General features: G+C 39.8%; 1 protein-coding gene, 2 long non-coding RNA genes, 1 other non-coding gene and 2 pseudogenes across 5 annotated transcripts; 3 read left to right on the forward strand and 3 right to left on the reverse strand.

Moving 5' to 3' along the window:
* Positions 1-29,708: 29,708 nt before the first annotated feature.
* On the reverse strand, positions 29,709-30,281 carry LOC101436777 (chromobox protein homolog 3 pseudogene; annotated as a pseudogene).
* Positions 30,282-89,343: 59,062 nt separating this feature from the next.
* Positions 89,344-90,277, reverse strand: LOC101442848 (procathepsin L-like; annotated as a pseudogene).
* Positions 90,278-114,996: 24,719 nt separating this feature from the next.
* TOX (thymocyte selection associated high mobility group box) lies at positions 114,997-457,320 on the reverse strand. Of its 2 annotated transcripts, XM_004484333.5 has the most exons (9): positions 456,895-457,320; positions 297,768-297,833; positions 274,901-275,143; positions 170,289-170,570; positions 151,358-151,588; positions 140,206-140,286; positions 123,639-124,028; positions 117,459-117,610; positions 114,997-117,097 (listed from the first exon to the last, which is right to left on the reverse strand). In XM_004484333.5, the coding sequence occupies exons 1-9, from the start codon at positions 456,994-456,996 to the stop codon at positions 117,061-117,063; spliced, it is 1,584 nt and encodes a 527-aa protein (XP_004484390.1). In that variant the 5' UTR covers positions 456,997-457,320; the 3' UTR covers positions 114,997-117,060. The 2 variants fall into 2 exon arrangements, with proteins under 2 accessions (XP_004484390.1, XP_004484391.1); XM_004484334.5 differs by lacking the exon at positions 297,768-297,833 and having other exon boundaries at positions 456,895-457,312.
* Positions 457,321-457,940: 620 nt separating this feature from the next.
* LOC111762147 (uncharacterized) lies at positions 457,941-459,150 on the forward strand. Its single transcript, XR_002795331.3, has 3 exons — positions 457,941-458,384; positions 458,595-458,724; positions 458,915-459,150. It is a non-coding gene; the product is annotated as an uncharacterized lncRNA (long non-coding RNA).
* An 11,422-nt stretch (positions 459,151-470,572) lies between these two features.
* Positions 470,573-555,210, forward strand: LOC131273249 (uncharacterized). The gene is made up of 6 exons (XR_009180397.2): positions 470,573-470,652; positions 525,510-525,615; positions 526,812-526,977; positions 527,408-527,567; positions 528,452-528,590; positions 553,380-555,210. It is a non-coding gene; the product is annotated as an uncharacterized lncRNA (long non-coding RNA).
* LOC111762150 (U6atac minor spliceosomal RNA) lies at positions 527,957-528,082 on the forward strand. The gene has a single exon (XR_002795335.2). It is a non-coding gene; the product is annotated as a U6atac minor spliceosomal RNA (small nuclear RNA).
* Positions 555,211-576,716: the final 21,506 nt, after the last annotated feature.

Below are 576,716 nucleotides of genomic sequence, written 5' to 3' on the forward strand. Positions count from 1 at the left end.
TACTAAGCGCAATTCCACAGGCTTTCTGTGCATTATGTCATTTAGCTACATAATGGATCTGGGAGGTAAATACTATTATCCCCATTTCACAGACAAGGAAACTGAAGCATAAGCTTATACATCTAATTAGTGGTGGTGTTCGAATTTGAATCTGTACAGTTCAGACCCAAGGCCCAGATGATATTGCCGTCCAAAATTAGTAAACAAAGTCAAGTGGACTTTCACTTTCTGCTTTTATTTTCTTGAGGGTAGGAATTAAAAAAATTTTCTCCCAGTTTTGAATGACTTTAAATATTTTAAAAACATATCATTATTAATTTCTAATATAGTAAATATCAATAGCTATAACCCACATAAACAAAAATTCTCAATAATTTTTAAGAGTGTTATGGTATTCCTGAGATGAAAAAGTTTGAGGACTGTTGTTCTAAATAAACAAAAACATCAGGAATTTCTAGAATTCAGCAACTTCTGACAAAGAGATGGCAAAAAATATTGGCCAGAGATGTCTTGCTTAATGACACACCTATCATTTCAAGAAGGGTTAGAAATAGCACAGTTCTAAACACAGTTTAAGTTATCTACATCCTGGCAGGATTTCTAATTTATTTGTAATAAACTTAATTGTAAATGCTCTGCTTTAATATAAAAGAAATTTTCTTACCTATAAGGAATAAAACATGCCAAAAAAAAAAAAAAAAAGAAAAGATAAGATTCTGATCCTTTGCAGCAAGAGAAAGTGGACCTTCATTAAAGTAAGGGAGAAGAAAAATGAATGGGCATTGATACAAGAAGGCAAGAGTTTGAGGGCCATCTGAGAGAGAACAGCCACTGAAAAACTTGGTCATAAACAGGATTATAGACCATGAAAAGACAGGAATTCCTAACTTGACTGAAGGGCTATTTGAAACAAGAAGAGAAATATGCCAACTGAAATAGAAACTCAAGTTTAGGAAACATTCCTGAATTCCTGCAGTTTTTATAAGTTACACAGGCAATATAAATAACCAGAGAAAACATATTGCTATTGATTTAACTTTTCATTTGCCACATGGCAAGCCCACTGGGCCGTGGTCCTGGCCATCGTGACAAATAACAGTTTTTGGACTGACAGTCTGTAATGCGGATAGCTCACATATGGAGAACTGGGAATTTATTTTATGTCATTTAATTTTCCCTCTCTACCCAGCAGGGAAATGTCTCAGCTATTTTCCAGAGTAAATTAGCGTGTTCTGCGGCTATGCTTCTAGAGGTGTAGTATTTTAATGCTGGTTAATTGAGCCAATGACTCCCTCAACTCCAAACTCCTGCTGCTACACGCAGGAGTTAAACGGCCTGTAACACAGCCTGGCCCCCGAGCACCATCAAGAACTCCATTGCTACACACCGTTTTGCCCCAAGGATAACAGTTTGATGGTGATTCAGACGGGTGGTGATGGCTTGAACTTACTGATGTTGCAGTACCACTGGCCATTTGTTTTACTAGTCTTTCACTTCACTGTCACAGCGCATCTAGAGTCTCTTATGTTGGTGGTTTAGAAAAATATAAAAGGTCTTTTCCTGGATAGAGGGTCTCTTCTCTATGAGTGAGGGGCCATAGATGAAAAATATGATTTTGTAATGATGGCACTGGGACAACTATGACTGTTACGTTAAAGTCAGATTTAGAACGCAAAGGCCGGGGAGGAAGACTATCTTCTCTCCACTGGATTCACTCCCATGAAACTGTTTTGAGTCAGAGATCCTCGCCTCTCCCTGATGCCAGCTAGGCCTGCATGATGTCAGCTCCATGACATTTGCATCTAGAGCAGAGGCGCAGAGACTGATAATAGTTTAACTCATTTGGTCTAGCGCTAGGACCCAGAACAAGCTGGACCAGCTACTGCGCCCCTCAAGTCATTCCCAGTCTCTAGACCCTGAGGCTGCCTGGGTCGCCACCCATTCAGTCCCTGCTCTCCAGCCTTCTCTTTGATTCTCTGTACACCTGGTATCTTTCCAGAAAATGTCTTTCACTTAAGGTGGAGCACAAACATCTAGTTTTTCACTTGCAAATAGAGAACCCCAAATTAAACAAATATCCCTACTAAAATGACTTGTAGTTTCATTCAACCTAAAGAACATTAGCAGTGTGTGAGAGTGGTTCCGTAAGTACCACAAACTACCATTGAGTCAAACACCTACAGAGTCCATTAAAACGAAGGGAAGCATTTGTAGGCTCCTTAAGCTGCTCCACGTGTTATGCTGAGCCCCATGTCAGACTCTGGAGATAAGAAATTAAGAATGAAATGAATCCTTGTCTTCAAAGGATTTATAATCTAGCAGAATAAATAGGCATTACACAATTAAATATAAATAATGTGATAAGCGCTACAGTAGATACAGGAACCAAGGACTGTAGGTAGAAGTTGACAGCAATTTCTCTCTGGCAAGTAGTTTGAGAAGGAGTTAGGTCTTTCAAATAAATTGAAATTCTCCAGATGGAGAGAGGAATGTTCCCAGGCAGAGGGAAGAGGACTGTGTTTAAAAAGACAGGTTCATGAAAGATTGTGGTCTGTTTGAGAAATGGCGAGAAGTTTGCAGTGTTTTGGGCGCAGAATACATGAGCTAGATGGGTAAAAGGAGGGCAGATGTGTGTATTAACATGGGAATGATGAAAAGAGGTCAGCTTTTATGCCGTTGAGTGTGGAGAGGCTGGATACAGTTTTAGATTAGAAAAGAGTGTCTGCTCAATACTACCTTTTAAAAGATGACTCAAGGCTAATGGAAGCTGGAAGTACAGAATGTCTAGGTTGGGGAAATGGAGTGCAAAATAATGCTATGAAACATGATAAGGAGCACAGGGTGATGTGCCAGCTTGGGGGAAGGAGATGATGACTCTCTTGGACAGGAAAATATTATCAGCCACAGAAAACTTCTGAGCAGCCCAGAATCCAAACAGAGGAAAGCAAGGTGTTAGCATGCCACCGATTCTCCTGAATGGCAGCTTAAAGTCAGACAGCCCGGAGATCACCCCATGGACCAGGCTTGCCTGTCTCCGGTAGTGTGGCAGTAAGGCCATGTTTTCATTGCTGCACCTGGGATGATGTCCAGCACATAGTAGACACTGCGTAGACATGAATAAAGGTTGCCCTGGTCTGGAGTCTTTCCCGATCTCCCTTTTTCCTTAGGCTAGTGCAGATAATTCCAATACTCATAGGCCACAGGAGCCAGACTGTTTTTCTTATGGTGGTAATATCCTAGTTTCTTGATTTAAATTTTAGTAGAGTTAAACTTGAACAACTGAGAATTACACAATGAACTGCATTTTGCTTCCATTCTGGTTTATAATTACTGTTAATTTGACAACTAGTGGCAGAACAGGATTTGGCAGTTATTTGGGCCCTCATAGGCTCCTAGGTCACCTGTGTTACTACTTGGGCTTGAAAAAGTTGACATCACCTTCCATCCAGACTGCCAGGTGGGTGCCAGAAGCGAAGTAAAAGTCTCTTTTGTGTAAATGGTGACCCCAGTAGCTTAGTCCTTGTTTGTCAATACACACATAGATTTTTCAAGAGAAACTGACATATAAATACATGTCTGATGACCCAGGTTTCCCCTATGAAAATTAAGCCATTAATAGAGCACAGTATCAGAAAAAGGTTTTCCCCCACATCATCCAACAGATAACAGATCACTTTCCTGAATAATTTAATTTCCAGAAGGTTTTATCATGAATGACTAAAAACTTACATCATCATGTATGATGATATGCACGTTTGTTTTGTAAGGTCACAACTTTTCCTATATACTTGTTGTTTTTATATATGTTCATATAAGAATGATATACTTCAATAAATTTTATTTTTATTTTTATTTTTTTTGCAAAGTGGGTGTAGCTCAGTGGTTGAGTGGCTGCTTAGGAGTTACTAGGTCCAGGGTTCAATCCCTGGTATATTTGTATAAATAAAATGTGTATATACATACAATGTAATTCTACTCAGCTGTAAAAAAGGAATACAGTACTAACACATGGGATAATATGGATGAATCTCGAGGACCTTATGTTGAGTGAAGCAAGCCAGGCATTGAAGGACAAATACAACATGACCTCTCTGATATGAATTAAGTAAATCAAGTTGTCTCAGAGAGCTAGAGACCAGAAGATAGGCTTACAGGAAAGAGGGGGGAAGTGGAAGGTTGTGAGCCAATGCCCACACAGGCAAAATCTATGATAAAGTGGAGGTAAGGTAAGTAGTAGTGCAGTGAAGGGATAAGATGGGGATGTAGGGATACTATTTGGTTGGGCTTTGCAGGCTTGAGGGGGGCTAGGGATGGGAGGATGGGTCAGATGGAATTGGGGGAAGGTTTGGACGGGGGAGCAAGTGAACACAGAAGGTTTTTGGGTATGTGGTTCAAACTTTATTATTGAGAAAACTCTTTAGAAAATATAATAAGGAAGGGTTCCTGGTATAAGGTGTTTGGTGGGGGGCATTTGGCATAGGGTGCACCTGGGGCAGGCTTTTAGGGAGTGCGTGAGTGCTCATCTTGTCATAATGTGTTATATCAGTGAGTGGAGACCCATAAAATGAGTGGGAAGGTCATGCCCCATCCTGGGGAGACCTGATGTTCTCAAACAGAGGGGAGGGTGTCTTTCGAGAGCATGTAAAAAGATCATTGCTGGGGAAGGGGGGAAAGGGTTTGCTGTTGGGTGTATGGGAGTTCCCTATATTGTATATGTGCTTTTACTGTAACTAAAACTTTTTTGAAGACATATATATAGAAAAACGATGTAGACACTGAGAAAGAAATGGAAGAGATTGTCTTGCCACTGTACATACAGGGCAACACCTATTACAGCAATGAAAGACAAAATGTCAAAAAAATTTTTATGATATTTTTCATTTTTTAATATTCATTTTATTTTTTACTTTATTTTAGTTTTCCTAAATTATTATGTATTCTATTTCTAATCTTTAAATCTACCATTACTATTTCATTTTCCTATTAATTGAGTTTGGCAATATGTTAGATTTCATTTTTGAAGAAGTTTTGGATCACAGAGGGGTTCAACTATGGCAGGATAGGAGCACTGAATATCACTGATGGGGCATGCATGGGTGGGAGGGAGTTCTCCAGGGCATGCGTATAGGGTATATAGATATGTTCAGATGTTTGTTAGGTATTGACATAGAGGGTAGAGTTTCACATGGCAACTTAGGGAGTGCTGAATTCCCATTCTGGGAAACTCTGTCACACTCCCCAGTGGAGTAGCAGCAATCCCCCAAGTACAAGGACAAAGACCAATGAAGAAGGATTGTCCAATGATGGGCTTTTGATACTGATGACTATGCTTATTAACCTGTGTGCTTGAAATTTCAACTAGACCTATAGCTGCAGGGTGCCTAAAAGTTACCTCCTGAGAGCCTTCATGTTGCTCAAATGTGGCCACTCTCTAAGCCAAACTCATCATGTGAATGCATTACCTTCCCCCCAGAGTGGGACATGACTCCTGGGAATGAGCCTCCTGGCACTGAGGGACTACTACCAAGCACCAGCTGGTGATGTAACTAAAAAAAGACCTTGAATAAAAGGGGGAAATGGTAAAGATAAATGAGTTTATATGGCTAAGAGACTTCAAAATGAGTTGGGAGGTCATCCGAGGGGTCACACGCACATCTCAGCAGGATCTCTGAGACAGCCATAGTAGGTATAACCCCAGTGTAACAGTTTGATATAGTTATGAATTCCAAATATAGATATTGGATTATGTTTATAGTCTGGTCTGTATCTGGGCATGATTGAGTTATGTTTAGGGTATTGATTGGGCCACGTCATTAGGGCATTGAGTTCCCCCCTCTTGGTGGGTGGGGACTCACAGATAAAAGGCTTGGCACAGGACAGTTGAGGATTTTTGATGTTGGAGTTTTGATGTTGGAGTTTGATGCTGAAGCCTTAAGCTGGAGCCCCAGGAAGTAAGCTCAGAGAGGAAAGAGAAGCCAGCCCCAGGAAGAGAGGAACCCTGAGCCCAGGAAGAAGCAAGCCCTGGGAAGAAAGGAACCTTGAACCCAGAGAGAAGCAAGACCCTGGAAGGGAGGAACCCAGGAAGCCTGAACCCTTGCAATTGTTGGCAGCTGTCTTGCTCCAACATGTGAAAATAGACTTTGGTGAGGGAAGTAACTTTGCTTTATGGCCTGGTATCTGTAGGCTCCTACCCCAAATAAATACCCTTTATAAACAGTTTCTAGTATTTTGCATCAGTACCCCTTTGGCTGACTAATACACCCAGGTAGTGGTGCTCCTGAGGGCTACGGAGACACCCAGGTCCTACAGTCATGACAGATGGCTCTGAAGTTCAGGGCCTTGTCAGTGGACCCTACTTTGGAATTTTTGCTCCTGAGTGTGATGGAGTGGGACTCAGAGGTGACCTCTCTACATATGCCTCTTCTGTCACTTTTACTGAACCTGTGGATGGCACTGGGGTTGGTGTATACTCAGAAGACTTGAATCTCTGGACTGTCTATGTACCAGCTGGACCCTGAGCCTCAGCAGAGTGACAACACCTACTCTCCAGTTCGTTGGACTTACTCAGGTCACCTAACAGAGAGGTAGCATGGTCAACCACCACACCAGGGAATTCCATTCATCAGCCATGTGGGATTGAAGGTCCTCTTGATTTAGAGTTGGAGTGAACATCACCATCCCATGGTCCCAGGATGGAGGAGTGAAATATGGATTAGAGCGGACTTACTGGTATTCTAATTTGCAATTATTGTGACTCTATCAATGGAAGAAATTATATAATTAATGTGGAGACAGTGGCCATGGGAGTTGTTGAAGGCAAGGAAAGGTGAAAAAGAGTTGTGATATTGGGGCATTTTTGGGACTTGGAGTTGTTCTGAATGATACTGCAGGGACAGATGCAGGACGTTATATATCCTGCTGTAACCCACTGAATGGACTGGGAGAGAGTGTAAATGACAACATAGACTATAATGCATGATGTACAGTAATGCTTCAAAACGTGCTCATCAAATGCAATGAATGTACCACACTAATGAAAGAAGCTGTCGATGTAGGAGGAGTGGGGGGTGTGGAGAGTGGGGTATATGAGAACTTCTTATATTTTTTAATGTAACACGTTGTATGATCTATGTATCTTTTAAAAAAATTAAAAAAAGAAAAAGTACATGGCAGTAAAAACAGTAAATAAAATAAAATAATAAAATAAAAATTAAATGAAAAAAGAAAGTCACATCATCTGTACCAGAGGTGATAGTTTTATCCCTCATCTCATTCATCATAACTGCCTGTGCTTAAGTAAATGAAGTACGTGGATAAATATATGTAATAAGGCTATTGCAAGCTTTAGGGTTTTGCAGGATTGTGTATGTCTTAAAAGGAAGTTGATACATCTTGACATTCACAGAAGAAAGCCTCCAGAGCCTGTATAAGGAGGACAGAGTCCTGAACAGCAACTTCACCTTAAATTCACTTACTGAGTTACTCAAGTGTCTGGACTGAGTGTGGTCCAGGGCTAGCTGCCATGCTGGACGTGGGGCCCCAAGGGTTAAGCAGACATTCGGGCTTCCTATTTGCACGGAGCCGACATTCTAGTTGGAAAAACAGATTCAACAGCAAATCACATAGTGAATGCTTTTACATTTGTGGTTGCACCCATAAAAATGAAGGACAAGGCATGGGACCTGACTGACCTGGTCCGTGTACGAGACCCCCCACCTCCCACACACGGGATACTGGAGGAACGCTGCCCTGGGCAAGTGCTGTTTGACTTGCTAACAGAAAGATGAATCAAGTGTGGAGAGGGGCGACTCTGAGCAAGGAGACGGGCAAACGACGGGGAAAGCAGGCGGAGACACTGGGCACAGTCCCCCGACCCCCACACCCCGCCCCCGTGATTGGGGTGGTGAGGCCAGGGAGCCTGGCCTCGAGTTCACAGCAGCCCAAATGTAGATTTTTTGCTTTCTCTCCATTTGAGGTATGTACAGTCACCGCATATGTGTGTTTAAAGCACTGATTTGTTAAATATATCAAAATATATCATTTAAAGACATCATTCATATATATATAATATATATATATATTTTTTAGGATTGGACCTGGGACCTTGTAGTGTACATGCGAGGCAGGTGCTCAACCACTGAGCTAAACCCACTCTGACGTGTTATATTTTGAGATTTCCTGCCTGGGCATATTTTAACCTGTCGGAAGCACCAGAAATTCTCAGGGACCTGGGCCCTTCTCAAGTCAGTAAGCCCCTGCTGGTGGGAGAAGTCAGGCCTCCCAGGGTCTCAGGCTATGCAGAGGATTTGGATGACCTCTCCCCAGGGCCGTGGAGCCTTAGCAGGGCTTCAGTATCTGTATGAGAAACACTGTACGGCCTGTTCACATGGTGCATCTCCTTCTACGCTTAACCATCACCTTGTGAGGAAGGTATGTCTAGCCTCATTTTACAAACGGGAGACCAAGGCTATGGCAGGCTAAATAATTTCCCTGGGTCACACCACTAGGAAACAGTAGGGCTGGCGTTTTAACACAAGCCTGACCCCAAACTCAGGCGTGTCCTCTGCCGATGACCACCTCATTGCACTGCAGGATGGTGAGGTATGGGTGGTAGTGGGAGGAAGGGACGTTCATTATGTCCTTTTTTGCTTCTTCTCTGTTACTTTGTGTTTGGATTGTTCTACCTCCGCAGGTACTCATGGTTCTGGCAGAGGGTCCCAAGGCAATGCTGCACTGGCTGTAGATACTGCTTTGTACACCTGGCCTTCTCCCCATTGATAAAAATCAGCATTGGGAAGCGGATGTGACCCAAGCAGTTGGGTGCCCACCTACCACATGGGAGGTCCCAGGTTCGGTTCCCAGTGTCTCCTAAAGAAGACGAGCCAGACAGCGAGCAGACACAATGAGCTGGCATGGCGAGCTGATGCAAGAAAGAGACACAAGGAGGAAAGCACAATAAGAGACACAACAAACAGGAAATGGAGGTGGCTCGAGTGTTTTGGTGCCTCCCTCCCATGTGGGAGGCCCCAGGTTCAGTTCCCAGTGCCTCCTAAAAAAAAAAAAAAGGCGAGCAGACAGTAAGCACCAACAAGGGTGTGTGTGTGTAGGAATAAAAAAAAAAAAAAAAAATCAGCATCATTTTAAACCTCAAAACCTCAACTTCCTATCATGCCATGATGTACAGTAAAGGATTAAACCATTCAAGCTAAGACTTTCTAATAACCAGCCCTTCCAGGTTGAGGCAAAGTCTTAAGTCAACTAAAGATAGTAAGAAGGCTAAGACACCATTAAAGCTCTTTGGGTGGAATGCAAGTCAAGAATTTCAGATCTCAGAAGAGAGACTTCGGATTAAGGGAAATTTTTGGTGTCTTTCAAATCACCTGCCAATGCCCATGCGTGAAGCTGACATGACTGAAAAGACTATTTTGGCAGATGGAGAGGCTGAGGAGCTCTGTGCAAATTCACATTCATTTACAATCTTATGGCTTGTTTGGCTGCACTAATTGAATCAATATTTCTTGTGTATTTTTTTCCCTTAAAAAAACCCCCAAACACTATACTAACCTATGCCTGCAGGCACTTGTATTTTGTCTTCTGAAGACTTTTTAGTGTTATAATTCCCTCAGCCACTCTGTAATTCTTTATTAAGTTTTAATGTGGTTTAAACTCTCCATCTGTAGGCAATATATTATTTCCTCCTCTTTGCCAGCAGATCTAATATTTCCCTGTAGAATGTTTTAGAGCTCCTTCTGGTGGTGTAAAGCTATTATGACACGTCCATCTGGTAGCATCTGCAAGCCTTCCATCTCACAGAGATTGCCTCAGACGGGTCCATCAAAGCAAAATAAATAGAAGTTACATTTGCCATGGCATGCAACATGATGTTCAGTTTTACAAATTAAGAATAATTACTAAACTTGTGACTGTCAGAAAAAGGACAGGAGAGATTTTGGAAGGCAGGTTACAACCACTCATGCAAATGGCCATTCTCCTGCCAGTGACAGTAAAACATACTCCAAAGGATGCAGTTCACATCCCTATTGTTTGCTGAATTTGACTAATTTGTGGTAAAGGAGTGAAATGGAGAAAGGGCTTGGATTTTGTGTCATATTCCTGCTCATATTAATGTTAATTTTGAGAACAGTTATATTAAAGTGGCACAATTTGACCAATAACTTTCCTTTCAAATCTATTACTTGGAGATGAAAATGTTAGTAAGAAAAAGCTCAGGGACCTTCATTTATGATTGCGACTCTCCTCATAATTTAGGAATTGGTGTCTTGCTGATGTTGCAACTTTTTATTTTTAAATATTAATTTTTCCCCATCCCCTCATTGTTTGTTTATTGTTGTGTGCTGGTCTTCTATTTTCTTTTTTTTTTTTCTTCTTTTTTTAGGAGGCACTGGGAACTGAACCTGGGACCTCCCATGTGGGAAGGTGCCGCCTAATTGCTTGGGTCACCTCTGCTCCCTGCTTTCTTATGTCTCTCATTATGTTTCCTCTGTGTGTCTCTTGTTGTGTCAGCTCACCACAGGCTGTCTTGCTTGTCTTCTTTGGGAGGCACTGGGAAACGAATCCAGACCCCCCCCCCCATGTGGTAGGCAGGCACCCAACCGCTTGGGCCACATCTGCTTCCTGTAACTTTTTATACCTGTCCTTATTATGCCCTTCTCTTTGACATTTCAATATAAAGTATAATGTAAAATCTGAGTATGGATATTGAAATGAAGTAAAACACCCTAAGGATTACATTGACAAAGTGGCCTACATTATGAGATGTGACCAGAAAATTTGGGCTTTTTTCCTAAGATTTTATTTTCAACTATAAAAGGTTATTTTTTCCTGTATTTGAATTATATCATCTTAATTGGTGTTTAATTAGTGAGGTTTTTCTATAAGGAAAGAAATCTTTATAGAGATCATTTTTCTCATCTCTCTGTAAATGATTTCCTGAATGTGCTATGGTTTTCAGACTCTTTTTAAATTTATGTTCTAAATTTCCTCTCTCCCCACCGGCACCTCCCTTTCTCCCTCTCATCTCATGTCAGAAAGGGTTTAAGGAACTTTACCAAATAGAGCCAGATGCACCAAATAAAACAAGGCAAACATGAAAATAATTAAATTAGTAAATTTGGGCAAAGAGAGACAAAGGGTGTAGGGAAAATGAACCAAAGCTTTGAGGGTCTAGAAGTAGATCAGTGACTGGATTCTGAAATAACACAGAGAAGGAAATGCTGTGAATGAACTGTCAGTGATGACAAGAGAAGAGCTAAGCAGTTGCTAAGGGTATGCACCTTTATTTCTGGCACTAAGTCCAGAGAAAAAGATTTTCTGTGGAGTCTCATCAGGACATCAAGAGCAATGCCCTTTAAAAATATCCAAAAGTAGATTCAGCCCTGATACCCTCAGGATCGCTTCTTACACATTGTTCAATGCTGATCCATGCTGCAATGCTTAATTTAGTCCATGGGCCAATAAAAAGCTTTCTGGTTGGGGAGTTGAAATAACAGAGCACTAGGATGGCCTGGCTTTCGTCCAGGAATATGTAGAGGAATGGTTAGATGGCCTATCCTTTAGGCAAATGTCCACAAACATTGTATTTCTCGACTTTATATTTATTTATTTATTTATTTATTTCTCTCCCCTTCCCCCCCACCCCCGGTTGTCTGTTCTCTGTGTCTATTCGCTGTGTGTTCTTTGTCCGCTTCTGTTGTCAGTGGCACGGGAATCTGTGTCTTTTTGTTGTGCCGTCTTGTTGTGTCAGCTCTCTGTGTGTGCAGCGCCATTCCTGGGCAGGCTGCACTTCCTTTCACGCTGGGCGGCTCTCCTTACAGGGTGCACTCCTTGCGCGTGGGGCTCCCCTATGCGGGGGACACCCCTGTGTGGCAGGGTGCTCCTTGTACGCATCAGCACTGCGCATGGGCCAGCTCCACACGGGTCGAGGAGGCCTGGGGTTTGAACCGTGGACCTCCCATGTGGTAGACAGATGCCCTAACCACTGGGCCAAGTCCGCCACCTATTTATTTATTTTTAAGATTTATTTTTATTTATTCCTCTCCCCTTCCTGCTCCCCCATAGTCTGTTCTCTGTGTTCATTTGCTGTGTGTGTTCCTCTCTTTTTGTTGCATCATCTTGCTCCATCAGCTCTCCATGTGTGCGGCACCACTCCTGGGCAGGCTGTGCTTTCCTTGCACGGGGTGGCTCTCCTTGCAGGGTGCACTCCTTGCACATGGGGCTCCCCTATGCAGGGGACACCCCTGCGTGGGGGACACCACTGCATGGCACAGCACTTCTTGTGCACATCAGCACTGTGTGTGGGCCAGCTCACCACATGGGTCAGGAGGCCTGGGTTTGAACCCTGGACCCTCCAATGTGGTAGGTGGATGCTCTATCAATTGAGCCAAATCCACTTCCCTCTCAGTGACTTTAGATCCATATAACAGCTTTAACAAAACAACAGTCTCCCCTGCTCCCCTGCAAGCTCACTCCTCAGAGGTAATTATTATTCTGCGTTTAGTTCTTCTGGTGCTTACTATTATAACACTAAGTAAAAAGCTATTTCTTGACTTATTAATTTTAATAATATCTAAATTTTAATTTAGATTTTGCTGAGTTATATTCATCTCCTCTCCTCTTATGCCTGATAACTATTTTTAGTTCTTCTAAAATTTTATTTTGTGACATACTAATAAACTCTACTTCTTTTTCCATTGGTAAGTTACTCCCCTCCAGATGAGATGAAGTCATTCCCCTCCAGATGGAAAGGTGCCTCCCCTCTTCCTGCTGATTTCTTCCTCTTTTACTGCCCCTCTTTTGCTTACATTACCCATTTACTGTTGAACGTTGTCCACTTTTTCCATTAGAAACCTTAGCATATTAATCGTAGTTATTTTAAATTCCCAGTCTGATCATTCCAAAACCTCTGCCATATCTGTGTCTGGTTGTGAGGCTTGCTTCGTCTCTTCAGACTGGCTTTTTTCTCCTTTTAGCATGCCTTGTAGTTTTTAGTGGAAAGCCAGACATGATGTACGGGGTAACAGGAGCTGAAGTGCAGAGGCCTTTTGTGTGGACGTTTATGTTTACCTGGCCTGGAGTTAGGCTGTGTTGACTGCTGCAGCTGCGGTGGCAGAGGCTTCAGCTCCCTCCAGTGTCCTTGGTTTTGTCTCCGCCGTTGCCTCTAGGTTTCCCTAGCAACTCCTTCTCAAATAGAGTCCGAGCCTTACAATTCTTTCCGTTGTGATCCGCTCTTAGTACCCAGGAGCCTTGTGATGCGGTGGCCAGGTGTGGGGAGAGGGGAAACATCTGTGATCCTGTGATGAGGCTCCAGCCTCTTGGTGTCCCTGGGCTGACACCTTCACAAAGGCTTCTCAGCCAGTTTTTCTCCCTCAGATGAGACAGGATGAGGGGCTTGGAGTTGCGGGTTTTCCTTTCCCCCACTCTGGATTAAACTTTGGTAAAGTCTTTTCCCTTGCTGCGTAAGCTTTTTTCTTTTTTTTCATTTTAAAAACAATTTATTGAAGTATATCATTCATACCTCAACATACATAAGCAATAAGTAGATAGTAAAAGCTGTGAACTTACAAAACAAACATACATAACATCATACAAGGCTCCCATACTTCCCCCTCCCAAATACCTGGCATGGTTGTAAGATATTTGCAACAAATTATGAAAGGGCATTGTCAAAGTATTACTGCTAACTATAGTCCATTTCTTACCCCCAACCCACTCTATTTTTTCCCCCAACCCACTCATTATTTTTTGTTCACAAATTTTTCCCCAACCCACTCTGTTATTTTTTTTTTGTTCATAAATCATGTAATTTATCTAAAGTGTTCATTCAGTGGCATTGGTATGATTACCGAGTTGTGTATTCATCATTTCAATCAATATTAGAGCAGTTTCTTTTTTTTCATTTTCAAAACATTTAAAAATATATTTCCCATCCCCCTTGTCTGCTCTCGTGTTCATTCACTGTGTGCTCTTCTGTGTCTGCTTGCATTCTGTCAGGAGGCATGGGAATCTGTGTCTCTTTTTTTGTTGTATCATCTTGCTGTGTCAGCTCTCCGAGTGTGCAGCGCCACTCCTAGGCCACGCTTTTTATGCAGGGCGGCTCTCCTTGTGGGGTGCCCTTCTTGTGCATGGGGGTCCCCTATACAGGGGACACCCCTGCATGGCAGCACTGCACATGGGCAGCTCACCATATGGGCCAGGAGGCCCTGGGTTTGAACCCTGGACCTCCTATATGGTAGGTAGATGCTCTATCAGTGGAGCCACACTCACTTCCCAAGAGCATTTTCATTACTTAACCCCCCCCCCCAAACAAACTATAAACAAACCACTATCATACACATATGTTAGTGCTACTAATTAAAAATCCTATGATAGAGAGAGCCTGCAACTGCAAGCAAGATAGTTCCATCCATCTGCCCCATGAGGTCTAAGGCCCCTCTCAATTAGAGGCAGAGTGGGGCATCACTATCCCCAAATCCTCAAGACTGGGGAATGAACAATAGACTAAAGTAGCATTACTGTTATTCTACTATAGACTTATTGCTATTGTAGCAATGGAAGAACTTTTATCATTGATGTGGAGGCAGTGGCCACTGGAGGCTCTGAGGGGAGGGAGAGGAAAAAATAGGTGCAATAAGGGGGCATTTTCGGGACATTGGAATTGTCCTGCATGATGTTGCAATGACGGATACAGGCCATTATATATTTTGTCATAACTTACAAAATTGCATGGGACAAAATGTAAACTCTGATGTAAACTCTAACCCATGATGAGTGGCAATGCTTCAATATGTGTTCATCAGTTGTAACAAAGGTACCACACTAAGGAAGGATGTTCTCAGTGTGGGAAAGGGTGGGATGGGAGGGAGTGAGGTATATGGGAATCCCCTATATTTTTTATGTAACATTTATCTAGAGTTTCTTTTCTTTTTTTTAAAGATTTGCTTTATTTATTTATTTCTCCCGCCACTTCATTTGTGGTTTGCGTTTGCTGTGTCTGTCTGTTGTGTGCTGGTCTTCTTTATAGGAAGCCCTGAAAACTGAACCCAGGACCTCCCATGTGGGAGGCAGGCATTTAATCGCCTGAGCCACCTCTACTTCCTGCTTTGTTGTGCCTTTCATTATGTTTTCCCCCTTGTGTCTCTTGTTGCATCGTCTTGTTGTGTCAGCTCTCTGTGCCAGCCTATCCTGTCAGCTCACTGTCTTGCTCGTCTTCTTTAGTTGGTAGATGGGCGCTCAATCACTTGAGCCACATCTGCTTCTCTAGAGTTTCTTTTAAAATAAATAAATAAAAGGAAAAAAAGGAAAGAAAGAAAGAAAGAAAGAAAGAAAGAAAGAAAGAAAGAAATCCTATGTTGTGCTTTCAACATTTCCATTCATTTCTGAACATTTCCAAACAACTTTTTTTTCCCAATTCTGCACAGATTAAACCTCAGCTTTCTATTCTCTAACCGCATTCTATTCTCTGATGTCTTATAGTCTAGCTATTAACTCCACGAGTTTGCTCATTAGATTTAATTCATAATAGTGAAATTATGCAATATTTGTCCTTTTGTGTCTGACTTGCTTCACACAACACAGCATTTCTTCATACAGTGGAACAATAGTCCATTGTATATATATACCATTATTTGTTTATGTAGTCATCAGTTAGTTGTGGACACCTGCGTTGTCTCCTTCTTTTGGCAATTGTGAGTAATGATGCTCTGAATGTTGGTGTGAAGATATCTGTTTGTGTCACTGCTATCAGTTCTCCTAGGTGTATACCTAGTAATGGTATTGCCAGGTCACATGGTGATCTATATCTAACTTCGTTAGGAACCGCCAGACAGACTTCCACAATGGCTGTACCATTCTATGTTCCCATCGACGGTGAATAAGCCTTCCTATCTCTCCACAACTTCTCCAATACTTGTCATTCTCTGTTTTCTTAAATAGTGGCCATTCTAGTAGATGTGTAATGATATTTCACTGTAGCTTTGATTTGTGTTTCCCTAGTAGCCAGTGATGTTGAACACTTTTTCATGTGTTCTTTTGCCATTTGTAGTTTTTCTTTAGCAACATGTCTATTCAGGTCGTTTGCCCATTTTTTAATAGGGTCATTTGTCTTTTTATTGTTGAAAGTAGGATCTCTTCATATATCATGGATATTAGACTCTTGTCAGATGTGCAATTTCCAGGTATTTTCTCCAATTGAATAGCTGCTTTTTTTTTATCCTCTTCACAAAATCCTTTGTGGTGTAGACGTGTTTAATTTTAAGGGGGTTCTATTTATCTTTTTTACTTTTGTTGCTCATGCTTTGGGTATAAGGTTTAAGAGACTCCCACCTTCTACTTCCTGTTCTCTGAATTTTCTGTTTTCTCATTCTTGGAATTCTCTTTTATTCTGCTTGGTTTTCCCCTGTTCCTGGTTGTCCATGACTGGCATTCCTATTTAAGGGAGGACTTGCTTCCTCCCATTGCCCCCTCCGACCCCAATGGTAAAATGAGGTCAAGTATTCATTCTAGGCTACAAAATTCCAGACTAGCAATTTTAACCTCTCCAGAGAGCATTCATATCTTTAGGAAAGACTCCTCTGGATCTTTGCTTGGGGCTAAATGTCCTGGATGTTTAAAATGGTGGGGAAGGGTGGGACACTGAAGTGTCCATCTCTTGTGAATCCACACCTTTAATAAATCCCCTATTTTTCTGCACCACTTCTTACTCCTGTCATCTGTTAGGTCTTCTGATGCAGCAAGCCTCCCTATGTTCTAAAGGCGGATTGGTTCCCATCTTCCTGGTAGCCCCCTTGAACGTATGCCTGGCGGTAGCGTCCTCTGCTGTCTTTCATCTGACAATACGTTCCATCCACTTTACGTGGTCCAGCCATATGTTGAAAGCTCTCATATGCTGTTGACATGCCGCATGCTCTCTGGTATTATGAAGTTTCTCTTCGTAAGTGTTGGATGGCAGTCATATTCAGCTGAGCCTCCATAGTAAAGACAGTCCATGTTAGTGTGAGTCATTAAGCACACACTACCATGAAAGTGAGGGGCTAGGAGGGGGCTTTACTGGAGAGAAGGCCACTACCTGAGCGAATGGTGGTGGACTGAGGGAATTCCCAAGTCTAGCTCCGGACATTTATTATTTTTTTTAATATTTATTTTATTTATGTATCACCCCCCCCCCATTGTTTGAGCTCTCTGTGTCCATTTGCTATGTGCTCTCTGTGTCTGCTCATCTTCTCTTTAGGAGGTACCGGGAAAACCTGCCATAAGCAAGCTTAAGAAGCAAATGAAAAAATTGGTAAAAATATCTGGGTGATACATTCAAGAGACATAGACATAATGTCTTAAAAGTTAAAGAATTCTTAAAGACGGTGAAACTGAACAAAAGATAAGAATTCAAACAAGGCAAAAAATAAGAAATACAAATATCAAAAATAGATTTAAAAAATAAACTCTTTTATTATTATACCTGTATCACAAATAACACCTGGAATCAACTATATTGGTTATAATGCTATGTGCCTTGGAATTATTTGCCATTAACTATTTATATGTATGAAACAGCATTGTCAGCTAATGAAAACTTAAAGTGGCAAAAACCATGTGCTCCAAGACACGAGCCATGCGATTTGGCATACTATGTTGCACACTCTGCTAATGAAGACTGTGGTTGTTGTGTTATCTGTTCTTTGTGGCCTCTCTGGTATTTATTTTATATTTGACAAAGAGCTTTTACCTATAATGACTAGAAAAAGCATGCATGTTTTAGTGCTGAACTTGTGGCAAAGAATCAAAGATAGTCACCCTGATGCTAAACCACACATTTTACCATAGTTTCTTAAGGTATCTTCGAGGAAACGTTGGAGGATATGAAAGGTGTGGTAGCCAGCTTCTAAGATGATCCCTGCCTCCTGGTGTTCAGAGTCTTGGCCAGTTCCTTCCCACATTGAACTAGGGTTGGTCTGTGTGATCAGCAGCATACAGCAGAAGTGATGGCGCATCACTTCCAAGATTAGGTAGTAAAACACTGCAGCACCTATTCTGAATGTTTTATTGTGCTCTTTCTTTCTCTTTCTCAATCTCTTGGAAGGCTCAAATTTGTGGGGAAGCCAGCTTCCATGTCTTGAGGACAATTTGGCAGCCGCGGGGAAGCCATTGTGTTGAGAACCTAAGTCTTCTGGCCATCAGCCAGCAAGGAACTGAGGACTCCTTGCTACAGCCCAGATTCCCGACCCTCAGAACCTCGGAGATAACTTCTGGGGAGATGGAGGGTTAGAGAGACACAGGATTCACTTCTCTCCCAGAAAAATAGCTGGAGGATAGGCAGAAACTGTCCAGGAAACTGTTCTAGGGCTTGGGACACCCCAAGAAGGCTGGACACCACCCAGAAGATAGAGGGGCAAAGAAAAGAAGGCTCAAGAGGGAAGGTCTGTGAGTAAAAGCTGCAGCTGCTGGCACCCATTCCCCCACCTCGGAGCATATAGCTTCAAGTATTCTGGCCCCTGGCTGGTGGCTACAGACAGGGGGCATCACAGGGGTCCGCCTGCCTAGGAAAGGGGAAAGAGAGGGGTGTAGCCTATGGCCGATTCAACTTGTGGCCAACAAATCTGGTCTGCTGTGTCCCTTGAGTCGCAGCCTTCCAGGCCGGGTGGGCCACTCCATTGTCTGCCCTGGGAGCTTGCAGGAGACTGAAGAGAGCCTGCCTTCTCAAACACCCTCCCTCCTGACCTGCACTGGTTTCTGGCAATGCAGAATGTACTTCCTTCCCGGGGAAAAGGGAGGGGTCCGCCTGCCAAGGGAAGAAGCAGCTCCTGAGAAAGTTTGATTTGTGAAGCTTGGCCCTGAGGGAGAATTTCCCATTGAGTTGTTTCTGCATCAGGGTTAAAAGGAACATGGTTTGAATGGATAGGTCTTCTGAAGAGCGCCATCTGCTGACAGACCAAGGAAGTGCACACAAGGACTTAGTAAATAAAAGAGTTTTTTTGGGGTCTTTACTGCCTCCCTCCCCAAGGCCCTTGGAAACTGGTCTGCAACCCATTACTGGGTCCATGGCCCTGATGTAAGTGATTAAAGTGACAAGCCTGAAGACTTAGAACAAGTTGAACCAAGAATCATACACACAGCCAACCACCACTAAACCTCTAAGCAAGAGAGAAAAACTGAGCCTCAGAGTAAACTCACGGTCATAATCAGATTCCTAGACAACAGCAAAAAATTACAAATTGTACTAAGAAGGAAGATATGGCTCAGGCAAAAGAGATTCTGAGATAACAAATATTTGTTGCTTTAAGCCACTAAACTTTGGAGGTAATTTGTTATTCAGCAATAGGTAATTAATACAGAAGAATGAGATTCATGTGCAGTTGGGGACTGGTGGAAGTCCATTAACATTGTGAGAAATCTCCTAAAAATCACTGCAGTCTGGATGGATGTCCCATAATTGTATGAAAGATAGCTAGAAGATTTATGGCAGATTTATCATGGTAACAAGGGATTTTATGTGATTAAAAGAACAATTGTTAATACACAATGCTGGGGATTTTGTCTTTATGTTGTCATGGTTGAATTTGTGCTCCTATTTACTGGAAGGCACCCTTTGTATGGGTAGGAGTGTAATCTATAAAGTGCAGATTTAAGTAAAAATGGGAATCTGTGTTTAACTGTTTAAATTCATAAATATGAAACCAGATTAATACTTGATCTTGATGAGGGTGTATTTCTGGTGGGAATGCAAACTGGTATGCTGTTTCAATACAGAAATTTAGTAATGTGTTACAAACGCCTTGAAATACTTACCCAACAGTTACACTTTTAGGAATTTTTCTTAATAATCAAGGTTGGGGGATAAGACATATCTTGTTTGATGTATCATTGTTTGCCTTTGCATGTATGCAATAATTTAAAAAATATATGTAATTTGAATATACAAACATAAGGAGTTGTTTAAATGCATTCTATCATCCTGTAGTTAATACTATACCTTTCCCTCTAAGTACTGTTTTCACTGCATTCCACAAATTTTTGATAAATTGTATTTTCATTTAGTTCCAAATATTTTTAAATTTCCCTTGAGACTTCTTTGGCCCATGGGTTATTTAGAAGTATGTTGTTTAATTTCCAGATATTCTTAGATTTTCTATTTATCTTTCCGTTATTGATTTTTAGTTTAATTCCACCGTAGTCTGAGGACAAACTTGTACAATTTATATTATTTTAAAATTTTTAAGGTATATTTTGTGGCTCAGAATATGGTCTTACTTGGTGAATGTGGCCTTGAGAAGAATGTCTGATCTGCTGTTGTTGCATAAAGTATTTTATGAATGTCTATTAGATTAGTTGATTGATGGTGCTGTTCAGTTCACCCATATCTTCATGATTTTCTGCCCACTGGATCTGTCCATTGCTGTTAAAGTCTCCAACTATAATAGTGGATTTCTCTATTTCTCCATTCAGTTCTAACAGTTTTTGCCAAACATAGTGTGATGCTCTGTTGTTAGATACATGCATGTTTAGGATCGTTATGTCTTGAGAATCTACCCCTTTATCATGGGTAATGTGTCTCTTTTATTCCTGATCATTTTCCTTGTTTTAAAGTTTGAATTTGAACTGTTTCTTTTATTTTACCCCTTTTTATCTACTTTCTCTGATTTTAACTGAACATTTTATATGATTCCCATTTATCCATTCTCTTCATGTATCAATTATACCTCTTTAAAACAAATTTTTAGTGTTTACCATGTGGTTTACAATGCACATTTTTAATATAAGTCCCCCTTCAAATAGCATCATCCTGCTTCATGTGTTGTATAAATACCTAAAACAGAGTATTCCCAATTCCTCCCTCCCATCCTTTGTGATATTGCTATAATTCATTTACTTTATCCATTGCTATTATTACCCAATCATTGTTACTATTATTATTTTAAACAGTCATCTCTTAGCTTAATTAAGATTAAAAAATTATTTTACCTTCATTTAGTCATTCTCCAACACTCTTTCTTTATGGAGATCCATGTTTCTGACTTATATCTTTACCTTCTGGCAAAACAACTTTTAACATTTCTTGTAGGGCAGATTTGATATTGTTTATATGCATTCCTTAGTTCTTGTTTGACTAAGAAAGTCTTTATTTCTTTTTCACTTTTGAAGTATAATTTCACTGGATATAAAATTTGAGGTTGGTGGGTGAAGCAGTTTGATAATGGTTATGAATTCCAAAAATAGATATTGGACTATGCTTGTAATCTGATCTGAACCTGGGCATGACTGAGTTATGATTAGGACTTTGAGTCCCCACCCCTTGGTGTGTGGGGACTCACAGATAAAAGGCATGGCAAAGAACAGATTTGAGGGTTTCTCATATTGGAGTTTTGATGTTGGAGTTTGATGCTGAAGGCTTAAGCTGGAGCCCTGGGAAGTAAACTCCTAGAGGAAAGAGAAGCCAGCCCCAGGAAGAAAGGAACGTTGAGCCCAGAGAAAAGCAAGCCCGGGGAACATAGGAACCCAGGAAGCCTGAACACTCGCAGATGTCGGCAGCCATCTTGCTCCAAATAGACTTTGGTGAGGGAAGTAACTTATGCTTTATGGCCTAGTATCTGTAAGCTCCTACCCCAAATAAATACCCTTTATAAATATCAACCAATTTCTGGCATTTTGCATCAGCACCCCTTTGGCTGACTAATACAGTGGGTTTCTTCTTTCAGTACTTTAGATATTTCATTCTACTCTTCTTGATTGTATGTTTCTGACGAGAAGTTTCCTGAAATTCTTTGTCTTGCTTCTCTACAGGCAAGTTTTTTTTCCCCCTGTTATTTCTGGCTTCTTTCAAGACTTTCTTTTTGTCTTAGTTTTCTGCTGTTTGCAGAAGATATACCTAGTTTAGAATTTTTGGTATTTATCCTGCTTGGTGTCCTATCTGCTTCTTGGATCTGTGGATTAGTGTCGTCATTAATTTTGGAAACTCTTGGCATTTTGTCTTCAAATATTTCTTCTGTTGTTTTCTCTTTTTCTGTCATGCCAATTTTATGTATGTTAGACCTTCTGAAATTATCTCATAGTCCTTGGGTGTTTTGTTCTGTTGTTTTTTTTAAATTTCATTCTTTGTTCTCTATGCATTTCAGCTTGGAAATTTCTTTTATTTGTCAGGCTCACTGATCATTATCTAAGTCATGTCAAGTCCATTGATGAACCCATTGAAGGCATTCTTGATTTCTGTTAGAGAGGGTATTTTTAAAAAATTTCTAGCATTTCCTCTTGATTTTTTCTTAGAGTTTCAAACTCTCTGCTTACATGATAAGTCTTTTTTCCATTAGAGCTCTTAATATATTAATCACAGTTATCTTAACTACCCTGTCTGATAAGTCCAAAATCTGTGTCACATTCTAAGTCTGGGGACACACAAAGCATTGTGTCCCCAGACTGTTTCTTTCTTGCCTTTTGGCACGTCTTGGAACTTATTGTTGACAGCCAGGCATACTGTATGGAGTAATAGGAACTGAGGTAAATAAGCGCTTAGTTTCTAGGAAGTTGGCTGTGTTTAATGTTTTCTGTAGTTACAGTGCTAGAGGCTTCAAATCCCTCTAGTGACCTTGTCTTGCTTCTTGCCTTTTTACTAAGCACTCCCTCTTAGAAAAACTTTGTGTCTTGCTGTTCTTTCCAGCTTAACCTGCTGTTGTTACTGCAGAGCCCTGTTGTGGGACGTTAAAGTGTGGAAGGCAGGGAGCTTCAGTAGTCTTCTGAGGAAATCTCCGTCTCTTTGCAGGCCTGTCTTGGGGTGTGACTTCCACAAGTGTTTCTCTCATGGTGTCGCTCCCCTCTCCCATGCCCCATGCTTCGTCCCTTCCCTGGCTGCAGCATTCCCAATCTATTTCCAGAAAGCCCACCCCTGCAGACTCTCTTTTATTTCCCCACCCCACCCCTTAAGTGAGTCAGGAAGGCGAGAGGGAGTGGATTGGGAAGAACATCCTTTCTCTGAGTTGAGGTTAGGCCCTGACTAGTTTTTGCCTCTGCAGAGTAAACCTTTGTTACAGAAAATCCCCTCCACCCACCCTTCCCTTCCAAAATCTGGCGAGTAAATCTTTCTAGGCTTTTCACTGTGAGAACCTGATGGGGTTCCTGGAGGTAAAGCCCATGAAAGTGTTTCTCTTTCTCATGCTAGACCACACTCAGCCTCCCGGTATTTATTGTATTTATTACTGTATAAGTGTTTCCACACTTATTTATGGCTCCAGTGGTTCCTGTAGCAGGTAAGCAGATCTCAACACTATCTTTCTGAATGAGCCTGTCTCTCTAGAATTTTAGGGTGTTTTTTTGCTCTGCAACCTCAGTTCTCTGATGAGTCTGGAAAAAGTCATTGATCTTGAATTTGCCCAAAATTCTCATGTAAGGATGGGAGTAGTGACTTCCAAACAATTTACATGTCAGAGAAGAAACTGGACATGAGCCATTATGACATATTGTATATTATTCTTTAGTTAATAAAAATGCTTTTGTAGATGAACACTTATTGACACTGGATGATGTCTATGAATCCTTGTTAGGTGAAAAAGGCAGGTTATGAAACAGTACGCATGACTTTATTTTTATAAAAATAATTTTAAATACATAGAAGAGTATCTGTAAGGATAGTTGTTAAAAGTGGTTATCCCTAACTAGTCCAATATGGAAATTTTATTTTCTTTGTGTATATCAATATTATCTAATTTTCTACAGTGAATACACACACAAACACACACACATACATAAATACACACCCATATATATGTCTAATGGAGAAAAATATTTAAAGGTAATGTTGGGAATGCTGTAACAATTAAATTCCCAGAGAAAGTGGCTGTATCGCTTTATCTTAGCAGATTTAAGCAACCTTCTACCCTCCCATAAAGAAACAATATCAGGAAAAAGCTTTTAGGATGTGTGTCTTTAAATGATGTAACCCTCCAAGATTAACTGACTGCAAAGTGTATACCCTGGAAAATGGACTGGGTAGTTTACTGAAGAAGACAGTAAGCTTTTAAGCACATTAAATGTTAAGCAATATTTACGAAAACATGGCATTGAATTTGAAATAGTTTATCTGAAGGCTTTCTTTTTAATAGTAGTTAGATTTTTTTTTCTTTTTAAAGCCCCTTGTAGATTGAGACAATAAAACCTTGCAATCTGTATGTGGGCATTTATGCCTTTTCTTTTTTAAATGAGAGAGTAAGTGAAAGAGTAGAGGAAGGAATACATAGTTCAAAATGTTACTAAATCTTTAAAGGATATTCAAATGCACAGCAACAAAAAAGACTGTGCATTTGTGCAGTAAAGGATTAGCTCAACAAACTTGGGCAGTCCAAACCGTGCAGACTCCAGAGAAAGCTGTTGTCCTTGGCCAGGGGCATAACCTCTTAACCCTTGGAATATCCTGCCTGATAAGAGCATCTTCATTTACCTCAGACTGTGGGCCATACCATGTCTTCTTTGCTAATTGTGATTCATGGTAGGGGCCGTGGACCATGTGGCATCAGCTCGAGCTCTGGAGGGGCTGATGGCCAAGTAATTAAGACCAGCCACATGGTGCCCCCTGCCTATGTGACGAGCCTCCAACAAAAACATGGACACCAAGGTCAGAGTGAGCTGCCCTGGTTAGCAGTACTTGGTGTGTGTTGTCACACAACAACTGAAGCTCACAGCTGATCTCTCCTAGACTCTACCCTATGCACTGTTTTCCTTTGCTCATTTTAATGTGTATCCCTTTGCTATAAAAAAAAATAACCATGAGAATGACAACTTTTCTGAGTTCTCCAAACCTGAGGGTAGCCTTGGAGACCTCCAATCACAGTTGATGTCAGAAGTAGGATTTTCTAGAAGGGCTCTACCTCACCAAAACACGGTAAAAACGTGGTTTAGGAGAAGAAAGGACTTGAGAACTGGGTTGAGCTAGTCTGAACTACAGCAACTAGTGTACAAACTGCTACCAAAGGGACAAGTTATTACAAAATGGCAGATAGCTAAGAAAATTCAAGCACTTTACAAGAGAATGGGAAAAGACAAACGGGAAGAGTCAAGGGACTCAACAGCAGGGTGAAATCTTTCAACAGTTACTAAGAAGTGAGATGAATAAAACAGACATCGATAGGTCAAACAAAAGACTTAAGGATGAACTACTTGAGCTTGGGTGAACTGATGAAAGCACCTGCTGATCCTCCAACATTGAAGGTCCCTAAAGAAATATGATCTATTTACTCTAGTTTGGAGGAATTTAAAAAGCCCAAAGAGGAGGAGGTTTGGCTCAAGCAGTTGGGTGCCTCCTTCCCACATGGGAGGTCCCAGGTTCAGTTCCTGGTGCCTCCTAAAGAAGACAAGGTGGCAAGCTGACATGGAGAACTGATGTAATGAGCTGATGCAATGAGATGACACCATGAGAGACACAACAAGCAGGGAGCAGATGTGACTCAAGTGATTGGGTGCTTTCCTCCTATATAGGAGGTCCCAGGTTCAGTTCCCAAAACCTCCTAGAAGAAGACGAGCAGACACAGAGAGCACACAATGAACAGACAGAGAGAGCAGACAATGAGGGGCATGGAGAGAAATAAATCTTTAAAAAAAAAAGGAAAAAAAAGCCCAAAGACAAAGGTGACAAGGAGAAACATGGCCTTATATCACCTGCAGTGCAGGTCCAGTAAACTAAGCAGGATGAGGACTGATGACAGGGCCAGGGTCCCTTGACCTGACCCCCAACTGGAGATTCAAAGTCACATGAACACGTGTGGATAAAATGGCCAGGGTTGGGGAAGAGACTTTTTTTGGGGGAACTCTTTGACACAGGAGACCAATACATTTTGATTCTAAAACCTCTTGGTAAATACCTAATGGGGGCAACAGTAAATTAGGAACAAAATTGGAAGACTAACACTACTTCATTTCAAGACTTTATATGATGCTACAATAATCATGACAGTGTGGTGTTGACATATATGTAGAAGAATTGACCAATGGAACAGAATATAGAGTTCAGAAACAGAAACACAAATACGCACTTAGGGCGGAGGATTTGGCCCAGTGGTTAGGGCGTCCGTCTACCATATGGGAGGTCCACGGTTCAAACCCCAGGCCTCCTTGACCCATGTGGAGCTGGCCCATGCACAGTGCTGATGCGCGCAAGGAGTGCCCTGCCACGCAGGGGTGTCCCCATGTAGGGAAGCCCCCCGTGCAAGGAGTGCGCCCCGTAAGGAGAGCCGCCCAGTGTGAAAGAAAGTGCAGCCTGCCCAGGAATGGCGCCACCCACACGGAAAGCTGACACAGCAAGATGACGCAACAAAAAGAAACACAGATTCCCGGGCTGCTGACAACAACAGAAGCGGACAAAGAAGACTCAGCAAATAGACACAGAGAACAGACAACCGGCGTGGGGGGGGGGGGGGGGGGAAAGGGGAGAGAAATAAATAAATAAATCTTAAAAAAAACCAAACACACACACTTTGTAATTTTGACAAAAGTGCAAAGGCAATTTAGTGAATAAAAAAGATAGGCTTTTTAAATAAATAGTGATGGGACAGTTGTATATCCACATAATAAATGTATTTAGACTGCTTACCTCACACCATATGCAAAAACTAACTCAAAATGGGTTACAGTCCTAAATATAGAAGTTTATACCAAACAGTTCTCACAGAACCAGGATAAAATATTGGGGACCTTAAATGAAGCAAAGATTTCTTAGTTATGACAAAAGATCAAGATCCCTAAAATGTAAACATTGATAAAATGGGATTCATAACAGTTAAAAATTTTGGCTCATTGAAAGGCAATCTTAAGAGAATGAAAAGACAAGCCACAGAGGGGATAAAATATGTGCAAATGAGATATGTCATAAATGACTTATATCCAGAATATATTAAGAAATCTTCATAATAAGAAATCAAATAACCCAATTAAAAATAGGTAAAAGATTTGTGCAGACACTTCACCAAAGATGGTATATGGGCAAACAGATGTGGCTCAAGTAACTGAACTCCTGCCTACCACATAGGAAATCCCAGGTTAGTTCCTGGTGCCTCCTAGAGAGGATGAGCAAAACAGCAAACTGACGCAATGGGCAGGTACAGTGAGCTGATGCAACAAGATGAGGCAACAAGAGACACGAGGAAACATAATGAGAGACACAGCTAAGCAGGGAGCAGAGGTGGCGCAAGCCATCGGGCACTTCGCTCATACATTGGAGGCCCAGTGTTCGGTTCCTGGTGCCTCCTAAAAAGAAGACCAACATACAATAAACAGACACAGCAAATGCAAACAATGAGGGGGTGTGGAGAAATAAATAAAATAAATCTTTAAAAAAAGAAGGTATATGGATGGAAAATAAGGACATGAAAGGAAGCTCAACATCATTGGAGAAACAGAAATTATAGCCCCATGAGAGGGAAGTGGATTTGGCCCAGTGGTTAGGGCATCCGCCTATCACATGGGAGGTCTGCGGTTCAAACCCTGGGCCTCCTTGACCCATGTGATGAGCTGGCCCACGTGCAGTGCTGATGTGCGCAAGGAGTGCCGGGCATGCAGTGGTGTCCCCTGCACAGGGGAGCCCCACGTGCAAGGAATACTTCCTGTAAGGAGAGCCACCCTACATGAAAAAAAGCACGGCCTGCTCAGGTGTGGCACTGCGTACATGGAGAGCTGATGCAGCAAGATGATGCAACAAAAAAGAGACACAGATTCCTGGTGTCACTGACAAGCAGACACAGAAGAACACACACGGCAAATGGACACAAAGAGCAGACAGGGGGGAGGGGAGAAAAATAAATAAATCTTAAAAAAAAAAAAAGCCCAATGAGATACTACTACACAACTCTTAAAATGGCTAAAATTAGGAAGATTAACTACCAGGTGTTGGTGAGATGTGAAACAATTAGACCTCTTAAACACTGTAGATGCAAATGTAAAATGGTACTTTCACTTTAGAAAATTCATTTTTAAAATTTAAATATCCACTGGCCATATGATACAGTCACCTATTCCTAGACACATACCCAAGAGAAAGGAAAGCATATATCCAGGAAAAGACTTATTCTGGAATGTTTACAGAGGCTGTATTTGAAATTGCCCCAAATTGGAGAAAACCCAAATGCTTGTCATCAGATGAATGGATAAATAATTGTGGTATACCCATATAATAGAACACAACTCAGCAATTAAAAGCAATGAACTTAGTGATACATTACCAAGGGAAACAAGAAAACTTCCAGGTTGATGTTATGTTCATTGTCTTGACTTTGGTGGTGGTTTCATAGGTGTATACATTTGTCAAAATTTATCAAATGTGCTACTATTGCATGCCAATTTATACCTCAATAAAACTGTTATAAAAAAAGAAAAATTGACAACAAATTTGAAAAAGAACTAAAAAGAACTTCTAAAAGGAAAAAGAAAATAACTGAATTTATTTTATTTTATTTTATTTATTTTTAGGAATATAAAACTATTTATTGACCACTGTTCACCAGTATTTACAATAAAGTAAACAATATACAGTCATATAACATTCTGATTAAAGTTATTATTTTTCCTGGCTTCGGCTGAACCAGCAATCCAAATACTGAAAAGATTGAGCCTACATGTAAGGAATGCACAGGGGGATAAAGAAAAACATGCAAGTCAATAGTTTAGATTACAAAAATCTGTTTACCCATTTATGCCAACAGGTGCTAAATAGTAACATCTAACCATCTGACTAATTTCCATGTGCTAATACTGCACAGGGATTTCAACTTTCCATAAAGAAATGGCTCTCTAGAAGCAAACTTTAGATGCTCATTTAACTAAGCCTTGCGTGGCTAACGAAAGCACAACAGTATTTCCCTTGTTTTCTCATCTGGGTTGGGAAATTGTTGGTGGTGTCAGATTTTCCACTCAGAGTTTTGAGAATATTTTGCATTATATGACTACAGATATGGACAATGGGTTTCAATCTGGTTGCTTTGTTTTTTTTTTTAAGGTGCTACCGGGGATTGAACCTGGGACCTTGTACATGGGAAGTAAGTGCTCAAACCACTGAGCTATACTCGCTCCCTAAATTATCTGTATTATTGACACTGTCCAATTAATTGCTGAATCAACTATTTGATTTGAAAGCTTATGACTTCAGGAGAATTTTCAGTTTAACTTCAAGTGATTTCTTGGCTTGCTAAGAATGATGGCATCCCAGAAGCAACATGGACTTATCTATGGTTGTGAAATGCCAATTTTATTTTGAATGGTTTTTTGGTGAATGTTAAAAAAAAACAAACAAAAATAAAAATTACATATGTATTTATACACACACACACACACACACAAATAAACAAAAAATCTCCAAAATGGTCCTTGGGCATATATGGATTAAACACAAGTTCTAATTCAGTAATGACTGGAAATTTTTCCCCACATTTATAAAAGCTGTTCTCTAATACAGAGGAAATAATATACCATGGTAGCAAACGTTCTTTTCTGATAAATAAAGCAACTACAGAAAGCTTTCATTTGTCCAAAATAACCAGTGACACTGATGCAAAAAAAACCCAAAAAACCACACAACAAAAACCAAAGCCCCCCAAAACCCTAACTCCCCCAATACTTCTACTTCAAAACAAACATATCAAACTTGATTTCCATTAGAATGTAGTTATTCTTCACACTAAGAAATAAAAAAACCAAGGCCTAGATTTTATATATATATATATAAATACATATAAAAAGCAACAATGCAGACAATTATTGAGCTTCATCTTCTGGACAAGAATGCCAAGTTAGTCTCTCTTCATAAGAAGCAATTACAGTCTGAGGACACTTCACATTTGCCTCCTTTGCCAGCACCAAGTCTGCCTCGTCTGGATCTTTCCATTTCACAGGAAACAGGAGCTCTCCACTGCTGTCTGTGCACCAATCATGCGTTCAGGATCAAGACCTCCAGCAAAGCCTCTTGGTTTGTCTGCAGCATCTCCTTTCTTCTTTGATTTGCTGTCATCCGATTCACTGTCAGATAAAGATTTTCTTTTTGTACCATCTTTTTCTTTCCCAGCTTTTTGAGAATTAAGAAAAGCTTCAGTTAACTCTGGGCAATCTAAATTTTCTTCAGGCCCCCAAGTATTGTCAGCATCGGGAAATCCCTTCCACTTTAGGAAATACCCCACTTTGCCATTCACGACGCGTCGATCCAGTACTTTTTCCACCACAAATTCTTCAGGCTCTGCGTCTTCAACTTTTTTACTCTTTCCATTCTGCTTCTTTCCCATTTTTTGCAATGCAGTTTTATTGGAGGCCATTTTCTGTTGCAGACTTGAAGAGCTGTTACTCACTGCCTCGGTGCTGCTCCGGGTCCCGGGTGGCCGGCGTCCCCGGCCCTAAGCGCCTCCAGCCCGAGCCGCAGCCGAGGGGAGGCCGCTGGGGAGGCGCGCGGGGCCGCGGGGGAAGGGGGGCCTACACCGCCCACGCCGGGCGGCCACGAAGGGAGAATAACTGAATTTAAAACTCAGTAGAAAGTGAAAACAACACAAATGTTCACTAACCGATGAAAGGATAAATAAAATGTGGTATATCCTTACAATGGAATATTATTCAGCAATAAAAATGTGTAAATATTTATACATGCCATGACATTCATGAATACTGTTAAGTGAAAGAAGCTAGTCACAAAAGACTACAGATTGTTCAATTCCATTTACATGAAATATCCGGAACAGACAAACCTACAGAGTCAGGAAGCAGATAAGTGTTTGCCATGGGCTCAGGAAAGTTGAAGGAAATGGGGATTGACTATTAATGGGTATACGTTTTTTTGGGGGGGCATGAAATGTTCTAAAATTAATCGTGGTGATGGTTCACAACTCTGTAAATATAATGAAAACCATGGAATTGTACACTTAAAGTGGTTGAATTTTATGTATGTAAATTATATCTGAATAAAGATGTTATATTTTAAAAAGGGAATCTAAACCACCCCAAAAATAGATGTATGAAAACATATTTATGATGGACGGGTTATCATGAGATTAGACACAGCTGAAGCATTGTAGGAAGTCAGAAGACATTCAGAGTGTAGCACAGAGACCAACACATTTTGCAAATACAGGTGATAATAAGAGATAGAAAGAGATATAAAATCAGAATCTCAGAGGGACATAAAAAAGTTTGTGGTAGAGGCAACATTCAAAGAGAAAATGGTGAATAATTTTCCTGCATTGGCAAAATGCCAATATACTGTCACAAGAAGCTCAAGAAATCTCAAGCAAGATACTATAGTGAAATTTCAGAAAATCAAGAACAAAGAGAAAATCGTTAAGTGCAACCAAAGAAAAACAACCAAAATACCTTCAAATCAGGAAAAGTTAGACTTAAAGCTGATTTCTCAAAAGCAGCAACGAAAGTCAAGTGACAACAGAATAATATTTTTTAAGTGTTGAAGGAAAATAACTGCCAACCTAAAATTCTATACCCAGTGAGATTATCTTTTAAGAATGAAAATAACAAAATCTGAAGTTTCACTGCCACCAGGCCCATACTAAAAGTTCTTTTAGGGATATACTTTGGAAAGAAGAGTATGATCCATTACAGAAGGTCTGAGTTGCATGAAGGAATGAAAAACAAAGAAAGCAGGAAATATGTGGAAAACACCAAATGAATATTGGCTATATTAAACAAAAATAATGATGCTTCATGGGTTTAAAAATACAAAATATACTATAAAATAGCCATGAATCAGGAAGACTTATGTTGTCTAGAATTGTTACTAGCTTGATTAACATTAGATTTATATACATTATGGATTTATGCTATAAATTTTAAAGTAGCCTCTAAGAAGCTAAAACAAATAGGAGGGAGAAATGGAAGGTCCAATAATCCAAAATAAGGCAAGAAAAGAGAGAAAAAGAAACACATGAGGCATATAGAACACATGGAAAAATATTTAAACTCAAATATATTACCATATTAAACATAAATAGACTATGTAGCAAGGTAAAATTAAATGGTTTTTAATATGAATAAATAACTGAATAAACTAACAAACTAACCAGGGAGAAGAGACAGGTCTTCCATACAAAATAATTCCAATTAATTGTGAAAGGAAAGGAGGAATCACTATTAGGCAAATACCATAGAAACAAATGTTGCAAACAAAACCCATTGAAGATGCTAATATTGATGGGTGAAAGTCTGTGGAGAAAAAGAATTTCCTTGAGCTCAAGTTATGTCCTCCAAGATATTTATCCTCTTCAGAGGGAAAGACATTGCCTATACTCTGGGGAAACTTGGCAGACACCAACTTAATTTAGAGTGATCAAGGTAAAGATTAACAGTAATACAATATATCAGCATCATGGACCTTTGATATGATACATTGAGAGCCAACACTTCATTTATGTGGTGTTCTTGTAAATAATGTATACCTCATTACAGTCACAAGAAAATATAAGATGAACCCAAATTGAGGGGTGTAGCAGTTCGATATGGTTATGAATTCCAAAAATAGATACTGGATTATGTTTATAATCTGGTCTGTACCTGGGCACGATTAAGTTATGATTAGGGGTGGCAGACTTGGCCCAATGGTTAGAGTGTCCGTCTACCACATGGGAGGTCCGCAGTTCAAACCCTGGGCCTCCTTGACCTGTGTGGAGCTGGTCCATGCGTAGTGCTGATGCGCGCAAGGAGTGCTGTGCCACGCAGGCATGTCCCCCACATAGGGGAGCCCCACACGCAAGGAGTGTGCTCCGTAAGGAGAGCTGCCCAACACCAAGGAAAGTGCAGCCTGCCTAAGAATGGTGCCGCCCACACGGAGAAATGACGCAAGATGACGCAGCAAAAAGAAACACAGATTCCAGTGCCACTGACAACAACAGAAGTGGACAAAGAAGACACAGCAAATAGACACAGAGAACAGACAACTGGGGTAGCGGGGGAGGGGAGAGAAATAAATAAATAAATCTTAAAAAAATAAGTTATGATTAGGGCTTTGATTGGGCCATGTCATTAGGGTGTTGAGCCCCCACTCCTTGGTGGGTGGGGACTCACAGATAAAAGGCTTGGCACAGGACAGAGTTGAGGGTTTTTAATGTTGGAGTTTGATGCTGAAGCTGGAGCCCCAGCGAGAGAGACAGAGCTGTTTGCCTGATAGTCTACAGCTGACCTTGTGGATAAAACAGAGGAGCTGAGCCCAGAGGAACTCAGGAAGCCTGAACCCTGGCAGACGTCGGCAGCCATCTTGCTCCAACATGTGAAAATAGACTTTGGTGAGGGAAGTAACTTATGCTTTATGGCCTGGTATCTGTAAGCTCCTACTCCAACTAAATACCCTTTATAAAAACCAACCAATTTCTGGTATTTTGCATCAGCCCCCCTGTAGCTCACTAATACAAGGGGCATTCTACAAAATAACTGATCAATACTCTTTTTAAAAAGTGACAAGGTAAAAAAAGACAAGACTGAGGAAATGTCATAGATGAGAAAAGACTAAGGAGGCATGATAACTAAATACAACATGGGATCTTGCATTGGATCCCAGAACAGAAAAATGACATCAATGGAAAAATTGGAAAGTCAAATGAAGACTGTAGTTTAGTTGAAATCAGTGAACCAACATTAGATTCCTGATCCTAATAATTATACTATGATTATGTATGCTGTTAGCATTAGGAGAAGTGGAATAAGAGTTATAAGGAACTCTGTACTATTTTTGCAGGTCTCTTATAAGTCTAAAATAATTTCAAAAATAAAAAAATTATACTGGATAACAAACAAAATCCAACTATATGGTCTTTATAAGAAACATTTAAAACATAAAGATATAGAATTTTTGAAGGTAAAAGGATGGAAAACTCAATACCATTCAGCTAATAATAATAAAAAAGCTGGTGTGGTATATCAATAGATCTTTAAGGCCAAAAGCATCACTAGTGGTTCATGGGGTTACTTCGTCATGCTATTAATACAAGGTTCGTTTCACTGGAAATAGAACAGAATTTTCTTAGCTAATGAAGAGTATCCTTAAAAATAAACAAAAACAAATATTGTACTTGATGAAATTTTAAAAGTCTTCTTATTAAATCACGAACAAGAAAAAGATGACCATTGTCACTGCTTCTATTCATAGGAACTGCATAAGACTTTGGAGTGGAGGTTCTGGCTAGTGTAATAAGGCAAGAAAAAGAAATAAAATGGATAAGGATTAGAAAGTAGAAATTAATCAATTTTCACTATTTGCCAATCATATGATAATGTATTTAGAAAATGAAAAACTAAAGATAAATTATTAGAAATAATGAGAGTTTAACAGGGCTGCTGGATACAATATCTATATTAAAAACAACTCTATTTCTGTTTACCATCTACAACCTAATCAGAAAATGAAAAAAATTATCATTTACAAGAACAAATAAAATCAAGAACATAAATATAAATTGAACAAAGGTTGTGTTAGACCTCAGTAGAACAAACTATAAAAGTATGATAAGTGACATTAAAAAAGACCTAAATAAATGAAGAGATATACCATGTTTGTGGATTAGAAAAACTGCTAATGTGAAGATGGCAATTCTTTCCAAATTTATATATAAATTCAATTCCTATCAAAACCGTAACATTATTTTTTAAGAAAAGAGATAAACGTTTAAGTATAATATTTATATGGACTGTAGTTAGCAGTAATATTATGATGATGTTCTTTCATCATTTGTAACAAATGTGTCACAACAAGGTAAGGTGTAGGTGGTGGGGCAATGTACAGAAATCCTGCATGGTACTCTTGATTCCTTTATAAACTCACAACTTCTCAAAAAAAAAAATTTGTATGGAAATGCAAAGAATCAAGGTTTACCAAGGTTCTTGAAAAAGAAGAGCAAGATGGGTGGCCTTGCTTTACTAGATGTTAAGGCTTACTTTAAAGGTATCATAGTAAAAACAGCATGGTATTGGTGCAGGAGCAAATATATAGATTAATGGAAGAAAATAGAGGTCATGGAAACAAATTATATATGGCATTCAGTTTATCATAGTGGCAGCACTGAAGAGTAATGGAGAAAGGGAGGGTTTTTCATTGAGCTGAATATACAAAGAAGAAAATGGAATTGGATTTCCTACTTCACAGCAAACACTAAAATAAGTTTCAGGTGGATTATAGTTCTAAAACTGAAAGGTAAAAATTAGTAATAATAATAATAATAATAATAATGAACTTAGAATATGCACAAGAATATCTTCATGACTTTGGGATTTCTTAAACAGAATACAAAGCAAAGCAAGAATTGTAAGGGAGACACTGATAAATTTGACTATAATAAAATTAAGGATTTCTGTTATCAAGATACCTTTTAATGAGAGTGAAAAGGCAAGGTAGGAAGTAGAAGACATTTGCATCATATATAAGTGACAGAGATCATATCCAGACACTGCAAAGCACTCCTAAAACCAATATGAAAGACAGCCAAGTAAGGTAGGTAAATACTTGAACAGGCTTTTCATAAAAGAGAAATCAAAATGATTATTGAGCATATAAAATATAGTTAACTCCATTTATAATCAGGGAAATGCAAACTAAAGCACAATGATATATCACTACTACACAGCAGATCTTTTAAAATAAATTTAGAAGAAATCTACCAATAACAAATTTGATCTCTACCAGGAGTTCTTATATCACTGACGGGAGTGTAAATTTATACAGCTGCTCTAGAAAACATTTGGGCATTATCTAGTAAATCTGAAGATACGCATTCCCTAAAACCCAGCAATCCTACTCTTACGTGTTGTACCCTTCAGAATGGCATGCTAAGAAGTGCCAAACACATGCATGAACATGTTCTTGGAAGCATTATTTATAATATGCTCAACTTGAAAACACCCAGGGGCTCACCAACAGTAGACTGGATAAATAATTAAAGCAATGGAATATTATATAGCAATGATACTGAGCTGATTGCAGCTGCATGCGCCAACATGGATGAAACTTAAAAACCTACGGTTGAAGGTACTGGGTGTAGCTCAGTGACTGAACACCTGCTTCCTATGTACAATGTCCCATGTTCAGTGCCCCATATTTCCTTAAAAAAAAAAAAAAAGCTATGGTTGAGTGAAACAAACCAGTCACATACTCGGTGATTCTATTTATATAAAATAGAAACATTTAATTGATGGATACTTACTTTGAGTCTAAATTATAAACAAAAAGGAAGGCAAACAAGGGTCTTTTGGGGGTCCCGAGAATGTTCTACTTCAAAATTTGGGTGGTAGTTATATGGCAGTTTGCTTTATAATAATTCATTAAAGTATTCATTTATTTATGCAAAATAAAAGAAAGAATATGGTATCCATTGCATAATTTCCAAACTCCACCAATATTTAATAAAGGATGTAGTGTTTTTAGGTCCTTAATTTTTACAGTCATGAATACTTAGAATTTTCTGAACTTTGATAGTTACGTATCTTTTATTAAGTGTTGTAGACAGAAATGTTTTCAATAAAATTTGTTGACAATGACAATCTGTTTCATCAAATTTCACAGAAAATGTGGGCCAATATATATTTTTATAACCATATGTAATGTGAAACTTAAAGTCAAGGCTTTCCTGTATTTATTCCAATTTCAGTAAATGCCTCCAGGCATAAAACGGGTCTGAAGTGTCTACAAGTTAGACTGTAATAAAAACATTTAGAAATGTTACTTCTTTGACTAGTCCACTTGATGGCACTAAACTAACATAGAACGAGGGCCAATGCATAGAAGTTGTATGCATTAATGTGTTTTCAATGTGTTTTCATAATCTTAGACCTTGTGATTTCTAAAGATTTGGCTTGGAGCTTTAGCTACATTCAGCAGCTCACAAATGCAGACATATACTCTTGGATTAAAAATTCTTAAAGAATTGAAAACTGTTTTTAAGAATTAAATATATATATATAAATAAAAACACTCTCTAGGCCAGACAAACAAGGCTTTGCATGTTTTCCTGTCTCTTGCTTCATCCACACCCCAAATTATGATTCCTAGGGAAATAAATAATAAAGACTCTAAGCTATTAGAAGATCGGGCTTGAGCTATATATGTAAATTGTAAAATTTTAAGCTGATTTTTTTCTTTTTTGGTGTGTGTGGCCATAGGATGGGGATTCTGTCCTGTCCATAGTACATGAACTGTATAGCAGAGTCCAGGAAGGGACAGAGCTCTCGAGCGCTTTAGCTTACTGACAGCTAGGATTCAGTTATGCAGGCTAGAGCTGGGCAGTTTGCTGATACTGGTTTCCTTCTTGATGGAGCAGCTTTGCTTAGCTCTCAAAGCAGAAATAAGTCTGCTTTGCCAGTGGTTCCTCAGCTATAAGTAATAGGAAGTGGTTCTTGGCTGGTGAAGAGAAATGATGGAAGAAACGAGAGAGGCTACTTTTCCTTTTGGATGCATTTTCTGAAAATAGGGTAAATTAAGTAACGACTGGACTTTCAGTTTCACATTACATACAGTAATAAAAAGAGGAAATTGGTCTGTATGTTCTTTGAGTGAAAAAATTTTGCTTTAAGTGTATCATAATTTGGAATCACAAAACTGTAGATAAACCTGTTAATGTTATATTGAGTAACAAAAATGATTATTTGTTAAAAGTCAGGTCTCTTTTCTGATTTCCAAGACAATTTTCAGTAGTTTAAATGTTTCATCTAAATTCTTTTAAAAATCCAGCAAGGGCTTTCTTCTGTGTGAAGATTCTCAGGGTCCTGCTTTCCTGCCAGCAGCCTCAGGCTCTGCTTCCTGAGGGCAGGGTATGTGTCTTATTTTCATCTGTGTCTCTTCCAGTGGAGAATTCAGGGGCTTAGATTAATGGATACTCAGTAAACATCTAATGGAGTCACTCTGTTCAATCTAAGGCCTAATCTTATACATACTTTTCCTTTCTGTGAAGATTTGGTTATCTAGTATGTCCATAAATGAATTAGGGGCACCAAACCTTGATAGACTTTAGAATATTAAATTAACTGTGCAATGGCTTTAAATCTAAATGCTGTGCGTTATAATATGAAGCAGCACTATTTCTTTCCTTACCACTTCCTTCCTCCTTTGTTGCAAAGGGCAAGCAGTTTTGTTCTTAACACTTTAAATAATAATTATTTGTCCTGAGAGTCGAAAAAATTTAAACATTATTTGACAACCTTAATCAATTTTAATTGCCCATTGATTTTTAAATCATACCCATAAGAAACAAAAATAAACATAGCAATAAGAATTAAAAAATAGATGTGTTGGGCTATTTAAAAGCTGAAAAAACAGAATGCTACGTAGGCTAAAAAAAATCACATGAAATCTGATTGCTTTTTAAAGGAGGATTCATCTTTATGTTTCTTGAATCAAATCATCAGCCCTCCTTTGTTAAAATGCTGAAAGCAGTATTATACACAGGAGGGATATTAATTTTAACCTTCATTCAGCCAGGGAGAGCTCTGTGAGCCAACTTTGTATTTCACACAGCCCATGCAAATTTTTTGAAATATCAAAAATGGGAAAGCATAACAGTGTGTACTCTGTAAAACCTAAAGTACAGTTTAAAAGCTGCAAATTAAAATCTTCCATCCTCAGTGAGCATGGTCTCTTCTGATATAGAAAACATGTCTTCACAGACAATATCAAAATTTTCCCTCATACGCTTTTTAAAAATCAATTTATTGCTACATATTAATAAAGCATAAATCCACCCAAAGTGTACAATCAATGGTATTTGGTATAATCACATAGTTGTGCATTCATCATTTCAATCATTTTTAGGGCATTTTCATTATTCCAATAATAAAAACAAACAAAAAAAATCATCATCTCTCAATCTCTCTACCCTTCCCCTGCTGTACTTAGCTACTATTCAGTTTCCGTCTCTCTAGTTTATTTATATTTACCTCATATGCTTTATAAATATCTGAAATCTAAAACAATTTGATTAGGTACAAAAAGAGAAGAATTGCTAAGACTTAATGGTTCACATGGGTCTTTCTGACTGAATTTAAAGAGGAAAATGGTTTCATATTTTTACTCTAAATGTTTTTCTTTCCATCTATCTTTGTTTTAATGCCTAAAGGTGATGGGTTACTCATTGGGCGAGTCTATAAATAACATATTTGAATTTCTGGATTGTCTGGAGAATAGTTATGACAAATACTACAAAAAATGGGTTGGCTTAAACAACAAGAATTTATTGGTTCACAGTTTTGGAAGCTAGAAGTCCAAAATCAAGGTCTCAGCAGGCCACGCTTTCTCCTGGAGGCTTGTTGCAAACCTTGGGGCTCCTTGGCTTACATCTCTACCTCTGTCACGTGGCCATCTCTTTCTATGGCTTCTCCTATTTCAGACCTCTGCTTTCAAGTCCAATTTTCGTTGCCTAGCAGAGCACCAGCCATATTAGAGTAAGATCTGCCCTCATTGGTTTGGCCACAACTTAGCTAGTAAGAGCATCTTTAAAGGTCCCTTTTACAACGGGGTTGATATCCATAGGACCAGGTGTTAGGACTTGAACATGTGTTTTATGGAGGACTGGTTCAATCCCCAACATGGCTCAAAATGGAAACAGTTTTGAAACTGGATTTAATTTGGACAAAAGTTGCTGATCTGGATGTATATTCTCAGCACCTAGCACAGTGCCTGGAAGATAGTAGGTGTTCAATGACCCTGTATTGAATGAAAGGATCATTATACTCTGTTGATGCTATTTTCTCTTGAGTCTTTCTATTTACCTTCACTCCCACTGTCAATTCCTTAGTTCCAGTCCCCATTGTCTCTGGTCTATTTACTGTACTTGCCTACTAAATTGTCTCTCTGCTTTCCATCATGTTTCCTCCTATTCATTCTCTACAATATAGCTTTAAGTTTTTCCAAAGCTAAATTAGATCATACTACCAGCTACTATTGTTAATCCATGATATGTACCAAGTACTTCATGTCTCATAGAAAAAATTTATTGTAATAATCCTAATAAGAAGGCATTATGGCTCCTCTTCTAAAGTTGAGTAAACCAAGGCACAGAGAGGTGAAGTGGCTTGCCCACAGTCAGTTTAGATAGTCAGCAACAGAACCAGGAATAACACCTGGGCTTACCCAGCTGTAAAATTGGTACTGCAGACCAACGTGTGATATCCATCCCCATCAGCTTCATAGTCACACAACTAACCCTCCTCCCTCCCCAAGAATCATCTATGATGTCCCATTGCCCAAGGAAAATACTCAGCCTCTTAATGTGACCAGGCCCTTGCCTTCACCATCAGATTCCTCTCTTTCCACGCTGTGTAATCTTCAGCTCTCACCTCCTTCTCCATATTTCATAGTGAGATACTTTCTGTTTCTTAAGTTTCAGTGATTTATCTCACCTCTGGGCCTTCGCATAAGTGCTGTCTCTGCCTGAAGCAATTTTCTGCACGATTTTTTCTGGATGAGTGCTCGTAATCACTCAGATTAATGTAACATAAATGTAATAATGTCCTACATACTTGTTTATCTTCTCCACAATTTGGCAACGAATTTGAACAGATACCTGTCTACTTACCCCCTATTGTACCCCAGTGTCCAGTGTTGTGCCTAGCCAATAGTAAGCACACAATAAAAATATATTGATCAGTATTAGCATGGTATCGCTTTTTCCTTTTCCTTTTAACCGATTTGTGTCTTTACATTTAAAGTGGGTTTCTAGTAGGCAGCATATAGTTGGATCTTGTTTTTTTTTTTTTTGCTGTCTGAAATCACATTTTAATTGCAATATTTGGACCATTTACATTTAATATGATTTTTTATATACTTAGTTTTAAATCTATCATCTTGCTATTTGTTTTTTATTTATCCCATCTACTTTTAATTTCTTTTCCCTCTTATTAGTCTTTCTTTTGGATAAATTGAATACATTTTCTGAATCAATTTTATCTCCTTTGTTGGCTCATTAGCTACAAATCTTTGTCATTTTATGGGTTGCTTTATAGTTTATAGCATAAATCTGTAATTTATTACAGTCTGCCTTCTGGTAACATTATACCTCTTGACGTTTTAAGGTGACTAACCATTCTGGCTTTCCTAGAACAGTCGTGGTTTTAGCACTGAAAATCCAGTGGTACCAGAAACTCCTCAGAATCAGATAAACTGGGATGGTTGGTCATTGTATATGTAGTATAAGAACAATAAAATAGTATGCTTTCATTTCTCTCCTCCCAATCTTTGTGCTATGGTCATAGAATTTATTTTTCCATATGCTATAAACCCCATACTACGTTGTTAACATTTTCATTTACATAGTAACTTATTTTAAAAGAGATAAGAATTTTTTAGATCTTGTATATTTCTGGTGCTATAGATACATATTTCCATCTGGTTTCATTTTCCTCCTGCCAAAAGGATCTTCTTTAATATTTCTTATATTGCATATCTACTGGTGATGGTGCTTTCAGATTTTATGTGCCTGAAAAATCTTAATTTTGTCTTTTTTTAAAAAAAATAAAGTAGAATTGAAAGAAATAAAATTTTAGGTTGGTATTTTCTTTCAGTAAAAAAGAATCTTCTATTTTCTTGCTTCCAATGTTTCCAATGAGAAATCTACTGTCAGCCTTATCTTTGTTATCTTCTGTGTAACATATCTTTGTTCTTCTGGCTGATTTAAGATTTTTCCTTTGTCACTGGTTTCAGGAAAATTGATTATGATGTACCTTGTTGAAGTTCCTCCCATATTTCTTGTGTTTGGGGTTTGTCTAGTGTCTGGATCTGTAGACTTACAATTTTCATCAAATTTGGAAAATTTTCAACTATCAAGTCTTCAAATATTTATTATTCCCCATGTCATTCCCTTCAGGGATTTCAATACATATATATTAGGCCACTTGAAGTGGTTACACAGCTCATTGGTGCTCTATTCAGTTTTTAAAACTCTCTTTTCTCTCTGTGTTTTATTTTGAATAGTTTTTATTGTTGTCTTAAAGTTTACGATCCTCTACAATGTCTAATCAGTTGTTAATCATATCCAGTTTAATCTTTATCTCTGACATTATAGTTTTAATCTTTAGAAATTAAATTTGGGTCTTTTAAAAATATATTCCATGTCTCTACTTAACTTTTGAGCAAGTGGAATACAAATATAATGACGATTTTAGTATCTTGTCTGCTAATTTCAACATCTACTTGACTTCTGGGTTGATTTTGATAGATTTTTCTCACTAGTTTCTTGCTTCTTGGCATATCTGGATGCCTGACATTATGACTTTGACCTTGTTTTGTGCTGTGTTTTTATGTGTTACTATAAATATTCTTAACCTTTGCTCTAGGATACAGTTACTTGGAAACAGTTTGATCCTTTCAGGTCCTGACTATAAGGTTTGTCATGCAGGAGTGGAGCAGTTCTCAGTCTGTGGCTGATTTTTTATCACACTGAGGCAAGACCCTTCTGAGGTAGGAACAAGCATTTTTCCTGGCCATGTAAATGCTAGGCCTCATTACTTTTAATCTTTTGGGTCATTCTTTCCCTGGCCTTTACTAGTTTCCTTTCCCACATGCTCTGATCTGTACTTAGATGAATATGTGAGTAGGCCCTTCTGCAGAACTCTTTGTACAGCACCCTCCTCTCCAGTAGTCTGTTCTGAGAAGTCCAGCTGTCTCTGTCTTCTTGGATGCTCAGCCTCTCCACAATCCAGCAAGTCCCCTGGGCTCCTCCTGGGTTCCCCCACACTGCTCCAGTGCCTGGCAACTCTCTCAAGGCAGTGAGCTGGGGCAACTGCGGCTCCCACCTCATTTCTTTTCTGTCTTTCAGTGATTGCTGTCATTTGTTGCCTGTCTGATATCTTGTGAGTCATGATTGCATGTATTTTTATTTGCTCGCTTTTTGGCTGTTTCAAGTGAAGGGTAAATCTGGACCCTGTTCTTTCATTTGTCTCTAAGTTTAAGTCTGCAGTATGTTAAATAAATGATAAAAAAAAAAAGTTTGTTCTGCCTATCATGTTGGTCTACATATTGACACAAATTTAGTGTGACCATTTATGTTGCTGAACTTAATTCAAGAGTTTTCATCTGCGTCAAGTTACAAAACCTTCGTTTGTATTTAGGAAGACATGATATAATGAAATAACAAAAAATGCAATGATGAACAAGACCAAGACAAAGAAGACAATTTTCACCTTGCTTAAAATTCACGTCCATCCTACCATTACTTCACTCCCATTTAGAAATAAAATAAAAATTGTGCAAAACACTTTAGATGATTTGTTTATGTATGTTCTAGTTAGATAATAAAGTAATAATTCTTCTAAAAGTCTACTATTCCCTTTTATGTACAGAGCCATGGTCTATGTAGTTCAATTTATTTGGGTGCACTCTATGTGCCAGAATTGAGCTAAGCCTAGAGATACAGGTGAATAATAAAAAGCTTCTATCTTAGAGGAGCTTACCGGGAGACAGAACTGATAAGTGAGTTGCCAATTACACTAATTCTAGTTTGTTGAGGTGGGCCAGTTCCACAGCTCAGGAGGGTGTGTGGTTGTGATTGAGAAGACATAAGTCGATGCCACTGGATGTTGACTTCTCTTTTTTTCTTGTTTGAAGCACCCTGATTTAGTCTAAGTATTCACTCTCCTCCTCTTCCATTGGGCCAGAGCCCAGGAAGTGAATGTTGACAAGTCAAAGAGAATTATTGTCGGTTATTATACTTCTGTTCTCCTTGCTGTTATTGGCTTAGGTGTGAGCATGTGACATGACCTTGGGAAAGTAAGAGTGGGGTGTACAGATGGGATTCGGGGAAGGCTTTTCCCCTGATAGAAGGAGACACGCAGAGAGAAACTTCCTTTCCTGTCTTTGATTGCAGTTGTGCAAGAACATATCTGAGTTGTGGCAAACATATTGTGGTCATGAAAGGACAAACCTGAGGATAAACTCTAACATGCTGAAGATGAAAGAACAGAGATATGGAAAGCTGCTATGTTCTTGTTGATCTATAGTGCCATTGAATAAAAAATCCTTATTCCATTCTCTTGGCCTAAACGAGCTAAGGTGGGCTCTAGGTCTGCATTTAGGAACTCCAACTGATGGGACGTTTGAGAGACAGCACTGGTGCTCAGGAAATTAAGGACTAGTGGGGCAGATCAGAATCATTTGGCTCTGGGGCTCCAATTTGTATAGCAATGAACACTTTTCAAAGAACTTTTACAGCAGCTTACTCTGCGAGCTTTTTAGAGTTTCTGTGACATTTATAGGTTAGTTATTATGTCTTCTTTTGTCTGATGAGGAATTTGAGGCCCCAGGGAAGTTATATGAGACAGATATAAAGCAGTGATAATTGACTATAGAATTTAGGCTTTGTAACTTCTAATCTAGAGCTCTTTTCTAAGTGGCTATTTGAAGAATGGACTGTTCCACAGGGAACCCTACTGGAATAAAGCCTTCGCATTACTGAAAACAGAGTCATATGGGCAGGCCTTCCTAAGAGAGAGGTTGGAGCCACCGACTCACAGGTGAAAGGCTCTTCAGCCCATTACTCATCCCTTGAACCATCTAGCCTCACTCTAATAGCATTTTTAATGGAAACCCATCAGCTAAATGATAAGCACATCAAGCGTTAATATCACTACTTCCCCTACTTCTGAGACATCGTTGTGCAGCTCTATAAGTGTAATGGAAACATTTATATTGAAAAATAAAAATTAAAAGTTGCTCTGAAAGTTCAAACAAATTCTTAATATATGTTTGATGAGGATATACAAAAGCTGTGGTAATAAGGTTTCTAATTGCACACTGTCCTGATGCAAAATTTAAAGAAAAAAAAAACGTTCAATTTTTCATATGGTGTTTCGTCTCTTAAAAAAAAAAAAGATATTAAATGATATTCCCCCAGTTGCTAGAGGTCCTAAAGATAGCCATAGTAAATGTTGACAGTTGGAAAAAGATGTAAAATTGAAATACACAGGCCGAATTCAGTGTCCAATCTGATGTTCTGCCAGCTAACCATATTTACCTGTTGTGACGATTAGAGCTGCATAGATGTGCCTTTTAGCTGGTAAACACTTTATTTACTTGACTGAGCCTTTCATGTTTAAAAGGCAGATTACAAGGATGGACAACCGACTTTCCTCTTCTCCTTTATGCCATCCGGCTTCTCTATTTCTATGATTTTTCCCCCTTTTTCTACATATCATTTTCATGCCAGATGACTCTGAACGGTTAGGTATATCAGCGATGACATTTATATGAAAATGTGAGAAATCAAAGCAATACAATTGTGGATGGATGAATGAACTCTGTGACTCTGGGTCTTTGTTTCTTTTGACCTGGGCTGTAGGAATATCTTCAGCAGTAGTGGGGGTTGTGAAGGATAGGACAGAAGTAGCAGCTAACATTTATTGAGATTCACTATGTATGAGGCACTGTGCTAAGTATGCATTTTCTCATGAAATTTTTACAATTGCTTTTGAGATAGTTGATGTTAGTATCACTATTATTTTACATAGGAGGAATTTAGGATTCAAGGTTTAGTAACTTGACTAAGGTCATAAAATTTACCAGGTGGGACGCCAGAGGTGGTTATGAAGTCTCCAAATCTGTGCTATTTATCACAAAGCTCTACTTACTATACGGAGGTTTACCAACTTGACTCTATTTACCTGCCAGTCCTGAGGAGGATTAAATGAAACAAAGGATGCCAACATCCTTTGAAAATTGAAGGAATTCATTCATCCATTCATTCCTCAAATGTCCACGCCACAGATTCACAGGAGAAAATACATAGTTCTTGCCATTAAGGATTTAGCAGCCTTATTAGCAACTGGACATGCAAAAAATTAAACTAAGAGCAGAATATGGGAGATGTTTATAAAATATAATGGAAGATATGCAAGTGCCTGTAGAAGAACTTCACAGAGATGGCAGCATTTGAGTGAGACTTGAAAGATAAATAGAAGCTTGTCGGTGGACAAGACAAGAGAGCACAGAACATGTTTGGGGAACCACGATTACTTTAGAAATGCTGGGTGTTAGGTTGTAATTGAGTAAGGGCTCTGGGAGGAGAGAAAGCTGGGTAGGTTGGCAGGGATCAGCTCATAAAGTGCTTGTAAGATATACAAAGGAGGCTTCATTTCAACCTTAGCCTGTGAAGCAGACAGATGAAAAGTTGTGAGCAGAGAAGATTTACGATCAGATTTATATTTTGTTCAGTACTCTCTGGTGGCAGAGTAGGGGATGAATTAGAGGAAGAAAGATTCAAGACAGGAGAGGAATGCTGAGGACGTGTGGACCAGCAAAGGAGCCTTGGGGGTGATGAGAAGATGACTGATTTGGGGGCTATTGAGGCAGTAAATTTCCAGGGGGTAGATATTTATTTGGATATCGTAGGAAAAAGAGAGGAAAGAATCTTGGATGACTCCAAAAGTTCTATTCTAGACAAGTGAGTAGATGGTATATTGGTGCCACCAACAAAGATAGGGAAAATTGGATGGGAGTAGCCTTGGGGGTTGGTGAGTTCAGATAAATAATATTGAGTTTGAAGATCAAGTGGGACATCCAGGAAGAAAATCCTGATTCATAGTTAGCCATCCTCATTGTACCACTCAGTCACCATTTTTAATGGTGCACATTCTAGACCATAAGCTCCTTGAGGGCAAAGACTGTGGTTTGTTAACTGTTGTAAACATTAAACTTACTAAGACATCTAACAAATATTAGGTGGGCAATTATTGTTTGTTGAATGAATATATGTGTCTGAACACAAGTACAAGGTTTAAGGTAAATGTGAAGATTTGAGAATCTGCTGGTAGGTTGCAAATGAAGTTTTGTGTAGCAGTTAGGGTAACAGCAGGAAATAAAAAGGCTTAACTGAAAATAATTTAATGAAGGAATGATTGTGGGCATGGTTAAGGGAGCTGAGCTGAACAGATTTTCCTACTCCTAGATCTGAAGGGGCAAAAGGAAGAAATAGCTTTACCAGAGCCTAGGAGAATCAGGACCACCAAAGAGAGGAAGGCCATCAGTCAGAAGATGCAGTTGTGAAGGAAAACAGCCCCTGCTGTGTCCTGGGGCTCCAAAGCAGGAAGGAAGTAGGGATATAAAAACTGTAAATAAATAACGGCACCTCCCTTTTCTCTTGCCCTTGGAAATCCTGCCATAGCCTCCTATTTGCTGAATCCATTGGAGGACACCCAGAAGCTTTAGGAATATAGTCCATGGAATCGCTTTACCAGGGAGGCAGGCAGAGTCAGGTTGAAGAAATAGACATGCACAGAAAATATCCAATATAGTAATCAACATGCAATAACAGAGACCACTTGTCCATGGTGTCACCTTGCTTAGTTTCCAAAGAAGGTACTGGTTGCTTTTGTTTCTGAACATTTATTTAGGATAAGTTAACCTCAGATTTCCACAACCAGACAACTTACACAGATATCCTGTGGAAGGAGCTGTTTTCTTTGGTGACAGGAAACACTCCTTGCTGGAGACAAGTTGTAGAGCTGTCTCTTTCATATCCTCATATCTCTGACCATGTAAGATCCGAGTTAAGACAAGGGGACACTTTAGATATTTGCCCACCTGGGACATAAGTGCTACACATTCCTCCTTCTAGATGAATTTCTTCTTAGAACCAACTTTCCCTCCTGGAGGTAAATCTGATTTCAAGTATTCTTTCCCTTGTGCTAGATATACCCTGGGCCAAAAAGCCAGGACACTTACTTAGCATATGGCCAAGGCAAGGGGTGGGATCAGACCCATTTCTGTTGATGATCTTTTATCTATTCACTGAGAATGGGTAAGAAACCCATTTTCTGTCCCTTCTTCCTTTCCAGTTTGTTTTCGCTGTGGCTGATAAATAATAAGAATTTAAACCGAGGGCATCAGGGCATACTCCGTCTTTGGTTGGTTACTGAGTTGATCACAGCACACAGATCTGCTTCTATATCTTAGGGATAAAGAAATGTTATTTACTGTTCTCCTCTTCCATGGCAACAAGACAATGTCAGGAGAAAGACTTCTTTTCATTACTGTGCCCTTTTTCTCTTGTTCGTGGTTTCAAACACAACCCTGAGAATAATAACTGAGTGTCCTCATAATAATGGCAGTTCTCAGGAGTTATTATACCATACTATACAGCCACCTCTCACTCTGCTTAGTTTTGTAATTATTCAAGACTGAAATTTCCTGATCCGCTTTCATATTGATTGATTATAACATAATTAAGGGAGAATAACAGATAGCTGACTTTACATGTTTGACTTCTTCTAAGTTACCCATTGCCAAGGGTAAGGTAAAAAAGATGAAAGAACATGTATATGTAAGTTAAAAAAAAAAAAAGTAATACTAATTTGGAGCCTCTGCATTTAAGCTTAACTCATTTTTTCCTCAAGAGCCAATCTAACAAAATAGGATGGGAGGTAGAATTCAATCACCTACGACGTTTAGAGTATGCTTCCTCGCTCTTTCTCCATACTGGATTGAGATACCATTTGATTGACTACCTGTCCTGTGGAGAGAAGATGCTATTAGATTTCACCCTTCTCAAGATAGGCTCTTTCTTTATCACAAATTCCAAGCTTCACTTTTTACTATGACTTCTGGAGCAATGGTGGAATGTCACCTTCAACTCGGATGGCTTCTCTGTGGGAGTGTAATGTAACAAAGAGGATAAACCAGATCTCATTCTGTGTCACAGTTGCCTTGTAGTGTGAAGAAGATTAAGGAGCATCGAGAAAGGAACGCGGCAAGTTGTCACCTAAAAATTCTTCTGGGTGAAGGAAAGAAGAGTAGCTCCCTGATCTTCTACCTTTTATTTCATGTTTCTTCTGTGTGGTCATCTCCAGATGACTCTGGCACTGATGTGCCAGCCCAACTCACTCCAGGGGCATTGGAAATAGCTGTGCATATCTGTGTCTTGGTGAGTTCTCTCATCCCCGTGATGGTGGTAAATACTCATAAAGCATTTTGAAGTGATCATAAATCAACTCAATCTTTCTATGTTGGGGGATGATAGAGAAACAGAGAACAAAGCAACAATCAGCCATAAAGCTTATTTCTGAATTGATCCTTGTAAACTGGGAAACAGTTTCATTAAAATGATGTCAGGTGGAATTACCTTTAATGGAGAAAAATACCTAGGAAATAAGTTTAGTTGCATTTACTGCTGAAAGTTTGGAATTTGGAGCAAAGGACATTTAAGTCAGAACCTTCATGTTGACTAGCGACAACTCAGTAACACTGCTGATCTTTCAGGGTGAATGCAGGCTGAGAATGTCCAGGTCTACACAGCTTTTGTGATGAGTCATTTTCAGGGTAATTGTAGCACAGTTGCTTATATTAACACATAATTCATCCAGTTTCAGTTATCAACATAATTGGGTCACCATATGGTTAGCCAGGCTAATTTTAGCATATATACCAAATTGACCTTTAACTAGTAAATTGAATATCCTGTGATCAGCCTCTATAGCAACCAAGAAAAATAAAATCAAACTGTAATGGATTTTGTGGTGCCTTATTGACATTGTGGTCACAGGTTGCTAAAAATGCCCATTTGCGGAAAGGCACAAATGTTGCCATTTGGCTATATTAGCCCAGCCCATCTGCAGAGAATTATCTTGTTTCCTCCAAAATCTTAGGACTGTTCTTTTCCTTAATTAAAATAAACCCTTAAGTTATACGCAGTTTAGCTGCCTTTCTTTTGCAATAATAAAATGAGATCCCCAGTATTTACAATCCCCACAAATGCTCTCTAATGGTTTCAGTTTTATCCTACATTTCAAAATTCAGATATAAAAGGCGTTTGTATTATTATTAATTGCCTTTAAGGAAAACTCTGTGTTTCCATTCATTTTAAATGACCACACTTTTTTTTCCTACCTTTGTGTAGGATCTTCCTCTACATGGATTGTAATTGAGGTCCAGTGAAATTTGCATATAAAAATACCACCACAGCTGTTCAAAACACCATCACCACCATCACCAACCCTTTACCTTTCATTTCATGGGAAAATTCATGAGTAAAATGAACTTATTTTTAACACCTATAAGCATACTTAAAACCTAGGTCTTAAAAGGATTTTAAAACCAAATATGCTGTCAGGGTGATTTCCTATTAAAGTTCTTCTTTTCTTATGAAACTGCCTATAGCTAATGTTAACAGTGAGGCTTATATAAGAACACTGCAATACTTTTCATATATAGTACTAAGTTTGGTCATATTATGATTTTTTTTTAAAGGGAGGTATATGATATTTTATTTTCAGATGATATCATTTATTCAGGTTTTTTCCTATTTCTATACTGTTCATGGGCAGTATAACATTGTGAATACCAAATTCCCTGATTCTGTTCCAGCACTGATAACATTTCATCTAAGATATAGATAGGACAGAGTTTTCTGTCTCTCGAGGACAGTGTGGACTATGAATAATAAACCACCTAGTGGTTTTGAAAGGATAAGTGCTTATTTCTAGTTTTGCTGCACAGCATAGGTTATTTCCCTTGTGGAGAGGTGAAATAGGGTAAAGAATCAGAGATATTAAAGCAGTGACATGGAAAGATTCTTAGCATTCTCTTCTTTAGTATCTCACAAACTCAACAGTTCTTAGAAATTTAATCTCTTGCAGCATTTTGACCATCAAGGAATAGATCTGAATCTTAAAACTTTGATATTTCACTATTCCTCTTATCAGATTCTCAACTCACTCGCTCTTGAAATAAGAAACCCATTGTCAGCAAACATGCTAACACTAATGTTGATCAAAATTATTATTATTATTGAAATAATGAAGATGCTCTAACGATGACTGACATGATAAATGCACAGGTAGGTGATTATACCGAGTAGCATTGATTCTACACTTTGGATGAATACTGTATGCTTTATTAATCTGTATCAATAAAATTGATTTGCTTAAAAAATGGAATCCTGTATGTTCTAGCATCTAACATTAATATCGTTTCATAAATTTGCAAACACATAGCACAAATCCCACAAGAGCAGTGGAAGAGTAGATTCTATATCCTCATGAGGTCCAATCATTGGATTTCCTGTTCCCAATCACAGCTTCTCAGATGTATTTTTTTGTGTCACCTCTAATCTGGGCCTATGCAGGTTAGATAAATTTTGGAACTGTCTAACCTGAGCTCTCCCCTGTAAAGTACACTGACTCAGGCAAAAGAAAAGTTGTAAGAACTGCCTCAAAGCGGGGCAATCAGTCTTTTCTAAATGTATGTATTTTCTAAGTGTATAAATTGTCTTTTGACTGCAATTATGTATTCATCAAGGCAACCAAAGTAATGATTTTTCTTCGGAGTCTAGCAGCCTCATGGTGTCTGGTATGATGGCTGCCTCCACGGAGAGAGAAACAGGGTTACTGGGTTCTGAAGTCACAGCTAACTGAATCCTCCCCAAGTTTCTGTTGTGGCAGCAGGAGGCAAAGGGCATCTGGCAAGGGGAGGGGCAACCCCTCGCTTTGTGAAGTCACTGATTTCCTTCACATGATAAACCAGGCAAACTTGGTGAAGCCATTTAAGTATATCTGTGGAGGTTTCCAGAAAGTATTGTTACCACAGATGTTACTGCAGGGTAATCAAAAGAACTCATCTAATTTGGGTATGTGGAGTACTTGTTCTGCGGCTGATTCTATCATTTGAAGCTTTCAAAGCTGAAGTCTTTCATGATTAAGCACATATTATTCTCCTGGAAGATATTTCTTTTTTGGCAGATAAGATAATGGAACAGACCCACTGTTTGTCAAGAGGAGTTACTGTGTCATTAAAAAGCCTTTAACACAATGTTTTTCTCTTTTCCATGCTGGTTGAAAAGATTTGAATGCAAAAGCATAGATATAACAATAACAGTACAAAACCTAAATCGTCCATGGAAAAGCTTAAACCAACTTAGAATTTTCCATTTGCCAAATGCTCTTCAGGCAATTTCAGTGTAATTCAAAACAGGCGCTCAGTAGCCACAGATGTGTGTTGCCTCAAAATGTTCTTTGTTTTGGTTGCTTACATCCCATTTCTTTCTGAAGGTGGTTTAAAAATTGCTTCTCTTACAGCTGGAGGAACAAAATACCCAAATTCAATTACAACATTTTTATGATAAAAATCTTTTATTTTAAAAAGTGTAATCCTAGAAAAGTATTACCATTCACTTACAAAAAACCACCTTAATTATACTGTTCATTAAAACTTGACAACAATTCCAGAAGGACCTTCTGCAGTGAATTATGAGTTCATTCAAGATCTAGGGCCCTGAACTCACGGATCCCAGACTCTACCAACTTCAGGAATACGGAAGGAGGGGCTTCTATTTTTGTTCAGTAGTACAGTGAGGGTAGTGGTCCCAGAGAGGACACAAGTGTTCCCTGGGTATCTTTCAGAAGGTCCGCAGTCTCATTAGCTGCCATTACCCCAACTCTACCAGCTGAGATTATAATGCCCTTTGATGGATTTGTCATTCAGGAGATACTGAAGGGAGCAAATCGAAACATAGGCCTGGTGACTTTTTGGTGATTAATAGAAGTTCTTGGATATCATGAACAAAATAAGTCGCTCTGAGACTTTTATTTGCCATCCGATCTGGGCCCACATAGGTACGATTTACCGTGAGACTCTTTGGACAGGGCCTCCTGCAAAGTGGAGTCACTGTGGGGGCGCTGCCCACCCAGAGAATGTCATCTAGAAAGGGAATTTGCCCCTTGGGGATCTTCTGGGTCCTAGGAGAGTGCTGGGGCTAGCTCTTCACCTGCCGGAGGATGGTGACAGAGACCACAGGGTTTGAGCCACACAGGCTGGGTTGAATGCTAGCGTCCTTATGTAATCTGTGTGTATAACTTCTCTAAGCCTCAGTTCTTTACAAGTGATTTAAGATTGATAGTGCCGAGCTCAGGGGACTGTGAGAAGTAAAGGAGATTTTACATGGGAAACCTTGGCCCGGTACCTGCCACGTAATTGGCACTCACTAGACGGTAGCCACTGGCACTGGCAGCACAAGCAGCCATGAGTCCATTCTGAGCCACGGAGGGAAGGCCTATCGTTTGGGAAATTCGGCCATGGAAAGCAGTCAGCAGAAGAGTGCCTGTGCATGATTTCTTCTCTCTCTTAACTTCCATGCAAAGCCACGGTGGATTCAGTTGCATTGTTAAGGTCCATGCTGCACCCAAACCATGACGTCTGCCCTTTGGTTCTCTGGTGGTCGGCCACCTCCCTTTTAGAACCTGTCTCCACTGGAATGAGAAGTAGTGAAGAGTTAAAGCAACAGGTTGCAATCCATTCTCTTCCTACTGGACCCCTGCCTGAGTTCTCCTGAGCTGCTAAGGCAGTTACAACACAATGGGTTGGCTTAAACTACGGGAATTTATTGGCTCGTGGATTTAAGGCTAGGAATCTGACATCCTCTGTCGCCAAGGTGATGCATTGTCCCCGAAGTCTTTACCATTCCGGTGCTGGCTGCTGGAGACCCTTGGGGTTCCTTGGCTTGGATTCCCGCCTGGCTTCCCAAGGCAACGGCCTCTCCTTTCTCCTCGTTGTTCCATTGCTTCTGGCTCTGGCTCCTCCCCGTGGCTTTCTCTGCCTACATCTGAATTTTTCTGCTTATAATGGACTCAGGAATAAGGATTAAGGATCCCCCCCCATTCAGCTGGGCCACACCCTAACTAAAGATAACATCTTCAAGAGGTCCTATTTCCAATGGGTCCATAGCCAAAGGAAAGCAGATTAAGATTAAATCTAAATCTGAGTACATAATTTAATCCACTACAGCCTCCTTGCCACCTTTGTGTAAGTGGGCCAATGACAGGCCTCCTGGTAGACAACTAAATGGTTTTTGGGATGAACTATTGTGTAGGATTACTTCTGGTGTGCAAACCTGAAATCTATGGGTGTACAGGGCGTGACTGTGGAATACGTCACAGAAGCTGTGGAATTCTCTTAAGTATGAATGGATAAGCGTCAGGCCTGGGACCGCTCTGAGGGGGTGACGTGAACCACATGTGTCGCTTAGAGATCGTCTCATGTAGCCTGAGCCAGAAAGGGTCCAGTGTCAGGAAAGGCCCCCAAGAGCTCAAGGGGTGGGGGTCCCAGACCTCTCCCTGTTGGTCTCTGCTCATGATTACCTGTATCCTTGAAATTATTAGCAAAGCTTGATTCTGGGTGAGAGCTCTGATTTATGGGCGTCTTCACCAACAATCTGATCCTCCGCGCTGTCTCAGGCAGCACGGTGAGCGCCCTGGACCCCGAGATTCTTAGATCACCCCGCACGCTGCAAGGAAAGTACCGTGCCTACGGCTGGCCTCTCTGCGGAATATGAATGTGTTTGTGAGGTCATCGGGGGTTTGATAAAATCTGGCATCCTTTCTTGATAAAGAAACACTCCAAAAGACAGCAATAAAGGGCATCTATGAAAAACCCACAGCTAACAATGTACTCAATAGTGAAAGGGTGAAAGCTTTCGCGTTGAGATTGGAAGAAAAGGATGCCCACTGTCACCACTATTGTTCAATGGAGCTATTGTTAGAGGTTCTACCTAGAGCAATCAGGCAAAATAAATAAATAAATGAAAGGCATCCACATTGGAAAGGAAGAAGTAAAGCTATTGCTGTTCACAGATGATATGATCCTATACCTAGAAAATCCTGAAAAAATCCACAACAAAGCAACTAGAGCTAATAAACGAATTCAGCGGAATGACAGAACATGGGATTAATAAACAAAAATCACTAGTGTTTCTATACACTAGTCATGAGTAATCTGAAGAGGAAGTCAGAAAAAAACATTCCATTTATAATAGCAACAAAAAAATCAAATGTTTAGGAATAAACTTAACTAAGGATGTAAAGCATTTGTATTCAGAACACTACAATGCTTTGCTAAAAGAAATCAAAGAAGATCTAAATAAAAGAAAGTGCATTCTGTGTTCATGGATGGAAAGACTAAATATCATTAAGATGTCAATTCTACCCACATTCATGTGCAAATTCAATGCAATCCTTATAAAAATTCCAACAGCCTTTTGAAAAGAAATGGAAAACCCAATTATCAAATTTGTTTGGAAGGGTAAGAGGCCACGAATAGCAAGAAACATCTTAAAAAGGAAGAACAAAGTTGGATGTCTCTCACTTCCAGACTGTAAATCATATTACCCAGCTACAGTGGTAAAAACTGCATGATCCTGGCATAAAGGTAGACATATAGACCAATGGAACCAAATTGATGGTTCAGAAACAGACCCTCACATTTTTCTAAGATGTATTTATTTACTTTATTTTTCTTTAGTTTCCCCCTCACCCCGATGGTTCTCTCATCTGCCTCCTCACTGTTTGCTCACCTTCTCCAGGAGGCACTGGGAACTGAACCTGGACCTCCCACCTGACAGGGGAGTGCCCAATGGCCTGAACCACTTCTGCTCCCCATGGGCTGCGGCGTCTGCTGGCTTGTGGCATTTGCTCGTGGCAACCAGGGGCAGTGTCTGGCTCTGTGTCTAGCTTGTGGTGGTGGGAGATGGTGTCTGCTTGTCTTCTTTATGAGGCAATGGGACCCAAACCCAGGACCTCCCGTGTGACAGGCAGGCACCCAACTGGTTGAACCAAATCTGCTTCCTGTCAAGTGATTTTTGACAATGCTGCCAAGCCCAGCCAGCTGGGGCAGACTGTATTCAACAGTTGGTACTGGGAGAACTGGATATCCATGCCCAAAAGAAAGAAAGAGGACCCCTACCTCACACCTTATACAAAAACTAACTCAGAATGTATCAAAGACCTAAATATAAAAGTGAGAACCATAAAACTCCTAGAAGAAAATGTAGGGAAACATCTTCAAGACTTAGTGGTAGGTGGGAGTTTCTTAAGCCTTACACCAAAAGCATGAGCAACGAAAGAAAACATGGATAAATGGGACCTCTTCAAACAAACACTGTCGTACTTTAGAGGACTTTGTCAAGAAGGTAAAAAGGCAAGCCACCCAATGGTAGAAAATATTTGGAAACCACATATCCAGTAAGGGTTTGATTTCCATGCTATATAAAGAGATCATACAACTCAACAATAAAAGAGCAAGCAAACCAATTTAAAAATGGGCAAAGGACTTAAACAGACGTTTCTCCCAAGAGCAAATACAAATGGTGAAAAAGCACATGAAAAACTGTTCAATATCTCTAACTATTAGGGAAGTGCAAATCAAAACTACAATGAAATATCATCTCATGCCTCATAGAATGGTCATTATTAAAAAATCAGAAAACAAAATGTGCTGGAGAAGATGTGGAGAAATAGGAACACTCTACTGTTGTTGGGAATGTAGAATGGTACAGCCTCTGTGGAAGATAGTTCGGCAGTTCCTTTGGAAGCTAATTATAGAACTGCCATGTGATCCAGTAATCCTTCTACTAGAAATATATCCAGAAGAACTGAAAAATAGTGATGCGAACAGACATTCACACACAGATGTTCATAGCAGCATTATTTGCAATTGCCAAAAGATGGAAACAAACTAAGTGTCCATCAACCGATTAATGGCTAACAAAATGTGGTATATACATATGATGGAATACTATGCTACAGTAAGAAGAATGAAATTGGGACACATATGGAAGCATGATGAACCTTGAGGACATTATGCTAAGTGAAATAAGCCAGACACAAAAGGACAAATATTGTATGGTCTCATTAATATAAACTAAATATGAAGAACAAACATATGGAGTTAAAACCTAGACTATAGGTTACTAGGAGAGAGGGTGAGGATTGAGAAGGAATACTGATGCTTAATGTATATAGAATTTTCAATTAGCTTGACTCTAAGAGTGTGGAAATTGATAGAATTGATGGCAACACATTATAGTGAGTATAACTAACACGGCTAGTTTTTAAATGGTATGGTCACTGAAAGGGGTAGTCTAGGGACATAAATGTCAATTGAAAGAAAGCTAGAGAATAATCTAGGGACTGAATAACAGTGAACCCAGAGGTGAATGAGGACTGTAGTTAATAACACAAATTCAAGAATATTCTTCCATGAACTAGAACAAATGTATGTCACTATTACAAAGTGGTAAGAATATACTGATACATGGGGAAAATATAATAATGTAACTTACGGGCTTTAGCTAATAGCAATATTGTAATATTCTTGCATCAGTGTCAAAGAAGGAACTTTATCAACACTAAGGGTCAATTATGAGGAGGGGATAGGACTTTTTCTTTTGGACTAAGGAAAACATTCAAAGATTTACTGGGGCAAATGTGCCACAAAAATATAAGGTTTTGGTGGAGGGTTGATATACAGGAATTCTACACATTATGTATAATTTCTAATAAAAAAAGAAAAAAGCATGAATTGGCCAAGACTATCAGATATATTTTTGAAGTTACAATGTATAACTTCCTGGCAGTGTATAAAAAGCAGAGTCTTTACACAAAAATTCCTTCTTAGCTCAATGGGATTCTCCATCCCCTGCAAATCAGGTCGTCGGCAATAAATCGGGCCCTGCTGGTCCTGTTGGAATCGACTTGGGGGAAATTAGAACTGACAAATCTGTCTTGGAGGATACTTTTCTAAAGTCCTTTGCACTTTCTACCTGAAAGAGCAGCACATGCCTAATAGTTTCAAGCTTTTTGGCAGAGAGAGAGAGAGAGAGCCACTTCTACCGCAGACCTCATGAGGACTTATTCATGGTTCGTGATGTTATATTTGACACCAGAAGGAAGCCAGAGTTAAATTGATAAAATTATAATAAATCAGACTTAAGCAAAGCAACTGAAAAACCCCAAAGGAAGAAAATTCCACCACTGCAAGTTCCATTCACTTCTGTTTTGTTCACCTTTGTATAGTAGCTGTGTTGTCTTGGGGGGCTCATTATATATGTGTTGAATTAATGAATGGGATAATCAACCTACAAAACTTTCCTCTCTTTTCTTACATTTCAAAATATTTATGTAGGCAACAGATGCTCACTACATCCTGTCATTCCCTCCATCCTCGAGCCCTATTATTTGAGAGCAAAAATGGGCAAGGACGTTTGTTGGCCACATCAGGTCTCTATCTTAGTGCTGTACTTGTGGAAGTTTCCACAATGGCACACAGGATTCTGGGCTCTATTGTGGGAGCTACAGCCTAGATAACTTCAGGGTAAGATATTTAAGGAAAGCAATCCTGTAATTATGTTAACACAGATTTGTAAATAGAAAAGATCCACAGCCTGCCAAAGGTTTTGTTTTTTGTTTTTTAAGAAAAGACATGTTGTTGATTTGTTCCACATTAACAACTAATATAAGCAACCAAATTTCTGCTTTTTGTCATATGTCAGAAATCCTGTCCTCTAGAAGCACAGCAACTCCTTTGGAAAATACATCTGGTTTCTGAGCCCAACCCTGTCCATCAATAAAACAGATGGTTTTGAAAGAGAGACCAGAAGGCGGGACTGTGGATTAAGCTACAGGCATTTTTCCAAGAGAATTTCCTTTTTGGTAATTTGAAGCTTAAGATATTCACTGAATATCGAAACTCGATTTCATGAGTTTATAATGTGATGTGAAACATTAACATTTAATAATATTGGTGATGGTAGGAGCACAGACCTGGTTGTCTCACATATAAATCTTTAAATCCACAATTTAGGTTGCTTAAGCTATAGTGATAGAAATAGGCTAAAGACAAGGCAAAAGGTCATGAAAATGCATAGGTCAAGAATTACACTTTGAGTTCCATTTTTCCTTGCCTGATTTAATATCTCTGGCCTTAGTATCCTTACCTTTAAAGTAAAAGATTAGACAAGCAATTTCCAAGGTTTCCATCAGCCTTAGAATTCCAGGACTCATTCTCTCTCTGAGTCCTGGATTGGTACAACCTTTCTGAAGGGCTCTAGATATCAAATACAAAAATCCTAAAAATGAGTGTATGTATTTGTCACAGCATTCCACTTTCAGAAATATCTCCTAAGGAAATAAATGGATGTGCTTGCAATATAAATGTACAAAGTTATTTATAGCAGAGTAATTTATAATGTCAAAATTTTGGATGGAAGCAGATACGGCTCAAGCGACTGGGCTTCTCCCTAACACATGGGAGGTCCCGGGTTCGGTTCCTGGGACCTGTGGGGAAGGTGAATTGGCACAACAAGATGATGCAACCAAAGAGACACAAGGAGGAAAGATAATGAGAGACATAATGAACCAGGGAGCTGAGGTGGCTCAAGTGATTGAATGCCTTTCTTCCACATGGGAGGTCCCAGGTTTGGTTCATTGTGCTTCCTAAAGAGAAGATGAGCAGACACAGAGAGTGCACAGCAAATGGACATAGAGAGCAAACAACAAGGGTAGGGGGGTGTGCCGTAAAAAAATTTTTTTTGAAGCAACAAAAATATTCATTCATAGAGCATTAGCATATAAATATATTATGGTGTATCTATGCAACATAATACCATGCTTCTTTCACAAATAATCATGAACTCCTTTAATTGCCTTCCTACGCTGTTACTTTTAATTTTTGTCTTTACCTAGAAAGCAATTTCTTTATTTACGTTTCCAGTTCACACCCAGAAAAAAATCTGATTGACTCAAATGGTTACCATTACTTCCTTTGTGCAGAATTTTCCTACCAAGCCACTGCATAGGACACGGCTTATAGATTGACATCCTTTGCATCAAGTGCCTGCCCCTGGTCCAATAGCTGAGGGCAAGTTGTTCATGCAGCACCAAAATGGTAATTTAGGTAGAAAAATTTCCTTAGCATGGTCCAATCTTTCTAGTATGTTCCACATAATCTAAGGCTTAAACACAAAAACACACACGCAATTTTCTATATCACTCTTAGCAACATTTCCTTCTTACAGAACAGCATGGTAAAACAAATTTAAAAGTCATACTTTCCTGTACAATGTTTTTGGGAAATGAAGTTCATGGAAAGCAGCCTCTGACTTCTGGCTCAGAAGTTCTCTACATGTGGGACTCCAGCCAAGGATCCTCAAGGTGGGCCCCTGCTCTAGTTGTTTATCTTGGGATTCAATGTTGAGACAGGAATATTGGATAAGGACTAGGGCCAGCATGGGATATAGCCACCAGGCTGCCCCTGGAAAAGAGAGAAAAGGGAAAAGGAGAAAGACAGGTAGGCACAACATGGTGTCTAAAGAGAGGCACAGTTGGTCAGTTTCAGCCAATGGCCAGCACCAAGGGTCCAGGTGAGAAGGGTCTTTTCAGGTGGGCAAAGTGTACATACTGACAGTCAATCCAGACAGATGTCCAGGAAAGAGGTAGAACTTGAGAGGTCAGTCCGTTGGTGGCAGGGTCAAGGCCTGAGCTGAGATTCAGGAACAGGAAAGAGATTGAAGGCAAGAGGTGGACGGAGATGGGTCACTATTATTATCAAAGAATGAGGTGGGAGGTAACTAGCATAAGAGCCATCTTCTCAGAACCAGTAAGCGGAGAAGTGAGTGACAACTCAGAATCAACTCAGAAGGCTCCACAGCCATAGCTGGCTTTTTGGGAGGCTGTCTCCAGGCTACTTCTCTAATAAAAGGCCTCACAGATAGGAAGCTGGGAAGCCAGTGGAGGGGTAATGCAGTGATCCTGCAGTTATGGTCTCTCTAATCTTTGCTGCTCCCACCCTCCAAGCTCAGATGCTATAGCCTTGGCCAAAGTCCTATTAGGCAGCCCCGACAGAAACCCATCCAAAGACTGGAGACAAAAAAAAAGCTGGTGAGACCAGGGAGGTGGATGGTTCATTTCTAAATCCTACTGTGAATTTTTCAGTTGTATGAAGTTTCTCATTTTACACTGGTTTTGGACCATCATGTAGCAGGGATGTGTCTTCAGAGCTTTTCTTCTGCTGTTTAAAATTAATTCAATAGGTATTTCTTGAATATGCATGCTGAGCTATGGACTGTACCATGCCCTAGAGAAACAAAGATGAAGATTAAACAGCCCTTGCCTGTGAGGTATTCTCCCTTTGCTCCATAACTGCTAGGGTGATTATAAGGACCTTCTTTTCCGCTGTCTTCCCACTTGGTGTAAGCTGGGTGATGTTCTGATCCCACACTTTGCCTCACCTACCACTTCTCATGTTCATTGATGCAGAAACTTAAATCTGTGGCCCAGTACTAGAATAAAAGCTAACAATTTAGAGATAATATTTACTGTGTGCTAGGCACTTCATCACAATTTTATATTGTTAAATTACAACAGTCCAGTGAGGCAGGGCCTTCTATATTCCTGAATTGCAGGAGGGTTAGGTACTTTGCTCAAGGTCACACAGTCACTAAGTAAGAAGCTGGAGTTTGAGCCCAGTCTAGTCAGAGTCCGGGTGCTTAACAGCTCTGCCATGGAGGTAGGTGGACAGGGTAGACTCTCCCCTGCTGGGGAATTGATAACATGTTTGGGAAAGATAATTGTTGAGAACAACGGTGGGTGATAGTACATGCAATGTAGGGCTGTGGACTGTAAGGGCTACTGAGGTTGAGGAGGGTGGGCTCAGCACTAGGGGAAGGCTTATCAAGGAGAGGCGCCTTGGAGAATGACTAGGATTTGGGGAGGAGAAACGGAAGAGGAAGTTGGAATGGAGCCAGGGCAGTGAGTACCGGAAGTACTGTCTGGCGCCCTCTAGTGGTCACTGGGCACCATCAGGCACTGGGCGCTGGAAGAAGATGCCAGGAAAGCCAGAATGTGATTTCTGCTCTTTTCCCCTGGAGGACAGAAAAAAAAGTTTCATACTAACATCTTTTATTCATGAAGTACTATTTTTGAAAAGCTAAAAGTAACTTACAGGGCCTTATTGGTTTTATAAAAGAAAATCTTCTGTAGAATTAAAAAAAAATACTGGTAGGACTATGGAAAATTTTAACGATTTGGTTTTTTTTTTCTATACTGTCATTGCTCTCCATTATATGTCCAATTTTTTCTTTTCAATCTTCCTTGATCTGTATGAAATTATTCAACAGCCAAGGTCCAAAGTAATTACCATCACTGGGATTATAAATTGTTAAAAATGCATTTAAACTTGACCTTGCTTTTATTTTAAATATAAATAAGAGACACAACAGTTGTGAGAAGAGAAGGTAAACTCTGTGTCGTGATGATGCTAAAGCACTCAGTTTCACCAAAGGAAAGTAGGCCAAAGCTAGTGGTACAGCATTAAAAATAAAAAAGTAATATTTATTAAGTACTTATTTCCCACATGCCATGATTTCTATTAATTTTTCATACAACTTTCTCCTTTAATATTCACTAAAATCCTATGAGAAAGGTATTTTTTTAATCAGGGAGCAGATGTGGCTCAAGCAGCTGAGCATTTGCTTCCTGCATTGGAGGTCCTGGGTTCAGTGCCCAGTGCCTCCTAAAACACACAAACAAAAAACCACAAAATAAACAAAGCAGCTCAGGGGAGCCAATGTGGCTCAGTGGTTGAGCACTGGCTTCCCACATACGAGGTCCTGGGTTCAAACCCTGGCCCCACTACGAAAAAAAGAAAGATATTTTTATATCAACTTTACGGATGAGAAAACAGACTTTGAAAGGTTATCTTCCCCAGAGCACACATGTAGTGATGACAGAGCGTGGACTTGAAGGCAGACTTTCTGATTCATTACCCCCTGCTCTCATCACATTTGGTCTAGTTCCAGTGCAGCCTGCTGTCAGCCACAACACACGTGACTGCCCTCCAGGCCCTCACTGGACGGAGTGTCCCTTCAGTACCACTGCTGTCCAGTTATGGGTGCTTCGGGGCAATAAACGCAGCTTGCATTGGGGGGCGTGTGTGGATGCCGCGGAGTGGCTATCCTCTTCAGTACTTTTCCTTGGAATCTTGCCGTCACACCAAAGTTTAATGGTTTGCTCAGGGCTTGAGAAAGGAAACCCAGACCTCCTTTTTCTGGAGCTGGAGCCTTCTTTCTTGTGCTTTCTCATCTGATGGACTGGAACTGAGTACAGCTCATTTTCAAGAGGTAGTCCTCAGACAAACAGGACAAACTTAAAGAACACCTCTATTTCGTCTTATTTCGGTAATAAAAAATCGTGCCTGCGTGCATTAAGGAGGTGTGTGAAAGCACTTGCTTACCGCTCCTTCGCACAACTGGCCTTTGCATGGGCATACTCGAAGTCTCTGCAGGTCAAGGGCTCCGAGATTTGGAGCTCCTGAAACTTGAATTGTCTCGCACATGGCTAGATATATTTTTATACCTTGGGTTTAACATGTCTTTGGGCACGAGAAATTGGAGAAATGAATGGCAAAAGGAAAGGCCATTAAGGCTCCAAAATAGCAGTTTTGCCCAGATTTAACTTAAGATCTCTTAAGTTCTTTTTGGAAGGCACTATTTCTCCCACTTATGACCAGGCATTTCAGGAACTACATACAGATTTTTTTTTATATGTACGCACCCTTCAATTCTCTGGGGAGGCATTTTAAAAATTGGGGCACTGACCATCAGTCTGGCAGGGTTTAGATCCTGGTATCTCTCTTTTCTAGTTACAAAAGAGGAATTTAAGAAGGATCAAATGACTGATAAAAACTTACTTCCTCGCTACTTGCCCTTACTTGCCCTTTCTAAGTATCAGCTTTTTCATTGGAAAAATAGAAATAATAGGACCTTACTCATGATTTTTTTTTTAGAATTAAATAAAACAATCCACTTAATGGTGATTAGTGCATTGCCTCATTGCTTAGCACAGAGTAAAACAAATACATAATAAATGACATTATTGTTATGGACAATATTGTAGTAAGTGTGATCATTAAAAAGTGGATAGAAGGTATCCTGACCACTTTTTTTTTTTTTAAGATTTATTTTATTTATTTCTCTCCTCTTTCCCCTCGTTGTCTGCTCTCTGTGTCCATTCGCTGTATGTTCTTCTGCATCTGCTTGCATTCTCGGCAGCACAGGTAAACTGTGTCTCTTTTTTGTTGCATCATCTTGCTGTGTCAGCTCTTGGTGTGTGCGGCGACACTCCTGGGCTGCGCTTTTTTCACGCAGGGCCGCTCTCCTTACGGGGTGCCCTCCTTGTGCATGGGGCTCCCCTACATGGGGGCATCCCTGCGTGGCAGGGCACTCCTTGCGCGCAGCAGCAATGCACGTGGACCAGCTCCACATGGGTCAGGAGGCCCTGGGGATCAGACCCTGGACCCTCCATATGGTAGACGGACGCTCTATCAGTCGAGCCAGGTCCACTTTCCGATCTGACCAGTTTTGCATAGAAAATGTGAGCCAATCAGTAGACCTAGAGTAACCTTAACACCCAGGTCTTGCGCTGCTCTTTAGGATTTAGGTTTGGGGCCATTACTGCGTGAGACTGTGTTCCGTTATGTTGCTTCTGGAAACCAGCACCTTTTGGCTGGGGCTCAAAGCGTGGGAGCTAGCCGAATCTCACATTACAAGCCCTGGTGCATTTGTTTTGATAGCTAAGGATGCTCTCAGGCCAGTTTTAAAATCTTTTATTTCATAACCATCTGTGACTTGACTTATTTCCTACTAACTTTAGCCACTCTTCTAGAACACATTGGAACGTTTTGGTCATCGAGAAGTCACTGGTGCTAAATAATCTATTTTTTTTTTGCGCACAAGCTGATCACCCTTGGGGAACTGAACTGACCCATATTTTGGGCTGACACTGTTTTCCCCACACTGTGCCAACCTAATCATGAACTAAACAAAACGAAAACTCCCTTATCTCAAGGAAGTGGTAGGTGCTAAATGTAGGGGTTGTATCTGCTTTTAACCATGATCTGGGAGAGTAGTTTTGCTACTTCATCACAGCTCTGCTCTTAGGAGAAATTGGAAATTCATGCATGCAAATATTGTTTATGAAGATGGGGGCAACTCTGGATGCATTTTTTATGAACAGGGAACATTTGCTTTGCAGCTGGCAGCACGGAGAATAGCCAATCCAGCTCTGCACCCTAGGACACCTCCAACGACTTTATTACCACAATGGTTTCAATAACTCTAGGCACTTTCGGGCACCTGGATCTTCATATATGGTAAAGCCTCCCTGATAGCATTTTGTTAAGACTACTTGTTGAAGCTAGCTGGGTTTCCAAAAAGCACATGGGAAATAAATGCTAGTCAAGTCTTAGAAACCCAATTTATCAGTGCTTTCTTTTGTTGTGGCTGCTCTTTTAGAAGGCAGGGCAGCTCTTGGGACCTTGGGACTGCTGGCACAAAATCCACGGCTTCCCTTTGATATCCCATCATTGGCTACTTTCTGTTAGTCTCAAATCATCTTGATTTCTGGTGGGGTAAATGTAACTCCTGTGTTGAACTTAATCTATAAATTGGTTCATCAAAGCAGACTTTCCTAGTTTTGAAAGAAGCTCAGCATTTTATCTAATGTTTATGCTTTCCCACTGTCTCTTAGAAATCTCCTATATATGCTTTCAGTCTGACTCAGGAACTCCATTGTTGGAAGGGAATTGGATGGGAAAAAAGATGACTTGGCTTTTAGTACAAAAACCACTAGAGAGGCCTTTGGAAAGTTTATTTGTGCACTTGGGTCTTTTGAGACTCACTCAGTAGGTGAACTTACCCAGAAGAGAGCCGTGTCTAATAGGACTGTCTGATCCTATTTATTTTTTGTTATCATCGTGCAGAGCTGGTTTTTGGCATGCAGTTTTTGAAGTCACCAATCTCCAAAAAGTAGGGTGATGCTGTGCAGCTCATCTCAGGTTTTCCCTAAATACCTAAATGCCTATGTTTTCTGTGCACCGATTTAGGTTTTTGTATTTGAGAACAAGAGAAAATGAGAGTTTAGGAGAGGTGCCTCTCTTCTAATCAATGTTATGTTAATGTAAAAGAATTTAGATGTTATTTAGTTTTATTACTATTTTATTTTTAAATGTTTACTCTTCTGCCAAGAGTGGGTTCTGCACATCTTCATTTGGGTCTTAATGTTTTGTTTTACTTTTTGTGCAAGCCAAATGATAGGAATTTTATGTGGCTTTTTGGCAGAGAAGAAAGAGTGGCTATCTAAAGATTTTGGACTCTTGTTTTCTTGTGCCCCAAACCCCTCCCAGTCAGTTGTCTCTAAAGTTTTTCATCTTGTAACTTAATTAATACAGTGTTATAAACCTCACTCCAATATATATTTCCATACTTACCATCCACTGGGTTCCAAGTTGGCTCAGAGACAACAAAATGTCCTACTCAGGACATTACGTGCTCTGAGCTGACCCTCGGCTTCTGCTCGGAAGTCCTTTTTGAGGGCGTGAATTCCTACAACTGTCCCTGCAGTAACAGATTGTCTATCGTTCCCATCACAGGCACAAGTTAAAAAGGTAAACGCGAATAGAAGTCCTCATGCTATTTTCCTGCCTCTAGGCGATCACGTTCGCCTACCTCACTTTGAACACCCCTGGTTCAAGTGCATCAGTAGGCAGATGGTGGTAGACACAGCCTGGTTCCCCTTCAAGGGCAGAGGCCCACACGGCTGCCCGCAGCACAGTCGGCAAGTGGTCTGGCCACCAGCCACCTTACGCTCCCTCTCAGCTGCCGAGAGCCACTCGGCTGAGAGGACACCCTTCCCGGCAGCCTGCATCATGCCAGCGCCTGGCCTCAGCCTGACGTGCGCCCCTCGGAGGGGCAGCCTCGTGCCAGCTTCTCCCTGAACTGGCCGAAGCTTGGTCTGGCCCACAATGAAGTTCTACTTCCTTCTCCCTACCCAGACTTGCTTTCCCTTCCCTGCTTCTGCTCGTAAAGATTTTGCACCAAGCTCCATCTCAGCATCCAACTCTGGAAAACCCACCTGCCAATGTGGATCAAGATACTATAAAAAATAACGGAACAGAATTCCTTAGTTTCTAAACAGGAGTGATCTAGCTTTTAGTGAAATGATGAAGGATATTCCTTCTGAAGAATAAAATAAGAGCTTTGAAAAGGGACATGAAGATTTTTTTTTTATGATTAAGGAACATACATGCACATAAGAACCAAGCTAACATTGAAAACCTATGCCACAAGATGAATGGAAGCTTCTGTTCTATAAATTTGCAGTATTTGTAATTCAGGTAAACCTATTTTATATAAAGCAGTATGATCAGACACTAACATTTGTATTGATTCTCCTGGAGAATCCTCCCAAATTGTAAATGTAGGCAGTGATCATTAGGCCACAAAGAAGGAGTTACATGTAAATATCCTAAGATGATAAGTAGATTAATCCATCATCCAACCAATTCACAATTTTAGAGAGGGTTAGATAGAGAGACTCTAGAAAGTCAAAGTATGAGTTACAGTTAATCCGAGCAATTACTTTGTAGTTTTTCCCTTTTAAGTAATGACGGTCCCCTATTCTGAGAGTTCTGCTTACATCTATGAAAACCCTGGAATCTTAAGAATTTCTATGAGAAATTCTGAACACCTAAGGAAACTTTCCAACCATTATAGTCTTTGCTATTGTGAAAAAAAACTAGTCTGTGTATTTTAAAGCTATGTTTACACCCAGAAAAGAATCAAAGAGATTATAAAAATATTCATTTCTTACCCCATTTTGACATAATTATCTGGATATTACAGGGCTTTCCATTTGCAGAACTTTCTTAAACATAAATACATTTAAACCTTCAAAACATCATCAGAAATTAATTGTGTGTGATCATGGAGGAGAGATGTGGAAATGTGAAATAATTTGTAAGACCAAGTTAATCATAGTTCAGTTTGGATTTTGAATAAGGTAAAAAAAGAATAAATCACCTAGGTTTCTCTACCCTGTGATTCTAATAAGTAATATATATTGAGCACACACCATGTGCAAAATACTTTACAGGGATTATCTCAGTTCTTCTTCAAGACAACCCTGCAAAGACAGAATTATAATACCCATTTTAAAATAAAGAAAGACACAGCCTAGAGCAATCAAACAACCCCTAACGTTACCCAGCCGGGCACAGGTGGGAACCCATGTGGCTGGCTCCAGAGTGCAGGTTTCTAACTCCCCTGAGTGAAACCTTGGAACGTAACAAGACAGCTCATCAAACAGCTCGTGTGATAGGTTGTTTTCATCTGATGAACTGGTGGTTTGATTAGAGGCAACAACTCATGGAATTATATTATTTTAGACTGGTGTGTCTTTAGTTAGAAAAATACAAGACACCCAAATCAATTTTTAGATTTTTCCATTAAAAATATATTTTGCAGACTTATTTAAAGAAGAGGATACCCAGACTCGTGATAGCGAATGAACAGTTTGTTGGATGACTCACCTAAAGAAAGAGAATGATGGAACATGAAATGATCCACCTGATATTCTAATCTCATTTACAAGGAAGATGATGGTTCAACTTCCTGAACTCTGAAATTTATCCAACTCAAAGTTTCACTGCCAGAAACATAACTGCTGAGCACAGATACGGAAAATGTATTACATCTGTCTTGCCTCTTCTCTGTCCTATGCCCGAGGCAGACATTATTAATAGATCCCAGCAGCCTTTCCCACGGAGCCCAAATATCATCAGCAATCCATCTCAGCTTAGTCCACAAGGCAGATATAACCAAAGGATGAGTAAAACATTTCATGAGAACAAAACATTGTTGCTATCCTCTAGCTGTTGGGGTGTGGGAAGTGGGGTGGTAGAAGAGGGAAGTTCAGAGAGCAGCTGTGGGTCTATAGCATTTATAATTGGTGGTTTTTTCAATACCTCTGAGCAGACCCAGTTTCCTCTTAAATTTTCTTTCTTTTTTTTTTTTTAAAGATTTATTTTTATTTAATCCCCCTCCCCCCCACCCGTTGTCTGTTCTCTGTGTCTATTTGCTGCGTCTTGTTTCTTTGTCTGCTTCTGTTGTCGTCAGTGGCACGGGAAGTGTGGGCGGCGCCATTCCTGGGCAGGCTGCACTTTCTTTCACGCTGGGCAGCTCTCCTTATGGGGCGCACTCCTTGCGCGTGGGGCTCCCCTACGCCGGGGACACCCCTGCGTGGCAGGGCACTCCTTGTGTGCATCAGCGCATGGGCCAGCTCCACATGGGTCAAGGAGGCCCGGGGTTTGAACCGTGGACCTCCCATGTGGTAGACGGACGCCCTAACCACTGGACCAAGTCCGTTTCCCATTAAATTTTCTAATCAGTATTGTGGCCTTATGGAAGAGATCTTTTAAGAAAAGAGCTTTTATGGTCTCCTTTTCTTGGGTCATTTTTAGGTAATCGGACAGCTGATAGTGCAAGCTCATTTAGATTGATAAAAGCTTAATAGGCAAGTCTTCTCTCTAATATATTTGCAATTTTAGAGCATATTTTTCCCCAATTCAGATTTTATAAACATTTATGTGCCAGACATGTGTTAGGGAATTTCAGAAGCATTGTCTCTAGGAAACACAATGATGCAATGTTGGTCACCCCTTAGATCTCCCAGGCTAAAGGGGGCAGCTGTTTTGGGACAGATAAACCTTTTAGCAAACCTCAGATAACAATCCATCTGAGTCCTCTTTACTTGTGTGTAGAAATGAACCTGTGGCTTACAACTAAACAGAAATAAATGTTCTCAGCAGGGAAGAGTCATTACCGATTTAATGAACCAAAGTTCTGTTTATGGCTCTGTGAAGGATCATAACTTGTAAATTTAAATAAAATGCCATGGCTTTGGTTTTAAGTGTTAATATATGAAATAAAGACATAGATGTGTTCCTAACTTCAAAATTAAGAGGTGAAAAATTCAAATGCCTCTCTCAAGTCGCAGAGAGGCAACACATAAAATTAGAGACCACTGTAGAAATGCAAACAGTATTCTAAACAAAAATATTGCTATATCTGGGGTCCACAATAAGTCAAAAGTATTCAGGGAAGCGGACTTGGTCCAGTGGTTAGGGCGTCCGTCTACCACATGGGAGGTCTGCGGTTCAAACCCCGGGCCTCCTTGACCCGTGTGGAGCTGGCCATGCGCAGTGCTGATGCGTGCAAGAAGTGCGGTGCCACGCAGGGGTGTCCCCCTGGTAGGGGAGCCCCACACACAAGGAGTGCGGCCCATAAGGAGAGCCTCACAGCGTGAAAGAAAGTGCAGCCTGCCTAAGAATGGTGCCACACACATGGAGAGCTGACACAACAAGATGATGCAACAAAAAGAAACACAGATTTCCCATGCCGCTGACAACAACAGAAGTGGACAAAGAAGAAGATGCAGCAAATAGATACAGAGAACAGACAACCGGGGCGGGGGGGGGGAGAGAAATAAATAAATAAATAAATAAATAAATAAATAAACCTTTAAAAAAAAGTGTTCAGTATTTTTAGGAATGACAACTTAATTAACAAAGTACCTTTTAACATATACTAATATATAGACTTGTATGCATGTAATTTCCTTAAATTGTAAAACAAAGGCAATGAAAATTTTCCTTGAAATTTACCAGAAGGTCTCTTCATAGAGTTCTTTCAGTTCAGTCTTGGCTCCATCAATTCTCTTTATTTGTACCTAGCATTTTCCATTGACTTTAAACGTCTGGAGCATGAGAAATGACTTCTCGAGTCTATTGCCATGCCTAATCCATACCAGGTACTCGAGAAATATTTGTAAGTAATGACCAAATGAATTTTTGAAAAGTAAGACAATTACACAAAAGCTCTTATAGTAGGGATCCTTTAATCCATAAATGATTATTTCAAGTTTCTAAGCAATCCCTTACTTGAGTTTCTCAAAACTATTCAACTTGATTGTCCAATCTCCATGGACACACCATGGTAGGTGAAATAAACCCTCCATCATCAAACTGGGGTCCATGAACTTCTAGGGATAGACAGATTTTCCAAGTAGTTCACAGATAAAAACATTTTAAGGGAACCAATTTTCAGATCTTTCATCTCTACATATACTCTTAAATTTATCTTCTTGAGGACACACAGGCAAAGCACCTCCATGGCCATTATCATATTTCTTCTGCTTTATGAAAGAAAGGCCTTTCTCTTATTCAGCCTGAATCTTAATATGGTATGTTCCCTGGGTTGTAGAATCTAGGGTGATGATAAAACCTATAACCCAAACAGGGGCATTCTTGAGAATAGAAGTAGGTTCCTGCAATAGTTAACTTGGGATAATCTTATATTGGCAAGGCTATATTGAAAATAGTATCATTACAATTCCCTTCCCCCCCTTCTGAGTTAAAAAAAGGTGGTTCTAAGTGAAAGAATAATAGGTAAAGTCATAATCATTTGCTAAATGTTGGCAGAGTTAAGGTATTCTTCCCAGAAATTGATAGTGAATGAATTAATGATCTAGTGATTTTCAAAATATTGTTTTATTTAAAACAGGACCTTATTGAGGTGTCAGCTGATAGATAAAAGATATGTACAAAAATTTTTATAGAATACTTGCCCCAAAGAGGAATTAACCCAAATATCCATCAACAGTAGAATGGATAATAAATCATGGCATTTTTATAGAATGGAATACTATATAGCAATGAAAAAGAACAGGCTATGGCTATACACAATAACATGGATGACTTTTAGAGACATATTTCAGCAAGTACATGTTGTGCGATTCCATTTTATGAGGTTAAACAATAGACAAAACCAATTTGTGGTGTTGGAGATTAAAATAATGGTCACCTTTGTGGTCCTAGGCTGGGAGAAGGCACACGGGAGACTTCAGGAGAAAGAGAAATATTCTCTAATTTGATCTGGGTGGTACATGTACATGTTCTACTGTTGAGAAATAAAAAGCATAACCTTGCAGAAAAATATCTAACAAGCCACTCCTGTCCCCCGCTTCTGTAAATCAGCCCATAAAAACATGGCCTTGCAGGAGACTATCAAATGAACCACTCCTGGCCTGGCTTCTGTAAATCAGTCTGTGAAAGCATGACCTTGCACCTGCCATCTGCTTCTGTAATCCCGCTCGCAAAGTTTTGCCTAGCAAGGCATTAGCCAATGAGCGAGAGCTGGGCTGGTCCCACATAAACTCCTATATAAACCTATGAAAACTGAAAAACGGGGCTCAGAATTTAGAGACTGACTCTCCTCTGGGCCTGTGCATAATGAATCTTTTCTCCTCTTCTCCGAGTGCCGTTTGGGTTTTTCCGTCACTCAGAACTCCTGGCTTTGCTGCAACACTACTATATTTCAGTTTTCATCTATTGTGCTTGTGAAAGTTGTGAACTTTGTGTACATTATACCTTAATAAGAAAGAAAAACAAACCAATTTATTTAATCAATAAAGGTTTGCTGGTACAGTGTTGTACCACCAGTGTTGTACTGGTGATACAATAGTAAACAAAATTAATGTTTCCTGATCTCATGGTGCTTATAAATGGGATGGCCATACCCTCTTCTCCTGGCATAATTACACCTCCCAAAGTGTCCAGGTTTGGGTGATAATCAGATCTGGTGATGAATTATACTATTGCCCTGTGTTCCAGTTATCAATGGCTCTGTAGCAAATTCTCCCCCAAACTTAGTGGCTGACAAAAGCACCAGTTTTAGCATGGCTCACAATCTTTTGGGTCAGGAACTTGCACAGGGTTTGGCTCAGCAATTCTTCTGCTTCTAGGGGCTCTGCTGAAGTCACCTGTTGGTACTTGCCCGGCAGATCGGCTGATCTAAAAAGCCTAACCTGTTTTGCTCACCAAGCCTGGCGCTTTGGCGGGGCTGGCTGGCCTCAGCTGGGACTGTCGACCTCAGCGCCTCCACGTGGCCTCTCCAGAATGGGGGTTCTCAGGGTAGGTGGACCTCTAGCCTGGTGGAAGCTGCATGGATTTTACGGCCTAAAGACACCTTGGAAGGGGTCTCATCTGCCACACTCTCTAGGTTGAAGCAGCCACGAGCCTGCTCACATTCGACAGGAGGCGTGAGAGACCCCATCTCTCAGTGGGTCAAAGGATCTGCAGTCATTTTTATTTTAAACCACAATATCTTACTGATAGGCCAGTTTCAAAGAGACTTCATTATTATTTGAAACCAATGCTACATTCTCAATAACTATTGCATCCCTCTCCTCCTTTCCATCCTTATTGAAACTTCATTAGCTTGGATTTTCACGATCTGTCATCGGGACTATTAGACAATATTCTTAATTGAGCTTCCAGTTCCTAGTTTCTCTCTCCTTCCATTTACCCAGCTGGCTGCTAACTAATGCCCAGCTCCATGTCTGTCAACTTACTGCTTAAAAAAATCATAGCAAATCCCTCTTGTTTACCACTGAAATCCACGCTCCTTTGCCTGCCATTCATAGCCCTTTACACATGATTCTAATCTAACTTACCACATTTATCGTCCCTATCCCTTTTCATGAACTTTATTCCCCACCAGCAAGAGGGCTCCCTCATCTGTTTGCTCATTGTCTGCTCATTGTTTTTGTTCTTTGTTTTCTAGCTGTCTGTCTATTTTTTAGGAAGCACCTGGAACTGAACCTGGGAATCTCCCATGTGGGAGGCAGGCACTCAACCGCTCGAATCATGTCTGCTCCTCCATATTATGTACTTTAAAGTCCAGTTAAAACACCTTATTTTTTTTTTAAGTTTGCCTTCAGCTCCTTCATTAATTGACTTATTTTTTTTTAAGATTTATTTATTTATTTCTCTCCCCTTCCCCCCCAACCCTGGTTGTCTGTTTTCTGTGTCTATTTGCTGCGTCTTCTTTGTCTGCTTCTGTTGTTGTGAGCGGCACGGGAATCTGTCTTTCTTTTTGTTGCGTCATCTTGTTGTGTCAGCTCTCCCTATGTGTGGCACCATTCCTGGGCAGGCTGCACTTTCTTTTGCACTGGGCGGCTCTCCTTATGGGTACACTCCTTGCACATGGGGCTCCCCTACGCAGGGACACCCCTGAGTGGCAGGGCACTCCTTGTGCGCATCAGCACTGCACATGGGCCAGCTCCTCACGGGTCAAGGAGGCCCAGGGTTTGAACCGCGGACCTCCCATGTGGTAGACGGACGCCCTATCCACTGGGCCAAGTCCGCCGCCCAAAATACCTCTCTCGGACCTGTCCTTCACAGCTCAGGGCTTTAGCTAGCAGAATTTTCTGCCTGAAATGCACCTCTTCACCCAACCTCCCCACCCAGGGCCCAAGGCTAACCGTTCGGCAAGGTCCTGCTGAAACATCTCCCCCAAGATGTGCATTCACTCGTTCCACCAGCGTCTATTGCACAGCCTCTTCCTGTCCCTCAGGCTCTGTGTTGGGCCCTGGACACACTGTGGGGAAAGAGGCAGCCAAGGTCCCACCCTTGGGGAGCCTGTAAGTCCCTCCTTAGAAGTAATATTGTCCTTTGAGCCCTTATAAAAGCTCACTGGCTCCTTTCTTAAACTTCTTTTAGAGGCGGTGCAGTTGCCCAATGGAGCTACTGAAGCAGAGCGACTCTTAAGTTTCTCACCTTCCCTGGGCCTTGGTTTCCTGCTCTGTAAAGTCAGGAGAATAACAGGACTATCACATAGATGCTGAAAAGTTATAAACACGCAACACGTAAGTGTGTCATTTAATATGAAACACTTAGATTGATGTTTGCTAAGTAGTATGCACACACTAATAGAAGCTTTAGTAATTTTTATCAGTATCATCACTATCACTATTAGTTGTATCTATTTTTCCCCTCCTTCTCCATCCCCTACCCTACACTTAGGTTACAAACTTACTTTGTTGAGGCCGAGAAATAGTTGTGTGGGCTTTCAAATAGGACAGTTCTGTTTGTGTCCAGCTCTCCAACACATTAGCTGTGAGACTTTAGGAAAATTATCTTTCTCTACCTTACTTTTTCCATATATAAGTTCTGAATTAGAATACCTAACACACGGAGTTGTCAGAGGGATTTAATGAGGTAATATTTGTAAATTACTTAGCTTAGTGTCTGAAATGTGCCCCTCTGTGCCCCCAAAATGATGATGATAATGATGATGATGATAATTATAAAATTATAACCCTGACGAGAGCTAGAATCCCCTCTACCTACTATGTAGCATAATTTAGTAAGTATCCTTTTGGATATTCTAATGCCTTTATAGATATCATTTTCCCTAATTGGGATTATATTATGCTTAATTAATCTCCCTTTCTCATTTACTGTAACTGGTAGGCATCTCTTCCTGTCAACCCATATAGATTTGCCTCATCTTTTAAAATGATTACGTTAGTGTTACTTTTTATATGTGTACCTTAATTTATTTCGTTAGTCCCTTTTAAGTAAATATTCACCTGTTTTCAATATTTCCTATTACAAATGGTCTTATTTTGCCAGGCTGCTGAGACAAGGATTGGGCTTGGATGATGAGAAGTTATTGGCTCCGGTTCTGAGGCTAGGATAATCCAAAATCAAGACCTGGGCAAGGCTCGCTTTTTCATGCTGGTTGCTTCCACTCTTTGGGGTGCCTTGGCTTGAATCCTTGCTTCTCATCACAGGACGATGCTCTCTTCTTTCTTCTTCCAGGTTCCCAGTGGCTTCTGGCTCTTTCCTGTGGCTTTCTCTTTATAAAGCCTCCAGGAATCTCAAGTAAGGCTCATCCTGCATCACCTGGGCTACCCCTTAACTAAAAAGCACATCTTCACACCCACGGGAATGCTAATTAAAATTAAGAATACACGTTTATTGGGGTACCCGCTTCATCCTCCCAAATAACCATGCTATCATCAAATGAAGTACATATACATGTTTCCATGCTTATTTTAGATCTCTTTTTTAAAAAGATTTATTTTTATTTATTTATTTCTCTCCGCCACCCAGCCCTCGTTGTTTACACTTGCTGTGTCTGTTCTTTGGGTGCTCATTTTCTTTTTGGAGGCACCAGAACCAAACCTGGGACCTCTTATGTGGGAGGGAGGCGCCTAAAATCGCTTGAGCCACCTCTGCTCCCTGCTTTGTTGTATCTCTACCTGCGTTTTCCTCCTTGTGCTCTTTGTTGCAGCAGCTCACCACACCAACTCATTGTGCCAGCTCACTGTCTTGCTGGTCGTCTTTAGGAGGCACCAGAAACGGAACCTGGGACCTCCCATGTGGTAGGCAGGAGCTCAATTACTTAAGCCACATCTGCTTCCTTATCTTAGATCTTTAAGATAAATAATCAGACATGAAATTGCTTGAGCAAAGGATAAATACTTAGAAATTTTTATGCATATTGGCAGGTTGTGATTCAGGCTGGTCGTACCCATTGTCACAGCCACCAATGGGAGCATCCCCGTTTTAAAGACCTTTGTCAGAGTCTGATCCATCTTTGCCATCTTCGTCAAGATTTATGCTCATCACCTATCTTTTTTCAACCTATCGGTTTCTTCCTAGTAACATAGGTGTTTTTTTTTTTTTTAAGTGTATGTTTCTATCTCCTCTAGATTATGGGCTTTGGGAGGGAACTGACCTCCTGGCATTTTTGTAGTTTGCACTAATGAGTGGTTCACTTGATTGGATCTCAAGTGAACCTTTTTCTTTCCTCGGCAACGCTTTGTTGCATTACAGCAAATCAATACCTCAAGCAAAGTTCCTATTTGTTTGTTAAAGAGTCCTTGGGAAGGGAGAAGCTTTCAAATGATTGGAAGTAAGATTTTTGTTTTGTTTTTTTTTGCTGCTGGTGTTTCCAGAGTGCAGTAGACTCACTGAGTAGCTGAGACCTGCACCCACAGCTGAAGAGAAGAAGGCTCAGTCAGGAGAGGGAGGGCCGGTTTCAGAGCTGCCCGGCAGCAGAGAAGACGCTTTCCCGTGGTGTCTGACCACACCTCTTCCCGCCTCACCTGAGGGGCTTTCCACCTGCCAACAGCAGCCCCCTCCCCAGTTTGTAAGAAAAGACTTTGACAAGCGTTGCCGCAGATGCTTTCAAGAAGAAAATAATCTGGGGGCAAAAGCGAGAAAAGGTGGCTGTCAATTACTCTTGGACGGGCTGGAGGGTTCCATGAAAGAGACGAGCTGCAGGCATCAGTACTTTTTTTTACAGGCTGGTTTTCAAATCACGGTGGTCCAGACAGTGGTGCATCAAATAGTAAAAGAGCCGAGAGGCATCCATAGGAGAAGAATGAAAATTTTTTAAAAAGTACCTATATTTGAAAGCAATCATGTGCCATTTTAAATGAGTTTAGATCTCAATACCCCCCAAAATTTTTATCCTAGGGTAATGATAGTGGTACTTAACATTTATACAGTGCACAGTGGCGAAATGGCTGCATTCAGCTTTCAGCTATGTGTGGTCCACACAGTGTTAGCCAGATCGTGTTTATAAAAGTTTTTTTTATATTTACCAAGATTTAAAATCAGAGACGGGCTAGCTATTCACCAAACTACTTCCTCTTTTTCCTGTCACACAGCTTGGTCTCCTTTCTCAACCTTCACTGCAGCAGTGTATGTCCATGTCACTGACTTGTAGTCAATGAAATGTGAATAAAAGTTATGGCACCTCCTCCAAGTCTGGAAAACCTACCATGAGCAATGCTCCCAGGTCTCTCCTTGGTTGGGTGCCAATTCCCAGAGCCACCTGCTAAGGATGGTAACTCCCGAGTGTGACATAGTTGGACTCAGATGTGACTTCTCTACACATGCCTCTGCTGACCCTTTTATTGAACCTGTGATTGGCGCTGGGGTTGGTGTATGTCCAGGAGACTTGAATCCCTGGGCTGTCCATGGGCCAGCTGGGCCCTGAGCCTTGGCAGAGTGGCAACACCTACTCTCCAGTTCATTGGACTTACCCAGGTCAGCTAACAAGGAGGTGAGGATGGTCAACCACCACACCAAGGAACTGAGAAAGTCTACAACTGCAAGCAGGAGAATCCCATCCATCAACCATGTGGGATTGAAGCCCCTTCTCAATTAAGAGGTGGAGTGGACATCACCATCCCAGAGTCCTCAGGGTTGGGGAATAAAATATGGACTAGAGTGGACTTATTGGTATTCTACTATAGACTTATTGTGACTCTAGCAATGGAAGAAATTGTATCATTGATGCTGAGACAGTGACCATGAGAGTTGCTGAAGGCAGGGAAAGGGAAAAAGAGGTATAATATGGGAGCATTTTCAGCACTTGGAGTTGTCTTAATGATAATGTCCTGCATTATATATCCCACCGTAACCCACTGAATGGACTGGGAGAGAGTGTAAATGACAATGTAAACTATAATTCATGCCTTGTAGCAGTGCTCCAAAATGTGTTCATCAAACGCAACGAATGTATCACACTAAATGAAAAGAAGTTGTTGATATGGGAAACGTGGGGGGAGTGGTGAGGGAAGTGGGGCATATGGGAATCTCCTATTTTTTTTTAAGGTAACATTTTGTGTAATCTACGAATCTTTTAAAAATAATTTAAAAATATATTTTAAAACAATGATGATGGTAGAACCTGTTTCCATGAATGACAGTGTGACCCCCCCACCCCCATCCAAAACTGCCCCATTATGGAATGGATTATGTGAGCAAGAAACAGACCTCTGTTTATTTGAGCCAATCTATGTGTTGGAGTCCAACTGCTACAACAGTCAGCTGGCTCTAACTAGTATGCTCCATGAGAAAGATCATGAAATTCTAGTGTGGCTTAGTCCACTCTGTTCTCTCCTGTATCCCTAATGTGTTATGCATTTATGTTTCCTTATCTTTTATTAAGCATGCTCACATACATAGTCCCTTGAGCTTACATTCCTTATCCCTTGAACCTTTCAACAACCCTGAGTTGCTGACAAACTACATCAGTCATTCTTCAGTGAAATAAGTTCCATTTTATTGAGTACCTACCAGAGACCAGGCACTACTAGGAAAGCTTTTGACTTTCATAATCATACATTTGCCATGTTGCTGGTGACTAAAAAAAATGACAGATGTGATTTTGGAACTACCAAGAGTAATCTATGAGAAAGTTAAACAGAATTACCATATGACCTGGCAATTCCACTCCTAGGTATATGCCCTGAAGAACTGAAAACAGGGACTCAAACAGATATTTGTACAGCAATATCCGTAGTGACTTTATTCACAATTGAAAAAAGACAGATGCAACCTAAGTATCCATTGACCATTGACTGATGAAAGGATAAACAAAATGTGGTATACTCATACAATGAAATATTATTCAGCTATAAAAAGGAATGAAGGTCTGCTACATGCTACAACGTGGATGAACCAGAAAGACATTACGCTAAGTGAAATAAGCCAGGCATGAAAGGAAAAATATGTATGAATCCACTTTTATGAAATATCTAGAATAAGTAAATTCATATATAGAGACAGTAGATTAGAGACTACCAGGGGCTGTGGGGCTGGTGGGAAGGGGGAGTTATCGCTTAATGGGTATAGAGTTTCTGTTTTGTATGATGACAAAGCTTTGGTATTGGATGGTGGTGATAGTACAACTTTGTAATTGTAACCAATGCCACTGAATCGTAGACTTGATGGCTAAAATGGCTAATTTTATGTTATATATGTATATATGTGTTAACACAATAAAAAAATAAATCTTACAAAGAGTAATCTTTGAGAAATTGTGGCAGTCTGGAATAATGTGAGAAATTAACACATGGATAATGTTTGGATTTTTGAAAGGAAAAAAGGGGGCTTCTTGAAACTGTAAACCAGCATTTTTAATGTTGATACCATGCAACATCTGGAACCCTTTCTGGAACAAAAGTTTCATGACCATTTTGAAAAGAGTGGGATTACCCCTGGGAGTCAGGATGGATTCACGAAGAGAAAGTCGTGCGGAATTGGACCTGCCCTCTTTGAATAGGATGATCATTGTGAGGGGGATGGGGTCTATTTCCAAGATGGTGAGTTTTAACTTTAGCAAAGTATCTGACAAAAATGGTGTACAATATCACTGTAGACCAACTGAAGAAATATCCTAGAAAATGGTAAATTTAGAGGGACACATAACAGATTTTGTGAAGTAAGCATATATGGATTAGTGGATAATTGTCAAACATGAGAGTCACTGGCATTCCGTGGTTCTGGAGGTTGACATTTTTTTGTCAAGAACATCATTATTAATGCAGGAAATATGTTGTCACATGTGCAGCTCCCATAGTGGATGACGAAGTTGAGATTCAAAATGATCGCCAGGGGCTAGGGTTATGGGCTCAACCAATGAAATGTCATGCAGCAGGATAAATGTACAGCTGTTTACCTAGGACAAAGAAATTATGTAAGAAAAGAGGAGGGATGGGAAGGAATCCTGGGGAAGTTAGTTACTGTAACCTGGGCTGTGTTCCTAGGTTAGGCTAAGTTAAGACAGTAGTTTCAGGATGTTTGGTGCTGGGAGACATATTGAAGGAGAGCCACTGGAAAACTGAAAAGGGTCCAGGAGGGGCACCAGCATGGCTCAGTTCAATTGTTATGGTTCTATGAGGTATGGGTCCAGGGTTCTAGGGAGAATTAACTTAGAAAGCTGAAGACCTGGAGGTATTGAGAAAACTATCTTCAACTCCTAGAAAGGTTGTCATAAAATGCTTTTGGTTATATCTGGGTGGTGGGATATATTATATTATATTAATTATATTATATTATTATTGTATTAATTTCTTCCTTGTTTCTCTTTTTAATTTAGTTAAAAATATCTACTTTACTTTGACTGCTTACAATGCACAGGCACTGGGTCAAGAACTGCACAACTGTTGCTTGTCTTACACTTTTGAACCATCTGATGAGAAAATAGCGTTCTCCCCTTCTCAATGATGAGAGAACTAAGGTCCAGGAAGCATGTTTGGGTCACATGGCTCATAGGCAAAGGCACTAGGGCTTGAATGCAGCTCAGTGAGTTTTTAGGACCTTGTTCTTAGCCTTTACACTTTATTGGCCTCTTTTCCTCTTTAAATTTCCTCTAATAAAGAAAAATATTACATATGTATCCAGAGAAGTTACCTTTTTAAAAAAGGAAACAGGTAGAATTGCAAAGAGGCAGTACAAGAGCAGTGGGTGGAGATTAAGGCAGTTGGACTTAGGTCTGCATCTGGACAAATTGTCTAATGATGACATGCTTTCATGAGTGGATGGATTGCCTTGATGGTTTTGGATGATAATCTGTAGAGATCATCAAGGAAAGGGGTAGTATTTATAAAACTCTGGTGATGATCTGTAGAGATATTTGAGAAGAGGTAGAGAATCTAGAAGATTCTGGATGACAATCTGCAGTTGTATCAGAGATGAGGGAGAGTATTAGATTATGTAGCCCTCAAGATGTGCTACATTTGATCTTTAAAGATTCTTTCATTCCTTCTTCAAACATATAATCACTGTGTACCTGTTCTGCATCAGTCACAGTCTTAAGCTCCAGGGACACAGCAGCAACCAAGTCCCTCTTTCCTGGAATTATATTCTAGTCAGGGGAGATAAACAAATAAAAAGATATATCTAGTGGAGTAAGTGTAGCTCAGTGGTTGAGCATCTGCTTTGCATGTACGAGGTCCTGTGTTCAATCTCTGGTACCTCCTAAAAAATTTGTATAAATACACGCTGTGATGTGATGATAAGCAATATGAAGAAAGAGAGAACAGGGTAAAGGGAAAGAGCATGATGTTGGAAGGGAGAGGAGGAGGAAGCTGTTTTATATCGATGGTCAGGAAGACCACATAGATCAGTTTTCTAAAGTGTAAATCGTACCAAGTCATTCCTCTATCCCAAGGGTAGCAGATATGGCTCAAGAGATTAAGCTCCCGCCTACCACATAGGAGGTCTCAGGTTCTGTTCCTGGTGCCTCCTGGAGAAGAGCAAGACAGTGAGCTGATGCAACAGGCAGGTGCAGCAAGCTGATGCAACAAGGTGACACAACAAATGTGTCATAAAGAGGAAAGACAATAAGTGACACAAAGAGGTGGCTCAAGCAAATGAGCACCTCTCTTCCACATGGGAGGTCCCAGGTTTGGTTCCTGGTGCCTCCTAAAGAGAAGATAAGCAGACACAGAATGCACACAGCATATGGGCACATGGAGCAGACAGCAAGTGTAAACAATAAGAGGGGTGGGGAATAAATAAATAAATCTAAAATAAAATAAAAAGTACTCCCAGTGAGTTCCCATTTCATTCAGAGTAATCTCCAAAGTCCTTATTATAGCCTATCGTGTTGTGATGATCAGCCAGGTAATGGAGCCCAATTGTTTGGCCAAACAAGTACTAAATAAAACTGAGCTCGTCTTCCCATCACTCTCTCCCCTACCCAGCTACATCCTTTGCTGGGCTCCGTGCAAAATTAAAACGGGAAGATCCCTGATCCAGAAAACAGGGGGAAAAATGGTGCTATTAAATGTACTAAAATAGAAAGCTTTTTCCTTTTTCCATGATTGCACTCTCCACGTCATGCTTTCTCACTTGCTGTTAAATGTTGTGCTCCCTCAGACCCGGGGATACTCCTGTGCTGAGAGCAGATCATTAGAAAACCATGTGGGGCCTGGGTGCCTGAAGGCAGGAGCAGGCGGCTGAGAACTTGTCCTGAAGAGGGGCCAGGAGTCAGGGTGGCGCTGAGGCTCCAGACCCCCAGTGGAGCTCCACTGACTTCACTCATAAAACCCAAACTCAAAGATAAAGTCATGAAGAATTTCAAGACAAGCACAGGGCCCTTCTGACAATATACTCTGTACCACTGAACAGATCCAGCCCTTATCATCAGCGTAGTATACATTTTTTTTTTTGGATTGTTTGTTAATTATGTTTCCTTCCATCAGAAGCAAGCTCCAAGGAGCAGGGGCTTTGGTCTCTTAATGTAGGCCTTGGTACCTTAGAGAACAGAGGATGGCAGTCTTGAAAAACCTGGGGATTCTAATTTAATGAGTTTACAATGGAGCATGGGAATGTGTACTAAAAAAAACCACACAAGTTTTTCTGGTGGGTTCTGATCTATCTCAACCTTTTTATAGACAGCAGAACCCAAAGACCCAAAGACTTTATTTTCTCTTTGCCTCAGTAAAAGAGAGAGGCACTTGGGAGTCAAGATTACAACCACTATATTTTTTTGTTTGTTTTTTTTAATCACCGGTGAAAGACCAAGAGAAGGTAAAGACCAAAAGCAGTCTACTTGTCCTGTTTCAGCACAGAGGCTCCAGAAATGAATGCATCCATCCACCAGTCATCTGCGCACACCAATTCATGCTGATTCTTTAGGTATTTTTCAGGAAATTATTTCAACCAAACGGGCAAACCTGTGACTAGTTCTTAGTATTGCCTTGTGTTTTAATTTTTAAGCTGCTAAAATAAATACCATAAAATGGGTTGGCCTCAACAATGGGAATATATTGGCCCACAGTTTCAAGGCTGGAAGAAGTGCACAGCTGAGGCGTGAGCAAGGCAATGCTTTCTCCTGGAAGGCTGTGGCCTTCTGGGCTGGCGGCCAGTCATCCAAGGGGTTCCATGGCTTTTCTGTCCCACGGAAATGCATATGTCAGGGTCTTCTCCTTTCTCTTTTGGGTTCCATTGACTTTCCAGTTTCTGTGTTCTGTAGTTTCCCTCTGTCTGACTTCCACTCTTGTTTATAAAGGTCTCAGCAATCCAGATTAAAAGCCCACCTTGATTCAGTTGAGCCACAATTTAACTGAAGTAACCATATCAAAAGGTCCTACTTAAAGTGGGTTTGTGAACCCACGCACAGGGGTGGATTAAGATTAAGAACATGTTTTTCTGGGGCACATAAGTATAAACCATCTGATATAGTTCAGGTGCTTTCATTCAAGTTCATTGTCATTTCTTTACCCAGACCTCTCATTTCTATAGCATTTTGCAAACATTTGGAAAAAAGTATGTAGATGATAGTTCTAGGGCTAGTTCATAAATCTTTTCTGGAGCTTCTGTTACTCTTGGCATCTATCATATTCATGGTGAATTGAATAAAAATAGATTTCTTGGAATGTAGCACACAATATATACTTAATTTATTAATTTACTCCTTCAGTCCAGAAAAGAATTAAAGGAGTAATTTATTTCACTGATTGTTTTTATGTTGTTCCAGGCAATAGCATCAATTTTGTATAAGACCCCATGTAGTAATTAAACATCTTTATGCAGCAAGAGAACCTACTCTGAGCCAGACGCCAGGCTGAGCAATAAAACAGACCAGGAAGATTTTACAGAAAACAAGGAAGAATTGTTCCGTACCACAGAACAGAGAAACAAAGTGCAGGTTTTGGACAAAACCAAACAATCCAGAAAGCAGAAGTGGCCTTAGTATAACAGCACATCTGAAAAAGTCATTTAGACATAAAAATGAGTTGCCTACTTCGGTCTCACTGTAAATATGTGATTACTAGGGAGAGATCTTAGAATTCCTTGGATAATCACTTATAAGGCGCTTGATATAATTAGTGAACCATGTAAGCTAAGCAAGAGACTAAGGAGCTAGAAAATATATTGGTTCTACCGATTCTCCCCTTTGGTTTCAGGAGCCTGTGGGTATATGCCTGCTGCGGTGTAATTTTCCATTGGGCAGGACTACCCCTAAGTGAAGGATAAAGGAGCTGGCACCTCCACGGCTCGCTCCTGTTGGGAAGGTAGCGCTGGCCTCCTGTCCTCCTGGCGAGAAGATTGGGGTAGAAGGAACACCCATCCTGGGCACCGGTCCGGTCTCTGTCCCGTGGTTGGGTCCCAGATAGAGTAAAGCTGGCCCAGAAGCAGCAGGGCATGGGACAGCAGGTTGATAAAGGGGAGATGAGGTTGGGACCGAGGAGGGGCACTTCAAATGGGTTTTACCCACTCAGAATAAGGCCATGAAATGCCCTGGAGCTGTCCCAACAATTGGATGGGTCTGAAAGTCTTAGGCAAAGAGGACTCTTCTATATCGGAGGCACAGGTCAAGTACACCTTAGAATTGAAGGGTTTTGTAACTGAACATGACTTCTGGATCAGTGAGTTCTACTCTTGGCCTCGCAGTGAGAGAAACAGACCCACAGTTATAGCCATCCATCAACCACAGACCTCGACCTCCGAACTCTAGGCCTGCGCTCTTTCCACATCGTTGGGTGACTTTTACCCACATGGTGGAGCTAGAGAGGTGATGTTCTGAGGTTGGTTTGCTGAGCCTGGCTCCTCCTCACAGACAATGCCATGAATTAAGGATGTTAAGATTCGAGGATCTTCCAGTGCTCCTTTCCAGAGCTCCTCGCTTCAATCCCAAGGACACAGAGCCATGACTATTCCATACATTTAAATTCATTCTTCCATTTTCATTAGTTTCTAATCCTCATAATGTCTAGTCCTAATTGAAGATATTAATAATATAACATTAAATAGGTACAGATGAACTTTTCATATAAATTCTTCTCTCTTCAAATTATTATTGCCAAAAGATTATAAACTTCCATGTCCACTGATGTCTTTTATCTTGTTAATATATCTCAGAATAAATGTAATGTCACATGCAGCACCTGGAGAAATGAGAAAGCGTCTATGTATATCTCTTCTTTTCATAAGAAAGTCTTTCTGATAAGCCACTGCCAGATTTTCTTTGACCTGAATTGCATACATATCCATTTCTAACCCAATCACCAGGAAGGCAGAAGGGAAGACTGGCTTTAAGGAGACACCTGAGCTAGTGGAGGAGGGTGAAATTGGAGTTCTGATGGAAGGGAGGAAATTGGGGGCTGACTGTTAGGTAGGCAGCCAGCAATGTCTATTATACCTTTGACTGGATAGATTGAGAGAGAGTTAGGATATGAGTGCTAGGATATAAGAGTTATTACAGGGAATTATTTTTTCACCATGATGTAGAGCATGAATTATCATATCAGGATCTGAACATAATGCTCTGGGGCAAAGTTGAGGACACTGGATGTCCAAGAACAGAAGACGGGTCATCTGAAGTGAACATTAAGGGACTTCATCATTGTACTAAATCAGCCCTGCTGACAGCTATATGGCCAGGGCCAGGAACAATTTATGGTGAGTCGAAAGGGAGGGATTTTCTTTAATCATCAAGCTGTGTAGTTAGGGGAAAGCAGTTTGCTTTAAAACACCCCCCCACACACATATATACAGAGTACTGTATTAGAACTTTTGATAAATTGTGTCCTTCCCATCAGGGAAGTAGACTGAATTGTGAAATAATCTTCATACTTTCAGATGCTACAGTTTTCCTTTTAAAGGTCAAGACCTGAATGCAATGTCAAACCCAAGGGCTTAATTAACTACCAATGATGAGGCTGGGCATTGAGATATGAGTGACCATGACTCTTGCCCTCTCTAATCTGCTAAAGACAAATAGGGAAACACCTACTGTGATATCCAGGAGTTTGTCTTTCAAGGGCAGCATAATGCAGGCTCCATCGCTACCAGAATGAAGCAGTTTTCCCACATTTGAACTCTGGACTCCAATAAGATCCCTCACACCTTATCAGCTAGATGAGCCCAAAGCAGTGGGATTTAGATTTTAGAATGGAACTACCATTCTAAGTGTTGTGCCATCACAATGAATGGCCACAAAGAACCTTCCTTATGGAAACAGAAAATAGAGGTCCCCTGTATTTAATTTCTGATTTCTCTTGAATTCCTAAAGATATTTTTGGTTCTCATTTATACAGGCTATTATTTGTTTTCATGCTTAAATCAGATCTTGAAATCTCTTCAGATCTTCAATTTGATGGATCTTCATCAGTGACAGAAATATCATTATAAATTTTACTTGATTCAATCTAGAATCATGTAAAAATATACATATTCATTGTGCCACAAAAGGCTGAAAACATACCTCATAGCTGGAGAAACACTACTGAAAATAGAAGGAAGCATCAGAAAAGTATCATTTCAGGGATGGTCATTCTGACCATGCTGGTTCTATCTCAGACTATGTCTATGGCAGAGGCCTCAATAGACCACCCCGCTAAATGCAATGGGAGAGAAAGGATGAGGCAGAAGTAGAAATCTCTAGAAAGCCAAATATTATAGGAATTTTTAAAAAAAAGACTTAGAACCATCAGACAATTGTTATAAAGTTTGGTTTGCAGAGGGAGGGGGAGAAGCAGAAGAAGATAGTAGTTTGGATAACAAATGCTGAGTAAATTCTAGGAGGACTGGCAGTCAGCAATGCAGAAAGGCTGCAGAAACCAGAAGGCTAAGATGAAGATGAAACTCAGCATTGGCTTAGCCATTGTATAAGGAGAGCATATTGTATGCAGGATATTGTGCTAGATGCTAGGGATACAAAGAAAACACAAAAAATAGCTTATCTGTGGGTAGCTCACAATATGGAGAGAGGTATGTACATAGTTGAAATGCAATGAGGTAAATGGCATGTTATAATTATATGCTGGGGTTGAAGAGAGGAAAGGGCCAAGTCATAAAAGGCTTCATGGAAAAGGTAACTCTTGAGCTAAGTCTTGATGAAGAACTTTCCTGTGAAAGAGGGAGATATAGGCATAACAGATAGAAGAAGAACAGGGTAAAGGAGTGGGCATGTGATGTCATGGTGCTTAAGCAAGGATGGTTAAATGCAGCTCAGGAATATGGGATGAGGGAGCTGCAAAACAAGCAGAGCACAGATCACAACGAGTTTATGTAGATGAGCTACACAGAGGAGTTTGAATTTTATCTCATAGGAGAATATACCCCACTGTAAGTTTTAAGAGGTACCAGGGATTGAACGTGGGGCCTCACACATATGAAGCAGGTACTCAATCACTGAGACACACCTGCTCTGCCCCACTGAAAGATTTTTAAGCAGGGATTTGAAGAGTCAGTTTCCTATTTTAAAGAGATATCATTAGTAGCAGAAGAGGGTGGATCTGCATGAAGAGATAACTTGCAGGTGACCACTGGTTACTGCAAAGGTCTACATGGGGAGGAATGGGGACTAAAACTAAGTCAATGACAATGGGATGGAGAGGATAGATCCAGAAAGTCTTGAGGAGGTTATAACAACTGATTTTAGTGGATGAGAGATGAAAGAGACTAGGGGAGTTGAGGGTGACCTCCATGGTTTGGTTTGGGATCAGTGGGGTGAGGGCGAAGAATGGAGGTGATGCCACTAATTGAGTTGAGGCCCATGGGAAAGCCTGTAGGTTCAGGAAGGATAGAAAAGAGTTCCTTTTTGAATATGTAATAAAAATATTATCACTGAATTTGTTGATTGAGAAGTACATTGGGAGAGAGAGAGGGAGAGAAAGAGAGATGGAGAGCAAAAGATTCTGAGAAAAAGCAGAGAAGCACTGGAAGGAAAGAAACAGAGGGTGAGCAGGAAATTCTGGGAAGGAAAGAACTATTTTTCTTTGATTTATTGCATTTTTGTAGCACTTAGCACATAGCTCCTGCCTCATTGTAAGTATCCAATAAATCTTGACTTGAATGAGAAAGGAAGAGTTTAGTAAAGTGACAAGTCCTGGGCCTCAGCAGACTAGCGGCTCCTACCCTCTGGTTTCTTGGACTTACCCTGGCCAGCTGACAGGGAGGTGAAGAAGGTCAACCACCACACCAGGGAGCCAAGAGTGCCTACAGCTGCAAGCAGGAGAATTGCATCCATCATCCATGTGGTATCTAAACCCCCTCTTGATGTAGAGGGGGACTGGACATAGCCATCCCAGGTCCACAAGGTGGAGGAATAGAGTATGGATTAGAGTGGACTTACTGGTGTTCTGCTGGGGAACTATTGTGATTAGTAAGGGAAAAAATTGTAGTAGTAATGTGGAGACGGTGGCCACGGTGGCTACTGATGGTTGGGAAAAGGAAGAAGAGATATGGTGTGGGGGCATTTTCAGGATTTGGAGTTGTCCTAGGTGGTGCTGCAGGGACGGATGCTGGACATTGTGTGTCCTGTCATGGCCCACTGGGAGGACTGGGGGAGAGTGTGGACTACAATGTGGACCACTGTCCATGTGCTGCAGCAGTGCTCCAGAATGTATTCGCCAGATGCAGTGGATGTGCCACAATGATTGAAGAGTTTGTTGATGTGGGAGGGGTGGCATGGGTGGGGTGGTGGGTATATGGGGACTTCATATTTTTTTAATGTAACCTTTAAAAGAAAATAAGGAAGAAAAAAAAACCAAAAACAAACAAAAAATACAATTAGCAACCAAAAAAAAAAAAAAACCCTCATTGAGAAGTGGGCTCAGTCCTACCAGAAATACTTGCCTAAAATTTCAGGCAACTTAAAAGAAATGCACAGAGTCACTATGGTCTAATCCTTTAAGCATTGCTCTAGGAGTATAAGATCACATTATAGAATTTGGAGATTTCAAAGAATGAACATGTGGTCATTCTTTTAACCTGGTGCTAATATTTAATAAAAATACCGTCCCCAATACACATGACTTTGTCTTTGAACTAATATGCTCAGAAGTTGACTGTCATCTTAATATAGAAAGAACTTAATTCTCCAAACTTAGTCATATTTGTAATTGTTCTTGAAATAATTTTTAGGGTTGAAAAAACCCTCTATGAGGAGTATATGTTCTTTTATTTTCTACTCATGAAATTAAGTTTTATTTAAAAAGGTAAAACTACACAAAATTTTTTTAATGAAAAAAGAGAATTCAAGTCTTAGTATCAAGCAATGAATTATACTATTACAAAGCTCTTTATAGCAGGAATTAAATAGTGGTAACATTTAACCATTGTAAACATGTCACAGAATTCAAATCTTGGATCCTCAGTGATTAAAGTGTTTTATCCCACACAATAAGGGTTGGGACAGTCTTAAAATAAAATTCCTCTGGTAATGCTGTTCTCAAGTCCTTCTTTATTACAACACATCCATCAGGTTCCATGGTGAGATAGCTGGCTGCTGTGACAATTCTGCAGTGTTTGTTTTGGTCTCTGGCCATCTTTATGTAGCCCTTCATGCCCAAATCTTCACCCCAGGGGTTCTTTTTTTTTTTTTTTTTTTTAGATTTATTTAATTTATTTATTTCTCCCCACCCCCTCATTGTTTACATTTGCTATGTCTGTTCGTCTTCCTTGTTCCCTTAGGAGACACTGGGAATCAAACCTGGGACCTCTGATGGGAGGGAGGTGCTTAATCACTTGAGCCACCTCTGCTCCCTGCTATGTTGTGTCTCTTATTATGTTTTCCTCATGTCTCTTGTTGTGCATCTTGTTGCATCAGCTCACCACTCCTGCCTGTTGCACCAGCTCACTGTCTTCTTTAGGAGGCACCAGGAACCGAACCAGGGATCTCCCGTGTGGTTTGCAGGAGCCCAATCACTTGAGCCACATCTACTTCCCCCTTGCTGTTCTTGACAAGTCAGTATTTATTGTTATCTGAATCTGTTCCTTCAAAGTCATAGCCAATCACGAGAACTCCATGATCCATAGCATCCAGGTCTTTGCTGCTACAATCTGGTTCATGATAAGTGCCTGATGTGTAGAAGTGGAAGGAGTTATGGCTTGCATTGACAACAGCGAGGTAACCAACAGTTGCCACTGCCTTCACAAGTGCTGTCTCTGCTGAGGGATGTCCACAAAGCTAGTGTCATTGGCTGTTGAATACTCGGGCCTGTAGTGCCAGTCCATTGCCCTTCCAGTGTATGGATAGGATTCCTCTAAATCAAGGCCTTTGTTGTCCTTGACTTACCGGAAAGCGTTGTCCATGAAGCCACTTTTGCAGCCATTTTGCCCTCAGCCTGAGAGCAGTCCACCAGATTCTGCTCACTGAGTGAAACAAGTCTGCCAGTTTTCTGAAACACCTGTCATTTGAGGGAGCCAACTGCACTAAAAACCCAACAAGAATCACACTGACCCTGATTCTTCACAGGAGTCATGTAGCCTTTCTCCCTCCAATCCACAGACTTGAGGACTTCAGAGGGAAAGTCATAGAATATTTCCTCTTTCCTGTTGAGCTGGTTTTGAAAGCCATTCATCACCTGCCTGAATTCTTCATTGGCCATGTCTCAAAAGGCTTTCATTCCCATTGTGAAGCTTCGTTGCCCTTGACTGTATCCCAGATAGTACTGGTCAATCCTTTTCAAATTCTTCTCCCACACTGCTCTCCTCCACACTTCTCCATCTATGCTATATAGTCTCTGGTGCATTGCCTTCCACTCCTGCCTATGCTTTTAAACATGAATCAAATGTTGGAGCAGCTGTATTCCCAAACAAAGGACAGTGAAAAAGAGTGAAGGAATCATGCTTCAAATCCTGCGGTGGCTGTGGCTGGTGCATGCATACTCCACACACAATGGGTTCGGGGGTCTTCAAGGTCCATAGTGTCCCCATTTTTCAATCCCCACCCCTCATTGTTTGTGGTTGCTGTCTGCTCTCTGTCTCCATTTGCTGTGTGTGTCTGCTGGTCTTCTCTTTAGGAGGCGCCAGGAACAGAAGCCAGAATCTCCCCTGTGGAAGAGAGGTGCTCAATCACCTGAGCCATCTCAGCAACCTGGTTTGTTGTGTCTCTCATTGTCTTTGTGTCTCTCTTGTTGTATCAGCTTGCTGCACCTCCCTGTGATACCAGCTCACCTTCTCCAGGACGCACTGGGAACCAAACTGGGGACCTTCCATATAGTAGGTGGAAGCCCAATCACTTGAGCCACATCTGCTTCCCCCCATATATTCTTAATGGAAGATTTTGGTATATTTGAAAAACTGCCTCTTATCCTGCAGAGTAGGGTTTTTCATCTAAGGCAGGGGTTCTTAACCAGGGGTCCATGAAACCTCAAGGGGTGTTTGGAAAGATTTCAGGGGGTCTGTGACCTGGAATTGAAAATTCAAAAAAAAATGTTATTCTTGTAGGGACATGTTTGTGTGAGTGTGATATATTTATTAAATAATACACAGTATAGTGTGGACGTAGCATGATTTCTAATTTGATGTAGTGTGTTCTGAGTGCAGAAGTTAACTGCCTGCACAAAGGTTGGTAAGGGTGGTCAAGATGGTTTTTTGACACTGTGGGAAAACTCAAGTTTCTAAATGTTTCCGAAAAATGACTGTTTGAATAGATGTTGAGCTGTGTTAGGTTATCAGATATTGAAATTATGGAAAAGTTGAAAAACATAATTTTGAATAATCCTAAAATTTAATTTAAAGACATGCCAATGTTGAGTGTCATAAAACTATCTGCTGCTACATTCTGAGAAGGAGTCTGTGGTTTTCACCTGACTGGCAGAGGGGTTCGTGGAACAAAAAAGATTAAAGACCCCCTGATCTAAGAGATAGTATGAATGTTGAACAAGATGAAAATCAGCAAAAACTTAGAGGTAGCTATATCAGTGGAATTATATTTACATTACACAAACTCTGGAGAAGGTAGGCACCTAAAACCTTATTTGCTGTAGTGGAGTTAACAGACTTTTCATTATTATTTTTTTGTCTTTTTTTAACAGACTTTTTTTTTAAGTAAGGATTTATTTTATTTATTTATTTTTAAAATTTATTTCTCTCCCCTTCCCCGCCTCCCCCCCCCCCCCGATAGTCTGCTCTCTGTGTCCCTTTGCAATGTGTTCTTCTGTGTCCGCTTGTATTCTTGTCAGCGGCACCCAGCATCTGTGTCTTGTTTTGTTGCATCATCTTGCTGTATCAGTTCTCCATGTGTGTGGCGCCATTCTTGGGCAGGCTGCACTTTTTTCGTGCTGGGTGGCTCTCCTTATGGGATGCACTCCTTGTGCATGGGGCTCCCCTATGCAGGGTACATCCCTGCGTGGCACGGCACTCCTTGCGCACATCAGTACTATGCATGGGTCAGCTCACCACACGGGTCAGGAGGCCCTGGGTTTGAACCTTGGACCTCCCATGTGGTAGGCAGATGCCCTATTTGTTGGACCAAATCTGCTTCCCAACAGACTTTTTTTTAAAATGAAAATTTGTTTCCTGGAATTATCTTGCCTCCGTTAATCTTACCAGATATTATCTCAGACAGATGTGGTTACTGAATTCTTTCACAAAAAAGTAAAGAGATTTAGTGAATGCTTTTATTTTCTTATGTTGAGTTAAACTACCATTACTATTTCACTTTCTTATTAATTTTATTTGGCTATTTTGTTGGTTTCATTTTTGAAGAAGTTTTGAAACACAGAAGGGTTACAACTGTGGCAGGGGAGGATCTTGTTGCAGGGTGTCAGTGATGGGGGATGCATGGGAGGAGGTTCACCTGGGGCATACCTATAAAGCATATGAAAGAGTTCAAGTGTTCGTGGAGCATTGTCTCAGTGGGTGGAGATCCACACAATAACCAAAAGAATATCCAATTCCCATCCTGGGGAGTTCTGCCACACTCTCTAATGGGGTAGCAAGAATCCCCTGAGTACAATGGTAGTGACTAATGAAGGAGGATGAACTATTGACAGGTCCTTGATATTGATGACTGTATTTATGAACTTTTTCTTTTGAAATTGACACTTGGCCTAGTATTATATGTTGCCTAAATGTTACCTCCTGGGAGCTTCCTTTTTGCTCAAATGTGGCTTCTCTCTAAGCCAAACTCAGCATACAAACGCATTACCTCTCCCTGCCCCCCCATCATAGGACATGACTCCTGGGGATGATCCTCCTTGGCACTGAGGGATTACTACCAAGCACCAACTAGCAATGCAACTGGAAAAATACCTTGGCCAAAAGGGGGAAAGAATAAAGACAAATGAGTTTATATGGCTAAGAGACTTCAAAGTGAGTCGGGCGGTCATTCCAGACATTACACTTATGCACATCTCAGCAGGATGTTCTTGACTGCTACAGTAAATATTGCCTCAAATAGTGGGGCTCCTGAGGGCTCTGGAGACATCCAGACACTATAGGCAAGACTGACAGCTCAGGAGTTTGGTGCTCTGCCAGTGGGCCCTACTCTGGAACTTATGCTCTCCAGTGTGACAGAGTTGGACTCAGTTGTAATTTCCAGATAGATTTTTAAATCTGGTGTACAGTTTGTAAACGGTTGGGACAGGCTTCAGTGGGCAGGACAAAGGCTATTGGGTTCAAATAGCAAAAGGCAATAGCAAGTTAAGATGGGTGAGTTTTTCTATCCACTTTACCACTGATGATATGCTGTGCATCTCTTGGACAACGGATTCCCGCAAAATTGACAGAATAGAAAAAGTTAAAGAGAAGCCTCTCTGGTTACTTTCGTGCATGTCCTACCAGCAAAGAGGTGGGAGCAAAAGGAAGGGTCAATCACTGGGAAGGGGAAATGGCTTGAGGCTTTATTCTGACTCAGCCTTGTTTTTAAAAAATCTTTTTATTTTGAAATAATTTCAAACTTAGAGGAAAGTTGCAAAAATAATACAGAGAACTCCAATACACCCCCTCTTCAGATATCCAGATTTGTGAACTTTTATCATTTCAACTTCATTTTTGATAAAAACACTTTGATATTATTGACCTAGTAGAGGTAACTGTCAATCTAGAAGCCACGAAGAAAGCACTCATTCTGGTTTGGAACTTGTAGATTCTTTTCCAGAGCAGGAGTAAGAAAGTAGGCTTAATTTTCATTTCTCAAACTTCTGGAAGATTCAAACTGCCCTTAAAAAGTTCAGTTCCATTCCAAAGTCCTTCTTTCTGTGTTTGTCCACCTAATCAAAGATGCTGATCAAATTGGTTAAAAGAATCAGACTATGAGTCAAATCACTAATCAGCTCTTCCTGCTTGCTTTGGGATTGGTTTGGGGTATCTTTGCTGGTGGACCTGAAGAAGGGGAAGTGGTGTGTAGAAAAATACTTTAGGGTGAAAAGAACCTCACAATTAAAAGCTGAGTGACCACTCACAGATCAGGCAACTGCTCTATGCAACTGCTCTTTCCCAGATGATACTTGGATGTGACTGTAACCTTTGCCTTATGACCTGCTTGTTTTGACCCCATTGGGCTCCTCTGGTCCTTCTCTTGGTAGGTTATTCTGTTGCTGGTGGTGAGCCTCATTTTATTAAAAGATTTATTTATTTATTCCCGTTTCCCCCCTTGCCTCTGCTATTTGCACTCACTGTCTGCTCTCTGTGTTCATTCGTTGTGTGCTCGTCTTCTTTCTAGGAGTCACAGGAACTGAACCAAGAACCTCCCATATGGGAGGGAGGCGTCAGTCATGTGGGCTACCTCTGCTCCCTGCTTGTTGTGTCTCTCACCCTTTTTCCTTGTTGTGTCTTTTCGTTGTGTCTTTTTGTTGCATCAGCTCATTGCATCAGCTCACCGCTTTAGCTCACTGTTTTGCTTGTTTTCTTTAGGAGTCATTGGGAACCAAACCTGGGACCTCTCATGTGGTAGACAGGCACCCACCTGCTTGAGCCATATCTACTTCTTGAGCATCACTTTTGATGATGAGAAATTCAAAATAAACCGCCTCATGAACACGAGCTAGAGACCTCAGAGGAAAGACGCCAACCCTTTCCTCCTCCTTCTGATTAACATTCTTAATAGTCCTTTTTATTCTTGAGTCAGCACAGAACCATTCCTTTTGTTCCTACTGAGGTTCAGACCACTCACCTCATTTGCGTTAACAAAAATGGTTGAAGCAATTGATTCTGCCGCATTTGTATTCTCTCTACATTCCAACGTTTCTCCCATGACCCTTGGATTCCATTTCTTGACAAGTTGAGGCATATGCTGGCCCTCAATTGTCCTGGTGTATTTTAGAATATGCCCGTTTTGTGCTAGCAAGGCCATGGAACAGCATTGAGCTTTCATCATCAGAACGCAAAACTACCTCCTGCTGACATTTTTCTTACTCCATCTCTAAATTCCAGCCATAAATTTTAGGCGTCTTCGAAATGGTGGTAATTTCTGAAGCCAACAGAATTTTGTTGCCCTCAACCAGTTGAGGGACTTAACTACTGATCTCCTCAGCTTTAGAAACCATTCTTTCCCCCTGATTTATGAAGGAGAAAAAATAAGACGGAAGCTTTGAGTTTTCCTTGTCTCTGAAACGACACCGTCCCGTTCCCCGCGGAGTGCAGACGCTGGTGTTTCCTCGCCGACTTCCCTCAGTGATGACAGGATTATGACCGAGTGTGAGTTCCCACCTCTGGGATGTGGCTCGGAGCTCTGCAAGTCCAGAATTCCTGTCTGGCATAGTAAATTTACTCCTTGTACAGAAACTGTCTCCCCTCATTCCAGGTATTTTATTTCCTCTCTCTCAAACTAAAATTGTGACTGTTTTGGGATCAAGATATCACCTTAACGCTAAGTCATAGGGTAAAATAAAAAATAAATTAGAAATTATGAGTCACATAATATATGTCAATCGGAGATCGCAAAAACAGTCCTTTTCAGAATCTGGGATGGAGCATATCTAACATGGTGAAAATTCAGAGCGGTCAGCAGCCCAGCTGCCAAGGGTCATAGTCTGATGTAAAAACCACTCTCTATAGTAGAGCTTCTGTGCCCCTCAAATCACCACCCCCACCCATCAGATTCATTTTTCTTGATCATGTCTAACTTTAAAATTTTACCTCTTCGATGTGATTAGCACTGGTTTCCTTACAAAGCCATAGCCAAACTTTTATGGGCTACCATCTCAGCCCTATGAAATGATGGATTAAGAAACTCTTAACTTGAATGAAATGTAGACATGCTAATGGGAACAAATCTTCAGGTATTTCCTTTCTTTGATTTGTAGAATGTTAGCTGGCTGGAAAAAAAATGAGCTCATTTTGCAATGGGATGCTACTGGAGTCAGTGTAATGTCAGGAGAATGGCTAGGAGAAATCCCCATGATTCTGTTTTAAATTATTGATTCAGTCCTCCCTAACTTTGGTTTGTCTTTGAAACTAACATTCAAGGGAATGCCAAACAGTGAAAGGAAAAGGATGACCAACAAAACACTAAAGGCTTTAGACCAGAATCCTGCCAATCCATCAAACATAGGAGCAAGATCTGCCTCCCGTTCCCGAATGAGCTGCCCGTACATATTATTCTATTGAGAGAAGACTAGTCTGGTCTGTGAGGCGACATCATGGCCAGCTACAGTGGTCTGGTGTTTAGTGTCTAAGAGAACCTGGTAGTGACCTACAGTCCTTTCTCCTTAAGGATCTATTTTTGTTTTATATTAATTGATTCTTTTTTTATTTTTAAGAAGCTTTAAATTACATACATGTTACATGAAAAATATAAGGGATTCCCATATGCCCTACTCCCTCCCCCTCCAACGCTTTCCCATATCAACAACATCCTTTATTGTATGGTACATTTGTTACAATTGATAAACACACAATGAAGCATTGCTGTTAACCATGGATTAGAGTTTGTTATAGTTTACATTCTGTCACGCATAATTTTGTAGGTTATGACCAAATATACAATGGCCTATATCTGTCACTGCAGTGTCATGCAGGTCAACTCCAAAGAAGGATCTATTTTTAGGACCTTTTTTTTAGGCAGTACCAGGGAATGACCCCAGGACCTCAGACATGGGAAGCAGGTGCTCAGCCACTTGAGCTACATTCACTCCCCTATTTTCAAAACTTTCAATATTGAAATAATTTCAAATTTGTAGGACAGTTGTAAAAATAATACAAAACCCCATATAGAAGTCCAGCATACTCCCTCATCTGATACCCACCAATTTTTAAATTTTGCCACATTTGCTGTATCATTCTATCATCTACCTATGTCTCAACTGTCTAAATATTGAAGAGTAGGTCGAATACACCATGCTCCTTGAACATGTAGTATTTCAAAGTACACTTCCTAAGAAAAAGATATGCACTTCTCCTAAGGATATTTTGATTTATGCCCATTGTCATGTGTTGCAGATTTTGGTGCTGTTTGTCTTATAGTAAAAGGAAATAATAGATGGGAATACTGTTTGAAAAATATGAAGTTTTAATATACCTAAAGGTAGATAAGAATGGAACTCCCAATCTCTGCCGGTTCATTTTCTAGGGATTGTCTTACTGTCACATAAAAGACTCATGTGGCACACTTGGTTGCTGTCACAGTGACCATCTCTGCAGAGACTGTTCACCCAGTGTCTATTGGCTTTCCAGGCCAGGGTGAACCTGATTGCAGCCTTCTCTTCTCAATGTGCCCACCAGGATTCTAGTCGATTTCTGATGACAGAGCCTTCCTGGGGTTGCCTCCTGATGATTTGGTGGTGGGCAGGGTATCACAGTTCTCCAGGGCTGCTGTAAGAACATACCACAGACTAATTGATTTAAACAACAGTAGTTTATTTTCTCAGAGTTCTGGAGACTAGAAGTCCAAAATCAAGGTTTTTGTAGGACCATACTTTCTCTCCAGGGGTGGGTATATTCCATGACTCTCCCAGCTTCTGGTGAGTGGCTGGCCCCACACGGCGTGCCTTAGTTGTGGTAACACAACTCGGTCTCTGCCTCCATCACGGGGCCATCTCTGGATCCAAATTCCCTACACTATATGGAAACCAGTCATCCTGGATGGGCCCACCTGATCCAGCTGGGTCTCCTGTTAGCCAATGAGGTCTTCAACGACCCTATTAGCAAACAAGATCACATTCCTGGGACCAACGGTCAGGATTTGCATGTGTCTTTTCAGGGGGAATGATTTGATCCACACCAGAGGGGCTTTTTCAGCAGCTTGGGGGGTGAACTGAGGCCATCTCAAGACCTTCTGTGCCATTTAGCTGAATCTGCTTCTCAAAGGACATCTGTCCATTCAACTAGGCTTTCTGACAATTTGGGAATAGAGATCTCCATTTCCAGTGTGGGGAATATTTACGAAATCACGTGTGTATAAGGAGAGAGGAACCCAGATTCAGAGATGAAGGCTCGCTGCACTTGGGCACTTCAGTTTCATCCCTTTCTAGAATTGCAGGTTTCTCTGGCTCTGTGACTACTGGTGCATTGTTTCTGTGAACTGTTCCTGAGCATAGGCTTAGATGGTGAATTCCACCAGGAGCAAGAAAAGCCATGGATTTGGGGGATATGCCACTCTGGGCAGTTGAGAGGCCTCCATTTGACTTCTCTTAAAGGTTAGTTTGTATTGATGTCATTAATCAAAGATAAGGATTAAATCTACAGGGGCAAGTGATTTTAATTCCTATACAATTCTTGGAGTGCAGCTAGGCATTCCGAGCCACTCTGAAGAGCTAGGAAATAGGCAGGGCAAGACCATTCGAATATGTGTGACTTTTGGGCTCATTGATGAGTTCTAGTGCTGGCCTCTGAGTGTGAGGGACGGATTTTTCTTTACCCACCCCCCCACTGCTTGCACTTGCTACCTGCTCTCTGTTTCCATGTGCTGTGCGTTCTTCTGTGTCTGCTTGTCTTCTCTTCTCATCTTCTCTCTAGGAGGCACAGGGAACAAATCATGGGACTTGCTGATGTGGGAGAGAGGCACTCAATCTCTTGAACAACCTCATCTCCCTGGTTTGTTGTGTCTCTCATTATCTTCTCCTCTGTCTAATTTTTTTGTTGTTGTTGCGTCCTCTTGTTGCATCAGCTCTCAGCATGGGCCAGCTCGCCTTCACCAGGAGGCCCCAGGAACTGAACCTGGGACCTCCCGTGTAGTAGATGGGAGCTCAATCGCTTGAGCCACATCCGCTTTCCCAGGGAGGGTTGTTTTTTTTTTTTAACACATCAATTTCATTGATATATATTAATAAGGCTTATGCCTTATCCTTCCAAAGAATACAATCAATAGTATTTGGTATAATCACATATTTTTGCATTCAACACTTCAGTCATTCTCAGAGTGTTTTCATTATTTCAATAATGATAATAAACAAACAAAACTCATCACCTCTCAAGAGGGAAGGCTTTTACACCTCCTGCCAGCACCAAGATTTGTGGGATCAGTACTAACGCCTCGTCAGTTTAGCTCCCCTTCACCTTCCCTTTAGGTATTCGAGATAGACCAGGTTCCCATGCAGCAAATCCTACATAGTAATTTCTGGTTCCTTGAATTTGGCTCACCTAGTTTCAATTTCAGTACTCATGTATTATGATTCATAATTTGAAAGAAAGGATAAAAGGGCACAGAGCAATTTCAAAAGGGGACTTGGTATTTGTGATTTTATAGTGTCTTTCCACCCTTGAGCTCACAGGGCTTTTTAGGTGACAAGAAACGGTAACTTGAAGGGTATTTTTTTCTGCCTGTTCAGAGGGCTACCTTTCTGACTGCTCGGCTTTGGAGAATCCCTGTTGTCAAACTATGACTTTGGTCCAACCAGAAGCCTGAGGGAAAACCCTCCAGCAAGATTCTTTATACAGATCTGTGTAAAGAGACTACAAGGTCAAATATGAGAGGGAATTCCCTTCCCCACAGCACTCAGTCAAAGATCTGACTAGCAGGAAACCCTTCTGGAGACAGAAGCATCCACAACTGGGTTCCAGGAATACAAAACGATCCCTGTGACATTTGTGTCATGAAGATAGAGTTGAATTTTCCTGCCAGACCCCCTTAGATGGGTCTTTCCCTCCACAGAACCATCTTCAATTCAGCAAGGTTTCCCCACATGAGCAGGTGGATGATTATAACTGGATAGGTTTTTCCCAGAGATGATTAATGCAATACCCACTACTTAAAATATGGGGCAATTTAAAAAATGTATGACTTTATCCATTTAATAGCAGTTTTTAAAAGATATCCTTAACAAGAACTTGTAACTTCGATATAAAAATAGTGGTCACCCAAAGTTCTGAGGGGAGGGGAAGGGAAGAAGAGGTGGAACATTTTGGGCATTTTGGGGACATTGGAATTGTTCTGCGTGATATTTTAATGATGGATACAGGCTACTGTACATTTTGTCACCTCCTATAAAACTGTACAGTGAAAAGTGTAAACCATATTGTAAACCATAAACCCTGGTTAGTAGGAATGCTTCAATATTGTAATAAATGTACCATGATAATGTAAGGTGTTATTAATAGGGGAAAATGTGGAAGGGCGAGGAGGTGGGGTATATAGGAATTGCCTATACTTACGATGTAACTTGCATGCAATCTAAAACTTCATCATATTATAAAGAAAAAATTATAGAAAAATTAAAATAAGCAAATAAAATAGCCCATAATTCCCAAACAAGATATCCTTATGAAAATAGTAATTAAAAGCAACCCAGGTGTCCATCAACAGATGAATGGAAAGTAGGCAGGTGAAAATCAGAGCAGCATTGTTCACAAGAGCCAAAAGGTGGAAGCAACCCAAGTGCCCATCAACCAATGAATGGATAAGCAAAATGTGGTATATCCATACAATGGAATAGTATTCAGCCATAAAAGGGATGAAGTCCTGCTACAAGCTACTATATGGATAAACCTTGAAAACATCATGTTGTATGAAATAAGCCAGACACAATATATTGTATGATTTCACTTATATGAAATACCTAGAATAAGCAAATTCATTGAACCAGAAAGTAGATTTCAGGTTACCAGGGGCTGGAGGGGGTGGGAAAGTGGAATGGGGAGTTATCACTTAATGGGTTCAGAATTTCTGTGTGAGGTGATGGAAAAGTATTGGCAATGGATGGTGGTGATGGTGGCACAATTCTGTGAACATACTTAACACCCCTGAACAGCAAGCTTGAAGGTGGTTAAAATGGGCAATGTTGTCTACATGTTACTGCAATAAAAAAATGTTAAAAAATGAACCAAAATAACAGTTGAGTGATCAATGCTTGTTGGTAGGACAAAGCCCTGAGACACAAGTTAGGAATCTTATCCTACCAGCTGGATGAGCTGGTTGTGCCTGGTGTCTTCTTTGAGCCATTTTTGGCTGAGGGTTTTCTGTTATCTCTTACTGGCTCACTCCTGAAAAAGATATGCCTTGCTCGTCTCAGGGAACATCTTGAGTAAATGTTCTTTTCAGTTATGAGTATGTCCTCTCTTCTCCAAGAAACCAAAAAGAGGAACGGCGCCTTGTTTTAGGTTGAGTTTCCTCTGGGGTGGAGATTTGCATGCGGGGAGGTAGATGGCTGGGGAGTGTACCTGAGAGCCCCACCTGTGGAGGTTGAAGGAAGTGTGGTTGGACAGGGTGAGGGCCGTGATGCACACGGGAGGAAGGCTTGGGCTGTCCTGATCCCACTGAGAGATCTGGGGCTGGCTTGAGGCCAGGGGCCTGGGTCTTATTATCAAACCACCTGCATCAGCCGTTGGCTGTGGGTTTGCCCTGGTGTGGGCTGCTCAAGTAACTACCATGAAATGCATTGGGTTAAACAGTGGGAATTCATTTACTCATGGTTTTGAGGCTAAAAGAAAGTTCAAATCAAGGCATCATCAAGGTAATATTTTCTTCCTTGCTCACACAGCAATGTACATGGCGGCCCCTCCTGGCCTACCCATTCTCTTTCAGCTTCTGTTGAATTTCAGCGTCTTGCTTCCGTGGTGCTCTCTCGCTCTCTCTCTGAATTTCATTCTGCTTTTAAAGAACTCCAGGAATGGGATTCAGATCCATCCTGATCGGCTGGCCCACACCTTAACTGAAGTAGCCTCATCCAAAGTCCTTCCAACGATGAGCCCACACCTACAGGAATGATGCAATTTAATAACATGTGTTTCTGGGATACACACAGCTTCAAACCATCACACCTGGGGAGAGGCACGAAATCAGGCAGGGCAGTTTTCTTGGGCTGAGGGCAATTCCTGAATAGGATCACTGGAAAACGTAAGTGCTAACTAACCCTCCCAGCAGCTGGGGCATGAGCTCCTCATCTTGAAGGGAAAGGTGTGGATGGAAGACTTAGCAGGCATTGCCTGCGCCTTATGTGGCTTAGCTCTTAATTCATGCGAAATCTGGTGCATCTCTTTCCCCCATCTGTGCAGAGAGAATCTGTGTCCTCTCTCTCTCCATGATCTATTATTACGTTGGTCCAGGTATGGTATAGTCAGGATTTTATAGGTTCTTGCAGGGTGTCTAGAGCCTAGAGATTGGAGATGCTTTTTCTCTCTCTTTTGAAAAAAAGAGAAGATGGGAGCTTATAAAACAATCATGTATAATGTGCAAAATTCCCGTACAGCACCCCTCCAACAACACCTTGCATTGTTGTGGAACATTTGTTACAGACTATGAAAGAACATCATGAAAATATTACTACTAACTACGCTCCACAGCTTACATTTGTTTTTTTCCCTACGCCTCCCCCCTGCTTTATTAACACCATGTATTAGTATCGTACATTTGTTATATTTCAAGAGAGAACGCTTTCATATTTGTACTGCTAACCACAGTCCATCATCCACCGCATGGTTCACTGTGTTATACATGCTTTTGAAACAAAATTTTTTTATGTGTTCAATTTAAAATCTTATGCCAAGTGGCATTAAGGACCAGGCTGTTTTCAGGCCCCAGCTTCCCAAGTGTTTATGTTTGTAAGTTGACAATAAAAGCATTTTTTCACTCTGAGTAGTGAGTGATCACTATGAGTGCCTGGGCAGTGGACTGTGTTCTTACACCAGGGAAACGCATGCTTTGCTGAGGGTTCTGGCTGAGACCTTGCCCACAGGTGACTGCCAAGTTCTAGAAGGCTGTTACATTGTTCTAGGAGGTGAAGACTGGAGGCCTGCAAACTGGGCCAGCGTTAGCTACAGCCTGCTTTTAGGTGGCAAATTCCCAAGTATAATTCCTATACGCAGAGACTTCGATCTCAAAAGTGCCTGACCTGATGTTTCATTGTCCTCTTTGCTGCTGACCCCTCGGAATTCTTTCAGTTTGATTTTGTGGCTGGGGAAATAGAGGCACCAGCAGGTGAAGCAGCTAATCCGTGGTCCCACCAGTAAGGGGCTCACACGTCACCGTCGGTGCAGCTTGTGTGGCCCCCATTTTCACGTTGTTCTGGCGTAATTGATCTGAGGACCCCCTCATCCACAAAAGTTTTTTTGGTTTGGTGATACATCATCTGGCCAGTTCTGAAACCAGCTTTTTGACTCTTTTTTTTTTCTTAAAGATTTATTTTATTTCTATCTTTCCTCCCCTCCCCCCCCCCCATTGTCTGCTCTCTTGTGCCTATTTGCTGTTGTGTTTGTCTATGTCTGTTTGTGTTCTTGGCGGCACCAGGAATCTGCGTCTCTTTTTCGTTGCGTCATCTTGCTGGGTCAGCTCTCTGTGTGTGCAGCGCCACTCCTGGGCTGGCTGTTTTATTCGCGCAGGGCGGCTCTCCTTGTGGGGTGCACTCCTTGTGCGTGGGGCACCCCCCGTGGGTGGCATGCCCGCGTGGCGCAGTACTTCCGGTGTCCGGTAGCACTGTGCGTGGGCCAGCTCACCACACGGGCCAGGAGGCCCTGGTACCGAACCCGGGACCCCCTACATGGCAGGTGGATGCTCTATCAGTTGAGGCACACCTGCTTCCTGCTTTTTGACTCTTGATCCCAGGCCTTTTGAGATCAAATCTCAGAGGCTTTCCTTATTGCTTAGCAAATGGTCTTTAAAAATATCAGTTTAATGAGTGTAGTGCTATATACATGTTCAAATAAAAGGGGCAGAAGAGCCATGTGTTGGGAAACTAAATGAGTCTAACTCTGTTATATTGGGGAGCAATGTAAGCAAAGTAGGGCCATTGAGAGGGTGCTGACTTCCAGAGCTGTCTGCCCTGCCAGTGTGTCTGGATGTCTCTAGAGCCCTCAGGAGCCCTGCTGCTTGAGGCACTGTTTGCTGCGGCAGTCAGTGAGATCCTGCTGAGACGTGAAGAATGGGTGTAACCTGGGATAATTTTTGGACATTGGAATTGTCCTGCACAACACTGCAATGACAGACACAGGACATTATACATTTTGTCAAAACCCATAAAATTGTGCGGTGCTGAGTGTAAAGTATAATGTAAACTATAGTCCACGGTTGGTAGCAGTGCTTCAATATGTGTTCCTCAATTGTAAAAAACACAGCACACTAATGAAAGATGTCATTAACGGGGGAAAGTGGGGGATGGGGAGGGGGTGGCGTATATGGGAATCCCCTATTTTTTTTTTTTTTGAAGTACCAGGGGCTGGGGACTGAACTTGGACCCCCATATATGTGAAGCCAGCACCACATCGGCCTTCCTGAGATGGTTTTGTCATTTGTTTTGCTTTTTGTTTGTTTTTGTTTTTTTTCAGGACGCACTGGGAACTGACTCAGGACCTCACGTGGGAGGCAGGTGCTCAACCACTCGAGCCACATCTGCTCCCCCTATATTTTTTATGTAACATTTATGAAATCTAAAGCTTCTTTTTTTAAAAAAAGTATTTGTCAAATGTGTGTAGCCTATGAAATCTGGAAGAGCCCCTCCTGCCTCCCTCAGCTCTGCCCTCCACCTTTTGTCTTTTTTTAAGAAGATTTACTTATCCCCCCAACCCCCCAGTTGTCTGCTCTCTGTCTCTCTGTGTCCATTCGCTGTGTGTTCTTCTGTGACCACTTCTATCCTTATCAGCAGCACCGGGAATCTGTGTTTCTTTTTGTTGCGTCATCTTGCTGTGTCAGCTCTCCGTGTGTGCGGCACCATTCCTAGGCAGGCTGCACTTTCTTTCGTGCTGGGCGGCTCTCCTCACGGGGCACACTCCTTGCAAGTGGGGCTCCCCTATGTGGGGACACCCCTGCGTGGCAGGGCACTCCTTGCACATCAGCACTGCGCATGGGCCAGCTCCACACAGGTCAAGGAGGCCCGGGGTTTGAACCGCGGACCTCCCATGTGGTAGACGGATGCCCTAACCACTGGGCCAAGTCTGCCACCTCTACTTATTTTTATAATTTGGGTTAAACTTTTTGGCAAGTGGCTTCTGAAAGTAATCTTGAAACCACCCACCAATGTGATACCTAATATTTTCCCAGGAAACGGCAGTTCCCATCAGGAAGAGTTCATGTTGCACTTCTGGTCCAAGGCTGTTAAGGATGGAGTGAGGTGTGTGGTTGGTATTTTGAGATTATGTGAACAGCGAGAAATACTTCAACAGTCCAGCCCCCTGGGGCAAACTCTGCTATAACACTAGACGTCATAACTGCACACTGATGTTCACAGCAGCAGGATTTATGATGACAAAAGCTGGAAGCAACCCAAGTTCCCATTAACATATGAATGGATAAATGAAATGTCATCTATGCACACAATGGAGTATTATTCAGCCACAAAAAGGAATGCGGTTCTGAAGCATGCCACAGCATCGATGAACCTTGAGGATATCACGCTAAGTGAAATAAGCCAGATACAAAGTACAAATATTGTATGAGTCCACTTATCTGAGATACCTAGTGTAGCAGTTTGATATGGTTATGAATTCCAAAAATAGATATTGGTTTATGTTTGTAATCTAGTCTGTACCTGGGTGTGATTAAATTATGATTAGGGCTTTGATTGGGCCACGTCATTAGGGTGTTGAGTCCCAACCAACCAAGGGGTGGGGACTCACAGATAAAAGGTATGGCAAAGGACAGAGCTGAGGGGTTTTTGATGTTGGAGTTTGATGCTGAAGCCTTAAGCTGGAGCCCCGGGAAGTAAGCACACAGAGGAAACAGAAGCCAGCCCCAGGAAGAGAGGAACCCTGAGCCCAGGAAGAAGCAAGCCCTGGGAAGAGAAGAACCCTGAACCCAGAGAGAAGCAAGACCCTGGAACAGAGGAACCCAGGAAGCCTGAACCCTCACAGACGTCAGCAGCCATCTTGATCCAACACGTGAAAATAGACTTTGGTGAGGCAAGTAAGTTATGCTTATGGCCTGGTAAGCTCCTACCCCAAATATTATATAAAAACCTTTATAAAAACCAACCAATTTCTGGTATTTTGCATCAGCACCCCTTTGGCTGACGAATACACCTAGAATAAACAAATTCATCAAGACAGAAAGTAGATTATAGATTACCAGGGGCTGGGAGATGAGAAAAGGTGAGTTATTGCCTAGTGGGTACAGAGTTTCTGTTTGGGATGGTGAAAATGTTTTGATAATGGATGGTGTGATGGGATCACAATATTATGAATGTAATGAATACCACTGAATTGTTCACTTGAAAGTGGTGAAAATGGGAAATTTTGAGTTGTATATATGCTATGGCAATAAAATTTTCTTTTTTAAGCTGTAGATAAATATCTCAGAAAGTCCCCCACCCCCATAGAACCCTGTTATCAAAACTCTTTGGTTTGATAGTTATAAGAGCAATGCCTGGGTATGTCTTCAGAATGTTTTTTTTTCACATTAGTAGTTTAATATGACTCCTACGTCAAAGCACCTAACCGACTGACTCAGCATTTAGGAATTGGAGTATTCATAGCGTGACTTATGGCGCCTTCCTCTCCCACCCCCTTAAGAGAGCTCAGGCTTGTTTTAGCAGTAAGCATAAGGTCTGATTTTATCAACAACGACCCTCCTCTGCCCCACCCCTGTTCAAAGGATAAACACAGAAGCTTTCTGGTTAGAATTTGGCTTGGAATAATCTGAGTTCCTTTAAAGGGTGGTTGTGTCCCCAGAACAACCTTAAAATCAACTCTTCGAGTTTCTCCGTCACATGGCTGAAGGAGGAAGAGAGTTTTTTTCTTGGTAAATGATTACTTTTTGAAACCTACTAGGTAAAAAGACGGAGAGAGAAAGGAGGATAGGGAGGAAGAGGGGGTGGGGGCAGGGGTGGAAGTGGGGAGAAGTACTACGGGGAGGGGGTGCTTTTGCATGTGTGAAAACAACAAAGTCTTTTTTAAGCTTTCACTTTTTATTGAAACTCAACTAAAGTAGAGCATTGAAAAGCTCGCAATTGAAACACTAACAAATACACCAAAGGTGAAAGTCAAAGGCCAGAAAGACTATCCCCAAATGCCACCCAGAAACCCTCCCAGGTGAGGCTCAGAAATGGGCTGAAAATGCTACTCTTACATATCAACGATCGGTGTCTTTGGATTCCAAGGAACATTTCCTGTACAGCTGCATCGATTAGAATTCTCAAACGAATGATTCACTAGAGAATTAAAGGCAGAACAAGAACTCCATTAACAGTTGCTACTCTCCCCCTAAACCACCTGTCTAGTAGTTTTAGAAGAGAGAGTAGAGAAGGCTTGGATTAAAGCGAACATAGACATAGAAAAGTGTCTCTGGGAGATTTCTCATCTGAATTATTCAGGGTGGTGAAGATGGAAACTATTTCAGTCACCACCACTCCCCAATCCAGTTTTAGTCAGTTTTGGTAATCAATGGCCCATTTGGGACTTTTTTCCCTTGTCTTTCTTCCCCATCTTTTGCAGGAACCCAGCATGTGTGGGTAGGTGTCATTCTGATGTGGCTTGTCCGAGGCAATCAGTTTTATAGGGCCGTTTTGATAGGACTTAAACTGTGAACAACCTTGATCCCTTAAGGAATTCCCAGGTCACATGTGAAACGGACATGTCCATCTTCGTCATGTATATCCCTCTATTCTGAATCCATCCTGCTCTCCAATCCCAACCTTAGGCTCTGGGAAAGACTCTGCAGTGAGCCCAGAGGGGCCACTCGTTGGTGACAAAGATTTGCCTTTACATGTTCACTCAGCTGTTCTGATGTGAATGCTCCAAATGAGCTTTCCTAAAATGCTGGGCTTTGGAACAGGTCATTTGAGAGAAAAAGAATAACACGCCCAAGAAATGGCACGTGGAGAGTTGCACACTGGTTGCCAGAGGTTGCCCCAACTTTCGGCAATGGGCTTCTCTTTTGGCTCTTCTTCCCCTGTATTACCGTGGAGGTAAGGCCTGCTGCTGTTCTGGATGTGAAGAAAACACCAGAGCAAGGGCTGCCAGAGCCAGAACAAAGATTTTCTTGGGAGAGAAAAGAATAACCTGGAAAAGGTGCTGTCATTTTCCTTCTCAAGCTCAGTCACAACACCTAAAGGAAGAAGAGAAAAGAAATACTGGAATCGAATAAACAGAAGGGAAAATAAGGCATTTCCCCATCCTGGGGAATCCAAAACTCTTCCCATGCTTCCCGTGGACTTCTTGGGAAGCAAAGTAGAAGGGATGAGGCTCCTGTCTCCACCGCCACCTCATCCTGCAGGCTCCTGCGTCAGCGGAATGTGTAGTGTTTTGATGATCTCGTTGCTCCATTCACGCCTTCCCCCTTTCCCACTGCACCGACCCGATGCGGAACCCCGCCCTTTGCCATGATAGCGACAAAAGTGACGCACGCCCAGCTCTCTGAATATGCATCCTGACGAGTTACGTTTCCACTAGGGTGTGCGGTCCGAAGGCAGTGTTCTCTAAAGTAAATGACATCGAGATAAAACCAAGATAATGAGCTGGCATCGTTACGTTTAAACACAGCATATACAATACTCTGCTGAAATGGATCAAAACTAACCTCATGGGAACATGCAAACTTTCAAAGTTTATATGAAAAGATACATAAATCAAATTTGCCAGGCAATTCACATGTTTTTTTTTTTCTCAAGTCAATTCCCTCTTAGAGGATGCATCAGCTATGTTCTAGTTCAGAAAGCTTGTTGGGTGGCTTGGATGATGATGGTTAAAGCAAGGGAAATCAGCAAAACTTTACATCTATGAAATGTGAAAACAAACCCGCAGGCAAAATGTTAAAAATAGGCTCATTTTGGTGAAATGAAGCCTTTTGAATAAATGAGATGACTAGTTTTTATCTAAACCATCTGTGGTGTGGAGGCAGTGAAATGGGAAGTCACATAAAAAAGTCCTTAGAGACTTCTGATGGCTATATATTTAAAAAAAAACAGGGCCTCTCTCTGTTTATCTGGGAATTAACAAAGTGATCAGCTAAGTCAGGGTTGAGACCAACTCAGGCTGTCTGTGTGCAGGGTGGCACCTCCTGCTGTCCGCACGCTGGAGGTGAGTGTTCTGTGAACACAGACCCAAAACCACTTCAGGAAACTGATACAGGGTAACAGATTCTTCCCTTTGTAAAAAAAAAAAAAAAAAAAGGAACAGTGAAAGAATGAAAGAGAAAGGAAGAAAGGAAGGAGGGAGGAAGGAGGGAGGGAAGGCAGGAAAGAATGGAGAGGGGAAGGGGGAGGAGGCGGGGGGGGGGGAGGGGGGGAAACACCCTAGAGCACCCCAGGGACTTGGTATTCAGAGGGATTTTCCCTTCTGTTCTGTTGGTCTGCTAACCACAAAATGAAACCAGCTGTTAAAAATGGCCCAACTCAACAGCTAGACTGGCTTTGTTGATGAGCGTATTTTATAATATTATCTGGAAATTGCCGTTTCATTGAGATACAGCGTTCTTCCTTTCTTCTTGTATGAAACACTTGCACCAGACCAGATTTAGGTTTCTCCAGGTCTACCTTGATAAAACAAAAATGAAAACAAAGCAAAATAGAAGATACCCCGTAGAGTTGGTTACAACTTAAGGAGAGACGAATTCTGAGGTGATTCCTCAGGCTCAGAAAATTGAATCACCCTCTCAGAGACAAATCTAGCAATAATAATGGGGGCATGTGACCATGATACAGGACAATTTCTACGTGTTTCAGTGTCGTATCAATGTTCCTTCTCTTGAGAGACTATCCCCACCACCGGCAGTGGAGCTAGCTTCCTTTCATTCCTTGTCATCTTTGGTCCTTGGGCAATGGAACAGTGGCGTCCTCAATAAATTGTTGGGACCCCCCTCACTTGATTCATTGGCTTTATCTGATGCAATTTTGGCATTTGTATATCCCTTTATCTCCCCACAACTCAGTTAGCTCCTCTCAATATTCAAAGAATTACAGGCTGAGAGGCAACCAAACTTCTAAAGGAGCTAGGTAGAAAAAGCTTGCCAAATGCCCTTCTGAAAGGGTGATGGGAATACGTCCAAGTGATTTCCCCTTCACCCCCTGCCTTTCTCTGATTCTATTAAAAATAATATTTAGGTTTTGGAATAAAAGGTCGATGCTGTCTTGATTTGAGTAGCAACAGGTGTGTTTTGGATCCCCGATGGCGCTGTTCTGTGGTTGCAGAGTCTAAGGCACAGCCCGGGCAAAGCAGAGCAGGTACGTTTCTGCAGTCACACGCTTGGCCTAATTTCTCTGAATAGCCATACCCCCACGGAGGGAGCGCTTGCCCTAGAAAACGACCACAGGGCCCCCAAGTCCAGGGCTATTTCAGGATTCAGAACACACAGTGACTTACGGCCACAAATTACTTTTTAAGTGGAGGCTGTACCCTTGCGCTCCCACTGCCCGTGGCCTGGGTGCCGGACGGACAATCATCCCCCCGAGCAGGGGGCCCGGCTCAGGGGCTCCGAGGGGCTCGGCAGAACACACGGCCGCCTTCCCTTCTCAAGCACCAGCCAGTTCCTTCATCTGCGTAGCGCCGCGAGCTGACGAAGCTTGCCTTCTCCTTTACCCTCCACCCAGCCCCCCGCGTGTGGAAGGCGCTGAGGAGAGAACGTTCTTAGCCATCCCCGGGCGAAAGGCACCATCTCCGGACAGAGCAGGCCAGTGCCTGTCTAGGGCCTTTGGCATCCGCATGATTCCCCATTCAGATGTCCAGCAACAGACGGGATCGAGAGTTAAAACAGTTAATCTGGAGGTTCAACTTGGACACACACCTGCTTTAGGTGTCTTTCCTGAAAGCGTAATAACGCCTTCCCCGCCCCAGCGCAAATGGGACGTGCTGGCAGGGAAAGGGTGAAGAGATGACAGGGTTCTCGGGTGGAGGCGATTTGTTTCATCCTGGCAACTTATTCCAGCCTGATGCAACGCGAAAAGGTTGAGATTAATCCCCACAAAAGCAGAGTCATATTGGAAAGACTAATTTGACTTTCACCAAAACACTGGGCCCTTTATAGCTTGATGCTTAACGACTTTGGAATGTTATTCTTTCCATCGCCTTTATGACTGTACTTGGATTTGAAACTACTGGATCTTATTCCAGTACAGAACTCAATCTCCCCTTTCTTTTACAGATGGGGGGCGGGGGGAGTGGGGGGAATACATCCCAAATAGGCTTATTTTACGGGTTCCCTCTGAGTCAAAATGTGAGGTGCATGTTTTATCAAGTGGTTTGCCCTCTTTCAGAGTTTCAGGGAGAATTTTCGGTTCTTAAGATAAAGAGTCATAGTCACTGCTGAAATGTTCCTGAGCACCCCACATTCATCACCCCCCACCCCCCCTTCTGGTGGCTAGGGCATATGCTGGGCCTGAGGGAACCAAGCGCCAATTTGGGAATCCTGGGGGCTCCAAACCTTTCCCCACCACTTTCTAACTGTCTTGAAAACGTTTTGCCTCCAACAGTTGCAAGCTGTGGTTTCTTAATGTGGGTGACTAACAGTCCCACCAATCTCTATGTGGGGAGTGTGTCCCCTTAGCACCCAAACCACCGCCTGGCTTCCGGCACCTCTTATCAGCTAAGCCATCAGCCCTGAGCTGACATTTCAGCATTCAGAAGCTCCAAACCCCCAACCCAAAAAAAAAAAAAAGTGACAGGAGGAGAAAAAGGCTCATTTGGCATTAGTTTGCTCTTGCTGTTTGGCCTGGAGAAAGACATTCAAAGTGGTAGAAGATTGTTTAGTAACAGCTGGCAAGCACCAGGGTGTGAGGCTGATTTTCAGATATGACAGGCACTTACAGGAATCCTGCCAGATACAGCTGTTTAAAAGCCTTAATAAACAGCAAGTCAATACTAATCTTTGCCAAATTAATCTTTTCCCTGACAGCCCATCAGGGCAATTATGTTTGGGCTTATTGTACACACACAATTGTCAAACAGTGACGCGCTAGCCTTTAAAATACTGTAGTTTGGTTCATAGTCTCTTTTATCGTCAGTCTTTCCATCTGATTTTTCAGCCACTTTTTTTTTTCTGGCCCCGTATTAGCGCAAATGAAGTCTCACCGTAACATGTCTTTGCTAGCAAGCTGGTAATAAATGTGAAATGGCGGCAGTGGTAGGAGTCCTCGTTAGCTGGGAGGCCCTTTCACTGGGCACCGCTCTGCCCAAGGCTGAAACGGGAGACGTCCTTATTCTCAGCTGTCCCCTCGTTCAGGGACGAGAACTTTACCGTCCCTCCTTACCTATGACATTGTAATCTCGTTCTGGAGGCAAACGGCACTGTTTGGCTAAGAGATGGCAAAGGTCTAACTTCTCTGTGTCCTCGTATGTGGTGAAGTGTGTGGCTCTGAAGTGGCCCTCTGCTCGCGGCCTCCTCATCGTGCCTGGATGTTAGCAATCTCCTCCTCCTCCCTCTCTCGGAGCACGCCTGGGGAAATGTTTGGAGAAGTTTCGGCTTGGGAAGCTTCTTCCATGTTGGGACCTGATGCCAAACAAAAGTAGGGAAATCTTCTTTGAGACTCTGAAAAATAGAACCGTTTCTTTTTATCCTGATATTACTTAGGCGAGGTCCAGGAAATATGCTCTTTTACTCCTCTTATCAAGTTCTTCTATCAACTCTGGTGATTAATTTGTAGAAAAATCAATCAGTGCCTTGTTCATCAATAGTTGAATTTAGCCTTCCGTAATGTTGTTTCCTGAACTTTCTTGAGCTCATCACTCCTACTGGCTTAGCACCTCTTTTTCTTCTTTGCTTCTTAGTTTCTTGATGTGGCTAGAATGTATACATATCTTTTGCTTTGGTCACAATGAGGAAAACTCCCGTTCAATCACATAGACCAGAGAAATAGGGCATAACTCATCTTGAAATTCTGCCAATCTTTTTGTAACTTTAGGTTTCTCAATGATCCATTTCCATCCTTCTTCACATCTGAATGTTGGCTAGAAATATTTAACTCCTTTCCATATTCAAGAAGTTTTTAAATCAACGAGGAGCCATCATTCATTGAGGATGACTTTTTCATGTTTCATTGATATTTCTGTATATCATTGCACTTACGGGGCACCTACTATGTACTAAGTCATTTTGGCGAGGGAGTTATTCAATTTTAGAGGAGCCAAGAGAGATATGTGTTGTTGGGTGATTCAAATAAATTCACCCATTAAGTGACAGTGTGACTCTGTGTAATAAATATATGATGGTTGAACTCAGGATGTGAATTCTATACTTGGCCTCAACACTATTTCAATGTTTAATCATTAGCAAAAGAGATGAATTTCTTGATTTCTATCCTCATCTTAAAATGAGAGTCAGGAGTGGAGTAAGAAAAGGCAGGTCAAATCCCCTTCCAACAAATAAACAGAGAGAGAATATCTATACATAAACAATTTTTGATGCCCCAGCAGATAGCCTATTTATTACACATTTCCACAGAAGAAAAGCTTACTATAACAAAGAAATAAGGATGGCTATTGAGATGACTGGACTCTGGCCATTTAAAATATCCTTTGTTTTAAACAATATTTAAAACAGATCATTCTGGGACTGATCTGCCTGAGGCACCTTGTAAACAAACATAACTGATCTTTGAGTGTTTTCTCCTAGGAATTTATAAAACCTCTAACTCCATTTAAAATCATATCTAAAATTGCAGCTAAATCACCCTTCTCTCCAGTTCTTAGCAATAATAGGTGGAACCATTTGTAATTGCCAGTTATTTAGGTAAAAAGCCACATATCGGCAATATCACATGGTTCAATGTAACTTGCAAGTGGGTGCCTTTTGCAAAGGGCAAGAAGTCCATGGAAAAAGGACCTTGCTATTGTGCTCATTTTTATGTTTTGCATTCTTAAGCTATTGACATTTTTTTTAAGTAATGAATCCCACCCAGAAGACACTGGGACTGTTCTTTATAGTCCTTGCTTTTTTCCTGACTTTTCAAGTTCCACTCAACCTGGGTCTTTTCTGTTTTAGGCAGCAAGAAAATAATCAGAGACCCACTTTCACCCTGAGCTATGCTCACTCATTTGACTGACTGCCAAGTCATTCTTTGACTAACTTTCCACAGTCATCTCATTCCATGGATGAGGGCATGGGATCCCCTTCAATGTATGGGAATTGGGATTTTGGATTTTCCTTTCTTATGTGTAAGAGACACATCTAGCCCTCTCCTACCCTTGGCCACAGGTTCTTTTCTGCTTTTTTTCTAATTAGCTATAAGCTTGATGTTGGTATGTTGGTGGAGACAGTTTATGGTCCATGTTTTTGCTGAACTGTCCAGAGTGACTTGGGGTAAAAACCACTGTTCCTCTGAGGTGCAAGCTATAGCTTTGCCCAATGCTCTCTCCTGAGCCCAGTCCAGATACCACTTCCTAAAAGATGGCGGCCTCCTTGGGCAATGCCTTCCCTTACCAGGGTCAAAGAATATCTGCGGTCATGGCAGCCTTTATTTCCTACGCTGCCTGACCACTTCTGCTATGAAATTTATTTGAGATTTCTCATCTGACTGGTGAACAATCAAATAGAATAAATCCACCATGGTCAGTATTTTTATTTATGGTGCATTCTCTTTGAATTACATATATGTTTGTACTGTATTTGGTATTGAATTTAATATTCTCTCGACCCTGGTTGTACACCTGCTCTGGAAAGGTTGTAAACAACACAGTACTTTCCTGTACAAACTGCCCGTCAAAGTCATCTCATCCCAATAATTACTTTCTCATTTTGGATTGAATGCAAGTGAAATTTTTACCTTATCATAATATAATAAATAAAAGACATTAGGTAATTAGTAGTGCTGGTATATTTCTAAAATACTAAACAGACAAACAATAAACTGTGAACTTAATCACATAAGCTTATACAGTTTCAAGACAGGAAAATTAGAGCTCTTAGCTACAGTCATTTAAATAATCACATTGGATCTGCATTATTTATTAGTTATTACATGCTCAAGTGATTCAAGGTTGTACAATGCCTAAAATCCTTCCAAAGCAAGCATACCTTTTGTCTTTTTAATTCTGACTGGATTACACAATGCATATATTTGACCGTAGTTAAATTGTTCAGTTTATTTCATGCATTCCATGAAAGAGCCATCAGCCCTTCTCTTGATTTCTAGCCAGATTCCCTTTCTTGATACAATCCCCTGTATGGGTATTTTTAAAATTTTTTTCATTTCAAAGCTTCTGGATTTAAAAGCTATGCAAACCTCCAGCCAGATTCTCAGTGCTTTTGGTTCCCTAGTAAATCTCTTGTATGTTCAGAATTCTCTTGGAAGATCCAGGAATTCTGGAAAGAGAAGTAGCTCGTAGAGGTGCGAAAGACAGCAAGAATCTCAATTTCTATTAACAGTTTTCAAATTTAGAAGGCATTTCCTCTCTTTTTTGCTGTCTGGTTACTCACCTTTCATTTTTGGATGTATTCTCCACAGTGCACTGCCCCTTTAATTACTGGTTCAGTTCTTAAACGTTTTCTGGACTTTGTGAAAAGCATGCGGCATGAGGAATTTTGGTTCATTTGGCTTTAATTTTTTTTGGAGGGAAGTTTCCAGAATTGACTAAACCCAGCTGAGAACCAAGGAGTGACCCCTTTCAGACAGAGTAGTATCCTATCTGTTTGGTCTGGAAGCTTGAGTGACTTTTGGGGCAATTCTGTTATACTACATAAAGAAAAAAAGGTCTTAGACATAGTTTTTCATTTGCATCAACCAAAGAAATGCAGAAAGAAGGATTGGTTACTTTAATTTGCTGCAGAATGAAGAGCAGGTTTGGCTTTATTCACGTCACTGTAAAAATGAAATAAAGTATTCACACCAAGCGTGAATTATTATTTTTTGCCAGCAAAAGTTAAAACATCAAAGAAACCTCTTTCAAATACTAACAAATTTACTTACAAACACCTATATTTATTATTTCATAAATAGGCGCAACAGGTTCCATAAAAAAAGATTAAATACAGACACAGTATGAAGAAACAATAATACAGAACCATATGTAAAGGTTATAATTTAGCTGTTTCCAATCTGTTTCTGCATCTAATAAAATACCAGGTAGGCATTTGGCAGTTTTATACATAAAAGGACTTAAATGACATTTTACTAACCATTACACAAAAAGTGATACAAAAAAGCAATTTTTCTGCAGTACAAAATAAACGTGTTTGCGCTTCTCTTAACACTCATTTCTTTTTGTCTGATTAATGAGACAAAGCCAATTTGTTATTAAATTAAAATCTTTTGGGAATACTTTTTTTTTTCAAATATTTTGAAAATATAGAACTATTAGTTGTTTTAAAAATGAAGTAAAAATATGAATGTTTGCCAATTTAACCCCTATTGTGAAATTAATAAACTGGAATGAGCCAGTTTCAAATTACAATTTAGCTACAAAAAACATTCACATTTTATACTCTAGGAGAGTGTAACATATATGCTATTTACAAACTTGCTATGTCTGCTACATCAAGCCATTTAAAAAGTCTTTAGTAGTTTCATATAAACACCCATTATGAAAACCAATGGAAAGTCCAGGACTTTTATCCGAGACCTCTACAGCTGCTAAGGCAGTTACTATAGCGCAGCACTTCACAGCAAAAAAACCCAACATAAAATCTGAATGGTCCAATTTCCTTCAGGGAAGAAGAACAATGTCCATAAAGAATTAAAAAAATAATAAAGAAGCATGACTATTTCTTCCAGAGTGGGTGACCCACAAGCTCAAATGGTCCTAAGTGCTTAGCAACTTGTATTTTTTCTAAGAAAATGGAGAACTGCCTTGGCTGTGCAAAGCAATCCATGGTGAAAAGACTTCCCTGAATTCCTCAGTGGAAAGAAGAGGTGTTCAGATTTTCAGGTAAGGTACAGTGCTTTGTCCCTCTGCATGCCCCTGTATGAAGAGAAAACAATGCCTCGTTACAAGAAACCTGCATTACAGGAGACAGCGGAGGATGCCTTTCTTTGAGCTACTTGCTCTAGCCTGAGGGACAGTTGGTTTTTCCTGGGAAAGTGAACAACCAGTTAACGAAAAGCTAATAGTTACTGAGAACATTTATTCTTGCAAGGGCTAGAAGACTGCTTAGAAATTTCTGGAGTAGTGTCTTCTGCCTTCAGGATCGTGGAACCAATCCACATGATCTTTTAAACAACAGGAAGACAAGACAACATTTTTTCCCTCAACCACGGAGCGGGGTGCGACGTGCATGCCATGAGCGCCGGCCACCAGCAGGTGGCGATCGCCGGCTGCTTACCCACTACTGCAGTAGTCGTTGCTCCAGTCCACAGGCTGGGCGGGCGGGTTTCTGCACCCAGAACGCACGTACTCCATTGCTTGGGTGACAACTTGCGCGGCTGTAGATGTAGGGTTGATAATAGCCTGATAGTCGGGTTGAAGAGTAAATCCCTGAAAGTGAAAGTAAGCCCACGAATAAGGATCAAAGTGCCTTTTAGAGAAGAAAAACGCCTAAATATTTACCCGTTCTTTGCAAACACACCACTGCCTTCTCGCTGGTGTCTCTTAAGGGCAAGTGCATTGCAAGGGCACAGAAAACTTAAAGGTAAAGAAGTGCCACAGCCCCATTCTTCTACCTTTCCCGCGTTTAGACATGAGTCCTAAAACCTTTAATTATACTCTTGAGCAGATACACTAAATCAAGAAACAATTCAGAATATAGAGATGCTAACTTAATCAAAACAAAGGTGAAAAAGGGCCTAAATCCCTCAAAGTTTATGTTTGTATCAAAGCAAAGGATACATTAATAGTTAATCCCCAGAATATGCAACAGAATCTTTTTTGAAGGATTTGGGCAGCAGGTGGCTGAGTGTTTTATTACTACACCTATTCACATATTGTTCTCAAAACCCTTTTTCTGCATTCACTCACAAAGGGACCATCTGCTGCTTCTTTTATTTGTACTTCTTTCTCAGCTAAAAAAATTTCAACCAAAGCTTTTTAACAGTTGTTGGAGTAATATAGGGAAAGATTCAAAACAACTTGCCATTGGAAAACCCAGGCAGAGAGAAGTGTAAGACCAAGCAAATATTTTTTAATTGAAAAGTCTATTAACTGGCAAACAAGAATCAGACTTCAGGAAGATTCTTTTAATATACTGCTATGGTGAAGTGTTTACTTTTAATCCTAGCAAAGCTATTAAAAATTCAAGGACAGAATCTCTGAAGTATATAGCTAGATCTGGTAAACGAAAAGCATGCTACACTAAGAATTTTTTTTCTTTAATAACTTATTTGGTGAATTCAAGAGCAGCACAAGCAAGCTTTACTGGAAATGACCAAAAAAAAGCAACTTAATTAATCCCATGGTTGTCTCTCTCTGCAGATTTTATCCATGGCTTTCAACCATCAAAAAAAGCAAGTCATTTAAAAATGAGCCCTTCTCTCTTTCTTTGCAGGAAGCTTTTGGGAGGCATGATATTGCTGAGTTTTTATTGTTTTAAACTCAGCAGAATGATCAGAGGGTTGATTTTAAATAAGGATATTTTCTTAGACTTTTATTCACATTTGGATATCTCATGGGTAAACGATCAGAGACCCCTATTATAAGGTGTCTTCAATTCTCAATATTGGCTTTAAGTCCATTCAAATGATAAGGGCCTCAGGTCGATGTCCACACTAACTCCCACCAAAACTGTGGATGAAAGACAAACTCCCTGAAAGACTGAAACAAACCACTAAAAGTGGAAAAATCAGCCAAACTGACCAATAGGAATAGAAGCTTTCCAAAATTACCAGTTGTTTTGTGGGAGATAAGTTTGTCTATGTCGATAGACAACTTCCAAAATTAGAGAGTGAAAAATATGAGGTATAACTGGCTGCTCAGTACCAGTTTGAGTACCTTACTTTCTCTAAACCATCCCATACCCTCACCAGGCAAGGAGAAGCCTCAATGGTTTTGATGGCATTTATTCATTTCAATATGGTCCTACCATATTGTCTTGACGTGGCTTATTGCCAGTTCTCTTTAATTCTTTCTTTGGTGTGCTGGGCAGATACCCAGCGAGGGCAGCCTTCATTTAATAAGCCCCTCTTGTAAGGGCTGGACTATAAGAACCTTGAGAGCAGGTGGTGTTTGCATTGCTTACTGGGCATTCTCAAGTCCAAGCTCATAGTTGGGGCTCAATAAATGATGTTTTCAATAAATAAAGTTTAATACAGACTGTTTGATATAACAGTTAGAAAGAATGTTACACACATGTAAATATGACAGCTACCCTATCTTTTAAAAATCCATATTGGACTTTTACAAAGCCAAACACCACCTAAAAGTAAACAAGTCTTCAAAACAGAGTAACTGAAAATATCTTGAGTTAGGGAAGGTATGGAAACATAGGAAGAGCAAAAAATAAACAGAAACCAACCAACCCTCTTCCACTCACGCCTGCACAAACAGGCAGAAACCACCACTGCTTTTTTCCCCATCCAATAAAAATAATTCCTCAAGGTTGGGGAGAGAATAGCAGCAAAACACTGTTTATTGCTTTAAGATTAAACAGTGACTTTAAGATTATACCAAAATTATGTGTTACAGACAAAATTCAAAGAAAAAAATTCAGCTAACTTCAACGCTAGACTTAATAAGATCACTAATCTTAAAACAATCAAGAATTAAGAAAGATAAAAGTAGAGCCCTATTTCTTTCCATTTAGAGCGTGTAACATTCTTCAGAACACTATAAAGAGATGCTGAGGTCAGTCTCAGAACTATGTACTTTTTTGTTGTGGATGTCAATATGAAAAAACAATGATGATATACATTCTTTTTTTTTTTTTGGAGAAATGTTTGTTTAGCCGTCTAATTAAACAAGACTGAATATTTTGCATTTTAATGCTCAAGAGGAAAATCGCCAACTGTTTTGTAGCATGCCTGGAATTTTAAATTTCATTTTCTGGTGCCAGATTGAAATAAAAATAGGAAACATGATAAAGATTAATTTGATGTCAGAAGGGACATTTGCTCTTTAATTAGATTTCTGTAGCCCTAGCAGTTTTGTTGTGCCACCATCGCGAGTCCTAAAAAGCCTGCAGCACAACCTAACGTGATCCTCATATCCACACTTTACTGGGAACTAATTTCATTTCCTGCCTGTCTGGAGAGGCATTTTCAACAGGCATCAATGTTTTTGTCTTCACAACTGATTTATTCATCAATCTCAATGTGATTTTTTTAAACCTTTAAATTACATCCAAATCCTAAAGCAGCTGTTTATTACACAAGGAAATTGAAAATCTGTCTGTGTGATATCATACAAAGATTTTTTCTTAGGGTTATAAAGGAAGTTGACAGATATTAATGATTTTTTTCTCTTGACCTCATTCAACAAAATATAGTGAGCCAAAAGAAGGGAAGAAAACTGGACAAAAATAGCAGGTCCACGGAGTTAGTGTTATAAAATATATTTGAGAAAAAAATCGAGGCTATTATTCCTGGTAGATTATGTACTCATGTTTTGTAGGATACTTTGGTTTTCCAAAGGAAAATAAAACAGCTAAAATAATACGGAAGGATGAGACAGTATCTTAAAAATGTGGTGCCATTCACGTTCTCCTCTCTCTCTTTTGGTTGTTGTTTGAATATGTGAACGCGGCCGCCATGCCCAGGAGGCAAATATCCTCAGGATGAAAGAGGGTTGGGTGATGAATCAGAGAGATGACATTTTATACACAGCCTGGGTCTGCGTCTGCAGGCTAAAGACCAACTTTGATGACATTGTTGCCCATAGTAAAGTGACTGACATCAAAGGGGTGCCGGACTCTTTGGGGTGCTGTGGTGGGACCAGTCCCCGTAACCTCTAGGCTCTGACTTCAGTGGTCTGCCCATGAAGCTGACTTAACCACCCGCCCCCACCTGCCCCCATTCGCCGGCTCTCCACTGGCCCCTCTCCCTCTCTTGGACAAGCCCACCTCCTCCCAGCTTGATGCCCCCGGCCGGCAGACCTCGTCCTTTTCTCTCTGCTGGAGTGTCCCTGCACATCCTTCCACCTTCGGATTTTTAAAGGCAGCCTCTGCCTCTCATCTGTCAGGTCCCTGTTCCAAAGCCACGGACGACAGCCCTGCCTTGTCGACCCCGGGCTGGCGGCTCCGTCCTTCCGGGTTTATTTCCTTCAGAGGATTTTAACTATTTTATCTGAGTGCCAGTGCACCCTCCTCACATCTGTCTCCTCCACCACTTACTCTCCGGGACCTGGGCAATGCACATTAGGGGCTCAGTCAATGGGTTTTGAATGAATAACAGTTTCCTCCCCCCCTCCCCCCAAGGAATTGACATTCCACAACCTAACCTGTAATCTGTTCTAGTGTTTAAACACTTTGACTACTCATTTGTGTCTTTATTCACCCATTTGTTCAGTCACTCAACAATTACTGTATTGACTCCAAACCATGATCAAGGCACTGTTAAAAGTGATTTTAGTCAATAGAGTCTTCGCAGCTATTTAATTCTCCATTTTGTCTTCCATCATTAATGGAATCTGACCTTACCGCCTCCTCTGTACAAACGCTTTTTCCGATACCCTAACAGAACTAACCAAGTTTGATGAATAACTCACCCAGGGTAATCTCTGTTTTTGACCCCTGTTCAGGTAAGATTCTCTATGCAAAAAACCCCACAACCCTCTTGGATTTTCACCTGTGGCCTTACATACACCTGGGGCATGTGAAAACTGTTCAGGATCACAGCCTGCGCTGCCAGGGGCTCAGTGCAAACAGTAGGCACCACGTCGAGGGGAGGAACTGCTCAGCGAGGTCTCGCTCTGGACAGGCGCAGCTCGGGCCCGCGCCTGGGGAGGACCTGCCTGTGCCTTTGGTACTCCCTGCTCTGGGAAGAGCAGCCCCACACGAGGCTGCTGGGAGGCCAGCGCAGCCCTCAGCCGAGCAGGACACGGCACACACAGCTGCCCCTGGCGTCTCCCAAACTACCCAGCAGCGCCTATTGTGCTGTGAGTGATCTTCGATGGAAAGCCTGGACCTGTGACTCCATCAGCAACGCTTGCTGGGTGCAAGCACCAGTGTAGACCGGGTGGGAGCTGGTTTCCCCCGTCCTCTTCCCTGTTGAGACAACAACTAGGCAAGAATGTCTCCAGAGCCTTCTCCATATCCCTGGTTTAGGGTCCAAAGTGGACTCCAGCAAAGAGATGATTCCTGTTGCTCTCCACAACTATTTTGTATTTAGAACAAATTAGGATTTAAATTCTTAGGAGACCCAGGGTTTCTCGTAAGAGACAATTAATATTCTTGTATTTAAGAATTGAGGCTCTGATTCTGGCCCTGACCTGACAGATTCTGCCACACCTTAGCTTCCTTAGGTGTAAAATGGAGATAATACTACAATTTGCACCACGTTTTCTGAGAATGGAAGATGAGCCAACACACCCAAGCACTGGATTTGTTAGGGTCAGGTCTCAGAAATCCTCTCCAAAATAATAATACTAAAAATTAATTGGGGACTATATATATTTTATTCCTTTTTCTGCTCCTCGGCTATCCCAGTCCAAGTACAGGCTGCAGTTCCACAGAGGGCCAGCTACCAATTCCACACGGGGCTGTGCCTGCATATTTAAGTATAGTTCTTGGAACAAGCACTTGGATTATAAAAGGGGTAGCTGAATCGGATAGGAGTTGTAATTTTTACCTTTATGTGTTTTTTTTAAATGTTTTGAGGATTTTTGAATATTTTATGTTCAGTTTAGTAGTTTATAGCATTGGCTTCTAACTTTCACATTTTAAAATCACACCAAAACCCAAAAGGAAAATGATTTAGAAGAAAAAAATTAAGCTAAGAACTTACACGAATGGCTCTAATAATCTAGGGCTTGGGAAGGGAGGGACTCAAATCTCTCCTTTTCCAATCTACTTAGAAGCCAGATTCTATTTTCAATACAATTCTGGTAAACATTTTCAGTTCTTAGCACTTTTAGGGTTCTCCCAAATTTGATAGTTTTACCAGAAATAGTGGGCTGATGTCATTTCTCAGCATTTATGGGACCTGACAGGCATTCCGATCCAGACCTTCTCATTTTCCAAACAACAATGTCTTTTAAAAAATGCAAAATTCCCTCCCCAAGGAGCTCTCCGGCAGTACTTGGTATCTTAAAATGACAAAAATACTTTCCTCCAGAAACAAAAGACAAGACGGGTGATTAGAAAGGTGAAGCAAAATGGGCATCATAGGAAAGAGCTGTGCGTACAGAAGGAAACAGCGACCGATTCCTGCAATTGGGTGATGCGACACAAACCTGTCCCCTGTCCGGTACATTCCACCTCCCCACACTCCCACCCCCCCACTCCCCCCAGAAAGCAGACCTGGAAGCCCTTCACTCCTCTCTCTCTCCGTTTAAATAGGAACACCCCCTCCCTTGTCCTCTGCTGGGTGCCCCGGCGCTGGAGGGCTGGCGCCCTGCCAGAGCACCCGGCACTTACTTGCTGCATGGTGGGCGAGTGCACAGCCGCCGGGACCTGCATGGGTAGCTGGCTCCCGATGGACTGCTGCATGGGGAGCGGCTGGTGCTGCTGCAGGTTGAGATGCTGGTGGAGAGGTGGACTGATCTGCAGTGGGGGAGGCGGCGGGGACACGGCCATGTTTGCTATGGAGACAGTCAGTGGCATTTGGTTATTCGGCTTGGGTGCTATGTTCCTGGGGAGGCTGGGGGGCATGGCGGTGAGGTGAGGATTCATTCCTGCTTGCTGGTGGTAGTGGGAGCTTAGATACAGAGCGGGGTGGGCCTGGCTGGGCCCGTGGAACACCGACGGCTTGGAGTTGATCAGCTGAGGAGGGTGAGATGTCTTCACGTCAACAGGCTCACTGTAGCTCTGTCAGGAAAACAAAGAGAACAGAATTCAGGGACTGAACGCACGTAATGTCAGCCTCTATGAGCAGGACATTTTGTGGGTTTCCTCACGAGCACCAACTTTCCTTTTTTTTTTTTTTTTTTTTGAGGTACCGGGACTGAGGCTTGAACCCAGGACCTCCCATGTGGGAAGTAGTTGCTTATCAGGTTGAACCACATTCGCCCGCTCTCCCTCCTGACTCTTTCTTGACTTTCTCATATAGGAACTCCTCCGCCATTACTTATAACAGGACTTAGGCAAGTCTGATCTTATTCTCTCTCATTTGTTCCATCTAAACTAATTTACTAAGACAATTTTTTCCTGACCCTAAATTCTAAGCTCTACTTGGGTGATTTTTCTAGTCATTTAAACAAAGGTAAAAGGATGGGGGGTGAGGGGCATGCCACCACTGCCCCAATGGGAAATACAGGTAAGTGTAGCTCATTTGGAAAGTAATTCCATTTTGGAGTTCTTCTGTTGATTACATGTTTAGTTATTCATTTTCCCTCTTTCTATTCTCAAAGAGCCTTGACCTAGATATTCGTACAAAGAAAACAGAGCTGGTTGGTGGAGATGGGTATGGAAGAAAGAAGTCCAAAAATATCTTTCTGAAGTTACATACAGCAATATTAATGTATCTTCAAAGTCCCCATGGAACTCATCTTGATTTCTTAAAAGAAGAAATGATGATGAATTGTCCCCCATTATGGTCTGGATAAAAATAACCTTTCTTAGATATTAGACTCCATCATAAATTAATATAATTCACCCTAATTTTTCCCACACCTTCACATGGTCATTTCCTAATAGCCTTTTAATTGACTTAAAAACTAGACATTTTTGGGGAAGCTGAAAATAAGGATTAACCCTGAGCATTTCCTCTTGAGCATAAACCTACCTCCTACTTTTGCTGAGTAAGAGAGCACTGTTATAACAAATGGTGAAAGGTGAAACCAGCTGGAGAAAAGAGAGGCTAAAATATCCTGGAGGGAAAAAAGCCACTTTGTCAAAACAAGGTCTTGAAGATGCATCTAGGCCCTTCTTCTGTGCCCTCAATGTCATGTTTATTCAGTTTACAAATCAAAATGAGTTTCTCATTACTCTCTGTACTGCAGGAAGGCTCGGCCTGCGAGGGGCTCTTTGTCGTCCCTCCTGGTCCATGTACCATCACCAACCACCAACCGATAGGCACATTAGAGAAACGTTCATGAATGCATGACGATATGAAAGGCAGAGCGGGGGACTTCACTTTCACAAGCCACCCTACACACTGTTGGCAGCCAAATTCATCTTTTTCTACTGATGTAGGAAAACCAACTAAAACCACAGTAAGGAGGAGGCCGCCCATGTGTGCTTACTTGGAAGGGCGAGGTGGGGTGACTCCTACCACGACATACTGTCTCTCTAGGAAGGACACGTCAGACATCTGTAAAAATATGCCAAACGATTGAAACAGTGGGTCCTGCAGGACTCTGCGGTGCTCCTTGCGGGGCATTTAGGAAGGTGAGTCCAAAGAAATCAAACCCCTTCAAGGAGTTCTCTTACTATGCATTTTTCTCTGTCAGTGTTGATGCATCCTTCGAAAATAGGAATAGTTAGACTACTTGTCTTCTGCATTAACATTAAAAAATGTCAAAAATGGTCCACAATGAATTTTTTTTTTAAGGAGGTACTGGGGATTGAACCTAGAACTTTGTAGATGGGAAGCAGAGGCTCAACCACTGAGCTAAATCCACTTCTCAATGAGAGTCGGTTTTTTCATGCTTGTTTTGAGGAGGTACTGGGGACTGAACCTGGGACCTTCTACGTGGAAGCAGGTGTTCAACCACTTGAACTACCTCTGTTCCCCCACAACAAATTTTTAAGGGAAGACTTTAGACCAAATAAGCTGCATTAAATAAAATTCCTTAAAAGGCACTTTCTCTAATAAAAAAAGGAAACTGTGAGGTAGATATTTTTGCTTCCATATTTTATTCTTATTGTTGAGGTGCAGAGCAGTGAAAAATTAAAGGGAGAGGTCAAGTGGGCTATTTCAGTCTGGGTAAACAGTGACTAGTTCTACATCAGAATAACATGTACTTCAGTTGATATACCTCAAAAATCATCCCATATGTGCCAAGAAGACTATGTGTTCACTGTGTGTCTGTGTGTTTAAGGTATCTGAAAGCGTCTCCATTGTGTTTGAACTCCCTTTGTTTTAGCCTGTTGAAGAAGATATAATTTCACTTTTAGCCACAGACTGCATTAACTTCATACAGGAAAGTAATGATTATACAAATGCCAGATATCTGTAAAAATTAATACATAATTGCACATCTTTACTTTTTGCCTCTTGTTTTTAATTTAAAAAGGAAAAAAAATCATTTACATTTCCCATATGATCAAATCAAGGAAATATATGTACTTGTAAAAAAAGTTTTCGTTTTTTAATTTCTGCAGTCAATAATCACCTCCTCTAGTAGCGTGATACAGATGAGTCATAGACATAATGAGAACCTGTGTATATGCCCTTCTCTGTGTCTATAGATACAACACTCATTGTTATGTATGGCACATGGTTCTGATATAGTCATAGGATCATGACCCAGGAAACACAACTTTGTACAATTAAACAAATATATTTATTTAAGTTAGATGAACTTAAAAGCACTTCAGACGCATTTCTAGTGGAAACGGCCGGGCTAGTGATCACGGAGAGTTCACGGGCAGAGACCTCTCTGGCTTAGAAGGGCCTCGGGCTTGGCTTCCTGCTCTGCCACAGAATCTTGAAATCCTCAGTGATTTTTGAACAAAAGGTCCCACTTTTTTTTTGCACTGGACTCCACGAATGATACAACTAATCCTGGCAAACAGTACTAGGTAACCTCTCCCCCAAAACACACACACACACACATACACATAGTTTTCAGATTGTTTTAGTTTGTGGAAAAATAGATGTCTTTAAGAATTAAGTTTCTACTGTCACCGGTAATAGAAGAAATTTTAGCATTGAGGTGGATTGGAGAAAGTGGCCACAGTATTTGCTGAAGGCAGGGAGTGGGAAGTAGAGATGTGATGTGGAGGCATTTTTGGGACTTGGAGTTGTCCTAAATGATATTGCAGGGTCAGATGCTGGACTTTCTATATCCTGCCATAACCCAATGAATGTCCGGGGGGAGAGTGTGAGCCACAGGGTGAACTCTTATCCACGTGGTGCCGCAGTGCTCCAGAATGTGTTCACCGAGTGCGATGAGCGTGCCACAATGACGGGGGAGGCTGCTGGTGTGGGAGGAGTGCGGTGGGTATACGGGAACCTCTTATATTTTTTAATGTAACATTTTTTTGTATGATGTATATATCTTCAAAAAAAAAAACAATTTACAAAAATGATGAGGTGGGGAGTGGGGATTGGGTTATATGGGAACCTCTTCTGTTTTTTGTTTTTTTTCCCTGTTTTTTAATGTAACATTCCTGGTGCTCTATTAACTTTAATAAAGAAAAAAAAAAAACAGGAAAAAAAATTAAGTTTCCATGATAAAAATACTTGCAGAAAACAGCACAGGGCTAAGTGTAGTAAAACAGGAGCCTTTACATCAGGCTCATCCGAGCTTTAGGGTACCAATGTGCAGTGTAAATCTCCAAGTAGGATTCCAGAAAGCTTTCCTCGGTGGGTCAATTCACGGAAAGAGTCTTCAGTGGAAAACAATGATGCAGAAGAGTGAATAAACTCCATGAATGTATTTAAAATGGCCAAGAGGATATGCATTTCGATTTGCATAGTCATATTTCTTGCCTTGAATAAACTAATTCTTCTGGACCCAAACACATATTTAAATTACATGCACTCAGCTGTACTATTAAAAGAATCCATTGTTTCATGTTTATTGGAATACTATCTGCATAGTGAATTTCATATTCTAGGCTAAGGATGGTGACACAATTTCCTTAAGGAGTTAGGAAGTTGGTATCCTCCCAATTATAGCCTAGAAGACCTAAGGCATAGAGGTGTTCAAAGTTTTCCTTAATGCTAAATTCAGGGGGAAAAAGAACCCAATTCTCCTGAATTTTAATTTTTAAGTAAAGGCATATGGTCTTCAAAATACATATTTTTATGTTTAGTGTATATAGTTTGTATGTATGGTTGACATATATATATTTCAACCTAATTTGAGATAGTTTATTATCAACTTTGTAAAGACTTTCTTTTCTTGTGGATAATTAAAAACAAAATTTTTTCCAGTCATTTATCTGTCACCTATAATCTCCATATTAAAGCATATAAAGACCAGTACTGCTAAATGTATTTTGAAATAGTAACTATTAATCATTAGAACAATAGGCAAATTAAAATTAAATAAAAGCTCCAAACTTCCAAAAGTAATGATTTAGATAATACTTGAAACATAATATTTTAGAGTAGAGCAAGGAAGAAAATTTGGAAATTATATTTTTCCTCTTTACCATCTAAATTGTTGATTGTGGTAGAAGAGTGCCGTTTAGCCAAGTGCCTATCCTTGGAAGGCACTCCAAGATCGCTTCTTTATTTCATTTGAGTTAGCCTATCATTCTCATCATTAAAAGTTACTATTTCAAAATGTGGTATATACACACAATGGAATACTACTCGGCTGTAAGAACAAACACACTACAAACACATGTGATAACATGGAGGAATCTTGAGAACCTTATGTTGAGTGAAGCAACCCAGACATTGAAGGAAAAATACTACATGACCTCAATGATATGAAATAACCAAGCTGCCCTAGATAGCAAGAGACTGAACGACAGGCTTACAGGAAATCGGAGGGTGGAGGAAGGATGTGAGCCGATGTCTGCAGGGGTGGAATTTAAGACGAGATGGTGGTAAGTATGAACACAAAGAAGAGATAAAAGGGGGGCAAGGGGTTGCCTTTGGTTGGGGCTTTGCGGGTTTGAGGGGGGCTGGGGATGGGCGGATGGGTAACATTGCCCAAAAGTGGGGGGAGGGAGGGGTAGCATACGAACACAGGAGAGGGTCAGGTATTGGTGGAGAGTAAAATGCTGAGAAAATCATATCAAAATATAATAAAGAGGGTTACCTGTTTAGAATGCTCGGAGGGGAGGGTCTGATGCAGGACGGGCTCCTGGGGAATGTCTAAATGCTCATTCTGCCAGAGTGGGTGACACCATGGGGTAGAAACCCAAGTAGTGAGAGTGGGGGTGGACCCACATCCTGGGGAGGACTAATGCCATCCAATAGAGGGAACTGTATCCCTTGAGAGAAAGGGTGGCTCCCAGGGCATTGGGGCAGTTGAGCAAGTTAGACCCTGAACACTATTCCATCTATATCTGGAAGTGGCTCCTCGGGAAAAGGAGGTTGGCTGTCACTGTGGGCACCAAGGTGGAAGGGAAAATGGACGTCAAATGTGTGGAACCAAGGTAAATGGGGGGTAAGAGAGGAGTTTCGTGAGAGTACACAAGGATGGATATAAAACATGTAATATTACACCATAACATATAGGAGATGACAGACTGATAATGTAAACCATAATGTAAAACATAGGATAACTAAGAATGTAAAAAACTGTGTATCCTAAAGTATGCACCACAATGTAAGCACAGATGTCACCTTGTTTGAAAGCTATTGTCTCAGACTCTGTACATCACGTTAAGTAAATATGATGTGAATAGGGTGTAAGAGTATCGCTGTGGAAGGGAAAAGGTTTTGTGGTGGATGTATGGGAGTGCTGTATACTATATATATGCATTGCTGTGGTCTAGGGCTCCTGTGAAGAGAAACTCAATAATTAGGGGGGAAAAAAAAAAAAGATAGGATGTAGAATTTTTTCCAAGTCAACACGTATTCTTTATCTAACCTTTAAACCTATCGCTATATGCCATTCCTAGTAAGGGACCCTGACATTATATTGGGCTTCAAATTTCAGGGAGTTCTGGATCACAGAGTGGTTCAACAATGGCAATGGAGGAATACTGGTATAGGATACCATTGACAGGGGATATATGGCTGACAGGGAGCTGTACAGAACATATGTACAGGGTGCATGGTAATGTTTGGATATACTCATAGTGGCAACAATTAATAACCACAGCAGGGGGGGTACTGGGTTCCTGGCCAGTGGTGCTCTGTCGTGGTCCCTAGGGGAGCAGTGGCAGTCTCCCAGGTGCAGAGGCGGGGACTAGGAGGGAGTGAGGGTTCAACAGTGAGCCCCTGATGCTAATGACTATGCTTGTGAGCTGATAAGCCTAAAATAAGAACAAGGCCTAGAGCAGCATTGTGCCTGGGAATTTCCTCCTGACAGCCTTCATGTTACTCAAATGTGGCCAGTCTCGAAGCCAAACTCAGCATGTAAATGCAATGCCTTCCCCCCAGCGTGGGACATGACACCCGGGGATGAGCCTCCCTGGCACCGAGGGACCACTATCAACTACCAACTGATGATGCAACTGGAAAATGACCTTATACGGAAGGTTCAATGCGGATCAGCAGAATATCCCTGTCTACATAAAATAACATGACTTTAAAATGCTGTTTGACCTAATGTAAGGGGGAAATGGAAAGGAGAAATGAGTTTATATTGCTACGAGTCTCTAAAAAAGAGTCTGGAGGCTGTCAGAAGGATTGCCCTTATGCACAACTGAGCAGAGTCTGAGAGACAGATAAAGCAGATACAACCCCCAGGTATTGGTTCCTTTGAGGGCTAAAGAGACCCATGGGAGTTATGGTCAAGGCCGATGGGGTTAACTACCAGGTCAGATGGCCCCTCTTTGGAACTGATGTTTATGTGTGACGAATCTGGACTCAGATGGGAGCTCTCTTCATAAGACTTGCATGCTAATGTGCTGGAGGTGCAGTTAGTGTTGGGGTTTAAGATATATTTAGGGGATTTGAATCTCTGGAATGACAATGTGATAGCCAGGTCCTGAGCCTCAACAGACTCCAGCACCTACAATCTGATTTATTGGACTCACCACACCCAGCTAAGATGGAGTTGAAGAAGGACAACCACCACACCATGGAGCCTAGAGTGATTACAACTGAAAGTGGGAGGATTGCATCCAGCATCCATGTGGAATCTGAGCCTCCTCTTGATATAGAGGTGCAATGGACACAACCAATCTAATGTCCACATAGAAAAGGTGACATTGGATTGGGAAAAGTGGACATGATGGCTGATGGGTATGGGGAAAGGCAGGAAGAGATGAGAGGTGGAGACATCTTTGGGACATGGAGCTGCCCTGATGGTGCTTCAGGGGCAATCACTGGACATTGTAAATCCTCACAGGGCCCACTGGATGGAATGGGGGAGGGTATGGGCCATGATGTGGACCATTGACCATGAGGTGCAGAGGTGCCCAAAGATGTACTTGCCAAATGCAATGGATGTGTCATGATGATGGGAAGGAGTGTTGCTGGGGGGGGGAGAGGTGGGGTGGGGGTGGTGGGGTTGAATGGGACCTCATATATATATATTTTTAATGTAATATTATTACAAAGTCAATAAAAAATAAAATAAAAAAAATAAAAGTTACTATTTCAAAACACATTTAGCGTACTGGTTTTTTTCCAGGATGATGCTTAATCATCAAGGAAAGGATCTCTTTTATGGTATCCGCAGCCCATCCATCCAGCATGGTGGAAAGTACACAGAGTCCACACATTTGTGAAATGAGCGAATCACCATTCCTGAAGGGCACTCCACACAGCCACTGTTGATCTGCTGCAATCCCCGGGCAAATACCCCAGTCCCCTCCCAAAGCAATGATGGAAGTGAAGCCTTTTGAAAACCCACAGCCTCTCAAAATGACCTGCCGCACTCTCTACTCTGCTCACAGGAGGAACCACACTTTTCTTTCTTTTCTTTTCTTTTTTTTATTTTTTATTGATTTTGTAAAAATATTTCATTAAAAAAACAATATGAGGTCCCATTCAACCCCACCACCCCCACCCTACCACTCCCCCCCGAGCAACACTCACTCCCATCATCATGACACATCCATTGGATTTGGTAAGTACATCCCTGGGCATCTCTGCACCTCATGGTCAATGGTCCACATCATGGCCCATTCTCTCCCACATTCCATCCAGTGGGCCCTGGGAGGATTTACAATGTCCGGTGATTGCCCCTGCAGCACTATCCAGGGCAACTCTAAGTCCCAAAGGTGCCTCCACATCTCATCTCTTCCTGCCATTCCCCATACCCATATCAGCCACCATGTCCACTTTTCCCACTCCACTCCAATGCCACCTTTTCTCTGTGGACCTTGGATTGAACCACACTTTTCTTGAAGAGATGAGCAATGACACCCTCAGCTTTCTCCTGGATGAGGTGTCCTCACCTTTATTCCCCATTGGGTATTGAGTGGGTGGCAGGCAACAGGCACCTGTACTCCAAGAATTTGCCTCTTTATGTACTTCAGAGGGGAAAAGGCCTGCTGTTAGCTTCACCTCTGAGTAATCCTGCATCAGACTAATAGAATAGACCACCTAGTAATTACAGAGCTACTTTATTGTTTTGGAAGTCAGGTAGAATAAGTTCATTTTCCATAGCAAACTGCCATGAATTAATCTGATCAACTGGAAATGTGAAGAAACCATAAATGTAATATACACTCACTGTCATTTTCTTCCAATTAAACTGTGAAAACAAGGCTGCAATTTTGTAAATCAAATATATTGTATATGAGGATCTCTATACCTATCATTTGAAATTTAGAACTATATTCTTATGCATACTAATTAACAGCTTTTATTTAGTGGTGTGTGTCTGGTGTGGGACACTTAACAAAAGTAATTTTACCAGTGTATGCGGGACTGAAAATCAAACTTCAAATCCGATATTTTCACATGGGGACTGTGTTCTTGCTGTTACCTTCTGAGTATGTTCTATTTCCTATTTGCTTTTGAACCACTGATTCTGAAAGGCGTTTTCTACAAGAAACATGGGGGACCGGGTGAGGCAGTAGAGACCATTTGGGTTTTGTAAGTAGAATCTTCTTTTGATACATGCAAAATATGCAAAGGCTATAACTCTACAAACAGTAAGGTACTTCTTATGAACCTAGTTTTTGATTCTCCAAGAGAGTCTCAATCCCATTTACTTTATATGACCAAGATAATACAGTGTAGAACCTAAATGTTTCCATCCTGGGATAATACTCATTATAAAAACGAAAGATTGACAAAGCAATTGTTACTTAAAAGAGCTAAGTATAAACACAAGGCATAAAACTCAGTGGAAGCAACAGTAGAGAAGCTGCTGAGCCAAATTAAATTAATAGTCCGTCTAATTTGATTCTTGTTTTCAGCACTGACCAATACTTGATGCATTGGAAATTAAACAGAATTTATGCACCTACTCAATTGTGCATTGCTCCTTCTGGAAGGAAACTCCTTCCTGGGCCTTGCAGATGATTAACTTACACCCTGAAGCATGAGATTTTATTATCTTTAAATCACTATCTGGGCTTACAGAGCCGCAAATTTTATATTAACAGTCATATTTTCAAATTCAGACTCAGTATTTGTCTCAAGAACTCTCTATGGCGTGAGTTCTATAAATTTACTACATTGGGCAAAATCACTCCTTTTATTTGTTTCAGATCTGCTATCCTTTAATTGAACTGAACTTCAGTGTCTCTACCAAGGGCCTTGGTGATAAAGAACTTTCTTAATTTAATTCAATATCGTCCTGTATTATACATTTAAAAAATTAAACAAAGGGCTTCTAGTGTTCTCTCTTTGCCACCTCAATTCATGAACTACTCCTTGAACAAGCTATAAATGAAATCCCATATTCGACATGTGACTATACAGACATGAATTCAATTACTTTTATTTAACATACCAGAATGTGCTCATCTAAATGGTGTGTCCTTGTGAGCTGGTACTGTGGAGAAGCTGTATGCTTATTTCAACAATGTTGCTTTTATTTGGGATATTGGGAATTTCCTAACTGGAATTCTCTTCAGAGCCGGTGGAACACTGTTTTACATATCCTCAGACAACTCTTTGTCTTTTGATGGTGAATTTGATATTTGGAGACAGCCAATAGTCACTTGAAGCCAAGTCTGTGGGCTCTATCTTGGTGATGTTTGGGGAAAAGAATGAGGTGTGAAAACAATGTAACAAAATTGATTTTCTAGCGTGGCTCATAAACTTTTCCTGACTGCAGAGCTAAATGAGAAGTTTCAAAACCATTTTGAACTCTGGGAGCAATAATCAAGTAAGGTTGTAGCCTCCCAAGAAAAGTACTTTGAATGCAACACTCGTTTTGGGAATATAAATTCTGGTCTATGTGGTAATGAAAGTAGTTCTTTGCTTTAACGTTATACATTGGTTTCAGCATAATAATTTAGACTTATGTCTAAGAATCCTGAGTCTATGGAAAAACTTCATTTCTTTAAGCTTTATTTGATAGCCCAACCCAAAATGACCTTAAATACCATGTAAAACTGGTTAGGCCGGGAAGTCAAAGCATTCATAATGGCATATATTCTTGATGCTCTTTGCTGAGCCTAGAAAGACCCAACTATTAAGAAACCTGTGTAGATAAATGCTTTTTTGGGGGGAGGTACTGGGGATTGAACCCAGGACCTCATACATGCAGAGCAGGTGCTCAGCCACTGAGTTATAGCTGCTCTCCAATGAGACTTGGTTTATTTGTTTATTTGTTTTTAGGAGATACTGGGGACTGATCCCAGGACCTCATACTTGGGAAGCTGGTGCTCAACCACTTGAGCTACAACTGCTCCCCTAAATGAATTTTAAAAATAACATACCTTATCTTTATAAAAGGGGTATACCTATGAAACAAAATTAAGCAAACTTTTTCTTAATTTTAGTGACATTTTAAATTAAAAAATTTTTCTTTATATCAAAGACTCTTGCAGACAAATTAAAAATGAGGTCCAGCTAAATTTTCAAACATATACATTTCCTAGTCCCTTGCACACTACCAATTACACTGAAAATAAAAATAATACTTGCTGGCATTTATTAAGTGCTTCCTGTGATATGGATCTTGGACTATGTAATTCATGTAGAGTTTCTATTTTATCTTCATTGAAACCCTATACTGCAGGTCTCATTATCTTCTCTTTTTAACAGATAATTAAACTGAGACCTAGAACATTTAAGTTAACTTTTCTGTCCTGAAGATATGCAGTTAGTAAGTAGAAAACATGGAATCTGAACCCAGGCCCATCTTTCACCAGAAGCTGTTGATTCTACTGCCCCTCTGGGCTCCCCCAGGATTAGGCTGGCAGTACTTCTAGAGGTCCTTAAGCTCTTTCCCTTGATTCCACGTGGAAGAACAGATTTGCAGATGTTGAAGATAACTTTGGGATCTCCTCCAACCCTTATTTACAAACCATTTCTTCCTGCTTTTAAATTTCTCTGTAGAAAGAGATTGTTCACTCAACCAATTCAAGAGTTTGGGATTGCTCCCTGCTCAGACGAAAGGCCTCTAGTTTGAAATGGTGCCCATTTTTCTTGCTTTATGGTCAGAGAAACGGGAGTGCGTACAATCGCTGTCCTATGTCTAATGTCCATCGTGGATTTGAATGTCCCTGAAGTATTTAAGGTTTTATAATTTCAAATCCACCCTTCTTCGGTACTACCTTCTGACCTTTGACCTTTCAGTTGCTTTTATGAAATTGGAAATCCCTTCAACTTCTTCTGAAATCTCTTCACTGTACCCCTTTAAATTATAGAGACCAAAATTGATTTTTCTGGGGTCAGACCTGTACCATGTTTGCGACACTCTGTGCTCTGATTTAGTCACGTGTCCTGCGATCACACGTGTTTGTACAGCAGGTAATTTTATTGGTGAAAATAAGAGGTCCTGGCTCTAAAGATATAAATATTTGATAAGGGTAGAGAAGGAGAGAAGATTCAGAACAAGACTGCTCAAGGTTCGAATCCTCACTCTGCCACTACCAGGCTCTCCTTATCTGGGCAAGTTCATCTCTTCTGCCTAAAAATGGGGCCAAACCACACTCGCAGGGCCGAGATGATTAGGACTATCCGTACAGTGTCTAATCTTGTATGGGCACACAGAAGCTCCTCAGTGGCAGGATGCTATTTGCATTTGTGTTATTATTGCAGAAATATTTCAGTCTCCTGCTAAAAATGTATGGGCATGGTCATTTTGAAGTCTGAAGGGGACAAATGTTCATCTGAGCTTTCTTCCTGTTGGTAGATGCCAATTGTTTTGAACTCTGGAGGCATGCTCCCTAACCCGCTGGATTAGACGATCTGCCATACATTTAAACTTCAAAAGAAAAGGCTATAATTAAAGGGGAGGAGTGCTGCTAAAATACTGTGACTCATTTTCATAGCACCGAGTCAAATGTTCACTGGCTGTTTCCATTTCTGATGTGCTCTGTAAGCCTATCTTTAGAGGGGAGCTTCAAACCTGTCAAGTACCCTGGATCTCACCTAGGCCTCTCTGTTCTCAGCCCCTCGCCCCGAGCCTGATGTGGACTGGGCCTCGTTGGACGCGGGCTGGAGGCAGAACGTGGCCACGAGTTAAAGCAGCGAGAAGCAGCCAGCTGTAATGTGACTGCAAATTCTCCAAGAGGGGATCTCATGCATGTTCTCTGGCCTAGGAAGACAGTCTTATTTGGGGGAAAGAAATGCAGTGCATGGAAAAGGAGGTCCCAAAGCAGCTACCCCTGGAGGAGGAAACCCAAGTTGGCCAGCTAGTATTTAGGAAAATAGATATGGGGCTCTGGCTAATAGTTTTTCATTGACCAGCGCAGACGAGAGAATGTCAATGCTGTGCCACTGACTCTGGGGTGTGTGTGGGGGTGTTTTGAGGCTGTACACTGAAAGCGCTGGAGGACCCAGCCCCATGGGCAGGCAAAGTTGGGGCTTTGGCACTGGTTACCTGTATGATATTTTGCCTCTTAAGTGGGATATTGACAGTCAAGCCTACTTTGAGGGAGAGAGAGGAGGAGTAAGGGAAGTCACGTGCATAAAATGATTTTTTGGGGGGTACTGGGGCCGGGGATTGAACCCAGGACCTTGTATGTGGGAAGCCAGTGCTCAACCACCGAGCCACACTGGCTTCCCTGAGTTGCTTTCTTTGTTTGTTTTGCTTGTTGCATGTCTTTGTTTTTTTCAAAAGGCACCAGAAACGGAATCCAGGACCTCCCGTGTGGGAGGCAGGAGCTCAACCACACCCTAAAATGATCTTTTGAAAACATGGATCGGATCATGCCATCCCCTACCGACCTCATTCAGGGATTTCCCACCATATGGAGAAGAGCCCAGGCCCTTTCAATGTGCCCTCAGGATTTGGCTCCTACCCATCCACTCAGCTTCGTCTCCAACCACTCTCTCCATTCACTAACCTCCAGCCACACTGAATTGCTCTCAACTCAAATGAGACATTTGTTGCTCCCTAGAGCCTTTGCTTGAACTCCAGGCCCTCTTGGCTTCCTTGGGGTCTCACCTCCAATGCCACCTCTTCAAAGAGGCCTTTCTGGACTTCCCATCAGATTCCTTGCTTGCTTGCTTTCAGGACTCTTCTAGTCTCAAAGATCCCGATCAAGTATTAGTTTATGGTTTTATTACTGGCACCTGACTAAAGAGAAAGCGCCTTAGGTACACACAGTGCATCTACCTTGTTCTTCTCCATATGCTTTGAGCCTGGCACAGTACCTGGCATGGACCAGAAACCAAGGAAAATCTGCTGAATGGATCTGGGAATGAGTGAATGGGAAATAAAGTGGTCTGGCTGGCTCATTGTGGCTCGCGGGAATTGTTAACTATTATTATCAGACAGCATTTTGTATATTTGATCTTTCAGAATAGGATGATAATTTATAGCACAGTAAAATATAAAATAGAAAAAAGGTATTTATAAATATGAATCATTATTTTTTTTCCTTGCCCTAGTTTCAAGTGAAAAAAATATATTTTATATATTTTATTGTATGCCATGGGAGGGTAGGCTGCTGAATTTTCTGTACATGCCTACCAAGTTATACTGCAAATATCCATTCACCTAGAGCTTCAGAGGTTGTTTTATAGCTGTGAGTGGGTGTTTGTTACTTTCCTTCAATTTGTATACACACAATGGATAGTTATACATAAATAGATATTCAACAGCCCCAGCAAAATTCCTATTGCCAAAGAGAAGAAAAATGTCAGAATAAGCTGTAAAAAAGTGCTTGGCTTTTTAAAACGTAGGGAAGGCAATTCACAACATTTATACATATTGCCACGTACCAAGGATTGCAACTCTAGGACAGAACAGTAAGAAAAGTTGCAGCTGAGAGCAAATCTGAGGATGCTTGTTCAAAAAGTAAACGTTTAGTAAGTGTTCTAGCATTCTGGCAATATGCATATTACCCAGAGTGCTTTGCACTGGGATTGAGATTCTATGCATTGATTATCTTGTATGTAAAATGCTTGCACTAAAACTCTACTTAAAATGCTCTATAAGAAACTTACCTTGGATGAAATAAAGGAAATTCGTTTGAAAAAATTCTTTTACTTTGAACATATTAATCTGTAACAATAGCACCATGACTACTGAATCCAATGGCTGCAGGGATCTACTATTTTTTGCTTTTATTTTTTGCCGTAATTTTACACATTTGCTATGATGTCTATAAATATAACAGAAATGTGAGCTTGTATCAGCAGAAAATTAAATAGCTTCAAAAGGAAACAACTAAATTAGAAAGTGAGAGATCCATCATGATATAATACAAAGGAGTAGAAATATTCAGGTCAAATCATAAATAATCAATTTTCCTACCATGCTATACCTCGGAATTGGCCATAAATTTGGGTTAGACCAATAGTTTCCTGACATTTCTTATACATTTAGTATTTTGTACTCTTTTCTTCTCTGTAGCACCATATTTAATACATATTTTCCCCAATGTCCCCGTCTCCTTCCCGCCCAGTATTGGCAGCCGGCGCTGCCCCTCCTTCTCTCCTTCTCCGTCTTCCGCCTAGCCGTTATCTAGACAGCCCACACTTTCCCCTTCCCCTCCCTTGCTCCTAACCCCTTAGCCAGCTTACTGTCCAGTAACCGCCTACTGTCCAGTAACCGCCTACTGTCCAGTAACCGCCTACTGTCCAGTAACCGTCTACGCAAGCAACAGCACCCGCCGGCACCAATCAAGTCCCTTTACGTATCCCTAGACCCTATAAAACCATGTCCCCTTCTACTATAAAGCAGACTTGTGCCCAGACCTCGTCTCCGTGGTGTTTTTGCTTGCACCGCGCGTCCCCCGTGCCTGAGCAGAGAGAGCGAGGGCCCAATGGCTTCCTGCCGACCCCCCTCCTCTCCTTTGACCGTGGGGCAGCCCCCGTCCGGAGAGCTCACCCGGCCATCCGCATCGACCCTCCCGGAGGCCCGCAGCTGCCCACACCCCAATAAAAAATTAATCTATATAATTCTGCCTGAGAGTTCTTAGAATGGGAACAGAAATTTGCACCTAAAATAATAAAGCATTTCTTTTTTTTAGCGTGAATGGAATGAAGTCCAGAACCCCAAGCCACACTGAGTAAAGCAACAGCCAGCCTTGGTCTTGAGATGCCACGGTGCTGGTACATAGAGATTAGCCTGTCTCGCCGACGTTACCTCCCTGAGAATTCTAAAAAGGGAAATGTGTCCTTAATAACCTGACACCAAACAGAATCAACTCATGAGTATTAACAACAACCAAAAGAGGTCTAGTATTTAGGATATTCTAAACTATAAAATCAATTTTAAATGGCATTTTTCTTTTCAAATAAAATGAGGCGATTTTCTTTTCTTTTTTCCTGGCAGGTTTTGCTCCTAATGATATTCAAGTCAAGATAGTTGGTATTTCCTCAGCCAAGGCCAACTGGACGGGCGAACAGGCCATGGAAGAGTAGGCTATGGAGGAACAGAAAGTTGGCGCAAGTTTAAGGCTGTGCCGAGACTAAGCCAGAAAACCAATAATCCACAGGTGGACGGTATTTCGTCAAAGAGCTGGAAAGAATCTGCTCTGGTCTTGGAGGTATGAGCAAACATTTCCATAACATATAGCTTCCTTTAGGGTTTTCTTTTTCTTTTTCAACAAAGAAGATTGAGCAGAAATGCTAAGGTGCTCTTTTATGCTTTTAAATTACCATCAAAGCCTGCACCTAGCTGGCCACACTCCATCACAATACCAGACAATCGCATGTTACCTTGGATACAAGGCTGGCTCTGTAGGCTGCTAGCTGCTTCAGGTACTCTTTCTTTGCAGCCTCGGTTTTCTTTTTATAGACCTGTAACAACAAGAGTCTTAAATTAGAAAGTGCATCTGCTTTTGTTTTCAGAGAAGTACAATCCGGAATGATAATTACACACTCACACATACACATCAAATTATATAATATAATATATATCCCCCATAGATTCTGGTTTCTTATAGTCTAGAGGAAGCAACCATTCTACTGAAACAGATTTTTAAGACGTGTGGCAATAGGCTAGATAAGAAGATTAACATTAGGAAAACTTTACATGCTACAAAGAGCATATGAAAAGATTTATCTGGGTTACTTTGGGAGTGGAGGTAGTTGGGTTTGGAAGGTATTCGTGATTAAGGTTCCCAGGGAAACCAGATATAAGTAAAGAAGCATTTCTCTTTCTGTGATGGGTAGTTAACAAGACAGTGCTTTCAAATCCTGGCATATGTTGCATCCTAAGTGTAAAGGCAAGGGGCAGCATTAAAAGATGACAAACTCTCTTCACTAAACAAATCAAAGGAGCAGTAATGCAGTTTGCAGGTTCATCGCTATTTTAAAATCTGGAACCCTGAAGACATATATTGTAGGTCTCAGGAACTGATGCTAGAAGCCAGGGACGGTTTTCGGCACAGAATGGGAACCCCCAGTGGCCTCGGACTGCTTGCTCTGGTCATGTGCTTTCCTGCGAAAACACCGGGTGACACGGATCTGTGAACACCTCATTCTGAAAAGGTAAAAATGTCCTGCCATGCATTTGAGTTAACAAAAGGTTTTCATTTTTGAGAAGGAATCATCTTGAAAATAAAAGCAAAAAAAAGAGCATCCTAAATTGAGCAAAAGCGCTGAGAGATGCCCTGCGCGTGTGCTAAGTTAAAAAGACAGGAGGAGCCAGAGTCGAAACGAAAGATGAGCAGTGAATCCACATGGTCACCCGCTGCCATCCACTCAGTTCCTTCGAGGCGTGAGAGTCTGTTTTTCGGCCATCTTCTGAAATGGTGCGTCCCCAACAAAATATTTTTCCATCACTTACTGTGTAAGTTGAAATGTCACTTTCCTGGATACAACTATTTTGAATTTCCCCCATCTCCCATCTTGCAGCAGGCCTGGATGACATTTTGTAATGTGGAGCTCAAAAACGGACAGACCAGGCCTGCAAAGTGGCCTTAGCATGAGTCAGAGGCGGCAGATGCCAATCCTGCCTCAAGACCGAACATCGGCCAAAATCGGTAGCAGAGGTCACTTGATGGTTCCTAAGCTGACGGTGGTTTGCTGAGCCCAGGACCCACGTGTGAGGTTCAGGATGTGAGAAATTCTATTTCCTCAGGAATATTTTAATTAAAGCCCAACATTTTACTTCCGATAAAGAAATGGTTAACCTTGTCAACAGAATTATAACAGGACCCTATGAAATGAACGAGCACATTGTTCTTTAGAGAGGTCTGCAGCCTCGACTTTTGTATTTGGTGTTTTGGTCTAATTATTATTTTTTTTTAGAATTGAAAATGAAAAATAAGGCCATTAAGAAATAGTCCGATAGTACCATCTAATCACTGTTTCATCTTCACTAACTAGAACATAACTAAAGATACTTTGAAAAAAAAAGTCTATTTAAGTCTGACGTCATTATCTCAGTCTGTAACAAATGTTCCACCACGGTGTGGTGTGTTGGTGAAGGGCTGTTGTACGCGGATTCCACACAATTGCCTGATTGTTTTGTAAGTCCACAACTTCTGTGATAAACATATATTTTAAAAGGAGTCTATTTAGAAGTTTTGCAGCTCTGAGTAAATTCCTGGACTAATTATTGGAAGCCAAATTCAGACTCATTTCTGAAACTTCACACAGGAAAGTAAACTGCTACAACAGAGCAAATACCCTCCGCGGGCCTGGTCAGTGTATACGCCTCAGTTCAACCACAATCAGAAACCCGGAGCTCGCCTGCGTTTTATTGATTTATTTTCCTCCAGTGACAGAGTGCTGTTTATAGTTTTTCCGTAAACCTCTTCTCCAAGACATAATTTACAATTAATGACCTTAAACTGACAATGTTTACATTTAGTTGCAATACCTTAAAACTGTTTGGGGAGGGTTTTTCCTCCCACACAGATAGAAATTCTATTCATGACTTGGAAGCAACTATTTAGTAAGTATATCTTTGATGGTAATACGCATTTGTATAACCTCAGCCTTCCTATCAGGTTTTTATTAATACGCTATTCCAGGTGACCCTCATGTGGCTAACTAGCTTCCATAGGCGTTTTTTGTTGTTTTTTAAACCATAACACACTACGGTCCCTCGCATTGCCCAAAGCCTCGCTTTCTAAGTAGCAGCAGAGAGGCTGCATTTTAGATGGTCTGATGGTAGCATCTAACTTCTTCCTTCCCTTCGGTTCCCATTGAAACAGCAACAGAGTCATTGCGACGCGATTCCTTTGTTGGGCTCCCAGGAGTTACCATCACACCCAGTGCTAACTTCTCTGCACTTTGCTGATTAACGTCCGTGGGAGGCATGGGGCTAACGCAGTGCAATTCCGGCTGAATATGTGCAGGGATCGATGTTGTTAGGGGATACCTGACTTGCACTCGGAGTCCCCTGTTTTCTGCAAATGGCTCCCTGTTGGCTATTGATGATCGGCTATGTGGGATCATCACCTAAGTGCCTGAATTCCACTTGAGAAGAGTAAACTCATCATGTCACATTACATGGACTGATGGATCCACTCTCTTCTGAATTGCTGCAGATGTTCCAAGGGATGCTGTAAAGGAAGGAGGTGGAGGGGGCGGGGAGGAGGGTGTTCAGGAGGTATATTTCTGTAACTGTGAGCAGTCACCCAGAACAGAATTTAAACCTGAGGTGGTCTCTGCCAACTGTTAAGTTAGAATCTCCACCTTGGAGAACTATCCGCTGTATACATTATTAAACGCCCTGTATGCCTTCCTGATGCTACCTTCTGAAAATGCAAAGGATTGATTTTTGAAATCTAGAGTCAATGGCAATATCTGATGGAAGCCCTCAGATATATGAGAGAATGATAAGTGAAAAGTAAGAATTCCATATGCAGTTGAAGTAGGGGAAATTCTTCCTTTAGAACAGATACTTACAAATTACCTGTTAAAAATGTCTCCAAAACTTTCTCAAAAGCCTCTGCTCATGGCTGGAGAAAGTCCTCTACTTGCAGAAATAAAGGCTGACCATGGGACTACATGTAGCAATGAACAGCCCACTGTAGTGGTCAAGTACCCAAACCTTCCAGCCTCTGAGGACGGGTCTGATTTATGTCAAAGTGAAGTTTGGGAAAGAAACAGTCTCTCTCTCTCACGGAAAGACAAATATTTTAAAGGTATGTGATTCATACAGTAAATATTAGTGCTCAGTTGAGCTACAAAATGGCTTCCAAATGGTCTACAGCTGTTTGAAATAAAGTGCCAAGTTGGCCAGATGAGGATTTAAAAATCATAATACACCATTTATCATTTTCCCCAGCTCATCCAAACACTTTTGAATTCATCCTGCCTTAACTTAGTTATATGCTGTGGTTTGTTATTTTTAAGAAAGCTACCATATCCTATCTAAGAATTTCATCTCAGGGGCTAAACTAAAACACCTATAATGGCTAAACTAAAACATACGTAGATAGACATCAAATAGCAGTTCTAGCAATTCTGTGAATCACTAATTCATTTTTGAAGTGCTCTAAATACCACCATGTCCATGTATTTTTATATTAATATTTATAAGTTAATAATCCCTAATCAAAATCACCATTCTATATCAGTGAATATGATAAACAGAAAAAATTCTAATACAATCTGTCTTCTTACTCTTCTACTTTCTGCTCCTTCCCCAAACAAACCATCCAGCTCATACAGAAAAGCAAAGTCTTATAAATACCATTTAATTCCTTCTTCCTTCCTTTGTTTCTGCCCTGGCCCTTAGTTAATCTCCAGTCATGGTTTATTTCAACAAAGTCTTTACCGAAATAAGAAAAAGAAATTTTAAAATCTTTCAATTCTGGATTCTAGTCAAACACTACTTAAAAAAAAAAAAAAGGCATTTTTCTTTTTGGTTAATTTCAAAGGCATTTTTTTTTCAATGACATGTTTATATTTATAGAAAATGTTTAGAAATATAACTATGTATAAGGAATGATAATTTAATCATAATTCCCTGCTATATCCTTTAGAAATGTAAAGTCTGTGCATTATTTCAATGCTGTTGCTATTTGGGTCAGTTAGAACAAGTACATCTGTATTTTATATAGACTAGCCCGTAAAGGTGGCTAAATTTCCATCTTGTATAATTTGCTAAGCGTTTTCTTAAGTGTTCCAAAACAAAAAGAACTTTATAAAGTGATATTTGGAGGACTGAAATCTTGCTATGGCTTCTTTTTGAGGATAGGCTGATAAACAATGCTTCTGGAATGGTACTTACCAGAAGCAAGTTTCTTGCCTGACTAAATAGCTGCAAAACAAGTATCTGTTGATTTATCAAATGCGGGCAACTGAGGAGGATATGATGTTATCCAATTAAATAGAACAAGATATTGCATGTTTAATATGTGCCCAGCGCGGTGTGAAGGAATGAAGCCGTGGAATCAAAAAGGCATAAAAAAAAAAGTCTCGATTGAGGGCCTTTTGCATGTGTCAAGCATTTTATGTATACTTTCTCTACTTCTTCCAACAAAAAATGTTGCACTGGCATTATGATCCCCATTTTACAGATACATCTATATCTATCTATATATACATAAACATGTAGTAGAGAGGGTGATTAGTTTACCCAATATCTTGCAGCAAGTGTAAGGGAGAACCATGGCATGAATCAAATCACTGTTGAATTAAAAGATCCAGCTTTGTTTCACGCATTCACTCCTCCGGGTTGCCTGGATTGCCTCCGGTAGCCACGCAACTGCAGAGGCCTGCAGGGCGGTGCTTGCTATGTAGTAGGTGCACAGTAAGTACTTATTAAGTGCACAGTCTCTCGTCTCAGGCTTCTCCTTTCTATGACTCAGCATTAGCATGACTCTCAGATGATTTACTGAACTGCATCTTCTAAATTAAAATGTACATCCATGGTAATAGAGGACCAGCTATATAGATATTCAAGCCACCCCAAACATTTTTATGAATAATACATAAAGTATGACTGACTGGAGTGAATATTATCTTACAATTATCTTCCTACCAACGTTATAGACGCTTTCAAGTGAAATATCTGTCCCCATTGTGTATGAGCATTTAATTATTTGTATATGCATATCACTTAATGTTTATGCCTATGATGTCATCCAATAATCACATTTATGCATCAATAATTACATGTACATAAAATACCTGCATTTTAGAAGTCAATTATCATATCATTTCAACCGTACAGTTTCAAATTTTCATGCATATAATTTTTTCCTAGATTATACACGTTTTAAATGAACAACTATTTTATATATCCTTTACTCCTAGTTCTAAAAAATTGGAGAAATGCATAATGTTAATAAAGGAATGTGCGAAGTTACAGTGCAACAGGATTTTGGTTAGCTTTAAGTATTGCTGACATAAAATCCAAATTTTATCATATGATTAGGAAAAAAAACCAGCAGTTTTATGTAGTGGGTGTTTGAGCACCAATGAGGAGTAAATGATTTGATTCCATGGGCTCGGAGGATTTGTCAGCTGCCTCCTAAGTATAATTCTGGCTCTTCATATCCCTGCTGCTTCTAATTTAGCAGGACAGGCTCATAATTGAAGCAAATTAACTATTTACACTTGCCACTTCCACCAGGGGAAGAGGACACATCAGCAGGAAAGAACGAGTGGGAAATTACATTCTTCCCACTTGTGTCAGATTTGCCCTTATATAAACACATTAACAGTAATTTCATGAGGCGTCAAACATAGGAATAAATAGTGAGGGATAAAATAATGAGGTGTTGCTATTGAGCTGAACTGCTATGTCTAATATCCTCGGATATGAATTATGCATCCTGAAAGAAGGCTTATGTTACAGTATTCAAACAGTTTTCCTGCAAGTGATGTTTGCTCATTAGGCTTTGGATCTCTAGGTAAATGCACTCTCCTCTTCCAGGACAGGGAAGCATTTACAAAAATCCGCTCTCTGGGTACACACCCGCTGCTGCTGTGGTTTCTTCCGAATACATGGAACCCTGAACAGGCCTTCCACTCCATTTTTAGCATAGCAGTGTGTTTATTTAGCTCTTTGGCTGAAGCTTGAAAGCCATTTAATGTAATGTAAACAAGAACATTTTGTTTGTAATTTGCTAAATGTATTACAGCCCGACTGTGTCTCCAATTAGGAACTTAAGGTTCATTTAGTAATTTACATCTGGTTCTGATTTAAGGTGACTTTCCTTTTCCACTTAAGAGCGGACTTTCCATGGCTGAAAATGACCCAAGAACCCCTTCGAGCTTTTTGGCCCAATTCCTTCTGCTTCAGAGCTGGACAGACTCTCTTATTTAATAGGGGTTGGTTTGTTCTCTATCGTCACTGTGGACTCAGGTACTATATGATGATGGTCAGAATAAGAGAATTTAGAAATAACACAGGCAATTTAGCTGGAGCCTCATAAAAAAGTTGCTGATGGTTGCTGAAACTTGAAGGAGTCTAAAACAAAGGGAGGATATTGTTAATTTACTATTTTTCTTTCTCTGTAGGTTCTGGTCAGTGAACAACAACTAGCAAAGACCAACATCACAGCGATACTTTGGTTTTATTTCCCTTCTCCCATCTGGTGTCTTTTTAAGCAGCATAGCTTCTGAAATGGCCTATCCACTGTCTTACAATTCATTAGCATTCAAAACCTCCAGCTGGAATAATCGCACCCACGATTCTGTTCCCATTCCAGACTCAACACCATCTTCCAAAGTATGAAAATGGAGAGATCTCTGATATGTGAAGTTTGCTCAGGGGCTATAGTGGGAATGACTCTTAAGGGAGGTTTTGTGTTCCTCTGAGGATTTGTATTGCTTCCTTCAGCTTCCTTTTGGTTTTTCTTCCTTGAAAGATTCTTCACAGAAACCAAAGTACATAGAGTTTCTCACTCACCATGGGTTCTGAAAATAAAGATCTGCCATTCTGCAGTGGCTTCTCATTCCCGCCTATACTCCACAATGAGGAAGCATGTGATATAAACACACAGCAACTCTATTAGTTAAGTTCCCTCTGGCTGGCAAGAAAACAGTCAAATGTAATCTCACTAATAGCTGTTTTTCCCTAAAGATTGTAATTTTCTAAGCCCCCAATAAGTCATCAATAATTGTGTCCATTTTCCCCAGTTTGTGTTTACATTTGTCACTGTTCGTAATTGTGGGCTATTATGACAACGGGATGTTTGAGCAATTGTGGCCCATGCAACCCGAGTCCTCTATTCCAACCAGCTGCCTGCACAAAGCCGAGAGCAGCATGCTGGTCTGTCTCGTGGCATGTGCGTTTGTCCTACATTTTGAAGTGTAATAGTCTGCCTCTAATCTGTTCCAGCAACGTTCCTTTAGGAACTGTGCTTTCCAATTTGAATATTAAAGGAGAATAAAATACAATTAACGTGGTGTGAAAGAGGTCTTACATTATGTTGGCACAATGAGTCATCATAAAGGGACAGAGCAGGTGGTAATGCACCCTAAGAACACTTTGGGGCATTTGGCTGAAATTCTCATGATGCCTAAATGTGAGTTCTAGGCCGGCACGTTCGCTTTTGCTGGCGATTCTCACAAACTGTTAGGAGAGGGCTGCCACGTAGGGGGAGAGAAGTGGCCAATCCCGATGCTCCCTCTTGTAAGGTCAGTGTCTGATTTCATTCATTTGACGCTCTATCTGCTTGTCCCCGGGACGCGCCCACGCCCTTTGTGTATGGTAAACCATACCTTTTAGCATAAACTGCAGTCTAGCTGCCTTTAACAAGCAACAGCATCTTTTAATAGGAAAGGATAGCAAACCCCTATTAAATCGAAGGAGCCAAAGGCACGGGTCCCGAAACCGATCTCAAGGTCTTGTTTTGGTAATAGTGTTCCAATTTTAAAATAGTTACTTTTTATTAGGAAAAAAAGGACATAGTTATTTCTCTTAAAGTATTTCGCTAAATAATCTTGGCATATTTTTTTTTTAGCAACTGGATTTTGATGAGGAAATTGCTTTCTAATACCTACTGAGTTAGCTGATTGATGAACATACAATTTCATCGTTTATTTAGAAAATGAATTCTCCAAAAACCCCAGCTATTTCCATTAAGAGAACCCAAAGGTAGAGTCATGACAAGTTAACTATTAATTAGATATAAAATGCAAAAGAGAAAGAGGAAAACATTTAGTCACCACCTGTGTGCAACTAAGAAGCCTTAAGTGTTATATCCCAGTTATGATCCTATCTACCTTAGAAAGGTTCAAACCTAATTTTGAAAGCCAGAATGGGAGAATGGGAGTAATGTCCTTTTTTACCACAGCAGGTGAGAATAGGGACTTTCATACTCTTTGGACCTATAAATACTTTATATGGTCAGATGAAAAGAGTGTGGCATTGTAGTCTAATTTCCCTCTCTTGTTATATTAAAAAACAGCTTTATTATAAAAGAATTTGTGGGAAGAACCATGCTGCTTTATATTTGCTGCCATATGGAATTACCCTGCTTCTCATCACAAGAACATTATTCTTTTCTACCAGAAACATGGCTTATTAATATTGATAATGTAAGGGACCAATTGTGGAAGGCCTGTGTAGACGTTCCCCCTTTTAAAACCACTGTCTTCACCCTCACGACTTCTTCTAGTGAGTGTGAGAAATAATTAGAACAAGGAACCTGAGGTCAGGGAAGAGAGATAAGGGGGATTAGAGGAGTGGTGGTACAAGCAACTGATGTTTCTGGAAAGAAAACAATGGGCAAAATAGAAGAAGCGAAAGGGAGCACTTAGGAGCCGGAGGACAATATGCCCAGGTCGGCTGCTAGGTCTTGAGGAGAGCGAGGTCTGAATTTTCAGAGGGGATCCATATACGTCCTCTGACGAACAAGGGTCTCTGCACACAATTCCCAGGGAGGGGAAACTTTCAGGATCACTCCACTTGGAAATTTTATCCCACAAAGCAAAAAAGTTCGTGTTGAAACCTGGTGCATTCATTGCCTAGGATAAAAAGAGGGGTTGAGACATGTTCTAATATGTGGATGTCCCAGGTGGGTTATGTCATCTAGAGAACGGGAAGAGGTTGGGGTTCCTGGCCAAGGTGCACTTATTTCTCAGTCTGTGATGCTCTGCTGAGTGGAGGACTGATGTCACTCTGTGATTCCACCGTGAATGTCCAAAATCGTTTGGGAACCACCCCTCAGATTTAGGAGTGTGAGGAGCAAAGTGGTAGGGCAGAAACTGGCTCTAAAACCCTGAAACAATGATTTCAGGTTCTAATTAGAACTACAGAATACAACATCAACTATCCTCTTAATAGTGAAACGGGTGTTTTAGTTGAGTGTACAGGGAATGCTTTCCGTGGTGTGTTTCCAGTCCTTGAAGATAATTTTACAGCAGCCCAAAGTTCAGTATGGCAGGGCTGTGCTTCCCTACAAAGGCATTCTCTTGGGCTGCTCATCTTTGAAAGGACAGAAGAACATGTATAGCAATTTCAGAATGTGGAGCACAGCTTTAGCTCATAGAACAGGGCGACTGGAAGGAGCTGGGGTGGGGGTTCTCTGATCCCTTAGCAAATGGTTTTACCACTACATCTATCATTGATTTCATAGGGCTTGTTAGGAAAAGAACTCTAAGTCGGGTGATGAAGTCTAGTCACAGGAATTCTAGGTACCAGCCATGCAATCTCTGACAGATCATTCAACGGAATGGGGGACTGCCTTGTTCTCTGCTCTATCTCCAGTGCCTAGAACAGTGCTTGACACATGCTAAGTGCTCAGTGAATATTTACTGAATGAATGAATGAATAAATCTACTCAGATTTAACTTATCTGGCCCGGTTTCATCATCTACAAAATTGAGATGATACTTTCCCCCATCTGTGAGTACTGAGTCGAACCAATGAGATAAGGCATGTGAATGTGCATTTAAAAGTATGAAACACTACATACATTATGGCTATTGATATATGTTCACAATATTTAGGTACTTCAGGATTCACAGAAAGGTTTGTGATTTTCTGTGTGTTGCTTGTTTTTAAATGTACTTTCCTGGACCTGATGAGAGATAAAGGTTTCTATCAACATTCAAAGGTAAGACTGCTATATCACTGATGCCATTCGGGATTCTGCAATGGCTAAAGCTGTAGCCACATAATCAGCTCAATGACTGTATTTTAATGATAACACCAGTCCAATATTCTCTTTGTGACTCTGAGATTCTAGATGTACACAAGGGCAATCTAGTGCCAGGTTTAGAAATATGGGATCAACGTTGCTTCTTTGCCCAGGTGGACTGTATCCATTCGCTGACCGTTCTCTCTCTCCGTGACTTCCTATTCTCCTCAAGACCTCCCAGGTTACTTACGCTGTAGCTGAGATGCAAAGTGCCTCACATGGCTTTCCCTAAGCACGGCCCTGAGTCACACCATGGCCCTCCATAAGAGAAGGGAAAACACAGGCATCTGGTCCCATTTAACACAGTCGAGAAATACGGCCTACGAGGGATTGAATAACATACTCTGGTAGTCTTGAGGGAATGGCTAAAGGTAGAAACTTTAAAATTTGATGTTAATTTAGCAAAGAGCAAAGAGGGTCTTGATGACAAAGGGTCAATGGTAAGTGCTGAAGAGAGGTGTGGACAGTTTTCAAAATACTTTTAGGACTTTTTTTTAATCTTTATGATCACACTGGCAACATTAAGGAATGATGTAATTCTGGCTGGGATATGTAAAAGTCTTTCCAAAAGTAACTACACTATATAAACTTTGAGACAAAGGAACGAACATGCTATTTATGGAAGAGCAATGAAAGAGTATCAAATCATGTGAAAGTTTTCTAAAGTCTGGTTCTAATGGGGCACATCCTCAGCCTTATTTCTAGCGACTGAAGAAAAGAATCCATCCCAAACCCTCAAAAGCAATTTCTTTAGCATGCATCCACTTTCTCAAATCATGCTGATTCCCATGCCAAGTTGAATCCTTTCTTACCTGCTTTTGCTCTTCTCCTAAACCATCCCACATTGAAGCCACAATTTTAGAGACTTCACCAAAGGTAGCATTGGGATTTTGGCCCTTGATGGCAGCCTGGGTATCGCGAAAGAACAACGCGTAGGCAGACACGGGCTTCTGGGGCTCGTTGGGGTCCTTCTTCTTCTTCTTTTTGGGGGTTTTTGGTTTCTTCCCCATGTCAGAGGCAGGCCGCTTCTCACCACCATTGATCTGAAATAACAATTGAAGTAAATTACAGAGAAACTTAGAAAATCTGGGGCCAAATCAAATTGTTGTTTTTCTTTGAGGCTTATACACTTACACTCATCCACACAAATCACACAAACACAGACCTTCCTAAGTGACACTTGAATTTGTTGTTTTGCTCAGCTAAAACTTCATATTTGTATATCAACAAACTGGATAACCCACCCGGGATAGACAGATTCCTAGAAACATGCATACCACACCAAAACTCAAGAAGAAACAGAAAATCTGAATAACCTTGTAACAAGTAAAGAGATCAAGCTGTTAATAAAAAACCTCCTGACAAAGAATATCCCTGGACCAGAAGGCTTAACTGGTGAATTCTACTGAATTCTAGAGAAGAATTAACACTGATACTTTTAAAACTCTTCCAAAGAACTGAAGAGGAGGGAACATTTGTTAATGTATTCTATGGCCAGCATGATCTAGATACCGAAGTCAAAGACACTACAAGAAAAGAAAATTACAGGCCAATATCCCTTGATGAATACACATAAAAAATCCTCAGCAAAATAAAAACAAACTGAATCCATGGTATATTAAAGGGATTATATACCATGACCAAGAAGCACTTAACTCAGGAATGGAAGGGTGGTTCATTTCCAAAAAAATCAATCAAAATAATACATCGCATTAACTGAATGAAAGAAAAATTCATGTGATCGTCTCAAATGATGCAGAAAAACATTTGACAAAATCTAACACCCTTTCATGATAAAAACATGACTTAAACTGGGAATAGAAGGGAACTTCCTCAACATCATAAAGAACATAAATGAAAAACTCGCAGCAAACATCATACTGAATAGTGAAAGCCTGAAAGTGTTTCCCCTAAGATAGGTACAAAACAAGGATGCCTACTTTTACCACTTCTATTCAACATAGTACTGAAAGTTGAAGTCAAGGCAATTAGGCAGGAAAAAGAAATAAAAGACATTCAAATTGCAAAGGAGGAAGTAAAATTACCTTTATTCACAGATAACAAGATCTTAGATGTAGAAAACCTTAAAGAACCCACAAAAATTCTGTGAGAACTAATACGTGAATTCCGCGAAGTTGCAGGATACAAAATAAATAAATGAAAAATCAGTTGTATTTCCATACACCAAACAACGAATAATACAAAAAGGAAATTTTTAAAATTCCACTTACAATAGCATAAAAAGGAATACTTAAGAACAAATTTCGTCAAGGAGGCACAAGACTTGTATACCAAAAAGTACAAAGTATTGCTGAAAGAAATTAAAGATGACCTTAATATATGGCAAGACATCCTGTGTTCATGGTTTAGAAGACTTAATATTGTTAAGATGGCAATACTATTCAAAGCAATCTACACATACAGTTCAATATCTACCAAAAATCCCATGGGCATTTCTCACATAAATAGAAAAACTCACTCTAAAATTCATACGGAATTTCAAGAGATCCCAAACAGCCAAAATAAAAGAACAAAGTTGGAGGATTCACAATTTTTTATTTCAAAATTTACTATACAAAGTTACAGTAATCAAAACAGTATGGTTCTGTATATAGACCAACAGAATTGAGAGTCTAGAAATAAGCCCTCACATTTATGGTCAAATTATTTTTGACAAGGATGCCAAGAACAGCCTCTTCAACAAATGGTGTGGGAAAACTAGACAGCTACAAGCAAAACAGTGAATTTGGACCATATAAACATTAACACAAAATGGATTAATGATCTAGGTTTAAGAGCTAAAACTATAAAACTCTTAGAAGAAAGCACACACAAACCTACGTGACCTTGGGTATAGCCATGGTGTCTTAAATATGACACTAAAAGCAAAGGCAACAAAAGAAAAACAGATACATTCTGGCTTCATCAAAATTAAAAACTTTTGTTCATCAAAGGACCCTATTAAAAGAATGAAAAGACAAATCATGGAATGGGAGAAAATATTTTTAATTCACATATCTGTTATGAGTTTAATATCCAGAATAGATAAATAACTCCTATAACTCAACTGCATAAAGACAAGCAACCCAATTATAAAATGGATGAAGGACTTGAACAGACATTTCTCCAAAGAATGAAAAGATGTTTAACATCTTTTAGTCATTAAGGAAATGCAAACCAAACCCAAAGTGAAATATTGCTTCACACCTACTAGGATAGCTATTATATAAAAAATGGAAAATAACAAGTGTTGGCAAGGATGTGCAAAAATTGGAATCCTAGTGAATGCTGACAGGAATGTAAAATGGTGCAGCTGCTGTGGAAAATAGTTTGGCGTTCCTCAAAAAGTTAAACATAGAATTACCATACGTCCCAGCAATTCCACTACTACGTAGTGGCTGTAAGAATTGAAAGCAAGGACTCAAAAAGATACTTGCATTCCAATGTTCACAGCAGCATTATTCACAATAGCCAAAAGGTGGAAGTAACCAGATGTCCCTCAACATGGCATATACATACTACAGAATATTATTCAGCCATAAATATTTCAGGGTTCACTCACATTGTAGCTGAAGTTCTGATACATGCTACAATGTGAGTGAATCCTGAAAATATGATGCTTGTGAAATGAGACACAAAAGAACAGATATTGTATGACTCCACTTACATGAAATATTTCGGACAGGCAAATTCAAAGAACCTAAAGTACACTTGTTATTATCAGGGCCTGGGAGGAGGGGGAATAGGGAGTTACTGTTTAATAGGTATAGAATTTCTGTTTGAGGGGATGAAAAACTTCTGGAAATAGTGGTGATGGTTGTGCAACACTGTGAATATACTTTGAATAATACACCTAAAAAATGGATAGAATGGTAAATATTATGCATATTTTACCATGATTAAAATAAACAAATTTAAAATGGGACTAGAGTACTTTGCAAACTGAGGTGCACTGTGCAAATAAAATGATTTTATCGTTGCGTTAAAAAACTTCGTATTTTATGTAACGTTGATCATTCCTTCACTCAGCTTAATTTACATAGTTTTAAAAGAGTTTTATTGATTCTTTATAGACCACTACACCATTAAATATTCTCCCTTAATTCTCCTCTCTTCTCATTTTTTCTCTTTCATTATAACTGTGACAGCAGTGGATTTCTCATGTGGTAATCTTTTGGGTGAACAATCTAATTTGTTATCCTTGTCTTCCTATTTATGAATTTAAAACACGGTGAGCAACATGGTGAGCAAATAAGCTCGAATGACCATTTGACACTGTACTTATGAGATGCTGCTGGCAAACCTAGCAATGGCACACTGGCATCATCTAGACTGCAGTTCGGTTTTGTCCAATAGAACTTTCTGCGATGATGGAAAAGTTCTATATTCTGTGCTACCCAGTATGGTAGCCACTAATCAGATATAGCTAATGAGCTCTTGAAATATGGCTAATGTGAATAGGGAACTGCATTTTAAATTTTAATGTTAATTTAATTTCATTTAAATATAAATTAGCCACTTGTGGCTGGTGATGACCATATTGGACAGTGCAGCTCTAGAAACTGGATTCTCAATTCGAGATTTCTAAGCAGCTTTATACTTGGTTTTAAAATAGAGTCCATTTTCTTCCATTTCTCCTCAAGTATGAATATCTGGATAATATTAATTATTATTCTGATGAATTTGAAAAAGATATCAACAAACATAATGAAGATACCTGCATCTGAATATTATTTTTGCCACTCCCTAGATATGATGTCACTTAACCACCACTATAAAAGGAGGGATCTAGGCTAAGATATCTTTACAGCTCTGAAATTATATGATTCTACATGTATATGAAATAGGACATCTTTCCACAGTTCTCGTCCAGCACCATAAAGTCCCATGTGCACTATTTCCTGATGGCATTGCCACTGTCACAGAAGGTTTTGAACCCTCACCTTCTATCACTGTGGTCGTTGCTACCTTTTTCTGTCTGCAAATATATGATACAGATAAACTGCTAGGCAGGGTAATTTGTATAAAATAGCTGCCACCTTAGGAGGGTGTAGCAGTTTGATATTGTTTATGAATTCCAAAAACAGATATTGGATTATGTTTGTAAACTGGTCTGTTCCTCTGGGCATATTAGATTATATTAGATTCATATGTTTCACTCATACTTGACTAAATTATGATTAAGGCTTTGATTGGACCACATCAGTAGGACATTGAGTCCCCGTCACCTTGGGGGTGGGAACTCATAGAGAAAACTACACAGCAGAGGAGGAAGTTGGAGTTTTATTGCTGGAGCCCCAGGAAGTAAAGACACAGAGAAGCAGAGGTCCTGGGAAGAGGGCTGACAGTTTACAGCTGGACTTGAGAGAGCAGAGTAGCTAAGCCCAGAGAGAAACAGCCCCAGGAAGAAAGGAACCCAGGAAGCCTGAACCCTTACAGACGTCAGCAGCCATCTTGCTCCAACATATGGCAAAAGACTTTGGTGAGGGAAGTAACTTATGCTTTATGGCCTGGTAACTGTAAGCTTCTACCCCAAATAAAAATCATTTATAAAAACCAACCGATTTCTGGTATGGTATTTTGCATCAGCACCCCTTCGGCTGACTAATACAGAGGGAAAGCATGATATAATGAAAGAGCAGAATATATGACATCAGAGAATCTGAGTTCATGCCATCCTTTCACCATTTTAAGTCTAACTTAATTTCTTTGAGTCTCCATTTCCTGTGCTATAAACCAGCTGTAGAGCCATTTTGTGATTACTGAGTTACTATATATTTATATATCTTATAAACTTTAAAAGTATATTCAAATGGTAATTATGACATGGTAGAAACTTAACAAAAACATTTGTCAAATGAGAAGAAATAACCTTAGTACTAATACATGATGCCAAATGATCACAGTTTAAAAGATATGCCCAGGAAAAAAAAAAGATAGGGAAAAACTAAGTGAATTCTTTGATTATGTCTTTTTTTTTTTTTTTTTAAAGATTTATTTATTTTATTTAATTTCCCCCCCTCCCCTGGTTGTCTGTTCTTGGTGTCTATTTGCTGTGTCTTGTTTCTTTGTCGCTTCTGTTGTCGTCAGCGGCACGGGAAGTGTGGGCGGCGCCATTCCTGGGCAGGCTGCTCTTTCTTTTCACGCTGGGCGGCTTTCCTCACGGGCGCACTCCTTGCGCGTGGGGCTCCCCTACGCGGGGGACACCACTGCGTGGCACGGCACTCCTCGCGCGCATCAGCACTGCGCATGGCCAGCTCCACACGGGTCAAGGAGGCCCGGGGTTTGAACCGCGGACCTCCCATATGGTAGACGGACGCCCTAACCACTGGGCCAAAGTCCGTTTCCCTGATTATGTCTTTATTGAGGAAGATATTTAAAAATTATCATTTGAGGGAAGTGCATGTAGCTCAAATGATAAGGCCTCTGCCTACCATGTGGGAGGACCTGGGTTCAATCCCTGGGGCCTCCTGGTGAGAAAGAAGAGAAAGTGTGTCTGTGCGGTGAGCCAGTGCCTGCGTGGCAAGCCGAGTGCCAACACAAGTGCCCGCATGGTGAGCCGAGTGCCCATGCGGTGAGCTGAATGTGTGCACGAGTGCCCGCATGGTGAGCCGAGTGCCCATGCGGTGAGCTGAATGTGTGCACGAGTGCCCGCATGGTGAGCCGAGTGCCCATGCGGTGAGCTGAATGTGTGCACGAGTGCCCGCATGGTGAGCCGAGTGCCCATGCGGTGAGCTGAATGTGTGCACGAGTGCCCGCATGGTGAGCCGAGTGCCCATGCAGTGAGCTGAATGTGTGCACGAGTGCCCGCATGGTGAGCCGAGTGCCCATGCGGTGAGCTGAATGTGTGCACGAGTGCCCGCATGGTGAGCTGAGTGCCCGCATGGTGAGCTGAGTGCCCGCACGGTGAGCTGAATGTCTGCACGAGTGCCCGCATGGTGAGCCGAGTGCCCATGCGGTGAGCTGAATGTGTGCACGAGTGCCCGCATGGTGAGCCGAGTGCCCATGCGGTGAGCTGAATGTGTGCACGAGTGCCCGCATGGTGAGCCGAGTGCCCATGCGGTGAGCTGAATGTGTGCACGAGTGCCCGCATGGTGAGCCGAGTGCCCATGCGGTGAGCTGAATGTGTGCACGAGTGCCCGCATGGTGAGCCGAGTGCCCATGCAGTGAGCTGAATGTGTGCACGAGTGCCCGCATGGTGAGCCGAGTGCCCATGCGGTGAGCTGAATGTGTGCACGAGTGCCCGCATGGTGAGCTGAGTGCCCGCATGGTGAGCTGAGTGCCCGCACGGTGAGCTGAATGTCTGCACGAGTGCCCGCATGGTGAGCCGAGTGCCCATGCGGTGAGCTGAATGTGTGCACGAGTGCCCGCATGGTGAGCCGAGTGCCCATGCGGTGAGCTGAATGTGTGCACGAGTGCCCGCATGGTGAGCCGAGTGCCCATGCGGTGAGCTGAATGTGTGCACGAGTGCCCGCATGGTGAGCCGAGTGCCCATGCGGTGAGCTGAATGTGTGCATGAGTGCCCGCATGGTGAGCCGAGTGCCCATGCGGTGAGCTGAATGTGTGCACGAGTGCCCGCATGGTGAGCTGAGTGCCCGCATGGTGAGCTGAGTGCCCGCACGGTGAGCTGAATGTCTGCACGAGTGCCCGCATGGTGAGCCGAGTGCCCATGCGGTGAGCTGAATGTGTGCACGAGTGCCCGCATGGTGAGCCAAGTGCCCATGCAGTGAGCTGAATGTGTGCACGAGTGCCCGCACGGTGAGCCGAGTGCCCATGCGGTGAGCTGAATGTGTGCACGAGTGCCCGCATGGTGAGCCAAGTGCCCATGCGGTGAGCTGAATGTGTGCACGAGTGCCCGCATGGTGAGCTGAGTGCCCGCACGGTGAGCTGAGTGCCCGCACGGTGAACCAGTGCCCATGTAGTGAGCCAAGTGTCCGTGTGAGAGCCCCTGTGCCGAGGGGAGTGCCCACGTGGTAAACCAGTGCCTGTGCAGCAAGCTGAGTGTCCGCATGGTTAGCCAGTGCCCATGCGGTGAGCTGAATGTCTGCACGAGTGCCCGTGCAGTGAGCCAGTGCCCGTGCAGTGAGCTAAGTGTCCGCGTGAGTGCCCCTATGCCGAGGGGAGTGCCCATGTGGTGAGCCAGTGCTTGTGCAGCAAGCTGAGTGTCCGCATGGTTAGCCAGTGCCCGTGCAAGTGAGTCATGCAGCAAAATGATGACCCAACTAAAGAAAGATGAAGGGGAGTGTCAAGGTGAAGCGCAGCAGAGACCAGGAACTGAGGGGCTGCAATGACAGGGAACCTCTCTCCACATCTGGGGTCTCCAGGATCGAATCCCAGTGAATCATAGAGGAGAAAGATGAGAAGAGAAAACAAACAAAAAAGAGAGAAATAGATACAGAAGATCGTGTAAACATCAAGGAGGGGGAGAAGAAGAAAAAAAACAAAGTTTAAAAAAATTATAAAAATTAAAAAGAATTTTAAAAACCATAAAAAAAAAAAGATTATCATTTGAAATCATCTACTGAAGCAGATCAAAGAACCCCATGGGAACAGGATGCGCTGAGCTGAGTTGACAAGGTAATGCAGATTAATACTAGAAGATAACTTCCCTGGGAGGGATCTGAGAAGTGAAATTGTTGGCCCACATGAAAATCTGTGTCATAGGACCAGCAACAAGGGACTAAGATGATACTGGTAAAAACTGGTGTGACAGATAGTAAAGATAAGATGATTAAACATTTTGGCAAACATGACCTAGAATGGAGGTTCTCAAATAGGGCTGTACATTAGAATCATCTGGAAAGCTTTTAAATACCCAGTGCCCAGGCCTTACTCTAGGCCAGGGGCTCTTAACCGCGGGTTCTTAAGCTCAGGGGGTACATGAGCTTGAAACAAGAACAAAACAAAACTTACCTTTATTTTCTCTGACCTCTAACTGAAATCTAGCATTTTCTTCACTTATAAATGTATGCAATAAATAAATTTAAGAGTATTCATTTCACCTGATTGGTAAAGGGGTCTGTGGAACAAAAAAGGTTTAAGAACCCCTGCTCTAGACTGATTAAATCAGAATGCCTCAGGGTGGGAAGCCACATCGGTCGTTCCCTCTCAGCTCTACTCTTACCATCAGCATTTAATTATTTGAAAGACAAAATACACATGTGCAAACTTTCTCTTTGTCCCAAGGCCACCTACAGCCCTTTCATTCTCTTCTTCCCAACGAAACTCATTGGAGTGGTTGCCTTGTTAGCTGTGTGCAGCCTTTGCAACTCAGTTCAATGAGCTTTTATGTCACTTAGCTCTTGAGAAGGCCACCAATGGCCACTGCTAAAGCCAATGGGCTTTTCAGCCATCCTCTTACTTGTCCTCTCTTCCATGGGCTCCGTGACAGGCCACTCGCTGAGTTTCCCTCCTACTTCACCAGCCTCATTGCTTTCAGAATCATTTTTAGGCTCCTTCTCCTGTAACTGGTCGTTAAATGGTACAGACCCTGATTTTATTTTTTGTTGCTGTTGCTTTAAACCCTCTTCTCCTGAGAGCTTGTACTTAAATAATCTCGGAAGTACACAGGGTTTCCATTACTTTTTGGGTGAGGATGATTGTCAAGTTCATGTTTCCCCAGAATATTTGGAAATCTCAAATATATCTTAAAATTGAGTCAAAGCCCTGTTACTCACTTGTATAGTTCTGTATATTTCCAGTAATTCTTACATACCAAATTTGCAAATAGACAATATTTTCTGTGGACTCTGGATCTCCTATCTGGACTGTGAGCAGTATGAGGACAAGGTCCATGTCGGGTTTTTTAATGAGACTTACCTTGGTTCCTGATACATGGTAAGTGTTTAATGTTCATAACAATAACAACAACAGCAACAACAGCAATATAAGATGATAATATAACTGACAGAATAAATGGATGGAAGCACAAATGGCTTTTGTTACAGGAAATCAAACCTCAATAATTGATTTGGGTATTTCAGGGGAATAAGTAAATATGTGGTAAAAGAGAAGCCACGGATAGATTTTTTTAAAAAGGTTTTGACATGTTATTAGTAATTTCTAGGGGCTATAAGATGGGTTTATAATTTTCTTCTTTATTTTTTATATAATTTCTAAATTTTGTAAACACTGTTGTTATTTACATTAATAATCATAAAATATTTATTAAAAAGATAAATAAAAAGGAGTTAAGGGCCCCTAAAGAAGGATATAAAAATGGAATAAAAATGGTATTGGAGGGCATAGTTCACCAAGGATTGAGAATATTTAGAAAGAGGGAAAAAAGGGTAAGGATAAAGGAATGCTTATCCACATGGGATATTACCTGGAATATTACTTTAAAAATTATGAGCTCACACAATGAAATATCCATGAATGCAGACTATATCAATTGCTTTGGAAATAAGCAAATGTTAGTCATAGAGATAAATTCCTATGGTACAACAAAAAAGTTATTAACCAATTTCCCCAAAATCTTAAATTGTTTCTCTCTTCCACTGTTTAAAATGGTGTTTCAAACCTCTGATCTGCTTCTTTTCTTTTTAAACTGGTGTTTGGACAATGTATTGCAATATTACTGTGTATGTGAGTCCCTGCTATCCCAGAAAGGAAGACAGTTATCCTTTTATATTATACCACAGGGCCAAACTAACTAGGGATGGTCGGATAAAGCAGGAGAACCTGCTCTGCCAAGAGGAAGCTCTATGCATCAAGTGCGTCAGGAGCAAAAATGATCATTTCGAGGCAATGAAGAGCAACCCTGTTGGACACCCTAAAAATTCCAGGCAACCGTCTAAAAGTCAGTTGTCTGGGGCTCTCCCCAGTCCCCTGGCTTGTATTGTAGGGCTAAGAGGATGCAGTCTTACACAACCTCAGAGTTTCATTTAGTAGAAGCATTTCATGACTTCTCCCTCCACATTTTTAAGTGTTATGGAGCTTAATTCCAGGGCTCCAACTGTACATCTGGTTGAGCACCAGAGAGGCACTGAGCTGTGAAGCAGGGGTGTCATCCCCTGCTAAGGCCAGACTGCCAACCAAACTCAGAACATGGCATCATTTTGGTCTTCACCATGCTCAAAGGCAAGAGCATATGGATCTGCTTCCAGTCAACGACATGCTATGCCTTCTCTTTCAGTTAACCTGAGCTTGAATTGTCTGTCAAGCAAGAAAACCGCTATGTGAGAGGACCAATCTAAAGGATACACACAAAATATTCTTTTTGCAAGATTCATTGCCTTTTCTTTGGTAACTCATCTAGAGCACCCAAAAGCTATATTCTCCCCATTCATAGAATTGTCCTTCTAGAACTGAATTATAATTTAAGATAATGCCCTGGCTTTCACCAAAGGTTAAGGAAAAAACTAAAAAACAAAAAAAACCACAACTTATGAAAGATTTCTTTTTTTATGTCTAACGTAGCCCAGTACTTGGGTATGCTGTATGAAGTAAAAGGATGTTTGTGAAATAAAAACTGGACACTCCTGACCTGTGAGGGTCTTGTTATTTATTTTGTACTTCTCCTGGGTTGGGAAGTGTACGGAAATAATCCACTGTTTCAGATTCCATGTAATGTCTGGGAATTTGTAAGACTTGCTTTCTGGAGGAAGGTTCATCACTGTGAAAAACGCATGATCATTCCTTATAATGCAAAGCTCCTTGAAGAAAGAAATGTTGCTATGATTTGGACTCACCTGCTAGTAATGAATTGTATTTTGAAAGATCCCTGGATTTTTTTACTACAAACTATTTGGAATGAACACGACGATGTGTATGATTGTGGTGGCAAAATAAGCCAAATGGATTTGTAATATGTTCCTCATCCTCAATTTTCAGTATTGTCTCGATCCTGAATACTTACTTAGCTGGATGACAGCTTAAAATTTTATGTTCTAACTTTCTAAGAGGCCCCAACTTCTAGGGTCCAGAGCAGCTGTCTCAGAACTTTCAGGGATGATGGAAAGGGTCTCCGCACTGTCCAAAACAGCAGCCGCCAGCCACATGAGGCTCTAGGGCACCTGAAGTGTGGCTAGTGCAACTCAGGAATTACATTTGTAAAATTTTATTTGTTTTAAATAGTTGCATTTAAACTTAAATGGCTAGACCTGGCCCGCAGCTACTGTATAGCAAGGCATGGTTCTAGAGTATGGTATTTCTGAAGTTACTTGGGTCAAACACTGGAGAGCTAAATTTCATTCCAATATCATAATCTTTAGAAACAATACATAATACAAATATAAAAATTCTCCATGACCACAAGCATAAAGACAGACCAGGTCCCTTTCAACTTGACATCCTTGGCAGTTTCAGTGCAGCACCTTACCTACAAACCATCAAGATGGATCATTATCCCTCTCCACTCTCTTTTTCTAGAACACTCTGTGGAGGCTTAGAATTACAAGGCAAAAGAAAGAGGAAACACAGAAATGGTATTAAAGTCATGGCAACTAAGAACATAGCTGGACTAAGGCTCTAAATGTCATTCTGATCAGGCTTATTTCACATTCAGTAAAGTGCTAATGAATAAATAAATACATATACAAACACAGACATAAATACCACTTTTATATAAGTTGCACACGGATGCACATGCTTCATGTCACTTACTCATAGACAGAGATTTATTTCTCAAACCCCTAGAGGCATCCCGTCAGGGTTCTGGTAATCCACCTCCTGCCATGCCTTATTGCTTAGTTAGAGTTATGTACTTAACCTATTTATCACAAGAAAACAATAATCTTTCACTTTGAAAAAAAGCATGTGTTAACGACATTGCTTAGATGATATTTATTAAGAATACAGAGTTCAGGAGTTGAGACAATCAAGGAAAGAGAATCGCTGGTATTTGAAATGTTCCTGGGGAAGTTAGAAACGTCTACAAGCGTATTTAAAATAACCTGCCATGTCCCAAAGCCTTTACTGGGGTTGGGAGAGCTGTTTAATGCACACTATCTTACAGCAATCGCTGTAGTTTAAAATAGATTTTAATCAAGCACCATCTGCATAATAGGCTGAACAAACACCATAGAACTCTACTTAGAACTCTTATCATCTAAAGTAAATATTATAAAACCTTCACTATAGAAATGGGACATATAGCATTTTTTCGTGACAGGACTGTTTCCTTAAGTGAAAATTTTGCTACTTAAATTTATTCTCTCTTTTTTGTTCTAAACGATGCCATCTAAAATCCCCTTATGAAAATAAATTCAAATAAGCATGGAAAGTAAGTCATCTCGTTACTGTGAAGTCAGCAAGTCTGCAATACTTCTTTCATTCTACAATGGGGTTTATTATTATCATTAATAATAACGGTACATTTAATGACTCAAAACCTCAATTATAGAAAAACACTTATGAAGTGCTATACTTTTGAAATGATTCACAAGGAAGGGGCATTGTATCTGTTTCGCAGGTTTTAAAGCAAATTCATTTTTAAAGATCCTTGATTTTGCCAAACATAGCTGAGAATTGTTTTTGGGTAAGTTTAGCAATAGCACTTGCTGGCTTTATATGAAATAGTTTGGGGTAGTGCCCGGAAAAATCACTTTAAAAAGAGGAAAAAGTTTGGTTGTAACTATATATACCTACTAGTCCCATTTATCAGTTTTGCTGGACTCATTTGCTCTTTCCTAAGTTTGCTTGGGCAGGATAATATGTTTGCTTTGTGCTCTTTTGGATTGGGGCTTCTGCTGCCTTACAAAGAATGCATAAGATGTTGAGGTGTGTCCAGCTGAATAAAATTCCAGGTACCTATGTTTAGCCTCACATTATTTTTATTTCATGAATTAATCAAGTATGCTCCAATGATCCAGGGCAAGTCTCAGAACATACCCAGTTTGAAAACACTATATCGCTGCCTAATTTAATTACTTGTCTGGATTTTAGAAACAATTCTTTGGAATCAGATACTCACTGGCTGTTTGGCTGATTTTTACTTTTGCCCCAAACTAATGTGTTTGGTTCAGCTTTAACCAATCGAGACATTTTTTTCATTATTATTGTAAATGAGGTACATAAATTAGTTCTTTTTCTGGCACCTAAGGAGTTCTTTACAAGTATTGTATATACCACGCAAAGTGTTAAAGAGTAGCATAATAAATGCAGTTGAATGTGGGAAATGCCAGATTCTCAAGCCCCAATTTAAATGATTCAATCTCGTTGCTAGATGAAGAGACTTAATATTTGGTCCCAAGACTGCTTGTTTTCACTTCATGTTTACAGAAGCCTGTCTTTTGGTCATTTTTACTTTATTCCAGGAGGCCTCAGTGAATAAAAACTACTTTTCTAAGGGCTTTTGCTCCTTTAGTTACTTATCCTATTTGCCTTGAGAAAAAGAGTATGGGAACTTCTGTTTCGGTTCACTATGGCACTGATGCACTGATAGATTAGTGAGGAACTTTTTTTTTTTTTTTAGGAGGTACTGGGGATTGAACCCTGGACCTTGTACATGGAAGTATGTACTCAACCATTGAGCTACATCCGCTCCCAGTAAGGAACTCTTGCAGGGGAAAACTAAGTGAAAACAGGAACCCAGAGAAGAAAGCAGAGCACCGAAGCCAGCTTTCATCTTGAAGTCAGTGGCTGAACCTGGTGTAACCAAATCAAAGAGTGCAGTAGAGAGAAGACAAAGTAGATGGCTGACCCAAAGTGGGATGTGTACAGCAGGGTCCCTATCAAAGTCAGGACAAAAGAATTATGCTCTCAGCACAAGGTGGAGTACAATGATCATGCCTGCATGTGCGCCTCCTGCATGGAAACTTGGAACTGAATGGAGAGGGGTAAAAATCTCCTGTAATAGTTCACAAACAAAAGCCACCATTTGCAAGCATTTGCAGGCTGAATTCACACCACTTTTGTGGTCTGCAAACTTTCAAACCAAATATGGTTCAAGATTGTAATGGTCCAAGATGCCTGTCAGAAGCAAATACAAATCATCTTTGGAGGAATCTACTTTCAAACTAGGTATAACAAATTCTCATTGATAAAATTGTAATAAATATCAGCTGTCATTCCAAAATCAAAAAATGCAAAATGAAGCAAAAACATTAACACTGAGAGCCAGCAGTTACAAAGGATAACTGATTCAGACCCCAAAGACCTCACTTTTCAGAATTAGCAGAGAGGATATTAAAATGAATATGTTTAACATGCTTGAAGAAATTTAAAGATATTAAATATATAGGTAAAGCGTAAGCAATTTTTAAAAGTCCAAGCAGATTTGAAAAAGAACTAAATAATCTAGAAACATAAAATAAATGAGGTTAAATCTTCAATAGACCAAGTCAATTTCAGATGAGATAACTGAAAAGAAGATTATGAATTGGGAGATAGATAGAAATAATCAGAATATGATACAGAGGGACAAAGTAATGGGAAATATGAAATAGAAGGATCACAGGGGGTAGGATGAGAAAGTCTGACATCATCTAATCATAATTAAGAGGAAGAAAGGGAAGAGGGAATATCTGAAAGAAATAATGGCTGAACATTTCTCAGAACTCATGAAAGACAGACATCTTTAAATACAGCATAAATGGAAAGAAACCTACAGACACATCACAATGAAGCTATAGGACACCAAAGGCAGGAGAAAATCTTAAAACCAGTGAGAGAATAAAGGCAGATTACTTTCAAAGGAAAGTCAGTGAGGCAGTGGACTTCTCAAAAACAATAATGAAGGACAGTATTCAATGGGATAATATAGTATCTTCAAATGCTGAAAGTAGCTGTCAGTCTAGAATCCTACACCCAGCAGTATTTTTTTAAAGGTAAGTATATTACCAATAGACCTTTACTAAAGAAAAATTTAAAGCCTTATGAAAAGTGATGCTAGAATAAAGAAATATTAAGTATGTGAGGAAATTCAAAGGAAAAAAAGAATATGTAACAATAAAAACAGTTTCAGGGGGCATACTAAATTACAGAATTTCATTAAATTATAATGAAAATGAACAACAGCAAGATGAGCTTCCAATGTAAACTGAAACGAGAGTGTTTGGAGTTAAAGTTGTCTATGCAAGAGGGTAAAAAAATAATCGATCCATTTTAGACTTTTATACATTTGTGTGCCAGTGGGAAAAAGAGAATGAGTACATAATTTCCATATACCTAGTGGGAAAAATAAAAACCACCTTAAAGAAGGCAAGAGAAAAACCTAGAACTTTGTGGGACAAATAGAAAGTCATGTACTTTGATGGAGAAATGAACCCAACTATTTTAATATTTATATTAATGCAAATAAAATAAATATTCCATTTAAAAGGAAAAGATTATCTAAATATATTCTTGGAACGTAAGATCTCTTATCTAGGCTTAGACAATAAAGATTATCTTAAATATATGCTTGTAACTTACAAAAGACACATGTAAATCATAGGGATACTTTCAAAAGAAAAGCTGAAAGTAAAAGGACGGAAAAAACGTGTCGTTATTTTTTAGCCCAAAATTTCTTTAAAGGACAAGTTGTGCAGAAAAATACACACTATCTTAAAGTGTTTGTTGTACTACCAGTACTGGACTACAGACTTAGAAGTTCAGCTTGCCCAAGCTTATACTTCTGAATTCTTCATGCTTTGCTGAATGCCTCTATGACTTAAGGCTGGTGAGACAGCTCTTTAGCATTTAGAACAATAGATGGTGTTTACAAGGTGGTAATTTATTTTATTGATATATTTACGATATTTCTCTCTTTCAAAAAAACTATTTCATGTAATTGTTCAATTAGAGAAACTGGAATTAATATATAATTGCTTAAAGAGACCACAATGCGTTAAGAGGGAAGTTTTAAAAGCTTCTTTCTCTGCTGTGAGATGAAACATTCTTTTTTAGTTCACGTGTTAAAAGTGATTTAAATGATCTTTTGGAATTAGCCCTATTTCATGTTTAAATGGAGCTGTTGCACTACAACATTCCCCATCAATTCTACACACATATAAAGGAAAATCTCCAGCTTAATCCTTAACCGTGGTGTAGAACGTTTGGACATTTTCTTTAGAGGATTTTCCCCTCCCCCAGGTCTTTAATAAATATAAGTTGAATAAACGAGTAGGAGGATTTGCACTGGAGAGAAGGTGAAGAAGAGTGTGCCACATTGGAATGGAAGGGTAAATTTCCTTGAGATGGAAAACAGGCTTAAACTAAACATGAACTTGGGAATGTTTGTGTAGACAAAATGACATTTGAACTGGGCGATTCTTGAGAAATCCATCCCTAGACCTTCAAAAGTCTAATTCAAGAAAATATCACCATGGACTATAACTTCTACCAGACAAATGTTTATACAATTGCTAATGAAGAATAATAGATTATTTGGAGATGTGGATATTAAGGAACTGTATGGGATACTCACTAGCAAAACTTCACACCAACTGGGAGCTTATAACATACAAATTCATGCCTTGGCAATAACACAGGGCATGCGCCTTGATGGTCAACAACAAATGGCAAGACTATGAATGTTCATTCCATGGCTTCCAACTTTCTCCCCATCCTTCTACTCATGTAAGTTGAAGAATGTGGTAAATGCTATTGCAACTAAGAATAATCCTGCATAAAATTTATTGTCAGAAAATGCCACTAATTTTGCATTTAATTTCCTGAAATGTCAGTAATAAATACTGATAAAAGTACAAAATCCAGATGCACAGATTGATCTTTCCCATGAGTAGAATATTACTTTTTTTCTCTTATGATTTTAGCACATATCACCTATGTTTAGGAAATTAATTTGGTTTATCCATGCACAATCCACAATCTAAATTATTGGCCACATATGAATTCTTAGTGTTCACATATTGGTCTGGATATTCACTGGCAGTTAGATGCCATTTGAATCATCCATATATATTAAAAAAAAAAATTTATTTTTCATTTTTAAAATATATTTAGATTACATAAATGTTACATAAAAAATATAGGGCATTCCCACATGCCCCACCTTCTACCCCTCCCACACTTTCCACATTAACAACATCCTTCATTAGTGTAGTACATTTGTTACAACTGATGAACACATGCTGGAGCACTGCCACTAAGTGTGGATTATAGTTTACATTATAGTTTAAACTCTCTCCCACACATTTTTGTAAGTTATGACAAGATATATAATGGCCTGTATCCGTCACCGCAACATCATTCAGGACAATTCCAATGTCCTGAAAATGTCACCATATTAAACCTTTTTTTTTTTTTTTAAAGACACTTAGGTTACATAAATGTTACATAAAAAAGCTAGGGGATTCCCATATGCTCCACTCCCCACACCTCCTACATTTTCCCACATTAACAACATCCTTCATTAGTGTGTATGTTCATTGCAATTGATGAGCACATTTGGAATACTGCTACTAAGCATGGATTAAAGTTTACATTGTAGTTTATACTCTCTCTCACCCAATTCTGTAGGTTATGGCAAGCTATATAAAGGCCTGTATCTGCATATTTTCTTAAGGAAAGAATTTAGCTCTCTAAATACTCAGCTAAAGGCCAGGATTTCACCAGTCCAATAAATTATTGTATAACAGCAATTTATCCCCTTATGCTTTTTTACCTTAACTAGGGGAAGACTAGTTAAGGAGACTGACAACAGGAAGACATCATGCAGTGGAGGCAATTGTGTCAGGCTGTGTAGCCTTGTCTTTATCATAAGATTAAATAAATCCAGAGATTTATTTATATGAACCTTGAAAAAACGAGTGTATTGGGAAGTTGACTATCTAAACCAGAAAACCACAGTGTTGCCCTCATTTGCATATTGACAGTTGAATTTTCCAAAAACAAAATTCTCACAAAAGTGAAAACAAAGTGGCTGACTCAAGTGATTCTTCATTAAAATGAAAGAGGCAAACAAAAAAGCAGATGGATAGAAAACACTCCTGCAACCAAAAGTGTTTTTCACAGAACCTAGGCACAGAAGTGTTTTACTTGTAGGCAAAGTAATTTCTTACTGGGACAAATTTAGAAGATGCTTGACTGATAAAGGCGATAAAAAGATTAATTTGGTGCTTTTGAAGGAGTGTACTTGGTTTTAGTGCAGTCATTTAAAAAGTTGCAACTTCTGCAGCTATTTTTACCTCCAAATAATTTATAAGAATGGCAATACCAGTGACAGAGACCGATGGACGACAACCATATTGGCACAGGGTGAACCAAAGACCTGTGTGCAATGAAACACCCAGGTTTCTGCTTATGGAAAGCAGGAGTCTCTAATAATCTAATACACCTGGCCATTAGTTCCTCATCCTCCACATGAAATGGTTGGATCGGGTAATCGTGAAGGTTTCATCTAACACATATCACACACACACACACATACGCAGAGCTACCATTATACCCCTGGGATGCTGCCTTCTTTAAAAAATGGTTAAACTGAAGTTGATTTTTTGTTTTGAGTGAAATATTCAGTTAAGCTTGATGTTGGCTATTGAGTCTTATAAGACTTATACTGCATTGCTCACTGCGCAGATACTACGGGGTTTGGGTACAAACTAATGCTTAATACATCTGCATTTTTAAAGGATTTATTAGAGACTTAACTGTGTAATTGGACTGGCAAGTGGTTTAATTCATTCACTTTGTAAATCTCATGCTTCATGTAAAAGGGGTACATCCCCCAACCGATGTTTCTCATCTGGATGGCATCAGCTTCCAATCTGTACCCACACAAGCTCAAGAAATGTGCCGTGGACTGCTCTGCTGGGCAACTGGCTTTTCCCATTGGTGCCCCAAATAGCCCATCCCTACCTTAGATGTATCATCGCCTTCATCTTCATGCACTGAACTGGATGGAGAAGGAGTTGCAGACTTGCTTCCCGGTGGCGAGGGTGAGCTGTGGGGCACGCTGCTCCCTCCCAGGTTCAACCCGAGCTGAGCGCTCAGCTGGGACTGGTTGATGGTGGTCAGCTGGCCGTGCTGCAGCATGGCGGGCTGCTGCCGGATGTCCGCGGGGGGAGCCCTTGGCCTTGGGGCTGCCATCTGGGGGTGGGAGCTATACTGTGTTCCTTCTGGGTTCCGTATCTCTGGCATCTATGGAAAGAAAATTGGAAAGAAATATATTTGCACCCACATGTTTCTGGCCAAGTTCTCATTTTCATTTTAATATTTTAATTCTTTATACTGTAGGCTGTCCTACTGAGCCACAAGCATGTTCCTCCCTCCCCAAAATAAAGTAATATATATACATATATCTCAACCAAAAGGTACTGTTTCCCAAAGAATAGAATTTGAGAATTAAGTCGGCATCATATTTCATTACTCAAGACCTGATTTATTTAGTCTTTCTCTACTAATGAAATGTAAACATGCATCATTAATAGATTTTTTATATGGCATAAGTTTCAAAATATTGATGCTTGTTACAGTGCCTGTCAAAATTATGCAGTTATTAGTGATTACAGCATTCACAGCACTTCATTAAACCCTATTTATATTATTCTCATGGTTTTAGAAAGGTTTGGGAGTTAATAAGTGTACTGTGGTTTTCAGTTTAATTCTATGTAGGCTAGGACTGGCCAAAATGATCTACTAACTTCCAGTCTCGTAATACTTACAGGCTGGTATTAACCAATTGATTAATTGACTATTGCAATGATTTGACTGCACATTGAGATTTGAAAGTAAAGCTCTAAAGTTGCAAGGTCACCATATTAATCCATTATGCTATCTGGGTCACTGCTTTTTAGCCTTAATGAGACTCACTCTTGTAATTCAAGCAATGAATTTCATCCCAGCAAGGATTAGAATTAAAAGCATTGGAGGATGAAGCTCTTAAAGTATCTAGAGGTCAAATGTGAGGACTATGGTGGATTTCACTCAATGTTTCTTCAGGATTTTCAAACTTAAAATAATGGGAGGTATTTTGTGGTCCTTATAGAAGCAGCTCTGTTTCCTCACACTGAAAGGACTCATGGGTTCATGCAGACGGAGCACAGAGAAAACAAAGGAAAAAAATATATAGAAGGTTATATGGTTAAAGTGACATTTTGTAACTGAATAATAAAATCGATAAGTTATCTCACCCTGTTTCATTAAAAAAAAAAAGAAATCCCACATGGTTTCAGAATTGTCCTGTAACTAGTTATCTGAAAACAAATGGAAATACTGGGAAGGCTAGTGAAGTAACCTAATCATAGGTTGGTTTTTTTTTTCTGGTAATAAAATCATTCTCTGCCAATGCTCTCTTTTTTTAAAAAATTTATTTTTATTTTTTAAAATATTTTTATTTTTTATTTATTATTTCTGTTCTCTGTGTCCATTTGCCGCGTGTTCTTTTGTCTGCTTCTGTTGTTGTCAGCAGCACGGGAATCTGTCTCTTTTTGTTGCATCATCTTGCTGCATCAGCTCTCCGTGTGTGCGGCGCCATTCCTGGGCAGGCTGCACTTTCTTTCGCACTGGGCAGCTCTCCTTATGGGGTGCACTCCTTGTGCGCATCAGCACTGGGCATGGGTCAGCTCCACACGGGTCAAGGAGGCCCTGGGTTTGAACCGCGGACCTCCCATGTGGTAGATGGATGCCCTAACCACTGGGCCAAGTCTGCTTTTCTGCCAATGCTCTCTTGACATCTCACCAATCTTGTTGGATCCATCTGAAACTGAAGTTGTGGCTGCTCAGGCACCACTGCTGCTCCCTGTTTTCTGAATTAGATTTACCCTCTCCACTGGGAGACCTCTTAGAAGCCAATTTCATCCCTTTAGATCTTTCCTGACTCTTGCAATTGCTCAGTCTTCTCCGACTCGGTTCTACATAGTCTAATTCTTTGGGTTTTCTTGGTGGAGACTTGGGCTGGCACCATGAATTTATACTTGCTTTCATTGCCTGAACCCACAATTTTTCCTATAATCCAAATCGAAGTCCTCTAAATCCTTCAAAGGTGGCTCATAATTCTCTTTTATGTAGTCCCTGATTAAGCTTGTCAAATGTTTGGTGGATGAATATTTAGATGAATAAATGCATGAATAAAGCCCAGAAATGTTAAATGATTTGCTCCAAACCACAGAGCTGTAGTTGAAATCAGCATCTCCCAATTCCAGTCTTAGATACTTCCCACTATATTAAGCAACTCACTCAACATTTTACATATGCCCACAGAGAGGGATATATTTAATTGAAGGTAATTAAAAATGCCTTTTCAGTGGATATAGCTTATGTGGTTGAGCACCTGCTTCCCATGTATGAGGTCCTGGGTTCAATCCCCAGTACCTCCTAAAAACAAACAAACAAACGAGAAAACCAGCTCTCATTGGGGAGTGGATCTAGCTCGGTAGTTGAGCGCCTGCTTCCCATGTACAAGGTCCTGGGTTCAATCCCTGGTATCTCCTGAAAAGAAAAAAGACTTTTCAGGGAAGCGGCTGTGGCTCAATCAGATGAGCTCCCATCTACCATATGGGAGGCCCTCGGTTCGTGTCTGGGGGTCTCCTTGTGAAGGCAGGCTCCCCCACACGCTGTGGAGAGCTGCCTGGCCTGCAGGCACTGCGGAGAGCAGACTCAGCAAAGGTGATGCAACAACAGGAGGAAGACAAGCAAGAACACAAAAGAGCTGGCAGCAAATGAACACAGAGAGCAGACAGCAAGCAAGCTGCAAGGGGAGAGGGGAAAGAGAAAATAAATACAGATGAAGAAAAATGCACAGCAAAATGGGCACAGAGAGCAGACAGCACGCAAAAAAGTCACAAGGGGGATTAAAAAAAAAAAGATAAAAAAATGAAATAAAATAAAAAAAAGACTTTTCACATGTTGCCTACCCAAATCGATGCCTGGTTTAATTTAGTGCATTCATATTGCCTTTGCTCACATTTACTAAGATAGTTTGCTCCCTTTTAGCTGTTCTAGATATCCAATCTTCCTTATCAAATAATACTAGTTTTCACAAATATCCTTCAAGTTGGGCCACCAACAGAAAGTACCATAAAAACCAGGATCAGCTTTTGAAAATACACAGAAAAGGGAGCCTACACTCAGTTTCTTTGCAGGCCTACACTCTGTGTCCTGAATTCCTACTGTGTTTTTATCAGAACTTAGCCCATAGAAAAATTAGCTCCCTTGTTATGGACAGGAAGTAATGATGCCCTACCCCTCAATCCTGCACCAACTAAAGCAATCACATGTACCTTCAAACGTAACAGTTTGTAGGAAAACACGTTTTTATAGGCCAATAAGGAAAATAAAATCTTTTTATATACAGTGTTTCCAGATTTAGGACTTAAACCAAAAGTCTTCTGAAGGCCAGAACAATCTTATTTCACAGCAACTATCTCTGCCTCATTTTTCTTTCTTTTTGGTTGCTTTTTCATGCCAGTTTTTGTTTGAGAGTACATCTCTGAGCGCCAAAAGCTGCATTCTTACCCTTGTACTAGAAGTTAGTGTGTGTGGGAGTACAGGCCAGCTAAGAAGGGGCTAGGAATAGGACACGTCTTTTTCAACAGACTCATCATTAAGTCACAAAGCTGCATCACCCGCGGTGTTACAGACACAGCTTTGACAGACACAGCTTTAATTGTCAGAAAATAATTTCTCTGTATGGAGGGAGGCAAATAGGTTAGAGAACATACCAATCTATTTAGCCCTCAGGTGCACTGACAGTTAGATGTTAATATCCCTGGTCAACTTTCTGAATCAGGAGTAGTATTTTAATTTTACCTTGCTTTTATAGAGGCAGTTCAGGATTCATCACTGCCAAACAGACAAGGGGGGAAGAAGGAGTAAAGTGCACGGAGCCTATTTACCGAAAGGTAAACCTTACAAGTCAGCTCATCCAGGTGGAGCAGATGTTTTGATGACTGGTAACTTTCTAGAAAGACATGGACTGACTACGGCTCTTTCATGTCAAATGCAAAACCTGAACTTGCAAATCATTATTTCCGGTTGACATTTTAAACATTTTAAATTTATTGTGAATAATTCACATGAGTCAGGCTTAACAATGACCGCTGTTACCTCTGATTCTTCTTGACTCCTTCACTGGCTTCTTTTCTCTAACAACTTCCAAACCCTAAATGATACCTTAACATCCTGTTCTAAGTCACAATTTTTCCACCCAGCTAAGATTTGTCATGGTTTTTTAAATGGGGAGGAACACTCATCTTCCACACTCAAAATGTTCCATTAATTTTTTACTCCTTCCTTTCCCACCAAAGTCTTGGGAGTTCTGTTGACTCTCCACCTGCCCCTCCCTTCCATTCCCACGCCATGGCAGGTTGAATTGTGCTCCCCAACCAGCACATCTTAATCCATGTCCCCATGGCTGGGGACCCACTGTAAATAGGACCTTTTGAAGGTGCCGTTTTTAGTTAAAGTGTGGCCAACTGAAGCAGGGTAGACTTAGTCCGTAGTACTTGAGGCCTTATAAAGAGAACCTGGAAGTCACAGAAGCAAAAGAAAAAAGAGGACAGGACTTCACCATGGGAGGGTAGGCAGAAATACAAACCAAGGATCCCCAGTGACTGCCTGCAGGCAGCACCAGAAATGCTACAGGTTTTCGGGAGAAAGCGAGCCTTGACTGATATCTTCCTTTTGAACTAATACCAGCCTCGCAACCATGAGCCAATACATGCTTGCCATTTAAGCCAAACCACTGTGTGGTATTTGTCACAGCAGCCTGGCAGACCAAGTCACACACTTATTCATCTGTTTCAGGCCCTCACTACCTTTTATTTACTTTTCAAACTTTTTATTTTAAAATACTTTCAAACTAGGAGCAGATGTGGCTCGAGCAATTGAGTGCCCACCTCTCACATGGGAGGTCCCGGGTTTGGTTCCATGGTGCCTCCTAAAAAAAAAAAACAAAGCAAGCAACAAGCAAAACAAATGAAAAAACCAACTCAGGGAGGCCAGTGTGGCTCAGTGGTTGAGCGCTGGCTTCCCACATATGAGGTCCTGGGTTCAATCTCCAGCTCTGGAACCTCAAAAAAAAAAAACACAAAAAAACAAAAAAACAAAACCTTTCAAACTTACAAAACAGTTACAAAAATAATATAAACACCATACAGAAAACTCCAATATACCCCTACTCCCTCCAGATATCCAGATCCACCAATTATAACAATTTGCCACATTTGTTATATCCTTATAGTTATCTATCCATCATACTATCAATCCATCTATCTATCCACCATCTGTGTATCTATCAATCCATTTTCTGAACATGAATGTAGTTTGTATACATCATGTTCCTTGGACCCTTATTACTGCGATGTACATTTCCTAAGATCAAAGATATTCACTTATATATTCACCTTAAGTGCAGTTATCAAGACAAAAAAATTTAACAAATAAAGCTTATAGTTTATATTCCTTTTTCCCCATATGTCTCAATAACATCCTTTTGAGTGTTCTCTCCCCTGCCTTGTTAGATCTTGTCCAGGATTCTGTAATGCCTTTAATTGTCATTGTTTCTTTAGTTGCTCTTTTTTTATATATTGTGGGAACATCTGTATAACATAAACTTTCTCATCTCAGCCCTTCCCAAGCATACCATACAGTGGAAATAATTACATTCACTATGTTGCAGGACCCTTACCACCTTCCATTACTAAAACTTTCCCTTCTCCCCAAGCAGAAATCTTATATTCATTATGCATTAATACCCCATTCCCTCTACACCCTGCCTCCTATATTCTAATTTCTGTCTCTATGAGCTTGCCTATTCTCTGGTATTTTCTCTGTAGTTACTATGGGGCTAAAATTTAACATCCTAAATCTAACAATTTTTTTTTTGCTTTGACACCAACTTAACTTCAATAGTATATTCAAACTATGTTCCGATACCCATCTGTATATGTAGTTCTTGTCACATATTACATGCTTATACATTATGAATCCAACAACAATGATTTCTCATTACATTTTGTGATTTCTCATTGCATTTACCTTTGAGAACCTGTAGGAAGTCAAAAGTGGAGTTGGAAATATTAAAAAAAATACAATAATACTAGTATTTATGTAATTACGCTAGACAGAGCTCTTTATTTCTTCATTCAGCTTTGATCTATTACCTATTGTCCTTTCCTTTCCATTTGCAGAACTCTCATTAGCATTTCTTGTATGGCTGGTCTACTGGTGACAAACTCCCTCAGCTTTTGTTTATCTGGAAATGTCTTAATTTCTCCTTCATTTTTAAAGGACTGTTTTGCCAGAAATAGAATTTCTGGTTGGTAGTATTTTTGCTTTTAGCACTTTAAATATGCCATCGCATTGCCCCATGGTTTCCGATGTATTGAGGCTCCCTTGAATGTAACACATTGCTTCTCTCTTGCAGTTTTTAGAATTTTGCTTGGATCTTTGGTATTGGCTGGTTTGATTATATGCTGAAGAGTGGGTCTATTTGGGTTTATCTTGTTTGATGTTTGTTAAGTGTATTGGATGTGTATATTCATGTCTTTTATTAAATTTTCAGCCAATATTTCTTTTAATATCCTTTCTGCTTCTTTCTTTATTCTCCTTCTGGGCCTCCCACAATGCTTATATTGGTACACTTGCTTGTGTCCCATAGGTTCCTCAAGTTCTATTCACTTTTCTTCATACTTTCTTCCATCTGCTTCTCAGACTAGATGATTTCAATTGTCAATCTTCAAGTTCACTGTATTTTCTTCTGCCAGGTCCAATCTGCTGGTGAAACCCTCTTTTTAATTTTTGTTACTGTGATCTTCAGCTCTGTTTGGTTCCTTTTCATAATTTCCATTTTTCTATTCATACTCTCTTTGCATTCATTTATCATTTTCCTGATTTTCTTTAGTTCTTTGTCCATGTTTCTTTAAACACTCTGATCATGTTTAAGACCATTTATGTAAAAAAGTCTTTGTCTTGTATACCCCAGATCTGGTCCTCTTCATTGATGGTTTCTAATACTTTGATCTTCTTCTTTGCCTGGGCCATCATTTCCTGTTTCTTTGCATGTTTTGTTAGCTTTTTTTGAATCCTGGAAATTCTTATATTTTAGTGGGTTATTGCTGGAATTTAGATTCTGTGGTGTGTTTTCCTTAAGCTTACATCCAGTTGGTGTTATGACAGAGCTTTCCTTGAATGCCAGGAGCTAATGCAAAAAAACCAAACCAAACAAAACACACATGCAAAAAAACCACAAAAATACCCTTCCTAGACTCTGCAGATTGATCTGTGTGAGTACTCTCCTTTGGGGCTTATCCATACAAAGAGTTGAGAGGGTAGCTCCAAAGCATTTTGTTTTGAATTCTCCTATTTACACAGATACAAATGCCCTATTCCCTAGGAAATAGTTTCCGCATTGTTTCTGGCACTGCACTGTATGCCCTACAGCCAACAGTGCCCCGCCCCAGGCAGCACCACTTGACTGCTCTCCCACAGCATTCTGTAGGAGAGCTCAGTGAACTCCTGCTGTACCCTGGGCAAGTTCTGGGAGGGTGAGTTCCTCAGGTCACCACCAGACAGATTGGGCCAGGCACAGATGCTCTTGGAGTGCACAGAGGGCTCCTCTGCTGCCTCTGGAATTGGGACCAGTGATTCACAGAGGAGTACATGCTGGCTCTGTACCAAGCTGGAGAAGGGGTGGAAGAGGGGCTGGCCAGGGCACCATGAGATCCTACCACTTCTAAGTAGTCTTTTTCTTGATTTGGCCCTTGCCTTGTTACTGCAGTCCTGTATCTGTTTTCCGGAGCTTTGAGAAAGATGTTTCTGCCAGTTCTTGTTGGTATTTAAAATTTTCTGTGGGGGGATGGAGCCCTAAATCTTCTCACCTCACCATCTTGATCCTAGTCTTCTTTACCTTTTCATTTGCAATAGCTGTGTAACTGTTCTTCCCCAAAAGAATCTCTTAACATCCTCTCTGAAGAGTGCTTCAGAATTGATCTTTGTGAGCCATAGACTCAAAAGCTTTCCAATGATATCTACCTATTAAATGAAGTCCAAACACTTGAGCCTGACTTTAAGGGTCTCTAAATTCCCTGTAACTGTCCTTCACACACTCCGTTGCTCAGACACACCCAATTAATTGCCATTCTTTCCCTACACATCTCTTCCTTGATCATATGTCTTTGTCTCTGTGACTCCTTCATTATTCAATGCACATTTTTTTTGAGTATTTGCTGTCTTTTCATGTTAAAAAGGTAACAAAGCATACTTTTCTCAATGATTTGTATGTTTACACCACTTACAAACCCCCAACCCTTTGAGATACCTGCATGGGAATGAACTGTTTTGCACAAGGCTATTGAAATTTAGAGGGGCTACATGATTCTAGATTTATCAACAAAGATTGATGTAGAAATGAAATATGCTTACTTTACATACTTGTTTTCTTTCACAATTCCATGGTGCCTTCACTATCTTCATATACCCAAGCCCTAAATATACTTTACTTATCTATGAAGTTCCCAGAATTTTCTCCTTCTGAACTGCCACATCATTTTGGTTGTACTTTTTTTAGTGGGGCACCACTTTTTAATGTCTTGGGCTAATTATGTACAACCCTTATAGATAGTCAGTTCCTTGACCAGACAATTAATTCATTTTTCAATCCCTCATGAGATCACATTTAAATTGCATTCTAAATATTCAAAAATATTTGATGAGTCAGTGTATAAATAAAAGGACCACTGTAAGTAAAAACTGAATTTAACAAGTTTGATGGTTTTACTTTTTCCCTGTGAACACCATCTAGAATTAGACACAAGATGAAGGATGCCTGTTTCTCTTTGTGGCAGAGACTTCAAGCTGTATTCTTTGTCTCACATTTACTTTACTTTTATCCTGAAAAATAGACTTCTAGTATTTAGCAGCCTGGCCAAGCAGCTAGCTAAGAGTATATATTTCCCAGCTTCCCTTGCAGCTATACATGGCCATGTGACCATGATTTGGCCAATGAACTATAAATGAAAGTGTTGTGTGATACTTCCAAGAAGTCTCCTTAAAGGAAAGCGCTCATCTTCCTTTCTTATTTTCTTGTTCCTGCTGGCTAAAATGTGGGGGTGATCATTTGAGCTTAAGAAGACACCTTAGACCTTCCAGGAGCACAAGAGGATGTTGTAGTCATAAGAAAGGAGCCTAAGTGTCTGATGATCATGGAGCCACCATACACTGGACAATGTACATACTACAGGGTTATTTTACGTAAAGTGGAAGTAAACATCTATCTTTTTAGAATTACTGCTATTTTGGGTTTTCTGTCTTTTGCAGCTGAACCAAAAGTTAACTGATATATCCCTTACAGATTGTAAGTGCAAAAAAGCAGGTACAGCACAAACGTGACACATAACAGGTGATCAATATATATTTCTTGAGTTTCATTGAACAGATTTTTTGACCAGCTACACTTAGAATTGATGGCACTGGCTTCACATAATCAGTGTTCTAAATCCCGACCTTTTGGGAACTACATTTTGCTCAATCTCAGGATTCAAATGTCTCTAAGTTTCTTTCTAACGTAAGTATGTTTCAAGTATGTTTATTTGAAGACCAGAGACCTTCATAATTTCTTGGTTAAAAGACTTGCATGTTGCTGGCATTGTAGTTTTGAATGGCTTATATTTTTTTCTTCACATGAGAGACCCAATACTTTGAAAATCTGTGCTAGATTGAATTTTTTTGAAAACAAGAACGGTTTTCTTAATTTCTGCAGATTGTCTATTGAGGTCCAATATTGCCTTATGATTGAGCTAGAAAATGTCAAATAAAATAATGCCTTATGATTGAGCTAGAAAATGTCAATTAAAAAGGATTATGGACGGTGGCGAGAGGCGGACGCCGGAGCTGGGCCGGGCCGCTGTAGCGAGCGGAGCCAGGCGGAGCCGGGTCAGGCCGCAGTGGGTACGGAGCCGGGCGGGGCCGGTCCAGGCCGCGGTGGCGGGAGGTGGACGTGGGAGCCGGCTGGGCCGCTGTAGCGAGCGGAGCCAGGCCAGGCCGAGGCGGCGTAAGGAGCCGGGCAGAGCTGGTCCAAGCCTCCGCGGCGGGCGGAGCCGGGCCTGCGGAGGGGTTTCTGTTCTTTTTTTTTTTTTTTTTAATTTATTTTACTTTATTTTATTTTATTTTATTTTATTTTTTTTTGGAGCATCTGCAGTACTGGGGAGTTCGTGGGCCCTGGGCGGCCTATTGGGGGTTTGTGGGAAGGGAGGTGCTTGCAGACCCATTTGGGCAGACAGACGGGGGTTTTAGGGCAAAGCGGGGGTAAGTTGTTGTTTTAGATAGTGTTGCAATTGTGACACGAGTATACCTGTATCTCTCTTCTCCCTATCCGTTCCCCACCGTTTGCCCATCCTCTTTTTCTTTCTTCCTTTCTTCTTGTCTTTCTTTTTTCTTTATTACAATTAGTTTTTTTTTTTCGGTTTTCTCTTTCCCTCTTGTCCCTCATCTTCCACTTATTTTTATTTTAATTCAAGTATACAATAGGTGCTACAGGGAACACCTCACATTTGCTGGGTTTTCCGATCCTCCACTGCCTCATTTCTGTGTGAACTGATTTAGGCTACCTACACTATCCCCCTTCCCCTGCATCTTGATATCCACTATCATCTACTGTCTCTCCTATATTCCACCCCCAACCTCCCGTTCTTTGATCCACAAAGTGTCTAACTCTTAATTTCTAATACCTTTGTTCTGTTTTCTGTCTATTATCCACTCTTGAAACTATTACCTCTCCTTTCTTTCTCCCTTTCTCATGAAAACAATAGCTTTGTAGTTCATACCATATTCCTCCCAAATTCAGTCATCTACTTCATAAAAGGTACTCTACCTACAGCTATAACTCTATACAATCTACATGAATCTAACCTCCATCCTTCCAGACCTCATATTCTTGCTTTGTTAACATACATCACCAATACAATTTTACACTTTTCCCTTGCTTACACAATTGCCTTTCCCCAACACTAATACTTTCCTCTAAAGTGAACTTAACCAACAACAAGTAACTAGAATAAGAAGAAAAATCTGACAAAGAGAAGATATAACACCTATGCAAAAATAACAACTAATTAACCTCCAAGAGCAGACAAAGAACCTAAGGAACTGATTAAATTCGTCAAAATAAAGAGATGACCAGAAAGCAACAAAAATCTACAAACCAAACCAATAATCAGGAAAACATGGCTGAATCCAATCAACAAACCAATAATCACGAAGGGGAGCAAAACTTGGCACAAGCAATGAAAGATCTCAGAACATTCATCACCGACAAATTTGATGCAGTAATGAAAGAGGTTAACAACATGAAGATATCACTTGGAGGGGAAATTGCAGACATACGCAAAAACATAACAGATATGATGGGAATGAACACCACAGTTCAAGAAATCAAAAATACACTTGCAGCAAATATCAGCAGACTAGAAGAGACAGAGCAGAGAATTAGTGATGTGGAAGACAGTACATCAGAAATCAAACAGATAGTAGAAGGGGTCAATAAGAAGATAGAAAAAATCCAATTAGGATTTAGGGACCTGAATGACAATGCAAAACGCTCAAACATACGTATTATAGGCATTCCAGAAGGTGAAGAGAAGGGAAAGGGGTCAGAAAGAGTGTTGCAGGAAATAATGGCTGAAAACTTCCCAAATATACTGAAAGAGACAGATGTACATATCCAAGAAGCACAGCGCACTCCACAAGTCATAAACCCCAACAGGCCCACCCCAAGACATATACTTGTCAAATTATCCAATGCTCAAGACAAAGAGAAAATCCTAAAAGCAGCAAGAGAAAAGAAAACCATCACATACAAGGGAAGCTCAATTAGATTAAGTGCTGATTTCTCTTCTGAAACCATGGAGGCAAGAAGACAGTGGTATGATATAGTCAAGGTACTAAAGGAAAAAAATTTCCAACCAAGAATACTCTATCCAGCTAAACTAGCATTCAAACATGATGGAGAGTTCAAAATATTCGCAGACAAGCAGAAACTGAAAGAGTATACCAACAAGAAACCTCCCCTTCAAGAAATTCTAAAGGGAGTACTGCAGGAAGAAAGGAAAAAACAGGAAAGGCAAAGTTGGAGGAGAGTATAAGACCAACAAAAACAACAAAAAAGAAAAAAAAAATATACAAACAAAATATGACAAACACAAATCCAATCAAAGTATGGCTAACACAAATAAATCCTTGATAGTAATAACACTGAATGTCAATGGATTAAACTCACCTATCAAAAGATTCAGACTGGGACATTGGATAAGGAAATATGACCCATCCATATGCTGTCTACAAGAGACACATCTTAGACCCAGAGACGCATGGAGATTGAAAGTGAAAGGCTGGAAAACAATCATACAAGCTAACAATAACCAAAAAAAGGCAGGAGTAGCTATATTAATATCAGACAAAATAGACTTTAAATGTGAAACAATTGTGAGAGACAAAGAAGGATACTACATTTTAGTCCAAGGGAAAATCTGTCAAGAAGATCGAACAATCATAAATATCTATGCCCCTAACAAGGGTGCCTCTAAATACGTCAGGCAAACGCTGGAAAAACTAAGTGAAAGAATAGATACATCTACAATTATAGTGGGGGATTTTAATACACCACTATCAACTCTGGACAGAACATCTCAAAAGAGAATCACCAAAGAAACAAAACATCTGAATAGTATATTAGAGGAGCTCGATCTAATAGACATATATAGATCGCTACACCCAAACACAGCAGGATATACATTTTTCTCAAGCGCACATGGATCATTCTCCAAGATAGATCATATGCTAGGCCACAAAGAAAGGCTGAACGAATTCAGAAAGATTGAAATCATACAAAACATTATCTCTGACCACAGTGGAGTCAAGCTGGAGATTTGCAAGGGATAGAAGCCCAGATTTCACACCACGATTTGGAAATTAAACAGCACACTCTTAGAAAAACAGTGGGTCAAAGAGGAAATCTCAAAAGAAATCAATGACTATCTTGAAACAAATGATAATGATAACACAACATACCAAAATTTATGGGATGCAGCAAAAGCAGTACTGAGAGGGAAGTTTATAGCCATAAATTCATATATCAAAAAAGAAGAAAGAGCAAAAATTGAAGAACTGCACATTTGAAGGAATTAGAAAAACAACAACAAAGCAACCCAACAGGAAGAAGAAGGAAGGAAATAACAAAGATAAGAGCAGAACTAAATGAAATAGAAAATAAGAAAGCACTTGAACAGATAAACAAGACCAAGAGCTGGTTTTTTGAGAAGATTAACAAAATTGACAAACCTTTAGCAACACTAACAAAGAAAAAAAGAGAGAAGATGCAAATACACAAAATAAGAAATGAGAAAGGCGATATCACCACTGACCTCACAGAAATAAAGACTATCATAAGAGGATATTTTGAAAAACTATATTCCAACAAAAATGACAATCTAGAGGAAATGGACAAATTCCTAGAAACACATAAACAGCCCATATTGACAAAAGAAGAAATTGATGATCTTAACAAACCAATCACAAGCAGAGAGATAGAATCAGTTATTAAAAATCTCCCAACTAAGAAGAGCCCAGGGCCAGATGGCTTCACAGGTGAATTCTACAAAACATTCCGGAAAGAACTAACACCAATCCTGCTGAAACTATTCCAAAACATCGAAACAGAAAGAACGTTACCCAACTCCTTCTATGATGCCAACATTATCCTAGTACCAAAGCAAAACAAAGACATCACAAGAAAGGAAAATTACAGACCAATTTCTCTAATGAACCTAGACGCAAAAATACTTAACAAAATACTTGCTAATCGTATTCAACAACACATTAAACGTATTATACACCACGACCAAGTGGGATTCATCCCAGGTATGCAAGGATGGTTCAACATAAGAAAATCAATCAACGTAATACACCATATAAACAGATTGAAGGAAAAAAATCACATGATTATATCTATTGATGCAGAAAAAGCATTTGACAAAATACAGCACCCTTTCTTGATAAAAACACTCCAAAAGGTTGGAATACAAGGGAATTTTTTGAACATGATAAAGAGTATATATGAAAAACCTAAAGCCAATATTGTTTACAATGGAGAAATCCTAGACTCCTTCCCTCTAAACTCAGGAACAAGACAAGGATGCCCACTGTCTCTGCTCCTATTTAACATTGTCTTAGAAGTACTTGCTCGAGCACTGAGGCAAGAACCAGAAATAAAAGGCATTCAAATTGGAAAGGAAGAAGTCAAAATTTCATTATTTGCAGATGACATGATCCTATACATAGAAAACCCTGAGAGATCTACAACGAAGATTCTAGAACTCATAAATGAGTTTAGTAAAGTCGCAGGTTATAAGATCAATGCGCAAAAATCAGTAGCATTTCTGTACACCAATAATGAGCAAGATCAGGAGGAAATCAAGAAACAAATACCATTCACAATAGTAAATTAAAAAATCAAATACTTAGGAATAAATTTAACTAAAGAGGTAAAGAACTTATACACCGAGAACTATACAAGATTGTTCAAGGAAATCAAAGAAGACCTAAATAAATGGAAGACTATTCCTTGTTCATGGATAGGAAGACTGAACATTATTAAGATGTCTATCCTACCAAAACTGATCTACACATTCAATGCAATCCCAATAAAAATCAATGCAGCCTTCTTTAAGGAACTAGAAAAACTAACTATGAAATTTATTTGGAAAGGAAAGAGACCCCGAATAGCCAAAGACATACTGAAAAAGAAAAACGAAATTGGAGGAATCACACTACCTGACTTCAAAACATACTATAAAGCCACGGTGGTGAAAACAGCATGGTATTGGCATAAGGAGAGACACATAGACCAATGGAATCGAATTGAAAGCTCTGATATAGAACCTCACATATACAACCACATAATATTCGATAAAGCCACCAAACCCTCTCAACTGGGAGAGAGTGGCCTATTCAACAAATGGTGTCTGGAGAACTGGATAGCCATATGTAGAAGAATGAAAGAGGATTACCATCTCACACCTTATACAAAGATCAACTCAAGATGGATCAAAGACCTAAATATAAGAGCCAAGACCATAAAAACCTTAGAAAGCAGTGTAGGGAAACATCTACAGGACCTTGTAATAGGAAATGGATTTATGAATATCTCACCAAAAGCACGAGCAGCAAAAGAACTAATAGATAAATGGGACTTCCTCAAAATTAAAGCCTTCTGCACCTCAAAGGAGTTTGTCAAGAAAGTAAAAAGGGAGCCCACACAGTGGGAGAAAATATTTGGCAACCATATATCTGATAAGAAACTTATAACTTGCATATATAAAGAACTCCTATATCTTGAAAATAAAAAGATAAACAACCCATTTAAAAAATGGGAAAAAGACTTAAACAGACACTTCTCCGAAGAAGAAATACAAATGGCAAGAAAGCACATGAAAAAATGTTCCAAATCTCTAGCTATCAGGGAAATGCAAATCAAAACTACAATGAGATACCATCTTACACCCATAAGATTGGCAGCTATGAAAAAAACAGAAGAATACAAGTGCTGGAGAGGATGTGAAGGAAGGGGAACACTCATCCACTGCTGTGGGAATGCAGAAGGATCCAACCATTCTGGAGGACAGTATGGCGGTTTCTCAAAAAACTAGCCATAGATTTGCCATATGACCCAGCAATACCACTGCTGGGTATATACCCAGCAGAACTGAAAACAAGAACACAAACCGATATATGTACACCAATGTTCATAGCAGCATTGTTCACTATTGCCAAAAGTTGGAATCAACCCAAATGCCCATCAACAGATGAGTGGATCAATAAAATGTGGTATATACACACAATGGAATACTACTCGGCTGTAAGAACAAACACACTACAAACACATGTGATAACATGGATGAATCTTGAGAACCTTATGTTGAGTGAAGCAACCCAGACATTGAAGGACAAATACTACATGACCTCAATGATATGAAATAAACAAGCTGCCCTAGATAGCAAGAGACTGAACGATAGGCTTACAGGAAATCGGAGGGTGGAGGAAGGATATGAGCCAATGTCTGCAGGGGTCGAATTTAAGACGAGATGGTGGTAAGTATGAACACAAAGAAGAGATAAAAGGGGGGCAAGGGGTTGCCTTTGCTTGGGGCTTTGCGGGTTTGAGGGTGGCTGGGGAGGGACGGATGGGTAACGTTGCCCAAAATTGGGGGGAGGAAGGGGTAGCATACGAACCAGGAGAGGGTCAGGTGTTGGTGGAGAGTAAAATGCTGAGAAAATCATATCAAAATATAATAAAGAGGGTTACCTGTTTAGAATGCTCGGAGGGGAGGGTCTGATGCAGGACGGACTCCTGGGGAATGTCTAAATGCTCATTCTGCCAGAGTGGGTGACACCATGGGGTAGAAACCCAAGTAGTGAGAGTGGGGGTGGACCCACATCCTGGGGAGGACTAATGCCATCAAATAGAGGGAACTGTATCCCTCGAGAGAAAGGGTGGCTCCCAGGGCATTGGGGCAGTTGAGTAAGTTAGGACCTGAACACTATTCCATCTATCTCTGGAAGTGGCTCCTCAGGAAACGGAGGTTGGCTATCACTGAGGACACCAAGGTGGAAGGGAAAATGGACGTTAAATGTGTGGAACCAAAGTAAATGGGGGGTAAGAGAGGAGTTTCTTGAGAGTACACAAGGATGGATATAAAACATGTAATATTACACTATAACATATAGGAGATGACAGACTGATAATGTAAACCATAATGTAAAACATAGGATAACTAAAAATGTAAAGAACTGTGTATCCTAAAGTATGCACCACAATGTAAGCACAGATGTCACCTTGTTAGAAAGCTAATGTCTCAGACTCTGTACATCACTTTAAGTAAATATGATATGAATAGGGCGTAAGAGTATCACTGTGGAAGGGAAAAGGTTTTCTGGTGGATGTGTGGGAGTGCTGTATATTATATATATACATTGCTGTGGTCTAGGACTCCTGTGAAGAAAAGCTGAATAATTAGGGGGGGGGGGGAAAGAAAAAGATAGGATGTAGAATTTTTTCAAGTCAACATTCTTTATCTAAGTTCTTTATCTAACTTTATCCAAGTTCTTTATCTATCCTTTAAGCTCATCACTATATGCCATTCCCTAGTAAGGGACCATGAAATTATATTGGGCTTCAAATTTCGGGGAGTTCTGGATCACAGAGTGTTTCAACAATGGCAATGGAGGGATACTGTATGGGGTACCAATGACAGGTGATATATGGCTGACAGGGAGCTGTACAGAACATATGTCCAGGGTGCATGGTAATGTTTGGATATACTCATAGTGGCAACAATTAAAAACCACAGTAGGGGGGTTACTGGGTTCCTGGCCAGTGGTGCTCTGTCGTGGTCCCTAGGGGAGCAGCGACAGTCTCCCAGGTACAGTGGCGGGGACCGGGAGGGAGTGAGGGTTCAACAGTGAGCCCCTGATGCTAATGACTATGCTTGTGAGCTGATAAACCCAAAATAAGAACAAGGCCTAGAACAACTTTGTGCCTGGGAATTTCCTCCTGTCAGCCTTCATGTTACTCAAATGTGGCCAGTCTCGAAGCCAAACTCAGCATGTAAATGCAATGCCTTCCCTCCAGCGTGGGACATGACACCCGGGGACGAGCCTCCCTGGCAACGAGGGACCACTGTCAAATACTAACTGATGATGCAACTGGAAAAGGACCTTATATGGAAGGTTCAATGCGGATCAGCAGAATATCCATGTCTACATAAAATACCATGACTTTAAAAAGCTGTTTGACCTAAAGTAAGGGGGAAATGGAAAGGAGAAATGAGTTTATATGGCTACGAGTTTCTAAAAAAGAGTCTGGAGGCTGGCAGAAGGTTTGCCCCCATGCACAACTGAGCAGAGTCAGAGAGACAGATAAAGCAGATACAACCCCCAGATATTGGTTCCTTTGAGGGCTAAAGAGACCCACGGGAGTTATGGTCATGTCCGATGGGGTTAACTACCAGGGCAGATGGCCCCTCTTTGGAAATGGTGTTTATGTGTGATGAATCTGGACTCAGATGGGATCTCCCTTCATAAGACTTTCATGCCAATGTGCTGGAGGTGCAGTTAATGTTGGGGTTTAAGATATATTTAGGGGATTTGAATCTCTGGACTGACAATATGATAGCCAGATCCTGAGCCTCAACAGACTCCAGCACCTACAATCTGATTTATTGGACTTACCACACTCAGCTAAGATGGAGTTGAAGAAGGACAACCACCACACCATGGAGCCTAGAGTGATTACAACTGAAAATGGGAGGATTGCATCCAGCATCCAGGTGGAATCTGACCCTCCATTTGACATAGATGTGCAATGGACACAACCAATCCAATGTCCACATAGAAGAGGTGGCATTGGAATGGGAAAAGTGGACATAGTGGACGAAGGGTATGGGGAAAGGCAGGAAGAGATGAGAGGTGGAGGCGTCTTTGGGACATGGAGCTGCCCTGGATGGTACTTCAGAGGCAATCACCGGACATTGTAAATCCTCACAGGGCCCACTGGATGGAATGGAGGAGAGTATGGGCTATGATGTGAACCAATGTATATGAGGTGCAGAGGTGCCCAAAGATGTACTTACCAAATCCAATGGATGTGTCATGATGATGGGAACGAGTGTTGTTGGGGGGGGGGAGAGGGGGGGTGGGGGGATGGGGTTGAATGGGACCTCACATATATATTTTTAATGTAATATTATTACAAAGTCAATAAAAAATAAAAAAATTAAAAAAAAAAAAAAAAGGATTATGATGCTGAAGAGGAGATTACAGCCGAGTCCCTCTAAACCTTTTTCCCAATTATCAGAAAGTAACAGTTCAATTACAGTCGGTTAGGAAACCAAAACATCCATGGATCAGGCAGACATCATATACTGTCCATTGTGATCCAAGCAGTAATCCATGGCTTAATGTTAATACGACCATCCTTTTTCTCCTTGCCTAATTATAGTTAAAAACTCCAAGTAGAGAACAGAGCTCAAGTGGGAAAATTCTGGCACAATATTTGATACATATTTCAGCAGGTGCGTTCACTTTATTTCCATACAATTTTCTTTGCAAAGCAAATGAAGAAAAACTTCAGGTTGCTTATCTGGGATTATTATTTTTAAAACTGAGTAACATTTTGGTATAATTGTAATCCACCTAATGTTATCCACCCCTATCTCCCTCCACCCCCCCTAAAAATCATGTCAATCATATTAGAGGCTAAATGGTGGCCCATTGCCCACTTGAATGGCAACAGCTGAAGGCCTGGGTTTCAGTTTTTCAAACTGTGCATGTCTCACAATCCTTCCAGAGCCTGTTTTCATCCTTCAAATATCAGCATCCTTCCCTGTTCAACACGTGAGCCTTGAAAGCTATCATTATCTCTGCCTCTAGCAGACAATCTATATCAAAACAGTTGTACACATAAAACCCTAACGACGTCTTGGCTCTCCCTCTTCTGATCCAGCTGTTACGGTGAATAGCAGTTGGTGAACAGAGAAGCTGGAACATGGGGGGCCCTGAGGCCTTATTTGTTAATGTGGCTCACCAGCTGCTGCTTTCTGGGGCGTTTGCAGGCGAGGCCTGGACGTTTGCCAGTTGCAGCAGGAACAAGAGAACGTGAGGAATCTCTGAAGTTCTTCCCTCTACCCCTATCTGTCAGTATTTGGCACCCTGCACGGCTGGACTTTCCCAAGGGCTACCAGGACACCCTGCGGGATTAGGCAGTGACAAGCCTTCACTCTCCACTCCTTCATACACACTATCAAACACATACTGCTCCTAGCATCGAAGGGAAAACTTGTGAGCCTGGCTCCAGGTAGCACTTCCGTTCTGGAATGATGAAATTCCAGGAAGGCTGAGCAGCATCATTTTTCTTAGGAAAATATCCTCTAAGGGTCTATGAGAAGATTGTAAAGACTGATATTCTAAGTCCCCAGTTTGAGAGCATATTTTTGTCAGTGATTCAATCAATATGTAAATGCATGGGGTAAATTTAATAATCAAATTTTATTTATTCTTTTCCAAGAGAATGCTGTTATTTGTTGTCAAAAAAAATTAAGTAACTCGTTGCTACAGGCTCTCTTTGTATGATCTATTTACTATTTGAAAATACATACTTATTAACTTTACTTTTAACAGCTTTGCTATTAAACTTGACATTTAACACTGACAATTAATTTTGAAAGGGGAAAATCAGGAAAAATACAAATGTACAGCACTTGCTTTAATTACAAAGACAAGGGAAAATTAGTTTCAAAGGAAGGGTTGGGTTTTTAAATCTGAAAATGTATCTTTAAGCTCAATATTTAAATCAGAATAATGTGACTTTAACTCTAAATTTCCAAAACCAAAATTGTTTTAAAAAAGGCAACATCTGGTATCTTTAGCGTTCTAGCACAAGACAATGCAAGCAAGTCAAGCTCCAATTTCTTCACAATACACTGAAAGGAAATATGTGTTTTAGTTCAGTTAGGGTAAATTGCCAGTCAATAGCTATCACAAGAAAGCAACAGCTCTGGAGCAAAATTCACTAGATATTTTCCAAACGGACAGACATCGCACTCTCTAGTACCACCACTCTCAGGGAGGTTTCAGACCTCCTCCAGAAAGCAAATGCTATGCTCGCGCGAACTTCTATGACACTGGACCACCCTTCTCCTTCCACATCGTAGTCTCTCCCTCACTGTGGCCTCTGCCATGAATGGGACGTTTTTTGTTTTATTATGACTATTATTTTGTTTGTGAATGGGACTTTTAATAGTCCGGGGAGTTGGTGGGTTAGAGGAAAAGGTCATTGGGAAGTGTAAAAAGTCATGGCTAAAAATGATGCTGGCTAAAATCTATTTTTGCTATTTTTTTTTTTTTTGTATACCATCCCATGGATGAGCCAAAAATCAGACCCCGAGGAGCACGAAGCCACAGCGGGAGGACATGCAGCTCTCAGTGTCCTCCTGGTCCTTGCCAGCTCCTGTCCCTCCCCGGCAGAACTCGACCTCTACTTCTGTCACATCCGATATCTCCAGAAATTAGCATCTGAGTTGCCCTAGTGTGTGCATCTAGAGCCACGTTTATAAACAACAGAAGCAAGCAATTGTACACCAGTTCATTTCATCCACACCCCCTTTTCCTTCCTTTTTCTAGATGGGAGGCAGTGTGCTGAAGGCAGAAGGACCGCACAACCTCGCAGGGTCTTCTTTGCTTCTAACAATGGGTCTTCCTTTCCACCTTGTTGATACTCCTTCTCCATCTGTATAGTGGGATAACTATCTTTTATCAACAAATATTTATTAAGCGTCCGCTGTATGCCAGGCCCAGCAGGGACATCCCCGCCCTGCTACAGCTCACCTTCTAGTGGGAGAAACAGACACTATCACATGCAGGTCGTTAATGATAAGTTTTACGGAGACACATGTAAGAGAGACGTATCCGACCTTTAAATGCTTGTCTGAAAGTATAATTGTTAGGATGAACGACAATGAAGACTACGAAGGGACTTTATCATTTTTAAAGTCCTTTTCAAATGTAAGCTTGAGATCATCCCTGTGGCCCCCGTGGCAGATGCTGATGTTTGTCCTTGTTTACGTCCTTGAGCTGCGCCCCCTGACTAGTTCTAGTTCACGGCCTGCGTGCCGCTGGCATGATGAGTGTAGAGGATGCTGAAAGCCAAAGGCCTTTGGATCTGTGAGGCCTTCCCTGGGAGTGGTTTCGCTCTGACGCTGTAAACAACCCCAGCAGAGGCTGAACTGCTACGCGGGTTGTAATAGCGCTCTTATCAAGGCTGAGAGACTAACTGGTAAATTCAGAGCTTGAAAGAAAAACATGATGCTTAAAAAGAGATTCTGGTTCAGAGGACAGCGGTCTCGGCCTAAACTCCGCACCTCTCATCTCTCCTTGGGATCGTGACTGTGGCCGAGGAGGTTATGTGGAATAGTGACGCCTTTTAACCACACAGCTGGAGAGATGTTTTTAACTCAAATGGAGCCACCCCATCTCTGATTGCTTCACGCCAATGCCATTTGTCTCCCGCTGTGATTTTTAAACTATCAATGTCACTATGACCAAGCTTGACACTGTGCCCTTGAAATGGTCCTCTGCCCAGCTCAAGTGAGGGAACCGTGCAAATGTACACCAGGCAAATCTTACTTTTAACTGACAGGGAGCATCTCTCATAATTCCAGTCAATGGCAGGATATGAGGGATCACAGACTAAATGCTCTGTCGTGTCTAAAAGGGATTGGGAAGCATCTGATCCACCCTCTGGTTCCCAGAACATCTGAAGTCACAGTTCCTGTAAACTGTGACACGTCTTGATGAATCTGCTCTGGGTCTACCTAGGTGGCAGCTGATGAAGCCCTTTATTTGTACGGAGGGTGCTGCGTCCATCTCAACTACAAAGTGTAGACAGTGCCTTGTTCACTGGGGGCTATTATCTTAATTAAAAGTTTAATCAAACATGCTAATGTCTGTTCACATCCCCCTCGCTTTAATGTGCCCAGAGAAAGGCTTGAAGAATGTGCCTTATTTTCAGATTGCTTTCAAAGGATTGTGGGTGTTGAAACAAAAAGGATGGCCTGGAAGGGTAGGTGGTGATAAGAAAATTGGGAAGTATGCCTGGTGGGGGCTGTGGTTTACCTACCAGAACCAGCGCTGTATATTTATAACATCACGAGTCAGCCGAAATGGCTGCTTATACTATATTTAAACCTTGAAATTTAACTTGCTGTCACACTTTCCACTGGAATGTTAATGGGATGCTAGTAAAAATGGAGATGTCAAGTGGAGTACTGACTTCTTCACATCAGTTCAGAAAAGTGATATTTGAGTTCATTTAGACACTCTTAAATCATTAGACACATGCTATATTCTGCTTAAAAGTACATCTCAAGAAGCAAAATTAAAACCTTATATTCTGCTTGGGCTAGATAAGTAACCTATGCCGAATAGTTGCATGCTCCCTACTTATTGGGTTTTGAAGAAAAGCATGCTTTTAAAATTAGTACTTTATTATGGAAATCATCCAATAATCCTTTTTAATAATATATTATGAAACACTAAAATAGCATGGAACCAAGATAGGAATAGGCTAGCAGTCCTTTCCTATTAAGCACAGTGTGAATAACTTGGTAAAATTAGTCTTGGAAAATTACAACATCTTTCAGTTCCTTAAAGTGCCTGGCTCTGTAAGTGACCTTAAGCGCCTTTAAAACAATTAAACGATTCAAATATTTGTCTGCCAAAATTTTATAGCACATTAGATAATGGGATGAATGTAGTTCTATACAGTCTCTCTATTTCTAGGTATATCTAATTTAGTCATTATTAACATTTCTCACTCATTTATACTTTTACGTACTTTGGGTCATTAAGGTCAAGGTCTCAAAACTAATCATAAAACTACTGACTGCTATTCATATTCATACAATAACCCTTTCTTTAAAACAACTGCCAATAAATTGCATTATAAAAAGTTATTAAAAGGGTTAAAATCCTATTAAATGTCAAAGAATTTGCCTGACTCAAACTTCTAATAAAGAAAGAGAATGGGCTTTCTTTCTGAATTATTTAAATCTTTACTGACTGTGCGTTGAACCATGAAATTAGAAAAGTGTTATTAAAAGTGTTCCCTGGTTTTTATAAAAGTTGGAGCCCAGAATGTATCAAGCCACAGTCTTTAAATGGGCTAGTTAGAGCAGTAGGTTTTTAATCCCAAATACATGGCTTCTACTGATACAAAGGGCCTAATTAAAACTCTGTCCTGTAACTTGGTGATAATAAAATTATTATAGAAGCACACAGGTTCATTTAGAATATATGAGCTACATGTTCTAATTTTAATTTGGACAAATATTTTTGACTTCTTTTTGATCTTTGTGCCCACTATTAACATAGATCCTCTCAACTGATAATTAGTTTTTAATGGAGACTAATTATATAGCACTGTTAATAATTAATATTATCTATCTTTCACAGGTATACCACCTACCAAATATAGATTCAAATTAGATAATTATGGTCTAAAGAATTTTTAAGAAATAGATCATAATCCTGCATGATTATAACCCTGCATGGCTGATGGTATAAAATAAATTTAGGACCAATTAAAAAAATAGAAAAGATATCTTTCCCATTTTAGAACTCTTTCTGCGGGAAGCTTCACTTAGCACAGCTGATTTGAATGGGTCTATGCCTGACAAACTGACCACAGATTAGTCCCCTCAACTTCTCACTTCCAGCCTTTGCTAATCCTGGTTTTATTTCTCCTAATAACATTACCTAATATTAATTGATCCCACATGCTATACCAAGCACAGTGCTAAAATGTTTACATGCATTGCCCCATTTAATCCTCAGATAAGCAGGTCTGAGACAGGAACAGTCATCAGTGCCATTTTACCCACGAGGGGCTGAGGGCTCCGAGAGGGCGTGCTCAGTTATGATAAGTGGAAGAGCTGGAATTTGCCACAAGGCTGCCTGACCTCAGAGCCTGTATTTTGCCATGACACCTAAACAACTGACCCTTTGTGCCCTCTGACGTTTTTAGATGCTGGGTTAACCGAGGATGGTTGTGTGCAAGGAGGATGCAGCTCAGACCTTGGGTGAGTGAAGTCACTGCACTGATTCCTTGGGCAGGAAGATAAAATCAAAAGATTTTACTGAACACTTACTTTGTGCTGGCACTACGGGAGATAACACACAAGACTGTCCCAGTACTCAAAGATCTCAGTGTAGGGGGGAGACATAACTACAGCACAAGTAGATAGGATTAATTGCTCCAACTGAAAAGAGGATGCAATAGAATTGGCAGAGCAAGGGGGCTAAGGCTAGACAGATGAGACCTAAATGCTGCAACAAGGAGCCCCTATGTATTGCACTGTGAATTAAGGATGCTTCCAACAAAGCAAGACACAAAAAATGGAAATGAGGGAAATGTGGCTCCTGATGCAGTAGTACTGACCCTAGATGCACACACCATCTGATTGCTGAATGGTCAGTCTACCTGCTTTGTTGTCATAAAAGCTAGGATTTGTCTAAGACAGTGCAAAATAAAACTAAACAAAAATAAAATAATTATATGGCATTTCACCTGAAATTAAGGAGGATTTAAAATTTTAACCATTCAACATACAATCAAGTTCAGTATAAAGTTCAGTATAAAATCAAATATTTTAAAAAGATTCAGCTAAGAGCAGTTGATAGTTTGGTTTCTGCTTGGGAATTAGTAATTTGATAGTGAAATGTTATCCTTTAAGTCATAGGAAGGTTATAAACTTAATCTGTAGATTCAAGACTATATGTCAGAATATATTTTGAAGTCTCAAATTGTTCTAAATGAAAGAGGCCAAAAAATACACTAACAATTTGGTGCTACCTTAGCAGAAAGACTATTTTGCCAGCTACCAGTCCCCAAATAGAGCCTACTCTTACAAAAATAACTTGGATTTTGTCATTGGGTCTTAACCATTTATGTGTACACAACATTAGTCATTTTATCTACATTCATTTTATTAGCTAAAAATGTTGCCACATAAATTATGCTTTCATGGAACTACCGAAACAAACATTTCAATTGAAACCTTTTGTTGCCCCACTTGTCAATCAGTGCCATTCTCTTGTTGAAGTGTACTATCCAGAAGGAAAAAAAGATACGCTTTAGAATATGAAGTGGGAAGTGCCCAGGCACGACTGTGAGTCTAGTTTGGACTCATGGATGACTTATGTGACTGCTTAATAACTCTCTAAAACAAATGAGAAAAATAAAAAGAATATAAAATAGATTTATTGTGAGAAATGACTGGCATGCGTCATTTCCTTACAAAAATATTTCCTTTCCCTTTAGGATAAAAAGAAGAAAGTCACGTTTGATGGGTTTAGGTGAGTTGGAATCCAGCAACTGGTAACAGAGAAGAGTTTAGGCATTCTTATGCGGATGAAGACAACTTTCTCACTTATCTAATCCAAGTAGAGTCTCTCTCACCTGTTCTTACTGAAGGAGAAAGTGGACAGGGGGGGCAGTTGGCAGCTCTTGCCCTGGAAGACAGTCATGCCTGTGGGAATCCTTTCTAGGTCATGGTCAGCTCTGGAAATGGTCTACAAGGGTTCCTCAACGGGAGGTTATGAACACAGGTGTTAATCAGAAGGCCTTTGCTCTAGACCCTACCCTTCCAGTGAGTCTCAGAATAAGAATTTAACTACAGTCGCTGTTAACTCTGAATACTCAGGGCTATACTGTTGCTACACATGATTTCAGGAAAAGGTCTAAACATTCCCAGGAAGAGGTATCCTTTGAAAATTTAATTTAATGTTTTAGGAATTTTTTTTTTTTTTGGTCTTAATTCTTGTTGAAAACTGTTCTTGAATGCATTTTTTATTTTTATATTTTACATTTCTGTCCCAATTAAATACCTGATTCTAAGTGAAATGCAATTTTAAAAATGGTGAATCTGAAAGATTTCGAGAGCATGAGTTTCCTCTCAAGTAATCATTTGGCTAAATAAATGCTGATCTGGAGAAAACGTACCCTTCCACTGAGTTGATTTTGGGTTTTAAAGTGCTCTATGGCCCTAAAGTAAAATAAAATGTTAGTCAGCTAAATTGAGAAGTTTGGTAGGACTCTTGTTAAGAGAGATTTTAATCTGTCAGGGAAATTTTTTTATATATGAGAAGTAATGCTCAATCTATTATTTTATCCTTTTAAAAAATAATACTAATAGAATTAGCATGAAAAAGAATTACTATTCACCTAAGATAAAAACATCTACTTTGAGGTTAAACTCATATATTTAAAGAACTACTTAAACAATACATTCTGCAACCTAAAAGAGCATATTGCATTTAGTTATATGGAGGTTGTTATATTAGAGATTAACTGGCTGAGCCCTGGTTCAAAAGAATAGCCCAAAATGTGGCAGAGTTTCTGGACATTGGGAAGGATGACTTAAGATTTTCATTGGGTTGACAGGCCCAAACATTTCAGTACTATAGGAATAAAAATAGGAATATTATTCTGTATGTATTCATTACTAAAACTTAATTGAAACAACATAACTGTGACAGATAAGAACAGCTGTTTTATTAGAACTTACTTTTGGACACATAAATTTTTAGGCTTTCTATCCAACACCTTGCGACAGTCTTTAACGTAGGTAAATTTTTCCCAAATGCCCCTTGCGTCCTGAAAAATGTTAAGGGCAGAACGGCTGTTTAGAATAGATTTAGTCTCATGAACTGGTCAGTTATTTGAAATCACACTCTTCCTTTATTCCTGGATGATAAAAAAATCCAAATACCAAAGTCAAATGGAGAGCCCTTTAAAAGAATGTTAAATGTGTGCAACAGCAAGCAAGATATTTCTAGTAAGTTATGAGAAATGTGCTTTGCTCATGGGGAAAATGTGGTTTAATGAAATGGAAATAAGTTCACAGTCCCTCTGTATCATATTTACAATTTTGTGTCTAAAACATATTTTGTATCTCTAGCATAATTATATGACCACATGACGACAACTCCAATAATTGGGAAAAATCTCAATTACATTGATCAACTGAAAGAACTGAGAGAAACTCACATCATTAAAGTTTAGAGCCTATTATAAGGGAACGAGAAAAAAATATCTACCTTGCAGTTTTCTAATTTAAAGCCATCTGATCCTTTTTCTGCATCTACATTTATAAAAGCTAATAGAATGTTCCAGTAACCATTTATTTTCTCAAGGGAAAAAATTCTCTTGGAAAAGATACAAGTCGGGATTTTTGAAAAAGTGCACCACATTTTTCATAGGCCAGGAGTATTTTGGTTGAAGACTAAAAACATTCATATTTTATGCTTTGCTTTTTCAAGGAAATAGAATATAGCTTTCTTAGGGGGTTAAGGACTAAATGTGCCTTGCCTTGTTCCCCTCAGACTTTCACTGAATGCTCAATACATGTCACACAGAGGCTAAATTTTGGCTTGAGTAGGGCGGGTATTGGAGGGACGGATGCAGAAAGAGCAAAACAAATGAAACTCTACCCTTCAGTGTTGCTCAAGGGTGACTTCCTCCAGAGACTTCCCTGACAAGCCCATCTAAAGTAGCTCCATCCCTTCCACCCAGGCCTCTTCTTCGCAGCGCTGAGGCAGGTTAGTCTAGGGAAAGAGGCAAGGCAGAGAACACGGCCCTGTGACCCCGCCTGGAAGCCCCCCAGGGAAGGCTGCTACTAAGAACAGAGCTGGAAAGACTCGGCGGAGACCCTGGCCCCGAGGTCCCCTTTGGAACTCTCCTGGGATCAGGGGGAGCCCCGGATAACTGCGAACAGGCCTCCCCGATAGCCCCAAATGGAAGGCCTCCTCATTGGTCCCTGAGAGCCAACAGGTGGGAATTGCAAGGCAACCAGTCAGAACAGCGAACAACGTCAGGCAAAGAGAGGAGGTAAGGCCTTAAAGAGATCTACTCAGGGGCCCCACACGCCCTCCCCCTGCGCACACGGCTGCACCCGTGCCTGGGTGCACTTTTTTCTTTACGCTCATTCCTCAATAAACTCTTTACCCCCTTGCCTTCCCTAGGGTGTGCCCTGAAATTCCTTTATGCCGCAGAACCAAGCGCAGAGCCAAGCGCAGACCCAGAGCATTCTGCTAACAGTGTCAGCACAGTCAGTAATCCCCAGGGCAGGGCTCGGCAGGGTTCAAGGCAGAGCCCCCAAGGACCTGGGGGCAATGTGACTGATAACGGAAGTGTGGGGATGAGCCTGGGATTCTGTATTTCTTACAAGCTCCCCAGGGGTGATGGCAGTGTGGTAGGGCCAAGAGCCAAGGTTTGGGTAGCAACCATCTAATTCCTGTGCTTCCTGATCTTCTGACTCCCCTGACTAGCCTCTAAGTCCTCTATGGTTTGCGTCCCCCTGCCCACGTGCTTACTGCCCTGTTCTTAGTGCCAAACTCAGGCTGGTGAGAAAACTGGGCTCAGCGAGAATGAGGCAGGGAGCAACTGAATCGGAGAATCAGTAGGAAACACTTCAAGATCTCCCAAGAGACTTTTGTCTTTTGCTTGTGGATTCCTTTTGTTTATTTTTTTTATTCATTCCCCCCTTCCCCGTTGTCTGCTCTCTGTGTCCATTCGCTGTGTGTTCTTCTGTGACTGCTTCTATCCTTATCAGCAGCACCGGGAATCTGTGTCTCTTTTTTGTTGTGTCATCTTGTTGCGTCAGCTCTCCTTGTGTGCGGCGCCATTCCTGGGCAGGCCGCACTTTCTTTCACGCTGGGCGGCTCTCTTATTGGGGCACATTCCTTGCACGTGGGGCTCCCCTACGTGGGGGCACCCCTGCATGGCAGGGCACTCCTTGCGCACATCAGCACTGCGCATGGGCCAGCTCCACACGGGTCAAGGAGGCCCGGGGTTTGAACAGTGAAACTCCCATGTGGTAGACGGATGCCCTACCCATTGGGCCAAGTCTGCTTCCCAGTGGATTCCTTTTGCTAGCCTCTGTTCTTGGAGATTATGGGACAGAATTACCAACCAACCCTGCAGCAAGCACTTTGACCTGGTTTCCTATGGGGATGACTGGTGAGCAGGTTGCAGACAAGTATTATTTGGAGATGAGGAATGGAGAGGGGCCTCCTTCCACCAAACATGGTGGGTTCACTGGCTTATGTGAGAATCAAAGCATGAATCTTAAATCTCATAATCTTTCACAGTCTACGGTAAAACCTTACGGCACACAAAAATAAGTTATTTAGAATTTCTTGACATTAATAATTAAGATAGAAAGTGTTTAGGAAAATAGAAGATAGGATTAGCAATTGGAAAAATGTCATGATGACTCCTTTTTAAAAAAAGATTTATTTAATTTATTTATTTCTCTCCACCCCGTGTTGTTTTGCACTTGCTGTGTCTTTTCATCTTCCTTATTTCTTTGGGAGACACTGGGAACCGAACCTGGGACCTCCGAAGTGGGAGGGAGGCACCTAATCGTTTGAGCCACCTCCACTCCCTGCTTTGTTATGTCTCTCATTATGCTTCCTCTGTGTGTCTCTTCTTGCGTCATCTTGGTGCATCAGCTTGCCGCGCCTGCCCACTATGTCAGCTTGCTGTCTCGCTCATCTTTTTTTAGGTGGCACTGGGAACCTCCGCTTCCTGCTTTTTTGTTGTGTCTCTCATTACATTTTTCTTCTTGTGTCTCTTGCTGCATCTTGTTCAGTCAGCTTGCTGCACCTGCCCATTGTGCCAGCTCACTGTCTTTTTTAGAAGGCACCAGGAACCGAACCAGGGACCTTCCATATGGTAGGTGGGAGCTCAATCACTTGAGCCACATCCACTTCCCAGGATGACTACTCTTTAAAAAGAAGTTCTTTCATCTCACAACTAATTGGGATTCTATCAACGCATTATACCACCCATGCTATTGAATGAGACTCGCCCAGATTCCATAGGGGTAAGCAACACTGCCATCACCTGAAGAATGGGAAGTGGGTTTGGTAGGGAAGCACTGTGATAGCTTTTATATATGGACACAACACTGTTTTTACACATCAATGGAGAATGAATTACATTTTCTCCTGTTCTTTCTCTGGCTCCTTTGCATGCCCTCCTTCAAGGTCATAGATGTAAACTATAGCTTTGCATTAGAGAAAAGCTAGCTGATTCTGATGGAGATTGGATTTTTGGTCTCATTAACAGTAAGCAGTGCACTGTTGCCATAAATAAGGGAGTGCCTTATTTGACAACTAGGGTAGGTAGACTTTGGCTTAAAAATCTAAAATTGCTCAAGGTCCCTCACATCATTATATACAAATATTTTGTTATCCATGTATTCATCCATGCCTTTATTTAAAACGCATTTTTGAGCACCTCATGCCAGGCAAACAAAGAACAAACAAATAAACAAGTGAATACTAATATAAATGAATAAGTAATATGATGCCAGGTAGTGATCATTGCTGCAAAGAAGAAAAGAGGTAAGGAGAGAGAATGATGAAAGTGGAAAATGGATTGGATGTGAGAGAGGACCTGTGTTTGAGAAAAATGAAAAGTTAATTATTAAAATTGGGCATTATGATACATATTCCCTTTCTTGCCCACTCAAATAATAGCAAAGATAGAAAGGAAGGAAAAAATGGTATAGATTACACACTTTCTTATAGAGAATTTCCACCAAAATGCCTCTCTGGATTGCCTAACCCTTCATTGTTACAATGGGTTCAGGGCACACAGAAGGCACAAGGTTACAACACTAGTAAGGGGCAAAACAGGGCTTTGAACAAATCCAAGAGATCAGGCTGCAGAATACATGCTCATAATGGTTATATACTACCACTTCGGATGACTCACTGCTTTACGGTTTAGGGTATGCAGTTGATACTCAAGAAATGTTTGAAGCCAGGGGAAAAAAGAGGGATGCTTTCAGAGCTCACAGGAGCCCTTCACTACCGTCTTTGTCCTTCTAGCTGCTATCACGACGCAAACTTCCACTATCTGGTGTTGAGATAAACCCACATCCACTATGTGAAAGGCGTTCTCCTGAAATTGTTTAAAGCATGGATCTGAGTCTGCAGAAGACCTCTCAAAATAGACCTGTGTTTCCTGATTTAAGGTAACAATGGAAGGGATGTGAGTCCATTAAGGAAGAGTCTCCCCTATGCCTTTGAATATGGATTATTTTTTCAGGTAAAAGGTAAGTTGAAATCAGCCCATTTTAACACTACACCCCCAGGGCTCTAGTAAAGCACCCGTGGGTTGTATTTGAAAAGGTTGCGAAGCGAAGACTCTCTCTGGGGAACAGCTCTGAGGGAATACCAAAGTGAAGAGAGAACTAAGCAAGGACCCTAGAAGATTCGGAAGCCTCTGGCATTGACAGCTTCAGCAAACATGAAACAAAGCCCACTCCTAGACAGAATAATATAAATCCTCACACTAGAGGCCTATGTACCTCAGTTCCTATTACCCAAAACAACATGACCAATCTGCAACAAAAACTTACAGGGCATGCCAAAAGCTGAGAAAAGACAAGATATGAAGACATAAAGCAAGCATCAGAACCAGATTCAGTTATAACACAGGTGTTAGAATCATAAACTTGGGAATTTCAAATAACTACTTTTAATAAGTTAAGGGCTCTCGTGGAAAAACTCACGAGAACAGGTGGGCAATGCAAGCAGAGAGGTGGAAATTCTAAGAAAAAACTAAAGGAAATACTGGAAATTAAAAAAAAAAACAAAAAGCATTGTAACTGAAATGAAGAGTGCCTTTGATGGGTTCATCGGTAGACTGGACATAGCAGAGGAAAGAATCCATGAGCTCGAAGACAGGTCAATAGAAAATTTCCAAATCTAAATGCAAAGAGAGAGAAAAAAAAAAAAAAGAATGGGGAAAAAAGAGAAAAGAAAATCCAAACTGTGAGACAATTTCAAAAGATTTAAATTACATATTGGTGGAATACCAGAAGGAAATGAAAGAAATATTTGAAGTTATAATGGTTGAGAACATTTCCTATATTAATGGCAGATACTAACTCAGAGATACAGGAAGCTCAGAGAACAACAAACCAAAAACATAAAAATAAAAAAAACAAAATCACTACATGTAGGCATATAATGTTCAAACTGTAGAAAACCAAAGACAAAGAGAAAATCTTCAAAGAAGTCAGAGGAAGGAAAAATGCCCTACCTACGAAGGAACAATGGACTTCTCTTCTGAACCTAAAAGATAGTTTCAAGTCATAATTATTGGTACTTGTTTTTTTTTGTTTGTTTTTTGTTTTTTTTGTTTTGTTTTGTTTTTTGCTTTTTTAGTTTTTTTTTTATTGACTTTGTAATAATATTACATTAAAAATATATATGTGAGGTCCCATTCAACCCCACCCCCCACCCCCCCTATTGGTACTTGTTAAGTGACCTTATTTAGAAACAGGATCTTTGAAATTATAATCAAGTTAAGAGGAGATCACACTGGATTAGGTTGGATGCTAATCCAATGACTAGAGTCTGTTTAAGAAAAGGGAAAGTAGGACACGGAGGCACACGGGGAGAATGCCATCTGGTGACAGAGGCGGATATTGGAGTGATGCGCCTAGAAGCCAAGGCAAGGACGGGTGCTACCATCAGAAGCTAGGAAGAAGCAGGGCGTCCTTGGAGGGAGCACGGCCCTGCCAGCACTTTGACTTCAGACTTCTGGCCTCGGATTGTAAGAGAATGAATTTATCTTGTTTTTAAGCCACATAGTTTTTAGTAAGGTACTACAGTAGACCTGGGAAACAAAAACACCATGCTCCAAGAAATATATCTGATTCCACAAGAAGAGATGATGGAATCCTATAAATATTCATTGAAAACCAGACAGGGCAGAAAAAAGAAGTCTGGCAAAGAATAGAAAACAGTTACAAATATGGTTGATATTAAATCCAAATTCATCAATAATCAGGTTAACTGTGAATGTTCTAAATAGAGCAACTAAAAGAGACTGTCAGAGGGTATAATAAAAAAGGCAAAACTATATGTTCTGTATAAGAAATCCATTTTAAATAAAGACTCTGATTGGTTGAAAGCAGAGAACTGGAGAAAGATGTACCATGCTAACATTAATCAAAAGAAAGCAGAACAGCTATATCAATTTTCTACAAAAAGATTCCAGAACAAGGAAAATTATCAAAGATAAAAAGGAGCATTACATAATGATAAAGGAGTCAATTCTCCCAGAATGTCTAACAATCATAAATATGTATGTGACTAAAAACAGGGCATCAGAATATATTAGGCAAAAACATAGAAATAAAGAAAAACACTACACCACTGTCAGTAATTGATAGATCAAGCAGGCAGAAAATTCAATAAGGATATAGTTGACACAAACACAGTACCAATCAATTTGATCTAATTGACATTTATAGAATACTCCAACAACAATAGAATTCAGTCTTCTTAAGCTTTCATGGAACATTCGCCAAGATAGACCACATTCTGGACCAAAGAACACACCATAACAAATTTAAAAGAATGCAAATCAAAGAATGTTCTCAGATCATAGTGGAATTAAAATTCAGAAAGAGGGTAGAAAATCCCCAAATATTTGGAAATAAAACAACACTTCTAAATATATATATATATAATGTCAAAGAAGGCATCTCAAGAGAAATTTAAAAATATTTTGAACTAAAAGAGAATGAAAATACAACCTAATAAAATAAGTTGCAGTAAAAGCAATGTTTAGAGGGAAATTTATATTATTATGCATATATTAGAAAACAAGAACAATCTAAAAGCAATAACCTAAGTTTCCAATTTTTAGGAACTAGAGAAAGAAGAGCAATTTAAGCCTAAATCAAGAAAAAAAAAGAAACAAAAATCGGAAGAAAAATTTAAAAATTGTAAACAAAAAAACAAAAGCAAACAGTAACAAAACCAAATCTTTGAAAAATCAATAAAACTAAGAAAGCTCTATACAAGATAACCCACAACAGAAAAGAGAGGTTGGGAGTGGATGTGGTTCAAGTGGTTGAATGCCTGTTTCCCACATGGGAGGTCCTGGGTCTGATCCCCAGTACCTCCTAAAAACAAACAAACAAAAAACAAGTAACAGGGAAGCAGATGTGGCTCAAGGGATAGGGCTTCCGCCTGCCATATGGGAGGACCCAGGTTCCATCTGTGGGGACTCCTGATGAAAAAGAAGAAGAGAAAGCATGCCTGTGCAGTGAGCTAGTGCCCACGTGGTGAGCCAATGCCTGTGCAAGTGAGTCACTCAGCAAGATGACACAGTGAAAGAGAGATGAAGAGGAGAGTCAAGGTGAAGCACAGTAGAAACCAGGAACTGAGGTGGTGCAGCTGACAGGGAACCTCTCTCCACACCAGACATCCCCAGGATTGAATCTTGTTGAATCCTAGAGGAGAAAGATGAGAAGACAAAAAAAAAAAAAAAAAAAAGAGAGCGAGAAATAGATATAGAAGATCACACAGCAAATGGGCACATATAGCCAAAAAATCCAGCAGCACAGGGGGAGGGGAAAATAATAATAATAATAAATCTTAAAAAAAAGACTTATTATAAGGCCAGCGTAATGAAGGCAGTATGGTATTGGTGAAAGAATAGACACATAGATCAGTGGAATGGAATAGAGTCCAGAAATAGATGTATGCACATATAGTCAACTAATATTTGCATAAGAGCAAAGACAATTCAATCTGAATTGAAGAGAAAGAGCGGTCTTTCCAACAAATGGTGCTGTAACAATTGGCTAGGAATTTACCCAACGGCTATTAAAAATTGTGCCCACACAAAGCCTGCATTCAAAGGTTTGCAATGGTTTTATTAATAATCACCAAAAAGTGGAAGCAACCAAGATGTCCTTCAGTAGGTGAATGGATGAATAAGCTATGGTACAGTCATACAATAGAATATCAGTCAGCTATAAAAACAAATGAGCTATCGAGAGCTATGAAAAGACACGAATGAAACCTAAATACATATTGCTAAGTGAAAGAAGCTGGTTGGAAAAAGACATATACTGTATGATTCCAATTATATGACATTTTGGAAAAGGTAAAACTAGAGAGATGGTTAAACAGATCATTAGTTTCCAAGGACTTGGAGAAGGGAGAAGTGGTTGAATAAGTGGAACATGGGATTTTTCAGGGTAGTGAAACTATCCTGTATGATACTGTAAGGGTGAATACAAGACATTAAACATAAACTTACTGTACAAAAAGTAAACCTTAATGGCTGCAAATTTAAAAAATCATTAGAAGATCACGAAAATGCAGAATGAGACAAAAGAATCTCAATCCATGCAAATGTATGAAGGGGGTGTGGCAATAAGGTGTTGACTTCAGAAATGGGTGGATTCTATGAGACAAACAAGCAAAAGACATTGTGCATAAGCATTCTACTCTATTTGATAATGTTGTTTCCCATGGGGGTACTGGTTAGCAATTTTGATACCACCATATATTTATATATACTGGCATTGAACAGTTAAGTAAATGGAGAGTGGATAGTAGGGGCCAGGTTTCTCACTGTTGGTGTGGCAAGTTTCAGATAAATAAGGGGAGGAGGCTATTGGCAATGGATTAGAGTTGGAGATACTAGGATGAAGTCATGCTTAGCTTAATATACATAGAAGTGATAACTACAGAGCTATTAATAGGTATGTATATATACCCGGGTTACATACATATATCTCCTTGCTATCATGAGCTGAGAGGTTCTAGAAGCAGTGAAACCCCAGGGACGATGAGCACAGCTAGCGTCCAGACCTTAGTTTATGCTACCATGCTCTAAAAAGAAGGAACCAGAGCTGGAAAAATGACTGACTGCAGGACTGGTGCAGGAAATACACACGATGAACACGAAACACTGTATAGGGCCATATAGTTAGAAAGTACTCAAAATACAAAAACAAAAACAACCACCACACACACACACAAAATGACGGGGCCTTGCCAAAGGGATACAGAAGTCAACTAAGAGAGTTCCCAAGGGCCAAAGCTGAAACAATTTAAGCAAAATAAATAAGGCGGTATTGGATTATAACAAAAAGTATAAAATAAATATCCATAAGCCCAAACTGATTTAAAAAAATGAACTGAATATAAATAAATAAATGGGGGATAACAGACAAATCTTCCATGCAGAAGAACTTCAAATAATTTCTGTAGATACTCACACTTAAGGAGGGGAGCATACCTCCCCAATCCATAAGTGTGAGCTAAGCAGAACGACTTGCTTCCAAAGTGTACAGTATGAAAAAGGAGGGCACAAACGAGTAATTCTACAGTGGAGATACCTGACAGATGCTACCGTACGCAAGGGGGTCAGAGCTGACACCAAGAGTGGCGACTGAATATACGCTTGATTATAATGTGATGAGAATGACACTTAATTGTTTGCTCCTCAAACGTCATGATCCCACTCGAATTGTGAGAAAGCCATCAGACAAACCCCAATCATGGGGCATTCTAAGAAAGACGGGACCAGTCCTCTTCAAAACTGTCAGGGTCATGAATACAAGGAAAGTCTGAGAAACTGCCACAGCCAAGAGGCGCCTTAGGAGACACGATGAATAAATGTGATGTGTGTCCTGGATAGGGGCCTGGGATAGAAAAAGGACATTAGGAAACCACTGATGGGATCCAGATAGAGTATGGATTTTAGTTATTAATAATGCATCGATATTGGTTCCTTAACTGTGACAAATGGACCATACTCATGTAAGCTGTTAATAACGGGGAAACTAGGTGTTGGGTATATGGCAATTCTCTATACTAACTTTATGATAATTCTGTGAATCTAAACAGATTCTAATAAGTTTATTGACCCATAAACTGGCCCAGTTTTACTCCCCATGGTTGAGCAGTCAGCTAACCAAGAATAAGATATATTAGTTCACAAACATGTTTATGCCTGTTGTACTTGTTAGTGGGGTTGCAACTTTTACTTATTATATAAACTGATTAAATATGCAAACATATCAAAAGAATCTTTCTATATAAGTTTCATGATCTGTAAAGACAGAATAGAGGTTTGTTGCTTAAAAACTTTCTGCTTAATTATGACAGAATGATGCTGTAAAGTTTATGAAAAATATTAACAAAGTCAATAAAGAATCTTCCCTCAGATTGCCTCAATAATCTTTAAAGTCTTGCATCACTTTAACGATATTTTTTGAAAGATTTATTTCTCCTCCCCCCCTGCCCCTCATCGTTTGAGCTTGCTGTCTGCTCTCTGTCCATTCGCTGTGTGCTCATCTTCTCCTTAGGAGGCACTGGGAACTGAACCTGGGACCTCCCATGTGGGAAGAGGTGCTTAATCACTTTAGCCACCACAGCTCCCTGCTTTTGTTGTGTCTCTCATTATCTTTCCTCTTTGTGTGTACTTGTTGTGTCAGCTTGCTGTGTCTACCCACTGCACCAACTCACTATGATGGTCGTCTTCTCCAGGAGGCAACAGGAACTGAAGTCGGGACCTCCTGTGTGATAGGTGGGAGCTCAATTGCTTGAGCCACATCCACTTCCCTTGAAAAAGAAATTTTTTATCGTGGTTTTATGGCTGTTTTTATACTACAAAGACCACAGAGCTACAAATATGGAACCAAATACTAAGAGAATGCCTTGGTCCTACCTGCAAAAAGACTATTTACATCTTAGCTGCCTTATTTGGGGGAGGGGGTAGGCAAGGGCATAAAGAGTTTATTAAGAAACATGAAAAGAAAAACATTACACAATCTGAGACATAGATTGAGGGCATGCTGCAGGGTGAGTCACTTTAACTACCTTTTTAACCAAACTACAATGTGTCCTTCTAAGATGACAGAACTCATGTTCTTGGCATGTTTCAATCTTATTTGCATGAATCAAAATCCGGCGGAGACGGTTAGAACTGGATTTTTGTCATACCCCTAGTGTCCACTGTGCTGGAATTTGATGGACTCGCTCAAAAAGAAGGTAATAAACTTATACCAAACATCTATGCCGGTTCCTGACGACCTTGGGTCTTTGTTCCTAAGAGAGACTCTGTAGCTGTAGAGCTGCCAGAGGGTCCCTGGATATTGGATATATCTGCTCCATGATCTAGTTAAGAACAGAGCCCAGAGATTCCCTGAGTGACTTGTTTCTTCTGAAAGGAACGCACGACCTGAATGCCAGGAGGCTTTCCTCACCATGATAGATGACGGCCTATTGTTGGCCAAGTGTGACAGAAAGCCGGGTCCAAGCATTAATCATACTGAAGGCAAACAGACTTCCAGAGGGTTCCTTTCACCTGGCTAGTGAACCTACAGTAAGCGACCCCATCCATTTGTGCCTGGCATACCTTCTACCAGGCTCTTCAGTGCTGAAAGTGTACTAACCAGCTCGTCCAGGCTTTTCTTTTCTCCCAGTGGAATTTTTAAGTTTGGCATTTTCTTAATTTTTTTTTCTTTCAGTTTCCATTGCAAGACAGGAATGCCTTTTCAGAATGATGGAATTTTTATTTTGTTTTGGGGAAGGAAAAAGATGTTTTAAGTGTGTGTGGGTAGGCAGTGGTAGGAATATATACTTTCTGCAGAATATTTTGGCTTCCTAAATCTTGCTTGTGAGCATTAAGGTAATGCTGGCTACTGGATTTGCCTACTTGAAGCACTTCTGAGCCAAGATTAGAGAATCAGAGCCAAGCATGAGAATCACACACTATTTATTCTTGGGAGAGGAAAGCCTATTTGTATTGGACTCAATTCCTAATGACGAATGTTCTAAAAAACCTCATTGCAAATTTCTGAAAGCAAAATTAATTTTAGTCTACCTTAATTTAAACCATGGGCATTATGCCTAAAAAAAAAATTTTTTTTTTTTTTTGTCCAGGAGTAGAAAAGAATGTTGCAAAGGAAGCAGGCATGTAGTGTCCAAAACCAAAGCTTGGGAATCCTCTTATCACTGAGGCCTTTGTAGATTGGGTCTTTATCTCTTCCACCCTGAAGGCTCTATCTAACCACTTGAGAGAAGGAGTCCTGCATTTCATTTGTTCTAGGAGTCAGCCAGCACAAAGAAGGCCTTTGATTAAAAAGTGGATTTTCTGTTGACAGAGAATTCACTTTTCAAAGGGGGAAGAAAAAGAGAAATTCCACAACCGAAGGGTACAGTGCCTTCGATTGTAAGTTTTAGCCTTTGGGAGTCAGGGAGACCTTCTGGTGGTGACTTGCATTCCTGCATCCATGTCACCTGTGGGAAGCATACTAAAGGTGTCTGGAATCTTTCCTCCCCGTCCCAGGCACTTCTTTTACTTATTTATTTCTATTTCGTAAAAAAAAAAAAAAAAAAAACATTAGAGGAAGTGGTTGCTGACATGATCAGCAAGCCTCTACTTCAGGGAGGCTGCTGGGTCAGGAATTCATTATCCTCAGGAAACTGTTCTTCAGTCCTTTAAAGACCTCCAGGGTGGAAGCACTCACCTCATCATGGATTTCCCACCAACGCGCCAGGAGAGAATAACTCTTAATAACTTTGTACATTTTCCTCTCTGTCATCAAGTTTCTCAGAGATGATTTTCTGAGTTCAGGGATTTTTTCCCCAAGGCAGACTCTATGACAGCCTAGACTCAGAAAAGTAATTACCTCCTTGAATAGCAACACAGCCTAAAACTTTTAGCACACAAACTTAAAAAGGCTCCGATTTACAATTTCATGGCTGTGAATCTGGATAATTTAAACCAAACTTCTGGCAAGGTGCCTTTCTTATTTTTGGTGACGTTCCTTGGAAATCGGTTTTGTTTATAGTGAGAGAACAGTGAGAGAAAGAGTGAGCAGAGACGGTCCGGTTAACATCCTGGTTAAAGTTCTGAAAGGGTCAGAAGAATCTGATTTAACTCTAAGTTCAGCTACAAATGGTGCGATCACTGACGGAAGAATGAATAAGAAAGGTTTAAAGTCTGTAATTTCTGTGTAACAAGAATGGATCTGGGCTCTGAAATTCTTCTAAATTATTTTTTGTATACTTAAATAACCCAAAACATTTAAGGAAGCTTTTAAGAAACTCATTTTTGTGATGATAATATTTGAGCTATAAACTTGGTAAAGAGTTCGTTATTTCATTAGCTTAAACGTTTCCATAAAATATACAACATGTTGGTGTACTATTTTGTTAGGGAATATTTTGCTAGATGATATGTTCAGGGGAAACGAAATCCTTCCAAATAGAAATACAGATATTAAATTAGCAATTTATGATAGAAAATGTGTAAGTGTAATTTTTTCATCAGTCTGAAATTTCATTATGAGTAAGGCCAACTGAGGCCAGCTTTGGTTATTGGTAGGAAGAAGAGTGTGTGTGATGATTTGAGGTAGTCTCTATTTCAGAGCACATTAGGCGAAATGCATCTTGAGGCCCTCATAAAGTTTAGATCAACACATGAACTTTTTTTTTTAGGTACTGAGGCTGGTGGGGGAAGCAGGAGCTCAACCACTTGAGCCACATCTGCTCCCCTGTGTCACTCTTCTAAAATGGAAAAAAAAAGCGGATAGCAATTATTAAATAATATAAAAAGCCAGCCATCAATTTTCCCTTCTCGGTTTGAGTTACTTGAAGCTGGTTACTTTCCTCTTCAAGTTTCCTGGAATGCCTTCACGGAGCACATGTGGTTTTGAAGGCCATTGGAAAGGGGTCATATGAGCCTGGGGCCTTTTCTGGGAGGCAGAAGGACAAGGATGTTTTACTGCATGCAGCTAGCAGGCAGCATCAAGGGTCTGCACATTTAGGGAGCAGAAAAGAAGGATGCTGCATAAGCTGGAGTAGAACTTGTGCCTGGCAACTGTCAGTCAACAATTAGTTGAGCACCTAATAGATGCCAGACACTCTGCTGCGTGGAAAGGGATTCTGGCTCGCCAGTCCTCTCTGAACAAGGAACGTTCAGACATTCCGAGAGCATTTTAAAGTTCAATTACTAAAGTCCCTTCGGTATATTATATTTTGAACTTTGAGGTATGGGCATATTAACAACAGCTAGGAAGTGAACGAAAGTGAAATGATGCAGAATTAAAAGCATCACAAATGCTGCTAAAATATTTATGGAGACCGTCTTTTGACAAATGGATTGCATTTATAGAATGATTTATGCCCTGGCTCCCGAGAACTCAGTTTATAAAAGGAGCCACCTGGAATCAAATTTCACAATTGTGTTCTTCATTATGCAAAGATTTTCCATATGTCTTCCTTTTTAGTAATTATTACAACGATGTGTCTAGATGGGGCTAGGGCAGCATTAAATAACATATGATTTAAAACGACTTCCTACGTGAGCCATGTAGAAGGTCTTCAGGTGGTCTTTAGACATTAAAAACAGCAACCGAACACTGACATGCAGTTTAACATCATAAATGCTTCAAAGAGGAAAAGAAAAGAAAAGCACAAATGCTACCGGGGATAGCAGAGCTGGAGGGACTGTGGTCCAGCACAATTTTTTCTCAACTCCGTTGGCACACCCTGCTTGGAGAAAATGTATTCATTTTCTCACTCTTGTGAAATAGAGCATCAACAAGCCTTTTTAATAACCCTCAAATCTTGCCTGCTGTTTGCACACATGGTTAATGGAATCACAGCCCTGAACATAATCCAATAAAGCTCACACACCAAAGATATATGTAATCAAGGATCTGAAAGAAGGTCCTCTAGGTTAGATTCTGTCACTTTTAACTTGTACTTCACAAAGCAAACAGTCTCTTCAGGCAGAAAGAAAATATCTATCTGTCACCCAAAGCAAATATGAAGGCATGCAGCAGACTGAAATGTGTGGGCCTATCAAACACATTTTAATCCCAGCGACAGTCTCTGTTGCATTGCAGGGGAGATGGATATTTGGGATAACCCCCGTATTAAAAAATGCTCCAGGAGAACTCCCCAGGTGATTTTACCTGCTCTAGGTATCTTTAAAAAAAAAAAAAAAAGTATTTATTCCCCCCCTCGTTGATTGCACTTGCTGTCTGCTCTCTCTGTCCATTTGCTGTGTGCTCTCTGTGTCTGCTGGTCTTCTCTTTAGGAAGCACTGGGAAACAAACCTGGGACAATCCCCTAATGGGAAAAAGGCACTCAGTTGCTTGAGCTACCTCAGCTCCCTGCTTGTGTTGTGTCTCTCATCATTCTTCCCGTGTGTGTCTCCTTTGTTGCATCATCTTATTGTGTCAGCTCGCTGTGCCTGCCCATTGCGCCAGCTCGCTCTCGTCTGTCTTCTCCAGGAGGCACTGGGAAATGAACCTGGGACCTCCACGTGGTGGGCAGGAGCTCAGTCCCTTGAATCACATCCACTTCTTGTCAGCATCTTGTTCTGATCGTTTGTGGCAATGAGGATGGCAGGTACACTGATTCGGGTTACCTAGATTCCACTTCCAAGCAGAAGAGCAGAATGAGGGGAATCAAACCCCAACGTACTAGGTTCTCAAAGATTCCAGCAGTCACAGCACACAGACTCACTCTTAAGATTTCAGAAGAACTCAGGCCTGATGCTTGCCATGGGCAGTATAATCAGCCCGTTATCCCACCTTGACTAAATTTCTTTCCCTTTCTGGTATAGGGAAATGGAAACAGGCTGTGACTCCAATGGAGGCAATTCTTAGAAGAAAAGGAAGACTCTAGAATGTTCTTTGCCCTCCCTAGATTCACACCATCATCAAAGGAATGGTATTGTATGGTTGCCCTCTGTGGGAAATTCCATGCAATGTTCTTTAGAGAATATGCCTCTAAGACGTCTTTACTGAAAGCCTAAAACAAAATCTTTTGCATGTCAAAGAAATTTTAAAACTTTAGGTCTACCATATTTCTTCTTAACTATCATTAAACTTAGTGGGCTTTACCCATTTTTCTTGTTTAATTTGCCCTGAAATAATTCCTTAATCCTTAGATGAATGTTGGTATAAACAGTCTCATTTGAAAACAGAGAAATCGCCCATCAAATTCTCTTTCACAAACACATTAAAGCAGTGTGTTCTTGGCCTAACACAGCCAGATCAGGGGTTCTTTAATAAGAAATCTATTTTTCTCAAATTTTTGAGACTTGTAACATTCCCAGGGCCTTTCTGTAGCTTCCAGCTCTGTGGATGAAAAGGAAATCACCCTTTGAAAAGGGATTTTTGAAAATATTATATTGATTTGCGGTAGACAGATCTTCACATAAGAATTGTGTTTGGGCAAATGCAACAGAAGTGAATAAAACCTCATTTCCACTAAGAGCTACACACATGTGCAAAGGCCTCCAATTAGAATTCTATAGAAGCGATGAGGCTTTGATATTTGGTACAGAAACCATACTAGAAAAACTGACATGATAGCTAAACATTTCTGTGCTTCTATGGTAATTTAAATAGTTTTGTCATAGAGGCTAAATTGAAATATCACTTAGTGATATAATTCAGAAATTACATTCAAGCCTTGCAGAATTTCCCCTAAGAGTCAGATGCTCTCCCAACAGAATAAAAATTAATTTTCTCCAAATGAGCATTACCACATTTCAAGAAAACTTCTCTCATTTCTACTGAAAAACCAAAAGGAAGCCACCTAACTTGGTGGATTGGTGAGTATATGACCCAACATATTTTTAGGCATAGTTATTACAGCAAACAAATGTACTTTATTAGACGTGGAAGAAAATATATACCCCAAGAGTGCTCAACCATGTAATGTAGCCATCTAATAAATTCTTTACTGTGGTTGACTCGTCCTTAGGGAAATGCCACATTATGCTCCCTGCAAAACTCAAGGGACCAGCTTGTAACAAACAAAATATTTCTTAAAAACAAAATGGAACAAAAACCTTGGGTTTGGAGCTGACCAAATCATAAAACAAATGAGACTTTATTAGCTCCAGTGTCTATTAAAAATCTCAATATACATATTTTAGTTATTTGATCTCTATGATCCACAAACATTTTCTTAGAATGCTTTCTACACAGGAGGCATTCAGTCATGGGGGGGCAAACCACTTGTGGGCCTTCTCTTGTTACTCATGCTCTGGCAAGAAAAGCCCTAAAGAAATGATCAGGATGTTTTATTATTTTTGGTGTCCCTTTAAGCTGATCAGATCTATCTTGAAACATCCAAAGAGGAATCTATTTCTGAAGAAAACTAAAGTAGTGTACATAGTGACTGGTCAACAGTGAGAGATTATTCCTGGGGGACTCTAAAGGCAGATGCAGGAAGCCATGAGGAGGGAAGGACAGTGGTGTGCACCTGCTGGATCTGTCTGCCCACAAGTCAGAGTCCTAAAGAGGCAAGATGGCGCCAGGGAATGGAGACATGGATTCTGCCAGTGAGGTCAGTCTTAACCGCTGGGGACAATGGCCAAGAGCACAAGGCCTGGGTAGGTTATTTACCATTGTCCATCTTGACTTCCTAAAATGTATGATGGAGGATCCTAATACCCAACCCCACAGAGTTGTGGGAATTAAATAATAAAGGCAAAAGTTCTGGCATGTATTAAGCTCTTAATAAATGGTGACTATTATTATTACAGCCATTGACTGGGAGGAGTTTTAATAAACCTAAGACTGAATTTTTCTAAGTGGAAGGAATAATGGGAATAAGTCTGAATGGCAGCAGCTGGATATCTTCTTAGCAGACGCTGAATGGGTTATTAAATATACAGGAAATGCTGGTATTCTATCCCTTTCTCTGAATTTTTAACGATGGTGAGGTAAGGGCCGCATCCTTGCTGCTAGAATATGATTGTAAAAGAGAAGCATGCCAAAGCAGAAGGAGAGAGACAGGTCTGTGAACAAGCCTGAGGTGCTGAGCCCCTCACAGCAAAACCACAGGCTGCAAAACACCTGCGTGGACCTGAGACCATCTCTGAATCTTACTACAAATAACACTGCTACACTACCCATCTAAGTTGCTTATGTTTTCATGTAGCATTATATTGAGGAGCAGCAAGTGGATGTAGAGGCATACTGAAAAGAGAGCCTTAAATGTTATCAATTCAGTTGAACATATTAAAGGAGCCTGATACAATCTAACCAAGCAAGGCATGCATGGGAAGCTACCCTAAAGTGTGCCGAATACACCAGCTAGCCTCTATTCAACAAATTCATGACTGCAGGTCTCTGACACAGAGGAGGCAGGGGAGCGGGTGTGCTGGATGGGTGGAGGAATGGGCAGTCAGGCTATAAAGATGTAGAACATGATATCCCAACTTTAGGATTTTGCCACCAACAAAATGCTTTAAAATTGATGGAAATGACAGAGATTCTTCAAGTTTTCATGTTGTTAAATGATTACTCTGCAAATATGATTACTCTCTCTTTATCACCATCTGTCTTGCTTTGAAGCTCTATGGCCCCTGAAAAGTGTGTTCTTAAAGTTAAGCCATTCCTGTGGGTATGGAACCATTGCAGACAGGCTCTTTTGGTAAAGAGGATTTTAAGATGTGACCACCTCATTTAGGGTGGGTCTTAATCCTCCCACTGGAGTCCTTCATAAGAGAATGAAATTAGAGGAAGAGAGAAAGCCATGGAAGCAAGAAGCTGAAGGCGATGGAACCTGGAAGAGAAGGGAGAGACCAGCAGACACCACCGTGTATCTTGCCATGTGACAAGAGGAGCCCAGGACCGCTGGCAGTCGGTCTTCAGGAAGAAAGCATTATCTTGACGATGTCTTGATTTGGACATTTCCATGGCTTCTAAACTATAAGCTTCTAAGTTAACAAATTCCCATAGTTAAAGCCAATGCATTTTATGGTATCTGCTTTTGGCAGCAAAGCAAACTAAAATGCCATCTCATAAAAGAAAGGATGTTTTAACACTAACGAGAATGAGCCTAGAAAAACATCTCTGATAGAAGAATTGTCCTTAAGCAGAACAGATTTTATTTAATGAAAAACTTTCTTATGTTTCCCTTGTTTTTGTGTGTGGGAAGAGCAGTGAAAACTCAGAATTACTAACCACCCAACTTTGTACAGACATGAGAACTACTGATTTGGAGGCTAAGAGTTTATGATGTAGTTCAGGAAAAATGATGTGTACCCTAAGCCATAATTTCAGGAGTATGCCAAGGGTCCTGTTATCTTATCACCCCACTGATGATACATCACATCAATTAATCTTCAACTATACTGTAAGGTAGACAGGGAAAAGACCAGGCTCACATTGAATTCCACTGAAGCTGAATGCTGCTTTGGTCTGCAGCTGTATAAGCCTTTGCAGGTACTGATAAAGACCAGTTTTATTAGAAGTTGACCCAATTTCTTTGACGAATACTCAGCCCAATATCACTATAGTTGGGGGAATTAAAAAAAAAAAGGCACGTTCAAGTTTTACATAAGGGAGAATTTTTAACAAATAGGTTGTATGGAATTGGAGTGAACTGCCTTGCAAAAATGTGGGTGACCAACACTAAAAGTATTTGACTGTAAGTTGGACAAATGTATCAGAGAGATGCTGTAGGATATATGACTGGGCTTCGAGAGAGGTCAAGCTGAATGACATCAAAGCTCTAAGATGCTTTAAACTACCCTATGCAAGCTTTATTTACTGATGGAATTTAGTATCCAATCTGAGAAATATCCACCCAAACTGGAGGCTTCACTCTTTTTAAATTTTTCAACTGGAGAATTATACTAAATTTTTCAAAATTAAAAACTTTATTTCAAAAATAAAAGAACAGAAAAAGGCAGCTCAACAAGTTATTGAAACACTACTCCTAAAAAGTTCTTTTTCAGGCACTTTTATTTCATCTAATTCCAACTGCTAACTCATTTGTTCCTCTAGTGTTCTGAAAGATACACAGTTGAACACAGATTAAATGACATGGTCAAGGTCTCCTTATTAATGAAAGAAAAATAAAGATGAGAAAAAAATGCTTAATGGTACTCACATCTCACAGAACAAAACCCCATATTCCTTTTCTTGAGAGTTAATATAGTACCAACATTGCTTTTGCTATGGAAACATTATAATGTTGTTGTTAACTCTAGTCCATAAATTACATTGGTTATATCTACCTTTATTAAACTATTGTGAAACAACATCTGAGGTGCAAATATCTATTCCTGGATAAAATAAAGGAAAAGGTGACTGATTAAAGGAAAGGTAAAAGAAGCAGAGGAGACCTAACTGACCTGCTCTGCATTTTCCTTTCTTTTCTTGTCTGCTCAGTGGTCCACGCATGCTAATCACTTTCTCTACGGTGTCGCTGGCACCTACTCTTGCCAGGCTTGGGGAGGGCTCTGGAGTTGCAACAGTGACGGAGCTTACAGTTCCCCTGTGAAGACGCGCCCCCGCCCCCAGTCTGGTCAATGCATGGGTTCTCCGTCAACCTGGCTTCGTGTTACCGGGGTGCTGTGTCCTCTCCCCGGAGGCCAGGCCCCAGATCCTTGGGCTTCCACATTCGCACCAGTAAGACAAAGGTCTCGATGACAGGACCTATTTGATCCCTTTTAGAACAAAAGTGCTGTTGTTGGTTTTAAATTCTATTTCATTTTTCCACTCTACTCTCTCTGTGTTCTCCATTAAAACCTAAAAAAGTATACATTAAACATGACTTATTCACCATTTTCATTTTTGTGAAGCCAATGATAAAAATACTTTGGTAGTTTTACTGTAATGAAAATTCACATTGCTTCCATTCTTAAACCATTTTCTAAATTTACAAATAACCATCCCACATTCAATATTGTTCCCAAAACCTTTAATCCAATCTTGAAATCCTTTTGGTAACCTCACCGAATAAAAACTACCATTTTAGGAACACAGTATCAATCACTAACCAAAAAAACATCATATTTGGGAACTTACTTATCTGGTTTAGTAGGTAGTGTTCAGTGTAGGATTTCCTTGGAAACTTCTCCTTTGAACATTAGTTTTGTTTTGTTTTTTTAAAGTTCCACTGACTAAACAGAAAGTCTAATAATGTGAAACAGGCCACAAATTGAAACCTCAAAAAGACATTTGATTGACTTGAAAAATAATTGGTATCTTTCCACTTAATCTACATTAATGTAAACAATAAATCTTCTCTTAAACAAAGATTGTGTGAATCTTCATTTATCTTTTATGACAAGAGAGCAAAGGTTGCAGTTTAATGAATGGAAAGAAGCACCAAGGTCAGTTTTAAAAGCCTCCCAGGTCAAATGTTTGACATCACTGAACATTAAAAAAAAAAAAAAAAAAGCCCTAACTGGGTAATTTCTAATTTAGTCAAACCACCAGGATCCAGCTGAGGCTTCCAATAGAAAGAAAGAAAACACCATAATTTAGTAACACAGAGACAAGCAATCTGGATGGCAATATCCTCTTAGTGTGCATTCACCAGTATTTAAATAGGTTTTGAATGAGGTAGATTTTTAAATTATTTTGAAGTAGTAAGCTCTGAAAGCTGATAACACACTCTGGCATTGCTGGAGGGTCTAGAAAAAGAACAGCATATATTTTTATATGGCTTATTTGATCCTCCTCCCCCATAAATGGAAGACTTCTGTCATCTATAAAGTTTATTCAAAGATCCAAAGAGCTGATCAGGGTCGTTAAAAACAATAATAAACTGATCATCATTCCAATGGGACCTGACAAGTTTCTTTTCAAAGTGGATACTAATGTATCGATGCCGATGAAGTTCATTACAGCAGTAATAAATCATTAGCCTCTGGAAAATGATTCCTAAGTTGGTTGAAATGCATGACAATAGCCTGTCGGAGTTGTGCCGGAAGAAGAAAGCGCTCCCTCTGGTGCTTGCATGGAATCTGTGTTGGCTTAGAGTAATTAAATACTGCCACCACCAACACAATGCAAAGCTCGATAATTATGTTATCTCTTGGTTGCTTAAAAACCAAGTTTTAATTCCACAGAGCCTGCTTTAGAAATTATGTTTCTTTGTTTCTTCCACGATGTTTACTCTGACCCTGGCTAATTAAATTTCTTTTAGCTTTACCAAGTAATGCCTAGAGCATTTCTAGTGGCAATTACTCCCTTAAGATTATTTGCATGGATTATAATATGCACAATAAATACTTTCCTAAGTGTTTAACGGTCTGAAGTGACATTTTAAAGAAGGGATTCAAAGTTGAACCTGGGCTGACAAGTTTATTTTCAACGTGGGTAACGGTGTGTCTTTAATATTCCTAAAATGCTTTCAAAATCTTTAGCTATGTTTGCCCTACTACTTGTCCTCCAGAGAAAGAGGAGGCATAAGCTTAAGTTAAAACCATTTCAACATTTTTAAAAAAAGAAAGTAGGAAGGGCTTTCTCGTAGTAAGGATAGTTCCAACATTGCAGTGGGGAAATGGGTTATAAATGCTGCCCATTTGTTTAATTTGGTGCAGACAATGAAATATGTGGAATTAAGTATTAGGAGTTTTTGTTATTATTATATTCTCTATCGTTCCTACATTATATTGGGACATAAGGTAAAAGGGGTAATTTTATGCTATTCATGTCCGACTTCAACTAAATCATTTAAACAGTTTTCTTTGATTGCAGCAATTGCATTAGAACCTACCTGTTGTGACTTCTGTACATAACTACTGGGTGCTTCTTTCCAAACAGTCTCTTTTCTGGATATCTTTAAACCATTTGCTAAAGTCCACCTCTTCCTCTATCACCCATCTCTAGTCACACAACCTAGGAACTTGTTCTCCCCAATGAGCCTGACCAGCTGGCAACTGTGGTTGACTTGGGTATCTGAAGGGTGTGTGCTCTGTAGTTCTAGATGCCCAGATGATGCTAACGACCTCCACCAGTTCCCAGTGGCTTATTTGTTAAGCACCTGCCCTTGGCTGCTGTTACTGTGCTAACTGTTGTCTCATTGTCACAAGACCCCACAGGGGCTAACAAAGCCTGTTCTGAGCACGGGCCCCTCCCCAGCGTTAGGACAGGGGAGGAGGAAAGGTCTGGAAAAGGGGCCTAACCTCGGCCCCACGTGAACATCCTACCCTGCAGCATGCCGGCACCTGAGTCTGGGGTTGTGTACTTTTTTTTTTTCATTTTTTCTTAATAACGCTTTAATCCCTAGGCCAAAAACAAAAACAAAACACCAAAAACAGAAAATAAAAACGACAACAAAACCATTCCGCCCTGAAGTGCTGCAAGTTAGTTTAGTGTGTGTTCTGGGTATTCTGAGACACATGGCTAGACTTTAGTCCCCCAAATCTGTGCCTCCATGAGGCCTCAGAACATTGATCGTGTACAATTTGATGGCTGTTCCATTAGTTTACAAATAATATATCCCGATACGTCAATTAAAGTGATTCCCCAGGGTCGAGCATTTGCAATAACGTGGGTTTTGTTGGAATACTGAAGAATGGTTCCATTACATCAAAACCTTGAGACTGAGACCTTGAAGACAATCGCAAGTTGAGGTCTCGGGGTTTTCACACACAAGTATATAAGCTACACTGTATTCCTTGTGGTTGTCACAAAATACATTCTACCAGTGGATGCCTACTGCTGCTGAAGGGTCTCTCAGAGGTTTCAGAGGAGAGCACCCTTCTTTCCTGGGCGTGCTTCCATTTGGATATTCTCAAGTGGCTCCAGGCAGTCTTCTCTGAGCTGAATTCTGGACTACCACCCTCTACACTTTACATTCTTAACACTTTCACTCCAGAAAGCATCAGCTTAAGGAAAGCTACAGTAGACATGAGCAAATGACATTTACCTTAAAACTATGACTAGCCACAGTTAAACAAACTGGTTCCTATGTCTATTACTTTCTGCTCCCCAAATGGGAGTGGTTGAAAGGGTTGATACGGCCACTGTATCAGAAAGGAAATTGAATGCCGTACTTGTGAGACAACATCAGAGCTACATGTGGCCTATGCTTTTATGTGTATGAAATGGATTTTTCTTCCTACATGAAAAATAGAAAGCCAAGATAAATGGCAGAGATATTGCAGATTCCACCTGTGGTCAGATGAAAAAAACCACATATTTGGCAGTTAAAAATAATGACTTTTGGTGTTCAACTGACAAGAAAATGAAAACATAGTCCTCAAATAAATGTTAAAAATAATAGTAATGTTTGAAAATTAATTTCTTTATATTTATTTGCATTTGATTTCCCTGTTTGTATTAATTTTAATAATGACTGTTCTTGGGTTTTCCAAGTATATGATAAAATCACCACAAATAAAGACAGTTTTCCCTTTGTTTTAAATTTTTATGTCTATGATTTATCTCTTTTGTTTAATTATATTGGCTACTACTCCCAATGTTTACTCATAAGGAGCATTTCTGTCGCATTATGACTGTAATAGGAATGGTTCTAATGCTTTCCCTGTGAACATGTGGCTGATTCTTATGCTAAGATAAATGCATTTCATCACGTAAGGATCACAAAGATTCATATTTTATTACATTTAAAAGTCAAGAATGTGTGTTGACTTAAACACCTGTATGGGAATGATCCCATAAATTTTCTCCTTAGATCTATTTATGAATTTCTTAAAATGCAGGCGCTCTTACTTCCTTTGGAATAAACTTAATTGGTCATATATAGACCAATGGAATTGAGTTGAGAGTTCAGAAACAAACCCTTATATCTAAGCTGAATTAATTTTCCACAAAGGTGACAAGTCCATTCAATGGGAAAAGAATAGTCTCCTCCACATAGAGTGCTGGGTAAACTAGATAGCCACATGCAAAAGATTGAAGATGGACCTCTGCCTAACTCAAAATGGACTAAAGACCTAAATAGGAAAACCAAAACAATAAAACTCCTGGAAGAAAACACAGGGAAACATCTTTAGGACCTTGTGCTTGGCAATGGTTTCTTAGACTTTACACCAAAAGCATGAGCAACAAAAGAAAAAATAGATAAATGGGACTTCATCAAAATTAAAAACTTTTGTGCATCAAAAAGGACTTCATCATTAAAGTAAAAAGACAACCTATGGAATGGGAGAAGATATTTGCAAACCACATATCAATATGGGTTCACTAGCCAGAATACATAAAGAACTCCTACAACTCAACAAGAGAGAGACAAGCAACCCAATTAAGAAATAAGTCAAATATGTGAATTGACGTGTCTCCAAAGATGATATACAAATGGTCAATAAGCACATTAAAAGATGCTCAACATCATTAGCAATTAGGGAAATGCAAATCAAAACAACGAGTTGCCATTTCACCCCCATTAGAATGGTTACAATTAAAAAAACTGAAAATTACAAGTGATGGAAAGGAAGTGAAGAAGCAGGAACACGCGCTCATTGTTAATGGGAATGTAAAATGGTGCAGCCACTATGGCCTGGCAATCCCACTTCTTGGTATATACCCCAAAGAATCGAAAGCAGGGACTCAGATATTTGCACACCAATGCTCATAGCAGCATTATTCACTAAACCCAAAGATGGAAGCAACCAAAGTGCCCGTCAACTGATGAACGGATAAAAAAATTGTGGTAAATATATACAAGGGAATATTATACAGCATTAAAAAGAATGAAGTTCTGATGCATGTGACGACATGGATGAACCTTGAAGACATCATGTTAAGTGAGATAAGCCAGACACAAAAGGACAAATATTGTATGAGCTCCTTATCTGAAACAATTGGAACATACAAATTCATACAGTCAGAAGCTAGAATATGGTTACTGGGTCCAGGCAAGGGTGGGGAATGGGGAGTGGATGCTTAATTTGCACAATGTTTGGAGTGATGGAAAATTTTGTTAATGGATAGTGGTGATGGCACAACATTGTGGATGTAATTAACACTACTGAATTGTATAACTGAAAGTGGATAAAACGGGAACTTTTAGGTTGTATATATGTTACTAGAGTAAAAAAATTTAAAAAACCTGCATAGAACTGCATAACAGAATGACCCTTACGTAAACTATGAACTATAGTTAATAGTACAATTATAATACTACTGTTTCACCAATTATAACAAAGGTTCAGTACTAATGCAAAATTTTAATAATAGGAAAAACTGTATATGAGGGAGGGGTATATGGGAACTCTGTGCACTGTGCATTATTTTTCTGTAAACTTAAAACTGCTCTAATAATAATTTTTTTAAAAACTTTAAAAGAAATTAATTGGTCATGGTATATTCACACTTCTAATTTCTGTCTGTTAATATTTTATTTAGGCTTTTGTGTCAATATTCATTAGTGAGATTGGCTTCCAGTTTTATTTTTGTGTGCGTGCAATTCTTGCCAGGTTTGGTGTCAGGATTATACTCACATCATAAAAAATATTGTAGTTTTACTTTTTTCCCTCTCATTCTTTGGAATAGTACAGAAAGTACTGACATTATCTTTAAATTTTTATAATATTTATAATAATTCCCCTTTAAAGCCCTCTAGACATACTGCTGTTTTTATTGTGGGATTATATTTGATATATTTCTCATATTCTTCTTTGGAAATCGTCTGTTTTGATTTTTCTACCTCTTCTGTAATCAGTTTTTTATAAATTATATTTTCAGATTCTCCTTCCAAATTTTTCAAATTCACTTGCAAAAACTTGAGCAATGTAATCTCTTGTAATTCTCATAGTCTTCTGTATGACTTGGGTTCATTTGATATGTTTTGCATTTTAACTTATTTTATTGCCTTTTCAAAAAAATAGATTTTATCAGTGCTACTGTTTTTTTTTCCAAATTGGCATTGTCAGATTTTGTTTTATTGTTCATTTCTTTTGCTTTTTAAAATTTATTTTGTTGTTCTTTTCTAACTTATTTTTAAATTCAACTCATTTATTTCTTGTTTATACATTTTATATACCTGTTGAAAAAGTATTTAAGCCTATGAATTTTCCTGTGTCATAGATAAATCATGTTGAATTTCCACTTGTAATGAAAACTTAATTTTCATTTTTATCTTAAACCAGATAGAAGATATAGTAGAAAACCTATTTATATTGTCAACAAGAAATATACCTAGTAATAATTAGCTAGCAGTAATCATAACAAGAAATGTGCAAGATATATAAAAAACCTTAAAATGCCACTGACGGTCACAAAAGAAGACTTGAAGAAATGGAAATATATACCACATTATTGGAGAGAAACACTCAGTATAACAAAGGTGTCGATTTTCTATAAACTTATTTATAAATATAGTATGTTATCAATTTTAAAAATCAGGATTTTTATACACTTTTTGGACTTAGCAAGTTATCTAAGATGCAAATAGAAATAATAACAGAAATAACCAGAAAGAGCAATGAGGAAGTATTAGCACTAGTAGATACTAATATATATTAAAACACTGGAACAAACAAGAATAGAATGTAAGTATAGGAATAGACAGACTAGAAGACAGAAAAATCTAGGATTAGTCTTAGCTGCATCTTTGAATTTACTATATAATAGAAGTTGTGGATAAAAGACGGACTGTTCAATACATGGTATTAAGAATTGTGAACCAACTGGAAAAATTAAATTGTATCCATGCCTTCCACCTTCCACAGGAAAGTTCTACAAACAGTTTACAGATAAAGGAAACACAAATGGCTCTGAATTATATGAAAAACACACTTTCCCCCTATCTATCAGGTAGACAAAATCCAAAAGTTTGATAAGGCTAAGGGAAAAAGACACATGCATAGAAAATGGGAATGTAATTTGGCACAACACATATAGGGCACAGTTTGGCATATCTATTAAAATTACAAATGCATATATATATTTTTATCTATAGTTCCACTGTACTTCATACATATAAACTATATCTTACAGGGCTATTCACTGCAGCATTGTTTGCAATAGCAATAAACTGGAAAAAAATGCCTTCTAATAGGAGACTGATTAATTATGAAGCATCCAAACAATGAATACCATGCAGTGATAAAAGAAAATGAGTATGTTATCAATTTTAAAAATCAGGATTTTTATACATCTAAGTACTCATCTTGAAATACCTTCAAGTGAAAAAAGAAAAGAATGGAATAGTGTGCTATCTTTTGTGAAAAGAAGAAGTGAGGAAAGGAATAAGAATCTATGAACTTTGGAAGGGGACATAAGAAACAAAGTCAGTTCTTACTAATTTTGGTAGTGATGGGGAAATGAGAAGTTTGGGGATAAGGAGAATACTTTCTGGTTTTTATAATATGTGAATGTATTACTAAATCAAAAACTGAATTTAAAAATAAAGTTTAACAGCAATAAAAATGGCAGTTGTGCTATGAAAAAAATCTCTTAGCCTTGAATTTATCATTGGTATTTTGGAACAGCATTTTAATTCTTAGGAGGGAGCTTCTCTAATGCATGCAGGTTGGACAAGGTTTACATAGTAAATTGCTGTATCCAAAGGAATTGGCATAGCAAAATTTAATTGCTCAAATATCTTGCATTTACTTAAGATTGCTAAATTTGTATTTCAAAATCAACTCAAGATACATTATTAGTTGCCTACACTTCAAAATTGGGAGGCAAACTATGACTGAAGTGATCTCTTAAAACTCTTATAAAAACAAGGGTCCAATTTAAAAATCCTGGAGACTATATAAGTTATTACATATGACTCATACTTTCCCAGATGGATATGTATTATTCACTCAAGGTTAGGTGTGAAAACACAAAAACATTTTTAAAAATTATGTCGGTGAGCTATCAGACAAGTGAGGTATAATCATCCCACACGTTTTACAAAACACATCCATAATTTGACAATCATCTCCTTTTGGCTCTGTTAACAACATTTACTGGATAATACATCAATTCATTTAATAAATATGAGAAGCTATTAGGTATAAAACCTGGTGGTACTCTACACAGGAGAATTTAAAGAGGAATCCAATGTGACTATTATAGTCAAGAGCTTTAAGACACATATCAACAGTTAAGGGCGAATGTGGCAAAAAGCCAAAGGAGGGGTACATAGCGTTAGTAGAGTATATTGGCAGGAGAGGGATGACGTTCACTTTAGAGGGTCCTGGCAGGCATCTGAACTGAACGGTGAGGGCGAGCAGCGATGGTCCACAGAAAGCAGACAAGTAGGACATTCCAAGGATTTCAGACATTCCAAGGACTTCAGGGTGGGGCAGGAAAAGGCATGGGGGTGTTCATAAACCGGCAAAGTGTTTGATTTTCTGGATGTGTCAGGAACAACTTGGGAAATAAAGAGAAATAAGACTGTGACAAGAAGTGGGTTGTGGGGGTACAGAAACACCACGTCACGTGACTCCATGCCACACAAGGGCAGCTCAGTCCAAGGATGTGCCTTTTGTTTAAGGGGCAATGTGGCTCCATCAAGGGTTTCTGAGCACTGAGATGATTTAACAGAGCTATGCTTCAAAAGAATTATTCTTGTCATTTGGGCAGGACTATAGTATGTTGAATTAGGTACCCCAATTTGTTCTTAATCTTAATCTGCCTTCCAGTAGTTGTGGATTTATTTATAAACAGAGCGTTCTGGAAACATTCCCTTTTAGTTGAGGTGTGGTCCCACTAAATGAGGCTGAGCCTAAATCCATAGTATTGGAGGCTCTCTGAAGGGAAGAAACGGACAGCTGGAAGTCAGAGAAGGCCACAGGGAAAAGCCGGAAGCCAGCGGGAACCCACCACAGCAGATGCAAGGGTAGAGAGAGCCATTTCTAGGTGTTAAGAGGCAGAGACGCAAGCCAAGGAACTCCAGGATCACGGCACACAGCGCCAGCCCGCTGCAGTCCCGCTGACGCCTTGATTTGTTTTTCAAAGATACTTAGGTTATATAAATGTTAAATAAAAAAATAGGGATTCCCACAGGGCCTGATCCCCACATCTCCCACACTTTCCCATATTAACAACATCCCTCATTCGTGTGTGGTACATTCATTGCAATTGATGAACACATTTTGGGGTATTGCCACTAAGCATGGATTGTAGTTTACACTCTCTCCCACACAATTCTGTAGGTTATGACAAGTCAGAAGCTAGAATATTGATTACCAGAGACTGGAATGGTGGTAGGGAATGGGGAAGTAATGCTTAAATTGCACAGAATTCCTATTTGAGTTCATGTAAAAGTTTTGGTAATGGGCTGTGATGATGGTAGCACAAACTTATGAAGTAATTAACAGCACGGAATTATATGTTTGTCCTAAATGATATTGCAGGGTCAGATGCTGGACTTTATATATCCTGCCATAACCCACTGAATGTACTGGGGGAGAATGTGAACTACAGGGTAAACTATAATCCACGTGGTGCCGCAGTATTCCAAAATATGTTCACCAAGTGGGATGAGTGTGCCACAATGATGGGGGAGGTTGCTGGTGTGGGAGGAGTGGGGGGAGGGGGGGTATACAGGAACCTCATATTTTTTAATGTAACATTTTTTTCTGTGATGTATGTATCTTCAAAAAATACAATTTAAAAAATGATGGGGTGGGGCATGGGGAGTGGAGTATATGGGATTCTCTTACTTTTTAAATGTTTTTTAATGTAATGCTCTTTGCAATCTATTAACTTTAATAAAAAATGTTTAAAAAGGAGTAATTTCAGTTTTATATATGTTGCAAGAATAAAATAAAAATTTTTAAAAAAGATATATAATGGCCTGTATCAGTCATTGCAATGTCATTCAGGACAATTCCAAAGTCCTGAAAATGCCCCTGTATTACACCTGATTTCCCTCTCCCTTCCCTCAGAACCCCCAGTGGCCCAATCTCCACATCAAAGATATAAATTCTTCCATTGCTAGAATCACAATAGGTCTATAGTAGAATACCAGTAAGTCCACTTTAGTCCATAGTTCATTCCCCAAGCCTGAAGATTCTGGATGGTGATGCCCAGTCCACCTCTAACTGAGAGCGGGCTGTGATCCCAGACACCTTGATTTTGGATGTGTAGCTTCTGAAACCCTTAGTCAGTAACTCCCACATTGTTAAGTCAACCTATCACGTGGTATTTGTCATAGCAGCCTGGCAAACTGAGACAAAAATAGAATAGAGGGAGAAGAAATGGTTTAGGACCTGAAAAACACCACTCTAAGCAAGAGAGAGTATCTCGCTTGCTCTTATATGGAGTTATGAACCTCCTAAATTGGACATGCTCAGAATGTGTTACATTGGAGACCAATGAGCAGACAATGGTGATGGTAAGGTTTCAGATCTTGGTAACTAGGAGTACTTACCTAAAGCATAATGCCTATCATAGTAGTATAGGTGCAGTGAGAGGAGGAACTAGGTTTAGTGAGGAAACTGCTGACTTGGAGGTGCTAGTAGAAAACTCTGGAGAAGATATTCACTAGGCTACTAGAATCATGGAAAATTTGAGGTTGAAAATGAGAATAGTGCGGGAGATGAAGATGGGCTGGCTCCCTAAATGGCGTGATGGCGGAAACGATGGGGATGGTTGAAATTGGCACAGATGAACAGGCACAGAGAAACAGAACCTTGGGGAATGTTCATATTCAAGATTAGCAGGAGAGGGGGGGGCTGTGAGAAATCAGATTCATGCGATTATATTCAAGTTGGAAAGGAGCTTAGAGAGATTAATGCATTCGAGGATTTCTTCCCTTCCCTGCATTTTACAGATGAGCATTGGCCATCTGGGCATTCTCTCCTAATTCCCCTCTCTTTATTCCCTGGTAGGATAAGGTAAAAGTTAAAAGGTAAAAGCATAGAGCACATTTCAGATGGGAAAGGGAAGAGTTGAAAGAATGTGTTAGATAGCTGTGATTTCTTCATGAAGCAGAAGTTAGGCTCTTCTGCCACGTTAGAAACTAGGGGCTTAGAGACACTGTAATCCTTGAACTTGAACATGATTTTAAATATGCAAGCAACTCAACTTTTTAAAAGTGATTTCTCCTGTATGCAGTGACGCTTTTTCTGTTTTAGCAGGTGTTTCCTTGGGGCAGAGGCTCTGTTTCTGGCAGGGTTTCAAAGACAGCTATGACCATCCAGCATTTTTACTTACCGATGGTGCAGCTGCTGATCTCACCTGGTTTCTATCACCCAGTACATTTCCAAAACCATTCGTAGTCTTAGCAAGCCATAGACGAAATTAGAAATTGAGACTGATATTGAGTGAGAAGGGGAAAAAAGCACACTTTTACTAGGTGGAAACCATTTCTAAAGAGTTTAATCATCGGGTTTGCCAGCATTTCCAACACTTTACTGTTGTCCTAATTGCTTTCTTCCACTTGCTACATCTCAGAGGCACACTATGCTTACAGCCATGATTTGCTCCTCAGTGTTTCTTCATTTCATATCATGTCCTAGAGAAAAGCTGGGCATCCACCCAACAATGAGTACAATTCCAGATGCACAAAATTCTCAACAAGGTGAGGGACAGTTGAGAAAGCAAAGCATTCTGCTTTGTCCTCCCTTGCAAGTGTTCCACAGCCACACAAGAGCTTGGTGGATGCAGGGTTTAAAGCACTGAATTAACTCAAAGATACGTAAAAATCTCACACACCAATTAGATTTGATTCATATGCAGCTGACACATGTCAGTTTCTTGGCTAAATCTATGAATTGTATCGCTCCCAGCAGGTAGGCTTTGGAGAACTGCTCTTTTGAGATTCAGATCTCACTGTTTCTAGGCCTCATTTTTACCTCTATTCTGTATGACCTTGAGCAAGTTGCAATCTCCTAGCTCCTCAATTTACTTAACTTTAAATTGGGGCTCCCTACTGGTCAAGAGAGTTGGAGGAAATCGGAGGAACTAAACAGTAGATTAACAAAGACTTCAGCAATGATAAAATGCTACCGAACTCTGTAATTACCTAGGCTCCAGTATAACTGGAAGCTGATCAATTTGTTGGTCTAACACCTTATGTATGCTTCAGGCTAAACAAAGGTAAAAGCATAAATAAATTGTCTTTATATTATTCTACTATGTTGCTTTATTTATTTTGCTCCAAATGCCATTTAACCAAGCTAACAGTCTAACTGCTTTGTGGCCATAGAAATTTTGTAGAGCTATAATTTTGCAAGGGAATCACGACATCCTTCAAATTGCTTCTCATTATTATATATGTGTGTATGCGTATGTGTGTGTGGCTATAAATACTGTGGAAAATTTAAGTTCACAATTTCATTCCCACCTTTGGCCAGTTAGAAGGAAATATTTCTTTGTTTTCCCCAATGACATTATCTATCTCCTGAAATTACTGGCCATTCCAAGTATTGCCCATTTCCAGATGACATTCACTATTGCTGTGGCATCTAAGTAATGTGAATCACATTTTCTAGTAATAGAGTTTTCAAAGATTTTTGAAAACCAAAAATATAACTTTAAAACCTATCACACAAAACTCCTTTCAGGGCTCATTTGCATAAATTCTTTTCTTTTTAGTATGCCACAGGTTCAGCACCATTATCTTTTTAAAATTTTTGAAATAATTTAAAAAATAATACGTGGGAAGCAGATGTGTCTCAAGAGATTGGGCTTCCATCTACCAAATGGGAGGTCCAGGTTTCGGTTCCCAGGGCCTCCTGGTGAAGGCAAGTTGGCCTGAGTGGAGAGTTGGCCCACAGGGAGTGCTGGCCCATGCAGTGAGCTGGCCTGTGCAGGAGTGCTAGCCTAGATGGCAAGCTGGCCCTTCTGGAGAGCTGGCACAGCAAGACGATGCAACAAAAAGAGACACAGAGGAGAGACAGTAAGAGATGCAGCAGCCCAGGGAGAGGAGGTGGCACAAGAGACTGAGCACCTCTCTCCCACTGCAGAAGGTCCCAGTATCAGTTCCCAGTGCCACCTAAAGAGAAGACAAGCAGACACAGAAGAACACACAGAGAATGGACACAGAGAGCAGACAACAGGGGATGGTGGTGGGGTGGGGGTGAGGGAGGAGAAATTAAAAAAAAATACAAACCTTATGTAGCAGTTTGATATGGTTCATGAATTCCAAAAATAGATACTGGATTATGTGTGTAAACTGGTCTGTATTTGGGCATGATTAAGTTATGATTAGGGCTCTGTGGGGCATGTCAGGAGGGTGTTGAGTCCCTGCCCCTTGGTGGGTAAGGACTCACAGATAAAAGACACAGCAAAGGACAGAGTTGGAGTTTTGATCCTGCAGCCTTGAGCTGGAGCCCCAGGAAGTAAGCACACAGAGGAGCTTGCTCATGAGGAAAGAGAGAAGGCCCCAGGAAGAGAAATAATTCATTTGCCTAATAGTCTGTAGCTGGTCTTATGGAGAGCAACAAAGCCTAGAGACCCTCATAGTCTACAGCTGACCTTGTGGAGAAAACAGAGGAGCTGAGCCCAGAGGAACCCAGAAAGAGAGGAAACCAAGAAGCCTGAACTCTGGCAGATATAGGCAGCCATCTTGCTCCAACATGTGGCAAAAGACTTTGGTGACGGAAGTAACTTACACTTTATGGCCTGGTAACTGCAAGCTTCTACCCCAAATCAATACCCTTTATAAAAACCAATTGATTTCTGGTATTTTGCCTCAGCATCCTTTGGCCATTTAATACAGCCCATATAGAGAACTCCAACTTACTCCACTCCCAGATACCCAGATAAACCAATATTAGCATTTTGCTACCTTTGAGGTATGTTCTTTCTTTCCTCCTTCCTTTTTTCATGTCTGTCTGTCTGTCTGTCTGTCTGTCTATCCATCTATCTATCTATCTATCTATCTATCTATCTATCTATCTATCTATCTTTGGACCATTTGAGAGTAGGTTGCACACATCATACTCCTTGAACACCTACTACTTCCATGTACATGCCCACAAACAAGGATATCTGTTTATATAATTGCTTTCAGTGCAATTACCAAATTCAAGAAATTTAAAGTTGATATAAAGTTTACATTCTATATTCCAAAATTTTCATTTGTCCCAGTAATGTCTATTTGAGCCCTTTCTCCTCCATTCTTAGATCACATTCAGTATAATGTATTGCATTTAATGGTCATTATCTCTTGCATTTAAAAAAAATTGTGGAAACAGGTATATAACATAAATCTTCCCACCTCAACCTTTCCCAAGCATATTATTTAATCTACATTCACAACATTGTAGTACCTCCTCACCACCATCCATTTACTCTAACTTTCCCTTCACCCCAAAGAAACCCTACATTGATTTTGCATGAACTTCCTATTGTTCCAGTCTCCACTGCTGGTAAACTGTACTTACTTTCTGTGCCTGTGAGTTTGCATATTCTCTGAAACTTTCTTTATGGTTACTTTGGGACTTAAAATTTTACACTATAAATCTATAAAAATCTTGCTTTCTTTGATACCGACTTACTATGTTCAACAGCACACATGAATTATGTTCCTATAACTCTCCATCCCCCCACCTTTATATAGTTCTTGTCACAAATTACATATTTATATAAGTCCAAAACCATTGATCTATCATTACATTTTATGCATTAGCTTTTTAGATCCTGTAGGAAGTAAAAACTGGAGTTACAAATAAAAATACAATAGTAATGGTATTTATATTTACCCATATCATTATCTTTATTGGAGATCTTTACTTCTTCATGTGGCTTCATTCAATTGTCTGATGCCCTTTCCTTTCAACCTGCAGAACTCCCTTTAGTATTTCTTGTACGGTCAGTCTAGTGGTGATGAACTCCCTCAGCTTTTGTTTCTCTGGGAATGTCTTAATTTCTCCCTCATTTTTGAATGACAGTTTTGCCAGACACAAAATTCTTGAATTTTTTTTTTGCTATCAGCACTTTAAATATGTTTTCCCTCTGCCTTCTTGCCTCTATGTTTCCAGTCAGAAATCAGCACTTAATCTTACTGGGGCACCCTTGTAAGTAACATGTTGTTTCTCTCTTGGGCCATTCAGAATCCTATCTTTTTTTTTGGCCTTCGCCAGTTTGATTATAACACGTCACCATGTTAGACTATTTGGGTTTATCCTATTTAGAGTTTGTTGAGCATCTTGGATGCATATATTCATATCCTTTATTAAAATATAAGTTTTCAGTCATTAATTCTCTTGAAAATTCTCTCTGCTCCCTTCTCTCTTTCTGCTTATATCATACACTTGATGGTGTCCCACAGGTTCCTCAGGTTTTGTTCACTTCATTCTCTCTTCTTTCTGATCCACAGACTGGATGGTTTCAATAGTCGTCTTCAAATTCATGATTCTTCTGCCAGCTCCAGTCCTCTGTTGAACCACTCTAGGGAATCTTTAATTTTTGTTACTGTGGTCTTCAGCTCTTGTTTGCTTCCTTTTCATAATTTCCATGTCTTTATTGGTAGCCTCTGTGTTCATCGATTGTTTTCCTGATTTCCTTTAATACTTTTCCATGTTTTTCTTGAGCTCTTTGAGCATATTTAGAACCATTTTTAAAAAGTCTTTGACTAGACAGTCCCAGGTTTGATACTCCTCATTGATGGTTTCTTCTGTTTGCCTGGGCTATTGTTTCCTGTTTTTTTTTATATTTTGTAATCATTTGTTGAAACCTGGACATTTGATATTTTTATGTGTTAACAGTGGAATTTAGACTAAGGCATTTATTCCTTAAGCTTGTATCCACCCAGAATTATGATAGAACTTTCCTTAACTGCCAGGAGCTAACTAAAAAAAAAAGAAAAGAAAAGAAAAACACTTTCTCCAGCCTTTGCAGAGTGATCAGTCCAGAGTGCTCTCCTTCAGAGCTTACCCACACAATTGAATTTAGAGAACAGCTCCAGGCCAAAGCTTCAGGGTCTCCCTGATAGGTTCTACGCATGCATCTTTTCTTGGGTCCTAGGAATTTCTCTGTTTACACAGATCTAAGCACTCCCTCTTCATTGCGAGCACTAGGGAGCAGCTTCCCCAAGGCACCAGACCCTGCACTGGATGTCTGACGGCCAGCAGTTCCCTGCCCCAGGCAGCACAGCTTGACTGCTTTCCCACAGCATTCCTCAGGAAAGTTTGGTGAGCTGCCTTCCCCATGCAGGGCAAGTTCTCGGGGGGCTAGTCCCTCAGGCCACCACCAGACCACTGGGCCAGACATAGATAGATGTTCTCAGTAAGTGCACGGGGGTGACCCTGCATCACTGGAACTGGTTCCAGGGATCTGTACTGGGCGTGTGGGCTGGCCCCTTGCAGAGCTGGTGAGGGCTAGGGGAGGAATACTATTCATTTCAAGTGGCCATTTTCCTTCAATGCTCTGTTCTGGTACTTTACAAACATTGTGGCACTTCGTCAGTGAGGGAGATTCTATTGCCCCACAGATGAGGAAATAAAGGCTCTTTGAGGGTAAGTGTTATCCAAGGTTAGTAAGAAATTGAGTTTTAGATGTACGCGATCTGGCTTCAAGCCCAAGGTTTGCACCCCCTTTTCAAAATACTGATAGTGATTTAAAAGGAGAAGAATGTGCTAAATCAATGTTTTTCTTGACATAACAAAGTATTTTTAAAAGAATACCAGGTATCATCTTGTTTACAAATAATTTATCTCCCCTAAGATGTTCATCATTAACAATTCTGGTTATTTTAGAGTTCTTATTACTTGGACTCTTATATGATTCTAGTTGAACAACCCTCTTTCTATTTTTTAAGTATGGTTAGTCTGAAAATTTTTGAGACGATTTGGGGAGTTCTATCTGCATAAACAAAATATTCTTTATGTATAAAATTATTAATGCAAGCATAAATATAAAATATTAAATAAAACATTTATTATACTATCACCTTTTGTATAAACATTATATAGAAAAGAAATATAAAAGTTAAACACAAACAAAACATAATGGATGAATACGAAAGTACTTTGGAGCAGTGTAAGTCCCAGAACATAAGCAATGCAGTGAGACAGCTCCTCCCAAGCAGTTCTTGACAATGCTGGACATGAAGCCTAGTTCAAGCATTTGGTTCTCTGCACATCTACTTTAAAGCAAAACCAGACTGAATTTTGCCTGACTTGAAACTGTTACTCTGTTTCGCTGTGTCCAAGTCATAGGCTTGCCTTCTGTAATCATCTTATGTCAGAAGATGACACGATTTCATTTCTCTTTTATAACAGAGAGAATTGTTTTGGTTGGAGGTGCATGGAAAGATCACTGAAAAGGCAGACGGAGGTTCTTTCGTTTGTTTGTTTTTTAGGAGGTACTGGGGATTGAACCTGGGACTCTGTACATGGGAAGCAGGTGCTCAAACATGACCTATATCCACTCCCCCAGACTGGGTTTTAATTTGTGTTTTATTTAATTTTTCTGAGCCTTAGTTTCTCTGCCTACTTCAGAGGGATGCTGGGAGGATTAATGAATACAAAGCTTCCAAGTGCAGAGCTTGACATCTACTAGATGATTTATAAATTAGTGAAGAGTCATTTTTATACCACCAGATTATTCCAAGAAAAAAGATTGGAAGGGACACAATAAATCTTAGTTATACTTTTTGTCCCTTTATTTTATTATTATATTTAACAATATTAGTAAGAATCTAGTGATACTTTTTGTCCCTTTTTATTATGATTATTATCCAGCAATATTAGTAGGAGTCTAGTGCTCGGGTAAGTTTGAGTCACTAGGTTGGTTCTTGCCTTTGGCTATGTCAGAACATGGCAGTGAAACATGCCTCCTGCAATTCAGGCAGATTATTCAGCTGGGGCCTGTCCACACCCAGGCTCAAGGCAGGAGCCGGAAGGCGTCAGGACTCTGACCCTGTCCCAAGGAGGGACGTCACAGCCAATTTATGGGGAAGGTGGGGCCGCGGCCGAGCCTCTGGCAACGGGGTGGCGTGACATCCCTTGAACTGACTTTCAGAACACGGTACTGTCTGCTTCAGCACTGGTACTTCAACAACCGTGCGTGCAGCCGCTCACGCGTCAGTGCGGCGGCTCGCTCCACGCTCAGCCCAAGGGGGCGGGCCCATGGGGAGGTCTCGGGCCCGTGGCTCGTGCAAAGCAGGAGGCCCGCAAATCCACCGGCGGAAAGGCAGCTGGGAAGCCGCAGGCTGCAAGAGCCGCTGCAAGAGCCACCGCAAGAGCGCGCCCTCTAGTGGGCGGGCGGAGAAACCTCATGGCTACATGCCTGCGACCACGGCACTCCGTGAACTCAGAGCTATCTGTCCCCTGAACTTCTGAATCGCGAACTTCCCCCGCAGCGTCTGGTGGGAGGAATTGCTCAGGACTTCAAAACAGATCTGCGCTTCCAGAGCGCAGCTGTCGGCGCTTGGCTGGAAGCAGGTGAGGCCTCCGTGGCTGGCCTTTTTGAAGACAACAGCCAGTGTGCTGTCCAAGCCGAACATATGTCAATTAGGCCAGAAGACGTCCAGCCAGCACGCCGCATACGTGGAGTCCATGCTTAGGGATCCACTAGGATGGAAAGCATTTCATTTAAAAAAAAAAAAAAAATTTTTTTCTGTCTTTTCTTTCTGGTATTGGTAGTTCTGAATGTTAGATTTTTTTTTTCTCCCATGGGATCAAACGATACCTAAGTATGCGATTGTGAATGGAAAAATAGGGGACAGAAATCACGTATTGGCAGTTTTCCATTTTCATTTGTGTGTGATTTTTAATATAAATGCGGGGACATAAAGCGTTAATGCAAGTCAAAATAGTTCAGTGAATAAGTTTCAACAATTATAACATTTATCAATAAACCTGTTATAACAATTTTCAATAAACCTGTTAAATTTTTCTGCACAATGTCAGCATTTGGATTTTTAAAAAACAAGGAAATGTCTTACTGATGGTGTTTATAGCATTTTTATCATACCGTAGATTCCATCCATTCACTATACATTTCTGAATTGTCCAATATGCAAGTACCTGCTTTAATGTTGTCTGTCTTCTGTGCTGTTCTTGTAAGTTTGCTCTTAAAATACATTAAACTACAAAAAAAAAAAAAACCCATCAAGTGTAACGAATGTACCACACTAATGTAAGATGTTAATAATAGGGGAAACTGTGTGTGTGTGGGGGGAGGGAACTCCCTATACTTCCAGTGTAATTTTTCTGTAAATCTAAAATTTTTTAAAAATAAAGTTTATTTTTACTAAAAAAAAAAGAGAATGCTGTATTATCCTACCAATATTTTTAACCTTTTTAGTTTTCTCTTAAGGGTGTAAATGCCATTTCAGTACTTTTTGCTCTGTCTAAAATGCCAGGCTTAGTACTTTTACCCAACCTGTATCGCATGGCAACTGGCATAAGAAGAGGCAAGAGAGCCATTATTATCCAGCAATGCATTCTGAATGAAGGAGGAGAGGTCCGTTTGCCATCCCAAGCAACAGAAAAGCAAGTAAGATATTTTCTTTAATGTCTTTTATTTGTCAGATTATTACACTTCTTTTCCTAGACTGCAACTTTGCAATTCTGTAATTCTTAGAATATTAACCCTGGAGACATTCATAATATATATTGCTGATTATTGTATCTACCTTGCTGTTCTCATCACTGATGGTTTGAAAAATCAGGGCATTGATACCCAAGGTTATACAATACTCCTATAGAGGCACAAAATTTATCTACCTGACATCACTCTACTTTTCCCAGATTTTGCTCACCGTTTTCACTTATGTCATACTCTACAAGCATGTTTCTTTTATTTTAAATTAATATCCAACCTACTGTTCTATGACTTTCCGATGCAGTTGACAAAATTCAAGAATTTATATGTAGAATTCATGGATACAGTGCAATGACTGAACATGCCAGAAAAATAACGCCCAGTTACACAGTGACTTTGGGATATATCAAGGAGGATGCGAGCCAGATATACTGACCATGTGTGTCTATCACATGGAAGAGAGGAATCCACTGCATGCAAAAATTTACTATTTAAATCACACTGTAATATCGACTAAAACTCAGTAATATTGTTCTCTGCTTCTTTTTTAACCTTCTGTTGTTGCCTATTTGAAGCAACTGCCAGCGATGACATATTCATGAGGCTATAGTCATTCCAAGATTAAAATGTTAGATTCCGCCACTTCTCCATAGATGGTTTTAGAAGTGGGATTTCATTTAAATATGTCTTTTTTTTTTTTAAACATAACCTCCATACATTTATCAGTAATAATTGTGGTCAAACCATACATGTAAATTTCATGAGTGAGAAATCTCGTTTGATCTCTTACCCTAGATATTTCTACCAAAAAAACACATTTATTCTACTAGCGGCTTGGTAATCAGTCAAAAGATTGGCAGGTTCCTGATTTCTTGTATGGAGAAAACATTTTTAAATTAAAGGTTTTCATGTTAAAAGAAAAATATTTATTTTGAATTTAACGTCGATTTCTCATACCCACAAGATTAACTAAAAATAGGGTCCTAAATTGTAGCAAAACCAGAACATTTTGAGAATAAATTTGATACAAACATAAAAATATTTCCCGGCCACCTTTCTCCATTCAAAATCCTTTAGCTGATAAGCACACGGTAAACACATACAGGATGTAGCTCATAATTCTATGCAAATATCAGGAAGAGTTTTCAATTTGGCTTTCTCAATAGTTACATAGGATTATTATGAGTGTAATAGTTTTATGTTCAAGTGGGATTCTGCTGTATTAAATTCCTTGTTAATCAAATCAGTCAAGCTCTCTCTGGAATTTCAATTTATACCCTTACAAAATATTAGCACTGATTAATGTAGAATGTATTCATATATTTGATTATTCATATATACATTTTAAAAAAAGAAGACTCTCACCTCTCCTAGCTGTATTCTTTTATCTTTAGTTAGTCTGCAAAACTATACATTTTAGTTCCTTTAGGTTAACTCCAGCAACACTACTGCTTACACATTGAAGACCAAAGCAAAATTTATTTTGCAAAACTTCCATTTTCTCTGTGAAACAACTCATATTGTTTGTAGGAGCAAAGTATTTGTGATGTAGTAGCAAAGCATCATGTCAAAAAGTCTCAAGAGATGTGAGCAGTGGGCCCAAGAGAAAGGTTTTGGGGACAGGGGAGTGAGGAAGGTACTTGGGGTCACGCCAGCAAAGAAAAGAATCAGTTGTGCACAAACTGTTTGAGTCCACGTCATCCCGTCGCCTCTCAATCTGGTTTCTTCCCAGATCAAAAGAATCCCATGATTCCTTTGCACTGGAAACTGCGGGGGAGGGGGTGGGCACAGCTGGCACAGCTGGTGGGGCTTAGAGACATTCAACGAGTCCATGCCTTGCAGCTGTTTCACCTGGAGAAGTCAGTCGTAGCCTCTGAGGCTCATTATTGTTGTAAACTGATGACTTAGATTCCAATTTGTTTCTTATTTATTTGGCATCTACTACATACTTGGTAATGCCATGCATTCAAGCTTGAGATCATCTCTCTGAGGGAGGCAGTATCAAGTCCTTTATAGGAAATCCAGGCTCAGTGATCAAATCGAGGTCCCATGATTTGGTGAAGGATATATATATCAGGGTGGTGCCGTGACTCCAATGCTGGTCTTTTCACTCTAAGTCCAGTGTTCTTTCCATTTAACTCATCTTTTTCTCCTAGCAGTTCTTGGCTTACTTATACCATAGGGTGGTTGTGAAAATGGAATGAGATGGTCTACCCGAAAGTACTCTGTAAGCTGGCAAGAGTTGTGTGGTAGAAGATAATACCATCTTTACTCACAGCTTACTTCCCTACCTTCCACTAACTGGTTAAAAAGTATAAAAGCTTCTTATGCTCTACCAGGGAAAACCAGTCCTTGCAGACAACTATCTTAGGAAGAATACTAATAATCAAGAAAGGTAGACACCGTCATTTTTCAATTCTTGGCCAGAATCTGGGTTTTAGATACCAGTCTTTTAAAAAGATATCAATTCCATCTCTTTTGGTAAGTGCTTTGATTTTTGCTCAAGCAAAATGACAGAGGTCTCACAGACATTTCTGATAGACTGCTCACACATGGACTTCTCCACCTTGAAAATGAGAAGGCTGGGACAATTATGGAATTTGCAAGGAAGGAAATGCCACTCTCCTAATTTTAAAAAGGAATAAATATAATACAAGCTAAATACCTGTATCAAAATGAAGAGCGGAGACTATTCTTTGGAAAATTCACACTCAAAAGAAAATACTCTCAGTGAGTAGGGAGAGGGTTATGATCTGAAATCACAAACTTGTTTGTCTACATTGATCCATTTCAATAAGCATTCTCAATGCCCTTTTCATCTAGAATGATACCAGAACACCAAGATTATCATTTCAGGAGATGGTCCTTTTGTTGCTATCTGGGTGGGTAATTATTCTGTATAATTTTATTTTTCCATTTACAGTGATCAATATCATTTCCATTTGGCCCTCTTTTGTGTAAATAACTTCTCTAGCCCAGGCTTGAATTGAATCACTACTTATGGACAAAGAAGTCTCTATTCTTCACCCAATGGAATAAACATTGGCCCAACATACCCATTTTTTTTCCAACAAGAGACTACGTTATCATAACTGAACATTCAGGAGCAATATATTAAATGGTTATTAAAAATGTTATGCTTGGCTTTTAAGTAATACAATTTCCATACCTACATGAGCAGATGAATACATATGAAACTATTTTTTGCACATCAAGATAAATATAATACATAGAATATTGATATATATAATGATAAAATAGAAATGTAGAAGAGTACATTAATTGTAACTACTATGATAAGGAGAGGATGATGGTATGCCATAAGAAAGTCATAACTGAGTATATGAACTCTCTTTTCAATAGTTTCTGCTTTAAGCTTTTTTTAAACTGTATTCTCAATTTTTGGTTGTTTACAGTTTTTATGAAACTAAGCAGAAGATCTGATTTACTTTAAATTGGAAAAATGCCCTTACAAAATAGCAATTTCAAATATGTGTTTTTAGTAGTAGCTGACACCATCTATTCATGTCATCTGAGTTTATTTCTTGGGGCAAGCGATCTGCAAAGCAATACTATACAGACCATAATTTAATAGCTGTAAATAAGGAAAGCCTAGAAATGACAGTGAAATATATATAATTTCTCCAAGTGGACAGCACTAAGATGAAGATGTTCACAACAATAAAATTAAATAAGGTAAATTGATGATGATGTGTAATTGGCAGTTTTATGTATAATATGTAGACCTACCTTGAATCGACTTTTAACAAATAATTAGCAAAGAGTAAAATTTTCAAATTCCCTTCTTTCCTTGCATCTCATTGTCCACAGAATGTTTCTAAAGTTCATATGACCAAAAGGAATCTACTGTTTTAACCCTATAGGTTATCAGTAGAATTTTGAGTTCTCAGGCCATTCTTAATTAGAAATCAGTAATGGAATAGCTTATCAAATATTTTATTTCTGCCTTAAAATATCCACAAAAGATTGTTTGGTGACTTTGCTTTGAAGAAAGTATCTTTTATTACTTATTTTAGTACAACACATTAAAATCAAATATCTCCTGTAGCAAAACGATTCAAGTCCCTGGAACTCAAATAATTTTCTAATAAAAAATGCATGAGACAAATAAATGCACTTTATGTTCCACAAGAAAAGGCAGTTTCAACAGGCTAATGCTCAGAGAAAATTCATTTTATCAACCAGCCATTTCATTCTTTGGTGCTGTTACAAACTCCTTCCAGTTGCTAGGCAACCATAATTCATAGTACCTTTTAATGGATACTCTGCTACTGCTGAGAACATTAAGGTGAAGAGAATAAATGCCTTGGGTGAATCTTGAAATCTTTCATTATGCATGTCATTCTATTTCTGTAATGCTATAATGCTGAAATGTTTCTGTGGCAGGAAACTGAGTTGTGGTAATTGCATATTCCACTCATATATGTTTTGTAAGCAGAGCAGCACGTACTTGTCTAAAATGAGTTATTTCAAACATGATTGAAATTGGACTTTTCTACCTCTAAAGGTAGTAAATAAATCTAAAGAAAGAAAGAATGGGTTTAGAGTAAAACGTCTTGAAATTTCCAGTAAGAATGAAGAAATCTTACAGCACAAATCAAAAGTAATCAAGCTGGTTCAAGCTTGATCAGAATGGTTTATAAATATGTGGTATAGACAAGTTGAAATACGAAAATACAACAATAGCATAGAATATTCTGCAAGCTCCTAAAACAATCCAGGCAGGCTTCATAAGCAGGTACACATGTGATTGAAATACCCATGTGTCCAAGTTTTCATTGGGAATTGAAAGACTGGGAAGGCACTGTTTATACTTTTCATGTTGTTGTCAGATGGAAAAGGTAATGCATATGAATGCAATAGTGAATTTATCATAGAGCACACCATTGTTGCTCCAAACATTATTTTCATTTTAAATACAGATGAGTTGTCACTATATTTTTATACATAGATTCATCCTTACTGAGTTAAAAAAAAAAAAAAATCTAGGCTCAGTACCCAGGTTAGAATAAGTAGGCGTTTCTTCCCCTTTCTCTTTAACATGGGATATATAGTCCTTCAAATGCTGGAATAATAGCCTTCATCCAATAGATGGCACATTAAACTCTTCCGTATTGCCTTTACTTACTGATCACTATCATTTCTGAAGTGAAAAAGAACAACCACACCTCTATCTTCGTGCATGAATGAGAAATAAACAATGCAATTCATCATCTAAATGTTGATGTAAACTCAGGACTTCTCAACTGGTGGGAGTCAGAAGGGGCCACCACCCAGCCCACTGAGTCAGTAGCTCTAGAAATGGGACATTGGTGGGGAAACACCTAGTTTGGAACTCAAACCCAGGCTGAGAAACAGCAGCAAATGTAGAGGCTTTTGCAAATCTACAAGTTGGGTTTTACCTCAGTTTTCATTTTGCATTAGGGAACTTTAATTACTATAAAGATACAACTTACTTGTCTGAAAAGATGAGTTAGTTGATCACATTGTGTTATGAAAAATGAAATATCAATCTTTCTGTCCTATGGTCACTTGGATTATTTAAATTCATCTTTCTTTTGATAGCTGTAGTATTCTCATCTACCACCTCACAGTGAAATGTGGTTCTTTGTTTCTTCCCCCTCCCATCCCTATGCTTAAAAAAATGCTGACTTGATACCGGCATAAAGACAGACATAATGACTAATGGAAACGAATTGAGAACTCAGAAATAGACTCCCACATCTACAATCAAGTGATTTTTGACAAGGGAGTCAAGCCTCCCAGTTGGGCCAGAACAGTTTATTCAACAAATGGTGGTGGAAGAACTGGATATCCATATTCAAAAGAAAGAAGACCCCTATTGCACATCTTCTACAAAAATTAACTTGAAATGGGTCAAGGACCTAAATATAAAAATTGACAATCATAAAACTCCTAGAAGAAAACGTAGGAAAACATCTTAAAGATCTTGTGGTAGGTGGTAGTTTCTTAAACCTTACAGCCAAAGCATGAACAACAAAAGAAAAAATAGATAAATGGGACCGCCTCAAAATTAAACACTTCTGCACCTCAAAGGACTTTGTCAAAAGGTTGAAAAGGCAGCTAACTCAATGGAAGGAAATATTTGGCAATCACATATTCAATAAGGGCTTAATATCTATGACATACAAAGAGATCATACAACTCAACAATAAAAAAACTATTTGATTAAAAAATGGGCAAAAGACTTGAAAAGACAATTGTTCAAAGAAGAAATACAAATGGCAATGAAACACATGAAAAAATGTTCAACATTACTAGCGATTAGGGAACTGCAAATCAAAACTCCAATGAGATATCATTTCATACCTAAAGACTGGCTGCTATTAAAAAGTTGGAAAACTGTAAATGTTGGAGGGAATGTGGAGAGACAGGAATGCTTATTCACTGTTGGTGGGAGTGTAGAATGGTACAACTGTGGAGGACTGACTGGCAGTTCCTAAGGAAGTTGAATATAGACTTGCCATGTGATCTGGCAATACCATTGCTAGGTATAAAACCAAAAGAACTGGGAGAAGAGACATGAACAGAAATCTGTACATCAATGCTCATAGCGGCATTATTCACAATTGTCACAAAAAGATGGAAACAACCCAGGTGTCCATCAACTGATGAATGGATAAATAAATTGTGGTATATACACATGATGGAATATTATGCAGTGGTAAGAAGTCATGAAGTCATGAAGCATATGACAACGTGGATGAACCTGGAGGACATTATGCTGAGTTAAACAAACCCCAGACACAAAAGGACATATAATGTATGATTGCGCTATCATGAACTAAATATATTGTGTAAACTCATGGAGTTAATAATTAGAATATAGGTCACCAGAAGATAGAAGGATGGTCGAGAATGGAAGGCTGAGGTTTAATCTGTGCAGAATTGTTGAAAATGTTGGTTGTAAATCTTTGGAAATGAATAGAAATCATTAAAGGATAGCATGGTGTTTCTAACTAGCAGTGCTATTGTGTGGATGGTTATGACAGTGGTTGAAAGGGAAAATCTAAGGTCATGTGTATTACTGGAAGGAAAGATAAAAACTGTAATGGTACTATATATTATAATAAAACCTCATGTAAAACACGAGTATGTGTAATATTGCATATATAGGCCTGTGTTTACAAAATACAAATACACTAAAGAAGAGGAAAAAGAAGAGCAGCTATGTATGGCAGGGGAAGCATAGAGAGATTGAGAGGAGATGAGTTATTTGTTTTTTGCTTATTATTATTATTGGAATAATGAAAGTGCTCTAAGAATGATTGGAGTGATGAATGCATAAATATGTGATTACACTGAATACCATTGATTGTCCACTTTGGGTGGATTTATGCTTTATTAATATGTATCAATAAAATTGATTTGTTAAAGAAAAATGCTTTGAGTGTTTGAAAATCCAGCAATCTTTTTATGACCTCCTCTGAACTTAAGATAGAGTTGCTTAGAATAACGCCCAGCTCTCCTAGTTCTTGGGAAGCATGATTTCTAATACAGAACCTCAAAGTGATTTCGGACCACCTTCTGCTTTCCTCACTAAGTGCTGGCTGTAGTCCCAGCCTGAAGCATGGAAAGGAAAGCAGCTGTCCTAAATAAAAGTAATATGGTTTACCATTTAAAATATACATACATATCTTGAATGGAACTTAGCCTCCTATGAAAGCATTACCTGAGCAAGTTGCATTCATAGGGTCCACTCCAGGAGCCCTTCACAGAAATTAAGAAAATGCCAAATTAAGTCAGAGTGAGTCTAGAGGGCCTAGAGGAAAGACAAGGTTTTATAAGTGTTGGTGCTGTTGAAACACAGTCTTAAATGAATGTTCCAAGATGGGTGTTAAGGGAATCACTACATTACAAGTGCGTAGTGGGCTCCGTTGTTTCAGGTTGGGTGTTAAATTGAGGGGCTTGATCACATGCCATCATTAAAGATCCCATGGTAAATGCACTTCTTGTAAGAGGAGGCAGGTTCATCAAAAGCTTCTGGACAACTTCCAACTGCATAATTACATTCTATCTAAATTCCCTCTGTAGTTTCAACCAGGGAAGGTATTTTTTCACTTCTAATCCAAATTTCAGATACAGTTTTTCTCTGCACTGCTAAACAGCTGCTGCATTTTTACCCTCAGTGGTATTTAGAATTGGACTCAGATGGGCTTTCCATCACTTCTAGGAATATTCCTCTTCACTTTCCAAGTTTAATAAAGGATCTTTTCAAATATTTGCTAATATTTACATTACTAAAAGTCTTACTACATAGGGGTACAGGGCAAATGTGGAATTTTTCTTTATAAGAGAAAACGTAATTGCTAAGGAGTGAACATGTATGCAGGGCCTAATATGTGGATTTAGAGATGGTTAATTCACGGAGAGTCTGGAGTTAAATAATTATACAATATTAGACCCAGAACTCTTTATTCCAGATCGTGGCCTCATCACCCAGGTCTCTTTGAGCCATGCTTTTGTGTTCTGAACACATATCTAATAAATGGATCTTATTCCTGGTTATAGAGTTTAGATGAGCAAGCAGTATAAAAATGGAGCATACAAGCAATGCCAAAACCTTATTTTAGCAATTAAGTAAGATTATATGTTTAGGAAACAAGGCTCAGATCAATGTTTTATAAAAAGATGCATGGTGTGTTCCAAACAGAAAAATATCCAAACACACTGATTTGAAAGGTTTTGCTAAGAAATTTACTAAAATAGATTCTGAGTCCACGGAAGGCTACACATTGGCATAAAAACTTGAAAAATGTTTTTGCATTAAGTTTTGATCCTTCCCCTGCCACCGCCCCCATTGTTTGTTGAGAATCTGTCTTTCCTGCTAGAAAGCAAACACCATGGATTTAGGGACTGTGTATATACATTTTGTTCACAGCTCTATGGGCTGCTAAAGCATAGAGTCTAGTTCCCAGCAGGGGGTACAATAAGTATTTGTTGTAGATTGTTTGGAGGTGTTTCAGGTGACATAGAAAGCACCTTCACATGTATGAGTTCACTCTACTACAACAGCCTACTGGGGATGGAGAATTATTTCTACTTGTGGATGAGCTCCAGCAGGCTCTGGTGTTCTATTGAAACAAAACAGGAAATTCTACCACTGGGTACTGGTAGTCTCAAGAACAATAGGTATGCTCCAACAATTGCCTTTTTTTTTTTTTTCCTTCCTAATTTTTTAATTCTCAAGCTGAATCAGCAGAGACAGAAGGACTTTAACCATAGCAATGATCCTACTGCCTCCCCCTTTTGTTCCACATTTGCATGGGTGGATAATGAATTATACTCAAAAGTTTTGCTAAGACTTCAACATGTCTGTCATTCAGTAGGAACTCAGTAATATTTATTGAATGAATCAACCAATCAAAATAAGTCAAATCAGAACGAATGGGGAGAGCATGTGAGAGGAAGTAGAACAAGACTCAGAGTCAATCTGGTTCTTCCATCAGTTAGCTGTCTAACCATTTAGCTTCCCCAAACTGGGGCATTTCTTCCATCTGTAATATGGGGAAAGAATTGACTGAAAAATCAGCAAAGCACTTTCCAGTTCTAAAAGAGTCAAAAGGTTTGACTTTCAAATCCTTTTTGTCCTAATTAGGTGCCTAGTGATAAATGAGAAGCTAATGAAGTGGCTAGAAATCAGATGGCAGATAATAGAGAAATAAAATGCTTTATGACCTAAAAGTAGGCCATTGATTATTAAATAGTTTGGAATTATTTTATTCCACTACCAAGGGAACCAATTACATATCTTAATAAAGGAAAACTTTTCTAAACAGTTTTCTCCTTGCACAGACCCTGCTTTCATAGGTAGGCCAGGTTTCCTACTCAAAAGTTTTCCAATTTGAAAGGTGTTCATTGGGGGGAAAAGTTTAATTACAGTTTAATAGAAAACTTCAGCTTTGTTTTGAAAATGGGAAATACCTCCACTACTTGGTGAGAGAGGTTGGCCTCAGCCATTTCCAGGGAACTCTCTCCAGCTGACTGGAGAAGATAAGAAGGTGGGGACGTTCTCGTCACCACTAGCTGAGGAGGCTTTGCTGAATTTGCTTCTTGCTCTAGAACTCAGTACAAGTTTTCCCTAAGCCTTGTGTGGGGACAGAGCTTCAGTGGCTGCACAGTGCAGTTCATAATGTGTACCACAGCTTGCCTTATTCCTTTGTATTGTCAAAAGTGTAGGGTTACAATCTGAATTCCTTTTTCCCTTATGTTCCATTATCCAGTCATCTGATTTTGATCCCATGGCAATGTTTAGTCACACTTCCGAATGTTCTTTATGAAGTTTGGGCAGTGTATTGTCACAGTCATGTCAAAGACTCAGAGGAAGAGCAGGAAAGCACCTCATAATTTAGCCTTGCGAGCATTTTGAGCCCATTTCCTTTTAATTACCATCAGATTCAATTCCATACTTTTCCATTCTTTGTTTAAGGATGTACTTTTCTAGGGAATATGAAATATTAACTGATATTTACACTTTGAAAAAGCATCCTATTAATCTTTCCCTGAAACAAATTTAACTGTGTGTTCAATATTAATTTGAAGTTGATGGAGATGACTATTATATAAACAGAGAAAATGAATTTCCTGTCAAGTCAACATGCTTTTTCAAACTTTCTGTTTGGCCCAGGATTTCTAATATAAGGTTGCAGTAATTCAAGAACAGGCAAAACGAATATCTAAGTTGCACAAGGAGGAAAAGAAAGTGCCTATACCCTATCATTTATCAAAGTAAGAGAAAAAAAATAAACAATAAAATCGAAGACCCATCCAGTGGAAGGTCAGAGCCAATAACATTTCTGCAAATAGAAAAGAGATGCTGAAGCATCAGATGTAAATTGGGATGTTTGCCGGAGAATTTTAATGGAGCTCTACGTCACATTATAAAATGTTTAATTGTAACCCCATTTTAATAACACCATCTGATTAAATGAAAAGACGCCTTGCTGATCGCAATTACAATCTGTCAAACTGCATATTTATTTACAGTTTGGTTTTCTAAAACCATAAGATAAAAAAAGAAAACTCTATTCAGCTTGTCAGGAAACTATAATTATTGTGTATCCTTCTGTCAGTTTCTGCATAAAACTTTTGGTCCTAAAATGGATCTAATTATATCTACATCAACATTTTTATAAACGCTACATTTTTTTCCATCTCAGTGAAATCTTTGTCGTTAACTAGGAAAAACACATTCTCTCTTTTTAAAAGGCATTAGCCAGCCTTGTTTGCTTTCTTTCCTTCAAGATGTTATAAAATAAAACATTCTTTTCAAAATATAAAAATATTTGCTTGTGTCCCTCTCTCTCCTGGCATTGGAGTATGAATGAAACCAACAGCTTGAGGCGGTTCTGGCAACGCTGTTTCTAATTGTCCTGGATATTATGAAATTCTTTCAGTCTGCAATGCTAAAAATCCAAGACTCTCTTCATAATTACATTCTGACAGCCAGGGCCTGGGGGACCTCTAACGATACCAGTAGCAACAAGCTGCTGGAACCAGGAAGGAGCAGCTTTGTCAACTAGGAATGTCCTTTTTCTGAGGCTCCCCAGCAGTTACCTGTTAGAGTGTCTTGTATTTCCCATGCCCACTCCTTCCTTTGTAGTCAGTCGGCCCAGGGAAATGTCCCAAACACTGCATATATCTTACACTACACATTTGTGGCCCCCTCTCCTTCCAGGGCCCATTCAGGCAACGGGCTTGCTGTTTACATATTGGTGCTGAGATGCTGATGGGTGGTAATGCTTAATGCTTTGTCCATTCTGGGAGTTGTAATTATGGGTTTCACATAAAATCTCATAAAAAACAGTCAAATTTCCTAAAAGGAGGGTCAGGAAGGTTGTTTTCAGGCACAGAAGATGGCACTCGCGATTGTGGAGGACAAGAGGGTGAATCTGACCCTCCTCATCTCCTACCACCTAGTCCAACATCGAAGACCATCGGACTGTTTCGGGTTGGTGAAATCAATACCCATTTAGAATAAAACCAGGGGGAGTTCCTGGAGGAAGCAAACGCCATGTTTCGCTTCTTACCTGAAAGGCTTACAGGAGGCAATTTATATGGATTCAATTCATTGGGTCCCAAATATGCTCACGGTCTTTAAACACTTAGAAAGAGCTGCACTTACAGATCGGAAAGAGCGCATTAGACAATTCCATGATCTACAAATCTTTGTGATAGAAGTGCACAATTCTGGCATTGATGGGGGGTTTGAGGTCATTTTTTCTGACCTTTCACACCTAACCCAGCAAACCCAAATTAAACCTGCCACAGAGGCCCTACTAGCTCCTTACAATTTACCACCTATTCCCCCATTTCCTTTACATGCCACCCTTGCCTCTGTGCAAAGTCTTCTTCAATCATGCTGTCCCCCTCCTCCCCCAACCACCTTCAATCCCACGCTGCTTGTTCATCTGGGGTTCCTCATTCAGATACTGCAAAGCTCAGCTTCAATTCCACCTCCTTGACACTGTTCCTGAATACCACTGGCAGATTCATGAAGAACTTCCTCTATGTTTCTCAGGCAATCTGTTTATCCCGCCTCCAAAGCAACGACCCACAGAACATGCCATAACATTTGTGTGTCTCTCTACCTAATTTTTAAGGCTGGGGCCATTGTGTAAGACCAAGGTCTAGCACAGAACATGGAACACAGAAGACACAATACATATTTGCTCAGCGAACTGATTGGAGAGTCTCTTCTAGCCCTTTCTGTAGAGTTCTCTCCCTCAAATCTGTCTCTACTGATGGAAATGACTTCAGCCTCAAGCAGCCTGTTCAAGGGGCTGGCAGCTTTGGCTTATACAAAATATGTCCTTTTACAAAGTTGAAAACTGCCTACAGCTTTCTCTCTCCTCTCATCATCTTGTCTTTAGAGTTTCTCATTTCTATAGTTTGGATTCCCAGACCCATTGCAATAACTCCAGAAAGTCCTAACCTGCATTTGGGTCTTACTGTGTCAATCTGTCAGACAATTAGGGCTTTCCCTTTTCAGATCCAGCAGGTTAGGTGTGGGCAGGCCTTCAGGGAACAGAGAAACACTGTAGCTTTGTGGTTGTCAACCCTGGTTGCACATCAGAATCACATGAGGAGTTTTTAAAAAAGTACTAATCTTTGGGCTCCATCCACGGTTAGATTGCACGACTTTGGGGTGGAGCCCAGGTATTTTTTCCTTCTGATGGGCAGTTAGAATTGACGCCGTCACTCTCCTTGGTGCTCAAAATGTGGTTCCTCGACCAGAGTCAGGGCCTCATCTCTCCAGCCCCACCACAGACTTGCTGGATCAGAATCTATATTTTTAACAGGATTCCAATGTCTTGTACACAGCTTCAAATTTGAGAGGCATTGAATACGTCTCTTAATCTCTTTTGGATCTTAAGTTCCTATACTGCCCTTTGGGGAGCAGATCATACTTCCGGCAGGTAATATGGTAGAGGAGGTAAAGTTGCCCCAGCCTCAGAGACTATTGCAGCATCATCTTAAATTGCCCTAATTGTCTGGCAGATTGAGGCACTAAGTTAGAGTTAGGACTCTGGAGTTTTTACACTAGATCTGTGAATCCATATGCAAACCACATAAACAGATAGATTTGTTTGATTCATTTTTCAAGTCAATGCAGATGCGACTGAGATTCATAAAACACAAAATAATTTACCATTACTGAATGCCTTGGATGTTATGCAGTTTGTAAATCAGCGAATCTTGACAGTTTAACTATTATCAGGTTGAAAGAATTTGATACACTTTTGAAATTAGAGTATAAAAAGCTTGGGGACTACTGGAGTTACATACAGTTTTTAGGGCAACCTGTCAAATTGTGGATTTATGGTTTCTGGACAGTGGTAAAGAGTACTATGTGAACAGAAATGACATGAGGTTTCAATGTCTGGTTCTTTGTATAATGGATGTTATATTTTTTATTGTCTAGCAAGGTAGCTTACATTTTGTTGGAAAGTATTGTGAGAATATGAACTCTCTTACTTGAGAACTTATTTCTCTCCCTTGGAATATAATTTTGAAATAATAAAGCAAGTTAATTGAAGAGTATGATTTCACTTATCAAAATAGGTTTTACAAACATCTTTTAGAGAACCGGTTTCCTTTGTGCCACAGTCCTATAAATTCTTTCCAAGGCACAAAGAAATAGGTCTTGCAGAACTTATATTTATATTCCACTACTTTAGCTGTATGCATCCCCTCCCCTGGGCCCTAGCTCCACTCTGAAGCTATTGTTGGTGTTTATGAAGGAGATTCAAAGAATAGTTGCAGATAAACACAGTCATGGTTAAACAAGCTAGAGAGTGGGCAATCAGCAAAGCACCCATCATGGACAACCAAGGATAGTTCTTGTTTTTCTAAAATTATTTCTATATTTAAGTGTGTCGTAAACTATTCCTCCATTCTCATTTTTTTCTTCCAAGAAGTATTCCTTCCTGCAACATATTTTTTACTCTTCTTCACTTTCAAATTACATAACCTCTTGGATGGCTTCCAAAATTCCCTTGGAAGTTTATTTCATGGTTTGATACAGGATGGCCTATTTTAAGCAGCTCTCTTTGAAAGTGTTAAATGGGGGCCATTTTAAATGAGTCACTCCCAGGCTGGCACAAAGGTAGTTATTTAATTTAATATCTCAGACATGAAGCTGGAGAGATAATTAGAATAGAAACACCCAAACACTTCAATGATATTACTTGAAGCAGAATGGGAATATCTACGTAAAGTCAGATATATCTATTAATAGATCTACCCTAAAACTTACTTTAATTCTAAATAACTTCTCCTACTTATTCTGGATATATATATACATATATATTAAGAATATGTATGTTTTCTAACTAAATTTTTATCTTCAATAACATAAAGTTGAATTTCAGAAGATGCACAGTTTCATACAGTATTATATTGTAGATAAGACTCCATTGAAAGTTACAATTCATTCAATATTGATTAAATACTGACATTACTGAAAAGAAGTTGACCATTTGGAACTGCAGTGGCAGATGATCAACTCATCTCTGAGCAGAAAAAAAAGAATATGTAATATTCAAGTTCAATTACTTTTCAATTTAACTTCCCTTGCTATCATTCAGCTCAAGTCACAGGCTGGAGCTAAAATGAAAATGGAGTTTTGGTGTTCTGGAAAGTATCTTGAAAGTAGACTCTGTTTTTGTTTTATTCCTTTCTGATTATAGAACTTAATGCCAACTGCGTATCTTCACAGATCCTATCATAATTTTTCTTAAATGTAATGAATTATTATTTTAAAATCAAAGAATTATGATATCCATTTTTTTCAATGCTTTAAATTAGGATTTCAAATAGACTATTTTGCCCTCTCACAGGCATAATAGAATATGTTAAGGCAACTAAAGACTTAATTTCATTCATATACTTGTTATGACATATTAAAGACAGACCAGTTCACACTCTGCCTGGTTCTTTTTATATCTTTTTAAGGCAATAATGCTTTTTTTTTTCCTTTTGAAGGTCAGGCTGCCTAGATTTTCTTTTTATTTTATTTCTTTTCTTTATTCTCTCTGGGGAGAAAAAGCAGATGTTCTTCGTTTCACATTAAGTTACTCTAGAACAGTGGTTCTCAAACTTGGGCACGCCTCCAAGACTTCCATGGAGGTCTTTTTAAAAGGCAGATTACTGGGTCCAACAGTTTCTTCTGAGTAAGTATTAGGTAGAGCCAAATAATTTACATTTTCAGCAAGTTCCCAGGTGATGCCATGGTGCCTGTGTGTGCATGCACTTTGAGACAGTCACAGTCAAAAGTCAACTTAACTTTCTAGACCAAGTGTGGCTCATGGCACTTCTCTTTCTCCCTTTTAATAGAGAACTTCTCTCTTTTAATAACTATGCTCAAACACATCCTTTACTTTCTTTCCATGAACATAATGATGATGGCAACTTCCTGGCCTTCCTGATATATTTTAATCTTAATTAATGCATACATCTTAATACAGAATTATATATGTATGAAATCTGCAGAGTGAATTGGGAAGAGAATGGTAAGTCATATAGCTCCAGTCATGCCACCTTGATGATAAATCCTCCATCCATTCTCAATGACTAGCAAATGAAGTAATGAAGTTCACACTGCTTGGCCTCATAGTCAAAGCTCTCCAGGAACTGGCCCCAACCTCATATCCATTCTTCCAGTTCTATTCATTCAATCAGTGTTTGGTAAGACTTGGCTCTTTGTTTTACTGATGGTGCCATGGTAATAATCATTTTTTTAAGTACTGCTTTAATTTGATTTATTGATGCATCAGTTCCTGTTTTCTTGAGTATATGTCTGATTAATTTTCATATTACTTTTTTACCACGGTAGTATTATACCTTGAAGATAATACATGCTTAAGAGAAATGTTGAGTGCCACTCTTTTTACTACCAATGTTTAAAAGTATGAGAATGTTTTTTACAAAGCTCTATTCAAAAGTGTGAAAAATATTTATTGCTGGGTTTTTAGATGCTTATAGAAAAAGAACAATTTGGGTTAATTTTCCTTAAAATTTAGGAATCACTGAGTTTTACCCAAAGTTAGCTTTCACTCAGCCTTTTTTTTTTTTTTAAAGAAAAAGATAAATCATGTACTGGTAATTGGAATGACAACAAATGGAAGAGAGCACCAAAAGTGTGCTCAATGGAGTGGAGAGAAATGCAAGTGACAGAGAGTCTACCTGGCCTTATTCTGCAGTTGACTAAATCCTGGAAACTGGCGTAAGTGGTATTTGTCAAAATGGTTACCCAAGGAAAACAGTGAAGGTCACAGTTTTATGCACCACGTGGTCAACATCAAAACCTTTTTTTTCCGAAGCAATGAAGTATGATGAGGAGAAACTGAAGAGCGAGTCAGGAGAAGCTCTTCTATCCCTGCCTCTAGCAGCGGCACAAATACAGGCATCTCTGAACATCCCTGAGACTTGACTTTACCGAGCTGAAAAAGAAGGCATTTGACTAGTGATTCAGGTTAATTTCCAGCTCCAATCTCCAAAACAATGATTGTTCCTGCAAAACTAGCACTGCAAATCAGTGGAATTCCCACTTACCACAGCAGTGTCCTTTTCAGGGAATGCCTGTGTAAATCCTTTCTCACTGCCCATTCCACATGTTCTGAGATTATTTATCTGGAACAGTGATTTCTCAACTGGGGGCAATTACATCTCTCAGAAGATGTGGCAATGTCAGGACACAGTTCTAACAGTCATGACTGGGGGTACACTAGCATCTAGTGGGCAGAAACCAGGGATGCTGTTAGGCATTCTATAATGCACGGAACAGCCCTCCAACAAAGAATTTTCTAGCCCGAGACGTCACCTGTGCCAAGGTTGAGACTCCCTGATCTATATGATAAGCTTTAGAATAGTGCTGGGCACGGAGTAAGAGCTCAATATATTCTTGTTAGAACTAAAAATTATTTATAGTTTTAAAGTGTCTTATATTCCCAGCTCATTAATCACTCCTTTGAGATAAGACTGAGAAGATTCCTCTAAAAACGCATCTATGACTCATGGGATGGCTGACACATGGGTTGATTTATTACATTAAGTGTTCAGTAATTTATTACGACATATCCTGCCTTGTTTGGAGGCAAGGAGTCAAGAAAGGAAATATATAAACCATGAGGTCCCATTCATTCTAGGGTCATATCATGTAGAATGTCAAAAGGAAAATTCAGCCAGAGACCTGAAGTGTTTTACCACCTCTTTAAGATGTGCAAACTATATTTAACTTTTTTTAAAAAATTAGTATCAAATTAAATTATATCGAATGGTTATTTATGAAATGTAATTACCACTCTATTAGTATTAGGGATGAAGTAAGGATTAAGGCAGATAAAAATCCATAAATAATTTCAAAATGAAATATCCAGTTGGTATCCCAACCTAGATAGGAATGGATGGATTCCAAATTTTATAAACAATTCTTTAACACAAAAAAACTGTTGAACAATTTCCCAAAGCCCAATTTGTTATCTACAATTATAGAATGTTATAATCAAAGAAAACATTAAAATATATTTGGTATTAAGGTGTAGATAAGTTTTTGGGCTACACTCAATTTCTCCAATAACTCCAAAGTACGAGTTAGTTTCATTTTAAAAAAAAAAAGCATTCTTTCCCTAACTGGATTCTTAGAGGCAGAACTGGGAAAGAAAAAGAAAAGTTCCCAGACCTTTTCTTATCTTCTCTATACATTTTGTAAATACTTGTATGAACTATTTGCCATTCTACCAGATCTCATCAAAACTTTTAAACTGGAAATTTTAATAATTGCTTGAAAAATAAGGTCATTAAAGTGCTTAAGAAACACCTTCTTAGACTCTTTAAGTATCTGAAAAGTAGTTATATTTTAAGTTTTTTAAGCCATTTAATTTTAAATATTCATATACTGACCTTTATACATGAAAACTGTTGTGCAAGTCCAGTCAGATATGTAGTTTTTATGATTATGATGTTCCATTATCTACAAACCCCCTAGATTTTACCACTTTTAGGGGATAATAATCAGATCGCTGGGAGTAGGAAGAATTCTTTCTCACTGCTCTCAACCCTAATTTTTCCTCTCTATTCCATTATAGACATTTCAGTGGCCTGATCCCACCAAAGGCATTTTAGCTTGGAATAATAGTGTTTCTCTAGTTTAAGGTCTTTATAAATAAGGGTGCCATACAAATGTAAATTAGCACTGGGAGAATTCAAAAGACCTTTTAAAGTCTATCTCTCCAGTGCCTTGCATCATTTTTGTATACTTTTGTAGAATTGTTGTGACTCCATGTTTTAATAATTTGAGGCTGCTAGGGTTCATGTTTCAGAGGAAGGATCAGGAGAGGACAGCAAAGATAAGATATAAAATATTTCATCATTATAAAGTATCATATTTGCTTAGTTAGAACATGAGTGTACGCATATGAGTGTGTGTGTGTGTACTCACACCTACACATACCAAACTCTTCCACCTGCTCCTGTGGAATCCCTGTCACATTCTGAAAGTAAGTGTGAACTCTTTTAGAGCCTTATGCTTTTTAAGGACTCTTAATCTGTCATAGATAAAGCATCAGTCATATCCCTTTATCTGATGAATGCCAACTGAGTGTCTTCTAAAACAACCCTTCCAAACGGATGGGATACAGCAGGGATTCAACAGAACCTTGCCCTGCCAGGGAGCTCACATTCTAGTGATGGGAGGCACACCATCAGCTAGTAAAAAAAACAAAACAAAACCAAAACCAAACGTATTTTATATATGTTAATCACACTCCACATAGTTAATGTCTATTCATTTCTCACCCTGTACGCTTTCACAATATTATCTCATTTAATAAGCATGGCAGTGTGACAAGGAGTGAGCGGAGGGGCAGGGGTGAAGTGTCACTTTCAGCAGGTGTTTCAGAGAAGTGACATTTGAATGGAGAAACGAATCTGGGGCAAGAGTGCTCCCAGCTGAAGGAATAGTCAGAGCAGAGGTCAGTGGGTGTTAGGTGAGAGACAGAAAACCAGGGTGATTGTTGCTCAGCTAGCGAGAGAATGGAATGAAAAAGGTCAGAGATCTTACCATGAGATTTTTAAAATATTTTATCCTTGCCGCAATGGGGAGCCACCAAGGGGTTTTTTCCCAACAAGAGTGACCTAATCTAACGTATGCTAAAAAGACCACACTGACTATTGTGTGCAGAATGTATTCTAGAGAGGCAAAAGGGAGGAGAGGAGACCAGTTGGAGACAGGTTACCTTTACCTTATATTACCGTTATCCCAAAAGAGCTCTGTGCTTGGGACTACTGTGAGAGCACTAAGGAGGCAAACCTGTCCTCATGTCATTTTACAACTCTGTTATAGTAAGTACCAAGTTTTGAAATTGGTATGACTTCTTGAGGACAAGAAGCTGTTTTCTAGATACTTGAGGATGGGAATGATCCTATATTAATTTTTGTATCTTCAAGAGACTTACTGGAACCTATGTTCTGTTTCCTCAGGACAGTCCAAATTTTAGGCATAATAGTTACTAGTTACTCTTTCACTCTCAAAACTGCTGGTTTGAATGAGAAATTACATGGTAATCACCTACATAGTAGATGCTCGATACTGCCTAATTCTAAGATAGAAAAAAATGTGTACACACATGCAACACAAGAAGGAAAGCTGGGGTTCTATTTTGGAATCTCTCAGATTATATGAAGCACTAAGGTAAGACTCTTACAATAAAGAAACTGACCAGAGGTGAAGGCCTTTTGTGCTGCAGAAATTCCAACTCCATCTCCATATAGGAAATGGGAGGTCGCATGAGGAGTCGCAGATTTTTGAAGAACTGTGTGCTTCAAACATCTTGATAACATTATGTAAATGTGCATTTTGAGTATTCAGGTAAATTCTGTAATTTTCCACTGGCATGTGAAGCAGTTTCAGAAGAGGTAAGAAGGAGGGATTTCCAAAGTATACAATAGGTGCTGAGGTTTTCTCATTTATTCTCAGCAGAATTAGAGAGGGTTCAAAACAAAACTCACTGGTAACTGTCAGCAGAATTATCATCAAGAACCCTCCCTCAAAGATTCTCAAGGTGAAGATCCCTAACCAGGTTGATTCCTTGTCAAAAACATTTACTGGCATTCTCATAGACTTAGCCGTAATTATTTGCTCATCTCATATACTTAACGCCTGAGCAGCATTTCCTTCACGACTTGGACCATGCGCCCTTTGGGCAAGTCCTCCCTCTGCACAGTACAGCCCTCTACTCACAGAGATGCTGATTCAATAAACCGTAATAGGGAGAAGCTGCTATTTTATGCATCATAAAGTTGTCATCCAGGTGCCTGAGGAAACCCTTTTGTGATCCACAATTCAGAGGTTCATGTATTTGTCTCCCGAAAGATATCTGATGTTTTCTCATTAGTAATGTACTTTTTTCCTCAACATTTTGATAGATTGCCCAGGGAGATTTCATTCCTAATATCTTCTTTTTCTGGCCGCTGCAGGAAGAGGTTTATTGTAGTCCTTTCTTTGCAGTCTCCTTTGCACGTATTTTTTTGGAACAATTCCACATTTTTTTCATAAGTATCAGCACAGCAGATGACAGAAACGCAATGCACTATTTCATTGCTCCCCTTCTTGCTGCATTGCTCTTTACTGCCAGAGGCATCCCCAGATCTCACACATGGGGGTGCCTCATTGCAGGCCCAGGTTGAGCCAACTGGCCTCACTGTAGCCCCTTCACGGTTAATACCAATGTTCTCAATGGCAAGTTAGATGAAAACCCAAGTTTAACCCACACCTTGAATTTAGTAAACATGTTTGCAAGCCACGAAAAATTCAAATCTATTATCTTTTCTATTAAAAAAAAAAAAGATCAAAATTTTAAATGATTACTGATAGGTAAGCATTACATTGCAAATTATATCCGTAGCAGTATAAATTTGGTTTTTATAAAATCTCACATGACAATAAAGAAATTACAATACTAGGGTATAGCCAAGAGGAATAAATATATTTTTCACGTGTTTATAACTTAATATGTATAAGAGCCTATGATGAGCACTCTACTTGTACTAGCTCATTAAATCCTCACTTCACAAATAGGAAGAAAACATAATACGCAACCAAAACTTCCATTTTACAAACGGGAAAATAGCACAAGTAACTTGGGGAGGATCCCCTGGTTGAGAAGGGTCTAATTTTTTTATCAAGGCTTGACCAATGGAAGTTTGGGCACAGTGACATGGTGTTCAGGATTTCCTGCTCTTGGACATTCTGATTTCAACATTCTTTCCATTATACCAGTAAAACCTGCTTGAATTTTCAATGCATCAGCATTTTAACTCAATCTTTTAAATTACTTTGTGTTCTGAGTAGTAGCTCTTTACTATACTATTTTTAAGAGAATTATTTTTCCATCATTCTGTGCCACCTAACACTGTGCTGCCCATTTTACTGTGCCTTGACTATACCAAATTGGCAACCATGGTGTGTCCCATCACCATCGCCATGGAGACTAGACAGCCGTGCATAAAAGCACCTTGGTCCATTTATTTTTTTTTTAAAGATTTATTTTTATTTATTTAATTCCCCTCCCCTCCCCCAGTTGTCTGTTTTCTGTGTCTTTTTGCTGCGTCTTGTTTCTTTGTCTGCTTCTGTTGTCGTCAGCGGCACGGGAAGTGTGGATGGCGCCATTCCTCGGCAGGCTGCTCCCTCCTTCGCGCTGGGCGGCTTTCCTCACGGGCGCACTCCTTGCACGTGGGGCTCCCCCACGCGGGGGACACCCCTGTGTGGCAGGGCACTCCTTGCGCGCATCAGCACTGCGCATGGCCAGCTCCACACGGGTCAAGGAGGCCCGGGGCTTGAACCGCGGACCTCCCATGTGGTAGACGGACGCCCTAACCACTGGGCCAAAGTCCGTTTCCCACCTTGGTCCATTTAATACCCTGGCACCTTCATCCTGGGTGAGCCTGTTGAGGAGACCTTCTGCAAGCAGTTGAGTTCTGGGTTACCCTGGATTCTCAGTTACTTTGACAACCTCTCAAAGTCCTGCCCTGTTCAGATTTGGCCTCTGCACACAGAGTAACTTCTGTAGCCAGTGTCTGGTGCCCACCCTTCCTGCCCCCCAACCTCTCTGAAAGGATCTCTGTGTGGGCGGGGTCGTTGCCTAGGCTGGGTGAGGAAGAGAGGCCCGTCGATGCAGATGACTTCTGAAATCCACAAGCGGGCACGGTCTTGGTTCATGGGCTGTCTCCAGGTCCAGACCTGCAGGGCTTCTCACCTGCACTCTGAGGTGTATCTCAGGGCGCCCCAAGCCCAGGGGTCTGGGCACAGTGCCCATGCTGGACTTGACCTGCCAGAGGCTTCTGTGACCCCTAGCCATGTGAACTTGTCTCTACTGGACAGGAATGAAGGAAAGTTGGGCAAAGTTTATGTACCATTCACTCTCTCCTTCTTTGGCTATTATAAATTCCATGTCATACAGAATATTCAAATTTTTGCAAAGTGAAAAACAAATCGGAACACACCAGAAGCAGCAACGGGAATTTATAAAGAGAAGAGCATTTCTAGCTAATTTTGGACCTGCTATCATTGGCAAGATGCCCAGGATTGTTCCTCCTTTGACTATAAGCTAATTTAAATATCTTGGTTCTTTAGAAAGTGAAATTTGTTATACTAGAGATGGAGGGGATGAGAGCATCTTCAGGTTTACCAATAATGGCAAGTGGCAGATAACCATAGGGGGTCTGTCACTACCCAAAGATGTACCCGTGCTTTCCTCATGGGAGAGAAGCACAGTTGAAATCACCGAGTTTTAGGCAAGTAGCTAACAATTTCCATTGACTGGAATACTAACACATTCCATACGACTAGAGAAGGGACCTAAAGAGTGAGTTGCTAGAAATGCTTCATTCCTATCTCACTTAATCCCCATCACCTCTGACAGTGCCAATAATTCTGTAGTCAAATCCTTTTTTTCTTTTACAGGTAAGGAAACAGACTCAGAGATGAAGAATTCCCAAGCCCATCTTTTTTTTCCCTAAAATACATGATCGCCCTCTTCTGCTCTCTCTAATGATCACTTCAGCCACATAAGCAAATGTGAGCTATTCTGTTTAAAACAAGCAAGAGGGCAGGAGCGAGAACGCTGCCTGGTTTGGCACAGCCAGTTAGAGCCAAGTTCATCAGTGTTAGGTGTAGAGGACAAAAGGTTCCATTAAATCTTTCAGTTCATATATACTGAGGAAAGGGCACAGCCCCTGACAAAGCAGAAATGTAGAGGAGAACAGCAACGTGGCTGCCTGGGCCACCCGCCAGCTGCTCACCTGCCACCCACCCCTGGGTCCTCAGGTACTTTCCATGTAACACAAGGATGACGCCAGCCATCTCCCAGGGTGACGGTGGGGAGGAAGGAGGACTCGTGGGTAAAACATCAAGCCAGTGTCTTGGCAAGAGCAGGCGCTTGATAAATGTCAATATATTAGTTCTCAGAATGCCCCACTGAACATGGACATAAGGAAAAAGCACAGGAATGACAGGAACGTAAGGAAACCCAAATACATGGCTACGGAGACTCAGAGGAGCCAATACAAAGACTCCCCGTCCGCAGGGTACTGCCCAGAGGGCTTCAGAGGCAGAAACCCTATCAGAGGGAAACCGAGGCACAGAGAGCTCAAGGCACCTGCCCAAGGTCAGCCGCAGCTAGTGAGGGGCCAAGCCAGGAGCCAAGTCCAGGCTGCATGACCCCAGCACGAGCCTGCTTTAATGGCACTCACACGGCTTCTCCATTCACAGAAGGCCAGACGAAAACATTTCCTGGGCAATTGAAGGAGTGGGCCATCTTCTAGAATCTGATCTTCCATGGAGTCCAATGTTCTACATCTTTCATCAGCATGACGCTCGCCTTCCCAAGAGAACTGCCACATCCTGGGTTCTAACATGTGTTTCGCACAACACCGGGAAATCTGAGGTAACAATGAAATTATCCCCACAATACGGGATGCGTGGGCAAAATGCTGGTGGAGCACAGCTTCCAAGAAGGCAGAGTGTCTGGTATTTGCTGGGAAACACAGGCTAGCCTCGTGTGCTGCTGGACTCTGAATTGCAGTGGCTTTGGGGAAACACAGACAACCACATAAACGAGAAAATTCTCCATGGAACCCAGCAGGATACACTTGGCGTCTGCCCAGTGGAGAAATGGCTGTTGCTGACCCCTGATATTTTCAGCCATACGTTGGCCTTGAAGCTGTTATGTTTTAATGCTAGTGACAATGGGATAAGAGTCACAGACACACACAATCAACCCATGAATGTGTGACCATGTTTATGCAGAGAGACAGAAAGATACGTAAAACCAGATGCAAACAGCATACTTTAATTCTATGTGATGACTAGTTACATGATTGTCACCTGATTATTCTCCTTTTCCCATTTAGTTGTTCAAGCATTATAAAATAGGCATACATCACAATGGAAAGAAAAGACTTTAAAGTGCTAATAGCTTTGCTTTTCTTTTAGAGAGTCTTAATAACTTATTGTCTTTAGTAATAACCTTTATGAGTCCACCACCTTTAGAACTGAAGAATTATTTTTCACCCACAGCACTTTAAAGTTTCATGATGAATGAAGTAAGGTGCTATCTCAATTTGCTAGACCATTATTTATGTCTTTTGGTCAGTAGAGAATGTAATTAAATATCTAACACTAGAGCAATATGAAACATTTTAATAGTGTAATGTTTTGGGGATTGGAAAACTTGTTATTAATCAATGAAAATACAAATTCCTTGAATGTTAAGGACTAATGTTTCTTAAATGTCATATGTTTTGAAGAAGTTTCTTGCCTGTCAGAGATAGAACTGCTATTCTGAATTATTAACATAAAAAGGAGTAAAATGCTCTCTCCTTCAAATATTACTTATATTTCCCTGGGGAATTTGTACAGACCAGTAAATTCAGAGAAGTTCAATGATCAATTTGGTATGATTGCACATTTTTTAAAATGCTAAATATATTTATTAAGAAAAGGGGGGAAAAAGATCTGTTCCCTGGATGATGAAGCTATTTGTAGTATTTTAAGTGATACCAAAAAAGAAAGTTGTATCTAATATTTTAATGTCTATACAAATGGTCAAAGATCCTACAGTACCTCCTGCCTTTTCTCCCATGGAGTGTATATTTCTGCTGGCAGAGAAGAGTGTATAAATGGGCAGAATAAGAAGGCAAATATGTTCTTGTACACACAAGAGAACTTAGAACATTCGAATTGGAAAAGAAAACTGAAATGGAAAAAAAAAAATCTACTCTTAAAATGTTCCCATATACTCTCGATAAGAATAGTTAATGAATAATGAAGGAAGTGGTGTCTTGCAATGAGAATGTTCTTGTTCGCATTGTTATCCTGGAAAGTATTTTAGACTGATTTTCCTATGACTCCATGACTAAATGGCTTTATAATGCAGCATTTAAATGTTAACAATCTACTTGCTCAAACCAAGCAAACAGCTAGTCAAAGACTGAATCATTCTGTAATAAAAAAAAATAAACATTGGTCAGATAGGCAAATCTTTAAAGGATATCAATTTTCCATATTGCTCCTTTTGTCCTCCCCTCTCCTCCCCGCACACACACTAAGATTTTGGGGGATTAGGCAGAAATGTTCCTTTAGAATTGTAATTTTGCAGATAGTCTTTCTCAATAAAAGTAGCTCTATCCTAAAAATAAAAAAGGAGTCATCAAACCAGAAGATCCACTATAAATTGTGCTTAGTTGTCAAATACATCAATTTATAGAGGATATAACTAATCAGCAGGTGATTAAATCATAAGCCTAAAATGATTAAATGTATGTTTAGGGTTTAATTTGCTATATTTAAAGTATTATTGCAGGTTCAGTAAATTTAGAACCCCTGATACATGATGTTATGCTTTTTTTAATTGGAAAAATGTTTGTACCATTTTAGAAGGCCAAACTATAGCACAGAACTGTCAATACTAGAACCAATAATGAACCGTAACATACAACGTTAAGGGTTCCCATGGGGAGAGACGGGTTCATTCATTTCTTCATTCCATGAGACACAGTTATGAAGCTCCTACTATGTGCAGCAAAATCCTTATACAGTATTATTATTGTCAGAAATTTCTGCTTTAAGATCTCCACAATGAAATCCAGTAAGCACTCCGGGTTTCTAGGTCCTCTTTTCAGTAAAGAGCTTAAGAAGCAAAGCGGAAGGGAAAGAAAAACTCCTTTTCATGCGGGGAGGAGGAAGGGTATATCCTGAGTGCCAATGCCAGATGGCAAGGGAAGGAAAGAGAAAGGAGGAGGAGGATGCCTGTGAAGAGCTCGGCCCACTGCCCACTTGAGAGACAATACTTGATCTATGAAGCGGTATTGCTATTGTTATTGTTGTTATTCAGGTAGGAAGTGAGGAAGGGAACATTAGTTAAACCTGAAATGAAGAGGGAAGCCAACAATGACAAGGAAGTGAAGGTGACAGCAGGATGTACCACAAACAAGGACCTTCACCCCAGACGGAGCCTCCAGCTTATCTGGCCCCAGTTATATGACTTCTATACCAAACGGGATTCTGTTCTAACTTGCTGTGTATTTCTTCTACCCCCTCTCACCTCTTTTTCATCCATGTTCATCCAAGCCCCCTCTCCTCGGCTTTAGAAAACAATTCCTTAACAAGCTGGAGGTGACAGCTACTAACCGAAATCTAGGGCCTTGGAAAGGTGTCCATTCTTACCTTGTGGACCTACTCAGAGTCTTATTGTTCAAAGACCGGTAAATGTAACTGCCTAGATTTTCCTTTCTCCTTTTTTGTGACGGGCTATTAAAATGACGGGTAGACATTTAGCAAAAAGATGACTTAGACAACATCACCATGATGTCCTGCACCCATGTTTGCCTTTAGCCCTTGAAATAACTCACACACATGCAAGTCGGGGGACTAATATCTAGATGCTAGTTCAGTTGAGAGACACTTCTAGAGTGATGGTTGGGTCAACATAAAACCTATCAGCAATACAGTGAATGCTATGGAAGGCCTTATCATGCGGGGGTGGAGCACAATTTGAAAACTTCAGAAATTGGTTTGCAATCTCAGGCTCTATTTGAAGTGCTGCTTCCCATTTTGGTTGCCATCCCTTAAGAGAACAAGATTAAAAAAAAAAATACAGGCTGCTAATTTGATTAAAAAGTTGAAAATATGACCTCTGATGAAAGGTTAAAGGAATGGGGTTATTCGGGCCAGGTAAAACATAACTGCAGGGCTGACTTAATAGATGTCAATTACTTGAAATCAACTGTTCTCCAAGCATTTGGACGCTTAAAGCAAAGTAGACTTAAATTGCAGTAAGAGATTTTGGTTTAACTTTAATAAGGAACTTCCTGGAAGGGAACTAAATCTCTTTTTGCAATTTAACTTCATGTTACAAGGTTAATTAAACACAAACAGGCTACTAAGGGAAGTTGTGGAATCTTGGCTCTAAAGTAGAAAACTACCTTTCTTAAATGGTTTAGGTTACTTCTGCCTAGACTTAAAGAGACTGGATTGAATAACAACCAGAGTTTGCTTATTGCATTATAATTATAGAACTGGTTTTATAGCTTTTTAACTTCTTCCATGTGTGGGTGAAGCAAACATTTGCATCAAGTCCAGGGCTAAAGAAAAAGTACAACCGGCCCTAAATACAAAGTGAATCTTGAGTTTGATTACTTGGCATAAATGAGTTTGATTACTTGGCATAATTTCCTGAAATTAGGGCAACTAGCTTAGAATAGCATTTTACTGTAGCATGAAAAGATAGTTCAAATCATTAACACACTGAATCCATTCAAAGTAGTCTGTTTTGAGCAAACAAAGGGCTTACACAGAGCTTAACAACTAACCAAAATCACACTTATTTCTGACCTTACTAGGAATTTGTCAGGAAACAAATCCATATACTTTTATTATAAACGGTCAAAAATAAGAACAAAAATCCAGTCCATTTCTTCACAGTATTAAAGCAAATTTAATGCACTGCTTTCAAGTGTTACAATATTTTTTTAGAAAGGATAATTTGTGTGTGTGTGTGTGTGTGTGTGAGGAACCAGGTTGTAATTGCTAAGCATTTGACGAATTGTGGCATAATGCTAAATAATTATTCTTCGTCATTTTTCTTCTGTGAAAGTGGGCTAAATAATTTCTTTTTATTGCTTTTTCTTAAAAGAATGAAACAAGCCACTGTGACATCCATTTCGTTTTAAACTAATGCTTCTATTACTCCATATCTAAATGGAGCTGACATCACCAGCTCCTTCACGTCCTGAAAGATTTTTAGCTCTAATCCACTGTTCCATACTTGAGGCATTTACATGAAATAAAATACCTCAAGATTTGGAAAATATTTATTTTAAAAACAGTAATCAAATTGTCTGTAATCACATTTTCTGCCCGGCTTTGAAAGCCGCATTATGCAATATGCCAGTGGTCTTTTCCATAATGGCAACATATTAGAAATTCATGCTGCTCTAATATATCTGAACTCGCTGATGTATGGCACTCCCTGTAGACCTAAGGAACGTCCCTACTTTGGTTTCGTGTGTCCTGCACAGGACCTACTGAAGGGATGGTTGTCAAAACAGTTGTACAGTGGCCTTTGAATGCAGAGTGGGCCGGGATTGAACGCTATAAATGACAAAAAGTCTGAGTATATACATTATGCTTGCTTTTGTTGCCTGGAAAAATAAGGCATTTGGGAAATAAACCCCCCAATCTTATTGCCTTTTAATATCTTTTTTTTTTTTTTTTCGATTTGAAACTCCAGAACTTGAAATTTGAAGCATTCAAAGAAATTGAAATCTCCTTTGTTGCTTTTCATCATCATGAATTTTCTATAATGTGTCATTAGGAGCCATGCGCTAGGAAAAGCGCAGGGCCTTAATGGCGCCTCTCTGTGAGGCCATTCTAAAACTTTGCATGCTTTTCCTTTGTATGAAAGAGCTTCTGTTGACTGCACAAAGAACAAGCCATCGCCACATATCGGCCAGGCAGAGAAGCGTAGATGGCTTTCCATGAGGTCACGTTTTCCCTTCCACCCCGCCCCAATAAAACCCAGTGGTGGCTGTACCAGAGGGGACAGGGAAAGAAAAGAGGCTCTTGATTTGTTTGCAGGAATCAGAGGATTTTTTAAACCATCAACAGTTATGATAATATGGGCATTTTCTTATTCTACCTTTCATCCCCAATAGTTCTGCAGCTTCTTTTCAACCACAGGACAATCCGTCCACACAAGCCATTTCGCCCTCTTCTCAATGGCAAAAGCAGGATAGCATTTTCCACTCAAAAAAACGATCTGTTCAGTAGACGTGAATACCTTAAAAGTCTTTTAGGCTTTGGGGTACAGGTAATACATTGAGAAAGCCAAAGTGATAGCCGGGAAAATGATGAAGCACCTGAAGTGGCAAATCGAGTTAGTCATGACACCTGGATCAGACTCTGTAGTCCACATGAGTCACAGGAAAAGGTTCGTTGGAAAGACCCTGAGAGACCAGCTAGCCTTGTGGTTTCGGTCCTTTTAGAGGGCAGAATCCTTTGTTCAAGTGAGATATTACAAGAAATGCAAACAAAGACAAATCAGGGCAATGCTGCCGAGAGGGAGTCCTGGCTTCCCCCAGCTCCCGGAGCTCAGCGTGGAGCCCACCGACCTCGTCACCCCCCACCGGTTCATGGATGGACGCAGCCACTTGTCCATGGCTAATGAGTTTGTCCAAGGCAGGGCCTGGCTTTCCAGACTCTAAGCCCAGTGCTCTTTCAGGCAGACTCCACGTGCCCTGAGAAGCACAGGCTGATCAACCACTCACTACCAAATTAACTCAGGGGGAGTGGATGTGGCTCAAGCAGTTGAGCGTCCACCTCCCACATGGAAGGTCCTGGGTATGGCTCCCAGTGCCTCCTGGGAAAATAAAAACAGGCAACAAGCAAAACAAACAATAAAAAACCAACTCAGGGAAGCCGTGGTGGCTCAGGGGTTGAGTGCCGGCTTCCCACATACAAGGTCCCAGGTTCAATCCCCAGCTCCCTGGCACCTCAAAAAATAAATAAATAAATAAGTCAGTCAGGGATTTTGAGAAAAATGGAACTCTTGAATGTTGGGTCTTGAATCGTTGTTTAACTTGGAGCTAGAGAATCAGAACGAATTGACATTTATTCCACAGCAAACACTTAAAGAAATTCTACCTGGTTTTATAGCCTATCCTGGGAAAAAAGGGTCTTTAAGTAAACGGAATCTTTTAACAAGTGCCAGAAAACCAACATGTTGCAGGAGTCCTGATGAAATGCAAATGCATAAAATGGCACAGGCAAGAATATACGAAAAGGAAGTGTTAGGAAATTTGTTAAGGAAGAAATTTTACCCTATATATGAGGCATTCCTACATATGTTTATGGCTAAGTTCAAAGGAAAATCAAATCATCCTTCTCTGACTTTTATTTTTTTTTCAAAAAGGGGATTCCCATAGACTACATCTAACTATGTATCAAGCGGTATCAGATACCATTTACCTTCCAAATTACTACTCTCAAATCCAGCAATTGAAAGAAAAACAAACAGTATTTCCATTTTGTCAGATCAGTAAGCAATGCTAGTAAGGACCATTTCTCTTCTGTAACCTTTTTTCCTTTGGCCAATGTGAGTTACTACGTTTTTATTTGTGCACATTTTAAAGTTACTGAGCGTTGAACTTATCTAATAAAGAATTTTGGAAATTGAAAAAAGGGGGGAAAAAGTAGTGCCAGAACTACTTCAGACATGGTAACAACTTTAGTGCTCACAACATATAGAATTAAATATGTTATTATACTCATTTTACAGATGAGAAAACTGAGGCACAGAAAGATTTTATAAATTGCCCAAGGTCACACAGCTGACAAGTGACAGAGGCTGAATTTTAATGGAGGCAGTGTGTTTTAATCATTACAAAATACAAATACATTCTGTGGCAGGGAAAGACTTACTTGATTAACATCAGACTTATATTCATTTTTCTTTTGACTGATATAAAGAAGATTAAAGCCTGAGTATAAGCAAATCTTCTGAAAAACCTTCTCTCCCATGCATTTTTAACTTCTCTGAGACAGTCATACAGGCTAGCTTTTCCCATTTTATAGAACAAATACTTATAAAATGTTTTCTGTGTGCTGGTACTGGTCTAAGCAAGCCATAATTTTGTTCATAATGGTCATAAGTGCTCATTTAACCCATGGTAAGGACTATTATTATGCCCATTTTTCAGATAGGAAAGCCGGGACATTTACTGCCTAAGTCATCGAGCAAGTCACTTAGCTGCTCCAAACTCCACTTTCCATTAGTAAACATGAGGGGATAATGCTTGACTCACAGGTGTTTGTGAGACGAAACAATGAAATCATATATCTAAAGCAGCAAGGACAGACCTGGCCTCTTAGGCACTTGGAGAAATGCTAGCCCTGCCACCTTTCTCAGCTTAGTTTTAATTTATTGATCTATGAGTTCTTCAATTTATTAGCTCATGAGCATTGGAAAAGGGACCAGGTGAACAGAGGAATGGAAGAAAGTCTATTGGGGTTGCATAATTTTAAAGAATTATGATACTCATTTTAAAAACATGGGCTAGATTTTTTTCTAATATGTTAGACATTTGTAGGAAACACAACCAGTGTAACTGTGTCACCAATATTTCCACTGGAGATAAGAAACAGAGGCAGATCTTTAAAATAAAATCTCACTAAAGATTATTATATATAAACATTTATATGATATGAAACATGCATACATTACACATCACAATGCATGTCTATTAAACATTACAATGTCAAAAATATATACAGTATCTATGTGAGACCTAAAATATCTTTCACCTCTTTGATTCAAATTCTAAAATTCCACGATCTGATGATATTAACACAAAAATATGCATGCAGTACTAATGACAAAAAGGGTCAGCTTTAATAATACTGAAGAGTGTTTTGAAAATGCAGTTGGAGTTATTTGATGCTCTACATACATCTGCCTAGGGTGGTTTATTCTCATAAGAGTCTAAATTTTACAACAAAATCATTATTTAGAACTTCCAGGTGTTAGTTTTTATGAGGTGTTCCCATATTGCAGGACAGCCAGGAAGAATATTGTAATTTCTAGGTAGGCGGCATCTACATTGTAATTTCTATAACCATTCTTTCTTTATCTATATGAGCACTGATGCCCTAAATTGTGTCCTCTTCATAAATATATTTCTTTTTTTTTTTTTTTTTTTTTTTTTTTTAAAGATTTATTTATTTATTTAATTCCCCCCCCCCTCCCCTGGTTGTCTGTTCTTGGTGTCTATTTTCTGCGTCTTGTTTCTTTGTCCGCTTCTGTTGTCAGGTCAGCGGCACGGGAAGTGTGGGCGGCGCCATTCCTGGGCAGGCTGCTCTTTCTTTTCACGCTGGGCGGCTTTTCCTCACGGGCGCACTCCTTGCGCGTGGGGCTCCCCCACGCGGGGGACACCCTTGCGTGGCACAGCACTCCTTGCGCGCATGAGCGCTGCGCATGGCCAGCTCCACACGGATCAAGGAGGCCCGGGGTTTGAACCGCAGACCTCCCATATGGTAGACGGACGCCCTAACCACTGGGCCAAAGTCCGTTTCCCACATAAATATATTTCAATGGCTGACAAACCAGTCATTAGCAGTACTGTTGTTGAATTCTGTGATCACGTTAGACATGGACAAAGTTGCCTGGAAAGAGTTGTAGTAAATTTTCCCAAAGAAAACTTACTACAAAGAAGGAAGTTTCCCAAAGAAGGGTGACGAGAAAGTCTTAGGCTCTTAAAGTTTATTTCAAAGAAAATAATCCCTTGGAGTTTCTCAAATTTAAATTATGTAATTCTGAAGGTCCACCATTGTTTGGGAATGGTAGGAAAACAGCTTAATAGCCCATCTCTCTGTTCTCAACGTCACCACCCTGGTGTAGCTCAGTGCCCTTGACTGAATTATGGCAACCAGTTCCTAACGTTTTCCACAACTCCCGTTTCTTACCAACTGCTGCACATCTAGGATACTACTGTCAGAATAATTTTTCCACCACACTGCTTTCATCATCCTTTGCCTTGAGTAAAAACGGCCAATGGTTTCTTATAATTTGTCACATTGAGCCCACATTCCTTTCATTGGCTTTTGAAGCCATTGGTCAAATCTCCTAACTTAAAGTAGTTGACCTGATTTTCACAGGCTTTCCATTATGCCTTTTCTTTCCTCTCTGTTTATCTAAATGAAATTCATCTTTCAGACCTTAACTGCAGTCTTACCTTTTCCACTATGTTTTATAAACTAGCCAAACTGGATTACTATAATTGCTTCCAATTAGAAATTCCTGCTGGTGCCCTGGTCACTGCAACTGAGGTTAGCCCTTCTAGTCATCTCTAATCGGGGATGCTTGTGTATGCTTTCACTGGAGTTTAAAAGCTACTGAGAGGCTAAGACCATATCTTACGGTTCTTTTGGACCCTTTCGAACATTTCGACCATAGCAAGCATCCAAAATGTACATATTGATCAGTAGCATCTTAGACATATGATGGCGCCAAACAAGAACTGAAGAGACTCTTAACTCCTCAAAGAAATTTATAGACAAAAGATAGCCCCCGATTCTCCCAATTCTCTTAGATTTCTATTGCAGCTTTACAGTATAACAAACTCTGGCTGCTGGAATCCAGCCAGAGAGAGCAGGTTTGAAACAGGATTCTTCCTACAAACTCTATCTCCAAATCTACTTCCTCCAAGATAGAAAGTACTGGCTTGAAAAATAGGTTTAATATAGATTTAGATGATAGAAACAACATCTTCAACTAAACCTCTGCTGCCCCATATTGTAGTCATGACACATAGATACAACTGTAGTTATGAAAAATAACACAAATTAATATTTATATAATTATACAAGTACAATTATTTTAATTTACTATATAAATAAAAGTTACATGAATACAATTTAAAAGTTAGTCCTCCAGTCACATTGGTTATCGTTAATGGGCAGCACCCATTATAGAATCTCTACTTTATTACAGAAAGTTCTACTGGAGAATGCTGAAGATTATCCAAAGCCATTGCTAAGAGGAGTGTTATCTGCTGGGGTAGGTTTTTGCTTGCAACATAAAATGCCAGGACCAGTACTATAAGAAGACAAAGTAGAAGTCCACTTCCATTGCGAACGTGGCTTGAGCAGTACTGGGACAGCTCACTGTCCTAATGACAATCCCTGCCAAAAACTAGAATGGCAAATTAGGGCTTCATTCTTGTAGCTTAGGCCAAAGAGAGGATTCATTGCCCTTCTGCCCCCACGATGTGTTAAAATTTGCAAGGGAAGTACCACGTCAAGGCAAAAATAAATGACATGAGCCCAGTGTTTGCAGAGGGTTGGTGCGGAGAGCACAAGGAAATCTGAATGAGTGGAAGCTCCTGACATGGAGAGAGGAAAGCACAGCAAGAGAAGGGTCTAGAAACAGGTTTGCGTCATGGCTGTGACAAGGTCTAGTCAAAAGCGTGTCATTTGAGGAAGGACTGACTGCTATGGGCAGCAAACCTGGGTAACACCCAGACCCTTGTTTACGAAGTTATAACAAGAATGTCTTCAAGAGTGAATGGTGTGTGTATCGAGGTGGTCCTAGGAATGCTAAGGAGAGTAAAATGTGACTCTAAAGGAGGTCAATGATATCAAGGAAAAACGACTCTGAATTTCAAACTACGTAACTGAATATCTGATTTATCCCTCCTGTGGTCCAATTCCCATTCCCACCATGAGGAAGGATCATAGAAGATAAAATTAGTATTTCATATACTTCATGTGCCCTTCCTCTCCTTCTTTGGGAACAGGGGATCCCCAGAATGCTTTATTGGACTTGATCTGCATCTCAAGGCTTAGTCCCAAAGAGGAATAAGCATGTGACTTTTCAAGGTGACAACTTTAAAGTACATTATTTGGCTTCAACTATTTAATGTTTGTTAAAAAATTCCATTTGCTATTTTATGAAGTCATAGTTAACACTCTGAGGATAAATCTACATAAGTAGAATAAAATCTGATCAGCTGAACCAGGAGGGCTGAGTTTTCTGCCATCACTAGCACGGAACAGGAGATTTCCCCATCGGGTCACCCAGGTAGCTGCCAAACACTGTCGTGACTTAGGCTCTGGGTTTCATTTCCCAAAGAAATTACTTTGGGGTTCCTTTCCCCCTTGTGCTGGTGATTAACAAAAGAGAAATAAAAAATAAAAAAAATTTTCCCTTTAAGTCTCACATGCTAGAGAGATATCTCCAAACGATTTAGATAAGTGACAATACGAAATCGTTTTTAAAAATCAGAAGCAACTTAATATGAGCAAGTTAATCAATTTGTGCTCATGAACATGATGGAACTGTTCAGTGTATTATGAAAATGACGAGCTAACTGTACTGGTAAGTGAGTAAACAGGGCAACCAAAGAGTGCCAATTAAAAGTCACTCCAGACCTGGGAGGAGGGTTTTACTTCATTGTAAAAGCTCTGCTCCTGGCTGTGTACCACCAAAAAATTATTCCTGTACTTGGGATACACATACAGAGAAATTATTAAGTTTTTAAATGACATAAAAATCAGAAGGAAAGGTTTTATGATAGGATAGTATTTCTCAAGTATAGGATGCTTGTTAAAAAATTCCCTGGGTGGGGGAATTTGATTTTTGCTAGTTTTGCACATATCCCGCCAAACTGGAGAACTTTGAGACATTAAACGTTTCACAGCTATAACGGATCCAATAGACTATACCACTTAGGAGGTAATAAATTCTGATCCTCCGAACTATGAAAGGAAAGTTATTTTCTTGCTTCCCCATTAGTAAATCTGTATAATATGAGAATGGAAAATAGGAAGGAAATCAAGTTTAATGGCAGTTCATCTCAGTCACGGCAATTTTACTTACGGATTTTACCAACCTGAGTTGAAAGGTGGTGCCTTTTAAGATAACTTTTTTTAAAAACATAATTTTAAAAATCTGAATGCTAATAAGCCAGTCTGACTTTATGACAGCACATTCAATGTCAAAATACTATTCAGTACTTCTGGCTGTAATTACGAGTGATCAAACAAGTAATTAATAGGCTTTGCCTTGACTTAAATATAAAATGGAAAACTGCTTAGGATTTTAGAGGGTCGATGGAGAACATGTTCCATAGCTTAAAAACTCGTTTTTTCATAGCAAAAAAACCCCCACAACAAACCCCTCCAAAAAGAACAACAACCAAAATGTATTTGTGAGGATGCTCTGTCATCTCAATGTAAAGCTCCTTCCATCAAATTATCCCTTGCGCTCGCCTCGCCCCTGCCTCCCCACCACAGAGAGAGTCGATTCTTACCACAGAGATGGAGTTGGAAAGCAGGGTCCCGTCCTGTCCCAACATGTTGGAGACGGTGATTTCAGGTAGGTCCATGTTTTGGGGATGAAACGGGAGCAGGCCGTTATGGTTCATCGGGTGACAGAGAGAGTGGTAGCCGGATTCCACCTCGTTCAGGTGCAGCAGGGAGTGGTCCGGGAGGGAGGGAGGTGTGATGGGTGGGATGTTGAAGTCCTCGCTTTCCAGGCTGGGGCCAGGGTAGGACTGGGAAGAGAGAAGAGGGAGAGGGTCGCCAAATGGGCATCGCCGTGTTCTTTGTCATCATGAACATGTCCCCTTCAGATAGTATTCCAAGGAGCATTACAGTGCTGGCCAAGCCACTTCAGACACCCAGCATATTCTGCTGCCATTTTCCCATTGTACCCGGAAGCAAACTGTCTCAAAGGCAAAACCCACTTCCGGAATAGAGAGTGCTTCCAGGAGGCAGTTTTATTTTTTCCAAGAAGCTGAACTCAAGAGATTTCAAACGTCCCTTTACGTTTTTCCAGACTTTTCATCTAGCTGAATACCTTTTTCATGGGAATTGTGGGGAAGGAAGGCTAGTTATAAAATTCATGTTTGACCAAACATGTTTCGGGGGGATCCCTAACTGCTCAGGTCATGGATTGTAATAAAGCGAATTCCAGAAGTTCTGGGGCAATTGCTTTTGGTTTTGCGAAGCTACGTGCTCACTTCTGACAGAAGAAAAATAATTAATACAGAAGTAACTTATGTAGGCTGCTGTGTGGTTACATTGAAAGTGTGCTATATGGGGAAAAAATGCCATGGAAAGTTATTTTCATCACCAAGATTATGCCACCAAAATAATGGTGAAGATTGCTTTCATGATTTCTGACCATCGACTATATTTATTTGATGCTTCCTCTAAAATCTGAAAAGTAACACTGGGATCGTTTAACATCATTTCACTCAACTTTAAAAGGCAAAGGAATACTAATAGGATTAGAACACTAACTCAGGACTAAAAGTCAACCAGTAAAATAAACAACATGAACATATCCAGAGCTTTCTCCTTTCGTGAGTAGCATTAGATAAAATAGGAAGGGAGGAAGGGAAGATTAGAGGACACTCCTGTCTAAAAATGGAATGTGGTAAACACTGAGAAATGTAAGGAAGAACTGAAGGAGAAAACATTGTTACAAATTCATATCAATGCCCAGTGATATGTAGCAGTCCCTTCTAGAGCAGGTGTCATAATATGGCAGGAATACAACAATCTGTGCCCAGATAATCCTGCAAATGAAGAGAGCCTTCATTGGAAGGCTTGGGTAACAAGGATTCCCTTGTCTAACAGCACAGCGCTTGCTGAAGTGTGCAAGATCTAAAATGAGCAGGCAAAGGTTGGAAGCCAAAGAAAGTAGTATAAGGTATTTGTGGGAGTTCAGCCAATAAGCCTTCTGCTCCTATGTCCAAGTGCCCAGGGTTATTTTTTCCAGATGGCGTCTATTTGTCTAACAGAAAGAAAATCTTCAAGTTGCACTTGCTAAATGCTGTACAAGATTTGATATATTTGTTTAGGTGCTGTCAGAAGACAAGATTAAATGAAGAGCTACTTGGAACATCTGGAATTTAGACCTGGTCATGTAGCGGCATGTGTGCATTAGAGATTAAAGTATGCGAAGGCAAAGTTTGAGTCTTCCCTGCAGATACATATATATTTTTTAATATCTAGGAAGTTCTGCTTTACAAAAAATCACTGGTTCTAAAAATGTAATCATCCGCTACCAAATTCTTCTGTTAGTGGTATATATCTCCTGCCTGAAAAATATACTAGTACTCTGTGTCAAAATTACAAGTTTGGTTACATTTTCACTTGCCTGATTTATTTCAGGCCCTGGGTCTCTAGATGTTAGCCATCAGTTTCTTGTATAAGTATTAGTATGAGAAGAAGCCTAAAAGATGCCGGCTGGGAGAGGGGAGGCACTTTTATTCATACTTATTTTGCCATCTTCATTTAACCCTCACAATAGCCCTTGGTGTAGTTATTACCCCTGCTTTCCAGATGAGAAAAGTGGGGCTCTGAAGTTGGGTAACATGGCCAGTGTCACCCCAGCTGGGAAATGATAAACAGAGTATGAAGGAATGTAGTCACTATTATTTATTAGGTTGACCAATACAAAATTGCTAATCCCCACCTGTTTTCAATCAACACATTTCATAAGGTTTAACTTAATAATGAACATTAGCATTAGTATCAGGTTTTTCCTTGCCCCAAATTCCACCCCAAAACCCTCTTCACTAATATTAAGTAGTTACTCTATATGAGCAAAGAACTTAGTCTCTTTGTCAACATTGCAAATATGGTACTTATTGGCACATGCCTTCTAACAAGTTAATTGGTGCCTTTTTGAAACTTTCCTGAATAAGGCACTACGATTAATGCCAGCGATGAGGGAGGAAAGTGTTTTGAATTTTACAAATGCCATTAAACCTTGGAAAATACTCGAGGATATTCTATTTATGGTATGCCATGACTTTATGTTCTAGTTTCTTCAATAGTTAGTTGTTAATTTGTGGTGTTCCAAAGGAACATTTAATTGGTATCACTTTACATTCAGTGATAACAGTTGCACTACAATTTAACTAAGCTACATGGTTTATTTTCATGTAATTACACATTAACGTTATTTAAGCCTTGCAATTATATACCAAAACTACAGATTCCACAACTTAACCAGTAATGGTAGTTATGTGGATCAGGAGATTTAACAACACAAGGTTATCCAGTAGCTTCTATTCTTTACATTGGAAGTCATGGTATGTTACTTGCCATGAGCCTGCTACAACGCAATTGATGCCATATAAATATAGAATGGTTATTGTACAAATGTCAAAATGCCCAGAATTTACAAAGACTTCAGTGTCAGACTTATTACTAATTTTTTAAAATGTGGAAATAAATGAGCTAATCCTTCAACACTGATTTGTAGGACATGACAGCTTTATTTTGATTTTTGAATCTAATTGGAATAAGTGTTACTTAACAGTAGTCAGCATTACATTATAGATAATTTGCAACGTTTGGGGATATATTACAATAGGATATGATTCAGTATTTTCCATTCTTGTTCCCATGAACTTGGCTGGTAAGAACTAGTTAGTCTTCAGTGTTTGTTGAATGGATAAACAAATGAATCACTGAATGAATAAACGAATGAAGGAATGCTAAAAGGGCCCTTTAAGGGAGGAATTCTTAATGTTTTTTTTGTTTCATGAACCCCTTTACCCATCAGGTGAAATGAATACTATGGTAATTTATTTATTGCATATATTCATAAGTGAAGGAAATGCTAGATTTCAGTTAGAGGTCAGAGAAAATAAAGATAATAAATTGATGTTTTTCAAATCAAGCTCATGGACCCCTTGAGTTAAGAACCCCTGCTTTTGAGGTACGATGGTTCTAACTATACCACTGTCATTCCATGGGCTTGAATAAATATTTTGTATTTCCAAGACTGCACCACCAACTGACAACATGGTAGGTAAATAATTTCACAGTGTGTTAAGAAGTTGAAAATATCCTGTTAGAGGAGGAGAGACTAGAGCACTATGGGGACTGCTGGGTGTCCTCTCTGGGACTGCTCTGCATCCCTGAAGTGGCTTGCACTTACCATCCTATAGCGACCCAGAGCTTCGCAGAGGATTAGGAAAGGAAATTGTGAGCCCCAGGTTCTCAGGGCTGTTAGAGCTAGCACCCACCGAAGGCACAGCATCACCTATCCACCTGGTGGAAGCCAAAGTCCCACACCAGAACCCCTCGGGTGACAGCTACTTGACAACAGCCGGGTGCTATTTGCAGGCAGCAGGTACAACTCCCACCCCCTCCCCATGAATGCTTGGCCAGCAGCACGGGTCCCATGAGATGAGGAGGGCCCAGGGAAGGTTCAGGGTAATCTTATCACAGAGACAGGGACATTGGGGATGGGACCAAGGGCTGAATGGCCAGAGAAGGCTTAGGTTAAGGCCATCCTTGGGTCACAGTGGACCGCTTGCATTTGCCTGCTCACTTGGGGTCCTTTGCTGACTTGAGTCCATTTTCCTCCCTCAAATCTTAGTGAGGCCTTGATTTTAAATCGTCTTTCATTCTCCTACCCTCTCAGGACCACAGATCATTTGATATTGCACAGGATTAGACCTTTGCAGATCCCCATGAGATGTCAAGATGACATTTTTTTAAACCTGTTTTAGAGGCCATCAACAAGTCAATCCCATGTCTTCTGAGGTTCTGTGGGGCTGGATTTCTGGGCAGAATGCTGGCAAAAGAGTAGTGTTGTAGCATGGAGTTACGTATCCCAGAAAAATGTATTCTTAATCCACTGCTGTGGGTACAAACCATTGTAAGTAGGACCTTTGACAAGCTTACTTCAGTTAAAGTGTGGCCCACTGTGCTGGTTTCAGTCTGTTGTGGACTCCAAAAAAATTATCTTCTTAAGGTAACACATTGCTGTGCATGTAGACCTATTGTATGTGGGATGTTTTCGTGAGATTCAGTTAGGGAACTTTTGATTAGATCACTTCAGGTAAGGACCTTTGATTAGATTGTGGGACTCAGGCTGGGTCCTGGTTCCTCTTACTGGAGTTCTTTATAAGTGGAGGACTGAAACGACCCAGCCACAGGAAAAAAGCCACAGAGATAGAGAAACCCCAAGAGGCTAAGAGAGAGGTACTGGAGGCAGGAGGCTGGAGGCTGGAATCAGTGGAGCACAGAGGCAACCAAGAGGCTGCCTGAAGGAAAGGGAAGAGATGAGTCATATGGCTGAGCTCAGGAGAAAGTAATCCTGGAGGAGAAGGCAGAGACCCAGACCACAGACCCAGACCACATTGTGTCTGGCCATGCATCAGGAGTCCAGGATCTCCAGCAGCTGACGGTCAGTGAGACAGCATCTCTGATGATACCTTGACTTGGACATTTTCACAGCCTCAGAACTGTAAGCTTTTAACTTAATAAATTCTCATTGTTAAAAGTCAACCTATTTCTGGTATATTGCTCCCAGCAGCTTTTAGCAAATTAAAACACCCTCATTTGGGATAGGTCTTAATCCTATAACTAGAGGTCTTATAGATAAGGCTACAGAGAGAGAAGCTATGGGGAGCAGCCAGAGGCTGGAAGTCAAAGGAACCCAGAAGAGAAAGGAGAAGGTACCGCCATGTGCAATCCCATGTGACAGGACCCCAAAGATCGTTGGCTGGCCAGAAGATACTGACCCCAGGACAAAGCAGTCCTCTTAGCCTTTGAAACCATTAGCCAATAAATTCCTGTTACTAAGCCAACCCACTGTTACGTTATTTGTTTTAGCTAAAGGGTCAGTAGCCTTTTGCATAGATGTTCAAAGATGGTGTCTTCTTCCTTGTCATCCTTTATTGTGCCTTTTAGTCTGGAGATCAGAATCTTGACAGTATCCTGAGTCAGGCTGCCTATCTCCTCCCAGCAAATAATAAAGCCACTAATGACCACGTGTACCAATGGAGAGAAAGTACTTAGGGATAGTGGTATAAATTTTGCCTTGGATCTTCATCATATTATTCCAGAGTAAATAGGAAACTAAGAAGCATGCAAAGTGATTTGGGTTAAGCCAGAGCCATGTTACATGACCCAAACCTGACTCCTCATTCCAACAACTCATATATATATTGTTGCTAATTAACCAGATTCTCCCTGACCCTAAGTGCCTCGGTGGTTAAAGTTGCAAAGAGTCTCATTGCAGTGCTGGTACTGGGATAGGTCAGACGGGTCCTCTCGTGTAGTGCAGGAGACACAGTACAAAATTCACCCTGTGAATTTCCTGTGTTCAGGGAGCAGGCTCCAAGTGTCAACGAATGTGGGTTATTTATGGGGTGTACCATAATGAGGCTTAGCTAATTTTGGGAAACGGACGAGCTCTTCAAGGTCATGAGGGGACCCTAGGAAGCACTGAAGTGGTAATTTCAAAATATTATCATCCTCAAGAGAGTATTTTTATAGTTCTAAATTATAGATTCAGGGCCTATTTCAAGGAATTTTCTTAACACCTCCTGATGGCTATTTGCTTCTCAAGTGCTACAGTTTTGCTGAAAAGGAGATAGGCTCTGGACTGGTTAGGTGGATTCCTAATGACTCCTTCTGTGACTTTCTGCAGTATTGGAAAGATTGAGGATTTGGAGCCAAATAGACAGGGTTTGCATCCAGGTTCTCTGAAAAATATTATAGTTTGTGTGCTGAGGCAAGTTTCCTAATTCTGCATGAGCTTCTGTTTCAAGATTTGCAAAAAAGGGGATGATCCAAGCTATCCCATTGGGGGCCTTATAGGATCAAAAGTAAAACTATATGCAAATGGCCTACTAATAGATGTCTGCCACATAGAAAGTTCTTGATACATGGCAGCTGTAGCATAGCTAGGGTTGTTAAGTGGATTTATGTAAGCCTTGGATTGAGTCATGTCCCAGAAAACAAACAACTCCTGACAATATGGTTGAAGATTTATATTCCTCCCACAGTATCATTATAAAGGAATTTCAGCATTATTGCCACTCATCAGACCTCATACTATAGAAAGGACAGTCCCATTCAGTATATAATGTGTGCACTTAATTGCTCCCCACAAATCCTAGGATAAAGCTTCCCCTTTATTTTAGTGGGATTAAGTTGTGGTTTTAAAATTAAAGAGTAAAAAATAGTGGGGAAGATATTGAGCAGAAAAGAAATGCTAAAGAGCTCAGAAGGTAATGACTTAATGTACAGAGTGCCCCAAATTCTGCTCCTTCGTGAACACCCACTGGCAGGTCTGAAAAGCTAAGTGATCATTCCTGACAGTGCAACTCGTACCAATCCAATTGGGAGACACGATGAATTTGTGAACCAGGATATCAGTGCGAAGGTTTGCAACAAAACCTAGCCTTTCTTCCATAATGCCTTGTGTCCCCAGAAAAGCTATCTCTCTGGAAGATTGTTGGCAAGGAGGTCAAATGATAAACAGATGGATGGCTTTCGAGCCTAGAACTCGCAAAATAACAAGGGGTCCTCCCTATCTGTTTTGAGATTTGCTCCATCTGAGTGCCTTTTAAGCCATTTGCCTAAAGTCTATGTCCTCCTTCCCCCATGTCTGATGTTTCCTAGACGCCTGTGACAGTTTGAAGCTCTTTTACAAATTCTAAAAAGAGAAAGATTATGTTTTTGAACGAGTCCATTCCTGGGGGTGCGGGGCCCTCTTGACTGGTCGACATCAGTGAGGCATGACTCAGGCTGGGTCTCCACCCTCTTGCTGGGCCTTAGATAAATGGGGACACAGAGGAAGAGACACACCGGAAAGGGAAGCTCTGCTATTTTGACCTGGCCGTGTGTGAGAGAGGACCCTAGGTTCTCCTCTAGCTGCTAAAAGACAGAGAAGCCCCAAGGGTGGAGAGGTCCTGGAGTCAGGAACCAGCAGAGCAGAGAGGCACAGAAAGAGGCCCCCGAGGGGCTGGGCCCACGGAGCAGCTGGAGGCTGCGGAGACAGCCCTGCCATATGCCTGACTGCCACGTGGCAGGACCCGGGAGCCCCAGTAGCTGACTGTTAGAAAGCATCCCTCGCGGTGCTTTGATTCAGACATTTCAAGGTCTTGGAACAATAAGCTTTTACCTTAATAAAATATCCATTAGGAAAGACAACCCATTTCTGGTACTTTGCATCGGCAACCCTGTGGTAAACTAAGGCATCCCCCATTTCAGTATTCCGAGGACACCTCACCTGATTTCTGGACTTTGTCATTCCCCTAGTCTAAGTATTAATATATACTCCCATTCCTTTACAATCATATTGCTTTACATATTCCCTGTCTTGGGTATCCTGCTTGCATTATTTTCTCTTTCCTGTAGCTACAGCCTGTTCTCATTTGATATTCCTAGTCTACATTAATACATCTGGAAGTGGAATGTTAATTGAGCTGATGTGTCTTTTCACTGCAGAGAATTTGGGTTTTCACATGGTCTACAATAGAGTGCTAATAGACGCTGGCTGGGAACAAACAATGGGAAGTTTCCGTGGCCCTTGCCTTTCCTTCTCTTGTTTAAAATCTCATTTCTCCACCAACGGGGCCTCGTATTATGTGGCTCTCTGTCCACATATTGCAATCATTATACAGAGTCCTCAATCACTGGTGACAAGAAGTCCCATAACTCAGAAGAATTCAAAAGATATCATCTTGTATGTAATCTTAAATCATGTGATGGATTCATGCAATCATGCATACACTAAAAATATGGCTATGGTCATAAGACTGTAAAATATGTTTCTCATATAGATCTCTATTTGAAGGAGAAATAAATAGCACTGCAAACATACACAGAATGCCTTAAATTTTACACTGTAACATAATTTCTGAAAATTACTAATAGAAAAACACCAATGTTTAATACATGTTTCATCTTCTATTATAAGAGAATTCTGGTTGCATGATTCAAATAACTGAACTGAATGCAAAGTAAACTGAGGAGTTTATTAGAAAAATAATAAACTTCCCCTGTACAATTTCAGAAGTTATCATGCTGTTGAGCTTAAATTTCTCCTAAAAGCGTTTAAATAGCAACAACATTATCTCCAATTTCTTTTGGGAAGACCTTCAGAAGTAGGTATTTTGCAGATTCTTTTGTCTCTGCGTGAACAAGGCTTGATAGCTGGAGACTATAATGTATTACTGTGGAAATCTTCGGTCTGTTACATAAATCATCTTAACACTCAGCAAGAATTGTCCAACAGTGCCATTGACGTGCTCAAGCCAATGATCCTGCAAACAATTTTTTTGTCTTTCTTCCCATGTTAGACAATAGCAATAAATCATCTTCATTTAAAAACACACGATGTACTAATTTTTCAAGCTGCAGTTATCAAAGTGCAATTTTTGGTAGAAAGAGTAGCATGTATTCATGCTCTTTCATTTCCACAACCCGTGTTAAATATGAGGCAAACCTCATTCATTATAGGAATATTTGTTGAGCACCTACTACGTGAGGGGCATCCTGCTTAGTGTGATTTGAGATACAAAGAATGGTAAGACAGTGTGTTATAAAGGAAGTGAATTTGCAGAGAAGATAAAAATTCAGGCTCCCTATAAAGAACAGCATGTTCCAAGCGCTATACTAAGTGATATCAAGGTGTAAACTAAAGAGGATGACTTGAAGCTGGGATGGTCAAAGGACTGTTGTAACCAGATTTGCCCTGATAATAGGGCCTGCTGAGACAGGATAAATAATCAGGGAAGGACCACGAAGCAGACGGAAGAGCTCTCAGAGCAGGTGGGTGTACAAGCCGCAGCCAGGAGGCACAGCAGCAAGGTCAGGTCTTCAACCCTGGAGATGACTTAAAGAGCAAGACTGGGCCAGAGATTAAAAAATAACAACTTTGGGTTGATGGGCCTCTACTGGGAATAGGCTACCCGGTAAACGTCCAGTTATGGAAAACCAGTGTGCAAAGCCTAAAGGAGGTAGGAAACCAGAGCGGACCAGAGACTTTCTGACATCAGCTCCTCCTGGAGCCTGGACTGGGAGAGCTTTGAGGTTAGGCCTCTTAGGCTGAAGCTTGGAGGGACCAAGGGGTACAGGGGCAATGAGCCAAGCGCTTGATTCAGATCAGTCTTAAAACTCTCCTGTGTACCAGGTTCACCTCTGCATGGATGTCCATGAAGGGATTTCTCCTGGCGTAATTCATAATTCACTGATGATACTACGATGGGGAAGAGATTTGTTTCTCCTCAGTGGCTTCAGGGCCTGTAGGAGTTTCCAAGCAGTATTTTCGGGGACATTCTAATGCCAGGCATTGTATCCAGTTTCCATAAATAAGGGCCTCTCCTTTGGCTAAAATGAAAAAATAAGACTCTGGGAAACACAGTTTGCACCTGCATACCCACCCACACCCACCCGAAACCCACACACTGATAAGAAGGGAGGGCAGATTTGAGCATAACACCTAACTTCTGAAACCCTGCCTCAGGCCCCAAGGATTTGTTTCTGTTACAGGTCATCACTCCTTACTCAATTTTTAAAGGGGGTAATGGAAGTATTTAAATTTCACTGTCTTCCATAAAATTTTCTATGCAAAGGCAGCCTGTGTTTTTTTCGGTTATCTATAGTGTGATAGGCAATCTAGAATTTAGAATTCTCAGGGTCAGAGTTCATACATTCTGAGACCCAGTTCCACAATTTTAGGCTTTACTTTATAAATAATAAATGTTAAACAGAAAAAAAAAAAAAGAAAATATGAAGAAGAAAAATCACCGTAACCCACAAATAAAAAAAAAAAAGCTACTACTAAAATACTATTAAAATACCTTTCAAGACTAAATGTGTATATGGTTTTTTTATTTGGGGGTTTTGTTTTAATAACTTGAGTCAGATCACAGAGCCCTGATTTTGAAGCTGGTGTTACATGCAAATCTCAGCTCCCCTTTTAGTAGACATAGTTAATTTCTCTAAGTCCCAGTTTGCAAATCTGTAAACCAGGGACAATAATCGTATCCACCTCACTAAGAGTTTATCAGGATTAAATGTGCTCAAGTAAACATTTTGAATAATGTACTGCTTTGAAATAAGAAATCAGTAAGTATTAACTATGTTATGATTATATGCCATTATATAATTTAACTTGTTCACTTAAAATGGCTGGTGAAAAATTTTTGATATGAATAAATATTACTTACATTATTGTTTAAATGCGTGCATGGTATAACATATACATGTTCTATAATTTTTCTATCAGTTTCCTATTATGGAACATTTAGGGCATTTCCAATTTTCTACTGTTACGAATCACATGGTGATAAATAATCTTAGTATTTGCTTCCTTTGGATAATTTTCTAGAGGTAGCTTTGCTGGGTCATGAGGTCTATATTTATGCTCAAGAGGAATCACAGAATCCATGAGAAGAAACCAAAACAAGGCCCAAAGGAAATAACTGACTTACTTGTAATTAGAGAACTAGCTGGGCAGTGGTGACAGCCACGGCATTGATACAGAGATTACTTTTCATTTAATAACTGGATAAACTGTACTGGGCTTTAACTATTGTTTCAAACATGTGTAGCAAATAAATTTTAATAAATTTTCTTTTTATAAAGCCTGTGTCAAGTTCATTTTCACTAATGGTCAGAGTCTATTTGTTAAATCATATGCTGGCCACAGCATGGGGTTGAGCATTCAGTGTTGACACATTTATATGCATTTAAACTCATGAATTAAAAGTCTATCTTTGTGTGTTGATGGCTCTTCTTTCCATTGTTGTCTATAGTGCAGAGTCAGTAAGTCTTGGTTACGTAAACTCACATTTTGTATGGCAGAGCCTCTGTATCAGCAGCAGGCTAGAGTTTTAAGTAGATGGAGCAGGCCCTTGATTTGGCTCTTAATCAATGGGGCCAGAAAAGGGAAGAAGGAGGGTTCTTATCTCAACTCATCATAGGTAATTCCAATTTTCTGTATTTTTGACTAGGAAAAATTGAGGGTGAATCCCTGAAGATCTGAGGATTTGAGTCCTTGCTACAGAGCAAGCTTAGGCTGAGAAGGAACTGAAGAAAGAAAACAATGTTGAACTGGAGACCACGTCCCCAGGGCAATGAACATCAGTCCCTTCAGTGTGCCCTGTACCAGGAAGGGGGGTTTCTGGGGAGGAGTGCAGGCAGGCGTGAGGTATCTTCTATGGAAAGACCTCCTGTACTTTGTGTACCTTCTGGAGGCCAAAAGGAAGAGCTTCAGGGTTGGGAAAAGAGTCCCAGAACTCTCTGTGATAGCCCAGATGGTACCTACCTAGGAAAGGCTGGGCCTTTATTTCCCCAGCTACTAAAACAATTACCATATAATGGGATGGCTGAACAACAGGAATGTATTGGGTCATAAGTTTTTGAGGTTGGAGAAGTCCAAAGTCCAGGCAAAGTCCAGGCATCAGTCAGGAGACCCTTTCTCCCTGTGGCGTACTGAGACTGCCTGCAGGCGGATCCTTGGTTCTCGGCTCTTCCATCACATGACAATGCAAAGAGGGGTATCTTCTCATTTCTCTGCTTAGTTCCATTGACTTTCAGCTTCTGGCTGCTTCCTGTGGCTTATCTTCTGTGTCCCATTTCATTTACTTATAAGGACCTCAGCTACGTGGAATCAAGGCCCACCCTCGTTCAGTTTGGGCACACTTCAACTAATAACATCCTCCAAGGTCCTACGTACACATGCGCTCACCCCCACAGGACTAGGAATTGGGACCTGACTGTGCCTTTTGTGGGGAACATGAGTCAATCCCCAATAGCCCATAAAAAGAAAAAATAAAGGATGGGAGCATGGCTTTGAAGCAAAGAAGCCAGAGAGAACAGAGACCCATTTTATATTTGTATGGCTTTTATCAAAGATGAGATTTCTGTTTTGGTAGATAAAAGATGGCCAAATATCTACAGTTTCATTTGGTATGGCCTAGTAATTCTCAGAGTATCCTCATATTCATAACAGGTTGCTGTCATCTCAATACAGCATCTAAAATGGCCTGAGGTTGGTAGGTCAACATTTTGTCCCTGAAGTTCTAAGGTACAAGTAAGCCAATCTGAGCAAGGATGGGGCCTGATTCACATCACTCTATCACTCTCATCCTCAGTTTCCTCATCTGAAGGACACAGACACCTACTTTGCCAAATTGTTTTAAGGATCAAATGAGATAGGGGATGGAAAGCCCTTGCTTAGCTTATTTCCAAGCATAGGCAGCTGCCAACTGACAGCTATTATTATTATTATTATTATTGCTCTAATTTACTCATGATATTGGGGGTAGGGAAGTGCATATTAGTCAGCCAAATGGGTGCTGATGCAAAGTACCAGAAATGTGTTGGCCTTCATGAAGCGTATTTATTTGGAGTAAAAGCTTACAGGGCCCTAGAGAGTCCAACTCAAGGTTGCTTTCTCACCAAAGCCAGTGGCCACGTGCGGAAGAAAGGTGGCTGCCGGTCTCTGCCCGGTCTCTCCTTCGGGGCTTCCTCTTCCTCTTGAGGCTCCGAGGGCCTGGGTTCTTTCCAGCCTCAGCTGTAAGCAGGCACAGGGCTTGTCTCTCAGGGCTTCTCAGCTGCCCGGCTGCTCTGTTGTCTTCAGCTGCAAATTACCAGGCGAATAGCTCATCTCTTCTCCTGTGGCTCCAAGGTCAAAACTGACAAAGTCGTCTCCTCTGGCATCTATGGGGCTCTCCCTCTTCCCGTGAGTTTTCTTGAGCGAGTGTCCATTTACACGGGCTAACCAAGGGGGAGGGGGCTCAACCAGAGTCACGTCCTACTGATGTGGCCGAATCAAAGCCCTAAAATGACTTTATCAGGTAAACTTGAAACAGCTGATTTTAATACAGTCGAAGGGTCTCACACCCAGAGGAACAGACCAGCTTACAAACATAATCTTTCTCTTTTTTGAGGTGGAATTCATAAAGAATCTCAAACTGCCACCGAGTGCTAATCTAAACTTCCAGCCATGCAGGAGCTTCCTTCTACAACTTGCCAGCATCCTTACCAGCAACCAAGTTAAACAAACATCGTGGTAACCCACAGTGCAGGCTGGTCCGGTTTTCCCTGATGACAACTCTCATGCAAAAAAAAAAAAAAAAAAGCTGCTGGCCCTGTCTCACTCCTGCAATCCTTGTGGCCCAGACTCCTCCAAGGCCAGCCTGCTTTGCTGTTTCAGGAAATAACCATCTGCAGTAGGCTTAGGTCTTCTGGAAAGAGGGGCTTCTCTTGAAATGCGAAGGAGGCTCGGCTGCATACAGGGAAGTCTTGGTTATTGGGCTCAAAAATGACCATCACAGCCTTGAGTTTCTGACCAGGTCTATTTCATTTGAATAAGCTGATGCTGCGTCTTGCCGTCACTTGTTTGACTTCGCGACAACAGGATCAATGACTGTAACTTCTCAACAACCAAGGGATTTATGGATAACATTTCTCAAGCCAACTCCCAATTAATTTCAAACCCTTAAGGTTATAGTTATAAAATTTTATATCCAAGGCAAAACTATAGAGACAATAAAAAGATCTGTGGTTACCATGGGTATTGGGGAGAGGGCTGGGAGGAGAAGAGGGATGAATAGAAGAAGCACAAGGATTTTTAGGGCAGTGAAACTATTCTGAATGATACCTAATCAGCAGATACATAAAATTAGCACTCATCAAAACCCATACAACTGGGAAGTAGATGTGGCTCAAGAAATAAGGCCCCCACCTACCATATTGGGAGGACTCAGGTTCAATCCCTGGGACCTGTTGGTGAAAAAGAAGAGAAAGCGCACCAGCGCGGTGAGCCAGTGCCCACGCAGTGAGCCGAATGCCAGCACGAGTGCCCACGTGGTGAGCCAAGTGCCCATGTGAATGCCCACAGGGTGAGCCAGTGCCCACGCAGTGAGCCAGTGCCCACGCAGTGAGCCAGTGCCTGCGCAAGTGAGTCACGCAGCAAGATGATGATGCAACAAAAGAGAGACGAAGGGGAGAGCCAAAGTGAAGCACAGCAGAGACCAGGAACTGAGGTGGCGCAATTGGCAGGGAAGCTCTCTCTCCACATCAGAGGTTCCCAGGATTGAATCCCTCTGACTCCTAGATGAGAAAGATGAGAAGAGAAGACAAAAAAAGAGAAATAGATACAGAAGGTCACACAGCGAATGGACGCAGACAGCAAAACAGCAGGGTGGGGGGGAGGAAGGGAAAAATGTAAAAAAAAAAAACAAAACGAAAACCAACCCATAGAACTGCATACACAAAGAGCAAAACCTAATGTTTATTATGGACTTTAGATGAAAAGAATTATGTCCAAACTGTGAAATAACATAGGACAGAACAAACCAAATTACTCAGCTTCACAGCCATAGGAGAAAGATGAGAAGAAAAAATTCAGATATCAATAAAGATTAAACCAAAACCCTCTTTGTGTTTCTGGGAAGTCTGCTCCAAAACTGAGAAAGGAGGGTGAACGAAGATATGATGAAGAAGGAGGTCTCAAAAGAGGTAGGGTTGGTTGGGGGGAAAAAAAAAACCCTCAGCTATTCAAGCCTTAGTGTTCTTAGTTAAAAATGGGCAAAATCACCTCTCCTTGACATAATGGCTTATCAACAACTTAGCGTTTGTTTAGAACATCCTCGAGTGCCTTGAAGATAGAGTTGGCATTGTCCTATTATTGATTGCATTACTAATCTTAAAACAAATAAAACAAAACAACCTATTCCTTGGACTCTCTTTAGTGAGAGGTTTATAATGAGAGCCAGAAAAACATTTTTTTCCTATATTTTAGATTATGAAATTTAACAGGAAGGATCATTTTAATTTTTCATGACTGTTCACTTACTAAAGGAAAAAAACATGTGAAATGCAATTTTGAACAAGTCCAAGGGCTGTCTTCAAAATGCATCAACTGCAACCGTGTAACTGACGAGGCTGTGTCCTAGTCTTACGGCATCTCTGTGCCAGGGGGTCCTGGTACCACTCGGCAGATGCAAACCATGCTCTAAACAGAGCCTGGCGCCTTGAGAATCTGTTTGCTTTTTTTTTTTTTTTTTTTTAAGCACCGATGCTATTCTGTTCAGATATTTTCATAATTTTTACCACTGAAATACATTTCCCTAATGCTTTAAAAAACATACTATTAAGACAATTATAATGAAATTCTCAAGCATAGTCAGCAACAAACATTCATTTCCTGAAATAAAAAATGAGTCTTATATTCACAAATCCCACAGCTTGGAAATGTATATGATACACAACATTTAACCTGTCAACAGCCTCATTAGTGTCAGTGACTAGGAACTAGCAATCAGTCGATGGTGTGTTCTACATGTGTTTATGTTTTAAAATGCTCCTAAAATAGCTCTGCTAAAGAGGGTGACATAAAACACTTCTACTGGACAGAGGAATTTCAGTTTAAATTTCATAGTTTATTGAATAAATTATTTACAGGTAACAGAGCGAATACCCAGCTAAAATTAATAATAATAATGGCTATGTAGATAGCCATCTAAAGTTCAACTACGCCAATATATAAACGATCCAAAAATATGCATGTGTGCATATATATATATATATATATATATATATATATATTTGTATGGTGTCTGAATTCAGAATCCATACCAGCTATTAAGACATTTTTATAAACTGTAAGAAATATGTGAGCTATTTCAAGATATAATTCTGAAAAACAGACTTCCATGTAAGAAGCCAATTTAGAAAGGAAACAACATAAACAATAGTAACTTGTGTGCTCAAGTGAAACATCTTTTTAATTTTGAGTAATGAAGATGTCAAGCCAAATGCTAGAGTAGTTTAACTTAATTAGGTGGCCTATTTTTCCAGGCATCCTTTCATTTCCCATTGAAAACTCAGCTTGTATGCAAGGCAACGAGAGCAATTTTGTCTGTAATGAATACCTCTGGGACGGCACAGAGTAATCATCTGAATGTTACACTGAAGACTGGTTTGAGTAACTAGTTTGGGCTTGTTAAGATGCCAGACTCTGTTGGACTAACTAGATTAATCAAAGCCTGGCAGCTTTATCATTTTATTGGGTTGATGGTCAAAAAGTCAAGTTGACTTTACTTCTGAAATTTCTGCCCAAAGGAACCAATCTAAAAGTAATTGGTCTAATTTAAAGTTCATTGTCATGTCACAACCATGGAAACTTTATAGACCATAGGAAAGAGACTTTTTCCCAAAAATGCTCTTTAAAATATTACCTTTAACACGTTCTTAGCCCTTTTCTCATACCTCATTTACGCTCGAACTTACAGAATTTTCTCAATTCACGTATTCATTAGGTTTTATGCAAATTTTAAAATATCACTCTAAAAATAGATTTAAAAGAATATTGTATAAAGAGGGGCTTAGAGAGTCCTATTGACTCCAATGCCATTAGATTGCTGATAATAAAAACCTAGCAATATGACCTTATTTTAAAATAACCGTTCTTTATGTCAGCTTTATCGTCACACTGATTATTTGAAAGTTCTTGGAATGGTTCTCCCAGGAAGAGCGTTGAGGACTGACTTGCAGCTGGAGGGGAGCTACTGGAAGTGAATGGGCAGGGCCAGGTTTGTGAGATGTCCCACAGTACAGGGGACGGTTCTGTCATACGTGGAATTGTCCCTTGTCACTATTCAGTGTCCCTTTGGGAAGATCTCATTTTCTTTTGTTTGGAACTTTAACAAGAGCCAAGTTTCAAAATCATATGTCAATGCTGCCAATGCCATTCCTGGTACTGGCTTCACACGGGGGTAGGCAGTACTTGAAGTGTCTTCTTCACCATGGCTCCACTAGTACACCACGAGCCATTACTTAGCCCCTCTGTGCCTTCAGGCACAAGGGAAAAATGTCTAAAACGGTCAGTAGAATCTTTTTGTTCTTCTTAAATCCAGAGAGTGCCATATAAGTAGGAAGAGAATCTGTCTTCATTCTGTCTTCTACTGAAATTGTGCCTGAGCACGTACATATTGAAATGTTTAGCATTTTGTCCTAAATATGTTCCTTTTTTTACATCCTTTATATTACAATTAGGTCCTGACATGGACTTCTTTCAAAACTATATTGGTATGTTATGTCATCTATGACACTCATGAATTTTAAAGAGGGCGGTGTACAATATGCATGAGAAAAAGGGAGAGTTGGTCTCCCTTATGTTGGTCCTTCTGTTGAAGGACATAAGGAGGAGACAACTCAAAGAACTCATGTCATAAAAAATGCACAATCATTTCATTCATTCACTCATCTTTCGGCAAATCATGCTGCCTATTTCTGATGTGGCAGACATTACTATAGGCCCAGCAAATCCAGAGAGAAATAAGAGCCAGTCCCCACACTCAAGACCTCATGGTCTGGTGGGAGGGACAGAAGACGATGTCAATGGCGACTCCTGGTGGCACAGAGGAACAAAGATGCGCCTCCCCAGCGCCTCCTGGTAGACCGCAGGGAGGCCCTGCAGGTGTGAAGGCAGGGGAGAAACAGGACCACTTCTTGGAGATGAATCATTCTGGCCACAGTGAGGAGAAATGGGGAAAGTGGAAGTGAAGGTAAGGTGAGAAGAGCTGGTGAGAATCGGAGAGGCCCAGAACAAAGGCGGTAATTATGCAGATGGAAAAGAGGGGGTAGATTTGAAATTCTGGCAGATATGAAATCAGCACTACTGGGTGAGTAAGTGCCCAGTGACTCTGTCTTGGGTGACTTGGGAAGGGGCAGAAATACTCATTGATACAGGCCACATGGGAAGACGAGAAGGTTAGAGGCAAGGGTGTAGGTGGGAGGTGGGCAGGTGTCCAGGGGAGTTAGAAAGCGGATTGGAAACTCACACGAGAGCTAGGTTAGAACTACAGATGCTCTTCAACTCTTTATTCAAAATGGACTTTAGGATATCTATATCAAGGCTTGAGTTGTGAGATTCCAGGAAAAAAGAAGATTGCTGTATTTTATCATGATTACTTTTAATCTTGCAATTTTAGGGAACAGGTCAGAGGAAGAAACTCCTTGGGGGTGGAAGGGGAGTAAAGAAGCACAGAGGAACCTGATCACAACCTGAGAAATATTGTAAAATATGCTCTCAGGTCAGGAGATTGAATATATATGGTTGATCATGTCAGGAGATTGAATATATATGGTTGATCATGAGGCTCAAGATTAGCAACAAAAACTAGCTCAGTTCTGATGCAGGCTACAATATGAATGTACCTGGAAGACATCAAGTTAAGTTAAATAAGCCAGATTAAAAAAGTCAGATATTGTATGATCTCATTTATATGAAATACTTAGAATAAGCAAATTCATCAAGATGGATAGTAGATTATGTGTTACCATGGGGCTGGAGTATGAGAGGAACAGGAAGTTACTGCTTAATGGGTACAGAGGTTCAGTCTGAGGGGGGTGAAAGAAAGTTTGGTAACGTATGCTCATAATGGTAGCACAAGATTGTCAACCTAATTAAAAACACTGAATTGTATAGTTGAGCATAGTTAAAATGGGAAATTTCAAGTTGGATCTATGTTGCTACCATAAAAATTGAAAAAAAAAGTTGTTTAGACGTAAAGGATAGCTATTCATGGAAAGGAAAAAGGAAGAGAGACAGAGGAAGAGGAGACGGTGGAGGCGGAAGGAAGGAAGGACAGGGCTGCCAAACAAAAGGAAATGGTTTAGCAGAATAAATGTGAAGGAGGAGAAGGAGGTGAAGGAGGAGAAGTGGGGAGCAGAGTGGGAGGAGGAGCGAAGGAGGAAAACCAAACAAAAGGAAATGGCTTAGCAGAGTAAATGTCCAGGTCAGGGACAAGGGATTTATTGAAAATCTGGTTCAGTCAAACAACCTAAGCTTCTCCATGATCTGACATCCTCTGATTCTCCCTATTAAGTGATTATTTATTGTGGAAAACATTTAAAACTCTCAGCCTCTGTCGTGTGGTACCCAAAGCAAGGCACGTATGGACAGAGAAGTCACTGCACTCAAAGAACTGATAAAAAATGTCCTAGGGGGCCGACGGGCCAAGCGGGGCAGAAAGGCTAGGATGAACAGGGGGCCATGGAAAAGGATATTCTTGAAATGGATATAGTGGAGGAATGGAGGAGGAAAGGAATGCCACATCTTCAAAACGGAGAAAAACAAAAACCTGATGCCGAGAAAATTCCAAGCAAGAGAATTAGACTCTTCCTCTAAGGGGACCTTTGTTTCTGTCTCCCTCCATACACTGATTTCAAAGGAATATTTGTAGCGTGAGTACAATCACATACAAGGAAGGCTAGAGGGTCCTGGAGTTCGCAAGGCTGGAGAAGGGAGCGCGAGCTTTTTCAGGGAACGAGGAGGTCCCCAGTGCACGTGGACCCGTGTGAGCCCCGATGAGCCTGGGGACACGATGGAGGCCAGGTGGGAAGGCCCGATCTTGGCGGCCAGGTCCCCGCTAGCGCCAGCCTACGGATCTAGATACAATCACCTAAATCAAACGTGGTGAGAGTGAGGAAGGAGCTCGCTGGTGGTGGACAGCTGCCACTCTCCACCGCTGGCCTCCCTTTCCTTAGCCTGTGAGCTCTACAGGGGAGGGATGCTGCATGTTTGTGACGTGTCACGCGACCTGGGCCCTTTAGAGAGGTTGGGAAAGACACAAAGAAATCTTGCACCGGTATGGTCCAAATTCTAACCCCTGCAAGAGAAATTTATATGTGCTTTACATTCAAGCATGCTTTTGTGGTAACACACTTATAGCCATCATAGGTGGAAACAGTCAATATTCCAAGCATGGCACTGGAGAGAGGCAGCTCTGTTCTGTATTTTTATTACATGCTCATCAGGCTTATTATGGGGTGGCATATATAATTTAAAAGCTGCCTGTCAATTATTAAAGTATAGGCAAAAAAATCTTTAAGGGTCTGTATACACTAGCTTAAGAGCTATAGAATGCATGATGTAGATAGTGCCAAGCAGCCCTTTGGGACTGTCTAAAAGAATATCATTAATTTTTACAGTGTACTTCCATTTCTGGAGCAATTCCAGCATTGGCTTTCTATAAACATCATTTCAAGTACAGAATTATGCTATTTGCTTGCAGCAACATCACAGGAGCAGTAGTATACCATATGTTGCTACTTAGCAACTTGGTCTATAAGTCCCAAAGCATGTACTGATTTGAAAATTGAACAGGAATTATAATTGTTGGGTGAGGCTACGAGGCAAGTTGTCTTGGGTTACTAAGCATCCTATGCAGATGCTTGATGTAATGTAGAAAAAGGGAACAAAACTATGTTTTTCCCCTGCAGGGTGACTGAAGACTTATTTATGATTGCCTAAAGGGATAAATTGATTAAAATTCCCTAAAAGAATACCAGGTAATGAATTCTTGAACACAGTATATTACACGGAATAAAAGGAAAAGTTCAATGGAAAATTTAGCTAGGCCATTCAACATACATAATTTGTGAAGTTTATCTCTCTCCAGAGTATGTATTATCTTACCGTAGTCTGATTTTTTAAATAGCAAATTCTAAAAACATTTTCATACACGCCACACCATTAAAAAATAGTTTGCTTCTGGCTCACAAACCTGACATATCTTTAAACAGCACAAAAAGTACTCAGAGCTGTTTACCCCTTTATAAGTTATCACTGGTATTTAAAACATTCTTAGTAACTCTGAAATAGTCAGAAAAATGCTGCTTGTTGTTCGATTTTAGTCAGGGCTTAATGTTAGTCATTATACTTAAATTATAAAAATCTAAAGAGCCAAGCTGTTATGATGTATACCCTGTGAGTTTCCAATCCTTTATCCCAAACTCTTTCAGACGGACATAATGATTCTCTGAAAGGGAGCAGCTGCTTTATAACAGCCATCATTTATTGAGTTTGTGTTTCTACTGTTTCAAACAAATTCAATTAGCCCTTACACTTCAAAACCCTAAATGCACCAAAGAGATGACCCTGGGTTGCTTTAATCCGATAGTCGTACTAAACTTGTCAGTACAGTTTGGGGATTGATGGTTCGAAGAAAATTGATAATAACATTTTTCATTTTGTAATCAAACAGCCCTATTCAGAACTACCTATGGATCTTGGAGGGCACTTAGCGGAATGAATTCAGTTAAATAAGAATTTAAAATGCAAAGCTCAGCCTTCCAAAGGTATTCTTAGAGTCACCAACGCAGCGGGATGGAAGGCAATGGAGCCAGGATCCCTGAACTCAATGATGACCTTTCCAGCTAAACAACATAGTATAGTTTCAAGAACATCTGCCCAAAGAAGGGAGCGATCGTAATAATTTCTAAGTGAAATGTTCATGGAGATGCAAGCCTGCCTCTGCTTCGAGTTAGGCATGAGGCATCCTGTCCTTAAGAGAAATTTCAAAGCCCCACAGATGGTATCCCTAACATATATAAGATTTAAATCACCGACAGCCATCATGAAGAAAAATAGAAGTTTCATACTCCCCCTTTTCCACACCACCTCCCAGTTATCAAATATATTTGGGTGGATATATAGGCCTTTAAATCCATGATGTTAGAGTTTCGGCTGCAGTTACTGCTAGAGGAAAGTCCAAGACACCATGGTTTTACTCTTCTAGAAAACAGGTTCAAGTCCATAAGAGGATCCTGTGAACTCTCCCCCACTTTCCTTTATTTGTTTGTTTTTGCTTAGGATGCTCTTATACCTTACACTGATACTCTAGGGCAGTTAAAATGTTGCTTTCAATGCCCACCCTGGATTAAAGGGCCAGATCTTAAGTATCTAAAAAATAAATAAATAACCAAGCATTTACTTTTCTAAATGTAATTGTTTACCTTTTCATTGTACTTTTGTTGTCACCTCTCGTGATTGAATACCTTGTCAATTATTCCCAGCCGCAATGGATACAAACGTGACCATATCGCCCATTTTGGCCTGAAAGCTAAGCACCCACCCCCAGGAGATTCTGAACACAGCCCGAGAGCGCCCCCTGATGCTTTCACCGGCCATGTGATGTCAGTTATAAACCCAAGGCTTCATTGAAAATGGCCCCAACAGTTGATAATTAACGCTATTTGTGACATGTGTAGCTTATAATGATTAACTCGTCTACAGGCAGAAGCACAAATAACCTGCACCTGTAAAGACTTTATTTCCTAAAGGTAAAACAACTGTTTAGGAAAGATCATGCTGGCAAAACAGCTGCTTGCCGTTCTGGAGAGGAAACAAGGTAGTAGCTTTCAACAAATGCCAATTCTGGTGTTTTATCAGCTCTATCTCATTAACTGGAAACAAGGCTTAAATGCTTTGTTTATAAATTATGATTATTCCTGATTGCAGCAGTTACTGATAGTGCTACTCATTTGCAATGCAACTCTTTGAATTTGTTTAATTACAATTTGAAACAAGGCAGAGAAGATTAATTAACCCACCTGGCCGGCTGGCACATAGTCCTGGCTTGGCTCTGTCATGCTCATATACATGTTCTCACCGTCAAACTGCGAATGAAATAATAGTAAACATTCAGCAATCTTGACTGTGTGTATGTTTTTTTTTTTTTTTTCAGCATCAAACTGGAAACAGTAGCCATAAAAAAATACTGTGGTCGGGAATATGAAAAAATCTGTCATAGCAAGCGAGCCTCATCTTTCCTTTGATGTTTTTGTTGTCATCCTTACTGACCCTGGATGTCAGTGATTTGGAGTAATTAGTGCTCTAGTAATTACAGCAAGCAAGCAAGAAATGAATGGTTTCCTTTCATCTGCAATCTGTTTTAAAACAAAATGGCTCATTTTGTGCACCCGTATACATATTGCGGTTCTGTTGTCACGAAGGAGTAAATGAATGGCACGATTTCTGAAAGAAAAGGATAATGGGAAATACACGAAGGCATAGCTCAGTGCATTCTGAGTTTAGCTCTCCGAAATGAAAAAGGGCAGAGTTCTCGAAATGGACTGAAACTGGTTTCATCGTACTAGCCTTGGGATGAAAAAAATTTTCGACTTTATAATAATATTGGAAAAGTGCATGTGCCACCATAGCTATGGTTAAGAATGACAATGGCAATGAGTAACAATAAAAATACACAGGCTTGATTTTCCTCTCTGAAATTCTTCAAAGGCATAGAATTAATGTTAAGTATTACAAATGCATAGAAATTCATAGACACATTTTCAAGACAGCGGAGTTAGGAACAAGACAGAAGAAGGAAATTCACATGGGCAGGGCAATCTCAATGCAACCAGCGGCAGCAACAACAAAATTACTTTTCATTATTTGAAAGCAGTAAGCACTCCATTCAGACTTAATCCTCAGTTATCTTTAGTCACTTGATAAATGGACAAAGCATTCCTCTTTTAGTTAAAGGAAGTCCCGTCCCCCCCCCCCCCCCAAGGAAATCATCAAATGGACAATCAACTTCAAAGACCTTGGTCTGAATCTACTTTCATCAACAGGCTAATTTCAGACACCGGAATGTGAAAATTCAAAAAATGACTTTTCAAAAAAGAATAAATGATTGATAGTGGTGCAAGCACCCAGTAACATGTACAAACACACACTTTGTGTACCTTCAAAATGGTTTAAAAAAAAAAATGTGTTAGCATTCCACCACCTAAACGCTGCTCAGAGAAGAGGGCTACGTAGAACCTGAGCACCTACCAAAGCTTCTAAAGGCTGTTCAGCAGTGCTGGGCACTTCACATACAAAGAAGCTATAAAAGTGAAGACATCGCAGAAGAGCCTGGACCAATAGGTCAAACTCAAGGAATCAAAGGGTTTCCTCACACATCACCCTGTAACACTATTTCATGGGATGTGACTGACTTAGCTAAACAGATATGAAATCACTTCTTCGATGATGTGGTTGCTAGCACCAATCAGAAGCAGCAAACCCAGAAATGTGGTAGAATTTTGGTTGCTTTGTCAATGGGCACAGGTGTCCTGATTTCAAGTGACTTACTCAAGGTTGCTTTTCCATCAGTCAGGTGAACTTTGCCTTCAACTCAAAGATATTTGTGCTCCTAATCAATCTGCCTGTGATGGCTAACAACTCATAGCCCAGACAAAGAATCCCACTTAGCATTTCTCCCCTTCCACCCACGGTTTGAGTACACTGGTTTGTTTGCAAATGTTTTTAATATTAGGATGCCAAAGAACCATTTAAAATATGGACAGTTTCTCTGAATGTAACAAACTAAACTGAACAGAAGTAGTGAAGTGAATCAAATACCCACTGCCTGCGCATATTCTATAAATGTGTTACTTTCTATTTCATCTTCTCTAACTCATTTTCTAAACGTGGCGTTGTTCTCATGCCAAGGAAGCCTTTGAATTTTGGTTTCAGTCTATCCCGAGTGCATGGTACTTTAGTATCATCATTGCTACTGCTCCTGATAAGGACACTGGCATCAAAAAGTCCAGAACTTTAATAGTGAGTGGAGCAGAACTGCATTTTTTCAATACATGGCATGTGGCTGTAAGCACTATAATTGTGATAGCTAAAAATTTTTTTAGTGCACTCTATGACTCAGCTCCATGTACCATTACATATATTAACTGATTTAATCCTCAAAACCAGCAAGAGTTAAGTGTTATTATTACCTGTATTTTACAAATGAAGAAATTGAGGCACAAAAGAGTTAAGCTATATGCTCCAAGTTACACAGCTTGTAAAAGGCAGAACTGGGATTCCAACCCAGGCGGCCTGACTTTCTGGCCCATGTGCTCAACCACCACAATATATACATATATTCTGAAGCATGATGATGAGTCAGCTATCAATTCTGAAAATTATTTCAACAAATCATCCAAGTGATGCCAATAGCTCAATGACATTGAGATACTGTCCAGAATTTCTGTGGTATGGTAAGGCTTTCCAAAAAAAAGCATCCTAGAGGGCTGTCAATTGTGTAATCTACCTGACTGAATACCCCTAGATGATTTATAAATATGGCTTAAAAGACTGAAAGGTGGTTTCTTCAAAACTGACAGATTACTCGGAACTCTCCGAAAGCTTCCTTCTGAAGGGCTGAAATGTAGAAACACATGAAAAGATGGTATTTATTTCATGCTATCCCTGCTTTCTAGGAGACCAAGTATGTGATGTGGTTTTTGCTCTGAGAGACTCTGGCCTTCTTTCGCACCGTTCCACACCCCATTCCCTGGGTTCCAGCAGCACTACCTGCAAGGGCAGCCCTTTCTGCAGGATGCCTTCCTTCCCTTTGACTTGTTAAAATAGTTCATGCACTCCTTGGTCCCCTTAGTAAAGGTGAAGGGCCAACCTAGACAGGCCTGTTTTGGGGCAGGGGTTATTGTTACAGGAAGATGCATCTGCTCATCTAACTCCACTAGACTGAGGGAGCAGAAAGTACATCTTTATTGTCTTTACTGTTTCTAAAGCTTGGGGTTTGGCAAATCATAAGTCCTCAGGAATTGTTTATTGTCTAATTAACTAAAATCGAACAATATTTGCATGATTTAAAAAGACTGCCTTCCTAGAGAAGAGGAAGGAAATTCAGCTTTTGGAGGATGGTTTGAAGACTTAAAGGGGATTGACTCAAAGTCTTACAATGAATTAAAATTAGTTAATATAAGAGCAGAAGCCCTTACAGAAAAAATGTTTTTACAGGAATTGCCAGGACACCAATACTCATTCCCCTTGTAGGCTGAAGGATTTCATTTTGACCAAGTCCTGGGCCCAGTGGAGAATAAGCCAAGACGGGAGTTGGTCAAGTTAATGTCATCACTCCAATTTTGAAAGCTCCGCCCAAGCACACCCAGTTCCAGAGCTGGGTCCGTGGGTTTTCACAAGGCCCCCCCTTCTTGGAATGCACCCTAGGTCTCAGGCTTATTAGCCAGTTGTTATCTGAAACAGAATGATAGCGCAGAGAATCATGGACTTTCAGTCTTGTAAAGGTTCTAGAATGCATCACATCTGAACCCCTCATGAAGAAATAGACTTTTCCATTGGTCACCCAGGTCATCGGAGACTAGAACTGAGGCCTGGATTCCTAGTAGAAGAATTTCCCGCTCCTTTACCACGTACTGCTTTCTACTCCATTACTCATGAGAAAGTGGGGAGTCAACCCCATGCCTCTTCGTGTCTGACTTGTTTACATTTACGCTATTACACTCTAATGACCCTGCTTCACTTGACTTCAATGTTAGATGTTAATAATGTCAGAGGAATGTGATGCACGATTGCTTCAATTCTGGTCCCTCAGAAAGTCAAGCACAGAATTACCATATGACCTGGAAATTCCACTCCTAGGTAAATATCCAAAAAGAAGTGAAAGCAAAACTCAAACATATTTCCACACCAGTGTGCATAGCAGCATTATTCATGGTAGTCAGAAGGAAGAAGCAACTTAAGTATCCGTCAGCAGATGAATAGATAAAATGTGGAACATATACACAAGAGAATATTATTCAGCCACGAAAAGAAGTGCTGGTACATGTTACAACACAAGCAGGCATTGAAGGTATTGTTTTGAGTGAAATAAGCTAGACACAAAAGGACAAATACCGTCTGATCTCACTTATATGAAATTCTTGGAATAAACAAATTCAGAGAGACAGAAAGCAGAATAGTGGTTACCGGAGGTGGGAGGTGAGGGGAATGGAGAGTTATTGCTCAATGGGTGTGAGTTTCTATTTGGGGTGATGAAAGTGTTCTGGGAATAGATAGTGGTGAAAATTACACAATATTGTACAATGTACTTAATATCACAAAATTATTCACTTAAAAATGGTTAAAATGATTGTCATGCTGTGTATTTTACCACAATAAAAAAGGTTAAAAAAAAATAATGAACTTAGATTCTTTACTCCTAAAATATATCACAGTTAATTATTCTTAGAAACTATCTGAATTTAGGCCTTAGAACTTTTCAATATATATCTAAGCATACTAGGGCTTTTAATTTCCACATATGCTCAATCTTAAACCTGAAGCCAAGTTTGAAAGAATAAATAAACTGACTTACTTAAGTCTACACTTAAATGGCCTCAGCTCAGGATTAGCCTTTCTGACCAAGTGCTTTTATACTCTTTATTGTGTTTTTATTTCAAAGCACCAGGGGATCCGATCACATAAAAAGTCATTCGTAAATCTGCTACTACTGCTTTTTTGAAATTGATTTTAGAGGATATTAACCAAACCCCTAATCCCAAAGAGCTTTTCAAACTAAGTAGTTATTATTCCTTCTATTTAAAAACTGAAAGCTGACATCTAGCAATGTGCAAACACAGTGAATGATGAGCAAAAATGGATCTATTAGGATATCAAAACCACTATCATAAGGAAAATCAAAGATGGAATGTGAAATATAAAATTAATCATTGACACAGGTCCAGAAAATGGGATCATTTTAGGGAAACCACTAAAAGGCAACCGGAAAACTGCCACTAAGGGGAAGAAAACCTCATGGAATTTAAGAAACAGTACTACATTGTCTTGCCTATAAAAGGGGAAAGCCTTACATTTCTGGGTGTTTTCTAAAGGAATATTTGATATTTTGATTGGGAAAAAGGAGCTAGAAATGGAAATGTTTAAAGCAGGGAGTTAATCTGCCATTTCTTAACAGATGCCTTACAATAAATCCTAGGAGAAGGTAATTTCCTTAAATTTAAAGATCTATTTTTGTAATGCTATGCCCAGTATAAGATTACACATCACCTCCTTTCCCCCCCCGGAAACGGGAGAAATACCTTAAGTTTAGGGAACAAAGTAAAACTCTTTCGCGGTTCACATGGAGCAAAGCACTTTGAAAGCTATAAGCCTAAAAGGAAGGGCAGTCGGGGACCAACGAGCAGAACTCACACGTGTCTTCCCAGGCATGGTAACACGAATCCCCTCTGAACAGAAGCAGCCTAACTCGTGCCCCTTAGGGTACCTCGCCACTACTGTCAAGGAGAATGGTCAGGAGACCCAGAGGCACTGCTCATCTCTGCATCTCCCAGCGCCAGGGCGGAATGCGCTGGGACAGGAGAGGCCGGGTCCCCTCTGCACCCGTGCTGGGCAGCTGACGGACCCTGGGAGAGCCCACCGGGCGCAGGAAAGGGGCTCGCACTGAAAGGAAGAGAGACCAGGCAGAGCTGGGCATGTCAATACCGTGAAAAGAAAGTGCGGCTCAGCGACCAGTGCTTTGTATGGCTGTGAGTTGAGACCAGGGAGCACAGAGAGCTGAGCCACGAAAGAGAAATCTCTCGGCTCACGGGAGCACTTCACTCCGGACCCGAGCAGCGCGGAGAGGAAAGCAGGACCTGGATAGACCGCGGCGGCCACGGACGCGGAGAGAGCACGTCCTGCAGCCACAACTTACAAACCGGACTGCACTTGGGGCCTGAAGTTTCTCATCTGTGCCCTAGCGATATATTTCTTCGGGGGAGGATTGCACATCATGTTCCCTTGGCTATGAAACTGAAACGTCCCACGATAACGCTACGCATTTACGCTAAACCTAGTCTCGTAACAGCTGATCTACAAAGCGGCTCGACGGCGCGGATCACGCGAACAGTTCCCCAGCCGTTTCTCTCGGCTGCCTTGTAATTGTAATGAATATGGTATTCTTTTAATAGGAGGCGTCTTCCGGGCTCTGCACTTTAAATTCATTCCTTTCTATTGTGATATCTATGGAACATCCAGTTGGCTATTTTTAAGCGTGCAGTTCAGTGCATGGCTGTGCTGCCTCTCCACCATCCCTTACCACACTGTGCCATCTCCCCAACAGCAGCTCTTTACCATGAGGCGGTCACTCCCAGGCCTCCCTCCCTCCATCCCCTGGAAACTCGGACAGGACTTCTGACTTCTGTTCTGGATTTGCCGATTCTAGATAGTTCATCTAAGTGGAATCCTACAATATCCGTCCTTTCGTGTCCGGCGTCTTCAGGGTTCGCGCAGGCGGTCGGGATCCACACGTGGCGGGGGTGCCGTCAGGGCTCGGACCACACACCTTCCTCCCGTGCAGGCGCTTGCTGATCGCCCTGAGTACGTCAAGCCCCCTCAGCTTTGGTAGCGCTCTTCCAGGGCGGTGACTGTCATTCTTCTCATTTGACAGATGACGAAAGGCGGTGACGGGCCTCCGGAGCTGCTGAGCCTGTCCCAGCCTCTGAGCTTGGCCCCTGGCCTTCGCTTCCTGGCCAGGGCGGCCCTAGAGACGCCTCGCCGTGTCCCCAAGGGGCCCGAGGCTCCCGGGCGTCACCTCGCCTGCCACCGCGGCTGCAGAAGAGCTGTGCCCGGGTGGCAGCAGCCGACTCGGAGCGCGCGCGCACGCGGATGGAGGCGAGGCGGTTCCTCCTTCCCCGGCGTGCTCAGGGCGGCTGGAGAACGGAAGAGGGAGCGGGGCAGAATCGCCACCTGGTGGAGGGCTGGACGCGGGCGCGCCGGGCGGCCTCGCAGGGAACCCTCGCCCGGGGCAGCCAGGCCGTGCGGGCTGACCTCTGGTGTCCCTGCCTGCCCGCCGAGGTTCCTTTCCCCTGCCTCTCGCTTCCCTGGAGGGCGCCGCCAGGGGTGGCAGGGGAGCTTGTCCCGCAGGCTCCGCTCTCGAGGCAAGTGGGCCTCTGAGCCGCCCCGCATGGCACAGTCAGCGAGGCAGCGCTCCTCACTGCCCCGCGACACGCGTCTCATCCACTGCCCTCGGGTTTTAGCAGATGATTTTCCAGAGTCATGAATTCTATTGTAAATCCCTATGCGAGGACAGAAACCAACTCTGACAACGTAATAAATAGAAGGGGCACTTCTCTTCTGTTTTTGTTCCTCTCTCTTTTTTAATATAACAAACTTTATTTTAAAACAGGTTTTAGATTACAGAACAGTTATATCCCAAGTATAAGGGATTCCTATATGCCCCCCATCTTCCCCTATGAATATCATCTTACAATTGTGTGATACATTGGTTACAATTGATGAATATCAAAGCACCGCTACTAACCAAGGTCTGTAATTTATATTGTGTTTTACACTTAATTCCAAAGCCCTAAAATTTCTCTGTATCCTACCTATTATTTCCTTTTCCTCTCCTCAGAACCTATGGTTAACGCTATCTTAATAACAAGTTACACGTTCTCCCATTAGTACCATATTAATTAGTTTACTTTGGCCATGGTTGCATTCCATCTTTATGTTTGTTCCTTCCTCAACCTTGAGGATTTTGGGATGGTGATGTGCACTCTGAACAAGGTTTTTTCTATGCTATGAAAGTGTTACTCCTTTTGGAAGGGAAAAATAATGCAAGTTGCTAGAAAACTTCATTAACCCCAAACTTCCCACACAAAGCAATCCATTTCCCTTATGCACTATTTAAGAAAGAACGAATGTGCGGATGAAAGCTTAGCTGTAAGTATAAATCCATTCTCGTGAATTTAATGGGAAATAAATTTAACCAAATCAAAGTACATATCTGCCATGGGCTTTTATGAAAAGGCCTCCACAGCATGTCTAGTATCAGAAAATCTGGAGTAATAATTTCTGATTCCTGTAGGGGCTTTTAAAAAAATAAAGCAAAATAAAATGGATTCCTAAAGTAACTTTTGTATTTCTATAAATCATAAATCTGTAAAATTACTTAAGAGTTAAAACTCAGTGCAGTTTCAAATGATCAGTTCAGCACATTCCTCTGACTTGCCATGTTTTAGGCAAACTTTTCTGAATCCATCTACTAAAGGAACAAGTTGAGAAGTACATTCAAAATTGCTGGCAATCCTTTTACCTAAGCTCACTTGTTTCCACATCATATCAGCTATCACCTCATTTACCACAGTACCTAAATCCTGCATAGTTGTAGAATGAAAAGTATGAAAGTAATTACTTTTGGGGGGTTGGATCTTTTATTGCTGCTATCCCTTTTTAAGCACAGTGAATGTTTTTCAGCACCTGACATGTCGAGAAAAAGGTGAGAACGTTTTTCTGCACATGTCTTATCTGGAAGAGTCTGCTCACTTCTGGAAACCTCCAACAAAACAAGAAGAATGTAAAAGATTGGAGGAAGTCCAAAGCACCAAAGAAGTTATGGGACTTGAACAACAGATGCATAGAAATGATCCACAGAGAAGTTATATTTAGGCTGGTTAGGTGACAGCTAAGTGGGAGAAACAGATTTGGGGACCATTGTTGAATAGATCGAATAATTTTGAGATTAAAAGTAGTAGTACCAAACAAAAATACAAATATGAAGATACCCCTGGTTATTAAGAAGGAAATTCTCACTTCCCTATTATTATTACTCAGGCAAATAGCATTGTGACTAAGTATAACAATTGTGTTACAGGAATAGACCCACAGTGGTTAAAATCTCCTAATGGTGGGACAGGTGTTGAAATATATTTTGGTATTTTCAGGGTCAGCCTGAACAATGAGAAAGACAAGGGGTTCAGTCTAGACCCATTCCTTTTCTTTTTAGAGCTTATGTTTGACATTTTTATTTTCAGATTCCAGAAGCTTCTGTCTTTTAAATGAAAACATGATGACATTTTAAAGAACTGGGTTGAATAGCAAGGAAAAAAAAGCTTTCACATTATTGAGGTTGAGAAAGGAGTTGAACACTGAAGGGAAGCAAAGCTCTGTTGGCTTATAGCTTTCATTTTAAGGAACATGAAAAATGATTCAATCCATTTGTTTTATCAAACAGAGGATAATTTTCCAAAAAAAACCTTCAAATACTATATAGTTATACCTATTTTTTGCCTAGCTGCTTTTGATATTTAACCTATGATCTCCTGTAACTTTCCCTGCTGATTTATTTACATTTTAATGAAGATTACAGTGTAATTTCTCTTGCATTCGCGAATGACTTCTTGAATGAAAATCTCCTTCCTAAGGCACTCTTTATGCATGTTGGTAGTTTCGACTCTAAAGTGTCTTTTTGTGTTTATAGTAGTTCTAACTATTCCTCTAGATCAATTCCTCACTCTTTTTTGACTCTTTTTCCTCCAAGTACATCATCCTCCCTTTTGAGGATATCCTTTTTATAACATTATACCTTGCTGGAAACTTGCTAGAGCTGAAAGTGAAAGTCTTGTTGCCCTGAAGCAACATGCCTGCTTCTGCTCAAAGCCTTATTTAGGCTGAATGGTGAGAGATGACTGGGGTCTTTGGTTTTACTTTCTGGAATGGCACCATCTGATGCTCTTTTGCTTAAAGACTGGGAGAAGAAAATGTGTGCCAAGGTGCTCTCAGGATTGAAGCACCTAGCTTGATGTTGCTGGTACGTTAAAATTAAATGGAAGTTGCCCCCCCCCCAATAGAAACATGGTACTAATTCATTCATGTATTTAACACATGCTCATTTTGCACCTATGCTGTGTGAGGCTGTGTTCTCAGTGATAGCAGCTAACTTTACCTGAATGCTTATTACCTGCCAGGACACAATGCGTGGGCTCATCTCACCCGCACAACGACCATTTGAGGCAGGCAGTTTTAGTGAACTGCCACCAGTAAGGGAACTGAGTCACAGGGAACTAGGTAACTTGGAAGGGGTAGGGCACAGAGACTCATGGCATGTCTGTCTTAAGGCAGGAAAGTATCTGAGAGGAGATCTGCTGAAAGGACACCAGACCCTTGGAGAAGGATTACATCAATATAACAATCAACAAGCAAGCTGTAGATATGCCAAGGGGTTTGGGGAACTAATGAACACTATTGCCAATTTGATGGCCACCAGGACCACAGACTTCATCCTAGTCTTTGTTGACCATAACTATGGAAAGACAATGGGTATTTCCCCCAGTCATATACTCCAGAGCCTGGCAATCAACTCTGACTGGTCTAGAGCAATCCTTAGCAGAGACAGAAAGCTGTTAGGAAGACCAGGGACTTAAGTGGGCCAGAGTGGAGTGCAAGACCCATCTCTGGCTCTTCCTAGCTGTGCGACCTGGGAAGTTAGCTCCTGCCTCTGTGAGGTCATGGGACTGTGGTCAAGATCAGACCTGTGTGGGGAGGTGTCTAGTACACTCGTCTCGCAGATACTCAATGTTAGTTCCTGTCTTTTCTCATTACAGCTTGACAACCTAGACCAAGCTAGGCAATCACACAAGTCTTCCTTCTTCTCCACTGCCTAAAATACTTCCACAGCAGCCTAGGGTTTTCAAGGAAAATTTCAATTTCTGTAATTTAGAAGACAAGGCCTTCAGGGTTTTGAGCAATGATACCTCTCAATTTTGGCCAATGTTTACTCTAAATGATCAGTGCCAGGTCTGTGGCAGTTGTCAAATACTTGTAACATCACCCCAACTGTGTCGTCCCCTCTATTTTCTCTTGTCACTTTCCTTGCTTAGTGACTTAATGTGGCCAAACAACCTCTACCTCTGTGTCTTCCCACCATCTCTTTGGTCTAGAATACTTCTTCACCTCCGACTCCTTGGTATTCATCTCCTAATTTCCCAATAGATTGATTTAGAATGATCACCTAACCTGGGGCACTTCTGAGACTGAAAAGTGGTAAATGTGTTTGAAAGACAGGCATCCACATGGGCTCTTCCAGGCAAGGAGAATCTTCCCACCAGAACGCAAGATTCTGACATCACAGATGATGTAGCGTCCCTTCTCTGTGGCCCCCTAAGTCTTCGACAGCACCCTGTACTCACTGTGATCTGTATTTCATTGTACCATCATCGTTTCACTGCCTCTCTCCAACATTGGACTATGAGCTCTTTGAGGCAGGAACTGTCCTACTTACTTTCCCATCCCCAGCACTTATCACATGACCAGTACATGTTATTTACTCAGTCATATTAATGCATGATTAAATAGATCATTGCAATATTGTGAAAACTAAAAACGTTTAAGATACTGAACCACTCCATTATCCTGCAGTAATTTCTATTCCATGAGCTTTCATTTCCAAATCAATTTTTGTCCATAAAAATAACCAATCTTGAAGGGCATAGGAAAAAAGCCTCTGTAAACCACACCCCTCTTTATTCTCCTTTTTTTTCCTGTCCTACTGGGACTGAATTTTTTTTTTTAAATCACTGCAACCCAAATAACTTGAAGTTCATTTCGCAAGAGTTTAGGTTGTACATCAAAACTACATGGTAGCAGGTAGTCAAAAGTCGTGATCTACACAATGATTCTGGCAGTCCATTCCAGGAAAGTAGATTGTGTCCATGCCGCTCCAGATCAAGCTGGCTTATGTTTTCACAGTGACGTCAGGCTGCTGGTGTCTGTTTCGGTCTCTGAATGAAAAGCTGACTGTATAGGCAGACAGAGTACAGTTGCATTCCTACCTACCCCCATGGGGTCTGGGTAATCAGCACCCTTGTAGGTATGGCAAAATAGGGCAGAATTTGGGAGAGATACCCACATGGAATGGTACTGAAATAAGAAGACCCAGACTGGACTCCTGGTCCTGATACTTGCTAGCTGAATGTTCTTAGGAATGGGGTGGTAATTGTACTTGACATGATTATCTCAGATTCACATCTCAGATATCTGTGAACACACTTGTAAACTGTAAAGCACCATACCCCCAAGCCCTGTGCTGCATTCTGAAAATTATTTCCCCGCCATGGCAAGTTAGCTCACTGTTTCTGTATCATTAATTGGAAAGGTCCATAGACCTGGAAAGAATCAGGCTCAATGCACCCTAAACGATCCTGTGAAAAGGTCTCTAATATGGAAAATATGTAGACATTATTTTTTTATCTTTCTTTATATAAGGGAGTCATCTCTTAAATATCAGATGATAAGAGAAAAGCAATGGAGTGGATGAAAGAATATAGTAGAAAAACCATCAAATTAATGATAACTTTGCAGTGTACTATATGCATATGTATATATATATACATATAGAATATGTGTATTTTTAAGTTCTTTTAGGATGTACATATTTATTCTCTATGTGTGTGCATAAAATATTTTCCTCCTGATGTCTTTTTATTTGGCTAATGTTACCTAGGGGTAACATTATCGCAGTAGAGTATTAAAATTATTATGTAAAATTCCAAGAGGAGTTGTATGAAAACACATAGCCCTATGAACTGATACCTTAATTCATAAAGAAAACATAACCAGGTCATAGTGAACTATATTACATTACATTTGCTAAAACTAAATCAGGCTAATTTATCTTTGCAAAATGAAGATTTAAGATAGCTTTGGCATAAAACAATGCCATGTTATACTTAAGTCTTCAGTAATGTGATATAGGATGGTATAGGCCTCCCATAGCACTTTATTTCTTATAGCTTATTGCCTAGATTCATTAAATTATCCAGAGGATAACAATCTTCCCTTGTATTGTATGGAACTAACAATTTCTATTCTAGTTCAACAATTACATAGCCTAACTAGATACTTTAGCTATTTCAGTAACCAATTAATATCCTTATAACACATAAAAAATTATGTAATCTCTACTACCCTGTATCTTATTATTTCACATTTCTGTAAAAAACATTGCATTATTAATATCTTTTGCACATTTTATGTATGCTATAAAAAATTCTGGCATAATATATTTTTATAACCATTAAGTGAATTAATATTAATGGTAGATTAAGTGGTTTCAGGATCTTTTTTTTTTTTCACTTAAAATGACTGTGGAATAGTTCTGTGGAGAATGTACATATTTTAAATGGTCTGTCTAATGGGTCTTGTCTTCAAGAAATCCTTCAATGTTATTTGAAACATTAAGCTTGAAACAAATAATTTAAACATGTACTGAAGTAAGAAAAGGACGGAAACTAAATATTAGAACAAGATTAAATTATCTAAGATGTGTACTTATTCAAAAAAGCAAAACAATGCTGCCTTTCTTCTGAGCTAATAGGCCTTTCCTCCGAATGTGCCTACTCCCCAGTCTACATAATTTGAGCAACAAAGCTCTTTGGACACGTGACAGGAAAATATTCCACATCCAATATTTAAAATCCATATTTTACAAACCCCCACTGTATCCCACTTTCAGGAAATGAGCTTGCATTTGTCATAGTCCATTTGTATTAGTGGGCCCAAAAGCTAACGACATTTCTCAAGATGTGTACTTTCCAACTTTTAAGTAGGTTGCAAACTGTACTTTTTCAAACAGTGCATTTTCACACTAGCAGATTATTGAAAAGGAAAGGGCTTGTGGCTACGCATATTCAGAAAAGCTTTTCTGGCTTTATGCATCTGCTCTTTTCTCCCTAACTCCCCTTTATATTTTATCCATTAGTGGTCCCTTAACAGAGGGCCTTATTGTCAAATATTCTTGATGTTGGGAGGGTCACATCACCAACAGTTTCTGTGACACCAGCTAGATTAACCATACAGTGTACGAAGTTCCGTTATTTCGATGGCGTTCAACACGTCCTCGGTTCTTTTTGGGTTGTTTTATTTTGCTTTGTTAGGATGGATAGATGACATAAACCCCATCTTCTATGGAAGCGGTTCTCTACAGCGGGCAATTCTACCCATCCCTTGGTGCACATTTAACAAGGCCTGTAGGCAATGTTTGACGGTTGAGACTGAGGGGTATTCCTGGCATTCAGAGGGTAGGGGCCAGGGATGCTCCCGTGCACCCAACAATGCCCAGGGCAGCCCATGCAGAAATGAATTAGCTAGTCCCAAATGTCAATAGTGTCCCTGTCGGGAAACCCTGATCGGCGGCATGGGTTGAGTTTGTGGTTTTGATCCTTTCCAGGGCAAACAAAGATGAGAACAGAGACCACCTACAAAATCAGTTCACTCAAGTACTAAAAGTAGCTCAAATTCTAAATCAATTGCTGAGTCTGTTTTAAAAAGTCACTCAGATATGGTCTAAGGAGTTTGTAGAATGCAATGCGACTACCTAACTCTCATATGGCTTATAGCACTAAGGTAGGTGCTTCTGGTACAATGATCAAAACAAGAACAAAGCGGTCCCCATCATCTCAGGCTTACAACTTCATTAATTCAAACTACATATGCACAGTATTACTCAAATGTTGCTGGAACAATTACTCTGGGTAACTATGGAATAACAAATTCTTTAAACTGCACGTAAAAATCGCCAATACATACAAGCTAACATTTCCCCTTTGAATCACATGCAGATATATATTTCTGTGCTGCTAATTACATTCACAGAATAAAAGTTTTTAAAAAGTTCATGGAACTGTACTACAGACACAGTCAACCCTAAGTTAAACCACGAACTATATTTAACAGTACAATGAAAATGTGCTGTCGTCAATTGCAACAAATGTACCGCACCAATGCAAGGTGATAATGATAGGGTGGCATATGGGATTTCATGCATGATTGTTCTGTAAACTCACAAACTTCTCTATTAAAGGGGAAAAAAAAGACCTAAAAGCGATATGAAAAATTAGTAACTTGTTAACTAGGATCCTATTTATCCCTTTATGCCCAAACTATTTATTTGTGTGTAAGAAGCTACATCATCTTTAACACCATTAATATTATGAATAGATGGCAGTATTAACTTTATAAATGTATTGAGATTATGGCACTGTGTTTCAAGCAGTTCTTAGGAAAAGTGATTGTTTCCACATGGCATTATCTGTTTAAACAGGACAATTCTTTGTAGTAATAATAAGCAGTTCTAGCTAATCCAAGTATACACTATTTGTCAAGGAGTCCTCCTGGACATCAGGCATTGTCTATTGTTCTTTGATTTTATATACATCTTAGAGGTAACGGAGGTAGGCATTATTTGCTGAATATTATCCCCCAAATATATCATATTTTAGAACAATATAAAATCATCTCTTCAATGTTTCTACTAAGGAAGGGATATCGATGACTAGGTAATCTTCTAAAAAAACAAACAGGTCTATCATGAAGTAGTAAGCCCTCTGAATTTGGAATGTATTCCATGCATTTTAGGCAGTATGGCTATCTTCCCAACTTTGACTTTCTAGGTTAATAAGACAATCAGTTTGATTCTCTTCGTAGGGAGTGGGTGGGCACCGGGGAGGTGTCTTGAGACGGTATGGACAGCCAAGGGACATCTGCATGGGATTTCAGATGACCCCAGGTATTCACAAATAGATGATCCCCGCAGTGGATAACCAGAATTGGAAAAGAGCAGCATACGGACACTTCAGTTTGAGTGGAATCGTCAGACAATACTGGAGTGGAGAAAATATCACAGAAGGCAGTAATCTGGGAGGAGATGGTGCGATTTCTCTCCCAAGCCTTTACATGTTGGACGTTATGATACTGGGCCCACCTTGCAAACTGGTCAAGCTCCTTTTATTAAAAAGAGAAGGAATCAACATGCCAAATGCTCTGATAACCTTAGAGGAAATAAGTGTTGTATAAGTATTTAAACACTATTCCTACATTCAAAATTATATATCCATCAGTTTCATTTTTAAAATAGTAGAGTGATGAGCTTTTAAAAGTGCTATATGGTTGTTGGCTTTCTTTTTCAATATTTTTTTGGTCTCAAAGCTATCAGAGCCTCTGCACAATTAAAGGTAAGAGGGATACTTTTCAACCAGTACTGCCAGTACTACCACCAAGTGTTGCTAAAAATAAAGCCTCTAGTCTAAGTCTCTTCTTGCAGTTCGACCACACTTAGTATTAATTGGATTTTTCTTAAATTAACATTAGGGAAAGGTTATGGAAAATGATATGCCTATTTAATGCTCTGCTCAATTGACATGATACCTTTCCAGAAATAACTATAAGTAGATACAGGATTTTATGTGGATTAAAATGTCAGTAGTTGATCTCATAAAGAGGGAATACCACAATTACACTTCTTGAGCTGTTCCACACTCTAACTGAATTTCTGGGAACACTTCCAATAATCCCCAACAGTTTTTAGGATAGTGACCAGAAATGTTTGCAAGGGACTAAATTTATATCATTTGGACAAAAACTTCATTTGTGTTTCAGGTTATGTTGGTACAGAAGAAAGTAGAGAATTGGCAACTGTCCTATTCATTTGATCAATGTAGACAGCCATACCAGATATTTCAAAGCACCAATAGATTTTTTTAAAATCTCAACGATCAAATTTGTTAACCAGATAACTGCCAAAACTTCAACTTAATTTTGTTCTGTATAGAATTATTCATAATTTTTCTGTATTTCCAGTATCAACCACTTAAAGGAAATGCATGTAAATGTATGGATATTTTTGCATTAAAGCTGAATTTCTCACTCCATATTGATGATGTAAAGTGAAACAGAGAAAGGACATAAATAGTTAGGGCTATTTTTGTCCTGTTTTTCAACTGGCCAGAAGGTATTCAGAAGCAATAAGGTATGGTAGCTAACATCAGCATCTTGGAAGCCAACAAGCTTGGATTCAAATCCTGGCTTTGTCTCTTGCCATATAAGTGACCAATAATTCAGTTTTTCTCTCTGTAAATTGGAGAACCAATGGCGCCTCTCTCATGGGTCATTGTGAGAATTAAATGAGTCCGTGCTTATAAATGACTTACAATAGAGCCCCAAATACAGCAAGCACTCAATAAAAGTTGGCTATCATCCTTATACTAAATTCATCATTAAAACTGGCCAAACCCACAAAGGATCTTTTGACATGATGGAAATGTTCTAAAACTGGATTTTGGTGTTGGCGGCACAACTTTATAAACATGCTAAAAATAAGTAAATTGTACATTTCACATGGGTGAATTTTATGGTAAGTAAATGATACCTCAAGAAAGCTAGTTTAAAGACAAAAAGATTGGTCAAACCTTAAATCAATGGCACTGGTTCCTGAGTAAAGCTTGACAGTAAGAAGTGAGAAACATGGGGGAAGAAAGACAATCTGACAGAACGGGAGCTTCCTCTCCCTTCTCCTCTCGCCCAGCACACCTACTGTGGCTTAATACATGAGTGGTAGAGGGTCTCACCAGCCGACTCCTGGTGAAGTTTGAAAGGAGGAGGTGACCTGTGAAAAGGCCTATGCAGGACTCTTCTGTTTCGATCACGTCTTGAACCTATGCCTCAATCTGTTTCCTCAAATCTGTTTCTTAAGTGCCATCCAACACACCCTTGGAATCACGTTCCTCACTCTCCTTTACTTCACTGCCTGAGTTACATATTATATAAAGTATAATGTGCAATGATTTACACATGGATTCCCCCACTGATTCAGCATTTATTGTGCTACCACCTCCGTGGTTCCAGACATATTTCTAGAAACCAGAGGGAAAAAAGACCAAGCTAATGTGGCCCCTGTCCTCGAGAGTCACATAGCTACTATATGGACCAACAGTCATTCCTTTACCCCGGAACATCTGGATCTGCCTCTTTTCAAGTCTATTCACTATTTCTTTTTTTTTTTTTTTTAAGTACTTAAATCTTTGAAGCACCTTCCGCCTGCCACAATGACTTAAACTTAACTTTCCCTCATGAGAACATTCCTCTCCAACATAGATTATCTTTCCCACTCCCTCATCTCACATAGGTCAAGAGGTGGAGATTAAAATTGGCTCCTTCAGAGCATAATTCTACTGCCATTCTCAACCACCTCTCTTTCGGAGTCTAAATCATCTGTTTATTCCACATTTTCTCTATGCTAATTGTTATCAGCTACCATTTTCCAGGATGTCCTTCTCAACCTTCCTCTCCATTCATTGCCTTTCCTGATTTCACGATCCCTGTTAATGATCTTTCCAACTCTGGCATCGCTTTTCTTTCTTTTTGTTAACTCTAATGGCTGCACTTCAATTTCCTGTAGGCACTGGGAAAACCTTGGACTTATCATGTAAAACTGAACTCTACGGATATGGAGTTGCAAAATTCCTTCCTCTAACTAGAAACTCCTACTATTTCTATTCTTCTACGCCTTATTCCAATTCCCTTTCATCACCCCACTTATCTCTAGCTGTTTGTTCCCTTGGCTCCCAAGAAGATAAAGCCTAGGTTTTAGGCAGTCATTTCAGGGACACTCTTTCCATTATTCCTATTTCTTTTGCCACCTTTGCCTTTTTTTTTCCCTTCACCTGAATCCCTCAGTAATCCCTCACCAGCTTTCTTAACCGCTGCTTCAAAGTCACATAAATTGCTAAAGAACCATGAAGTCAAATTCATTAATGCCACTATGTAATTGTGTTTTTAGATTTATCTAAGCTTAAGTTTATTGCTCAGGCATCTCATTGGTTTCCATCACAGTCCCTACTTCACCTGTTCCAAGCTTAATCCTTGATTCTCAAACATCCAGGCCTTGATGACCTTCCTTGGCTGACAAAGGTGCCTCCTACTGTACAAAAAAGATGAAGTCTACCGGAATAAGCTCCCTTGATTCTCTTTGTCTCCATCTCCAATTTAAAACAAAAACAAAAACCGGAACTCTTTCTTCTTTCCTTTTGATTTCAGAGGTACTGTTTTGTCCCTTCTCAAGAATAATCCTCCCCTTATAACCCATTGTACCTTCCTCAGATACCTTGCCCAATCAAGTATTTCTCACATTTCATTCATCTTTTATCATTTCTCAATCTACAAAAAGGCTCAGGTTCTTCTTTATTCTTACAAAACAAACATAGAGATAAACAACTCTTACCTACCACCTCAGGCTACTGACTTACCTCTTTCCTTTCACTATCACCAAACTTCTCAAAATAACTTTGTACCCCGGCTGATGTCTTTTCTAAAAAGTCACGGTTCTTGAACTCTTGAAACCTTAAGTGCCGGCCCCTTCCCTCCTTTCACCCTGTTTCTCAACAGTCTCCCAAACCTCCTTCAAAACTGACAACCAATCCTTCCCTCCTGAAACTCAAAGTTTTCACACTTCATGCTGTTCCCACCAGTCACCTTTTCTCTACCTCTTTTCCCTTTTCTTTTCACCCAAGTGTTCCCCAAGGAAATAGCTCACAGGGTCCTCTTCTAAAGAATGAGCTCCTCTCTACAGAGATGATTCTTAAAGAAAGTTTCAAGAATTATCTCTGTGTCTACCTCTGTCTTTCGTTTTCACTACCTGCTGGACATCTTCGCCAATGAGACCTATCAGATTCCCAAGTTGACTGTACTCAAGACTGAACTCTTCTTCACTTCCAAAACTGGTCCTCTATTTTTATTAATGGTACAACTCAAGTTCCTTAGTCACCCAATCTTATAACTTCAATACGTTGTGAACTCTTCTCTTTCTTTTCCATACCAATCCTATGGATCAGAGATCTGAAATATCCATTCCTCTGGTTTCAATCCTACTCTGTGTTCTTACTGCCTCTTGACTGGACCATTGCCAGAATCTGCTAACTGATATCTTCCCCTCTGTAGGCTTTTCTTATGGCAATCCATCTAATATAATTCAGAAAATAATTTCCTTAATTACAGCCTTGATTACAGCTCACCCCTGCTCAAAAATACACCCTGGCTTCTCACTGCCAATTGAATAAAACAAATTCTTCCTAATCTGGTATTCAAAACTTACTACAATCTGCTCTCTGCTCTCAGCTCAGTGCACCTGGCTCCACTGCCAAGTCAAGCTGCTCTACATGCCCTCCAAGCTTGCTGCTTCCCTCCTCTCTGGCTCCTCCGGTTGGAATGTCATACTTAATCTCCAAATGTCCAGATTCGATCCATCCTTCTGCTGCCTTTCCTGGTCCCCAAACCAGAAGTGGTATTTATCTTTCCTCTGAATTGTAAAATATACCCTTAGTATTTCCCTCGCATTGCTATTCCTGTCTGCCTGGTCCATTTGTACCTGTCTAGTTTATCTACTGGGACAGTTCAGTGCTTTGTACAATACCTTGTCTAGTGTTTCTCATGCATCCTGTGCAGGAGAATTCCCCTGGGGACATCTTCAAACACAGACTTTTAGACTCCCCCCAAGTTTATGAGTCAGTAGCTCTGGGCTAGGGTCCAAGAATGCCCATGTCTAACCAATTCTCAGGTGTTGCTGATGCTGCTCAACCAGGGAACTCACTTTGAGAATTACTAGGCTAGGGCAAGCTAAAACTTCATGCCCTACCTCTTGAGCACCATGGGCCTAAGTAGACAAACTCTCCGAGACCTAAGTTCTTCATGTGTGTAAGTGAAATCATGATACTGTGTACATCAAAGATGGCTGCTAAGCCAACCACTTTGCAAATCTGTAGAAATGCCACATACTTATATGTTCAATGAATATGAATATTTAAACCATCCACCTGGGAAAGTCAGACTCAGTTTGGTGATATTTTTCCTTGATGCCCCCTTCTTTTCTCTCTTTTTCCTGTTGAGTATGCCCTTAGGTTGATTCTCTGGGGAAATAACCATCTTCCTTTTCCCCTGGGAAGGGTCATCAGTAAACAGTGCTGGATGAGCCCAATGCACCTTTAAGAATGAATTTCAGGAACTGCTCAGCATGGCTGCAACAGGCCACTGATTTGAAACTCCCTTCAGCACAAATGCATGATGTGGTTCATTCCATATGAATTCAGGGCTGGAACTAGTCCACCTCAAGAGAAAAACTTAAGGGCATGCTTAAAAAAAAAAACCAGAAAGATTCAGTAATCAAGAAAAATGATATTTTAATGCAATACACTTTAAAAATTAAAAACAAAACAAAACATGACCCTACCCTTCTGGCTTCATCAGGAGCAGATACATTTGACATTTGCACAGAGCCTTCCATTTTTAATGCCTTCACATTATTTCTTCTGCCAGTGAGTATAGAGGGAACCGAGAGCATAAAGGTCCCACTGATGCACCAATAGTGATAATTATTGCAAGGGACAAAAAATTCTCACTGATGATCTATAATTTACATGCTATGATTCTCATTCAAATATTACTCTTTATAATAATAAATGGCATGTTCTGAACCCAGTGCACTTTGAAAAGCTCATATAAAACTTGCTACTCTTTTTAAATGCAGTATTTAAGTGTTGTCACTTAAATTACTGATAGAGAAACAGAGTTGGGACAGAAAGGGCACTTAGTGGAAATACTCATGCATCTGCTAATCAGAGGAACACGCTGTAAAAGAAAGGAAAAGCTTCATGGTATTCAGCCTGGGCTCTGGTTTCTCAACCATTTTGTCTCAACTCTCACAGGATTTGGAATTCGAATACAGGTTCCCAATCCTCATTCTCAGTTACTAGCATGCAACTCTGTTGGTTTCAGGTGAAACCAGAGAAAAGCAAGTGAGGTTATAATTTGGTATTTAGCTCATGCAATTTAAAATAATTTCAAGCAACGGAGATTATACATGCCTCAAGAGTCAGAAAGTGATTTGAGGAATATGTGTTTTATACCTATTTTTTTTTAAAGCTCAAAGGGCTTTCCAATTTGAATTATGCATCCTCTTTTATTTCTTACTGTGTAACACAGACATTGAAACATATATCCAAGGCCTTTCCAGAATACAAAGTAAAAGCAGTGTCGCTTATTATGCTCCAGCAGGTAATTCAGTGTTTTAGGATTAGCCAAGAAATCTATCAAGCAGCCTCTAAGGAAAGTAGAGTTCAAATCTGAGCTCATCAATAATACATAAATAAACTGAACAATTAGGTACAAAGTGGCTATCTTGTCAGACAACTTATTAGCCGATAAATGATATACTCACTGCCTTGAGTACAGAAAGAAAAGACATATTAAGACAGAAAGAGGGCTGAATTAAAAGAGCAAGAAGCAAGAGCAGCACTGCCTAACCTGCCTGCAACCTTTGCACCTCATTCCTAGTGTACTCCGCAACCCCCTCTGCCCTGACCCCGAGAATTGAGTTAACATATAAAGGTGAATGAAAGCAAATAGAAGCTTCTACTCTGAATTTCACTGCCTTCATTGAGCTCAATAGCAATATATGTGCTCATCTTTTGGAGAAGTTGTGGACAAGGCTGTGAGCGAGTGCAGAGGAGTTTCACTTCCTATGGGGGGTAGGTTCTCAAGTTAGTACCTGAGGGGGAAACTGGGGATAGTCAAATGACCCTTGAAAATCCCTAAGGTGGTCCTGGAGTCTGGTAACGCACAGTCTGTCCAGGCAGTGAGGTCACCCCGGCATTTCTGATTTTTGTATCTTCTGTGGACCAAATGAAGTGGGGTGCTGGCATGTAAAGCCCTTGGAGGGGAAGAATGCCCACCTTCACCTGCTAAAATTCCTCTTTGGCCTATGAAGGGAGAGGTCAAGGGCAGAGCAGGTCAAGTGCTCTCTCTCAGAGGTACAAACATCCTCTAGGAAATGAACCTTTCCCTACCCTTTTGTGGTTTTGGATAAGACGCAGAGATGAGTTTGAGTTAGTTAAATGCCCATAGTTTGCCTCCACTGTACAAGTACTAATTTAGTTGGCATTATAAACTACTGGAGTGTGACAAATGGACTATAAAACAAATTGATGGATTGATTCTGCTTAGAGCAGGAAGGGTCCTTGAAAATCCGAGGTGGAGACCCGCCTTTGCACGGATGGCTGGGAGAAGGGTGGAGCCTTGGTTCTCCATTCTAAATCAGTTTTTGGGTACATTATACACAGGCTCAGAATTATCCTTGACAGCTAAGCCTTAGAGTTGGTCCCGGATGAAGCAGCTGGCTTGTGTTTAGCAACTGTGGGGTCGTTTGGATAGTATCTTTAACCAGCAGGATCTCAAGTCAGCTCTGGCCAAGCTCATGTTGTCATAGGCACCGGAAGTGAGGTTGACTGAATGAACGGCAGATACATCTCGCATCTCACGCACACTCTGGGTCCTCCAATTACAGAGTGGAAGGACAGGTAGAATTGAAGTTGTTTCCCCACTCCCATGTGCTACCAGAGACTTTTCCTCTATAATTGAGGTTCTTCTTTTTAAAGATATGGAGATTAAGGCTCAGAGGAAAGAACTTGGCCCAAATCAGATGACTAGCTGGATGTATACAACTCAGTTCTTTTCAACCCCCAGGGCCCACGGGGCTTCATTAATCAGAACTATGCAGTTTGATTAATGAACACAGGTGAATGGCAAATGTTTCCATGAAGAGACACTATCTACAAGGCATCCACTGGATGAACAGTGGGACTCTAAATGACAAACGAAGGTGTCAATTTCACCTTTGCAAAGCCTGCAATGAGACAATTATAAAGACAGAAAACAGCTACGAAAACTCAAAAAGAATGCATCAAAGACTGTCTCAGAAACACAGGTGTTTGAGTAAAAGAAGGCTTTGAATAATGGATTTATTGCTCTAAATCAGGGGTCTGTAACCTACACTTTCCCTGTTTGGGTAAATAAAGTTTTACTGGAATGCAGCCACGCTAGTTAATTTACCTGTCGTCTGTGGCTGCTTTCCCACTACAGCAGCGGAGCTGAGTGGTTATGTCAGAGACGAGAAGACCTGCAAAGCCAAAAAATATTTACTATCTGGCATTTGAAGAAAAAGTTTGCAACACCTCAGTCACGATGAAACCAGGCTAGACTTAAAGGTGTTATTGCCTAGTCATATTTGTTAGTCTGTATGAACAATTCTCAAACTGTGTTTCACAAAACAAAGTCTTGTGGATGACCACCGTCAAAACCGTTGTACAATATCTACTGCAGGTTCTAGCCAGGCCGATTAGGCAAGAGAAAGAAATAAAAGGCACTGAAATTGGAAAGGAAGAAGCAAAACTTACCTTATTTGCAGATGACATGATTCTATATAAAGAAAATCCTAAAAAGTCCACAGCAGTACTCCCAGAGTTAATAAATGAACTCAGCAAAGCGGTTGTGTACAAGATGAACACGCAAAAATCAGTAGTGTTTCTATACACTAGTAATGAACAATTGGAAGAAGAAATCAAGAAAAAATTCCATTTACAGTAGCAACTAAAAGAGTCAAATACCTAGGAATAAATCTCACCAAAGACGTAAAGGACTTTTACACAGAACACTACAACACATTGCCAAAAGAAATAAAATTAGACCTAAGCAAAAGGAAGGGCATTCCATGCTCATGGATTAGAAGACTGAATATTGTTAAGATGTCAGTCCTACCCAAAGTGATGTACAGATTCAACACCATCCCAATGAAAATTCCAACAACCTTCTTTGCAGAAACAGACAAGCCAAACATCAAACATATGTGGAAGGGTAAGGGACCCCAAATAGCCAAAAACATCCTGAAAAGGAAGAATGAAGTTGGTGGACTCATATTTCTTGACATTAAAACTTATTACAAAACCACAGTATTTAAAACAGGATGGTGGGAGAGCAACTGCAGTTCAGTGGTTGAGCTCCTGCTTCCCGTGTATGAGGTCTTGGGTTCAATTCTTGAGGCATCCTCAAAAAAAACAAAAAACAAAACAAAACAACAACAAAACAGCATGGTACTGGCATAAGGTCAGACATATAGACCAATGGAATTAAACTGAGAGCTCAGAAATCAATCCTCACATTTTTGGTCAACTGATTTTTGACAAAGGGGCAAAGATGATTCTATTGGGAAAGAACAGTCTCTTCAATGAATGGTGCTGGGAAAACTGAATCTCAATTTGCAAAGGAATGAAGGTGGACCCTACCTCACACCATAAACAAAAATCAACTCAAAATAGATCAAAGACCTAAATATAAGAGTCAGAACTATAAAACTCCTAGAAGAAAGCATAGGGAAGAATCTTCAGTAAGCATCTTCCCCATAGGGAAGCTTTGGGTATGAACTTTCTTATACTTTACACCAAAAAACAAGCAACAAGAAAAAAACAGATAAGTAGGATCTTATCAAAATTAAAAATTTTGTGCCTGAAAGGACTTTATTATGAAAGGAAAATGATAATCTACAGAATGGGAGAAAATAATTGGAAACTACATATCTGATAAGGTTTAATATCTAGAATATCTAAAGAAATCCTGCAACTCAACACACTAAGCAACCCAATAAAAATGGGCAAAAACTTGAATAGACATTTTTCTAAAGCAGATATATAAATGACCAAAAAGCTCATGGAAAGATGTTCACTAGCCATTAGGAAAATGCAAATCAAAACAAGCAAAGAGATACCATTTCATGTACACTAGAATGGCTACTTTATTAAAAAAAAAAAAAAACAGCAATAGAAAATTACAGGTGTGGAGAGGATGTGGGGAAATAGGAAAACTAGTTCATTGTTGGTGGAATATAAAATGTGCAGCAGCTGTAGAAGAGAGTCTGGCAGTTCCTCAGAAAGTTAAGTATAGATTTACCTTATGACTTGGCAATCCCACTACTAGATGTATATACCCAAAAGAACTGATAGAGGGGACTGAAACAGATATTTGCATACTGATGTTAACGGCTGCATTATTCACAATTACCAAAACCTGGAAGCAACCCAAGTGCCCATCAACCAATGAATGAATAAACAAAATGTTATAAATACATACAATGGAATATTACTCAGCATTAAAAAGGAAAAAAATTCTGATACATGTGACAGCATGGATGAACCTTGAGGACATTATGTTGAGTGAAATAAGCCAGACACAAAAGGACAAATATTGTATGATCTCACAGATATGAAGTAATTAGAATAAGCAAACCCTTAGGATCAGAATCTAGAATATAGGGGACTAGGGAACAGGGTAGAGTTAGGGAATAGGGAGTATTTAAAAACAAAAAACTAAATCTTTTGCATGTAGAATTATTCTGTAAAAATGGGTTCAAACGGACCAATAAATTTGGGAGAGGCTGGGAAAATAAAGTTTAAAAAACCTCCTAGAGGACTTCTCAGTCCTCAGTATGCCAGTATGCATTGGGAATCTTCAAGTGAGGGTGAGGAGTGTTATATTATACAGTGTTTCTCAATGGTGTATAATCCTAGAATTGCTAATCTTACAATAGTGAATTAGTTGCACCTCTACTACAACTGTGAGTTCTGAAGAAAGAGGCAAAAGTGGACAAAATTGCCAAGACAGAGAATTCCATTTATTTCCTCGCTTGCTCATGAGATTCTTTAAACATAAAACAGAAATAACCAAATTGCTCTCTTCAGAGAACCTAGCAGAGATGAACTTATCTACTAAAAAAACTTATCCCTTTGAGCTATTGGGTTTATCTTGGTAGAGCCTGGCATTATAAAGGGGCCATCTTGCCATAGATCTGTGTCTGCCCAAGAGAACAAATGGGCGGTGAGATGTAGGATATCCACGCGAGAGGGGAGCATCTCCTGATGCAATGTCCTGGTATTTCATATATATATATATTTTTTTAGCAGCTTGACATGTTTCACCTTGAGTGTTTAGTTTCCATTAACCACAAGCTAATGTCTGCTTGAGGAATTGTTTCTTCTTTGTTGTTAACAAAAGAACATATGTATTTCACTTGCATCCCATTAAGCTCTTCAAATATTAGAGTTGTAGGAAAGCTGTATATTTCCACAGGAAAAAAACTAAGCATATTCCCCTTAGCTGTATTTGACAATGCGTTTGCTATTCATATAAACTATGTGCACATTAAGTGTTTTACCACTCTTCCTTAGGAAGTCATCGCCTTTGCCTGCACCCACCACTGCAGACCAGGAGACCCACACAGCCAAGTCTGCACCTACTGACCTTCATGCCACCTTGATCCAGAAGATGCCAGGCACGGGTTAGGCCAGTCAGATTTGCCCTGAGACAAAAAGTCCTCAAACTGGACTAAGGAAAACATTCAAAAATTTACGGAGGCGATGAGAGCACAACTCTGTGATAAAAGTGAGAGCCACTGAGTGTATCTTTGGATGGGTAATAATACAGGGCAGGGGACTGGGCAACACAGGGAACCCAGTGACGGAAGACGGACTGTGGTTAACAGGACAGAAATGAGTGTTCTCTCAGGAACTCTAACAAATGCACATCACTAATACCTGGTGTTAATAGTAGGGGAGGGTGGAAAAACATACCAAATGTAAGTTATGGACCATGGTCAGTGGGAAGAGTATGATGTTACTCTTTCATAACTTGTAATAAGTGTTTCACAACAATGCAAGGCGTTGGTAGAGGGGTGCTGTATGGGAATTCTGCATATTATGCATGATTGCTTTGTAAGCTCACAACTTCTCTAATAAAAAATATTAGAGATGACTCCCAGCAACAGTACTGCTTTCTCAGGAGGGACAGAAAACACCCATACTTTAAGTTACCCAGTCTTCAGGCAATGCCTACCACACCCCAGACACTGTCTCAACCCTTTCAGATACTTGCCCTTTTAATTCCCATAACCACCCTGTGAGGTGGCCGTCATTAATACCGCCATTTTTCAGATGAGGAAACTGAGGCACAGAGAAGGCAAGGAACTTGCCTATGGTCACAAAGCTAGCAAGCTGGAGAGCTGGGACATGAATTCAGCCAGGGGTTGGTGCCAGAGCCTGTGCCTTTCACCACACTGTGGAGCTGCTTGAGATTTGGTGGTCCTTCCAGAGACTTAGATTTTCAATTCACAGATTCCATGAAACACTCCACTGTCCTCCTCATGAATATTTTCCTTGCCTAAAGTAGTCAGGCTTGGTTTCTGTCATTTGCAACAAAAAGAAACTTAACAGAGGAGAAAGGACTCCTCCCTTTTCTTAATGAGATTCCTTTCTGAACCATCTTCAAAGGACACTGGAGTCGCCATCAGTCTCCACCATCAGTCTCCACCATCGATGTCTGGATTCTACAATGTAGACGTACTGAGGAAAGACAGAGCTGAGAAGGGGAGCCATGCAACAAGCAGCCCAGGAGGGTGCAGGCTTACAGGCGCGTACGGTTCCTCTTGAAAGCTAAGCCCTTTCTCCAAGCTTCCTTGTCAAAAGCTTATTAGCAAAGTGCAGTAGATTCACCTGTGACTGCGTCCAGGCTGATGGACATCCTGCCTGGGCATTTTCCCATTTCCCACCCCATCCTTGAACCACAATTAAGCTCAATGTAGCCATATCCCTTACGGGTCCCCTTCATAACAAAAGGTACCTTTATTTTATCTTAGCTGCCCAGAGACATCTCCTTTTTCCAGAAACTTGCATTTTATTTTTAATCGAACATTAGGCACTTGCAAAGCTGAGCATTATTTTCCTAAGTACCTCACAAGAATCACATGGAATTCTACAGGTAAGGGAAACTCAAGGTCATGCAGTCAGGAAGTGCAGAGCTGGGATCGAAGTTGGGTAACCAGCAAAGTATAAAGAAGTCTCGCCATCTCAGACCACAGTGAGTAAACACAACCAGGAAAAAGTGCTGAAAAATATAAATTGTGACTATAATACCAATGGTTTATGATTGCATAATCCAAATCATCCTCCTTGTGATGCTAAAGGTAAATAAGAACATCCTGTTGTCATTTAGAAGGTGGGAACAAGAAAACCAAGCATTGGCCTTTGTGCTAAAGAAGAGAGCTAATCACTTCCTTCCTCAAGCCTCACGGGATGTCTAATTTTCCAAAGCGACAGTATTGTTTAGGAGAACTCAACGGTGATGACACAAACCCAGAATGTGGAATGTGTATTAGATTAACTGAAAGGAAAACCTCTTGTAAGTTCCAGGAGGGACATCATCACCCAGCACTTCATCAGCCTCATCAGGTTAGTCCTCACAACTTTTCTTAGACCACAGACATCTAGTTAGAAAGCATACCTTCTTCAGTAGGCTTTTTGTAAATGCTCAAAATGATGGCCACTATGAGAATTCTGGCTAATAGTACAAATACAAGAATGTCTTTCTATGAACTAGAACAAATGTACACTGCTACCTCAAGGTGGTAAGAATGGAGAAGCACGGAAAAATGCAATTAATATAATTAACCTATGGACTATAGTTAGCAGCAATCCTGTAATATTCTTGCATTAATGCCAAAAATGTACTGTGTTAATAATAGGGGGTATGGAAATAATATACCTAATATACACTATAAACTGTAGTCAGGGGTGATAGTCTGATGATGTTATCTCATAATCTGTAACAAATGTTCCACAACAATGTTGTGTATTGGTGGAGGGGTGTGGTATGGGAACTCCACAAGTGCGCATGACAGTTTTGTAAAATTCACAACTTCTCTAACAAAAATATATTTTTTTAAAAGTCACAATTTAATCTCATCACAAAATAAAAAAGGACCAAGAATGAAATCAGTGCATTCCAAAGTAACCATTTGCTTGGACAACAGGAAACACAAGTATGATTTCGGACTTTAAAAGATGATGATGGACAATGCCCATCCCAAGGAACAGAGAGTGTCTGCAACTGCAAGCAAGAGAGTTCCATCCATCTGCCCCATGGGATCTAAGCCCTGTCTCAGTTAGAAAGAGAGTGAGCATCATCATCCCCAAACCCTGATTGGGGAATGGAGTAATGGAGTAATGGAATGAGCAATGGAGTAAATAAGGCTTATTATTATTCTATTATAGACTTACTATTCTAGCAATCAAAGAGCTTTTATCCTTTATATAAAGGCAGTGGCAACCAGAGTTTCTCAGAGGAAGGAGAGGGAAGAATAGGTGTAATATGGGGGCATTTTTTGGACACTGGAATTGTCCTGCATAACACTGCAATGGTGGACATAGGCCATTATACATCTTGTCATAACCTATAAAATTGTGTGGGACAGACCCTTTTATTTGAACCTATAGTTGATGCTGGAGCTGGAGGTGTATCTCCAAGAGACTTGACTCTGTGGGCTGTCCATGTGCCAGCTGAGCCCTGAACCCCAGCAGAGTTGCAACACCTACTCTCCAGTTCATTGGACTCACCCAGGTCAACTAACAAGGAGGTGAGGATGGACAACTACCATACCAAGGAACCAAGAGAGTCTACAACTGCAAGCAAGAGAGTCCCATCCATCAGCTATAGGCGATCAAAGCCTCTTTCATTTAGAGGAGGAGGGGGCATCACCATCCCAAAATCCTCAGAATTGGGAAGTAAAATATGGACTAGAGTAGACTTACTGGTATTCTACTATAGACTTATTGTGATTCTAGAACAGGAAGAAATTAAATGATTGATGTGGAGACAGTCGCCACTGGAGACGCTGAAGTTAGGGAGAAGGAAAAAGAGGTGTAATATGGGAGCATTTTCTGGACTTGGAGTTGTCTTAATGATACTGCAGGGACAGATGCTGGACTTTATATATCCTGCCATAACCCACTGAATGGACTGGGAGAGAGTGTAAACTACAATGTAAACTATAATCCCTGTGTTCATCAAATGCAATGAATGTACGACACTGATGAAAGAAGCTGTTAATGTGGGAAAAGTGGGAGGAGTGGGGAGTGGGTCATATGGGAATCCCTTGTATTTTTTTATGTAACATTATATGTAATCTAAGTATCTTTTAAAAGTAAATAAAAAATATATTTTTAAAAAATTGTCTGGGACAGAGTGTAAACTAAAATGCAAACCCTAGCCCGTGGTTAGCAGCAATGCTTCCATGTGTTCATCAGCTGTTAACAAAGGTGCCACACTAATGAAGGATGTTGTCAACCCGGGAAAGTGTGGGAGGAGTAGGAGGTGAAGCATACGGGAATCCCCTATATTTTTATGTAACACTTATGTAGTCTGAAGCTTCTTTAAAATTAAAAGAAATTTAATTGTCTCAAAGAAATGTGCTCGACAACATTCCTGACTTTTTCTGAATCCTTATTTTGCAAAGGAATTTTCCTCTCCAGGGATGCATTAAGCTTCAAAACCGCTTCCGTGCAAGCCCCTGCCGGTACAACACGCACCTGTGGCTGCCAGGAGGGCTGAGGTCCTTGCCGACCGGAGCCCACGAGGGCAGCCTGCTTTACGGAATCCGCTCTCGCTGTCAAACATCCCCCGAGCACCGGCGCCGGGACCTCGGCGCTGGCAGGGCTTCCTGCGTGATGGAGACGCTGGAGTCCTCATTACACTAGCTGTACCTGGCAGGCCGCGCGGCGTCGAGGCAAAGATGAAATGAAAAGTCCCTGGGCAACCTCAGGCTATCTGTCTCGGCTGCACAGGCTGCTGGCTGTGACTTTGTAGTTTATGTAAAAATAGTTGTTTTCTGAAATGAAATGAAAGCAGGGTGGGGGAGGTGGGGGGGAGCAAGCAGACACTGCAACAGAGAAGAAGTTACAATGCAGAGCCCTGAATCTAAAAGGATTCTGGTGGGAAAGCTGCTTGCTGGTTGACTGACAAATAGTCAAGGAGCAGCCTGGGGATAATCCCCTTTATGTCTTGATCAGTCAATGCACCGACATGTTTGCACAGGCAGAAGCATAGGCTTGATTCAGGGCTTTCAAAAATAGGAATACAGAATCTTCTCTTCCTTATATGGCACAGGACGTGTGCTTCCGCAGTATACAAAACATTCATTTCCAGATTTTTTTTTAAATCCCCGTCCCCTCACCTCGTTGTTTGCGCTTGCTGTCTGTTCTCTGTGTTTGTCAGTTGTGTGTCCTCTGTGTCGGCTTGTTTTCTTTATTAGGAGGCACTGAGAATTGAACCCGGGATATCCCATGTGGAAGGAAGTTGCCCAATCGTCTGAGCCACGTCCACTCCCTGCTTGTTGTGTCTCTCATTGTGTTTCCTCATTCTGTCATCTTATTGGGTCACCTTGTGCACCAGCTCACATGCCAGCTCGCTGTCTTGCTGGTCTTCTATAGGAGGCACTGGGAAACGAATCTGGGACCTCTCCTGTGATAGGTGGGCACTCAACTGCTCGAGCCACATCCGCTTCCCTCATATCCAGATTTTCTGAGAATGCATTTTTGCTTTTAAAATCACCTCCACATCTTAGGTCCTGGACATTACTCTTTGATTTGGGTAGCAAATGCCTTCTTTCCCCTGTGCAGATTCGTGGCCAACTACACTATGTCCACTTACGAACCTACTTGAAGAACATTTATAGAGAATAGCACGCCTGTCCTCTCATGAATGAAAATACACCACTTCCCAATCAATTATCATACTTATTAAAGGTATAAATGATTTTTTCTTGCTAACTGAAAATTGCATTTTTAGCATTAGGTTTTAATCAATAGCACTGATGACAACTAAATACAACTCTTGACATTCTTGAATTGGCTAATCACTTTCTATATTCATTCTCTTCTTTCCTTACAAATTTTAAAGATGGAGACTTCATAAAAATGTGAAGAAACTGTCTTCTTCCAAATGTACCTGTTCGCCAATTTTATTGTTGCCCATTGAAGACAGTTTCATTTTATAAAATACCAACTGTGGAAGTTAGCATGGGCTCCCCCCAGTACACCAAGAAAAGAAAAGCTGGAGGGCAGGAAGACATGGCACCTGTGTCCAGGAAAGGATCAGTCTGTCACTGGGCCCAGCAAATGCCCAGCCTTCTGTCCTGTGGAAGGGCTGATAACTGGGGGTGCTGCCAAGACAGAGGGCAGGATCTAGAGGGACTGTGGTTGATTGAATTTCCCCAGTTTAGACATGCGCATTCCTGTGGGTGTACACCCATTATAAATAGGGCTTCTTTAACAGTTATTTTTGTTAAGGTGTGGCCTAACTGAGTGGGTTTAATCTGGATAACTGGAGGCCTTTATAAGCAAAAGAATGGAGGGAGAAAGGCACAGGGAGGGACCAGAAGGCGGAAGTCACTACCAGCGGAAAAGAAAGGAGAAGCCAGCATCATGGGACACCAGGTAAGGCTACCACCAAGGGACCCCAAGGATCTCCAGCAGCCCCATCAGAAGGTTACAGACTTGGGAAAAAAGCACTGCCTTGCTGGAACCTTAAATTTGGACTTTTCCTAACTTCAAAACCATGAGGCAATAAATTCCATTGTTTAAGTTGGAAAACTAAGACAAAGACTGCAATCAGAACCAGAATCTTTTTTGCTGGGCTGGCAGAACAGAACTCCCTAGCAATGGTGACTCCAGAATTTCTATACAAGAGAGGTCTGGGATCAATTCTTTGAAGCTACGCTTCCATAGTAAATACAGTTTTAGTTGAGGTTAGATTTTATTTGAGAGGTTGGGGGCTGGGCAGTCTGGCCAAGAGATAGGTACGGCTGCAGTCTCTTCCATAAGCTCTCAGGCTTTGAAGACTATTAATAAAGTTGATATTATTATAAAGTTCTACCAGGAACGGCAGATGGAGGAACCTGTCAAGTAGAAAAGGCTGTTCCAGAACCCAAACTAGAGATCATCGGGTCAGGTCAGAAAATACCTTTCTCAATCACAAAGAACCTCAAAGCTTTCTATGGAAAAGTAATGAATGTATTTAAGACAAGTTGAGGCTACTGTTTCTTCTGGAAGAAATGAAAATAGCAATAATCCCTGGAGGTAAGACTACAACATGGATTCCAAGGATGACTGAACAGACCAGAGATACCACTCGGGCTGCTGGACAAGGATAAGGAGAGGGGGGGTGAGAGACTGGTGGTGCCCTCATGATATTCCTTTAAACCTAGGGCCAGATGTTTACTCTTCAGTCGTCAATATTTATCTTTTCATATAGTTTGCGTCCTTGATTTATTTGTAATAGTCCGTGGGAAATTGCAGCATTCTCTGTGACAATCTAAGAGGGAAAGGCATCTTACAACACTTAGTTCAGAATTGAGAGTTCAGCATTCCCCATGCTGCGTGGCCAGTTGCCATAGCAGCATGAAGCACGGCTAAGTATAGACCTTGTGAAATGTTCTACCTATGGAAAAAGTTCTTAAAAATAGAGCACAGCCTATTGCAACGTGGATCAGAACATTTCCATGCCAGTATTTACCAGGAGTTTCTGGAGACTGGGGCCAAGTAATCTAGAACAGGTTGAAAGAAATATGAAGGGAGGGATAACTAGAAACGGACTTCTTTCTTTGTTAGCCATGCTTTCCACAAAGACTCATTGGACTTAATAATTTTCGTCATGTATATCCTTTAGCCTAGAAACATGTTACTTCTGATGGAAGCACAAGAGGGTATGACACAGCCAGAGAGGAGATGGACTCAGAGAAATAGTCCCTTATGCTACGATGGGGGCTGGGCTGTGCAAATGAATCCTTTGAACTTTGCACAATAAATGAATGAGTAGAATGGCTACACACACGCACTCACACACTCAACACACTTGCATACACTCACTTACCCTCCCACACTTGCACTCACACTCACCCCACACACACAGATACATGCACACATACAGTTCTCTTGAGGAAAACAAAATCTGTGACGTCATCTATCTACATATAAAATGTAGCTTTCAAATTACCATGCACAATTCTTTTTCATTTCAGAAAAGACTGACTTCCTTAGGGCCAGTTGGGAGCTCCAGGTTCCTCTAGTTATTCTGAAGGCTTAGAATGCTAGATTTCTGTCCTGGCATGGCTTCTGCCATTGGGGGTACTTAGAGAAATTAGCAATTAGCAGAAGTTCTATGGTATAATTGTGTTAGGAAGTTAGAGGATGCATGATAAATTTAAATATATATTAACTCAAAGCTTTTTACATATTTTCTCATCTTTCAGAGATGGCCTGAAAGTCTGTTGGTTCAGAGAAAGATGCTAGTCTCCCTCTTGTTCTGACTCTCCTTTCAGTGCACGCTAATACTGTGCAGGAAACAGGGAGAGTCAACCTGCTTAGGGACCATCGCCACCCACCACCTGAAGACTAGCGGAGCTGGCAGCTTTTTAACACACTCTAGTCACTTCAGCCAACTTTTTTCTCATTGTTCTTCTCTCTTCCAAATCTCTATCCCTCCTATGTATTATACACCTTATGCCACTGTGTGCAAGAGTTCAATTCAATCAATTAGTACTATAGCTATGAGCTCCTGAACATGTCTTTATTTCTGTATATCCAAGTTAATAAGCAAAACTTAGAATTTCTTATTTTTCCTCACCAATATCATTACCAGCAAGATCATCTGCCAGCAACTTTATTTAAACCTCACTTGAGGATAATTGTGAGAATAATGTAGACATAGGTCTAGGAATATTGCATTTATTACAAATCCCAATTTAGTCCTTAACATGATTTTTTTTTTCATTTCATAAGCTTAATACCAACAAGTAGTTCCTTCATAATAGAGGATGAGGGATTTTGTAGTTTACAATTTCCTAAAGACAAAATGAGCCTTCTGAGATTCTACTTGGGTGTCCCAAATGTCTTCTGGCTTTATTCTTAAGACAGCAAACACTCAATGAACTACAGTGCCCTAAAAGCAAAATAAAGATCTGCAAAACGACAGTCATCCTGTTTCATTTTAACATCACGACGAATGTTGCTTATTCTTTAGGTCAACTGAGCGATGGCCACAGCAAACGTGGGCACTGTTTATCTCTCCACTCCTCGGCTAACACAGATGACAGGAAATACATGATTTGAACAATAAAGCTAGAAATACACACAAAAGTGATTACCTCCAAAATGGAAAAATAAATGTGTTCATTTAGGTCGTAAAAATATGGCGAATTGGAAGAGAGAAACCAAGCCTGTCCCTTCAGAAGGTGGTCATCTTTTCCATCAGGAAAAATATACTTTAGCATTTTGTACCTCAGTGACTTGATGCACTTGCTTGAATGAATCTTTACCAACAGGTAAAATATCATTTCGATTACTTTGTGCCATTTCAAAACCGAGGTGACTCACTCAGTAATGAGATAGAGTAAAAAGCAGTTGTTTTTCAGTGGGTTTTTCCTGGGGCTGGGAATCATTTTAATTTACTTGTCCCAGATGCCACATTTCATCTAGTTGGTATTCCCTCCGTCCCAGGTCCTGTTCTCCCCTTACTCAATAAATATGGAAATCTATTCCTAGTCCAGTTTGAACATTGTAATTTTTATAGCAGTTTTACTCTGTCTGACAAGCATACTTCCACTCTCCTTTTCGTCCTATAGAATGTGAAGAAATGCACTCTTCCTTGAAATGCTTTCCCTGGGCAAAAGGTATTTCATGTTTCAAGTTTTCTATAGGTATCGTTTCGTTAGTCTTCACAACAAAGGCCTCACAAGGGTCTCCCCAAATCGGCAGGCAGTGCAGAGATGAGAGAGGGGCGTGAGTGAGGCACCCCCGGGCCCAGGCTGAATTCTCACTTGAACGTCAAATATCTTCCCTCCAGGATCTTATTTTGAAAAAGCAGCACACCCCTCTCTCAGCTCAGAATCATCCGGGTTCCAATCCTGTACACATTATATTGCAACCTTTTGCCTTCCTTTAAGTCATCTTTCTGGAGAAAAGATGGATGATAACTAAGGAAGCAAATAAGTAACCAAGTATTTTAATAACGAATGGAAAAGTAAATTAGGTTCATTAGGCCCCTTTCCCTATAACTTTATCCCCCTTTCTGCATCCTTTCATACTAGGCAGTTTCATTTTCCCATACTATCTATTTTTGATACTTTTTGTTCTGAATAATATCAGTGAACCCTACTTGGAGAAAAACATGATAAGAAAACTTATTAATGTTTTAGGCAAAACACAGCAACACTTATCCCCACTAGAAAACTCTCCTTTGGTTAATAAAAACAAGCACAACGAAATATTCACACCAGTTTCTTTTGAAAACACCTAATATTTGAGTTTGAGTTGATGAGGTGCTGGGGTTTGCTGGAATTATCAGAAAGTTAAACCAGTTATACAGGGACTGCATCAGCCCCCCCCCAACCCCCATTCCATTCAGCTTTAGCTATAGTCTAGAGTTTTCTTTCAGACCAGCATGGCTGGTGGTTGATTAACTCCCCAAGTATTTTTAGAAATATGCCACAATATGAAACACATCTTCAGTCCAGTAACCAGAACCAGACTGACCAACTCCTCTGTCAACACATTTTGAAAGAGGCCTTAAAAAAATACAAAGACTATCTCCGATGCAAAATAAACCTCAAGGAGACACAACCTTTTACTCCAAACTTTCTCAGGTAGAGCTCTAACCGCTGCAAGAGTCGGTGAGAAAACAGAGGTATTTCACAAGCAAATCTGATGAGAACTGTAGTGAGAGAGGTCTGCTTTGAAAGGTATTGTTAAAATGTGAGCAGCCTGGAGAGCAGAAACAAAGACCAAAACCAAGCTGGAGACCAGGGGTTAAGACTTGAACCAGCTGTTTACAACCTTCTGGAACCAATTTAAATGTACTTGTGGTTGGTGACTTCAGAGACTGGGGCTGTGGCCATAGAATTTGGATAAGTCTTTTACATCACAAGCTTTTCCCTGTGCCTCAGGACTTCAGATTCATAGGCTTATTTTGGATGATGCTCTCATCCCACCCTATGGAAACAACTATATTCATCAGCTTGTCAAATGCACAGGGATGTCAGGGTAAATAAGTTAGCTATTCCTTCTTTCCATTTAGGCATAGTACTTGCAGATCATTCATTACATGACAAAATCTTGCTGGGTGTATAGATTATCTTAAAAGTAAAGTTTCGGAGTCCCAACCAACAGACAACTGAAATGAAATTTCATGAGTACCTTTTACTTTTGACTCTCCATAAAGCATACATTTGAATATATACATATTATTTATGGTAACAGTTTACATTCAAAAACTGATTATTCTTAGGCCATTGATACTTAAAAAATGCTTAGACCAAAATTTGGATGTAATATTTTGGTCACTTTGACATCTGATAATATGCATAAAATATTAAACTTAATAATATAAGGAGGAGGATTATCTACTCACTCAATAAAAATATAAGCTAAGATTATTTATCAAGCAGTAACAGCCTAAGCAGATATAACTGATTCCCAAACAACAAATAGGATCATATAATCAAAATTCTTTGCCTATAAAGATTCTGTAAACTGTATAATTGAAACATTTTGGATAATAATTGAAATAATCGTATATAATCTTATTGAGTGTAAAAAATTAGGTGAGTTTCCACCAGTGACTAAATCTTTTGAACACTTCCAAAAGAGTCCACTCCAAAATTGCTAGCTACAATTCATTTTATTAATTCAGTTCAATCTGTTGCCTTCTTTGGCATCATGTTTATAACCAAAATGTTTGCTTTAAAATTAAAACATTTGTTTTAGTGACATAAGTTTCCAAGAAGAGCTGAACCTTCTCAATAACTGAAATGAAACTAAATTCAAATTGTTTTTCAGAATTTCTATAACCCTCGGTTAACAGACTAGCGTGAAGGTAAGAATAAAATATTTGCCTTTGTAATCATGGAAATGATTGCAAAGAACTGATTTAAAGATGATACAAATGTCTAGATTGTTAAAAGTGAACCTGATAACCAAGTCTGAAACCAAATGAAAGCTGAATTCTTCGATCTTCTGACCATCAGTAAATTAAGAAAAGAAATTGAAGCACTGCAAACAGAAAGAAAAAAAAAAAGCTAAGTCCCTGCATGGCATAGCAAGTCAAAAGAGAAAACAAAAAATACACACACAAAAAACACATAAAAAAAACAGGAGAGTCAACAAAGTTTCTGAAAACTAAAACATAGGAGCTGAATGGGTTGTTACAACTACTATGAAAATTCTGTAGACCTCAAAGGGGGAAAAAATTAAGTGGATTCTAGAATAACTTTCTACCAAGGACATATTTTGTTAAGATAAATATGAAATAAACACATAGAGGTTTGGTAAGTTTAGAGGGCATATGTGAAGGAGAAGAAATTCATGGGTTTCTACAACAGGATTATCTCTGCCTGTGTATGGCAAATTCAGGTAAAGCAAATCACTAGAGGGAAAAAGGACCAATAGGCACAATGGCATGGTGGAATACATTTTTTTAGAAAGAGGTATGGGAAACTATAAAGTCAGATTTGCGATAGGACTTGGGGAATTTCTAAAGAATACTAGATTTATTAACTGGAATAATGAGTTTGTATCACATCATGAGTGGAAGAAGAGATAGCCAAGCCATTTTGTATGATCCACATAAGAATTTACAGTTTAAACAAAAGAGGAGCTGAAATACTGAGATTTACTTTTAAAATTCAGATGTATCACTTAAGCTAAGATAAAATGGATTTTTCTTTGGAATTCTGCAAGCACTGAAATCAAGACAGGAAGATCAAGACCAAGTACAAATCTGCAGAGTTCACTGAAGTACTAGTAGGGATATGGGGTTTTATCACCATTCGGCAGCCTATAGAGGAGGAAAAAGTTTATCTAAACAGGTCTATTACATACAGGGTAAAAGAGAAAGAAGCCTTTGGAGAAAATGAAAAGATTGGATGTGTATATTCAGTTCTTACAGATATTAGCTGAGCGGGTTATAAAATAAAGCTAATCAAATTGACTGGCAGCAAGGGTGAAGTGATATTGAAGAGGAAGTGATAAGAAAGGAAAATGTTGTCTATGGTTATACAGACTAGAAATAATAAAGTAATTAAAGTGAAAACACGATGGGAATACCAGCATGTATAAAGGACATGCCGGAAGCTAGATGAATATTATTTAAAGTTCACTAGGGGAAAAAAGTGAGCTGGAGGCTATAGAAAGATGCAATTAGACATTGTCTTTGTCCAGTGGCTTTAAAATTGACCCAAAGCTTCTCAATATCAATATCTTTTAGATCATCCCAATAGAAGCAGAATTGTAGACAGACTTGGTTTTGCAGGAGATTCTTTTAATTCCATTACTAGTCTGTAATTAACCTGACTCAAATCATTTACCCTGTTATATAAAGGTAAACTTCCCTAGTTTAATGTGGCCTTGGATCTTTTAGAATAGCTGCCTATAGAAACAGAGAGTTGATAATTACCATCATGTTTGATATCTGGATAGTTATACCACTAACCAGAAACCCACACACATCCATTAAAGAGATCAGAGTCCACATATAAAGGGAACTTCAGGACACTAGGGAAAATACTGAAATAATCCAAGAAATTAAATATAAACCAGACAATTCATTCAAATTTGAGTGCTTTCTTATCTCATTAGTGTTCTGTTTTTCTCTATATATATCTCCCCACCAATGTATCTAGATCCTCTAAACTAGAAAAAAAAAAGTATGGACATGTAACAGAATTATTATAGCAAGCTTAGTACAGGTGGTAATTCTAGGCATCTTTACTACAAGAGCAAACTCTCTTATCCTCTCTCAAACAAAACTGAGTCTGCCTAAACATCTGCAAGGACTAGAGTGCTCTTTATTGGCCTAATTTACTCACCCCAACATGGCATAAAAGATCTCTCCTGGACACCTGTATTAGGATCAGAGTAACCAGGCCAGTCTTTCAGATGTAGACTATGATGCTTATCCATCAAGGAAGCAACAAGTATTGCCTGCCAGTTGTTTCTCTTTCCTCTTCTAATTCTATAGTAATTATTTTATTGACTTCAGTAATGCTAACCAATTTGTGGGTCAATCTTCCTTACTCCTACCTAACAAATAACTCCTATTGCCACCCTAAAACAACTGCACTCACAAACAGGCAAATATTTAATGGTGGGAAGTGACTCCAGCAACTTACCTTAGTCGTCAGTTTTTTTATTTTTTATTTTTTTTTAGTCATCAGTTTTGATGGGATTTTAATTGAACAGTGCCGAGCCAAACTGAATACATGGTATTTTGTGCCTTATTTATGTAAGCAGACAGAAGTTACATTTGTGAATTTTAAAGAAGGACAAGAGTTTTAAGACAAAAATTAAGGACCTTCAAGGTCCTTATTCCATTAATAGAACAAAACAAAATTAAATTAAAAGGTACTGTTCTTTGGGGGTAATTTTGCTCTGCCTTTTTTTCTATATTTTTATCACATTCACAAAGTAAGAAATAGCTGTAAGGTCAGTCAGATGACAAAATGATGTATGTTTTCCTGCTCATTGGGGGAAAAAAACCTAATCAAAAGAGACCAGGAAAAATAAATGATAAAACACTCATAGAGTAGACACTTGTCTAATGAATAAATGGGCTATGATGACTGCTTTCCTTCTCCAATGAAAATCTTGCTCCATTGTCAGAGGGCCTTGAGTTACTGAAGTGTCTTATCTAAAAATGCAGTGCATAATAAATGAAACAATATTTTAAAATGTCTTTTGTTTAATGTTTATGATCTCATCAGGTGAATATTACAATAATTTACTTATATTTTATAGAGAGAAAAGGCAGCAGTGGTCAATAAAAAAATGTCATGAAATAGCCTTTCTTCTCAGGAATAAATGAGTCTTTAACGTTAGGCAATTTATTCACATCATGAATGTACTACGGCCCAAGTCAACGGACCTTTTTCTTGATGTTCTTGAATTCTTGCAAATGGTGCCTCAAATGAATGAAAAGGGATATATAAATATCTATAAAATGCTGTCTCTTTACCTGAAGAAAATGTCATTTCTTCACACGTAAGCTTGTGTTTCTTTGTATTTTCAAATTTTAAGTTGATATGGCATTTTGATAAAAACTAATCTTTGGTTTCATCTTCTTCAGAAAATAAGTGGCTTTGATTCATTTTTGATAAACGAAAGTCAGACCAAACTTCAAAATATTTTTATACATTTGCACTTTTGCACAAAAATATCTACACTACAATTTACTGGGTTACAAAAATTATTCTATTTTATTTCAATATTTTAAAAAATATTTATATGGTTATAATTTGGCACCTTTTTTTTCCTATATGGTTATTACATTTATAAGTTATACTCACTGATGCAGTTGTATGGGTGCTAATAATTATACCCTTCTCCAGATCTGGCTGAAGAATATATTGTGTTACTACGAAGGAACCTAACTTGTCAGTTGTGAAGTTCTTTATACTCTTTACACTAACCTGAGTCTGGCCTATATCCAAAGATCTATTTGCAAGGGAATTTTAACGAGTGACAGAAGGAAGAGGGTGCTAACTGTCTTTCTGGAAGTTCAGGAGTCATGATGATTATGGAAAACTACAACACATGATTTTTTTTAACAGTGAAAAGCAAAAAAGAGATAGGAAAAAAAGAATGAATAAAATGTTCAGGTTTTCGGATGTTAAATGATTGAAACATTTTCTATTTAAATGCAAATTTGACTTTTTAAAAGATGGAACTACCAGTAACTGCACCCTAAATGGTAAAATGAAAATCAATTTGAAATATGGGATGAATAAAGTGTATGTGGACTTTCTTGGAATAATTTTTTATTATGAAAACCCTGATGCATTTTCCTTTGCTCAATCCATCTTAGACTTTGGACAGCTATGTCTGGGATGAAATGCAAACATTTTTTAATTTGCTTAAGCACAAACATGGCCAGTTCACTAGAAGCTTCTTTGTTTATTCAAGTCAGAATTCACAAAATAATGATCAATTGTATGATTTATGTAAATTGCAAGACCAAAAAAAAAGAGTTTAACTGCAGCATTATAATGACCAATATTCACTATGTGTTTTTTATGATGTTGGGGAAATCACTTTTAAGAAATGGAAATCACTACATTCTATTGATTCAAGAACAGAATCTTCAGACATAAGTCAGCAGAGTTGACACTTTCAAATACATAAAATGTGACATCTGCTCTTACAAATGCACTATACAGGCTGTAAATCATCAAAGAGAAAAACAGTTCAATGTCATTCCAGCCACTGTAAGCTATGGTTTACAACTGAGAGATAAAAATAGTCATACTGTCTCTATGACATCTAAACCACTTTTCTATTGCAGTATTCCATGTTCTAATTTATCTTTGCAGTTGAACAGCACACAATCAATTGTAAGCAACTAGTGTAGTTTGATTCCAGTCAACCGCAATTTTCTATAGCTTTATCTACCCCTAACCCCACCGAAGTGACTTTTAGTAATATACAAAACACACCACCTTAATTTTTATGGTTTTGCAACTATTTTGAGCTTTTAATTGCCATTCCAAGGACTAACATATGGTACTAATCCGTAACGTGGAATTTATATTGAATAAATTAGAAACATTAACACATGTATGTATTGTGAGCAAGATCTATTTTCTATTGGAAAAGAAATTTCTTAGACTTGAAAAAATATTAAATAGAGCATGGACTTTGTGTAAAATTCCTGGTTCCTTTACTTATTAACTATGAAAATTCAAGCAAATTAGTTAACTTTGATAAGATTCAGGTTAGTTCTCTAAAAACCAGGATGAAAATTCTTATCTTTCAGGGGCAGTTTGAATGAGACAATGTAAATATCTAATACAGCGCCAGGCATATACTAGATACATAGTAAATAGTAACTAAAATTACTATCTTTGTGAATATAATAAAATATAACACTTTTTGGGCCATAGTAAATAACAATGTTTGTTCACTTACTCCATCACTGGAAAAAAACTCAACTAGTGACCTACACCCAAAATATTTGCGATCATGTGTTTATTTTGCAAATCCTAATATTTTAATATTTTCAGAAATGTATTCCATGTAATCTCAACATGAAAATATCATAATTTTTAAAAAATTCTACAGTGAATATGATTAGAGCCAGTAATAAAACCATTTGTTGTATCATGTGTTTAAAAACTCTGGATAGAGCTATAAAGAAGGTAATGCTTCTTTATTTGCTGGCAAATGGGATCTGATACACACGTATTTTGTTTATCACGCTTTTGCATTTGTCAAACAATGATAGATTAAAAACTTGGAAATTTAAGAATCATCACAATCAAATTAAATAATCATTTTCTAGAAAAATCTGCTATACATCCAGTCATGAATCACCCAATTCTTGAATCTATTATTTTAAAGGACATAAAGCATTGAGAAAAAGACCTGCTAATCAAGTTAGTTTGTGGAATGACAGAGACTTGCTCACTGACAACCTTCCTGGAACTGAAACACAGTGTCTTTTATTTTTCTTCACCCTACTGCAGTGAAGCTCAAAGACCAGACTGCTGGTACCCACCAGCCCCTTGGCTGACACTGAAAGAGAACTGCTGTCCTGGATGAATTTAAGGCCATCAGTTTAGCAGTTCTGATGCATTTTCTCTCTCAAATCTTTTTATTAGTAAAGCAGCACACTCCAGGGTCTGTACTTGTCAGGCCATTATCGGCACAGCCTTTGGCTGCCCTCCGTGGCTGGGTTTGCCAAATGCGCATGCAGTTATTGTCTGAAGCATTCCTTGTCATATGCTGTTGCTTGTGGATACATTTTCATGGATTCCAGAGCGCTAATGTTCAAATAAGCATGGCAGTGCATTTCACTTTCATTTGTCAGAAAGCAAATGTTCTCTGAACATTCATGGTTGAGAGTCATCGTGTCTTTACTTCTTTTATGTAATAAAAGAAAACACTTTACATACAACTCCCAAGCATCCGACCTTTGCACACATACTCAAGAGCATACATAGAGATTTCTGAGAAAGAACAAAAGAAATAGTTTCAGGAAAACTGGGATGCTGTGTCACTAAATCACCAGGCCCTTTCCCTGTCTTTCAAAGTAATCCTACGCCCTGATGGCTGTACTTCCTCCTTCAGAAAGTAACTGCTGTGTTATTGTGAGGGATGTTTTCATTGGAAGAAGGAAGAGGAGGAGGAAGAAAAGAGTTGTGCATAAGTATGTGGCTTATAGCTTTCTGATCTGTTGAAGTCCTAGAATGCTATCACCCTTATCAAGGATGGGAGATTGCAAGCTTACTAAGGACAAGTTTCATTCTTTTCTATTTTTTACATTTCTTCCAAAGGGCCTAATTCATACCTCACCCTCTAGTAAAATTCAATAAATCTTGACTTAATGACAGCAAACTTCCTTTAAACATAATATTTAACTTTGGCTTTAGGTACACCGCTGACCTTTAATTCTTGACATCCTAACTTCAAAGAGCATACTGTAATAATTTAACCAGCATTTAAATGTAAATGGGATCTTTTTGTCCACAGACCTCCAGACCAAAAAATAACTCGTGGAGAAAAGGAAAACCCATTTAAATGCTGATTTCAGAGTTAATCTCTGTGGAACTATCTGTAGTTTAACTGTCTCTCCCACTGTTCAAGTTCTAGTTTCTCAAGGCAGATTCCTTCCTGACTCTAGAAGGCACAAATTTCTTAACTTCGGTAAGTGCTAATGTGAGCACAAGGAAAGAGCTTAACACATTTAATGCATCAGATCATGTTGGAATTGAGCAACAAAATCCTGGGCTACAAAGGTTGAGAGAAGCTAGAAGTTCTTAGCCTATAGAACCCTGCATTTCTCAGTCCTCTCCATTTTTTCCAGGGCCCGCAAAACAAAATGCTACTTCTCATATGTTCCTCAGAGCTGTTGGTAATCCCACTGCACTTACTGGAAAATACAGTTGGTTATAATTTTTTTTTCAATTATGCAACATTGTAATTCTTGAAAAATGAATTTAACCTATGGGGAGTATGTTTAAAATTGGGAGAAGAAAAAAGAAATGGCATTCATAAACAGCAGTGCTTGAACTTTAATGTCTTCAGTAGAAGCCAAGATGTGTCTTTTTATTAATACGTAGTGTATGGGGGCTCTCTACTAGGTCCGTTTAAGAACAGCACATCCAAAAATGTACACTACAAAAGGATCTAAAATGTTTAGTTGGGGGCAGAAACTAATGCAGAAAATTTGACTAGTGATATCCGATTAACATAACTTGTTTACCACCACATCATAATTTCAGTAGGAAGGACATCTATTATTGAACAAACAATGGAACCTCTGCTAATTTTTGTGGAATAAAGTCGAGAATATCAAAAAGTAAATTGATGTTGGAATTTTTTGGTAAACTTTATCATTCTGTTTATGAAGCTATACATATGCTGATATTAAATATTTTCTGAAGATATTAAACTACACAGGTAATAACAATTCTCTTGCCTTCTGTCAATATGGGATCATCAACTTCTGGAGAAGTTTGTCTAAGGAGTGAGAAAGTTATTAGCTAAACACTGATAACATAATTGAGGAAAAGATTTCTTTCTTAATAAAACCCTAGTTACTTTCAAATTTAGCATGACTACTTTCCCATTTTACCTGCTTCACTTCTGCTGAATTTAAATGTGAATTCATGATTGTTTTGACATTCAAAATAGAAAAAGTACACTGCACGCTTTTTTTTCATTTTTATAGATTAAAAAAAATTCCTTTTACTCTTATCAGTTTATTTTGTTCATTGAAAAGTTTTAATTGGAATAATTTCCATTTTCCTCAGGTCAACTAGTAAAAGACTGCTTAAATTATGTGAGCATTTGTTTGAACAAGAGGACTATGTTACATACAGTTTACAAGTTATCTTAATTATCCACATTTTGAGGTTAATTTAGTGGTAGAAATGAAGTATCTTGAAGGATTTGTACAGGTTTAAATTGGCTGTCTGTGTGATGAGACTATTAATGGATAAATAGATAAATAAGAGAAGGGTGAGTTCCATTGGATATACGTACTTGAAAAAAAAAAATTGTGCTCACTCAAACCACCCCATCTCACAGGGGCTGCTGCAAAACTTACTGGCTCCCAGCTGCCAAGACTGTGCCAAGCTTTGAAAGGACAGGGCGGTCCAAGGGGCCTAGCAGACCATGTCTCGGCTGCCGATCCTTCATCTGAAAAATGGGTCCTCTCCCATAGAAGCACGTACATTTTCCTACCTGACTAAAAGAGCCATTGCTCTAGAAATCACAAGGGATTTAATGACCAGTCATAAGTCCTGTGGGGAAAAAACGTGAATGATACCTTCCCAGAGAAGCGTTTAAACACTGTGGCCTCCTCACTGGCAGTCAAATTTCTCACGGCAATGTTCCCTGAGAAAACCCATTGGTCAATCGCCCTGTCGGGCTATAAAAATGACCACACACGTGGTCATCAATAAGTACGTTTCTCTGGGAAGCAGACGTGGCTCAACTGATAAGAGCATCTGCCTACCATATAGGAGGTCCAGGGTTTGGGACCCAGAGCCTTACGGCCGGTGTGGTGAGCTGGCCCACGGACAGTGCTGCTGCGTGCAAGGAGTGCCATGTCATGCAGGGGTGCCCCGGCGCAGGGGGAGCCCCGTGTGCAAGGAGAGTGCCCTGTAAGGAGAGCCGCCTTGTGCGAAAAAAGTGCAGCCTGCCCAGGAGTGGCGCTGCACACACAGAAAGCTGATGCAGCAAGATGACACAACAAAAAGAGACACAGATTTCCAGTGCTGCTGACAAGAATACAAGAGGACAGAGAAGAACATACAGTGAATGGACACAGAGAACAGACAACGGTGGGGGGGCGGGGAATAAAATATATCTTAAAAAACATAAGTAAATTTCTCAAAAGAGTTTGGCATATTGCAACTAGGTAGTTACATTAGCTTAAGGCCATAAACAATGCTTTCTACAATGAAGGTGTGGGAAGACTACTACAAGATACTACACTCTGGTTCTTTCTTTGGTTTTAAATTCCTTTTTCCATTTCCCTTTCTCTTTCCCTTTCCTTTCCTTTCTTCCCTTCATTTCTTTCCTCTTATTTTTTTTTTTTTTTTCTTTTTTAAGGAGCACAAAACTCCCTGGAGCACCATGCTTAACTTCTGGGTTTTCAAGTTCCTTTTTTCTTTTTGATTCACTTTCTCTTTTCCATCTTCTGCCTTTTTCTTTACTTTACCATGAGGTAGAGGAATTTCTACTAGGTCCCTTCCTTTCTACCATAAGCTCAAGTCACCACTTTAGAGCAATACAACGGAAAGTTAGCAACTCCCAGTTTTGCACCTCCCACCGTCATTTGATATTACCGCCAACATTTGAACCAGCAAAGGAAGATGTGAAAAAAAAAAGCAAGAAATGGGAGCAGGGAAAATGTATTTTAAAAACCCGACCAGCTGTTAATCATTTGCAATCCAGATTTGAAATAAACGTGGAGAACAGGGTGTCATTCAATTTTGGAGTTTTTGTGCAATTTGGAAGATTGGGAGCTATAGAGTTTCTCTCGATATTTATATACTTGACTTAAAAGTAATCTTCAAAGTTCATGTCAAAGATGCAAAATAGTATAGAATTTTTTAAGCTTAGCTTTGAAGTGGATTATAGTTAACAACAATACTGTAATATTCTTGTATCAATGCCAAAGATGTACTGTGTTAATAGGGGGTTATGGAAAAAATATACCAAATGCATACTACAGAACATACTTAGTGGTAATAGTCTGTTGATACTATCTCATAATCTCAAACAAATGTTCCATAACAGTGCAGTGTGTTGGTGGAGGGATGTTGTATGGGAATTCCACACATGTGCCACCTTGTTTTGGCACACAAAACACTCACACACAAAGTGTGTTCGCAACTTCTCTAATAAAAATATATTTTAAAAAGATTGCTGCAAATGTTAACAGATACAGTATAAGTAAAATACTTGGTAAGTTGCCTTATATACAAAAGAAGTTCAAAAATGTGAATAACTATTATAATTCTTATGATTACAATTTAGGAAGACCATAATGAAAGAAATGTAAACACTGGGAAAGATACTTTAAGTATTTTAGCTGGGGAGTGGCTGACATTGATAATATTACAATTTCACATGCAATTTTAAAGGTGACGAGATCAATCAAAATCCCGAGGCAGAATTTGCAAAGGTTTTATTTACAGTTACAGTTACCTCGTTGCCAGCCATAATCACGCTGGATTCCACCACAGAGCAATGGATTTTGATGGGATTGCAATCTGGACTGTATCACCTGGTAGCTGGATGAGATTTTTGAAAGCCATTTAACCTTTCTGAGTCTCAGCCCTTCCAACGCTCTTCAATATAACTGGGATAATAATACCTACCACCTAAGGTTATTGTGAGGGTCAGCTGTAACGATGCATTGACAATGCTTTATAATCAGCTAAGTGCTATTATCCCTACTCTCCATGCTAAGAGAACACAAGTATATTTCTCCTCTAGTCACAGTTCCTATTAAAAACAAATGGGAGTTAATTGAAAGGACAGGCCGGGTTCTCGAGGAAGGATCGTCGTACAGCCACCTCCAAGGCCCTCCCGACGTCGTTCACGTCTCGGGTGCGTGTGCCCATTTGCATAGCAGAATCGCAATCACACCAGCGGTTGCGTTTCTCATGGCCGCTCTGGGAAATGAAACAGAGCCGGTGCCTCTGGGAAAAGAAGTTGGCCCGGATAAAAGAAGAACTCAGGGAAAAACCATGAAGCTAATTTCAGGTTTATTGTATTGCTGGATCCCTTTTCACTTGACTTATTGAACATGTGAGGATTGGCAATTACACATAATTTATCTAGAGAACATAAAGATACAGGTAGTAACAAAAGCTAAGGTAACAAAGAGAGACTAAGGATTAGCCCCCTGCCAAGGCGATTTCAATCCATCAAAAACGCCTCCTCTGGAGGGAAAATCCTATTTCTTCCTGTTCTATCTCCTAAGCACAATGAGCCGCAGTCAAAGGGGAAGAATCGTGCCCAAGAAACAGCCTCGACTTACCCAGAGCAAACCACCGCCCCAGCCCCTTCTCTCTGAAAGCCTGGGAGGAGGCAGACGGGAGGGTTTTTGCTGCTTCTCAACCCGGCCGGCCCTGTCTCCCGCGGCCTGCACTCGCCGTCCTGGCGTCTGTCTGTCCCCCCATCTTTCTCCCCAAGTGGGTCAGCGTTGGGCCGCGGGGAAATCACCTCTGTCACTGATGCTGCCTGGACTTTTGACCGAGGTGTTTAACCCTCACGTCTCCTGCTGCGAGCTTCCTAATTTGGTAAGATGGAAAGAAGGACAGCCACAATCATGACAAACCACTGCTCTGGGGTTTTCTGCGAGGGCGAGGTGAGAGAACGTGCGCCGTTCCCGCGCTCGGGGGGCTCCCCTCCTTCCTGCTCGGCGCAGGCACCCACTGAACCTCAGACCCCGGCTTCTGAGAAGGGCAGAACCCCGGGGAGCTGCGGCCCAGACCCCGCCTCAGGGCTCCAGGCAGGTCAAGGCCACACCAAACGCCCCAGGAGAGCACCTGAGGTCCCCGCCGCCTTTTCGCCATTTGAACCACGACCCAGTCAGGCCAGTCTTTTTCCCTGTCACGTCCTCTCAAAAAAAAAAAAAAAAAAAATGCTCTCCACCTTTTGTTTCTTTCAAAAGGTAACTAGAGTCATACGCCGAGCATTAGGAATTTAATGATGGATTCAACCGATAACGAATCTGCCGCTGGGTCCTCGCGGCACCCGGAGCGCCTGTGACGTCGACGGGGAGGCGGAGCACGTGACTGGGGACAGCGCTGGGGAAGGCGAGGGGATGGGCCTTTCGGCGATAGGTTTTGGGGACACTAGGAGGGGTGTCAGAGAGGGGCCACTGGCCAGGGGGACCCACGGTGGCGGGTCCATGAGGGCGCTGTGAGAGGGAAGTGTCCCAGGCGGGGGCGCCAAGCTCCTCCTGCTTCCCAGGACCCGCGGGGACTCGGAGCTCAGCCAGAGCCTCCCGCAAGGGCTGGGTTTTCCTGGGGAAAACGGTCATCGTCCAGCTAAAAGCCAGAATCAGAAAAGGCCCTCAGGATAACAACTCATGGAATAAAAACTACGGCCTCCATTCAAAGTGTTCCTAGGCATTTTTTCCATCATTAATAACCGCCATCTTTGCACATTTTCTTAAGAGTGGCCTCTCTGCGAGCACCTGCCTTCTTCTTTGACTTCAAAAAACGATGGAGGGAAGCGGACTTGGCCCAGTGGTTAGGGCGTCCGTCTACCACATGGGAGGTCCTTGGTTCAAACCCCGGGCCTCCTTGACCCGTGTGCAGCTGGCCCATGCGCAGTGCTGATGCGCACATGGAGTGCCCTGCCATGCAGGGGTGTCCCCCGCACAAGGAGTGCACCCCGAAAGGAGAGCTGCCCAGCGAGAAAGAAAGTGCAGCCTGCCCAGGAATGGTGCGGCACACACAGAGTTGAGGCAAGATGATGCAACAAAAAGAAACACAGATTCCGGTGCCGCTGATAAGGATAGAAGTGGTCACAGAAGAACACACAGCGAATGGACACAGAGAGCAGAAAACGGGGGGTGGGGGGTGGGAAGGGGAGAGAAATATTGAAAAAAAAAATGGAATTTTAAGGTGGGAAGGGAGGTTGCCATCGAAACTCCATCATTAAGGAAATCCAGACTCAAGTGTGCTTAAGGAAATCCAGACTCAAGTGTGCTCGGCTGGCTGGAGAAACCTGCCCTTTCCCAGCCACTGTTCCCTCTCTCCCATCCACATCTATTCCCGTAGGTCAAAAAACACCCAAAACTAAACGGAGTCAGGGAACGCTGGCAATCAGGAGGTTGAACTCGTGACTCACACCATGATACCCAGTTCATTTGACATGACAACGAGTTTTTTCCTGCTAGTGGTTACAGCTACACCTATTAGCCTTTTGCGCATATACCTTCATATAACTATTGGCAAAGCAGTATTTTATCGATTCTAGGATTTCTGGCAGGCACCAGGGTGAGATTATTTCATACCACAGGGTTTCTGTTGTTCTTCTAGAAACAACACCCTCTTCTCTCTGGACACTGCGCCTGAGCTGTTTTTAAAGACTACTAGAATTGTGAAGAACCATCATATTTTGTATTTTGCTACACAAGCTATCACCAGGTATATGATGCACTCCCACCATAAAGCCATAAAGTATGAGATTTTTAGATGATGTTAAAGAACTCACCTAATCATTTAAAACTCTCTAGGTTCTGTATATCAGATATACCTATATAAGGTATTCTATCCTAAATGTCCCCCATTTGAACTTGGTGACTGGCAACATTTTTATCTAATTCCGTTTAATTGGGTTAGAATGAGTGAGAAAAATAGAGTCACCTTGTTTCCTCCCATTTATTTTGATTAGGAAATTAAAAAGCAGGTTATAAAATAATGGTGTCTATCCTTTGAGTAGTAAATATAACATTAAAGCCCATTGCCAAATCCTATACAAATCTTTTATGTACTAAAACTCAGTGTCAATGTGACTAATACTCTCAACTAACTATCTTTTCTTTGGGGCAGGAGGAGGGATAGTGGCGAAGATTCAGTATTGTTTCAGGAAAGAATAACATAAAAAAGAAATTGCAATCACCCGGCTTATTTAAAGAATGCTATTTATTGAGTATTAAAGTACCAAGCTTTTATCTATACAGTGAAAACAAGATTTCTCTACAATAGTGAAGTTGATAATATGTTATTATTCTGTGGGATATCTAAGAAATTAATAAATGAGCACCAGAATTAAAACACTGATAAAGAGCAGCTAAAGCTTTACTTCACCAAAGTTCCTTCAAATCCAGATGCAACCCAAAGGTTAATATTGGACGCCTTTCCACAAAATTCTAAACTCACTTTCTCTCTCATCATTGATCATTTAAAATTTTCCTGTCATCTATTTTCATACTGAGTCTTAAGCTCTTTTTTTTTTGCTCATCCCCAAGCTGCCAGAAGGGAAGAGGAATCAAAGCAGATCTTGAGATGTAGAATCTATCTCTGTAGCTAGAACTGGAAATGCTTCCTATCAGCAGACAAAGCAATCCAAATTCAAGCGTCTGTTACGTCAAAACTTGTGAAGAGTGGATCAAGAAAGATACCGAGGGAAATGTTGATGACCTGCTCAGAGCTTAAATATCTTTGTTGCAAGGACAGTGACAAATAGAGAGCAGTTAAGCATCATCTGGAGTGGCAAAATTTCATTCCGCTACTGTACTTATTTTTAGCATTTATTATTATTCATTGGGTACTCCTAGAAAAATGGTGTGTGAATTATACTTAACAGGATGGAGTGGGGGGGGGGATGGTATTTATTATTCTAAATTTGCAAACATGAGAGAAATTAGTAATGCTATAGTTATCAAAGAAAACAGGCCTAATTAAAGGAATAACTGCTACAAAACCATATGCAACTCACAACAGAAAAAGACAATTCAAATTTAATAAATGCCTTTAATATTAATTACAGAATTCTTAACAATACATTGGGACAGCTCTCTTGGAGAATTCAGCTTACTGTTTAACAGTTTCTGACTAATTTTATTAACCTGTACATCTGAGAGGATCAACCCCCTCTGGGTTTAATTAGAAGAAAATTCAATTTAAATCTAAATGTCAACAGTGGTTACTAATTATGGCAGGGCCCCGGACGGGACAGCCAGTCTGTAATCAGGCCGTTCCCTGGTAACAATTAACACTTTCTTTCTGAGTTATGACTACCTTAAGATATTTTAAAATAAATACGATTCAGCATGGGACACTGCTAATATCATGAGCCCCTACTGTTAGGTGCAGACATGCAGAAGAGGATGCCAAATTAAATTACAGAGATTTCTCAAACATATAGCTGAATAATAAGCAGCTACAAAACTAGGTCAGGGTCGAAAAGCTAGAGCTGTATGCCCCTCCCCCAACATGCAAAATAAATATCCCCACTATCTCTGAATAGAAATCATTCTTTTGTTATGCCCTTTGTCGAGAATACATTATTGCAAAATGATATTTATTTCCACAATCTTCACAGCTGTGAGCACGACTGAATTAATCTTTCTAGAACTGATTTCATTTGCAATTTCAGGATTACGATTATAAAATGTAAATTTATTACTTAAAAAAGAAATGATTATAAAAGACATAGATAAAAAAGACAGTCCTCTATCGTTTTGCTTTGCTCGGTACTAATGAAATAAATAACTGACTAACCCTGAAATAAAAACAAACAGTATAAAAATGATTGCAAAAATGTGAAATGAAAGCTAGGAAGACAATAAAAAATCAACTCTTTTAATGGAACACATTCGGTGATTATGTGACTCAGAGAAGTACAAAAACATACACATATTTTCATGGTGAGCCTAAGCTTTAATGCTTTAGTCATTTGAGATTTTTCTATTGCTGCCAGTCTCTAGATGTTAGCGTTAAATATATTACAGAAAATACTTAGGCACTACTAATTTTTTTTAAAATAGCTTTCAGTTTTATGCTCTTAAAAGATAATTTCTAGCAGGCTATTTTCATACTGTTTAATATTGATGGCCAAAATAACAAATTAGTTTAAAGAAATCCATATTTATAAGACCAATTTTTTAGTGAAATTTAGCCACTAATTGGTCTCCTGTTTTTGAAATACCTTGCTTATATTAGGCCATATTTAAGTGCCTAATGTTTGCAAAGAATTTTATTGGATGCCAGAGCATACATGAGAGTTTAAGACAATTGCTGCCAGTTAAGAATAAAGGCTTTTTTTTTTTAATAACCAGGGCAAACTAAACCATTTATCTTATGAAATATCTTTATTTGCATAATTCACCTTTACCACAAAATGAGAGCAATACATTTCTTAAAGATACTCTATCAATTTAATTTGCCCTGATTATAATTATTACTAGTCCAGAATATAGTCAAACACAATTAGGATACATTGTATACTCAGGTGTCAAATGTCTGCTTACAAAAGGATCATGGATGAAAACTATGGCACAAGCAAAAAAAAGGAACACCAAATAAATGGTCCTGTAAGTGCTATGCTACCTCATAATAGATGCAATAGTATCTTTAAATAAATATTAGCATGTAAAACTGCTATTTATCACGCCAACTCAATCAGTAAAGATCACATTTCTGTACTAAAAATTTATCGGCATTCTTTCTGCATTTGTTAAAAATCACAAAGCAAAAAACTCAAACACTATCCCAGGACATTTATTGCATTTGATTGGATTCAAACTAGCTGTAGAGGAAAAGACTCTTTACCTGTTATGAGGGAAAATAAGCTATGGCTACATGAGTAAATGATTTTTTATTGTGCGATTCCTTTCCATTTGCTTTATTTGCCTAAGTTACTGTTTTGGCTTTGTTTTCTTTTTCTTTTCAATAAAATACTTTGATTTCTAACTTTCATAGCTTTCTAGAGTCTGAGTCAGGTCGAGTTTTTGGATCATTTTCCCAACCCAAATATTATCTATCGCATCCTTTAGCACGAAGGTTAATAACTCTTGGCAGAAGATGACTCTATTGCTTCTTGCCTTTCCATAGCAATGGCCACTTTCACAGGGATGAAAGGCAGCCTTCCACTTTGAAGAGTCCACACTTCACCTCTGGGAGGCACAATGCCTCTACAAGGCTGCTACTACTGACAGTGTCTACTTTCGGCAAGCAATTATGGAGCCAGTATTATTACACTCTGAAAGCAGACCCTTAGTCAGCTATTATCAACATATGCTACTTGGGACTCACATATTGCTTAGGAGTTCCATATTTAAATGAAATTTGGAGAGATGATGCCTACGTAAATCCAGCCTTGATTTCTTTTTCATTCTTCTTCCCCCATTTTCCAAAAAAAAAATTTCAATAGCATTGGACATGGCAGAGTTTTTCACTAACTCCTTTGACTTCTCCAATATCTTTTAAAATGCTCTCTGAGGCCCCGTTTTATCCCTTGGAGAGGAAAAGCCTAACAAGTGAGCCTCACTAGTTAATTGTAAAGCTTCTAGGTCTGTTTTCAACTAGGATTTAATTACTTGTTTGTCCTCTGCTGAGGATACCTTTGAGGTAATTTTCATAGAGACCTTCTGTTATTAGACACCTTGCAGTTGCCGGATCGTGCAGCAGAAAGGAGCATGTCCTTTAAATCTCAGTGAAAGGAAGAAACAAGAACAATGACATTAAATACATGATAGACAATATAATGAGACGTGTTTCTTACGCCAGTTAAATTTACTAGGTAATATTATTCTGCATAGTACATTGCCAACTCAGAACAAGTGTCTAGAGCTATTATTTTCCTACACTTTTAAATGTTAACTCTTTCTCCCGGCTTAACTGAAGCTTTAGTTAAGATCTTTTGATAATAAAAACGGAAGTTCTATAACCGCAGCTCAATAATAAGGTGAATGGAAAAACAGTTGGTTTCCGTCTCCCTCAACTGCTTCCTTGATGTGTTCAAGTCAAAAAAGAGAAAGAGAGAGTGTATGTTCTCCATTATATCAACGACCACAATGTCAAATGATCATTACAAAGCACTCTTCAGTAGTCCCCGCTGGCACAGAGCCTTTGCTTTTTAAATTTTCTGAGGAATCTAAGTTTTACATAGGCCCATAAGTTTCAATTGGAGATTGAGTGGATTCACTGATGAACAAAATATTTTTAGCCATTAATATTGGCAAATTATGAAGGAAATCAACAGTGTTGTTTCATATTGGATATTTGTACTGTTGGTTGGTTTAGCAATCCAGAGGAAGAACCCCCGTTTTATTTTGGGGTCAGGATGTTTCTAGAAAAGCATTTCTCAAAGAGGGTTCCATAGTTATAAGTTATTGTTAAGTAGGTCAAATGAGCTGGGACCCACTAGGTTAAACAAAGTTCTCTGAGCTTCTTCATGCAAGACTTCCCAAAGGTTCTGAGTCATGCAAAAGTATTCTAAATCCATTCATAAATTCATATGCTTTTCCTACCTCTTCACTCTCTAAGGTATCCCTGAATTACTTCACTCCTGCTGAAGGACTTCAGGGGAGGCCAGTGTGGACATCAAAGTTCTGGATTTTTTCTCAATTTTAAGAATATGTTCATACTTAATGTGTTTCTTGCTGGAAAAAAAAAAGGGACTAAATTTCAGGTCAGAGCTAACAATCCTACTATACCTACCTAGGACTGAGAACAATTAATAAAAAAGAGAGAGGAGGAGGAGGATGGGGAAGAGGAAGAAAACACAGGTCACTGTGATTCGCCTAGCTCACTATTGGTGCCAAGTGATTGAACTTGCCAAGGCAATCCTGGAGACTTAAGAGTTCTGTTGGTATTGTTAAAACTATGGTCTGGGTAATGACGACTGTTATCTCACTTTAGTTTAAGATGAAATTTTGTATTGTTTGATAAACACTAGTTTACAGAAAAATTTTCTTAGGTAGGTCTTGATTAATTTTTTTCAACAGGAGAACATCAGTAAGTGTCTTACGCTAATCCATCAACTCCCTGAATATTAGGACGTCCAATTCCTTGGCTTTACTATTTGAGATGTAACTATTATATACTATTTTTCTCCAAATTGAGAGATAATGACATAATCTAGAAAAGCACTACACTATAGATTTATAACCACAGTATTCTTCAGGGTATTGTGCTTTAAAAGTGCATTGCTAAATAAGAAATTTGTTAGCCTTGAACACTAAAGCCGGGGTATTAGCAAACAACTAAGTGGAACCAAAGAAATCTATAAGCCTGCTCTTATCGAAATAATTACAGAACCTTTAATGGCCCACTAGGCACAGAGAGAGAAAGAATGTAGCACAGAGAGAGAAGTGTAATGGAAACAGACAGAAGTGGGACATTCTTTCTACTTTTACCCAGCGCACACAAACTCCTGTCAATATTGAAGAGAATACAAAAATGTTTGCCTAGTCAATAACGAACATTTTAATTTGTGTCTGCATTGACTAAATATTAAGAAAAATGTTTCTAAGTAAAATAAAAATAAATTCTAATTTAATTGTGTTTACTCTTTTCACACGGATATATAATCACCTAGGTCAATATATGCATACTTACAAGTGTGTGTATGTGTATATACGCCATTTACATTGGACTCCATAAAATGGAATTGGATATGCATAATATGTACGCTTCTCTGCTTTGGAATCATTACAGATGATCAGTTTACTCAATGGACAGTGTTTGTTATGTCCTGCAATTTGTCTACATAACACTTAGAAGTTGACTTGTTATGCAGATACTCTTCTCCTAATGAACGGGCTGTCTTTCTGCAATGATTCATATTTCTTTCTTCAAGTTTAAAGATTAAACAAAACATACTTGTACATTAACTGCACAGCCCATATCGTAGGTCCTCAGTTTTTAAAATGCATGCACGCATTCACAGCTTGCCGCCGAGTAGTTTCTACATGGGAGTTTTTACCTTTAACTAGGAGGATCACCAGGAGTCTTCTGGAGGTGCCTCAAGGACAAGCCTTCAAAAGCGACTACTTTTTTTCAGAAAAGACACTGGGCTGCCCCTCAGGATTTCATTTATAGAAAAAGACCCCTGGTTTTTGTAGAGTTTTGTTTTAAATATGAAAACCACTGGCCCACAGAATAGTCCAAGCATCTTCAGGATCTGGCAGCACCCACCTTCCAATCTTCCTGCCTTACCTTTCACTCGGGACTGAATGCTGGCTCGTTTCCACCACTGCCCACCTCCCAGTGGGCTTGCGCTGCTCCTTCCTGCTGAGAATATTTTCCTTTATCCTCTCTGCCTCTCTAACACTCAGTTTTCTAGGCCCAGCTTAGAGCCAATGTTTCTACCAGTCTTGCATTCCACACCCTCAGCTACCATGCAGGAAAAGATGTAAATGAACACAAAGCACTGAAGTCATGGTACCTGCCAGAATCCAAAAATGCCCCACACGAAAAGACATCAATAGTTGTATCAGACATCTTGCTATTTCTTTTTAAGTTTCATCTGTTCATATTACCACATCCTTCATGACAAAAGTATTGCAAAGCGCTCACTATAAATAGTTGCATTTTGAAAATTCTCAACTTAAACGTGTAAGGCATAGATTAAATATTTATTATTCCTAGCTATAAAGGAAGCTTTTCCTTTTATTAAAAAAGAAGAGTTATAAAATTTCATTTCTCTAAATAAATGTAACAGGTGAAAATATGTTTTAAAGCTTTCTAACAAAGGGACAATTTATTCCCTTTTCACTCTCCCATTTTTTTTTCTGTTAAAAAAACATCGCATGAAATCCCATGGCTCACTCAGCCATCCCAAGTCAACTGCTGTGATGGAGTACTGTTGGTTCTTGAAAGAAACTTAATATAAAATTCCTTGGTAGCTAATAAATACTCGGTTATTGTCCCTGAAAACACTGCCATCTGTTGTCTGTATAAAAAGTCACTTCTGAAATTTTGCCAGGCAATGGGCTTCCTACACCTAAAGAAAAAATATTAGACAAATGTTTCTGAACTGAGCAGGTGATTCGCGAGGAGAGAAAAGGTTTCTATGAGGACCACAGTTTGGAGGAAGTCCAAAGTACAAAAATAAATTCATTTCTCAAATAGTGGAATATTTCTCTAAAATAAGGTGACTCTGTTGTCTTAGACACCACTTAATAATTACCACATACAGGTATATGCTATTTTCATTTTCCTTCAAATATATGCAGGGCCAAAATCATGACTGAAATTCAGACTATCACACCTGGATTAATATGATCTTTTTATTAACTTTTCCTAAAACTTTCCATTTAATTTTATTAGGTGATAAACACTGAAACATTCCCTTGTGGATCCCTTATGGAAAAGAAAGGAGAAAAAGTCACCAAAATCATTATCTAGTCAGTCTGTATGAAAGGGATTTTAGAAGTCTGTATGCAACATGTTATTTTCTGTTTCAAACTAATTCTCATTTCCTAAGAAGGGATCATTACAGAAGCCATTTATTTGTCACTTACTACCCTCTGAAGCTTCACCGTTTTTAATTAGGAAATTTAAGTTGCACCCCAGATTAAATGGAGAAGGTGTTTATGAGCCATCATTATATCAATTTAAATTCCTTAAATTAGACTGAATATTTTAACTATGACTTAGAAACTCTAATCATACCATAAAAATAGAGCTAAACTTAAGTTTAGTGAGTTTTATGAACTTCACTGGCATGTTCCCAGCCTTTAAAGTTATTTGTTTTCATTCCAGTTATCCCCCAGGAGGGGGAGGATCGGTGCAGAAAATTTGTGTCATGTGCAGTGCTCAGCTCTTGTATACACTGTCATCGAATCACACAACAACTCTTTGAGGTTGGCTTTCTAGATCCCATTTATGAAAGAAGAAATTGAGGATCAGTGAGGTTATGTATCTTCCCTAAGGTTACACAGCCAGTAACAACAAAGTCAGGATTCAAATCCATGTACGACTAGCGCTACAACCTTGGCTTTTTCCTTCACACCACACTGCCTCAAGACGTGCATGATTATATTTGCTTCCAAATTATATATTATTACTTGTTTAGGGTACGTGGGGGGCTTGATTTGCTTTATCTTAAATTATGTCTGCTTCCTGACACACAGAAACTGGTAAAATCACGGATTAGGAAAGGTGTCACCTCACACTTCCAGGTGGAAGCAGATCACGAACATGGGTTTCAAAAACAATGGCAGATGATGCAAAAAGCCAAAATAGACAGGTGGGCCACAGGGCTGAGGTGTGGAGGCCTGAATGCCGCGTGCAGTCGCCGCGCTTGCCGTTCCCCTTTGCCTAGAGCAGGGGTTCTTAACAAGGGGTCCCTGAGCTTGGACTGAAATTCAGAAAAACCTTGTGGGGACGTGTTGGTGCAGGTGTGATCTGTTTATTAAATAATACACAGTCGAATATGGACTCAGTTAAGGGGTCCGTGGTTTCCACCTGACTGGCAAAGGGGTCCGCGGAACAAAAAAAGGTGACGGACCCCTGGCCCAGAGGGACACTGCCTGGAGGAAGGACAGCAAAGCCCGGCTTGTTGGGACCTGTGGAACTGAGGCCCGTGACCCCCCGGCCAGGGCTCCTGGGGCAAGGCCTCTGGGAAGTCCGCACCGACCATTCCCAAATAACTGGAAAGCAGTTGCAGTTAGGAGCGCACGCTCCTTTCACAGGCAGGCTGCTTCAATTACGAAAACGCTCAGTGGTGGACAGCTGTCACCCTGCAATTTTTGAAGCTCATACTAATGATACTTAGCAAACCTGCTGTGAGAGCCCCTCTTCCTGAGAAATGAAAAGCCCTTTGAGCCCAGAGCTTATGTATGGTAAAGGCATTTTACACCATTTCAAGTAAAATTCATGAGTCAGTGGGTTGATGTCGAACCCATACTTGCAACTATGATAATCCAGAATCCTAGTAACATTTCATGGGTCCTTCAGACTCCCAGAAACTATTAAAAACTATTCTAAAGGTACTCCATGACTGAGAATCATGTGACTAAAATAAAAAAAAAAAATTTCTGTATTTCATCTAGTCAATTCCTTAATTTTACAATTGATGAAAAACCCACCAGGGCAGAGGTTCTTAAGCAGGGGTCCGTGAGCTTGAATTGAAATTCGAAAAAACGTTATTCTTGTGGGGACACATTGGTGCGGGTGTGATACATTTATTAAATGATACACAGTATAGTGTGGGTTTAGTAAGGGGTCTGTGGTCTTCACCTGACTGGCAAGGGGATCTGTGGAACAAAAAAGGTTAGGCACCCCTGCACCAGGGAGATTAAGGGATTGGTTAGGAGCTTTGTAACAGGACTTGGCCTCAGAGCCTCAATCTGTGGCTCTTTCTACCATATTCCAGAATTAAAGGACCCTCTTATTTTCCTGTAGTCAAGAAATTTAGACTGTGATAATGCCACTAAAATGTATGTCCTTGGTTTAGGGATAATTGCTATAATTGCTAAATACCCACCCAACTGAAGACCTCTGTAAAATCCAATTCAGTTGATTTTACTTCTCTGAGTCTTGCTTTCTGCATCTACAGAAACGTGAGTAGTCATCCTGAATCCAACACGGATTGCGCCAAGTAAATGGGCTACACTCCTTCCCATAAAGTGCCACGTCCCGAAGCGACAATAACCAATCTGTCGTTCACAACAGCTTGACACTGGATTACAAATTGATTCATTAATTGTAAAAACGTGTTGGAACTCACCAAACTCCTTCCCTTCGGCTAAGTTACAGGGTCAGTGAGATGTCCAAGAAGTGCAGAAAGGCACAGAGTTTATCATTTTCACTATCTATAATCAAGAGTATGCTTCATCTCATCAGAGAATAAGCAGTCATAATGGGAAGGAAAAAAAAGAAGAAAAGAAAGATTCTGTATCTAGCTCTGGCTCAGCTGAGCGGATGAGCCTTGGTCTGTGCCTCACCTTACCTTGCGGTAGACAACAACACTCCACCCCCACACACACACCCCCACTCGCTGGTAACTTTACGACTATGTCCTAAGATTATAAACTGCTTGAGGGCAAGACTCGGATTTCTCAATCTTTATAATTTCGCGGCAGTAAACTCAGCGCCTAGCACATGAGAAGCATTCAATAAAATCTCGTGGATACCGAGAAAGAAGTTGTTCTGGATGGTTATCTTTCACTTACTGCTCTTAAAGAACATAGATTTTTAAGCATTTTACCCATTTTGAATGGAGCGAGTTCTAAAATGGAGTATGTAATTACAACTTTATATAAAAGTTTCCTTAGCGTAGGTTTTATTCACCTCTGATACATTAGAATTTGGGGTTTAAACCTGTTACCCTATAATCTGCCAAAAAGAGATGGTATTTCCGGGAGGAGTTAAATGCGCATCTGGTGTTGTAGCAAACGGCCCCAGGCCTTTATACTTCTAAAGAGCCCACGTTATAATTTGTTGCCTTTTCATGAAATGGTCTAAGAAGGCTGATGACCAGCCCAGCTAACCTGTGTTGAGAGCAGGGCCTCTTAACCAGGGGTCCACGGATTTCAGAGGTTCTATGAGACTGAATTGAAAAAAATGAATTTATCATCTTTACTTTCTCTGACCTCTAAGTGAACTCTAGCACTTATGAATGTATGCAATAAATAAATTACAGTAGTATTCATTTCACTTGACTGGCAAAGGGGGTCTGTGGAACAAAAACAGTTAAGAACCCCTGATTGAGAACAGGAGTTTCAAGTGAGCTGAATTACATTTCTTCTGGCTGCAGCTTTTTAAAAACCATCTTCCAAATGTTTGGCTTTATTTTTCCCCCTTAAATATATTTTTTTCAAAAGGATACTTAAGCTCTAGGAAAGTAAGGGTGTTATTTTCCATAGAATTTAGGGTGATAACATGTCTAAAGCTGTTTGTTTCAAAAGTATAAATATTAAAATGCATACAAATTCCTAAACAAGTCAAGTTTAGCTGAGTTTTCAATTAATGGGACTATTAAAGATAATATTAAAATCATTTTTATATCAGCTATTAGCAGAAAATGATACAGCCACTGAAATCCCTTCATAGCTTAGAAGTTTTATCGTAGAACTATAAATAACAAAGTCTTTAATCCATTCTGAAATTAAACACACACAAGGATCATATTTTCTCTTTGGATTCTTTGATTCTAAGATTTATTCCCTGAGACAGAAAAATTAAGCGACATGATTTTTAGTGATACTTCAGCAAATTAAAATAGGTCCAGTAGAGACAGAAATGTACTTGATTTGAAACCAGAACACCCGGGACCCTGCCCAACAGCCCCGGTCACTCACTGTGTTATCTTTTGAGATTAGCTTTCTAAGAAATGCATCCTAAACACCCCTTCTGGGATGAAAAACTACCTGATTCTGTGCTATTTTTAAGAGACGCTTCATTACAATATGTGTGTATGTAGGGAGGGGGAGAGTAGTTTTATCAGAAAAGGAATGGTAGACTCATGCAGACAATAAATGCACTTGGCTATTCATGAACTATTGAGATTAGTAATTGAAGAAAATGTGGTGTTGGTGTGGAGAAAGTGGCCATGGTGGCTGCTGAGGGTAGGGAGTGGGAGGAAGAGATGTGATGTGGGGGCGTTTTGGGGACTTGGAGTTGTCCTGGGTGGTGCTGCAGGGACAGTTACCGGACATTGTATGTCCTCCCATGGCCCACTGGGTGCACTGTGGGAGAGTGTGGGCTATGGTGTGGACCAATGACCATGAGGTGCAGCAGTGCTCAGAGATGTATTCACCAAGTGCAATGAATGTCTCATGATGATTGAGAGGTTGTTGTTATGGGGGGAGGAGTGGGGGGAGGGGGGTGGGGAGTATATGGGGACCTCATATTTTTTTAATGTAATGTTAAAAAAATAAAGACAAAAAGAAAAAAAAATGAAGTCATTTAATTTCCTGGATATTTATGCAGTACCTACTGTATGCCCAATCTGAGATTGAGACCCAATCCATGCTCCCCAGAGGTTCACCCTCCCCCAGTGGGGAAGTAAATAAAGGACAAATAAAGCAGCAAAGTTTACAGTTCTTACGTAGCCAGACACTCAAAGCCTTCACCATACTATCCCAGCCTACCTTTCTAGTCTCTTCTACATTCTAACACCATAAATTCTACATTTTAAACATGCCAGATCAATTACTCTTGGCAAAGAATATCCAATATACGTCCACATGCCTCTGGCCCTTTGCTCTCACTGTTGCCGTCTTCCCTCTTCTTCCAGTCTCTCAATCCACCTGCTATCTCCTTCTTCAAGGCCAAGCTCAGATGCCATCACTTCCTCATCAGCTCTCCAGCTTTCCTTTCCCCTGGCAGGACTGTTCAGTTCTCTGCATACCTTTCAAACTTTATGCACATCCACGGATTCTTACACAACCTATCCCATTGTGGTAGCATCTTGTGTTTACATATACCTACCTCCTCCATTATTTCTGCAAGGAGGACTTGCCTTGCTCCAATTTTACCCCAAGAACTAGTGGAGTTCAAGGGATGGAGCAGATGCTCAAAAATGTTGACTGAATAGAACGGAATGGATTGTGATATCCTGGCCACGTGGCTGGTGGAGGCGTTCAGGGCTACAGTTCTGGCAAGTTTCAAGCCTAAAAGATGAGACAAAAGGTTGCACATGCTCCTCCCTCATTCAGAGCCATCTATGAATTTTAGATTTGTTGGGCTTAATTTCATGTATTCATTCAGTCATTCAACAAGCTTAATCAGCCCCCAAAGAAAACAATATTGAAATCGCACAGGCTGGTAGTTCAGCCTTTCTCTAAACTGAGATGTGAGAGCTGCTGGCATCTTAGCATGGTTTTAGCGATCAGCAAAGTTACTGACCAATAGCAAAGCCTGAGAGAAACACGTAAGAAAAGCAAGAGAAGAATGACTTGACTTCAGCCAGCCATGAAATATTCAAGTACCTCACTTTTTAAAACATTAACCCCAAAGCCTGCATCCGTGGGAGAAAGGATTCAGCTGCTCTCTTTTCTGGGCTGCGGTATGCACTCCAAAGTGTTGTTCTGAAGATGCCACGAGGTCTTTTTTTCAGTCTGATAAATGAGGTCTTTTCCTTTAGCAATCTGGGTTTGGATAAGAAAGCTTACAAGATCTAGAATCCACTATTATCGTCAATCCCATAAGCCTGTAACCCTTGGACACGTTGAGAAATGCGATTAACGACACTTGCCATCTGAGTGACATTCAGGTGCCAAGTACTAGATAGAGTGATTCTATCATTTAACTTCGCAAAGTTTCAAGTTGCCAGCAAGAAATGTGTTTCATTTAAGTTCTCAAATTTACCAAATGTTAGTTTTCTGCCTTCCTTGCCCGAGGATGCAAATATTTGGCTGTAAAATTTCTATGAGAACACAGGGCGATTAAATGCAGCTACTGAACCGCTGTTAAAAACAAAACAAGACTCAGCAGCAATTTCTTCCTCTTTATCATCAATACAATCATCAAGCAGTATTTTGATAAAAACCAGTGCTAACAAAAGAAAACACACTGGACATTTTTTTGCATTGTAAAATTCCATCCCAGTCTGACTGTTCTAGGACAATTTTAGTAGGTTGCTGATTTACTGCCGATGAGTAAAAACACAGGTAAATTTTTAGGAGACGTGATTCAAACAACACCTCTCCCTAACCCTGCCAAGTACCCTTAATTTCCTAGTGATTCAATGATACAGCAGAGTGTGGGATTCTGGAAAGAAAAAAAAAAAGGCAACCAAAAAAAACAATAATCCCTATAAACTTCCAGTACAGAACCCAAATTTTCCTTAAAGAGAAAATGCTTTTCATCCATGTCATCTTCATGAGGAAGCAGGGTAGGGTCAAAAAGAACACAGAGGTTTCTGTTTAAACACTCAAACCATTCCATAAAACGTTTTAAAACGAGCAGGGCCCCAGGGGCAAGACTGGGTGAGAGAGCTCACTTGCTCCATACCTCAGGCAAGGTTCCTAACGTTATCCAGCCTCCGTGTGTTCACCTGTAAAATGTGAGATGACAATATCTGTGTCAAGGGGAGAACATGGGGAAGAGAAGGGATGATGGGGGAGTTGGGAGGTCTCTGCTGAACCTTTCATGGTTACCATGATTACTGTTAGTCCTCTCTGAGGACTCACCATGAAAGCTACAACCTGTTGAAGAAACAGTTGTGTGTTACAAAGCAAACCCATAAAGCTCTGGGCAGACCTTTGCCCTGGACATTGCTGCCTAGGAAAGCACTGAATAACTGAAAATTATTATATATATTACATGTGTATTACATTTTTTCTATATCTAGCCATATACATAAATGGAGTTTTCCATTAGGCAGCTATATCTATCTTCCTAAGAGATGTTAGAAGAATTACAGATCATGAAATCATCCTCCAATTGCACGCACTTCAGATCAAAAAAAAAAAAAAGGTGGTATCTGATGTTTGTAGAGTTTTGCAGTTTATTGTCCTATTTCTGTGTTATCTTTATTAATATGAACAAGTTCATTTTAATTGTTTGGTGACTTAAAGATGATTTTAAGTATGGAAATGCTTTCTTTTTACAACGAGCCTTTCTGTTTGACAGCACCAACTGGTTTGAATATAAGTGCCTTTCTAAAACATTCTTGATTTGTTGCACAGATTTATATCTTTTCATGTTCACTCTCATCATTAAGCCAATTATGGAAGAATTATTACCTCTGCCCAATATGATGTTTTATGGACTTCATTGAAATAGTCTCATCACTCACAATACACTCAGGAGATTGGTCCATTGCCCAGAAGTGCACAAAGGACATTTCTGATGAACTCCCATTAGCCTTATGAGGAGTTACCCACACACATATGATCCTCATCAAGAGATGAATACAGACTCCTCTATATTTGAACACGGTAATAGATCCCTTTTTGCATAACTGTGACCTCCTGCCCTCTGTGCATGTGACTATTGGCCAATTAAATTCAGGAGGCTTCATATTTCACTGCAATTCTCTGTGAATTATTAGGCATCAATTCCCTGACATCAGGTCTTACAACTCTGTGTTCAAAGCAGAAACATCTTTGAAATCTTTTGAAGCATAACTTCATTATTAGATAATACACAAAGCATTAGATTTAACCATATGGATTTGTCTTGGTTTCCACTAATTTGTATGGAATACTAAAAGAAGGTTCCTTTTAATATTGCTAATCAAAATACTTTAAATTCTGTTATTAAAACACCACCATGAGCTTGACCCAACACTGCCTAACCGATGGTTCTCCCACAAGAAGATTCTTTTTTTTTTTCCTTTTCAAAGGAAGTTTATAAATATGCCAGGCACATATCTCCAACTCTTAATTTAAAACTGATGGCTATAATAAGAATGACAGAAATGAAACGTTCTTTGTTCAGCACCATAATTCAGAAAGGAGTGTTACTTTACAAAGGCTTGGAAACTATATATTTTTGTATCTTCTTTGATACAGAAAATGAACTGTGTTTTTGCAAAGAATTCATAATATATGAATCAGGTTATTTCAACAAATGGATAGTAGTGGGCTCACCTAATGGGTATATTACCTACAAATATTTTTCTGAATAAAACCAGACATGCAAAACCTCAAAATGTACATCAGGGCAGTTCCTTCCCTCGGCTACAATGGCAGCCTTTCCAAGGAACATTTCTTTTGCACACTTTGGTTTTCAAACAATAGCAGATTTCATAACATTAACATAAACAAAGTCTGCTTGATCCTTCAAACTTACTTTTGAAACATAGTTCCTGATCTACTGTAGCTTGTAAAAAGATAACTTTAGAAGCATTGTGATAACCATAAAATATCTCAATTTTAAGATTGCTTTTATTATTGCTGTAGTTTGGGACTTGCTTATCAAATAAAAGCTTAGCAAACTTTAAAGTTCACAAAGTTGGAAAAATCTGAATTGAGGCCTTAGAGAATTTACTTGGGATTTATCAGCACACAAATATATAATTGGCAGGTTTTGGCAGGAATGCTTTATAACTAAAGTACTTTCTCCCGGAGGGAATCATACTGTCATTTGTTTTTATTTTCAAAATGAAAACAAATGGCACTATAATTCCCTCGGGGCAAAAATGACTTTATTCTATTTCTTTTCCTATATACACTCTAATCTATTCCTTTTTAGTTAGATAGAATATAGATTATAGTCCTACCCTTCCACCCCCATGACTTCTATTGCTGCAAAATGTATTCACTTGCTGTACAGTAATTAACAGCTCTTGACTGGAAAACTGCCAGCATGTACAACGTGACACTCTTCCTTTGAACACTAACAAAGTGCATAAGTAATTTATGTTGGATTAAATATCCCTAACAGGGACCCTTAAGTAACCCAATCACTTTAAACAGGCTCCACATGCGTGCTCCTGTGCAGTGAAAATGTCAGACAGTGATAACCCACTAATAGTACAATTCTAACTATATTCCAGCCATTAGCATTTTATGACATCAATCCTCATTAAACCTGGCAAGGAAAAAGATACTAATGTTTCCCGATTTTATAGCCAAGGTGGAAGAGAAATGGAGAAAATGTAGACAGGTGCTGTCTCCCAAAAAGGATTAACATTTTTTAAAATGTGGTAGCAATTTTCTGTTAGTACCTTTGTTTGCATTGAAAGAAGACAACAAAGAGGTAATGGCTACAAGGACCTCAGTGGAATCCAGCCAAGAGTGAAAGAAAAGACTGGTATTTCAGCCATTGTGTTCCCCGCTAAAGCACTGTGCCAACTCATCTTCCAACCCATTATATGAAATTTAATTTAACCTGCTATGCAATTAATTCAGATGTTCAGCCTATTTTTCTCATGGCAGAATCCCTCACACAATGCCTTATTTAAATATTAATCAGTCCTCTTTCAATTAGGACTAATTTGCTTCACAGGGTTTCTCTCATCTTCTGATTGCAGGAAAATGGAGGTAACTTGCAACGTTTGAGGATAATTAACATGGTATTTTTATAATACTGATACATCAAATGGGACCTTACTGAACCCCGCTGATTCCATTTAGTAAAGCATGCCTCAAAGTTATAATCAAGAGGAAAGCCACTGCCATCTGTTTAAAATACTAAGGAGCACAATTTAAACACAAAATGCTTATTTCTCTAAACTGTCTATTGTAGAGGTCTTCAAAAGTCATTTTTCTATGCAAACTAATTGTACACTATTTTAATTTGAACCTTTTATTGCACATATACAAAACAGTGACATCTTAAGATGTGGGGGCCCTGTTTAATTAAATGTTGACAAGCACAGAAATAAGTAATGTTTGCTTTTTTTAGGCACGCTGTGCAGTTGCCACAAAAGCAACAGTAGTAAGTTTTACATTTCTAATGAATCTAATATTTCACAGCCTTTTGTTTTAATATTTGAAGAACTTTCCTCAACAAAAGCCACACCGAAGTTCTAGGAAATGGAAAAACATAAGCATACGCTGTTCGTTCGCTGCTTCTAACGTCACAAAGTAAACAGGTTAACATTTACACATGGCCAGTTGTTCACAAAATGTTCCATCTGCTTCCAAGCAGGTTGAAGGTCAACGTTTTAGGCTTTGAGCTGTTCTAGAGTTCCTTGGTAACATCTAGGTGACTGAGGCTATTGCTCTCAACATGTTCCAGTGGTAATAAAACACGATTGATAACAGACTACTTATTTACAATGTTTATACTATGGCCACAAGGATTTCCTCTGCTAACTTTTGAAAAAAATAGTCATTACCTGAGTATGTTTTAAATAAGAATAAGAATCTCCTCTCATATTCTTCATAAAGCAACTGCACATATTGGGTCATTATGTCAAAAGCATTGTGGATCAGAATTTCACCATAAAAAAACAACAACAACCAAACATTGATATGAAATATTACATTCTTATTAAGTATAAGTTAAAAGTATTAGTGGAATGTCTAAGATGTGTTTACAGTATGCTAAGGAGGAATTCTTGGGAGTGCAAATCCGTATAGGTAATTCTCCGCTTATGGGTCCCCCAAGGGTGGGAAACACTTTCCAGTTAGGCATGACAGAATAAGCAAAAAAGGCAATGGAAACAATGAAGAGATTAACTAGATTAGAGAAAGGGGATTAGGTTGAGATGTTATAGAAAATAAAAACCCATAGCAAGAGTGAAATTCCTGGTATTTCATTAGTCTCCATTAAGAGCATGTTGAAATAGTTTGTTACTTCATTGAGTGTCAAATCTTCTAGGAAAAGATCTACACATTTTTCATCCGAGACCCTACCATAGAGCCAATGTTGCACACAGACTGTGCACAAGTCAACCATTTGGCGATGCTAAAAGGATTCTCTGCTTATATGGCAAATACTGAGCACACACCATATCCCAGGCACTGTTTTAATTGTTGGGGATACATTAGTGAACAGATGAGTCATGACCCTGCTCCCACATTCAGTGGGAGAAACAGACAATTCAAAAGGTAAACATACAAACGAGACAACTTCCAATTGTACAAATTCTATGAAGAATGCAAAGCTAGGTGTAAGGATAAAAGACTGAACTGTGGGGACTTTTGGGATTGGGTGGTCAGGGAAGGTCTCTCTGGGAAGGTGATATTTAGGTGAAAGAACTGAATGGTGACAAGCCTGCCTTGGGGGAGACATGCCAGTCTGACAGGGCAGATTGTGTTGCAATATTGAGTCAGGAGGGAGTGAAGAACATTTAGAAAAGAAAAGAAAAAAAAAACAACTAAGAAAAATACGGAGGAAGTTGGAAAGCGGGACAAGGCTGGATAATGTGCACTGTGAAGTGTAGGAGTGGGAAGAAACCAGGGGATGGATGTGAGACATTTTCTCTCTCCATCTTCTATGTGGAAAAGGAATGGTAAGGGAATAAGGTCAAAATCAAAATCAAGTAGACAAGTCAGGAAGCCTCTGCAGCAACCCAGGTGAGAAGTGATGGCAATGTAGCTAGAGTGGGAATATCAAGAGACAGAGATGGATTGAATATGGGAGTAAAGGAGAAAGAGAGTGGGGGATCAAAGACGACGTAAAGATTTTGACTTGAGCGATTGGGGTCTCCTTCTGAGTTGGTAACCTTGGGGAGCAATAGGTCTGGGAAAAACACCTAGAGTTCCCATATGACCGCTTTGAATTTTATAAGACCAACATCTAAGTGGAGCTGTGATCCAGAAAAATTAAGTCATCAAAACATTTAAATCATTTATCATTATGAGGGAATCTATGAAAAAATATTCTTTTAAGCTTTTGCAATACTTAACACCTTGCCTACCATGTACTTTGATCCCTTTGAACCTTCACTTACACCATCCCCTCTGATGGTGTCTTGCTATTCTCGTGTCTGTTCTTCCAGCTAATTCCTATGCATTCCTTAATTGTAGTGGAAGTTAATACTCAGTGGCAGGCAGTGCTAAGTGTCTACATGACATTATTTTATTTAAAGTTCATAAAAACCTTGTGAGGGAACTATCCCAATTTTATGTAGTAAGAAACCAAGGCTAAGGGAAGTTAAGATTCAGTTTAGGTATTTCTCTTAAGAACACTTGTCTGACCCCGAGGTGTGGTAAAGTCCTTTCTCCCTGAATTCTCTGAGCCTGGCTCATCCAGCGTGAGTCTGTAGAGGATTTAAAACATGGCCCCCAAATTCTTTGACACTCCTCCTATGAGATCCTTGAAGAGAGTTCCCATATCCCCTATCTTTCTATTGCCAATACAGTGTCCCTGGCATGAAGTAAAAACACAGCAAACACTTGCTAAAAAAGAACTATCCACACTCAGTCACCACTATCACAAGAAAGGAGGGATCAGTTGGAATTTACCTTAGAGGTGAATGGAAATGTCCACTGAGTTAAAAGGAAAATCAATCATAGAGAAAAGAGGTCTTTCAGTAGTGGGGCAAGTCATAATTATATATCCAATTTTGCTACTCTGTGAGCATAAGAAAACTGTTTAAGACAGTACCAGCACTCTGTTTGGAATGGATATAAAGATTGTCTTCAAAACACATGTCTAGCCACTTGAACTATCCATTTTGGAAGATGTCATTTCTGATGGCAAAGCAAACAGGGTGGGCTTGTTCCTGTGGATCTTGGCAGGTTGGGCTGCCTCGATATAGATTCCTAGAATAACTCATTAGGCTCTTGCCATTTCAGACTGAAATTCCCTGGACTCCTCAGGGAAGCACATGGAAAGAAAACAGACCCAGCAAAACCTTTGAGAGTAGCCAAGATTTTGGTTTGCACATGTAACTCTGAGAGAGCAGGTCTTAGGGAACTCTGCCAGATGACCACAGAGGCCCATTTCATGAAAAAAACTTCCTGTCATGCCCCAGGGTTCTCGTGCACTCCTAGTCCAATTACTTTTCTCTCTCAGCCTGAGAGATTGTATCTGTGTCACAGTTTAAAGGCAGAATGACTGCCAACAGGTCAAAACGATCATTAATAAGTTAACTGTTACCGGATAAGATTGGAATCTATGCCTGTCCTATTTTAAAGCAATCTCTCCTATAATTACTACACAAACTGCTGCCAAATGCAAACTCTGATGCCGGAATGATGAGGTGATGCTATGTGTCCACTCAAAGCTCACTGGTGTGTGCAGCCAAATGCAAGTCCCCTTCCCTGTCCCCACCTGTCCCAACTACCTTTACCCACAGAAGAAATATAGAATGACCAATGGAATAGAATAGAAAGTCTAGGGATAAAGCCACAGCTGTGCTGGGACAAATAGAAATCCACATGGACCCCTACCTCACACCACATACAAAAATTATTTCAGAATGGATCAGCAACCTAAATATAAGAGCTAATACTATAACACTCTTACAAGAAAAGATAGAAAAATAGCTTCAGGACCTTGTAGTAGGCAATGGAATTTTAGTATTTTACACCAAAAGCACAAAAGCCACAATAGATATATTTGATTTCATCAAAATTGAAAACTTTTTTGGCACCCAAGGATATTATCAAGAAAGTGAAAAACATTACCTACAGAAGGGGAGAAAATATTTGGAAACCATATATCTGAAGAGGGCTTAGTATCCAGAATACATAAAGAAATTCTGCAACTCAATAACAAAAAGACAAAAACCAAATAAAAAAATGGGTCAAGTATTTGAATAGACATTTCTCCAAAGAAGATATTCAAATGGTCAATAAGTGTATGAAAAAATGCTCAACATCCTTTGCCATTAAAGAAATGCAAATTTAAACTCAACGAGATACATGTCACATGCACTAGGATGGCTTTTATTAAAAACCTGAAAATAACCATTGGTGAGGTTGCAGAGAAATAGGGACCCTCATACATTGTTGGTGGGAATGTAAAATGGTACAGCCATTGTGGAAAAGAGTTTGGCAGTTCCTCAGAAAGCTGAATATAGAATTATCACAAATGACCCAGAAATTCTACTTCCAGGTAGATATCCAAAAGAAATGAAGCAAGGACTCAAAGAGATATTTGTGCACCAATGTTCACAGCATCATTATTCACAATAGCCCAAAGGTAGAAACAACCTAAATGTCCATCAACAGATGACTGGATAAACAAAATGTGGTATATCCACACAACTGAATTTTACTCAGCTGTCAAAAGAAATGCTGGTACACGTTACAACATGGATGAACCATAAAGACGTTATTTTGAATGAAATTAATCAGCCACAAAAGAGCAAATATTGTATAATTTCTCCAATATGAAACACTTAGAATAAGCAAATTCACACACAGAGAAAACAGAATAGTGTTTACCAGGGGCAGAGGGAGAGGCAACTGGGTAGTTATTGCTAAATGAATAAGTATTTGGGTTGATGAATATAGCCTGGAAATAAATGGTTGTGAAAATTACACAACACTGTCAATGTACTTAAAGTCAAGGAATTATACACTTAAAATGGTTAAGATAATTTTTATGGATATTTTACCATGATTAAAAATAAATAATTTTAAAAATGAATAACAAAGAACAGACAAAAAATTTTGAAAGTACAGTAAATACTCAGAAAATGTTTGTACAACAAGGAAAAAATTACATAAACGACAGAACGTTTATTAGTTGATGCCTGGGGCTGGGGATGGGAATGAGGAATGACTGCAAAATGAGAACAAGGGATCTTTCTAGACCAATGGAAATGTTCAAAAATTGGATTGTGGTGATGGCTGCACAACTCTGTAAAATCATCTATAATCGTTGATTCACTTAAAACAGATGCATTTTAAAGATTAGACCTCAATAAAGGTGTTTAAAGCCAAACCAAGAAATGGATCAAAAGTGAAATCAATGCCATAAATAGTTTTCCTTCCTCTAATGAACACAGAGTGAATGGGTCTTGTTGGTTTGACACGAGAATCTAAGGTGGCAGCGCACTGTTGAGAGGGGAAGGCAAAGGACTGATTTGGCTGCACTCTCAACCTAAGCCCACCTAAGGAATAATTTCCAACCAGAGCCCCACCTCTGTGCCACAGGTTTGCCTTCATTCCATTTTTACATTTGGATTTTCTGAGCAGGAGAAGAAAATAGCAAGTGGGAGAAAGAAAAGATAACTACAAATACTTACTTAGCACTCATCACAGGTCAGGTACCATGCACAGTGCTTTCAAACATGAACTTGTCTTATCTTCACAACGACTCTGTGAGAATGGTACCCTAACAATCCCCGTTTAAAGATGAGCCAATGAAAAGTTAAGGACCTGCTCAAAGTCACCCAGCTAGTAAGCGTAAGGGAAGAAAGAATGAGGAAAGGGAGCTGGGAGAGTGGGAGAAAACACTATGGAGGGTGCTTTTTAAAAAAAAAAAATTTTTAAAGAAGCTTTTGATTGCACAAACATTACACCTAAAGTATAGGGGATTCACATATACCCACTCCCTCACCCCCCTCACACTTTCCCCATTAACAACATCCTTCATTAGTGTGATAAATTCGTTTCAATTGATGAACACATATTGAAGCAATGCTCCTAACTATGGTAAATAGTTTACATTATAGTTTATACTCTGCACCGCATATTTTTATAGGTTTTGACAAAATGTATCCATCTTTGCTATGTCACACAGAACAATTCCCATGTCTCAAAAATGCCCCATGTTACACCTATCCTTCCCTCTCCCTTCCTCAGAAATTCTGGTGGCCACTGCCTTTCTATCAATGTTACAAGTTCTTCCATTGCTAAAATAATAATAGGTCTACTTTGGCCCATAGTTGCATTCCCCCTGTAGCAGTCTGATATGGTTATGAATTCCAAAAATAGATACTGGATTATATTTGTAATCTAGTCTATACCCAGGCGTGATTAAGTTATGATAAGGGCTGTGATTGGGCCATGTCAATAGGGCGTGGGAACTCACAGATATAAGGCATGGCAAAGGACAGAGCTGAGGGTTTTTTGATGTTGGAGTTTGATGCTGAAGCCTTAAGCTGGAACCCAGGACATAAGGGCACAGAGGAAAGAGAAGCCAGCCCCGGAAGAGAGGAAACCTGAGCCAGGAGAAGAAAACAGAGGAACAGCAGAAGCCCCAGGGAGCGAGACAGAGCCATTCGCCGATAGTCTACAGCTGACCTTGTGGAGAAAACAGAGGACCTGAGCCCAGAGAGAAGCAGGACCTGGGAAAAAAGAAACACTGGAAGCCTGAACCCTGGCAGACGTCGGCAGCCATCTTGCTCCAACACGTGGCAAGAGACTTTGGTGAGGAAAGTAATTTATGCTTTATGGCCTGGTATCTGTAAGCTCCTACCCCAAATAAATACCCTTTACAAAAACCAACCAGTTTCTGGTATTTTGCATCAGCACCCCTTTGGTTGACTAATCCACCCCCTTATGTAAATCTTGAGAATTTTAGGATGGTGATCCCCACTCTGCTTCTAGTTGCGGGGGCTTGTACTTTTGATCGTGGGGAGGAATCACTGCCGACAGACAGTAAACTAGGGCACTCCCTCTCTATCAACCCAAACTTTTCGTCAGTACTGTTTTCTTAGAACGCTACAGCAGCATACAATGCACTGCTAGCCTACTCTAATGTTGAATCCTTATATACTTGCTTAAACAGATATTCATTGAAAAGGTAAGGTGAATATGGCAAACATGTCAAATTAAGGATCATCAGCAAAAGACTCATCCCGGGCTGCCCTGGTGAGGCAGCTGCCATGGACATTTCTCATGGATATCCTGAGCAGTCATTATACCTGCAACTCTATTGAATGAATGAATGAATGAATGCCACGGCAATGTTTCCTACCCATTGCTCTCTAAGCCTGTTTCCTCTTGTCCTGTTTTCTGCAGAAACTACCAGATTCCTTGAACATATGAGCCCATACATTAATTCAAGAAAACAGTGAGTTCCTATTACTAAGCAACATAAATGTGTGTAGATGAAAATGAGACCCAGTAACTTAATAGTTATGGTAACTACAGTAAAACATCAATTGCCAGGTTATACCTTTCATTCCAATATATTATTGGCTTAAACATAAATAATCTCTCAGAGCCCATAGAAGCTACTCACTTTTCTGTCCTTTACTTACTTCACAAAACATTTAATGGAAACTATTGTGTGATGAGGATGCTAAACCCTAAGGATACAGAGCTTAAAATGAATGACGTGACAGGAAATATTTTTTATTATTTTTTGGGGGGGGCGGGGGAGACAGCTGATAATCAAGAGAGGAATGCAGCGGCAGACTTGGCCCAGTGGTTAGGGCGACCGTCTACCACCTGGGAGGTCCGCAGTTCAGACCCCGGGCCTCCTTGACCCGTGTGGAGCTGGCCCATGTGCAGTGCTGATGCGCTCAAGGAGTGCCCTGCCACACAGGGGTGTCCCCCGCATAGGGGAGCCCCACGCGCAAGGAGTGCACCCCATAAGGAGAGCCACCCAGCGTGAAAGAAAGTGCAGCCTGCCCAGGAATGGTGCTGCACACATGGAGAGCTGACACAACAAGATGACGCAACAAAAAGAGACACAGATTCCCATGCTGCTGACAACAACAGAAGCGCACAAAGAAGAACACGTAGCAAATAGACATAGAGAACAGACAACTGGGGCAGGGGAATAAAATAAAAATAAATAAATAAATCTTTAAGAAAAAAAAAACCCTAGGAGGTTTTTACTGTCCTCACTTTACAGGTGAAGAAATGGTCCTGAGAGGTGAAATCTTAGGCACGTGGCTCCTTGAACACTGAGGCAGCCAGAGGTCAGACCGTCCATCTCCCGGGTTCCCCCAGGCGGGGACCTTTGCTCCTAACCAACATATGACATTGTGCCCACTGGAAACGTGTGCAGAGTGTTCTAGTTGCTCAGGGAGAGAGTGCAAGTCAGGCTCAGGGAGTGGGAAGAAAGGCATTTGGAAAGTTTCCAGGAGGAGGTGCTCCTTGGGTTGAACTTTTAAGTATAAGAACAATTAGATGGAAAGGACCTAGTGCAGGGGTGGAGCGTGCACGCAGAGGGGACGCAATATATAAAGGCATGGCGTCAAAAACAGGCGGGTCCTCGCGGGCCAGGCATGGAGGAGTGTCACCGTTCAAGGGGCGCGAGAGGCAAACCCGGAGATTCAGGCAGCCTCCCCCTCAGTACCCGCAACTTAATCTCCACAAAATCTCATTCTACTTTTTGTGGAGAAAGTGGGATTTTTCAAATGATTTCAGCACCACGGTGGTCTCACAGGAGAGCACAACTCTCTTGGAGATCCTAAAAACCTTGCCCAGCAATCCACTGAAGCCTAATAGTGAGACTCTTTCCAAAAGTATCGTGGAAAACATGGTGTAGACACACACACATACACAAAACAACCCTAGCTGTATCTGATAATTCGCCTTCTTTTTCTGTGATGGGTACCAGTATCTACAGCGTGAAATTGCTTTGTTCATTACTGTTAATAAAATTGGTCTAATTTTCTCTTTGTAAAGCTTTTGCATGTGTTACTGAAAATGTTTATTATTAGTTGTTCTAAAAAGTTTCAAGTTTAACTGAAGGTTTTGTGTTGTTGTTTTTTTGCCTGAATCATCTTTCAATCCAAAAACACAGGCACTGCATGTGACTTTCTCAGTTTTCATGGATTTTTCATCCTCATGAAGAGGCTTTGAAAACAATGGCTGTTCTATAATAGTATCTGGCAATGTCTTACACCTCCAAGGATACAGGTAAAGGGGTGCCAAGGGCTGGGATTCCCAGGCCTTTTGAGATATCACTCAGTCACCTTCAACCTGCCACAGTATCCTACAGGCTGGTCTGTAGGACCTTTGTGCTGAATAGTTAAAACACAAATATTAGAAGCTCCAACGTTCTCATGTCTCTGTTTCCTTTTTCTTCAATATCTTGTCCCTGTTGTTTTCATCACATCGTTTTGTGTATTTTCACGTATATTGACTGTTTATATAGTCCTTAAAAAAATTTTTTTTTCCTGAAAAGATTTGGTTTTTATTGCAGAGCACACAGATCAGGGCAAAGTACAAATAATTCTGGGGGAAAAGCGATAAAAAAAAAAATGAAACCACAACTGCTTTAGTTACGCAGTTCCAACTTGAGGAGTCCACTCTGACAAAGGAGTTCTGGCCCTGTGAGGGGCTTCTTGAGGATGGAGACCCCAGATTTTCGGGGGTTCCATGGCCTGAGGCCCGGCCCACGGCAGGGCGGTGGCCCAGGGTGGGAGGGCCTCTGCTCGCAGACAGGCCCGAGCCTGGCAAACGGGAATTCTAGTGAACCCAAAATATATGCATGCATATATGTACATACATACACATACATTGCTTCAATATATTCTGTGAATGTATATTTCTTTATATATTTTTAAAATTTTATCTCTAAAAAACTACCCTCCCTTTTTTGCCCTTCTTAAGGATTCAATAAAGTTCGACGTAGCATCAGATTATTAGCCCATTTAGCCTCACTTCCTTTCTGCAAATTATTATAGCTTGTGTATTGACTTCATAATTGTGTGCTTAAAACAAAAAAATTAAAACATTTTCCCCTGTTTATCTCTAAAAATTTCTTCAGGCTCTCTTCAAAGGTTTTTTTTTCTGTTTTTTTCTCTCTTCTTTGACTATAATCCTAACAGGCCTCTGTTTCTTTTTAAGATTCTAAGGACACATCAAATTTGTGTGCCTATTTATTATCTTAATATTGGAAGAGTTTCATGAAACAGTAAAAAAAATATATATATATATACACACACACATACACAGGACATTCATAAAACCCTAGGGCTACAGTACAGCTTGAATTTTTTTAAATAAAATTTAAATTTCATTAAACAATCCCATCTCTGTCATATAATCTCTCATCTCCTTTTGAGTGCTGCAAATTTGCAATTTCTAGACATCTCTAATAAGTGAAATCATACAACTTTTGTCCTTATGTGTCTTGCTCATTTCACTGAGCAAAATGTTCTCAAAGTGCTTCCATGTTGCAGCATGTCTTTTTTCTTATGGCCAAATAATACTCCATTGTATATATGTACCACATAGTGTTTATTCATTCATTTGTTGATGGACATTTGGTTTCTTCCAAGCTTCAGGCTATTGTGAATAATGTTATAAACATCGGTATACAGCTCCCTGTTTGTAACCCTGTTTTCACTCTCTCTGGATATATACCTAAGAAGTGAGATTGCCGGGTGAAATGGTGATTATATATTTAACTTTTGAGGAACCGCCATGTTGCTTTCCACATGACCACACAACAGTGCGTTCCCACCAACGATGCACTAGAGTTTCAGGTTTGCAACATCCTCTCCAACACTTGCCATCCTTGTGGACGCGAAGTGGTATTTTACTATGGTTTTGAGTTACATTGCCCTAATGGCTAATGATGTTGAACATCTTTTCATGTATTTATAAGGTCTATTCAAGTCCTTTGTCCATTTTTAAAATTGGGTCACCCTTTTGTTGTTGAGTTGTAAGAGTCCTTTTCATATAGATCTATGGTTTGAAACTATTTTCTCCCATTCTGCGGGTTGTCTCTTCACTTTCTTGATAACGCACAAAAGTTTTCTATTTTCATGAAATCAAATATCTGGTCCATTAGTTGTTCATGCTTTTGGTGTCATATTCAAGAATCCATTGCTCAACCAGGACACTTTAGGAATCAGCTAGTGTTTTCATGACTCTGGAGGTATAAAATGTCCCTGGAAGAATGTCCTGACAGTGGCACTGCTTAATTCCTAAATTATATATCTAATATAACAGGCTTGGTATTTATATGGCTACCTGCTTTAAGCATATACCACAGTTATAATGATAATCTAGTTAAAACGGTAAACTCAGGGAATTTATTTTGAGTCCTTCAAAATATTAAATTTCATTCTTGCACAATGGACAACAAATCAATTTGTCCTAAAGAAAGAGAAACATTTAAGTCCCTTTCAAAATTCATGGCTGTGGGAACACAGTTGAGGTAGGAGTTTTCTAAACTTTTATATGTGTTAGATAAATGTCTATGCCACTCCAGTAAGGTAGATTATAATTAAATAGCAACAACAAGGTTATGTGTATTACTTTGTTTTATTACCATCAAAAATGTGTTCTTTGCTCATGCTATCACCATGACCCTTGTGTAAAGTTGAGTTGTCAACGTTTTTCTCACATTCCATCTGAGATTTTCAGTCAAGAGTATCATTTTTCAACCACAACAGTAGCCAGTTCACCGTATTCTTTTTCATTTTGATAAGGCACACACCACAAGTGTCCTGAAAAGTTAAGGTTATCACTAGCATCCGTGATATCATATATGAATTTTTTAAGCTGGAAAAACCTGTGATTTCATCACCTTAAACCAGCCTTTCCCTATAATATCTCAAAAAAAACTCCACCCCACCCCACCCCATGCCCAGCCAAGAGGTGAAGCTTTTTGCCATCTGCCCAAGTTCACAAATTAGTGCAGAACCTTGAGTCACCCCCTGCATACCACTCCGTTCTCCTTTTATGGAGATTTGTTCTTCATTTTTATCTTTAGTTATTTTCCCTTGGGTTCGTTCCATTTTGAAGCCAATACAACAAGTTGATTGTTAAAATGGTAACAAAAAGGGAATCTTCTCCATGCCATTTCCCTGAGTATCTGGGGCAGAGTTTGCTGAACTCTCGCGGAACTCCAGGTACGTAGGTAATTCTTAGGCTGCTCCTAGCCAGCTTCGCTCCTTGGGCAAAGGCACTTAGCTTCTCTAAGATTTTGCTTTTTTTCATCTGTGAAACGACAGCTGGGTTAAACGACCTCTCACCTCCCTGCACCGCTTTAGAATTAAAACAATATTCCCCTAATACACTGGAGTCACTCAAGAGCTGCACTTCGGTAATCCTACATTATGTCAATTCACATCAATCACTCATTAGTGGGACTTATCTGAAAAAAAATATGAACAAGCTTGATTAAGCAAGGAATGTCAAACGCAACCAACCTTAATCAAATGGATTTGATATGAATAGAAAGTGTATTGTTCACATACCTGGCATGACTGAAAGCAACAATTATCAAATATTTCCCAAATTGTCTTCTAATGAATCTGAAAGATTGTTTATGTAATTGGGGGGAAGAAAACTATTGTTATGCCCTTTTTCTTTCATTTTTCCTTGCCACAGTTGCTCTGGGTTGCTTACATTTCAATAATACTCTATACTTCCCTACGTAGTTAAGAATAGTCAGCTGCAAGGAGAAAAGGTTTTCAGATTTTTGTTTATAGCGTGATTCTTTCTCTACTTGCAATGTATTTCCTTGCTCATTTTCATTAATGATTCCCACTCCTGCCTTTATTTCTTGTTCCCTCTCATTCTCCTAATTAGGATAATGTCCTTCCATTGTCCATTTTTTTCTTATTTCTCTCATCATTACCTCACTACTTCATTCTGGCATTCTGCTAATTGTTCCTTTAGGCTAAAAATTAAAGAGTCTAAAACATTTCTGGTGAATTGCTAAAAACTATTTCTTTTTCCTTTAGAAAAAATATTTGGCAAAAATTTAGAAGTCTTTCTCTACTTAACCTCTGGTTTTGGAGGAAGGAGCACTAAGTTAAATACAGTTTTGTTTTGTTTTTTATTTTTTTACCTTCCCTGCCTACCCCCCCCCCCTTGTCTGCTCTCTCTGTCCATTCGCTGTGTGTTCTGTGTCCGCTTGTATTCTTCTCAGTGGCACCAGGAATCTGTGTCTCTTTTTGTTATATCATCTTGCTACATCAGCTCTCCACGTGTGCGGCGCCATTCCTGGGCAGGCTGCTCCCTCCTTCGCACTGGGCGGCTCTCCTTACGGGATGCACTCCTTGCGTGTGGGGCTCCCCTATGCCCGGGACACCCCTGCATGGCACGGCACTCCTTGCGCGCATCAGCACTGCGCATGTCCCAGCTCATCACAAGGGTCAGGAGGCTCTACGTTCGAACCCTGAACCTCCATGTGGTAGGTGGATGCTCTATCCATTGAGCCAAATTCGCTTCCCTAAATACAGTTTTTAAGACTAGCGTCCTCGAAAATGAAACAACAAATTATTTATTGACTAGTTTACTCACACAATTTAAGGGAAACCATTTAACGGGAAATATTTTTCAAAGCTCAAAAATATGTAATAATTCTAATATTCTTTGCTTAACAGAAATTCAAAGAGAAATTCAAATGTGAAAAATAACTTAGTCACCACAGGACACCAAGAAGCATCAGTTTCCTACTGCCTCAGAAGGTGCCATCAGAAAAGTCCAGAAAATGTCATCTTAGATCATTAGCAGTAACTCAACTTTGAGGCATCTCAAACTGGGTACAGGAGTAACCTCCCAACCTGCCAATAATGGGCACTTTGTCAAGCTCAACACTCACTCGAGTGGCAATATTCTTAGTCAAAGGCACTAATCATTAGTTACAATAAACCATTTCAGTGTACAACCGTCAACAAGACCAACATCTGCTCACACGGGGATCAGTGTCATGGGCTGGCCAACTTCTAAAGTGCACCTGACACAATCTTTCACTGCTACAAGGTTGTGACGGCCACGCTAGGATAGCGAGGACAAAACAGTCCTTGACTGGAAAGTCGAAAGGTGGTTTGGGAAGACTCTCAAATCACGACTGCCTCTGGAGCCCAACGCCTCTGCCTTAGTAAACGCTTCCGTGGCCTCTGGCCCTGGGAGTCCTTATAGCTCGGCTTCTGGTCCCTGCTCCCACCTTGCTGATGCACCCTCCCCTGGCTCCACTGTGATTTCAGGAAAACAAAGATCTGTGACTCAGGACACCACCTGCATCAAAACCTCTGTTGGCTCCTTGCAGTCAGGGGAGGACAACGACAAGCTTCAGTCTCAGATGGAACTTTTCACCACCCTGGGCTCCAACTACTTGCTGGTGGCAAGACCTCTGGCCATCAGCTGGGAGCTTCTCATTGGCGTGTGTGTGCGCGTGTGTTTAAAGCACTAAAACACTTAACACACAGTAGGCAATGAATATATGTTCATGAATGTACTGGATTGCTAGACTGGTTTCAAACTTATAAATAATATGGCATACCCCGCCCTCACCATCGGAACCAAATTTTACTTCTCTAGTTCCTTTTCATTCCCCTGCACTAACCCAACTTGGGAGATATCAGAGTTCTCAAACTCAGCAGGCAGTCCACAGTCTGTGCTTGGTACCCTGGGTTCGCTTCACCCTTTCTCCCGTGGGAGATGTGGGCATATTATTTAATACGAAACTCTGTCTCTTCCAAGCCCCAGTGTGCCGTAGGTCCCTTCTGTCCCCAAAGGGTATTCACTTACTCCCTCAAGCAGCAATTCCACTACGGGATTCACAGAATGGACTGGTGCACCATACAGCCTGAATCAGATCCAGCCCAGTCTCTCACGAGCTGCGTAAACTTGAGCGAGTTCCTTAATTTCTGTGGCCCAGGGTCATTAGCTGTGAAATGCAGCTGACCGCCCTATTTTAAGAGGATCTGACATACCGTCAGTAAACTGGTGCGTGGAGGTTAAGCGTCTCGGGTTCTCACCTTGGTTCTGCCTATTACATCATGAGTGAATTTGGACAAATCAATGAAATCACTATTGTTCACCCTACTGAGTGATCCACAATCACCTTACGTGTAAAATGAAGGGGATTGGACTCAACAGTCTCTCTGAGGTTTCTTTCATGTTTGAAATTCTATCATTTTCTCTTCATCTCTTTATTCAGAATCCTTAAGAGCTATTTATATGTTTCCCTTGCATTAATGTGGCCATAGAATTTCATAATATGCTGACAGATCAAAGGCCACTAAAAGGAAAATTATCCCTCACTTTGATTTTTGATAGCGCACGCTTCCTGTAGATGGAAACATTTGTAATACAGCCAAGGATTTCCAACAAAATTCAAATTGTGTCAAAGTATTAAAGGATCCTGATGGCTAATGGTATAGGTTTAGGTGTACCCAAATCTAAGATTGCAGGAATTCAATATTTATGTTTATGGGTATTTGTATTACATGTCAAGGGGCCCTGTGGCAGTTTGATATCGTTTATGAATTCCAAAAATAGATATTGGATTGCATTTGTAAACTGGTTTTTACCTGGGCATGATTAAATTATGATTAGGGCTTTGATTGGGCGACATCAGTAGGATGGTGAGTCCCCACCCCCTTGGTGGACAGGGACTCACAGAGAAAACTACATGGCAGAGAAGAGAGTAGGAGTTTTGACCTGTAGCCCGGGAAGTAAAGAGCAGAGCAGCTGAGCCCAGAGGGAATCCAGTCCCAGGAAAAGACGCAGAACTGGTCACCTGAGAGTCTACAGCTGTTCTTGTGGAGCGAGCAGGGCAGCTGAAACCAGAGAGAAACAAGCCCCCAGAAGAGAGGAAACCAGGAAGCCTGAATCCTTGCAGATGCCGGCAGCCATCTTGCTCTAAAACATGACAACAGACTTTGGTGAGGGAAGTAACTTATGTCTTATGGCCTGATAACGGTAAGCTTCTACCCCAAATAAATACCCTTTATAAAAGACAACAGATTCTGGTATTTTGCATCAGCACCCCTTTGGCTGACTAATTCTGGGCCCAAAGTACTGCCTGCCAAGAATCAGAAGTCGGTCAACCATGCTTCATTTCCTATCATTTGTATCCAAGTTAACATCTCTCAAGTATGAATACTTGATAATAATGTCATAAAGACATTTCCGAGCTTATTGAATCAAAGAATTTTAAAGCCAGTGGAAACTTTCACATTTTAAGGTAAATATCCTCTGTTTATGTCAGATATCATCTGTAGATACTGACCCATAAGTCTTAAGGATGAGTAGGATCACTCACTTAACTAAGAATAATTTCTTTCTCTATAGGAACTGCTTACATTTTTATTTGTTACAGAAAAGCAAGGGGGATGAAGAGTATCACATAACAGGTACTCAGTAAATTCATCTTGGCTGTCAAGTACATATATATACCTAGTTCTCAACCTGTAGCTTTAAATTTATGTCCCTGCACTTATAGTTCTCCACATCTAATCATATTTATAAAGTCGTCATATGGCTGTAGTCCTGAATGAGGTGTAACTCTGAACAAATATGACTAATATTTAAGCAAATATACCAGAACCACAGGTATTAACGGGTCCTTTTTAAAGTATTGACGTTATCTTGAGAGTATGCTAATGAATCCATCTTTATGTCAAAACTCTGGTTTTTGGAATTGCCTACTTTCCCTTCTGCATGTACCATCATTGTAAAATTCTTTCAACTTTGCTGTGTGTTTGAATATTTTCATCACAAAAAATGTAAGAAAATATGACAATTGGTTTTTTTAATCTCATGAATAAAATAAGTAATTTTAGTTAGTACACTTACTTTATAAATAGAAAATAAAATAATTAATTTTTCATAGATATCCTGGGTCAATGACATCTTTTTCTATAGATGATTCCAGAAGAAGTGCTCTAACATGTTTGGCACTACTTTTGGATTAACTGTGTAGTGCAAAGGGGAGTTCTTTATTTTGGACCTATAGATGCTTAGAATTATTGTTATGCCTTCTCCTGACTAGCCAGGAAAGCTAGATTGGTTTATATCCCTGAAGTAGCTATATCATCCCTCTACTAAGGTAGACTTTTTAAAGGCCTATGTAGGCAAGAATGGAGATTTGACCAGCCATGTGGAGCTGACTGAGGCAGGCATTCACCCCTGAATTCACTTTAATTATGACACCAAATATAGTAGAGACAGACCAGGACTTATGAACGGCTACGTTCTGCCTTTGAGTGACACTGAATCCCAAGAGATACCCCAACCCATAAGCTTGGCAACCACAAAATCTACTCTTCCTCCTTTTTTCTGTTCCCTTTTCTCTTTTGGAACCTATCAAATCCTCTCTATAGCTAGTTCCCTGAGCCAGTTTTGGTGTAACACTTAAAAACCATAGAATTATGCTAGGAGGTTTGCAGCCATTCCATAATAAAACTGTGAAATTGTTTCAAATTCAGAAAAGCTCCAGTAGTATCATTAAAGGTTCCAGAAGGGGAAAAAATCCATTTTCCCTTACACGGGGCGCATCAAGAAAAAGGTGGACGACAGCCACTAGCACTGCGTGAAGCAACAGCTCTGCCAAAACTGTGAATAATTAACAGATTTGAAAATATAAGTAGCTTAAGCCAATCACACATTTGGCAGAGGTGGAAGTTGACTGTGCTAACTTGCTACTACAAGTGCACTCTTCTTCAAAAACACGAATCCCCACCTGTCCCACTTGGACTCCAGAAAGGCCATTCCTTGTCCCTTTTTCTAACAGGCTGTGATGTTAATCTGAGACACTTTTTTATATATATCATCCTAACATTTTATATTCCGGAGACTTTGAATAGTTTTCTGTAAGCACATTTTTTATTATTCAGAATAAAATAGCTTATTTCCCCAAGCATATCCTCTTCTCTCCTTATTAAAATAGATAATTAAAAATATCTAAATTTCTCTTTTTATTTTATTATAAAAGAATGTTTTGAAATTCTACACTGGGACTCTTTCCAAATGCAAACCTTTTCCTCCTCATACACACTCAAAGACTGACCAAAAGTTGGACTATGCATTTTAAGGATGAGTAGGGTCACTCACTTATAGGAGAAAAATATTATACACTGACTATCAAACACAAAGTATAAAATGATAAACTAACAGATTAATGGCATAAAAGGCTAACTGCCCAATCACATGTGCTGCTGCTTTCAAAAGTTATTTTAAATTTAAGTATTAATTGTGAATGGCTTAAGAAACTTATTCCGTTTATTTTTACTCAGTAATACTCCTTTAAACAAAAATAGTACACATGCACCTTTGTAAAAAAAACTGTCTCAAAATGATAAAATATGGGGTTTTAAAAATTTTCCAGCCGTTTTTTGGAGGTGAAAGTCAGGCTCACTTTTTTTCCTACACAAAATTTCACTTTTTTCCAACTGTTTGTATTTTCTTTGTCACATATATATTTCTCCTTTCTTAATTTTTACTTCTTTAATTATTGCAGACACATATTTGTCTTCATTATTTTTAAAATAATATATAGAGGCAAATGCACTGTGTTTCTTTTAAAATATGAAAGAGAGTTTCACCTTTGACAGCACACATCTGTTCTTTTCTATGTGTATGTGCTGGTGGTAATAAAAGATTTTTCAATAACGCCTCAGAGCTCAAGATTTTATTTTTTAAATAATTCATGGGCGAGGATTGTAACTGCTGCAAAAATAATTCTGCTGCTCAGATGCAAAGGAATCATGTTTGATGTTTAATAGCCAGGATTCTATTTCCTATTCATGGCTGGTATTTGAATAATGGCACAGCCTAGATGCATAGTAGTTTAGTCTGCAGAATAGAACAGGGTCACTATGAGTTTAGAGAGCTTTAGGTTCCTCCAACAGTCACTCAAGTTAAAATGAGACCCAATCAGTTTTTTCATGTGAGGCAAAACACAAGGAATACGGAGAAAGCATCTACCTCACAGAAGTAAATTCTGGGGTCTTCTGCATTAAAAAAATTTAAGAAAATCAACAACTAGGGATCTCTTCTAATTTAGGAAAGCATTTAACAACGATATAGCAGAACTAACTTTTACAGAACTCAAAGAAGTATTTACTGGCAAAGTAGTTGTGGCTATAACAAAATGGAATAAGGTCACAAATATTTAAAGGGCTCGCTTTGCCCTTGACCTTGAAGTGATTCTACCAGAAAGTTAGAGGTAAAACAGGACTTCAGCTGATGTACCAACGAAGGCACTGCATGTGGCCTGGGATAAATTGTGGTCCCCTGGCAACTACATCTCTTGCCATGTTTGTACCCTTAGGTGACTGTCATTAGCTGGGCTTAAGGACTTAATCCTGTATTGCCTTTTAGAAAACTAGAGCAGTTACAGAAACCTGCTGCTATCTGATTATTTTTACCCTCCATGTTGCATGAGTTCCTTCAATCATTCATTGGACAATGAGAAGACAAAGTTAACTGTGGAAGTATTCAATATCGATAGATCTCATATTGATGGAGAGCCAACCATGAGCAGGCCATTTTACTTTTATATGAAAACATTAAATATTCATCTAAGAATTAATAATGGCATTGCCGGAGCTTTTTATAAATTAAAATACTTAAAATATTTAAATGGGATTTTTAAAATCCTGCTCTTAATTATTTATTTCATAGGCAGCCCAATTCTCCCAGTGCTCAAGCTACATCAACACTTTCTGTCCTGAAGGTCTTATTGAATGAGATGCAATTGCAGAGAACTATATAATAACCTTGGTGTTAATGAAACTCGGGATTGCCAAAGGTTCATAATTTACAAACAGGGAGCAATTGAGGCAATGAAAGAACAAATAGCCTCTTCCTGTTGGAAAATGCCATTCTGAGCTTGAGGTTTATGTGAACTGGATCACAGTCCATAACTCAATGCCATGTTTTAAAAATTGCACATGGCTACAGTACATACTCTGTGGTTACTCACTGGCAGTAATTCCCCCGCTATGGCATAAGCTGGCATAGATGAAAAACATGTACATGGAGAAAGGGAAGAAAAGAGAGGTTCCAGCTTCTGTATATTTCTGCTCACAACTAGTACCAACGCATACATATGTTCACTGTACAAATTTTTTAAATGCATTATTTTTAATAAAGCTTAGGTCATAGTGAATAATTCCACAATTAACCTAGGAAAAAACTGAGAATTGTGCTGCAAATAAACCCCTAGAGAACGTTCAGAGAATTTTAAGGATAAAAGATACCATCTAAACTAAGTTCAAAATAGCACAGACTGAAATTAGAAATCATGCTTATTAAATTATAAGAAGTAACTACAGTAATTTAATGATAAAGTGTTATTCAACATTTCTACTTATGCATCATGAATAAGAAGAGAGGACTGTATCTACTAAAAAGTTTTTTCAAAACAGTTTCATATAGATTTTAAAAATCCAACCCCAATTTGGAATGACAGTTGGAATAGAAATAGATTCAATAGTGTATACTGTTAGCAAAAATTAGTATTATTGTAATGTAACCTCAGGGTATAATCTGGAGTAAACCTTCATGGGAAAAAAAATCACTATTTTCCTAAGAATAAACAAGTTATATTCTTTCCTGTCCACAAGATCAAGATGAGCATTTTCCCAAATGCTGCAGTCCTAGCTACTGAACATTTTAGAATAAGAAAGAATTCTCAACATCAGCCTGCACTATAAAGCCTTATCTTTTAGCCCAATGTAAATCTCCTTACAGGCTTCCAAGTTATATTTCTGAAAGGTCAAACTCTGTTCTTGGCCATTATCTGTAGCAATAACCAGGCTGTAGTTGTCCTAACCAACCTATTCCACTGTCATTAAGCTACTCTATAGGTATTTTCAGATACTCCCCCAAGTCAACAGCACAACAGAGCCTTCCGAGGACGTTAACCCTTTTAACACTGTATGCATTTTCCCGTTTTATTGATAAAAACAATGAAACACCAGGAAGTTAGGGAACTCATCCAAAAGACACAGAACTTGTAAATAGTAGAGGGCAAAATTTCTGGTCTTCTGAGTTCATGTTAATATACCTTCCCCCCAAAGAACAGACATGGAAGGGAGATTTCTTGGAAGTGGTCTCATTTATTAGACCATCACGAATAAACTGAACATATCGTTGATGTTTTTTCTCAGGATCATTACTTAAACATTTAAATAACATATTCTCTATTGAATATAATTTGCATTTATATCATGTAACATACTATTTATACTTACATTTTATGTTTAAGCATTTTAGAGACATTAATACATGGAATGATATTTCAAAGAAATAAATACTTATTTTCAAAAATGTCTTCAATCAAGAATGTATACAAAAATAGTCATATGCTCTTTCTCAACTAGTTTGGAATCTATTCCATTGACTCATTTTCAGTGGTATTATAAGCAAATTCATTTACCTGAGAATTATTGTTTCTTTAGAATTATAATGAAAATTTTTAAAAAATTCACAGCTGGTAATAAGAAAACAAACATGCTTAGAGCATCTTAACTGTATTTAAATCCATAGCATAAGTCAGGTTGCTCTTTCGACTCAGGGACCCTAAGAAGAGTTAATTAATCACTCAACTGCTAACACATGTTACTAAGACTTCTCTTGACAATTATGTGGGCATGCAGCGAATCAATGGCAATTAAGGAGCTAATCAATGAACTCTGCTCCTCAACGGATAACAAAGACCCCAAAGTTCTTATCTCCTGTTCTTTTAAATAAACCAGAGAAAACATATATCTTTTATCAGCCTACTGGCCTGAAAAGGCTTGGAACTCCAATATCCTTTTCCATTTCTTAATACAGATGAAATCCAACGTGTTAATGATCATATCTACAATATATCAAAGCATTAAGTATTAGAAACTAGATTTAGAAAAAAAATTTCTTCACTTAATAAGATCACCAAAGCAGACGAGGAGCTAAGCAATTAATATAGCCGACAGGAAACAGCAGTGTGATGAAACTGCCCAGCATTCCATTTTTCGAATCTACAAATTATTTTAAATCCCTGGTACAAAGATTTCAATAGGATTTCAAACAATGGTTTTCAAACACTCAGGTAGAAGAGCATTTCTGCTGGCCACTGATACCTTTGTGAACTCCTGAGTTAAACCACTTCTATGGATCACAGAGAGGGTTGCTTTATAGTTTCCCAAAGAAAGTGAATCTTTGAAATGTGAGTATTTAGAAAGTCTGCCTCTCTTTGGGAATGTAGTCAAAGAGAAGAGTGGAGTGGTGGGGGTTTCTATACTAAGCAAGCTTTGAAAATTAAAAGCAAAGAAGTATATGTCCTTGTATTATATAGTCAGACTGATAAAAGCAATAAAATACATCCAGGGATGCTTGAGACGAACAATTTCATAAGCCTGGGATCGATCCCTACATTCTTTCAAGTGGGGCTGCTTTGCAGTAACGTGATCTCTTGTACATTTCTTATCACTGTACTCTACTAAGCCTTGTGCTAAATAGAGGAGAGCTTAGAATTTCATAGTTTGTGACAGTGTATTGTAACCTCTTCTCTACTGTAAAGTTTACGATGCAATCAGAATTAATGCGAAGTGTGAGTTAAGCAGATATAATGAAGCAATATCTCAGCACTGACAGAGAAGTGAGACTTGGACTTGGAGAGCCAAGTCAGGTTTTAGTCAGCCTTCCAGGACTGTTCTTAGAATGAACACAGGTAATGATTGTGGAAGTATGCAAAATACTACACAATATGACACGAATGTAGAAATCAGAAACCAGAGAATGAAACGCCTGCTTATGCTCTCATTTCAATTCTTGATACTTTATTTCCTTGACCCAGCACTTTAGAGACCATCAGAGGAATGAATTAAGTAAAATCAAAATGACTTCATCTTTTTGAGTTTATTTTCCTGCCATACTGTTAAAACTAGTTTGGTTAACTCTACTGCAAATTTTAAAGCACTAACATAAAGAGGAAGAGCCTATACTCACTTCATCCTAATTCCTTGTATTAATATAAAAATGTGAGAATGTTCTAAAAGTTTGTATCTGGCAAGAAGCTCAAGTTGGCCTTCTGGATTTTACATTTGCATTACCTAACATTTGGTGCACGATACAAGTATTTTTCAATCCTTTATAGCTTCATTTTGACAGAGTTGATTTTTTTTTCTGCGAGATCTATCTATATAGAACAAAACCAAAAAAGCTTTTCCTGCATTTTGCCATTCTTCACCAACATGGAAATCTCATACATTTTTCCTAATAAAGACACTAATCATTCTTTACTTTAAAGATCCATCATTTATTATCAAACATTCATGGGAGCCTACTATATGATAGATACTATACTAGAGACTGGCAATATAAAGATTAAAATGAATATTGATACAGATATATATTCCCACATGTTTTATGGCATAAAATTTTAAGCAGAGCCAGAATGATTTTAGATGACTTCATGGTAAAAAGAAAGGATGTCCATGGTTGTACTGTTAACATTTGACATTGGTGTATAGATAACAAATTTAATCTAGAAAATAAAACTTCATGCTACTTACTGGGGGTATGAAACAGGGGAATGAGACAGGCTTTGTTTCTTTGCAAAGGAACAGGTTTCCTTCTGTACAATAAGGGGATAGTTTTCTTCGACTGATGTTTAAGAAAACAGTAGATGTGTGTAAGAAAACATCAAGGATAATGTACAACTCTAAGAGAATCCATAGAAACACAAAGCTTATATCAGCTACTTCAAATAGTTATAGACGTATGTGGAAGTTAAAAAGGTGACTTTAAAAACAATTTGCATTTTAGTTAAAAATTGTTCTGCCTTACTATGTAAGCATGTTTCTGTAAACTTGAGTTTTAGCAAACAAGTGAACAAGGAAATCTATTTCAAATTTTTTTAACTTTTGTAAACAATTTGTGCATGCAATAGTTGCCTTAAAAATATCTATTGGATGAAACTGAATGTTTCAGTTTCTCAATGAAGTAATAAAATGACAGATGATTAAAGAAGCTAAATTGATAATTAAACATTCAACACTGATATTTAAACTCTCAAGGGGTAATTTCAAATTGTCTGTATTGCAAAATTTAAGAGCTGCAAAGAGTGTGTCCTCATATTGATTTGTAACTTAATAAAGACAGTTTCAATGAATATTTAGTTTAAAGCATCTTGAGATATTCTGGACTATGGAATAGATCATTTTAAGAAAATTATCACAGGTAATGTAGAGATAAATTACATTATTTATGCTTATTTATTTAATATAAGGGATAAATAAGCATTCACCTTCTCTAATTTTATAACCTGCACCTGAATTGGTATAGTATTAACAATTCAGAGAATTTTCAGAACTAATTTAAGTGGGGATTTTAAATGACTGTTCTGTTCTTTAAAAAAATCCCAGTTTCTCCTCTTATTGGAAGGCTGTGAGGTGCTCCAGTCAGCAACGGTCTCATTTGGGTTGAATTTCCATGTATGTTGTTACGTTACCATGAGAAGCAACAGACTCTAATGTCCCGCACAACCTGAGCAACCTTTGGAACCCGGCCACCTAGACTTGAGCCCTGGCTCAGCCACTCACCAGCTGGGTGACTCTGGGCCTGCACTTAACATCTCTGTTCATTAGTTTCTTCTGGAAATATTGGTGTGTACCTCATAAGGTTGATATGACCTATTAATATATTTCCTAGAATAGTAATAATATATCATACAGGGCTGCTGTGGGGATTAAATTGCTTAGAAAAAGTCCTAACATATAGAAACTTTAAAATAGAATTTTAAAACAATCCTTACTCTGCTTAACACTTAAGAGAGGCCCCAAATCTGAGCCTGAATAATGCATGTAATTCTAAATGGTTCAGACCCAGGTAAGTCTAAATGCTTCCTTGAACTCTGTAAGGCCAATAAAACCAATGGTGAATATTACTTTCAGAGGAGACCCTTGACATTTCATAGATGATGAGAAATCATAGAAACTATCAAATGAACCACTGTTTGGGTCAGAGATAAAAATGTTGCTCAAAGGTATTTTGCTCTCATCGACTAAGGAATTTAGTATTACAATAAAAACACCATAATACTCATTAGTTGGACCCCCAGATTTGCAACGATCCTCTCTCACTTTTAGTCTTTTAATATATTACAACGGAAAAAAATTTTAGCTTCTGTAAAACAATAAGGCCTTAAAATACCCGGTGAAAAGATCACAGAGCGCATGGTTTGAGTTGGCCCGTTTCCGCAGCAATCCTTCTCTCAACATTCAATGCAATCCACTATCTCAGCAGCTTTGTCTGGGAAATATATTGGTCGGCCTCGACTAGGAAAAACATAAAACATCATCTTGACTTGTTGTTTCATTCCTTTTATAAGGCCAATAATTCAGTTGTCTTATATCCAGAAATGCAGTCTTTATAACACGTTCTGTTCTGTACTGACATTTTTATACCATTTTTCTTTAAGTGTCATGTATTTCAAACAGCTTTATAGTAAGAGTTATTGCTCAAGAATCACTGCTTCCCTTATGGAATCTGGGGGATTGGACTGGTGTGTAAATGGCATTGCAAACCCAGGTACACTGCGGGAGGATTTGTGTCTTATTTCTGGTTTTCAGTTATTTGAATCTCTTTTCATGTGCAAAGAAAATAAAAGGATGATTTTCTAATGAGGCTTAATTTCACTTTATTTTAGAATTACAGTAATTCAAAGGCCGGGCCATACTCTTGCCTATTTTCCATTAAGTGAAAAAAAAGTCTCTCAAGTCTTAAGTAGTAGACATACATATGCCCATATGCACATATATATATACAAGTTTCCAAAAAAAACTCATCTGTTCCTTTATTAAACATTGTTTTCCAACTTTGCATCTGGAGTCTAGGATTACTCTTCACCATGTTCGAGAAAACAGTAGAGAATGGTGAACGAGCAGAGTTCAACCACTTGAAATATGAAAGTTAATTAAGTGTTCATGGGTCAATATGTGAAAATGAATGACCAAAATAATCTAATAAAAATCACCAGCATTTTAAAGCTGTATATGCATAATAGCAATTTATTTTAATTATTAATCAAATACTTACATTATAATAGCAATAAATAATTTAAACCATAATTAACTATTATAAAGAGTACTATGAACTGGCCTGAGTATCTGCGTCATTAGCATATAGAAATCATTCAGATATGGGTGTACAGCTCCTCTCTCCTTCCTCTGGCAGAAAGAAAACAATTTTTAACTACCTGCCCATTTCAAAGCACTGTCCAGTATTCCCACATGTCAGAGATTAGAAACCGTAGGCTCTTATCCTGCCTATCTTTACGTAAAGCTGTGCGTTCCCTGGAAATGGCTTCTGTGACTTCCAACATGCAATTTAAAATTGTCAGGATTCAGTCATGAAAAGGGAAGAAAAGGTTGGGGGTTTGGTGCTAAGACTTTGACAGAGACAAATATATTGTCTCAGAAATATGTTTAGTAACATTTCCAGGAACAACAACAATAACAACAAAAAGGCCCAAGTGAGTTCTGAGAATTATACTAAAGACTGGCCCATCACAACTTTCAAAAAGGAAGTTTCCTCACCACAAACCAGCTACATTCCTCCCTCATAAATTATAGCGATGTCCTTCACTCGTACTGCCAGCCACCCCAAGCCCACAGACACTGAAAGGGGGTGGGGGACGGCTAGCCAGCTTCGCTGTAAGAGCTCAGTCTTCCAGGGGCGCTTCCCAGGCTACTCCGTGCCCCACTGAGCCGAGGCGAAGACCGTTTGGTGTCTTACTTCCTGCGCTCCCAGAGCTGAGGCAAACAGGAGGCATGCTGGGATCTCAAAGGGGCGCCTTGCTTCCATCAGCTGCAAACAGGTCCTGGGACCACCACTGCTGTAAACCAATAGAAACCCTTCCATGGATCAACAGTATCAGGCAGGGCCCAGATGAGCTTCCTATGCCTGCTAGAGGCAGCCCGGAGGAGGGCTCTTTCCTCCCGAGCCCCCTCAAGTGTGCCATCCTCTCAGGCCCGCCTTGTGGATGAGGAGCCAGGGACCGACTGCATCCTGCCCCACATTTACTCTCATCCAGAGTTCCAGGTTATCAGCAAGGCTGCCTCCAGGCGCAAGGGCTGGGGAAGTGAGGATTCACTGCAATGCAGGCACCGTGGATGGAACCCCCCTTGTCCCCCCCAAAAAAGGACAGAAGTAGATGCTGCATGTGGGAAATTAAAGCCAGACTAAAGTGCCACTGGGTAGCCACATGGGGAGAAAATCAGAGCCCTCCTGTGCCATGCCTTAGTCAAAAAACAAGTCAAATATTTTCAAGTAAAAAAACTGAAGCCACAAGAGTAGAAAATACTTTAATTTCAAAGCAGAGAAGGCTTTTCCCTACTTTTGCATATAACACACAATTCTCTTTAAAGGCCTGAAATTCCTTCCCCAGAGGAACAGGGTTTGCATTCCGAGTAACTTCTCACTTTGGCAAGGCCACCTGATCACCATGCCCGATTCTGCCCCTCCTGCTACATGGACCTGACTAGCTGAGCTGGCTCTCAGGATAAAAGAACTGTAGTACCATCTTGCTACCACTCTAGGAAGACAATGGCTACAGAAACAAAAAAAATCAGTTACCTGTCAGGAGTCCTGAAACAACTTTAATTGAAATAATTTGAAAGTGACACCATGGTCTAAGACATTGTCGGTAAACATTTCACTTGCCAAAGAGTTCAAAAGACTTTGCTAAGCATCTTAATAAAATTAGTAAAAACGAATACTCTTTAAAAGTTTTGTTGGGAGCGCCTCTAAACCATAAACCCCAAATAGGTACAGATACCAGTACAATGAAATGGATAAGATGACCTGATTAGTAATTGGTTAGAGACTAAAATTGCTAGGTGTTAGTTTTGTGATGTCCCAAGGACCTTGGGTTACCTTCAACCCAATATCTGACATGAAAAATTGAATCTGTGAACACTGGTATTCTTTCTTGCTGAAAAGACTGGATATTATTTTATGGAGCCCTAAGAAAAGATGCTCGTGTCATTCATTAATCCATCCAGAAAATCCCACTTGGAAAAGGCAAAAGCAACACATCTTTAATTGCAACAAGTTAAGAAGAGTTGATAAGGCCATGACATATATTTAGAAAAATCATCAGCTGATTTTGAACAGAAAATAAACAAAACATCTTTACTGACATAAGGATATGAATTTTATTCCTAGAAGAAAGAGTGGGAAAGATATTTGTTATGTATATGTATATTTATGTTTTATGTTTATGTATATGTATACCTGAAGACATAAGGTAGTATGTTTATATTTAGGTAAAAATATCATGCCAAAAAATGAGTGTCCCTCAACCTGTGAAAGGAGCAATTGTAGTATATACATACAATGGAATATTATTCAATTGTAAAAAAGAAGAAAGTCTTGATACCTGTGACAACTTGGATGAACTTTGAAGACATTATGTTGAGTGAATAAGCCAGACACAAAAGGACAAATATTGTATGCTCTCACTGATTTGAACAATAATTAGAATAAGCAAACTCGGAGTCAGAATCTAGGATATAGGTTACCAGGGGACAGGGTGGGGATAAAGAATGGGAAGTCAAGGCTTCAAATATACAGGGTTTCTTTTTGGAATGATGGAAATGTTTTCATAATGGATGGTGGTGAAGGTAGCAGAACATTGTGAACATAATTAATAGCACTGAAATATATACCTGAATGTGTTTAAAAGGGAAAACATTAGATTGTATATCTGGTAACAGAATAAACTTTTTAAAAATAGAACTACTACCCAAAGAGTGAACCCTAAGTTAAACAATGTATTATCATCAATTGTAAAAAATGTTCCACACCAGTGCAAAATGTTAATAATAGGGTGGTATATGGGATTCCTGTATTTTATGCATGATTGTTCTGTAAACCCACAACTTCTCTAACAAAGATAAAAATATGTCAGGGAAAATACTTAAACACAGAATGAAAAAGTATGCCATAAAACTACCTGTTACAAAATATCTATTCTTTTTTTTTAAAAAAAGTCATGTATAAATAGCTAGCATTTACCATATCTCTGATGATATACTAATATAAGTATTATTTGTACACAGTGAGCAGCAAAGTCACATAAAACACACCTCAGAGATTTGTTGTGAGGATTAAATGAATTATTCTGTGAAAATGTTTATGACCATGTCTGGGACACTGGAAACAATAAATGTTAGCTCCTATATCTCATTTAATCCTCACTACAAACATCTGAGGCTTAAAGATATTAAATAAGTCATCAAATGTGAGGCCCTCTGACTCCATAGTTGCTGCTCATAAATGCAGTGTGTGTGATTATGAACAAAAATATGCTGTCTCTGTCCCTCTCACTCCCTTTCTCTCGCTCTCACTGTACAGTCTACATAAACAGAAGAGTGTCTATGTCAGCGGTATAGACCTACATATTACATATATGAATGGAGGGATAAAATGCAAGCTGAATGGTGTAATTACATATCCTATAGTTTTATTTTCCATGCTTTCTACAAGTAACATGAAATGACCAGATGTTTTATAAAGATCTTCCAAAAAGTTGATTCTCATGAAAACTTTTGGAAGTTTAAGTGACTCCTATTAAGATTTAATCATGAAACCATTTAGAAGTTGTATGCGCCTCACATTAGCCCCATTAAGGAGATTCTTTCTCAGTATCACAGCAATTCTCATAGCACATTACTCCTTTAAGTGTTAAAAGGCACCTCACTGGATACAAAGGGTCTGCATCGCCTCCCCCCAGTGCTCCTATTTCCCAAGAGTCAACAGCAGAACAAACCTGGTTTTACCTGGGGACAAGCAGAGGGCGCCCTAGAATGTGGGCATGGAAAGAAAGTCAGGTCAGTCCTTGCTCCTGGGGTGTGAGACGTGAGATAAATACCACCCTCCTGTTTTTAAAAAGTTCTTTAGACACTGATTTACTTATTATTAGGAGGCCTGACGAAAAAGACTAAGCCACTAAGCATATCCTGTCCTGGCAGCCGACTCCAGCGGGCTGAGGAAGGGCTGGACTCAGCAGCTGCTGAAAGCTCGCAGGGCCTCGGAAGCTAAGCAGCTCATCTCCCCAGCTAGAATCTGCGGAGGCTTCTGCAGGAGCGCAGTTTGGGGAAGGGCACTGATTTGGCAGGTGAGAACTAAGTATCCGTTTCAGGCAGACAGTCTCAAGATGACTTGGAGGAGAGAGTGAAATGCTTGGGCGTGTTCCTTCCAGGGCCCCACGGGGAGCAGAAGGAAACCGGGATGAGACCTGCAAAGCCAGCAAGAGTGGTGGTAACCGGTGAAAAGGGGCAGCTGGCTCTACAAGCTCAACCAGTGGCTTCTTTCCTTTCTCCCTTGTGCTTCCCGGCAATACTAATTTCAGAAAGAAAGAAAGCCACACTCACATAATCGTGTGGTTAGGCCGAGAGAGGAGGCCAGGATGTACACGTTTACACTCCTCCCACTGGCAACCTGTTTATCGGCCTTACAAGAGCTGTCTGTCCCAGGTCCCTACGTGAAAACTCCCTTCCCAACCTGCAGCTCTTAAGCTAAGAGCAACCGTGTGCCTAGAGCCTCCTCTACCCAGGAGCTGTTTGTCTGTGTGCAATTAACAAAAAACAGACGGTGTCTTTAGCATCTGTTAGGTCAGTTTCACGCGATATCAGAAATACACTGGTGAGCTCTGCGCCTCCAAGGAGGTACCTGGCTCAGCTAGTCCATCCAGTTCCTCCTGTATACACTAAGTGCCAACTCTGGGTAGTTGGGAGACTGGGCTTTCTAAAGATGTAAGGCAGGAAGTTAAAGCCCTCTTAAGAATAGCAAGAGGAGTTGAAACAAAATAAATTTAATTAATCCTTGCTGTGGCACACCTTCCGCAGCTTTCTGGTAACTTCTATTGGGGTGGGGGGGGGGAGTATCGAGTTTTTAAAAATAGATAATGGGTACTAGTAACTAGGGAAGTGCTCGTTTGCTAAGAGTAATTGGTTTCCTGAGTTTAAAAGGAAGAGAATTTCAAAAGCCTGATATCTTCCTATTCCCCTTCGTTTCCATGTCGCCAAAATTGAAATGAAATTAAGTAAACGTACGCACAGACAGGCTTCCTTTCTAAAAGACTGAGAAGTTGGGCCAAACTCTGAGGCACAAGGAAGTACCAGGTGAGCTCTCGTAGACTCCCCCACTTCCCATTCCAGGGCCTTCAGGTTTCAGGAGAAAACAGTTTAAACTGGAAGGCAAAAAGATGACCTTGTATCATTTTAAAAATTATTTTACTGGTATCACCTAGTTAGTAAAGATGCAGAATGGAAAAAGAAAGAAAAAAGAGCTAGTAATAAATTTATCTTCTTTGAACATAAGTACTAATTTATGTCTTAAAAATCCATACAGTGATCTACTGTCAGACTAGATAATATGGATTTACATTATCATTCAAGAAGGAATTCCCTAATAGGAGGTCCATATTTCAGTACAGAAAGGATTACATTATTTGTCAAGGAAAACACATTACTTTTGAAAAAATAAAAATAAAAAAAGTTGACCTTGGCAAATTGTCAGTGAAATTGTTCCCTGATTGATTTCTATTATATATACACACACTGAAGATTGCTTTTTGGCATTGTTTAAATAAACAAACTAACTAAAACCTCTCAACTCTCCTTATTGTGTCCAGAAATAAGGAAAGAACTTCTAGAAGAGAGTTCACTTTACAGTGCAGTTTTGGGAAGTGACTGGATTCTTATTTCCACCAATTATGTTCTGTCATTTTTAAAAAATCTTTCAGAAGATTTTGGAAATAAGTAGGTCCTGATTTAATGACTTTTTCCTCCTAGTCGTTTCTTCCCCCCATAATCAGAAGCATATAAAAATAAACGCTTAATTCTTTGATAAAATTCTAAAACTGTATTTCACATTATATGAGGATGCTATTGCCTTATTCAGTTTTGTTTCAAGTGGTATTGTCACTATTTTATAATAATAAGAGGAAAGTGTTTAATTTCGTCAGGACAAAATTTTATGTCCACATGTGTTTCTATGACTATGGATGACTTATCTCTCTGAACAGATTGGCTTATCTGAGTTCTTCTCTTCATTCTTATCCCTCTGGCTCTCATTCCTACCACTGTCATCCTAAATAATGGTAACAGCATAATGATAATAATAGCAACTGTTTGTTGAGTGCATACTATACGTTGAGAACTTTTCTAAGCAATCTTTGCATGTTATGCCATTCACTTCCCTCAGCAGGATCATAAACTTGCTAACATTATCATTTCATGTTACAAATGGAGCAGGTTCAGAAAGATTGACTGTAACTTGCCAACATCACAAAGGTAGTAATCGGTGGATTCAAGAGTTTTATTTCTGATGAACAATGCAGACAGATCCTATGTAAAGGCCAAGGACACCTTGTTGTTTAGCACCCTCATATTTTATATTAAGGATGGGAAATTAAAGCCACTCATAATTAACCAAAGCTAGCTGAAGAATGACTCCACTGTTGGTGGAAAAGCCTAATTGAAAAATGTGATAGGCTTTTTCATGGTGATCGTCCTTGCCTTCTGCTAGGCCCTACTCAAAATCTACCCTAAAGCTCCATCCTTTTCAATTTACTGGGAAATGAATCAGTAAGGATTACAGGAGATTACCAAGAGATTATACAGTAAAAAAGATAGATTGTAGGTAACGCATGACATATTTATTTTTTCAAAATTGCAGAGTGTTTGTATATGTGTATGTGTGTGTCGGTGTGCATAAAAACATGGTATTAAATGACTGGATCAAGATTTTATAAATGACAGTGCTTCAGTTTCTAAATAACCAGTGTGGATCATCAACAGTAAATGCAACCAAAGCAATTGATAAAGGGCATCGATAAAAAAAATTCAATGAAAAGCAATGAACCAGTTCGCCCCCCTATGAACAGAGCTACTGCCTCTAATCTAAGAGAAAACAGTAAAGGTTTAGTAATTACCTGGCATTTCCTCTCTTTTATGATCTCTTCTGTAATTTCCTCTACCGCAATATTTAAATAAAATTTGAAAATGTTTATCTGGTAAAATTCCCCTCTCCTCCCCACCCCATAACCCCTCATGACCAGCAAAACCCCCTCATGGCTATGAAATTCTGAACCAGTTTCCTAGGTGGTAGCCAGGCACCCTAGAGAAGAAGACGCAGCTCCTCGAGTAAACCCGTTCCTTTCCTTTTGGTTATTCACCCATTTAACACTTTCTTAGATAGAACAATTTAGACAAAACCAGTCCAGAGGCCCGGAATTACAGCCTCTTAGCCATCACCATGGAAAATTATGACCCAGTGAGGGAAAAGCAGAGTTCAGGGGGCTGGAAAGAGCACATGGGAATTATATCCCTCCTCTAGCCATCCTCTTCCTCGGCTCTTCTCCCAGACTCAGCCAACCGGCTCCCCTCACTCAGATTTTACAAATTCAAGATCTTGAAGACTATTTCCTTTTCCTTATCTACAGACATCCAGAAGAGGCCTTGAGTACAGAATTTTGGGATCTCCCAAGTGCCTCCAAGCTCAGAAAAGGCTGCTACAGTGAGTACATGATCTTTTACCAGAACCAAAGGGGCAGAAACCCAAACCTAAATACCAACAGAAAGCAGCTAAGAAATACAAGTACTCTCACTACCTGTCATCTTTGTCGCAGATGCCTCTTGGTCCTCCTAGCCTAGCCTGTCACTCTCTCCCACACCTGTAGTCTCAGAATGGAGGCCACCACAAAGCCTTGCTTCCATAAGTATTCACTGAGTACTCACCACTCACCAAGCACCTGGCGGAACTGCAGAGCCTACGATGAAAAGCACGAAGAAGGCCCGCCTTAAGAATTCGAAGTCAAGGAAAGGAGGCGTACAAGTTGACAGATGGAGTTAAACAACAGTGTGATAAGTGCTCGAATGAGGGCTGGGGTGAGGGCAGAGCGTACGAGTGGAAAAGGAGGAGGTATCTGACGACCTGGAGGATGTAGCCAGACTGAAAGAACGAGCAGAATCCTGCCAGCGGACATGGCGGAAAGTAAATATCCCCATCAGGTAGGGCAGGGTGGTGGCGGAGAGGGGACTCCTCAAGAAAGCACAAGCCTTTCACAAACCAGGACGTTTTAACTGGGTAATTAAATATGAGTTGCGTCTGGGAGCAGCTTCTGCTTAAAGTCTTCACACTGGAATGGCTTTCTCAGGTGAAGATTATCACCTGTTCTAAATAGAAATCTATAAGGGTTCTTGCCAATCGGTCTTCTCACATTAAAAAAAAAAAAAATCCACAACAGGTGGTGTTGTTTTATGTTTTATAGCCGCTCCCCAGTGACAGAAGTTGAAATAAGCCATAAACTTCCTCAAACCTTTAATCCTTGCTAGGGAGGTCAGGGCTAACTGTTTGTCTTCTTGTTTCCTCGACAATTATCCGATCTACTGATGGTCGTTTGCAAGAGAGAAGGGGGGTGGGGAGTTCAAATTATAGAGTAAAAGGAAACATGCTATCACTAAGCTTTAAATCTATTGTGAAAGTCACCTTTTTTCCTTATAATATGGGCTAATGTCTCAAAATGATTGAATTTAATATCTTTTAACAAGGAAATAAAACCATATGAATCTTGCAAAGAAAGATAAAAAGCTTTGGAATTTCATTCTAAATTTCTGTATTTGCCTACATTCTGAGTTAAAATAAGCTTGCAAAGATTCTTCAGAAAGAGCTTTTTTTTTTTTTTTGGCCTTAAAATGCACATGTTTAGCTGATATTAATTACAGGGTCCTAGCTCCTCAAGAGAACTACTGAAAAATTAAGGATTAAGGATGTGAGAATCGCAACTGACACCACAACCACCAGTACCGTGCATCTGATGTGGACTGCAGTAAAGAGAGTTTGCCTGTTCAATGAATTTATACAAGTAAATTTCCAACACCATAGGTAGAATGCTAAAAATTGATTATCTCTATGCCTCTTAACCGGCAAAAAAAGTTGCAAATTTATTTTGTTCCCCAAGTTTTCATAAAATTGACCATCGTGCGTTACGTCCACCACCTAGCCGGTGGTGGGATTACCTGACTGGGATACAGATTATTTACTAAGAGCATGGCTTTAGATTTAATCTTAACTATGCAAGAGTATTCCAGTTTCGTGTTTCTGAAAATCACCATTGTAAATCAGATAAATGGAAATGTCTGCAGACATATTTAAGTACACAAAAACATCCTCAATTCCTTCTGCTGGGATGGTATAGCTATGAGCTACGCTATACAGTCCTTGAGGACGAGAGCTGTGCTAAACGTACTCCAGAAAGAAGGAAAGGCTTTTGGAAATGACAGAGGGTCAAAGTCCTTTGACAAATCCCACTGGGATTATTCAGGTGCCTAGAACTGGGGAGTGGGTGAGGCAGATATTAGTGAGTGCCTGTTGTAATTACTATGTTCTCCATGCTCTGAAAAGCTAAAAACAAATGTTTCCTCTATTACTAGAATATAGACCTTTCTCACTGTGAAGCTATTAGCATATACAATGCACATGTCTGAGAATCATGGCTTTTTTGTCATTCCTGGGAGAATTTTAGGCATCTGACTTATTTTGTATAGTCCTGAATTATAGCCAAAGTAATAATTTGTAGCCCTCTAGTTTTACGGCATATTGTGAAAATCAGCTTTCATAATTTTACATATATTTAATAGCTCAGAGTCTTTTCAAGCAAATTTAAAATGTTTGCATTGTCTTAACTCTGGACAAAATTGCTTTCCAACTTACACTAGAGAAGGCACATTAACATAATTCATTTGACTGCCAGCATTTCTATCAAGATGATTAAAACAAGCAAATTATAAAATGTATTAATGTAATATTTCTTTAAAGATAAACAAGCTTCTCAAATGTCAACACGCAGATAAACTCTTGATCTGCTTACACCCATTCTAGGGCATATAAAGTCACAAGAAAATGAATGGCATTAATTTGTACTTTTGTACAAATACAGTCCCTCCTGTATTTTTCAGGCAGAAATTGTACATTAACATAAGCTACACTTTTCTGTGATTTCAGTTCTGTCATGACAAAAGTAGAATAAAATAAGAAATGTTACTTCCCCTATTCGGTTTTATTTCAACCTATGTCAATTTAGCATATTTTAACTAGTCTGTAAATTTTTTAAAATAAAAGGACCATTCTAATGTTAATTTGGATCAATCTTCCAAACATATGATTCTAGGTTTCTAAAAGGGGCCCACTTGAGGGGGGCTTTTTAAAAGTGAACAAAAAAAGAGCCCCAAGGCTTCCCAATTCACATTTAACCTACTTACATGAAAAAGGAACTGCTTTGGTTAAGAATAAACTTCCACCAGCTCAGATTCAAGCTAAACAGGCCAGCATATTAGTGAGGAAATGAGACAGCAAATAGTAACTCCTTTCATACTAGTAAAAGAACACTGTATTTATTTAAAACAGTTGGCAGAAATTTTCATTTTAATTAAATTACATTTACTGAAATAATATTTTCATAATTTAAAAAAATAACCTATTTCTCCCAAAGAGCTAACAAAAAATAATCACAGTAACTTAAAATGGGCAAAGGAGGAATGTGATGGTTAGAATTAATCTGACTAATTTGGATTCCAATTGCGCATTAGTTGGGTGGTTTTCAGTGATTCAGAGGCCATTATCTTCCTTTGCTATGCAAAGTTAATACAAACTAGATAGCAAGTTTAGATATTAATGAGTTTTTAGAGGAAGTAACTACAAGTTTCATATCTTATTATATTTTTATTACTTGCATATTAGAATCCTAGACTATTAGATAAGATCCAATTAATGATCATCTAATCCAACTGCTTCCTCTTACAAATGAGGGAAGTGGGGCCTAGAAAAGTTAAATGGCATGTTCCTAATCATTTAACGAGTATAGAAAGACTAACTCTGGAATTCATCGGTTTCCCATTGTACAGTTCTGTCATCCAGCCACCTTCACAGATGACAGAAGAAAAAAGAGAAAAAAGGAGCACAATCTCTGGATTATGGTTGAAACAAAATTCCATTCCAAGCTTAAATTCAGTTTCTTTCACTGTTGCTTCCCTCCTTCTCAAAGCTCCCATGAGAACCAAAGCTCATGTTCCAGAGAATACAAAAACTGTCAAATGATCAGGTTAAGTCTCACATATTGACAAAACCAACGAGTGAATAACGTTTCCATGATTTATCAATTACAGTTTTTGCAAGAGCAAAATTTTCCATGGGAAAAAAAACACTACAATTCTGAATGCTGAATGCCTCCAAACAGACAAAAGATGGCCAAATCAGTCAAATAATCAACTTCAGTCATGTAAGGTACACAGGAAAAAGAAGGAACATTTAAATGAGGAGGGAAAGTATACCAAACCACAGGGAAAACAGAACCACCCTCTTCCTTCTTGGATATTGCTGAATGCCCGTCTTGTGAAAAGTAAAAAGCATTATATGGCATAGTTGTGCCAAATAAAGTTTCTACCATTCAGAAAGGAACTTACAGTAGCTTCGTACATGTGCTACTGGATAATTTATGAACAAATATGTTATGGTTCAAAACTAGGCAGGTAAGAAGTTTGCAACACTTGAAAGAGAGGAGCCCCAGAGAACTTTCATTAGCATTCATCTCCATAATTAGATCAAATTAAAGTAAAACAACAGCGGATGTCTTTTAGAAGCGATTAATATAAATGGTATTAAAAGCTATTACAATCTTACCTAGTTGCAGCACAAAAAAATCAAATGACAAAAAACAAGTTAAATCTTGAAATACTATTTGTGATAATGACTAATTTTTAAAAAGCAGCTGATCTTCAGTAATTATGGATTCCAGCTCCCCTCCTTCCCTCCAACTATATGCTTCATAGCCCAACTAAATAATCTCTCTAATTCTGGGCACTGCAAAGCTTCCCAAGATTCTTTCAGTAACAACCCGTTACTTTTTTACTTTTTCTGCTCTATGTAATATTGAACTGAACTACAATGTGAAGGCCATTTAACCTCAGAGGCCCAAGCTACTGGTAAATTAAAAAAAGAAAACACAAAAATTCTTCCCAAGAGTCTACTTTGCAAATTAATTTCCTTGTCCATTGCCAGGCCTTTTTAACTTACCAGCTTGAAGTTCAAACTCATTATGACCAAAAGCTCATTGTGACTAAAATGCAGCAGAATATAACGTTAACAAAAAACAATGCACAGCATTTCATCTGACTGGACCCAAACCGGTAAACACATGAATATTATGCAAATTGTGTTCCAGAGAACATGAATGTGCCTAAGATATTAATAGATAGTAGGGGGAAGGTGGTTTCGGGAAATATTGAGTTAAACAAAGTTCAACAAGTGCCTTTTCTGCAGAACCTCCTCTTAGTGCTTCTTAATCCCAGAGCAAATCCAGACGTGGGGTTTGATATGCTATTATTTTTTAAATTTACTTCAACATTGAAAAAGAAACTTGCTGGACTATCTCTGTTTGTGAAAAATGAAAAAAAAAATCTTCAAAATATATCTTAATATTCCAAATTAAAATTACATATAACATATTATGGTTTCTAAACACATTCCCTTCTCCCAAATGCACTGTGGAAACTGAAGCTTTCAGTTTTGGTAAATTGACTGGTCCCAAATTACTAGCTGAAATAGGACCTTCCATTACTGAGAAGAGAGAAATGCATTCCCCTTTTAACTCCATCCTTGTTTAGACTCATGGATACAAATTTAGAAAATGAAAACTTTTATTATACCTATATAATTTACATCACTGATACACTAAAGATTTTTCAGATGTTTTTCTGATGGAAAATGACATTTCATTCACTGGTTTCTAAAAATATAAAACCATATCTGTCATTTACTTTCCAGTATGAAAAGGTTTAATTATAATAATAAATTATTGTTATTATATATAATTATATATGAAATAATTATTCTAACTATGGGAATTTAAAAAAATAATTCATGACGATTAAACCTTATAAATAGGGACATTAACAGAATGAGTTTGTCTATGTCAAGCTCTTTTAAAACCGTATCTGACACATAGTAAGTGCTACATAAACATTTGACAGTATGCTAGTTTGCTTTCCAGGTACTTATATAAGGCCTTAATCTTGCATATTTAGCATTCAGATGGGTTTCCTGATTACCCCTGTATTCCATCATTGAGTCACTAACCTGATGTAAAATAACACATGTTCACCAACTCTAAGGGTGAAAACATTTTTAAAAGCATTATTCTCCAACAATGTCTAAAGAAGAAAAGGCAGTTTCTGTGGCACCCTACAGGGACACAAAATGGAATACAATAAAGCCTCAGTCCCCACGCAGCTTCTAGAGCATTCTAATTGAGGAAACACTGATAATGAGGAAGAAGAGGAGGACAACAAAGAAAAAGGAGGCCAAAGAAGAGGAAGATGATGGAGAGGAAAAAGTAGATGAAGAGGAGAAGAAAGGGGAAGCAAAAAGAGGAGGAGGAGGAAATGAAGGTAAAGAGAGAAAGAGAAAAGGAGGAAGAAGGAAAGAAAAAAAGGATAAGAGTCAAGAGCTAACTAACTTGTATTGAGACTTACTTACCAAGCCCTATATGCTTGGAAATATTACCTCCATTTCAAAAATTAGGACACTGAGGCACAACCAACCAGGTAACTTGCTACAATTACAATGTAAGTGTGGGAGCCCAATCACACTGCCAGTCTCTTAAGCCTGGGTTTGTAATCACTTCACCAATAATGTCACCGAGGCTCCTAATGTGAAGATAAAGATATATACATACATGGAGGCCAATCTGGACACAGAGGACAGCCAACAAAGAAAAGTGCAGTGCCATGAGCTAAAACAGGTGATTACGCTGCCTATCATGAGAAGACCGACTTTTAAAACAACTTGCTGGTAAACGGAAGAAGACAGGAGAGAAACTAAAGAGCGACTCAGGTTCATGCATTTGAATTTTCAAGGGGCAAGAGGCCTGAGCGTGCCTGTAGGCTGGGAGAAAAGAATTCAGAAAGGTTCATGGTTACACTCACACGGGAAAGATGGACCAAGGTCCCTGAGGGAAGACAGAAAATGTATGGAGAGCTCAGGTTGTAACCAAGGGTTAAAAATTAACAAATAATTATGATTATTGAATCATTATATAGATGCCTTTTTACTTTCTAGTATATTGTAAGAGCAAATACCGGAAATGACTGAAACTTGATAAACTAGAATCCAGATGCTTTGATCTCTGATAATGATTGTCAAACTATGTAATGGCCTTTATCTTGTGATTTAAGAACCTTGTGACTGACCCCCGTTTCTACCCACCTCCTATCCTGTTTGACAACTGTAAAGCCTTAAGATCATTGGACAGCCCCTTAATGTTTATTCATGAAGGGACCTGAGCCAGCCCCACCCCAATTACTCATTAGCATAAACCTACTAAGCCTGGGATACTATAAAACTATCAGGATTACTGCAGTTCAGGGAGACAGGTTTTTAGACTGCTAGGCCATCTGAGCTACTTGCTATATGCTAATAATATCGCTTTCTCTCTTTGAAATCCCGGTGCCACAGGACTTGGTCTTTGATGTACATTGGGCGGAGAACCCCAATTTTGCTCGGTATCGAGATCGGGCCTCTGTCTTGTCCACTGGAGTCTAGGAGTAAGAAGGGATGGAAAATGAGTGCAGGTGGGTTTGGAGATACTGTGGCCAGAAGGAAATATATTTTCATTTAGTGACCTCTGTGTTCTTCTGAAGTATGTTTCCAGGCCGTCCTCTGAAAATAATGAGGTGAGTGAGAGAGTACATTTGAAAAGCAGTTAAATGTTTGAAATGACCTCTCCGGGGAATGGGAGAGGTGACAGATGAGATGGCACCAGGCATCCTAACAAAAGAATCATAAAGAAAATTTAGAGAATATTAGCACAGATAGAGCTAGAAATGTCTTCCAAAGGGTATTTCTTCTTTTTCAGATACGGATCGCATCTACACAAGGAAATACTGCTCAGCTACATTACAAATTGCAATTTGGTGGAAATGTCTTTTCCCTTTTGTTCCTCTTTCTACAATAATCATGAAAAGTCCACAGACATAGGGAAGGTCTGAAAGGTCAGGCCAATTGAGTATCTGATTCACTGAGGTTCCATGTAAAAGAAGAAAGGAAATGAGGAAGAGTTGGAGGGTATGGGGGTAGCTCTAGAGCCGAAGGCGAAGGCAAATCTCAAAATGCTAAGACTCAGTTTGCACTTGTGTTGATCCCTTCTCCATCCTTTTAACGGGCCACAAAGCATCAGCCAGCTGGGTGGGACTTAGGACATGAACAAATTTACAAAGCTTCATCTGGAATGCTCTCCATTGGGGTACCTTTCCCCCCTCCGATATTAATCCTCCAAAAAGAGCAGGCTCCTTTCCTAATTAACTGCTCAGTTATCAAGTTCAGATGACAGCTCGCTTTTGTTACATTTTAATTCAATGGAGTAGAACAATTAAAGGTAAACGGTATAAAAAAATTCTAGGGAAACAACTCCAGAAAGATGAAAACACATTCATTTTATAATTATGAGATGGCCAAACTCTCACCCAATTTTGTGGACAAAGTGCCCCCAGGGTATTAAATTATGGTTTAATCAAACTGAGACCTGAACAATTACTTGTGAATTTCACCCAGCTAAGTAGGTTTTGACCACAAACCCTAAGAAGATTTGTCAATGGACACTCCATGGATGTTGATCTACATCCACTCACTGAGTAGTCCAAATGATTGGCTCTGTCATGCTGTGATCGAACTACTTAGAGATAGAGCCAAAAAACTGGGATAAATTGGACATTTAAAAGAATGTCCTAATTGTCCAAATTTTCTGTTCTATTTTCTTAAGTCCTCATGTTTTCTATTTGACCACACACTTTTATAATTTATCACTTGATTGAAAAATCAATATGAAAAACTAAACCTAAAAGTTAAAAAACTGTCGTATCAAGGTCACTTTTTTAAGTTCTTCAAAGGCCAGGGCATCCTCATCTTCCCTTCTGTTCTCATTCCTTTCCTTCCATCCTCCCAGAGACCGGCAGTTCACACAGTATTGGTGTTTGGCAAATGTTTATTGAGATGAAATCTATTGTAGTTCAAGTAAATTCATTTTTAAAAATTTGTGACTAGATAAATAAATAGGCTGACATGCTAACCAAAAAGGAAAGAAGACTTCTGCATTTCTAATCAATACAAGAATATCAGTTTAGAGTATATCCCTAGTTGGTCGCTAAGGAATTCCGACATAGATTTTTTTTAAAAAGATCTTTTTGCAACAATGTCCCTAAATATGTTGCCTTTATACGTAGAAACAGTGCTGAATTTCTTTTCCTTTGTTATCACTGGTGTTTGCCATAGCTGGAGTTTACAGATCAGTGACATAATCATAATCAACTGATGCAGGTAGGAGCCAGCTCAAAAGTGAGAGCTGAAGAAATTGTCTTACAGAGTGGTCCTTTTTAAACAATTAATACTAGTTAGGGAAAATATCCAAATTTTGCTAATGATCAATACTATATAAGGATCAACATTATATAGTAACAAACTGAGGAACTTATTGTTTAGTATCTTTCTCTGAACCCAGCCACATAGCTGCATATTATAGAAATTCTGAAATTACAGGTATCTTTGGAGACCATGAAATTATCTTTTCCTGCTATGAAGTATTACATTAGGAAACATAACTATGTTTGCCTGTCATTTATCAATGATAGTATTTCTAATTTTTCCAATATTATATTACTGATATTTCAAGTGCCCTAAGTTTACTAATATTTTAAATAGAAATCTATTACTTACAACCTAGAAGAGATAGGAATCATTTCATTTTCTTTCCAAATGTTCCTTAACATTCCGACATGGTTTGTTTGCTTTTTAATTTGGCTTAGCATTATTTAAAACTGTTGTCAAACTCAAATACTCATATTTATATACTGGCTCAAAGTAACTAATCTAATTTCCATCAAATATGCAACAAGGTAGTTACTTACAAATAGTTTTTCAAATAGATAATCGTCCCACATTTTGTTCTCTTCTGAATGGTTAAAAACTTTAAGCTGAAATGGAGGTTGAAAGTTAAGACCAGATTCCTCCCCACCAGCCCTGATACCTTTTTAAAAATGAGCCTCGTGTACCTACTCAGTAACAAACTGGAATTGAATTTCTAAACTACGGTTTCAGACACTAACAAACAGCCCATATGATTGAGCCTACCTGGGAACAGCCAAACCTCTATCTAGACTTCTGTTTATCATCTTAGAAGAGGTTAGAAACATCTCAGAGATCAGCAATATGTGATCTTTATTATAACTCTGCAGGCTGTTAAATAGTCCTTTGCTACGCTGAAGAAACTATCAGGAAAACCTCAAAGAATGAGGAACAACAGGAAATACCCAAATATCACTGAACAAAACCACACTAAATGCATTGTTTGAAACCAAACAGCTACTGGGGTTGATGGGAATCATGGTCCTAGTATGTAGAATTCAATTAATTTCAAGCTCATCATGGACAGTAGAACACTTTTTAATCTTAGTTTTTCTATCACAGAATTTGAGTCCTCAAGATATTATCATTGGATAGTATCCCAGAAAATTAAACACAAGCCCTTGAGCTAGAAAAGTAGGAAGGTCTTCATAAATCTACGTAATGAAAATAGAGTCTTTTCTTATACAGATTTGGAAGACCTGGCTTAAGCGGTTCTATCTAGAAACGATACAACATTTCTAATCAGTTCTAACCCTCTGCCCTCCCGAGGACCCCAAAATATATCCCTGAGCATGACAGGAAACACAACTCAAGGGCTTTCACTTAAATAGTATGGGCCCACTGTGGGTTTTAGAAATTATTATGCAAAGATGAAGCATTAAATTCTAAAGTTTACACAACATTCTCCCATTTTCCCATTTCCCTTGGTATTCATATATTTTGATTTTTTTTAAAGCTTGCATTGTCTGTATGATAATTTCAGTTCTCTACCTCAATCCATGGCAAGAAGCGCTGTTGGAGAATGAGTCACCTTGGGCAAGTCACTTAACTTCTCAGTTCTTAATTTCCCCAATAATAAATCTGTCTGCAAATATGCCATCTATATGATCTCTTTGAACAAATATACCTATTCAGGACTTATGTTCTCTGCTAATGTTGTTGCCCGAGTGCTTACAGGACAAGGGGCTAAGAAATATATTGACAGCTAACTGGCAAATGTGCTGGCTACACAAGAGAAATAAATCTGCACATGTCAGCAAAATGCTGAATATTTGTCAGATGGAGAAAAGGCAGGTGAAGAGTGCACCACCTTCCTGGGAAGAAACTGATCACCTGTCAAGCAAAAAGTATTGAGTGAACGTCTGTCTATAATGTGCCTTGTCGGATGCCCAAATGGGTCAAGATGAACCATGTCTGACCCCTGAGGGTCAAACCTGATTGTGAAGACATTACGTCTTCACCAAAAATGATGCCATGACAATGAAATATAATATAAAAAATAGTTTAATATTACATGCTAAAATACAGTAGGCTGCTTCTGAAAGTTGTAGAGAGAGATTCCAATGAGAGAAAATTCAAGCTGAACTGGAATCTAAGGAAAAGTTAAGCAAGAGACAGCATCGTCCTTGACAGAAGCAGAGAATTTGGGTCTAGCATGAGCATCTGTAGTGAGGGAGCAGGACAGAAAAGACAGGGACATAAGAATGCCCAAAGCTCAGGGAGAGCAGTGAGAGTCCACACTGTCAGAAACAGAGGGTTAGCAACATGTAGAGGGCAATACCAAGCTTAAGATTTAGTGCAAGGCCACAAGGAGACACTGCTTTACACCCACTCTGATGACTCTTATTAAACATCCAACAATTACAAGTGCTGGTGACATGGAGACATTGGAACGCTCATGAATTGCTGGTAGGAAGGGAAAATGGTACAGCAGCTAAGGAAAACAGTCTAGTGTTTCCTCAAAACTTAAACATCAAATTATCATATGACCTGCCCATTCCACTTCTAGATATATTACCCAAAACAATTGAAAAGAGGGACTTGAATGGATATTTTACACCAACATTCGTTACAGCATTACTCACAATAGCCAAAAGGTGGGAACAACCCAAGGGTCCATCAACAGATAAAGGAATAAATACTATGTAGCAAGCACACGTAGGAGAATATTAGTCATAAACAGGGACGAAGTCCTGCTGGTCTCTGCCTGCATGGATGAACCTTGAAAACATTATGCTAAGTAAAATAAGCCACATGCAAAAGAACTGTTGTATGACTTCACTTACATAAAATATCTAGAATAAGCAAATTCACAGAGACAGAAAGCAGATTAGAGGTTACCAGGGATAGATAGGGGAGAGGGAATGGGAAGTTACTTCTTGAGGGTACAAAAAGCTTTAGCAATGGAAGGTGGTGATGGTAGAGCAATGTTGTAAATGTAATTAATGTCGTTGGACTGTACATTCAGTAATGGTTAAATGGGGGATTTTGTGATTTATATATACACATACATACATACATATATATATACACACACACATACATATATATACAACCACAATAAAGATTACAGATGTAAAGCTTCAGAAAATAAGCATCCCCTACAGGAATGACAAAATTAAATTGTGGCTCAAGAAGCTCAGATCACCTGTTACGTATAAGCAGAACTGAAGGCAAGGACAGTGAAAGGCCCTTATGTTGACACAACTGTGAGGTGGTACCAGTGAAAATAGGAATTCAGGTAAAACCTAAGACATATTGGCATCATTTTATCAAAATGATGAAGAAAAGAAAGCAGTCAAAGAAGGTTCCCAGATTTTAGCCCAAAGCGCTAGAACAATGATGATAATGACAAGCATGGTAAAAGGGAGAGAGTTGGTAAGGTTGTTTTTGGATATGTTGTCCTAAAACATGTAAATATAAGACCGAAGAATATTAGCAGTTGGAGTCTAGTGATGTTAGTTTTAAAGTCAAAAACCACCCAGTGCTGCTAAAACCTTGGTAGCAGATGTGCGTAGTACAGGCAAAGATACGAAGGCAGCAGTTCCAGGGTCAAGTCAAAGATATTACCCATCCTTCAGAGGTCAGAAAGAGCCCATGTGAAGGGAAGAGAGGAAGGTTGATTCAGGAGGACCAAGAGAGGGTAAACGTATTGTAAAACAAGTGAGAACAATCTTTCAAGGAGAGAACCCTCCATTGTTCAATACACACTCAAGAGAATCCAGTAAGGGTAAAAATTATTTAGCTAGAAGAACCCATTGGCCCTCTCCAAGAAAGTATATTGGTGAAAGAGTTGAAGTAACTGCAAGGAGCTGGTTAGGAAAGGCTAGTGAAGAAAGGAAAATAGCAACTGTTCAGGAAAGGAAACTAAGATAAACTACCCACCTGTATAATAAGCTTCCCGCTATAGAGAAATATCACATAGATAAGGAAGTGATTTTGCAAGGGGCTTTGTCCAAATGATGCTTCATAACTCTAGCTTTACTGGATGTGACTTTTTACTCTGGTGAACTGAATTCAGATCAAACATTGCTAGTTATTTTTTAAAAAGGAGTTTGTAAAAATGGTAAATAGGTGATACCAATATCACCTTAACACATATTTTGGTTTCTTTCTACTTGGAGTAGAAACCTCTCTTCCTTAGAAGGGGTAAAACATACACTGTGTTTAATAAAATGATTACTTTTAATGCTGGTAAACATTTTTTAAAGGAGTTAATTTGTACTGTAAATAAATCATCTCTCATGTGTGTTTTCAGTGACAATCTTTCTACTTGAAAAGATACTCATTTTATTAGGTATTATAGGACAAGTCCTTTTAGCACCTAAAACGCCAGTCCCTCATACTATTTATTATATCCTACCTAACACTGTGATATACCCAGAATACAGTCAGAGTGCGTAAGTATTGGCCGGAGACACAAGCTCTGGCCCGGGAGGAACCTCCCTGTGGACTTCTACTGCAGCCGCAGATGACCACATTCCCCAAGTTATAAATGTTTCCCCTGTGAGTTGACATCTATAGCCATGGGAGTAAGTGCTCTTCGTTCTGCCAATGAATGCACCCTTGCGTAAAAGTTTCCGATGCAACGTGTGAACTGTGATTTGGTTTCCTCTGTCAGTATGCACAGAAATATTCTACTTGCTCTTGAGGGTGCACATTTAAAGTGTCCCTTCTCATTCCTTTATCAAAAAGTCTCTGTGCGAAAGAGGCCATTCATTTTTAAATGGGGCATGACCAGAGAGGTAGTCATACTTGGTACCTAACAAGGCATGCCTGGGGTCTGGCTGCTGGGGCTTTGAGGTCCCCCCTGTAATGTTTCCCGAAACCTCCAGGATATATACAAATAAGAGATGTATTATTACTCTGGCATAGAGACCTACTCCTGTATGGAAGTTGGAAGGAGGCGGAAGCTTCCAGGTAGCTTTGATAGGAAGACTTTCCTGACAAAGATCCTGAACAATTGACATTTTATTTACATGCCTGATACTGCATGAAGTTCGATACTTATTGATTTGTGCTTGTTTGCTAAGGGCTATGATGTAGAAAATGTGCTATTGAAAGAGGAAATTTTATTTATTGGACGATAAAGAATAGCTGCAATTGAAAGCCTGACAACTGTATATAGGGAACAACGGTTTTTGCCCCTGAACTCACAATAACACAAATGTTAACCATATTGCCTAAAAATGGCAAGTCACAGCTTCAGGGGCCAGCCTTGACTGCACTTGGGGATACACACAGGCAGAAGATGAGTCAACTTGGAGGGGAAAAAAGGGAGAAAAGGAAACAGTTTAAAAAAAAACACAAAAACTTCATCCACTCGAATGGCTAAATTATGGAAAATATTAGTAGTATCAGCAACGGTGATGAAGGCTAGTTCTATTTGTGTTGTATCCCAAGTCTGATACCAAGTAGAGTTTCCACAGCTGGTGAACCTGTGAGAAAGCAGAGATGGCAAAACACGTGGCTGCAGCAGGTACCATCTACAGGGTCCTGTGGAAACTTCTGCAGCTCTCTCTCCTCCCCTCAAAGCCAGGACCCATCAGCCCTTACCCTTCAGCCAGAGTATCACCTGGGGGTTGCTATAAATTACAAATCTTTCCATTCTGTATCTTCATGCACAGGGAAGGTGTAACATGGGAGGAATTTGATTCTTTATAGAAAGGGAGGTTTCAGGCTAATTCGGGATCACCCCATAAGTGAGTCAAGACACTACAATGTAAACTGTAATCCACGGTTAGTGGTAAAGCTCCAAAACGTGTTCATCAATTGCAACAAATCTACCACACTAATGAATGATGTTGTTAATGTGGGAAATGTGGGAGGGGGAGGGAGTGGGGCATATGGGAATCCCCTGTATTTTTTTATGTAACATTTATGTAATCTAAGAATCTTTAAAAAATAATAAAGTATATTAAAAAATAAATTTTCTTATTAACTCTAAAAAATAAAATAAAATAAATGAGTCAAGACACAGCAAAAATTTATGTATGGTTCCCACACAAGATTCTGGCAACTCCCTAAGAAAACCTTTCTGTGGTCTCATCATATTGAAAGCTATTTAAGCCTGTAGGTAAAAGAAATTTAATGTGTCTTACCATAAATTTCTTTATAGCCTGAGTTTTAAAAGGACAACAGACATAGTGAAACCTAAAATGTCCTGTGTAGCACTGTTGTGATAAATATAAATACCTCATTTGCTTAATGGTTTTAGATTTTTGTTACGGTGCTCCCAGCGAGCCCTAGATGCCTCTCTGGTCGCTTTACATTGCCCCTTTTGATTGCATGCTCAAAGCAGCCCTCGGAATCTCCGAAAGGTAGAGCTTGAAGAAGTTTCTTTACATGGTGCCTAGACAAGGCAGAAGGTATTGATCTAATAACTGTGACTCTTCAGTCAGGGTGAAGCACAAGCTTCCTTTGGCGTAATGTTCAAAGCAATGGTGAGGGAGTGGATAACACTGAGGCTCCATCCTGTTTTAAAAAGGCATGTATATAACTGACAATGCGAGTTATTTCAAAAAAGCAAAAAGTGCCAGGTGGACTTTCCATGGCTAACGTAAGACAATAACTTCACCCCAAATTGTGTAAGCATTTTTTTCCCCATTTTCACCTCATTTAAATCAGCTCATTAAATACTTATGAAAGATAAAAATACTTTTAACCTTGACTCATCAGAATAATCAGAGAGATCTATTTTCATCTGATCTGTGATGTGCATGTTTCCAGTCAACTACCACAATGATTTAATTCATTCTGACCAACTGAGAAGAGCTTTCGAAACAGCCACATCATCTTACTTCGATTTTGATCTCCCCCAGTTCTTGTTAATGCCATTCGATTATCCCGTAACAAGTGATTTTTAGACATTAGCTCAATTTTTGGAATAGTTTTTATTTTATCATTTTATCTTATTTTGTACTTTAATTTAACATGTGATGTGAGGGGTTTGGTTTCGTTTTAATTTGGAAAAGGCATGTATTATTTACTTTTTATTTTTTCCAAATAAGAGGAGAACCACTAATAAATACCTGAAAGTCTGCTTTTAAAACCAATCTGCTACATAAAACTGGGCAATTGAAAGTAGGAATTTTTACTCTTGTACGGGTCAGTTTGTCCAAACTCTGCCCATGAGGACTCTGGGTAGGTTCCTCTTCTTCAAGCAGGCTGTGGAGTCTATTCAGAGCCAAGACTGGGAGTTTGCTTGCAAAGAGTAAGACTGCACAGCTAAGGGATGTGAAAAGTATTATGGCCGTGAATTTTTTGAAATTAATTAATGTCCACGTGTTCTTCAATCGCTATTCTTCATGCATACATTACACACATCTTTATTCAGTGCCTTCTAGAGGTGGGCTCATGGCTGAGATGACAGGAAAAAGAACAAGGCCTGGAGTTCAGCCTTAGGGGAAAAGGAGCTTAACCTCATGGCACCTACCCTGTGCCATGGCCTGGAGGGCCTCTCGGCTACTGCTGTCCCCTCCAGGCTGTTCTTGAAAATAATTACATTGACTTTTGTCATTGAAAGCACATCATTTCCTTGTCACGTATCTTCTTTGGAATCTCCACACTTGTGAATGTGTGTGATTTCCCTATAAACAGATGGGGAGGGCAGTTTTATCCCTCACCTCTTCCCTTCCTTTATCCTGAAATGAGGAAGGAAAAGAAGCTCACATTTATCCAATTTCCTTTCTCCCTACCTAACCCCTTCACCATTTTTTAAAAAAGAATGTGCAGTCTGTCGGATATTTCCTCTGAATAGGGTCTTTCTGGGCTCCTGCTGCTAAAGGTCGGGCAAGGGGCAGCGTGGGTAGGCAGAAAACACTGACGCATTTGAACCTCAAGGGATGATTGACAGACTAGCCAAGAAAAGGAATTCCTAGGAGAGTCATCTTTCTTTGTTTACCCATTGGTATATGTTCTGTTTTCTTCCATTGTTTCTTTTGCTCTTATTTTTTTTCCCAAACATAACCCCTTACCGCCATAACCTCTAATCCACTCCCCTGTCTCTGTGAATTTGCTATTTCTGGTCATCTCCTATAAGTGATATCATATCATTTTTATGCCCATGTCTCTCTCTTTTTTTTTCTCCCCCTCCCCCCACCCTGCTGTTTTGCTGTCTGTGTCCATTTGCTGCGTGATCTTCTGTGTCTGTTTCTTTTTGTCCTCTCTTCTCATTTTCTCTTCAAGGCTTCACCAGGATTCGATCCTGGGGACCTGATGTGGAGAAAGGTTCCCTGTCACTGCGCCACCTCAGTTCCTGGTTTCTGTTGCACCTCGCCTTGACTCTCCCCTACATCTCTCTTTGGTTGTGTCATCATCTTACTGTATCGCTTGAAGCACAGGCACACCTTTACCAGGAGGCCCTGGGGTCCTCTGATATGGCAGACAGAAGCCCAATCACTTGAGCCACATCCACTTCCTATCTCCTGCTTATATCTCAAAGCATGAGGTTTTCAAGGTTCTTACGTGTTGCACCATGTCTCAGAACTTCATTCTTTCTCATGGCCAAAAGCGTTGATAGAGTTGTCGTGAGAGGCTAAAAATGTAATGGGGGAAAGGGCAGAGGAAAGAAGGAAAAGGAGGGAGGGTGATAAGGGGAGAAGGAAGGGAGGATGCACAGACATACTATGGAAATTCTTCATCTTGGGACCAACATGTTATTATTATATTTACTTAAGTTAAATTTTGAATAATTACTTTAATCACAATGACTTTATTTCACTCTAGTTCTTTATATCACAGGGCGCCTTAATAATCAAACATTCTAGCCGCAATTCAAATAATATTTTAAGAGTCATTCAACTCTATTTGGTTATTAAATAGGTTTACTGGCAAAATAAAAGGAAAATGAGTACCTGGTCATCTCTGTTTTAAAATCAACACTACAAGGAACATTTATGGAGATGAAATATATTTGCAATAAGAGTATTTTGAAATTAATGCTATTAAGAACGCAAGGAGAATGGCTGTATTTTATTTCAATTAAAAAAACACAACAGTTGAACTCTGCTCCTGTCTTGTTTCAGCATCATGTCTCTCTGTCCCTTCCTCCTGTAATAAATATTCTCTTCCTAGCTCTGCTACTGACAATAAGGTACGTGAACTCCATGCCATGCACATCTGCCATTATTAATGACCCTATGAGAGAAAAACGATAACTCACTCTTTTAGAGACTAAAAGGGAAAATACTACAGAAATTTCCTTTCACGTTTTCTGCTTGAAGAATATTTGCATTTATTCTTTCTAAATTCACGAACAAAGTCTAAGAAGCAGAATAGAAAAACCTCCAGATATTTAACTTCAATTTAAAAACACTGAATACAGAAGACACTTGTGGCTATATGAATGTTTGTTTTTATCACAACGATACCACACACAATGTTTTAGATATCACCATGTATACAATCCCTTTAAGACTCAGGCTATAAAGAAATTTTAAAGTAGGAAATATTAAATTTCTTTTACCTACAGGTTTAAATAGCTCTCAGTATGATTAGACTACAGAATACTCCAAAGTACTGATTCCGTTCACTAGGTTTATGAAAAGTCTGTATTTATTTTAAACTGGTCCTTTCAAATATTTTGTATTTAAATTATGAAAGAAACCTTAAGATAGTATGTTTTTATTATCAAGCTATTAACCAAATGCTATCAAGATAAACAAAAATATAGAGATGTGTTGTTTTCATTTTAAGTACCAAGAACCGTTATCTATGTCTTAGAAAAATTAGACAATGATTGTGTTAATACTGTGCTGGAAAAATCCACAGAAGTCCATGTCAACCCCTTTGCTAACCATGGGCAAATAATATTCCTCTAGGAAAATAAAAATATACTAATTCATGGTGCATCATTTTTATCCCAAACTAATTCTTGGGTAACAACTTTCTGTCCATTCTCAACTTTAGGCTACGTAATTAACATCTTTACCTCTCCTTAGTACTACTGCCAGGGAAATGTTGACATGAGGATTATTTTGACTTACTGGAAATGGACTTCTCCAGAACATAAGTTTAAGACCTCAAGAGATTAGTTGAAACCACTAATAAGCTCTGCTAGCTGTCTTTGTCTTCCCAGTGCCTCCTTGCAGTGTTTTACACTATTTTATTGACATGTGCAATTCTGGAAGTGTCAGCTTTTGGCAGTGATACTGTCTACACTGTTATTAGAAGTTGTTTTAGGAAGCAAAAGGGACATTTAAAAAGATAATTTTGTTGTTCTGCACATTTCTAAAATACAGTCGGGTATCTGCAAACTCTAAACATTCTCCACTAAAATCTCAAACTAAAACACAATTTTCCAAATGTAAAAATGAGTGTAAGTATAATGTAAATGAATACTCTGTAGTATCTCTAGATTTTACTTATGTTAAATGATAAATTGTGCCAATCATAATGAGGGAACAAGCCAAAGAAGGAGATAAAAAAAAGTAGACAGTCAAAAGTGGGCCCTACACCTCTGCCTGAATGAATTTTCAAGAAGAGCCCCGGGCGGGGGCGGGTGGGGAAGACATACCTTAATTTCAGTACGCTCTCGATACCCACGGTGGCACCGACCAAAACAGCCTTTGATCCGAGGTATTCTGTTACCACAGAAATCCATCCCCTCCATTTTTACACGCACAGTTCAGTGACTGAATGAACAACAATTAGTCATATTCCAGGACTGCAAAAATTTGAAAGGTCAGCAACTAAAGGCCACATTCAACTTCTCAATTACTGGGTCTCCACTTTTAGGAAAAGTTGAAGCAAGTCAAGCACGTTTGTTTAAAAAATTATAGGATGCCAAATAGCCCACTTGAGGTGGTCATTTTCAATTTCGATTTTTGTTCAAATGTAAATCTACTGAAGGGCAGGCAAGATGCTTTGTGCGGGTAGAGGGCCTCTTGTTTTTAGCCAAAGGTTCCTAGTGTTTCTATTATTAATGTAGAAAGGAAAGGGAGAGCAACTTGGGAGAAAGAGGAGAGAAACTTTTCTTTGCAAACCTTCTTTCCTTTGAGTCTCTTATTCCAAAGTGCACCATCCCATAAAAGCCCATCTATTCTAAAATCTTCCTTGACGTTCGGGGGTGCTGTGGGATGCAGGGAGCACATTACTCCATCACAGACCACTCCAACCCCATTCTCATCCGCCCCCCACTTTCCCATGGCTACATGACACAGTCAGGCCAAACAGGTTTGCTTCTATCACTCTCACTTGCTGTTTTTCTTAAATGCTCTCCTCAGTATTTTAAAGAGGCTTGTGCCTTGGCCTTGTTCAAATTTACATCCCTAAACCTAAAAAAGAAATATCCACATAAAGTTCCAGGACAGAAAATCATTCAATTCAACAAACTGCTCCAAACCAAATTAGTCTGAAACACTTTACCCTTAAAATTGCAAAAACATTGTGACTACTGGAGATTGAATATTATCCGTTAGGCAGATTGGCCTGGGTCAAACGAGCACATCTGAAAAAAAAATGAGATTACTCAATTTCTCAGCTTGATTGCTTAGTAATAAATAATGTGCTTCAATTCAACGTATACATTAAGTCTTTTATGTAGCTGTGCCCATTTCAGGGTAGCTATAGAAACTGACACATTTATTTCTTGGGTAAGTGTACCACTGAAAATATTAATATGGTGCAGTAAATGGGGATTTAATCTAATCTACTGATGATAGGATGAAGTTAGTAAAAGGCTGAGTACCCTTACAGAGAAAGATTATCTGCAGAGAGAAGCCTGTTATTGGTTACACTGATCAGCTGAACCGTCTATGACATATAGCCACTTTCTGCATTTAAACAGACTTTGTCAATCACAGCATGCGTGGCTTTCTGCAGGGGGAAGAAAGCTTTATCATATGTGTATGGATATATATTGATATACTTAATATATATATATACATCTAAGATTTCAACCTAGATGGATTTAAAGATTTCAATAAGCAGACATAAGCATAAACAGAAAGGCGTGGCTCTCTCATCACAGTCTGTAAAACATGGCATCCAGGGTGAAGCTGGCCCTCCCCAAACCATTTTTGTGAATTTTGTTTTCTTTTGACTTGAAGGCATTTGCTTAGCTTTCTGTTTTACCAAGGGCAAAAAACAAAAGCAAAAAAAAAAAAAGATGAAAAAACTCATCAAGGAAAAGTAGATTTTATCTAACATTTCCTAAGAAAATATGACTAATAAATTGTATTGTTAATTTTGTTAATTTCTAGCTTGAAATCAGGTATCGATAAATATTCCTTTTGTTGTGGGATAGATCACATTTGATTCTGGTGTTTCCTAATAATTCACGGGACTCTAGTGCTGGCACCCCTTTACTCTGCAGCAAACTACATAAATTTTAAAGATATATTCTGACAGATGAAGCATTGTTGAAAAGCAAAGTACAGCACTTTGTCCTTGAAATGTTAACATGTAATGCCATAAAGTATTCAAATAATAATTTACTCAGTCTTTCAGAGTAATTAATTAAAATGCTCTAGATGTTGGAGAAAATCACCTTGAGCTTATAAATTTGGAAAGCCTCCCCTTTCCTCTCTGCATGCAAGCTGCCCCAGCAGACTCACCACATGCTTTCCCAGTTATGGTGTTTGATTTCAGAAGATAATAAATAGCCAGGATCTAATTTTGCCATGTCACAACCGATTATGTTTCACAAGAAAAGGTGGAGTGCTCACCTACCAGATGAAGGTGAAACATAAAACCACTTTTATTTATGTGATGTCCAAATTCAACTCAGCCTGGCACTAGAGTCTATGAATGTGTGGACTTTCACTGTCATGGGAATTTATGAATCTCAAGAAAATGTCAAATATAAACATAAATTTAATCAAAGGAATGGAAACCTTTATTATAAAAAAAATAAACACATTTTGGACAGCTAATATAAATTATTCTAATGTGTTTTTTACTACTCTTCAGAAGGTCACAAAGAAATAATAAGACATTAAACAGACAGAGCCTGTGGCTATATCTTAGCTCTGGTGGTGATTAGCAGTATAATTTAGAGCCGGATTTATTTTTCAAGTGTTTTTTGTTTTGTTTTTTTTTTATTCCAAAAGTTCATTTCAGCTCGGTAATCTTAATCAATTGCACTAGGTAATTGCTCAGTTGTCAGCTTATGCAGGGGTAGGTGATGATGTGAAGGTAAATTTATCACAGGGATTTATGTTTCCAATGGGAATATAATCAGGCCGGTGGCTTTTGAACCTCCAAGTGAAATGAAAGATAATAGACATTTTCTGGATGAATTAGGCCAGGAGTATGTTTCTAGACCATGTGTACAATTGCCCCAGCATTACATTTTGGTGTACAAAATCCAAGGCAAAGTTGGGACATCACAGTTCCTGTTTCTGTTCATGTCAGGAGGATGAAACAGAAGGCCTCTAACAATAGATTAACAAGCACTGTGTACTACCCAGCCGTTCCCCTCAGTTGGATAGGCTTTGGACAGAATTTTAATGACTAAAAAAATTGCATATGATGAATAAGGATGTCATTTTCAATTAACATGAACAAAGGATCATCCCCATATTTGGCAAATGAGGTAGCTGTGGTGTAAGGGGAGCTGGAGTACTTGTAGACAATGCCTCGCTGCTTGCAAATCAAAACAAACCGAGCACATTTGGGTACCCTAGCACAGTTGCATGACTACACATTTTTTAGCAAGGACTCATTAGTCACAAGTTGTAGATCAAACTAATGGCTTCCCATTAACTAAAAATAACACTATTTTTAATATTATGAGCAGTTAATGAAATGTACTACTGAAGCAAGCCCATATGAACTGCAAGCTATGCCAGCGCCCAAGCTCACTGAAGATAAAATAATATAGACCTAAAAAGAACTTATCATGGTCTTCCATGACAAGTTGGAAATCAATGTTGTACTAACACTTAAACCCTTTGAAGTCACTTTGTAAGAAAGCCTGTTGGGAGCGCTTGATGCTGATAGTGGACCTAACATAAGTGTATGGGGTTGTAGGATACAGCCATTAACTTCCAGTCAATTTCTGATATGTATTTTCTCACTTTAAGGTCATGCCTCACGTTCAGTTGCTTGTGAGACACCCATAGTGATCTCTTTAGGTTCTTCAATAATCTGGATGTGGCCAACAATTAGAGTTCCCGCAAGTCCTTCTATAAGCCCTGGTCTGGGTTGAATTGTTTCTGCCAAAACGATACTTTGAAGTCCTAACCTCCAATACCTGTAAATGGGACCTTATTTGGAAAAAGGGTTTTTGCAGACGGAATCAAGTTAAGAAGAGGTTGCACAATTTGAGGAGTATACTTAGAAGAGACACACGGGGAGAAGATGGCCAAGACAAGACAGGGGCAGATATTGGAGTTAGGGTGTCACAAGCCAAGGAGCGCCCAAGGTGGCCCATGACCCCCAGAAGCCAGGAGGTGGCAAGACAGGAACCTCTCCAGAGTCTTCAGAGAGAGCATGGCCCCACTGACACCATGATTTTGGACTTCTAACTTCCAGAACTGTGAGAGAATAAATTTCTCTTGTAATATATCATCCGGTTTGTGGTAGTTTGTGACGGAAACCCTAAGAAGCTAATACGTGCCCCATGGTTATCTAAGCCCCATCTCAGTCAGAAGCAGTGGGCATCACCATCCAGAAATCCTCAAGAAGGAGGAATAAACACACCTAAGGGGAGAATGCAACTAGGGACTAGAGTAGACATTATTATTCTAGCAATGGAAGAACTTGTATCTTTGATATAAAGGCAGTGGCCACCAGAGGTTCTGAGGGAAGGGAGAGGGAAGAAAAGGTGCAACACGGGGCATTTTTGGGACATTGGAATTGTTCTGCATGGCATTGCAATGACGGATACAGGCCATTATACATTTTGTCAAAACCTGTAAGAATGTGCAGTGCAAAATGTAAACTATAATGCAAACTATTGACTGTGGTTAGTAGAAATGCTTCAATATGTGTTGGTCAATTTTAACCAATGTACCAAACTAATGAAAGCTGTCGTTAATGAGGAAAATGTGGAAGGGGGAGGAGGTGGGGTATATGGGAATCTCCCTGTATTTTCAATGTAACATTTATGTAATCTAAGGCATCTTTAAAAATAAAATAAAATTTAAAAAACTAAAATAAGCCCCTGTATTATTTATCAGCTGCGACGGTCAAGTTTGACTTCAGAGTCAGAGACTACCGTGGGAATCCATACATTTGTTGGTGGCATGAAAGGGCTTCGGGGAAGCAAGAGCACTTGAGTTAATTCAGGCCTTAAGTCAGCAGTTTTGCGTGCTACCACCGCCATTCAAGGTTGTAAGCTAAAGCTTTAGGATCAACATTCCCCAGTAGTGGCCCACCAAATTAAAGTCCCCACCAGACTCAACATGTTGGCTATCGATGATATCAGGTGCTTTCCATGCCCTATGGCCAACACAAAATCATTTTCCTCAAACTGTCCTATTTTTTGTTTAAAAAAGTTTAACAAGTTAACAATACTGAAGGACTCTTCATAGCTTCTTATACACTAATATGCAAAGACTCTCTAAGAGGAGAATACGGTATGAAATTATATTTTAATTTATTTGACTTAGGAGAAGTTTTCTCTCAAGAGACACCTCCTAATACTTTCACAAGACACTCATATTCCCAGCACACAGTCTGGGGAATCCTGCTATAGATAACTGAAGTAGAATTATTATCAACATACCAATGACCCTGTAGCTCTTAAGTTTTGCCTAAATCTAAGAGCCCTGTGGTAGTAAACCAAATTACGTGTTTTAAATTCAGGATGCAATCAGACATCATCCAATATCAGGAGGTGGACACTGTGTATAACATACCCTTAGTATATAGTTCTAATTTAATTTAGAAGGACAAAGCAAGTCAGGGAATGCCAATAGCACCTGATAGTAATAGAAACATCTCCAAAGTAAGGAAGGGTTCAGGATGCTAGGAAGAGTTGAATGTAACTTTTCTCAAGGTCATGAACTCTACAGTCCTTGCTCTCAGTTGGTTCCTCAGTGAAGAAGAACAAAAATTCTTGTTCTATACTCTTGGTTAGTGCCTTCTCCCTCGTCTCACAGCAGGTCTTCTAAATGTTCATTAATCTCTTCAAGGCTGCTAAGCAAGTCCCATTTTGTTGCTCTGAGCATGAGTCCATCTCCTACTACACTGAATAATCAGGACCATGGGTGGGTGCTTCCTCAAGCCTAAGACCCATAAAGAAATCAACCACCTTCTGCCTTCTTTACCTCCCTCCAGTTCCAAAGCACAAGTGTCCTTTCTCCATTCAAAGCAGCCCCACCAAGCCTCGGGGTGTCCTGAGCCAGTCTCCCTTAGCTTTGGCTCCATCACATTTCTTTTTCCTTCTTGCTCCTTCTCTAGTGGCTTTGTCTCATTGCATATAAATATTGCCCAAACTCTCCGACCCAAAAATAATCGCTTGGACTCTTGATCAATCCTAACTCATGCTCTTATCCTTCCTCCCTTTCTCGGTTAAATTTACAGAAAGAACCATCCATACGCTCAACATGTATAGCCTCAATTACCCCTCATCCCTCAGCCCATCATTGCCTGACTTCAAGTCCTGGCATTCCATTAAAACAACTTTCACCAAGATGTCTACATTGGCATATTCTGTGGCCATTTTCCATCCTTCCATCTCATTGTAATAGTCACTGTTATTGACACACTCCCTGGAACTCTGTACTCTCTTGGTTTCTTAGATGGCACTGTCTGCTTTCAGTCCCTCTGAGAATTCTTTCTTATTTCTTTTGGGAGTCTCTTCCTCTCTTCACCCCTTAAAACTCCTGGCTCCCCATGGGTCCATTGTTGGCCCATTATTCTTCATTCCCAATACGTCTGTTGGACAACACAGACAGATCTGGGTTTTCGTCTTCACTCAGTTTTGTACTTAACTCCCTAAGCCTGTTTCCTCATCTGTAAAATGGGGTTGATAATGGTTCCTCTTTCTGTGGTTGCTACAAAATTTGAATGAGATCATTCAGGTATAGTACTTAGCACAAGGCCTTTGTACACCTGGTACATGCATCAGTATACATTATCGTATTGGAAACACGATTTTCTCTCTCCATGACTGGCATCCAATCAATCATCCACATCTGATTTTACCTCCTGAACACAACAGATCTTTCCACCGATCTCTACCATGACACAGTAGTGCCAGATCATTCTCCCTTCATCTTCCTCCAGGGCCAATGCTTTTCAAAAGTCCTTCCAAAAAGTCCTTGGGAATTCTTCTTTTGGTATTTATTAGATTTCAGTATAAGACTTTTTTTTTTTTAATTATTAGGACTGGGGCTGGGGATTGAACCCCAGACCTTGTATGTGGGAAGCTGGCACTCAGCCACTGAGGCACTTCGGCCCCCTGAGTTGGTTTTTTCATTGTTTTGTTTGTTGTTTATTTTTGTTGTTGTTTAGGAGGCATCAGGAACCGAACCTGGGACCTCCCACATGGAAAACAGGTGCTCAACCACCTGAGCCACATCTGTTCCCAGGATTTTTTTTTTTTTTTTTAAGTTTTTGCTGCTCTTAAAGAAGTTGGAAAACTACACTTCTGTTGGGTTTCTCCCTGGGATTCCTACTTTCCATCCCACCCTCATAATTCCATTCTCTAAACTGAAGCCAGAATGATCCCTCTCAAATCTACATCTAATATGTCACTTCCTCAACAAAACCTTTAAATGACTTCTAAACATCAACAAATCCTTAGCTCTTTGCCCTAACTCACGGAGCCAGCATTGAGCCCCATCCCCATCCATTCCTTTTCTCGTTCTAGTAAAACAAATCTGCACGTAACACTCCTCAAAGCCCATGCTGCTTCCCACAGGCTGGCTTACGCTGGGCTCTTCACATGGGAAACACTTCCCACCTTTCTTCACCTCACTAATTCTTACCGATTCTTCACTTCACACCATCCTGCCCAAGAAGGCTTCTTTGAGAGTCATCTGAGTCCCTCCCCATTTGTGCGCCTCATGCATTCTTCTACCTCAGCTCCTACCACTATATATCATAATTATGTCTTTATGTGTATCTGCACCCAAAGGAACGGAGCTCTTCAGGACAATGATGGCATCCTACTCACCTTTGAATTCCCCAGGCTCTGCGGAATGAGAGTAAGGACAGCAAAAATGTGTGTTGCCCTGATCTACACTTATGAACTACGTGTTCTTTCGAAGCAGCAAGGTGTAATGGAAAGAGCACCCAACAGTGTCGAAAAATAGCTGTCAAGTCGGATGTGAAGTCGGCCATGGCATTTAGAAGGAATCAGAGGCTACAACTGAGCTCAACAAGAAAAAGCCACAAGATCTATTAGCACTTTCTCCATGGGCATGGGATGGGTCATGGTAGTGCTTCTGCAACGGAGACCTTTCTGCCCTCCTAGGTAGGCTTCATCGGTTCCTGGCTGCGAAGTATTCATCATGTCTGAGCTTCATCTCTCCAAAACAGCGTCCACTTCCCGTAGTAGTTACTGAGAAAGCATGCAGGTGAACGTATTTTTAGGATTGTAAAGTTCTAGAACCAAGTGCCTCTTATTCTTATTTTAATCCCCAGTAGCACCAGGCAGGGGTAGAAAGTGATCCGTGAATACCCACTGAGGGATAATTACACACTTTGTTCTACCAAGACGTAGCCTAGGTGCTGAGTGCATTACTTTTATTTGAAATATTTCAGTTACTTGAAATGCTTTCGAGCCAAGACTTACGGCTGTTGTTACTTCAATAAATGTTTTCTTTAAGCCTGGTAAAATAATTAAATATTTACAACTATCTCTAAACCTTTGTAGTGGGGGAACGAATACTTTTTTAGAAAACATATGCGAAGTCTTTTTAAAAATATATATTGTAAGGCATAAACGTTTCTGTTCAGCTTCATGTGCTGCTAGGATGAGTTTGCTTGAAAATACATCTTGCCTCTGTATCTATAGTCTTATTGAAATAGTAGAACTACTTTGTAACATGAGTATCTTAGCTACAAATCCTAATTTTTCCCTCAATAATTCAACTTTTTCAAAATAATCCAGTTGGAATCTGCAATAGACTTGATCAAATTTATTGAGAAACTTTATATAGGTAAAGGTCAGAAGCAAAGTTTCCCTACAGAAACAAATGCTCCACACCAATGCAAGTTTTAATAAGAGGTGGTAAATAGGAATCCTGTATTTTATGCCTGTTTGTTCTGTAAACCCACAACTTCTCTAATAAAAAAAAAAAGTTTCCTGTGGAGAGTATCAGCCTGTCCCACTAAATAAGATTAATCTTTGCTTGTAACATCAAACTATCAAGAGCATGATGGCAGGTATTAACACAAACAACCTAAAAACTTAAAATTATTCACTTAAAAATTAGGATAAGCAACATAAACAGAATATGGCATACAGCTTGGTTCCAATTTGGTAAAAATGACATGCTTCGCATATTCTATATTACCCAACATATATTAAGTGTATATCTAAAGATAAATATATGTGCCTAGGTAAAAAAAAAAAAAACAGTAAAAAGAATGGAAAGATACAGAGCAAACTATGCACTGAGGTTATTTCTGGAGGTGGAACTTGAGGGAAAAGTGGGAATATTTTGACTTTTTACGTTGTTTACTTCTGTATAGTTTAAAACATAATGTAATAATAAGCATATAATTAGCATGTAACTATTAGGGTCGATTTATAATAATGACAGCTATATAAATAATAATAATAATTGGGTTTGAAAGACTTTACAGTTAAAATTCTTTAAACATAAATCAATAATCGTCCTAGGTCCCCAAGAAGGAGGGCTTCTGAAGCAGTGCAGAGTTCTGAAGTAAACACGCAGAATGTTCTTTTAATGGGTTTGACATTTCTGAAGATGGAGTAGTATTCCTCAAAGTTATCTAAGCCCTAAAGGGGATAAACACTTTCAGGGACAACTCTTTAACGGAAACACATATTTTAGTTAGCTTTGATCCTGGTTTCAAAAGAAAGGATAGTCAGCCTTTTGGTCACTGATGTCACTGGTGGCACAAAACGTTCACTGCTACATTGTATCCCAAAATAATGATAACAAGCGAGGACAATGATTTCTTTCCCTAACATCTGGATATTATTATTCAAAATTTACTTACATATTTATTTTACTTACAGCAGTTGTATACTCTACTCTAAACACTAAAGGTAGTGACTATCTGATCGTCTTTGTATCTTCCATGCTTTTGTTCATTTGTGTTGAATTAAGTAAAGGAGGTCATTTGTTTTAGGATATAATCTGACTTAGCAGTTACATGCAGAGAGAAACTATTTCTTTAAAAGTAATATTTTTGTTTGACTTTCCATTGTAATTTCAGAATATGTCCCCCTCCCCTCCCACACACATTCCAACACACTAAAAAATTATACTTAAGATTTCTAACACTCTAGGGAGTTATCTTGCAATGTTGATATTCAGTTTAGGTGCATTTAGTACTCTCATGAATAAGCTGTGAAAAAAGTCGTATTAAAATAAAAAGAGGTTCTTGCACAGTCTTTAAAGGTAAAGCATCCATAAGGTGGAATAAATCAGCAGTGCCTTTAGTGTTCTCACGAAGCCAATAGATCTGAATGTTTAGTCAGTTGTGCTGGTAATTTCATTGCTTCGAGAATTTAGAAAAACTGATGGATTGTAGAATAGAGTGTAGAGATATATTTATATCAGGCATTTACTAGTCACATGACTTTACATAATTCACTCAGACTCTTGGAGCCTCAGTTTCCTTTACTATAAAATGGAGATCCAAATATTTCCCCCACCACTTACCCAGCCAACCTCACAGTGTTGCTATACGTTTTAAAGACTCATACAAATGCCCTGAAAATTATATAGGCAATACCAATTAAAGGATAATTACTCACTATTAAATTACTATAAAAGTATAAATGGAATGGTACTGTGTCTTTCACACTCTTATTATCACCTGGTGATACAGAGGAATGTGGTTTTTAAAAATGGCTTTAATTAGCTTAATTTGCTAACACCCATTAGCACTCCTAATAAAATTAGTGGCCTTCTGAAGAGCTTTTATCCTTTTCCTCATATGCAGGGAATTACTAACCCATCTTAAACTTCTTTGCACTTTGGCAATTGGTTTAATTTTTATTAGCCTCAAACCAAAGCTAAAAGTGATAACAACCATAGAGCACACAGTGCCTCCAGTGTGAAAGTAAATTCTGTCCACGTTTTATGGAATATGTCGTAATGAAATGGATGAACTCAGGATTGTTCTGTAATATCTTATAAGCGGTGCTTGAAACATTTGTGGTACATGCACACACACACAACTATGAGTCTATAATCTAGTTAAAGAATTAAAAATCAACCCAAAAATCCACAATAAAAAGAATTTGGCTCCTGCTTTGCAGACAATGATCATAATATCATTTCTGGCAATTTTAGAGAAAAGAAATAGATGGTAGGGCCATAGATGTTCACAAGAGGTGGGAGTTTTTATTGGCTGTGGTAGATTTGTGAACGTTTCCGGAAGCAGTCACTGAGTGAGCACAGCTATGACTCGCGTCATGGGCATCCTCACGCCAGATCTTACAGTACTTTCCACGAAAGGTTGCAGAGTTTTTCCTGACTCTATGCCCCAAGGGTGTGTCCTAGCCACAAAGGATGGGGCTCCTTGGGGTAAAACTTCCTTATCTGACATCTTCTGGGTCCTAAATCACTTTGTATATTCCATGGATTTGCTAATTTTTGTTGAATTAAGTAATTGAAGCCGCTCATTTTAGGATATCAATTGACTTCACAAATGGCATACATAAAGGAAATATTTGCTTTAAAATTCGTATTTTTGGCTTTCCATTGTAATTTCAGAGATATGTTTCTCCCACATTTCAACACATGAAAAATGACACTTAAAGGGGAGTGGATGCGGCTCAAGCAACTGAGCACCTGCCTGGGAGGTCCCAGATTTGGTTCCTGGTACCTCGTAAAGAAAACAAGCAGACAACAGCCGACAATAAGCAGAAAAACAAGCAGGCAATGAGCAAAAACAACAAGCAGACAACAAGCAAAAACAAACGAGCAAACGAGCAAACGACAAGCAAACAGACAAGGGAGCCAACTCAGGGTAGCCAATGTGGCTCAGTGGTTGAACGCAAGTATCCGGCATACAAGGCCCCAGGTTCAATCCCCAGTCCTGGTACCTCAAAAAAAAAAAAAAAAAGACAAGATTTCTAACATTACATTACATCAGTTAGTTAACTAATGTGATAAATTAATCTGCTCAAGCTTAGTACAGGAATGAGACTGGAGGGCCATCCATGTTGAGAGGCACCTTTTACTCTGGCCAATTGCAGGCCATGTGCCAGTTTTTGCTGGGGACTCATCAGTGACCAGTAGTGCCCACAGGCTCGTGTGTGGGAAACCCTTGAGGGAGAGACAGTCTGTTGGCACCATTCAAGTCAGATGTTCCTTAAGATACGCTGCCTCTGCGAAGGTTCTGAATACTGTCTTGAGATTATAATGTTAACAGGTTATACTGTCCTGGTGTGATGTTTTGGGTTTTTTAAAAAGATTTATTTATTTATTTATTTCTCTCCCCTCCCCCCCCCCCCACCCCAGTTGTCTGTTCTCTGTGTCTATTTGCTGCATCTTCTTTGTCCGCTTCTGTTGTTATCAGCGGTACAGGAATCTGTATTTCTTTTGGTTGTGTCATCTTGTTGTGTCAGCTCTCCATGTGTGCGGCACCATTCCTGGGCAGGCTGCACTTTCTTTCGTGCTGGGCGGCTCTTACGGGGCACACTCCTTGTGCGTGGGGCTCCCCTACATGGGAGACACCCCTGAGTGGCAGGGCACTCCTTGCGTGCATCAGCACTGCGCATGGGCCAGCTCCACACGGGTCAAGGAGGCCCGGGGTTTGAACCAGTGACCTCCCATGTGGTAGACGGATGCCCTATCCATTGGGCCAAGACTGCTTCCCGCAAGGAGGCCCGGGGTTTGAACCGCAGACCTCCTATGTGGTAGACGGATGCCCTAACCAGTGGGCCAAGTCCGCCGCCTCATAAGCAATGTTACTGGTTTCAACACCAGTCTAACAGACTCCAAGAACCCTAGCTAATGAGTTTCAAAAGTGTCGGAGTTTGGAGATAACATGACTTCCTCTGCCTGCACTTAGCAACAGCACCTAATATTTACGGAACACTTCTGTTCCAGGAAGGCTGGTTGGTGTTTCATGCAAATTTTACCATTTCATCCTCACCGTAAGCCCTATAAAAATACAGTTGCTATTTCCATGTTGCAGATGAGGGAACTGAGCACAGAGACATAGAGAAATTCGCCCCAAGTTCTCTCTGTTACTTGTACTTTCTGTACTTCCTTCGTGCCAAGGATGCTCTTATTTGTGGTACATTCTACATGAGAACTGCTGGAAAAATCCATCTGTGTAATTCAAACAACTCAACAGTTAGCATTCAAGGGATTTCTGCTGAGGCCATGACTGAATCGCTATATGAAATGATACCAAAAGGCTCTGGTGTTTTCCTGAGAATTTGAAAATAAACTAATATTCGTTTATTTATTTTTAAATTATGTAATACATTTATGTATTATACCTATTTTTATTTATATGTAAATATTGTCTTATGAACATAAAATTTTAATATCGTTTTCTTGTGTCTTATAAGCATAAAGTGTGATCTTTTTTGTTTTGTTTTCTTGCTGTTTTTGTTTTTGTTTCTTAAGATTTATTTTATTTATTTCTATCTCCTCCCCCCCTCCCACCCCATTGTCTTTTCTCTGTGTCCATTTGCTGTGTGCTCTTCTGCGTTCACCTGTGTTCTTCTCAGCGGCACTGGGAAACTGTGCCACTTTTTTGTTGTTGTTGTGTCATCTTGCTGTGTCAGTTCTCTGTGTGTGCGGCGCCACTCCTGGGCAGGCTGCGCTTTTTTTACACGGGGCAGCTCTCCTTGCAGGGCACACTCCTTGCACATGGGCACCTCTACGCAGGGGACACCCCAGTGTGGCATGGCACTCTTTGCACGTGGCAGCACTGCACATGGGCCAGCTCACCACATGGGTCAGAAGGCCCTGGGTATCGAACCCTGGACCCTCCATATGGTAGGCTGATGCTCTATCAGTTGAGCCACAACCACTTCCCAAAGGTGTGATCTTTTGAAACTACTTCAACCAGTGGTTGTCCATACAGCTGGTACATGCACACGGATGTTTATTCGTTCCTTCATTTGAGGCCTCTAAATTTTGACCAAAAGGTAAAATTTATCTTGGCCTTAACTGAGAGAAAATACCCATGGCACAATCTTGTAAGGGTGAGCATTGAGGAGACTATACCTTGTGAAGCACAAGGGTGGCCAGTCTTGTTGCAGCTAAAGGCAGGTGTAAGAGCATCAATGAGCCAAAGTCAAAGAAAAAGTGCAGCTAGTGGAATATCCAAAAACATGGTCTTAGAGACCTGAGGGAGTGCCAGCAGCCAGTTTCAAAAGCATAGAGAATGAGCCAGGGAATAATAAGATGGCTGTGGAAAATTACTGTTTCAATTTCCTGAAACTTTGCTTTTAAGATATTGACCTTTGAATTCTTTCAGGCACAGTGCCAGATAGTCTAGAATATGTGCTTATGAACTGTGAGCTGAAAAAGTTAAGAACGACTGACTGAAAACTGAGCACAATGAATATGTACTTTTTTCTCTTTCATGCTGTTCTCTCCAAGGTTTCCATAGCTCAAACCAAAAATTTCTAGAAGTCAGAAACTCTACCTTCTTGACTCCCACCGATAGTATATATTTGTGGAAGGTAGAGGAGCCTGGGAAGATAGGTCCATCTTAAAGCCTGCACGTTTTCCACTTAAAATAAGGCCTTTCAAGTTGCAGAAATTAGCGATGCTAGGATTTCTTGTGGTAAAGTCAGAATCTTAATAACGATGATACTAAACCTGCAGGAAACTGTGTTAGTTCATCAAGACTCCCTGTTCCTAGTGGTTTAGCTTGCTGCTTCACGCTGAGCGAAATCCCTGGGTTCGCCCAGCTCTCAGGGACCTCTGACCACCAGCATCTCCCTTGACTTCTGATTTGCAACCCCCTTTACAAACTTAGGATAGCGTGATGTGCCCCCTGGTTCACTGAAATATTGGAGAAACGCTGTCTCATTTACTTTTTTAATAAACTCAAGTCGCTCTTTAGCCAACGGTGGTTCAGGTATTCCTCAATTGAAAACCTGATGTTTTCTGTTACGATGATACGATGGAGCTAGCTAAAACCATGTTCCACATCCGCTCTAAGTCTAATTTTGCTCCTTGACAATCTCCTTTGCTGTGCTTTTTAGTCATTAAACCGATTGTGTTCTGATGGATGCGACTGTGTCTCTCCTAGTAGTATATAATAATAGATGGCAGCGTTAAAGTTTTAAAACCCACTCTCTGTAACAGAAATGACTCTAGCTGTTTCTAGTCTCAGAACCTCTTGACCATATGGAGCTCACTATTTTACAAACTGATAAACATCTCTGACTTTTGGGGCTGCGAGCAACCTCGGAAGAGTTTAATCCCCTCATTTTGGAGAAGAGAAAGACAAGAAGTAGTAGAATTCATTAACCACATCATCTGGTTAGTTCGATAACTAGGTCCTGGAATTCCATCTCCATCTACTTTCTACCACTCTAAACCACACGTGGGCGCATTTAATGAATTGATTTTTTTTGTCATTACGAATCCTCAGAAATATATGAGATTACCTGGAAGACACACATCAAATGGCTTAGTACCAAACAAAGTAAAAATTTTGATGTTTCAAAAAAGTACATTGATAAATTTAAGAACTCCAAATAAAACTGAAGTGTGCCATCAATTTTCTAGATATTTCTGAATATGTGATGTTATAGACTTATGTGAATCCACATAGCCCTGGTGAATTAGCATTTGACTCAAATCTGTCTAGTTTTTCAAAGGGGAAGCAATCAATCTATGTTGGCATTTGACAGCAGGAAACACATAAGGTGATTATATTTTAACTACTTCCTATTATTTAAATTTTAAATGTCTTAACTTTACAAGTGATGGCCTAATATATGTAGTTGTTCTAATGTAAGTACAGTTGGAGAGTGAAATCAAATGGTAAAGAAAAATTCATAGAAGAGAACAACACACTGTACCATATGACTCTCAAAGTCAGTAAGATCCCTTTCTGGAAGGCTCTCAAAGACCCTAAGAACTGGCATTTTAAAACAAAACAAAATATTTCTCTTTGAAATGTAAAAGAAGGGTCTTTGAATTTGTTATTAAATGGAAATATGTTCCATATTTGAATATATGGCATTCTACGTTTCCATTTAAAGACATGGGGTAGGAATTTGGAGTCTTTTTTTCCCATTAAATCCCATTAAGTGCTTTGAGTGAATTATTTGAGGTAGAAAATCTTAACTTCTTCCAGGGGGAAGGAGACCTAACACTGGGTGGCATCATAATTCTCGGGTTGCTACAGACACAAACATACACACTGTGCATATTGGGTTGTTTGAATATTTTTCTCTTTGACGAAGATCACAAATAAATATCCAACATCCGAAAAAAATTTGACCTAATTCTGCAAGCTGTTATAATGAAGTCCTTTGAATGATCATAAATGCTTGTGCATTAAAAATTCACCACCAAGGAGAGAGAGGTCTTCTCTATTTGTGGTACTCTGAATTTAAACACAACATGCTAAGAATGGCTGATTGTCCTGAGGAAACACTGCTGACAGCGATCAGCAGGTCTGTGCAAATGGGGTATGGAAAAGGTAATAAGAGCTTTGGGAGTATATTTCAGCCCATATAATAAAGTAATTGTGAGAGAGTAATTGCAGTCTGGTTCTATACCATATTAGGGTAGGGAATGAAATGGTTTGAAAATATGAGATCCACAGAATTATTTTGTAAGTCATTTCTGCAACGACTGTCTCTCAGAACATGCAGGATTTGTCAGAAAAATAATCTGAAAATTCACCATGGCATTTACCTTTTGAAATCCATCACGATGGACCTGAACAAAATGAACATTGGTTATTTTACTTTTCTAAAAATATACTGGTCTTACGAGGAACTCCAAATATAAAAAAATGGTATTGAATAATAATGCTAAGCAACTTGTTAAGAGTTGAGCAAAAACCCTCATTCTTTACTTCTCAATGATACCTGGTTCAAATTTCCAAAGACTTAAATATTTGCAAGATTAGAATTTCAACTCTTAAAAAATGCATTCCTTTGGCTACTTCATAACCAGTCTCTAGTGGCTTTAGTTACCAAGTTACCATATTCTACAGGTCATCAGTTGCTCCCTTAGCAAGACTTAGGAAAGGGCAAGGAATGCTGGTTTATCTAGCCTGGTCTCTGCCATACCTAGACCAGGGGTTCTTAACCAGGGATCCACAGAACCCCAAGGGATCAGGGGAAAGATGTCAGGAGGTCTGAAAGCTTGAATTGAAAAAAAAAAAAATCAACTTATTATCTGTATTTCTTCTGACCTCTAACTGAAATCCAGCATTTCCTTCACTTATGCATGTGTGCAATAAATAAAGTAGTATTCATTTCACCTGACTGCCGAAGTGGTCCATGGAATGAAAAAGGTTAAGAACCCCTGAAAAAGGGAAGGGAAAAAGCAGAAAAGGCAAATGCAGGGATATTCCGGGCTTAATATTAATAGAAATTAGATCAAATATTTAAAGTGTCCATTTGCTGCTCAGTTCACCTACCTTCTAATAAGAGAAAAGTTTTCTTCTCTTAATATGAATATTTATATCACATTTGAGATGATTACCTCTGTAGGTATGTGAATGTTTTACCTTTCTCTCCCTACCATCTGGCACAGTTCTGGCAAAGAACAACCACTCAGAAAATACTTTAATGGATAAATTAACCAGTATTTACCAAGGTTGGCTTTGGAAGTGTGTCTATAATCAACCCTCTAGCAGACCTAAAGTATTGGTTTCTCTTTTTTATCAAGTTTTGTTCCATTTTTATGGGACCTTGTGAATAAGTGTACGTGAACTGCAGGCACAGTTTTCATTCCCCTCGCCTACCATTCTGATGCAACTTCAAAAGATGTTAAGTATGGGAAAAACTTCTCGATGTGGGTAAATGCAAATTTTAAAATGCTCATCAATCTGAACTGAGTTTCCAGAAGATAAAAGGCATATTCTTGTCAGTAAGAGGGGATATCCACTATTTACAAGTGCTTGACTATTAAGAAGTCATTTCAGAAACAGATTAAGATTTCAAATGAGGTTAAAGAAAAACTAACCCTGATTTAATGGTATACTATGGACAGTGAGTGCTATTTGTTTGGAAATCTTGAATCTTCACACCTAAAACCTCTCCATCCCTCCCTAATAATCAGAACCTCTGTCTCTCCAAGACACAGCTGTCCAATGAAGTGTCCCGATGACGATGGAGAAGGAGAGGGTGACCGCCTAGAAGAGAAGTCCATTGTAGGAAGGCAAAGGTGCGGTGAGGAGTGCAACTCGGAAAGGGACTCTAAGAAAATAAGTTCAAAGGAATCTAGAGAAGAATGTCAATTATCTGATTAATAATACCTGCTTGTGTGGGGAGGAGGGAGGAGGGATGGAGGGATTCATGCCACTTGTTATATTATAAACTTTGCTTTGTTCATCCACTGGCCCCACTCCACCCCTAAACCACCACTAAATCATTCAATTACTTCATAATCTTTTCTTTTTCTGGGATTTTTCAAACTCTTTGCAGGTCAGATTCCATACCAACTCCTAATAATATACTTTTTTTTTTTTAAAGATTTATTTATTTTTATTCTCACCCCTTCCCCTTCTCCTGCCCTGGTGTTTTTGCTGTCTGTATTATCTTATCATTTTCTCTTCTCTAGGATTCATCAGTATTCAATCCTGGAGACCTCTGATAGGGAGAGATTTTCTGTCAATTGCACCACCTCAGTTCCTGGTTTCTGCCGCGCTTCACCTTGACTCTCCCCCTGTCTTTCTTTTGATGTGTCATCATCTTGCTGCGTGACTCACTTGCTCAGGGCACTGGGTCTCCACACGAGCACTCACATGGGCACTGGCTCACCACATGGGCACTCTTGTGGGCACTGGCTTGCCACAGGGGCATGCTTTCTCTTCTTTTTCACAAGGAGGCCCCAGGGATCAAACCCAGGTCCTCCCATATGGCAGGAGGAAGCTCTATCACTTGAGCCACATCCACTTCCCACAGTATACTCTTGATTACCTCCCTTTATCACTAGGTACAAGCAGTTTTCCACAGTAACTAAGGGATTTTTCTCTTCCACCTCCAGGTAGGATATCTGATTTTCCTCCCCTGTAGTAGTTTGATATGGTTATGAATTCCAAAAATAGATATTGGATTATGTTTGTTATCTGGACTGTACCTGGGCATGATTAAGTTATGATTAGGGCTTTGATTGGGCCACGTCATTAGGGCAAGGGGTGGGGACTCACAGATACAAGGCATGGCAAAGGATAGAGTTGGGGGGTTTTGATGTTGGAGTTTTGATGTTGGACTTTGATGCTGAAGCCTTAGGCTGGAACCCTGGGAAGTAAGCTCACAGAGGAAAGAGAAGCCAGCCCCAAGAAGAGAGGAACCCTGAGCCTAGGAAGAAGTAAGCCCTGGGAAGAAACGAACCTTAAACCCAGAGAGAAGCAAGGCCCTGGAAGAAAAAAATCCAGGAAGCCTGAACCCTTGCAGACGTCGGCAGCCATCTTGCTCCAACACGTGAAAATAGACTTTGGTGAGGGAAGTACCTTATGCTTTATGGCCTGGTAACTGTAAGCTTCTACCCCAAATAAATACCCTTTATAAAAACCAACCAATTTCTGGTATTTTGCATCAGCACCCCTTTGGCTGACTAACACCCCCTCTCTTCACCTCTCTCCCCCTTCAACGAATAATGGAAGTATTCCAATGATTTAGCCCTAGTTGAATGGTCTTCCATTTTAGACTAAGATCCAATACTTTGTCAGGCTTTCTTATCAGAAGTAGAGAATTAGTGAAAATAGGGAAAGAATCTGGGTGAACAAATGTTCCATTCTATGTGGGAAAGCAGCCCTACTAAGCTGAACTTCTTCAAGGCCTCCACTCTGTTTCTTAATAATAAGGACAAAAGGCCATTATATTATGTCTTGATTCTCAAACTCGTACCCCTAGAAACAAAGGAAAATATTCCAAGGCAGCAGAACTACAGAATGACATAGAATATTTTCCTGGAACATAGAGAGTTGACCAAAACGGATGTGAACTATTCTATTCAGAATCCACGTTTTTCTTAAAGACAAATGCTAGCCTTCTATGGCATATCTAAATAGCAGCAGACACTTCTGGGTTCTTCCTGCAGGTGCTAGGGGTGTAAATTCTGTCCCACTCAACAGAGTACTTCAATGGAAAAATGTTTGAGTATGTTGTTATGTGGATACTTGAAACCTGTGAGATGCCTTTAAAAATACTAAAAGAAATATCTGAATATGCTTTGGACACTTTAATATATTTCCCACATTTACTAATAATTTTATGCATGCTTATTACTGAGCAAAACATTTCAGGAAAGCAATTAATAGGAACTTCAGCAAATTGTACACCACAACTAGAACAACTTGGAAGTTAACTCAGGAGGTGTATTTCTAAGGCTATACAAGAAACATTAACACCTGTTGCTAATGATTGCGTTACCAGTTAAAAAAAAATTTGCAGGTAGATTACAACATTGTAGTGTGCCTTAGGAACTTAGATCTTAATGTAATGCAACTTTTTGGCTGAACTATAAAAACTCTAAAGCTTATCTTTCACCCATAATTTAAAAAGTCGTTGGAAAAAAATTACTAAGACTTCATTTTATTGTGTAATTCCCCAGTTGGTCCTCTCTGGTGTGTGTATATATTCTTTTTTTAAAGATTTATTCCCCCCCCCTCCTGTTTTTGCTATCTGTGTCCATTTGCTATGTGATCTTCTGTATCTATTTCTCTTTTTGTCTTCTCTTCTCATTTTTTCTCCCCAGGATTCACTGGGATTCGATCCTGGGGATCACTGATGTGGAGAGAGGTTCCCTGTCAGCTGTTCCACCTCAGTTCCTGGTTTCTGCTGCACTTCACCTAGACTCTCCCCTTTGTCTCTCTTTTGTTGCGTCATCATCATCTTGCTGTGTGACTCACTTGAGCAGGCAGTGGCTCACCACACTTGCACTCATGCGGGCACTCGGCTCACCATGGGGACAATGGTTTGCTGTGCTGGCACACTTTCTCTTCTTTTCCACCAGGAGGTCCCAGGGATAGAACCCGGGTCCTCCCACATGGTAGGCGGAAGCCCTATCCCTTGAGCAACATCCGCTTCCCTCTGGTATATTTTTATTAGGATTTGAATCTCACTCCCACACTGCCCAAATCATACTTTATAAATGCCAACAGTTATTTTCCTAAAACACGGGTCTGATCTTGCCATTCCTCTTGTTCCAAAACTGTTCAAGGTTCTCTCTCTGATGCTTATTCCAGAGAGCCCCTCTCCCTACTTCCGGTGCCAGGTGCCATGACAGATACCTCAATTTCAACCCAGGTACCCTGTAAACCAACCACATCAGAGGTAACTCCTGAGTTAGCCTAAGACATCACACCTCCACATATTTCATCATTTTCTTTCTTTTATAGCCTTTTACTAAAGTTTTGCAACTTTTCACTAGAGAACTTTTTACTCATGAATAATGAGTATTTGAAACGACATCTCTCAGATCATCAGAATTCCATCATTCAAGGTTTACTGTGACTGCGAGGAAGCACGAGGAATATTTCATGTTTAATTATAATGATAATACCTGGGCCATGAAATGTGCTTGCCTCTCCAGTCCATGGAGATAATGATCCATGTTAGGACTAACAACTTTATTGCATATATGCTTCTTAATTCAAGTGGCCTCAGTCATTTTTGCAAGGAGGTAGAAGGTCTAATAAAGAATTCAAAAAGTAGGAATAACATTTCCCTTTCTTACCAACCAATTTTTCATTTGGCTTTTTTTTTTCTTTTATTTGTAAAGAAGCTTTAGACTATATAAATGATACACTGAAAATATAGGGGCATTTCCATATACTCCACCCCTTTCCCCTCCCACACTCTCCCAATTAACATCTTTCATTTGTGTGGTACATATGTTAAAATTGATGAACACATATTGAAGCATTGCTACTAACCATGGTCTATAGCTTATAGTTTAAACTTTGTACTGCACATTTTTACAGGTTTTAACAAAATGCATAATGGCCTGTATCCATCACTGCAATGTCATTCCAATTTCTATGTCCCAAAAATGTCCCACGTTACATGTATTCTTCCCTTTCCCTCCCCTCAGAACCTCTGGTAACCACAGCCTTTATGTCAATGTTACAAGTCCTTCCATTGCTAGAAAAACAATAAGTCAACTTTAGTTCATAGTTGCATTCCCTCCTTATGTTTGCTCATTCGTCAATCTTGAGGATTTTCGGATGGTGATGTGCACTGTTTTTGATTGAGAGGGGTTTTGATCCCATGGGGCAGATGGATGGAACTGTCTTACTTGCAGTTGTAGAAACTCTGTATTTTTTAGAGATGTTTGTCCATCATCATCATTTTATTAGTTGTCCTGAGTGAGTCCGATGAACTGGAGAATGGATGTTGTGACTCTGCTGAGATTAAGAGCTCAACTGGCATATGAACAGACCAAAGATTTAAGTGTCTTGTACATATATTTAATGATTATAGTGCAAATTAAAGGTTTAAGTAAAAGTGGCAGAAAAGCCATGTATAGGGAAATTATAAATAAGTCTAACTCTGTAATATTTGGGAGCATATTTTCCAAGGTAAGGCCCACCGACAGGGTGCCAAATTCCTGAGATTATCTACCCTGTCTATAGCACCTAGATGTCTCCAGAGCCCTCAGGAGCACGCTTGCTTGAGGCACTGTTTACTGGAGCAAACAGTGAGATCCTCCTGAGATGTGCATAAGTGTAACCTCTGGAATGACCTTACAACTCACTTTGAAATCTCTTAGCCATAAAAACTCATTTGTATTTAATATTTCCCCCTTTTGGTCAAGGTCTCTTTCCAAATGCATTGCTAGTTGATGCTTAGTAATAATCCCATGATGCCAGGGAGGTTCATCCCCAGGAGTCATGTCCCATGCCAGAGTAAGGCAGTGAATTTATATACTGAGCTTGGCTTAGAGAGAGGCCACATTTAAGCAACAAGGAGGCTTTCAGGAGATAACTCTTAGACAATATATAATACTATGTATCAATTTCACAAGAACAAGGTTCATAAATAGAACCATCAATTTCAAGGGCTTGGCATGCATATTGGTCTGTCCTCTTCCACCACTCTATGGATTTTTGCCGCTCTGTTAGATAATGTAGCAGGACTTTGTAGGATAGGAATTCAATATTCTTTCAGTTGCTAATGGGTCTCCACCCACTGAGGCAACAATCTGTGACCATTTGAACACATTCATATTCCATACAGGCATGCTCAGATGCACCCCTCCCCCCACAATCCCCATTACTGACACTCCGCACCGGTGATCCTCCCCTGCCACAGTTGTGACCCTTCTGCAATCCAAAACCTTCCCAAAAATAAAGCTAAAAAATAAATATAATTTTAAAATAAAATAATTATAATAAAAAGAAATAAAAATTTAAGAAAAAATATTTTTAAAACAACAATTTTTTCATTTGTCTTTCATCACCATAAAATGTTATCTTTTATGTACAGTGTCAGTTTCTTCTGTATTAAGGCCACCGGAAATGCCATCTCCTCCAAGAAGCAACTGGGATTCCCAGCTTCAATTTATTACTTCTCCTTCTGCACCCCTTAGCACTTTGATCAGATTTCATATCACAGCCATTATACCATAGTTACAACCTATTATTTGCATTCCTTTCTTGAGTAGCCACTTGGCAGCAGGATCTGCATCATACTCATCTCTATGCCTCTTCCTGCCCCCAACTCAGCAGGAGGCGTTGCACACAGTTGGTGTTCAGTAAATGCTTTTCAATCTCTAAAACTGAATTACGTATGCCTTATTAACAAAGTGAAAGCTTCAGAAGTGCATTTCAAATTAAAAAAGGGAAAGTCAACTTCTTAGGCTAAAATATTCCCCTTCCATTCCTGTGCAAATATTTGTATGGGGAATGCACTCAAGCTACCTGCAAATAAGGAGCTATAATGGAAACAGTGACACAGCCTTAAGTGAGGCAACCGAAATAGGAACTACTTTAATACTTTTACTGAAACGTTCTCTGCTTGATAAAGTTCATTACCAGAATATCATCTTTAAAAGTGAAATGCATTCGGCTGAGCACTTTTTTTTTCATTTTGTAAATAGATTTTTCTCTGCCTGAGCTCTCAGTATAAAGTACAAAATAGTCTTCCATAACGTTAGAAAAATGTCACCCCATACATAAGGCTCAATCTTAAAAATAAAATAGATTTTTTTCTTCTTTGGAATTTTAAAGGTACAGTCGCCTTCGTCTAGTAACCACCTGGTACCACATGCCATATTAAGGGCTAAATCATCAGCCTGCAGTTTGATATGTTGTAAAATGTGTTGAGATAACATATTAGGGTTCAGAACAACGTTAAGTCCCCATGGAATCGCCTAAGGCCACAAAGTCACCATCTTTTCAACATTTCCATTCCTAGGGTTATATTTTAAATGACCATAATACTAATCTTTTTCTCACCTATTCAAAATGACATGGAAAAGTAGCTATATGTGAAATTTACAACCCAAGTGCCAAATGTTCACATCCCATAAATGAAAGCTATATATCGCATATTCATTACGAAGGGTTTTTTTTTTTGTTTTCTTGTTTTTTACATTAATAAGTCTTGATCAGTCTGAGGTTACTGTAGTCAAAGCTATATTGCAAAGAAAGTTTTACTCTACTTTGGGTTTAGACATCTCAAGACGAAAAATGGCATATCATTAACGAGGGAGTCATATCAGAAATGAATCTTTGACCTTTACGCTTTCAACTGAGGAACTACTTTTCTAAGAAATGAACATTCTTATACTTATTGTCATTTTACAATAAGCACTGTGTTCTTGCTACTTTTACCAAAATTCAGACACAATTTTATGAACCTTCCCATCTCTCAGAAATAGATTCTTTCTCGTCCACCCACATACCCATCCCCCTGCTCTCTTCTAAAGATTGCAAGTTATTGAAAGGCAATTGACCTCAGTAAATTTTTCCACTAGCTTAAAATTTTTCTTTCTTTTCAAAGTACTCTTTGGGGAGGGAAAAAAAACAACACATAAACACACTTCGTATACCAAGTGCCATTGGAAAATTATGTTCTGGCAGACTTTTCCCAACTTGTAACTGAATAGAATTTACATCATCCAAGTATATTAAAAGTGCAAAGAGTTAAAAATAAAAAAAAGAAAGGAAAAGAAAACTCGTAGTGGATTTTTGTTCCACTTTAAACTCCGAAGCTAAAGGAACACAAGTGTTTCACTTCAGAAATGAATAACGAATGGCTTCAGAACATGTACACTTTTCTCTTTTTGGAAAAATTGCACAAAAAAAAGGGGGATTTTTCTTTTTTTTTTTTTTTTTGGCACGGCTGACCTGAGAGATATGGAGCTCAGCAGAGTCATGAATTCACGCACTCTGATATGCACACATGATACGCAATTAAAATCTCCATTCACATTCCTGCCGGGTTGTCAATCATGAGGAAAGCCTTTTTGACAACATTCAGTGAAGCGTACCAACTAACCGCTGAACAGGAACTTAAACAGTAACAGCTTTTGTTACTAGCAAGAACGATTTTTTTTTTTTTTTACCAAGAGTGGGTTCAGCTTCTAAGAAATCATTATGCTCTGAATTTGAGGGCTTTCATTAAAAATGAAAATGTGTCAAAAAGATTTCGTATGACAAGCTATGTATGTGATGTAATATCTAGAATATGTGAGATATGTAAAAAATTTGAACCTTTTCAACTGGGGAAATCTTTTTAACTTTTCCCATTTGAAACAATGAACAATGGTCTTATATCGCTGTTTACTGGGGAAACATGAACTTGCCAACTCATTCTGAAGAGGGTTTTATTTGGCTAGAATTTGAAAACTTTTAGAATAGAAATTTGTCTCTGGACTGGCTAGGATAGTGACGATCCATTCATCAACAGAGGGAAAAGTGACTTTTTTAATCATGAGAAGAATATTTTGCAGGTTAGAAACATTGCGTGCATCAGACCTTTCAATTTATGAAGTGCTATAGAAAATATTATGCACATAAATTCTTTCCAGATGGACCTAGAAGGTCCTCTGCTCATAACTTAGTTTCTGTTGAACATCTAATCAAAGACTGTGTCCTTCATAATAGCATATTAGTGTGCTTTAGAGTCATAAATCCATAAAAACAGGGCCCAGTGAAATTGAATATAGCATGCTTGTTAATCTGCTGCTGTGTCTGTTTTGAGCAGCTAACCTTGGATTACAAATTTGAAACAAGTTAATACTATCACATATTGAAATATTTGTCTCCTTACTTATCATGCTCTGTAACTGAGAGAACAGATGCATCCTGACTATTAACAGTCATGACAAATTGCCTTACTAATGAACGTTACACACTGAAAGTGCCATAACTGATTAAACTACAATTTCCCACTACCAGATAGAGAGAAGCTTGGGGACTCCAGCAGTGGGCAACTCTAATATTCTGCCAACAGGCCTTCAGGGCACAGTATGATATTTAGAAAAACACTCTCAATTCCATATGAACAGATTCTAAAAGCCTAAGTGTATACAACAGGTTTTTAAAGAACATTAGGTAAAAGAGCTTAGGTGGCTGCTGCTGGGCCAAGAACAAATGGATGTGTTTTAACTATTTGGTAACACTACAAGAACGTGTTAAAGAATAGTCTCTTGTGTAGATTTCGCTCCTCTGTCTCTCTCCCTCTCCCTCTCCTTCTCCCCTTCACTTACCCCGCCCCCAAAACATGGCTTGTGTTTTGCATTTCACATAAAATCTTTCTTTTGTTGGTTCCTTTGTTGGTGCAAAATTGGCTGCAGTTCAAATTCAAAGTACTTCTATTCATTTACTGACCAGTGTCATTCTAGTTCACATCAGCCGGGAGAGCTAAGCTCTAAACAACATAAAAGACTTGCTTCACCACTGACGAATAATGTGTACATTTTTACAGAGCTTAAACCTTAATGCTTTCCCTGAAACTAACAATACAGTATATCTTATCATTCCTTTTTCACAAGCAGGCAGCTGCTGAAACGCTTGCCACTTCAAAATATCAATTGCTTGCTGGAGTTGTCCTCAGCACACCCTGTCAAACTCATGTATATTGTGCAATGAAAATGGTGCAGGGCTGAAAGCTAGAAATTGTGTCAAATTCTGCTGTAAGGGTATGATGTGCAAAGAACAATGTATGACAACTGTAGAGACTACAAACAATAGCACTGGAGCCAGAGACTTCATAGATCACAACTGCCTGTACATATTTTATTGTAGGCATTAGATATTTAAAGCATGACAAATGTACCATTGTATATTATGTGCTGCACAAATAGAAAGCTCCTCCCCCAAACTCGCCTTTTGCATTTCTCTTGATGATGGAAATCTAGTTGAGTTTTTCTCTTAAAACACTTAAGATCTCCAAATCATAAAGGGAAAGAAAACCACACACACAAGGTGATCAAAATGAGTAACAGAAAACAGAGGACAACAATACAAGATGAGAAAATGAGATCTTGCTCGCTTAACATTTTGGCTTTTCTCTGAGGACACAAAAGCCAGGATTATCTTAAAGAGGAACCGAGGGTATCAAGAGAACTACACCATCACTCTGCCTATAAATTGTTGTCTACCTAATTTTAATGCAGATAAGTACGGGCTTATTGATTTGCACGATTCTCTAGCAAAATGGAAATCCCACGTGAATACGTTCTTTGTGTGCAGAAAATATGGCTTAAGAAGCTTTTACTATTATTGCTTTCCTATGCCAAAAGAACAATTAAGAAAATAATATTTCACTACTGTATCAGCTCTATAAACGAAAGCCGATCCCTTTCTGTTTATTTAAGTGTTCACTATGTCCCAATTCATTAATAACTCTGGCTATGGAAAAGTTGTTTTACTTCTCCTTAAATCATGCGTAGAATCTGAAACCCTTCTCACTTTGGAACACACCTACTTAATTATAAAGGGGCTCACAGCTGTAACGACCCCACGCTAACTCATTCAATGACAGTGGAAACAGAAACATGTTTATGGGAGAAGATTAGTAGGATTCTATATAATCTCTTCTACCACGTAGCTTGGGTTTCAAAACCTTTATCACACAAGTAGTTCTGAGTGGAATTAAATGAAAATGCAAAGATAATGCTTTGAAAGTGTTAATAAATATTTTGGAAAGAGACTAGGTGGTGGAGGTGCTTAGGGGCACTGACCTTCGCTGTGTTGATTAGTGGGACAATGATGCATTATTAACACGCAGCAGCTGTACCTGAACTGCTGGCATGAATATAATAGCCTTTTATAGCCATCAGGGGAGTGAGAGAGGAGGCCTTTATTAACCACTAGACATGATTAGCACATTATGTGAACTTTAGTAGGCAAATGATCGCTTATTGAGATAGAATGTTGCTTATAACTAATTGTAAACACGATTTTTAAAAGTTCCCAGTGAAAACCTCAATGTTTGACTGCCATTCCGCTCATTATTGGCTGGTCAACTCAAAACATGTTCTATTGCAGGGCAAACTTACAGGAGTGGAATCTCAAAAGGCTGACTTTAAAATTATGGAGTACAAGTGCACAAATATTATTAGCACGCATGCAAACTTTCTCTCCATAATTAAGGAAAACTGTTCCTGAAGGAGAAAAGCTGCTTGGGGAATCTTCTTCCTCTTTATTTCTTTAAGCAGTTCTTAAAAGATTAGGTTTGCAGTACATTTTTGAGAGTTGCTTGGAAAAATAACAGCATAATTTACTTCAAAAAGCTTAATTTGGGGAGAGGAAAGATTATCCCATTAGCTTTAGTAACTGAACAGAGTGTGGTGAGTCCATTATGAACTGTCTTTTATGCCCTGGCAGAAAGTCATTAACATAAAATAAATCATTAGCTTTGATATTAAGCTTCTACTATCTGCAGGTTTCTATGATTAATGTTCATGACTGCATCTGCCAAATGATAAAATATACTTTTTGTTGAAAGGGTATCTTGCCTCTTTATTATTAACATTTCTCTTTATACAACAGTTACTGGCATTTTAGGTTGAGGCATATTGGCATCAAAAGGAAGAAATGGTTTTGACAATAGTTTGAAGGCACCAATGCACATAATACTTTAGGCATGTTTTTTTAAATTAACCATTTAATTGAGTTAAAAGACTTAAGGAAATAAGGCAGGGCACAGATGCGTTTTCAACGTAACTGGACTATCATTAGACGTGGTTGGCCCATTCATTAATGAATTTTGCACATTATATTTCACTCTCTGGCCCACAGAGCAAAGGCAGGTAAAGAGAGGCAAGCTCACTTTCCTGCAGTCAGGAACTATGAGGAAAGCATTTCCCACTTGAGCAGTAATTCTCAGCTTTTTTTTTTTTTTCCTTCATTTTATAGTGCAAAGGGGCAACAACTTGCATTCAATAGCCTCTCTCATTTAGGTGATTTGACTCTCAAAATGGAAAGGAAGAGAGGCTTCTGAGGAACTTACCAATATCTGAGAAGGGAGAATTTTTACTGACTGTAACTACATAATACCCCATTTCCCCCCAAAATCACCTTTGCTCCCCCCTCCCCACCTCCCCAGAAAGGTTATCACTTTTACTCTCTTCCTGAAAGAATCACAAGTCTAACAACTTTAGGAAACATACTTTTTTCCACTTGGGTAGCAGAAACATAAGAAATGGGCTGAAAGTATGGAATTTTGCTAAGGTCTACCATTCTTTGAATTTTTGAGCCTCTTTTCACCACAGGATTTGAAAATAATCTACCTCTGTTGACTCCTTAATTCTCATAAGACTTCCTTGATACAAATATAAACTATTTTCTCTACTGGATACATGGAAGATTAGGACACAGATGGATTAAGGGTTTTAGTGTCAGAACTTTTACCAGATATAGAAGGAAGACAGGCTTTCCACAGAGAATGGAAACAGAGAAGGAGGCCCGAAGCCTTTCAGGGCCTAGGGAGCAGGCCATCCCAGGTTGAAGGGCGCTCGGTTTTCATCTCAAATCTTCAACAAAAAAAGAGTCTTTTCTTCAGAAGGGCCTATGATTTTTCCCCAGAAAGTCGTAGTTTATAGTCTTTTTAGGATATAGTAGGCCAAATTAAAGTCCTAGCCTTCTGAAAAGTATCTTTCCCTGTGAAATTTGGCTACGTTTTTAAAAAAGGGAATGGTGATCAGGTACTCAATAGCCACCATTAAGGTATCTTTTGATGTTGTACACACTGATGGATTCTGCCATTCATGATGCGTTCTCATGCATAGATGGACAGAAATGTGTCTTGAACCATGAGAAACGCACAAGCTTCTCTGGTTAGCTAACTCATAAATGGGGGCATCAAAGATTACTTCAACCAAAAGGTGTATTAGGCAGAAGCTGACATTGTCATGACTGTGGATCAGATACAAATAACTTGCGAGTCCACTTGGGACTCAAGGGGCATCATACATTACATATGTCTTGCTACAATGGTGCAAGCTCTCTTTCCAACCATGGGCTTGGTTGAATTGGGCCTTCTTTCAAGACAGTTTCATAAAGGCATATAACTCAGGAATGAAAAATAATAAATACGGGGATAAAGCAGAAGCTTTGAATACTCCAAAGTGAAGAATGGATAAACAGAAAAGCATTAATAATGGCATTGGTTTTATGACCTTCAGTATAATAAATTTGCATCAGTGAAATGGAAATTGGATGATAGCTTTGAAGAGTTAACTTTAAAATTTTTAATCAAGTAAGGCAAACTTGCCATAGATCAAACTCAAAAGGCCTGGTGAAATATTGGCACCTCCTGTCATGAAAAAGCAGAGGGCTTCTTTCTAGCACAAACGACACCCCCCCCTCCCGGAGTTTTTCTGCTGCACAATCAACACCCAAGCACAGAGCAATATAATGTTCCCATTTTCAAAATGAATGCTGTAGGGAGAAACATGTTGTAATCCAGGAAAAGCTCATTCAGGTTAATGTGAATTCCATGTCTCAAAGTATTATGGAAGAACTGCTATAATTAACAGTCTGTTGGCACTTCCATTATAAACCACATTTCTAAGCAGTTTATAACTCAACTGGTTTTAATGAGAAATTGCTCTTTGGGATGAAACTCGGCATGCATGGTTTAAAACAAAGATTTTTCTCATCCATCAGGGCAGATGTAGCATTTTGTTACTTTAGTTTCCTGGACCATTTTTGCACTCCAGTTTCCTGGTGGACAGTCCATTTAGCACCACAACTCACACTCCACTGCTGGCACTATCAACTATGAGAGGCCATGAGACCAAAGGCTATCTGATTCGAAATGTACACCTTCAAAGAAAAAGATCAATTGAGAATATGACAATAACTCTAAAGTGGAGGTAAATGAAAGTAAAGAATGCATTTCTAAAACTGGCAAAACTAACACATCATCTAAACATTCAGCGTAAACGAATAAAGAGCATTCAAGCATTTAAACGCTTTGAAGGGAAGCTTCTTGCAGGCAAGAACTATAGTTATGATTCTCAGGTCCACAGTGTTTACTAACCATTATTTGCTGCAACCTTCTTTTCTCCAACAAGTATAGATTCTTGATTTGGTTGCACATGCCTTTAATCAACTGATGATAATTATGTTTCCTTTTTATTGAGATGTAAGATAAATATTTACCTTATGACTTCCCATGAAATCTTGAGTTTCACACTCAGTCAGCTAAAATGCAAGATGGTAAGCTATCTAACTTTGGTTAGTTAACAAAGTTCTGCATGTACAATTGGTCCCATTTTAGTTTTCTATGGATATTCTGATGAGATTTCAGAAGTATGGTAGCCCATGGGCCCACTTACTGTATGCCAAGTAAAGATCAGGAGAACACAGGCCCATCTTTCATACAGTTTTGGAGTCTAAATAAAGTTTTTTTCCACTGGGGAAGGATGTTTGAAGTGCTTACACACAGGGTAGGTAAATGCAGGAGAAATCTGTGAAAACTTAGAAATATGAATCTTAGTTATTTTTCCTTTCAGGATCCTATATTTCCTTAGTCTAATTTGTATGACTCCATGTCATTCATTCAGATGGGGGAGTGGGGGAGGGAGAAAAGCCTAATTCTGGGATTTTAAATAGTGCATATGGGTTTGAGGGCTTGAAGATTCTAATTGAGCAGAAAATAGGGTAAGGTTACTTGGGAAAGAATGGATAAGTTATCATAGTAAAAAGATAATGACCATGGAGAGCTAAAAAGTGAACATGGCAGCCAAGACAACCACACAATGGTGAACCAAGTACTTGACGGGAGCAGGGAAAGGTCACAGGAGAAGCTAGAGACCTCCCAAGTTCAGATTCAGATGAGAGAGGGCACTGGCAAAGGCAAGGGTGGTTCAGCTTTGGAATGGGTGGGGGGCGTGAGGCTGCAGGTGCACAAACTTGATACAGGCCTCAACCAGGAAAGGAAGGATTAGCACTAGCTAAGAAATATTCCCAGTAGCTTTTCAACTTTCCAGTGTTCTGCCAAAAATAAGAGAGCATCAGAATAAATCATCCTTAACAGCGATATAACTTTTTGTTTTTATTTTGTTTTTACAAGCTTCTTAGCTATCCTCCGTCTCTTAGATTGAGCCCATCAGAAAAGTAGTATGACTACAAGAAATAGTCCCACACACCAAAACCAACATTTGAGACCCGATTTTGGTACCGAGGAAGTCATTGTTAAACTTGGAAAACTCCCTATTTCTTTCAGATTGATGTGCTTTACTTCTCTCCACTATTCTTCACTCCTTTACAATCGCATCATTACATATACACTATAACATACATATAATAAGCAAACAAGTCAATGATATTTTAATATCAGTTTAGTTTTTCTAATTAAGCAAAATACCAAAATGTCCCTCAATACCATCACTCAGTACCTTTTAAAATAATATAGGATAAATTGTGAAAATACTAAACCACATAATAAAAGCCTCTGTTAAACATGAGATCTGTTCTTTCCAAAGCCCATAACTAAATATATTTTTACGTAGACATTCTAAGTAAGAATTTGTGGCACTTAAGTTAAGACAGCTACATTTCAGGGTTATGTATATTATCTGATTCAGTGACCAAAACCCTACGATTGCTTGGTTTATGCTCTTTCTTACCTATAAATTTATTTAAAACATATTTAAAGACCTCAAAGCTTATGGAGAGTACCAACTAATAGAACTCCCAGGGGAGTTTTCATTCCACTAATGGCCTAAAAAGTATTAACTAGAAATTACCCAAAGTTCTAGAAGTTACAGAATTGGAGGGAATCAAGCATGCTCCTCCAAATTGCTTAAAACCACCTCCTCTGCCCTCCCTCTCCCCCTCCTCCTCCTTTTACTTAAATTTACTAATTAAAAGAGGGACAACGATTCCATATTAATGTGCTTGCAAATACTTTATTTTAGATGTAATGAGATGGGCCAAATTAAAATACATTATCCACTCTAAATAGAAATATAAGCTCAAAGGAGAATTTGAGGACTACAGTGAAGCTTGTATTTCTCTAAAGTTATCACATGTTCAGTGTCTGCCCTGACATTTAAAGCGGAGTTCATCACAAATAGATCCTTAGTCCTTTGCTTATATGGAAAGACTATGCATTGTGCTTCCTCATTTCAATGACAAAAGCCCAATATTCCAAATGCCCATGATTCTTTACTCTGTATATCACCAAGAGCAAGCATGGGTTTGTGTTTCAGACTTTCCTGTTTCTAAATCATCCAAAGAAAGACTTCAGGACATGACTCCACAAAAGCAACCACTGAGAACAGTAAAGCGTATTATTTCCTCTCCCACTGCTGGCAGAGGCCAGCATCGCCATCATTAGTCAGGTCATAACATAATAATTGTATTACGACTCCTTATGTGGGCAGACACTGAGCAATAACTGAACACATCACATCACTGTAAAACCGAAAAAGTGCCACTGCTTTGTCCCAATTTAACACAAAATCAGTGAAAACAGTCTTTAGAAATGATACTGCACTAAGTAAACCGAAAGGAACTGTTATTACTCTGTAGGTCTATATTTAAACGGATGATCTGACATCTTCAACTAGAACAACAACAACAAAAAAATAGGACTGCATGTTACTACCGAACTCCAGTTGTGTGTCTATTTAATCCAATTTCTTTTGGTAACATTCAACTCAATTAAGGAATACAACGTGACTTAAAATCATCTTAATTAGATGAAACTCGTCTATGGCATCCATCTCTCAATGAATGAAATAAAAGCATGCTGTAAGTTCCAAGAGACGAGCACTGTTAACCTCCAGGGTGCATGCTCTGCCCAGGCTAAGAGTCACTGTGCTAGGTCAAAGGATGCCCTACACACAACAACATGCCGTCCGTTCTGGCTGTTTGCATAAGAGCCCTCACAGTTGCCATAACGAAAGCATTTGCATTATTCACACTTTTCTCCAGCAATGGGCTATGTGGAAATGGAGGCCAGTCTGCACAGTAATATGTTCACACTGTAATGTGCTCCTACAGTAAATCGAGCAATAACAGATTAAAATGCTTCCCCCCAAATTGCCCCTATGGAGTTTTTTTTTACTGAAAAATGCAATGCTTTGGCAATCTATGGAGCAGCAGCAATGGAATGTGTCAGCGGAGTAAAACAATCACATAGTTTAGAAGAGCTTCAGGAAGAGTATATTCATTTTCTCGATTAGAATCTCTTGACACTGAAAATTCTAAGGAAACTCTAGTGACAACCGCATGATATCAAAGCTCAGAAAGATCTTGGTTCCACTGGGATTTAGGATGCCAACTTTAAACAGTAAAGCATTGACAGGTTTAAAATAAAGGCAATTAGTAATTTATGATCTTATCACCCTATGGTAAACAAATAGCAGGACAAAGTGACTGTTTCTCGTTATAAACTACATCATACCATCGCACCTCTGAAGGAGACAAGATTTACTTGGCAATCTTGTCTTTTTGGGGGAGTCTGATCTAAGTTGTTTTTCCTAAGTAGAGATACAAATTTCACAGTGCTCCTTTTGCAACTCTGTCTTTCTTCCATATCTGTGCACATCCACTTAAATCACCACAAAAATGAATGCTGGTTGACTATATTCTGAGCACCTCAAATAGTTGCGCTGGATAGAAATTCCGCACCAATGCAAATCACGACGGAGCAGAAAACTCAAGTGCCAGGCTTTCTGCGGCCTAGCAAACCTATTCAGCCCCTTCCATATCATCAGGGATCAGTGACAAATATATTTGAAAGACTGCTACCCAGAGATGGAAGGAGATGGTGTCTCGCAAGAAACATTTACATGAAGTCTTTTCCTACTATTATGTCTTATGACTTTGCTTTTTTAAAAAAGAAAAAAAAATCCATTATTCCCAGGATAAGTTAAATAGAAGACTTGCAACTAGTCTATAGAAAGGATGGCTCATTTGCATTTAAAAAGAACAGTTTGCTCCTTCATACATGGCATGACTTAAAAGGAACTTCAATGAGCTAGTAAAGAAATCCTGAAGACCTTCTAAATTAATTTATTCCATTCAAAGCACAACCCACTAAAATTATTTAAAGCACTTAATTGGAAAATGATTTAATATATTGAAGTAATTCCTGATTTTCCAGAGCATTTAACTTTTAAATTAAATCTGACCCCACTATCTCAAGAATGATGAGTGAAATGTGTATCCAAGTCATTACCTTCTTTTTGGAGCCTAAAATCGCTGATAAATTTAATAAGATTTGTCCAGTGTGATTGCCAAAAGGCTCTGACCTTTGATTCCCTTGTTACTACTGTGGAATATATCTTTACTCTCCAAGATAAGACTTCTACTTATTAATTTTTTAAGTAGGTGTAGTAGTAGTAGTAGCATCAGCATTATAAGCAAAATAATATTTACCAAACATACAATACTTGCTTATAAAAGCAAAACAGACTTTAGACTAAAAGAACTATGTTACCAACAAAGAATGCAACTTTATCCGCGAACTCCTTTGCTCTTGCCAAAGTTCTATATCCCTTCCAACTCATCCCTAGCAAAGGGGCTATCGGAGGAAAAGGCTTTCTGCCTTGCCCAAGACTTTCCTCTTGTCAAACTTGCCTAAATATCATCGGCACACAACACAGCCCTTTTCCTGGGTCTTCCGTTGAACAGTACACCGAGGAGCTTCTCCACGGGGTGATGTAAGTGGTTCAGTTAATTCACAGCTCTCAGTGTGTGTGTGTGTATGTGTATGTGTGTGGTTCCAGACTCTTCTCAGCTGCGAGGCGGTGGGGAGCCCGGGGGCTGAGGAGGCAGCGCGCTAAGTACTCCCGTATCACCGGGGGCAAAAACTGCTCCGATGATGACTAGCCACAAGGCTAAGGTTGGAAGTCCTGACGATTTTTCCTATGGAATTCGCTGAGGGGCTGCAATGGAAGTGCCTGCAGGGGTTGTGAGCATCCGGCAGGTTGACCAGCAAGCGGGAGCCGGGCGTCTACACCGTGCATCCCGCGGGTCGGAGAACTCAATCCTCCCCGCCTCCATGCACCGGGCGGGATTGCTCACACCCGTCCAACAAGCCCCAGGCGGGCCCGCCGTCGCCCTGGGGCTGCTCCGGGTCGCCGAGGCCGTCTGCGTCTTGCCTTTCGAGGCACAGGGTCCGAGAAGCCCGGAGAGTAACTCTTTCCCTCCGTACCCCTGGCACCCCTGATCGGCCTGTCCCGGGGCCGGGCCGAGCTCTGCAGAAGCCCAGGTCGGTGCGCCCTCCCCCCGCACCCCCCCCCACCCCACGCTCCGGACTCGAGACCCCCAGCACCCTCAGCCTCGCTCCGGCCCCCGCGGGGGCTGCCCCCGGGGTCAGCGCGCGGGACTGCCCGACCCGGGACCCGGGATCCAGCACCACGGAAGACTCGAACACAACGCGCTAGCCCGGCTCCCAACAAACTTGCCAGTTCCGAGCGCACCCCAAACGGGGGCGGTCCCCCAAACCGTGAACCGGCTGCTCCGCTGAGCCCTGGCCCGAGGACCCGCGTACGGACCCGGGGCCGGCCGCCCGAAAGGACCGGGGATAACAAAAGCGGCGTGGAGCAATTTCCCCCGCAGGGGAGGCAGGGGTGGGGGTCTCCCAGGTCCCTGCACCCCGATACCCGGCTGCTCCCCCGGCCACTAACCCGGGCAGGGAAGCGGAGCCCGAGAACAGGAGGGAGGGAAGAGAGAGAAGGGGATTTGGAAAATAAACTGAAATCTCTTACTCTCTGCCTCCATTCTCGGACCCCAGACACACCCCCCACACCCCCAAAAGTATTCCGTGGTTTTCTCTATTTTTTTCCAAATGCCCCCCGGCAAACCTAGGCAGGGCTCCTTAGTCGCGAACAGCAGGAAGGAAAGAATCCGAGCAAATCGTGTCACTTTCCGCACAATCGCGGGGTTTGCAAAACCCCCGGCGCCGCTGCACAATATTTCCTCCCCAGGGCACGCCGGGCTGCAGAAGGCTGAGCTGCGTGCGCCCCGGGAGCGGCCTCGCCGAGCGGGCCCCGTCCGCACCCGCCCGCCCGCGGCTGCCCCCCTCCCGGGACCCCGCCGAGAAGCCGCTGGAAACAAAAGCAGAGCGTTCACCTTGTTGCAATAGTAGGGGTCCAGGCAGGGAGAAGGTCCCAGACAGGGAGCATCCGGCGCAGCGGCGGACTGGGCTGGAGGTGGATAAAATCTTACGTCCATTTCACTCTCACATCAAGCAACTCCTTTTTCTTTTCTTTTTTTTTTTTTGGTTTTGTTTTGTTTTGTTTTGTTTTTTAAAGTGTTCAGCCCAACCAGCTTAGATGAAACAGACAGAGGTGTCTGGGCTCAGGAGTAAAAGAAACACCTTCCTTCCCTCACATCCGTTTGTGGTTTGTTTAAGAAGAAGAGGAGGAAAAAAAAAAAAAAGAAAAAAAAAAAGAGGGGGGAAAAGCGTTCAACTCTCCCCCAAGCCGCCGCGCGCCCCCGTCGGCGCCGAGCGCGCAGCCTGCTCCGCCGCCGCCGGGCAGGTAACTTCGTGCGCTCAGGGTGCCCCCGCCCGCCGCCCCATCCCCGCCCTCCGCGCCCCGCGCCGCCCCGCACGCGCGCCCGCGCCCGGCCGCTAGGTACTGGGGCGTTGTGTTGGAGTCTCGGAGTTGTGGTGCGTTTAGTTTATTTCCTCCACCTTGGAGGCCCGGGAGGAGGGGGTGCTGATGAAGAGGAGGAGGAGGAGGACGGGGCGGGAGGGGGTGGTGGGCGGACGCCCGGGCGGGCTGGGGGGCGCGCGGCCCAGCGGCTGCCGCTGCGGGCCGGGGGCCGGAGGAGCCCGGAGCGGAGGAGGAGAGCGGGGCCGGGCTGGGGACGGGGCCGACGCGGCGGCACCCGGGACGGCCTCGGCGGGGCCCGAGCCGCGCTCCTCCGGGCCGGCGCGGCGCACACAAAGGGGCTGGCGAGCCCGAGCCTTGGGCGGCCGCGGGGCGCGGCGGGGTGCGCGCAGCGAGGGGGCGCTGTGGCGCCCGCCGCCCCGCCCGGGCCCCACCCCGCGCCCGCCGCCCCGCCGCCCCGCCGCCGCCGCCCGCGCCACTGACTCTGCGCCCCCACCCGCACCTCCGCGCCCCCGCCCTTTTCACTGAGCGCCCCCCACTCCCGCTCCGGGGCCCTAGTCGAGGGAACTTTTCCGCGCAGCGTCGCTCCTGGGGGCCGGACACCCGCAAGGAGCGCGATCTGCGCGAGCTCGGGTGCCGGGTGGCCAGCTGTCGGGGACCGGAGCGGAGCGCGGGGCGAGCAGCCTCCCGCCTGGAGGTGGAGGCGCTGGGACAATCGGCTCCCTTCTGCTTCTGCCTCCCTCGCCTCCAGCCCGGCCCCTGCCGGGGATCCCTGTCCCACGGGAGGGTTTGAGAAGTCTCAGGCTCTCTGGTGAATAGCAAAAGACCAGAGGGGTGATTCGAAAGGAAAACAGGGAAACAGTTATCAACATGGGATCGGACTGGAGGAGAAACACGCAGGGCTGCTGGTGGCCTCAGGAGGCTCGGGTCTGAAGTGTGGGACGCCCAGTCATGCTCTTGGCGGCCCCCGGAAAACGTGGAAGCAGCCTCCCACTTCACCTTTCGGTAAGTGGAAGGAGGAAATGGCCAGTCCTGCTTTCCCGTTTTACCTCCAAAGCCCAGAAAGTTGCCACTGCGTGTGGTTGCTTGGGGCCAGTTTGGGGATTTTTGGCTGCTGTCCAACAGATTTACCCCTCTTCCCGCCCCCTCCCTCCGGGACCTCTGTACTGGGTGGGATTACAAGGAGGAGTGGACGATATGTATTTACTTTCCCAGAAAGGTGCAGCCTCACACACCCTAGAGCCCCATGACCCTACAGAAGTCCGAAAGTATTCCATGGGTTCCACGTGTCTTTGGCACCGAAGAGGACACTAGTGACATTTGGCCATCCTACATGAACACCTTTGTAAGCCCATGTTGATTGCCAACTTCTCTGCGCCACTTTCCCATACCTAGGCCACTTTTTTTTCCCCAATAGAGAGTGCCCCTCACCTACAAGTAGAGATATCTATCGGGGAAAAGATCAATTGCATTCCACGCCCCTATGTTATTTTTATTTCAAGGCATTGTTTTCTTTCTTCCTTTTAACATTTTAGAAAGTAAGAAAAATCCAACCTTTTCCTTGGATTCAGAAGACCCTCCATATGCACCAGAGTTCTCCAAGGCATAGAATAAAATAAGAATTGCTTCCTAAGGTCTTTATAATAAAATTTCAGCCAAGTTTTTTGGTTTGTACCATCAGCCTTCAAATTTTCGATTGTAGAGGCTTAAATGTGCCTGCATGTATTTCCTTCCACGAAAGTAACAACAATAAAAAACTTTTCGGTTTAAATTACACATTTCTAAGCTTAAATTTCTGTCATCATTCCAAAATTTATTACCTCATTTCCTAACTTGATTTTTTTAAAGACTCTCTTAGAGTCCATAATGGATTTCTTTTCAATGGCCCTGGGAACAACAGAACTATGAAATGAAATGGTTCAGAGCTGGAACAATACCTTGAAACTTGGGGGAATAATTGTCGCTTCCCTTTGCTCTGCATTCCTACCATTTTCCTCTAAGCACAAATGCATGGGACCTGAGCGCCCCTCTACTCCATCAAGGCTGGTTTCCTCTGTGTGGCATCAAAGGGGTATGCTTGTGCAGAGCGTGGTATGGAGGGGTTCGAATAAACGCTGTCAAAAGAAAAAACTTCTTTACTCCAATCACACATACACAGAGGGTGGAAGGTGGAGATTATCTTAGGATAACCAGAAAAAAATGCTCTATCCTGTTTCACTCAAGGGCCCACCATGCATTTAACGATGGTGCTTCTACCAAGAAAAAATTAGAGCAAGTGGTAGAGCCAAACCCCTGAGTAAATCTTGCTAATTTAGAACGTAAAACAGGAGATTGACATTGTATTACTTTGTCACTTTCCAGGATGCTCAACTGAAGAGCTCGTTTATTTACTTATCCATTCATTCATTCGTACATTATTCAACAAAGACATCTTGAGCAGTACAAAGCACTACATTATGTACTGTGGATAGCTTTGAAATATAAAAACAGATTAATGACAAATGGTTTCTCTTTAAATGAGTTTATGGTCTCCTAGAGCAGTAGTTTACAAAGGTGGCTGAGCACTGGAGATACCTTAGCAGCTTTTGAAAATACTCATGCCTGGGTCCCATCTCCAGAGATTCTGATTTTAATTCATTTAGGGTGTGGCCTGGACATGGATTTTTAAAAGCTCCCCAGCAGTTTTAATTTGCAGAAAAGATTCAGAACCATTGGTCTAGAAGGAAAGATAAGATAGACACAGAAGAGAATGTTTTTGAAAAGAGTCTCCTCTTACCAGGAGACATAGAGAATCACCCCTCACAGGACGCCAGTATCTGCACTGCCCTTTGAGAGACTGATCTCGGCAATTTACCCCGTTGATCTAACTAAACATGCATGAATTGATGTATAGATCAAGATGACAGCTTGCTTCTCTGAACCAGGAACTTCATATCCTCTAATTACCTGAAAACTTGTGTGTGCATGAACAAAATACCTCCTTAATACTATCCATGTCATAATCTCAATAGCTACCAGTTATGAAATGCCTACTGTGACTTAGACCTGGTCCTAATTTCTTTACATTTATCTTCACTGTCTCATTTAATTTCATAAATTACATCGGAGAGCCCTAACCAGTAATTACAAACCACATTCAGCATTTGATTTTGTTGCTTCAACAGACCCATCTTCATTTTAATTATAGTTTCATAAGCCTGGTGTTTTCAAATTTGCACTTGTATTCACTGACCACATTTTATGTTTCCTGATTCTTTGTACCATAAAGGTAAGATCTGAATCTTGTGGTAATGCCTCCAAATCGCATATAGAATGGGTTCCTTTAAGGGGAAATACCCTCTTGACAGTTAATTCTATCCATGATTTATGAGAGCCTTATAAAAATCACTCGACAAAAATTAGCATGATTTGTTAGACTTTAAAGTTAGTTTTTCTTTCAGGATTGGAGACCTTTCTATGAAGAAATATCATATAGAGGGATTTATTTTGACATGCCAAATATTAAAACTAAAATCAAAGCATGCCATATTTTATAACCAAATTAATATTGAGACCTTCGCTGGTCTCTTCTGGGTGAGTTTTTCAGTAATAGCTGAGGTCATAGTCGCTCTAGTAGAAGAAAGCCTTTATTCTCTTTACATACCATTTGTGGCCTCCTGCTTTGGCAAGGCATCTTGTTATGTATGTGTATACAGGTTTATCTTCCTAAGAAGGTTACGGGGTGAGGTCGCTGTGTCTCTTTCCTTAGACTCTAACCAATACCAAGTCCCAGTCACCAATATCGTTGATGGTTTTGAGGGGAATGCCTTGACTTTTTCCAGTTAAGATTTTTTCTGACCAGTTAGAACTTACTATTGTCCAGATTATTTAATATTTTTTGTAAAGTAATTTGCACACCAGTGGAATGATATGCAATAACTAATGTACTGCAATGGAAGAATAGAGAATATGGAAGTTTATTTCCTGGGGAGACTCGTGAGAAATGACTAGATTGTAAGTCTTTCAACCAGAAAATAAAGGATTTCAGAAAGATGGGGAAAGTTTGAAGGAAATGATATAGGGTCCACAAATACCTCACATGGTACTAAATGACTCATAAAATGCAGTATTTTTACATATTATGGGAGGGTACTGTGCTTGTACATTTTACCGTTGAGTGTGGTACAGGACTTTGATCTTCAACAATATACAACATTTGTGACATAATAGCTATAACGGGACTATTCAGCTATTTTACAAGGCAATAATCCAGTCCTCTCTCATCAGGACAAACTGTGAGGACAAATCCTTTCAGAACCAGAATTAGTTCCTTGTAGAAGAGTGAGGCTACAATTATCCCTGAAATAGGAGCAGCTGCAGTGTGGCAGCGGCCTGGCGCATGGAATCAAGTGTTTTTCCAATGCAATTAGATGGATTTTTTAATGCAAACTAATATTCTATAAAAAGTCAATTGGAAGGTGAGTAGGTGTGGGATTGCTGAGATGAAAGGAACAATCATTTTGCCTACCCGAGTTAATTTTCCTGCCTTAGTAGGTGCTAGTTGGGTGAAAATGGGTAACTAAAGCTCATATTTTCCTGTGAAGTGGGGCCCGAAAAGGCGGCAAGAGTAATACAAAAGAAAGACAATTCTGGTGTTCTTGTGCACTGTACCTCTTATTTTGAAAAGTATTCACAACTACGCTTTGTTGTTTTTGTTCCCCGGCAACACTTCAGTTTAAAGCTGGAGAAGTCATACTTGGGTGAAAAATATAAATGTAACTTGCAGGACCTACATCCAGAGTGAGACAAAGAGGGATGTGAACTTAGTTTTTACCGTGGAGTTGATTAAAGGATTTGAAAATAAGACCTTTAAGAAAGATGAAAGGACCCATCTAGAGAGAGCAATACTGAGAGGCAGGGAAATATCTTCAAATAGTGTGTACCAAGATTTCTTTCTCAAACATCGGGAAGAACTCCTCCACTGAAGACAGGGCATGAGACACCGGCTGCAGTTCTACTGCATTTAGGATTTAGGCAGACATAAAAATAATTTTCCCCATGTGGTCTTGAACGTGTGGATAACGGAGGGTCGTGGGTTCCCTACAAGACTAATATTAATATCTTGGAAAATTCGTCATTCCCCATACACCCAGTGACGCCTCTCCCCTCCGTGAACTATGACTTCCTTATAGAAGATTGAGTGGGCAGAGAATTGAACTTACCTCTGATTATCTAAAGGGCTTCTATGCTCATAAATTTTGGATAACATAAAGTGAAGATCATCTGGACAATGAACCAAGGAATTTACTTGTAGTCCTTTGAAGTCTTAAAAGGCTTTCTTTTACATTCGGTTTTGCTTCTGGAATATTTTCAAGGAATTTGGCTACAAAGACAGCGAACATCTGATTTTACTGGCAGAATTTAAGATATGACACAACAGGATGAATTGAAACAATAAATTTTTAAGTGTTCGTTAATTTTTAAAGTGTTTGCTACTTTTGTAAAAGGGTACTGTCACATGACCGGGATTGCTTTTAGGAAGATCTCAGAGCCCAAGACGAAGGAAAAGGAATCCTCTAACCTTGCCTTAGCATAGTTTAATGTATAGTCTTCAAGTCACTAATTCAGAAATTACACATTTTGAAGACAGCAAGGGACTCACTCAGGCTCATGGTTGCTGCTGAATTCCCACTCCGTCCGTGGGAAGATTGGTGAGTGAATGTCGTGCTCACTCTCTCCAGGTTGGACATGGAGTTCCTGATTTCTGCCCCAGTTCGGTACTCCTCCTTTCCACTATAATATCCACTTACACAGGACCTTTATTTATCATGCAACTACCTGTCTATCCACATATTACTTTAATGTTTCCATTTCATTCCTAATGGCTTTGGAATATGTCTGTCTAAATTAATGTGTGTGATGCTGAATATAAGCTCCAAGAGGGAAGGGACGGAGTCTCTTTGGATAGCGCTGATTGCTCCCGCATATCATCAGCTCCTTAAAAAGACAACTTGGCATACTTTTATCTTGGTGTCAAAAGGAGTTAATTTAGGACACTGCTGATAGAAGTTTAAAATGCCATCATATATAAACACTTCCATTTCTTTAAGGCAGCTTGGAGTTAGGAGCGTCTCATATTCTCTATATTGCCTGGTCTATATTGTTAGGGTCTAATATCACTTTTAGTTTAAAAAGTCACTATTAATGGCTTTCTGTATGTCAGGCACCGCGTGTAGCAGTATATAATACTTGTTATTGTTGTTCCCCCCTCTTTCTCTCCCACCTTCTCCTCCTTCTCTTGGCTACATCACTTATTTATATTTTCTGTGTGGCCTCTTAAGCATTTGTAAACCCCTGTGATAGAAATTAGGGCATAAATGGAGCAAAGAACATTGAAGCAGAGGGGCAGCGTGAACAGAGTCAGAGAGGCTCTAAAGAAAGGAAAAGTTGGGGAACACCCAGGACACACAATGGGGTATTAGCTGTGCTTTTAAGGGGCCAGGGCAGGGTTACAGGAAGGAGGGAATGAACAGTGAAAACTTTGCACACTTAACAGAAGAGCTAGAACTTATCTTGAAGGGGTTGTAGAGTCTTGCATGTTTCTAATATAGGATATATTTGTATTAAAATGTTTTACAGACAATGGGATTTTCACTGGTTATTTCCACCGTAGGAAGGATTCCATACGCAATTGCAGTTGGTTATTACAGCTGGGGAGACCAGACCCTCCTTTTTCTGAGATGTTGTTAATCTGCCCTTTTAGTAGCTATGGTGCATGCATATACCCAGAGAAATATTAAACTATGCAATGTGACCCCTTGTGATTGACCTATCTTTCCAGCCTCATATTTTCCCAGCCTCACAATCTCCCTTCGCTCAGCCCCAACCTGAGCATCTTAACTTACAGCAAAGACCAAACTGCTCAGACAGGACCACAGCCCCTTGAGCACAGCTCTGATATTTAAAAAGCTCTGAAAACTTGAACTTGTTGCATGATACATTTGGCAGCAAAACCTGGGCTGACCCGAAATTACTTCAGGACAACACTTAATCTGAATTGTTTGATCCCACTCAGTAATGTCGATATGGTTTGCTGCAGAAATTTTACCGTTTGATTGTGGGGTGCTGCCCCAAAATCTGCATGGAAGGTGTTTTACTTTGCCAAAAAGGTGCCAATGCAAAATACCAGAAATGTGTTGGCTTTTATAAAGGGCATTTAAAATTGGGGTAAAAGCTTACTGTTCCAAGGCTGTGAAAAGTCCAACTCATGACACCCAAACAGGTGCTCTCACACCAAAGTCAGCTGCCACGTGGTGAAGCAAGATGGCATGTGATCTCTGCCTGGTATTTGCCTGCCCCTCCAGACTTCCTCTCTCAGGCTCAGCTGCTCCCCCTTTTTCCCAACTTAAGCTGTAAGGTACCAAGCATAAGGCTCATCTCCTCTTGGACTGCCTCTTGTGGGGCTTGTGCTTCAGTAGTCCCTAGTCCTCCCTCACCTGGCATTGGGCTTGTCTCAGCACTTACCTCCTTTCAGCTTAACTGTGGACAAAACTAGTCTTCTCTCACATGGCAGATTAAACATGGCAGTTCCCTTTCTTGGTGTGTCCATCCATGTGAGACTGTTTATATCAGACCCAGCAAAGCAGTGGGGACTCAACCTGAGCCTTGCCTCACTGACGTAGTCCAATCAAAAGCATAAAACAATCTTATCAAGTATTCTAATCAAAGAACCCTCGACTGAATTAATTCACTCAAAGGGTATCACACCCAGAGGGACTGATTAGTTTACAAACATAATCTTTCTGTTTTGGGGATTCATGAAATAATCTCAAACTGCTTCAGAGGGTTTATATAATATACTGTATAACCTTTCAAACTTAACAAAATTTTGTGAATTTAAAAATACCTCTGGTCTGTAGAATCTCGGACAAAGGATTAAGGGCCTGTACTTGTAGTGACCTAAACGCATCGTGATTTTTTTGGAAGCAACTCTTTTGAGGAAAAACTTACCTATAATAAAATTCCCTGATGTTAAATGCACATTTGATGAGTTTTGAGAAACGTGTATATTTGTGAACCACCACTACCATCATGACATAGAACATCGTCTTCAATTAAAAAACTTCCCTTGTGCCCTTCTGCAGTCAATCCTTTCCCACAACCCTCAGCCCCCGGAAACCACCGACCTAATTTTTGTCACCATAGTTTTGCTTTCTTCAAAATGTCACATAAATGGAATCATTCAGTATGGGGTCTTTTGTGTCTGGTTTCTTTCCCTTAGCATAATGCTTCTGAAAATTATCCATGCTATGTTGCATCTTTCAGAAGTTTGTTCTCTTATATTGTTGTATTGTATTCCATTATGGACATAAAACACTCTGGTTTATCCATTCACTGGTTGATGGACAGGTGGGTTCTTCCCAGCTTTCAGCTATTTTGAAATAAAGCTGTTATGAAGATCCCAGTACAAGGGTTTGTATGGACATGTGTGTTCACATCTTTTGGCTGGGAATCTAGGGATATGGCTGCTGGATTATATGGGAAATGCATGTTTAAATTTGTAAGACACTATCAAACTGATTTCCGAAGTTACTCTGTCATTTTCTTCTTATCAGAATTGTATGTGTGTTTGGTTCATCCAAATCCAGGCCAGCACTTGGCATTATTAATCTTTAAGAATTTATCCATCCTGGTGGGTTAGTAGTGATAGCTCCTTTAGTATTAGCCATCCCAGTAGGTTATGATCATATTTCATTAATTTACATTTCCTTAAAGATGTTGACCGTTTAGTCATATGCTCATTTGTCATTAGTTTATCTTCTTTGGTAAGGTTTTTTAAAAAATATTTTACCCATTTTAAGTGATTTGTTTGTTCATTTATTGATTTGTTAAGCATTCTCTATTTATTCTGGATTTATCAGAATCTACAGGAAAAAAAGCTAGTAGAAATAATAAGTGAGTTTAGAAAGGTTGTGGGATAAAGGTCAATTTGCAAAAATAATTATCTTTCTATGCACTGCCAACAAACAATTGAAAAATTAAAAATACCACTTATAATAGCATCAAAATATGAAACACTTAGGCACAACTACAAAAAGTATATGCACATCTGTGCACTAAAACATATGAAACAATGCTGAGAGATACTAAAGAAGACCTAAATAAATCCTAGCAATATATTTTTTTGTTGAAAATGACAAGCATATTCTAAAATTTTTACAGAAATGCAAAGGACCAAAACAATTATGAAAAACAATAAGTTTGGAAGAATTACAGTGCCTGCTTTTGTTTTGCCTTTTTTGTCTTTATTTTTTTAATGTTACATTAAAAAAATATGAGGTCCCTATATACCCCCTACCCCCATCACCCCACTCCTTCCCCCATAACAACAGCCTCCTCCATCATCATGAGACATTCATTGCATTTGGTGAATACATCTCTGAGAACCATTGTACCTCATGGTCAATGGTCCACACCATAGCCCACACTCTCCCACAGTCCACCCAGTGGGCCATGGGAGGACATACAATGTCTGGTAACTGTCCCCGCAACACCACCCAGGACAACTCCAAGTCCCGAAAACACCCCCACATCACATCTCTTCCTCCCACTCCCTACCCCCAGCAGCCACCATGGCCACTTTTTCCACACCAATGCCACATTTTCTTCAATTACTAATCACACTAGTTCATGAATAGAATATCAGTAAGTCCACTCTAATCCATACTCTATTCCTCCATCCTGTGGACCCTAGAATGGTTGTGCCCACTCCACATCTATATCAAGGGGGGCTTAGATTCCACATGGATGCTGGATGCAATTTTCCTGCTTTCAGTTGTAGGCACTCTTGGCTCCCTGCTGGGGTGGTTGACCTTCTTCACCTCCAGGTTAGCTGAGTGGGGTGAGTCCAATAAACCAGAGTGTAGGAGTTGCAAGTCTGTTGAGGCTCAAGGCCTGGCTATCACATGGTCAGTCCAGAGATTCAGGTCCCCTGGGTATACACTAAACCCCAGCACCAACTACAGATCCGGTAAAAGTAACAGGAGAGGCTTGTGAACAAAAGATGGAGCTGGACTCAGATGTGTTCTTTGTACACTACTTGCTTTTAAGACTTACTCTAAATCTCCATTAATCAAGACCATGTCGTATTGGCAGAAGGATAGATCTATAGATCGGTTGAAGAGAATAGAAAGTCTGTATTTAAACTCACATGCACACAGCTTTATCTACCCATATGTTCTGCAGGCACTCAAATTCAGCATATATAAATATAGTTTTGGTAAATACAATTCATATATAAATCATTTCCTACTGGAATACATATCTCATTTAATAATACTATTCGACACCCCTCTGTGCTAAATATAAACATTGGACTCATTCTAACTTCCACTCACCTCCCATACACATCTGTCCTCTGTTCCCTTCTTAGTCATGGCCTTCCTCACTTCCCATTTCTCATCTGGGGTACTGCTGCAGCCTCCCATTGGTCTCCTTGCATCTATGTGCTCACGATAGCACCCAAAAGGCCTGTTCTGAGCACACCACTGCCCTGCGTAAACAGCTTTCTGGTACCCAAACACCCCAACCACTTGCTCCCCTGCCAATAGCCTCATGAGCGTTCCTCCGTTTCAAGTACTTGCATCTCCCATTCCCACTGCCTAGTAAAAGCATCCTTAAAGCCCCATATACACATGACAATTCCTATTACCTTCAAGATCCAAATCTAATATTATTTCAGAAAGCCTTAAACAAACCCTAACACTCCCCACCCCCACTGTGTAGTCCTTTATTACTGTGTTGCACTGATTTGTTTAGAAGCTCTTCTTTTCCATTCTAGATAATGCCTCCGTCATCTTTGTATCCACAACATCTGGTGTGGAAATGCATACAAAAGCTAGTTTTGAAAGGGGAAGTATTTTCTGGCTTGGATGTGACCAGCTTCTATTAGGTGTTATTTGGGGAAGTGTCATATTTTATGGTAAATACAGTAGTATATAAAAAAAGATCGGGCCACTTCCTTAGCAGTGGTTTCTCTCTCCCTCGGAGAACACCAGAATGAGTTTTTCATAAAATGATTGAAAAGGTACACTGAATCTTCAATTTAATTATTTCAGTTCCCGCAGAAAGGTCTTTCACAGAGGATGCCGCTTGGTGCCATGTGATAAAGTTCCCACACATTCTTAAAAGTTGTAAATTAATTTACAAATTTCCATTCAGAGTTTAATCTGCTATTTTCACATAAGAAAACTCATAAGGTTGTTTCCTACTGATTTAGTATCTTTGCATCTGGAGTTTAGGCCAGTGTTTAATCACTTTCTAGAAACTTCCAGAGGTGCCTGGTACATATCAGTGAATGTTGCCCCTGTTTGTTGCCTTCGGTGTTAAACAGGGGACTCGGTAACCCAGTATTCCAGACCTCAGCTTGTATTTATAGCCTTTTTTCCCCCAATGTTTGAGTTTCCACCAGAGCAGATCACGTCATATTCTTTTAACACACCGTGGCTTTTTCTGGCTTCTATGTGCTGTTCATGGCAGCGCCCGCCACTTCCTTCCCTGTCCTTCTGTGTGATCATAACCCTCTTGGTTTTAATCTCAACTGCTGCTGCCTTCTGGCAACCCCTCCTGGTACCTCCAACTGGTAACTCCACCCTCCATCCACCTATCATTCCCAGGAGCATTTCTTGGTGACTTTATATATACATATATATATATATTTTAATTATTTTATTTATTTATTTCTCCCCACTCCCTCATTGTTTGCATGGTGCTGTATCTGTTTGTTGTGTGCTGGTCTTTTTTTTTTTTTAAGGAGGCCCCGGGAACTGAATTTGGGGCCTCCCTGTGGGAGGCAGGTGCCTAATCACTTGAGGCACCTCCCTGCTTTGTTGTGTCTCCCATTATGTTTTCCTCCATGTGTCTCTTGTTGCATCAACTCACCATGCCAGCTTGCTGTCTTGCTTGTATTTAGGAGGCATTAGGAACCGAACTCAGACCTCCCATGTGGTAGGCGGGAGCTCAGTCACTTAAGCCACATTGGCTTCCCCCTTCGTGACTTTTTTTTTCAAAAGAAAGGTCACTTTATTTATTTATTTTTCCTTCCACTCCCCCCTCCCCCTCCCCTGCCCTGCTGTTTTTGCCATCTGTGTCCATTTGCTGTGCGATCTTCTCTATCTATTTCTCTTTTTGTCTTCTCTTTGTGTCTTTCTCCTCTAGGATTCACTGGGATTTGATCCTGGGGACCACTGACATGGAGAGAGGTTCCCTGGCACTTGCGCCACCTCAGTTCCTGGTCACTGCTGTGCTTCATCTTGACTCTCCCCTTCGTCTCTCTTTTGTTGCATCATCATCTTGCTGCGTGACTCATTTGTGCAGGCACTGGTTCACTGCAGGAGCACTCTGCTTGCTGCGTGGGCACTCGGCTTCTCACATGTGCACTGGCTCACCACTTAGGCACTCAGCGGGCATTCGCGCGGGTAGAGGCTCACTGCGCGGGCACTGGCTCACCACATGGGCACTTGGCTCGCGATGTGGCCACCCACATGGGCACTTGATTGCTGCTCGGGCACTTGGCTCACCATGTGGGCACTTGGCTCACTACGTGGGCACTCAGTTCACCATGTGGGCACTGGCTTACCGCACAGGCATGCTTTCGCTTCTTCTTTATCACCAGGAGTTCCCAGGGATCAAACCCAGGTCCTCCCATGTGGTAGGGGAGGCCTTATCACTTGAGCTACATCTACTTCCCCTGGTGACTTTTTTTTTTTGAAGATTTGTTTATTTATTTCTCTCCCCTTCCCCCCCTCCCCCCCCCCCCCAGCTGTCTGCTCTCTCTGTCCATTTGCTGCACGTTCTTCTGCGGGAATCTGTGTCTGTTTTTGTTGCATCATCTTGCTGTGTCAGCTCTCCGTGTGTGCAGCGCCACCCTGGGCAGGCTGCACTTTCTTTCGTGCTGGGCAGCTCTCCTTACGGGGTGCACTCCTTGCGCGTGGGGCTCCTCTACGTGGGGGACAACTCTGCATGGCACGGCACTCCTTGCGCGCATCAGCACTGCGTGTGGGCCAGCTCATCACATGGGTCAGGAGGCCCGGGGTTTGAACCTTGCACCTCCCATGTGGTATCCACTTCCCACTTGGTGACTTTTTAATGGGACTTCACATATTTCACCTTTTACTGCAGTTTTAAGTGTTTTATCCTAGCTCCCTTCATGTTGAGATAAATTCTGGGGGAAATAAAGCCATGTCCTGTTCATCTCTGAGGCCCCTGCAATGCCAAGCACAACTTCTTGAACACAGTGAGTACTTAATAATTATTTGTCTAATTGAATTCAGTCAAATAAATTCAAACAGTTTTTTCTTCACTATGTGTTGTGAAAATAATTATAAGATCATGACAATAGTGAGTGGGAGAGCCAGGATTTGAATGGACTTTGTTATACTTCGAGCCCTTATACTTTGTTGACTCCTCAACAGACTATATATTGCATGGATGTTGGTCCAGATATCTAATTTAGCTCTAATCACAACAAATAAAAATTTCTCTGATGAAAGTAATCATTTTCTCCCTAATAGTATGGGAAAATAAATGTGTTTTTATTCTTTCTGTGGCATTGTTTCCAAAGAGAAGGAAACTATTGAAGAACATTCCTTTAATATTTATTACAACCTTATCACCTACTGTCTATTTTAATTCTTTCAGGATGCATAGCTATAGATGTGTAGACGTGTAGATATGAATCTCACTACGTACTGTGGTATGGACTGGCCACTATTTGAAGATCTGGTCTAAAGATTCCTTGAACACTGTTCAATAGCTCAGAGGTGGTAAAGTTGTATTTAAAACCAAGAATGTGGGATTTGTATTAATCCTGGACTTATCCCAGGCCTGTGGGCTTCACCAAACAGGAAGAAGGGAAGGCGCTACAAAACATCTTCTTAATCTCATTGTTTGGATTTGAAAATTCAATAAAGGAGACTAAAAAATAACCTTATCTTAATCTCTCCCCACATAAAGTAACCACTTGTTCTAATTGAAAGCGTTATTTAATTCATTTTTAGAACGTGAGAAAGAACTGACAGAAGCAATAGGCACTGAATACCCCTTCTGAATTTTGAGACACCTTTGAATTTGGCTGGGGTTTCTCTGGGGGAAAGAAAGAGGAGAAAGTCTCCTTTGCAATGCCCTTTCAGAGCAGTGTCAAAATTCTCCTGAATTAACTGAAATCCTTCCATCTTTGTAGTTGAGTTTATTTTCTTTATGTGCCAACTCAACGTGCAGTTCTCCCTCGTCTCCTTTACAGAGAACTCTCTTTCAGCTCAGCAGCCCTCTGTTAAGAATATCTTAAGTAGGTTTTCATGTCTTTCTTCCTTTCTTTTTTACTTTACAGACCAGTGTACGGTTTCTTTTATAGAACATTTGGAGATTTTGAGGTCTGGCAGGAAACAAAGACTACAAATCACATTAAATAATATGCTTTGCCAAGTGATCAGACAGAAAGAGGATTGTAGAGAAATGAAATCTATCGGCCACGTTGGCGTCTGATCTGCGGCGCTTTGTCTGTTGCTGTCTAAGTGGTCCAAGCCAGCGTCAGGGAGCATGGGCCCTGGGACTGGTGGGAGGCACCTCGGTCTTGCTCTTCAGCCTGAGAAAGATCTCAGACCCTCTTGCACCCAGACCATGTCAGCAAACACATTTGCCCTTGCAAATAAAGGCCCGTCTATACCTGGAAAATTCGATCAACTTGCAAGAATATTTTGAGGAAAACTTTATCCCCCAGTCCCTTTTTAAAAAAAATATGGTACCATTTGGCTTTGCTCTCCTTACGCTGAAACTGCCCCAATTCAAGCAACACTTTCCACCAAGGCAGTGGAAAAAGTGCTTCTATACCCATGGCTGGAGCGTGTGTTGCCCAGGGGAGGAGAGGATGGTTTGGGGATGAAGAGCTAGATTCTGGGATCCACCCAGCCTGGGTTCAAGCACAAGTTCTCCTGCTTGCCAGGGAGTGGGAATTTAATGGAGCCTCAGTTTCCCCATCTATGCCACAGGCTCGTTAACAAGAGTACAACACATCCCTTATGGTAGGGAGACTCACAAACACTAGAAAACAATGATTATTGAGCACTAACTGCAGGCACTGGCGTAAGCTCCTCATGCACATGTTCCTAGTTAATTTTTCACCCCACAAGGTTAAACTCTATTATTAACCCCAGTTCATGGAGAAGAACTTGAGGTCCATCGAGGGAAAGGAGCAAAATCCCCCAGGAGGTAAGAACAGGCTGGGACTGCAGCCCGGAAGGCGGCTTCTCTTTTCACGCTGTAAAACTGCTTTGTCACAGGCCTGGCCCAAGTGACTCACGGTGCTTTCAAATCACACACACGTGGGCCATGTGTTGAGTGGCATCCCCCAGGATTGGCGAGGCTACCATGTTCACTGCCAGCCTGTGCGGGGCTGTCCTTAGGGCACACACCCTTTGGGAGAAAGTGGGAGCTCCAGAGGGCTCTGCCACTTCCCTGTGGCAAGCTTCTCTTGGGAAGCTGAAGGGCGGATCAAATTTCTTGCCCTTCTTCTCTTGTCTAAAACTTCTGCACCTCACTCCCCCCCGTACTGTCCTTACACATCATTAGCCAAGCAAATCAAGGAATCAGCCTGAGGCTGGACTATTTAAGACCCTGTGGGCTGGGAGTCTGCACAAAACAAGTCATGGGTGTGCTAGACATGGTTTTTGGGGGCTCATCTCGTATTTCAGAACTCTCCAGGAATACTGCTCGCTTTGCGAAGTCTTTCTTTACCTCCTTGTCCCAGGCTGAGTGTTTGCTCTTCTACAGTTTCTTCCATATGCTGCTCTGTATTAGATGTATTCGTGTACCCTTCTCAAACAGTCAAGAAACTCTAGCCTTCTCACGGACAGGGATTCTGATTCACTTGTCGTGGAATCCCTGCACCATCTAAAAAAGTGTCTTACAAATAAAAGCTCATTAAGAAAGAGAAACGGGAAGCAGATTTGGCTTAAGCAGTTGAGTTCCTGCCTAACATGGCAGATCCCAGATTGGGTTCCTGGTGCCTCTTGGAGATGATGAGCAAGAGAGTGAGCAGACACAATGGGCTGGCACAGCAAGGAAATGCAACAGGGAGACACAAAGAGGAAACACAATGAGAGACACAACAAAGCAGGCAGTAGAGGTGACTCAGGCCATTGGGCACCTCTTTCCCACATGGGAGGTCCCAGGTTTGGATCCTGGTGCCTCCTAAAGAGAAGACAAGCAGACACAGAAAGCACACAGTGAGCTCAAATAACAAGAGGGAGGGCAGGAATAAATAAATAAAAATAAATCTAAAAAAAAAAAGAAAGAAACATGTAAAGCTTCCATAAACCAAGCCACAAAACAAATGACAGGATAGGAGAAAATATTTGCAATTTATATAACAAGTGTTGTTATCCATAGCCTACAAATAATTGTATAAAAAGAAAAGGGCAAAAATAATTAAAAGATAGATTAAGGGTATGAAGAGTCAATTTATAGAAAGGGAAATACAAATAAGAAATTAGTTGGTAGTATCTAAAATTATTCTAATCCTTACTAGAAATTGGGAAAATGAAAATCCCAACAGAAGAATCATGTTTTTAAATACACAGGCAAAAAGTTTAAAATATTTAATTCCACTCCCCCAAAAAGAGGGGGAATATTCATTTAAAATGGCTAGCATAAAGAAGAGTGAAAGAGTTTGAAATGGCATATTCTATGTGTAATTATGTATGGATATGTAACAGATAGATGTATATTCCAAATAACAATCAAGAAGGATAAGCTGTAAATTGTTAGCAATGTTAACCTCTAGGTTTGGGATGGTGTGGATGGATAGGAAATAGTCTCCTCCTTATACAGTTTTTAATTGTCTGACATTATGGATGCTTTGTTCTTTTTTGAGTGTCTTTGGATTTTCAGATAATAATAATAAAGATACCAGGTACAGTGCTTGCAGAAAATACATTGTTATCAGTGGCAAAACCTGATCATTTGCTCCCCAATCCCATTCCTATTCCAGGGCACACAAGGAAAGGACATTTCTTAGCCTCTCTTGTATTAGATTGAGACCATGTGACTGTGTTTTGACCAAAGGAATATGGGTGGAAGAAACTAAGCCACTTTAGGCGTGGCCGTAAAATGTCCTGCCTTATTCTCCTACTCTCTCCTTGCTTGTGAGCTTATAGAACGCAGCGGCTCTAGCAGAGGAGCTCTGAGGCTCTCTGAGGTGGCAAAGCCTCCTGGTTGCCGGATATGGGGTTCCTGGATCGCCAAGTGGAACACAGCCATCGAGGTGGCCACCTGATCTGGGTCTGACTTTCTTTGTGTTAGCCGTTGTGTTTTAGGTTTTTTTGTTTCAGGATCTAGTATTATTTACCCTGACAAACATATCACCTATAATATTAGCCCTTTTAAGAAAGAATGCCCATACTCTTTGATCTAGACATTACTCTTTTAGGAAAAATTTATAAAATTAAAATCATGAGGTTTATGTTAACTGAAAGACAGCTAGAGGGTAATCTGGGGACTATATCATACAGCGATTTTGGTAGTTAATACAGATACAAGAATGTTTCTCTCTTGCACGATGTTAAGAATATGGTGATACATGGGAATAATATACAAATAATATAACTTATAGACTATAATTATTAATAATATTGTAATTTTTTGTAGCAAGGGCAAAGAAGCTACTATATAAATGCTAAAGGTAAAAAAAGGAATATGGGATTTAGTTTTATGAGATGTGAATATGATCAAACCTTTTTTTTCATTTTCTTCACTAACGTGGAGACCTCAATCATGTCATTTAAAACTAATCTGTGGTTATTCACCTTTCGGAACACTGGAGAAACAAACGAGTTTGTTTTTAGAATTAAATAAGATAAGCGTGCCTAAATAGGATTTTAAAGTAATGCTTCCATAATTAAACTGCCTTTTGTCTGTTATTTTATTTTTTGAAGTTGAAATAAAGTTAAAAAATAACAACCACCATGAATATGTTACAATAGGCTTGTAAAGATTTGCTTTCAACAGGAAAAAATGTCAAAAATGTCAACTTACATTTTCACTCATAGTGGAAATAGTTAAATCATAGCATATTAATTTGATTAACTACTAGCCATCATTAAAAAGAAGGATCTTGTTGTATGTACTGACCTGGAAAGATGCTCTGACATAAAGTTATTTAAATAGCAAAGTTGGAACTAATATCTACATCATGACTTGTTTTTCTTAGGTTTGAATTAATAGTTGTGAATATACTTTAGAAAAATTAAGAAGAATAAGTTACACAACTTTTTATTTTTTTACAGGGTAGCTAGGGCTAACCATGACAGATTTTAAAAAATGATCCCTGTTCTGTCACTTTCCCTTATCCATGACCTTACCAAGACAACTCTGCAGTTCTTCCATCAGGAGGTGGAGTCTCTTTCCCTACCTCTTAAGTCCAGATTGAGAGGGGAAGTTGCTTTCGAAAATAGAAAATAGTGGCCATTACAGTTTGTTAGAATTGAGCATAGAACTCAAGAGGTGTTACACACATCTGTTGTCTGGTCTTTTTGAGCCCAGCCACCAATAGGTTAGCACAAGGGGAGAGGCCAGCCAAGATCAGCAAAGCCAACAGCAGCTGCTATGACTGCAGAGACACAAACAAACCCAGCAGGGACAAGAAGAACAGCCCACCTGCCCGGCAGAATCCTCCCTCCATCCCTCCACCCTTCACTCCCACTTCTTTCCTTCTTTCTTCTGTCTCTTTCAATAAATATAAAAATAATTAAAACATTGCCATAAATGATGTGAGGTATCCTGATAGCACCCCACACCTACCAGGATGTAGTGACTGAGAGGAGGGAAGACACTTCTTAGCTCAGGCAACTCACAAAGTCAATGAATGGACACTTCATGAAACCAGTGTACTGGGGAAAAGGGAAGTGAAAAATAAGAACCAAATGGAAATTTTTCTCTAAATAAAATAGGCTCTTAACACACAGTCGACTTTTTTCTAATACATCAATTCTTACCTGATTCTGTTTTGTTAAGCTGTTTTTTTTTTCTTTCATATTTCCCTTTTGTCCTCTGGTGCTGGCTACTTAGAGAAATGAAATGTGTGCATATGTGTTTTCCCCTTGCCCGCAGCGTGTGAGCTAACCGGCCCTCTGTCTCTGGATGTGAAGGGAATGAAAAGGCATAAAGCTTTTGATCTGGGGTTTGAAGAAACATCCTAGTGAGGATATCATACCATTTCTTTGAAATGGCCACATTTTCACATGAGTGGCCTTCACTAGGATGAGAAATTATTATGAACAGTTATGACAGTGTCACAAGAAGACAAATGAATGGATGTTTCAGGGGATGCATTGCATGGAAAGAATTTTTTAGGAAGAAGAGGTTGATTTAATGTGAATGTGAGGAATAAAACTAAGAGAAAAGCTGATGTTTTAACCAGCTGTATTACATGTATTGTATTAGTTCATTAAATAATATCTCAGAATTCCTTTTAGTGGCAATTAGTAGATTCTTTCTTAGGGAAAAGTGGAAGAAAAGCAACGGAGTTAAGCAAAATGTTGGTACAGAAGTTAGCAAGCGCTGAACAGTTTCAAAACAACCCTGGGGTGGAAGAAACACTCTTAGCTGCAAAATAGCCAAATTAAAAATCATTTAAGGTCTAACTTCAAAATAGCATTTTCCCTTTCAGTTGAAAGCATGAAATCATATTATAGTTCATTCTGATTATTCAAAACAGTTAAATAAGGATCTTTCTTTCGGTACAGGAGTATGTTTGCTGAGCAGAAACTGTCATTTGCTGCTACATTTCCTTGCATTGTTACATACTTGTTCCCTTTTCTGTATTAATAAGCTATTCCATGGGTACCGAGGTATGCTGGGCTGGGTTGCTGATCCTTAGTCTTAATACAGTGTTATGTTTATGATTATGTTAAGATTCAAAAATATTTTGAGTGAAAGAATGAATAAAGCTCCAAACTGGATAATTGAAATCACCTGATATTCTACAAGGGAATTAGTTAATCATATACCACACTCAATTAATGTTCAAGCTTATGAATAACCAGGAAATACACATTAAATTACTGATGATACTTTTCCCCCATCATACAGCAAATTGTCAATTACTCCAAACTTTCTAGAAAGCAATTAGGCAAACTGTGTCAAGAGCTCTAAAAGAGTTCATACATTTTGGCATGATAACACATCCAAAAATCTATTCTAAGGAAACAATCAGAGTAATAAAGATTTTGTTCAAGGACATTAGCTGTAGCATGATTTATCATCATAAAAATATAAAGAAGTTACCTGTCTGAAAATGGGTAAATTATGCCATGTTTCTAAAATTAAATGCTGTGAAAATAATATGCTTGAAGAATATTTAATGTGTACAGAAAAGTTCATTAGTTTTTTATATTTAAGTTTTTGTTTTCTACTTAGCATTGTAGCCTTAGTGTGGTCACAGTATAGTGTGTGTGTATGTGTGTGTATGTAGAGGTGTTCAGAGAAATCCCTTCTGGTATAGTCAAAAAATGCTGTGTAGAAAATATAAATAAAAATAGTTTTAATGTATGATGAAGCTGCTGTCCAAGTACAAGAATTCTTTAATGCCAGAAAGGGCAAGAAAGGAACAAATTGTGGGTGGCTGAGTGCAGGAGCCAGCATTTCACATAGGCGGAACCTCTAGTGGGTTTAATGAGTCCTCCATGAAGAGGAGAGGAGAGAAATCACAGAGCTAAGCAGCCTGCAGGGCCAATTAGGGAACTTCACGTTAGAAGGAGAATTGCTAAGGGGCAACACTTACCTTGTAAAATAGATAGAAAAACCACCTGAAAAGAGATAGTGATGTGTGTCTATCTTATCTTTGACTCTGGATAAAGAAGAAAAGTATGGGAGAAAAAAAACCAACACCTTCCTCGAGAGAAGGTATAAACTTTGCTTATACTTACCTGAAGTTGGAACTTAGATTTACAATTGAGTGTCCAAGCTCCCCGCATAGAAATTAGGTTGTAGTGTGACAGGTTGGTATTGTTCCTAGAGCCCAGAAGCAGCAATAAGGTATAAATTCAGGTCTTTAATCATTTGAAATTAGAATTATCTGATAAAAAGATAAAATGATTTGTTTAACATGTTTTATGAAAAGATAGTATTCAAAGAAGAGCAAAAGAAAAAGAGACTGTCAAAACTGACAAGGGAAATTTGATTAAAAATGACATTCTAGAGATAAAATTATAATGATTTAAATGAGACATTAAGTGGACTGATTAAATAATAAATTAGAAACAGTTGTAGAAAGAATTAGCTATCTGGAAGAGCTCTCTGAAAAAAATATTACAGGTTAAGAGACTTGTAAGACAGAGTGAGACACTCCAATACATGCCTTATCACTGTTTCAGGAGATAGAAAGAATGTGGGAGAGGCAATATTTCAATGTATAAATGTTGAAAGACAATGTACTTTAGCAAACAGGATTAAAAATATAGAGGATTAAGAATAAAAGATTAAAAGAACCAAGCACAGTAAAAAATATTTAACACAAGTAGGCACATCTTAAGGAAATGGTAGAACACCAAAGACAAAGAGATCACAACAGCAGCCAGAGAGAAAAGACAGATAACCTACAAAGGAAAGGCAAGTAGACAGCTGGAAGAAGTGAAATGATGAGAAAAAAGAGTAATTGTTAGTAACTATTTCTGTAGCTAGAGAGTTTGTATTTCAAGAATAAAGACAAAATGAGGACCTTTTCAGGCCAATGAACATGAAGCAAGTTTATTACAAACAGGCTCACACCCAGAGAAAAAGCATGTACTTTAGAAAGGAGGAAATGAGATACAAGAAAGTATTGGGATAGCAAGGAATTTGGCTTCCAAAAAGTTGTGTAGCCTTGGTCCTGGCTTCTAGCAAGTGACCCTTATGTTACTGGAATTTCGCAGTGATAGGTGCAGTTTTGCTATTCATGGCATTCCCCTCAGGCCATCTCTAATAGTACTCAGAGTGGGCCTGCAAGGCTGGAAAAACAAGCCATGTGATTAGAAAGTTGGTTTAAGTTGTGTGATATCAGTCTGACCTCTGGGGAGGGAAGTGGGCTGGAAATCGAGATCAATCATATGGTCAAAGACTCAATCATTCCTACTTAATGAAACCCCAAGAAAAACTCTGAACACTCAATCTTGGGAGACACACATCAGTGTAACACACATCAGTGTCTCGGGAGGGTGGTGCATCCTGGCTCCATGGGTACAGGATGTGGAGAGCTCCCAAACCTCACTCGATGCATCTCTTCTTTTGACTCCTTCTCATTTGTATTCTTTTTGCAATAATAAAACTCTAATCATAAATTTAGGATTTTCCTGAAATCTGTTACTTATTCTAGCAAATTATCAAATCTGAGGGGATGGTTGAAAACCTGAATTTGTGGAGTTGGTGGGAAGCATGGGTGGCCTGGGAACCCCAAAACTTGAGCTCAGTCTTGTAAGGACTGTGTCCTTAACACGTGTTGCCTGCACTAACTCCAGGTCGTTAGTGTCAGAATTTCATTGTTGTATTTTTCTATATCGGCAAAGAGAAAATATGCAATGAGAGCAGAAGTCCCCCCAAACTCAATAAACTTAAAAGAATCCTCACAAAGAACTTAAAAGACACACAGATTCATCCAGAGATTGAGATTGTAAACAAAACCAAAATGAGAGACTAAAAGGAAGTATCACTAGATTTCAGCATCCCAAACATAAATCCACAGAGAAAGAGTAAAGGATGGAAAATATTATACCTGGCAAACCTATCGGTGCCAGGGAATTGCTTGTCTGCTCTCAGATCTGTTCCTCGTTCTTCCCCTGCTCTGCTGTTTATCACAGGAACCTATCAATCTTCCCTTGCCCTCCGGCTTTGTCCTTTTGACTGATGGGAAGCACTGATATGAAATGAGAGGGCAGCACGAGGGGAGAAGCCAGTTAAATCTCGTGGTATTCCGGCAGCTGCCTCTTCCCTGTGATACTGGCTTCTTTGGAAAGCCTCTCCTGAGGGGCATCCTGCCTTGATGCTAGCTTCTGCCTAATAGAACCTGTTCTGGGATCTGGAAACACCACCTCTTCTCCTCCTTCCAGCTATAGGGAATGCGAGTGGCTTCCGGCTGTTGCGGCTCCCCTCTGGGTTGCCTTACTGTCTATCTCCTCTGTCTTTCAGTTCTTCCAGCCCCTGTGCAAAAGAGATTTAGCATTAGAATTTTTAAAAAATAATTTTTCTGACCCATAAGTACACACATTTGGAAAATGAGAAAATCCACTTTAAATAAGCCATGGATCAAAGAAGAAATCCTGCAATGGAAATTAGAAAATAACTCAAAGTAAATGAAAATGGAAATACTATATTTTAAATTTTGTGGGATGTAATTAAAGCAGTGCTTAAATGGAAATTACTGCCTTAACTGCTTTTATTACAAAAGTAGAAAAGCTACACTTTTGTAAGTTAACCAGTTAGAAGTTAGAAAAAAGAGAAATTTAAAGAAAGCACACTGATGGGAATATTGATGAAAGCAGAAAATTGATGAAAGAGAGAAAAAAAGATAAAATAGAGCATATCAATAAAACAAAGTTATTTTAAAAGGCATTAGTCTTTGAAAAGACTCATCAGGAAAATAAACTAGAAACAAAATATTAGAAGTGAAAAGTGGACAAAACTATAGATACATTAGATAATAATGACATGAGAATATTGGGAACAATATTAACATTGAAAACTTAGGCCAAATTCATATAAAAATATAAGTTCCCCCAAAGGATTTAAGAACAAATTGAAAACCTAAATTGTCTTATAAGAATTAAATAAATCCAAATGGTATTTTTAAATCTTTCCCAAAAAATCAGAACCAGATGGTTTTATAAATAAGTTCTACAAAACTTTCATGAATCATAAAATTGAAATCTTATACAAACTCTTTCAGTGAATTAAGAAAAGAGGGAATTTTCTCAACTCATTTTCGGAGACTAGTGTGAGCTAATAGATGTAAGGCACTTGAACATGGGTTTGTCTTCAATGTTTGAAAAACATTTGTTAAATAAATTAAAAAATTTAACCTTGATTTACAACCAGTAAGGACAGTATGGAAATCCTCTCCAAATACAAAAAATGACAAAAATTGACTTAGAAATGTGAAAAAAAGAAGATAATACATAATGACTCATTTGGGTTTATGTCAAGTGTATTTTTTTTCTTTGCCTCACTTTATTTTTATTGTTTATTTATTTATTTAAGAGAAACTTTAGATTACATAAGTGTTACATTAAAAATATAGGGGATATGCCCCACTCCCTCCCACTTCTACACTTTCCACATTAACAACATCCTTCAAAGTGTGGTACATTTATTACAATTGATGAACACATATTGAAGCATTGCCACTATATAGTTTACATTATAGTTTACACCCTGTCCCACTCAATTTTGTAAGTTATGACAAAATATATAATGGCCTGTATCTGTCATTGCAATGTCATGCAGGGCAATTCCAATGTTCCAAAAATGCCCCCATTTTACAGCTATTTTTCCCTCTCCCTCCCCTCAGAACTTTTGGTGGCCACTGCCCCCATATCAATGATAAAAGTTCTTCCATTGCTAGAATAACAATAAATCTATAGTAGAATAATAGTAAGTCTACTTTAATCCATTGTTAATTTCTCAATTTTGAGGATTTGAGGATGGTGAAGTTTATTTAAAAAAATATAGTTATATAAAAACCATATTAACCAGTTCAAGCAAAAATCAGCAAATCCTTTCTGTAAAGGGCCACATAGTAAATAGTTTAAGCTTTGTAGGCCACATGATCTCTGTCCATACTTCTTAATTCTGATAATGTAGTGCAAAAGCATCCATAGACAATGCATAAATGGATGGGCATGGCAGTGTTCAAATAAAACTTTATTTATAAAATAGCAACAGGTAGGATTTCATTCACAAGCTGTGATGAAATCCCCAGATTAAAGGATAAAGACTGTATGATAATCTCCAAAGATTAACTAGATGAAGAAAAACATTTGATAAATTCCCACAACTATTCATAACAAAAACCCTTATCAAATTTGGAAAAAAGACAATTCCCTTAACCTGATAAAGCTTGTCTACAAATACCCAACAGTACATAAACATATTCAATGGGAACATCTTAACATTTTAAATATGAGAATAAGATATTCTATCACCAATTTTACTTGACATTTTATAAATGACCCTAAACAGTGGGATAAAACATGAAAAAGAAATTAAATGGTGGGAGAAAGTATGAACTACAATGTAAACTATAATCAATGATTAGTGGCAATGTTTCAAAATGTGCTCATCAATTGCAATGAATGTACTACACTAATGAAAGAAGTTGTTAATGTAGGGAAAGGTGGGAGGTGTGGGGAGTGGGGCATATGGGAATCCCTTATATTTTTTTAATGTAACATTTTATGTAATCTAAGTATATTTTAAAAATAAATAAAAATATATTAAAAATAAATATATATGGATTTTTAAGAACTAAAACTGTCATTACTCACATATGATATGATTTTCTACATAGAAACTCCCCCAAAAGAGAAAATAGTTTGTAATTTTTATTTCTATTTCATATCTCTGAAAGATTGTTTTTAAGTACTATCTTTTTCTCTTAATTTATTCTTTTCTTGTGGTTCAAATATTTTTGGGATTAATTAAAAATTTGAAATTTGCTTGTTGCCTAAATTTGTGTAGATGTTGCATGGAATTTTCTTTGTTTAATTAGAGCAGTTCTCTTGGCCTCTGACAAAGGTCAAGAGAAATGTGTTAAAATCTCCCATAATTTTTTTTCAGTTTTTTCTTCAAAGACAAATTCTTGATGCTTATATACTCCACTTTGTTTCAATACTTTTATTCATGAATTGTAATCTATCTGAAATTATGATGCTATTATTGCTCTGTTTTGTTTCCATATGTCCTGTGTTATGTATGTCTCAGATAGGCATCATGAACTAATTTTTTTTCCCTTTAAAAATATTTATAATAGATGCTATCTTGTATCAGCTTGCCTTGATGTTTTGGATTGAAAACATTTCCTTTGTTTCCTGTTTTTATTTTTAGAGTATGCTTTGTTTAATTTTATCATCTTTGTGATGTGGAAGGTTTATGCCCTATTCATAATTCTATTTATGGTTAAATGAATGTTTATCAAAATTTGTTTTATTTTTTTATGAAGAAAACTTAATAATGAAATGAATCTTTCCTTTATAGTAGAGGATCATTTATTAGGGTTTTGGAATGCCAGGAACATCCAATCCAAACAAAATAATTGTGATGGTTTCCCCTGCTAATAAACACATTTTTTTGTTGTTTTTTTAGAGAAGTTGTTAAGTTTACAGAAAAATCATGAAGAAAGTACATAGTGCTCAAATACCACCTTACACACTCAGTTTGCGCATTTAACACTTTGCATTAGTGTGGCACATTTGTTACAACTGAAGAAACAATATTCTTATAATACATGGTTTACGTTAAGGGTCAATGTTTTTGTTATACAGTTCTATGGTTATTAATTTTTTAAATTCTAGTAACATATAGAAAACCTAAATTTTCCCTTTCAACCACATTCAAATAGATAATTTGGTGGTGTTAATTACATTCACAATGCTGTGCTATCATCACTACTATCCATTACTAAAACGTTACCACAACTCCCAGCAGAAACTCTGCACCCCTTAAGCATTAACTCCTCATTCCCTACCCCTATTCCAGACTCTGGTAAACTGTATTCTAGTTTCTGACTCTATAGATTTGTTTATTCTAATTATTTCATATCAATGAAAACATACAATATTTGTCCTTTTGTGTCTTGCTATTTCACTCAATAAAATGTCTTTATTGTTCATCTATACTGTTGCATGTATCAGAATGTGATTACTTTTTACACCAAATAGTATTCCGCTGTATGGATATACCACATTTTGCTTACCTGTTCATCAGTTGATGGATAATTGGGTTGCTTCCATCTTTTGTGAATAATGCCACTATGAACATCAGTGTGCAAATATCTGATCAAGTCCCTGCTTTCAATTTTTTGGGGTATATAACTAGAAGTGGGATTGCTGGGTCATATAGTAATTCTATATTTAACTTTCTGAGCAACAGCCAAATGAATTTTCAGAGCAGCTGCACTGCACCATCTTACATTCCTGCTAACAATGTACAAGGATACCTATTTTTCCGCATCCTCTCCAGCACATATCTTCTGCTTTTTAAAATACTATCCATTCCATTGGGTATAAAATGATATCTCATTGTGGCATTGATTTGCATTCCCTGGTGGTTAATGATGTTGAGCAAGTTTTCATGTGCTTATTGGCCATTTGTATATCTTATTTGGAGAAATGTCTACTCAAGTATGTTATCTATTTTTTAATTGGGTGCTTATCTTTTTGTCATTGATTTGTAGGAATTCTTTATGTATTCTGGATATTAAACCTTTACTGGATATGTGTTTTCCAAATATTTTCTCCCATTCTGTAGGTTATCTTTTTATTTTCATAATGAAGTTCTTTGATGCATAAATGTTTTAAATTTTTATAATATTCCTTTTATCTGTAGTTGTTTATGCTTTTGGTGTAAAGTCTAAGAAACCATTGCCTAACACTAGGTTTTGAATATGCTTCTCTATGTTTTCTTCTATGAATTTTATAGTTTTGGTTCTTTTATCTAGATCTTTGATCCATTTTGAGTTACTTTTTGTGTATGGTGTGAGGTAGGGATCACCTTCATTATTCTGCATATAGACATCCAGTTCTCCCTGCACATTTGCTATAGATATTCTTTTCCCATTCAGTGAACTTGGCACCCTTGTCAAAACTTAATTGGCCATAGATGTGAGGGTCTGCTTCTGAAATCCCAATATGATTCTACCGCTCTATGTGTTTGTCTTAGGGCTGATATCATGCTGTTTTGATTTCTGTAGCTTTGTAGTAAGTTTTAAAAATCTCTAAGTAGGAGTCTTCCCACTTTGTTCTTTAGTCAAGATATTTTTGGTAATTTGGATCCCCTTATCTATCCATATAAATATGATGATTGGCTTTTCTGTTTCTGCAAAAAGGCTTTTGGAAACTTGACTGGGCTTGCATTGAATCTGTAAACTGCTTTGGATAGAACTAACACCTTAACACTATTAAGGCATTTGAACACTAGGAATATTGAAACAACAGAGTTTTGATGATGGATCCTTCAGCCAGTAAATACATTTCTAAAATTCTTCTAAAAACTTCTGTCTTGAGTTTTTCATTCTCAGCACATGGAGAACGCTTTCAAATATTTCTTTCCAAGAACATCATATAGATGTGACACATTTTGAGTATTTGTCTGTCTGAATGTATTTTTTTCTTGTTTTGATTCATGAACAAGTAATTGGTTATTTAAAAATTCTTGGTTTACAATTTTTTTGCTGACAATTTTGTAAGCATTGTCCGATGATCCCATAGTATTTAGTGTTGCATTGAGAAATAGAAGCATAAATTTGGTAATTTTTTAGACATTAAAATGTTTTATTGTATTAACACCTTAATTTTTTGTTAATGAATGATCAAGATCTTTATTTAAGCCTTGGAATTAAAATAATAATAATAATAATAATAATAACCAGGATGGGACCAAGTGAGGAGGACTTAGATAAAATTTGCATGAAAACATTGTAGTCTGCATATTGTAATTTGCTTTTTGTTGTTGTTATTGCTGTTAAATTTTGTTTTTTAAAATCAACTTAATCTTTTGTACATCCTCACTCTCCTTTTATATATCATAACTAATCTCATATCCCATTTTTCCCTCTGGATTCTTAGAGAGATTCAAAAGCACGTCTACTACCTCAGTGGTTTTCTACAGTGTCAAATTTAATATCTATCTCCTAAGTGAAAATTTTAATTTGACCCTTACAATTTCAGTTCTCTTTAAGCCCTTCTTTTTCTTACTCCTTGTGATAGGTTGAATTATATACCCCAATTTAGACAAGTTCTTAATTTTAATCTGTATCCCTGTGGGTGTGAATCCATTTAAAATTAGACCTATTCATGATATTTTAAAATTAAATTGTGGTCATCTGAATCAAAGTAGGCCTAAATCCAGATTTGTGGAGTCCTTTATGAGCAGAAGAAATTCAGACATAGTAAGAGAAAGCCTCATGGAGGAACCGGAAGTCAGAAGTCAACAGAACCTAGAAGAGAAAGGAGAGTACTTCTCTATGTGGCACAATGCAGGGTATCCCAAGGAACACTGGCAGCCAACACCAGAATGTTAGAGACTTGGAAAGAAAGCATCTTGCTGATGTCTCAATGTTGGGATGCTCCTAACCTTAAGACCTGGGCCAGTAAATTCCCAGTGTTTAAGCCAACCCATGGCGGGGAATTTGGCAGAGCAGCCTAGTAAACTAAGATACCACTTTCATTTCATGCGACTGTCTTTGCATCCCAGACTTTTGTTCATTCATCTGAGTCTATTATAGATTTCTGCTCTTATTTACCAGAGGCTGTGTCTTCTTTCATCCCACTGAGCTGGCCAAACACTTTCTAAATCACTCTTCTGGCTGCTTTAATGAATGAAAAGACATATGCCCTCCTCTGAAACTTGCAGAACTAAATTTTCTTTCCATTGTTTCACCAATTTTAAAGAGCTAATTTTTTTTTCATTTTCACTTATCCCTGAAGAAAAAAAATCTTTATAATTTCTCTCTTTTGCCAAATTATCAACAGAAAATTTAAATATTTCTTGCATAAATTCACTGCCACAGAGATGTTGTATCCTGTTTTCACATCTCCAGCTACAGGGGGAGTTACACACCTACAACTATATTTATTGCATGGCATACTTCTGTTTCTTCTTCTATTTCTACTTCTAATGCTAAGACTTTTATTTACTGAGCTCATTATGTACTAGACATGATTATAAATAAGTTCAACGTATATTTTTATTTAAATCCTCGAACACATATTGCTGTTATCATTATTTTTCTACAATATTGATGATAAAACTGAGACTTATGTGGCAGGTTACTACTTCTGAATTATTAATGTATTGTTGTTCTCCTCTTATTTCCATATTACCTATCTCCCACCCCAATCTGATTGGGTTTATTGCCTCATAGGGATGTACTGCTATGTTTGAAATAGGAGAGACCAAGCAGACAAAAATTCTCCGGCATTTGGTTTCAAAAACCCGAACCAATTCAGGCAATAGTGCTGGAGGCTAAAACCTCAGAGTAAGGAGGTGATATTGAGGGGGAAATAAGATTAGGGATAGGAAAAGATTTGTCCAGAAACTAGGAAGAGATTTTTGAGGGATGGAAGAAAAGAGATCAGAAGCAAGGAAAGCAAGGGAAAAATTGAAGCAAGTTTTCCCAGTTGGTGTCTTGAAAAGATGTCAAAAGCCCAGGGATTAAATGGCTAAGGGATGTGCCCGTGCAGATGGGCCACCGACAGCCCCACAGAGCTTCCTTTGTCCTGGCACCCTGCCCAAGCAGCAGATTAATTCTTGAGTATTCAGGCAGGGATCTGACATGGGGAGAAAGTCACCAAAGCAGAGTGGCCATGCAGGTAGGAGCCAGGGTTCGACAGTAACAGCCCCAAGGGTGGACTAACGCCCGGGAGTCCAGGCGATGACGGCCTTCGTCCTGAAGACAAATTCCTTTGCCTTCCCACATGTTGATAATGCTCAGGTTTTCTTGGAATTTATCCACCACCTGGAGGAAAGGGGAAAGTGGGACCCCAAATGGACAGGAACTTAAGTTTCTGCCACCATGGAGGAATGGGACAAGAACTGAAATGGAGTTAAGTTATCAAAAGAAGTTATCATCATTGTCCTACCGTTGCACCCGAGTTACCGGCTAAGGCAGCCCCAGGACTTGTGCCCACTCAGGTGATGTACGAGGCTCCTAGGCTATTTTGCAAATCCATACGATAAAGGAACCTTCTCTATACTACATATAAACGTTAGGCATAATATAAAGGGAACTTCTCAGGCCCTCGCTGCTGGGCCCTCTGGCCTTCTGAACCCAGGAAGTATGAGGTGCTCTTTCTCTCCCTCTGGAACGGTGCGATGTCTTCAATCCGGGTTCTTAAGGTCTTGATATTTCTGAAATAGTTCCTCTTCCCTGTGGCATCTGAACGAATCAGAAAGCTGGGAGTATGGTGAGAGTGGCGATTAGGGATATAAGGGCCCATGTTGGGGTTTGGTTTGAACACTGGTCTCTGTGCCAGTGAGACCAAACATTTCAACGCAGAGGTCTTTTCTTTTTTTATTTGAGAAGTTGTGAGTTAGCAAAACAATCATGCATACCGTACATTGCCCCACCACCCCCTTACATTGTTGTGACACATTTGTTACAAACGATGAACACACCGGTCTTGAGGGATGAGCTTGATCCAGTGCTTTTCTATTTTTGTCTTGCTCAACTGTACAGCTATGTGTGGTTGTCTGCCACATTTCTAAACCCTGGGAATGGGGCCGTGACTCTGTCTCTTTAACTTAGTCTAGTGGCAGTGTTTTCTCTTTGGGATAAGTGAACTGTACATGTTAAAGGCAGTGGAATTTCTGATTTCATTCAAAGGAAATAGTCACTTCCTTTGAGTGACAAAAGAGGTGCCCCACTTTACAGTTTAATGACTCTTTCTAATTAACACATTACATATTTCCCTAGAAACAGTGACTTAGGAATTACTATTTTCTCACTTTGTTGTCATTGCCAATCAGGCTTCACTCTGAAGAGATATACAAAGTGCTATGGGACATCGAGGAGGTACACATTATTCTGCTTAGGAAAAACGAAAGCTTCCAGGTGGCTTAGTACTTGAATTAATTTTTAAATACAAAAATATTTGGCCTTCTGGACAAAGTCTGGAAGGAGAGGGGGAGAAGGGCTTCATCTAATTTGACTGCAGACATGATTCAAGTGAAGGAAGAGTTTCCTCTTCAATGTGTATAATTCTTTCCAACTTTGTTCTTCTGGAATGAGACAAGATACACACTCATCAGGAATGAGAATGAGTAGCCCAAGGGCCAGCGTAAGAAAAGGGAATAGGGGTAGCAGACTTGGCCCAATGGATAGGGTGTCTGCCTACCACATGGGAGGTCCGCGGTTCAAACCCCGGGCCTCCTTGACCCGTGTGGAGCTGGCCCACGTGCAGTGCTGATGTGCACAAGGAGTGCCCTGCCACGCAGGGGTGTCCCCTGCATAAGGAAGCCCCAAGCGCAAGGAGTGCACCCCATAAGGAGAGCTGCCCAGTGCAAAAGAAAGTGCAGCCTGCCCAGGAATGGTGCTGGACACACAGAGAGCTGACACAACAAGATGACGCAACAAAAAGAAACACAGATTCCCGGTGCCACTGATAAGGATAGAAGCGGTCACAGAAGAACACACAATGAATGGACACAGAGAGCAGACAACTGGGGGGCGGAGGGGAAAGGGGAGAGAAATAAATGAAAAATAAATTTAAAAAAAAAGGAAAGAAGGGAATGGGCGGTAGATACCAAATAACTCTCTGTATTGAGTGTCTACAGGTCCAGGGGCTGTTCTAGGTTCTTGGGAGTCCAATAGCAGCAAGGCAGAGAAGGTCCCACCTCCTGTGGAGCTTGCTTCCTATTCAGAGAGACAGGTACAAATCAGGTAAACAATGACACAGTAATTTTAGACAGTGAAGTGCAAAGTAAAAAAACTTGATAATATGATCTGACAGGGGACACAAATTCCTATGTGGTCAAGGAAGCCTCCCGTGAAGATGCAATATTTGAGATGAGAACTGGGCAATGAAAAGAGCCAGCCATGTGAGGATCTAAGAGAAAAGGGTAAGAGGAAAGGCCTCTTTGCTCTTGGGAGGGGGCTATGGGAGTGTGAAGAAAAGCCAGGAAGCTGCGGGGCAGGAGCTGGCTGTGTGGTTGGGAGCGTATGGGAAGAGGAGTTTGGTTTGGTGTGCAGGGCCTAGAATTCCTAGAGCTCTTTGGGCCCTGGTAAAGAGCAGGTTTGGCTGCATCAGTGTAGGGCCCACTCCCGTCGTGGCCACTGGGAGCCTGCAGTGGTCCAGCCTGAGAAGTCTGAGGGACACTGTCAAGGGGCAGCTGTGATGAGTGGGTGGCAGCAGTCATCACCATGGGAATGGGAGATGACAGCAGCTTCCACCTTCCGATTCTGCACATCCTTGAGGAGAGAAGGATCTCGACCAGACACAGAGGTAAACCCAGCTGGGGTTAGAATGGAGCCAAAGACCCTTGTGAGCTTCATTTCCTGATATTTAATGCAATTATTTTTCTTGTTCATTGATGGGCTTTCCTCCTTAGAATACACTGAGTGGAGGGATTTTTCTTCATTCCCAACTGTAAACCCAGTGCATTTCAACAGACACATTTCAATAAATATGCATCAAATTCATGAATATAACAAGAACAATAGCATTTCTCCCTGCTTTTTTCCTATGACTGACATGGCCTGGGAATATGAGGGTTAATATCATTTTTGTACTGGAGATCCATCTCTAATTTAGCTACATGGCTCCAGATTGCCAGTGTGTGTATAAAACACAGCCAAATGTTTTCTTTCTATCCAGTCATATCTTATCAATGTCAGTTGAACACAAAGCCGCATTGTCAAGATATTTTTGAAGAGAATTTTCTTTCAGTGGGAGTGAAAACCTGAACATGATAATTCTATCAACTTCAAGACTTTTCTTTTGTTAAAATGTATCAAAGTCGAAGTTTTGCTTCAGCATAATTATTAATTAAAACTTCTGACTGAGGAAGTAATTTTTCCCCTGTTAAGCATGATTGAATTAGGAAATGTAAGGAAAGCACTTAAAACATAATAAGAATGTCATTGGGTAGTTTATTAAGCTTTTGGCTCTGCTATGCAGCCCAGAGAAGTCATTCTCTGTCTTCATGGACGAAAGAACTAAAACTGACAGAATTCATGATGCATGAAAATGTCTGTGCCATGCTTTGGGCAAAGCCGGTTACTCCATCCAATTTGTAGTACTTCAGGAAGGGGAGATGGTCAGTTTAAGAATAGCTATAAAAACTCAACTCTGTTGTCTTAGTACAGGCCTGCCTTTGACATATAGAAGGGAATAAAGATAATTTCCATTCTTGATCTAAATGACGAAAGAGTTACATGTCAGGAACATTAGCAAACACTTAGGTTATTGTTCAGTAGGATTACAGTTTCAGATTTTTTGCACTTTTGCCTTAGTCAGATCACTTACAAAATGATATGCTGTCAAACAAAAAATATTCCATTAATGACTTTCATTTGAAAGGTTTCTGATATTATTTTCAGTGTAACTATTACCAGCTGTGAAAGTATGCTTAGAGAACCATACATTTCTGACACATTTCAAATATTTTCTATTTATTCTTTTTATAGTCTTTTTATGACTGATAGTCATGTCACACAAGCAAGCATTCAACAAATCTCGGTTGATAATAATAGTAAAAACAACAAACTTTTAGATATGGAACTTTTAGATAAACACTATAATGAGTGTGATGGATGCCAGTCCTATTATATAAACTGTCATTTGAGAATTAAAATGAAAACTAAACAATCCAATTGCAAAACTGCAGATTTCTAAACTTGTAAACTTAATAGAAATAATTTTTTAACTTAAAAATTGGGTGCTGAAATTGCTATAGAAGTGACATGCTCTTTCAAGCACTTTAGAATTTTTCTTTGTAATAATAAGTGTGGTACATATTACATTTGCTTCTATTTTGGCACTGTAGCTTCATGAATCATGACAATCTCAAGGAACTACAAAGTAACCATAGACAGGAAAAAAATGAAAGCCCTCCCTGCATTATCGTGGCTACATTGAGAAAAAAATTTAGTAGTGGGATTCTTTATTCTAAATTTTTAATGCTGGGGTAGAAAGATTGTCACCTGTCAAAATATATCTGATCTTATGGTGATGAAAGGCACAATTAAAATCTTTTTATATTTTTGTATTTTATTATTATTTTATTTTTTAAATTATTATTTATTTATTTATTGGCTTTGTTTGTGGGCAGGTTTTGGATTGCAGAAGAGTCACAACTGTACCAGGGGAAGATCACCTGTGCAGGGTGTTGGTAATAAGAGAGTGTGTGGGGAGCGGTGCACCTAGGGCTTGCCTATAAGGAATATGAATATATTCAAGTGGTCATGGGGTGTTATCTCCATGGGTGGAGACCCACACAATAACAAAAAGAATATTGAATTCCCATCCTGGGGAGTCCTGCTACATTGTCTAACAGAGTGGCAAGAATTCTTGTAGTACATGGGCATTTCCTAATGAAGCAGGACAGACCAATACACCAGGCCCTTGATAGTTGTACTTAAGAGCCTTTTTCCTGTGAACCTGAAACCCAGCTTAGTATTATATACTGCCTAAGAATTACCTCCTGGAAGCCTCCTTGTTTCTCAAATGTGGCCTCTTTCTAAGCAAAACTCAGCACACAAATGTACTATCTCCCCCTGACATGGGACATGACTTCCAGGGATGAGCCTTCCTGGCACTGAGGGATTATTGCCAAGTGCCAACTAGTGATACATTTGGAAAAAGACCTTGACCAAGATGGGGAAATATTAAATACAAATGAGTTTTTATGACTAAGAGATTTCAAAGTGAGTCAGGAAGTCATTCCAGAGTTTACATTTAATGCACATCTCAGGAGGATCTTATTGCCTGCAGTGCTCCTGAGGGCTTTAGAGACATATTGACACTGTAAGCAGGGCAGACACTTTCAGGAATTTGGTACCCTGTCAGTGGGCCTGGCCTTGGAATATATGCTCCCCAGTGTAACAGAGTTAGACTCACTTATAATTTCCCTACATGTGGCTCTTCCGCCTCTTTTATTTGAACCTATAATTAGCACTAAACTCATTAAATGTATATCCCAGAGGGTAAAATCTTCAGTCTCTTCATATGCTGGCTGCGCCCTGAATCTCAGCAGAGTTGCAGCCAACACTTACTCTCCAGTTCATTGGACTTACCCAGGACAACTAGCAAAAGGATGATGACGGGCAATGCTCATCCCAAAAACAAAGTTTCCACAACTGCAAGCAAGACAGTTCTATCCATTTGCCCCATGGGATCCAATCCAAGGCCCCTTTCAATTAGAAACAGAGTAGGCATCACCACGCCCAAATCCTCAAGATTGAGGAATGAAAAAACATAAGGAGGGGATGCAACTATGGTCTTAAGTAGACATTATTATTTCAGCAACTAAAAACACTTACAGCAAAGATATAAAGGCAGTGGCCACCAGAGGTTCTGAGGGGTAGGGGAGGGAAAAAATAGGTGTAACCTGGGGTGTTTTAGGGACATGGGAATTGTCCTGCATGACATTGCAATGACTGATACAGGCCATTATACATTTTGTTAAAACCTATAAAAATGTGCAGTGGAAAGTGTAAACTCTAATGTGAGCTATTGACCATAGTTAGTCGCAATGCTTCAATATGTGTTCATCAATTGTAATGACTATACCACACTAATGAAAGATATTGTTAATGGAAAAAATTGTGGGAGTAGAGAGGATGGGCTATATGGGAATCCCTCATATTTTCAATGTAGCATTTATGTAATCTAAAGTTTCTCTCAAGATAAAATAAAACAAAAGGAAAACAAACAAAAAGCTGTGAAACTGAACTACATAAACGGTGAACCCTAAGCTAAACACTGGACTATAGTTAATTATAAAAATGTTCTTTTCCTAAGTCTTTGAACTCTAGTGTGTGTTTTACACTTACAGCACATCAATTCTGATGTTAAATGTCAAAAAATCTCATTAATACATCTGTATATTGATTATATGTTGAAATGAAAATATTTTGATATATTGGGTTAAATAACATAGATTATTAAAATAAAAACAAAAGCAAAAACAAATTGCTTCATCAATTGTAACAAATTTTCCATGTCATTGGAAGGTTTTAGTAATAGGGGGTTAAACGGGAAGTCTGTATTTTATGCATAATGGTTCTGTAAATCCACAATTTCTTTAATAAAAACAAACAAACAAAAATACCTGAATCTGTCTTATTCTATTTCCACAGCTAAAAGCCACGTCCCAGACACCACTGACTGCCTTGCAACAGCCTCCCAGCTCCTCTCATTTTCTCCTCTCCTCTCCCTGTCATCCTTTTTTTAAAAATATATTTTTTATTTTTAAAAAGGTACTTAGATCACACAAAATGTTACACACAAAAATACAGGGGATCCCCATATGCCCCACTCCCCACACCTCCCACCCTTCTCCAAGTCAACAACTTCTTTCATTAGTCTGGAACACTCACTGCAATTGATGAACACATTTTGGAGCACGGCCACACAGTAAATAGTTTACACTGTAGTTTACACTCTCTCCCATTCATTTCTGTAGGTTATGGCAGGATAGATAATGGCCTGTACCTGTCATTGCAATGTCATTCAGGAAAATTCCAGGTCCCCAAAATGCCCCCATAAGCACACTTTTTTTCTGCCATTCTTTCTTGAGTAGCAACTGCAGTGATCTTTTAAAGACATGATTCAGAAAAAGCCACTGCCTTGCTTTAACTGCCACAAAATATTCCCTTCACACAAGAAGCAAACTCAAATTCCTGCCTCTTGGCTGGTCCGTGCCCGCCTTTCTGACTTGCCTGCTTGTTAGACTCCAGGCACGCTTACCCAAATCTAACCCTTGTCTGCGTAGAGCCTTTGCACTGGCAGTCACCTCTGCCTGGAAAGTTCTCACCTAGAGCTTCCGAGTTGCCTTTCTCTTGCCATTTAGCTCTCTCCTTAAATACCAACACTGCACAGACCATCTTAAACAAACCGCCCAGTTGTTCTATCTCTTCACCCTGCTAGCGTTTCATCATAGCCATACTGCTACCTGTTTGATTCTTGCTTATTAACCTGTTTACTTGTTTACTGTGTGAGTCACATCCAAGAATAAGAGCTTTGTGAGGACAGGAACTTAGGATTCCCTTATTAATCTTTTCAAGCCTGCAGGATCCATAGTGATTTTTCCAACTTCACTCCCAATATTGGGGATTTGTGTGTACTCTATGTTGAGTCCTGTTGGTATTACTAGAGACTTTTTTTATTTTATTGATTGTTCCCCCCCTGCCCGCCCGCAAAGAGCCAGCTTTTTGCTTCATTGATTATCCCTATGGTTTTCCTATTTTCAATTTCTTTCGTTTCTTCTCTTTATTATTTCCATCCTTGTGTTTGCTTTGGGTTTACTTTACTCTTCTTTTTCTAATTTCTTGAGGTGGAAACTTAGTATATTGAGCTGTTTGAATGAGACTTAGAGCTTTTATTTGAGCAGGTAGTCAACCACTTTAGGTTTCACATGTAGGTCTTGTCCTACTATCTTGGACTGTGGTTTCTGTGGATATTTGAATTTCTGAGCCTTTGCAGTGCTATTTTTCTGTGCTTAGTATAATCTTTTACTACTGAGTCTTCCCCTGGTCCCTGCTGGTGCTGCATTAACAGGTTTCCTCAGACTGGGCTGCTGGGAGAAGGTGCGATGTGATCCCCCTACAGGCTGCCCTGGGGCCACAAGAGTCTTCTCAAACTGAGCTGCCTGTTGTGGCTGGATCCCTTTTGCTGGTTCCGCTAACCCTCCTTGGTGTCTCAGGATGGGGGAGGAGAGTCTCTGGCTCTAGGGACAAAGAATTTTCTCAGAATGGACTCTTGCTGAAGTTGGGTATTCCTTGCTGGTTCTGCCATCCTGGCTTATTATCTTTCAGTAGGAAAAGGGAATCTTAGGACTAGCGGAGAAAAATAATTCTTCCCCCATTCTCTTCCAGGAGGCTCACAGTCACCTTGAAGGGTGTGGCGGGCTCCCCAAATGTTCTGAATGTTATCCAAGGGACTGCTGTTCGATCTGGGAGAGGAATGAGTCTCCCTGTCCTGCCTTCTGTTGCTGGCCAGGGGTTGGGAAACACTGGGTCTGCGTGGCCTACTTCTATTGGGGGGGAGGGAGAACATGCTGATCTACCACTGGGTGTTTTCTCTAGTCCTGGGGTCCCAAATCAACTCACCTTCTCATCTTCCAGTATTATTCTTTTGATGTTTCCTGAACCACTTCAAGAGTTTTTGGTAGTGCTTATCAGGGAAGAAGTGGAGGAAAATAAATACCACTTTGTCAGGACGAGACGTTCTATCTAATAAGTTCATTTAATGTAGTTCATCCAATCTTCTGGCCTGTCCATCTTAGCTGCCTGAGATAGTTCATTTCTATGGGGCTTCTTGGGAGCATTCTTTGTGGCTCAATCCATCTCTTTTACCTTCTGCTTAATGGACTATATCATGGATAAATATTGTGATGAATTATCATGGAGTCTCTCATCTCTAAGTTCCCTTCCAGTTAAATTTCTTTTACAAAGGGAAGGGTCGTTAATCATTTTGTCATGAGAGAGGGAAGGGGAAAACAGCGATGGATGCTCTAGAAAAAGGCTCAGAGTTTACCAAAGGCTGTGGCTCATCTCAAATATCCCCATTTTGATTGCCAGGGTCCCACAATTTCCAAGTCACTGTATTGATTCCCAGACATGCAGCTAATCAGAGAATTCATTTGTTGAAATTTTGCCAGGTTTAAAATCGATTACTTTATTTGGAATGCATAAATCTTATAATGTTGGTGAATATTCTTTATATTTAAATTTGATAAAAAGGATGAGATAGGGATGTTCTGCAGATAAAAACATTATCTTTGTTTTTTTACGTTATCTTCAAATTAGCACTGTTTTCAAAGTTGACATTTTCTTCTACTTTGGTTTTATGCTTTGCTTTGAAAAGGGATGTCTCAGTGCAAGATAAACCATCTGTTACTTAGACTAGTATACAAAGCCGTTTGTAATACAGTCCAAGCATATCTCTCTCTAGATCTTTCCACTCTCTCATATATATCCTAATTTCAGAAACTATTTGTATTTTCCATACCCTTCTTTGGCCCAAACCTTTTTCAAATCCTATTTAATTGGCCTGAAATTTCTATCCCTACACCTTTATTTAGTCTCCCAAAAGATCCATTTAACTTGGCATCTATTTTGTTAAATTTCTTTGTTAACCAGTACATGACTGTCAACATTTAGAATATTTTCCTTTTTAAAAAAAAAGATTATTTATTTATTTTCCTCCTTCTCCTCCTCCCACCCTTTTTTTTCCCCCCCTCTCTCTCTATGTTGTCTTCTCTTGTAATTTTCTTTCCTCTAGGATTCACCAGGCTTTGATCCTGGAGACCTCTGATGGGGAGAAAGTTTCCCTGTCAATTGCACCACCTCAGTTGCTGGTTTCTGCTACACTTTACCTTGATTCTCCCCTCATCTCTCTTGATGTGTCATCATCTTGCTGCATGACTCACTTGCGCAGGGCAATGGCTCACTGTGTGGGCAATAGAGCTGGCACTGGCTTGCCATGCGGGCATGCTTTCTCTTCTTCTTTTTCACCAGGAGGCCCCAGGGGTTGAATCCAGGTCCTCCCATATGGTAGACAGCAGCTCTATCAGTTGAGCCACATCTGCTTCCCTAGAATATTTTCATTGAATTTCTTTCTTGGATGTCACTTTTAGAATCTGAATCATTAATTTAATTTAACCTGGGATTCTATACTATGCCATGTAGTCATCTTTAGGCAGTGGCTATAACATACTATCAAATATTGGTATAACATTCAAAGGTTAGTTCTCTGAATCCTAGCATATGAGCTAATTGGAAAAATTTGGGTATAATAATTTATATGAAGTCATGAAATTGTATCTTTTTGTGGTAGCCTGAAGAGAAGCCTATCAAACTCATTACTTCTCTTTTGAGCATATAGTTAAACTATATTTCCATGCCTTGTTGCTTTAGGTGGAATCATGTGAATAGTTCTAGTTCAATGGAATTTGGGCAGAAGCGATACATACCACCTCTAGACTGAAGCAGATTAAAAAAAAAAACTGTGCCTTTTCCACATACAATCTTTCCTACTCCCACTTTCCAGTGGGTGACCCCAGAACAATCTTTAAACTATGTGGTGAAGATAGTAGAGGCACAATGTGAAATAAGTGGATTGGACTGCCCATTCCTCACACTTCGTGGACCAGCATTGGAATACACTGAGGTTGTTTATTTCATCAGAAAACTCTGACTAATATATTTTTTATTATTTAACCAAATACTACCATGATTACTATCTCCCTGGTATAACTTGCAATTTTGTAGAGTGATAAATGACCAGCAATTCCTTCATAAGTTTATAAATTCTATGTGAATTAAAGCCATACATATTTATTTACTCTTAATTCTATGTGGGATTAAGCCCCTCAATTTCAAGAGTTCTTGCCATCTAAGTAGTAGAGAAAATGTAGTAAAAATGGATTTATATTAATTAATTTTTTCCCAGATTTCTTTGAAGAGGCCAAAAGAAGCCTGGAAACAAATGTTTGCATGGCATTTTGAATCTTTTAGGAAAGTCTTGTGCACTAGAGTCCGGTTCCTTTTGCTGAATCAAGGATAATTTTCCAGCAATTTTCTGCTTTCTCCTCTGCATCATTAAGTTTTTGTACTCTGCTGGATCATATTCCATCACTATATCAACACATTGTTATTTCTCCCATCTTATATAAGAATTCTTTTGACCTCACATTTATATAATATCTACGATCCCGCCTCCCATTTCTCTGCTCTTTTTTTTTTAAATTGAAAGAGATCTTTGCAAAGAGTTGTTTATATTTGATATCTTTAATTTTCTTCTTCACATTTTCTCTCTCTCCTCTCTCTCTCTTTAGGTACTAGGACCAGGGATTGAACCCAGGACCTCCTATGTGGGAAGCCAGTGCTCAACCACTGAGGCACATCAGCAAAAATGAGTTGGTTTCTTTGTTTGTTTTGCTTGTTGTTTTGTCCTTGTCTCTAGGAGGCACTGGGAAATGAACCTGGGACCTACCATGTGGAAAGCAGGAGCTCAATTGCTTGATCCACATCAGCTCCCCTTGTTTTCTCTCAATCTCACTTCAATCAGGTTATTGCTCTCAGCACCCCACTGAGTCAAGATAACAAAGACCTTCATGTTGCTAATTCCAATCGTCAGTTCTCTTTCTTTCTTCATATACTTTCATCATGTGGCTTTGAGAACATTGTCACCTTTTGGTATTCCTCCTCTGTCATCAATGTCTCCTTCTCAGCCTCCTTGTTGATTTTTCCCTTCTCCATGTTGCCTTAATATTATAGGGCCTAAGTCTAAGATCTTAGACTCCTTCTCTTCTTCATCTCTTCTCACTTCTTTGGCATGTCCATCCATGCTCATGTCTTTAAAAGCCATCTAAATGTTGATGATACCGACATTCACTCCTTCATGAGTTATAGATTCACAAATCCAACTACCTATGGACTTCCCTGCTTCAATGTATAATCGACAAGATGTCTCATGGACAAAATTTCCACACCTTAGCTCCTGATTTTCCCTTTGTTCTCTCTACTGAGAACATTTTTCATATCATCTGGAGGCAACTCTACAATTTCTCTTGCCCAGGAAAACAACCTTGAAGTTATTCTTGAATCTTCTTTTTCTCAATTCCACATCTAAGTGTTCAGGAAATCTCCTTGGCTCAACCTCAAGTTATATCCAGAATCCAAATACTTCTCACCACCTACACTGTTACCATGCTTCCTGGCCGATCTCCCAGCTTCTGTTCTTGTGTCTCTATGGTCTACTTGCAAACCCAGAAAGATTAATTCTTATAAAACATTAAGTTAATCATGGTACTTGTCTCTTAAAATCCTGCCAATGGCTGACCATTTTATCAGGGTCAAGTCCAAAGTCTGTATGATGGCCTAGAAAGTCTCATATGTTCAGGCCCTTGGTGACTTAATTGGCCTTATTTCCAACTCTCCTCCCTCTTGCTCACTTTGCTCCAGCCACTTTACATTTCTTGTTGCTCCTTGGGCTTGTCAGGTATTTTCCTAGTCCCGGTACTGCCTATTTCCTTCGATAGTTATCAAAACAGTTATCAAACTCCCTCAGTTCTTCAAGTTTTAATTCAAATGTCAAAGAAGCTTATGCTGGCCACCTTATTTAGAGTTGCAGCTATCCTATCCCTTGTTACAGTGCTCCAAATCCCTTACCCTGCTCTATTTTTTTGCCTTGCATCTATCATCTTGTAATATACCATGATGAATAAGTTTATACATCAACTTGACTAGATTATCGTGTCCAGCTGTTTGGTCAAGCAAGATTTGACCTAATTGTTATTGTGAAAGTATTTCATAGATGAGTTTGCATCTATAGGCAGTTGATTGCATCTATGGTTGTTTGTATCTACAATCAACAAAGGAGATTGTCCTCAGCAATGTAGTTAGATAGAATTCCTGCTTCTACTTCAGCCTGCCATGTTCTCCTGGGAATTCAACTTCACCTACGCTGGAGTTTCCAACGTGTGGCCTGCTCTACGGAATTTCAACTTATAAATCCCCATGATCAAATGAGCTAATTCCTATAATAAATCTCCTAATGATTATATATATATTCTGTTGGCTCTGTTTTTCTTGAGAATCTTGACTAACACATACCTATATAATTTACCTATTTATTATGCTTATTATTTATTGACACACATACTAAAATGTAAGTTCTACAAGGGTAGAAATCTCAATCTCCTTATGTCACTGAGTAATCCAAGACCCTAAGGCATAGCCTGGCACCTAACACATGCTCAGTGTGTAAAGTAAATGAATGAATAAAGTAATCTTTAGTCTGAGAGAGTCAAGTCACTATCAAAGAAATAATAATAATTTCAAATTCCTACAAATGAATGACTTTGAAGTTTATATGACAAAAAAATCATGCAATGGATTATGGAAAGATTCACAAAACCACCAAAATATGTAGGCTTACAGTAAATGTGTAAACAGTCAATATTGTTTTTGAATCTGCATCAGAGGAACATCAACAGCAGCAGAAGGGTTTTGATGCTGAGCCATAAATGGAAGCCAACACTCCAGCCTAACTTGAGTTCACAATTCAGATTATAAACAAATCGCCTCTGTGACAATTTTCAATGGTTATTAAATACATTATTCATATCAATAGCATAAATCATACTTGGGATATATTCTTTTTTTTAAAAAAAAATATTTATTTATTTATTTATTTAATTCCGCCCCCTCCCCTGGTTGTCTGTTCTCTGTGTCTATTTGCTGCATCTTGGTTCTTTGTCTTGAATTGCTTTATTAGCCCTGTGGTTGCCTAAATGTAACTATTGATTGCTTTTAAATTACTATGAAAATTACATAACTTTGTAGCTTCTAAGTTCATGTTTCACAAAATGTGTCCCAAGAAATATGCTAGAAGAAATGAAAGAAAATAGACTTTCTATAGCCAAGAGCTATAAAATGGAGTAGGGAACACATTCTGGAGGTTATCTTATGCAGGTCTCAGCCAGATAACACAAACTGCCAAAATATGCAAAGCCTCAAGTAACAATGTCCCTCAAAACCCTGAGGACATAAAATACTAAAAGCAAAACACAAGATAAGTAACTCAGTTAACTATCTAACCTGAAGAGCAATTAGATACCCCAAATAACACCAACTTGTGTAATCTTTTCCTTTAAAAGCCTTGCCTGGGGAAGTAGATGTGACTCAAGGGACTGGGCTCCTGTCTACCACAAAGGGGGTCCTGGGTTCGGGTCCCACAGCCTTCTGGTGAAGGTGAGCTGGCTTGTGCTGAGGAGAGCTGGCCCATGGTGACCTGGCCCATGCCACATGACGTGATAATGCAACAAAAAAAGAGACACAGCAAACCAGGGAGCTGAGGTGGCTCAAGCAATTAAATGCCTCTCTCCCATGTCCGAGGTTCCAGTATCAGTTCCTGGTTGTTTCCTAAAGAGAAGACAAGCAGATGCAGAAGAATGTGCAGTGAATGGACACAGAGAGCAGACAGCAAGCACAGGTGGCAAGGAGGATGGGGGGTGGGAAATAAATAAAATAAAATAAATCTTAAAAAAAAAAATTCTTGCCTGGAGGGGAGCGGATATAGCTCAGTAGTTGAACACCTGCCCCCCGTGTATGAGGTCTCAAATTCAATCCCCGGTTCCTCCAAAAAACAAAACAAAACAATAAAAACCCTTGTCTGTAAATGCCAAAACAGGGCACGATTTGGGTTGCTATTGAATCTGTGGTGTCTGAAGTGCAATTCTAAGAACCTAAACAAACGCCTTTTTACCCTGCAGCTTAGTTATCTCTCAGTTTCATGAAAAAGTGGGATCCAAGGCTCAGAAAGTTGGGGAAACAGTGAATTAAACAGGTTTCTTCACAAAAGGACTGCATTGTGCATTGACATTTCCATGAAAGATATTGGATGTACTGTGTTTCCCAAATTTATATGATCACACAACCTTTTAATCAAGGACCATCTCAAATTCTGGAAAACAATGCTACACACAAGTAAAAATGACAGGCCGTGGATGACAAGCATCAGATTTGTGGTCAGGTATGTGATCAAGTCATTTATTTATTCTCAAGTGATTTCTTAGCGATAGCACATTGTAGGGTATCAGCTTTTGAGTAGAAAGGTTTGAAGATTTCTGGATGGAAGACATGTATAAGCAAAGTGGAAAGAGAACCCTTTTTAATACACTAAAGAACAGCGCCTGGAGCATAACCACAGACTGAGTACTTGAAGTGAAAATAGTAATCAAAGAAGGAAGAGAGGCTGAGAAAGAATGGAAAGGGCGAGGGAAAACATAACTAATCCTGTTGACTCCTGATACCCAGGCAGAATCAGACATAACGGGGGCAAAAGAGGAAAGCCGTAGCAGACCTCGAGCTGGTGTTGAGTTGTACATAACAAGAAACGGGCTCACGCTCTATTCCTCACATCCGAGTTGTTAAGCTACAACATCTTAGAATTATCAAGAGTCAACAAAATGCATATTGTATACAATATGGCTGAATTTTTTCCTAACAAAAGAGCAAACAGTCTCAGGAAATCAGATTTTTGTGACATTTGCTACTCTTTCCCACCGCAATACAGTTTCTGTTCTCAGATTGTAAGGACATCTGATGAGCAATGCGTGTGGGACATCACTAAAAAACTGAATTCATGTGTCACAAAATGTTGCTTAAAAGAGAGGGTGTGTCACTTGGGGGACGATGTCAATAAATCTTAACCAGTTATCAGTTGCGTTTATTGGCGAAAAGAGGGCACATTTTTATAGATTTTATTTTGGCTCGCCATTGAACAATTTTATTTGGGGGCCATAAAACCGCACCATACTGAGATATGTTAGTGTTTAAAAATGGTCATTTATCTTTGACATATCATTAAAGGACCTATAACTATAATGATATACATTTGGTATTTAATTTGTTCAACTAACTTACCCTGTTGCTTAGGATGATCCATTTTAAATAGGTTGGCTCAAAACTTATGCAGAGAGAATATTTATGAGTGCGGCATGCCATTTGGAGAAGAGCTGTACTCTGGCCAGTGGTTTCTCTCATCATATCATTCAGCAGTTAATTTATGTAGTTTATCAGGGTTTTTTTTTCCTTTATTTGTTTATTTAATTTTTTATATCTTTCATTGGACTAATATCTTCGGCATTTTCAGGGCCACACTGCTGAAGGCGGCAGTGGGTTAGATGCTAGGCTGGTCTGATGGGAGACTGTGCGGTCAGAACTTGCAATGGAAGGTAGCCTTTTTTTCCAGCCCAATGGCTTATGCTGGGTTGTAAACAGCCGGCTTGTTTTTAAGGGAGGGAGCAGCGCCTCTAACAACGACAGCTACTCCCAGCTTAGTTCATTGCTTCTGCCACCTGTCCTCTGGCTTAATGTTGGAAGCAAGTAGCATGCAATTAAGTATGAGGAAATGAAAATAAATGACACTGTTCATTGCGCATTACAAAGTGCCTGGCAGAAAGAATGCTGCTTGTAAAGACTCAGTGACCCTTTAGGAAACGAACCTCTGCCTGAGAAAACTCTGGGGACTGAAACATTGACCTGGGTTTTCTCCGTCACCAAAGGCATCTATTGTTGCCATAATGCTTCTAAAAATCCTTCCTGGACTAAGAGACAAACCCGGAAAAAATGATGTTTTACAAACCAAATAAATTGCAGGCCCAGTTTAGGCGTTCAGGGCATTCACTGTTTAATGATTTGTAGAGAGAGTCAATAATTAAATTTGAGCACAGGGGAATATAGGCACAGAGACATGTTTCAGCTGATTTTGTAAGGTAAATTCTATAAAGAGTAATGACTTTAAAGTAAATAATTGATTCTTTTTTGGAGCAGCCCAGTCATTTGGAAATTGGTTTTTAAGTGACAAATATTGAAGCCCAATTTATTTTCAAAATTGTTTCCTAAAAAGTGTTTGTGAGAAAACTAAAAAAAATTAAAAAGAAAACAAAAAAGATTTAAAAAAAAATGCTCGTGAGCTGCAATTGGGTTTACTCCATAGCGAGAGAATGTGAAGGTCAGTAGTACTCAGTGGCCATCAAAGAACAGGCTCAGGCTGGATATACAGCATTTTATGCTATGCACAGACAGCCCTCCCTACTTGACAGCGGAGAGCCAAGCATAGGAAGCGACTTGTTCTTGGTCCCAGAACTTGGGAGAACAGGACTTAACTGGCAAAGAACCTCTGTCCACCACTGCGACCGCTGTCCGAGAGCACATCACAGTCAGTGCCTCATTCCATGAGTGAATGGACAAAACACCTGTTAAAATTCCCGAACTGTCAATAGTTTTGGTTTGGCCTATCATTCCAGCATGGTGTCCTCAAGATCTCCAAATTGTGCAAGGAAGAAAATACACTTTGACAGACATGGTTACAAACTTGTGGAAAAGCTCCTGCATGCAAGTTCCAAGATGGGGGAAAAAAAAAAGGCAGCAATAGCCTTCAGTTTCCTACCAAGATGTAATCTAGTTAATAAATGCCTCCTTGGGGTGTGTATATCATTTCAAGAAGAGAATAGCATTACGAATCATTCTACCATACATATTTGGTACATGCTGCAGAGAAACTGCAGACCAATATAGCATAAGAGATACTTTAAAATATCAAGAGGTTTGGGGGGAATTTGCAGTCTCTTTAAGAAACTGAGGAATGGTTTCCATAATGAAACCCCATTGTCAATATCTGGAGGAAGCCCCAGTTAGAGAGAGTGGAGCTTGCAGGATTTTCCATTTTGCAAAAATCTGCCATAAGGAAGTCAGAGGAATAAGCAGCACTGGCCAGCATTCCAAAGATGATCTGCATGGGAAAAAACCTTCTCTGAAACCTAAAAATAAAGAGGACTAGGTACTCGGTAGTAAATGAATACCTGAAGTGTCTTACAATTTATGGCAATCCAAATTGCTGTGTCGGCATTGCTAATGTCCAAAGTAAACTAATACTTCACTTTTAAAAACATGCATTTTAATTCACATTCTGATATCCAATTGCTCAGAAGTGGAGAAGAGAAGTTAAGGCTCTGTGTGGATACTGTGATGCACTATGAGGTCCTGGTGCCTAGTCATCAGAGGACTTCTTCCCTGAGCTGCGGGGAGTGCGGCTGAAGAATGGCTCTTCTGTGGATGTGACTTGACTGAAGACAACTGTCTCATCCGAGAACACAGCTACTCCCATAGGTGGTCGGAATCCAATGACTGATTGACATTGGTGTATAAAGGCCTGGCCTCCTGGCCCTAGCTTAGAGGGACTTGGAAGGATGGCGATTGGAAAATGGGTGACAAATACTTTGGGGGAAGAGGTTTGTGATAGATATAGCATCAGAGACCCACACTGAGTCCCCGATACGACATCCCGGGCAGGGTGATTACATCATATTGCTTCCATCATGATGGGGTAGTGCTTTGTTCCTACTTGAACAGACAATTACGTGGGTTGAATTTGCATTTCTTGCATGCAATGCTTCTACCCAAACCACCCTCAGTGTACTGACAGAATGTTTTGTCCTGTCATAATATTCCACATATTATTGCTTCTGATCAAAGAACTGATTTCATAGCAAATGAAGTATAACAATGGGATGGTGCTTTGAAATTCACATCTTACCATGTCGCCTCAGTGAGGTGGCAATATCTTGCAGGGCTGAGGCAATGTTCACAGGAAGGCTGTATGTGCCCTCTTTCAGTGTCCAATATATGCTGCTGTTTTTCCCATAGCTTGGATTCATAGCCCACCCACTATTACTACTACTGACCCACTAGCAAAATTTTAAGTTCCTGTCCCCAAGACTTTAGGTTCTGCTTGTCTAGTGGTTTTAGTTCCAAAGACAGGAGTGCTTCCATAGGTGATATGAAACAGATTTCATGGAACTTGAAGCTGACTGCCCCCCAGCCTCTGATTAGGGCTACTCCTGCTTCCCAATTAACAGACATATGAAGGGGCTATTGTCCCTGCTGGGGTAATTGAGGGTGACCTTCAAGGGGAAACTGTGTTGCTAATATACAACGGGAGTTGAGGAGGAATATGCCTAGAACACAAAAGTGCCTCTAAGGTGCTTCCTAGTACTCCCATGTTCTATGATTAAAGTCAACTGGAGGGAAGTGGATGTGGCTCAAGCGATTGGGCTCCTGTCTACTATACAGGAGGTCCAGGGTTCAATTCCCAGGACCTCCTGGTGAAGGCAAGCTGGTCTGTGCAGAAGCTGGCCTGAGCAGAGAACTGGCCCAGGTGGAGTGCTGGCCTGCTCAGGAGTGCTGGCCTGCGTGGTAAGCTGGCCTGAGCAGAGAATTGGTACAGCAAGATGATGCAACAAAAAGAGACACAGAGGAGAGCCAATAAGAGACATAGCAAACCAGGGAGCTGAGGTGGTGTAAGAGAATGATCGCCTCTCTCCCACTCCAGAAGGTCCCAGGATCGGTTCCTGTGCTGCCTAAAGAGAAGACAAGCAGACACAGAAGACTGCACAGTGAAGGGACACAGAGAGCACACAATGCCCCCATTGTGTGGGGATGGGAGTAGGGAAAAATAAATAAATAAATCTTTATAAATAAATAAATAGATAAATAAATAAATAAAGTCAATGGGAGACTACAATGACCCAACTTAGGCAGGTCTGCTAATGACTCATACTCTTCAGGAATGAAGGTTTGGGTCACTCTACCAGGTAAGGAGCCACAAAGCAGCTGAGGTGCTTATTGAGGGCAAACAAAATATAGAATGGGTAGAAGGAGGAGGTAGCTATAAATATCATCTCTGGCCACATGTCTAGTTGATAAAATGAAGTATTTTATGACTGTTTCTTTCCTATTTAGATATGGATATGAACATATGTGGAGAGTGGAGGGTTGGGGGAGAAGGTGCCGAATTTCTTTATTTGTATTACTCCATCACGAAGAGAAGAATCCACCAGTCTATTTTCCTCACCTTCTCCTAGAGAGGGCCATGCAGTGTAACAGATATATGGAAGGAATCAAATATGATTCCCATATGATTATCCATTTTTATTTCTTACTTATGCCATAATGTGAATGTATAAGGTACTATTGTTTAGCAGAAAAGAGTGTAAAAGTAACATAAATAAGGTTGTGGTCCAGATATGGAATATCCCCTGCATAGGGGAGCCTTATGCACAAGGAGTGTGCCCCGTAAGGAGAGCCACCCTGCATGAAGAAAGCGCAGCCTGCCCAGGAGTGGTGCCACACCCATGGAGAGCTGATGCAGCAAGATGATGCAACAAAAAGAGACACAGATTCCTGGTGCCGCTGACAAGAATCCATGCGGACACAGAAGAACACACAGTGAATAGACACAGAGAGCAGACAATGGGGTGAGGGGACAGAAATAAATAAAAAATCAATCTTAAAAAAAAAATCAACCTAGAAATCATCAGGTTGTTTAACAAGATTTTAAAGACTATTCAACTCATACATATTGTTGAGTATTCACAATGCATTCAGAATTCATCACCTACCTTTAGAGTTTTCAGCAATGTTCTTCAAGTCAGAAATATCAACTGTTCATTTTAGCTTACAAATTTCTATGGTTGTCATATCCTTCATAAATTTTAAAACAGTTCACCAGATACACACATTTAAATGGTACATGTTTAGCTTGGGTTTACATACCCAAGCTAAACAAATTATGGAGTTTAGAAGGGTTTTGTGAAATTTCAACCTAATTTTCTTTCCTGGATGCCGAATGGCCTTCCATCACTGATTGCTAACAAATGTGTGTGTTTTCTGTAACTTTACATATAGATGGAAAAAGAGAAAGAGAAATAGAGAAAGAGAGAGAACACTATTTTTCTTTATCCATTTTTAAAAGAAAGCTCTCCATTGCTACTTCGATTCATAGCAGCAACAATGACCAGAGAAGTCCGAGTTTTGAGCAGATGGGTAGCTGTGTGCAAAACCCAGATCCTTAATTTACTAAATTACTTAATTTTTCTGAGCCTTAGTTTTCTCATCTGTCACACAGGGCTAGCCTGGTTGGTCATCAGGAGTCATAGTTCTATTTTATGCTTGTTGTCTTGGCATAATTATTCATAATCATATTAACCAGTATTTATAACAGTATGACTGACTCTAATAATTACTAATAGCATTCCTTTTCAACCTCCAAAGTTTAGATGATAAATTATATGTTCATTCTAACATGAACAAATGTTCATTTGCGTTCTCCACTTTTTCCTGCCTATGGTTATAAAGACCTCCCTAAAGTGCAATTTAGAAGTGGTGCCACCTTCTGACTGTTGGACTCAGGTTTTAACTGATAATTTTATGGTGAATAAAAAAAGAGCATAGGTATTGAAATCTGATGATGAATGTACAAACTGATGCTCTTACTCTTGGAGTTGGTCTTATTCAAGGGGACAGTCAAATTATACCTTTTTTTTTAAGATTTATTTTACTTATTTCTCCGCCTCTTTCCCCTTGCTGCCTGTGCTTGCTGTCTGCTCTCTGTGCCCATTCGCTGTGCATTCTTCTGTGTCTGCTTGTCTTCTCTTGTCTTCTCTTTAGGAGGCACCAGGAACCGATATTAGGACCTTCTGATGTAGGACAGAGGCACTCAATTCTTTGATCCACCTCAGCTAGCTGATTTGTTGTGTCTCTCATTATCTTTCCTCTGTGCCTCTTTTTTTTTTTTTTTTGCCAGATAAAATAGATTTTATTTATTTATTTATTTTCCAAATTCTACTCAATTTATTCATTTTTATAAAAGATATTACATTAAAAAAAAAAAAGAGGTCCCCATTCGTCCCCACCTCCCCCACCCCACCATTCCCCCACCCCACCATTCCCCCCACAGTAACACTCTCCCCCATCATCATGTCACATCCATTGCGTCTGGTGAGTACATCTCTGGGCATCACTGCACCCCATGTCCCGTGTTCCACACCATAGCCCACACTTTCCCACATTCCATCCAGTGTGTGCCTCTTTTTTGTTGCATCGTTTTGTTGTGTCAGCTCTCCATGTGGGCCAACTCTCCATGAGAGCCAGCTTGCCTTCACTAGGAGGCCCTAGGAACCGAACCCAGGACCTCCCATATGGTAGATGGGAGCCCAATCACTTGAGCCATATCTGCTTCCCTCAAATGATATCATTTCCTAATAAAGAGTCCTTGAAGGGAAGTGAATGTGACTCAAGCTGTTGGGTGCCCACCTACCACATGGGGGTCCCGTGTTTGGTTCCCAGTGTCTCCTGAAGATGACAAGCAAGACAATGAGCTGACATGATGGGCTGGCAAGGCGAGGTGATGCAACAAGATGACACAACAAAATAACACAGCACGGAAACACAATGAGATAGGCAGCAAACAGAGAGCAGGTGTGGCTCAGGTGAATGGGCACCTCCCTCCCCCATGGGAGGTCCTAGGTTTGGTTCCTGATGCCTCCTTAAAAAGAAGACGGGCAGATAGCGAGTGCAAACAACAAGGGGGTGGGGGCAGAAATAAAATAAATCTTTAAAAGAGTCCTTGAAGAAATCTTAAGAAAAGTAAAATATAAACCACCATTTCAACATTATGATGGGAGAGGTTCAAAAATATTCAGGACAATCATCATGGATGCATAGTTTTTAAAACTCTTGCCTTGAGTTTCATGTGCATTGCTGCACATAGGCTAGTCAAGCAGATAGGGCCTTCACCGACATGCTCACTGTTTTAGTTTGCCAGGGCCACTAAGACAAACTAGTTGACTTAAGCCCCAGTAATTTATTGTCTCAAGGTTTTGGAGGCTTAGGCCTCCAAAACATCTTGATAGGTGGTGCTTTTTACTGGAGTCTGCAGAGTTCTGGTGCTGACTTGCTGCAATTCTTGGGATTCCTTGACTTGGATGGTGATCAATGTCATCCCATGACTGACTTCACCTAACTGTGTCTGAATTTCCTCTGCCCTATGAAGACTCTAGTCATATGGATTAAGGCCCAGGCTGCTTCAATTTGGCCTGGGACCCCCGAAGTTCCTATTCACAAATGAGTCCACACATTAACTAATACCAATGTCTTCCAAGATCCTATTTACAAATGGGCGCACACCCACAGGAGTGGGGTTAGGACCTTAGGACTAGAACACACCTTTTGTGCGGACATGAGTCAATCTCCAATGGTCACCGTGCTCACCAGAGCAGGAAAGTTAGCTGATGGCCCAGCTCGCAGCTCTGAGCACACATTTCTTATCTTTTCTTTGCTAGACAATTTAGAGAAGGATGATGTGTCAGAGTATTTATAGAAGACATTTGCATGCTGAGTGAAGTCTCCTGATAACTGATGGTTCTTTAAAACTGTGGCCTTGCAAAGAGAAAGGAGAAACTTGTAGGGTTTCTTTTCCAAATAGCCAACTGCTGTATTTGGGAGGTCTGAGGATTATGACAAATGTCAAGGACCACACACTGCACAAAAGCAGCCCATTATCACTGTACACACAGAAAGCCCATGTTGAGTGGCTGATTTTGTTGCAAATAATAATTTTCACATTATACAATTTGAAAATTTTAATTAGCAATGAATCCTTCCAGGGATAACCTCCCCACACCTTTTTATCATTCTGTAAAAATAAGTCAGATTCTGCTTAAGCAAAAAAGTTCAAAGTAAGTGTTTCAGCATGATATTGACTGTTTCTTCCTCAAACGATAATTTTGGAAATTCATGATGCCAAAGAATGAATGGCCCAATCCTGTGGTCACTTTGCAGTTCTACATTTCCTTAAAGCTAAGGGGTTCTTTTCCAGGAAAAGAACGAAGCTGGTATTTTCAGTTTGATGGAAATCACACTATTTAATAATATTAGATACAGTAAAACACTTAAATCCGTTGGTAGCGGTCTTAGACAAATGCCACAGTCACAAGCCAAGTTCTAGGGAGAAAAGTTAAGCCAAGAGAGCAGAGTTTCACTAAAGACCTTACAGCCTCTGAGCAACCAGGCGACGCCTTCTTCCATTCCTTCCTCTGGCCCCATTCAACAAAAGGAAACACTTCCTCGCCCATAGACGTGGGCGCTTCTAGTGCACGCCAGCGGCCAGCACACCCACAGGCTTCCAGCGCTGGGCTTACTTCCCTGCCCGGGGCACCAGGTTCCTCGCGGGAACCCAATCTCCAGGCCTGGATCACCAGTGACGACGGCCGCGTGGTCTCTCGCCCCTACTCCTGACGCGCAGACGACTCTCCTCCCTCCCCCAGGGCCGCGGCTGCGGCTGCGGCGCCGCCCGGGGAAAGCGGCGGCCTCCGGCGAGGCCGAGACGCGAGGCTCGGCGCCTGGGACCGCACGGGCACGAGCGCACTTCCGCACACTTCATCCTGTTGGTGACACTGGCTTTCTGGCCAGCTCAGAATCCTCTCACACACTCCCGGCAGCTGCGGGAGCATTCGCCGCCCGCTCCCACTCCCTGGATGCACTTCCTGTTGCGAAATCATTTCCTCGTGGGCTAAAGGTCGGGGGAAATCCTGAGAGGGGGCCAGCCGAGGAACGCGCCATGTGGGGAGAGAAGAGCCTGGAGCAGAGGCTTCCAGGCTAGCTCAGCCTTCACTCTGTGACTTCGGCTAAGACCTTGGCATTAGTATTTTCCATCTGTCAAATGGACTCTTGTGAGGCCCCAGTAGGTAATTGGCTTGTTTAGGCATTCGCTTGTTCAATAAGTATTTATATATTCGACACACACACACCAGGAATTTTCCTAATTTTTTAAACAACAGAAGTTTATTTTCTCACAGTTTTGGAGGCTGAAAGTCCAAAATCAAGGTGCCGGCAGGCCATGCTTCCTTTGAAGTCTCTTCGGCGTTTTGGTGGTGGCTTGCCAGCCAGCCGTCACGCAGCCTCTGCCTCTGCCACATGGCCCCCTCTCTTCTTACTTCTCCTGTGTCCAAATTTCCTCTGCTTTTGAAGGCTCCAGTCATACTGAGTTAGGGTCCACCTGATTCGGTTCGGCCTCACCTTAACTAGTAACATCTTCAAAGATCCTACTTATGAATTGGTTCACATCCACAGGATCAGGGGTTAGGACCTGAGCGTGTCTTTGTGAGGGGTGTGATTCCCACAGGAACTTAGACTTTTAAGTGGCTGCTGGATTCATGCCCAACATCTTTATTGTTAGAACAATGAAGTCGACAGCATGAGGGGCAAAATAATCAAGTCTAATGTAATGCTCTAGGATCATTTACTTAGACTCAACATGTGTCATTTTTTGAGGATACCCCAATTTTTGAACTGACAAAAACACAATCCTAAACAATGGAGGCATTACACAAAATGTCGCAATCTTAGAGGTGATATAAAAAAAGATTTTGGTCTGCCTATATATGTACACACACACTGCAAGGGACACGGATACTATAACTCTACATTATAAATGTAATATGTTAGCTGGACTATTAACATTCTTGTCTCTTTTGTTTAATTTTTCCTCCTGTTGAGTCATTTTCTGTGGGTGTATGTTTTGCTGCTGATTCTGGATCTTCCACAGCCGTGTTTTAGAGAGTCTTTGTGGGATAGTATGGGATATTTCTATAATTTTCTTGTAGGATCAAAGTGAAACCTAAGAGTTTGCTTATTTAGACTGCCCTAACCTAGACCATCTAACACAGGAGATGCACTTATGCAACTGTATGATTCATTTTACTAATACTTTGATTTTGCATGTGAGGATACTCAGGTTTAGGGAAATTAAGTGCCATGGCCAAGTTCACATCCAAAGTCATAGGAATCAAAGCCGGAGTGCCATTTTGGTGCTATTTCACGAAGAGGCTGCTCTCCTGTGTTTGTGTGTGTGTGTGCTGATCATCACCTATAGCATTTTATAGTTGTACTATTTATTAAACACTCTTACTACTAATACACTCTATTTTACCCAAGTTTCAATCCACTTTCATTATCTCAGAACCAATGGGTAGGTATTCTTTAGAATGATACTCTCTGATCTCCCTTTGTGCCACTCAGTTTTGGTGGCTTTCCTCTAAAATTCAGAGCGTTACTTTATGTAAGAATATTTTCTCTTACTCAGTGGGAACAATGTATGGTTGAGGTAATACCTCTAGGACTAGCAGCTCAATAATAAAAGGTTTTATTTCTGGGCTTTCCATTTTTATTTTGTAGGATGTAAACCTGGATACCTACACTCTCAGCAGCTTAGGTTCCTAATCTGTAAAGTGATGCTATGTCTGCCAACTTGCCTCCTAAATTCCACATGAAGACTAACATATAAAATAAAGTCGAAAACACTCAGTATTAAAAAGTTGCAGGAAATCCAAACCACCAATAACTGGACAAAAGACCAGTTGGTTCATAAGAGATTGCTAAGCCGTGGACCATCAACACCTGATAAATCATGTAACATGGAAAGTATGGATCCATGGGAATCCACAATCAACTGACTTTAGTTCACTAAATTAGCTTCTAATTTGACTTATTTTCCACTATTCCTCATTTTTTTCCCCAAAACTGCCTGAATGAGTCTACTTTAATTGTTGGTTAATTTGTCTTCCTCTTCTCTCTAATATTTCCTTGGGTGGACCTTCCACTGAGTGGTGGGGTCCCTATTCTGGTTTGAAGTATGGACTGGCTTTATAACTCTGGGCTGATTAGATAGCCTTCCTAAGCTTCACTTTCCCATCTCTAAAACAAAGGTAATGATCATTCCTTTCATGATGATGAAATGAGGTCATCTATTTGTACAGTGTTCAGCATTGTGCCTGGAAATTAGTAATATTTGATAAATGGCAGATATTATTTTCCTTATTCTATTCCAAATGAACACAGCAATTTTCATTAGCTATCTTTTATGATGCAATGATTGGACCAATTTTCCAGATCTGCATCTAACCCCGGTAAATGTATAAGACTCATTTTTAGCACTTTCTGATGGTATCCATCCTGACTGTAAGCTGGGAACAATTAAGGGTCTAAGTCTGGAATTTTCTGCTGAGCACTGTGCTGATTCTCTTCCTGGCTATACTTTGGTGGTGATGTCTCTCGTCTCCTGGTGGTGGTATTATTGCCTTTAAATTCCAGGCTCTTTCAGAAGTATTTTCTGTATTGACCTTGTCAGACCTAGGTAGTTCATTTTCATTGTTAACTAAGGAAGTTAACAGGCAATGGAGGAAAATAAATGAGTAAAACGAAAACTTCAAATATCTAATATTTCTATATAAATTGTAGTATTTAGTATTAGGTAGAATAGAAAAGATAATAGAATTTATTGTCTTTTAGGGTCTTGAATGACAAAATTTTATTGTTGACCTTTTTTTTTTAGGAGGGACTAGAGACTGAACTCAGGGCCTCTCATGTGGGAAGCAGGGACTCAACTGCTTGAGTTACATCTGCTCCCCAATATTATTATTATATTTTTTAGGAAGTGCCAGGAATTGAACCTGGGACCTTGAACATGGGAAGCAGGAGCTCAACCACCTGAGCTACATTCTCTCCTCTATTACTGGCCTTTGAAGAAGAGGCATCTTCTCATTTCATTAAAATCCTGAATGCATAAATTTAAAGAAATATTCTAAAGGGCACTTATTATTTCACATCATAAAGCAAATCACCTACTTTGATTAGAATTTGTTATACTGGTTTGATATAAAAATAATGGTGTTGATAAAAAATCATTTGGCCTGGGGTAGTATGAGGGAACCTTAATTGTACTACAATAAAGAAGGCAGGGTTTTTACCTTGATCCTGTCTCCAGCTACCCAGGTAATCTTGCAAGGAAATTTAACTTCATTAGACTTCATTTTCTCACCTGCAAAATGAGTGCATTAGATGCCCTCTAGACTCATTTCGGTAACAGACTTCTTTGATTTCATGAAGCATTTGGGGACCTAAGTTGCATTCTAGACCTACTTGGGTACATTTGGAAACTGACCATCTTTTTACCACCCTCTACAGTAGTCTAAAATTCAGATACTTGAATTATGAGGCAGTGTGGTATGAGAAAAGGCTAGTTATTACTTCTTTTTCTAAAAAAAATTTGTTATTGATAATTAAATGAACTGGTCACATCACAAACACCATTAAACCAAATATCGCCCCCCCCTTTTTTTTTGCTTAAAAACCACAATAGACATTAATCTAGTAAGCAAACTCGAAAAGGTAATATCAGTTTTCCATTGGGAATTAGCAGATTTTGAAGAAAGTAGTTTAAGCCGATTAACAAATTCAGCTCCTTTAGTATGTGATCTTTAATCTTTTGCCAAACACCAAATAAAAAATAAATAATTCAAATAGGAATATAGTGGTTAAAGAAAAAAGGGAACAAAACATTAAATTTCTGTACCTTCAAAAATTCCTTCTGCATAAGCATTTCATTAGATATGACTTCAGCTATAGAAATACGATTTGATATTTTCATTATTTTAGCTCATGACCCTGTACGGAGATTTCTCTGAAGAGATCACCTGTGTACCACAAAGCAAGATGGCTTAGTAGAGCATCCTTTACTCAGCCTCTTGGGTAGGCCCTAGGGAAACTTCCCTAGTCTCTCTTGAACTCATTGATATTAAGACTCTTTCTTGCCCAGAATTCCTAATTTGGAATGTAGAGTTAGGATCAACTTGCATTGTGCTGGGTAGTAAGATCAAAGCAATAGGATCCCTTGGACATAAGCTTTCTGGTTTGTTGAGTCATAGTCTGAGTTCTCCTCAAAAAGACTGAATTTTATAATACTCCTGGCTGCTCAAGAAAATAAGTATAGCTCAAGATATACCTTCTTTTTTCATTATTTTTAAATTGTCTTTTTAAAAAATACATAGATCACAAAAAATGTTACATTAAAAAATATAAGAGGTTCACATATAACCCCCCCCCCCCTCCTCCCATATCAACAATCTCTTTCATCATTGTGGCACATTCATTGTATTTGGTGAATACATTTTGGAGCACTGCTGCACCATATGGATTATAGTTTACACTGTAGTTTGCACTCTCCCCCAGTCCATTCAGTGCGTTGTGGCAGGATATATAATGTCCAGCATCTGTACTTGCAATGTCATTTAAGACAACTCCAAGTCCTGAAAATGCCCCCATATCACATCTCTTTGTCCCCCTCCCTGCCCTCAGCAACTCCCGTGGCCACTGTCTCCACATCGATGATAAAATTTCTTCCATTGCTAGAGTCACAATAGTTCTATAGTAGAATACCAGTTAGTTCACTCTAATCCATATTTTATTCCTCCATCCTATGGATCCTGGGATGGTGATGTTCACTCCTCCTGTAAATTGAGAGGGGGTTTAGATCCCACATGGCTGATGGATGCGATTCTCTTGCTTGCGGTTAAGATGTACTTTCCATAAACAAACAAGAGCCTCACTGAAATTTTCTCTCCAGATACGTTTTGTGTGAAAGAGAGTGTTTTGATCAAAGTATATGTTATCCAGTCTCAAAATTCTCAATAAAAGTACCTTGACACTTATAAACCCTTTTAAACATATGAAGTTAGAGTCACAATATATCTAAACAATTCAGTCTGTCAGTCAATAATACATCTTACTTAAGCGTACACTTTTATTCTTAAGAATGGTAAACACGATAAAAGTCCCCTTCCCTTGAGGAGCTTGCATTCTAGTGAGAACAAGCCAAATAAATATCAATTATACAGTGGAGTTATAATTGTTAGAATAGATGTGAGAAGGGATAATAATTGTTATTATTATTAATATATGATTTCTTTCACTACCCTGGTATATTAAAAAGATTGTGACTCTAACCACTTCATTCTCTTTCTTTCCCTCCTCCTTAAAGAGGGGCCCTCTTGCCAGTTGAGCTCTTGGGTTTTCAAGATGAAATACGGAGGGGAAAGGATAAGGGGAAGAGGACAAAAAAATGCATGGAGGGATGAGGAGCTGAGGAGTTCTTTTGGGAGGAAGAATTCTCAGGAAAATAGCTATGGTTTATGGGAGCAGTTCATTAGGGAAAGGGGGAAAGGAGATTTTAGTAATGTTACTGGGAGTCTATGAGTTTTTTCAGGGTGTTTGAGAAAACACAAATGTTGATTTATCTGGAAATCTTTTTTTATTGTATGGACCATGACTTTTTAAAAAATAAGATTTATTTTATTTATTTGTTTGTTTCTCCCCACTCCCTGTTGTTTGCACTTGCTTTGTCTTTAGGAGGCATTGAGAACTGTACCTGGGACCTCCAGTGTGGGATGGAGGCGCATAATTGCTTGAGCCATCTCCATTCCCTACTTCGTTGTGTCTTTCATTATGTTTCTTCTTCTTGTGTCTCTTGTTGTGTCATCTTGTTACATCAGCTTGCCATGCCTGTCCATCATGCCAGCTCTCTGTCTTCTTTAGGAGACACCAGGAACTGAACCATAGACCTCCCATGTAGTAGGCAGGAGCTCAGTTGTCTGAGACACCTCTGCTTTCCTGGACCATGACCTTCTATTTTTTTTAACTTTTAAAAAATTAATTTATTGAAATATATAACCCACACACAGACATACATAAACAATAAGTGTATAGTAATAGTTGTGAATTTACAGAACAAACATATATAACATCCTTGTTATATATAAGGTATAACATATATACCTTACATTGTTGTTAAACCTTGTAAACTTAATGATTAAAGAGCATTGTTAAAATATTACTACTAACCAAAGTATTTTCCCCCAATGCTCCCTATTATTATTATCTTTTATCATTTATATATAAACATACATAAACAATTAAGTGTATAGTAAAAGTTGTGAACTTACAAAGCATATATACATAACATTGTACAAGGGTCCCGTACATCAGCTCTCCACCAATACCTTGCATTGTCGTGCGATGTTTGTTACAAATTATGAAAGAATATTGTCAAAATCTTACTACTAATCTTAGTCCTTATCTTATATTTGGTGTATTTTTTCCCCAACACACCCTATTATTATTTGTTAAATGGATTTTTTATGACAGAAGTTGTAAACTTATAAAACAATCATGCACATGTCAGAATTCCCAAACAACACCCCTCTATCAACACACTACAATGTGGTGGAACATTTGTTACAGATAAGATAATATTATTTGATTGTTACCACGTCCAATATATATTTGGCTCACATTTTCCATACTGCACCATTATCAACACAGTATATCTTTGGCATAGATGAAAGAATATTATATTATTACTGCTAAACACAGTTCATAGGTCATTCCAGTTTATTTTTCCCATGCGTTCCCAATACCCTGAAGTAGTGATATGCATTTGCTCTAGTTCACAAAGGACACTCTTGCGTCTTTACCATCAACCACAATTCTCATCTACCTCTTGGTTTACTGTGCTATCCAGTTCCTAGATTATTCTCTAGCATTCTGTCAATTGGCATTTATATTCCCAGACTACCATTTTCAGCCACATTCCCATTTATAAACTATATATTACTCACTATTTGTTACCATCCGTTCTATACATTTCTACACTTTTACAGTAAAGCTAATTAAAACTTCTACATACATTAAACATCAGTAGTCTACTTAGTCCTTCTTTTATCTCTGTTAATAATCCACCACCTACCTGCAGGTCTTGAAGATATTTTCCTACAATTTCTTCTAGAAGTTTTATGGTTCTTACGTTTATTTTTAGGCTTTTTAAAAAATCCATTTTGAGTTAATTTTTGGATAAGGTGTGAGAAAAAGGTCCTCTTAACCTTCTTTCGGCTATGGATATCCTGTTCTTTCAGCACCATTTTGCTGAAAGGACCGTTCTGCCCGAGCTGTGTGGGTTTGAAAGGCTAGTCAAAAATCACTTGACCATACATGTGAGGGTCTGTTTCTGAGCCAGCAGTTCGGTTCCATTGGTTTATGTGTCTGTCTTTATGCCAGTACCATGCTGTTTTTACCACTACAACTTGGTAATATGATGTAAAGTCTGGAGATGAGGGTTTGCTTTTCCTTTTATGATGTTTCTGACTATTCAGGACCCCTCACTCTTCCAAATAAATTTGATAATTGTGTTTTCAATTTTTTTTTTAAATGCTGGTGGAATTTTTATCAGGGTTGCATTGAATCTGTATATGAATTTGAGTAGAATTGACATCTTAATGATATCCAGTCTTCCAATCCATGTGCATAGAATGTTCCTCCAGTTATTTAGGACTTTTTTGATTTCTTTTAATATTGGGTTGCAGTTTTCTGAATACAAGTGCTTTACATTGTTGGTTAAGTTTATTCCTATTTGAGTTTTACCAGTCATATTTTATTTTCACCACTCTTTTGACACTTTTACTTACTTTTATTTATATAATCTTCATTTCTAGACTCTCTTCCAGGCCTTTCTCTCCTGTCTTTTCTTTTCAGGCTCTAGCACACCCTTTAGTATTTCCTGAAAATCTGGTCTCTTGCTTAGAAATTCTCTGTTTCTGTTTATCTGTGAATATTCTTATCTTGCCCTCATTTTCGAAAGACAGTCTTGCTGGATATAAGATTCTTGGCTGGAAGTTTTTCTCTTGTAGTATCTTAAATATATTAGATCACTGTCTTCTTTCCTCCATGATTTCTGGTGAGAAATCAGCACTTAATCTAATTGAATATCCCTTATATGTTATGCAATGCTTTTCTCTTGCTGCTTTCAGAATTCTTTCTTTGTCTTTGGCATTTGACATTCTGGTGAATATGTGTCTTGGAGTTAGTCTAGTAGGATTTTTTTTTTCTTTTTTTTTTTTGGATGGGAGTACATTGTGCTTCTTGGACATGGATATCTACATCCTTCAATAGGGTTGGGAAATTTTCTACCATTATTTCTTCAAATGTTCCTTCTGCCTTTTCCCTTTCCTTCTCCTTTGGGACATCCATGACATGTATGTTTGAACATCTTTTGCTGTCATTTAGTTCCCTGAGTCCTTGTTCAATTTTTTCCTTTTTTTTCTTCATCTGTTCTTTTGTATGTTCACTTTCAGAGGCCATTTCTTCAAACTCACCAATCTTTTCTTCTGCCTCTTCAAATCTGCTATTATATGACTCCAATGTTTTTAAAATTTCATTTATTGCACCTTTCATTCCCATAAGATCTGCTATTTTTCTATGTATGCTTTTGAATTCTTCTTTATGTTCATCCATTGTCTTCTTTATATCCTTAATCTCTTTAGCCATCTCATTTAATTAATTAAGGAGATCTGTTTGAACATCTGTGATTAGTTGTCTCACATCCTTTATGTCATCTGGAGGCTTATCTTGTTCCTTTACCTGGGCCATAGCTTCCTGTTTCTTGGTGTGGATTATAATTTTTTGTTGGTGTCTGCTCCTGGCTTACTGAAGTATTTATTCTGGGTGGAGTTCTTCTCTTTAGTTTAGGGCTTCCTGCTATTTCTCCCTTGCTGGTTGTGCAGTAGCAACCAAGGATGAAGTTGGTGATATAAGCTGTGGTGACTCAAGCTGCCCTCATTACCTCAGGGACCAATGAAGCATCTCCTAACTTTTTCTTTTGTCAGGGGCAGGGACAGAGTCACAGTTGTATGGAATTATCAAGTCATGAAGGCCTAGACTCTAGTTGCCCAGAGAATCTGATGAAGCTTCATGTCCCTTTTTCCCCTGCCTGGGGCAGGGATGGAGCTGCAGGTGTGGGCAGCAGTCTATGCAGTATAGGTCCAAGATGACCGCAGTTGCCCTGGTACACTTCAGATTATTCAGTTTGTGGTAGTGAAAGGTACCCAACATTACATGGATAGGCTGGTGCAGAACCAGTCACCCTCCTCCCTGCCAGAGGAGGGGCTGAAGCCTGGGCTAGGGCTGCGGACTGATCTGGGTGAAAGAAACTGGTTCCTACCATCACTGTGATTTTTGTCAGCCCAGCTTCCCCTCAGGCTGGGGGTGGAGTAAAAATGACAGCCACTGGTCTCTTTCCTTCCAACTTGGACAGATTTACACCTTAGCCGTTCCTTGGGTTATTCCTTAGCTTTCTGTGTCTACCAATCAGTAGCTGAAGTCAGCAGCCAACCGTCTCCCCCTCCTGCTTTTGGGAAATGTAGTTTCCAATTCCAATCACAGAACAGTTCCTGGGGTGGCTTGTGCCACCAGAGTAGGACAATTACTGGACTCCGTGGCCTGGCTGGTAATTAATTTCCTGGAGAGGCTGGCACAGGTCCCTGCAGCTTCCTCCTGTCGGAGGTGGCACTGGGGCCTAGGCTAGACTTGCAGTCTGACCTGGCTGGAAAGAAGCCAGTCTCCATCAGCACTGGGCTTCTCAGTCTGTCCTGCTTCCCCTCGTGCCAGGTGCGGAGTTAAGATGGCAGCTCCCAGACTCTTTCTACTTGGACAGCTCAAACTTTAGCTGTTCTTAGGATTATACTCTAGCCCACTGAATTTAGTCATCAGTAGTTAAAGTTGGTGCTCAACTGTTTCTTCCTCCCCCATTTTTGGGAAGTGGAGCTTTCAATTCCAGCCGTGGAACAGCTCCCGAGGTGGCTTGCACCTCCAGTGGAGGACGGGCACTGGCCTCCGTGGTGTGGAGTGCTCTACTTATGAGTCCTCTTTGCAAATGGGCAGTCTCCTCCTTCCATTCCTTCAAGGATGTTGCAGGATGCCCTTCTGCCCTCCTGAAGCCCCCAAACAGGCACTTCAGCTAGCACAGATAACTCTGGGTGTTTACTAACTGCCCTGTAGCAGGAGCTGACTCTAGGAGCTCCTTACTCTGCCGCCATCTTGCTTCCTTTCTGACCATCACCTTTTAACAACTTTACTGCTTTGGTTCTGAACAATGTGGGTCATAATTAATCCTTTATAGGATTTGCTTGAAGGTAAACTAAACATTATAGAATATAATTTAAATTAAAGGAGCAGCATGTTTCAAAGTGCTGGAGGGACAATGAACTTTCAAAGGAAGGAATCTGTCAGCTGAATCCTGGGAATAGAAGCAAGTCAGGCAAAGGGGGAGAGGGAGGACTCTGGGGAAGGAGAGTCATCAGAAGGAGGAAAAGGATGCAAAAAGCTCAGAGAAAGAGGAAAAATGAAAAGAATTACCGCATTAATGGACTTTTGAGGATTGTCCAGGTTTTGTTGACTAATATATAAAATTTTGCCACCATAAAAATGTTATAAGAAGCAGGACAGATTTTTAAAAGGGGACTAAAGGATCAAAGAGCATGTGGATAATTTTTTTAAGAACCAGAATACTTCCCAAAATGTTCGTGACAACTCACACCCACACCATCAACATCCCAGGGAGGAATCTGATTGGTCTGGCTTAGGTCAGAATGGCAATGAGGGACCATTGATGTGACACAGTGTATGGGAGACAGCAACATCCATTGCTCCTGGTTATTTGGTTCATCATGTATACCCAGGTCAAGAAGAATGCAGGGCACGTAGTATGTATATTATCACACATATTGTTAAATGAATACTTAAGGGTAAGGGAGTGGCAAGGCAGGGAAACCAGGAAGTGACATTGGGTACAGAGATACTGGGACAAATTTGAAAATGTTTAAAAGGGGATACTGACACAACTTTTAACCAATTGGACTAGGAATGTAAGGGTAAGGGAGAAAGAGAGGAAAACTCTGAACACCTTCCTTATGAATTATCATTTATTTATTTGTAATTTATTTATTTTACTTGTTAAAAATGAAATTATAACCTACATACAAAAAAGTGCAATTATTAGTATACAGGAAGATGAATTTTCACAAACTAACAAAGTCACACAGCCTGCACTAAGATCAATAACAGATGACAGAGAGTGGGTGTAGCTCAGTGGTTGAGCACCTGCTTTGCATATAGGAGGTCCCAGTTTCAATCCCCAGCAACTCCTCCTAAATAAATAAAAGTAACAGATGACATCTAATATCTGAGTTTCCACATAGAGATTAGTTAAGTGAATGGAATCAACTATATAAATGGACCCTCTTTTGGGGGCAGTTGCAGTTCATTGATTACTCTTGTTGAATATTCTTCCATGTGCTATGAATATTCTACCTTGGCTGGCCATTTGGTTAGTTACAAATAACACAGCTAGAGGTTGTCTAGTATGTTTACTGTAGTTGTCTCCCGGTGAACAAATGTACAAGTTTTTGTTGAGTATATAACTTGGAGTTGAACTGTCAGGTCAAAGGGTATTCAAGCATATAGCTTCTCTTGGCTCTTTCACTCCTTCTGGGGACTTTCCTATCTTTCACCCTCAAACACCTTCTCTGCCATCCCACCCTCCTCAGAATTTCTCTGATTGTGGGAATATCAATGTATTCAGACTGCAGATATAACTGACAAAGAGTTTTCCATGGTAGTTGTAGCAATTTGCTCTTCCCACTACGAGTGCGGGAGAATCCATTTGCTCCACATCCTCACCAAATACTTGATATTACCTATCTTTTTCATTTGGATATTTTTATTGGTCTACAGTGATATTTTCATATTTTAGTATTTCCCGGAAACTAATGGTTTTTCATATGTTTATTTTCCATTAGTATATCTCCATTTGTAAAGTGTCTGCCCTTTTCCTACTAAGTTACCCACCTTTTTCTTACTGATTTATAAGATTTAAAAAATGCATTCTAGGCACAAAACCTTGTACTGATACACGATGTACCAGTTGAAGTTCTTTCTGTGAATCCCAGAAAAGTTCATGTTTTTAAACTAATCTATTCCTGTGGGTGTGGGGTCCTTTGATTACATTAGATTCAGTTAAGGGACCTTTTGATTAGATCACTTGATTAGATCACTTTAGGGACTTTAATTGGACTACATCAATGAGATATGACCCAGGGTAGGTCTCTGCCCTCTTGCTGGTGTCTTTCCTCCCACCCCAATTACATTTTATTAATAAAACAAGTAAAACTGACTAATCAATCTGCACATAGAACTACAGATGAAGCTGAATAGGCCTTGCTTTTAAAACAAAATGTATCAAGGGCAAGGGCTTTGGGGGCTCTTGTCTAATTAACTGGGATTATCATATTTCTCCCTATATACAAAATGCAAAGCCTACAAGTCAAGGCTTTGTTTGACATTCCTAGAGATCACTTGTGATGATCCTGTTTATTTTAGAAATATCCACTTGCAAACATTTAGAGTGGGTGACAGTCAATGATATCTTCTAACTTTTGCTACAATTCAGCACTTTCCTTAGTCCCATTCTGAGCAATGATAGATAATTTCATAATTCTTTTTTAAATGCATATTGTTATTTCTTTTTCTTGATTTCATTTAGTTATATACATTCCTGATCCATCTGAGTATTTATTTCCCTTTAGAAATATACCATCAAAATAAAGAGAGACTTGAGGTTGTTTCAGTGTTCAGGTTTGCATGTTTTTCTTTTTTCCAGCTTTTCTTCAGTTGTCCTAAACATAACTAGGACTATAGGTACTGCTGCTGCTGGTGGTTTTAAACTGTACCTCCCCAATAATATCTCTCATGAAAGTTCTACAGGACACCAGGCAGATGAAGCAAGCTTAACCTTGTTGCTCTGTTGGTAGGTTGTTATATCTTTTGTTTTAAGCTTTCCTGTGGAAGACAAAATGCTAGGGTCTTTTATAAACTGAGAACTGAAAGCAGAAATACGCAGAGAGAGACATCTACCCTTTTTATTCTGCCATGTGAGAGCAGACTTCAGGATCTCCTCCAGCTCCAGGAAGAGAGAATCCCTGGGAGGCTGGGAGAGAGGTGGGAGGTGGGAGGCTGGAGTCAGAGGCGCACAAGGGCATGGAGAGAGGCCCCTGAGAGTCTAGGCTCCCAGGTCAGTTCAAAATTGAAGAGACAAGTTCTGCCATGTGCTTGATCATCCACAGGTGAGCCCCAGGAGAAAGCAGCCTGGAGAAGGCAGAGATCCAGACAGAGAGTCGGTATTTTGCTTTGCCATGTGGCAGGAGTCCAGGATCCAGCAGCTGAACTTTGGTGAGACAGCATCTCTGATGATGCTTTGATTTGGACATTTTCACAGCCTCAGAACTGTAAGCTTTTAACCTAATAAATTTCCTTTAGAAAAGCCAACCCATTTCTGGTATTTTATATCGACAGCCTTAGCAAAGTAAAACACATATATTGTGAGCATCTTCTTTCATTCTACTGGTGGCCTTTTCAGGCTTTTCAAGGTGATTTGTGATGAAAACCTTCTTAATTTTAATTTAGTCTATTTTAGTGCTTTTCAGATCTTTTTGAAGAAATCTTTGATTAAGATTACAGTTATTCTATTACATTTTCTTCTAAAAGTCTTTACTTTTAATTTTATTATTGTTTTATCTTTAATATTTAGATCTGCAATCCATTTGGAATGGACTTTTGGTAATAGTATTAGGTAAGGGTCAGATGATATATAAATTTTTTTCTTAGGTTTTCCTTATATATAACTAACTCACCAGTAGCAACTCCTCACTCAGCAATGCAGTTTCCTTTGCCATAAATCAGGTGAAAATATATGTGAGTCTGCTTCTGTACACTATGCTGTTCCATTGGACAGTTTATCTACTCTTGAGCCAATTTATACTGTCTTAATTACAATAGATACATAATATTTCTTGATATTTTGTTGTATAAATCTACCAGTTTTATTCTTCTTCTTTAAGATTGCCTTATTTATTGTTAGCCCTTCGCCTTTCTATCTGAATTTAATCATATTGCCCCCACCCCCACATACATAAAACCAGTTAGAACTTAAGTTAGGATTTCATCTAATCTGTTGACTAATTTTGAGGGAAAATGCCATATATACAATATTGAGTTTTCTAAAAGGTTAACATGGCATAGCCCTCAAATTTTTAAAGATCTTATCTAATTCCTTTAAATGGTATTTAATACATATCAGAGCAGATATCTTGCATGTCTTTAATTAGATTTATTCCTAAGGGTTTGATGATTTCAATGCTATTGTAAATGATAAATGCTTTTAAATTGCATTTTCTCTTTTTTGATGATACATAGAAATACAACTGACTTTTTCTATTGCGTTTATATCTGGAAATTTTGCTAAATTTATTTTTTTGATTCTAATAGTTTATAGAGTCATTTGGATTCTTAACAGATACAACCATGTTGTCTTAAAGAATGTGTTTCATTATGTCTTTTATTTTTCTTACTTTATTACATGGACTAAGGTCTCTAGTCCAGATGCTGAATAGAAGTGATTGATGAATAGAAGTGTCTCCTTCCCAACAACTTCACCATTGACTGAATTGTTTGCTGTAGGTTTAAAGAAAGAATTCTTTGCCATATTTAAGAAGTCACCTTCTCTTTCCAGTTTGCTAAAGACTTTTATAATGAGTGAGTGTTGAATTTAGTTGAATGCCTTTTATGGAACCAACAATTATGACTTTTCTCAGTTGTTACATGCCTTGATTTTAAAAAGTATTTCAATTAGCTATTAATTTTACTTCTATATATCATATAAATAAAGATCAGACATAACCAGATGAATGGAGGATAATCCACACCCTAATCAAATGAAGTTGTTTTTCTTGAAGCATAGTTTCAGTTCCTATCCTTTCCACTCAGCCCCACATATTTATTGCAATATATTAAGAACTCTATTCCTACCAGTTACATAGAATTAATTATATCTATATCCTGGGCTGGACTTAGGAGTCTGTGTACCACTTAAGCTGGATCTCTATCCTCTATGACGTACTTGTGTACATCACTAAGACTGGTTCTTAAAATGTATGTTTCTGTTTCTCTCTCGGACTGGCCCCAGATACTGAATGGCTTTGGCCCTGATAATGTGCTTTTGTTCTTGCTAACTTCTTCTACTTGAGGCCTGAAGACCATCTTGGTCCCACCTAGTTTTAAACTGGAAGGATCTCCCAGCACAGTTCTATCATCATTCTTTAGACTGGAAGTATTATCATTAGCAGGTAACCTTTACTCTTTATAGATCGGGGTCCTTAAAAATAAATATGTGCCTGAGTTGAGTCATCTTTTTTCAGCCATTGTGATTTTATTACTAGCTATTTGTGGGGAGCCAGCTGAACAACTGAGATAATTATCCCAGACTTGGCTCACCTTTACTTTGCTTATTTCTCCTTCTCTCTCCACTCCAGAATGCTTTGTGACCTGACATAATTTTTAGACAATATCAGATATTTTTAAAACAACCAATAAGTAAAGACTAACAGAGGAACCACAGAGAAAAATACTTGTACCAGGCTCTAAGGTCCAATTGAGTTTGATCAAGAGAAGAAAGTTATCTTTATGGAAGATACATTGGAAACATCCAAACCCCTTATGTAAAAATACTGACCTGGTATTGGATGAAAGGAGAGAAGATTAGCTTTCCCCTTGACAAGGATGCAAGAAGCCCCCTGGCCTGCATTACATGCATAGAGTTAAGGCATTGACCCTACTTAGTAGAAACTAGCCATCATTTTTAAAAATGTACCAAATTGTGGAGCAGCTGTAGCTCAGTGGTTGAGCATCAACTTCCCATGTACACGAGGTCCCAGGTTCAATCACCGGTACCCCCTAAAATATATACATACACACACAAATATACATACACACACATACACACACACCAAGTGTATGCTGTGGGCCATAGTTAGTAGTAATAGTATGATCATGTTCTTTCCTAATCTGTAAACAAGTGTTCCACAACAATGTCAGGTGTTGGTGGAGGGGTGATGTATGGGAATCCTGCACATTATGTATGGTAGTTTTGTAAGCTCACAACTTATCTAATTAAAAAAATGGGGGAAAAATACATAACCAGAAATTCTGTTCTCTATTCTCTGTAATCAAGCACAATCACACTCTGTGGCCAAATGGAAGTAAAACCAGAGAAAGGAGCTGGTGGGAGGCCTCATTCTGAAACAGTGTTCGATACAACGTTTTCAATTTCTTAGTGGATCATGCAGACAATCATGAACCTCCTTGCCCAGGTAATTAATTATTTTGGAAAGAGGCTCAGAGTGGTGTGATTATTAATTACTGGAACCCCTTTTACTTTGATCTGATTCTATGACAATAGGGTTAAATGACTTACCTTCTCTCAAGGCACACATTATGAAGGTCTTTCTTCTTGGGTCCCTTCTCCTCAAAGAAGATGACTGGGAGTTAGAAGACTCCTCCATAAGGTTTTCATGATTAGGTAATTGGTAGCTTCAAGATCGTCCCAAGTGGTACAGGCCACATCAGTTGTAAAACCTATGCAGGCTTTTTTCTGCCCTAAATGTCATTCTATTTTGATTACACCTACAACTTACGCTACTAAGTTTAATAGTTTTTTGGTTTTGGAAGGTATACAAAGTGAATATATGTTTATCCATGCAAGAATCTATTTGACTCAACACAATGTCAATTTAAAAATCATGTGACATTAAGATACATATTTATCTTACTGTAAGTATCAGGAGAACTTTTGATTTTACTTAATTAGATGATTAAAATGTGGTAATACTGCAAATTGATTGACATCCTTTGCAGTTTGTCATACATTTGCTTGAAAGTGTTAACATCTTACAGGTAGATAATTTTTTATAAATATTTTTGATATACATATTACCCAAAGAAGAGAATATAATTGCTTGCCTAATGGGATATGCTTCTGGTGATAGGGTAGGTGTCTTATAAAAGCTAAATAAATAACAAGTAGCACCTTATATTTACCTTGCTGCAGGTGAATAAATAAAGGGACAGAGAAATAAATTATTTTTCCTGCTAGCTAAGCACAGAGTGAACCTTCCTTAATAAGGTAATGAAGCAACAGAGCAATACTTTATTTGCTTTTAACCTTCAGTAAAGGAGGATTGCATCCCAAGGGAAGTCAACTCTGTAATTATGGAAAATACAGTATCTGTATTGCCAGCGTTTTAATTCACATATTCACTCTACAATTATTTATTTAGTTCTAACTTAAATAATCTTTTTCTTAAAAATGTTTTAGGACCAAATTATAAAGCTTTAATGTAAGGATATACAGATAATTATATTAAATACAGAAAATCTTCTCATTATACGCATCTGCACATGCAGATAGCCCTTTCTTTGGGAAATAAGATAAATTTCCTGTATTTGTTATTTTTCACATTGTTATACCCACCTGCAGTTTTTTTTTGTTCTTATTTAATGTATTTTTTAATGAAACTTTTTTATTTTGAGATAATTGTAGATTCACATGCAGCTGTGAGAAATAATACAGAAAGAGGCTGTGTCGCCTCTAGGTGGATTCTCCTGGTGGTAACATCTTGCAAAGCTAGACTATAATGTCACAACCAGAAAATAGACACTGGAAAAATCCACAGTCCTTAAGTCCTTACTCATATTTCACCAGTTTTGCACATACTTGTGTGTATATGTGTGCACACATGTGTATTTGGTTCTATGCAATTTTTTTTTTCTTTTTTTGAGGAACTGGGCCTGGGGATTGAATCAAGGACCCTGCCTAAGGAAGCCAGCACTCAATCACCGAGCCACATGGGATCCCCTGAGCCAGTTCCCTCGTTTGTTTGCTTGTCTGTTTTTTGTTTCCAGGAGGCACCAGGAACCGAACCCGGGACCTCCCATGCACTGACTGCTTGAACCACTCTGCTCCTCTGGTTCTACGCAATTTTATCACATGCATCCAACACATTAATCGAGATGCGGAATAGTTCTTCACCAAAAAAGACGTTTTCTATTGTCTTTAGAAAAAAATTTAAACCATTTACTTTCCTCAGCCCCCAAGGGAGGGAAAAGGTGGGAGGACATAAAACATTACTAGGTCCAGGGGAACCAAAGAAAGTGCTGAGAGGACGGTTCCTTCCCTAACGTTTTCACCCGGGGAAGAAGCCCGTTACTCTGTGCTGGTGTCAGGATTCCTGCAGGATGGTGGGAGGAATCTGCCTCAGGCCTTGTTACATGCTGACTGGGGAGTCTCAGGGCCTCTCCAAGCTCGCCTGAGCTCTGATGGCTACAGTGGTTTCCGTGTGCTGCCCTGCTTCCTCCTTGGACAACGCATTTGGAGGCAGCTCTGTCTGGTTCGGCAGTGGCATCTGGTCCTCAAGGGATCACTGGGTGTCCAGAGACAAGTCCAATTCAGGTGACGATGGTGCTTCCAGGGGCAAAACAGTCCCTGAGGACACATAGGACTTGGCTGCTTTGGTCTCAAACATGACTCTGCTGTTTCACGAGGGGACTTGATGCACTGGAATCTGTCAGTGGGAGAATGGGAGCTGCCCCTGGAGCTGGATGCTTGTTTGCGGTGGTGGCCACGCTGGGGTGACTGGGATGCTCTTGGCCAAGCCCATCTCCACCAGGAGGATTAAGGGGTCAGGACCCAGCAAGAGGAGGGAATGCTGGGCCCCAACTCCAGCTTTGGGTCCACAAAGGAGCCTCAGCTTCTTCCTACAGTCTTTAATAAACATACACCCCTTCTACTTCCCTCCCTAATCCTTAACAGACATCAATTTAATCTGTTTTCCATTTCTACTATTTTGTCACTTCAAATCCATGTTATAAAAGTGGATTTGCACAGGATATGATCTTTTAAGATTGGCTTTTTTTTTTCCTACCTAAAGATTCAAGCAGTTGTTCCTTACGTCAATGGTCGATTCCTTTTAATGCTGAGTAATTTTCCATGGTCTGGATGTACCATAGTTTGTTTAACCATTCACCCATTGAAAGACATTGGAATTGTTTCCAGACTTTGGCTATTACAAAGAAAGCTGCATGAATATTTATGTGCATGTTTTTGCATTAAAGTAAGTTTTAAATTTATTTATGATAAATGTCCAAGAGTGAAACTGTTGGGTTACAGGGTTTAGACTTATGCATGTTTAGACTTATGAGAAACTGCCCAACTGTTTTTCAGAATGATATACCATTTTGTAATTACCAATAATGAATGAGTGATCCAGGTTCTCCACATCCTTGCTAGAATTTTGTTTTGACTATTTTTTATTTTATGATAGATGTGTAGTGATACCTCATTATGGTTTGATTTTTTTTCCCTAATGGCTATTGAAGTTGATCATCTTTTCATATGCTTATTTGACATCTGTATATTCTCTGTGGTGAAACCCATTTTCTCATTTGTATTGTATGTGTTTTTTTTTTTACTGTTTAATTTTGAAATTTTAAAAAATGTAGTCCAGATATAATATATATCTTCATATCCTTGGATGGATATGATGTTTTGGTTTGCAAATATCTTTTCCCAGTCTGTAGCTTATCCTTTCATTCTCTTTAGAGATTTTTTTCCTCCAAGCAAAGTCTTTTTTTTTTAAAATGAGGTTCAAATTATTAATTTTCCTTTTATGGATTGTGTTTTTGGTGTCAAATCTAAGAACTTTTGCCGAGTCCTAGATCCTGAAGATTTTCTCCTATGTTTTTATTTTCTAAAAATTTTATAGTTTTTAGGTTCTATAATTAATTCCACAATCCGTTTTGAGTTAATTTTTGTTTAAGGTATAAGTTATATCATTTTTTTTCTTTTGCTATGGATATCCAACTAAGACAAATTTTGAAGTGAACTTTAATTTTCCCTCCCCTCATCTTCCCTCTCTATATACTTTCCTTGACTCTTTCAGTGCTTTCTTGCTCTATCTTACTTCCCTATCCTTTCTCCCTCATTTGCTTTAACACACCACCTGGTCCCACATATAAAGATATAAATAAAACATGGTGGGTTGCTAGTAGCTGAGACTTAGTTCAATGATTATCCCTTCCAGGAAGTTTTATATTATACATTTAAAGGGAACGAAACAAATCTGGAGGTGTTAATTGTGGACCCATGAGCACTTTCTGAGGGAATCTGTTTTCAAACATGCTCTAGATTTGCACTTCAAGGTCAGCCTGCCTATAAGCAGCACAGACTGCTAGTGGGAAGAGCCGCATCCAAACCAACCAGAATTCTCAGGAGAAAGCATTTGAATTAAGAGTCACCAAGTTTCAGTCACTGCCGGGCTTTGGAGCTGGGATTGCTAGAGTTTGGGGATGGAGTAGGTATTTTGAATTTATGTACCTGGTAAGGAGTAAAACAATGAAGAATGAGGAAGACAATGGAGCAGATATTCAGAAAGAAGCAGAGGGAGAGGTTGAGTGCCCCATCCAACCCCAACCTTTCCCAGCACCAGACAAGAAAGAGATACAGATTGATGGAAAGAGAGAGAGGAGCCTTGGTGAGGTGTTGCCTCCATGTGTGGCTACTTTCCATATTCCAGAAGCAGTCCTCACAGGACCTGTGCTTTGACCTCCAATGCCGTGAGACCCACACTTTCTTATAGTTATATGTATGAGCATTGTAGCTGGTGGATTTTGTGACATGGTGGCACCTGAGAAGTAGAGTTATCTAAAGAAAACTATGTCTTCTGAATATACCTCGATATATATTCTGAATATATATTTAGTATATTCTAATACAGGCAGCAGTCTCCTCAGCAATTGTGTAGAACCAATCCTGTGAGTGTGTCCTCATGCAGCCACACACATGCACAAGCACAGCATTAAATACATTATGTTGATGTGAGTTGAATAAATTGAATATGTACATGAAATTTGCTTAAGTATAAGCAAAACACAGATCTTACATATATTTTTATAATGCAAAAATCCCAATGAGGATGGAAATTCATAAAGAAATTACAAATTTGATATATCTGGGATTTATTAACTGTTCACTCCTATTAGATAGAATTACTTATTAGAAAATACTCATTGACATTTGAGATAACTTGACGTGGACATTAGTTGCAAAAATGTGGAACTGCATTAAGTGAGCATTCAAGTCTAGCACCTCAAAATTTATAGTTGGAAAATCTTTGCAAAATGTTTATTGCACAGGTATGGTATAAAAACATGCTTGTCACTTTTTTATATTTGTTTGATTTTTTCCAATCATATATGCTTTCCATTTTTTGATGTAAGGTTCCAAAGACAAGGCACTGCATATTCTTTGTACTCTAGAACCACTAATCATAGACCTTTGGAGGGAATTTGAGACCATCTAGTCAATCCGCCCTTGTTTCACAGGCCAGAATATTGAGTTTCCAAGTGATTAAAAAAACTGCTCAAGAACATGCATTTAAAGGTCGTAAAGCTGGCACTTATTCCACAACCTTTTTTTCTTCCCTCTTTCCTCTCCCCTTCCACTGCTGTTTTTGCTGTCTGTGTCCACTTGCTGTGTGACCTTCTGCATCTATTTATCTTTTTGTCTTCTCTTTTTGTCTTTCTCCTCTAGGATGCACTGGGATTCGATCCTGGGGAGCTGTGATGTGGAGAGAGGTTTCCTGTCACTGTATCACCTCAGTTCCTGGTTTGTGCTGCACCTTGCCTTGACTCTCCCCTTCATCTCTCTTTTGTTGCGTCATTGTCTTGCTGTGTGACTAACTTGTGTGGGCACTGGCTCACCACGTGGGCACTTGGCTTACCACATGGGCACGCATTTCACCAGGAGGGCCCAGGGATTGAAGCTGGGTCCTCCCATATGGCAGAAGGAAGCCCAAGCACTTGAGCCACATCCGCTTCCCCCACATCCTTTTCGTATCCATGCTGTCTCCTATTCAATGTAATAATAAATAACTATCTACTGTAGACTGTTCACAGGATAAGAGAACACAGGAATGTATCTTCCCTTCCTACAGCTCCTACAAAGAGATATTCCCACAGGCTTCATGATCTTTCTTGCTTCTGACTCCTCTCCCTTAGATTACAACACCTTCACACTCTCATGTGGGTTAAATCTATTGATGTTACAACCAAGATAAATGTAAAACTAATTACTCATTTATTTAAAATAACAATAAACCCATACATTTAAACATAAATAGCATGTTTTATAAAATCACTATATTTTAAAACAAAATAATAGTGAGAAGAGTGGCCTTGTTTTACATTTTTGCAAATCTCTTTAATGTCTGACTTAATAGCAGATGGTGGGATTATTATATCTGTTGCAATATGTTGTTTTGGTTAATTAAAAAATTGACCTCACATAGATATACAGTTGGAAAAAGGAATAGCATTTTTTTTTAAAGACTTATTTATCTATTTATTTCTCTCCCCTTCCCCCCTCCCACTCCAGTTGTCTGTTCTCTGTGTCTGTTTCCTGCATCTTCTTTGTCCACTTCTGTTGTTGTCAGCAGCACGGGAATCTGTGTCTTTTTGTTGCGTCATCTTGTTGTGCCTGCTCTCTGTGTGTGCGGCACCATTCCTGGGCAGGCTGCACTTTCTTTCGCACTGGGCAGCTCTCCTTACGGGGCGCACTCCTTGTGTGTGGGGCTTCCCTATGCGGGGGACACCCCTGCATGGCAGGGCACTCCTTGCGCGCATCAGCACTGCGTATGGGCCAGCTCCACACGGGTCAAGGAGGCCCGGGGTTTGAACCGCGGACCTCCCATGTGCTAGGCGGACGCCCTATCCACTGGGCCAAGTCCGCTGCCAGGAATAGCATTTTAATAGCCTTTTTAAAAAAGCTTTTTATTGTAGTAACATATATCCCACTAAAATTTCCCATTTTAACTACTTTCAAGTGTACTATTCAGTGCTTTTAATTATGTTCACAGTATTGTGTGACCATCAGCAATGTCCATTTGCCCCAATTTTTCATCACTTTAAACAGAAACTCTGTACTCATTAAGCAATATTGATAGCTTTTTCATATAATGGTGGGTATTATTCTTTGGAACCACACCAAAATTTGTAAAGTGCTAAGTTCTTAAAGGTGGGCTCTAATATAAAAGATGAGATTTTATCCACAAACTTTTCATACTTACATTAAAATCCATTGTTTTCTCTTGCTCTTTGAGTGGATCTTTTACCCATACATAATTTTATATTATTATGCATTGATCATTTCTAAATTATTGGTTCATCGAGTTATGCAGATTTTCCAAATTTTGACTCACTTCATCATACAACATAAAAATTATATTTGCTAATATCACTAATTATTTCATTTGAAAAGTCTCTAAATATTGGGGAGCTGGTAAGTTTATGATGGTGAATGTAAGTTTTCTAAAAGTTAATTTTTGCTGGACCTCTGACATGGTAGACAGGAGCCCAATCGCTTGAGCCACTTCCATTTCCCCAGAGATTGTCTTAATGGCATCTAACTTCATATTCAGATATGTATGAAGAGCTTGGAGAGGAGGATACAGAAAATATCAACACGGTATGCCAGCTACCTTTCTGGCCACCTTGTAAATACTCATAGCTTAGCAACTAGTAAGCATTATTTTAATTGCTTATTTAAATGTTATTTTTGAGCCACTAGACTGTACTCTTGGAAGAGAATCTATCTTGTTATCAATGACATCTTCTAAAATTAGAATTGGGCTTGGTGCATAGTGGGCATTTGATACTGCTTTGCTGAAAGAAAGAAATGAAGAAGTAAGTGATAGAGGGACGGGAAATATACTTCTTATTTATTTCTGTGGTATCTACTGCTAATAGGTTGATTATGTTAGATCTGGAAATAACAGAATTTCCTAAGTTTTTTTCTCTCTTTCACAGAATTCAGCACACTTCCAGCCAACATTGTTGCTTGATTTAGCCTGGCAATTTTTTTCGGGAGGAGGGATGTGGGCAATGATACATATTTTATAAGGCCATGATAGGATTTTATATATATGTGTGTACATATATACACGTATGTATATATTCATATATAGATCAATGAAGCATTTAACCTATACCCTATATATAATCATTACTATTGTTACTCCATCTGCCATGGTGACTGCAATAGAGAAAAAACTCAGCTCTCTCTGCTTGTAGAGCCACCTAACTTAGAAATTTCTATCTCAAACCTAGAGCTAAATAAATTAAGCAAAAAAGAAGTCATTGTAGCTCTAACCTCTTTGGGACACCAGTTCTAATTGTTATATTTCTTAAATGAAGCAGTAGCAGTGAAAAGTGTCATACTCTAGGAAACTGTACATTGATGACTATAAGGTAAAGGTTTTGGATTAAGGGACTGATATTTATATTTATAACCTTAGCTTGCCTTTTACCTTTTACTTAATAGGTTGGAACAATAGGCAGGCTCAAGAGCCAGAGCTGGGTATCCAGACCACTCAACATCCCAGAACTCTGGTGTATGAGACATAAGTATGCAAGCAACACAAGAATATGGACTTTATTTGTTTTGTTCATTGCTGCATCCTTACAACTTGTAACAGCGCTTGGTCTCTAGCCTGTTCTCAACTCGTATTTTTCGAATGAATAAATGCATCACTGTTATTTAAATTTTAATTGTTATTAAACTCTCCTACTCTAATGTCTCTAGGTTTTTATTTCAGAAAACAATATGTTCTATAACAGAGAATGCAAATTTTTTTTAGATCGAGAGAGTGGGGAAGAGAGGCAGATACAAAGAAGTTCGTGTAACCAATAAAGTATAAAAGAATGGCATTTAAATACATTTTTTAGAACCTCTGTACCAATACAAAAATTAGGTTAACGGTATTTCCTGGTAGATCTTCCACTAAACATTATAAAATAAAACCACTTCCCCTGGAAAATTAATAGACTCAGTCTCCATTACATCCTGGGTATCATGGTTTAGTCACCGCAACTACAATGGAAAAATGTGCTACTTTTATTTTCCCAGAAATTTTAAGTTTCAATTTATAATAAATGCATGCATTGGTGCATGAAACTGGGTATATGACTTTTTAGTCACATAAACTGAGTTAGTAATTAAATGATTAGTTTGTTCAATAAATAATACTTTGGTATCTAGATAGCCCATGGTACCATGCCAAGTGTTCTAACAAGTATAGTGATTAAGTAAAAATCTGTGTTATTTGTGGGATGGTTGGCCAATTTCAAAGCACTGACACAAGCATTTTTTTTCATTTACTCTTTACAATCTAGGAGGTCAGCAGGGAGGCTCTTAAATTCTCCCACCCTAGTAATTTTTAATATTTTCTCAAGCAAGTATCTCTTAGAATAATAACAAAATTAAAGCGAACAGAATTTTAAGAGAGAAATAATTCCCTTTACCCCAGTGTATTAGTAAATAACTTTAGCTTTTACATTTTATCTTTCAGACATTCATGTCTGAAGAATGATCGTATTGGTCACAGGGGATAAACCAAGAAATTATCTATTATAGAAGCAAAAAACATTATCCGAGCTAGGTAGTAGAAGTAAAATGCATTGCCAGCAAAACCAGTAAAAGTTGTAATGGTCAGTGAGACCTTGTCAAGTAACGTACAGGACCCAGGCAAAGACCTGGCAAAAGTGAGAAATCTTTTCATTCTTTTGATACAGGAAAGAGGGGAGCAAAATAAGTAAATAAGAAGGAGTAACGAGTGTGTAGCTAGTTTTACCTTAGAGAAAGTCTGGAAGGGGACTGCAAGGAGTTTCTGTGAGGTCATCTTCTACCTGTTGTTTCACATCTGATTTTGACAGGAGTCACTGTTGATTCTAAACCATGAGGCACATAGGCACATTTGCTCCCTTGTCAGCAAGGCCGTCTGATAGAAAACCTGTGGTGGTAAATGTTGGCAAACGGCAGTGCAGAAACTGGACAAACCTCTGGGGTTTGTTCCTTACTAGCAGCCAGGAAAGTTAGGCCTATCAGAAGAGTCAGAGTGGAAGTCTCAACGAGGTGCATTATAATTTTTAGGACCATGAGACAAATGTCATTTCTTATTTTGCTTCATTGTATATCATACCTAGATTCCAAGTTTTTAATAATCTTATAATTATTTAAAATGATTGCATCTTATTAGAGAAGATATTGTTCTTCATGTACTATTTCTAGTCATTTAGGAGGAGGCTTCTAATTTATATTTGATAATTTATATTCCATGAAGTGATGTTGTGAGCATCTTTATTGTACTAATGCAGTAGCAGCAGGGTTTGACATAAAAGTTGCTAAGTTGGATACAGGTGCATGTGCTTCAATAGCTTCATTTTTACTTTTAGAAATAGCTTAGTAACTTGCATCCCTTTGTAACTACTTAGATTTTGTCTTAATTATTATTACTGATTTCCCCTGTAGTGTGAATTAGCAGTTTCTGTCCTTTTCTTTCCTCTTTCTGGTCTTCCATCTTGCCCCATATGTTTCCTTACTTGTAGGACAGGGGTTCTTAACTCGGGGTCCATGAGTTTGAATTGAAATTCAAAAAAACATTATTCTTGTGGGAATGTATTGGTACAGGTGTGATATATTTATTAAATTATACATGGCATAGTGTGGACTTAGTAAGGGGTCTGTGGTTTTCATCTGACTGGCAAAGGGGTCCGTGGAACAGAAAAGGTTAAGAACCCCTGGTATAAGACATAAAATCTAGGGAGAACAACAAGGGAAAGCACCCAAAGGACTGTAATGTACGTTAAACTGTTAACCCTCTTTAATCGGGCTAGCATTCCTACCACTTCACTGAAACTACTCTTGAGAGGGTTTTGGCAATATTCTTCTTGCTAGGTTCTAAAAATGAACCCATAGTTTGCCCCTTCCCCCCAAAATAAACCCTAAACTACTCCCATTCCTCTTTCCTATCTCCACGACCAGCACCAGGTGTACCAACTACCTAAACCACAAATTTCAGATCATAGTCATTTCTACCTTCCCTCACCTCCCATATCCATTCCATGTTCAGGTCACAACTATTCTAATTACTAAAACTCTCCATCAGTCACCTGCGTTTCTCTATTCCCATGGACCCTGTCATGATGACTGCCTTGGTCAGGTCACCATCATATCACACCTGGTTTACTTGAACAGGCTCCAAACTTGGCCCCCAATTATGAGTCTTATCCTAGTTCATTCTCAGAAATCCTGCTTCTCCAATTCATCTGCCGTCTTTCTCTTTCGAGTCTCCCACGTGGGCCATCTCACGTTCACAGTGCCCTGGGTTAACCTCAGCGTTGGGGGTTGACGTTCAGGTTCCAACCCCCCGGTCCAGTGGGTGTTGAGCCATTTGTAAATAGGACCTCTGAAGATCTTATTAGGTAAGGTGTGTCCAAACTGAATGAGAGTGGACCTTAATCCCATATGGCTAAGGTCTTCGTAAGCAAAGGAAATTGGACATGGATAGAGAAGCCACAAGAGAAGCCAGAAGTCAACAAAATCTGGAAGAGAGATAATATGCCACCCAGGGCAATGCCATGTGATGGAAATGCTGACGAACTACAAAGACTGCCGACCAGCCAGAAGATACCAACCCTGAGAGGAAGAAGACATCTGTCTTCTGAAACTGTGAGCTAACAACCTCCTGGTTGTTTCGTCATCAGATACATCATTGTATGGTATTTGTTTTAGCAGCTGGGAAACTAAGACATTCAGCTGTGCCTTGCTCTTTGCCATTGGCAGAATTACTGTTGTCAAGGAAACTGCAGCTGTCAGTAATGACCCTCCTATCACAGAACCCCCGCTAGCACACCTTCTAGCACTTTCCACCCCTCCTCCAGACTGTGTATTAGAAAAAGTTCGAGATTACGAGTAAAAGCTATTTAGGGACAGAGCTTTTGGTGTTCCTGTCCCTGGCCATATAGGATCATATCCCGTGAAGACCAGGGAAGAACCCTGGAGGAGTTGGGAGACTTGAATGTGACTTGAACAAGACCGAGATATCCAAAACAATGCATTTATTGAGCAGGAAATTTGGCATATTCCTTGCAGATGTCAGCAAGGAGCCAAGGGAGAAGGAGGCCTTGGATAGTACTTGGGAAATACTACCTCTCAGAGCTAGACTGTATCTCCTGTAGAGGTGGAAACATGTATTTTGGAAACTTGGCTGTTTTCATGTTGTTTGTTTTTTTCTCTATTTTCATTTTTTTTCCCCTTAGCAATTAACAGATTTCCTTTTGAAAATGTCTGTTGGTCCCAAACGTGCAATGAGGAACCAAGGAAAAGTTTTATTTTGTTTTGCTTGTTTCTGTTGGTGGATATTATCAGGCCAAGTCATAATATTAATGTCCCCATTGATGGTGAAGGTGGGGTGGCAGCAAGAATTAAAATGAGATTTGCTAAGGGACAGTGAAACTGTAAGAGAAGAATGGAGTACATTTGTTCCACCACAGTTTGTTCAATCACAGACAGTCCTGCCTTCTATTTTATGAGAAATTAAATTTTCTGCATTTGATATTGCAGCTCATATATGGAGTTTAAGGCTTTGTCACAATGAATGTTATCCTGGGATTATTATTATTTTTCGAAGTATTGATGTTTTTAATTCCGGCTTCCATGTATGACTTTCAAATCCCATTTCTTCCTCTATTTTTTTTTTATCACCAACCTTATTATACGAACCAACACAGATTAACATGGGCAGTTGATTTTAAACTCCTGGTATTTTGGAGCGATTTTATGAACAATTCAGAGAGAGCTTTGTGTGCCATTAATCAAAAACCAAAACCGAAACCAAAACCAAAATACAGCCAAATAAGCCAACACAAACAAAAGGGAAAGAAAGTACCTCTCCAAGATGAAAGGTTTTTAACTGTCAGCGAACAGAAATATAAAACGGTCTTCACCTTCAGGTTGTCACTTTGCATTCAAACGCTCATAGCTGTTTTCGTAAGCTTGACGCCCACACCACAGGATCTTGCTCCTCTTTAATTTTCTCTAATTTGTGTAGTGAATAACCAAATACTCATAATGTAATTAGGAGATAATCAGGCTTATAATTATGTTAATTGCTGGAGACTTACATCAATCCTCCAGCAAAGTGACAGGATTTCAGGGGAACTATTAGCTTGATGAGTAAGGGAGCGAGCAGGAAGGGGGTTTGGATAAATTGATGAGCAGCTCTTACTCAGAGTCACTTCACAACACAAAGAAGACAACAGCGCCATACCTGAAAAGAGCCTTGAGGAGAGGGGCTTAGAAAACAGGGTTTTATATTCCAGCAGATGAAGCTTTTGTGGGTTTTTCTTATAAGTAGTCACATTGTCCACCTATATTTATTGTAATAAGCCTAATTCAAAGGAAACAGATAAATAGGTGAGAAAGAATCATGTGCACACAGTTATCCTTGTCTCCCACATTATTAAACAAAACAAAACACCATTACTTTCTAGATTTCTACACTAGAAGTGTCTTTTCTCCTGAAATGATACCAATCTGCAGCCAAGTATTAAGTCTGTCATAATTAGTTTCTAGATTGGCACTCACCTATTAAAAACTGCAAAGCCCCTACATTATATTGATGACTATACACCACCAGTGAAAATATTACTTAAGGCTTCCAAGTTTTCTTTAGACCTGGTGGAGCTAAGCTGTATCTTTGGGCTGTAGTTGCTTGCCTTCTTTATTGTTGCCATCAGGCTGAAAAGGCTACACGCTCCTTTCTCTTACCCATTTCTGCTAGGAGGTATGGGAGGTGAAAAAGGCTTGTGGTGTGGTTTAACTGTTATGTTTAAAAGACTTTTACCACCTCATGAGACTCTTTATACCCAAATTAAACATAAAATTAACTTAAAAAGGTTTTGTTTACTATCTGGAAATAAAGGACTAGGAGATATTCTGAGTAGTATTGACCTGAATGCTACTTACCTATTATGATTAAGAAAAACTAGAAGGCTTTCTTTTTTCAAATGTACATAGCCTCCAATGTCCAAATGTGACAAAAACAGGGCCCAAAAGCTAAATCTACCACTGCTACTCAGAGTGAATGAGCAAATGCTCATTTCCATTATAACTTATATTTTATAACCTTGGTGTCAAAATACAGTGACAAATTTGGGTTTGTAGTTCACCATATGTTTACTGCTTCTTGCCATTTGGGAAACATTGAAACTATGCAGTGTATAATTAAAGTATGAGAATGTATGAGCTAAATAAGGTGAATTATGTACCATTCACTAATTTTCTGCTACATCTTTGATTAATTGTCAATCATTAAGCAAACACAGGTTCTAGGGATTTATGGAAATTTGAGTCATTAAAAAGACCCACAAGACTAGATTTTAACTAGCTACTAGAAAAGTAAAAAGGAGAGTATATGCTGAATCCAGAACTATTTCAAAGTCAGTTGTTCCTCCAAAGGTGTCAATCAATAGGTAATTTATGTGGAAATAAGAAGATGATTCTATCATCAATAAAATAATACTCTCCAGGTACAAATATTCAAGAATAAATGAGGGATTTGAGAAAAAGCCAAACTTAGTGAAAAGGAATGACTAGGAAAGTAGATTGCTCACAGAAACTAGAAACTTTCCCTGAAACTTATTTATGGTTGGCAAATTGTCCAAAAACCTAATTAGAAAAGCTGATGTTCTTGGAAGAGATTTCAGACTAGCTCATTATATTAATTCCATAAATTTATTCTTTCAGAAATCCCCAAGTAGGCAACTAATCATACAGAGTTTCTTGCTTTTCTTATTCCTTAATTTCAACTTTTGGCATTGGCTAGAATTTTAGTCTTATTGCTCATAGAAGTAATTGAGCCAGAAAAATTTATTTAGCTTCTAAACCATCATTTCAAATCAGAAGCAGATTTAAAGATAATTCAGTTAACATTCTCCTGTGATTTCTCATCAATATAAAAATGTGGATTTCTTTTCCAAACCCTTTTCGTTTATATAATGAGAAGGCATTTATGATTGCATAGTTATGTAAGGAGCAAAGGATGTTAGTCCTAAAAACTGTACTCTTGAAGAATGAAGTTGGCTTTATGAACTTTTTTTTAATCTCTCTCAAGGTCATGGCACAAAAGAAGTGCCAATGCAAGAGGTCAGAGTGATTGTGTTCAAACATACGATTAATAACTTGCATAAATTCTAATTACATTTCAGTAAATATACTATATACTAAATATTGCTAACTATTCTGCATGAGGTAGATGGGGTATGGTATCTCCTATATTGGACGTGCACATTTTGGCCAATTAGTATTTCATAAAATGTCATACATGAAATGGAAAAGAAATTTTAAAAAAATTTGGCTTTCATATTTCTTCCTCTTCCATACCAATTTGATTTTTTCTATATTCCAATTTCTTCTACAACAACAAATTTGGGTTTATGCTGATTTCCCCCAATTGTATTCAGGTTTCTATTAACTCTGTAGCAAGATTTTAGCTTATCCCACTTAATGCTGATTTATTTTCTTACTTGTTAAAATATTTCAAATGAGTGATTGATGCAGTGGAGAGTAGCTAAAACCTGCATTTAAAGTTTAAAGATTATGGGGCCCAGACATCCTGAGAGTATTAAAAAATTGAAAGAAAGTGGCTAGACATGAACACTGAAATTACTTTACTTAAGAACTAGTATTTGTCAAAATCAAGCTTATAGGTCTGGACAGGGACATTCAAAACGTGTTTTCAAAGTAAATATTCAAGCCATGTAACCTGAAATCCTCTGTGAAAACTCCAAGAAGAAATGCCTGAAGGTATGACTGAATTATTTAAGTCTCATTCCTTTTGAAGTTTAATTTGTATCCCTGAATGTAATTAATAGTCAAAAAGATATTGGGAGTTAAAAATGGATGTACGCCATTTATATAAGAAGAGCGAATCAAGTCATATGTGCGTATACTAAAATGAAAGCTCACCTTATATGATTTATACTTAAAAAACACTAAAAGAAATGAGAGAAATTAAATGATGGTTTTTTACATGTTCAATATGATAATGATTTATTCTGGTAAGAGATGGCTCCAAGGTTACTTAAAAGGATTGTTGAAGGGAAAAGAATGGCCCCTTATCAGCCTTTTTTATTGGGGATAGAATAAGAGTCAAATATGTGGTTTCCAATCACTGAGTAGAAACAACTTTCAAGAAAAGAATGCAGAAATACTACAACAAACTTCTGAGGAGGTTTAGATACACTTCTCTTTGGGGAATTTTAAGAGTAATATAAGCATAGAATTGTAGCTAAAAGTTTGTCTTGAAGTAAATCTTTAAAAATTTGATCAAAGGGGCATGTTAGCTTAGAGAGAAAAATCTCTATTTGCCATATGGTCATGAAGGTGAAGATATTGAGAAATGAGATGGAAAAAAATTAGATTTTAAAAATTATACATAGTAATATAAGTTCATAGTCAATGCTATTCAGAAGCTCTTAAATCTTAGATGAAGGAATGTTAACTACAAAGAAGGCATGTAAAACTAAAACAAAAATCCAAAACGGAATTTAAGCAAAAAATACACCAAAAGATCGAAATGAATCTCAAGCCTGAAAACTGCACAAAAATGCTCATGTTAATCAATTTAATAGAGTATTTTATTTCACAAAAAAGTTCAGAATATACCATTGCAGAAGCGCTTTAGAACTGTGGAAAGAGTAACCTCTCCTTTTCAAAAGTCTGTGGTATAAAATAATATACCAATTATAATTACTCATAAGGTTTTCAGGTATATTAAAACCAAATGTGTGTTGGGTTACAAGAAAGACCTTTTCACAGGGGTGAGAACAAAGGTATATTTAGGAATTATAAGACAATGGATTTTTTAAAGTCAAATTTGCTAAAGATTTCTATGTAGAGATCCTTAAGCAAGAAATAAATTAAGAAAATCACTAAATCATTGAATTATGACGACAGTTTGGGAGATATGAATTGCCAAACAAGTTTGGTCCATTTATCAGACTCCCCTTAAAGGACTGAAGAGAGAAGTCTCCATACGGTTATTCAAATGAGCACTTTAATTATTATTTTTGTTAAAGCATCAAGTTATTCCTGGCATGAGATGACAAATTCATAAAGCATTTTGATTAAGTGCACTAAAATTGTGTTTCTCCAGTTAATATATGAATGGAATTAGAATTTATTGAAGATAAAAATGTCACTTTAGATATGTGAGAATTTCTGTGGTCTCAACTGGATAGTAATATCGCAAATGGATGATAAAAGATTAAGTCCATTTTAAATAATAAGTCAGGTAATTTAGAAAGCAGTTGACTGGGTGGAAAAGTCTTTTGTTTTTTAATATTTCTGATTTTCCTATAAATGGAATAGAATATTGGTGCAAATATAATTCTAAATAACTCTTGCTTCTTGAATCTGTTTTTTACTTTTCAACAAATTGAGATTTATAAAGGTAACTCTAAATTAAGTTATCATTTTTTGGATTACTAGTAACGAAAGCATGCTTCTCTGATACCCACAGGTATCTTTTTCTTACCTGATTTTTAATATTCCTAAACAAGTTCATTTTAACCATGGCTTAATTTTTAGGTTTATGGAAGGTCTCCATGCTCTGGAGCCCGATTAAATAAAAGTTCAATACCAATAATAAATTGCTCTTAAAAAATAATTTTTAGAAGGTTTTTAGATTTACAGAAAAATTGAGACTTCCTATATATCTCACATCCAATTTCTCTATTATTAACATCTTATGTTGTTATGGTGCATTTATTACAATTAATATACCAATATTGATGTGTTATTATTTATTAAAGTCCCCCAATATCCTTTTTCTCTTCCTGGATCCTACCCAGGGTGCCACATTGCATTTAGTTGTCTTGTGTCCTTCAGTTCCTTGTGGCAGTGACACCTTCTTAGACTTTCCTTGTTTTGGGTGACCTTGACAATAGCGAGAAGTGCTTGGCAGGTATTTTTCCAGGTTGCCCACTATGGGAATTTGTTTGATGTTTTTCTCATGAATTGTCTCCTTTTGCTCTCACTTCTCATTTACCTCCAATTTCTCCTCACAGGAATCTCAGATCTATGCTGTACAAGAGCAGTTATTCAGGAGGATTCTGTGATTCCTGCGCTTCATTATAAGTCCTCTCTGAGGACAAGGAGATGTTTTCTCCTTCTGGGAGTGAATGGCTCCTGTATAACTAGCTCCTTTTAAGAGTGAGAACAACCAGCACCCATCTGCCTTGGGCACCCATCTGCATCAAATTCTGTTGTCTTTATTATAGATTTAACAGCCCCATCTGGCAGGCTCTGCTGGGAGCTGTTTTAAGACTTATGGAAGAGGAATTCAAGGTTATACAAATCCAGGTTACTCAAAGTCATAAAAGAAAATATCAAAATTGGAAGTATTTTACCTTTTTTAAAAATCACAAATCAGAAATACTTCCACTAGATGGCAAAATTTGTATCGGTGCTTCCGATATTTCCCCAAAATCCATTCCTGGCCAATGTTACAACTTTCTCCTTTCTCAGAATGTGTTGCTTTCCCAACAGTCACATTTCATATGAAGCAAAGTCCTTTGAAAGGTTAACAAGCTGACACCTAGTGGGTATTTAATAAGTGTTTACTATTGATAACTGATCGACTAGACAATGGACTATGTGTTTTTGCTCCATTTAACCTAACTATATGACACTGGGGAAGTTTTATTTAGATTGTTGGGCACTTACTATGTGAAAGGTAGTGTGCCAGGTGCTCCAGGCAAAGCAAACGTGGAGACAATTGGAGCTGCCGTAGCGCCCTCTCTGGGTGGGGGTGGGGAGTCCCCCGCATCTGTCCTTCCTCACCTGGCTCTAGGATAATGGGCTTGGCGATCATCGATCATCGTTCCTTTTCCATTTCCATTTTGGCAAGTTATTTAACCTCTCACAGCCCAGTCTCATCTTATTGTAAAAGGGAATCATGATACTATCAGAGGTTCTTGGGGACATTATACCAATCACGTAAAATAGGTCCAGAGCCATCCTAAACATATCCTCCGTAATGTCCAATTCCCCTCTTCTCCTCTCCCTCCATGCTTTCCTCAGGTCCTTAGTAGGTCCCCATTTGTTCTGTCATCTTTCCCTTCCATATTTTGGTCCCACTTCGGGCTTTTTTACAATAAATTGCATTCGTTTTTACTCTTTCATTTTCAGCCACAATCTCTTTGCTCCCACTTCCCTTGTCCTTTATTCTGATGTCGGTCTGTGTTTGCCTTTCAGGTTTTTAAAAATGCAATAAAGTCAAGCTAGTGCAGCAGACAATGTGAGCATCTAGGTTATTGGATAAATTTACTGGGCATGGCTTCCAGAGGAATTGTGAGCTTTTAGTTGATTGTTAGTGGCAGAAACCAGATTCTGAAGACATGATGTGTGGCTAAGAGAGAGGAAATGCAAGTAGATATTGCAGATTATATTTTAAAGGTTATCAGAAAAAAGGAGGAAATAAAAGTGTCAAGGGAAATTCCTAAAGGATGAGAATGTCAATGGAAGTGCTAGCCAAGATGGCAAAGTTATGCCAGACAAGAGTATTTGAAATAGAGAGAACAAGAGGGATGAAAATCAATTTCAAGGTAGAAAGAGAAAGCTAATTACTTGCTCTGGAGGTTTTCATTTAAAAATTCAATGCAGAAGTAGTGTCAATTCCCTTTTTAAAAAAATTTAAGATAATTTTTTCCTTTAATTTAAAAATATGGAGAAAAACAGAAAACTATTTTAGTTTAAAAACACAGAATAGTAATTACCCATTCCCTTCCCCTATTAGAACTCCCTCTCCTCCTCCAGAAATTCCAACTCTATTGTCATTATCATTTTATTGCCTTTAAAAATACTTTCTAGCTACTCTTTTAGTGTTCCTAAATACATGTTAGTTTTGACTGTTTTTGAATGTAACCATAATAAATATATTTATTAGTTTCTTGTTTCTCACATTCAACATCATGTTTGTGAGACTCATACATTTTATTGACTGTAGTTTTAGTTCATTCATTTTCATCGATGTATACTATTCCTTTGTTGAATACACCACAATTTATAAATTCCACTGTCAGTGGATATGCCGGCTATTTGTAGTATTTGGTATTGGAAGCAGTGTTGCCATGAAATTTCTTGAATGTGAATCCTGGCCCATAGATGCCTTTATTCTTTTAGGTTCTAGAGGTAGGTATAGAATCGATAGGACAACAGGGAATGTGAATCTTAAACTGCGCAGCCTGTTTCCCAGGGAAATTATACTGATATAGAATCTATCATCATTGTCTGAACATTTTCAGACTTTGATTTGAATTGGTATTGACCCGATTACTAATGAAGTTGAACACAGTATCATATATTCATTGGCTTTTGGATATCAGCTTTTGTGAAGTACATAGTCAAGTCTTTTGCTCATTTTTCTTTTTTGTTTCTTATTGATTTGTAGGAATTATTTATATACTCTAGATCAGTCCTTTTGCCGATTTTGTTCTGGCAAATAACTTCTTCCAGTCTGTCTCTTGTCTTTTACTCTCGATATGGTGATTTTGGTGAACAAAAGTTAAGATTAATATTTCAAAATTTACTTTAAAATTTTCTATTATTGTATATACTGCTTATGCCCATACCTTGATTTCATGAGGGCATTGTCCCATTCTATTTTCATAATCTATATAGTTTTTCTTTTCATGCTTTATATCTTTAACACATCTAGAATTTAATTTTTGTAATAATTGAAATGATGTAGGACTCTAATATAATTTGTTTGTTATGGCTTGGTAATTTTGACACTCATCACTTTTATATACATTTTATTTATTTATTTATTTACTTTTAAAAGAAGATTTATTTATTTATTTCTCTCCCTTCACCCCCGCCCCCCCCCCCCCAGTTGTCTGTTCTCTGTGTCTGTTTCCTGCATCTTCTTTGTCTGCTTCTGTTGTCAGCAGCACAGGAATCTGTGTTTCTTTTGGTTGCATCATCTTGTGTCAGCTCTCCATGTGTGTGGCGTCATTCCTGGGCAGGCTGTACTTTCTTTCATGCTGGGCGGCTCTCCTTACGGGGCACACTCCTTGTGCGTGGGGCTCCCCTACGCAGGTGACACCCCTGCGTGGCACGGCACTCCTTGTGCGCATCAGCACTGCACATGGGCCAGCTCCACACGGGTCAAGGAGGCCCGGGGTTTGAACCGTGGACCTCCCATGTGGTAGGCGGACGCCCTAACCACTGGGCCAAGTCTGCTTCCCTTATATACATTTTAGGAACACATTGTTATATTGCACAAAGTGCCTTCTGGAATTCTGATAAGATTATAAGAAATTAATAAGCTAATTGGAAGGCAATTGATATTTTAAAAATATTGAGCCTTCCAATCATAAACATGGAACATATCTCCATTTATGTCAGTCACTTTCAGTGAGTTTCAACAAGGTTTTATAATTTTCTCTGTGTCATGTCTTGCAGGTCTTTGTAAGATCCACTTGGTATTTGATATTTCATCGATGCAATAAAAATTAGGAACATTAAGTACTTTTTCTTAATTTACTCACATATTTACTTTTTTTCTTTGTACTTTTTTTTTTAAGATTTATTTTAGTTATTTCTCCCCCTGCCCCTGGTTCCCCCCGTTTCCTCCGTTGTCTGCTCTCTGTGTCCATTCGCAGTGTGTTCTTCTGCGTCTGCTTGTATTCTCCTTAGATGGCTCCAGGAACCGATCCTGGGACCTTCCAGAGTGGGAGAGAGGCAGTTACTCTCTTGTGCCACCTCATTTCCCTGTTTTGCTACATCTTATTTTCTCTCCTCTGTGTCTCTTGTTGCATCATCTTGCTGCGCCAGCTCTCCGGGTTGGCCGGCACGCCTGTGTGTGGTAGCTTGCCCGTGCTGCGTGACATTCCCACACAGGGCGGCACTCCCGTGCAAGGCAGCCCTCGCCTGTTGGCTGGCACTCCATGTGGGCAAGCTTGCTGCGTGGGTCAGCTTGCCCTCACCAGGAGGCCCTGTGCATCGAACCCTGGACCTCCTATATGGTAGATGGGAGCCCAACTGATTGAGCCACATCCATTTCCCTGCACTTCTTTTTTTTTTTTAATTTCTCTCCCCTCCCCCCCAGTTGTCTGCTCTCTGTGTCCATTCGCTGTGTGTTCTTCTGTGACCACTTTTATCCTTATCAGTGGCACCTGGAATCTGTGTTTCTTTTTGTTGCGTCATCTTGTTGTGTCAGCTCTCCGTGTGTGCAGCACCATTCTTGGGCAGGCTGCACTTTCTTTCATGCTGGGTGACTCTCTTTATGGGGCGCACTCCTCGTGCATGGGGCTCCCCTACGCAGGGGACACCCCTGTGTGGCAGGGAACTCCTTGCGCGCATCAGCACTGTGCATGGGCCAGCTCCACATGGGTCAAGGAGGCCCCGGGTTTGAACTGCAGACCTTCCATGTGGTAGGCAGACGCCTTATCCATTGGGCCAAGTCCACTTCCCTGTACCTCTTGTATTTCAGTCTTTCTATATGAAATCACTTTCTTCTGCCTAAAGTACATCTTTTAGAATTTTCCTTAGTGAGGTTCTTCAAGTGACAAACTCTCAATTTATTTCATCAGAAAATGTCCTTATTTCACAAATATTATTTAAAACTATTTTTACTGGTTCTTGAATTATTTCATTCCATTGAAGATTTGGTTCCACTGACTTGTGATTTTTATTGACAGCAATCCAGATATCATCCATCACTTTAGTTTTTTTTCTTCTTCTTCTTATTTCAAAGCCACATAGTTTGTAAGTAGCAGAGTCTGGATACAAATTTTCCGTGTTGCTCCTGGCTTCCTTTAGGTCCCCTCGGAAGCATCTGCTGCCTACTGCTTTTCCATTAGCATGACAGTCTGAGACAGGATGTCTGGAAAGGAAAGTGGTCCCTGGGACAGGGACAGGTAGTGAGAGTCAGGCTGCAGTTCGGGGGGAGAAGTAGACCATCCGGGTGGGGACAGCGCGTGGCAGACTGTGCTGGAAAGCAAGTGGCCTTCTGGCATGCTGGGGGAGTGCCGGTACTGGGCCAAGCTCCGCCATGTTGTCCTGGGGGCTGCTCGGTTTGGTCAGCCCCTGGGTGAATGGTGGCAGGGCAGCCACAGGCAGCCCAAGGGGCAGGCAGCTCCCAGACAGGGGGTACAGGCCCATGAGCTGGGCCTGGCGATGGAGAAGCCAGGCTCAGAGACGGAGAGGCAGAAGAGCTGGGGTTAGCCTAGAGTTGGCACTGGGTGTCCTGGGGCTTTATCCATTACATTTGGCTGCTACCATATAGGAGGATAAAAGTGCAGCCTGATCAGGCGTGGCACTGAACACACGGAGAGCTGATGCAGCAAGATGATGCAACAAAAAGAGAATCAGATTCCCGGTGCTGCCTGACAAGAATGCAAGCAGACACAGAATTCATCCCACACAGAGAATGGACACAAAGAGCAACAGTGGGGCTGGGGTGGGGAGGGGTGGTGGTGGTGGGGCGGGGGGAAGGAGGATGGGAGAGAAATAAATAAAATAAATCTTTAAAAAAATCCAGTTTAGTATCAGCTTAGTGTAAGAATCTACGGATTGGCATTTTTCATCAATTAAGAAAGATGCTCATTCCTTATCTTTTAAAATATTTCCTTAATCCCATCCCCCACCTCTCTTTCTTTTTCTCTCTCTTTGCCTTGTCTACTCCTTTTCCTCCTCCTCCTCTCCTTGCTCCTCCACCTTTTTCTTCTCCTCATGGAACTGTAATTAAAGTATGTTAAGAGAGATATTCTGTGTTCGTGGATTGGAAGATTCAATATGGTTAAGATGTTAATGCTTTCCAAAATAATCTGTAGATTCACTGCAATCCCAATCAATATCCGAGCAAGCTATTTTGTGTATATTGACAACCTGATTCTAAAGTTTACACAGAAATGCACAAGATTAAGAATTGCCGATATGATACTTAAGAAGTATAACAAAGTTGGAGGACGCAACTTTTAAGATTTATCATCAAGCTAGGGCCACCAAGTTAGCATTGTACTGGCTAGAGAATAGACACATAGTTTAATGGAAGAGACTAGAGAGCCAGAAATAAATTCACACAAATACAGTCAGCATTAATCCTTGACCTGTTTCAAATCTTGTGTTCACAGAGGAGCTAGATTATTTGAAAACCTAAATCACATAACTGAGCTGCTAGCAGCCCTCCCGAAGCTGCCTGTTGATCTTGGGATGAAGACTAAATAACTATATTTTAATGATATAAATGTACTTTTTGGTAAACTTTAGAAAAATTCTTCTTTGGAGTATACTCCACTACCACCTAAAATATATCTTTTTTTTCACAATGTGATACCATGCAGATGGCTTTTCCAAACCAATAATGCCAGATTGTTGGAAAGAAAGTCATGACAATACATTCAAAGTAACCGTTTGTCACTGTTGTTCTTACAAAGCATTCAGTTAATTTGCTGGTGACCACCAACAAATGTAGAATTTCTGGACTCTTGGGAATATCTCTGAATCTTAGGCCAAAATGTTCTTTCTGTTTTTGCTATGCACAATCCTAATACATAAGAATTCTGGAATAACATTTCTTCCATTCATTAACAGACTTGGAAATAAAGACAACTAATTTGGTTTTTTCCCCACTTTCCCTTTCTTTTCTTTTCTTTTTTTTTTTAAGATTTATTTATTTATTTATCCACTTTCCTTTTCATTATCATTGATTCCTTTTATTACGAGAGCTTAGTGTAATAGAAGGATCACTTAATTTAAGGTCAAATGTCCTAGGTTTTAGATTTCTATTCATTAAACTTCACTATCTATCCTATCTTCTTCATAGGGTATTATAAAGATAAAATGAAACAAAGAGGTATTTTAAAATGAGTAAAAATAAATAGCATTTGAATACAGGTATTATTTTAAAGGGAAAAAAGATATTTTTTAATTTCCACAATGTTGAAGAACTTAAAGATTTCAAAAATCTTTCAGTTGTTCTGGAAACCTTAGATGACAGGTATAGTAGAAAATTCTGCATCTAGTAATGAATATTTATAAAACAATTCATAGGATGTCTATTTCCTGCTGCATTCCTTTAATTTTTTGTAGTTATTTTTACTTTTTTTTTTTCAGGTGAATGTTCTTTTCTATGCCTTCCCCTTCTACCAACCAACACACATTTATCCACAAATACGCTTTTTTTTTTTTTCCTTAATAGGGACCTACCATTTAGAAGGATGTGAAGAGTGGGACCAATTGTGGCTAGAATTGTGAGAGAAGGAACTGCAGAGAGAAGTGGTGAGACCTGAAAATTTCAATAAATATAGACAAGTCAATTTTGCAGGTAACATTTTCAACATATAAGAAAGAAGATAACAATTTTTGGTATTATATAGCAAAACAAGCAAGAAGATATTCTGCTGTGTGCTGAAATGAGGGAACATATTTAAATAAACGATCAATAAATCTCACTCTACTTTACCATCATAGTTTACACAGGTTTGCAAAGTTATTTTAAGACTTTCTTCATTGTTTCTGATTTGAAAAGTACTATTCAAAGCATGCAACCTTTTAAAAAAATTAAAAAGTTTGCAAAAAAAAAAAATCAATGCTGTACTTTTCTAGATAAAGATCAAGTTGCTATTGTCATTTCTTTGTCAGCTTACTAGGTTGTAGTCTTTGACTCATTGTTAAATAGTGATGCAGAGTCTCCTGAGTGATGTGAAGGTCTCCTTTTTAATTCCTAAAGATATTGAGAGAACCTAAGGAAATTTTAGTTATGGAAAGTGTTGCCAAGTTCAGGTTCTTTTTGAGTGTAATATAGCTAACTCTACAGGATTTATCCACATTGCTGTGAATTCTGGGAAATGAATGGGACAACAGTAGAGAATAAAAGACCTGAGAAAATAATACAGATTTTGGTAAGCTGTGAATTTATTTTAAGATTGTAATAAAAGTAAGACCGAATCACTATATTTCAGACTTGGGTAAGAATATAGGATTTAGATTTAGCAGACCAGGGTTTGAATTCCAGCTCTGTCACTTTATCTCTGTGTCCTTGGAAAATAACTTAATCTGTTTGGGTCTCAGTGCTTTCATTTACAAAATGAGAAAAAGAAGAGATAATATCTCACTGGGTGTTTCTGAAGACTAAATGAGGTAATGTATGTAAAGAGTTTAGTACAGTACCTGTCCCACATAGGGTGTTTAATAGATGGTGACTGCTCTGCTGCTGGTGTGAAAATAATTTGGGTTATGAAATCTACCACTGAATGAGATTATTTTAGGCCATGTCAAAATTAATTTCAAAATTCATTTGTAAGGATAAAATGAAAAGAAACTGTCTCTATTTGGTAGAAAATAGACTACAAACCTACAGGAATTAAAAAAGTGAGTTAAGAATCTCAAAAGAGACCTGTGTGTACATGAAAACCTTAGCATGTGATTAAGATGGCGTTTTAAATCAGTGAAAAAATGGTGAAATCATTTTCTAAATGGTATTGGGTTAATTGGTGATTCAATGAGAAAAAAGATAGCCAGTCCCTATTTTACACCATCCACAAAAATAAAATCCTAACAAATTAAATATTTAAGTATAAAGAAATAAAAAAAAGTACAATAAATTATAATATACAGTTTTTATAATTGTAGGATAGGGAAAGTTTTTTTAAACTAGATGTGAAATTCAAACAGAAAACTAATACATGTGACTGCTGTACCAAAGAAAGATACCATGTGTAAACTTAAAAGATAAATGAGGATGTAGGAACAATATTTTCTATATTTTTATATGATAAAAAGCTAATATTGTGATATATAAAGAGTTGATAAGAATCAATTATGAACATTTGATAGAAAAATCAGCAAAGGATATGCAAGATAATTTATAAAAGAAATTCCAAGATGACTTGAAATGTAATTTTCTTACTATAATTATTATTATTATTTTTTAGAGATTTATTTTTTATTTATTTAATCCCCTCCCCTCCCCCGGTTGTCTGTTTTCTGTGTCTTTTTGCTGCATCTTGTTTCTTTGTCTGCTTCTGTTGTCGTCAGCAGCACGGGAAGTGTGTGCGGCGCCATTCCTGGGCAGGCTGCACTTTCTTTCGCGCTGGGCGGCTCTCCTCACGGGGGCACTCCTTGCGCATGGGGCTCCCCTACGCGGGGGACACCCCTGCGTGGCACGGCACTCCTTGCGCGCATCAGCACTGCACACGGGCCAGCTCCACACGGGTCAAGGAAGCCCGGGGTTTGAACCACAGACCTCCCATGTGGTAGATGGACGCCCTAACCACTGGGCCAAAGTCCGTTTCCCTGATTATTTAGTTTAATTGGATCAACTTGCATTTCCTTAAAGACTAAGAAGCGCACACGAACAAATGATTCTCAAACATTCCCACCAATGTGTGACAAAAGAGTCTAGTAATCTACTTTAAGTATACTTATCCACATCTTATGGATGAGGAATTGAATCCCAAATGGTTGTAATTTGTCTAACATCAGACAAGTATATGATATAGTCAGGATTTGTCTCAGGCAATCTACCAGAGTCAATATCCTTATTTTTAATTATTGTACTATTTATCCTATATCTTTCTATAACCTGTAGTTCATAAAAGTTCATGTTTGAATGGTTTTAGCACTATTCATTACTAGAAATTCATTTTGCTTCTTTTTAGAAAATGTGCCACTTTTCATCATTTTCAGTTTTCTACAGATATTATTATTACCCATTATTTATTAGAAACAGTAAGCAAGTCATTTAATAATATGTTCTGAACATTTCAATAGTTAATGTTTGTGCAAATTTATTTGTAATGTCAAACCCTGGGCCTCCTTGACCCATGTGGAGCTGGCCCATGCACAGTGCTGATGAGCGCAAGGAGTGCCCTGCCACACAGGGGTGTCCCCTGCGTAGGGGAGTTCCACGCACAAGGAGTGCGCCCTATAAGCCGCACACATGGAGATCGGACACAACAAGATGACGCAACAAAAAGAAACACAGATTCCTGGTGCCACTGATAAGGATAGAAGTGGTCACAGAAGAGCACACAGCCAATGGACACAGAGAGAAGACAACTGGGGAGAGGGGAGGAGGGCGGGAAGGGAGAGAAATAAATAAATAAATCTTTAAAAAAAAGAAGGAGAGCAATGAACAGGGCAAATATTTGCTTTCAAGGAGTTTACTTGCGATGAACAACGATAAAAAATTTAAAGATAAAGTAATAAGAAAGTTTCAGACACTAATGTCATGTTGCATTCCTTCCTAGGAAATAAGATTGCAAGGTCATTTTGTGAATGTGGGTAGATGGATGTAGGACTGAGGTCTCTAGGGATAGTTAAGAATGATTCCAATGGGAGTTATTTGATATGAATGATAGGATTTCCAAGAAATAATGGGAGGTCTACATGATGTTCATGATATGTGGATTTCTGTGAGGAAATAATGTACCTATTAACTTGATTAATCCTTCACAGAGCCAGTTTTTTTTCTTTTTTTGATTTTCCCTATTGTGTTTTAGTGTTTCTATTTCATGATTCCTCTTATTTTTATTATTTTCTTCTTTCTTCTTTCTTTGGTCTTTATTTTCTGTTCTTTTATGAAAATGAATCTTGGGATATTGGTTTACAGTCTTTCTTTTTTAATATATGCACTGGAAGGCTTACAATTTCCTCAAAGAATGTTATATACTTTTCACAAATGTTGATATGAGATATATCCATTATCATTCAGTTAAAAATATATTCTGATTCTTATAATTTCTTCTTTGACTTGTGTGCTATTTAAATGTTAGCTCCTTGGAAGCAGATGTAGCTCAGTGGTTGAATGCCTGCTCCCTACGTATGGTTCAAGCCCTGGTACATTGTTGCTGCCTCCCTCCACCCCTTCCCCCAGCCTTTGTTATCTCCTTCCTCCAGCCGTTGCTGTCCTTCCCGCCAGTCCCGCCCACATTGCCAACATATAATCTGCCTTCTCCCTTAGCCACTGCTTACCTCATAGCTGCCTGCCCAGTTCCGCCTATCCATTATCACCCCTAGCCAGCCCGCCCTAGCTCCAACCCCTCCCTCTACCCAACCCTATATAGCTAAGTGTACTTCCTCAATAAATTGGACTTGCGCATAGACCTTGTCTCCGTGGTTTCTTCCATCTGACCGCGCGTCCCCTCCAAGCCTTGAGCCGCCCGTTGCCGCCCCGGTCAGGCCGTGGCGTAGGCCCGACCCCCGGCAGCGATCCGCCGGCTGTACTCCAGCGGCAGAAGAAGTCCCCACAACAATTGGCGCCCGGAACAGGGACTCCGCTCCCTTCTGTATGCGGTGGAGCGACATCTTCGCGTTCCTGTTTGGCCGGCCAGCTGCTCGACCTCCCGCACAGGACCCATCGCCGTCCTCCCGTGCCGCCGCTCAAGGTAGGGACTCTCCGGCGCTGTTCCCTCCCTCTTCGCCATCCCAGCCCACCCGTGAACCTAATCCGGCCCTCAGCGACAGCGAGTCTACCCCCCTCCTAAACCCTCTGTCACAATGGGAGCCTCTCTCTTGTCCCGCCAAGTCCCTCAAGTACGTTTACTCGCGGCCCTTTTAGAAACTCACCACGTGAAGGTCTCTCTCCGTCAACTACAGCGGTATTGGGACCTTCTCCTACCCTTTAACCCTTGGCTCGTCACCTGTGCTCTCTGGAGCCCAGAGACTTATGAACATTTAATTCAGCGGGTAACGTCCGCTATGGAGCACGAACGCAAGCAGTTTCCCCCTGGCCTTATCCCGGCTCTCGTCGCTATCCGCGCCTGTCTCCAAGGCGTGCCCTCCCCTGCCTCCGCTCTCGCCTGTGAGCCTGGCCACCCTCTCACTTGCGACCCTGATGGAGACGACGATACTCGCTCTCTGCCCGCCCAGCTCGAGGCCGTGCTCGAGCTGAATCCCCCCACAGCCTCTGATTCAGACCCCATTCAAAATGGCGACCTCCCGCCTTCTTCCTCCCTGACCGCGCCCTGCAAACAATGCCAACATGGCGTGCTTCCTTCTTCTTCTTCTTCTGCGCCGTCTTCCCGCCTCTACCCGCCTCTTCCTGTCTCGTCACCATCCGGCCCCGCCCCGGATGCCTGCCGGCCGCCATTTTCCACTAAACCGGAAGAGCCTCCGGCGCCATCTTGGCCTGTGCCCGGAAGTGACGCAGCCACTCCGCCATCTTGGCCTGTGCCCGGAAGTGACGCGGCCACTCCGCCATCTTGGCCCGAGTCCGGAAGTGATGGCAGGCGTGACGTCTCCGTGCCGCCATCTTGGCCAATCAAAAACACAGTTACTGCCGCGCCATCCTGGCCGGCGCCCGTTAGCACTGCCAATGCCTCACCTCCAGGGCCCGCTTCATCTCCCGCCTTCCCCAGCAATAGCGGGAGCATCGTGAACCCCCCTCCGCCGGCGTACGACACCGCCTTTCTCACCCCCCCCACTCCGCCTCTGGCTCAGATGTTCCCCCTTAATCCCGTTCGCACTCCGCAGAACCCACAAGCGTGGAGCCCCTTTTCCCCCAAAGACATTCAAATGCTTCGCAACGCGATAAAAGAAGATGGCCTTGCCAGTCCTCATGCCCAAGACATTCTTGAGCGCATGGCCATCCCGCGTTGCATCCCCTACGACTGGATCTCCCTAGCCTGAGCAGTTCTCTCCCCTGGACAGTTCATTGACTGGCAAGCCCATCTCGGTGTCTTAATCGACAATCAAATTGCTGACAACGCGCGTCAAGGTGTGCATTACCCCGCAAACGCATTTCTTGGGTTCGGCCCTTACGGCGATCCCAGCGCCTACACTGCCACCCCGCCCGGGTTTTTCCTCCAGCTCCGTGACTGTGTTTTTCGAGCCTTCCGCTCGTGCACCGCAGCCGCCCCAGAGCCTCTCATGAAGCTCTTCCAAAAACCCGAAGAGCCATTCAACGAGTTCGTAGCTCGTGTGCAAGCCGCTGCAGAAAGGCGAGTTGTCGGCAACACAGCCCGCGAGTCCTTCGTTAAGGACATCCTACAAGAGGGGGCTAACCCAGCTTGCAAAGCCATCATCCGCCCCCTGCGTGACAAGCCACTCCAAGACTGGGTCCTCGCCTGTTCCGGAGTGTCCGGACAAACTTCTGCGCTCGCAACAGCTATCGTCGCTGCAGTTCAAACAACCAACACCTGCTTCCGCTGCGGCGAATTAGGCCACTTCGCTCGTGAGTGCCCCAACCTTCCAGCCCCACCGCAGCCAGTAGCCCAGCCTATAGTGCCACCGCCGCGCCCTGCTCCTGCCGCCCGACCGCCCTCCACCCCCTGCCCGCGCTGTGGAAAAGGGTATCATTGGGCCCACGACTGTCGTGTTCCAAGACAGCCTTTAAACGGGCGACGGGGCAGGCCTCAGCCCCTCTCCCAAGAGGCCCTCCGGAAAGCTCCAAAACCATAATGTGGACAATGCCTATTAAACGTCATCAAAAACCTTCATTAGAGCTCAAAATAGATGGGCAATGGCTTGATGGACTTTTAGACTCTGGTGCTGAAATCTCTTGTGTTCCCTTCGAAATCGCTGCGTTCAATCACTGGCCCCTCGAGACTGGCCCTCAAGTCATAGGTGCCACGGGAGCCGCTACCTCCTGGAGAACATCCCAGCCCCTGCACTGGAGCGACCGAGAGGGACACGAAGGCCAAATTTGCCCGCTCGTACTCTCTTCAGTCCAAACCATCCTGTGGGGGAGAGATGTCCTCAGCCAGCTAAAAGCTCGAATCACCACAGAAGCCTTCTTAGCTGCGCTGCCCCCCCCCCTTATAGGGGCCACTGCTCCCATCTCAAGACCTGACCCTATCCCTCTGGAATGGGACACAGAGGAGCCCATCTGGGTCGAGCAGTGGCCCTTGCCAGCTCACAAGCTACAAGCTCTCTCTGCCCTCGTCGAAGAGCAATTGCAGGCAGGGCATATTGAGCCGTCCACCAGTCCCTACAATTCGCCAATCTTCGTCATTAACAAGAAAAACACGGGCAAGTTCCGCCTTCTCCATGACCTTCGAGAAATCAACAAGCACATTAAGCCAATGGGATCACCTCAGCCAGGTTGCCCGCATCCCACCGCAGTCCCCCAGCATTTTCACGCGGCGACCATCGACATCAAGGACTGCTTTTTCTCTATTTCTCTTCACCCGCGGGACTGTCCGCGATTTGCGTTTACAGTCCCACGCACCAACAACCAGGGCGCAGCGCTTCGATTCCAATGGCGGGTACTGCCACAGGGTATGCGGAACAGCCCAACCATATGTCAGCTCTATGTCAACCATGCCATTGAGCCGCTGCCCTCTAAATTCCATCCAGAGCAAACATACATCCTCCACTATATGGATGACCTTCTCTTAGCAGCGAGCTCCAGCGCGCTCCTCAATGACCTGCTCTCTGCAGTGATGACAAACCTTTCAAGCCTCGGACTTACCGTGCAATCAGACAAAATAAACCTCCAACCTCCTTTTCAATTTTTGGGCTTTCATTTTCATCACTTCATTCAACCCACAAGCCCACAAATTCATGTCTCTCACAAGATGACGATGACTGAACTCCAACGACTTTGTGGACAAATCAATTGGCTTTGCTCGGCGCTGCCCATCACAACAGCGCAGATGCAACCCCTCTTCGAGCTCTTGCAGACCAAAGACAGCCCACCAACTGCAGCCACCCGCAGCATCACCATCACTCCTGCTGCTCAAGAAGTCGTCCAGCAAGTTAGCGCCGCGCTGCAGCAGTGCCGCCTAGAGCGGCTCTCCCCTGACCTTCCAATTTTAGCTTTAGTCCTGCCAACGCCAATCACACCCACAGGCCTCTTGTGGCAAGATGGCCCCCTTCTTTTCCTGCATACGTCAAAGAGCAGACTCCCAAAAATTTGCCCCTTTACCAGGGCCTGGATCGCGTTGGCCACTGACTTGGTACTCCTCTCCATACAAACGTATGGCATCCCTCCACACACTATTGTTTGGCCTTTAGATGCAAAAGAAGTTACCTCCCTCATCATGCACAATGCCCAGATGCAAAGCCTGGTAGAGCTCTTTCGTGGCTCCTTTGACAACCATTATCCTCATCACCGATTGCTGCAGGGAATGTCTCAATTGGCGTTTTCCAACCCGTTCCGTCCATTGCCTGCGCGGAACCCAATCCCCTCAGCCATCACTGCTTTCACAGACGCCTCAAAAATGGTGTTTGCAGCCATCATATACACTCCTAAAAATCCTGAGCCCCGGCAACTGCTGTTCGCAAATGACTTTTCTGTTCAAGTAGGCGAACTTCTAGCTGTCGCCGCAGTCCTTAATCTCCACCCGGACCAGACTCTCAACATTTTTACTGACAGTCTATACACGCTTCAGGTTTGCCGCAGCCTGCCACTCGCCACCTTTTTACCAGGCGATTCAAACATTGATCGAGCACTTGCCTTCGTGCAACGCCTGCTCGAGGAGAGACAACAGCCATGGTACATCACTCATTTAAGGAGTCACTCTAACCTCCCAGGGCCCCTAGCTCACGGCAACGACCTCGCCGACGCAGCTGTGTCGAGCCGCAAAGTCTACCCATTAGCCTCCAAGAACTACGATATATGTGAAGACCAGCTTGGGAACTCCATCAATAAGGCTAAGTTACTACACTCTCGGTTTCATTACTCTGCACGGACTATTCACAAACTTTATCCAGATCTGCCCATCGAAACCTGTAAACATCTGGTGTGCTCATGTCGCGTTTGCGCACCTCTTCTCCCCCTGGGGCCCCTACAACCTCAAGGCGTTAACCCTCGTGGCCTCCGACCTAACTCGAGATGGCAATTAGATGTCACTCATGTCAGCGCCTTCGGCCGCCTCAAATATCTTCACGTGGCCATTGACACCTTTTCACACCTGTGCTATGCAGTCCCCCTCGCAGGAGAAAGCGCCAAACATTGTATCAAGGCGCTCCGCCAAGCCATTTTGCTCATGGGAGTCCCATGGGACCTCAAAACAGATAACGGGCCAGCGTACCGCAGTGCTTCCTTTGCCAGCTTCGTGCAGATGTATCACATCACACATCACTTCGGCATTCCATACAACCCACAAGGACAAGGAATCGTCGAACGCACTCACCAACAGCTCAAGCTGCTCATTCAAAAGGAGAGAGCCTCTTCTCCCCACAAAGCTCCAGCAGATGTTGTAACTGCTTGTCTCATTCACCACAATCTCTTAACTTTTGACAGTCAAGGACTCTCTCCCACACATAAGCATTGGGGGCCTATGTGGCCACCTTCTCAAGTTCCTCTAGTCTACTGGAAAGATCCAGCCACTAACCGCTGGCAAGATCTGGCCCCCCTGCTAGCACAAGGAAGAGGCTTCGCCTGTATCTTCCCAGAGACAGAGCGACAGCCTATTTGGGTCCCAGGACGAAACATCCGGCCGGCGACGCAACCGCATAACCCAGATGACATCCCACGTCCACTGACACCAGAAAACAATGCTAATAGCAATGATTGAGACTCTTTCACCCATACTGACCCCAATATTCCACTAAATGATGAGCACACCATGCCCTCCGTACGAGAGATACTAATTGGCCCCCCCCCCCCCCCCCCCCCCCGTGAGGGCTCTCTTTTCTTCCTTTTGTTGTTGCAGGTTTTCACTATGCGCCCCCAGGCAAGCACATCTGAGTCTACCTCTCCTGCGCCGTCACCTGTGGAAGCCACACCAGCTCTCTCTCGCCGCGAACGGCGTCGGCGTCGCTTCCTTGCCCGCCGCCTAAGCCGCCTTTCCCTTGAAGATGATGACCCCACCCAACGCCAAATTCTCCAGCTCCTCCGACGAGCCCGTTCTGTCCATACCCATGCTCCCTGCCCCCCCACTCTCCCTCATCTCATTCATCTCCTTATCCTCATGCTGTCTTTAGCCTCCTCTGCTCAGGGCTCCTCTTCCCATCAGCCGTTCAACTGGACCCTCCAAACATTCCCAGAAAAACGCGTTCTTGCTTACAATGTTACTAGCATAGCTCCCTCCTTCTTCACGCACGTTTGCCCTCTTGTGGGAATTTCCTTCCGTCCTGAATGTCGAGTAGAAAACACCAGAAAAGCAAAAGTAGGCTTTCACCTTCCTTCATCCTGTCGAGGTGGAGACACAGCATGCTTGCTTACCCGAAACAACCGCCTCCTTGGTCCTCAGTTCAACCCTGTATCCGGCTTTTACATCTGCCCTGCTAGTGCTCGAGGTTGTCATAACCCATCACAATTCTTTTGCCCTTCCTGGGGATGCGAGACCATGGCCTATGGTTGGTCGGGTGCCCCCAACAGAGACCCATATCTTTCCCTCCGAGTCGTCAACAGCACCCGCTGGGACTTCATCTGGCTGACTGTGAAAAACCCAAACGACGATACTTGGTTAGCCGCCCGCCCCTACGGACTCCGGTTGTATATGAGCCACTACGACCACGGCGCTCTGTTTGAAATCCAAAAGCGCCCCGTCTCCACCCCACCCTCCGCCATTGGCCCCAACCAAATTCTTAACCCTCCCCCCACGTCTACTGTCCGTCTCCCGCCCCCATCTACTCCTCTCGATGCCTCTTCCACCTTGGCTACTACCACACTTTCTACAGGCCTTAACTCCCTCCCCGCTCCTCGCATGCAGCCGCGCCCTCTCATCCCCTCTAGCCCCTACTTCAAACTCCTAAATGCCTCCTATTCCTCTCTCAATGCCTCCCACCCCAAACTCACCCGCTCCTGCTGGTTATGCCTTTCCCCTAGCCTCCCCCTTTACGATCCACTCGCAATCCCCTCACTACTTTTCAACTCCTCTACAGAAGACTCCCCTTCTTCCTGCAACTGGAATCAGTCTACCCATGTCCCGCTTACCCTCACGCACATCTCCTCCAAAGGTCTATGCGTCCACCCCCGCTCTGCCCACACTCCTAAGCTTACCGTTTGCTCCAACTATACCTCCCCAGAGGTCTCCGCCAAATACTTAGTCCCCTTAAACACTACTCAATGGCTTTGCTCTTCTACTGGACTTACCCCGTGCCTATCTGTCGCCACTCTCAACATGACTAACGAAACGTGTGTCCTCATCCTCCTTACGCCTCGAGTCATCTATCACACCCCAAGACATTTCTTTGAAGCCTTCGATCACACTCAAGAAGCCATCTACCTCCACAAACGCGAACCTATCACTGCTGTACTCACTGTCACTTCCCTTCTGGCTGCAGCTGGGGCCGCCACTGGTGTCGCAGCCCTATCCACACAGGCCTCCGCCCTCCAAAACCTCAGACAAGCAGTCGACACTGACATTATCTACCTCCGAGATGCAGTCAAATATCTTAGAGACTCTCTCAATTCCCTTTCGGAAGTTGTTCTGCAGAACCGCCGAGGCCTCGACCTCCTTCTCCTTAAAGAAGGTGGCCTGTGTGCAGCTCTAGGAGAAGAATGCTGCGTCTATGCCAACTACACTGGCTTAGTAGACTCCAGCCTAAAAGAACTTGAAAAAGGCCTTAACCAACGCCGACTCGAGCGAGCCCAGGCTGCCAGCTCCTGGGGTTTCCTGCAGCCCCTCCTCCCCTACCTCCTGCCTTTAATAACCCCAGTCTTGCTCCTCGTCCTAGGTCTCACCGTTGGTCCCTGGGCCGTTCGACGAATCATTCGCCTTGCCAAAGATCAAGCTAACAGCGTATTTTCTTCCTTTGTCCAGATTCATTACCAACGTCTCGCTACTACTGATTCCACCTCCCGCCCTCGCCCACGTCCTCGCCCCTTTCCCCACCGTACATCCTGCCTGTAAAGCTACCTGCTGTGAGACTCCCTGCCTCTGGCCGCCGGCACGGGTTTGCTTCCCTCGGCGTAAAGGGTCTGGGTGCACCCTCCGCCCCCCTTTATTGCTATATGTCCGGGAAGTCTTCACAGTCAAGTTAGCCACAGTGCAAGCCACCCCTAAAAGCGTGTGCAACATCATGCTAGACATCTCGTCTAACACCAGCATGCACCGACCCTAAGGGCTATACATGCATCCTGATCAAATGCTATGTCACTTGCCCGTGGCCGGTCAATCCTGCCCCCTTACCCCTCACCCTCCCCAGCCTGATACTCTAATTTCTTTTACTTTCCTTTAAAAAACAGAAGGAGCAATTGTTGCTGCCTCCCTCCACCCCTTCCCCCAGCCTTTGTTATCTTCTTGCAGCCCTTGCTGTCCTTCCCGCCAGTCCCGCCCAGGTTGCCAACATATAATCTGCCTTCTCCCTTAGCCACTGCTTACCTCATAGCTGCCTGCCCAGTTCCGCCTATCCATTATCACCCCTAGCCAGCCCGCCCTAGCTCCAACCCCTCCCTCTACCCAACCCTATATAGCTAAGTGTACTTCCTCAATAAATTGGACTTGCGCATAGACCTTGTCTCCGTGGTTTCTTCCATCTGACCGCGCGTCCCCTCCAAGCCTTGAGCCGCCCGTTGCCGCCCCGGTCAGGCCGTGGCGTAGGCCCGACCCCCGGCAGCGATCCGCCGGCTGTACTCCAGCGGCAGAAGAAGTCCCCACAACAGTACATCCTTACAAAAAAAACGTTAACTCCTTGATTGAGAAGCAGTTGGGAATTTTCTATCTTCTCTTATTAATTTCTAGGTTAATTTCACTATTGCCAGAGTATATACTCTGAATGAAATCAATCCTTTGGAATTTTTAAGGCTTCCTCGGTGATGCAGCAAATTTTTATAAATTTTATATGTATTCTACTGTTAGTAAGGGCAACGGTCTATGTATTTCAATTAACTTAAATTTGCTGTGTTTTCTGTTCATTTACGTCCTTTGGTCTTTTTGTTCTATCAAGTATTGGGAAAGTTGCACACCAAGGTCTCCACTATGATTGTGTTGTGTTCACTCTTTTTCAATCTATCAATATTGCTTCGTATATTTTTATTGTGCTATTAAGTGCATATATTGTTTTGGAGTTGTTATAACTTCCTGGTGGATTAATGTTTTGTCACTATAAAATATTCATTTTTTTCCTATAAATGCTTTCTGCATTAAAATATGCTTTGGAATTAGTATAAAAACTAAATGTCTTTTGGTTAATGTTAGCATGGCATATATTTTCCATCCATTTCTTTTTAAATATTTTGTTTCATCTATTTAAGATGTGTACCTTATAAACAGTAATTATTTGCTTTTTATTTTAATAAAAACCAATTTTAATTTGTTAAAAATTTTCATCTGAATCATTATTTCCTTTTCTTAGCCAAGCTTTACCACTTTAAAAAAAAAGTTTTTTTATTTTCTTATTTGTCTGAAGACATCTTTATTTTACTTCTATTTTTGTTTTTGCTGGCTATAGAACTCTTAAGTTGTCAATTTTTCTTTTAGCATTTTACACATGCTTTTCCATTGTATCCTGGCTTTCATATTTCAATTGGGAAGTCAAACCTCAGTCTTATTGTGCCTTTTTTGAAAATAATATCCTTTTTATTCCTCTGGTTGCTTTTAAGATGTTTCTTCTTTCTATTTCTCTCTCTCACTCTCTCTGTCCTGCTCTTTATATGGCACTCTGTGTGTGGGTCTGTGTCTTTTTTCCCCTTTACTCAGCAGCTGTATTATGATTTTCCAATTGGGATTTCTTTGTACTTTTTCTGCTAAGGTTAACAGAGGTTCATGAATTTGGGGTTAATCTTCGTCATCAATCTTGGAAACTTTTAGCATTATTGTCTATCTGCTATTAAACACATTGCAGTATTGCATATTATAGTTTTAGAAAGGTCATTTAGTTCTCTTTCATTACAATATTCTGATGAAATTCTCTATCTATTCATTTATTTTCTCCGTATTTCTTCTTTTTTATTTACTCTATTAAGTATGGTTATTTTCTTCTAGATACTGATGCCAGCTAACATGAGTACCTAGATCCCTTGTAAATCTGTTTTTCTCATCTACTTTTTTTCCTGCTGGTTTGGAGTAATTTCATCTTGACTTTAGGCACATGAAATTGTAAAGGCTCCAGATGACATGAAACACTTCTTTCATTACTTGACTAATTATTTTAATTCAATCAGGGATAGAGCTGAGTGAAGTCTGGACTGAAAGTTTGGGAAGGCCCAGTCTACTTCTGGTTCATTCTGTGTTTCTTGGGCATATGTCTCTAACATTGTCAAGGGGCTAAACTGTGTATTCAACCGATCTCTCACCCTGGAGGGTTTTGGCAGTCTGTTCTTGTTTGCTTAGGGTTGTTTTTCCCCTCTTCTACCTGTACTTCTTCAGTTTTGCACATCTTAAAGACAAATATGGCTAAAGTTTTGATATCTCCCAGAACTCCAGTTTAATCCCTCTGGACTTGGAAGACTTCCAAAAGTGTTGCTATTTCTCTTTTCCCCAGAGATTGGTCTTGCTGCTGGGTCAAATTCCAAATTATTAGCCTTTGTCCAACACACCATCATGGATAAAAAGCTGACGGTTCACAAGCTCATGTTCTCTTGAATTCCCATTGCTTCAGTAGGTCTCTGATGTCCTTAAACAAATTATTTTATATTCAGTTTTTTAAAAAAGATCTTCTTGGTACAAAGGTTGTTCTATTACAAGCTACTCAAATCTCAGAGGCTCTTAACATTTAGACATGAATTTGTCAAGGATAATAATTTCCACCTGCTTAACTATGCTTTTGGATAGGAACATATCAGAATCTATGTTAAAATATTTCTGGGAGAGGACTGGGCTGAAGCATAGCTGGATTAAAAAATAAAACAAAACAAAGCCTCTGTGGATGATTCTTACATTCACCTTCATACAGCTACGCTTTATGCAGTTGAAACCTTTGTGGGCTGGCTATTTTCCTCTCTCATTTAAAATTCTTATAGATGTACGATAACTCTCTACTTCTTTACTTTGCTCCCCACATTTTCATACAGGGCGACATGATAAAGTAGAGTTTTCAGCTTGTTTGTGGAGTGCTCAAAATTCCATATACACTGACTGTTGGGAACTGAATCACGTACTGTTGCAGGAAACTGGCTTACCTTTTCCTTATTGTAAATGTTACATCTGTTCTATTGTAGATGTTGCAGTTGTTAGATGTTGCAGTTTTTCCCTATTATAGATGATGTTGCAGTTTTAATAGCAAACAACTGCTTGGTAGTTTTCAATAAATAGAAGGTGGAAACTAGGGTCGAGGTTCTCAGTTTCAGAAGCTAAGTCCCCTGGTTCCATCTTTATCTCCTCTCTGTGCCTCTCTCTCTGTCCCTTTATTTCATAAAGCTCTGCGTTGCCTTCCCTTCGAGCCAACCTATCGCTGAGCTTATTGCAGCAATGTACCCCACAAAAGACATTTAAATTTTGATCTGGAGGGAGGATTGAAGGAAAATGGCAGAGTAACAAGCTCCAAGACTCAGTTCTTCCACCAAAACAATATTGAACAAGCAGGAACTGTCTGAAACAACTATTTTGAAATTCCAGAGGACAGAAGGACACTATGCAGTATCCAGGGAAGAGCGTGAGGAAGAGGCTCAGGAACCACAGTAAAGACCAGCAAATTGCCCTCTCTGTGCCAGCACTCACAGCAGGCTGCTACAGGATCCAGCCCCTGACTGGCTCGTTGGTGAAAGAATGGGATATGAAAATCCTATTCCCCAAGATCAGGAGTTAGCACAGCTGGGGGCCTGGCTCTGCGTATAGCCATTGTTCCAACCTGTCCTAGACAGTAGTGTGGAAGCCATTGTTTCAAACTGCCCAGACAAAGATGGTGGTGACCATTGTTTCAACCCTCCCTGGACAGGGCCAGTGGTGGTAGAGAATTAAAAACGCTGCACTTCCTCAGAGCTGAGGGGAACAGTTGGTTGAAGGGTTCCATTTACTGGGCAGTCCAGGAAAGCTCAGCTGTGGGGAAACATAGGAGAAACTCTCAGTCCCCTTCCTACTCCCCTCCCCAGGGCACTCTGGAACTTGACTGTGCCATTTTTGTGGGTCCCATGCCCTGTTTTGGATGGGAAAGGCTAAATTGGGAAAGTCATTCCCAGGGTGACCCTTCTTCTAGAATTTGTCCTTCAGGCAAAAGCAGCCTGAGATCATGAAAGAAGTGTAAAAACTATAGCGGTAGACAGTCTGAGGCAAGGACCTGCTGGCTTCAAATACCTGGGAGAGAGAGGCCTGTCTCCTGGGAAATAGAGGGGACAATGACACTCTTGTAAACAGGGGAACTCAAAAACAACTAACTAGCAAAAGCCCAAGACAAGACAGAAACCCAGAGAGGGAAAACCTGCACCCTGCATTTGCCTTGAGCTGACCCATCCTGATAGGATAACTGAAGCCCAAGAAAATATCTAAATAATCACCAGCTGGTTAAAAAACCAAGATAGAGACCTCTCAGGGAATAAATCCCAGAACTAACATTTAAAATATTACAAAGTACAGTATGCAATAAAATAGTACAAGACAAAGAAACAGCAAGTGATGGCTCATCCAAAGAGGATAAAAATAGAGAAGACACCAACAAAGTGGAAAGGGATGTGGAAATTCTGAAGTAAACCTTTATTATTACTATTTTTTAAAGATTTTATTTATTTCTCTCCCCTTCCCCCCCTTCCGTTGTCTGCTCTCTGTGTCCATTAGCTGTGTGTTCTTCTGTATCTGCTTGCATTCTTGTCAGAGGCCCTGGGAATCTGTGTCTCTTTTTGTTGCATCATCTTGCTGTGTCCGCTCTCTGTGTGTGCAGCACCACTCCTGGGCAGGCTGTGCCTTTTTTTCCTTGTGGGGCATCTCTCCTTGAGGAGCACACTCCTTGCATGTGGGGCTCCACTACATGGGGGACACCCCTGTGTGGCATGGCAATGCATGGGCCAGCTCACCACATGGGACAGGAGGCCCTGGGTTTGAACCCTGGACCTCCCATATGGTAGGCAGATGATCTATCAGTTGAGCCACATCCACTTCCCAAGGTAAGCCTTTAAAAGTGATCTTAACAATGCTCTAAACAATGAAGGAAAATACAGATAACAAGCTAAAGGGTATCAGTAAAACCATAAAGGAGTAATAGGAGCATCTTACTAAAGAGATAAAACTACTGAAGTTGAAGACCTCAATAACGGAAATGAAAAATGTCCCAGGAGTTTTAAGAGAAGATTGGAGTTGGTGGAAGAAAGAATCAGTGAACTTAAAGATAAGACACTTTAAGTAAGTCAAGCTGAGAAACAGAAGGAAAAAAGAAATATAAAAGCAAGTCCCCACTGGGGACTTAAAGAACACTAAAATATGCATTATGGGAGCCCCAGAAGGAGAAGAATTAAAGAAAGGGGTAGAAGGAATATTCAAAGAAATCATGAAGAGAACTTCCCAAAAGTAGAAAAAGATGTGAATACGCACATTCAAGAAGCTCAGAGAAGAACAAGGAGGATAAACACAAAAACAATACACCCCATAATATACTGACCATACTATTTAAGGCAAAGGACAAGGATGAGTTCTGAAAACTGCAATAGAAAAGCAACATGTTATACACAGAGGAGTCCTAATTAGATTGAGTGCCAATATCTTATCAGAAACCATGGAGGTAAGAATGAATTGAGTTGAAATACTAAAGGTGCTGAAAGAAAAAATTGCCAATCAAGAATTTTTTATCTGCTGAAACTTTCTTTCAAACAATGAGGGGGATATTAAGATATTCTCAGGGAAGCAGAATTGGCCCAGTGGTTAGGGCATCCATCTACCAGATGGGAGGTCCACAGTTCAAAGCCTGGGCCTCCTTGACCCATGTGCAGCTGGCCCATGCGCAGTGCTGATGCACGCAAGGAGTGCCCTGCCACATGGGGGTATTCCCGTATAGGGGAGCCTCATGTGCAAGGAGTGTGTCCCATAAGGAGAGCCACCCAGCACAAAAGAAAGTTTAGCCTGCCCAGGAATGGTGCCACACACACGGAGAGCTGACACAACAAGATGACACAACAACAACAAAAAAAGCACAGATTCCTGTGCCACAGATAACAACAGAAGTGGACAAAGAAGAACACACAGCAAATAGACACAGAGATCATACAACTGGGGCGGGGGCGGGGGATGGGGGAAGGGGAGAGAGATAAATAAATAATAAATCTGAAAAATAAAAGATATTCTCAGATAAATAAGAGCTTAGGGAGTTCATCATAACCAGACCTGTCCTATAAGCAATGCTAAAGGGAATTCTTGAGACTGAAAGGAAAGGACACTAGACAGAGGTTCAAAGAGAAATAAAGAAATAAAGACCTGGGGTAAAGGTAATCATTTGCACAGTTGTAAATGCATATATTATTGTCATGTATTATTTGGCTTGTAACTGCCCTTCTTACTGTGTACAGGTGATAAAATGCAAATTCATAGAAATAATGATAAATTTATATTTTTGGATATACAATGTACAAAGATACAAATGGTAACAGGTACAAAAAATGGTGGGGGGATAGAAGGATGTAGGAAAATTATTACTGCATGATACTGAAATTAAGTTGGTATCAATATTTAGGGTGGTAAATTTTAACCTCATGGTAACCACCCGGAAAATAGGTGAAAAATAAATCCACATATAAATGAGAAGGTACTCAATATGGTATAAAACACACAAAAAAAGAATAGGCATTAATAGAAGTGAGGGACAAAAATGGTATAAAATTTAAAAAGGCTAAATAGCAGAATGGCAGAAGACTGTTCTGTGTTTTCAGTAGTGATTTTAAATGTACATGGATTAAACCCTTCAGTCAAAAGGCAGAGATTGGCACAATGGACAAAAAAAAACAAAACTCAACTATATGCTGTCTGCAAGAGACTCACTTTAAAGCCAAAGATACAAGTAGGCTGAGGATGAAGGATGTAAAAAATATACCATGCAAGTAGTAACCAAAAGGGAACTGGGGTGGCTATATACTGATACAGAAAAAAACAAATTTTAAGTCAAAAACAGTTATGATGGACAAGAATGATCATTATAAACTGGTAAAAGAAGATATAACAATTATAAATATATATGTACCTAACAGCACAGCACCAGAATATATGAGGAAAATACTGACAGATTTGAAGGAAGAAATTGGTGGTTCTACATTAATAGGAGATTTTAACATACCACTTTCAATCATGGATAGAACATCTAGTCAGAAGATCAATAAGGAAATACAAGACTTGAATGATACTCTAAACCAACTAGATCTAAAAGATATATTAGATCTATGAAAAAATAAAAACAGAATATACATTCCTTTCAAGTGCACATGGATCATTCTCCAGGATAAACCATGTCATGTCAGAAAACAAGTCTCAATAAATTAAAAAATATTGAAATCATACAATGTAAATTCTCCACCCACAATGGAATGAAGGTAGAAATAAATAACAATAGGAGAAATGGAAAATTCACAAACGTGGAAATGGAAATTAAAGAACATATTTTCAAACAACCAATGGGTTAAAGAGGAAATTAGAAGTGAACTAGGAAATATTTTGAGGTAAATGAAAATGAAGATACAACATACCAAAACTAATGGGATGCAGAAAAGGCAGTGCTGAGAGGGAAATTTATAGCTCTAAATGCATGTATTAAAAAATAAGAAAGGGGAAGTGTATATGGCTCAGGTGACTGAGCTTCCACTTGACCACATGAGAGACCCATTTTTTGGTTGCTCGTGCTTCCTAAAGAAGACAGAGAGCTTGTTTGATGGGTAAGCATGGCAAGCTGATACAACAAGAGACACAAGAAGAAAAACATAATGAGAGACACAACAAAGTAAGGAGCAGAGGTTCCTGGTGCGTCCTAAAGAAAACAAGCAAGTCAGCGAGCTGATGCAATTGGCAGGCATGGCAAGCTGACACAAGATGATGCAATAAGAGACAAAAGAAAAAAAAACATAATGAGAGACAGAACAAACAGGGAATGGACGTGGCTTAAGTGATTAGACACCTCCCTCCCACATCAGCGGTCCCAGGTTCAGTTGCTGGTGCCTCCTAAAAACAGAGCACACAGCAAGTGCAAACAATGAGGGGTTGGAGAGAAATAAATAAATAAATAAATAGTAAAAAATTAAATCTTAAAAAAAAGAAAGACTGCAATCACAGACATACCCTGAAAACTAGAAGAACTAGAAAAAGAAGAGAAAACTAATCTCAAAGCCAATAGAAGGAAGGAAATAACAAAGATTTGAGGGTAGAAAAATGCAATAGAAAACAAACCAAAAAAACTAATAGAGAATCAACAAAACCAAAACTTGGTTCTTTGAAAAGACCAATAAAATTGACAAAACTTTAGCTGGACTGGCAATGAAAAAAGAGAGAGGATACAAATAATGAAAATCAGAAATGAAAAGTGGGATGTTACTTCAACCCCAATGAAATAAAAAGGACTACAAGAGGATACTATGAACAATTATATGCTAATAAATGAGATAATCTAGATGAAATGGTAAATTCTTAGATACACACAAGTCACCTATATTGACTCAAGAAGAACTACAAGATCTCAACAAATCATTTTTCAGTAAAGAGCTTGAATCAGTAATCAACCTCCCAAAAAGAAAAACCCAAGAACAGAAATGGTTTCACAGGGGGAGTCTACCCAACAATCCAAGAAGACTTTTACTCCAATTCTGCTCAACTTTTCCAAAAAATTGAAGAGGAAAGAGCATGCTGTATTTCATTCTACAAGGCCTACATCACCCCTGTACAAAAGCCAGATTAAAAAAAAAAACCTCCAAGAAAAGAGAACTACAGAGCAGTATCTCTTATGAATACAGGTACAAAATTCCTGAACAAAACACTAGAAACTCAATCCAACAGCATATTAAAACAATTATACACCATTATCAAGTGGGATTTAACCATGGTATGCAAGGTTGGTTCAACATAAGAGCATCATTTAATGTAATACATACATTAACAGAATGAAGGGAAAAAACACATGATCATCTCAATTGATGCAGAAAAGGCATTTAATAAAATCCAGCATGCTTTATGATAAAAATACTAGAACACTAGGAATCAAAGGAAATACTCTCAACAAGATAAAGGGTGTATATGTAAAGTTCACAGCTAACATCCTATTTAATAGTGAAGGACTCAAAGCTTTCACTCTAAAATCAGGAACAAGACAAAGATGCTTACAGTCACCAGTGTTATTTCACATTGTATTGGAGGTTCTTACCAGAGAAATTAGACAAGTTAAAAAAAGAAAAGAAAAGTATCCAAGTTGGAAAGAAGTAAAACATTACTTGTTTGCAGGTGATAGGATCCTGCATTCAGAAAATCTTGAAAAATTTACAACAAATCTGCTAGAGCTAATAAATGAATTCAACAAAGTGGTAGGGTACAAGATCAACATCCCCAAATCAGTTTTGTTTCTACACACAAGCAATGAACAATTGAAGAAGATATCAGAAAAAAAATTAAAAGAGTCAAATACCTAGGAGGAAATCAAGAATGTCAAGAATTTGTTGGCGGCGGACTTGGTCCAGTGGTTAGGGCGTCTGTCTACCACATGGGAGGTCCGCGGTTCAAACCCCGGGCCTCCTTGACCCGTGTGAAGCTGGCCCACACGCAGTGCTGATGTGTGCAAGGAGTGCCATGCCACACAGGGGCATCCCCCGCATAGGGGAGCCCCACACGCAAGGAGTGAGCCCCGTAAGGAGAGCTGCCCAGCACGAAAGAAAGTTCAGCCTGCTCAGGAATGGTGCCACACACACACAGAGAGCTGATACAACAAGATGACACAACAAAAAGAAACACAGATTCCCGTGCCACTGACAACAACAGAAGTGGACAAAGAAGATGCAGCAAATAGACACAGAGAACAGACAACCGGGGTGGGGTGGGGTGGGGTGGGGTGGGGTGGGGTGGAGGGGAGAGGAATAAATAAATATTTTAAAACAACAACAACAACAACAACAAAGAATTTGCATACAGAAAAGTACAAAATATTGCTAAAAGATACCAAAGAAGAATCAAATAAATGGAAAGACATTCTGTGCTCAGGGAATGGAAGACCAAATATCATTAAGATGTCAATCCTACCCAGAGAGATTTATAGAGTCAATGTAAGCCCAATCAATAGCCAACAACCTTTTTTGCAGAAATGGAAAAGTAAGTCACTAAATGGATAAGGAAGTGTAAGGGGCCCCAAATATCTAAAGCCATCTGGAAAAAGAGGAATGAAATAAGAGGACTCACATTTCCCAATTTTAAACTGTATTACAAAGCCACATCTAAACAACATGGTACTGGCAGAAAGACAGAGAGATAGACGAATGGAACTTAATTTAGAACTCAGAAATCAACCATCACATTTATGGACAACTAATTTTTGACAAGGTGACAAAGACCATTCAGTTGGGAAAGAACAGCTTCTTCCACAAATGATGCTGGGAAATCTGAACCTTCATTTACAAAAAAGGAGGACCCTAACCTTGCACCACATAAAATCATCAACTCAGAATGGATCAAAGACCTTAGTATAAGAACTGTCAAGCTCCTAGGGGAAAATGTAGGGAAGCATCTTCAGGACCTTGTGATAGGCAATAGTTTGTTAGACGTTACACCCAAAATAAAAGCAATAAAAGAAAGAAATAGAAAAATGGGACCTCATCAACATTAAAAACTTTTGCACCTCAAAGAACTTTATCATGAAAGCAAAATGACAACCTACACGGGAAACCACATATCCAATAAAGGTTTTAATACCCAGAATATATTAAGAAATTCTTCAACTTAATAAGAAAAAGACAAACAACTCAATTTAAAAATGGCCAAAATAATTGAATAGTCATTTCTCAAAGGAAATATAAAAAAAGGCCCAAAAAATACCCAAAACAAAACAAAAACACATGAAAGGATGTTCAGCATCATTAGCCCTCAGGGAAATGCAAATCAATATCATAATGAGATACCATTTTATACCCATTAAAATTGTTGCTTTAAAAAAAACGGGAAAAAAATGTTGGACAGGATGCAGAGAAATGGGAACACTTATTCATTATTGATGTCAATGTAAAATGGTGTTGCCACTGTGGAAGACAGTTTGGCAGTTCCTGAGAAAGCTAAGTATACTATATGACCCAGCAATCCCACTATTAGGTATAAACTCAAAAGAATTGAAAGGAGGGATTCAGAGATTTGCAAACTAATGCTCATAGCAGCATTACTCACAAATGTCAAAAGATGGAAGCAACTAAGTGTCATCAACCAGTGAATGAACAAATAAAATGTGGTATATACATTCAATGGAATATTATTCAGCTGTATATAGGAATGAATTTCTGATACATGCAACAACATGGATGAATCTTGATGACTTTATTTGGGTAAAATAAGCCAGGCATAAAAGGTCAAATACTGTATCATCTAACTGATTTGAAACAAGTAGAATAATCAAACTCATTGAGTCAGAATTTAGAATTTAGATTACCAGGGGATGTGGTGCAGAAAAGGAATGGAAATTATGGCTTAATATGTACAGGGTTCCTATTTGCAATGATGGAAATATTTTGGTAATGGATGGGGTGATGATAGTACAACACTGTGATTGTAATGAACAGAATTGAAATATATATCTGAATATGATTTAAAGGGGAAATGTTAGATTACATAAATGGTAA

This window comes from Dasypus novemcinctus, chromosome 14 (genome assembly GCF_030445035.2).
Source record: "Dasypus novemcinctus isolate mDasNov1 chromosome 14, mDasNov1.1.hap2, whole genome shotgun sequence".
NCBI classification, from domain to species: domain Eukaryota; kingdom Metazoa; phylum Chordata; class Mammalia; order Cingulata; family Dasypodidae; genus Dasypus; species Dasypus novemcinctus.

Excerpts from the sequence above, each read along its gene's own strand:
- TOX (XM_004484333.5), bottom strand. The coding sequence starts at position 456,996 with ATGGACGTAAGATTTTATCCACCTCCAGCCCAGTCCGCCGCTGCGCCG. Across the intron at positions 151,589-170,288 it reads AAGGCGATGATACATCTAAG|ATCAATGGTGGTGAGAAGCG; the intron begins GTAGGGATGGGC and ends TTGTTATTTCAG. Across the intron at positions 117,611-123,638 it reads ACTCGCCCACCATGCAGCAA|GGATTTACTCTTCAACCCGA; the intron begins GTAAGTGCCGGG and ends TTTCACTTTCAG.